Source organism: Phalacrocorax aristotelis, chromosome 5 (assembly GCF_949628215.1).
Source record: "Phalacrocorax aristotelis chromosome 5, bGulAri2.1, whole genome shotgun sequence".
NCBI lineage: Eukaryota > Metazoa > Chordata > Aves > Suliformes > Phalacrocoracidae > Phalacrocorax > Phalacrocorax aristotelis.
Window position 1 is genome coordinate 69484096 of NC_134280.1, and position 527872 is coordinate 70011967.

At 57.9% G+C, this 527872-nt stretch overlaps 46 protein-coding genes, 1 long non-coding RNA gene and 2 pseudogenes across 93 annotated transcripts in view; 26 read left to right on the top strand and 23 right to left on the bottom strand.

The window, feature by feature from the left end:
• Positions 1-3447, bottom strand: part of PRPF19 (pre-mRNA processing factor 19) — a 5875-nt gene extending 2428 nt beyond the window's left edge. The window contains exons 1-13 of the mRNA XM_075095130.1: positions 3293-3447; positions 2996-3145; positions 2478-2554; positions 2229-2370; positions 1995-2068; positions 1814-1876; positions 1671-1712; positions 1512-1586; positions 1144-1219; positions 802-911; positions 458-613; positions 308-377; positions 47-132 (exon numbers count right to left, since the gene is read on the bottom strand). Of these exons, the coding sequence (XP_074951231.1) occupies positions 47-132; positions 308-377; positions 458-613; positions 802-911; positions 1144-1219; positions 1512-1586; positions 1671-1712; positions 1814-1876; positions 1995-2068; positions 2229-2370; positions 2478-2554; positions 2996-3145; positions 3293-3311 (1140 nt within the window). The 5' untranslated portion in view covers positions 3312-3447. The remainder of the gene's footprint in view (positions 1-46; positions 133-307; positions 378-457; positions 614-801; positions 912-1143; positions 1220-1511; positions 1587-1670; positions 1713-1813; positions 1877-1994; positions 2069-2228; positions 2371-2477; positions 2555-2995; positions 3146-3292) is intronic.
• On the top strand, positions 3441-6144 carry TMEM109 (transmembrane protein 109). 2 transcript variants are annotated; one of them, XM_075095200.1, is made up of 4 exons: positions 3441-3627; positions 4576-4813; positions 4941-5043; positions 5138-6144. In XM_075095200.1, the coding sequence occupies exons 2-4, from the start codon at positions 4604-4606 to the stop codon at positions 5506-5508; spliced, it is 684 nt and encodes a 227-aa protein (XP_074951301.1). In that variant the 5' UTR covers positions 3441-3627; positions 4576-4603; the 3' UTR covers positions 5509-6144. The 2 variants fall into 2 exon arrangements, with proteins under 2 accessions (XP_074951301.1, XP_074951300.1); XM_075095199.1 differs by lacking the exon at positions 3441-3627 and adding an exon at positions 3763-3780.
• A 1358-nt stretch (positions 6145-7502) lies between these two features.
• Positions 7503-14150, top strand: TMEM132A (transmembrane protein 132A). The gene is made up of 11 exons (XM_075095073.1): positions 7503-7663; positions 8680-8894; positions 8975-9241; positions 9330-9712; positions 9798-9947; positions 10301-10493; positions 10564-10707; positions 10801-11003; positions 11279-11555; positions 12151-12342; positions 12449-14150. Exons 1-11 carry the CDS (start codon positions 7585-7587, stop codon positions 13574-13576), a joined length of 3231 nt encoding a protein of 1076 aa, XP_074951174.1. The 5' UTR covers positions 7503-7584; the 3' UTR covers positions 13577-14150.
• On the bottom strand, positions 14113-17893 carry SLC15A3 (solute carrier family 15 member 3). 3 transcript variants are annotated; one of them, XM_075095120.1, is made up of 8 exons: positions 17231-17893; positions 16549-16823; positions 16314-16473; positions 16118-16213; positions 15818-15986; positions 15581-15739; positions 15294-15452; positions 14113-15161 (listed from the first exon to the last, which is right to left on the bottom strand). In XM_075095120.1, the coding sequence occupies exons 1-8, from the start codon at positions 17741-17743 to the stop codon at positions 15013-15015; spliced, it is 1680 nt and encodes a 559-aa protein (XP_074951221.1). In that variant the 5' UTR covers positions 17744-17893; the 3' UTR covers positions 14113-15012. The 3 variants fall into 3 exon arrangements, with proteins under 3 accessions (XP_074951221.1, XP_074951218.1, XP_074951220.1); XM_075095119.1 differs by having other exon boundaries at positions 14727-15148; XM_075095117.1 differs by having other exon boundaries at positions 14113-15452.
• Positions 17894-19457: 1564 nt separating this feature from the next.
• On the top strand, positions 19458-25077 carry CD6 (CD6 molecule). The gene is made up of 13 exons (XM_075095121.1): positions 19458-19661; positions 21054-21122; positions 21896-21967; positions 22131-22439; positions 22555-22854; positions 22982-23050; positions 23180-23317; positions 23481-23609; positions 23701-23808; positions 23896-23976; positions 24098-24286; positions 24466-24630; positions 24754-25077. The coding sequence occupies exons 1-13, from the start codon at positions 19607-19609 to the stop codon at positions 24858-24860; spliced, it is 1791 nt and encodes a 596-aa protein (XP_074951222.1). The 5' UTR covers positions 19458-19606; the 3' UTR covers positions 24861-25077.
• Positions 25078-28936: 3859 nt separating this feature from the next.
• CD5 (CD5 molecule) lies at positions 28937-35665 on the top strand. The gene is made up of 10 exons (XM_075095133.1): positions 28937-29052; positions 30273-30311; positions 30704-30997; positions 31078-31140; positions 31461-31769; positions 32686-32970; positions 33253-33384; positions 33867-33920; positions 34259-34381; positions 34546-35665. Exons 1-10 carry the CDS (start codon positions 29001-29003, stop codon positions 34629-34631), a joined length of 1437 nt encoding a protein of 478 aa, XP_074951234.1. The 5' UTR covers positions 28937-29000; the 3' UTR covers positions 34632-35665.
• A 408-nt stretch (positions 35666-36073) lies between these two features.
• Positions 36074-41662, bottom strand: VPS37C (VPS37C subunit of ESCRT-I). 3 transcript variants are annotated; one of them, XM_075095170.1, is made up of 6 exons: positions 41611-41662; positions 40113-40221; positions 39120-39232; positions 38860-39031; positions 38406-38488; positions 36074-38144 (listed from the first exon to the last, which is right to left on the bottom strand). In XM_075095170.1, the coding sequence occupies exons 3-6, from the start codon at positions 39210-39212 to the stop codon at positions 37401-37403; spliced, it is 1092 nt and encodes a 363-aa protein (XP_074951271.1). In that variant the 5' UTR covers positions 39213-39232; positions 40113-40221; positions 41611-41662; the 3' UTR covers positions 36074-37400. The 3 variants fall into 3 exon arrangements, with proteins under 3 accessions (XP_074951271.1, XP_074951269.1, XP_074951270.1); XM_075095168.1 differs by having other exon boundaries at positions 39120-39235; XM_075095169.1 differs by lacking the exon at positions 41611-41662 and adding an exon at positions 41049-41592 and having other exon boundaries at positions 39120-39235.
• A 5454-nt stretch (positions 41663-47116) lies between these two features.
• Positions 47117-49864, top strand: LOC142058060 (pepsin A-like). The gene is made up of 9 exons (XM_075095161.1): positions 47117-47252; positions 47556-47703; positions 47837-47954; positions 48190-48308; positions 48406-48605; positions 48851-48967; positions 49082-49220; positions 49390-49482; positions 49568-49864. The coding sequence occupies exons 1-9, from the start codon at positions 47197-47199 to the stop codon at positions 49715-49717; spliced, it is 1140 nt and encodes a 379-aa protein (XP_074951262.1). The 5' UTR covers positions 47117-47196; the 3' UTR covers positions 49718-49864.
• Positions 49865-54832: 4968 nt separating this feature from the next.
• LOC142058061 (pepsin A-like) lies at positions 54833-57582 on the top strand. The gene is made up of 9 exons (XM_075095162.1): positions 54833-54970; positions 55274-55421; positions 55555-55672; positions 55908-56026; positions 56124-56323; positions 56569-56685; positions 56800-56938; positions 57108-57200; positions 57286-57582. The coding sequence occupies exons 1-9, from the start codon at positions 54915-54917 to the stop codon at positions 57433-57435; spliced, it is 1140 nt and encodes a 379-aa protein (XP_074951263.1). The 5' UTR covers positions 54833-54914; the 3' UTR covers positions 57436-57582.
• Positions 57583-58216: 634 nt separating this feature from the next.
• VWCE (von Willebrand factor C and EGF domains) lies at positions 58217-64925 on the bottom strand. Of its 2 annotated transcripts, none has more exons than XM_075095090.1 (20): positions 64444-64925; positions 63778-63872; positions 63609-63698; positions 63215-63343; positions 63009-63125; positions 62811-62927; positions 62463-62591; positions 62042-62367; positions 61878-61971; positions 61731-61813; positions 61488-61575; positions 61250-61335; positions 60963-61080; positions 60488-60553; positions 60187-60279; positions 59929-60011; positions 59659-59749; positions 59481-59563; positions 59288-59378; positions 58217-59116 (listed from the first exon to the last, which is right to left on the bottom strand). In XM_075095090.1, exons 1-20 carry the CDS (start codon positions 64551-64553, stop codon positions 58683-58685), a joined length of 2523 nt encoding a protein of 840 aa, XP_074951191.1. In that variant the 5' UTR covers positions 64554-64925; the 3' UTR covers positions 58217-58682. The 2 variants fall into 2 exon arrangements, with proteins under 2 accessions (XP_074951191.1, XP_074951190.1); XM_075095089.1 differs by having other exon boundaries at positions 60187-60283; positions 60468-60553; positions 64444-64924.
• A 2551-nt stretch (positions 64926-67476) lies between these two features.
• On the bottom strand, positions 67477-84734 carry DDB1 (damage specific DNA binding protein 1). The gene is made up of 27 exons (XM_075095065.1): positions 84551-84734; positions 83451-83599; positions 83240-83356; positions 81696-81917; positions 78318-78432; positions 78109-78206; positions 76577-76735; positions 76081-76164; positions 75781-75897; positions 75099-75201; positions 74858-74933; positions 74668-74776; positions 74331-74509; positions 74068-74231; positions 73868-73975; positions 73317-73524; positions 73033-73128; positions 72670-72781; positions 71956-72079; positions 71424-71588; positions 70908-71002; positions 70580-70750; positions 69777-69886; positions 69399-69568; positions 68971-69073; positions 68435-68558; positions 67477-68258 (listed from the first exon to the last, which is right to left on the bottom strand). Exons 1-27 carry the CDS (start codon positions 84609-84611, stop codon positions 68175-68177), a joined length of 3423 nt encoding a protein of 1140 aa, XP_074951166.1. The 5' UTR covers positions 84612-84734; the 3' UTR covers positions 67477-68174.
• Positions 84735-84747: 13 nt separating this feature from the next.
• TKFC (triokinase and FMN cyclase) lies at positions 84748-89592 on the top strand. Of its 5 annotated transcripts, none has more exons than XM_075095126.1 (18): positions 84748-84814; positions 85470-85678; positions 85766-85955; positions 86030-86140; positions 86214-86395; positions 86503-86581; positions 86729-86818; positions 86922-86956; positions 87036-87120; positions 87205-87294; positions 87409-87525; positions 87719-87838; positions 87937-88074; positions 88535-88641; positions 88745-88848; positions 88923-88956; positions 89024-89135; positions 89258-89592. In XM_075095126.1, exons 2-18 carry the CDS (start codon positions 85673-85675, stop codon positions 89347-89349), a joined length of 1692 nt encoding a protein of 563 aa, XP_074951227.1. In that variant the 5' UTR covers positions 84748-84814; positions 85470-85672; the 3' UTR covers positions 89350-89592. The 5 variants fall into 5 exon arrangements, with proteins under 5 accessions (XP_074951227.1, XP_074951223.1, XP_074951226.1 ...); XM_075095122.1 differs by having other exon boundaries at positions 89046-89135; XM_075095125.1 differs by having other exon boundaries at positions 84757-84814; positions 85612-85678; positions 89046-89135.
• A 488-nt stretch (positions 89593-90080) lies between these two features.
• On the bottom strand, positions 90081-93398 carry CYB561A3 (cytochrome b561 family member A3). Its single transcript, XM_075095158.1, has 6 exons — positions 93301-93398; positions 91743-91948; positions 91469-91677; positions 91244-91398; positions 90836-90992; positions 90081-90683 (listed from the first exon to the last, which is right to left on the bottom strand). Exons 1-6 carry the CDS (start codon positions 93372-93374, stop codon positions 90660-90662), a joined length of 825 nt encoding a protein of 274 aa, XP_074951259.1. The 5' UTR covers positions 93375-93398; the 3' UTR covers positions 90081-90659.
• A 15-nt stretch (positions 93399-93413) lies between these two features.
• Positions 93414-96445, top strand: TMEM138 (transmembrane protein 138). The gene is made up of 5 exons (XM_075095211.1): positions 93414-93552; positions 94575-94809; positions 94878-95049; positions 95861-95936; positions 96040-96445. Exons 2-5 carry the CDS (start codon positions 94682-94684, stop codon positions 96150-96152), a joined length of 489 nt encoding a protein of 162 aa, XP_074951312.1. The 5' UTR covers positions 93414-93552; positions 94575-94681; the 3' UTR covers positions 96153-96445.
• A 318-nt stretch (positions 96446-96763) lies between these two features.
• Positions 96764-98465, top strand: TMEM216 (transmembrane protein 216). The gene is made up of 6 exons (XM_075095214.1): positions 96764-96825; positions 96976-97077; positions 97195-97287; positions 97770-97971; positions 98073-98130; positions 98290-98465. The coding sequence occupies exons 1-5, from the start codon at positions 96813-96815 to the stop codon at positions 98086-98088; spliced, it is 426 nt and encodes a 141-aa protein (XP_074951315.1). The 5' UTR covers positions 96764-96812; the 3' UTR covers positions 98089-98130; positions 98290-98465.
• Positions 98466-98757: 292 nt separating this feature from the next.
• On the bottom strand, positions 98758-109915 carry CPSF7 (cleavage and polyadenylation specific factor 7). Of its 2 annotated transcripts, none has more exons than XM_075095139.1 (10): positions 109864-109915; positions 109057-109175; positions 104296-104514; positions 103600-103703; positions 103116-103261; positions 101129-101537; positions 100914-101032; positions 100643-100811; positions 100334-100507; positions 98758-100217 (listed from the first exon to the last, which is right to left on the bottom strand). In XM_075095139.1, exons 2-9 carry the CDS (start codon positions 109108-109110, stop codon positions 100339-100341), a joined length of 1389 nt encoding a protein of 462 aa, XP_074951240.1. In that variant the 5' UTR covers positions 109111-109175; positions 109864-109915; the 3' UTR covers positions 98758-100217; positions 100334-100338. The 2 variants fall into 2 exon arrangements, with proteins under 2 accessions (XP_074951240.1, XP_074951239.1); XM_075095138.1 differs by having other exon boundaries at positions 109825-109905.
• On the top strand, positions 109901-112081 carry SDHAF2 (succinate dehydrogenase complex assembly factor 2). Of its 2 annotated transcripts, XM_075095209.1 has the most exons (4): positions 109901-110023; positions 110560-110783; positions 111514-111623; positions 111782-112081. In XM_075095209.1, exons 1-4 carry the CDS (start codon positions 110009-110011, stop codon positions 111910-111912), a joined length of 480 nt encoding a protein of 159 aa, XP_074951310.1. In that variant the 5' UTR covers positions 109901-110008; the 3' UTR covers positions 111913-112081. The 2 variants fall into 2 exon arrangements, with proteins under 2 accessions (XP_074951310.1, XP_074951309.1); XM_075095208.1 differs by lacking the exon at positions 109901-110023 and having other exon boundaries at positions 110530-110783.
• SAXO4 (stabilizer of axonemal microtubules 4) lies at positions 112048-114507 on the top strand. Its single transcript, XM_075092533.1, is given in 8 exon segments — positions 112048-112069; positions 112265-112636; positions 112639-112825; positions 112908-113152; positions 113415-113715; positions 113803-114045; positions 114159-114190; positions 114239-114507. Coding segments are annotated over 8 exon segments (1671 nt in total).
• Positions 114508-115353: 846 nt separating this feature from the next.
• On the top strand, positions 115354-116373 carry LRRC10B (leucine rich repeat containing 10B). Its single transcript, XM_075095184.1, has one exon. The coding sequence runs from the start codon at positions 115354-115356 to the stop codon at positions 116221-116223; it is 870 nt and encodes a 289-aa protein (XP_074951285.1). The 3' UTR covers positions 116224-116373.
• A 3295-nt stretch (positions 116374-119668) lies between these two features.
• SYT7 (synaptotagmin 7) lies at positions 119669-153393 on the bottom strand. 3 transcript variants are annotated; one of them, XM_075095105.1, is made up of 13 exons: positions 153279-153393; positions 140573-140676; positions 137616-137695; positions 135701-135832; positions 134876-135091; positions 131421-131789; positions 129438-129563; positions 126436-126571; positions 125651-125921; positions 125063-125232; positions 124449-124563; positions 124167-124366; positions 119669-122847 (listed from the first exon to the last, which is right to left on the bottom strand). In XM_075095105.1, exons 1-13 carry the CDS (start codon positions 153307-153309, stop codon positions 122743-122745), a joined length of 2055 nt encoding a protein of 684 aa, XP_074951206.1. In that variant the 5' UTR covers positions 153310-153393; the 3' UTR covers positions 119669-122742. The 3 variants fall into 3 exon arrangements, with proteins under 3 accessions (XP_074951206.1, XP_074951207.1, XP_074951208.1); XM_075095106.1 differs by lacking the exons at positions 129438-129563; positions 131421-131789 and having other exon boundaries at positions 119670-122847; XM_075095107.1 differs by lacking the exons at positions 129438-129563; positions 131421-131789; positions 134876-135091; positions 135701-135832 and having other exon boundaries at positions 119670-122847.
• A 16967-nt stretch (positions 153394-170360) lies between these two features.
• LOC142058099 (uncharacterized) lies at positions 170361-182151 on the top strand. 4 transcript variants are annotated; one of them, XR_012660848.1, is made up of 6 exons: positions 170361-171831; positions 173828-173971; positions 174055-174244; positions 176899-177045; positions 177707-177912; positions 181442-182151. It is a non-coding gene; the product is annotated as an uncharacterized LOC142058099 (long non-coding RNA). The 4 variants fall into 4 exon arrangements; XR_012660847.1 differs by having other exon boundaries at positions 173828-174244; XR_012660849.1 differs by lacking the exon at positions 174055-174244.
• A 1898-nt stretch (positions 182152-184049) lies between these two features.
• Positions 184050-264138, top strand: DAGLA (diacylglycerol lipase alpha). 5 transcript variants are annotated; one of them, XM_075095075.1, is made up of 22 exons: positions 184050-184169; positions 208270-208409; positions 214880-215045; positions 218018-218156; positions 218686-218897; positions 221291-221392; positions 221994-222132; positions 225445-225532; positions 229894-230028; positions 230729-230806; positions 232068-232192; positions 233398-233554; positions 233878-233961; positions 234093-234170; positions 238307-238387; positions 240546-240688; positions 242272-242340; positions 243443-243515; positions 244624-244820; positions 245194-245323; positions 246107-246288; positions 248797-264138. In XM_075095075.1, exons 4-22 carry the CDS (start codon positions 218062-218064, stop codon positions 249722-249724), a joined length of 3096 nt encoding a protein of 1031 aa, XP_074951176.1. In that variant the 5' UTR covers positions 184050-184169; positions 208270-208409; positions 214880-215045; positions 218018-218061; the 3' UTR covers positions 249725-264138. The 5 variants fall into 5 exon arrangements, with proteins under 5 accessions (XP_074951176.1, XP_074951178.1, XP_074951175.1 ...); XM_075095077.1 differs by lacking the exon at positions 214880-215045; XM_075095074.1 differs by lacking the exon at positions 208270-208409.
• A 960-nt stretch (positions 264139-265098) lies between these two features.
• Positions 265099-339549, top strand: MYRF (myelin regulatory factor). Of its 6 annotated transcripts, none has more exons than XM_075095071.1 (27): positions 272291-272603; positions 300017-300104; positions 300927-301253; positions 304797-304858; positions 310812-311118; positions 311591-311763; positions 312088-312211; positions 321034-321229; positions 321687-321763; positions 322053-322163; positions 322487-322577; positions 324173-324373; positions 325053-325161; positions 325738-325847; positions 327339-327499; positions 328026-328098; positions 328410-328498; positions 328706-328774; positions 329452-329532; positions 331414-331499; positions 331720-331881; positions 332748-333041; positions 333864-333951; positions 334251-334325; positions 334457-334559; positions 335113-335187; positions 335447-339549. In XM_075095071.1, exons 1-27 carry the CDS (start codon positions 272558-272560, stop codon positions 335531-335533), a joined length of 3465 nt encoding a protein of 1154 aa, XP_074951172.1. In that variant the 5' UTR covers positions 272291-272557; the 3' UTR covers positions 335534-339549. The 6 variants fall into 6 exon arrangements, with proteins under 6 accessions (XP_074951168.1, XP_074951172.1, XP_074951167.1 ...); XM_075095069.1 differs by lacking the exon at positions 329452-329532 and having other exon boundaries at positions 272293-272603; positions 332748-332853; positions 332953-333041; XM_075095067.1 differs by lacking the exons at positions 272291-272603; positions 329452-329532 and adding an exon at positions 265099-265252.
• A 1171-nt stretch (positions 339550-340720) lies between these two features.
• Positions 340721-342368, bottom strand: TMEM258 (transmembrane protein 258). Its single transcript, XM_075095223.1, has 4 exons — positions 342285-342368; positions 342087-342196; positions 341800-341974; positions 340721-340867 (listed from the first exon to the last, which is right to left on the bottom strand). Exons 1-3 carry the CDS (start codon positions 342285-342287, stop codon positions 341848-341850), a joined length of 240 nt encoding a protein of 79 aa, XP_074951324.1. The 5' UTR covers positions 342288-342368; the 3' UTR covers positions 340721-340867; positions 341800-341847.
• Positions 342369-342397: 29 nt separating this feature from the next.
• On the top strand, positions 342398-346128 carry FEN1 (flap structure-specific endonuclease 1). Its single transcript, XM_075095160.1, has 2 exons — positions 342398-342477; positions 343993-346128. The coding sequence occupies exon 2, from the start codon at positions 343994-343996 to the stop codon at positions 345134-345136; it is 1143 nt and encodes a 380-aa protein (XP_074951261.1). The 5' UTR covers positions 342398-342477; position 343993; the 3' UTR covers positions 345137-346128.
• A 5166-nt stretch (positions 346129-351294) lies between these two features.
• Positions 351295-352332, top strand: LOC142057054 (olfactory receptor 5J3-like). The gene has a single exon (XM_075092534.1). It carries the CDS (start codon positions 351364-351366, stop codon positions 352330-352332), a length of 969 nt encoding a protein of 322 aa, XP_074948635.1. The 5' UTR covers positions 351295-351363.
• A 4165-nt stretch (positions 352333-356497) lies between these two features.
• On the bottom strand, positions 356498-357499 carry LOC142057055 (olfactory receptor 5T7-like). Its single transcript, XM_075092536.1, has one exon. It carries the CDS (start codon positions 357494-357496, stop codon positions 356498-356500), a length of 999 nt encoding a protein of 332 aa, XP_074948637.1. The 5' UTR covers positions 357497-357499.
• Positions 357500-362771: 5272 nt separating this feature from the next.
• Positions 362772-363725, bottom strand: LOC142058093 (olfactory receptor 5G9-like). The gene has a single exon (XM_075095221.1). It carries the CDS (start codon positions 363708-363710, stop codon positions 362772-362774), a length of 939 nt encoding a protein of 312 aa, XP_074951322.1. The 5' UTR covers positions 363711-363725.
• An 8417-nt stretch (positions 363726-372142) lies between these two features.
• On the top strand, positions 372143-373404 carry LOC142057056 (olfactory receptor 5AP2-like; annotated as a pseudogene).
• A 1002-nt stretch (positions 373405-374406) lies between these two features.
• LOC142058067 (olfactory receptor 8U9-like) lies at positions 374407-375347 on the bottom strand. The gene has a single exon (XM_075095181.1). The coding sequence runs from the start codon at positions 375345-375347 to the stop codon at positions 374418-374420; it is 930 nt and encodes a 309-aa protein (XP_074951282.1). The 3' UTR covers positions 374407-374417.
• Positions 375348-383519: 8172 nt separating this feature from the next.
• LOC142058092 (olfactory receptor 5F1-like) lies at positions 383520-384476 on the bottom strand. The gene has a single exon (XM_075095220.1). It carries the CDS (start codon positions 384462-384464, stop codon positions 383520-383522), a length of 945 nt encoding a protein of 314 aa, XP_074951321.1. The 5' UTR covers positions 384465-384476.
• Positions 384477-387521: 3045 nt separating this feature from the next.
• Positions 387522-389316, bottom strand: LOC142057057 (olfactory receptor 5J3-like). The gene is given in 3 exon segments (XM_075092537.1): positions 387522-387533; positions 388216-388334; positions 388337-389316. Coding segments are annotated over 3 exon segments (1041 nt in total). The 5' UTR covers positions 389247-389316.
• A 3680-nt stretch (positions 389317-392996) lies between these two features.
• LOC142058068 (olfactory receptor 5G9-like) lies at positions 392997-396339 on the bottom strand. Its single transcript, XM_075095182.1, has 2 exons — positions 395434-396339; positions 392997-393348 (listed from the first exon to the last, which is right to left on the bottom strand). Exons 1-2 carry the CDS (start codon positions 396337-396339, stop codon positions 393322-393324), a joined length of 933 nt encoding a protein of 310 aa, XP_074951283.1. The 3' UTR covers positions 392997-393321.
• A 2571-nt stretch (positions 396340-398910) lies between these two features.
• Positions 398911-402123, top strand: TBX10 (T-box transcription factor 10). Its single transcript, XM_075092538.1, has 8 exons — positions 398911-400393; positions 400670-400853; positions 400927-401022; positions 401106-401277; positions 401372-401527; positions 401597-401664; positions 401745-401833; positions 401888-402123. Exons 1-8 carry the CDS (start codon positions 400339-400341, stop codon positions 402121-402123), a joined length of 1056 nt encoding a protein of 351 aa, XP_074948639.1. The 5' UTR covers positions 398911-400338.
• Positions 402124-402196: 73 nt separating this feature from the next.
• TCIRG1 (T cell immune regulator 1, ATPase H+ transporting V0 subunit a3) lies at positions 402197-409279 on the bottom strand. 4 transcript variants are annotated; one of them, XM_075095091.1, is made up of 20 exons: positions 409222-409279; positions 408196-408395; positions 406859-406937; positions 406531-406760; positions 406344-406438; positions 405863-405989; positions 405698-405780; positions 405462-405555; positions 405170-405382; positions 404905-405055; positions 404687-404826; positions 404279-404436; positions 404114-404204; positions 403920-404038; positions 403523-403736; positions 403236-403352; positions 403040-403150; positions 402829-402949; positions 402566-402737; positions 402197-402481 (listed from the first exon to the last, which is right to left on the bottom strand). In XM_075095091.1, the coding sequence occupies exons 2-20, from the start codon at positions 408310-408312 to the stop codon at positions 402400-402402; spliced, it is 2514 nt and encodes an 837-aa protein (XP_074951192.1). In that variant the 5' UTR covers positions 408313-408395; positions 409222-409279; the 3' UTR covers positions 402197-402399. The 4 variants fall into 4 exon arrangements, with proteins under 4 accessions (XP_074951192.1, XP_074951193.1, XP_074951194.1 ...); XM_075095092.1 differs by having other exon boundaries at positions 408196-408369; positions 409222-409256; XM_075095093.1 differs by lacking the exon at positions 409222-409279 and adding an exon at positions 409178-409194 and having other exon boundaries at positions 408196-408369.
• Positions 409280-409776: 497 nt separating this feature from the next.
• Positions 409777-412209, bottom strand: NDUFS8 (NADH:ubiquinone oxidoreductase core subunit S8). 3 transcript variants are annotated; one of them, XM_075095190.1, is made up of 7 exons: positions 412038-412209; positions 411042-411092; positions 410896-410958; positions 410652-410741; positions 410357-410529; positions 410125-410253; positions 409777-410012 (listed from the first exon to the last, which is right to left on the bottom strand). In XM_075095190.1, the coding sequence occupies exons 1-7, from the start codon at positions 412192-412194 to the stop codon at positions 409881-409883; spliced, it is 795 nt and encodes a 264-aa protein (XP_074951291.1). In that variant the 5' UTR covers positions 412195-412209; the 3' UTR covers positions 409777-409880. The 3 variants fall into 3 exon arrangements, with proteins under 3 accessions (XP_074951291.1, XP_074951292.1, XP_074951289.1); XM_075095191.1 differs by having other exon boundaries at positions 411042-411089; positions 412038-412143; XM_075095188.1 differs by having other exon boundaries at positions 411042-411113; positions 412038-412104.
• Positions 412210-412303: 94 nt separating this feature from the next.
• On the bottom strand, positions 412304-416889 carry LOC142058050 (aldehyde dehydrogenase family 3 member B1-like). Of its 3 annotated transcripts, none has more exons than XM_075095134.1 (10): positions 416464-416889; positions 415803-415993; positions 414696-414806; positions 414501-414621; positions 414251-414336; positions 414018-414099; positions 413491-413877; positions 413243-413409; positions 412935-413034; positions 412304-412531 (listed from the first exon to the last, which is right to left on the bottom strand). In XM_075095134.1, the coding sequence occupies exons 2-10, from the start codon at positions 415962-415964 to the stop codon at positions 412338-412340; spliced, it is 1410 nt and encodes a 469-aa protein (XP_074951235.1). In that variant the 5' UTR covers positions 415965-415993; positions 416464-416889; the 3' UTR covers positions 412304-412337. The 3 variants fall into 3 exon arrangements, with proteins under 3 accessions (XP_074951235.1, XP_074951238.1, XP_074951236.1); XM_075095137.1 differs by having other exon boundaries at positions 412304-412803; positions 416464-416545; XM_075095135.1 differs by having other exon boundaries at positions 415803-416041; positions 416464-416532.
• Positions 416890-417341: 452 nt separating this feature from the next.
• Positions 417342-427831, bottom strand: LOC142058046 (aldehyde dehydrogenase family 3 member B1-like). 2 transcript variants are annotated; one of them, XM_075095129.1, is made up of 10 exons: positions 427438-427831; positions 427112-427271; positions 423134-423244; positions 422890-423010; positions 422664-422749; positions 422321-422402; positions 421488-421874; positions 421078-421244; positions 420789-420888; positions 417342-417798 (listed from the first exon to the last, which is right to left on the bottom strand). In XM_075095129.1, exons 1-10 carry the CDS (start codon positions 427548-427550, stop codon positions 417605-417607), a joined length of 1521 nt encoding a protein of 506 aa, XP_074951230.1. In that variant the 5' UTR covers positions 427551-427831; the 3' UTR covers positions 417342-417604. The 2 variants fall into 2 exon arrangements, with proteins under 2 accessions (XP_074951230.1, XP_074951229.1); XM_075095128.1 differs by having other exon boundaries at positions 427112-427274; positions 427438-427830.
• Positions 427832-428163: 332 nt separating this feature from the next.
• Positions 428164-437092, bottom strand: LOC142058040 (aldehyde dehydrogenase family 3 member B1-like; annotated as a pseudogene).
• A 1149-nt stretch (positions 437093-438241) lies between these two features.
• Positions 438242-442041, top strand: UNC93B1 (unc-93B1 regulator of TLR signaling). 4 transcript variants are annotated; one of them, XM_075095116.1, is made up of 12 exons: positions 438242-438316; positions 439027-439128; positions 439206-439347; positions 439434-439587; positions 439662-439823; positions 439897-440026; positions 440112-440205; positions 440308-440432; positions 440507-440689; positions 440770-441043; positions 441285-441403; positions 441527-442041. In XM_075095116.1, exons 2-12 carry the CDS (start codon positions 439048-439050, stop codon positions 441794-441796), a joined length of 1734 nt encoding a protein of 577 aa, XP_074951217.1. In that variant the 5' UTR covers positions 438242-438316; positions 439027-439047; the 3' UTR covers positions 441797-442041. The 4 variants fall into 4 exon arrangements, with proteins under 4 accessions (XP_074951217.1, XP_074951215.1, XP_074951216.1 ...); XM_075095114.1 differs by lacking the exon at positions 438242-438316 and adding an exon at positions 438756-438810; XM_075095115.1 differs by lacking the exon at positions 438242-438316 and adding an exon at positions 438766-438810 and having other exon boundaries at positions 438999-439128.
• A 234-nt stretch (positions 442042-442275) lies between these two features.
• MAX (MYC associated factor X) lies at positions 442276-446162 on the top strand. Of its 2 annotated transcripts, none has more exons than XM_075095212.1 (5): positions 442276-442412; positions 442607-442633; positions 444148-444254; positions 444945-445075; positions 445184-446162. In XM_075095212.1, exons 1-5 carry the CDS (start codon positions 442377-442379, stop codon positions 445369-445371), a joined length of 489 nt encoding a protein of 162 aa, XP_074951313.1. In that variant the 5' UTR covers positions 442276-442376; the 3' UTR covers positions 445372-446162. The 2 variants fall into 2 exon arrangements, with proteins under 2 accessions (XP_074951313.1, XP_074951314.1); XM_075095213.1 differs by having other exon boundaries at positions 442277-442412; positions 444148-444255; positions 444952-445075.
• Positions 446163-446361: 199 nt separating this feature from the next.
• Positions 446362-450808, bottom strand: FNTB (farnesyltransferase, CAAX box, subunit beta). Its single transcript, XM_075095192.1, has 12 exons — positions 450639-450808; positions 449695-449759; positions 449347-449419; positions 448937-449028; positions 448317-448463; positions 448125-448208; positions 447934-448020; positions 447730-447859; positions 447464-447596; positions 447042-447153; positions 446840-446954; positions 446362-446723 (listed from the first exon to the last, which is right to left on the bottom strand). Exons 1-12 carry the CDS (start codon positions 450717-450719, stop codon positions 446613-446615), a joined length of 1230 nt encoding a protein of 409 aa, XP_074951293.1. The 5' UTR covers positions 450720-450808; the 3' UTR covers positions 446362-446612.
• A 2001-nt stretch (positions 450809-452809) lies between these two features.
• RAB15 (RAB15, member RAS oncogene family) lies at positions 452810-456517 on the top strand. Its single transcript, XM_075095202.1, is given in 8 exon segments — positions 452810-453056; positions 454772-454832; positions 454975-455035; positions 455131-455208; positions 455295-455384; positions 455928-455993; positions 456072-456137; positions 456139-456517. Coding segments are annotated over 8 exon segments (636 nt in total). The 5' UTR covers positions 452810-452932; the 3' UTR covers positions 456229-456517.
• An 856-nt stretch (positions 456518-457373) lies between these two features.
• On the top strand, positions 457374-458391 carry GPX2 (glutathione peroxidase 2). The gene is made up of 2 exons (XM_075095196.1): positions 457374-457771; positions 457866-458391. The coding sequence occupies exons 1-2, from the start codon at positions 457409-457411 to the stop codon at positions 458214-458216; spliced, it is 714 nt and encodes a 237-aa protein (XP_074951297.1). The 5' UTR covers positions 457374-457408; the 3' UTR covers positions 458217-458391.
• Positions 458392-458978: 587 nt separating this feature from the next.
• On the bottom strand, positions 458979-460967 carry CHURC1 (churchill domain containing 1). Its single transcript, XM_075095222.1, has 5 exons — positions 460810-460967; positions 460589-460724; positions 460067-460137; positions 459362-459459; positions 458979-459227 (listed from the first exon to the last, which is right to left on the bottom strand). The coding sequence occupies exons 1-4, from the start codon at positions 460846-460848 to the stop codon at positions 459367-459369; spliced, it is 339 nt and encodes a 112-aa protein (XP_074951323.1). The 5' UTR covers positions 460849-460967; the 3' UTR covers positions 458979-459227; positions 459362-459366.
• Positions 460968-461913: 946 nt separating this feature from the next.
• SPTB (spectrin beta, erythrocytic) lies at positions 461914-480461 on the top strand. Of its 6 annotated transcripts, none has more exons than XM_075095053.1 (36): positions 461914-462111; positions 465502-465699; positions 465779-465930; positions 466114-466287; positions 466403-466494; positions 466577-466657; positions 466760-466875; positions 467089-467201; positions 467276-467463; positions 467546-467663; positions 468197-468355; positions 468431-468733; positions 468914-469064; positions 469155-470022; positions 470101-470238; positions 470340-471099; positions 471186-471388; positions 471476-471566; positions 471640-471786; positions 471903-472166; positions 472353-472568; positions 472655-472744; positions 472838-473116; positions 473616-473782; positions 474063-474267; positions 474354-474728; positions 474819-475063; positions 475152-475290; positions 475365-475449; positions 475540-475736; positions 475851-475960; positions 476296-476377; positions 478241-478410; positions 478481-478654; positions 478737-478779; positions 479292-480461. In XM_075095053.1, the coding sequence occupies exons 2-36, from the start codon at positions 465552-465554 to the stop codon at positions 479454-479456; spliced, it is 7008 nt and encodes a 2335-aa protein (XP_074951154.1). In that variant the 5' UTR covers positions 461914-462111; positions 465502-465551; the 3' UTR covers positions 479457-480461. The 6 variants fall into 6 exon arrangements, with proteins under 6 accessions (XP_074951154.1, XP_074951155.1, XP_074951156.1 ...); XM_075095054.1 differs by having other exon boundaries at positions 461917-462111; positions 473652-473782; XM_075095055.1 differs by lacking the exons at positions 476296-476377; positions 478241-478410; positions 478481-478654; positions 478737-478779; positions 479292-480461 and adding an exon at positions 476412-476620 and having other exon boundaries at positions 461921-462111.
• Positions 480455-486780, bottom strand: PLEKHG3 (pleckstrin homology and RhoGEF domain containing G3). Its single transcript, XM_075095225.1, is given in 19 exon segments — positions 480455-481324; positions 481326-482276; positions 482348-482419; positions 482690-482823; positions 482826-482981; positions 483099-483137; positions 483262-483336; positions 483479-483586; positions 483661-483694; positions 483810-483896; positions 483971-484063; positions 484195-484377; positions 484468-484602; positions 485115-485265; positions 485334-485380; positions 485462-485531; positions 485633-485733; positions 485832-486151; positions 486706-486780. Coding segments are annotated over 18 exon segments (3252 nt in total). The 5' UTR covers positions 486114-486151; positions 486706-486780; the 3' UTR covers positions 480455-480790.
• Positions 486781-491220: 4440 nt separating this feature from the next.
• NUP160 (nucleoporin 160) lies at positions 491221-520289 on the top strand. The gene is made up of 35 exons (XM_075095059.1): positions 491221-491452; positions 491551-491761; positions 494238-494460; positions 494706-494784; positions 495621-495735; positions 496482-496640; positions 497611-497688; positions 497913-498010; positions 498774-498858; positions 499330-499398; positions 500140-500223; positions 501181-501351; positions 501486-501585; positions 503196-503361; positions 503988-504103; positions 504208-504368; positions 506185-506318; positions 506634-506704; positions 508234-508393; positions 509076-509145; positions 511809-511907; positions 512233-512352; positions 513235-513330; positions 513442-513536; positions 514264-514360; positions 514449-514554; positions 514663-514823; positions 515442-515502; positions 516247-516357; positions 517441-517564; positions 518426-518527; positions 518822-518963; positions 519212-519337; positions 519598-519702; positions 519872-520289. The coding sequence occupies exons 1-35, from the start codon at positions 491250-491252 to the stop codon at positions 519956-519958; spliced, it is 4185 nt and encodes a 1394-aa protein (XP_074951160.1). The 5' UTR covers positions 491221-491249; the 3' UTR covers positions 519959-520289.
• A 688-nt stretch (positions 520290-520977) lies between these two features.
• FNBP4 (formin binding protein 4) overlaps positions 520978-527872 on the top strand; it is a 12450-nt gene continuing 5555 nt past the window's right edge. For 2 of the 4 annotated variants that reach the window (XM_075095079.1, XM_075095081.1), the window contains exons 1-9: positions 520979-521176; positions 521367-521447; positions 522509-522645; positions 522836-523016; positions 523237-523387; positions 523480-523603; positions 523856-524194; positions 524826-525036; positions 527092-527210. In XM_075095079.1, the coding sequence (XP_074951180.1) occupies positions 521053-521176; positions 521367-521447; positions 522509-522645; positions 522836-523016; positions 523237-523387; positions 523480-523603; positions 523856-524194; positions 524826-525036; positions 527092-527210 (1467 nt within the window). In that variant the 5' untranslated portion in view covers positions 520979-521052. Of the gene's footprint in view, positions 521177-521366; positions 521448-522508; positions 522646-522835; positions 523017-523236; positions 523388-523479; positions 523604-523855; positions 524195-524825; positions 525037-527091; positions 527211-527872 lie in introns of all 4 variants that reach the window. The other 2 variants (XM_075095080.1, XM_075095083.1) reach the window with 2 other exon arrangements.

Below are 527872 nucleotides of genomic sequence, written 5' to 3' on the forward strand. Positions count from 1 at the left end.
CACGGCCTCCCTGTCCCGCCCTGCACGCACCCAGCGCCAGCCCTACCTTCAGATCCCAGATCTTGATCTGAGAGTCCATCGTCCCTGTTCCAAAAATGAGCCCATCCGGGTGGAACTGGGCGCAGGTGAGAGCTGCGGAGACACAGGGGGAGACGCAGAGGTTTGGGGAGGCTTTCTGACTTTGTTAGCAGAACAACCCCTGAGGTCTTCTCAGCTCCAGGAGCCCAGGAACCCACAGGAACAAAAACCCTTCTCTCCAGGCTGGCAGCAGCCCCCCAGGGTGGGGATACTCATCCGTAAGTCTTACCGCAGCCAGAGCTCTCATCCGTCACCTTGGTGAGGACACGGCCTGTCTGGATATCCGAGAAAGCCCAGTACTGGAAGAGAAGAGGAGTGCGTTGAGTAGAGAGAGGCAAGGAGCAGGGTAGGCTGTCTGTGGCCCGGGGCTGGGTCCCACCTGGTCATCAGAAGAGCTGAGGAGGTAGTCGCCTGTTGCGTGGAGGCTCAGCCCCGTCACAGAGCCCTCGTGGGCGCGCACGACCTGCACGCACGAAGCGTTGGGCACAGACCAGATCCGGATAGTAGCATCGGGAGAAGCTGAGAACACCAAGTCCTAGACAGGGATGAGGCAGGAAAATTAACATCAAAAGAGCTGCACTTCTCCATCTGAGAGCGCTTTCTACAGGCAAGAACTGGCCCAGTCTGCATGAGGTGGAGACCCCACCAGAACAGAGCACCAGAAGAGGGCCCAGAAAACCCGATCTGGGGAAGCCTGGCTATGGGGGAAGAGGCTGAACGCACCTGAGAGGGGTGGAAGACAACACTGGTAACCTTCTTGGTGTGCCCCTTGAGTGTTGCCAGGATCTGCTCCGAGCTCTTGTCAAAGACGATGACGTTTTTATCAGCCCCACCTGGAAAACAAAGTAGGGAGCAGTGAGAGATGGGAGTCTGTGGCCAGCCAAGTCCAAGTCCAGCCACCTTTCCTGGGGACCACTGTCCTGTGAAACTTTGCCACGAGGTGAGAGAATCCCCTTGTCCCACCTCTATCCCCCAAAAGCACAGAGAAAGGGACCCGCTCCCAGGCAGCCACAGGCTCATAGCTGACACCACAGAGTCCCCAGCAAGCGGAGGAGGCTCCCTTACCCGTGAGGATCTTGTTGGTGTCAGAAGGACACAGGTCCAAGGCAAGGATCCCTGGGATGCTGGCGCTGTGCAGCCCCTGCGCGAGGTAGGAGGGTGCCAGATTAATGCCACAAGCAAGAAAATGCCCACAAAGGGAATTGAGAGGCCCTTGGAGGAGCCCAGGGTGGTTCATTCCAACGGCAGGAGCCTGTGCTGTGTCTGCTCCAGCATAGGTCCCTGCTGGCTGCAGCACAGAGTCATGACCCTCTCTGTGCTCTGCCTGGCAGCAGATCTGTCCCTTACTGACGCAGCGAAGCGGCGCAGGAGAGGCCAGGGTGCCCAGTTAAGTGGGGGGGTTTTTGAGCCCCAACCTGCAGCATGACACTCACCACATGCGAGGCGACCTGCCGGTATTTGCTGAGTTCCTCCGGCTTCACCAGCTCCTCTGGAACAGTCTTGCCTCTCTGCAAAAGGAAAACGGTGCAGAGATAAACATCGGCCTCCCTTGGGGCACAACATGACATTCAGGAGGAAACAGGGCCGCTTACCTTCTTACGCTCCGTGGTGAGCACCGTAGCCTTGTCTTGAAGCTGCAAACAAGAGAAGAGTGGTCACGGACTGACTGGGCTCCCTCAAGGGGAAGAACTGTTGCCGAAGGCTGCAGCAGCGCAAGGGGAAGACCCCTTTTTACCTTCTGGATGATCTCGGGGGTCATGCCCGCAAGCTCTCCCAGATCCATGGACTCCCCAGCTCCCTGCACAGGGCAGAAAAGGGGGCTGGTTACACCCAGAGAAGGAAAACGGGGGGAAGGAGAGGAGATCAGCAGTGGGGGACCAAGGGGAAAAGCGCTGAGATGGGCAGTGGGGACTCACCGCCACATTTGGCTGGGCGGACGGCACCGTCTGCGGCACGATGAGGCCAGCCTGGGGCTTCAGAGTCGCCAAAGCTGCGGAGGGAGAGAAAGGCTGTGAGTTTAACAGGCGTTTGAAAGCGGGAAAAGAGACGGCATCCAGTGCAGCAATTGCTGCCTGGGCCACGCACTGCTCGTTCCCCTCTCCAGCTCCCTGAGGCTCACAGCCCCCCAACCCCGTGTCACCCCACGTCACCTTCTCTGGCGGCGGTGACCTCCTTGGTGAGCCGAGCAATGACGCGGCAGGCGGCGTCGTGCTGGTAGAGAGCGTGGGACAGCTCCTGGCGCGTGGTCTGCAGCTGCTGGCGGAGGGTGAAGCTGTGCAGCATGACGGCGTCCTAGCGGGACAAGGCAGCGTCAGGCAGGCAGGGAAAAGGCGGTGTTAGCCCCGGTGCAGGCAGCTGCCGGTGCTCAGCCCCGTTCGCGGCCGTCACCTGGCACTTACCCACTCATCCTGGAGGGCTTTCAGAATGGCCGGGATGCTCGTGGCGGATGGAGGCTTGGGCCGGATTGGGTGGGCAACTGCCAATGAGACAGGGTGAAAACATCACCCGCGTCCTCAACGCTCCCATCCTTCCCTTCAGACAACCCCGTTGCTGTCTCCACGCCGCCCCCAGCAACCTGATCCCCCCCACTTCCGACCACCTCGGGTTTGCCTCCCCGTGGCTATCAGGGAGAGCATCGCTGACGAATCCTTCAGGAAATCCTTTTTTAGGGTGCCAGCGCCCCACTAGGGGATCACAGCTCCCCCCAAATTGGACACAGCAGCCATGCTCAACACCTCCCCCACATCGTTCCTTCTCCTCCGAGCCTTTTTTTGTTGTGGTTTCACCCATGTTAATGCACCCAAAACCACTCGTGCGCCTCCATCCTGCTCCTGAAGGGGCAAATTCCCCCCCTCGGTGCTTCCCCCGGGAGAACCGGGGGTACAATCGCCCCCTCCCCCAGGCACGCTCCCGTTACCTTTGATGTCGATAAGCTGCTCCTCGGAGAGGGGCTGGTTGTTCACGGGGTCGGTACCGTTCTCCGCGATGTATTTCTCGATCAGCCGCCGTTCATAGACGTGGTTGGAAACCGGGGAGACGCAGGGGTGCTCGGGCACCTCGTTGGAAACTGGGAGGGAGGGAGGGAACCGAGGTGGGGGTTACGGTACCACCGGGGGGCCCGTAACCCCCCACCTGCCCGCCGAACACCACAGGCGTCGGCGTCGTCGTCTCCCCTCCCCCGCCACCGGGCCTCCTCCGCGACCCCCGCACTCACTGGAGCAGATGAGGGCCATGGCGGACACCGGCAGGCCGCGGCGCTCCGGTTCCCACCCGCTCCGGTTCCGGTCGTAACTTCGGTTCCGGTTCCGGGCAGCTCGCGCGGCCGCCGCGACGTTCCCAACGACTCACGCGGGCACCGGAAACGGAAGCGCTCCCAGCCTGCACCGCGCCACGGCACCCCCTCTTCCCGGTGACCGGGGCCTCCCGGCATGCACCGCGGCGCCGTTGTCATAGCGACCGTGTCCCGGCGTGCAACGGGAGCGTGGCGCGTCCGGACTACAGTTCCCGTCGTGCCCCGCCACGCTCCGCAGCGCCCCCTGGCGGTCGGCGGTGAGCGCTGCCCCGAGGGGGGGGGGACAGCCGGGTGGGGGGTATCCCGGGGTCGGGAGGGGGGACGGCCCGGGATTGGGGAGGCTCGGCGGGGGGGATAGACGGGGTGCGAGGGACCCGGGGGTGGGGGGACCCGGGAGGAAGGTGCCGGGGGTGAGGGGTCCTGGGGGCGTAGAAAGGGGGGGACCCAGGGGTGGGGGTAAATGGGGTGGTGGGCCCGGGTTTGGGGGTGATCCGGGTGGGGGTCCCGGGGGTGGGGGTTCCCGGGTGCATCGGGATTATCCCGGGGGATGGGGTGGGAACAGTCGGGGGGGATGAGGAGGGAGGGGGGGTCCTGGGGTGCCTCACTGGGGGGAAAGAGGTGTCCTCCCGGGGGTCTGAGAGGTCGGGGGTCCCCAGTGAGATGGAGTACCAGGGGAGGGGGGGGAATGGGGTACCCCAGGATGGGCAGGGGCAGGGCACCTGGTGACCCAGGTGGGGGGCGGGATGGGGCACGCGGAGGGGGACAGGGAGGAGTGGGGTGCCCGTGGGGGGCGGGTGTGGGGTCTCCTGAGGTGGGGGGGAGTCAGCGATGGCTGCACCCCGCTCCCTCCTCTGGGATAAGGGGGTGCCGGACCCCTCCCCGCAGCCTGGGCCTGTGTCCTTGGACAGCCGCCACGTCCCGCTGACGCCCGTCCTAAAGAGAGCTGGGGCGGCCGGGGGGCACCGGGCCAGCTCAGCCCGGGGCGGGGGGGCTGTCCCTCCCGCTCGGGGGACCCCAAAGGCCACTGGGAGGGGGGGGACCCCACTGCCTCCGTCCCCCCGGCTGTCCCCCAGAGCCCGTTCTGGAAGCGTGCCACGACTTACGGGTGGCGGAGGTGCCCCCGCCATGGAGGAGGGACAGCGCCAGCGGCTCTGGGGGTGGTGAGATCCCGCACCGCTCCCACCCGCTTCTCCCTCTCCCCACAGAGACTCCGGACCGGAGGCAGGACCCAAGATGGGGGATGATGTGGGGCGCCGGGCCCTGCTGGCCGTGCTGCTGTGGGTCCCCATGCTGGGGGTGATGGCGGCGGAGGACAAGGTGGAGGACGGCCAGGACGGCTTTCTGGGCCGCGCCGCTGATGATGTGCTGTTGCGGTTCGGCCGAACCGCTTGGGAGACCCTGGAGAGCTGGGTGGGCCCCCAGCCCCTGCAGCTGGTGACGGAGGTGAGGTCCCGGTCCCGCGGCGCATGAAGGAGCCATCCCCGCTGCCCCCCGTCCCACCCACCCGCTCCATCCCCACGGCTCCGCCGTCCCCGGCACCGCTCCCCCCCAGCTCCGTTTCTCCCCGTAGAGCCTCGCCGCCACCCTCTGGGTCATATCCTCGGGGATCTCGGCAGCCCTGACCGCGCTCTGCGAGATCCTGGGCGATCTCCTGGCCGCCTCCGGCGTCAGCGGTGAGCGGGGTGGCGAGCAGGGATGGGTTTGGCACCCAGCCCCGGTGCCACTGCTGTGGTGATGCCACCGGTGACACCCTCGCCTCCCTCGCAGGGGACCGGCTGGTGCGCGTGGCGGCGCTGAGCCCCGGCGAGGTGCAACGGGTGCTGCTGTGGGGACTGGCTGCCCTGGTGGGCTCCTGGTTGCTGTCGCGGCTCTGGGGGCTGCTCCTGCCCATGCTCCGCTGGGTGAAGGTCTGCTGTTTTCTGGGTGCTTTTCTCCACGTCGCGGCCTCCCAGGAGAGCCCCACGGTGCAGGCGGGGATGCTGCTGGGGCTGTGGGTGCTCTACACCCTGCTGGGACGCCTGGTGGGGTCCTCCAGCCCCAGCACCCAGCTGGATGCCACCGTGCGCAGCCTGGAGTGGAAGGTGGAGGAGCTGCGGCGGCGACAAAAATGGGGGGGCCCCCGTAACCGGGAAGAGTGACCTCCCCCCCGCCCCCCTGCCGCAGGGGGTCAGCCCGCCCCGCTGCACCATCCCCAGCACACCCCACTTGGCTCCATCCCCACTGCTGAGCCCCCCCCCAGCCCCTTTCTCTGCCCCCCGCCGCTGCCCTGGTTCTCCCTGGGGGGGCCCTGCTCCCATGGACACCAGCCTGGGAGCCCCCCATCCTTCTGGGGGCACATAGGAAGGACCCCCACCTCAGTGCAGCGCCCCCAAAGCTGGGGCCCCGCTCCCTGTGCGCATGCCACAGTGCCTTCACATGAGTGCCTTCCCCGGGGAGCTGGTGGGGGTCCTCCAAAGGCCCTGGCAGCCCCCCTGCACCCCCCCAGCCCCAAGTCCAGGCCTGCCGTGGAGGGGAGGACGGCGTCCTAATCCCTGCTTGCCCGGCCTGGTGGCGGTTGTGCCTGTCCAGCCGGCTCTGGCAGCGGCTCGGCACGCAAAGGGGAACCCGCTCCCCATCCCCCGGCCGTCTCCTCAGCCCAAAATGGGGGCTCTGCTCGTGCAGGGGGGGCACACAATCCCCCTCGGGGCCGGCAGCTGCACCCCGCGCTGTCAGTTTTAAGCTGCTTTTTAAACTGTTTTGATATGTGGTTTTGAATAAACACGGTTTCATCCTTGGCCTGGCTCGGCTGCTCTCCCTGTGGGAGGTGGGGGTCCCAGCTCTGAGCGGGGAGGGTGGGTGCTCCCCTTGGGTGCTGCCCGCCCCGCCCCATGCCCCACTCGTGGGGTGGGCAGGCCTGGGGGACACAGGTGGCTTGTTTCGGGCACGGGGAGGGTTCCACATGCTCACCCTGCCCGTGTCCCTCTCCCTCTGTTTGCCGAGGCCGGTGCTGGGCACGGAGGAGAAGGAGGAGGAGGAGGGGAGCGTGGGGGGGGGTTATCCGTGCCAGGATATGACCCCTTCTCCATGTCCCTGTTGCCCTCCAGCCGTCCCCACTGCCCTGCGGCTGGCTGCGGTGCCTCCCTCCCGCTGGCTCTGTGTCCCCGGCCACATCTGCCCTCCAGGCCTTCCTGTGTCCCCAGTCCCTCCCAGTGTCCCCCCAGTCACTTTGGTTGGGGTGGGGACAGGGAAGGATGGATGGCAGCAGGAGTGGGAGCCCGCTCCCTGCTCGGGGGTCTCTCTGCATGGCCCGTGGTGACCTGGAGTGGGGATTGGGATGGGCATGAGGATGGTGGCTGGGAATGGGGAGCAGGGATGGTGACTGGAATGGGGAACGGGGATGGGGATGAGGATGGGGAGTGGGAATGGGGAGCAGGGATGGGGACAGGGAGAGGGGATGGGAAGCAGGAGTGGGGATGGGTGACAGGGATGGGGAGCAGGCATGGGGATGGGGATGGGGGAGCAGGGATGAGGGTGGGGAATGGGGATGAAGATGGGGATGGGCAGCAGGGATGGAGAACAGGGATTCGGAATGGGGATGGGGAGCAGGGATTGGGATGGGGAGCAGGGATGGGGATAGGGTTTGGAAATGGGGAGTGTGGATGAGGAATGGGGATGAGGATGGGGATGGGCAGCAGGGATGGGGAACAGGGATTGGGAATGGGAATGGGGAATGGGGAGCAGGGATGGGGATAGGGACTGGGAATGGGGAGCATAGATGGGGATGGGGAATGGTTTTGGGGAGCATGGATGGGGAACATAGATGGGGATCATGGATAGGAAATGGGAATGGGGAATGGGGACAGGGATGAGGAATGGGGATGGGGAGTGGGCAGCAGAGATAGGGAGTGGGAACGGGGATGGGGAATAGGTATTGGGACGGGGAGCAGGGATGGGGAATGGGGATGGGGATGGGGACGGGGAATGGGGACGGGGAGTGGGCAGCAGGGATGGGGAGCGGGAATGGGGATGGGGAGCAGGAATGGGGACGGGGACGCGGAGCGGGGCTGGAGCGGTGCTCGGCGCTGCGCAGGGCGGGCAGAGCCGGTGTTTAGGACCCGGCGGGACGAGGCGGCGCCGGTGCCGGTCCCGCCCCGGCCCCATTGTCTGGGCGCGGAGGCGGAGGGACGGGAGCGGCGGCGCCGCTCGCACGGACGCGCCGCGGAGCCCTCCCGGCCATGGCCCCCGCACCGGCACCGCCACCGGCACCGGGGCCCCGGCTGGCGCTGCTGGCCGCCGCCCTGCTCTGCGCCTCAGGTGAGCGCGGCCGCACCGGCACCGGCACCGGCACCGGCACCGGCACCGGCACCGGCACCGGCGCGGGCAGCGCCGGCAGCCCCGAGCCCCATCGCGGGGGGGTCCCCGCCATCCCGCGTGGACCCACCCGCTCCCGCCGGCCTCCCGCGATCCGGGACGACCTGCCTTCCCGCATTCGGGATCGCCGGGATCCACTCCCTGCCCCCCACCCCCGCCTCCCGTTCCCCCGCGACCCCGAGGGGATCCGCTCCCCCTCCACCGCACGGGATCCCCCGCGATCCCGAGGGGATCCGCTCCCCCTCCGCTGCACGGGATCCCCCAAGGAACGTGGGATCCTCTGGGATCTCGGGGAGGGGGAATTTCCTCCCCGTTCACGCGGGATCCCTGCAGCCCGAGGGGATCCGCTTCCCTCGACCCACGGGAGCCCGTGATCTGCCTCCGTCCTCACTCCCCGCTCACCGGATCCCCCGCGATCTACTCGGGGAGCTGCCCCCTCCCGTGCCCGTGGGGATCTATGGATCGGGTGGGATCTGTCCCCGGGCCCGTGGGTAAGCCCTGCGGGATCTGTTCTGTGCGCGCGGGGATCCCTGTGATCTGGATCCTGCCCTGCGGGACCCAGCACCATCCCTCTCCCCACCCGGGGGAGTGGGTCCCCACGCCGCTGGCAGAGCGGGGCAGCCTGACGAGCTCCGCTTCGTTAGCGGGGAGCAGCCAGGCCTGGGGGAACCGTGCTGGCCCCCCAAGGCACGAAGTGGGGTCCCACATGGCCCTCCAGCACCTGCTCCCGGGGTGGGCCCAGGGGGCTGCGATGGTGCAGCATCACCGCCAGGACAACCTCTGGGGGCGCGGGGGTGACCCCTGGGGTGGCCGAGGGGGCAGCGCGGTGCCACGGCAGTGCCAAGCTGCAGCCTCAGACACAGAGGTGGGCGCAGAAACTCCCCCCTCCTTGCCACCCCAGGGCAGCTCTTTCCCTCCATTGCCCCCCAAGGCTGGTGACACAACCCCTGTCCTTGCAGCGAGGGGTGACGGGGAACCCCCCGACCCCGTTTACCTGCCGGCAGACCTGGCGCTGCTCGGCGTGCCCGAGTACTACCGGCTGCAGCGGGCAGACCAGGACCTGCCCGCCAACGCCTCCCTGCACGCCCGCACCGAGACCTTCCTGCTGCTGCGGCACGGCTCCGCCGCACAGCCCCTTGTCCAGGCCACCTACCCGCCCTTCAGCACCCGGCAGGTAAAATGGCCCCACTGCCCCCTACCCCCCACCACCCCGGGGCTGTGCAGCCCCCCACCACCATCTCTGTCTCTTCACAGGAGGTGCGCACGGAGAGCCCCACAGGGAGGGACGGCTCGGCAGCCTGGGCCATCCGTGCCGTCTCCCTCGAGAGCGCCGTGTCCCCGGCTGAGCCCTTCGCCCGCGTCCTCTTCCACCTGCAGGGTCCCGACTGGCTGCCTGGGCAGTGGGACCACCCTGGGGAGCGGGACCACCCCAGGGAGAAGGACCACCCCGGGGAGCTGCCCTGCGTCACCCTCCACGCACACCACCGTGGCCGGGTGGCCCGTGGGACATGCCGCCTGCAGGTCAGTGCCACCCACCGGGGCTGGATCCCCCCCAGGGACCCACCCTGCTCAATCCCCCCCTGAGCTGGGGCCCTGCTCACCCCTTTAGGCACCCCTGGGTGTCTGCGTGGTGGAGCTGGAGATCCCCCCGCGCTGGTTCTCCCCGGCATCCCCCGCCCCACGCAGCCGCCGCCGGGCGGCTGAGCCCCCCGGGCGCCCCGAGCCCCCCGAGCCGGCTGAGTTGCACTACAGCGTGGTGGGGCCGGGGGAGTGCGGCCGTGCCGGGGGCCGGGAGCGGAGCCGCAGCGGGGAGGCATCGCGGTACCTGGGCTCACTGGAGCTGCGGGCGGCCGAGCCGGCGCGACGGCAGGAGGTACGGCTGGACGACAAGGTGCTGCTGCGGGTGCCCGACGCCACGCTGCGCCCGGGGCAGCGCTTCACCGCCACCCTCGCCCTGCGGCACAACTTCACCGCCGACCAGCTGACGCTCCGGTGAGACACCCCCCTCCCCGGGTGATCAGGGGACCCCCGCGGAGGGTGGTAGGTGCCGGGAGGTGTGACGGGATTCTGCTGGCAGGATCAAGGCGAAGAAGGGGCTGCAGGTGGTGGCCGCCCGCCCTGGGTCCCCCACCGCCTGGACCGCCCAGCTGGAGCGCACCCGGGGTCCCAAGCACTCGACGGCCGTGGTGACCTGCCGGCGGAGCGGGGACGCTCGCGGTGGCTGGAGGTAGGGAGCAGTGTGGCTGCTCTGGTCCTTGGGGACCCCTGATATGGGAGGGGGCTTCAGCATGGGGGTCCAGTGTAGCCCAGTAGTGCCCAGTCGGAGCAAAGGGGACCGGTGCGTGACACCACCCCCATCCCAGTGTGACCTGATTGGAGTAGGGGGACCTGTAGATTGCACCACCCCCATCCCAGTATGGCCCAGTTGGAGCAGGGGGACCTGTGTTTTGCACTGCTCCCATCCCAGTATGGCCATGTTGGAGCGGGGGGCCCTGTGCATTGCACCACTCCCGTCCCAGTATGACCCAGCGGGAGGGCTGGGGGCCACAGGGCAGCCCCGACCCCTGTGCGGTGGTGCAGGGTGGCCGACTCCGCCACGTTCCTGCACCTGGACCTGGCGGTGGAGAACGGGACGGGGGGGCTGGCGCCGGCGCGGCCCCTCACCTGGCAGGTGGAGTACCCCGGCCAGGACCCCGAGGCCCAGAAGGACAAACTGGTGTGGGAGATCCAGGTGTCAGAGCGGGACGTCCGTGCCCTCGTTCCCCTGGTGCAGGTGGGTGCCCCCCACCCCGGCTCCCCCTGTCCCCATGGGGCTACACACTCAGCCCTGCTCTGCCCCGCAGGAGCTGGAGATCTTGAACACGGCCCCGCTGACGGGGGTCCCCCGTGCCGTGCCGGTGAAGCTGGTGGCGGTGGAGGCGGGGGGTGGCGTGGCCGAGCTCACCGAGCTGCCGGGCTGCGAATCGGCCGACAAGCAGGTGCTGCAGGTGAGCGGGACTCCCGGCGTCCCCCCGGTGTCCCCCCGGTGTCCCCCCATCCTGCCTGGGGGCTGCCCACTCCTCTGCCTGTCCCCCACCTAGGTCTCAGACGCCTGCGATGCGGTGTTCGTGGGGGGCAAGGAGAGCCGGGGTGCTCGAGGGGCACGGGTGGACTTCTGGTCCCGGCGCCTGCACGCCTCACTGCGCTTCACCGTCTGGGCACCGCTGCTGCCCCTGCGCGTCCAGCTGGGTGACACCGCGCTGGAGCAAGTGCGGGGCTGGCGCCTGCCTGGTGGCCCCGAGAGGTGAGCCCAGTGCCCGGGGAGGGTTCCCCTGCCACCGTGGAGGCGGGTGAGAAGGGAGCTGGGAGCGGGTGCTGAGGCCCACCATGCTCGTGACACATGTCCCTGCCCCACTGAGCCCCATGAGATGCCCTGCTGAGCCCTGATGCACTCATGACACGTGTCCCGGCCCCGCTGAGCCCCCCTGCACTCGCGACACGTCCTCCCCATGGCGCACACCCCAGCAGCCCCACTGAGCCCTGCAGGGCTGGTGACACCGGTGTCCCCACCACCTCCAGCGCCCCGGCAGAGGCGGAGGAGCCCGGGGAGGAGGCTGAGCGGCGGGCGCGGGGCTGCCGGCCCCAGTACCAGCGGACGGCAGTGAGGGTCCTGGCACACTTCGTGGCCCACCCGCTCGATGGTGGCCGTCACCTCGCCTACCTGCCCAGCCCCGACTGGCTCCTGGATGTCACCCACCTGGTGGCCAGCCGGACCCGGGTGCAGGACCCTCGCGTGGCCTCGCTGGAGGGGGGCACCGTGGTGGTCGGCCGGGAGCCTGGGGTCACCTCCGTGGAGGTAGGCTTGGGGGATCATCTTTTGGGGGGGATGCAGGGGGTAGATGGGGGTGCTGAGGGGTCTGGGGGAGGCGGGGAGCCAGGGGGTGCAGGGGCTGGAGAGATGGAGATAGGGGGCTGGAGGGGGTTCTGGGGACAGAAGGAGGGAGGGGGGGCTAGAGGGTGTCTTGGAGGTAGAGGGGAGTTGGGAGGGTTGCAGGGGCTGGAGGGGGACCCTGGGGGGAAGATGGGGGGGTGCAGGGCTGAGAGAGATGGAGAAAGGGGGCTGGAGGGTGTCCTGGGAGCAGAAGAGGGGGGCTGGAGGGTGTCCTGGGGGCAGAGGAGGGGGGCTGGAGGGTGTCCTGGGGGCAGAGGGAGGGAGAGGAGGGACTGGAGGGGGTCCTGGGAGCAGAGAAGAGCTGGGGGGTGTAGGGGCTGGAGGGAGGGAGGTCGGGGGGGCTGGAAGGGGTCTCAGGGGGAGCTCAGGGATGCAGGGGTTGGAGAGAGGGAAAAGGGGTGCTGGGGGGCCAGGACTGGGGTGGGTAAGAGGGTGGAGGCATGGAGGCTGTGAAGTCTGGGGACTCACAAGGTCTCCCCGGTGGCCCCCGTGGCCCCAGGTCCGCTCCCCGCTCTCGGAGTCCATCCTGGGGGAGCAGATGCTGGTGGTGTCGGAGGAGAAGGTGACGGTGACGGAGCTGCGTGCCCAGGTGGTGTCGGGGCTGTCCCTGGCGCTGCGGGCAGAGCCGGGCCACCCTGGCGTGGTCACCGCCACCGCCCAGGGGACAGCCACCCTGCGTGCCCCCAAGCAGGTGAGAGGGGCTTTCTGGGGGTTGATCCTGGATCCTCGGGGTGGGCAGTGCCGGGGTGCCCGGCCCCCCCCCGCCCCGGTGCCATCCCACCCTGCATCCCTGGCAGGAGGCGACGCTGTCCGTCTGGCTGTCCTTCTCGGACCACACGCTGGCCCCGCTGGAGCTGTACGGCTGGCAGGATGTGGCGTTGTCCGTGACCTCGCTAGACCCCGCCGTGGCCACCGTGGGGGGCTCGTCCGGTGTCCCCACCGCCCGCCCATGGGTGCTGGCGGAGGGGCCGGGGCGGGGGGCTCTGCTGCAGCTCAGCCTGCACCCCCCAGACGCCTGCCGCCGGGGCCGGCACCGGGCAGCCGCGCTGGCCGCTGGCACCGCCTGGCTTGAGGTGGGGGGCGGCCGGCGTGCCCCCACCCCCGGCAGCCCCCGGCACCGTGGCGGCCGCCCCCGGCCCAGCTCACCCTTCCCGCGGGCCGAGGGTGCCATGTCAGGGGAGGCGGTGACGGCAGCCAGCGAGCCGCAGCGGAGGGACCCTGCCGGCGTGGGACCTGCCTCCACCAAGTTCCAGGGGCTGGGGTCTTCCTCGGAGGAAGAGGAGGATGATGAAGGCTATGGCCACAACCGTGCCGGCGGGGAGGAAGAGGAGGAGGATCAGATGGTGAAGGCTCCCGAGCGGGTGACTGACCTGGAGATTGGCATGTACGTCCTCTTGGGTGTCTTCTGCCTGGCCATCTTCATCTTCCTCATCAACTGCATCTTCTTCGTCCTGCGGTACCAGCAGAAGGAGCTGCCGGATGCCGGCGCGGCCCCCTCGGCCCCCCAGCCCCACAACTGGGTCTGGTTGGGCACCGACCAGGAGGAGCTGAGCCGGCAGCTGGACCGCCGGCAGCCCGAGCCCCCAGCCCTCGAGGCGGGCACCGAGGCTGGGCGCTGCTGCTGTGGGGTGCCCCCGGGCACCACGCCAGGCTCCGAAGCTGGGGGTCCCCCCGGCACCCCAACAGCGGGGGCACCCCTGCCTCGCAAGGAGAGGGGTACGCCAGGGGGTGGCCGGAGGAAGCGGGTGGAATTTGTCACCTTTGCACCCCCCCGGGTCCCTGAGGAGCCCCCCCAGCCCGCCCCCAACGTCCAGTCCATCTTGGTGGCCAGCGAGGATGACATTCGCTGGGTGTGCGAGGACATGGGGCTGCGGGACCCCGAGGAGCTCAGGAGCTACATGGAGAGGATCCGGGGCAGCTCCTGACCCCAGGGGGCAGCCCCTGGCCCCCCAGCCCCGGGCAAACCAGTAAGGGACCAACCTCTTCCCCGTGCGGCCCTGGGGGGACACGTCCCCCCACCCCCTGCCTGCAGCGGGCTGTGCTGCTCCTGGGGGACCGCTGGCCATCCCTCCTGGTGGCCCGAGCTCTGCCCCAGCAGGGCCACCAAGGGACCAGCCGCAGATGCCTGCAGAGATGGCGGGGTGTCTCCACCCCATCCTTGGGGTCTGCAGTGGACCCCCACCCCTCGGTGGCACTGGGGAAGGAAGCCGGGGTGCCCTTACTGTTTTGGGTCTCATTGTGACATTGTGTTCATAGTGATGATGATGATCTTGATGAGTCCTGTGGTCTGATCCCGGGGAGGGTCCCATGCCCCCCGCCCCACCCACGCCATGGCGGGGGGGGGGGGGGGGCCCCCCCCCTTCACCCCAGACACGCATCCGTTTTGTACGACTGGCATTTTCTACCTGTAACGCCCCGATCAGGGGCCTCCGCGAGGGGCTGTTATTTATGGAAGATTTTTAATTCTGGCATTGTTACAAAAATAAAATATTTAAAAAAGTCAGGCAGCCCCCGTGCCATGGCATCCGCTCCCGCCGCCGGCGGGTCACATCCTGCCACCGCTGGGGATGGGGAGGATGGAGGAGGCGTGGGGATGGGGGCACCACCGTGGTGCTGCCAGCGGGGACCGGCTCTGCCAGGCACGGCCGAGCCCGCTGGGCTCCTGGGGACGGGCACATGCCCTTGACGCTGGTTCCACGTGGGGACGAACGTGGGAGCTGGTCATGGGAAGGGCTTGGGGGCTGGTCCTGGCCCTGGCCCAGTGGGGTGACCTTGGAGGAAGGAAGTTCCTCGCCCCCTCTCCTGCCATGGGGAAGGGGCTGCCGCCTTCCTCCTCCTCAGCCCATCCAGCCCCAGCACCCAGGACCAGGGAGTAGCCCATCCCTGCCTGCTCCTGGGTGTCCCCCCCCTCGGTGGCCTGTCCCTGGTCCCCCCAAGCTCCAGCAAAGCGCCTCTCCTGCAATAGCAGCCACAGGCAATGGGCCAGCAGGTCCCTTTATTCAGGGATGCCATGGGGACTTCTACCCCTCCACTTGTCCCCCCCCAGCCCCCCCAATTTGTCCCAGTGACCCTGAGACATCCCAAAATTGCCGTGGGTGACAGCAGCAGATACCCCCGTGCTCTGTCACCCAGCTCCCAGCAGGTTCCCCATGCCGGGCTGGCACCAACCCAGCCTTCCCCCTCCCTCTACCCCATGCCAGGGCTTGAACCACCCCAACAGCCCCCCAAAAACCTGTGAGGCTACAGAGATGGGGGTGACCACTCTGGCTTCCCAGGGCCCTGTCCCCTCTGCCCAGCATCCCTGTCCCCAGGAAAGGGTGGGTGATGCCCCCTCACCCCCCGTGGCCCCATATCAGCCCTCCTATGGCCCCCTACAGAGGTGGGGGGCACTTGGCCGTGGCGGCTGGCTCTGGTAGCGCCTGGAGATCCAGGCGAAGAGCAGGCAGGTGACCGACTGGATTCCCGCCAGCAGGAAGAAGTAGTTATCCATGCGGCAGCTGTTGATCCTCCCTGCCAGAGGGAGGGTGGTCAGAGCCGCGGGGGTGGCCCTCAGGACGCCCCTGTGTCCTGCACCCCATCCCCACTGGCCACAATGGCACCCCAAGCAGGAGGTGACACCCGTGTCCACGTGCCAGCGCTCACCGTAGCGCTCCGGGCAGCGCATCCACCCGTGGGCCGGCAGCGAGAGGAGGGTCAGCAGCCCCGACCCCAGCAGCGAGCCCACCCCAGAGATGAAGAAGAAGAGACCCATGATAGCTCCTTTCATGGACTTGGGGGCCTCAGCATAGGCAAACTCCAGGCCTGTGGGAAAGCGGAGAGAGCACAGGGAAAGGCTTGAACGCTTTAGGGTTCCTCCAACAAACCCACCCACTGCGGTGGGGGGGCTGCAGTGGGTGCCCCAGGGCTAGGGAGTGGTGGGCACCGCTCACCGGGGATGCTGGCAAAGAGCTCGCTGATGCCGATGAGCAGGTACTGGGGGACCTGCCACCAGATGGGCAGCGTGGCAGCCAGGTAGCGGTCCTTGCCGATGAGCTGTGACACCGTCTGGTTGCGACGCACGTACTGCAGCCGCTCCCGCTCCAGGACGCCTGCGGGATGCGGGCAGGGGGCTGAGCACCCTCCGAGCCCCTGCCCGCGGCAGCATCCCATCCCAGCCCGGGTCCTACCCGCTGTGAGAACAGAAGCGAGGCCGAAGAACATGCCCAGGGCCATCCTCTGGAGCGCCGAGGGCAGCAGCCTCCGCTTGGCTAGGAAGGGGTCGATGACACGGTCCTTCAGGGGCACCAAGGCTAGCAAGACCACCACGTTGGCCAGGAGCAGCCAGGCATCCGGGAACTGCGGGGCAGAAGCAGGTCGAGCCCCAGCCCTCGCCCATGCCGGGGAGCTCAGCATCTCACGGGGTGCCTCAGCTCCCACCCCAGCCCCTCAGCCATCAGCTCCATGGAGCTGCCGGCCCCATCCCTCACCGTGTAGCCGTGCAGGGTGCGGGCATGGTCCTGGCTGTGCTGGAAGATGCTGGGGATGTGGAGGTGCAGACCTTGCAGGTAATACGTCGACTGCATCTGAAAGGCGGCGGGATGGTGGCTCCGTGGGCTCAGCTCCCGAAGGGACCTGCCACCACTGATGGTCCCTGCCCGGTGCAAAGCCCACCCCGCACATCACCTGGAAGTAGACCATCCAGTAAGGGATGAAGGTCAGCATCACGGGCAGGATCCGGGCCAGCACCTGGAAGTTGGTAAGGTCCTCCTTGAGAGTAGGGGCTCCAGGCTGGGGACTGCTGTTGGGGAGAGGGTCCCCGGGCTCCCACCGGTGATCACTCAGCCTGGGGAGAGGGATGGTGTGGGAAAGGCCAAGGCTGGGAGGGCTCAGCCCCCTGCAGACCCCCCACCCTTCTCACCTTGGCCAGGTACAGCCGCAGCTGTGCAGGGCCAGCTTGATCATGACAGAGACCTGGCTGCCTGTGGGGGGCTTGGTGATGAAGGTGGGGGTGGCCAGGAGGAAGATGAGGAGGGCCAAGGCCAGACAGATGACGGGGATGAGGTAACCAGCCAGAAAGCTGATGTTCTGCTGGACAAAAGCCACCACCAGCAGGGAGAAGACGGCCCCGATGTTGATGCTCCAGTAGAACCAGTTGAAGAAGCGCCGCGTGGCATCACCGCCCTGGTCTCTCACCTGCCAGTGCAGACGGACGGGTCCCAGGGCTGGATCTCAGCCCGGGCAGAGCCAAACCTCAGCCCTGTATGCAGTGCTTCTGCTTCATCCCCTGTCCCCCACCCTCCCGCATCCCCCCAGACCCCATCTCACCACCCTCCCCTGCCCCACCCCTCGCCTCTCCTGGCTTCCTTCCCTCCTTCCCCCAGCAAGGATGTCCCCAAGGGTCTTGAAAGGTTTGGAGGTGGTCTATGGGGTGCAACCACATCTCCTCCACCCTATGGGAGTCTGCCCCCCCACTTGGCTTGGCAGAAGGGGAAGGGAGACCCACAGGTCCGTGACAGCCCGGTGCGGGGCGAGCACCCAGCCGGGAAGAACCAGCTGGAAAGAGGCAGAGGGAGAAGGACGCGGCCGGCTGCCACGCTCACCTGGTCGGCGCCGAAGGAGGTGAGGTTGGCTCTGACGGAGCTGACGCCCAGCGCCAAGAGCAGGAGGCCGCTGTAGATGGTGGGGGCACAGTACTGCTCGGGGGGCTGCCAGGAGCAGTTTTGGATGGTGTTGGCGGGCAGCTGCCCGCACACCGAGAGGCGCCCGTCCAGCGACGTGGTGATGGGCAGCAGGCACGCCGCCAGCAGGTACAGCAAGAAGCTGAGGGCCACGGTGCCGTAGCGGCCCAGGTAGACGTCGGCTAGCCAGCCGCCGATGGGCGAGAGGAGGTAGGAAGCCCCCAGGAAGAGCAGGCAGGCACGGGATGCCTGGGTGCCCCCCCAGCCGAAGGTGCTGCTGGTGAGGTAAAGCACCAGGTTGGCCGTGATGCCGAAAAAAGCCGCCCGCTCCAGACCCTCCACCACCAGCACTGCCGCACACGCTGCCCTGCGCCCCTTGAGGGGTGTCCCCCGCAGCAAGGGGCTCCGCTCCCCGCCGTCCCCCGTCCTGGCCATGCCCTGCCCCGGAGCACCGCGGCTCTCGGCGTTGGCTCTGCTGCCCTTCACCACCCCGAGCAGGCAGCGCAGCCGGGGGTCCTGGTCCTGCCACGGCCCCTTCTCTGTCCCCGTTCGCCCCTCTTTGGGCCGCCCACCTCGCTGGGTGGGCGTCCTCCGCTCCTGTCCCTCCCCAACTCCCAGTTCCCCATTCCTGCTGAACAGACATATCATATGACGCCTCAAAAACGAAAATCCCCATCAGCCAGTGCGACTTCTCCTTTCTGGGGGCTTTCCCCGTACCCCCGCACCTCAGGCTGGGGCTTTGCTCGCCCCCAGCCAGCCCCCACCAGCACAGCTCTCCTGGCTCCTTGGCACCAAAGCCCCTCGCCGAGGCTGCGGTCTCCTCCCGCTACGGGGGTGCCCGAGCCCCCTGTGTGCTGGGGGATGCCGTGCACGCACCAGCACCCACCAGAGCCTCCCGGGCCAGTGCAAAGCCAAGCTCAGGGCTGCCACGCCGGCTCCCGCCCTGGTACTCACACCCAAAATCCCTGACCCACGAGTGCGCAGTTTATTTTGCAGCCTGATTTCGTAAGGAAATGGGGCCGGGGAGGCTGTGTGCGCCTGTTTACCTCTTGCACGGTGATATTTTCCACCGGACTTGACAGAGACAGACAGCGCAAAGCTTTTAGGTTTCTGTAAGTTAAAAAAAAAAAAAAGAAATTAGTAGCTGAGAAAGGCAGGAAGCTCAGGGGTGAGAGACAACGGGCATGCACCCTCCCAGCCCTCCACATCCCCAAACTCCCACTCAGACCGCACGAGTTCCCAGCCCCTTACAGCATCCTCTGTCTCTGCCATGCCCCTGCACCCCCTCCTGCCCAAACAAGCCCCTCCAGGCTCCCCAAGAGCCCAAAGCAGAGGTCTCCAGCCCACAGCCATGGCTCCCAGCATCCCCACAGCCCCTGGCCATCAGGCAGCCCCACCTGGCAGAGGGATGAGCCCTCTGGGTCAGGGGGTTTTGATGAGATCTGTGATGACCAGCAGCTGGGCAAGGGAAGAGCCTTGAATCCATGTTTTCAGCTGGTGGGGGGGAACCCAGCACAGCCCAGCTTGTTCGTAGCATCCACCTACCTGCTGCCGAGCTCCCTCCTGCCAGGGCTTGGCGGGCAGAGAGGCAAGGGAGCTGGGTGGCACATCTTTGGGGTCACCACGGGTTGTCCTCCGCAGGTCTCTCGTGCCATGGGGTGGAGCAGGGTGCGAAGGACCCTCCAGCAGGCAGCACCGAAGGCACCTGCCACGTCACACCTGCCCGTGGCCTCGCAAGCATCCTCCTGCCCACCACAGCCCCAGAAAATGGGGGAGAAGGAGGTGGCCCCATGCTCTGCTCCTTCACCCCATGGAGGATCCAGAGCTTGGGGGAGCCTGAGTCCCACTGTGTTACTGGTGATGCTGTCCCAAGCCCATGACGTCATGGCACACCAGGAGCTGCAAATTGTGGCTTCTGCAAGATCCGCATTCCCTGGGGGCTGAGTGTGACCTGGTTTGGGACCGCTGGCTCCCCGTGGCTCCCGTGACCCTGAGGGATGCCACAGACACACAGTGTGGTCCCCGAGCGGAGCTCACCTCCGCGCGACCCCCCTCTTCCTCCCCACAGGCATGCAGGGTAGAGCCACCCCATCATGCTCCTCCGCCCCACGGCGCTGAGCTGGCTTCCTGCAGCCCTCGACCACAAGCTGGGAGCGGAGAGCGCGTGAGCGGCAGGCAGAGCGCAGGGCCACATCCAAGCCATGTCCCCACGCCGCTGAGAGAGGCGGCAGGAGGACGGGATGACCCAACCCCCAGCTCCCTGACTGCCATGGGGCTGACCCACAGCCACTGAGCAGGATGGAGGGGCTCTACCTGCTCTTGGCGGCTCTTTCTGCCGCAGTGCCTGGACAAGGTATGTCAACATCCCCACCCTCTTCCTTCCCGTCCCTCTCTGTGTGCCGGGGCCCCGGGGTGATGTCTGGGCTGATTTTGGAGCTGGGTACCTGCCACCTGTCCAGGCTGGGTCCTGCTGGGCAGGGGCTGTCGGTGCATGCACATGGATGCTACCGGTAGTGGTTCGGCGCTGAGCAAGGATGCTCTGCAAGGCAGCTCTGCAAAGTCGAGCTCTTCTCCTTCCCGAGGTGCTCAGCATGGCTGGTCCAACATCTGCCCCTCCTTGATGCGCCCCTCACTTCCCAGTGGGAGCCAGGGAAGGGGGTCTCTGCTTGGGGGCTGGTGACTCTGGGGACCCTAAAAGGCCTCTCTGGGCCGTCCTGCCCCGCAGGGATGGGGTGATGCTCTCCTTTTGGCAGGTGCAGGCCAAAACCCATCCCGTCTGCTTGTGTCACCAGCATCACCCCAGGATGGGTTTTGAGAACAATACCACCTGCTCCCCCTGTCCCGGCAGGGTTTTAAGGTGGTTTCACACCTGAAATGGCTGCCAGAAGCAGCCTTGACGCCTCTGATCGGTTGGGGAACGGTCGCCATTGCACCCGTTTCCGCTAATGGCTCCTTCCCACACCTTCGCCGACATGGTGCCGGCTGCCTGCGCCCTGCCTGCGGGCTCGAGGCACCGTGCTGCCCGACACCGGCACCCCGCGGGGCAGCTCGGCCCCGCCACGACCCACTCTCCTGCCTTCATCCCTTACCTTTTCCTTTAATACTTTTAACCCTAAGCCAGAGCCCACGGGCTAAGGTTAGTGGTTTCCCATGGAGCCCACCGGCTCCCCAGGCCGCCCACCCCATGCACCCCACGCACCCCACCTCAAATAGACGTATAGATGCCTCTCGCAGCCATCGATGAGCAAAGGTGGGCATGGGCTCGATCAGCATGGTGGGCTGACGTAGCGGTTGCAAAAAAAACACCCTTTTTTGTTCGGAAATTATTATTACAATAATTGCGTTATCGCACCCCGTGCAGTCGGGGGACAGAGAAAGCTGCGATTTTGGTGACGGTGACAGCGAAGGCCCCTCGCTTTGCCCATGGGGGTGAATCCTTCGCCCCGGAGGAGCCAAATGGTGAATTTTTCCAGTGATAACCATGGAAGCCTGGCAAGTGGCTCAGCTGCAGCGGGCCGCTGATGTGTGTTGAGGCAAAAGGAAACGGGGGACAGGGAAGATGGGGCTGATCCCCGTGCCTGAAATGATGCTGTGCCCTTGGGGTGCCCAGGGAGAGGGGAAAAAACCTAAAATGGGACCACACCGGCAGTGGCACCCACTCACCTGCGGCACCGACTCGTGGGGGGGCCGTGCTGGGGTGCGGGCAGGCAGGTACAGGCAGCGGGCAGACCCTCTCTCTTGGCAGGGGCGGCAAGCCGGGAGGCAGCGGGAGCCCGGGCCCGTGACGGCACCCCGCGTTTCAGCTTTCCCACTGGTGAGTTTTGTCCCAATATCACCATATTTAGGGCCAGATTCTGCCTCTCCCATCCTGTGAACAGACCCCATGCCAGGATTTGGCACCGGGGCAAGTTCCCCCCCACCGGAGGGCTGATGTGAGGACATGGGGATTGACTTTTAGGGGTGCAAGAGAGCCATACCCGCACGGTCAGGGCTCAAGGGGCCCCCTCACGGTGCCACCCATTTTGTGGCAGCCTGGGGATGCCATTTTGACCATCCTTTCCCAGAGCAGCATCACTTTTCGGAGGCCCAGGGTACACATTCCTGCACGCTCCCCGTCTGCCCCCCACCCTCCCCACGGCTGCGTGCCGGGGTGGCAGCAGAGCCACGACCCTCCAGTTTGCCGTCTGTGAGCCACCGGGTGCCCAGCAGCCGGCACGGGCGCGGCGAGGTGCCTGCTTCGCCTCCGGCGCTGGCGGCAGCCGAACCGTCTGCTCCTTGCCATGTGCCCATGTCTTACCAGGAGAGCCAGAGCTGAGCCAAAAAAAAAAGGGGGGGGGGGGTGTTGGCCCCCCGATACCCACTGAGCTCATTTCTGCTTTCGCCTTGGCGGCTGCCAGCTCTCAGTGGGGCTCTGGGTGTGCATCTGTGTGGTGGCACATCCGTCTGTCCTGCAGCCGTCACCCCCGTCCTCCCACTGTGCTACACATCCTGTCCTGCTCAGGGGGGCTGTCCAGCCCTGGCCAGGAGGATGGGGGGGGATCCCGGTGGGCTAAGCCTCTCATACCCTCTGCCCCTTCCTCCTTTCAGCCCCCATGGAGCCCATGGGATCTCACAGCACCCCGGCGGGCAGCACGTCTGGAAACACCTCAGTGGCACCAGGTGGGCACAGGAGGGCCAAGGACCTCCTTGCACCCACATTTCGGTGGGGAGGGGGGAGCCTGGGGGTGGCCGCACCCCACCCCGCTGCGGCCGCGTGGAGCTAGCGGTGGCGTGGGGGACAGTGCCGTGCCGCCCCTACCCCCTGCCCCTCTGTCTCGCCCAGGTCACGGCACGCTGCGGCTGGCCGGTGGCCGGAGCCGGTGCGAGGGCCGGGTGGAGATGGAGCAGGCAGGTACCTGGGGCACGGTGTGCGATGATGCCTGGGACCTGGCCGACGCCAACGTCGTGTGCCGGCAGCTGCAGTGCGGCTGGGCCGTGCGTGCCTACAGAAATGCCACCTTCGGCCGGGGCAGCGGACCCATCCTGCGGGACGAGGTGGGCTGCGAGGGGCACGAGAAGCATCTCTGGGACTGCCCGGCCGTGCTGGAGCACGACTGCAGCCACAAGGAAGACGCTGGCGTGATGTGCTCAGGTGGGTCTGGCATGTGCCTGGTCCAGCAGGTACCAAGCAGGGTTTGGGCTCTGGTGGGCAGGGGTATCAGGCAGGGTGCAGGCAGCGCATCCTCAGCTCTGCTCTCTGCCCACAGAGCACCAGGAGTGGCGGCTTTCCGGGGGCCGGGACAATTGTGCCGGCCGGGTCGAGGTCTTCTTCCGCGGCACGTGGAGCACGGTGTGTGACAGCTCGTGGTACAAGCTGGAGGCGACCACGCTGTGCCACACGCTGGGCTGCGGGGACCCCCTCCAGCATCTCTCCTTTGGCCACACGCTGCCCAGCAGGATGCACTACCAGTGCGACAGCCAGGAGCCATCGCTGGCCCACTGCCGGTGGACCTACAATAAATCAGCTCCCTGCCACCAGTCCCAGGCGGCTGGGGTGGTCTGCAATGGTACGGAACACCCCCTGCCTGGCCCTGAGGGTGTGGGGGGGGCTGACGACCTGCTTGCGGTCATGGGGGTCCCATGCAGATGAGATGCAACCCAAGTTCTTCTGCCCCCCTGTCCCCCTCCTGCCAGGCTCCCAGGGCTTGCAGACACCAACCCCGACGGCCACGGTGACACCGACCAATGTCACGCTCCTGAGAGGTGAGTGTCTGCAGAGCTTCAGCCATGACCTGGGTCTGGGTGGGCTGCAGGGAGCACCCAGCTTGCCCCCCCCTTACCTGGAGAGAGGACGTCCCAGGTGTCACGAGCTGTGTCTGTTCTCTGTCTCAGCCGAGAACTCCCCAGCTGCGGCGGCACAGTCCCTTCTGCACATGCCCCTCTTCATCCTCTGCCTGGTCCTGGCAGCACTGCTCCTGCTCACCGTGCTGGCCTTCACCGCTACCCTGCTGAGGGTGAGGAAGATGAGCGGTAAGGAGCCCCTGTGGGGGCACGGCAGGCTCTGGCCACAGAGGGGGTGACACTGCCAGCCCAGCCAGGGCCACCCCGCTTTCTGGGCTCAGCTCAGCCATGGGAGTGGGGCTGGCTGAGCCATGGAGCAGCTGAGCGTGTGCTCCCCCCCTTGTCCCCACAGCCCACACCATGTCCTCCCTCGGGCTAGCTGGGCCGATCCTGGTGACGCACAGCTCTCAGAGCCCTGACGTGCCCTCTGGGACCTCCAACGACTATAGGGAGGTGCTCCCCAGCCTTCCCAAAGGACCAGGTAGGTCTGGCAGGTCACCAGCACACTGTGGGGGCTATGGGGCAGGAGGTGCCAGCTGGTGATGGCTGCCCATCCCCGTCTCAACCCCCAGACCCACCAGTCACAGCCCCTCCCACTGCCAAGGACTCTGACTCCGACTCCGACTACGAACACTACGATTTCAGCAGCAAGCCTCCCGTGGCCCTCTCCACCTTCTGCAGTGAGCATCCCACCCAGCCTCGGGACCCCTGCTGCCCTGCCCTGGGGTGCCATGGAGTGCCCCCACTGATGCCCCCTCTCCCTGCAGACTCGCTGCGCAGACAGCCCGGGGAGCAGCTGCTTCCTCTGGTGCCCCGACAGGATGGGATGGAGCCATTCCCCGCAGAGGGTACGACAGGAGGGGTGCCTTTCCCTCTGTCCTGCAGCACCGGCTGTCTGCCCGTCCTGCCCGTGGGTGGGCGAGGGGCCACGCTGTAGCCCAGGGCTGACGTGAGCCCTGTGCCCCGCAGTGCCGGCCAGGCTGGGCCCCCCATCCCACAGCAGGACGAGCAGCTCCTCCACCTCCTCCTCCACCGAGCCCTATTGCAACGACAGCGCGCCCACCCCGCACGCCTGGGTCTGCCCGCCGCCCTCCACCGACGGCACCCACTGGCATGCAGCACCCACCACCCCCGGCTACACCGGCTACCCTGGCACAGGTGGGCACCGTCGGCGGGCTGTGTGGTCCCAGGGACCGGAGCAGGGATGGGGACAGCCCTGAGGAGGGGAGCAGGGATGGAGAGACCCCAGGGATGGGAGCAGGGAGGGAATGGGAGTTGGGGACCACAGAGGATGGGAGCAGGGATGGAAGGTGCCAGTAAGAGACCCTGTTTTCCAGCTCCTCCAGCAATGCCCTGCGTGCCCACCCCAGTGCTCTCCCACCCATGGGTACCTGTGCCTCCAGCAGACCCTGATCCCGCCGACAGCTCCAGCACCTCCTCGGGGGAGTGGTACGAGAATGTGCAGGGCGTGGAGCCGCCCAGGGACCCGTCCCCACACCCCGGTGAGGACCCCACGTGGGCAGGGCAGGAATGGGGTGGCACGGGGGGATGCAGGGCTCCCCTGTCCCCTCAGCATCCTCCTCCCGCTCTCTGCCCGACTCCGCCTGACAGGCTCTCCCTTGCAGGCTGGCCAGCTCTGTCGTGCTCCTTGGAGGGACACAGGGGACCCCCGCAGGACCCCGACTCCTCTGAGGGCAGCGACTATGATGACATCCAGGACTCTGCCTATTGAGGCTGCCCGACCGCCACAGACCGAGGGGCGTGGCAGGGGGCACCTGGCACTGCGTGCAGCCGAGGACTCGCCATCCCGCTGCCGACATCGCCTCTGGACTCCTCCGGCCGTCTCCCCCATGCCAGGGCACGGGCACTGGTCCCAGCAGCACCTGGGGGATGCTCGGCGCAGGCGAGATGTGCTGGGCTGCGTGCTGCGATTAAAAGCTTTTCCCAGCAGGTTGCCGTGTCCCTTGGCCATAGGGGTGGCTGATCACCAGCTCCGCAGCGAGGCTGGGTCACCAAGCGCTCCCCAGGGCTCCCAGTTGCCCACGGGGCTCCCAGTTGCCCACAGGGCAGCAAGGGATAAGTGACCCAAAGACGTCCTTTCCCTGCCAGGCTGGTCCCTGCCATGGTGAGCAGCATCGAGCAAGTCCTGGCTGCTGGCAGGAATCTGCCTGAGCTGGGCAGGACAGGAGCAGCCAGACCTCCCGCCCCCAGCCTACCCCATAGCACTGGGGGTGGCGATCAGTCCCCAGGGCTGGCCCTGCAGGGAGGCAAGTGGTGGGGATGTGGGATGGCGGCGTCCCACAACCTTCCCCAGCGCTCTGTGACAACACAGCAACGGATACAGAGGTCTTCCTGAGCTTCCCCACTGCACCATGGTCCTCCCCGTCCCGGGGACACGCTGACCACCATGCCCATAAACCCGGGGTTGGGGAGGCTTGAGAGATGCTGGCAGGGAACACGGTGGGGTCCCATCCTGACCACACCACACCGGGTGGTGCTGCATGGCGGTGCTGAGGGGTCCTGGACCTTCCTCACCCCAGCTTGGGGCTACGAGGCAGATACCAAGCCTGGAGGGGGGACCCAGCCAGCTTCCAGCCCAGGGAGGATATATCCCCCTCGCGCAGAGCTTAGGGGGTGGGGTATGGCCCCCTGAGGGAGGGGTAACCCCCTCCAGCATCCCCCGTGCCGGGGTGGAAACTGAGGCATCCCACGGTCCGCCCAAGCAAAGCAGTGTCACCCCGTGCCAGGCACAGCTTGGGGACAGGGACACTGGTGGGCTGGGGGGCAGCACCCAGCCGAGCCAGGCACAGCACCCAGCCGTCACCCCTGGGGCTGGGACCCCTCCATTCCCCTGCCCCAGGGGGCTTCCCTGCACCCCACGTGGCTCTTCCCAAACCCCATGGTGCGTCTCCTGCCCCGGCACCTGCCGGTGGGTTTCCATCTCCCCGAGCGCGGTGAGGCGGAACCTCAGCAGAGGTTGGGGTGCAGACCTGCCCCCGTGGAAAATTTGCCCCCCACCACATCCTTCAGCTGTTTACCGAGGCGAGAGGCTCCGGCAGCCCCGAAACAAAGGGACCGTGCCGCAACAACGGAGGAAGCACCAAAATAGCAACAAAGCCCCAGACAAAGGGGAAGAGGAGGGAGGCAAGAGCAAGGGGATGGCTGCTGCGAGCAGAGCGGGGACGGGAGCGGGCACTGGGGGTGGGCACAAGAGGTGCCCCCAGCCGCACTCGTGGCTCCCTGTGCTGGGGGAGGAGATGGCGGCCCCTTTGCAAGGGCGGCTGTTGGGAGCGCTTGGACCTCAGCACAGCCAGGCAGCGACCTGGAGGATGCTGACTGATGCTCGTAGGTACCGATGCCCTGTGGGGTACCAGGGCCTCGAGGCTGGGGGAATAAACCCAGTTCCCGTTGAGCCATGGGGCAAAGGTCCCATGGGTCACCTCCAGCCACAAGACAGGTACATCAGTGCCAACCGTTTATTTGAGCTGCTGGTCCTGCACGCAGTGACAGGCGCTGAGAAATGCCACATCCACCACTATTAGGATAACAGCAGCGTGCTGACAGCTGACAAGCTCATTCCTGCTCGCACCAAAGGCAGCTCCTGCCTCTTAAAAGGCTTCTCACGGGCAGGCAGCACGTCAGCACAACCCAGTGCTCCCCCCCGACTCCTCCGGGAAAATATTATAATCATCCTTATCTGTCATAATGCACAGATGATGCTGAGCTGACTTGCATCGCCAGCAGCAAGCAGGGATGCTCTAACTGAGCCGTGGCTTGAACCCCGCCTGTGCCACCTCAGAGCCTCTAGACACAGCTGTGGCTTGGAGGGGAGGTCTGGAACCCAGGGACCCCACACCCATGGGGGTCAGGCATCCTCAGATAACCTGGGGGGGGGAGAGGTAGACCTTTCCTAGAGGCAAATCACCCTGGGATGCTCAGGGTAAATCACTGACCTCAGGTTGATTTGGGGTGAAAGGGGCTCGGCTCCCCACCACAGACCCCCAGGACTGGCCCCAGTGCAGCCCTAGCTGAGTCCCATGGGAAGGGTTGGCTTAGGAGAAGGTCTGGGTCTTGCACCCCTTTCCCAGTGCATTGACAAAGCCATGCCAGCCCAGAAACCGTGGATGGGTGGGGGGCAGCACCAGGACCTCCAGCACCCTGTAGGACACCCCAGCAGGGCTTGCTCTCATCACAGCGCCAGCCTGGTCTTGGTGGGGCCAGCAGGACCCCCAGGATAACTGGGAGGGGATGAGAACAAGCGGGGGCTGCAGGAGCAGCCCACAGCCCTGCACTGCGGGGGCTCAGCACTGCCCAGCACAGGCAGTGGTCCCTCTCTGCCTGGCCAAGGGGATGTGGAGGCTGCAAGAAGCCAAAGGAGCTGGGAGGGGGTTGCTGAGCTGGGTTACCTCCACGGATGCCACGGCCTGGCTGGAGACGGCGTGCTCACGCTGCAGGCATTGCCTGGCATCGCTGCCTGACCTCCCTGAGCATCTCTGCCCAGCTCTGCCGGCGCCTGGCAGCCCACAGCCGCCTGCCACACACTGCACCCCAGCGAGCTTCCTCTTGAGTCATGGAAAAATCTTCAAGCCAGAGAGAGTTTCGGGGCAGGAAACACCAGGGGAGCCAAGTCCCTGCTCCAGGGCTGGGGTCTCGAGCATCTCGTGGCGCCGGGCAGCAGCCCAGGGCAGTGGCAGCAGCCCAGGGCAGTGGCAGCAGGAAGGGATGGGAGCTCTTCCTAATCTCACCATGCAGCCCTGGGAAGCTCACTCCCCACAGCGCTACTCTCCAGACACCAGCTGGGCACTCTCCTTTCGGCAGAAACACCACCAGGTCAATGGAAAACAGCTGCCTTCGTTAGCATGCATGACCTGGATTTGGAGGAATTAATTAGGGCACAATCAATTCACGCCTCTCCCTTCCCCAGTCCATCACTGCCTATGCCCCACGTGCCCTTGCAGGGATATGCAGTGTCCTTGGGGTGCCAGCAAGTGGGAGAAGCAGGGACATGCCTGGATGACACCTCCCTGGTCCCCATCCCGTGGGACCATCACGGTGCTTTGGGTGCTACCACGGCCTGCGGGGCACGTGGCAGCTCGGTGTGGCGTGGCACGGCATGGTGCGGCGTGGCATCGCGTGCGGCAGCTCCTTTGCGGGAGCCGGCGGCACGGGCAGCGCCCGGCGTGGCATGTTTCCTACCCCGGCAGGCGCTCTCCTCGACTGTGGCAGCGAGGGTGGGATCCGGCCATCGTGGGAGCTTGGGCTGTTGGGTTTAGTGGTCGTCGCCAGTTTTCCCTGTTGCAATCCAGCGTCTCAGGTCCTAAAAGAGCTCACCAGCACCAAGGGGTTGCTGCCGGTGCTGGGATTTCCCCTGGTCAATGCCACTGGCTCCAACCACCCAGAAACCCTGGCTGGTGTCCCCCAGCTCTCCTTTGGGTGCCAGCTCCAGGCTCTCGCTTGGCCATGCTGCCTGTCAGCCACCAGCAGCTCTGTGGGCATGCAAAGGAAATCTGGGGTTCCCCTGACCCCCCACCCATTTTTTCACAATCCATCCAGGCTCACACCCTCTGCAGAGATGGGGGTCTGATGGGGGGACCCCGGGATGGGGATGAAGCGTGGGCCGAGACCCCCAGTATTTCTCTTCCCTTTGCTCTTGCTCTTAAGCTCAGCAGGACCTGGGGAAGCAGCTGCCAGGCTGAGACTTCAAACGAGCATAGACATGACGCAGAAAACCACAGAGGGAGGAAAAACAGCTTGTTCCTGCCCGTCCCCCCTCGCCTGCCTTCCCCGGGCCGGGTAGCAGAGGCGGCGGTGCCCCCGGCAGCCTCCCGCTCAGCCGCCAGCGCCGGGGCGGAGGAGGCGGCCGGCTGTGCCCATGGCAGCCCGGCTACGCTCCCTGCGCCTGCTGCTCTTGCTGGGGATGTGGGGTGAGTATGGTGGGAGGCTCAGCGCGGTGGAGGGGTTGGGGGGATGCTGGGGCCCTGGTTGCTTTACCCAAGTGCTGTGCCAGCAGCCCTGGTGCTGGGGGTGCCCAGGGGGATCCAACCTTGCCGTAGCCCGGGACCCCTGAAATCCCTCTGCGAAACAACCCAGCTTGCCTGCTGCCAGGCAGCCAGGCACATTTTGGGGGGCTCAGCTCCATGCCCTCAGCTGGGGGTCACCAGTGCTCCCGTCTTGGCACCATGCCGGGGGTCCCACGTGCCCGCCCTGGGCAAGCCCCAAGCACGGGGGCTCGGGCCAGGGGGAGAGGGGCTGGTGACCAGCAGCAGGGCTGCCGAGCCCACGCTGAAACACGGGCAGCAAGGAGAGTGTGGGCACGCCTCGCCCGGGGCTACGCATGTCCGGTGCCCCTAGCTTTGGGGGTCCCCAGGATGCTCATCACACCCCAGGAGTGAGCCTACGGTTGCTGGGGGGCAGCCAGCCATCTCCCCATCCTCGTCCCCTACCAGCTCCTGCCGTCCCCAGCCGCCCCTTGATCCGCGTGGCACAGCGGGCAGCCGCAGGCGCCGCGCCGGCTCACTGCCGTGATGGTGGCACCATCCACTGCTGCGTGGCCGTACCTTCCTACCAGTAGCAACACCAGCTAGTTAGCGGTAACTAGCAGGTGCCCTCGTCCATCTTTTTTCAGCCATAATTACCCACCAGCAGACAACGGGCAGCCTCAGCGCTATGGCCAGTTGCATGAAGCCGTCTGTATTTATTTATTTTAATTAAAGGTGTGAGGAGGAAGAGCAAATTCACCGAGAAAGCCAGACAATGCTCTTCTATTGCCAAGAAAAAATCCAGGATGACCCAACCTCCTCCTCTGGCCCCCAGTGCTGGAGAGGCACGTGGCCAGCCCGGGGCTCTGTCCCTATCGCTGAGTTTTGGGGATAGAGGTGTCCCCCCAACATTACAGCCGGGTCGGCGCAGGGTATGGCATGGCCAGGGAGTTCCTGCCCGCCATCACCGCCGCCACCAGCTCCTTTCCACTGGCAGCATCTTTGCCCTGGTGAAAGGCTGACCTGAGCCCCCAGAATTGCCTTTCTCCCCCAAAATAACGGGCAACAGGCCAAGAGCCGGGAGCCGCTGCCGCAGCCTTCGGGGGCTTCCTGCCTACCCCGGGGTGAGGAGCAGGACTGACACCCTTTCCCCCTCTCTCTTGCAGCCGTCACCAGCCACGGAGGAGCCGCTCTGAGCCCTGGAGGTGAGCATGTGTAGGGGCAGCGCCTACGGGACCGCGCCGCGACTTCGTTAGCGGCTGCTCAGCCGCAGCTTCGTTAGCGTGGCGGCTGCCGGCGCTGCCTTGGCCAGGAAGCCGGCTCTGCTGCATCGCGAGCTCCTTGTAACCGGGTCTCCCAGCTCAGCCCCGTGGTGCCTGAGCCCCCCCAAACCCCCGGCCTGCCTATGCACCCCTCAACACGCACCGTTTCCATCCTGCCCCGCTTTGCGAGAAGCCCCGGCTGCCATCGCGGGGCACGCCGGTGCCGAGCGGCGCGCTTGGCTGCAGCGATGAGCCGGCAAGGGCTTTTCCAGCTCTGGGTGGAAAACGCACTGTGAAGGGAAGAAAAGCCCCTAATGCCTGTGCTTACCCCGCAGACACCATCCTGCAGCTCACCGGCGGCGGCTGCCGCTGTGCCGGGATGCTGGAGGTGCAGTGGGAGGGCAGGTGGAACCGCGTGTGCCGGTACAACATGAGCAAGGTCGGCATGGACAACATCTGCCAGCGGCTGGGCTGCGGCCCCCCCATCGCCAAGCCCCTCCAGCTCATCTTCACAGGTGGGAAGGAGCCGTACAAGGGGACGCTGCGGTGCATGGCGTGGGAACCCACCCTGGCAAGGTGCAACTGGCAGCTGGCAAACTGCACGGAGCACGCTGTTCTTGCCTGCAGCGGTGAGCCTGGACCCGCACCCCGGCCACCCCTGACCCTGGGGACCAGCCACCGCAACCTGGCACCTCTCTTCTCATTTCAGAGCCGGCGAAAACCACCCCCAAGCCCACGCCAGTGCCCCTGACCACCAGCCCGGAGCCCACCGGTAAGAGCCCCATCCCTGCCTGGCCCCGGGCACAGCAGAGGGGAGCAGAGAGGCTATGGCCAAAGCAGGGGGGACGCACAGCAAAGAAAACTGCCCCCCACTGTGCGAGACCACCTGATCTCATTGGACTAGATGACCTCTAAATGACTAGATGACCCCTTCCAACCTAAACCATTCTATGATTCTACGAATAGTGTCTGCAGCATCGACGGGGCAATTAAGCTTCAGACATGGTGGGCTCGGGGATTTTCTGCTCGATAACAGAAAGAAATGTGTACCCCGGTCTGTAATGAGGTGCTTTTTCCCCTGTTCCTCGCCAGGACTCGCCAGGCTGCGGCTGGTGGATGGGGATTTTGGCTGCTCGGGCTTCATAGAGCTGCACAGGCAGGGGCTGTGGGGGGCCGTGGCGGCCAGCCCGGGCATCTGGCCAGACCTGGCCACCCGCATCTGCCAGAATCTCAACTGCGGCACCGTCATCGGCAGCCGTGGCCACGCCAAGCTGGAGCGGGAAAGCCACTTGCCGGTGCGGTGGGAGGTGGTGAAGTCCTGCAAGAACTCTGTGCTCTTTGAGTGCTTCAACAGGACCAGCGCCCGGCGGGGGGAAGCGCCCGCCTTCATCATCTGCTCCGGTGAGAGCTCACCCCGCTCCTTCCCCTGGACCCCCTGCTTGCCCCGGCCGACTGGCTGGGCTGCCCCCGGTGTGCTGCGGGGCCGCAGGCTGCTTTCCCCCACTGCGGAGTGAGGAGAGCCCTGGGGGAGGATTGCTGGGCTGGATGGCTGGCTGCAGGCTGGCCGGGCAGCTGAAGCCCTGAGCAGGGCAACAGCCCCATCCCCGCCTGCCCCACACACCCCGTCCACCCATTCCTGCTCTTCCTCTCCTGCGTGCGAAGACAAAACAGGAAATCTCGCTGGTGTGCTCAGTTCCTGGAAGCAGCACCCCCAGCCCCGAGCTTTGAATGCAGCAGCGCTGCAAGAAGGAAAAGCCGGGGAGCGAGCGCAGCATGCAGCAAGCATCATGTTAGCACCCCAAAACCCACCACGGGCGCGCGGGGTATCCCGGCAGAGCCCAGCACCACGCTCGTCCACACCTCCCAGCTTGCCGCGAGCATCTCCCTGCCACAAGCGTCTCCCTGCTGTGAGCATCCCCCTGCAAGGCAGCTTGGTGCTGGTGCCGCAGCACGGAGAGCCGAGCCACGGGGCGAGGAGCGGGCTTGCTCCGGGTCCTGCCATCTGCCTGAGCTTAGAAGCCCGCCTGCGGGACTTGGGGGTTTAACGGGCTGCGCTGAGGCAGCTGGCAGAGCAGGCTTCCCCGCTGTGTTTCCCACTGGGACAGCTCAAAGCTCTTCAACACGTGGGCCTGCTATGGCGTGCGTGCATCCCCCGGTCCCCGTGGCACAAGGGGAAGCTGGGATGCTGTGAGCATCCCTGTGCTGAGAGCCGGCCCCGGGGGAAGGAGGACCGTGCACCGGCAGGCTGCTGAGCCCCATCAGCCGGCCGTGATGTCTCCCCGTGGGTCTGACCCCTCTCTGCCTCTCTGTCCCGCAGGCTCCCAGCCCCAGGCCCTGCGGAGGCTGGCTGCTGGCCCCACGCCTTGCGAAGGGGACATTGAGGTCTTTCACGAGGGACGGTGGCGGGTGCTGTGTGACAACCAGGAGCAGCGAGCCGAGTGGGGCAGGCAGCTGTGCCAGGAGCTGCGGTGTGGGAACCTCTCGTCCAGCACCGAGATCCAGGACCCCAACTTGATGGGCGTCACCTGCAGGGTCCCCACCCTGCACCTCTGCTCTGTCAGCCTCGGGACCTCCCGGACCTGCTCCCGGACCAGAGTTGTGTGTAAGCTGCCGTGCCAGGCTTGATTCCCGAGGGACCGCAGGGTACGGGCAGGGCCGCCTGCAGCACTCAGTGCCAGGCATCCCCGGCTGATGCTGGGAGCTGGGATTTCCACGTGTGAACACCTGGGGAATGGGCAGAGCGTGAGAGCTCGGGGCAGGGGATAGGAAAAGCCTCGCCGGGGCTCCCTGCAGCCCTCCTGGCAGGGCGGTGGGTGCTCAAGCTCCCAGCATCAGCCTCCGCCTGGGCACAAAGGGCCTCCAGTGACACCCGTTCTCTCCCCAGGCCAGGACTCAAAGCCGCGTCCCGCTGGCACGGCAGCAGGCACCATCGTGAGCATCTGCCTGGCCCTGATCCTCTTTGGCATCCTCTTGCTCATCTGCGGCCCACCTGCCTACAGGAGGCTGATGAAAAGAAGTAGGTGACAAGCTCTGGATCCTCTTTTCTCCCTCCCCATCTTCCTCCTCCCACTCTGCCTCCCTCACCCCTGCCATCGCCACGAGGCAGCTCAGGGCTGGCAGCTCCGCACATCCATCCCTACCGCTTCCCCCTCATCTCCTTGGGGGGGGACAGTTTGGGGGATGCTCAGCCCCGCAGATCCCCCCTGCCCCATTGTCCCCCAAGGCTGCCCCACGCAGCGCAGGCACGGAGAAGGGGGTGGCTGGGGGAGTGGGGCACGATTTGCAGGCTGCGGTGGGGATTAGGCACCGAGCAGACACAAAAGAGTAGGCGGAGGGTCTCCCGGGGCGGCGGGGGGATTACCGGGAGGGGGAGATTATTCGGGATGGCATATGGGGCTGGTGGAGGGGGAGGCAGCTGGAGGAAGCAATGCTTGGGGCAGGGGTATCAGGCAGCTCCTTGGAGAAATCCCCCTCCCACTGCCTGCCTCTGCCTTCCAGTCGCCAAAAAGAAGCAGCGCCAGTGGATCGGCCCCACGGGACTCAACCAGACGGGTGAGGAGCAGCAAGGTGGTGCCCCCCACCGTGGGGCTGGGCTTGGGGCGGGTGGGACTGCTCGCCCCCAGACCGCAGCAGGCGCTGGCGGGCGGAGGTGCGAGCGGGCTTACGCCCAGCCCCGGCTCTCGCTTCCTGCCGCCGCGTTGACTCATCGGCGCGATATTAACTCAACCAGGAGACCCAAACCCCGGCTCGCGGTGCGGGAGCAGGTCCCGCTTTTACTCAGCCCCCTTCCCCTCCCGGGCGGTGGGGTGGGTGTGTTGCCCTGGCCCTGCTGCTGCAGCCCCAACCCCCCCCCACCTCAATCCTGACTCCTCTCCCACCATCTTTTCCAGTCTCCTTCCACCGTAACAGCACCGTCACCCTGAGGCCGCGGACAGAGGGGCAGCGGGTGCAGAGTGGGGACAACGACTACGCTCAGCCCCCCCAGAAGAGCTCCTACCTCTCGGCTTACCCAGGTAAGCGCAGGAGGACGCTGGGAAGGGTTCCTCCGTGCTCCCTTCCCGCATGCGCCGGCGGGGATGAACCACCCGGGCAAGAGCATCACGGCAAGACTTTTGCCGCCAGCGGGCGAGGGGCTGGGGTGCATCACCCATAACGAGCCGCATCCATTCCCCCGCAGCCCTGGAAGGTGCGTGCAGAGCTTCCAACCCTCCGGACAACTCCTCCGACAGCGACTACGACCTGCACTCTGCCCGCACAGTGTGACCCCCACCCTCCTCACCAGAGCTGGGTCCCCCTCGGGCCACCCTGGTCCCCGGCCGAGCCACCCCCCCACCCCACCCGCCACCCAGCGCTGACCCAGGGTGGTCACGCACGTGGCAGCAAAGCTGTGCAACTGCTGAATTAGCAGCTTTTCTTGCATTTTTTCGGTAAGCGACCTCGTTTCCTTCGTCAGCCACCTTCCCGCCCTGCAGGCAGAGGTGGGATGCAGCACAAGAAAGGTAAATTTTGAGCAAGCCTTTCTAGCAGAAGCCATCCCTGCCCGCGGCAGGGGATTGAACAAAAGGATCTTTGAAGGTCCTTTCCAATCCAAACCCTTCTGTGGTTCTATGCAACGATGAACCAAACGAAGCTGACTGAAGAGATGATAAATACCTGCACTGCTCACCTTGGAAGAAAGCCTGCCCTCATCCCCCCCGCCCCCCCGAGCGTGGTGGGAGACCTCCGGGGCCGCGGCCCCCCAGCCCCTGCCGGGGTGGGAGCCAAACCCACCCATGCTCCTCCCTACCTGCTCGTACCGGGCACCAGGCACGCATGGCTCAGCTCTAACCCAGCCTGGCTCGGCTTCAGCTGCGCACCGGTACCCGAGCACCCTTCTGAGCAAGCTTCCTCTTGCTTTTTGAGCCTCCCTTGTGGGAGAGTGCGAGGTGGGGGAGTTTTTTTAAGCTATTTGTATGAGTCTAAGAGGCAGCTGGGTTGCAGCAGGGTTCATACCCGCACTGAGAGCGGAGCAGCCACGCTCACGGCTGTTTGGAGGGGATTTGACGGCTTCTCCGTCTCTCAAAAGCAGGGTAACCACACTCCTCCTCCCACCCAGGCCAGGCTGAAAGCGAAATCGGCTGCTGTCTGCCAGGCACTCCGATACCGGGGCGCCGAGCTTCGCGAGAAAGACTGAGAGACCCGCGTCGGCCGGGTCTTGGCTGTGCTTGCGTGGGACGGCGCGAGATTTGGGCAGGTGCATAAAGCAAAGCACGGATGTGAGGAGCACGGGGAGGGAAGAACTACTGAGAATCAGTCTGAGATATTTAATAAGCAATAAGTGTTGTAATAAAATTGGGGTTTTTTTTTCTAGTAATTACACCTTGTTTTCTTCCTTCCGACGCTACCGGTGCCGTTCCTTAGACTGTCAGCCTCCCAGCCGGGGAGGGAAAATGCAGGGCAGCGCCAGCACAGGGGGCGAGAAATGGTGCCGGAGGAGGGGAGAGAGGGGCCGAGGGAGAAGAGCCCCACACGAACGGGCCCCTTAGGAGAGGTGAAAAGAAGAAAGATGTTTGAAGAAGATGGTCCAGCGAGAGGGTGAACGGTTTTCATTGACAAAATTCAAGAGGAAGCCGGTGTAAGGACGCCAGGACATAAAAAGATCAATAGAAAGCGTGAGCTGGATGCCCCATCATTTCCTAAAGCAACCATGGCCGTGACCCCGCATGTGCACTTCATCAAATTTTATTACTGTAATTAACCACAGATACGGAATTGTTTCCATCAAACCCCACAAGCATTTGCCTTGTTCTAGTCCATTAGTAATCTTTCCTTATAAATAACTTACAGGGATACAGGCAGGATTCGGGAGTATAAAGTGCTGAGCAAAGCAAATCCCGTTTCCATTAACGTGTCGCTCCCTCCGTTACTAGTGTTTCCTGAGAAGGGGGTATGTGAGGAGGGCTGGAGCCTGTGACACCCCAAATAACCGCCCCGTTCCCCCCGGGAGCTGTGGGGGGAGGCCGCCGAGCCGCAGTGTCTCAGAGCTGGGCAGGAGGCACCGGTTCCCGCTCCTGTGACCTGAGGCACGCGCCCCCCAAAGCAGCAGCAGCAGCAGAAGACGTCGTGCCAGCCCACTTTACTTCAAAAGCATGGATAAAATCCACGCGGTGAACTCTGGGGAGGTACCAAAACCTTCACGCCCTCGGTGAGACAGCGTGCAGCCAGCACGGGCTGGGAAAGGCTCCCGTGGAGGGAAACGGGCAGCAATAAAGGGGTTTTTGCTCCCCGGTGAGCTGGGAGCTCCTGAACCCGACAGAGTTGAGAACAGCCTCTGCTTTGGAGCACGCTGGGACTCACCACGCAGGCAGAGAGAGCGCTGGGGGAAGCCTGACCTCGCAGCCGGCCGGGAAGGGCTCGAGCAGAGCTGGTGTGGACGTTCTCCCTACCACAGACACATCTCAAAGCCTGGCCCGCCCCAGGGGCGAGCTGGCTGCTTCTCCCCGCTGCGATCAGTTACGAATCAGCCGCAAGCCGGGCTGGCTCTGCCTCTCACTTCCAGGAAGGTCCTTGGAAAGCAGTGAGTATTTTGTGTCAGAAAGACTGTGAGAAATTCCCACTGTGTTTTAACACCTGTGAAAAAGCTTAGAATTATGATACTACATCTGTTACCCACACGGCGAACGACAGGCACGCGCGGAGCAGCCTCTCTCGCTCACCCACACACACACAGACGAGGGGATCCGGCGCGCGGCGGCCGTGATCGGTGCACGTTCCCCGCGTACCCCAGCCGAGCACCTACACGACTTTCTCACCAGAGCCTGGATGAGCCGATTTGGAAGTGAACGCTTCAGCCCATCGCAATCATCACAAACCCAGAGTTGCAGCCCGCGGGGGCGGCGTCAGCCCGTCCAACCCCCGGAGCCACTCCTGTCTCTCATCCTGCGTAATGCTTTCGCACCGATGGGTCGAAGAGCGACGCTCTCAGATCGCTCTTCTTCCTCAGTCCACAAAAAGAAGAGGGAGCAGCTGAGGATGCTCCCCAGGAGTCCCGATTTAGTAGCCAGGCCAAGCAGGGTGCTGAGGGTTTGGAGGGGGGGGACACCCGAAGGGTGGGGGCGGTCCAGGAGGGTAGGGAGCTTGCGGGGTGATGGGGAAACTAGGGAGAGGGGGCTGGGTTGGGTAGGGGCACTGGGGTCTCCCTGCCCCAGGGGGGAAGTAGGGAGGGTACCCGGGTCTGGGTGGCGGTGGAGAGGGGTGAGAGCCAGGAAACAGTGGGGGCTGAGGCGGGCCCCTGGATGGAGACCAGGAATAGCCCGGAGCTGCGGATGAGCCTCCCGAGGGGGGTTTGGGATACCCCGGCACCGAGTCGGCAGCCTGCGCTGGCGGGTACACGGGACCTGGAGGAGGCTTATAGGGAAACGTGGGCTGGCTGCTGGGCTGAGAGGAAGCAACATGTCCTACGGTGACTGGGGAGCCAGAGAAAGGAGCAGGAAGGAGAGCTCCGTGGGCTGTGGGGCCGGCCGGCATGCTTGGGGCTGGGCTGTAGGGCAAAGGGAAGGAAGGAGCCCCTGAAGGGAAGGGCTGTGGCTTCGGCAGGTCTGTGGACACAGGTACGTGAGGAGGCGGCTGCTGCTGAGAGTCCCTGCCGGGCTCCTGCGATGCTTCTGACTTCCTCAGTATCTCTTGCAGCTTTTCAACTCTGACCCGGCGCAAGTGGGACAACTTCCTCATCACGGAAAACTGCTCGAGAAATGTCTCCAGGGGCACCTCGCCCTCCAGGAACTTCTCGGCCATTTTCTGAAAGAGAAGGCGGCCTCAGGTTCAGCACTGCATCGCTCTACTCCTCTTCCCCAAGCCCAGCTTAGGATTTACGTGTCTGTCAGAGACACGCAGGGGACTGCACATCACCACACACAAGGGCAATCCAATTTTTTGGAGCAACAACGCCAAACTACAAAGAGATGATCCCTGATTTAAGGGATCAGGCTTGGGAGTGTAACTGCGAGTCTTCCAGGACTAATCACTTGAATTGCTAATGGATTTAAGTCTTAAGCTCACCTCAGACTCCTCTTCGATTTTCTGGCTTTCCACCTGCAGGAGATCCAGCAAAGTCTGAGGATGCATTGCTGCTGAAAATTTCTCTGGGAAAACAAGGAGAGCAGCACAGCAAAACGTTAAACACTAAATGGGTTAAAAATCACTAGCACACAGCCCTGCTGCACTCTCACAGCAGTGCCTTCCTGCCTTGGAAACTGTTGATGCAAGGAGAAAATCTGAAGAGGAAAGAACCTAGAAGGGCTTTTTTTTGGGACAGCATCCTTGATCCGTCCGAGTCTGACCGAGAAACAGGAGCACCTGGATCTTACGTGCAGCAGAGTCCCTTCTGCCACCATCCTCAAGAGCTGCTCTGCTCAGTACGGCCAAGGTCGGGAGAAGCAAAAGGGAAGGATGTTGCAATAACTACAGCCCACGTGACTCCATCGGAAAGGGTGCAAGATTTGCAAACACTCACCCAGTTTTGCCTTTTGCTCTTTACAGCGCTCAGCCAGCTTCTGCAGCTCTTCGTATCTGTTGGAGAGGTCGGTGCGCCCCATCTCCAGCGGCGCCTGGAACTTCAGGTTCTGCTCGGCCAAGCTCCGGTTGGCAGCGAGGGCCATCTCTCTCTCCAGCTGCAGCTCCTGAACCTGCGGAAGGAGACGCGACGGTCACCGCGAGCGAGGTGCTGACGAAGCCCAGCGCGTTCCTTGCCGGCGTCGCGCCGTCCCCACGTACCTCCTGGGACTCCAGGGCCAGGCGCTCGATCTCCTCTGCATTTTCCTGAAGCTCCTGGAGCTCCTCCACCGTCCGGTTCCTCAGGGTGTCCATCCTCCCAGAGGAGCTGCAGACTGCTAGGATGGGGAAAGGAAGTCAAATGAAGGCGAGGTTTTTCTAAAGCCAAATGCAAATAGGTACTAATCCTATTAGGGATTTAAAACCAGCTTTGCTAAACCGAAACAGCTATGCCAGAGAGGTTCCCCTGCGCTATAAAGAATCAGCGAGACTGAGGGCAGAGTGAGAAGGAAAACAGAACATTTCTACTCCTTCCTGCTTTGGAAACTGTCTTTTTTTTTTCCTTTTCGCAGCGTATTTGGAAGGATCACTTGTGCGCGCCAGACGGTTTTGTCAAGGGAACGCCTACTCACAGCCACTCGATAGCAGGGTGATATCACCCCGCCTCTCAAACTCCAGCTGGCTCTCACTGCGCCGTCCCATTCCAGGTTCCCGTTCTGCCGAGACCAAACCTCCCGGATCTGCTCGCATCCGACCGTGCCCGTGGTCACTGGCGGGGCCGCAGGCGCCAACCGCGCCTTCCCCGTACCGAACCACCCCTCCGGTTCCTTGGCTCCCGTCTCGTTTGATGTGTTTTCTGTCTAGGTGTTTCCCTTTCTCGCTACGTGGTGCCATTGTTTGCCTCACTTATTGCCACTACCCTTAGAAGTAACTAAGTGATGGCATTATTCACATGTGGTGGAGCCCGAGATTGTAAAAATTGGTGAAAGCTTACTAAAATCAGGGAAATAATGGATTTTCTGCACGACATCCATTACTTATTCCAAATAATCTGGGCTCTCTGGTAATATTTAGCAACTATCGGATGTTCATGTCACAGGTTCTAAGATGCAAGATGGAATAATGCAGGAAAGCACTAAAAACAGGTGAGGAACATGAAAGCAGAGCGTGTTTTGCCTCATTTCTCCCTCCCCACCGAGAGGGAAAGGGACGTACCAAACAGCCAACGGGGATTTCAGTGTCGTCCTAATCGCTCGTGGCTCTTCTACCTTTCAGCCAGGTAAAACATCCCAACGATATCGCTCTGGGAACGTTGAGTCAGTCTCTGCACGTAACACAGGATGACAAGGTAAGGCTCAGGGTTACCAAATCTCCTCACCCAGGATCCAGTTAAACCCGTCTTGAGTAATAACCATGTAAAAGCTGGGAAATCAGCTCCCTGACTATACGTATGCGTAAGTAACTGCATCATTCTGAAAACAGAAATAAACTTATGGGGTGTTTTTTTTGTTATTAAGGAGGGTCACAGAGTGTAAGAGGTTAAAAACTAGGAATAGTGGCAAAGTGAAGGAATCATAGAATGTCCTGAGCTAGGAGGGACCCACAAGGACCATCAAGTCCAGCTCCTGTCCCTGCACAGGACACCCCAAATTCACACCGTGGCTCTGAGGGCCTTGTCCAAGTGCTTCTGGAACATCGCCAGGCTGGTGCCGTGATGCCTCCCTGGGGAGCCTGTGCCAGGGCTCCGCCACCCTCGGGGGGAAGGACCTTCTCCTAATGCCCAGCCTAGCCCTCCCCTGGCACATCTCCCTGCTGTTCCCTCGGGTCCTGGCGTTGGTCACCAGAGAGCAGAGACCAGCCCTGCCCCTCCTCCTCCCCTTGGGAGGGAGCTGCAGAGCGCCATGAGGCTGCCCTCGGCCTCCTCTGCTCCAGCTGAACAAACCCAGGGACTCCAGCCGCCCCTCGTACGGTTTCCCCTCTAAACCCTTCCCCAGCTCCGTGGCCCGAAAGCTCAATTCCTGCAGCCGTGTGGGCGCAGAGGTCACAGATGGTCCGTGGGAGGCGTCCGAATGGCTCCCAGGAGGGAGAACCGAAAGAACCGGGTGCTGCCCCGGCTCCAGCCGGGCACCAGCGCAGGGGAGGGGCTCTCACCTCACACATTTCACCTGTTTTTAGCAGCGTTCCGGTAAGACACGGTGAACAAGGTGACACTCTGCCTCTCTGAGGGGACAAGGCACGGGCCCCCGTGGCTCGGAAGGGGAGTGGGGTGGGCACCGGCGAGGGGCCGCCGCACCCCGGTCATCGCCTCGGTGCTTTGTCCCCGGTTAGGGAAAGCCCCCCGCCAGCTCCGGGGGTGCCGGCTCAAGGCCTCCGCCCCGGGGCAGCGCGGAGCGAGGCCCACCCGGCGCCGCTCTCCAACCGGGACACGGCGGAGGCGGCTCCGCCAATACCGGGCCCGTCCTGGGCGGCGGGGGGAGGGTTGGGGTGGGGCGGCAACCGGGAGGCTGCGGCCTACGGCGCGGGCGGGACGGTACGGGGCCCAGCCTAGCGGAGCCCCCGCCACCCGCACGTCCCGGAGGGTAACGGCTGCAATCAGTCGCCCACCGGAGGGGACAGCGGCGGGGCCGGGTCCGGGTCCGGGTCCGGGTCCGCCTCACCTCACGAAACACGCACGGGGCGCCCCCGTTACCGGCAACCCCGCCACGGGACTCACCGCCGCGCAACCGGGACCCTCCCTCTGCCGAACGCTTCCGACTTCCGGCGCCGGAGCGGAAGTGGGCGGTGCCACCGCGAGGTTGGGGCCGGGGGGAGAGGAGCAGCATCCCTTCCCGGAGCCGGGGCAACGGGAGGGGGAGGCCGGTGGTACATTCCGCCGCCGCCATCTTCTGGTGGCGAGGGCTTGGCCCTCGCTGTGGGGGCTGGCGTGCCCCTGCAGAGAAGCTGTGTTTTATAAATCATATGCTTTTACAAATAAATGCTATGTCTTTGCCTGCCGGTGTAGCTCTCCTCGAGCTATGGCTTGCTTGAGCCTTTACATCCTCGGATGGTCGCATCCAGAGGGTCAACGGCTCAATGTGCAGATGGAGACCAGTGACAAGTGGTGTCCGTACTGGGACTGTACTGGGACCAGTGCTGTTTAACATAGAATCACAGAATCATTAAGGTTGGAAAAGACCTCTAGGATCATCAAGTCCAACCACCAATCCAACACCCCCATGTCTCCTAAACCATGTCTCCAAGTGCCACGTCTGCGCAGTGTTTGAACCCCCCCAGGGCTGGTGACTCCCCCACCTCTCTGGGCAGCCTGTGCCAGGGCCTGACCGCTCTGGCAGGGAAGGCATTTTCCCTCATATCCAACCTAAACCTCCCCTGGTGCAGCTTGAGGCCGTTCCCTCTTGTCCTGTCACTGGTGACTTGGGAGCAGAGACCGACCCCCCCCTCACTCCAGCCCCTCTCAGGCAGCTGCAGAGAGCGAGAAGGGCTCCCCTCAGCCCCCTCTTCTCCAGGCTAAACCCCCCCAGCCCCCTCAGCCGCCCCCCAGCACACTTGTGCTCCAGACCCTGCCCCAGCTCCGTTGTCCAACAAAGGGGACTATAGGAAGGATGGGGACAGTCTCTTCAGCAAGGCCTGCTGTGACAGGACAAGGGGTGATGGTTTTAAATTAAAGGAGGGGAGATTTAGGCTGGATATAAGGAAAAATTTCATATAGTGAGGGTGGTGAAGCACTGGAACAGGTTGCCCAGAGAAGTGGTCAGTGCCCCATCCCTGGAAACACTCAAGGCCAGGCTGGACGGGGCTCTGAGCAACCTGGTGTAGTTGAGGATGCCCCTGCTCACTGCAGGGGGGTTGGACTAGATGGCCTCTAAAGGTCCCTTCCAACCCAAACCATTCTATGATTCTATGATCCTCCATGTTTGTGTCATGCCAGGCCTGCCCTGACACTCTGGTACCTTCCCCCTTATAATGCGTTTTTCTTTTATGCCTTCCTGGAAGAATTGTCAGTCTGCTAAATTGTTTTGTGTTATTATTGATGCGTCCTGACTCCGGTCTTCCAACACCACAGCAATTAACCTGTGTACGGCCAGCAGCATTGCCCTGTTCCAGCATTAGCTTGAGTACTGCAAGCAACAGATGTGTCAGCTTCACCCATCAGCCCATGGATGGTAAAGCAGGAGCTGCTCCTCCTGGCGGCTGCCAAGCACACGTTCCCCCCATCACCCTGCCTGCCATCAGGGCCGGCAAGGTTTGGAGTGGCGAGGGCAGCTCTGCAGATCTTCTCTACGTTGATGCAAAGTCTCCACGTGAGCCCTGAGCAGCAGCTGCTGCGTGGACACTTTTGTCTTCACCGGCTCGTTCAGAAAAGCGGAAAGCCATAGAGCCACAGACAAAGATTAGGCGAGATTAATCATTATGACAAGAGTTAAAAAGAGAGCATTACAACAAAGCCTAGCATTGCGTACAGAGCAGGCAGCTGGTTGAAATTCAGGCATAGCGGGTTTGGGTTGGATTTACAGTGAGATTTGAAGCAGTTGCTGCTTTGTTGCAACCTCATCAGCACCTTTGCAGCCAGGGCTTCCCACGCAGGCGGCCTCCTCCTGCAGCTCATGTTTTGCAGAGGTCTAAAAGCAAGGAGCGCCGCTGCAAAGCCACGTTGTTCTCCGCAGGTTGTCTCATGCTGAGTAGCAGCTGGTGTTACAAGCACTCGAACGCCTGTTGTTTTGGGCGACTTGGAATTCTGTTGGCCATAATCCTGATAGGCCCAGCCCTGTGAGAAACAAAAATTAAATTAAGATTTCCTTGACAGGTAAAGGGATGGCGGCAAAGTGAGCATGGAGAGGTAGGTCTGGTAAAGGTGTAGCAGAGCTGGAGATGGGGGAATGGAGTTGATGGAAGTGCAAGAGAAGAGAGGACAGAGAAGCAGAGGAGGTGAGATAATGGGTACAGAGTGCTTAGCTGTGGGCTGAGATACCACTGCGCCAGGGCAGTACGTACAGACCTCAGCAACGTGCCAAAAACCTCATATAATGGTGTGTTTTTCAGGAGTCATCGCTTGAACTGGGAGATAAAAGCAAATCTGTCTTGAATACCTCTGTTAGCGCTTCCTTTGTGACACAGGGAAGTTCCCAAGCAGCATGAGACAGAAGAAGCTCTGATCCCGTCACCCTCTACACAAAGCCAGCTTCTGCTTTTCCTCCCATAGTCCCACATTCCCAAAAAAGTGAGCTGGGCTGAGGATTGTGTTAGGATGGGGAAAAGCTCCGGGTTGCCGGATGAGACACGCTGGAGGCGCTGAGGGGAGAGGAACATGAAGGAGAGCGCGGACGCCTGGGCAAGGTCACCCAGCTGTTACAGAAGCGCTGCAATCCAGGCACATGTCTCAGGAAAGGCACCTCTTGTCCCTGCCGGAGACACACACCACGTGAGGCCTGTTGACTGTTGTATAATAAATATGAGTCATATGAATACTAATAGGTACCCTGTGGTTTAATCAAGGACAGTTTGTTCATAGTGTGGCTGATAACCAGGTCAAAACCCAATGTTATTGCAAGAAAGGGGACTTGACTTTCCAAAGGGAGATCGATGTTTCTAAGGCTTGTTTGAGAAGCAGTCTCCACAGACGTGGAAGGGCTGGAGCGCAGTTAGTTAACAATTCATATTAAACTGTAGGGACTGAGTAGAGGATAAACTAAGTTGCCCTCAGATTCGTCTTTGCAATGAAGGAAGTAACAGAAAAGTAGCCGGTTGAGGGATAAAGTGTTACCCAGCAATCAAAAATGCGATAAATGGGTATTTTTTGGTTAACACCAAAGGATGAGCCCATTATCTGTTTACTAGCATCCTTAATTTGTATAAGAGATGGTTTCAGCTCGTCATTATGATACATCACACAGTTACTTTATGAAGTGAAAGACTCAAAGGTCAATATCCAATACGCACAGTGAGCGAAAAATGACTGAAAGTGGGTAAGCATTCAAATTACACCAAGTACCAAAGCGCATGTGTGCGCACCAGCCGAGCTGTTCTGGATCAACAGGGCCCTCGTGGCCTAGGACAAATCTGGCAGAAAGGAGTAAAACATTTTCGGTAAGGAGGGTTCTGCTACAGAGCCAGCTTCTGAAGCAGCTTATGTCAGTTCAAAGTCTTACTACCCTGAGGAATTGAAGCTGTAATCCAGAAAGTGTTTTGAAGTGAAATGGAAACTTTCCGGAGTCTCCTATCGAAGCAGGACCTTGTTAGGGCAGCTGATGTTGTTTGCAGCTCCTTGGGCACTGAAGTGGAAGGTGGCAGTGTAAGACTGGAGAGCAAGGTTAAAAAAACAAAACAAAAGAACCCACCCTTCGTGTGCAAAGTTGATCTCCGCAATCCTGAGCCTTTGTCAGATTTCACCTTTTGTTTATTGCCGGGCCAAGTTCATTTGTAGGTTTGGTTGAATGTTCATTCCGAGCCCTGGAGTCAGATGAAATTTGGAGCGTTTCCCAGTGGAAGGAAAAAAAGAAACCCACCCAAGCTCATTGTGAGCCTAAGTAGAGCTTCTGCATGGAGGGCGTCAAATCCAGCCTAACTCAAACATTGAAATAAGAGACATGGATGTATTTTTCTGGACACAAGTATAAGTCTTTGGGAATTTTAATGACCTGGAATACTAACCCGGCCACAGCTCATCAGGAAGAGGCAAAACAGAACTAAATGCCTCCAGATCCATCCCTCCAGCGGCTCTTCATCTGCTTTTGGAGAACACGGCAGGGATCTCTCCATCATTTAGTGCCCTCTGCTGCCAAGCAGAGCTACAACAGAGCAGCCACCCTCTGCCAGCCAGCCCGAGCACCCAGAACACCCCAGCACCCAGCCTGAGACCCACCATGGGGAGGCAGCGCACCCCTACGCCACCCACCCGGGGCAGACCTGTTCTGCTCAGCGCACGTCCCACCTCCCACCTTTCCCACCAAGAGAGGAAAGCCCACCCTGGCATCCCCAGGACCTCCACCCCTGCCCGAGGAGAGGGGGCACTTACCGCCCTGCTCCCCCACCGCGGTGCCCCTGCCCGCACCCACTGGTTACCTCCCGCTCCCCGCGGTGGGGCTGCACCGAGGACCCTTCCCACCTTCCGGCAGGGCCTTCCTCTCCGTCACAGCCTCTCTGATGTGGGAGCTGCACCGACACGCACGCGTGGCTACTGGCTTTGCAGAGCTCCGGCCGCCACCGCCCGCAGCCCACGCCGGCTCCTGGGGACCTCCTGCAGCATCGCCGGCCCCGGCGTGGAGCGCATCCCGAGCCCAGCAGCTCCTGAGCAGCCTCCTTGGAGGAAACCCCAGCTCTCAGTGCTTGCAGGGCAAAGGGGCGGGAAGGTGTGAGCTTTGGCAGCCCTCCAAACTGCCCCCCAAAAGCCCTGCCCTGAGGGTCCAGGCTGTCCAGGGGCACGGCCCCTGCCTTCCACCAGCACCGCTGTGCGAGGAAGCTTGCAAAGAGCGAAGGAAGAGCCAGGGAAAGCAGCAGGGCCCTGCTCTGAACCTCCCTTATGTACCCCGGGGATCTGCATCAGCTGATCCTAATATCTGCAGCAGCCTGGGCAAGTCACCCTGAGCCCCTCAATTCCTTTATTATTCAGAGCTGCGTGGAAACTGGTAGGGAGGGAGATGAGCCAGCTTGAGCCCGTGTGGTGCCCGTGGGCAGGCGGCTCCCCAGCTTGTTGGTGCAGCGTCTGCCTTTGTTTTCCCCCAAGCACAGGACAAGGAGAGTCCGGAGCAGCCCCAGGACCCTTCGTACCGCAGCTCCCTCGGGGCTGGGGAAAATGTCATTCCCTGCGGAGGCTGCCCCGGCCAGCTCGAACCAAACGGAAAATGCGCGCTCTTATCCACCGGCGCGTGAGTTACGCTGCGGTTTCTCCGCCGCGGCAGGTTGTTGGCTCGCATAATGGCCGGGTAGTGAGACGGAGTGGGGGGAAACAGCCAGAAATAGCCGCAGCCAGCCCCGTGTCCCCCTCACCAGGCTCCCCCGTCCCCCAGTGCCTCCCCCTCGGGACGCAGAGTAAGTGGAGGGTGCTTGTCCCCCAGCCCCAGCCCGCCGCAAGCATCCCTGCGCCCCGGCCGTGGCATTCGGCCCCAGGGAAGATGGAAAGTCCTCACCTTGCCATTCTCCCCGTCCCCCCCAAGGTCATTGCGATAACTGCCCCTGGAGCCGTTTGCCTTTGTTATCGGGACGCTGGCCAAACAAGCGCGGCTGGGATATAAGGAGCCACGCCGGGGCCGGGGCCGCACTCGGTGCGTCTCTTCCCCTTGGTCGCCGCCTGCCAGCAGCCGCCATGAAGCTGCTCCTGCTCCTCGGCTTGGTGAGCCTGGCCCAATGCTTTGCCCTCAGGTGAGTGCCGGGGTTTTGGGGTGCCCACGCAGCACACGGCGGTGCTGAGGACCCCCGCGCTGGGGGAGGCAGGCGGGGTGACTGCCCGGCTCCCAGCACGCAGCCGGGATGGGGGAGCACCCTGCAGCCCCCCCACCCGTTGCCATTGCCACGGGTGGGGGTCCCCGCAGCGAGGACGGCCCCCAGGCCCCACGCGAGGGGCCTGGGGGAGGAGGCGCAGGGCGAGCGCTTGGCGGGGGTCCCCCGAGGCGCTCCCTGCCCAGCTCCCGCCGACGGGTGGTCTCCCCTCGCGCCTGCACCCAGGGTCCCTCTGAGGAGAGCGAAGTCCCTGCGGCAGTCCCTGAAGGAGCACGGCTTGCTGGAGCAGTACCTGAAACTGCACCCCTACAACCCGGCCGCCAAGTACTTCCCCTCCCTCTTCTCCTCCGAGCCCCTGCAGAACTACATGGATGTGAGCATGGCGGGGCAGAGGGGCTGGCGCCGGTGGGGCAGCCCCCGGGGCCACTGGCCTTTGACCCGTCCCCCTAACCCCTTAGCTGTCCCCTTACCCACCCCACTAATCCCTTGCCCATCCCCTGTGACAGATGGAGTACTTCGGCGCCATCTCCATCGGTAGCCCAGCCCAGAAGTTCACCGTTATCTTTGACACGGGCTCCTCCAACCTGTGGGTGCCCTCGGTGTACTGCTCCAGCCCGGCCTGCAGTAGGTGTCTGGGTGCCCCGTGGCCAGCGGGGCGAGGGGTGGAGGCAGCAGAAGGCCTGGGCTTGGCCACCCCCCTGCCCGGCCTGGCTGCGGGAGCCCCTGGCGGGGCTGGGGGCCGACGGTGGCTCTGCCCTGTCTGTCCCAAGGGACGTGGGGGGATGGGGAGGCACTGGGGGGTCATGCTTGGTCCCCGAGGACAGGACGGACCCTGGCAGTCTCCCTCCCCTACCCGCAGAAAACCACAAGCGCTTCAACCCAGAGCTGTCCTCCACCTTCGTCGGCACCAACGACAGCCTCTACATCGCCTACGGCACTGGCAGCATGACCGGCGTCCTGGGCTACGACACCGTCACCGTAAGGCGGGGTGCACCGTCCCCCCTGCCCCACGGGAGCAGGGATGCCAGGGCACCACCCGCCCACACCAAGCCCCTCTGCCCATCTCCCCGACCAGGTCACGAACATCGAGGTGGTCAACCAGGTCTTTGGGCTGGCTGAGACCGAGCCTGGCACTGTCTTCTACTACGCCCACTTCGATGGCATCCTGGGGCTGGCTTTCCCCAGCATCGCCTCCTCCGGAGCCACCCCTGTCTTTGACAACATGATGACAGAACACCTCGTGGCCAGGGACCTCTTCTCTGTCTACCTGAGCAAGTAAGCCCTGGCTGGAGCCGTCCGGCCCTTGCCGAGGGTTTCCTCCCATTTCCCTCCCACCGGGGCTGCCTCTGGTCCATTCCCCGATGGCATGATGTCCCGTGGCTCCTGGGGGACACGGCTCACCGGAGCTGGCATCGTCACCACCAGAGGAAGAGGGCTGCAAAGCCCCCCTCGGCGATGGCACTGCCAGCGGTGGGGTGGTGGTGGTGTGGGACCCCCACCTGATGGCTCCCCCCTTGCAGGGACGAGCAGAAAGGCAGCTTTGTCCTCTTTGGTGGCATCGACCCCTCCTACGTCACCAACGGCATCAGCTGGATCCCCCTCTCTGCTGAAACCTACTGGCAGATCACCATGGACAGGTAGCGCGGGTGCAGCTCACAGGCGCCGTGGATGCCTGGGCCCCCAGGCCGTGTTTTGAGGGGTGCAGCCCCTCGTCCCGCACCTGGGAGGCTCACCCCGTACCCCTCTCCTAGCGTCTCCGTCGCTGGGGAGCCCGTTGCCTGCTCCGGCGGCTGCCAGGCCATCGTGGACACAGGCACCTCGCTGCTGGCCGTGCCCAGCCACGCTCTCAACACCATCCTGGGCGCCATCGGCGTCGGCTCCAACGGCGAGGTGAGGCTCCGGGGGAGCGCGCAGGGCTTTGTGCACCTTTGGGGCTCGGTGGGGTGCCCAGCAGGACCCCGGGGTTGCTCCACGCTGCACCGGTCCCCATCGCTCCTTGGGGCACGTGGTCCCTCTTGGGGTGGCCGCTGACGCCCGCCTGGCACCGCATCCCCCCCAGATCAGCTGCAACGCCATCAGCAGCCTGCCCAACATCGTCTTCAACATCAACGGCCAAGCCTTCCCCCTGTCGCCCAGCGCCTACGTGATACAGGTGAGCATCCCAGCGGGGAGGGGGCTGGGGGGGTTGGGGGTGTCCGGCAGCTGGTAACCACCATCTACCGTGCCCTTGGGTGCAGAACAGCGGATACTGCATGCTCGGCCTCCAAGGCATGAACGCCCCCACGGAGTCGGGCGAGCTCTGGATCCTGGGGGACGTCTTCATCCGCGAGTACTACGTGATCTTCGACAGGGCCAACAACAAGGTGGGGCTGTCACAGCTGCAGTGAGCGCACCTCCGTGCTGGGGACGGGGACAGGCAGCGCGCCCCACTGCCCTGGCGTCCCCAGCTGGGTGGCTGGCAGGGCTGACCCTGGCCCAGCGCTCCCGTCCCCTCCTGCCATGGCCACTGAGTACAATAAACCCGTGAAGCAGCACCCCTGTGTCGTGTCTCTCTGGGAAGGGCTGTTTTGGCCGCCCCGGCGCTGCCACCGCGTCTGTGGGCGTGGAGAGCGGTGGGTGGGCAGATGGGGTACCGCCGCGGGTGGCGGCCTCACCCTGCAGGCAGAGGCACCCCCTGCCCGCACCCTGATGATGCCCTCGGCCCCGCGGCCGTGCCAACACCCCCAGCGCCTTTTCACCACCTCCTTGGGTAGAGCCGTATGCTGGGAGCCCGTTCGCAGGGGCAGCACAATCCTCAGCATCTTGCTATGGTTTCCCAGGCCTGCGCACTTTGCTCGGGTTAAGGTTCTGGAAAATTGCAACCTGGAGCACTCAAAATCTCCTGCCAGACCCCAGAAACCCCTCTCCCCCAGCTCAGCTCCGCTCCCTCAGGGTCAGCATGCAGAGTGCCCGGCTGGCTGGCCGCAATGAAGTCCACAGCCATGCTCGTGTCACTGGGGCAGGGCACATCCCTCCCATCCCCAAACCCCGCTCTGGGGGGGAGGAACCCCTCCGGCAGTGCCGTCTTCATCCCAGGGGAGCCGCTCACCCCAAAGCTCCCCCGAGTGAAAGCCCCATGGCTGGGTTCAGCCTGCCAGTGGGTGCAAGCAGGAGCAGGGGGACGGGGCATAAATACCAGGGTGACTTTATTGGTGGCAGGGAGGGCAGTTCGCCCCCTCCCCACGCCAGGAGCAGGGGCAGCGCCCACCCCAGGGGTGCGTGCTGTGGTTGGGGGCTGGCATGGGGCACCCCAGCGCAGCCAAGAGTATCTCCCAGCCCTGCATCCTGCACCCAGAGAGCTGGGGTGGCACAGAGGGGGGCTGGTGCTGCCCCTCAGTCCTGCTTCCGTGGGGTGGTGAGGGGCTGGGGGACGCGGGCACCCTGAGGCAGCTGGGGACCGCGCAGGCTCTGCCCGAGAGAGAGGCAGCGCCCACACACCCGTGGGAGCGGGGCTGCTGTTGCCCTCTGTGTCTGCTTGGCACCCCCTCCCCAGCCACCCACCACCCTGGGGGCCTGGTGGGCCAGGCTGCTGGTCCTGCAGACCCCCTCCCCTTCTTCATCCTCCTCTTCTTCCCCCTCCTGCTACTCACGCCGTGCCAGGCACACGTGGCACCTGAGCTCTAGGGAGCCACGTGCCCGCCGGGGTCTCCCCGCTGGCCGGTGGCACAGCAGAGGGGTCCGCATTCAGCAGGCGGATGAAGGTGGGGGAGAGCCAACCTCACCGTCCCCTCCCTCATCCCCTCTGACACTGCCACGGGCACCCCACGGGCACCCCGCTCACCTGGCAGGTACAGCGGGTGCAGGGCTGTCCCTCTGGGGTGAAGGTCTGGCCATTCGCCACCTTCCTACCCTGGTAGGTGCAGTCTGCGGGGAGCGAGGCGGTGCTCGGCGCGTGGCGGGGGGCTACCTGAGCAGGGGGACACGGCCCCTGCCTCCTACACCCTGGCTCCTCCCCTGGCTGCCTTCACCACACTGGGGATGCAGCAGAGATGTGTTTTAAGCACTTTGCCGCTTGGTTTTGAGCTTCCTCAGGATTCCCCGCTCCCTTTGTGAGTCAAAGTGCAGATTTTTCCACAATCCAGCGTATCTTGTCCCTTCCATTTCTCTACCAAGGCTGGAAACACCTAGGTCAGCGATCAGGCCGCTGGCCTGAGCCCGGCTCCTTTCTGTGCTACACCCACTTCGATGGCATCCCGAGGCGTGACAGCGAGTTCAGCCTCCAGCCCCCAAAGCCCAACGCGCTGACGTGCTCGGAGGGAAGAATTTAGCCTTTGAAGCGTGGCTGCCCTTCAGCTTCCCGTTTCCCAGATTTCTCTGCCTGTTACCAAAAGCAAGGCAGGACGAGCATCGGTGCAGAGGGATGCGTGGGAGGCAGCGCACCCCTACGCCACCCACCCGGGGCAGACCTGTTCTGCTCAGCGCACGTCCCACCTCCCACCTTTCCCACCAAGAGAGGAAAGCCCACCCTGGCATCCCCAGGACCTCCACCCCTGCCCGAGGAGAGGGGGCACTTACCGCCCTGCTCCCCCACCGCGGTGCCCCTGCCCGCACCCACTGGTTACCTCCCGCTCCCCGCGGTGGGGCTGCACCGAGGACCCTTCCCACCTTCCGGCAGGGCCTTCCTCTCCGTCACAGCCTCTCTGATGTGGGAGCTGCACCGACACGCACGCGTGGCTACTGGCTTTGCAGAGCTCCGGCCGCCACCGCCCGCAGCCCACGCCGGCTCCTGGGGACCTCCTGCAGCATCGCCGGCCCCGGCGTGGAGCGCATCCCGAGCCCAGCAGCTCCTGAGCAGCCTCCTTGGAGGAAACCCCAGCTCTCAGTGCTTGCAGGGCAAAGGGGCGGGAAGGTGTGAGCTTTGGCAGCCCTCCAAACTGCCCCCCAAAAGCCCTGCCCTGAGGGTCCAGGCTGTCCAGGGGCACGGCCCCTGCCTTCCACCAGCACCGCTGTGCGAGGAAGCTTGCAAAGAGCGAAGGAAGAGCCAGGGAAAGCAGCAGGGCCCTGCTCTGAACCTCCCTTATGTACCCCGGGGATCTGCATCAGCTGATCCTAATATCTGCAGCAGCCTGGGCAAGTCACCCCGAGCCCCTGTTGCAGCCATCCCCGCGGAGCAGTGAAAGCCCCTGTGTGCGGCGGAGGAAGAGGCTTTGCCCAGCAGGAGCACCCCCTTCCCTGCGTGCAGGCACTCGGTGCGTTGGGGCAAAGGAATGCAACGAAAGAGCCCGTCGGAGCGGTCCAAGGGCAGCTGGCTACGGCAGCTTCCCCACAAAGGGATGCGTCCTCGGGCGCTCTGCTCCATAACCTTCTGCAAATAAACGTTCTCCACGTGTAGCGCAGCAAGGACGCGTTTTGCTGGGAACCAGCCTCTTTGCTGGGGCTGCTCCTTGTCGGGGCTCGGATTCATCGAATCGCGCTGCTGCCTCGCGCAGGGCCGGGCGAGCGGAGCTTGAGGTAGATGCTGTTGTCTGAGATCTGATTTGCTCTATGGATTACAGCTACTTGCAGGCACAGGGTGGCTCATGAGGCCGGTGGGGAACACGATGGCCAGGCTCCATGCAGGGTTTTTCAGAGTGTGGGCTCCTGCCGGGTCCAGACTTTCCATTTTTTGGGGGTCAGCCAAGACCTTGTCCCTTCCAGACCCCCACCCCCAAACTGACTACATCACAGCTTCCCTCGTCACTCGGGGAGAATCAGAGCCTTCACCCCTTTTCTCCCAACGTCGTCCATCAGATCCTACCAGGTTCTTATTCATTTCATTCCTCCAGTGCAATTTGGCATCCGCAGTTCCGCGATTATTCAGAGCTGGGTGGAAACTGGTAGGGAGGGAGACGAGCCAGCTTGATCCGTAGGGCGCCTGTGGGCAGGCTGCTCCCCAGCCCGTCGGCGCAGGGTCTGGCTTTGTTCTCCCCCAAGCGCAGGAGAAGGTGGCCGTGCCAGCAGCCACGTGTCACGCACGCGGTGCTGTGCCGGAGGCTGGGAGGCCACGTCCAGCGCCGGGCACCTCTGACGCAGCCCAGCGGGGGCGACCTCGGGGCCATTCAACCGGCAGCAAACTGAGCTGGGGTTTCTCACAGCTGGTCCCAGTTTCACCTGCCGGCTGGTCCCAGTTCAGCAGGCAGCCCTGGGAGAGATGGAGGCAGACGAATCCCCAGCCTGAGAAGGACATGGGCCTGCTGGAGTGAGTCCAGAGCAGGCCACGAGGATGATGACGGGGCTGGAGCACCTCCCCACGAGGAGAGGCTGAGAGTGTTGGGGTTGTTTAGCCTGGAGAAAAGGCGGCTGCGGGGAGGCTTCCCGTTCTCAAAGGGGGGCTACGGGAAAGGTGGGGAGGGGGTCTTTGTGCGGGAGTGTAGTGATAGGATGAGGGGTGATGGTTTTAAACTGAAAGAGGTTAGATTTAGCTTAGCTACAACAAAGAAATTCTTGACTGTGAGAATGGCGAGGCGCTGGACCCCGTTGCCCAGAGGAGCTGTGGATGCCCCATCACTGGAATTGTTCAAGACCAGGTCGGATGGGGCTTGGAGCAGCCTGGTCTGATGGGAGGTGTCCGTGCCCATGGCAGAGGGTTGGACTAGGTGACGTTTAAGATCCCTTCCAACACAGACTATTCCCTGATCTATGATTCTAAGCTGGGCTGCAGCAGCACAGCTTCCCCCGCCACGCTCTGTGCAGGCTGATGAAGGTGGGACTTGGCTGCCGCCCATGGGTGGGCGCCCCAAGGCAGCCCAGGGTGCTCAGGACAGGGGTGAGGGGCCACCAGGTATCCCCAGCCCACCCAAGGGTCATGCATCCTTGGAGAGCAGCTGCAGAAGGAGCATGAGGCTGCAACCCCCAGGCTCAGACCCTCCAGCGAGGGGCTTGCGGGGACCAGGGAACCCCAAAGGACCGGAGGTCCCGTGCCAGCCCCGCGTCTCCATGCCAGCCCCACCCTGACAGACCCCTGCAGAGAGAAACTCTGCTCTTTGCAGCAGGACAAGGAGAGTCCGGAGCAGCCCCAGGACCCTTCGTACCGCAGCTCCCTCGGGGCTGGGGAAAATGTCATTCCCTGCGGAGGCTGCCCCGGCCAGCTCGAACCAAACGGAAAATGCGCGCTCTTATCCACCGGCGCGTGAGTTACGCTGCGGTTTCTCCGCCGCGGCAGGTTGTTGGCTCGCATAATGGCCGGGTAGTGAGACGGAGTGGGGGGAAACAGCCAGAAATAGCCGCAGCCAGCCCCGTGTCCCCCTCACCAGGCTCCCCCGTCCCCCAGTGCCTCCCCCTCGGGACGCAGAGTAAGTGGAGGGTGCTTGTCCCCCAGCCCCAGCCCGCCGCAAGCATCCCTGCGCCCCGGCCGTGGCATTCGGCCCCAGGGAAGATGGAAAGTCCTCACCTTGCCATTCTCCCCGTCCCCCCCAAGGTCATTGCGATAACTGCCCCTGGAGCCGTTTGCCTTTGTTATCGGGACGCTGGCCAAACAAGCGCGGCTGGGATATAAGGAGCCACGCCGGGGCCGGGGCCGCACTCGGTGCGTCTCTTCCCCTTGGTCGCCGCCTGCCAGCAGCCGCCATGAAGCTGCTCCTGCTCCTCGGCTTGGTGAGCCTGGCCCAATGCTTTGCCCTCAGGTGAGTGCCGGGGTTTTGGGGTGCCCACGCAGCACACGGCGGTGCTGAGGACCCCCGCGCTGGGGGAGGCAGGCGGGGTGACTGCCCGGCTCCCAGCACGCAGCCGGGATGGGGGAGCACCCTGCAGCCCCCCCACCCGTTGCCATTGCCACGGGTGGGGGTCCCCGCAGCGAGGACGGCCCCCAGGCCCCACGCGAGGGGCCTGGGGGAGGAGGCGCAGGGCGAGCGCTTGGCGGGGGTCCCCCGAGGCGCTCCCTGCCCAGCTCCCGCCGACGGGTGGTCTCCCCTCGCGCCTGCACCCAGGGTCCCTCTGAGGAGAGCGAAGTCCCTGCGGCAGTCCCTGAAGGAGCACGGCTTGCTGGAGCAGTACCTGAAACTGCACCCCTACAACCCGGCCGCCAAGTACTTCCCCTCCCTCTTCTCCTCCGAGCCCCTGCAGAACTACATGGATGTGAGCATGGCGGGGCAGAGGGGCTGGCGCCGGTGGGGCAGCCCCCGGGGCCACTGGCCTTTGACCCGTCCCCCTAACCCCTTAGCTGTCCCCTTACCCCCCCCACTAATCCCTTGCCCATCCCCTGTGACAGATGGAGTACTTCGGCGCCATCTCCATCGGTAGCCCAGCCCAGAAGTTCACTGTTATCTTTGACACGGGCTCCTCCAACCTGTGGGTGCCCTCGGTGTACTGCTCCAGCCCGGCCTGCAGTAGGTGTCTGGGTGCCCCGTGGCCAGCGGGGCGAGGGGTGGAGGCAGCAGAAGGCCTGGGCTTGGCCACCCCCCTGCCCGGCCTGGCTGCGGGAGCCCCTGGCGGGGCTGGGGGCCGACGGTGGCTCTGCCCTGTCTGTCCCAAGGGGCGTGGGGCGATGGGGAGGCACTGGGGGGTCATGCTTGGTCCCCGAGGACAGGACGGACCCTGGCAGTCTCCCTCCCCTACCCGCAGAAAACCACAAGCGCTTCAACCCAGAGCTGTCCTCCACCTTCGTCGGCACCAACGACAGCCTCTACATCGCCTACGGCACTGGCAGCATGACCGGCGTCCTGGGCTACGACACCGTCACCGTAAGGCGGGGTGCACCGTCCCCCCTGCCCCACGGGAGCAGGGATGCCAGGGCACCACCCGCCCACACCAAGCCCCTCTGCCCATCTCCCCGACCAGGTCACGAACATCGAGGTGGTCAACCAGGTCTTTGGGCTGGCTGAGACCGAGCCTGGCACTGTCTTCTACTACGCCCACTTCGATGGCATCCTGGGGCTGGCTTTCCCCAGCATCGCCTCCTCCGGAGCCACCCCTGTCTTTGACAACATGATGACAGAACACCTCGTGGCCAGGGACCTCTTCTCTGTCTACCTGAGCAAGTAAGCCCTGGCTGGAGCCGTCCGGCCCTTGCCGAGGGTTTCCTCCCATTTCCCTCCCACCGGGGCTGCCTCTGGTCCATTCCCCGATGGCATGATGTCCCGTGGCTCCTGGGGGACACGGCTCACCGGAGCTGGCATCGTCACCACCAGAGGAAGAGGGCTGCAAAGCCCCCCTCGGCGATGGCACTGCCAGCGGTGGGGTGGTGGTGGCGTGGGACCCCCACCTGATGGCTCCCCCCTTGCAGGGACGAGCAGAAAGGCAGCTTTGTCCTCTTTGGTGGCATCGACCCCTCCTACGTCACCAACGGCATCAGCTGGATCCCCCTCTCTGCTGAAACCTACTGGCAGATCACCATGGACAGGTAGCGCGGGTGCAGCTCGCAGGCGCCGTGGATGCCTGGGCCCCCAGGCCGTGTTTTGAGGGGTGCAGCCCCTCGTCCCGCACCTGGGAGGCTCACCCCGTACCCCTCTCCTAGCGTCTCCGTCGCTGGGGAGCCCGTTGCCTGCTCCGGCGGCTGCCAGGCCATCGTGGACACAGGCACCTCGCTGCTGGCCGTGCCCAGCCACGCTCTCAACACCATCCTGGGCGCCATCGGCGTCGGCTCCAACGGCGAGGTGAGGCTCCGGGGGAGCGCGCAGGGCTTTGTGCACCTTTGGGGCTCGGTGGGGTGCCCAGCAGGACCCCGGGGTTGCTCCACGCTGCACCGGTCCCCATCGCTCCTTGGGGCACGTGGTCCCTCTTGGGGTGGCCGCTGACGCCCGCCTGGCACCGCATCCCCCCCAGATCAGCTGCAACGCCATCAGCAGCCTGCCCAACATCGTCTTCAACATCAACGGCCAAGCCTTCCCCCTGTCGCCCAGCGCCTACGTGATACAGGTGAGCATCCCAGCGGGGAGGGGGCTGGGGGGGTTGGGGGTGTCCGGCAGCTGGTAACCACCATCTACCGTGCCCTTGGGTGCAGAACAGCGGATACTGCATGCTCGGCCTCCAAGGCATGAACGCCCCCACGGAGTCGGGCGAGCTCTGGATCCTGGGGGACGTCTTCATCCGCGAGTACTACGTGATCTTCGACAGGGCCAACAACAAGGTGGGGCTGTCACAGCTGCAGTGAGCGCACCTCCGTGCTGGGGACGGGGACAGGCAGCGCGCCCCACTGCCCTGGCGTCCCCAGCTGGGTGGCTGGCAGGGCTGACCCTGGCCCAGCGCTCCCGTCCCCTCCTGCCATGGCCACTGAGTACAATAAACCCGTGAAGCAGCACCCCTGTGTCGTGTCTCTCTGGGAAGGGCTGTTTTGGCCGCCCCGGCGCTGCCACCGCGTCTGTGGGCGTGGAGAGCGGTGGGTGGGCAGATGGGGTACCGCTGCGGGTGGCGGCCTCACCCTGCAGGCAGAGGCACCCCCTGCCCGCACCCTGATGATGCCCTCGGCCCCGCGGCCGTGCCAACACCCCCAGCGCCTTTTCACCACCTCCTTGGGTAGAGCCGTATGCTGGGAGCCCGTTCGCAGGGGCAGCACAATCCTCAGCATCTTGCTATGGTTTCCCAGGCCTGCGCACTTTGCTCGGGTTAAGGTTCTGGAAAATTGCAACCTGGAGCACTCAAAATCTCCTGCCAGACCCCAGAAACCCCTCTCCCCCAGCTCAGCTCCGCTCCCTCAGGGTCAGCATGCAGAGTGCCCGGCTGGCTGGCCGCAATGAAGTCCACAGCCATGCTCGTGTCACTGGGGCAGGGCACATCCCTCCCATCCCCAAACCCCGCTCTGGGGGGGAGGAACCCCTCCGGCAGTGCCGTCTTCATCCCAGGGGAGCCGCTCACCCCAAAGCTCCCCCGAGTGAAAGCCCCATGGCTGGGTTCAGCCTGCCAGTGGGTGCAAGCAGGAGCAGGGGGACGGGGCATAAATACCAGGGTGACTTTATTGGTGGCAGGGAGGGCAGTTCGCCCCCTCCCCACGCCAGGAGCAGGGGCAGCGCCCACCCCAGGGGTGCGTGCTGTGGTTGGGGGCTGGCATGGGGCACCCCAGCGCAGCCAAGAGTATCTCCCAGCCCTGCATCCTGCACCCAGAGAGCTGGGGTGGCACAGAGGGGGGCTGGTGCTGCCCCTCAGTCCTGCCTCCGTGGGGTGGTGAGGGGCTGGGGGACCCCGGCACCCTGAGGCAGCTGGGGACCGCGCAGGCTCTGCCCGAGAGAGAGGCAGCGCCCACACACCCGTGGGAGCGGGGCTGCTGTTGCCCTCTGTGTCTGCTTGGCACCCCCTCCCCAGCCACCCACCACCCTGGGGGCCTGGTGGGCCAGGCCTGCTGGTCCTGCAGACCCCTTCCTCTCCTTCATCATCCTACTCCTCCTCCTTTTCCCCTTCTGCTACTCACGCCGTGCCAGGCACATGTGGCACCTGGGCTCTAGGGAGCCACGTGCCCGCCGGGGTCTCCCCGCTGGCCGGTGGCACAGCAGAGGGATCCGCATCCCCGGGGTGTCCCTGAGCCTCGGGGCTTGAGCTGGGGCTGCCTGTGGGAGGTGGGGGGGCTGTGGCCTCGGAGGGGGTGTCGGGGAGCAGTGCAGCCGTTAATGGCTGCCCTGGAGGGCTCAACGTGGTCGGACGGGGCTCCTGAGCCCCTGCATTCCCCGGAGAGGGTCTAAGGGGGGCTGTGTTGGGGAGCAGGAGCTGAGCCAGGCGGTGACGGGGGGGGTGGGCTGATGTGGTGGGGCTGGGGTGCTGGGTGCCAGTGGGCGAGTCCTCGTGGGTTGGGGACAGGGACGGGGATGGGTCGCTGCTCTGCAGCGGGAGCCGGACATCTGTGGCTAACGGAGAGATGCTTTTGGTTAGCACCCACCTCTCCCCTGGGACCCCCCAACCTGCACGGGGGGCACCCAACTGCCCTGGGGTGCCACAGCACGGCCGTGTTCTGCAGGGCAGGGGGTCCTAAGCCAGACCCTGCCACCGGCACCCCGGAGCCCGGGCACCCCCGTTACCTTGGCAGGGAGGGCAGCAGGCAGCGGGCGGCGCGGCAGGCTCTGCGCACGAGTGGGGACACAGCCTCTTCTCGCAGCTCACCTCCCCGAGCTGGCAGCAAGGGCGGATGAAGGTGGGGGAGAGGCAACCTCACCATCCCCTCCCTCATCCCCTCTGACACTGCCACGGGCACCCCACGGGCACCCCGCTCACCTGGCAGGTACAGCGGGTGCAGGGCTGTCCCTCTGGGGTGAAGGTCTGGCCATTCGCCACCTTCCTACCCTGGTAGTTGCAGTCTGCGGGGAGCGAGGCGGTGCGAGGCGTGTGGTGGGGGGCTCGCCGGGCGGGGGGACACGGCCCCCTGCTCCAACCTCCCCCCTGCGGCTCCTACCTTTACAGACGGGGCAGCACTCGCCCTCGGGGTGGAAGGGGTAGGTGCAGAAGATGGCACAGTCCACGGGCGAACAGGCCACCGAACCCAGCTGCGAGAGACGGGAGAGATGCGCGAGGGCCGGGCGTTAGCACGCGCCAGGGTGGGCTGGGGAAAAGGGGGCAGCCCCGAAACACCCGGGAGCTTTTTCCTGCAATGGAGGAAAAAACTAGGACTCAGCCCATGGGGCAGGAGCCAAAACCATCTCGTGGTCCCCGGCGCAGCCCTCACCAGGCAGATGCAGCTGAGACAGGGGTCCAGGACGGAGGGGAAGGTATCATTGTTGTAGAAAATCCTTCCCATGTAGGTGCAGCCTGCGGGAGGAGAGCGGCACTTGTGGTCTCCAGGTGGCTCAGGGACCCCCGGGAGACATCTCTGCTTAAGCCCAGGCTTGCCGGGTCTGGTCCTGCCTGGGACTGCAGGCAAGGGATACAGAGGGGATGCAGTGGAGCCAGCACCCCTCCAAGAAGCATCCACTGCCCCCATCACCTGCCGAGCAGTCGGGGCAGCACTGCCCAGGGATGTGGATGGGGTAGGGACAGGTCTCCACGCAGTCCGTCCGCTTGCAGCTCACCGAGCCGTCTGCCTGCAGGGGAGAAGCACTTGACAGAGACCTTGGCCTGCCCAAAACCATGGGGTTTAAAGCCCGTGAAGCTGGGGAGCTGCTGGGGACCGTGGCCACGAGCAGCCCGAGGGAAGGAGGGGGAGAGGAGCCGTGCGCCGGGGCAGGGGCAGGTAGGAGGAGTGAAGCAGAGCAGGTTCTCATTCACCTGGCAGATGCATAACTCACAGGGATCGCCCGGAGACCAGATCTGTCCGATGGGAAACTCCACCCCGTTGTCATCCACGAAGCAACCTGGGGTGAGGTACAGGGGGACACGGGCACCCCCAGCCCATCACCCTCCTGATGCCCGCTCAGGCATGTGCATGCACTGCTGGACACGTGTGCAGTTCCCATCCTGTGCCCACTCCTCACCTCCAGATCCCTTGGCTGTGCAGCCCCCCCAAACACCCGGCCAGTCCTCGTGCACCCCCACATGCAGGTCCCCCACTTTTCCCTACCCTCCCTGTCCCCCAGGTGTCCCCTACATCCCATCCTCCTTGTCCCTCACTGTCCCATACATCCTACCCACCCAGCACCCAGGTATTCCTCACATCCCACCCTCCCCAACCCCAGGCGTCCCCCACATCCCACCCTGCTCACCCCCAGCCATCCCCCACACCCCGCCCTGCCCCTCCCCAGGTGTCCCCCAGCGTGGGCTCACCGGCGGGGGCCGGGGGGTCCCGGCAGGTGAAGCAGCACTGCCCAGGGCCCAGGTGCCGCTGGTGCTGCGGGCAGTCCAGGACGGGGCAGGGGGCGAAGGAGCACTCCACCTCGCCACCCTGGGGACACGGGGACATGTCACCCGCTGGGCCCCCAGCCCCGTGCCCACTCACCCTGCCTCAGCCCTGAGCAAAGGCTGGATTCCCCCAGCAGTGTGGTGGGGGGGGAGGGCCTGGAGCATCCCTGGGGACCCCAGCCCCAGGGACCCCCCAGCCGCTCGGGACCTACCCGGCAGACACAGATGGTGCAGTCGTCTCCATCCAGGCTGAACCGGGCGCCGTGCGCGTACGTGCGGCCCCGAAAACTGCACTTTGCTGGGGAGGAGAGCGGCAGCGGGGCCAGGGCTGGGGTCAGAGAGCGAAGCACTGCTCCTGCCGAACCCCCACCCCGAACCCCCACCCCCAGCAGAGCCCTGGGCTCTCCCTGCCCCACATGCCCCAGGGGCTGAGGGTCCCGGGGGACCCACCGGGCTGGCAGGGGCAGCAGTCAGCTGGCGAGGCGCTTGGGCAGGAGCCTGGGGGACACTCAGGGGAGATGCATGAGATGTTACCGGCCTATGGAGGAGAGCGTGGGGGCGTCATGGGGCAGCCGGAGCAACATCCACCTCAGTGCATCCCGCTGCATCACCCCAGATGTGCATCCCCGGGCTGAGTGGGGATGCAGGGGGATGCTCCCATCCCCATCCCACCCCGGGATGGCATGGGCTCACCAGGCAGACACAGACGGTGCAGTTCCAGTCGGATGGGGAGAAGACATCGCCCTCAGCGCGGGCCACCCCCTCGTGCAGGCAGCCTGCAAGGCAGGCGGGTCAGGGGGCTGCGCCCTGGGTGGCGGGGCCGAGGGGGCTGGGGCTCACCTGCGCAGCTGGGGCAGCAGCCCCCGGCCGGGGCGGGCAGAGGGTGGGAGCAGGCCACGGGGCAGCTCACAGCCTCGCAGAGCACTCGTCCCCCCTGCAAGGGCACATGCCGGCTCAGCCCAACGCTAGGCTGGTGAGAGGCATGGGGAGGATGGGGTGCTTACCTGGCAGGTGCAGCTCCGGCACCCCGGCTCTGTCCAGCGAGCGCCGGGCTCCCGAGGGGCCCCCCGGTACCAACAGCGAGGGGCCGATGGGGTGGAGGTACCGGGGGCTGCCATGGCATGCGGGGATGGCTCTGCGGCCAGGGACACCGAAGCGGGAGAGGAGGAAGGGAGTTGGGTACCAGGAGCTGCAGCAGGGAGGTGGGGTGATGGTGAGCCCCTGGGGACCAGGAGGGATCCCCCGGAGCCGGGAGGCAGGAAGACGAGGGTGGGCGGATGCTGCAGGGACTGCAGGATGGGCGATGGGGCCAGGATGGATTTGGGGTAGCCTAGAAAGGAAGGAACAGCTGTTGCTTGGGGCAGGCAGGGAGCTGGGGCATCCCGCTCTGCTCCCCTGCCCTGGCCCGGAGAAGGAGACGGATACCTTCACAGGAGACCCTGTCGCCGCTGAGCCGGTACCCGGGGCGGCAGGAGCAGAGGTAGCTGCCTGGCGTGTTGTGGCAGGCATGCTGGCAGGCTCGGCGCTCTCCCGGCCGCCGGCATTCGTTGACATCTAGGGGAAAAAGGGACTTGTCAGTGCCTGGGCGGGAGGTGCAACACCCCGGGAAACGGCTCAGGAGGGAGCCTGGTGCACCGAGCCGTCCCCTCCAGCACGGCCCATCCGAGGATGAGGAGAAGGGGGCAGCACCGTGCCAATAGGCTCAACGGCCACCTCTGTCCCCTGGGCTTCGTGGCATGGAGGGGGAAGAGGGAGCTGGCACACGGTGCTCACCCACGCAGGAATGCCGGTTCCCGTGGAGGTGGTAGCCGGGCCGGCAGGAGCAGCGGTAGCTGCCGATGCTGTTCTTGCAGCGGTGCTGGCATGGTGTGGCCAGGCACTCGTCTGTATCTGGGGGGGGCAAAGGCTGAGGGTCAGCAGCCCTGGCTGGCCCCCTCTTGCCCCCCGCCCAGCGCCCCGGCTCCCCCGCACCCTGGCAGCTGTGGCGGTCGGCGGAGAGCTGCATGCCGGGGCCGCACTCGCAGACGAAGCCGCCCTCGGTGTTGACGCAGAGACCCTCGCAGGCAGCGCTCAGGCACTCGTCGATGTCTGGGGGGCAAGAGGAGAGAGCTAGAGATGGAGGACTACCGCTGCCCGGGACCCCCCCGTCCCACTGGGACCTCCCCATCCTGGCTCACCGGTGCAGCGGACACCATTGGCCGTCTCCACCATGGAGAAGCCGAGGGGGCAGACGCGGGCCACCTCCTGGCACCCGCCGTGGTTACAGGAGAGGTCACAACCGTACTCTCCGCACGTCCCTGGTGGCTCTGAAACATGGAAGGGGGGTCCACAGGGCACGGATGCCACCCCAGCGCCCACCCACCCCAGCTCTGCACTGTGGCACCTCCTCCCTGGATCCCCCAGGGTCTGCACCCTGCCCTGGGAGCACCCCTTCCCCTGCCAGGGACTATGCTGGGGGACGCTGCAGGGAGAGGTGACAAGGAGAAACGTGCCCTGCCAGGAAAGCCCAAGGGTCCCAGTTTTTGGCACTGGAACGGGAGAACTGGAACCAGGAACGGGAGTGGTGGATACCTGGGCAGGTGATGCCCTGCTCTCCATCCGGGCACGAGCAGAGGTTGGGGGCGATGCACAAGCCGCTGCCGCAGCCGAAGGAACAGAGCGCTGCGGGGATCGGGGACAGGCAGCTGTCAGGAGGGCAGGGACCCCCACCCGCCCCTGCACCCCCAGGGCCTGTACTCACGCAGGGTGCACTGCCCGCTGCCCGGAGACAGCATCCACCCGGGGCAACATCCGCTGCCGAAGCCCGAGAAGCAGACGTGGGGCCCCACGCGGCGCCTGCGCGACGGACGAGAGGCTGAGGCCACCCGGCCCCGAGCCCCCCAGGGCAGAGAGCAAAGGTCCCGGGGGGAGCTCCTCCAGCCGGCGGGGAGCCCTCCGCCCCGGGAATGTGACGATAAGGGGACACACGGGAGCGGTCACGACATGCCCACGGCCACCCCATCCCGCACAGCAGAGCACGGCATGGATCCAGGGGAAGGCAGGCACGGGACGAGCTGGGGTGCAGTGTGACCCCAAAACAAGGTGGGACAGAGGGAGAGGACCATGCCCCAGCTAGCTCAAACACCCCAGCACATGGTAACAGGGGAGAAACTTCCCCCAGAAAGACACGGGGAGCAGGACACGGATGCAGGCAGCAGGACCCTTGCGAGGGTCACACTCCCTTGGTCCCGCCACCCCTGGATAGAGGGAGGGACGCACGGGGTGCCAACCCCTCCGGCTGGGATGGGAGGCATGGCCGGAGCCCCGAGGGCAGCCGAGGGGACGGATGGCCGGAGCTCGGCACGGCACGCCACCGTCCCCAGGTGTAGCTGGCAGAGGGAGAAGGAAAAGAGGGGGACCCGGCTACCTCTCCACGGCAAAGCTGGCCGGCTTCTTCCTCCCGGGGTACACCCTGCCTTGGCCGCCTGGGAAGAACAGGGACACACAGGCAGCCTGGAAGAACAGCTCGACCAACATGACAGGCGGCTCCAGCCGGCGGCACGCTCCCAGCGCCTGCCTTCCTGCCTGCCTTCCTGCCTGCCTCGGCGGCACGGGCGCCTACCGCATGCTGGCCCTTGGCCCTGCTCCTCCTCCCACCCGCCGGGCCGGGAACAATGCGGGGGGTGGAGGGAGGCGAGAGCGGGGAGCGCTGTGGGGGGAAACCATCGGCACCCGGCTCTCCACCCACCCCGGCACGGGGGGACGCGCTGGCCTGGGGATGCTCGCCCCAAAGGCTGGCTCGCTTGGCCGGGGTGAGCGGCTTCATCCCAACCACGAGCGTGGTGGTTCTAGGACAGGGAAGGGGGTCCTCAACGCGGCGGGAAGCAGCAGCAAAAGCGTCCCCCCTTCTCTCCTTTCCCACATCTGGCAAAGCTCCGGCATGGCCTCTCCCCACCCCTCCTCCTCCTCCTCCTCCTCCTCCTCCTCCTGGCGGCACTGGGCCGCCTTCCCAGCCCTGCACAGGGACCCACCAAAGAGGAGCACGCAGCAGATAAAGGGGCCAAAGTGGAGCCGGGATGGTGGGGTGCACCCGGCGGGGAGAGGGGAGCGGGATGCTCTGCAGGACACCCGCACAGCCCTGTCACTCCGCTCCGAGGCACGGGGTGACTCCCCTAGCCAACCTCCCCCCGGCCCCTCAACCCTTCCCGGGCTAGGGGCTGAAGTGAAGGTCGCAGGCAGGTAAATGATTTATACCAGGGAGCAAAGGGCTGGGGCTGCCGGCCCGCTTAGTGCGGAGATGGGGTCAATACCTGCAGCCTCGCTGCAGAGGGACCGACCCACAGCCCCCCATCCGGTGCAGATTTCCCCCCAAACGACCCCCCTGCCCAGGGGTTGGGGTCACCCAGCCCAGCCCCAGGCAGGACACAGCATAGCCCCCCCCCCCCAGCACACCTTGAAAGGAGAGTTACAGGGTGCTGGGTGGGGGGCAGACCCCCAGTGCAGCCACAGCTCAGGGGAAGGAAGGAAACCCCTGCCCTGGGGGGACATGACCCCAGCCCCTGGCCCGGGAAGCGGCTGCACGAACACGGCTGGAGCACGGCCAGTGGCACGGGATAAACACCCGGCCCTGCCCCGGCCAGCAGCGTTTCCAACCCGGCCGCAGGAGGCTGTTTGTACAAAAATAAAGGAGGAGGCTGCCAGCATCACGCCGGCACCAGCATCCCCGGTTTTGCTGGTGAAGGATAGTGCCCATGGGAGCCGTGCGGAGCCGGGCGTGCCGGTCTCCACAGGCTGGTGTGCTCCCTGGGACTCCCCAGTTTCGGTGAGGGGCCAAGGAAGGAAGCGGTTCCAGGCAGGAGAACACAGAGCCCAAACACCCAAGCTAATAAAAACCCCATCTGCTTGCAGCCAGCATGAACACACAGTCCAGGCTCCTTGCAAAAGGGTCACAGTCCGCTTCCCCCAGCCCTAAGCAGCCTCTCTGGGCAGAGACATGTCCAAATATAGCCTTCTCCCTGCGACCTCCTCGAAGAAACTGGGGCTTGCCCAACAGTTAAGAGATGTTAGCGGGAGCCCCAGGATGCTTTCAGCACGAGCTGCCTTTGAGAACGCCGTCCACCTCTCGCTGCTGCAAAGGGCGCAGCTGCAGGGAGGGGAGGATTTGGGGAAAACCTGTGCGGATGCAAACCCGCTCCGGCTGGGACTAGGGGGGCTCATGGGGTCTTCACACGGTGGGTTAGGGATGGGGGCCGCATGCCGGGTGAGATCGAGCCTGGCTCAGGTGGGGAGCAGACAGGGAGGCCCAGGAGGAAGAGGAGGGCACCCAGCGACTCCTCTGCCACCCTCCCGTGCGTTTTGGCAGTAACCCATAGGCGAGGGCAGCAGTGAGCCAGGGCAGCCCCTGGCTTGGAAAATTTACAGCATAAATAGATGAATGGAGACCGGGAGGATAATTATTAATCCGTATGCTACGCACAGAGAGCTGCTGGCCAGCGAGAAGTGAAGAGCTCCCCATGTACCCATGGGTCTTGGTACCCTCAGCACAATCCCCCCATTGCAGGGGGCAGCAGCCAGGCCCTCGAGCTGTGAGTTATCAACAGAATCCAGCATCGTCAGTGCTGATCGATGGTTGAGGAGGACGAGCCTGAGACCCTGCATCCCTCAGGCTCATCCAACCTCTGCTTTGTGCCAGTCCCAGCGCAGGCAGACCTGCACTAACCCCTCCCCGGGGCGTCCGGTCCCCCTCCTGCCCGCAGGGGAGGTGGTGGTGGAGCGAAGGATGAGTCTCCATCACACACACATCACTCACACAGCCAGGCTGTGAGCAGACCTGAGGCTCACAAGGAAAAGGCTGGGGCTGTTCGAGAAGTGGCTCCGGCTCCCATCCGCTCCGCTAACGCCAGCCGCTGCCAACGACAGGCAGCCCCGGGGTCCCAGGAGGGTGGCGAGGGCTGGTGCGTCGCTGCACCGTCTCCGCTCCCACCGCTGTGCGACTGTCACCACACGAGCTGGGCCAACAAGCTGCCGAGAAGCGCTTCTCGCTGCAGGGGAGAGGCAAGCTGCAGAGACGAGCTGCTTCTGCAGGGATGTGCGCAGTCAAGGTCTTCTCAAAAAGTCAGCAAAGGATGCGCTTCCGCATTAAAGGCACCAGGAAACGCCACTGCCACCCTGCGCTAGGCTGCATCAAGCGAAATTAAAATTTCTTGAAGTTAAAAGTCATAAAAGTGCGCCTGGAAAAACCAGACACACGTCCCAGCACCTGCCGATTGAGCCGCTGAGCCTGCTGCTGCCCACGCAGCTCTCGCCACACACGGGACCGCGGTTTGACATGGGGAACACCTCCAGAAACTGCCGTGGCTTGGGAAGAGCGGGGTCACCCCGGCCGGCCAGGGACATGGCTCCGCAGAGCGGGTCCCACGCCCCCAGTCCCGACGAGGAGCTCGGCGCCAGGCGACAGAACTTTCCTCTTGGACTACTTTATTTGGTAAAACTCAGAAACCAACAACTGATTGAGCTTCCCAGAACTTCCCTCTCCCTGAGCGAGCCACAGATCCTGTGGGGAGAGAGGAGCGCGCTGTCCCGCTCAGCTTCGTCACCCAGATGTAGAGAAATCCTCCCCTTCCACGCCCGTACGTCTCACCAGCCCCAGACGACTCCTCCAGCCCTCAACCCTCACCCTAGAGGCAGCTTCGCTTTCTCTTTCAAAAAAAAAAACCACAACAAATTGAAAAGAATCAAAACCAAAACTGAAAGAAAAAAAAAAAAGCCAAAAACAAAACAAAACAAATCCAAAAAAAGATACTAAAAGACAACAGCGAAGAGTGAATCCAGGCAAGGGCATCGCATCCGAGCGCTACCGGTCGGTCACCCACCGGAGAGCGACCAGCAAAGCCCAGTTCTGGGACAGCAGCCGAGTCCGCAGGATTCCGCGGTGAATCCGAGCAGGCGATGACATGGTGCCTGACCAACACCCCCCCACCCCCAAAATCCCTAGCAAGCTGGCTCCCCTTCAGAGACTCCTTCCCCCACGTCCCCTCGGGCAAGGGCCACCACCGCTGGTGTTCAGCGCAGCCGGCCGGGGGTCCCCAAGCTGCAGGTGGGGAAAAGATTCCCTTGCTCTACGTGGAGGAAGGTGCTTGGGAACGACCCCGAATCCTGCTAATGGATGCGGGTCAGCTCCTCCACGATCTTTATCAGGTCGTCTACGGTGGCCTCCCTCTTCATGCCGCTGCCATCGTCAATCTGCAAGGACAGGAAAGGCATCGGAGCATGGAGACATCAGCAGGTGCTAAAGAACATTCCCAAATCGTTGCGTTGTAGGAAGGCACGGATTTACTGATTTACTGCAGCCTGGATTCTCGAGCAGGGACCCTACCGCTAATTCTGAAGGGCTGAATTACTCACATCGCCCATCTCACCTGCAAGTTTGCCACCACCTCCTGCATCTTGGGCCTGCTGATGTCCAGGAAACTTTCAATCAGGTCACCGTCAATAAACCCCGTAGCCGGTTCTGTCTTGCGTTCGGTGTGAAATGATCTCCAGGTGCTACCGTCAAGGAGCCAAATCCGCACGGATTCACACCAGCCCCGGCCTACGGGCGCAGGCAGCAGCTGCCCCAGCCAGACCGACAACGCCACGTCAGGAGGATCACAGAATTTGTGATGTTTTTTGATCACAATTTATATATTTCAGAATGCGAACCACGTTTTCAGGGCTACCACAGAGCCAGCTTCATCCACAAACCCTACAAGATAAGATTCCTCTATGCCGCGGGCACCTCCTCTTCGAGCACAAAGCCCTGGGCACCTGGCAAACACACTACCACCCTCTCCAGCTGACGTACGCTCCCACCAGAGATAAACCTCCCCCACCCCACGCCTGGCTCAGGCCAGGTTCACAAGCCGGCCCCCCGCGCTGACTGCCGCGGGCTCCTGACTGAACTGCGAAAGGATATAAGGAGTGCTCGATCTTGCCCACGCTCTTGATGACTTTATTCAGCCTGTTCTGCATGTCCAGGAGGAGGTTGTACCAGCTCTCCGACAGCGAGGTCACCAGTCCTGCCAAGGGTAAAATGGAGGTGAAGGTTCAGGGCTCACCCCAGGGCGTCCCAGCAGCTCCCAGCAGGCAGGGACTGGAGCTGTGCTGGAAGCTGGTGCCTGGGAGGGCCGGGGTAAGGAAGGAGTTGCAAGGAACGGCAGCACACTTTCCTCTCCTGGAAGTAATCCAGAGAGAAAAGCAGGTTTCTGAGGGGAGTATGGCACAGAGCGTCACTCGCCTTCGGAAGAGGGGGGACGGAGACAAGAGGAAAACCCAGCCCAGGTTCAGCAGCAGGGGAGGGGACCCGTTACCCTCCCGCTCAGGCCGAGGAACCCTGACCCTTACCAATCATGCCATTGACTGTGCCGAAGAGAACGGAGCCCTGCGTTGGTGTGGACGTCTCACCCAGGTTCTGCATGACCAGAGACCCATGACAGAAGACATTGACGAACTCCCCCAAGTGGGACAGCCCCACCTCCTGCAAGTGCTGGCGCTCCTCGTCGGTCGTGGCCGCACTGAAATCCAAAGCACCCTGCTCAGTCTGTGCTGGGGTTGACAGGAAAGCTTCCCCTGCTCCCACCTCGCTGCTCCTCAGAGCTGGGCATGACAGCTTTGCTGCCTGACACACACGCCCCCGGTAGCTGTAACGCCGAGGAGCCAGAAGGTCCTATCACCCCATCCCTCCCATCACACATCGCCATGTCCCCCTCGCAGCCAGCTCACCTGTCCTTCTGGCACACAAACAGATTGAAAGCGTTCTCTGCTCCCAAGAAGTTGTCGTCATCCAGGATCTCCACAGCACTCATCCAGTTTGGATTGAAGTCCCGGGCAATCTGGAAGGGGACAAGAGGAGAGGCAGCATGCACAGATGGCCTGTCCTGCGATCCAGCATCTTCGTTCCACCCAACACCAACACTCAGGAGCAAGGTGGGATCCAGTCTGTCCCTCTCTGCTACGTGAAGCAGCTGAGTGTGAAAGGCACCAAGTGCCTTCTGGAGACAGCCCTGGCCCGAGCGGCACTCGGACGATGCCAGGGCGTTCCTGGGGCAAACGCAGACCAGCCTGTGCCAAAGCCATGCCCAGAGCCATTCTAACAATTCAAGTGCACAGATTGTCTCAGTGCCTGGCCCACCATCCCCCTGCTACGCTGCATTTGCCGACAGAGATGCAGCTACTGTCGCACTTAGCCATTCCAACTGTACAACAGGCAGTCCAGATGGCAGCTCCCTGCCCCTGGCAGGCAGCAATCACGCACCCAAAGCCTGCTCTTCTCAAGGCTGCTGATTCGTTGCCCAGATTTCCTGGAAACCCGGGGATCCATCCCTCCAGAAACCACAAGTTTGTGTCTAAAAGCATGCCCAGGTGACGCTGCCCCCATTGCACACCTGCACAGCCCTATGGGTGGGGCGAGCCAGGCTCCTCCTTTTATCACCTTAAATACTGTTCCCGCTGCCCAGAGCCTATTGGAAGAGGCAGCACAGGCTCCCAGCATGCCTTCGACCAAGACTGTTTAACAGCACGGATACCTCCTCGAAGTTTCCTTCCATGGGCTTGTACGCAAGGAGGAGGACAGACCGCATCAGATCTCCCACAAGGATGAAGTCTCCCTTGGTCTTCAGGTAGAGCGCCATGATGTTGTTGTAATGGTTGCACTCCGTGCGCAGCTCCTTCTCCGCTGTCCACTCATACAGGCGCACCTGAAGGAAGGGACGCAGCTCTGAGCCAGCGTGCACTCGCTCACACCCATGCCAGCCAAGACACACTCCCCAGCAGAGGTCAGGGGCGCACAGCTGGAGCAGCTTCCAGCTCCAAAACACACTCCCAAAGCAAGACAAGGTCTTGCAAGAGCCCTACCGTGCTGTTGATGCTGGCTAACAGCTTCCCGTTGAACTCCACCATGGAATACACAGCCCCCTTGACCTCCTTCTCAGCCAGGCTCTGCAGTTTCCCTGGAATAAAGTCATGAACCACCTGATTATTTGCCCTGCAAGGGTGGCAAGCCCATGGGAGCTCAGACGAGCTGCTCTAAACGTTGCTCTCCCTGGAAACCATCTCAGAGGATCTGTCGGCAAGTAACGCAGGAGTGACACGACAGCAGGGGCAGACACACAGAAAGCAAACCCCAGAATCCAGTTCTGGTGAGGGATTCTTGGGCTCGTCTGGGAGATGGGGGGAAAGGGAACATGCTGTGACGGCCTGCAGCAGAGTAACAGCACCTACAGATCCTGTCTGTGGGCAGCTGACAGCAGATCCCTCAGGAAAAACCTCTCTGCCTGCTACTGGGATGAGCTCCTCAGGCCTGAGAGAGCGCACGTCTCTGATCTCCCTCAAGCAGCTAGACTTGGCCACGTGAGAAGACCTTGCTCTTACCGTCAGAGTAGTGGAAGACAACGATCCGGCCCTGTTTGGGCTCTGCCTCCTCGGGATATACCATGGCGGTGCCCACGATGAAGTAGGTGTTTGGATCCTTGCCAAGCTTGCAGGAGACCAGGCTGAGGGCGTACTCGTTTTGCAGAAACTGGTGAGCGTGAAGCACTGTGCAAAGAGGGAAAAGCAGAAATAAATGGGTCCCCCCGCTTTGCATCCTGGCAGGCAGCACCTCCACGCGTGGGCAGAGCAGCTTGCCTAGGAGCAGCTGCAAACTTAAGATGTTCACGATGGCTGCCTGGAGATCGCCTCTCCTGTTCCTCACCACCACCTTGTGCCATCAAAAAACCACTATGCTTTAAACCTATGCCCTAGAGCTGACGCTCCTCCAGGAAAAATGCTTTGACTGAAGGAAACGTGCAAGATCACAGATCTTCGTGAGACTGTGAAGATCACAAGTCTCAGCCACGTGCTGATGGGCTCATTCTGGAGGAGAAAACTGGACTCGGGTATGGCCAGCATTTGAGATTGATACCTTCGAAGGTGTGCTGATCTATGATGAGCAGGTTGTGCACCTCCACCTCCTCTCCGAAGGACGTCTCATGCGGTGCTGTGCTGCTGGAGAACAGCTTGCTGGTGCTCACACTGCTGGACAGGGCCTAGGACACAGTAATATCGGTCACACCCTTGTGCTACTCGGCACGTCCTCACACTGCTCCACACGGGCTGAGGCAGCTGGGAACCAGGAGAATGAATGGGAGAGAAGACGAAGCAAGGAGCTCCCAGGACCTGAGTGAAGGGACACACTCCCTGCACCAGCAGAGGCGTGTGACATGCATGGCAGAGGTAGCACTGCTGAACAGCATTAATACAAGAGTTTATGCAGTATCGTGGCTTCCACCAGAGCTACTGCCTGAAGGGGACTTGCGCCTGCATCCCTGAGGGAAGGAAACCACCCGAGACCGAACAGAAGCCTGTACGGGAGCCTGAAGCAGCAGCACCCAAAACCAAAGGTGATCTGACAGAACAGTGAGTGTGCCAAGGCTGCCAGAGAGCAGCACAGAGCGCCCTTCTCACCACCACGGAGAGATCTTACCGCCCCATCTCCTCCCAGGCTGCCAAAGGGAGAGCTTGCACTCAGAGCTTTGGAAAAGAATATTTTCAAGGGAAATCTGCATCACGGTTTGGCCTGAGGGACTATGATACCCATAGCCCGGAGCTCAGGGACAATCTAGAAGCTACCCCTCACCTGGGTGCTGGCGCTGGGTCTGAGCGCAGTGGTGCCCCCGCTGGCATCCTGCACCTCAATACGACTTGAGAGCACACCAAAACACTGCGATACCTCTTGGTAGCAGATCTTCCTGCAGGACAAACAGAGCTGTGTGGGCAGGAGAGCCAGGATAGGCCACTCCAAGGAGAGCACAGAGGCTCTGGAGGCAAGAGGCAGAGCTCCTCACTTGCCCTGACTGCTCTCAGCACAAGCCACCAATTCAGTCTGCATGCTAACCGAGCCCACGACAGGAACGCTGACTGCAAAGTCTCCCCCCAAACCTTGTCCTGTGCAGCAAAGCACGGGACCTCAAGCCAGGCTCCCTCCCACTACTCAGCTCACCTGGGCGATTCATAGAGGGGCACCGTGCGGATGTGCAGCTTCTGGATCTCGTCAATGGTGCCGATCGTCAGGGTGCTGTTGTTGGCCAGCGCCAAGCTGCATGGGGAACAAAATAAAACATGAGCAATGGTTTTCATAAGGTGGGTGGTACAGCAAGAACCTCCCTGTCCTCCACACCCCTTCAAAACTGATCCCAGGATCCCCTTTGCTGGTCCCAGGATCCCCAGTGCGGAGTCCAAGCCTCCCCCCCGCCCCGTGTCACACCAGGCAAGGTGCAGGCTCACCTGTCGGGATACCCGTCCGAGTTGAGGGGACACATGTAGTTCACCTCCTTCAGGTTGACGTTGGAAAAGACCAGCTTGTGGTTACTGCTGTAGATGACGGTGGGGCGGTCGGAGCAGGCAAACACATTGGTGGTGGACAGAGAGCGGAAAGTCCTCAGGACGGTGGGCTGGGTCCCAAGGGTCACCTTTTTCCGGTCACTGAGCAAGCCTGGGGAAAAGGAGCGCCGGTGTTAGGAGCTGCCGCAACGGAGCTCGCAAGCACAGGCTGGAACACCCTGGGAAGAAATGAGTGCGGGTAAACGCATGCTGCTGTCAGCACAGGGCAGCAGAGGAAGGGATGTAAGCCTCCACCTCCCTCCTCCAGAGTCTGCTGGAGAAATTCACCAATCCCCAGCGCCCACAGCCAGTCCCACCCGAGCATTACCCCATCACAGTGAGGAAGCGAGAGAGATCTCTCCAGAAGGATGAAAGAAAGCATGTTTAGCGAGTAAGAGGGCACAAGTCCAGTCACCCTCTCCAGCAGCCTGCTCGGTGCTAGGCCCTGTAGTCACCTGTCTCGAGGCTGAGCCCAAAGTAGAAGAGAGCTCCATCCCCCAGGGCACACAGAAGGTAATGGCTGCTCTCGAAGGTCGTCATCAGGATGGAGCGAGGGATAATTTCTGCAGGGAGCAGAAGAGAAGGCTGATGTCACTCATGACTCAGCCAGGTCAGTGACCGCTGCCACCACCCAGCAGCCCCAGAAGAGCCCTACCTCCTCCCAGCATCTCCTTGTGCAGCAGTTCAAACGAAGGCAGCTTTAGGATGCGGGCAGAGATGTCAGTCCAGAGCCCGATTGCACACAGCGGTGACATGCCGTTAGTGTCCCCCAAAGGGGTGATGTCCAGGCAGGCAACTTCATGCTCCATTTCTGTGCAGCTGGCAGGAAGGAGGAAGCAGGCAGAGGTGTAAGTCTTGAGCCCAAAGACAGACAGCAGAGGCTGAGAGGCCTCAGGCCAGGGCACGACATGCACCCACCTGATCTGTCTGAGCTCCTGGGGTCGGATCTCCAGGTAGTACAGGGCTCGTCCCACAGCCACCACTACCTGGTTACTGTTACAGGAAGCCACACTGATGTTCTTTCCGTTGGGCTCTTTCCACTCGCTCACCAGGGCTTTGGGCTCCTGACTAACCAGCCTCACAGAAGCAGAAGTGATCTGGGGAGAGAGAGAACAGCTCTGCTTAGAGCCAGAACACCACTGCCCTCCAACCCTGCCCCTGATAAGCAGCGCAGATCTAGGTTAGCCCCACAATAAGTAAGGGCTGCAGGGTCACCATGAGACACACATCTGAGTTTCCCCAGAGCTGGCATTACCTGGATCAATTGCTGATGTGCCACATTGCCACAGAAGAAAGTCTGCTGATCATCCACAAACCCCGTGAGCTCTGTCTCTTCTACTTCCTCTCCATTTAACATAAGAACCCTGAACAAGAGAGGGAACTCCTGTTATATCATGTTCCAACATGTGGCTGAGAGCCTGGTTCAGCCTTAAGCCCCACCTTACCTGGTCTGTCCAACAAAGGACAGCACCAACGTGTTGTCCGTTTCACGATGAGAGTCCGACCTCAGGGGCCACAAGCCTGCAACAAAGAGAGGCCACGTCTGCTCACAGTCACTATTCCAAAAGCTGGCGGGTGGCAAGCCCCCTGCCCCACACCCCAGCCTCAGTCTGGGCACACGATGTGTCCCCGCCAGGCCCTCTCAGGCTGCGGGTTGTGTTTGATAGCACTGAACTGCTCACGCACCTTTAATCCCCGGCAAGTCAATGCTGGCATGCTCATGAATCCCAATGCCGTTCCGGATGATCCGCAGTGAACCCTCTTTAAATGCACCCGAGCATGTGACCAGCTGGAGGAAAAGCAGGTGATCTTAGATTGGATATTAGGAGAAATTTCTGTACTGCCAGAGCAGTCAGGCCCTGGCACGGGCTGCCCAGATTGGTGGGGGAGTCACCATCCCTGGGGGGGTTCAAACACCGTGTAGCCGTGGCACTTGGGGACGTGGTTTGGGGGACCTGGGGGTGTTGGGTTGGCAGTTGGACTTGATGACCTGAGAGGTCTTTTCCAAGCTTAACAATTCCATGATTCTACCTTTTCCAACCATTGGTGGAAGGCTTCCCCACTCCTCCTCATAGTGAGGGGTTCAGGGGAAGATGGGGTAGCCAGCTCCGCTTCTCAGAGGAAGCTTTTGGCAGCTGATCCTTCCCCACTGCACGAAGGGAACCCCCTCCTCATGAACAGGAGTTAGCCTCCCCACTCACACCACTCTTCAGTCTAAGACCTTGATACCATCCCTGCACCTGGATAAGACTTTGAGATCCTCCAATAAATGGTTTGTAGACTTTTCCTTCCACGGACAACCCAAGCAACCATCTGACCAGCCCAGCCTTCCCCAGCACTGAGAAAAGAAAAGCAGAATTAACGTTACCTGCCCTTGGCCTTGTCTCTCCAGGTCTACCACACACATGTCGACGATAGGACCGAGGTTAGTGAAGGTCTCCATAGCCACCACATAGGAGCCCTGCTCGTTGCTGTCCACGTTGAGCTAAGAAGGAATATGATCATCAGCTTTCAACAAGCAAGACCAAGCAAGTGGAAAGGGTGCAAGGCAGACAAGGAGAAGAAAGGGAAATTTATCCACATACACCTCTTGAGGCCAGGACGGAAATAAATATGTACAAAATCCTGTCTGAACATGTACCTAAGCCAGAAGACTGCTGCCACGTACCTTCACAAGCTGGGAATCCCCAAGCCGAGAACCGACAAACACAACTCCATTGTCCAGGTAGGTCAAGCACTCTGCAATGGATGTCTGGGAATTGAGAAGATGCAGATGAACCACCAGCAGCTTGAAAAAGACCCTGCCTCGCCCCACATGCGCCCCATCTGAGCTGCAGCCCAACAGGAAGACCCTGGGCACAGGAGGGGAATTCAACCCCTTTGAGAAACCCACAGAGAGCCCAAACTTCTCCCAGGAGCAGCACACAAGTACTAGGTAAAAAACTAGGAAGAGGGTGTAAACTTTCAAGTGGCCAGATAGGGAATTTCCCAGCAACTGACAGTTCAGAGCTGTGACAACTGTGAAACTTCAGCCCACCCCGGTCTCTAAAAGAGGCACCTTTCCAGCCACTCAGCCCTCAGTGGAGCATTTCCAGCCTGCAAAACCTCCCAGCCCTGCGGCGAGAAGCGACAGGGACGGCACGCACGACGTGGCCGAGTCCTACCTCGCCAAGCAGTTCCACGCGCAGGTCCTTCAAGGTGACAGTGCCGTCCATCTGTTCCTCCTTCTCCAGGAGCAGCATGAAGAGGCGTCCTTCCATGTCTCCCAGCAAGTAACGGGACCCGTTGGGATCCACACGGTTGTGGCACACAATCGTACTTTGCTGCACGCAAAGGAGGAGGGGTATTATTAAGAACCCATTGAAACAGCCCCAAACAGGGATCTAGCAAGGACGTACACACCAGAAGGGAACAACCACATCCGCAGCGCACCAGCTGCTGGCTGTAACCACAGGAGAGTCCCTCTCCTCCTGCGTAGGGGGAGAAGGCTGGATTCACCCTTCAATAAACTGTATCAGCGAACGCAACCAGAATCTGTGGCCAAACAGTCTCGATTTCAGTCACTAGGAAGCACCTCATGTTCCTAAATTAAACATGTTGCTAGCTTGTTCACAGCCCAGGAGAGATGCCATCAGAAAGCCTGTTTTCCTAATGCTGGGCCTTCCACAGATGCAGGGATGCTATCTGGGACCTGCAGAGCTCCAAGCCTGCTGCACCTCAGGACCCAAGCTTTGTAGGTGTTTTGCTCTGTTGGTAGATGCTGCCTGGCCTCCTGTCAAAGTATTTGGTTTCAAAAAAATCCTGATCTTGCAGATCTTTATTGTATGCAAACATCCCCCTGGCCTTGAGTACAACTGTGCCTGCACCCTGCTTGCAGGTCAAGGCCCAGATCTGTACGTCAGCAGAGCACGGGCGACTCGCTCCGCCTGCTCCAGTGTAACAGACTCTCCATCAGAGCCCCAGCAGTGGCCTGAGAGCCTGTAGGCATTCAGTCAACAATATTAGTATCTCTTTACCCAAGATTTATAGCTCTTTTCTAGCCTGTCATTATTTACAGCTTAAAAAGGACCTTTTGATCATCGCTCAAGCCCTCTTTCAGCCCCAAGTGGCACCTCAGCTGTGCCATTTGTGCTTCCTGCACCATTTAAATGTGGGAACTGGCCCTTCCCTCCAACAAAAACCACAAGCTCAACTTCTGTCACAAACTCTGTTAAGTCTTTTTTATCTTTGAACAAGTGCCCCAATCATACACCAGTGGACTCAAGTCTCCAAGGGGCTCGTTCATATCTTCTGCTGCCTGAAATGAAACCGGGCTCTGGCCTGGACCCACGCCCAACCCACGCACTACCTCCCAATTAATCCCTTTCTCTGAGGCCCAAACAGGATTTCAGCTTTACTGCACCATTTCCGAGCACTCCACAGAGAGCAGAGCCGCACACTGCAGCGCAAGCACACGCTGCCACCAGTACAAGGGTCACGCACGTCCCTCGGTCCCCAAAAACATGGACCAAGCATCGTGTGAAACACCGACACTCACCAAACCTCTGGGAGTAAGTGGCCCTATTAAACGACACCTGGAGACAAGAGCAGTTTAAATTCTTGACTACAAGTAGCCCAATACCTTACCAGCACTCAGAGACGCCTGGGAATGGAGGAATGACACGGAGTGCATTTCTAGATCCCAGCAGACACTCACCTTGATGATAGGTGGAGCTATAGCGAGGTATTTATCTCCGTTGTGATAGGTGATAGACTCCTGCCCAATGATGATGGCGCCTCCAAAAGGCTCTGGCACTGTGCAGGAGAGAAGACAAATGTCTTATTAGGGAACCTGTGCAGCACAACTGAGGCATTCAGCCTTGAGAAAGAAACGGGAAGGAAGATCTTTTACAAAGAAGGACCAACCTGCGATGACCATGGAGGCTTCAGCCTCTACGTTCTCCTGCTTCCAAGGACCTTTGTTAAACTCCTTCTCGCGCAGGGACACCTCGTACGTCTTGACATGGCGACCCTGAGGGTCCTGAAAGAGAAGCCGACGTAGACTGACAACAGAGGCTCCAGATGAGCGACCTGCCAAGTGAGGAGACTCCACCTCATCGCCTGCAAGAGCAGCGTCACCAGCGAGCTGCCGAGGCCTCCCACCCTGCCCGCCTCCTCTTCAGGCTCCCTCAAACCGCACACGTGTCTGAACAGACACACGCTCATGTTCTCCCTAACTTTATTATTGAACAACCTTCGAATAAAGCCCTGTGCCAAAAAAAGACTGAAAAGCTATTTTTTGCATTTTTATACAAGTGATTTTCTGGGACTCGTATTGCTTTGACGCACAGCTCTACAAATCTGGGCACGAGTGGCGCTATGCAATATCGCCACCTCCCCCAGCTCCAGCAAGGCTTTGAGGAACTCAGCTCTGCCGTAGCGGCGCAGGTGCCACGGCAGCTGAGCTCCCATCTCAGTGCTCCTCAGGCCTTTCAGCCTGGTTTCCGGAAGAAACATAATCTTCTTGCTGAATAATCCCCCCGACGGCTCTGCCACTCCAGTAATTCCTAGCCCCGTGGGCAATCACAACCAAACCCGACGTGCGCAGAAGTCTCTGAGGCAGCGAGTCCACGGAGGCTTCACTGAAATACGTGGTGGGTGGAGAAGAGGCCCCCAAATCAGCACCCGCTATGGGAAAGGTGGTCTCTGCTAGCAAGCGCTTGGGAACCCACGTGGGGAAAAGCCGTATGAGCACCCAAAGCACAGAGAGGGCTTTGAACACAACCCACTGACCAATTTGACATCTCAAAAGCTAAGACAAGGCTCTAAATCACGGGGAGCCAGGCTTTCTTAGTCACGTTGTTCACAGAACTACTTAAAAAGAGCTATTCATCTTTTTATTTATCATGTCTCGCCACTTTCCAGATCTGAGTAAAAGTGGTTTTTTCCCCTCCCTGGAGCCATCAGCTCTGTAAACACACACTTGCAGGAAAGCTGGGCACCTCCTGGCTCACCCCTCTCAGCCTCTGCCGCTTGGCAAACGTCCTCAATGACGGCGCTCGGAGCCCGAGGTCCTGGCGAGAGCCAGCAGTGCAGCACCGAGGGGAGCAAAGAGCAAGGCTGGCTGTCACAGAAGGGGAAGCCAGGAGAAGAAATAGCTTTGTGGGGAGGAGAAAGTTGAATTGGGGCTGTTAAAATGGCAGAGAAGCCATTAATGAAACTTTTGACATTTCTGGACCTTTTTACTCCAAACCACAGCAGCTGTCAAGCCTTTCTTTTATTTTTATGAACTTCCCCTTTTTGTGGTCTCTTCCTCTGGTTTCAGAACTACACAAAAATTATCTCAGACACAGCTCTTCTATTCAGGCCAAATCCTGTGATAATGATTAATAACTTGAGAAGGAATCAAAGCAGCAGCTTGGAAACGTTCCCCTCTCCACACACACGCAAGTCAGACATCCAGGGACCAAAACAAAGCCAGAGTTTTATGTAAGGCCTAATGAGTCAGGCAGAACTTACTTCTCGCTCCTGCTGCAAGGATAAAATTCATATTAAGAGCATTCGACATGGAGCAAGCTATTAATTTACTCTTTACTCGTACAATACCAGTTTATGACGAACCACTAACAGATTTGCTCTGATTTAATCTGTAAAGATGTCAGATATCCAGGCAAGCCCTTTTTTTACTTGCCGGCTCCACAGGGTGACCAAACTCCTCCCTTTACGATGCTCTTGAGCACCGAGTGGAAACGGGTGTGCTCCTGCCCAGACGTTGACGCCGCGTTTAAGAATTTCTCCAAACCACCACCCCTCCCTGCCTCGGTTTCCCCAGCACGCAGCGGGAATAGTGCTAATCGAACTCACAGCGCTTTTCAGAGCAGCACACTGCCACGGCTAGGCTCCCTAGCTTTGGGGAAGTCACCCAGGCAGCGAGGCAAAACCAGAAATACGCAATAAGCCAGCCGCCCTCAGAGAGTACTTCTAGAGCAAACACCGGGCTATGAGCTTCCTTTCTGACGCCAGGTTTCAAAGTCAGCACGGCTGCGTGGGATAAAAAATACGGTCCCCACATACACTCCCCAGTCGCACAGGAAAAAGAGGGCCACGCGTTGTGAAAACGTGCACGACGCAGCCACCAGGTCGGGCTCCACTCTGTCGTGACCCCCTTCTCCCCTAAATACAGGAACAGGAGTGTTTTTTGTAAGAAAACAGCGCTCGTTCCTACGCTCAGCTATTGCTAAAAAGTCCTCTGCTTTTTTAGGTAGGCCCTCTGAATCAAACCCGTTTTTTATCTTTTTCACGCACACCATTAAATTGTCACACAAGCGTCTGCCAGGTGAGCAGGACGGGTGACAGCTGGGGACACTTCCCAGTGAGGCTGAAGAGAGCACACTGTTCAGGTGACAAGGGAGAGCACGAGCTACCTGCAGGGCGAGGGAAGAGCGCTGACCTGACACGGAGGGCTCTGAGCTGCCCTCCGACCCCCAGTTACATGATGACAAAGTGATTTCTGCCCCATGCCTTTAATCAGTAGCTGTTAGGGGGGTTCCACAGCACCCAGATGGGGAATAATCAAGTCACTGCTGCCACATGGTTAGTAGCTCTTCTGGTATGAGTTTGCCACTAAGAACTACACTGAAGCGGAACTCACTCACTCACACACTAAACTCACAGCAGATCCTATATGCTGCCACCCCAGGAACTTTCAGCTAGGCCTAGGCTAGCCCGGAATTTGACAAAGCAAAGATAATCCCTCACCCAGTCAGCACAGCAAAGGCTCTTTGGTTGAAGATAAGCATTTAGAGAAGAGCCTACAAACACTGCCTCTGTGAGGACCCAGGCGATGGGAGAGGTTATTGCCCATCTTTACGCTCCTGGAGCGGCCTCCCAGATACCAAACAAGACATATTGCCTTTTGTTTTTTTTAAAGGCACTGCTCAAGTCTCACAGCAGTGCCTATAGGAAACAACTGACTCTGGCCCTAATCCACTGGCTCAGCACCTGCTGGAAAGACCCACGTGCTCCTCCCGAGTGTTTAACAAGGAACCGGTCTCACCTGAAGCATCGGCTGCCCAGCTCTCCTGTGGGAGAGCGTGGCTTCCTCTCTCCCAGAAATGGACAAAAAGCAGCACAGAGGAACATGGACTTTCCTCGGCTACTTTCCTCTGCCCAAAGCACAGCCTTCTGTTAGCTCCAGGATGCTGCTTCTGCTCCAAACCCTCTAGAAGCCCTTTAGAGACCTTGGCTGGCGCACCAGCAATCTCCAGCACCCTCCGCCTGAGTCACCGATTGAGAACAAGGTACCTGGTAGACGAAGCAGATGGTCGGAGCCTGACAGCCATAGAGAAACTTCACATCGATGACTTGGAGCTCTTCCAGGCGGATGTTAAAAGCTTTTAACTCCTTGTTCTCCCGGTCCAGGGGAATGACCTTGAAGAGTCCATCATAGAGGCGCAGGCCAATCATCCGGCACTCTGGGTCAATGATGCCAATTATGCCGGTCTCTGAGGGACGACCGATGCGGTCCTGAGTGAGAGATCCGTTGAGAGGGGAAAGAGGAAGGGCAATTAGTGTCAGAGAAAGATCCCCATGCAGGGCTTGAGAGTAGCAGGTACAAGAGAACCCACCCTTTGGCTGAGGAAGGACTCCCTGCACACCTTCCAGCAGGCTTTACAATACCAGCCAGCAAAGCAAAGGCGATTCAGGCATCTCCTGCCTAAAGCAGCAGGTCCTTTCTACCTAAGAGCCTGGCAGAACTCCCACAGCACACACTTCCTCTCTCCCAGGAACCAGGCGCTCCAGCAGCAGACCCTGCAACTGGTTTTCTAATCCCAACTCTCTACTGACTGACCTCAGAGAAGCCACATTGCCGCCCCGTGCCTCCGCTTTGATGGACAGCAACGCTCTCCACCGCTGCGAAGTGCTTTGATATCCGTGACCAAAAACTGCCCTCCAGAAATCCGGTCCTCACCATCCTCCACAGCCCCCTCAGCATTACTCGGTGGGGGCCATTATCAGCATCTCCATATGTCATGAGGCAGAATCCTGGCACGGGAAGATTAAGCACTTTCCCCCAAACACACTAACACGTTACTGACAGGACGTGCCCACCTATGGCTCCTGCACAGAACCCCCTGCTCAGTTCTACCAAGAGTAAATCATTAGAAGCTCAGCGCCTGGAAACAGATGGAAGATATTTTGGCTTGACAGCTGATGGCTGTTAACTAACATAAAGCCAAAGAGACCTTCTGACCTGCTCAGAAGGCGTGATTTTAACCCCTACAAAACAGAACAACGGAGAACATCTACAATTATTAACAACGCTGTATGGCTATGATGGTAAGAGTAACTTTTTCAGTCGTGCTTCTGGTATGCAGCGTGTAGAGACTGGCCACGAAATACCGGAGGAGTAATCTTCCAGGGAAAATTCTACCTTATATTGAGTTTTGACCACTAATTCTCCTTACAGCAGGAATAGAATCATAGAATCAGAATCATTAATGTTGGAAAAGACCTCTAGGATCATCAAGTCCAACCGTCAACCCAACACTACCATGCCTCCTAAAATTAAAAAGTATCTCAAATTAACCTTAATATTTTGCAAATTATGCCAGGAACACAGTTGTAGCCGTGTCCTCGGCCTCTGAGCCCGAGACTGACTCACTGCAGGCAAAAACCTCTGGAAATACCAGTGGCAGCAGGCAAACCGTACCAGACTCAGTGGTAGGCAAAGAATCGTATGTAACAAGGCAGAAACCCATCACCTAGGCACACTCTCGTCACTGGCAAAGTAAAACCATCTCTAGGAAAGGGAATTGGCCCCTTCCAGGTGCTGCAGCTTCACTCACCTGCACATTGCCATGAGCACGGGTTATAATATCAATGCTGTCCCCGTTCTGTTTGTACTCGAGGATGCAGGCATTATACTTGGCTGTCAGGATGAACAACAAATCCTTGCTCTCCCCCTACAAAAGCAGAGCAGGAGGATGTCAGAGCCAGTGGCCCTGGCGTGCCTGCCCTCGCCAGCTGGCGGCAGCCCCCTCCCCGCAGCGCACCCACCTTGGGGCGGAAGAGCTCCATGACAGCCGTCTTGCCATACATCCCCACCTCCTTGACGGGCCGCAGCCCCTCCGCTGTCACCACATAGATCTCCAGTCGCGTATTCTTGGCGATCAGCAGGTTCAAATCTTCTGCCGAGGTGAAGTGCCCTGGAAAACGGAGAGAAGAAATCACTGTTGACCTGCAAAGAAGCGACGAGGCAGCATCTTGAGGTGCTCTCGCTAAACAACCTGCAGGAGCCTGCTGCTCCTGGGGAATCTGGCCCCATGGCTCAGCCTCAGACGGAGCTCCAGCCTCCCTGCGGCACCCCACAAGGCCATGGCACCCCGAAACCCCAGCAGATTCCTCCCACAACACCCGTCTCCCTCAGCAAGTGCCTTCGCTGAGCTCTGATTTCTCATCTTTCCCCTGGGAACCTCACTCCTGGGGGCCCTTTTCCACCACACCCCATCTCCGGAGTACACCGCAACACCCCAGAACACCTCGCAATAAAGCAAGATGCAGAGACAGACACCACGGCCACCTCTCCCTGCAGCACCCCAATCCTCTGCTGCTCTCTAGCCCTCCCCCAGGAACCCCACTTCACCCCAGACACCCAAACCCCACTGAGCTCTCAGAAACCTCAAGCCCGGCCCAGATACCCCAGAGAAACCCCACTGCACCTGCATAAACCCAGCGTCCCACAGGAAACTCAAGACACCCCCAGCTCCCTCAGTGCCCCACAGCACCCCGACAAACTTTAAGGCCCCCCCAGCTACGCCACAACACACCTACGAACCTCAAGGCACCCCCAGGGCTCACACAGCCCCCCCAGATCCCCCCGCAACACCTCAGCGCACCCCGGGGCACCATACTGCACTCAGAGCCCCCCCCCCAAGACCTCCGGGAATGCCCTGGCTCCCTCCCCCGGTGCCCCACGACCCATCCCCCCTGTGCCCTCAGCACCCCACGATCCCCCGGTTCTCCGCTGAGCCCCGGGAACCTCAACGTGCCCCAAGTCCGCCCCGTTCCACCCCACACCCCGCGCCCCCCAGCCCCCCGTCGCTCCCACGGCCGAACAGGCCCCGTTAGGCCGGGGGTCCCGGCGCCACCACCGGTACCGGTAACGCAGCCGTTGACGGCCGTCGGCTTTTGCGCCGTCACAACGTAGTTGTAGGACATGGCGGCGGCGGCGGGCGGGGAGGATTCGCAGACCGGAGCGGGAGCGGGGCAGGACGTAACGCTGCACCGGGAGCGGGGCCTGGCGCGGCCTCTCCGCCGCCGCCGCCACCGCCCCTTCCGCCCGCCGCCGTGCGACGTCAGCGGAAGGGGCCGCGCGGGGCCGCCCTAGGCGGCTTGGAGGACCCAGAGGAGCAGGCGAGAGGGTAGGTGGGGAAGGGGGATGCTCTGGGGGTCCCTGCTGGTGGGTGGTTCTCCATTTAGGGATGCACCCCCTGCCTCCTTCGTACCCTGGGGGGCCCCTGCTGAGGAGGGGATGCTCCCACCCTGGTCTCATCCCATATCTCGGGGGGGAGGTCCCCACTTTGGGGGGGGGGGGGGAGTGCAGCCCCCCTACTCCTTCCAGTGCACCCCGGGAGGGAGTCTGTGGCGGGAGGGAGGTGCACCCTCCTGGTCCCACCACACGCCCCGAGAGGGGGACGCCGCGGGGGAGGGGGTGCATCTACCCAGGTCCTACACTGAGAGGAGGTCCCTGATGGGGGGGTGCATCCACCCTGGTGCCCCCACACCCCAAAAAAAGGGGTCCTTGCTGGGGGGGAGGTGTGTGCATCCACTCTGGCCTCCCTCTGCCCAAGGGACAGTGCCCCCCCTCCCCTCCACCCCAGAATAGGGTGTCTGCTTGGGGGGGGGTGCTCCCACCCTGGTCCCCCCCACACTCCAGGAGGGGGTCTCTGCTTAGGAAGGTGTTACCAGCCTGGTCCCCCACCCCTTGAGGGGGTCCCTGTTGTGGGGGTGCTCCTGCCCTGGTTCCCCACCCCCCATTTGGGGATGGCACTGACCCCAGCTCCCCCCTCTGACCAGGCACCCCATATTCTGCCCCGTACCCCTCCTGCTGTCCCCGTACTGGGCCGGGCTGTCCCCGCGGGACCCCTGGGCGGGACGGGGGCCTGTCCTTGCGGGCAGCAGACCTTGCCCTCCCTCAGCCCCCGCCGCCTCGCGACAGAGTTTGGACTCAGAGCTGAAAGCCGCGCAGGATCCTCCGCCGTCCCCACCACGCCGCCCGCATGGAGGTGAGCCCAGGGCGGTGGGAAGCCCCCTGCTCCCCACTACTCCTGTGAGATTGGGGTGCCATCCCCATCACCCCTCTGTGCCTCCAGGTCCCCAAGAAGCTGGTGAACTCGGTGGCGGGCTGTGCCGATGACACGCTGGCGGGGCTGGTGGCCTGCAACCCTGGCCTCCGGCTCCTGCAGGGACACCGGGTAGTCCTGCGCGCCGATTTGGCGGCCATCCGGGGCCGGGTGGCCCTGCTCTCCGGGGGGGGCTCCGGCCACGAGCCCGCCCACGCAGGTGAGCACCCCGCCACCGCTGCCACGGACCGGCTGCCCCCAGCACAGCCCCGACCACCCCATCCCGCTCCGCAGGGTACATCGGGAAGGGCATGCTGACCGGCGTGGTGGCCGGCGCTGTCTTCACCTCTCCGGCTGTGGGCAGCATCCTGGCGGCCATCAGGACGGTGACGCAGGCTGGCGCAGGTAGGGTGGCACCGTGGGGTGCGGGTCAGGGCTTCACCATGCCTTCACCCCTCGCCTCGATGTTCCCCCCAAGCCGGGACCCTCCTGATTGTGAAAAACTACACCGGTGACCGGCTCAACTTCGGGCTGGCGCTGGAGCGGGCACGGGCAGAGGGGGCCGACGTGCGGATGGTGGTGGTGGGGGATGACAGCGCCTTCACAACCCTGAAGAAAGCCGGACGCCGCGGGCTGTGCGGCACCGTCCTCATACACAAGGTGCGTAGGGTGCCGCTGGTGCCCAGGGCCCCACCGCATCCCTGTGGGGATGTGGGATTTTGGGGGACGGGGTCCGGCAGTCCTTCACCCACTGCTGCCCTTCGCAGGTGGCGGGGGCCCTGGCCGAAGCAGGGGCGAGCTTGAACGAGATAGTTGAGAAGGTGTCAGCGGCCGCCAAATCCATGGGTGTGCATGCAGGACCCCTTGCTGCTTTGTGGGGACCCCCTTGCTCCCCAGCCCCATCCCTCCCATCCTTGGCAGTTGCGGCCAATCAGAGCCCCTCCATCAACCCCAAATCCCCCAGGTTTAACCCTGTTTTCCCTCCCCATGCAGGTACCCTGGGTCTCAGCCTGTCCCCTTGCAGCGTCCCGGGTTCCAAGCCCACCTTCCAGCTGGCTGATGATGAGATGGAGCTGGGCCTGGGTGAGGAGCCGCCCCCACCGTGTCCCCCCATCCCCCATGGGGCAGGCATTGCCTGGTGCGGGAGGTGCCCGCAGCATGGGGTGATGCCGCCCCATCTCCGCAGGGATCCACGGCGAGGCAGGCGTGCGCAGGATGAAGGTGAGTGGGGCCCTGCTGTCCCCTCCTGTTCCCTGTGCCCCCCCAGCTCTACCCTAACGGCCCCCCACGTGTCCCCCAGATGCTGCCGGCAGACGAGGCGGTGGAGACGATGCTGGCACACATGACGGATCCCTCCAATGCTTCTCACCTGCCCCTGAGCCCCGGTGAGCCCCCCTAGCCCTCCGTGACCCCCCCCCCCCCCCCCAAACCCCCTGGTTGTGGGTCTCATTCTGCCCCCTACCCTGCAGGAGGCTCTGTGGTGCTGGTGGTGAACAACCTGGGCGGGTTGTCCTGTCTGGAGCTGGGCATCGTGGCTGGCGCAGCCGTGCACCGCCTGGGTGAGCACAGGGGGGTCTTGGGGCACTATTCCCTGGTCCTTCTGCCCCTGGGGACCCTTCCCACAACCCACCCACCCCCCCCACTCACGGATCCCCCCCACCCCGTGCCCGAAGAGAGCCGAGGCATCCAGGTTGCCCGGGCTTTGGTGGGCTCCTTCATGACGGCGCTGGAGATGGCTGGAGTCTCCCTCACCCTCATGCTGGTGGACGAGGAGCTCGTGGGGCTGATCGGTGAGTGCCTGCCGGCGGGGATGCAGCACGGGACAGGGTCCCCGGATGCAGGGTGATGGGACAGCCAGGATACGAGGTCAGCAAGGCGTCCCGGAGCTGGCTGCCTGGCTGCCTGCACAGGACATTTTTGCAAGGATCCAGCAGGGTTCTGCTGAGCTGGCGCTCGCTTCTCTCCCACCTCCTGCTCCTCCAGATGCCGAAACCACAGCCATGGCTTGGCCCAACCTGGCTGCGGCACCTGCAACGAGCCAGAGACAGGAGATTCCGTCACCAAAGGAGGGACCAGGGACCGTGCAGTGTGAAAGCAGCGCAGGTATGGGCAGCCCTGGGGAGCTTCAGTCCCCGAGGAGCCGTCACCTCCCCGTGCCTCGGTTTTCCTGTCTCCCCAGGGGTGACGTCTCCTCCCCACAGGGCCCGAGGCAGCGCGGGTGCAGCTGGTCCTGGAGCGGGTGTGCAGCACCCTGCTTGACATGCAGGACAAGCTCAACGAGCTGGACCGCGCGGCGGGCGACGGGGACTGCGGCCACACGCACGCCCGGGCTGCCCGAGGTGGGTGCTGGCACCCCGGGGAGCGCCGGTGGGGCCCATCGGCAGGGGACTTATGGGGACAGGGTACCCAGCCATCCCCTCCCAGGAGTGGGGTCTTCCCTGGAACGTTCCTTCTTGGGGCGGAGGGGAACCCTGAGCTGTTTTCTCCAGCTGGGGAGCAGGATCTGCCCCTGAGCTGCCCCTCCGTGGGGTACAAGGTCCCCCCAGGCTGTCCCTTCCTGGAGGATGGGGTCCCCACACCCTGGGACTCACGACCCTGAAATATCCCTGCTCCGGTGGCAGCTGCCTCAAGGCATGGGGGGGGCGGGAGTCCCTGCTTCTCCCCAAGGGACAGAGACCCCCAGCTGCCTCTGGGGCACTTAGGGGTCCCCAGCTGCCCCCAGGGGAGGTGGGGGTCCTCAGGGCCCCTTGGATCAGCCGAAGGAAGCATCCCAACCCGGTCTCGCTTCCGTCCCTGCAGCCATCCAGGAGTGGGTGTGTGCCCGGCCTCCGCCTGCAGCCCCCTCCCAGCTCCTCTCCTCCTTGGCCGACCTGCTGCTGGAAAAGATGGGTGGCTCCTCTGGCGTGGTGAGTGCAGGGCGAGAGGAGGGGGTGCAGCTCTGGCTTGTCGCCCCGTGGGACCCTGGCTGTGCCACCACCACAGGTGGTGACGGGGCTGGCGTCCCGGCAGCTCTACGGGCTGTTCCTGACGGCGGCATCCCGGCCCCTGCTCAACCGCCACGACCTCCCAGCGTGGGCTGACGCCATGGATGCTGGCATCGAAGCCATGCAGCGGTGAGTGCCACGGGCTGCGGGACCCCCCCAGTCCCTCTGCAGGATCCTAACCGACCCCCCTGCACCCCACGCAGGTACGGGGGAGCTGCGCCAGGGGACAGGACCATGGTGAGTGCTGATATCCCGGGGGATGTGGGGCAGAGCCACAGGAGCCGGCTGCGGGCCTGGCTCTCAGCCCCCTTCCCCACCTCTCCCAGCTGGACTCGCTGTGCGCTGCGGCACAGGCTCTGCACGCCCTGCGCAGCCCCAACGCCGACCTGCTGCCGGTGCTGGCCGCCGCCGTGCAGGTATGGGGCAGGGGGAGCCGGGCTGGCAGGGGATGGGATGGGAATCACCGCGCTGGGCTGGCCTGGGGGGATCGCCGGCTGTTTTGGCCACACCCTGAGCGCACCCCGGTTTTCCCCGGCAGAGCGCGGAGGCCGCGGCGGAGGCCACCAGGCACATGGAAGCCGGGGCGGGCAGAGCCAGCTACATCAGCTCATCCCAATTGCTGCAGCCTGACCCTGGGGCGGTGGCGGTGGCGGCCGTGCTGCGGGCCGTGCTGGAGGGGCTGCGGAGCTGAGGCACAGCCAGCGCTCAGCTGCCCCCCCCCACAAGCCCCCCCAGGGCTCCAGCGATGACAGGGGACGTAGCAGCATGCCCCATACACCCCCAATAAACCGTTGTGGTCCCCCAAACCCAGCCAAGAGCATCCATCCCCGTAAGAGGGATGGGACGGTGGGGACTGGGGCTGGCAGACATGCACCCAGTTTGTCCAGGATTTGTCCTCAGGCAAAGAGGGATGGGAGCAGAGATCCAGCCTGTCCTGTGCTCCAGTGTGAGCATGACTGCTGGGGAGGAAGTAAGCTTCTGGGCCGACCACGAGCTCTCCCCACCGAGTGCTGAGAGGGGAAACCACAGGGCTCACACGGCCCCAGGCACGGGGCCTGGAGGAGACTGGGAAAGCCAGAAAGAAGAACCAGGGGACGGAGCAGAGCCTGCCCTGCAGCACAGGATGGCCCCGAGCCAGGGCAAGGGCCTGGGGTGAGCAGGGGGGTGGGCCAGCATGAGCCCAGGCTGCCGGGGGAGCTCCAGCTACCGGCGGTGGGGGGGAGGGTAGGAGCCAGCAAGGACAAAGCCAGGCCCTCAGAGGGGACATGACCCCTAGGATCTGCTCCCCAGGGGCACCCACCTCTCCTCCCCCAGCTCCTGGGGGCCCCGCCTTGTCCCCAAGGATGTGGGTGCAGGAGCGCTGCAGAAGCCAGTGATTTATTACATGTCTACGAGGGCCCCAGGAGGCTGCTCGGCTGGTGCCGCTGCCCGCAGCTGAGGCACAGGCAGCCCGATGAAGGACAAGGCACAGTGCAAAGGTCCCCTCTGTCCCCGCCGCCCCGAACTGCGCCCCCCTGCAGAGGAGATGGTCCTGGGGTAGAGGCGGCAGCGCTACCAGGCGCAGGGGTGCTCCTCTGACGGCTTCTGACCCGCTGAGGCTCTGAGCTCCAGCCGCTGCGCTGAGGGATGTCACTGCAGGGTCCGGGGAGGGCTCGAGGGAGCCAGTTTGGCACGGACCAAGGTCCAGGGGCCAGCTGGACCTAGCAGGAACTGGCAAGCGGACGCCGAAGGATGCCGGCATGAGCATCATGCCAATGCCAAGCCACAAAAGAGGCAGAGAGGTGTCCTCACCGCAGCAACATCTCTGCCGTAAGGGAGCCGAGCCTGTCCCTCCCGCGGGCAGATGAGCGTCAGGCGCGGCAGCGGGGATCCCCGGTGAGGGCAAGGCGACAGGCTGAGAGCGGGGCAGGCTGGGCAGCGACGGGGCTGTTGCACAGGCGTCAGCGCTTGTCGGAGAGCAGGGGCTGGGGGAGAGCATCAGTGAGCCCGGTGCCTGAGCCCCCCTGCCCAGCTCCCCAGGTATGGGCCAGCCGGAGCTGTGGGGGGAGGCAGGACCCCTGCTCAGCTCCCCAAAGTCACCCCACAACCCGGCAGAGCCCCACAGTGGAGTTGGTACCTGGCAAGAGTCCGGGAAGTCAGCATCGGGGCGCTTCCAGCTTGGCCTGGCCAGGGCACCCAGCACCAGCACTCCGAAGAGGAGGATCAGGAGCCCCAGCATGTTGGCAAAGACAGCCTCGGCAGGCAGGAGCTTGTACTCTGTTGTCCCGTTCTTCCTTGGGAGAAGAGAGGCCAAGAGCTTTCCTGGATATGCCCAGCCTTACCCTAAGCCCCTGCAACCCGGTACCCACCCCGCAGCAGGGATCTGGGCAGGTTAACCACACACCTGAGGGGGGAATCACTCACCCCTTTGCCACCCCGTGCTCGGTTTCACTCGGTGGCACAGAGAGAAAACCACCAGCCCAACACACCCCCTCCAAGCCTCCCTCCCTGCAAGGGCTCTCCACGCGCCCGCTGCAATTCTCACAGGCTGAAGAAGAGCTTCTCGTTGATGCCCGAAATGCATGAGGCCACAGACAGCATGAGGATGGTGGAGCCGAAGAAGATGTGGACGGGCTTGTAGAGGGCACGGAGCCATCCAGGAGCCCAGGGCAGCAGGAAGGCGCTGAAGCCGGCCAGCCACTACAGGGAGGGGAGGTGAGGGCGAGGGATATGGGTGGGTAGGGGTGTGGGGAGACAGGGCAGCACCCACCTGGCAGGAGAAGAGCAGCACGGTGACCAGCCCCAGCCAGCTGTGCAGCGAGTACATGTTGGGTGTCCCGTGGTCATTGTGGAAGCGAAAGACAGCCACCAACCCCAGCACGGCCAGGCCGAAGGCTGCCAGGGCCAAGGCACCGTGTAACACCTTCCAGGGGAGCTTGGGGCCACTCCAGGTGGGGGGCAGGCGGTACACCAGTGCCGCTGTTGGGTGAGAGAGTTAGGCAGGAGCCGAGCCAGGGCCACGCCACCCTGCACACCCCGCTCACCTGCGCCATACAGCACCACCATGCCCGTCACCATCAGCACTGGGTGCCAGTTGAACATCTGGGCGCTGCCGTCCACGGCAAAGCCGCCGCGCCAGTGCTGGCACCAGGCGCTTACGAAGGCCACGCACATGAAACCCAGGCCGCCCAGGAGGACGCAGAAGGGTAGGAAGGGCAGATCCAGCATCTCTGCGATGGGATGGCGGCGCCTGGGGGAGAGCGAGGCACCCACTCAGCCTCTGCCGGGGCACTCTGCCTGTGCCGGCTCTCGCCTGCATGCAAACACCCCCAGGGAGGAGCCAGACTGAAAGGGGAACCAGGCACCCTGAGGAGGGACAGCCCTGAATCAGCTGCTGCCTGGCCAGGGAACGATGCCAGGGCTGGAGCTGGCTGGCTGTAGATGTACAGGGTGAAACCGGCCCCTGCAGAGCCAGGTCCCTGGGCAGCACCCCACTGCACCGCCTTGGCACGCTGTACCCCAGCGCCACACTCAGGAAACAGCAGCAAGGGACCTGCAGGGGGTCCAGGTGTCTCCTGTAACCCTACACACCACCCCCATCACCCACAGCCCCCCCTATATTTTCCTCAAGAACCTAGATCTGATCCCTTCTCTCCCTCACACATATTTACACTCTCTCCATCCCCTCAGCCTCCCTTCCGCCTCCCCACTGGCACCTACACTCCCTTTGAACCCCACCCTCGCAGCACCATGTACCCCTCCAGCTGCACCCACAGCACAGGGCTCACCCCAGTTGGGTGTGAGGAAGCACCCCCATACCCGACTGGGACCCTGGCAGCTCCAGCACCTCCAATCCCTCCTGCGCACCCTGTGCCAGCCCTCACCTTACCTGCTCCACCGGGGTTGGGGGAGACCTGCTGGCTACAGCCCCACTACCCTGCGTGGCACGGGCAGCGGGTCTGGCAGGGCCCTGCCCTCGGGGTGCTGCCCTCAGCCCACAGGGCTCGAGCAGGTGACCGGCAGAAGCGGGGTTGTGCTCATTTGCCTGGTGATTTGCATCTGCCTCCAGAAATAGATATTTATATCTCCTCCCGGGGCGGGGGCACGGCCCTGTTCCCTCCCCAGATCAGCTGCCCCACGGGACCATGAGGCAGGAGGTGGGTAGAACACAGCTCCGGCACAACACAGGGATCATGAGCTCAGCCAACCACTTGCTCTGAGACCTTGCAATGCCTGCCACAGCGCTGAGCGACCCCACAGCTCCCCCGGGCATGGCCCCACAGCTCCCCCAAAGCCTGGGGATGTGGGGCCTGTCCCCACAGCTCCCCCAAAGCCTGAGCCCCACAGCTCCCCTGAGCCTGGGGACACGGGCCGTGGCCTCACGGCTCCCTCACAGCTTCCCCAGACCCGGTGACACAAGGCCTGGCCTCACGGTTCTCACAACACCGGGAACGTGGGGCCCGGCCCTACGGCTGCCCCAAGCCTGGGGACACGGGGCCCGGCTCCGAGGTTCCTCCGGCACCTCCCGACCCCAGGAGCAGGGAGCCGGCCCCAGGCCTTTCCCCGAACCCGGGGACGCGGGGCCCGGTGCCGGGGCCGTACCTCAGCCCCGCAGGCCGCACGCCGGGCCCCACCGCCCCCTCGGCCTCAGCCTCGGCCTCGCCGGCCGCCTCCATCTTGGACGGCGCCGCTCTGGCCTTTCGCCTCACTGGTGGCTCCCGCCTAACCCTCCCGAGCCAGAAACCACAGAGAGCGGAGACCAGAGAGGCCCAGCGCCGTTCCTCCAGCCGAGCGCTTCCGCCCCTGCCTCTGTGGCTGCGCCGTTGCTGTGGAGACGGAAGATGGCGGCCGCAGGTCGGGGCTCGGCCGGGCCTAGGGTGGGGGGACGGGACGGGACGGCCGGGACCATCGGTACCGGCACCCCGGGGCATCGCCGACTGCCTGGGGCGGGGTGGGGGGGAGCCCTCCCGTGGGGTGGGGGGAATGGGTGGGGACGGGGGCCTACGGGACCCCCTGTGGCGCTGCAGCCTCCTTAGGGGCTGGGGTCGCATGGGGGGACCCGGGGGCACCACGCACGGAGGGGGCACCTGCGTGGTGGCAGTGTGAAGGGGGGTGGCGTGGGACCTGGGGGTGCAGGGAGCTGCCCCCTTTCCCCCCCAAATCCAGCCCTGTAGCTGCCTTTCAGAGAAGGCAGGCCTCAGCGCTCTCCTGCCAGGGCACGGGGGAGCCCCCACTCTCCTGGCCCCGGCCCCCCCCATCCCTCTGAGCACCACCTTACCTCCCTCTGTGTCACGTCCCTCCTTCCCCCAGTGCTGCTGTCAGCCAGGTCTGGACAAGCGGGCAGGATGGCTGTGCCTCTGTCCTTATCCCCAAACAGCCCCACTCCCTCACTGTGTTGTTGTCCCCTCTCTGACCAGCTGCCCCAGGCAGGGTGTGCAGTCCTGGGGTGGGGCGATGCTGGGACACTGCCCAAACCTGTCCCCATAGCGTGGCTTGCTCAGCGCTGCCCACAGAGCTGTCGGCAACTTTTGGGTTTGTCCAGAGTGAGAGGTGTGAATAACCTGTCTGGACGCTGCTCCCTGGGATTTGCACATCTCCCTCATCTCTGAATTTCTTCCCCGCGGTTTCCTGGGACGGGGGCTGCTGTGAGGCTGGAGGGTGGGAGAGAAAGACCAAACCAGAGCCTGCTGCGTGGTGACAAGAGAGGGAAGACAGCTTATTCGTGAGAACCCAGCACGGCTCTGCATTGGTGTGCTGGAAACTGGCAGGAGCTGCTGTTGGTTTGACCTTCCTTTGGGTTTCGTGGCAGAGGAAGTTTGTGAGGTGTGGGGGGATGCGTCCCACCTGCCAAACAAAACCTCCGCTCCCCCTACCAGGTCCCGCTGTAGGGAGAGGCGACGCTGAGCCCCTCAGCTCCGGACCATGAGCTGGCTCTGCCACTGGGGATGCCGGGGCTGAGAACACCAAACCCCGCAGAAGGAAGATGCTCCAAACCAGCAACTACAGCCTGGTGCTGTTCGTGCAGTTCCTCCTGCTTTTCTACGACCTGTTTGTCAACTCCTTCTCGGAGCTTCTCCGCACGGCCCCCGCCGTCCAGCTCATCCTCTTCATGTGAGCGCCAGGGGTGCGAAGTGGGTGGGGCGGAAGGGCTGGGGTCTCACTGCGTCTCTCTCTTGCAGCATCCAGGACATCGCTATTCTCTTCAACGTCATCATCATCTTCCTCATGTTCTTCAACACCTTCGTCTTCCAGGCCGGATTGGTCAACCTCCTCTTCCACAAGTTCAAGGGGACCATACTGCTGTCGGCGGCTTACCTGGCACTCAGCATCTCCTTCCACGTCTGGGTTATGGTAGGGTGGGGTGGGCTGGGGGCTGCCAGCTTCTCCCAAGGGTGGGCAGCATGGGGTCTGCTTGCTTTGCTAGCCACGGCCCACTGCTCCCTTCAGTCCCTCTCCCACGAGAGGAAGGCCACAGATCTACCATGACCTACTGGAAAATCCTCTTTCCCCATGGGGAGCCCAGCAGCTCCAGCTCCGTGCTGGCACAGAAGCCTGCGCTGGGGTAATCCCCGCTGAAGTCCGTGACAGCGGTTCCTGCTTTACCTGGGATTAATCCCCAGCAAACACCAGTGCTCCGAGCCTGGGGGCAGCCCCTTTTCTGCTGGCGTTGGGCGGCACTGAGTGCCATCAGGGGTCCTGGCTCTGTCCAGGCAGCGTGTTACCCTTCTCTCCCCTGACTAAACTCCCCCTGGCCCCTGCCCCAGCCACCGAAGGAGCGGCCCACACCCCCTCCCCAGCTCCTGGGCACCACATCGAGCTCCCATCCCCCCCTCCAGCCACTGAGTGAGGGTCTGTCCCCAGCCCACTGCCGCAGGGGCAGCGCTTAGAGCCATGCCGGGGGCCACCCACGCCGGGCCGCCGGAGCAGGGAGCCGCACCGGTGCTGCCCACGCCATCTGTGCAGGGGGGATTGACGGGGATTTTGCAAGGATCTGAAGTCTGAAGCTAGAATAGGTCCTGGCTCGCTGGATAAATCCCCTGAGCTGCTTAACCTTTGGGGTGGGGGGTGCTGCACGCCGGGCTGAGGGAGCCGGAGGTACGGTGTGCTGCCCCCAAACTGACACATGGGTTATTCCTGGCTCCTGTATGTCTGTCTGCCTCAGAACCTGCGGTGGCGGGACTCCAGCCGCTTCATGTGGACCGAAGGCCTCCAGACCCTTTTTGTTTTCCAGCGCCTGGGTAAGGGCTCGTGTTCGCAGGGTCCCTGGTGGGGTCCTGCTCCATCTGGGGAGCCTTTGGGGGTGAAGGTGGGGGGCCCACCCTCACCCCTTCCCTCCCGCAGCCGCTGTGCTCTACTGTTACTTCTACAAGAGGACGGCGGTGCACCTGGGTGACCCGCTTTTCTACCAGGACTCGCTTTGGCTCCGCAAGGAATTTGCACAGTTCCGGGGCTGATGGTGCCCCTTGGACTCTGGGTGACCCACCGTCTCCCTCCTCGGCTACCCGCCATCTCCCGCTGTCTCTCTGCACCTCACAGGCCTCATTGGGGATGGCTGCGGCTCAGCCACCTTCCTCTTCTTCCTCCCCGGGACCGGCGCTGGCACAGCTCGTGCGGATGCCGGGAATCGGTGGGACGCTTGCCGCGCATCCCGGCTGCACCATGGGAAGGTCCATCCCGGTGCTACAGCCCCTGTTGGGACTTGAGTGTTTTTGTAAACAGTAAAGAAATAAATTGGCTGTGTTTTCGAGTGGCTGCCTGGTATCTGTGCGCCCTGGGCCCCCACCCCAGCATCCCCTTCCTCGCAGTGACAGCGGCCGCCATGCCCGCAGCCATCGCCTGGCCCCGGCCAGCTCAGCACTGCGCTTGCAGCCGCAGAATGGGGCTGTTCCCAGCTTGCACCGTGGGATCCTTGGCCTAGTAGGAAGGGAGGCAGAACCGGGGGCTGGGGAGAGGTACAACCAGGGCCCCCCGCCCGCCCCTCCGGCCGCGTGCGGGACTCGAACCCGCGGCTTCCCGGCCCAGTCCTCCTGAGCCATAGAGACGGGGAGGAGAGAGCGGCCGGGCGCTTTCCCGCGCAGCGCTCCCGGGAGCGGCGGTTCCCATGGAGATGGAAGATGGCGCCCAGGAGTGAGTGCGCGGCGCGGCGGGTAACGGGGTAACGGGACTAGGCCGAGGCTCGGTGGGGGAGCTGGAGCGGGGTTCAGCGCGGTCGGGGCGCGGCGCTGAGGCCGGTCCGTGCCCCCCCCCCCCCCGCCCACCGCAGCCTTCCTCCCACAGGCCGCCAGCGCTCCTCAGCACCGCTACAGGTCTTGCTTTTCCTCAACGGCTGGTACAGCGCTACCTACTTCCTCCTGGAAGCCTTCATCTTCGTGTACAAGGGTGAGCCCCCCGTCCCGGGGTCCCTCCGGCCCTCCCGATGGCAGCAGCCCCCCGCCCTGAGGCCCAGTGTAGGCTGTGGGTGCAGGCTCTGAGGGGGGCCGGTGGCTGTGCCCGCAGTGCTGCTGCTGCCGTACCCCTTAACCAACCTGCTGCTGGATGTGGCGCTGCTCTTCCTCTACCTCGGCACTGAGGCCACCCGCATCTTCTTTGGTAAGTCCTCGGGACAGCGGGGCGGGGGCGGCATCCCCCGGGGAGACTAGGTTGGAGAGATTTAGATTGGATATTAGGAAACATTTCTGTAGAGCGGACAGGCACTGGAACAGGCTGCGCAGAGAGGTGGTGGAGTTGCCATCCCTGGGGGTGTTGAAACAACACGTAGACGTGGCACGTGGGGACATGGTTTAGGAGGCCTGGGGGTGCTGGGTTGGGAATTGGACTTGATCTTAAGAGGTCATAGAATCATTAAGGTTGGAAAAGACCTCTGGGATCAGCGAGTCCAACCGTCATTGTGGTGTCTGAAAAGACCAAAACTATTGTCCAAAGACCAAGGTCTTTTCTAACCTTAATGATTCTGTGACACCAAACCCCTCCAGGAACTGCTGGAGCAGAGCTGGGACCATGGTGGTGCTGTTTATTGTGTCCCCCCCACTGCAGAGCCCTGGGGGACACCCCCCTAACCGTGTGCCCCACAGGGTCCAAGGGCAACCTGTGCCAACGGAAGGTGCCGCTCTCCATCAGCCTGGCCCTGACCATCCCGGCGGCCGTGATGGCAGCTTATTACCTGCTGCTGCAGACCTATGCCCTGCGCCTGGAAGCCATCCTCAACGCCATCCTCCTGCTCTTCTACGCCATGGAGCTGCTGCTGGGTGTCCTCGCGCTGGTCTCCTTCTCCAGGTACCGCTGCCCCTCCACGCCGTGCAGGGAGCTGGGTAACGCCGGGGCATTGTAGGAGCTGACAGTTTGGCACCAACGTGTCCCCCTTTCTTTCTTCGCAGCGTGGATTCGTACTGAGACCCCGCGCCACACCGAAGGACCAGGCACGGAGCGGCACAGGTACGCGAGGCGGCCGGGAGCCAGCGGCCCCGGCTCCGCCTCCCAGCCCGCAGCGCGGGGTGCCAGGCCCACGCCGGTGGCCCAGCAGGCAGTCCCCGCCTGCTGGCAGCCCCAGGCAGGGGAGATCTCCACCCTGCCTGCTCTCCGCTTCACCCACAGCAATACGAGCGACCTGCCGGGCAGCACCCAACCCGCTGCCACCCAGGACGCGGCCCCCAGGGCTTGTGACACGCAGGTCAGTTCGAGGTACGGAGAATTATTATGTTGGTTTTTTTTTTTCTACTGCCTTCTCTGAATAATTCACTATTTTCCAATAAATAATTATTTTTACCTGGTGCCTGGGCATGTGGCTTCCCCTGGGGCAGCAGGCTGGGCTTGAAGCACTCGGGAGCTTCCAGCACTGCACCGCTGCCCTACCGCGCTGCCCTGGGGGGCCACAGGAGCCCCTCACAAGTGTCAGAGGATGATGAGGGTCAGGGACAGCGGACACAGAGTCCCCACTCTGGTGCCCACTGGTCCCCAAGTGCTGCCATTCCCTCCCCCGCAGTGGCCCTGAAACACTCCCACCCATTACCTAAAAGACCATCGTAAGGCGGAAACGCGACAGAAGAGCCCTCCAGCGCCATATAAAAGATTGACAATGTCATCAAGTTTATTACACAATTTCCAACCTATCAGAAAGACAAACAAATCTAGTCACTGGGAGCAGGAGGGGCAGCGCCTCGCTGGGTGGTTAATAGGGGTTTTGCTCTGCACTTTTCCCCACTATTTGGAAAGAAAACTAAAAATTTGTGTCGTTAAGTAAAAAACAGAACTCTCCCACCGAGCGCTCCCCCCGGCATTCACCCGCTAAGCTGGCACCTCATGGTACTTTACAAGATGGGTTGTTTTTTTTTTTTTTTGTTTCTGTGATTTCACCCTAAAAAGACCTCCAGAGCCAGGTTTCTCCTGACCAGCAACAGTTCAGAGGGCAACACTGCCCAGCTGGGCTGGCACCCGCCCTGGAAGTCACCCTGTGTGTCTCCTCAGATCACCCTGACCCTCCTGGGCTCTCCCTCTCCTGCTGGAGGGATCCGTGCGGGTCCCCACAGCCCAGAGGTGCTCCCTGTCACCCCTGTTCTGACCCGTGTGACACAGCCGAGCTGCTGCCACACGCGAACCACTGCGCCACCTGTTAGGGAAGGGCAGCCGGGGGACGCAGGGACAGGAAAGGGGAAGCCGCCGGCACCTGTGGGGCACAGGTGGTCCCCGAGGGCAGCCAGACGGGGGGGTCGCAGCCTGCCCTGCCACGCTCTGCCTCCTCCGCTTCCTCTAAAACAAGGAAGGCGCCGCGGGAAAAGCCGGCTCCGTGCAGGTCCCCGCTGGCGCTCGGCAGCCGGAGCTGCTGTCTGGGAGACGAACGCAGAGGTGGCGATGCCGCTGCGGCGAGGAAAGTCGGGGCAGAGGGAGGGGGTGATCCCTGGCCCAGCTCCAGCCCCCCAAGTCCCCAGGCAGAGCAGAGAGGGTGAGGGGGGGCAAGCAGGCCTGTGGAGGGGATCGGCCATGCTCTGTCAGAGTGGGGAACGGAGGAGCCCCACGCTGGGATGACGGGGACAGGAGTGTCCCCAGACGAGGTGAGGGCATGGTACATGGCAGCAGACCCCATACCACTTCCGGCGAACCCAGGCACAGGGTCAGGAGCCACACGCCTCCAAGCCCCAGCGCCTCACGACATGGGGAGCAATCCATCCCCTCCAGCCACCCCCGGAGAGGAAAGGGCTCACAAACCTCCCTCCATGGAAAAAAAAAAGCACCATTTCTCTTTGGGTCCGAGTGTCCACGGAGCGGAGCAGGGTGGCCCGGGTGCAGGCGTTCCCCGGCTCCCCGCCCCTCCCCGGGAAGCGGCGAGCGCGGGCAAGAGCTCAGGCCCCAAGGCCACGAGGTGTCGGTGGGAGTCCCGCCGGGGCACGGCACAGCTTTCCTTGGGTGCCCGGAGAGAGCTGGGGGTGGCAGGGAAGGGGCTGGGGGTGGCGGAGCGGCCTCGATCACGCAGTCCTGGTCGAGGTGAGGAGATACGAGTCCATTAAAAACCACTTACTGCCAAATTCCTGCGGGGGGAGAGATGAGAGGAGCAGTCAGAGCAGTGCCCAGCAGCCTTCCCACCACCTCAGCTCCTCGAGGAGGACCCCTGAGACCCCATGCTGACGGCACGGCACCAGCTCACCTATCTCAGTGGTGCCGGTCCCTCTCTCTGTCCCTGTCCCGATGTCGCTCGTGCTCCCGGTTCCGCTCCTGGAAATAGTCCTCGTGCCGATCCTCGCTGTGGAGCAGGTCCCGGTGTCGCCGGCTGCTTTCGCGGGACCGGCTGGGAGAACGCTCCCGAGATCGGTGTCTTTTCCTGGGGGAAAAGAAGAAAAAAGCTTTTCATCACCTCTGGGCAGGATCTCACCAGGCTGGGGACAGAGTCAGCGAGCAAAGCCCCAAGATGGGGCGCAAGGAAGCCACCCCCACGCAGCTCCGAGCCCGTCGGTACCTGGAGGAGCTGCTGCTGGCGCCCGTGCTGTAGGACTTGGCTTCGATGCCGTGCAGACAGTCTTTGAGGGACGAGAGGAGGACGCGGCATCGCTCGTCGTTTGCGACACGGGACTGCTTGATGACGGCGATGGCCGTGAGGAGGGTCTCGATGGCGTCGCTGTAATCGCCTGCGGGAGCAGAGCGGGGCTGAGGGATGCGGACCCGCCGCGGGATGGGGTCTGGGGGGGGGACACACAGGGAGGGGCATGCGGGGACACAGTTGCCATTACCTGCGCTGGCGCCAGACACTGCCTTGGAAATGGCGCTGCTGGAGATCGCCCGGTTCCTGTTCATGATCTCCTCAAACTCCACTTCGCTCACAGGGGGAGGTGGCGGCCCGAGCTCCCGGCTGCACAGGAGGCACAGGCAGGGGGTCAGCGTGGCCCCCCGCCTCCGATTCGGTCCCAAGCGGCACGCGGCGCGCTCCCCCACCGCCCCATCTCACCTGCTGTGGTTGTAGGGGGCCATGGCCTTGCCATAGGTGTCCGGTGGAGGACCCAGGGCCGCGTTGGGTGGGGGGAAGAAGGCGGGGTTGAGGTGCAGGGCAGGGGGCACAGCCCCCGGGGGTGGCACAGCCAGGTGCGGGGGCAGTCGAGGCGGCGGGGGCATGAGATGCTGGTAGTGGATGCCAGGCGGGGGCGGGGGGACGCCGAAGCCGGACGAAAGGGGTGGCGGGGGCGGCATTGGCGGCGGGGGCAGCCCCATGAGGGGCAGGGCAGCGGGGGGGCGGTTGAAGAAAGGCAGGACGGAGGGGGGTTTCTCCACGCGGGCAGGTGGCAAGGCATTCTCCGTCGGCGTGGCGCGGCCGTCTACCGAGTCCACGGAGTCCCGGGAGTGGGCTCTCGGCGGCACACCTGCAAGCGGTACGGGAAAGAGCCATGAGTTGCAGCCGGATGACCTCCAGCTCTCGGAGACCTCCTCCTCCTCCTCTTCCTCCCCACCCGCAGCAACCAGCGTGAGGACCATCCTCTCCCTCAGCCCCGTGAGGTCAGGCCTTGGGAGAGCTCAAGGTGCCCAGAGAAAGATCCAGCCAGCCAAATGTAGCCTCCATTTCCACGTGCCTCGAAGAGGGTACCAGCTCTCCAGCAAGACCCCGGCTGCCCACACAGTGCCCCGGGGACACTCGCTCTCGGCCAGCGTGGCTCTGCGGAAGCCGCCGAGCAAGCGGGTTACAGGGACAGAAGTGAAAAGCCACAAGAAATGGTGGAAAGTTCCCAGCAGAGAGGTCACTGGGTCCCGAGTCCCCGAAGACGTTAAACAACCCAGAGAGCCTGCGATCCGCACACGGGTTCAGAAAGGGCTGAGCGTGGAGGAACACGAGGGGACAGAACCCAAGTGCCGACAGCAACGGAGCTACTGGAGGAAGGAAAACTTGGTGCCCGACTGCCCTCAAAGAGATGGACAGGAACCCCTGCTGTGTCCAAAGAGGATTCGAGGATGAGACAGGGAGAGGTACGACAGAGGACGCTGACTCTGCCCGAGCCCCTCGGGGGAGCCATGGCTCCCCGCCGGGCACTGCCGCTCTGACGGCCATCAAGCAGAGCATCGTTTGGGCGCCGGCACTGCTGAGCCAGCGGCAAGGGCTCACGCGAGCTCAGCCGTGCCGGGGGCGAGGCCCCTCCGGGCAGGCTGAAACTCAGCCTCCCCGTGCCCAGTGAGGCGAGGGGTGGGAGAAGGGAACACGCCCTGCTCCACCGAAACGCGAGGGCAGGTCGGGACGCAGTCTAACAGCGCACAGTGCTGCCAAGCAGCAGATCACCGCCGGGCCCTGGAGCTGAAGGGAGGGTGCAAAGGTCACAGCTACCCCACTGCAACTCGGCCAGGGCTCTTAGAAAGAAGGGCTTTCCTTGCGTGAAACGAGCCATGGGATCTACAATGACCACAGCTGGCCAAGACCTCCTCATACACGCTCCTGCCAAGACAGTCCCTGCGGCTCCGCAGAGCCCCCCGGCACGGGGCTGGGGCGTCACATCGCTGCGGAGTGAGGCGAGGACCACCTATCGCCATTGTAGAAAGCCCACGGCCAGGCCCCAGCTGGAATACTGTGTCCAGTGTTGGGCACCTTACCTCCGCAGGGATGGACAAATTCTGGAGGAGATCCAGAGAAGAGCTACTAATAGATATGGAGGGTCTTAGCTATGTTGATAGGCTGAAGAGCTTAAGCCCATTCAGTTTGGAGAGGAGGAGGAGGAGGCTACGAGGGATCTTCGCAGTGTGTGAGCACCTAAAAGGGGATCATAAAGACTCGGGTCAGGATCTAATCAGACTCAGCAGCAATAGGAAACAACCCCCAGAGACTCCTGGCAGTGTCCCCCCACCCCGAGGTCTCAGTGGGTTTGGCCTGACAGCTCTGCTGGGACTCTGCGGGACCCACGGGAGCTGCCGCGCAGCACGGAGGCCCCCCACCCGCGGTGTGCCTTCGCCTCACTCACGTTTGCGAGCCTGCGCCTCGAACTGTGACAGGTTCTGCCGGGTTGCCAGCCTCACCTCCACCTTATCCCCATTGAGGATTTTGCCAGGCAGGAGCTCCAGCAGTTTGTGGACCGAGTTCTCAGAGGCGACCACCACCTCTGCGTACCTGCAGGAAAGCCCGGCGGTCAGCCAGCAAGAGCCAGTCCTGAGCAGTTTCCCCCCCAGCAGGGGATAGGGACCCCCTGTCAAGCCCCCCAGGGCTCCATCCATCCACCCAGCACCACCTCCTGCTGCCTTCCCTGGCAGCTCAACCCAGCCCGGTGTTCCATGTCCCCTCCTCCCTTTCCCATGTCATTTGGGAGCCTCTGCTTTACTATCCCAGCTCCAGGCGGGCTGTGCAACACCTGTGCCAGCCAGGAAAAGCACCAGCTGCCCCCTCACTCCCCCCAACACAGAGGATGTGGCCATGAGGGCCTGGCTCCCCCATTCCCTCTCGGCTCTCACCCTTTTGACTGGCCATTGGCTCGGTTCTCTGCGAATTTCAGCTCCACTACGTCGTAGACACCAACCGAGCGGATGGTCTGGATCAGCTGCTGGTCAGTTGTCCACTGAGGGGAAGAGGGGAAAGGCTGGCATCAGCTCACGCAGCCCTTCGCAAGCCCCGGTGCCCCTCTGCTAACCCAGGCTCAGGGGGCTGGGGCAGGGCACAGACACCCTCAGAGCCCCTACAGGGAGTTTAAAATCAACCTCGAGTCTGAAACAGGCCCCAGGCATGGCTACCAGAGGTGTCTCTGTTCTCTGGGCAAGGCAGAGCCTTCCCAGAGATGACCCCATATCCGCCAACGGGAGAGGGGGTCTCGCCCGCGCAGCCCCCAGGAAGGCAGAGCCAGGCGGGAGCAGTGACTGGTGCAAGGGAGGCCACTGGTCTCTCGCCCCAGACTGGATCTGAAGCCCCTCAAGGCAATAAATCCCTTTTCCCTAAGGATCACAAGGTCAAGCCCAGCTCATGACCCAGCTTGGGGCACTGGGTCAGCATGGACTGAGGAGGAACAGCACCCCCAAAGAGCCCTGCAGCCCCTTGGGGGTTTCTCTGGAGGACCCCCACCTGCGTATGCACCACAGGAGACCCAAACTGTCCACACAGGTGGTCTGGAGAACCCCCACGGCAGGCAAGCACAGCCAGGCAGCAATCCCACTCACCCAGGAGAAGCTGCCCACGTAGACGGCAGCCCTCTTGTTGCGCAGCCCGCTGTACGTGTACAGGATGGCGGGAGATTTGCTGTTGGGCTTGGGAGACGGTTCCTGGCGGATCTCTGGGGGTGCCTCTGAGCTGCTGGTACGGCTTTCAGGGGGCTGCGAGCTGGCTGCTAACACGTCGTCGTACAGGTCCATCTGATCAGCATTACTGAACTCAGAGTCCTGCGAGGGGAGACACCGTGAGCACCTCCACTGAGGGGAGACCCCAGGGGTGAAACCACAGCTCGGGAAGGGACCCATGGGCCGTTAAGAGCCTAAACGGGGGTCTGGAGGACTTCCCTGTTCCACTGGAGTCCTCCAACACCCCCCAGCACCGACTGTCCAGCAGAAACCAAACACCAACCACCACAGGAAACGCTTAAAAGTCACCTCATGGTGCCACACCGCCACAGGTGCCTGCACCGTACCGGGGACCGCGGATAAATGACCATGGAGGTTAGGAAGCCTCCTTTCCAGTTTGCAAACCGGTCATCCCAATTCACCGGGAGCCGGCACACACGAGCTCTTCTGAGGCAACACAAGCTGAGTCCAAAGGTTTAGCACCCAAACCACTCTGTCTTGCGCCTGTTCGCAGTTAGAAGGCGGTGAATCACTGCCATGAATGAAGCAAACAGATCTGGTGCCTGTTATCTCCCACGAGCCAGCTCCGCTTGCCCGGAGCCCTGTCCCCTCCCCTCAGTGGCATGCCGCAGTGGTGTGTCCTCTTTCAGAGCCTTATTTTCGCAACAACAACTCCCTGCGCTCCCTGCCCCGGCCCAGCAGACCCCTCTCAGCACCGCACTGCTCTTCCTCGCTACTCCACCGCCCTGCAAAAACACACCCTGCCCCAGGCTTACGACCACCCCTCGCTCATGCAATCCACCACGGCATCTGCTCTTCCTCCTGGGCAGCGTGGAAATCCCTCTTGCACGTCTCCAGTCCAGCTGCCCAGCTCTCCGACCGGCCAAGCATTAATGCAAGCTCCACAGCAACGGGATCAACATCTCCCTTCCCCAGCAATGAGGATTACCAGTGATCCAAAAACGGGGCGATGGGCTCTGCTTTGCAATGCTCGACATAACCCTGGAGCATTGTTTACACGGAAGGAGGTGGAGAAGGAAGGAACACTCCAGGAAGCCAAACCACGAGGCTTTAGCCCACTGGTGACTTGCACTGGCTTGATTTTCCTCCCCGCAACTTCAACTACGAGCCTTTTGCTTTTCCTCTGCTGGGCTCCAGCACACGCCCTGCGTGAGCAGAGGACTGGCTTGCTAGGACGTCAGCCGTCCTGAGCAGCGGGGCAAGACGCAGCTTGCCGCTCTGGGAGGCTACCAGGAAGAAGCTCATCTTTCGTAAGCATGCAAGGGCAGGAGTTCAGTGGTGGAAAACCAAACAGCCTCGACGGATGAGCCTCTGCGCCTTGGCGGGCACACGCTTCGCAACAAGTCCAGCCTGGGGGTTGCACACCCACCCTCAGAGCCCGCTCGCCTCGGATACGCCACCGCAAGCTCACTCGTTTTTGGGCCAGCAGAGCCCTCTTCAGGGCAGGAGCTACACACGCCGGCTGCACACACATCATCTCCTTTCCCCTTGGCAGCGCAGCCTTTCACAGCACGAACCAGCCGCCGAGGAAGCTTCTGAGCTGCGAACTCAAGTGTCCTAGATCTGCCTTCCAATTCCCACTCTGTTCCGGGCTATATTTAATTTGGAGTGTACAGCGAGCGCTGTGTTTACTACGGATCTTCAGACTAATTGCTCACCCGGATTCAGCGTGCGCCAAGCATCATTTCACGCTACAAATTACTACGTTAGTATCTGTCCCACGGGAGCAATGCACAGGTCCTGTGCAGCACAAAAACCACAGGCTCTGCTCCCAGATTTTTAATTCTAGGACTTCAAAGGCAGTTCGGACAACATCATCTGCTAGAGATAGCATGAGGCGGTTAAATCCCCTACACTGTGACGGTCAGGGAACGGCAGACATACAACACAGCCCTTTGTGAGCTCCGGGGAGATGGGGAAGGGTGATCGGCGCACGGCTCTCAAAGGGAACTATAAAAATCAAGCCATTTTCCCCCAGACTCTCTTTGACAGCAAAGTCCATTTCTAAGGCAAGTCGTCACTTTCGCATCCGGCTGTTTCAGCCGCAGAGCTGATAAAAAGGTTACAAGAATTTTGACAGGGAGCAGTATTTCTGCACTCATTCTCCAAACAGCTCAACTGTTTGTTTAATCCACCTCCCACGCTCCTACCTCCACCAAGTGCCTTTGGACATGGCCCAAGGCTGGAAGATTTCTGCCTGGAAGTTTCAGAAAGTCGAGAATAAAAATAGGGGGCAAGAGGAGGAATTTCTTGGAAGCCCTTGATTATCCTACTTAGGGGATGCTTCAGCTTAGGAGTGTTTAGAGATCCTCTGGATCCGTTCTGTTTTTGACGCTCTCCTTTAAAAACTAACAGCCCGATGGGAAGATGGTGTCGAAGTACTCGCAGCCCAAGCGCTCACAGCCCATTCTGCCACGCTGAATTTGCAGACCATTGCTCACAACGCGCGGTAGCGAGAGGCTTCTCACATCACCCGCGGCGAACACCGTCACTGCCATTCGAACCCCGACTCGGCTCCGAAGCCACACGCGACGCCTCGCGAGGTGCGCAGGGATGAAGCCGGGCACCGTCGGCGGTAATTACCACGTGTGCTGTGGGGTTTGGAACCACGTTGGCGTCCCTGGCGTGCCACAGGGACCGCGGAGCAGCCAAGGCACCTTCCCACCGCGCTTTCATCCCACACGCGGCGGCGCCCACAGATTAACTCTGGGTTTCTTCCTGGCCTGAGGCAAACAAGATGCTGGAGTTGGCGGGCTTGGTAATCACTTCCAGCTCTAAGAAGCCTCCATCTACTCGGCCGTGTCAAAGATGCTTTGTGTCCTGTCCCCCAAACCCTCCGGTTAAATCATTCCTCGCCATTTCCCGCTGTGCAGCCAGGCTTGCTCCATCCTCCTCTCAACGCTGCTTAACTTCTTTACTCCAAAGATCCCCGAGACTTGACCCAGACCAGACCGGACGCAAAGACCCTCTCAGCTCCCCAGCAGACTTTGCTGCGTCAACTCAAGTCACTGCTTTTGTCACCATTCCTGCTCCAGGCCTCCCGAGGGCCGAGCCTTTGTGGAAAAGCCCGTCAGCAGGCACATGCAGGCCAGGCAGTGCCGGGCTGTCCCTGCAGAGCACCTGGGAAGCAGCAGCAGAGCTCTCCCATTAAGTCCTCCCACCTGTTTGTTGCTCCTTGGTTGTCCTCCGAGACATTATAGACATTCCAACTCACACCCACCAACATCGCAGCTCTTCTCCAGCCAGCAGATACCACATCCGCTTTCACTGTTTCACTTTGGCTTTCACAGTAATTGCCTTAAACGAAGTTTCCTGCTTATTCTCTGCATTTCTAAACTCCATCCCAGCAACCTCCACGCGTTTTCTTCATCTGCACCTTCCATCCTTATTCCCGCAGCTATCCAGCTCTCCCTTCCGCTCCCAAGTCCAGGTACACCCATTTCCCCGGTACTATTAAAAGTGAATTGTACGAAAACACACGCATCGAGGCTGTTCCTCAGCCAGAGCAGTTCCATTTGGTCCCAGCACAGTTCTAGATCGTTTAATACATGAGGAATCAGGTTTATTCCGGGAGTTTTACAGGAAGGATGCAGGAAGTGGTATTTCAGACTCGGAGGGAGTCCCAGCAGGGCTGCCCAGCTGCTACAGGCAGTACAGCTGTTTGCTTTGCCACTCACCTTTCTAGCAAAGCTCCCGTTATTTTGGCAATGTCAGAGCTGGCTTCAACCCTTCTCCAAGGCAACCGCTCTCAGTGGAGAACTCCCACTTCTTCCAAGGAAGCTGGAAAGCACCTTGCAGTCCCCTCGGCTCCGAGGCAGTTAGCACCGCTTCCGCTCTTCCCTGAAGGTCTAACCCACGGCATATTCCCACCTGATAACCTCCCGCCTCCACAGAACAAAGGGTTTATCACCCTCAGCTCCTCTTCAGCCCTCTGGGAGCTCACGGTGATTCCTTCCTCCGCATGTTTCATTTCCAGTTCACGCAACTTGCCCTCCAGCGCAGGCCAACTTTCCTCCACGGGCTTTCTGTGACCGTTTTTAATCTTCTAACATCTGTGTTCACAGCTGCTCTCCTGAATCCCCAAACTCTCTAAAATCTGCTGCTCTAACAGCTACGCGCCCCCCTCCTTCGCCGTCGCTTCTTCCTGCGGGTCCCAGCAGCTCCAGGGTGGGAGAGCCAGCGCACAGGCACCTGTCCAACCGCAGCGAGTCCCTGCCACGGCTTTGGTGCTCTGGATCCCCTCACCGTGCACTTCCCCGGCAGCGCCTCTTCCACTCTGGATTTCTCATTTTTCCAACCAGGCTGCAACCATCCCCTTCGATCCCTGCTTGTCGCTGCCCCAGCAAATGTTCTGGTCCAAACCCTGCCTCCCCTTCTTTGTGACCATCCACACGTTGAACCTCTGGCAAAACCCGCAGGAAAAACCCTTTATTCATGGCTCGAGATGGCAGCCACCAGGATTTTGGAATGGTCCCAGCCCTCTGTTCCCCACGGGGACTCTCCAGCACTGGACCACCCCTTCCTGGTCACATCTTCAAGGAGTTGGCTGACGCCGGTTACGGCGCTCTCCCCCAGAACAGGGGGCTCTGCAGCCCCAGCCCCACGGCCGGACGCGTTGCTCACCTGGTTGAACTCCTCGTCGGCGTAGATATCAATCAGATCCACCCCCTCGGACATATTTCCAGAGACGGGAACAGGAACCCGGGCTGGGACCGGGGCGAAGCAGGAAGACGTAAGGTGCACTGCAGTGGGGCGAGGGGGAACAGGGGATGAGCAACGCACTGGGGACCCCCTGAGTCGCCCCACCTCTCTCTATAGCGCTGTGCCTCCACTCCCCAGAGGGACCCACGGCCCCAGCCAAGCCTTCCCCAGGGGCCACCGCAGCCCCTCACCCCCCGATCGAGACCCACCCCGGGGGTCAACCCCACCTCGCATTCCCCTCCCTGAGAGATACTGCCGTGGGGCAACGCGACCCCCTTTCCCCCCACACCTGACCGACCCCTGAAGGCAACAACCTCCCCCCCAGGGAACAACCACATCCCTCCCGCCCCTCCCCAGCGGGTGGCGCCGCCCCCCCCCCCACCGAACCCCCCGGACCCCCAACCCAAGGGCACTGACCCCCCCCCAACCCCGACCCTTCCCAGGTGAACCTCTCCCCACAGGCAACCCCTCCCCACGGGTGAGGTTTCGGAGGGACCCCTCCGCCCCAAACCCCCCCCACCCCTCCGCCACCGGGGGCGAGACCGCCATATCGGCCCGGCGCGGCCCGCCCCTACCGAGCGGCGGGGGCCAGGGAAGGGGCGGGCTGAGGGGTCCCGCGGGGCCGAGGGGTTCCGGTGTCCCCCTCCCCGGTCCGATGTTTCCCCCCCCACCCCCGGCCCCGCCCGTTACCGCCAGCAGGCCCCGAGCGCGCGCGCCAACCGCGCTCACCGCCACCGCCAGCGCCGCCGCGCCAAGCCACGCCCCTTCCGGTTCGGGGCCCGCCCCTTCCGGCCCGCCCTTCCCCTCCCATCGAGTCGGGCCGCCCGGTGTCACAGAGCGGCCCGGACCGGGGCTAGAGGGGCTGTGCGGGGCTATGGCGGCCTCCAGGGTGAGGGGAGGCGGGGGCGTTACTGGAGGCGGGGGGTGCATGTGGGGAGCCAAGGGGCTGGGAGAGGCAGGGAACCCTGGGAGCAGCAGGGTCGGGTCGGGGGGAGTATGGGATGGGAATGTAGTAGGGCCTGGGGGGGTGGGATTGGGGGGCCGGGGGCAACAGGGCATGGTGGGGGGCGGTTATGGAGGGCCGGGGGCAGCAGGGCATGGAGGGATTACGGGCAGTTTAGAGACAGCAGGGCATGAGGGGATTTTGGGTGGGTTAGGAATAGCAGGGCATGGCGGGTTATGGGGGAATTATGGGGTGATTAAGGGGGGTTGGGGGCAGCAGGGTCTGGGGGGTTACAGAGGGGTCGGGGTAGGAGGGCATTGAGGGGTTTATGGGGGTTTAGGGGCAGCAGGGTCTGGGGGGATGGGATGGGGGGGTTCATGGCTAGCAGAGTCAGGGGGGACTGTGTGTGTGCTGGGGGTCTCCCTGTCATGCCGGAGCAGCCAGGCCTGATGTCCCCCATGCTGCCCATGTCCCTTTCACAGCTCTGCTCCCTGCCCGGGCGCACTCTGTGCCGGCACATTCTGGGGCTCGTGGGCTCACAGCGTGGCTACCGCGGGGACTCCCCAAAGGACTCGGGGAAGGACGTGCTGGAGATCCCGTTGCCCCCCTGGCAGGAGCGTCCTGACGAGCCGCTGCAGACCAAGCGAGCCCGGCTGCTGTATGAGAGCCGGAAGAGGGGGATGCTGGAGAACTGCATCCTGCTCAGGTGAGGCACAGGGTGCCCGTCCTCCCTCCCAGCTTCTCAGCCACCCTCCACTGCTGGCCTGTCTCCCTGCTGTCAGGCCCTCTGTCCTTCCCCACAGCACCCTGACAGTTTGTCCCCTGCAGATAGGGGCTGGCAGGGTTGTCTTATACTTTACAGGAGAGATAACATCAGCCCTGCAGAGGTAAGGGAGGAAGGCCAGTCCGGGCAAGCGTAGCTGCTGTGTAGTTCAGCTCCCTAAAGATGTCACAGGTTTTTAATTAACGGGGAAGAGCCCCAAGCGTTGCAGGAAGGAGTTTGGTGGGGTAGTGCGCAGCCATAACACAAAACCTAAGGAGATGTGACGTGGCTTAGAAGATAGAAGGCAGATAGAAGGTTGACCTGTTGAATAAATCACCACAAGAGCTTTGCTTGCATAGGATGCCATGGTTAGTGCCGCTGCTGGGCAGGATGGAGCAGAGCCGGAGGTGAGAGCTCTGGAGGAAGTTCCTAGCTGATGGCTGAGCCAAAACGCTTTGGGAAGGACGTATATAATTTCTGGGATGTATGGAGGAGGCGAGGGCAGTCGGGTTTCGGCACTGAAGTAGTGGTTAACGCAGAGCAGGCTGGGGCTTAGGGCAGGAGGTGGGTCACCTTGCACCCAGCTCCTCCGCATCTTCTGGCACCGTGGACAGAGCTGGGCCAAGCTCTTCCTCCGCTCACCCGCACTCAGCCTCGAACGTCGTCTCTCCAGCCTCTTTGCAAAGGAGAACCTGAACCACATGAGCGAACGGCAGCTGAACCTCTACGACCGGCTCATCAACGAGCCCAGCAACGACTGGGACATTTACTACTGGGCCACAGGTACGGTGCGGCTGCCTGTCGCCCTGCCCGCTCCAACGCCAGGGAACCGTTACCGCGCCGGGCCGCGGGAGCTGGGCTTGGTGGGGCGACCGTGGTACTGGGTGCTTTGGGATGGGATGGAGCCGTTCTCATGCTGCCCCTTCCTGTTCTTATGGCAGAAGCAAAGCCCACGCCGCCCGAGTTCGAGAATGACGTGATGGTCATGCTGAGGGAGTTTGCCAAGAACAAGAAGAGGGAGCAGAGGCTGTGGCAGCCAGACCTGGAGTACCTCTTTGAGCCAACCCACTGACAGGGGGGCCTCCTTCTCCCTCCCCATCCCCTGGAGCAGAGGAGGGCCACGGGGCCCTGTGGAAAACACTGATGCTGCTGCCCTCCCTGTGGCACTCCTCCTCTGGCAGCAGCTCCTTTGGACTCTCAGGGCGCGATGAATAAAGCGGAGGCTGCTAGCCCTGCCGCGGTGTGAGTGCAGGGCTCTGCTCTTCGGCGGCAGCGGCAGGAGTGGGCGCTCGGGGTGAAACAGCGGCAATCCGATCTCGCTCCGGCACGTGCCAGCTCACCGTCGCCTCCAAATCCTACCTGTCCCTTTGAAATCCTTTTTCTGGGGACCCTGGGGAGGTGGCCCCACACCTGAGGGGCTGCAGCCCCCTCTGCAGGGGGTTGGACGGGGGCATCCGGCTCCCTGGTGCCCTCTGTGGGGTGTCCCACCGGTCCCCAGGCAGTGGTGACAGTCACCGCGCTTGGGAGTTACCGGGAGACGGCGTCCCCATCCCAACATCCCTTCCGCTGGGACATTCCGCAGCCACCCGGCCTCGGGCCAGGCAGGGAGCTGCTCTGGGAGAGCCTTACCATGGCGGCTGCCTGTCTGTTTGTCTGTCCCCGTGCTAAGCTGCGGTCCCTGCCACGGGGCTCACCCGCCGCCGGCCTTGGCACCGGCTCCCCCACAGCGAAGGCACGCACCGGGGGAAGTGCCGACCTCATGAACTTCTACGCCACGAGCTACGCGGTGGCCTATGGTAGGGGGTCCCGAAGGCCTCCCTGAAGACGCGGGGGGCTCATTCCCAGGGCTGAGCCCCCTCTCCCCACTGTCACCCAGGCCAGCCGCATTTCCGTCCCCGCCTCGGCCACCACGGTGGCACCGGCTACGTGTCCAACAACCACTCAGCCGTCTCCTGCCTGCTTTGCCCGCGTGGCGCAGCAGCAGGGTGGGTACCCCTGATGTGGGGGTGGGTGAGGGGGCAAGTTTTGGGGCCGCTGTGTCACAGCCACGGTGGCTTTGTGCCGCAGGCGCTGCCATGACACCACCACGTCCACCAGCGCTGAGCACTTCAAGCCCTTCTGGCTCCCCGATGGCCGGAGCCTCCTGCCCCGGCACGTCCACCAGCCGGAGAGCAGGTACCTCCATGGGTCCCCCCTCTCCTGCCTCCGCACCAGGGCAGTGAGTCCCCAGCACACACAGCTTTTCCAGGGTCCCCCCAAAGCATCTGGGGAGCACGGCGCCGAGAGCCGCCACGCTGGTCCTGCCCAGGCAGGTATGGTTTTGGGGGGGAGGGGGAGAGGGTCGGTGGTCCCGGGGCCAGCTCCATCCCCAGGAGCTTTTGGGGCTGTTGGTGGTCCCAGGGCCACCTCCAACCCCAGTGGGTTCTGGGGTATTGGGCATCCAGGAGCCAACTCTGACCCCGGGAGGTTTTTGGGGCCCCCAGCCCTGTGTCACCCATCCACATAGAGGGACAGGCAGGGTCCCCAGGCCATGACGCCAGGTAATGCTGTGGCTGGCTGCCGGGCCGAGCCCAGGCTGGGCTGGGGACAGGGTTGGGGACAGCAGGACTCCCTCCCTGCCCCATCTGCTCCCTGCAGACGTCCTGCAGAAGATGACCGTCGGCACCAAGGAGCAGTCAGGCTTCACCAGGGCCACCCTGAGGAGAGATGGCATCCTGCCAGCCCTGCCGGGCCAGCCTGTGAGGCCCAGCCCCACCAGGTCCCCTGTCCCTCGCCAGCCCCTCACCCCCTCTGCACCCCAAGGGACACTTTTTCTCTCCCGCAGCTCAGCGTTAGCCTCGCCACGGTGGATTACCCGCCCTCTGTGCACAGCCACGTAAGCGAGGCGAGGGGAGGGGGGGCAGCAACACGAGACCCCCAGCAGGCAGGACTGGGGTGTGGGCAGGGGACACGCGTGTCCCAGCCGCCCCATCTCCATCCTCTGGCAGGGCAGCGAGACGCTCCCGGTGCTGCAGGCAGGCTCTGAGAGAGGCAGGGGGTTCAGCCGGGAGGTGCCAGGCTGCCTGGGCATGGGGGTGAGCAAGACCCCATCCCACTGCCTGTCCCCGTGTGCCCTCCTCATCCTCACCTGCTGGTCCCTATGCAGGGCTTGCCCGTGGTGGACCACCCCCTCCCACTCGTTTCCCAAGGGCTGCACACACCCCAAGTGACCCAGGCCAGCCTGCTGGGACAGCGGGGTGCAGGCAGGAAGGTGGGTACAGGCATGCCCCTGTCCTCATCCCCATCGGACCGTGCACCCAACCCCGCTCCACCCCGCAGGAGCCGTCAGGGTCCATCACTAACCATGGCCCGTATGTGACCCCCCCCACTCGACCCTGTCCCCCGCAGCACCGGGTGAGTTTGGGGTCACCCTGAGGGGGCGGAGCTTGCAGCCCCCAGGGGACCTCCAGCCTCACCTCCCCATCCCGCCTGGGTTTTCCAGCCTGGTGTTCGGTGGGATCCGACCTGGATGGCGAGACCCACGGGGGACATCCAGCCCCAGCGTCCCGGCGGCTTCAGCACCAACAACCGCCCCACAGGGCTGGGGGAGACACTCAGCCACCCCACCGAGCTGGGGGAATCATTGGCCACCCCCCGGCATAGCCTCTCCCAGGGTGGCCTGAGATAGTGCTCTGGGACCCCGGGGGTCCCAGCGTCAGTGGTACCCTCAGCTTCTTTGGGGGACGCCCCCCCACCCAGGTCCCTGGGAGCACATGGAGAAATAAATACCCAGAACAGTCTTCCTGGGCACGATGCCGTTGTCACCCCTGGCCTCCCCAAGACCCCGCGTTTTTTGGGGGGCTGCGTGCACCCTGAAGGCTGGCAGGAGAATTGGGGGGGGGGCGGGCTGGGGGGTGCTGCCTAGCCGGCAGCCGCTGGAGGGCTGTACGAGCCCGGCTTTCCGACGCCGGCTTTGGGATGACACAGCTGATTGCGGCAGGGAAAAAAAAAACCAGGCAGGGCTGGTTTGGGTGGGCAGTGGGAGGAGGAGGAGGAAGGAGACCCCAACCTGCCCTGTGCGACCCAGCAGCATGGGCAGCCATGGCATGGGAGGGGGAGTGTGTCGGGGCGGGGGGGGGGTGTCCATCCAAGCCCTCCCTGACCACGGGGTGCACAACCAGGGTTTGTGGGGTGTTAAAGGGGGTCGGGGAGGAGTGGCTGGGTGGGGAGGAGGGGAGGGGCAGGCCTGCAGCTGCTCCTTGGGGGTTCCAGGGGATGGGGGTGTCCACAGAGGGACCCCCACCCACCCCCCCAGCGCCTGGGGTGGTGCTGACCCAGGTTGCCAGAGCGCTGGGCAGGGCAAGGGGCAGGGCAAGAAAAGCGTAAGGGCGTGGCATGGGTGTGGCAGGGTGTGGCAGGGCGTGGCACAGGCGGGGCCAGAGGGGTGTGGCAGCCCGGTGTGGGGTGGCAATGCCCCACCCCTGCGCTCCCATTGGCTGCAGCGGGTTGCCATGGCAGCATCACGGGCCCGGTGATGGGGAGCGGTGGCTCGGCGGGGCGCGGGGCGCGGCGGGCGGTGGCCGAGGGTCCGGAGGGCAGCGAGCAGCACCTGGAGGTGCGGGGAGGGCAGGTACCGGCATCCCTCTGGGCTCAGCGGGGGCTGAGGAAGCTCTACCTGAGCGGTGTCGGGCTGCGGGAGCTACCGGATGAGCTGGCGGCTCTGTGGCACCTCCGCACCTTGGCCCTGGACGGCAACGAGCTGCTGGAGGTGCCCGATGCCCTGTGCCACCTGCCCCGCCTGGCGCACCTCTACCTGGGCCGCAACGGGCTGCAGGGGCTGCCGCCCGCCTTCGCCCGCCTGCAGAGCCTGCGCTGCCTCTGGCTGGAGGGCAATTTCCTCGCCCGCTTCCCCCCAGCCCTCCTGCGCCTGCCCGACCTCCGCAGCCTCCAGCTGGGCGACAACCGCCTGGCCCGCCTGCCCGCCGGGCTGCCCCGCATGGCCGGGCTGCAGGGGCTCTGGCTCTATGGGAACCGCTTTGAGGAATTCCCCCCTGCCCTGCTGCGCATGGTCCACCTCCGCGTCCTCGACCTGGACCGCAACCGCATCACCCGCTTCCCCGACCTGACCTCCCTCTCCGCCCTGCGCCTCCTCTCCTACGACCACAACCCCGTCCGGCAGCTGCCCCGCGTCGGGGACGCCGTCTGGCTGGTGGGCGAAGGGGCGCAGGAGTTCATGGAGGCGCGGCGGGAGCGCCTGCAGACCCTCCAGCAGCAGCAGCAGGAGGAGGAGGAGGAAGAGGAAGGAATCAAGGGCCCACCGGTGGTCCCTGGGAATGGCTCTCCGCTGCTGGAGAATGGAAAGGGCAGCTTTGCAGCCCTGCCAGGCTCGCCGGAGGAAACATGAGCCACCGCGCTGTAGCCAGACACCCACAGGGATGCGCTGCGGGGGGATGGGGAGCCTCCACCGCGCTCCCAAGGACCACCATCTCCCAGCTAGGGCTGGGGAAGAAGGAAGTTCATGGCCTCCACATGAAGGAAAACACAGTCTGAGGACCAGCATCTCCCAGCTGGGTCAGCGAACAGCTTCTGCCTGGACCTGCAGCGCTCGTGGGTCACCGTCAGGATCCACAAGCCCACCTTAGAGCATCCCACGTAACCATAAGGTGCCTTGGATGGTGGAAATGGCCCTCTGCCGTGATGGGTGACCCCACAGACCCCCGCTTGCCTGCTGGGCAGGCCCCCGGTGGGCAGCACGACGCTGCTGAGAGCCAGACACCCCCACAAGCACAGGGACCTTCCAACCATGTGCTGCAGCTGCCCCACCACCTCCACGCGCATCCTTTGCTCCTGGCTCCGTGGGGGGCGGCAGGACAGGAAAAAGCAACGCTGTTTGCATCTATTCCGCACGGACCCCGTCACCCTGAAGAGCAGCAAGGTTTGAGAGCAAATGCACAGATCCCTTCTCACCCCTGAGATCCCCCATCCTGCTCTTGGAATTGGGCCGGGGGAGAGAAATTTATCCGTCAGGCTCCTCCCAGCTGTCAGGTTTGGAAAGGAGCTGATGGAAACCCCGCTTGGGCACAAGCGCTGCCCATCTCAAGCCTGGAAAGGGTTTTGCCTCTGTATGGCAAGAGGAGCTCCAGCTCTGCCTCTGTCTGCCCCAAAACGGGCACCAAAGCCAGGGCTGCCGCCTTGTCCTTCCTCTTCCCTTCTCTGAGCTCTATTTGCACCAAACTCAAGCAATAAAAAGCACAAGAAAACCTGGTGTGAGTAAAGTGATGGCATCTGTTCTCCGTGGGGGAGGCTGAGGCAGGGAAAGGGGCTGTTTGGGAGCTGCTGGGACCACGGTGACACATCCTGGTACAAGACCACCAGCTCCTCTTATTTTTAACATCGCAGGGAGTCCTGTTTTCGTCCGCCTGTCTCGGAGCCGTGCTCCCACTCTCCCCCCAGCCATCGTGGTGCGGCAGGGGAGCTCAGCCGCACTGGCACCGAACGCTCCCTCCGAGGCCTGGGGCTTGCTGGAGGTTTCAGACCGCACATCCGCTTTTAATTGCGAGGGGTTTGGGTTTGGTGGCTGGGTGGCAGCCAGCGCTCCCGCCACATCCTCTCCCGTGCTCACAGGGTGGATGCCACCCGGCTTTTCCTCACCCCTCCGCTGCTCTGCAGCAGGAACCGCGGCTATTTTAGAATTGGTGGAGCATCCTCATCTGCGGGATGCACGGGGCACGTCCGCGCCAGTCCCTCCAGCAGCGGGGATGATGAAGCCCCCACATTTCCAGCAGTAACGAGGCCCCATTTCCATTCTTACTTGTGGATGGTGGATTTGGGGCTTGGCAGGAGCTCAGCCCACTCTTCCCCCTCACGTTCAGGTCTGCCCGTGGGGGGACAGGTACGGGCTGTCGGTCCCTCTTGCCACCCAGGCAGCCTTCACCGTTGTGGCTTGTGGCGGGCAGAGCATCCTGGCGTGGGGCACCCCTGGCACCCAGCCCCACGTGTAGCACCCTGGGGTGCTGAGTGTGCCAGCGGGTGGCTCCCAGCCCCCAGGGGTGCACAGGGATCATGCCCTTGATCTGGCGGGGCCGCTGCTTTGCCTGGGGAGAGCACGCTGCTAATTAGCAGGTAATTATCCATCGCCCCGTGCGGTGCTGGCCCTGGCAGAGAGCTGCAGGACTCCCAGCCCCAGCTACAAGCAAGATGTCCTTTTCTGCCTGGCACAACCCATCTGCTGCCACCAGCTCCCTGCAGACCCCTGCCAGCCTGTCTGCGTTCGGCAGGGCGCGGGGTGACGGTGGCCCCAGGTGCCACCAGCCTGTCCCTGCAGCAGGAACTGGATCCAGCAGCTCTGACACCTGGGGAGGGGGCTCCCTGCCTCCCCGCAGCCTTTTCCCACTGCCCCAGCCTTTCGCAGCCCTGGCTGGGGAGGAGCTGGGTCGGGGGGACCAGGTACCGTGTTGACGCGGCACCGGTGGCACTCGGCGCAGCGACACGAGGGCCGGGAGCTGCCGCAGTCAGCGGAAACCTCACACATTTCTGCTACGCGCAAGTATTTCGGGGACGCTGGCATCGTCGAGCCCCAGCACCCGGCGAGGCGTGTGCGCAGTGCATCATCCATACGTCTGTCTCTATATATATCCCTGCCTACTCTCCCATCCCTGCGTACAACGGTTTGTGGCCCCGCCGCAGCTGGGATCACGCTGCTATTTCCATCTGCTCCCGCTGGCTGCGGACACAAAGGAGCTTGGGGATCGCTGCTGCTCGGGCTGGCTCCGTGCAACAGGAGCACCAGGATTGCTGCGCGGGGGCCAAGTGTATTTTCTTTTTGCTGTGTTCAAAGATGTAGGATGATAAAATAAACCTGGCTTTGGTGTAACGCAGCCCAGACAGCAGCCAGGCTCAGTGCCATTGGTGGCTTGTTGCTGCCAAAATCGCCAGGTTTGGCTCAGCTGGACATAAACCAGAGCCGGATGGGGTGCAAGCAGTAGCAACCTGACCTCCACCGGGGCACAGGAGCCGGCCAGGGGACAGCCTTGTCCCCTTGTGTCCCCCACTGCCACTGGCCACCTGCAACACCGTGTCCCAGCCCCTGGAAGGCAGATGTGGAGGGATGCTATCCCGGGCACAGAGGACACAGCTCTCCTGCCATCCCCGCGTTTGGAGTTTCTTTTATTTATTCAAGACCAGTGTTCACTGAATTATTTAACACAGCCATCGGAGCCTCCGCGGTGCCAGCCAGCACCCCAGGCAGCCATGTGCCTCCCGCTTCGCCAACAGGCATCTGCCCAGGACGTGGTCCCCCACCTCTGCCCCACAGCCATATTCTGGTCCCTACCTGGCACGTCACCCCCCCAGGGACCCAGCCCAAACCCACCAGCACCCCCTTACCAGCAGGGACGGGCACTCACCCTTCTGGTCCTGTTGCTGCCCACGGGGACCCACTGGCTGCATCACCCGGTTCAGCGCAGGCTGGGGCTGTCAGATTGTCCCCTGGGGCTGGGGGACCCCAAAGTCCCCACTGGGAGCCCAAGCCAGGCAGACTCCTGCACCGCTCCTCGAAACCACCTCCCAGCACAGCCACCACTTACTTCGAGCCACCCCACCTTGAGGAAGAGCTGCTGGCTGGGGCTGCTCTTAATGAACCCTCATTAAATGCCCTCGTTAGCAGGCCCAACCCTGCAGCACTTGCAGGTCGGCCAGGTGGCTCTCGTTGTCCCCTCCCTTCGCAGGGACCCTTCAGATTGTGTCCCCCCTTCCCGGCATGTACCCCCCTTCTCCAGGGGTTCCTTGAACATGGCCTGTCCCATCCCTTGTGCCTGCAGCAGGGGGGTGCTCGGTGCTGCGGGGGGGGGGGTGTGTGCGTGGTGCTGGGGGGGATGCTCAGCCAGGTGCGGGTGACACTGTGACCCCGGTCCCCACTCCGACCAGCGCTCGCTGCTGGGGGACCGCAGGATCCGTCCCCCCGAGCCCAGAGAGGAGGCACACTGGCAGTTACTGACTGTCCTTTATTACTGAGAGCAGGGGTGGCCTCCAGAAAACGAGGGGCCCCGCTCCCCAAAAATAGGATTCTGCAAAGAAGGCGCCCCAACCCACACGCCCCGGCTCTCGCCCCACAGCCTCCCCACGGTGCCAGCCCCGGCCTCTGCTGCCATTATTAGAAAAGGGGGGCAGCCGGCCACGGCCACCGCCACGCAGCAAAGCCACGGCAGCGGGGTGGCGTCGCCAGCCGGGCATCCCTTTGCTCCAGCCGCTCGTCAGCCGGTCTGGGCTTTTGTCTTTTTTTTTTTTTGTTAGTCTTTTTTTCTTTTTTTTTTTCTTTTTTTCTTTTTTTTTTTTTTTTCCTGTTTTTCTGTATTTTACACACCAGTTGGATGTTACCGTCACATGAAGAAGAGAGATACCTGAACAAGATAACGGCTAAGAGCTCTAGAGTTAAAAAATGAACACACAAGCCCCAGGGAGCCGACTGCAGACAAGAAATCCTTCCCGGAGGAATGGGGTGTCTGTGGGGCGATGGGTGGGCACCCACCTTGGCACAGCCCCACCGGCACCTGGGCTGCCCACGGGGAGCCCCCGAAGGGCTTGGGGGTGCCCGGCACAGCCCGCTGCGGTGCCTGGCCTTGGGGTGCCCCGGCCCTGCTGCCCCATGGCTCCGTCCCTTTCCCCAGGCATGTAAATCTCTTCTTTTATGTTAAAAAAAGAGAGAATATGATAAAAATACAAATGTCCCTAAAAGCATTATTATTACTGTAGTAGTAGTAGTATGACTTCTCTCCAGATTGTCCAAAATCGTCTAAGAGGGACTGCAGGGGCTGCCAAACCCTTCCTGGCCGCAGCCACGGTCCCCAGGTGGCTTGTCCCCGAGTGGTCCTGGGGCGGCGGCGATATCCCCCTTGGCAGGAGAAGGAGCAAGCAGCCCGGCACCCCAGGGACTTTTGGGGTTCTGGTTCAGGCTCCCCCCTACCCCCCGTGCAATGGAGAAACCCCATGGAGCACCTCGGGGGCTCAGCGGGTGCCCCCCTCCCCAGTAGGGGACAGCCCATGGCCTCGGTGGCACCTGGGGGGAGGCGTGGTGGCAGCCCACAGTGGGGTGTCAGTGTCCCTCCCGGGGGTGCAGGAGGGGCGAAGGGTGGTGGGTGCCACGGGGGCAGCGGAGGGAGCAGGAAGACTGAGGACGAGGGACCCCCAGCCAGGCAGGGTGGCTCCATGCTGGTGGGCACCCAGCTGCCTTCGGGCTTGCTCTGGGTGTCCCCGCGCCCGTGGGTGGCCGTGCCCTACCTGAGATGGCTGCGAAGGTGGCAGCACCCACCTCTCCCCTCCTCTGGGAGGGCTTGGCTCATGCTCCTCGGTTCAGAGGGAGCTGCGAGGCCGGGGGTTGATGATGCCCACCCATGCTGGCCAGCCTGGAGGGGCTCTGCTTACGCGGCACAGGGGCCAGCGGGGCACCCCGGGAGCCCCCACAAGGACACGCACACACCGGCCACCACATCCTCGCCTTGCGCCAGTCCTGGCAGAGCAGCAGGACGCCAAGAGGCACCGGTGTCACCTGCTGGGGACGGGGACGGGCAGGGATGTGTCACATCACACCCAGCGCTCCCGAGGTCCTGCAGGACCCGCTCTGCTGTCCAGCCGTCCCGGCAAGAGGAAGGACCCACGTCCACCGCGGTGAGCCACCGCTGATCCTGCTGGCGCAGGGCGGCGGGGAGGACCCAGAGGACGCAACCCCACTGGGTGACCCCATCTGTCACCCCCCCCAGGAGATGCCCCAGCACCCCGTGGGGCTCCCACGTGGGTCTGTCCCCACTTTGGGGAGCCCCTGTACTGGTAGCCTTGGCTCTGGGGAGCGGGCAGAGGCCCGGCACATCCCGGGGGGAGCTGATAGGGAGCTGCTGGCACCACAGGGATGCTGCTGGCACCACTCCTGCCAGGCTGGCTGGCCCAGGGAGTGCCACCAGCCCAGGATGGGGACAATGACACTCTATCCCCTATCCCCCAGGGGCCCCAGGGCTGGGCACAGGGCTCATGGGGGTCCCAGGCCAGCCCTGGTGCCTGGGTCAGCCCGGCTGGAAGAGGATGCTCTGGGGCTCAGCATCCCACAGGGGGCCAACGCCTGGCTCAAAACCAGTCCCCTCCCTGCCCAGCCTTGCAGGGACATGCCTGGGGTGGGGGTAATGGGGGAAAGAGCTGGGCTGGAGGCAGGATGGGGGGTCCCCATGCTGGAGGGCGAGCCCCAAGACAGGGTTATCGACCCTCAGCTCCCACTGAGCCTGAAAATGGAGGTAAAGCATCAAACCCGGCTGAAGGCAGTGCACAAACAAGCCCGCTTTGGCTAACGAACTGTGTCATGGCTTCCGATCCCAGGAGCCTGCGCCTGGCCCGGGGAAGGGGGCTCCCCTCCCCCCTGGATGCCCCCACCCCGTGCCAGCCCAGCGGGGCTGGGAGGCTTGGGGAGGGTGGTGGGGACGAGGCAGGGCATGGGGGGCTCCACGGCCCCACTTGGGCGACGCTGACGGCTCGGAGAGGTTTTATTGAGCTGAAAGGGGAGGGGAGGGAGGGACCCCTCTTGCACCCACAGCCTGGCCCCCTGAAATAAGGGGTGAGGCCGGGGAGGGGCAGGGGGGCTCCCAGGGACTGGGGCTGGAAGCACTCACAGAAGTCCTGCCCAGTGGTGGGGATGGGGACGGGGGGGGTCATCACTTCTGGCACCCTTCTCGGCTGGGGGTCCTGGGTGTCTGCGTGACCTCCCACCCCCCAGCGCCGGGGAGAGGCGAAAGCGGGGGGGCGGGGGTCTCCATCCCCCTCCTACCGCAGGGTCCCCGTGAGCCGGGCCGCCATCCCGCCGGTCCCTCGGCTCCTCACCGGGAGCCCCTCGGAGGGGTGACGGCGGCTGGGAAGGGGGACCCCCAGCCCTGCTGTCCTGGGGTTCTCAGGCCTTCAGCTGGTGCCACTGTGCCACCGCCTGCCGGGGACGGGCGATCATGTCCTTCCAGTGCTTCACCTCCCCGGGGCCGCTCTTCCAGGACAGGTAGATCTGCGGGCACAGGCAGCCTTTGGACCCGCAGCTCCGCTCCCAGCCCCTCCAGCCCCATCCCCAGCCGGGGTGCTGCCACCTTCACCCCCAACCTCCCTCCCCGCTCCCTGGGCACGTGCCACCGGTCGCGGGCACCGGCCCCGAGCTCTGCGCAGGGCCGGGCTATTCTTATCCATCAGTTTTCCATACGGTGATGTGGAAAACTATGCGTGCCAGCCCTGCTCGCCGCTGACAGCTCAGGGAGCCCGTGCCGCTTCTTCGGCTAAGCGGATTGCCGCGCCAAAGCGGGGCTCGCTGCTAATTATGCAATCAAAAGTGATTAGCAAGCTGCTGGCCACGGCGGGGCGGCCGGGGCGTGGAGGGCACGCTCCTCTCCTCCGGCTCCGCTGCCGGCAGCACGGCTTTGCTCTCACGCTGCAATGCTCCCGGCAGCTTTAATGCAAAGCGGAGACATCATGGGCACTGTCTGTGTGTCTGTCTGTCTAGCCCGCTGGCTGGTGTCGGGGTCCGGGTGCAGCCGTGCCCGTGCCGCTGGAGATGTCCCCTCTGGGCTGTGCCCACGCTGGGGATGCCGGCACCTCTGCCCCTCTCCGGCAGTGCCGAGCCGCTGTGGCTGCCCCCTCCCGGGTTTATCCTAATCTACGTGTTTGCTTGATTACAGCGCTGCATTTGGGGATCATCGACTCTCTGCGGTGAGCGGTAATAACAGAGATTACTGTGCTCGTTTGTCATCGTTACCCTAACGAGCGGAGAGCTGGATGGATTTAACGTAAATCAAATCGAGAGGGGATGAATTCCTCCCTTCCTGTCATCAGGGGGCGGCGCGTAATCCCAGCGTGGGGCTGGGGCCGGGTCGGTGGTGGACGCGAACCCTGGGGACCCCCGGCCGAGCCCCACGCCCCATCCCTGCTCTCCCGCAGCTGGCTCCAGCTCTACCTGGTGCCGCAGCACACGGGAGCCATCAGGGACTTCGATTTTTGCCTTGCTATAAATAGACTTTTGGCAGGTTGAAGCTCACCCCAGCACAGGCTGTGCCGCAGCACGCCGTGGCGGGAGGCACAGGGCATTGCCCCGCTGGACGGGGCCATCACATCACCTCCTGACCCGTGCCAGGTGAGCTCTTGCCACCACACACCGTGGCCGGGACCGAAGACGGCCGCAGAAGGCATGAGGGACCCCCACCATGCTCCACCTTCCTCTTCAGCTTGAGATGGCACCGGTTGCCATCAGCCACGGACCTGGGTGTCCCCCAGGTGCCAGCCCTCAGCAGGACACATTGCCAGGGTCCCTCCACCACGCGCCGATGCCGCGGGACCCACCTTGCCAATGACGTCGTTGCGGCTCAGCCTGTCCTTGTCCATGACGGTGATGACGATGGTCGTCTCTCGCAGCCGCTCTGTGGGGATGTCGAAGGCAAAGGACTCATTGAAGACAGGGTTCAGGCACCGCTTCATGACCACTGTCTTCTTCTTCTCCACCCGCTTGTCCTTGTACATCAGCCACACCTTCACGTAGGGGTCTGGGGAGGGACAGGAGCTGCTCTCAGCCCTGGCTGGGCACCGGGCAGCGATGCCCGGCATGGCAGGAGCCGGAGCTCGTACCTGATGTGCCCCCGATGTCCATGGCTTTGAGGTTACGCGCTTTGATGATGTTCACCACGATGGAGTTGGCGGAGGGGTTGTAGCACAGCGACAGCAGCAGCTCCCCACGGCTCCCCTGTGGGACCCACATTGGCCCTTAGGTGGGCGCCCCGAAAACACCCGTCCCTTGCCGTGGCACCCTGCCCAAGCCCTGACGGAGCACCCAAAGCCCCTGTGTCCCACCATGGGAGTGAGGTGCTGGGCTGAGACCCCCCGAGAGCTGTCCCAGGGGTGGGCTTTGGGGCTGTATGGAAAATCAGGGCAGGAGGAAACGGGGCCATCCCCAGCGGGACGTTTTCTGGTCTTGATGGAAGCAGGAGAAAAAGAAAACTTCCGTTTTAGATCTACCTGAAACAGCTCTTTTTGACGCTAGCCTTAGGCTACTTGGTGCCTTAATATAAAGATAAAGATTTGGGAAGAGAAACCTCTGCATTAGATGTTGAACCTTCTCACAAAGCAGAAAATGTCCCTGTTGGGGTAGCAAGAGGGTGGCCCTGTTGGGACAGCATAGGGACAGGGGGTAGCCTCCCCTCAAGGACTGTCCCCAGGGCGAGGGAGGGGGACCAGGGCCTTACGCTGCCATCACTGCATGGCTTCAGGTCCTTCCAGAAGGTCTGCATCTGGGTGAGGTCCACCTTGTTGAGAGGGATGGACACCTCCCCGATGGGGTCGTTGCGGCTGAAACGGTCGTAGTCCAGGACCTGGAGGTACAGCACCCGCTGCACCACCTTCTCGTAGGGGAACCCTGTGCCAGAGACAGAGGAGATGAGGGGCTGCCGCGGCCGTGCCGAGCAGCACCCGGTGTGCTGGTGCTGGTGCCACCCTGCCTTGCCCATGCTGATGGGGAGGTGTTGCCACCAGGCAGTGGATGGGGAGCAGAGGACGGCACGTGGCTTCAGGCCACCGCGATGGCTGGTAGCAGATTAATTCCCCTCTGTGCACCCACCCAAGGGTGCCTGCTGCGGGGAGAAGGAGCTTCCTCCATGCCCCCTTCATGGGATGCTAAGCAAACCCCTCCAGCCTGGTGTTGATGGCTTGGCCAGCCCCTCTCATCACCAATGGCCACCACGTTGGCAGCTTGAGCTGAGCCGGTCCAGCCCAGGAGGGAGGACAGAGGGTCCCACAGCCCCTCCGCTCCCACCTGAGTCCACCCTAGCCCCTACCTTCGAAGAGGAAGGTCTCATTCCAGTGCGGGTTGAGGTTCTTCCGCTTCACCTTGGTCTCCAGCTTGTGCTTCTTGTCAGGGAGCAGGTAGATCTTGACAAAGGGGTCGCTGGTGCCGCTGAAGTCCTTGGCTGGCAGCTCCTGCGCCTTCATGATCTTGACGGTCAGGGTGGACTCCTGGAAGTTGTAGCCGACGCTGAACTGGATACGGCCCAGGTTCTCCCGGCTGAGGCCGTCGTGGCCCTCGTCGTCCTCGGAGCCTGGCGAGAGCTGCGGCGGGGGGAGAAGGACGGTGAGCGCAGTGCTGGGGGGGCCATCGGGGGACCACCGGCGGGGTCTACACACCCCCGTCCCCGCCGTTTCGGCGCCCCGGCTCGGTTCACGCCAGCACCCGACCCCCAGCCCTGTGGGCTGTCAGGGGGCATCAGCCTCTTTCCGGCTCCCTGCCGCCGCCATCGCCTCAGATGGCTCCGGGGAAGGGGGAGCGCTAATGAGCCAAATTCCTCCTGACAGCCCATCCCTCACAGCTCCGGCACCGCTCCCTTGCGCCGGCCCGGGGGGGACACGGCTGCGTCAGCTCAGCTGAGCCAGGGCTGCACCGGCTGCGGCGCCCGGCTGTGATGGAGACTTGGCAGAGCGGGCTGGGACGTGCCAGGGTGCTTGCGGCACGGGGCGGGCGTGGGGAAGAGCTGGGTGAGGGAGGCTGCAAGGAGACATCTGGGAGATGCCCAGGGTGGGAGGTTGTTTCTGGGGAGCCCATCCCCAGCACAACCCATCCACCCACCATGAGCATCTCACTGGTCAGGGAGTTGACCAGGTCGGAGACGGAGGAGCGCGGCTCTGTCTTGCGGTCGGACTCATCGTGCGGTGGCTGCCCGGGCACCGGTGCCGTGTTCACCGCCTTGCCACCGGCTGGCAACCTGGGGAAAGAGAAGCAGCGCTTTAGAGGAGAGGGGCTGCGGTCGAGACAGCGATGGGCTCCCCCGGACCCCCTCTCCCAGCCGATGCTGCGCCTGGGCTGTGCCTGCCCTGAGTGGAGGCTTCCAGATGTGGGCAGAGCTGGGCTGCAGGGACGCCTGGGGCTGTGTGCCGCCCGCTGCAGCCCGCCAGCCTCCGCACACAGAGGGGTCCCGGCCGGTGCAGGCAGCTGGTTCTGCCTGTGTTGCCGCCGGGCAGGGCTGGGTGCCAGCCGGTGCCCTGGGACCTGCACCATGCCACCTGGGAGCACAGCAGCAGGTCCCACGCTGCTCACGTCCCCCAGTCACGTCCTACGCCCGGCGGTCACAGAGCCCACGGTGATGCCAGGGCTACCAGGTCCCCACCAGCACCCGCGGCTCTGGCTGTGCCTCACCCACACGCAGCCCTTCTGCACCCTGGCGCGGAGCTGGGTGTGTAGTCGACCCACGGGTGCTTCGTACTGCGGTGTGGACTTGGTGCTCAGCGCTAACCGCCCCCCTTTCCTTCTGCCATCGAGCCCTCCCCAGTGCCCTGCACCCAGGACCGCTGCCCCGGCTGTCCCTGCACATCCCAGCTCTGACAGCCGGGTCTCGGGGTGGGGGGCCGTGCTGGCAGCTCCCGGCTGGCTGCGGGACGGTGCGCGTGGTGCCGGGGAGCTGCGGCGGGCACAGGGGCAGAGCAGTGATGGGGGTGGGCGGGCACGCGCCGGGGCCACGCTGCCACGATGCACAGGGACAACGGGGGACACAGGCACATGGCAGCAGGGACGAGGCAGCCCTGGGTGGCTCCCACGGTGCAGACAGATCCAAGAGGGAGGGGATGTGCACACAGACAGGCACCCCACGATGCACCCCACGCTCCCACCCACCGCAGCTCCTGCCCGAGCCGAGACACGGTGATAAACCAACAGACGGACCAACAGGACACACACCCCCGGGCGGACAGCATGCCGCCGGCACAGCCCCAGCGCCACGGTGGGCTCAGCGGGCAAAAGCCACAACACATGCCACGAGACACCCACCGACACGCCAAGCACACGCAGACACACATTGATGGAGATGCAGGGAGGGGACCGTGGGGGCGATGGGGACAGAGGCACACGCAGCAGCACGGGGCGGGCAGCCCTCTTGCACACCCACACACACACGGCTCTCCCGCCCCGGCGGGACGGCACCCCGGGAGGACCGGAGACCCCGAGGTAGCTGGGGAGGCAAAGTCAGGTTAAAAACAGAGCGAAAATGAAGGCGGAAGAGCCGGCGGCGGGGCCTGCTGGGCGAGGAGGTGCCGGTGGAGCCATGGGTGCCGGGGCAGAGGCACGTGCCGGCGGAGGTCACGGACAGCGAGAGAGAAAGAGCGGGAAAGAGCAAGAGAGAGGAGGAGCAGCGTCGTCCACCACTGGCCTGCCAGGAGGGAAGGGGGAGAGAGGAGTGGGGCGGATGGACGGACGGAGGATGGTTAGTCGCTGGGACAGGAGACACGCCGAGGCGCCGGGCTGGAGCTGCCGGGGACGGGCTGGAAGGAAGAAGCTGAGAAACGGGGATGGAGGAGACGTTTCAAGGCAGAAGAGCGGGCGGTGGGCAGCATCGGGTGGGCAGGCGAGAGCAGAGGGTGCCGGAGCCCGTCCCCTCCGCCGGCCCGACCCCCCGCGTCCCGCGGGGCCCAAGGGGATGAGGAGCAAGGGGGAGATGGAGGCGGGGAGGCCATGCGTGCACCAGGATGGGTCTTTCGGACCAGCGAGCTGGGGGGAAGCAGGGAGCAGGGTCTTGCTGCGGCACAGCCACCCACCCCCTGCGCCCGGCACCCAGCGTCCCCCGTCCCCTCGCCCGGCACGGGGCAGCCGGCATGGTGTGGCGTGGCGGCCGGTGCTCCCCGCAGGGACCGGCTGCTCAGCGCGACACCGGGGATGGGGGGTGCTAAAAGATGGAGCGAAACCAAGCCGAGCGGGGTAAAAATAGCCGGTGGGCGAGAACGGTGCCAGTTCATTAACACGCCGAGCACGCGGGGAGGCAGCACCCGCAGGCTTCACACCTCCTCCCTGCTCTGGAGGGGATTAACACCCGCTCCCAGCGGCGCAGGGCCCCTCTGCTCCTGCCAGACCTTGCCAGCGGCCGTGGCTGGGCTCCGGTGCCAGTGACAGATGCGGTGCTGAGCCTTCGGCACCCTGGGAAGGCAGGGAGCAGCCGGAGGCGAGGGTCTGTGCCACGCTGCCGCGCAGCTTGCTTGGCGGAGAAAGGGGGGTAAATGCTTTGCCCCCCCGTCAACCTTGGGGCTGGAGCAAGGGCTGAGCACACGTCGCCGCAGGGGTGTCGCCGCGTCCTGGGGGAGCTGCCCGCCCCGCGCCGGGCTGCTAACGGCCCCGCTGGGCTGGAGGTCGTGGCAGCGCGGTGCAGGAGACATGCGTTGGGATGGGATGCGGCTCAGCTGCCGACGCGGCATTGTCGGGGGGTCCCTGCGAGCCTGACCCCCACTGCACCCTGTTCTCCCAGCACAGGGGCTCTCCCCCTGCCCTGTACCCCACTCCCCAGCGTGTGCCCGCCCAGCATGCAGCCAGGGTGGGGGGCCGGCGGTCGGGGATGGCAGGAGAGGAAGGGCAGGGAGGGAGGAGGAAGGGATGGGGGTCCTCTCGGTGCCGCCACTCCGGAGGCAGGACCGCGGGTGCCGGCGGGGGGAAAGCTGCAGACGTCACCGTGCCCGCTGCCTGCTGGGCCACCCTGTGCCGCTCCAACCTTCGCGCTCCACGAGGCCAGCCTCCTCCTCCTCCTCCTCCTCCACCCTGGGTGAGGCCCTCGTCTCCTCCTCCTGCGGGACTGCCCTTGTCCTCGCTCATACCTCTTGTCCCCCTGAGCGTTCGGCTGGTTCGGCTGCGTCCCAGCGGGTTGCAGGTCGGGGATATTGGCAAAGTCATCTTGCTCTGAGAGTCCCAAAACCAGGGATAACACCACCATCCGGCCTTCCCTGCCCAGGCGGCCCCGCAGGCGGCGGGAGAAAGAGAGAAAGAGAGAGGAGAACAGCATCAGGCAGGGAACCGACAGAAGCGGAGGCACCCCGCTGTCCCCCGATGGCAAGGGGACCCCGGCTCTGCCCGCCGGCCCCTGTGCAGGAGGTGATGTCCGGGATGGGTGCAGAGGGCTGCGGGGAGAAAGGTGCCAGCTCCAGCGAGCCTGGCACATGTGGGTACCGCCACCACCCCTCTCCTCCAGGTCCAGGCAGGGAGGATGCCGAGGTCCTGCTGAGGGGGGAGAAGGTGCCCCGAGGGGCTGGGGATGAGGGACAGCATGAAGGGAGCGAGGTGCCAGCATCCTTCCCCAGAGGAGGAGATGGCGGTGCCATGGCCAAGGCTCTTTGCCCTCCTCCAGCGCTGCCGGCGCAGCCTCCCTGGAGCCCATAACCGCATTTACGCCACGGTGCTGGGGAGGCAGGCAGAAGGGTAAACAGAATAAAGAGCAAAAGCAAAGTTAATGGTTTCAGAAAGCAGCGGTGGTAAATGGCAGCAGGTCCTCTATGGGGAAACGGCACGCTGGCTCGGCACGTCCCGGCTCTGCGGCTGCTCCCCCTCTGCCAATTAAGGCTGGAACCAGCACCGATGCTGGGTAAACAGGGAGGAACGTGACCCTCGGGATGGCTAATGAGCCTCATCTCGATATCAGGAAGCCAGCAAATGGAGCCGGCGAGGAACCTCTCGGTGGGAGAGGGCAGAGCCGGCACGGTGCTGGGCGGGTAGAGCCGAGGGGGTCACCCACCTGCTGGTGGTGAGGAGAGGGCTCATGGCTGGTGACGGAGCTGGGAGGAGACCCCCAGGCAGGACTGCAGGCGGCGACCCCGGGGTGCCTCTTTCTGCCCAGAGGAAGGTTCAACCCTCTCTTTCGAGCTGCCTGTGCAGGCAGGAGCAGGGTGGGCAGCTGAATTCCTGTCTCCCAGGGCCTTTCCCACCTAACCCTGATGCAGAAGGTGCTGTGCTGACCCGCGCAAGGGCAGGATCAGCCCTGTCCCCTCCCCCCTAAGCCCTACCAGCCTGTGGGAAGCACAGCTGGGACCCGAGCATCCGCTCTCCTGGGGTGCCAGGGGGCAAATGGAGGCCAGGGGGGAGAAGGAGGACCCTGGGGAGGAGGGAAGCGGGGGGGACCAGCTCTGCAGAGGAGTGACAATGTCATGTGCCAAGATACGGCAGCAGCTCGGGACTCAGATTAGTCCTCGATGTTTGAGGTTTGAAACCCAGTGCTGATACAGGAGATAGGGTTAAGCCAGATTAAAGATCACAGCTCCGGCAGCTCTGAGCGGGCTGCCTCTGCCCGCTCTCAGCCTGGGCGGAAGGCAGCCTGACAGGCAGCGATATCGGGGCCGAACAGACAGTCACCCCTGCACGGGAGCCGCTGCCGGCATGGCTGCCCCCCCTCCCCTCCTTGGAGCAATGTCACTCCATGCCGGTGGCTGTTCGGCAAGCTGGAGCATCCCTGTGCTCCCCGGGGACTGCAGGGGACCTCAGCACCTGCACCGCCGGCGACGCAGCGGGCGATCCGCAGCAAAGCCACGGGGCAAAGAGAGCTGGGGGAGCGCGTGAGACCCTTCCCCGAACCCCTGGGCTGCGGCAGCTGCCCCTATCCCCCAGGATGGGGCTGGAGGGGACCTGGCTCTTCCCGCTGGCAGCATGTCCCCGAGGTGGTGCCAGGAGAGTGGCTGTGCTGGGGTAAGCGATGGAGGCAGCGGAGAGTGCAAAGGAGAGAGCAGAGGACAGAGCAACGGAGAGAGCGGAGGAGAGCACAACGGAAAGAGCAGAGAGAGCAACGGAGAGAGCGGAGGAGAGCGCACACTTACAGAAAGGACTTCATGTCCAAGCCGCGGTTGCGGATTTGCCCCACCACGTGGTCCCAGCTGCCGGGATTGGAGCGGCTCCGGCCGCCAGCCGTCCGATGCTTGGAGCCGGCGGCGATGCCCTGGCGCGCCTGGCCGCCGCGGGAGCCCCGGGGGTTGCCGGCGCCGGCGGAGGAGCCGCTGTGGGCCTGGAGGTGGCCCAGGCTCTGGCTGGTGGTGGGCTGGCTGTGGTTGGCGCGCTGGTGCTGGCTGAGGGGCTGCTGCAGACTTTGCTGGCGCATGAGCGTGCGGGGCCTCTGGCATTTGGGGTCGCCTGCTGAGGTGGGGATATACTCAAGGGTAGTGGCTGTGGACAAGGTGGAGTCCTCGAAACTTAGGGAGAGGAAGGGCAGAGGAGAGGAGAGAAAGGAGAAGAAGGTGAAGGGGCAAAATTGGAGGAAGGAAAAGAAGAGAGTTAGAGAGAAGATGCCCCAGCGCAGGGAGCGCTCCGGCAGGGGCCAGCGGATGCAGCGACCGGTTCCTCTGCCTCTCGGCCCTGGCTTGGCCTCGCCGGCGGCACGGGGCTCTCGCGCCGCCACCATCTCGCCCGGGCGCCGTCCTGGGCTTGCCGGCGGGGGCTCGGCCGCGGCACCGCAGCACGCGGCCGGCTGGGTGCCCTCCCGCTCCCGCAGCTGCCGCGCAGCCGGCGCCTTCCCAGCACGCCGGCCGACCTCGTCTGCGAGCTAATTAGGCTGCTGCATGAAGGCGAATCCCGCGGCGCCCGCTCACGTGCTGCCAGCCAGCCCGCCCCGTCCCCGTCCCTCCCAGCCCAGCACCCAGCCGCCAGCACCCTCACCCCCGGGTCTCAGCATCCCGTCTTGAGGGACCACGCTGGCTGAGGGCGCTCCCGCAGCGATGGGGTGGCCGAGACCCCCGCGGCCATGGCATGCCAGCAAGCCGGGTGTCCCCGGGGCCAAGCCAGGCTGCCAGCGGAGGGGGACCCCACTGGGGTGGGAGTCCGGCCGCCGCTCCCAGCACCCTGATCACGGCGTGGGAAGCGATGCAGACGTGGCCCCAGTGGGATGGGGAGCACGGAGAAGCCCAGCATGGATGGGCTTCATCTGGCCGGTGGAGAGGGAAGAGCAGGCAAGAGGCCGGCAGGGGAAGCGGCGGTGCCCATCAGTGGCCATGCAGCCGGCCCCACGCCGGGGTGGCAGCACATGCATGGCACGGCCCATGCAGCTGGGCAGGAGCCCCAGGCTCGGCGCTGATGCCCGTGGCAGCCTCCAAAGCTGTGAGACCAGGGGGTCCAGCCAGCATGGAAAAAGCCCTTGGGGGTCCTCAATGCACATTGAGGCAGGGGGCCCACCGGGACCACCGCCCCGCCTGGCACCGGAGAGTCGCCTTCAGCAGCAGCCACCGACCTTACCCCGGTCCCTGCGCTGCCCAGGGCCGGTCAGGGTGCCGGCTGAGACCGCGTGGCGAAGCTGTGCCGTCGTGCATTGCCAGCAGCGGGGGACAGAGAGGGAGGGGGGAAGGATAAATAGCTTAAAAAAATAAAAAGAGAGAGAGGTGAAGAAAGAGCGGAAGGTGAGAGAAAGACAGAGAGGAGGGAGGGAAGTTGAGAGGAGCGGAGAGCTGGGACGGATCCAGCCCCACGGCCGAGGCACTGTCCGGGCGCTGCGCTGCACATCCCCGCCCCCGCCCCGCGCCTGCCGCCGACCTCCTTTCGCTTTCCTATCAAATCCTAAATTAGTTCAGTTTACAACCTCTCAGTCACAGGAAACTAAATCTGGCTCCTCTCGGCCCGGCGCCAGCTGGAGGCGCGAGCTCCTGCCAGCACCGTGCCAGGCGGCAGCACACCCTACCTGCACCCGGCCTGTGCCCACCCCGGTGCCCCCCGATACCAGGGGAGGGGTACAGAAGCCGGACCCCCAGCATGGCCCCCCATAAACACCCCCAAACCAGAAGTGTCCACGCAAAAGAGATGCTGAAAGGCAGGATGCTTCGCCAGCGGCTTCCTCATCCCCTTAACTCTGCCCTCACCGGCTGCGCCAGCCCAGCGCGCCATGACGGATGTCCGCCTGTCCGTCCGTCCATCTCCCAGCCCCTCTGGGCTCTGGAGCTACCAGCCAGGACACCAGAGCCCGTCCCCACGCCGGCACTGGCCCAGCCGGCGCGGCACGGCTGCCGGCGCAGCCCGGCTGTGAGTCAGCGGGAGCGGAGGTGCCGAGCGGCGCGCGGGCACGCGCCCGCGGCTCTTGGCACGGCAGCTGCGCGATGCCTTTTCTTAGCCGGCCTTCGCACATCCCGCCAGAGGAAGGCGGGCTCCCAGCGGGACTCGCGTCTCTGCTGAGACTGGGTACGGCTGAAGGCTGCGCAGCTCCCCCTCTTCCTCGCCTCTCCCTCTCGCCTCCCAGCAGCCAAGCTGGAGCGCACCAGCATCGTGCCAAACAGGCGGCTGTAGCCCCAAATGAGGGGGACACCAATCTTTGGAGCACCAGGAGGCACTTGGGATTTGTCCAAGGTAGCAGGACTGGCCTTTCCCTTTTGAAAGGGTTTTCTCCCTGCCAACAAGGCTGGAAGAAGCAGCGGGGACGAGGCACGCCAGCCCTGGGAAGCACCTTTGCCATTGCCACCGACCTCTCCGAGGATGCCAGGGCCACTGCCAGGACCCGCTGGCTACTCAGCCATGGCTGCCACGCAATCGGAGACTGCTGCACCCCAGCACAGGGAACCGGAACGGAGATCAGAAACACAGGACGGAGCCCACAGCCAGATAAATCACCGCCATCTCCCCCAGCAGAGCTACAGTCGCTGCCAGCAGCCAAGGGTCTCGCCGAGACCCCCACCCAGCCTGCCCGGGCCACGAGCCCCGCAGAACCTGCCAAAACGCTGGTTTTCCCCTAAATCTGATAAACCACTGACCTTCCCCAACTCTCTCCCAGCACTGGGTGATAGAGCCGCATGTGAGATGCCGGCGCCGGGTCTCGGGGCTGTGCCATGGGTCAGGGAAGCACCACGGAGGGAAGAGGCTGGCGATGCCACGCACGATCCCTGATGGCCGCATCCCAGGGACGGGGACACGGGAGAGCAGCTCCTGCCTTTGGACCATCACCAAGACAGTGCCCCCCTACCCCGGGGAGCCTCACTGGGGACGCCGAGCTGCTTCCCACCGGCATCGGGCAAAAACCACTCCTGGTGCTGGAAACGTGCCGGGGACAGCACCCAAACACGCTCCCTCCTGCCCGGCTGGGGATTGAGCCCCACAGCCCCCTCCTCTGCTCGCCCCGCGCCAAAACACTGCCGGGGGCCCGGGCAGCCCCTCGCCTCCCTCGGCGCGGTGGGCCGGGGGATCTCGTGGTGACCCCCGTCCAAGCGCAGCTGGCAGAGGGGAGCGGGCACCTGGGCACGCTGGCAGTGGTGGGGGGGGGGGGTCCGTGCCGGGGCGCCGTGCCGGACCGTGCGTGCTCACTCACTTGGACAGGCTGAGCTTCCCTGCGGCCAAGTGGCTCTGCACCGTGTGCCAGCGGCCTCGCGCCGCCTTCCCCGCGCCGGGCTCGCTGTGGGCAGAGACGCTGCTCCTCATGCCGTCCTCGCCGAGCCGCTGCTTCTCCCCGGGGCGGCCGTCGCGATCCCCCGCCAACCCCGCGGCGGCCGACGCCGTCAGCTTGGCCCCTGATAACAGAGAGCCACTGGGCCGGGCCGGCGGCCGGACCCCCCCAGACAGACACGAAGAGAGCCGGACGGACAGACGGACGGACGTGGAGGGGGAGCCGTTTGATAGGGGTGGGGGGTACAAGAGGAGGGGGAGAGAGCCAGAGGGGGACAGACAGACAAGAGACGGACAGACAGACAGAGAGAGAAAGAGAGACATCAGCACTGCAAAAGAAAAGGGGTCCTGGCCGGGGGTTGCGCGGGGGCCTCGGCAAAACCATCGAAAACAAAGGGGGGAGGAGGGCGAGGGTCAGGGCGGGGGTCCCGCTCGCCGGCAGCCCAGCCCCGGGGGGGACCCGTCCCCACGCCGAGGGGGTGCCCCCAACGCGCAACCCCGTCCTGTGCCGCCGCGAGGTGGGGGGGACCCGCCGCGGCCCCGGCCGCCCCCGGGGGAGCGGGAAGGAGGGGTTGCTCGTCTCCATGGGGCTGCCCATGGGGTGGCGTGCGGGGAGCCCGGGAGGAGGAGGAGGAGGAGGAGGAGGAGGAGGAGGAGGAGGAGGAGGAGGAGGAGGAGGAGGAGGAGGAAGGCGAGTGGGTGCTGCCCAAATACTCACTACACGGAGCAAACCCGGCAAGGAGAGACTCACTTGAGGGAAAGCCGCGGATCACCGTACGGGGCGTAAGGTGAAATGTTTAGTATAAACTCCTTGGGAGGGTAGGAGCTCCATTTCTGCTGCACTGTGTTGTCATTGTTATTCCAAAAGTCTCTGTCTAGATCGCTACAGCGGCCGGAGACCAGGGGAGAAAGAAAAGGGAAATACAAGAGAGAGAAGCTGAATTCCTGCGAGAAGGGAGGAAAAGCAGCCCTCCGCCCCCGGAGCACCGGGATCCTGCGAAGAGAGATGGGGCGCGCAGCTACCCACCCCTTGGACACCGACACACACACACACACAGACACACGGACAGACGGATGGATGGATGGATGGATGGATGGATGGATGGATGGATGGATGGAGCAGGGCAGAGCTGTGGAGAGAGAGGAGCAGGCAGCTCCGCTGGCTGGGAAGAAGAGAAGGATGGAGCGGGGTTAGAGAGGTGCCGGTGAGCGCGGTGCCGGCGCAGCATTCCTGGCACGCGTGTCCGCGTGTCCTTGGCACACGTGTCTGTGCGTCCTCGCTTCCTCAGCAGCTGGGTCCTGGAAGCGCACGCTGCTTGGTTAACCGTGATGCTGCTGCACATCGCAGACCCCTCTAGGTCCCCTCCTGCCAAACCAGCCCGCTGCGAGCACGGAGCCTGAACCTCCCCGCTCTGGCAAGCTACCCGCAGTGCCAGAGCTGCGTGCTGGCGGCTCTGGAGCCGAGCAGCTCCCCGCTAGCACTGGGCGACTTGAAAAGCTGCTGGTGTCCAGCCCTCACGCCCCTCGTCGATGCCCACCTGCAGCTCCGGGTTGAGCCTGGCTGTGTGACCCTGCCAGAGCCAGGGAGGGAGAGCCACGTGTGCCATGCCATCGGGAGGGGACATGCCTCCGGTCCCGGCTGGGTTTGGCCAGCACCGGTGCGGCCCGGAGCAGCTGGCCAGGCTGTGCCCAGGCAGAGGGGTGCCTGAGGTAGCCCCAGACACCTGCACCCCAATAACACCCTGGGCAGGAGGCCAGGCCAGCCGTAGGAGGGGGTTTGCAATAGCCTTACTCCAGGCAGGAGCTATTTCCCTCCTGCTGATGCAGCCCTCGCTCCTCTGAAGAGCCCTGGGGAGTGCCAGGAGTTGTGGGGGGGCAGAGCTGGAGCCAAGGTGCCCTGGAGAGCCCCCCCGGGCTGCCAACTCTCCACGTCACTCCCTATCCAGCACTACGAGATGCCCCAGCTCCGCCCTCCTTTCCCCACCGCGTCCCCGATGCCTGTGCTGTGCAGAGCCGTGCCAGCCACGCACGCAGCAGGGCCGGGGAGGGCTCCATCAGCGGGGCAGGGCTCGGGCTCTGCATGCCCAGACCCGGGGCATCCCGGGGGACACCCACGCTGAGGTCCCCACGGCTCCATCTCGATGCCCACAGCTTGGTGGGTGAGCCAGGAGGGTTACTCGAGGGTGCTGGAGAGACCTGCCAGCTCTCCCGGTCTCCTGAAGCCCCTCTCCCACTGGGGCTGGGGGAACTGGGGACACCCCTGCCCCGACTGGGGGGACCACCCCACCCTGCAGCTGCAGGAGAACAGGGATCGGCAACGCTTTGGCACGACGATAGGGACCACCCATGGCCTGGTCTCCCCGGCAGCCCTTGCTCCCCCCACAACAGAGTCAAACTCGCTCTGCCAGGGCTTGGCCGGGCACAGACCCTCCTCACAGGGAGCAGAGGGACAGTCACCTCTGCCCCCAAGAAGGGACGTCCCTGCTGCCGGCGGGGACGGCACCAACCCGGCCCGTGTCCCCATGTGGGCAGGGCACCCACGGCAGGGGGAGGGCGCGTGGCAGAGGGCTGGGTGCCGAGCGGGCTGCGGCTGTGCCAGACCCATGGGCAGAGAGGCTCCCGGCGCCGCAGCCCCCTGCCCCTCTCCCCCCTACCCTGGCACCTACTTGATGGTTTTCTTTTCACTGCGGCCTCGGCTGGAGTCCGGAGTTCCTACAGTCTCCAGGGAAGTCTTGTAACGCTTACCCTGCGGAGAGGAGAGGAGGGGGATTCAGGAGATGCAGGGAGACCCCCACCACAATGCAGAACATCGCAGCAGAGGATGGGGACAGGAGCTGCATCTCCATCAGCTGGAGGGTTTGACCTGGATTTTGCCCTTTTTCCTTACAGCCTCCCAGTTGCTGGGCTCCATCCCACCGAGCCGGGCAGCAAAACTCTCGACAGCTTCATCCCTTCGCCCTTACGAGGCAGCAAAGGCACACAGGGGAGACGCTGGCCTGGCTGCCCTGGCTCCTGGGCACCGTCCCCAAGGGGCTGGAGGGGCTAGTGCCCTGTGGCACCCCTAGGATGGAGCAGCAGCCACCGCCTGCGTACCCTTCCATGGCCTCACTGGGGGAGGAGCAGGTAATTTTAGGATTAATTGAACCTGAATTAATTGAGTTCACCTTTCCCACTGAAAAGGAAGAGCTGCCGTATGATAATGAAGCAGGCGCTCACTCCTAACTGGGGCTTGTAATCAGGGCACTTCACTGTGATTTCTGACGGCAGGTTCAGTGTGCTGCTCTGATCCAGGGCGGACAAGAGCTCAATTAATGCCAATTAGTGAACAATTAGGAGAGGAGGCTGCTCTGCGCAGCTGTGGGGAGGCCGAGGTGGGACAGGAGCAGCTGTTGGAGCAGGCTGGGGTTGTGGACCAGCCCTCCTACCACAGTGGCCCTGGACCTGCGAGCATCCCTCCTGCAGAAGCCAGCCCTGCATGCAGCCTGTCCATGAAACGGCGAGTATTTCTCCCTTCTCCTTCTCCCCAGCCTCATCACCTCTGCACTAAGACGTCTCCTTGGCTGGGCTGCGTCAAAGGACTCCCTGCACCCTCAGCGCAGGTGTCCTTGGACAGCCATGGGCTTGTCCTGCCAGAGGCTGCAGGGACACCTGATCTACTTGGGTGCCCACAGGCTAATCCTGCCAGGAGGCACTGGGATGCCCGTTGACCTCCCTGGGTGCCCACGGGCTAATCCTGCCAGGAGGCACCGGGATGCCCATGGACCTCCCTGGGTGCCCACGGGCTAATCCTGCCAGGAGGCACCGGGATGCCCATGGACCTCCCTGGGTGCCCACGGGCTAATCCTGCCAGGAGGCACCGGGATGCCCATGGACCTCCCTGGGTGCCCACGGGCTAATCCTGCCAGGAGGCACCGGGATGCCCATGGACCTCCCTGGGTGCCCACGGGCTAATCCTGCCAGGAGGCACCAGGATGCCCATGGACCTCCCTGGGTGCCCACGGGCTAATCCTGCCAGGAGGCACCGGGATGCCTGTGGAACTCCCTGGGTGCCCACGGGCTAATCCTGCCAGGAGGCACCGGGATGCCCATGGACCTCCCTGGGTGCCCATGGGCTAATCCTGCCAGGAGGCACCGGGATGCCTGTGGAACTCCCTGGGTGCCCACGGGCTAATCCTGCCAGGAGGCACCAGGATGCCCATGGACCTCCCTGGGTGCCCACGGGCTAATCCTGCCAGGAGGCACCAGGATGCCCATGGACCTCCCTGGGTGCCCATGGGCTAATCCTGCCAGGAGGCACCGGGATGCCTGTGGAACTCCCTGGGTGCCCACGGGCTAATCCTGCCAGGAGGCACCAGGATGCCCATGGGCTGTCCTGGAGGGACTCAGCCCCGAGCCCCGTGCTCGATGTTGTCCCCAGCCAGCCATGGCACAGGGGTTATGGGGACACGGCAGCAGCGGCTGCTGGCCCACGCTCCCCTGGCACCAGTCGACCCAGGGCTGCCGCGCGGGCGCAGAGCGGGGCCAGTCGGGCAGGCACGCAGCGGGTTTGGCCGTGGTTCCCACGCAGCCGTTCCAGCTCTGCGCTGTTGCCGGCCGGGACGCGCCTTTCCATTCCCAGCCTGAACGCCTTCCCGGCCGATTTGTACTTGTTTGTTCCTCTGCCAGCTTCATCCTTCAGCACAACCAGCCCTTCTCCTCCCCGGTGCTTAACCCTCCGCCACCTCCCTCTCAAGCCTGCCCTTCCTTGGGTGGCACCAGGCAGGCTTGGAAACCCCTTCCCACCCACCACCCCTCCCTGCACGCTGTGGTGGCTCCCACCACCTCCACGCTGCCTCGTCCCTGTCCGGATCGCCTGTTGCCTTCCTGGGGGAGTGATGCCTTCCCAAGACTCGGGGGGAGCCGCCGGCACCACCGGGGTGGGCATCTCCTGCACGGGAAGAGCTGCCGCCATCGCAGCACTTGACCCAGATTTGAATTTGATGGCAAAAGAAACGTGGCCGGATCCTGGTGCCAGACTGCTCCAGGAAGCAGGGAAGAGGGAGGAGGAAGGATGCGGGGCAGGAAGGAGTGCTGTCCCAAGCCAAAGGCCCTCCTGCCACAGTGGGGCTCAGGGAGGGAAGCCGGGTGCCCTGAGGGTGCTGGGGGGCTGTGGTGGGGGGCAGAGCGGGTGGCAGGGCTGGCTCACGGCACCCGGCGCTGCCAGGGACGGGTTGGCCACCTTCCCACAGGGCTCTTCCAGGCAGGAGCGTGCCCAGCAGGACAGGGGCCAGATTGTTACCGCTTGTCGCAAATATATATATATGTATTTGGAAACTTCCCTTTATGCCGCACAAACAGTTTCGCCCAAACATTTAATTATCACATCTCCTAAAGAGCAAAATAAAAGCTGCAGCCGGTGCCCGCCACAAACCGCTCTCGGCAAACGCCTCTGCCTGCCGGCAGCCTCGCTGCCCAGCCACGCGCCCCCGGCGGCAGGCATTGCCCCGCACCCCGCGGGACCCCCACCCCAGCCATCACCCAGGGGCAGAGGGTGGCCGGGACCCACGTCCCAGCACACCCCAGGAAAGGGAAGAGGGGTGCCCCGTGCCCGCTCCCCACCTCAGGCTGACGCAGGGCCACTTACCAGTTTGCGCTGGCACCACTGGCAGATCCCGCAGAGGACGATGGTGACGCTAAGGCTGACGGTGATGATGGCTGAGACGAGGAGGACGTCGCGGGAGGGAGCCCCTGCAGGGAAGCAGAGCAGAGCCGCCACTCAGCGAGGGGACGGGGAGGGGGGGTCAGCCCTGCGCCCAGGGGTGTCCCCGGCGTGGGCATGCCTACAGCACCCTGCACACAGCACCCGGGGAGGGCTGGGCAAGAACAGGGAGAGCAAACGTGGGGAACGGGGTCCAGCTAACAGGCTCCAACCCCATGAAACACCCCAGTCCCTTCTGCTGGCTCCGGGCTCCCGGCAGGACACCCCGGCCCCCAGCGCTCCCCGGGAGCTCAGGCTGGAGCAGAGCAGAGGCTTTAATCTCTGCCGGCACCCTGCGAGCGCTGGCGTGTCCAGCAAAGGTCACAGCATCACCACATGCCTCCTGGAGCTCCCACCATGTCATCTCAGCACAGTGGCTGTTGTTTTGTGTTGCTTCCCCTTCCCCTTCGCCTTCCTAATCCCCAGCCCTTCCCCTTCCCTTTTCCTCTTTCTGTCCCTTTTTGCCTTCCTAATGCCCCATCCCTTCCCCATCCCCATCCCTTCCCCATCTTTTTACCTTCTCCATCCTCTTCCCCTTTCCTCCCCTTTCCCCTTCCCCATCCCTTTCCCTTTTCCCATCCCCTCCAGACAATCCATCTCCTGTTTCTTTGTTGGATCTGTGCCCCGCAGCCACCCCGCAGTAGGGGATCCCTCTTTGGGTCAGCCAAAGCCACACAGATTCACCCCAACCAGCAGTGCAGGTGCTTGGCAGGGGATGCCGGGGAAGGGTCAGGCAGCAGGCTCCCCTGCTCCTCCCCAGCCTGGCCATGGGGACAACCTTGGGGACCCCAAAAGTGGGGGCGGACCCCTCTGCTGCTCCAGCATCAACCCCCTGTGGGTGCTGGGGATGATTACAGGGCCAGGCATCTTCCACCCACCCTGCTCCTGTCCTGCACCCAAGCAGCCCCATGAGCAGGAAACCCCCTTGCCGGACCCCAGGGGTCCCTGCCCTGCCTCCCCGCACGGCCCCCATGGGCACAGGGTGTCCCCGGCATCCGGCAGCACCGGCACAGCTGCCGAGCTCATGGCCACGCTGCCAGCAAGCGTGACGGCCCTGGCACTGTGGGAGGGTTAATATGCACCTGAGGTGGCTTGGGGGGGAGTCCAGTGGGGCCCCCCGCCCAGCTCAGTCCCGTCCCCTGGCAGGATCCCCCATTGTGGCATCCCTGCGGGGACCCCCGGGATGGGGACAGGCCATCGCTCCAGCCACGGCCAGCAGTGGGAAGCGGCGAGGCCAAAGCAGCCCTCCTGTAGCTCTACTGCAGTATAAATATTAAACAATAATTGTTAATAATTAATTTGCCCGCAGACCTTGTTATTGTAATGAAATTTGCCAGCGGCTCAGAGGCTGGGATGAGTCAGAGTGGCCCGGGCAGCCGGACGGGGGGCTCAGGCATCCCCCCGGCGCGCGGCAGGCTCCCCAGTGCTGCCGGCGCCCCGCTCCCGCCCCGGCGCGCAGACGGGTGCCGAAGCGGCCGCAGCACCGGCAGCCCCGCGGCCTCCGGCGGAATAAAAAGAGAAGCGAAAGGGATGGTGGCAATAAAGGGGAGTTTTATAAAAGCCCCTTAAGCAGCCTCACAGCCGGCGCTGAGCCCCTGCCAGGGTGAGATGGAGGGGGCAGGAGGGTGGTGAGGTCGCTCCGGAGGGTTTCGTGGGACAGGGCTGCGGGGTCCTGGCCAGCCCCCCGCCAGCGGCACAGCCAGCCGGCACACATGCTCCCTCCATCCAAACCCAGAGAGGGGGGCCCCTCCATCGCGCCTCGGTCACAAGGAGCCTGTGTATAAAACTCGCTTAGCAACTGTTGCCTAGGAGGGAATTTGGGACCTGCCCTTAATTTCAAACATTTATAAACCTGAGCTAGATAAGCTGCTGGGGGGGATGTAAAGCAGCCGTGCCGGCGGGGAGGGCTGGGGCAGCCCCCCCTTGGGTGGTATGGGACCCTGACCCGTTCAAGTTCGGCACATGGGCTAACCGGGCAGGCTGGCGTGGCTAGGAATCGGGGTGAGCCCCTCCCCACATGCCAGCCCACCCCTCCCCGGTGCTCCCCGCAGCTCTGATGCCCACTTAGGGACACCGTGACACGCTGAAATCAGGGTGCCCTGCCTGGCCAAGAAGCATGCTAATGACTGCGGGGAGAGTGACCCCTGCCATCACCCCTCTGGGCTCAGCCTGGAGCTTCAAGGGATGCTTCGGTCCTTGTGGGGTCAAGTTCATCCTCAATGTAATCTGGTGAGAGGGAAATCAAAGGGGAGAAGGCGAGAGGAAGGGATGTGCGCTGCCCGCAGAGGCGCTGGCATGGCACAGATGAGGGATTAACTCCGCTTAGGAAGGAGAAATCCCGCGCGGTGTCCGGACACTGCCACCAAAGGGGCTGGAGAGGGATGGTGTTGCACACCGGTGCCCATGAGCTCTACCCTGGCCAAATTCCCCGTGCCAAGCTGCCACCGCAGCCCCAAGCCTGGCATCACCTGGTCAGCCTGATGGTTACACCGGTGGGGACCTGCCTGCCCGGGGAGGCTCCACAGTGCGATGCTGGGGGCTTATAGATGGCACGGCTCTTAGCCCCCAGCGACCTCCAGGCTCAGCCACGCAGGTCCCTGCGCACAGGCAGGTGCCAGCCCTCCTTGGCAGGGACACGTGTCCCTCAGCCCGTGCTGCCCATGTCCCCAGGGCTGGGGGAGAGATGCTGGCCCCTGGGCTGCTACCACCCTCAGCATGATTTAAACGACTCATTTTCCAGGCAATTAGCACTGGTTAATTAGAGAAGCTGAGCAGAGCTCCTGGCTTGTCCCCAGCCCTGGGTCCCTGCCCTGGGGCACTGTGTGGTGTCCCCATGCCGGCAGCATCAGGTCCCCAGCTGGGATGCTTGGCATGGGGATGCCATGGGGTGGGTGGCCCTGGGCACGCGGGCACCGAGAGGCTGGAGGGGCCACGGGGAGCTGCGTGGTCGCGGTGTGCACAGGGATGCAGCCCTGAGAGTGGGTGACAAACGTGGCACTCGCCATAAACCTCTTTGCTCCGCTGGTGTGGATACAGCTGGGGGCGTGTAAGACAGCGGCCGTGGCACCTCAGCTCCATGCATTGAGGGGTCCACACCCCTGCCCTGGAGTCCCTGGAATTGCATGACAACCCCCCCCCCCCCCAAATCACACCTGCCTTTTGCTGGTCCTGCCTCATCCCAAGAGCACAGCGAGGGGCTGCTCCATGAGCTGGAGACCCCACGTCCACCCTTGGAGGACATAAAGGCCTTGAAGCACCATGGGGGCACCAGGGCTCAGGTCTCCCCACCCCTTGCACCCGCCGGCAGAGCAGAGGATGGCTGCGGAGGCTGGGGAAGGGGGCGGCACAGCGTCGCGGCCCTGCAGCTCTTTCATCAATATTCAATGCCGCTGGATGGGATATAATTCCACTTTTAGAGCTGGTTATTGATGAGGGGATTACCTGCCTCGTTAGCACCGCAGCTCTTCAGTGTGGGATTTGCTGGGGCTGCACAATTAGCAGCTGGCCACACCAGGGAAGAGGGTCCCCGTGCCAGGGGGAGAGGGTCCCTGCGTGTTGGCAGAGGGTCCCCAGCCAGGTGCCCCTCCTGCAAGCGTGCACCTTGGCATGGAGGACCCATGTGCTTGGCCAAGCAGGGCACCCCCTACTCTTCTCAGAGCCCCCCGTGCCCACAGCCCCCCGGGTGCTTGGGAGAGGGGGCCCATGGCGGTGATGGCAGCGTGCCACCGCATGCCCATCTCCCCGAAGCTGCTGCTCCTGCAGGCGTGGGATTAGCTGCCTCCGGAGCACGAGCGAGCTCCGGCCTTTGTGGCTGTGGAGGAAACACTTCAAAACCCGACCCGAGCACAAGCGAGAGGCGCAGAAATCCAAGAGGGATTATTCTCCTCTAAGCAGCGTGTAAGCTGGAGATCCTGTAAGATCAGCCTGGTGGAGGCGAGGCGCTTGCGGCGAGAACTGCTGATGCCAATGGATTCGACACGCAGCTGAGCACCGGCACCAGCGATGCGCAGGGAGGCACCCCTTGTGTGGGCAGCCCAGGCTGGGGACAGCCCGCGGTGCCCCAGCCCGCTCCCACCTCCTCCCCAGCTGGGGAGCTCTCCTCGTCTCAACGGCTTTGTGCACTTCGGCGGCCCTGCGCATCCTGGTGGCTTCGGGCATCCTGGTGGCTTCGGGCATCCTGGTGGCTTCGGGCATCTCGGTGGCCCTGTGCATCTCAGTGGCTTTGCAAATCTCAGTGGTTTTGCAACATCTCGGTTGCTTTGCGCGTCTCGGTGACCCTGCACACACTCAATTCTCCGGGACAGACATCGCTCGAGTCCGGCCCAGCGATACCCACATACTCAAGGGCAGCTACACCCCTTTCCCCCTGTTCCCTTCCCCGTGTGGCAGGGACACCCTGCCTCCCTGTGCCTGTCCTACCACTCAGACTCGACTGACAGCTCCCCCATCACCCCCAACTCCCTGCCATGGACCTGCACCAAAGGCCACAGCCCTGGAGCAGCACTTCCCGCCCTGGCACGCAGCAGCGCTGGGAGGACAAAGCAGCCGTGAGGGGCACCCAGGCAAGGGTTTCAGCTCCTGGACCCTCTCCTAAGTGAAAGGCTACTGCACCGGATAGAGAGGCTGGAAATCTCTTCCTCCATGGAGTGGCAAGTGGCCAAGGGCTTTGGATAAGCAGTGGGCACAAGCTGACAGCATCTGCTGGCACCAGGGCTGGGGCCGACCTCTCCACAGGTACCCCAGCAAGGACAGCCCTGGCCAGGCTCCCAGAGCCATATATTTGGACACAGAACTCAAAATGCCCCAGCTCGAGCATGGCATCTCCCCTGCAGCTGCTTGGTATTCCAGCCCCATCTCCCCAAGCATCCTCCCACCCGCCCAGGCCCAGCAGCGAGACCCATCGATGCAAAGTACCCCGGGGGAGAAATCAAAGCCGTGCAGAGCCCCCCCCCAGCCCCAGCCGCCCGCTGCACTCTCTGGAAGCGGCGATCAAAGCCTCTCCCCGCAGCCGGCACTCCACAGCTCCACGCAGAGCAACTTCTGCCCGTGCCAAGCCGCCTGCCACCACCGCCACCGAGCAGGCGCCCAGCGTGCCAGCCCGCGGCGCTCACCGCCTCGCCAAACCGGCAGCGGAAACGCGCGCGCGCCTGGGGAAGGGGGAGCGGGAGAAGGTGCCAAGCGAGCGGCGCTTCCCCACCACCACATTTCGCCACGAGCCGTCGCCGCAAGCCGCGGAGCCGGGGTGGGATGTGACGCCGAGCCCGGATGGGGATGATGATGCTGGGAAGGGGATGGGGTAATGCTGCGGAGCGGGGGGATGGGAGGGGGCCTGATCCTGACCCGCATGGCGTCAGAGCATCCCCTTGCGCCATGGGAGGGCCGTGCCGTGGCGGAGGGCCACGGGGCAGAGAGTGAGGCGGCCGCGTTGCCACACCGGGGCTTCCCAGATGCTGTTTGCCTGGTGCCAGGCCGTTAATTCCTCCTCTTCTCATCCTCCCACTCATTTGCTAGATATTTCCCAAACCTCTTATTTTTAGGTTGCAGCTGAAAAGCTGTGAATTTGCAGCTTTCGCTCCTGTGCAGGATCCCGGGCGCAGTGCGGGTGGGAGCAGGGCAGAACCGCGGCGGGGCTGCCCAGCAGGCAGAGCAGGCAGGCAAAACCCATGCCCCCAGCGCAGGCAGAGGGAGAGAGGCGGGCGCGGAGGGGCTGCCTGGATGTAAAACCTCCGAAGAGGGATGAGGCCTCACCGCCATCCCTAGAAACAACCCACTGGGCGTTTTGGGGCTGCTTTGAGCCAGGCTTGGTGTGCCACGAGGCAGAGCTGGGCGGCTGCAGAGCTGGAGGGCTGAGACGGCTGGGTCTGACGGTGCCACCCACCCGGGGGCTGTCAGGGGCTGCGTGGGCACAAGCTGCTCGGTGGGGGACACCAGGAGCCCCGCGGCCATCCCGCTGCCCCGGGGGGTTCCTGGCCAGTGTCCCACCATTGGAAAAGCCTTGGGGAAGTGGACTGGTGCAGCACCACAGCTCAGCACCCCAGGCATGCCCAGGGCGGGAGGGAGGGAAACGGGCGTCTGTTCTCCATCTGTGCATCTGTCTGTCTATCCATGCGTCCTCCTCTCCAACACATCCATCAATCTCTTCATCCATCCATCCCTCGTACACATCTGCTTCTCCATCCAGCCATCTGTCCATCCCCCGGAGCTGTCAATCTGTCTGTCTCTGCCTCCCCCACGCGGAGATGCCTGCCCTGGGGGCTTTGCCTCCGGACTACTGCAGACCCCTCCACCCTGGCACAGTGCTGCCTCCTCTGCTGGGGACCCCGCGGGATGGGTTGGCCGGTGCCAGGCACCCAGTGAGCAGCACCCTGCATGGGCACCCCCAGCACCTCTCTCCCATCATCCATGTGCCCGGTGCGATGCCAAGACACCCGGGCCTGGCAGAAGCACGGCGCCAAGGACAGCAGTGCCCATGGGCACCATCCCTGCCACGTGGGCTCTGGGGGAAGAGGACACCCTCCCAAAACACCACACGGCTCCTTCCCGGTGCCCGGGTGCAGCCAGATATCCCCTGTCTCAACCTGCTGCCATGCACGGACATGTCCCTCATGCCCTGGCACCACGATGAGGGGCAGAGAGAGAGAAACCTGTGTGATGGAGGATGGGATGGGTGTTTTGCCATTTAAGCCGTCGGGTCCCTAGTGCACCCCGGGGTTCACCTTCACAAAGCAAGCCCCCGCTCCCGGTTTGGGTGCACACCAGTCACACAGCCTTTCCTGAGGCTGGCGGGCACTGGCGTGGCACGGTTCACCCTCCTGCCACAGGCTGTAGCCCCCTAGACAGGCTTAGCCCGTCACTCCCCAGAGAAGTGAGCTAGAGCTCCCAGCACCCTGCGGCTGCTCTCGGCACCTGCCCCGAGTCAGCCCGGTCACGGGGAGAGGATGCTCAGGGCACCCAGCGCCTCACCTCGCCCCCAGCCGGGCAGCGCTGCCCGCCAGCATCCCCGCCGCCTGCGTTCTCCCAGCATGCCGGCAGCTGCCGGCGCGCCGCAGCCATGCCTCTGCCCTGCTCCAGTATGCGGCCGGCGCGCAGGATGCATGCACGACACGTTCACGTGCCGCTCAGCGAAGCCGCAAGGCCCTGGGCGACGAGCGCGTGCAGCCGCCTCTGGCCCCGCAGCAGAGCAGACCCCAAGGCACCCTCAGGCAAGCCCCCCACGCCGCGCCGGTCGCGGCTGCCACCCGTACCCTCTCCGGGGTGGCCGCAAGCAGGAACTCGTGGTGGAGGGAGAATTTGGCAAGCGAAGGCACTCCTTCCCCCGGTGCTGGGCTATTTTTGGCCGAGGATTTCCGGAGAGGCGTGTGGTTTCTCTGCCTAGTGGTCCCCACCACATCTCTCCTCCGGAGGAAGCGCCCGGACCCCCTGAGGACTTTCTGCCCCCCTGCCTGAGTCCCCCAGGGTTTCCATCCACCACCCTCCCCATTTCAAACCCAGCTCCCAACGGCCTCGCAATGCCCCTCGACCCCAGCAGGGCTGGCTTCTGCTCAGCCCCCGCTCCAGGTCATCTCTTCTCCAAAACACAAGCCCTGCCTGGCCGTGCCTGTCCCCCACAGCCCCCGGGTATCACCCCCATGCCGGCAGCAGCCCCAGCCCCACCTCACCCGGGTGCAGAATCCTCTCCTGGCAGCGGTGGCAGGCACGGAGGAGCAGGCTGGGCTCTCACACCGAGCGGCACTGCCAGCTCTCGCGCCGCCACGCCGCCGCCACCACTTAGCCTCTCGCCCCAGGGCCCTCCATCATTCCCGGGCACTTCGGGTGATGGCGGGAGAGAGGGAGGCAGAAAGCCAGAGGCTCCCAGGGGACAAGAGCGAGCAGGATCCATGTGCTGTGCCCAGCCCTGTGAGCCCCCGCCTGCTTCCCCAGCTCCCTGACCCACCCCGGGCTGTGCCCCCCAGCCACCGCTGCCTGGGAGCCATGCCAACGCTGAGCTTTGTGGCCAGGAGGGCCACCACGGGGACAGGAGCCCTGCAGAGAGCTCAGTGCCACGGGGATGCTCAGGAGCCCTGCAGAGAGCTCAGTGCCAGGGGGATGTCCAGCATCAGCCACAGCCCCCAAACCAGGGGGCTGGTGGTGCTGGGAGAGGAAGAGGAGGGCCGGCAGAAAGCACACGGGAAGATGGAGAAATGCAGCTGAGAGGGGAGGAGAGAGGAGGCAGAGGAGGGGAATAAAGGGCTGAGAAGGCCCCAGATGGAGGACTGGGGACACAGAGGTGTGGGCAGGTGCCTGGAGGATGTAGGACTGGTGGAAATCATCCTGCAGACCCCAGTCCCTGGGCTGCATCCTCCAGTGACACAGGCTGTGACCCTGGGGGAGTGGGGACGGCCACCCATGGGGGAGCAGGGATGGCCACCCATCGCCCCCCCGCAGTCACCAGTGTCCTGCAGACCCAGCCGGAGGGGAAGGGCTGCAGGGACCTCGTTTCACGGGTGCCTGGAGCCCCCCAAACTCTACTCTCAGGGCTGTCCCCACAATGTCCCCGACTTGGGAGGTCAGGGAGAAAGGCTGCCTCGCTGTGCCGTCCCTCCGCCGCCCCGGCTCCGTCCCCGTCAGCGCCATCGGCCGCTTCCCTTTCAAACCTCATTAACTCCCCCCCAAGGTGACCCTCTCCCTCCTGCAGCAGGGCTGCGAGCGGAGCTGCCCAGAGATGACAGGAGGGGATGGGGTGCTCACAAGGCACCCCGAGCTCGCAGGCGGGCGCAAAGCACCCCCATACCACGGCCAGGCTGGCACACATCGAGATGCAGGACCTGCCACTTGGCATGGCCCGACCCGCTGCCCCTCGAGCTCACCTCAGCCCCACACATGCACTCCAGCCCCCCAGTTGCAGCCTGGGGAGCCCGCTCCCCCCGTCTGGCCCCCCCTTGACGCTTTCGCCTCCGCTCTGCCTTTGCACACAGTCCCTGCGCGCCGGCCCCGCCGGCGGCTCTTCGAAAGCCCTTCCCCTGCTGAATCCATCTATAATAGATATTGTAGCTGAGCCCCCAGGGGCCGGGGGGTGGCAGCGATATTATCTGCATCTGTCTTCATTCCCCGCTCCCCCGCCCTTCCCCGGCAGGCTGAAAAGCCGCGAGATCAGGCGGTGGAAAGCCGCCTCCAGCTCCTCTCCTGCTCCTTGGCGTGGGGAGGGATCAGGCAGACCTCCCAGCCGGACCCCCCGCTTGGCTGCAGCCCCTGGCCCTGTCCTTGCCTGGCTGTGCACAAGGCCCTGGGACACGTGTCACACGTCTGTGCATGGGTGTTCCCCACCCCGGGGCACGGGGAGGCTGAACGGCTCGGAGGTGGTGGGGAGAGAGCAAGATCAGGCAGGACCCCTGGGAGGGAACGGGTGAGAGACACCCCGGCGGGGCTCAGCACCTGCACAGACACCCCACGGCCACGGGGGACGGGATGGAGCTGCCGTGGGGGGACGTGAGCACTGGGCGATGCTCCAAGGAGCAGGCAGGAGCATCGCCAGGACTTGAGTCCGCTCCGGGTGCAGCAGAGGGGCTGGAGGCTGGCAGGGAGGTGAACCCCAACCCCGAGCAGGATGGGGGTGCCGGGGACGGGGGGGTTGGAAGCCACCGGCACTGTGCCTGCGCCGTGCGGGACGTGTGGCTGCAGCAGGTGCCTGGCTCCCAGCGAGGCCGGCCAGCCGCCTGCCAGCCCTCCGCTCTTTGTCTGCCTTCCCTGGCTGTCACGCTTCCCCCCCATCCTCCCAGCCACTTCACACACGCCCCAGCCCCCTGCTCGGCCCCCCGCCTCGCTCCCCAGCGTGTTTCATCCCATTTTGATCCCAGCTCTCGGCTTTTCTCCCAGCCCCAGGGACCTGCTCCCACGGCCCCCAGCACTCGCCGCACCAGCGCGCAGACCTCTCTCCATCGCTCGCCCTGAGACAGCACTGGGGGAAAACAGGCAGCTGCCTGCTTATTGATTCACCGCCTCCATCGGGGCCACCGCGGCGCGGCTCCACTCGGCAAGCTCCCTCCAGAGCCCAGGAGGATGGGGACGTGGGGCAGGGGGGACCCGGGGCCCCCCAGCACCTGCTTGGTGCACTGAGAGGATGAAGCAGTTGAGGTGCAACTGCCTTCCCGGAGAGGGGAGAGCTGGCACCGGCAGCAGGGATGAGGATGGGCGGGGGGGTCCCACACGGCAGCAGGGAGGAAGGAGCTGCCCAGTGCCCCCAGAGCCAGCGTGGGTGGTGTGGGGGTCATCCGTCTCTGTGGCACATAGGCCACCTATGTCTTCAGACCCAATCTTTGCTTTGCGCTCAGCTGTGGCTCTCCCAACACATGATGGGACACAGAACAGGTGATGGCCCCGCCGGCAGCACAGCCCCCCATGGCCCCCCAGCAAAGCCACCCAGCTGGAGGGAGCTGCTTCGCGAAGCACATCGGCTCGGTCCCAATTCCAAACACCTCTTGCCAGCTGAGGCCAGGCTGCTTCGGGCATCTCCCACCCCAGAACCAGAGCCCTCACCCCCAGCATCACCCCTGAGCTCCACCTCGCCCACCAAAGCCCCCTTTCCCCGGGCTGCAAAGCACGGCGCAGATGGCAGCAAAGTTCCCTGAATTTCCCCATCAGCATCTTCTCCCCCCATGAAACTCAGTGCTGGGGGTCACAGCTGCTGTCCCCTGCACGGTGACACAGAGCAGGGGTTGAGGCCGGTGCTGCCCAAAGAGCTGGGCAGGGGTTCACGGGAGCACAGGCATCGCTTCACCCAGGGACACGGCGTGGCAAGCTCCTGGTTCTCACCAAACCCAGCGGGGGTGCGAGCCCCCAGCACCCTCGCAGCCTCCATCAGTGCGGGACAGACCCAGCACCCACATGGCACCACGGCTGAGCAGCGTCACGGGAGGAAGAGCAGGGGCTGGGGGGGAAATGGTGAATTAAGCAGACGGCGTCCCAGCACCAGCCCGGAGCTGCTGGCACGGCTGTACGCCCTCCCAGCTCCACCATGGCACCCCACGGCCGAGGGTACCACGGCACAGCCACGGCCAGTGACGTGGGAAAACTCACGTGATGGGAGACCCAGCAGCCAGGGACCACGGGGTTCGGGGAGAGGGTAAAGGGGGGCTGTCCCCCCACAACCCCAGCAGCTTAGGCTCTGTCTTTTAACCTTGAAGCCTGCTGAGAAGCGCTGGCAGCAGCACGGGCAGCCACCGGTCCCCCACTGAACACCAAGGGGGACATCTGGCAGGAGCAAGAGGGGAAAATTGGGGGCAGATGCAAGTTTGGAGGGGAAATAACTCCGTTGTCCTCGGGCACCCGGGGGGAAGGACAGCCCTGCCGCGCTGCTGCCAGCGGGGACAGGCTGGTGTCCCCGCTCTGGCACCGACCCGCCGGGTGACCTTGGGCCAAGCAGTCGGCGGTGCCGTGCCGCGCTCCCCTGCCCCGCAGGGCAACCCCGAGGGGGTCGTGGGGACGGGACCGAGCTGCTCCCGGGCTGCAGCAGGCGGGAGCGCTCAGCCTCCGGGCAGGCGGAAACTTCACCTCGAAGGCTGCTTGTCTGGAGCTGCCAACTCCCAGGCAGCACCGACGCTGTCACCTGCTGCGGGTGACAGCGTGTCGCGGTCCCCAGCGCTGCCCCAACCTGCCGGCTCCCGCAGGCCTGGCTCTGCCGAGCGCCTGCAGCTCAGCCCAGCGACACGCACCGGCGGCACCCACTCTCCCCGCGTCGGTGCTCCCCCACGTCCCCTCAGGCACGTCCCCACGCCACCGCAGGACACACCGTCCTTCTGCCCGCCGGCGGCTGCTCCCCAGGCCCTGGGACCCCACGGGTGAGGGCCGCCAGGCCCCGGTGAGCCGCGTCGCACCGGCAGCATCCCTTCTCCTCCGCACCGGCTGCTGGCGGCTCGGGCAGCCCTCACCGGGCGGCTGCACGCCCCAAACCTCCCCGGCAGCGTCCCAGATTCCTCGATACGGTGCTGACCGATGCCTTCGGAGCATGAGCTCAGCAAAACCGCAGCGGCAAAAGCCCCTTCCCCAATCGCCCACCCCAGCAGGCGCAGCGGGACGGTGCTGGGGACCAGGGCTGGGGTCCCCCAAAAGGATGGAGGGGGTGAGTGATGGGGTGCGGGGTGATGAGCTGCCCGGGTGCTTGCCCAGATGCTTGTCCGGGTAACGGCACCCAGTGGGGCCGGGGGTTCACCCCGGGGATCACCCGCAGGCTGGGGGCTTGCTCCGCTCCCGGTGTCCCCCCGGGATGGGGGTGCCGGCCCCGCGGGTTGGGGGCCCCACGGGAGAGGGGCCCCGCAGCTCTGCAGGGAGGTGACTCATTTGAAAGCAGCGGCGATGACTTTCTCCCCAAACTACCGTAACTCCCCACCGGTCACTCGGCAAAGCCGCAGCCGGGGAGGCGAGGGGGGGAACCGGGCAGCCGCCGCCGCGGTCCCGGGGGTGGGGGGGGGTGGGGGGCGGGGTGGCGTGGACCGGTCCCGCCGGTGGGGCCAGGCAGGGGGCGGTGGGGGGTGTGGGTGTGTGGGTGTGGGTGTCCCCCCCCCCCCCCCTTTCCCTGCTCCGGCTCCCCGGTGCTCGGCGCTGCGCACGGCGGGCTCACCTGCGCCGGCAGCCTCCGGGTGCAGGTACATGGTGGCGGGCGGCGGGGCGCGGCGGGGCGGCGGGGCGGCGGCTGCCCGGCTCGGCGGGGCCGCGGTTCATCAGACGGCGGCGGCGGCGGCGGCGGCGGGCGGCGGGGCGGGTGCGGGGGCCGCGGGCGGCGGCGGCGGGGCGGCGGGGACCCGCATGCGGTGGCGGGGGCCGGCAGCCCCGCGGAGCCCGTGCTGCCCGCCCGCTGCCTGCCTGCCTGCCTGCGGGGTGTGCGTGTGCGTGTGCCCCGATCGCGCATCCACTTGCTGCTCGCTGCTGGCGGGAGAGGAAACTGCAGCCGCCGGGGAGGGAGGGAGGGAGGAAGGGAGGGGGGCGTCGGTGCCGCACACGGAGGAGGGGGAGGCACGGCCACGGAGGGGACACACACACGCGCGCGGGGTGCCGCACCCGGGGTGCCGCACCCGCACCCGCTAACACGGGGACAACACGCCGGGGGGGGGGGGGGGGAGGGGGAGCGGGGACCCCCACATGCGCGCACCCACGCACCGCACCCGCGCGAAAGGGGGGGTGGGGGGACCGCGCACACGTATGGCAACAACGGCGGGGTACCGTGCGCGCACACGCGGGAGCACGGGGGCTTGCACACGCACATGGGTGGCACAGAGGAGTGCACAGGCGTGCACGCACACGCACACACGGTGGCATTCCCAGGAAAGCCCAAGCGCACCCCACGCACCCCACACACGCAGGGGGCAGCACCCCCGGGTCACGCACCCCACCCCACCCCCCTTCCGCTGCCACACGCGCCCCTATCCACTCCCGCACGTTCCGGTTGCCCTGATCCGGTGAATTCCAGGCCGGGTTTTCCCGGTGCCGGGGCGCGGCGGCCGCTGCCGAGGCACTGCGGGCGCGGCGGCCGCTGCGGGCGGCGGAAAACCCGGTGCGGAACCCGGGAGCGGGTGCGAGGCGTGCGCTCGTTCCCGTTATCCTCCCGCCCCGCAGCACGCAAAGGCGATTTCTATCCCGGCTTTTATTGCCTCTCTAATGTTTGCTAAGGAGATGCAGGCGAACAGCAAACAAACGGGAGGGCTGCTCTGTAGAGCAGCTCCTGGACGCCGGGGGTGTGCAAACAGCGGGGCCTGCCGGGTACCCCCACCTCCAGCCGTGTCGCCGGGGTGCTGGCCTGGGGGTCCCCGGCATGGGAGGGAGCAGCCCCGAGGAGGAGAACCCATGACCTGGTGCAGGAGGTCCCCCTGGGTGGAGGCAATGGGGCAGGGGAGGATGACGGGGGCTGGGGGCTTTGCTCCCAGGATTGGGGACGTTGCCCGCTTTCCCCCTTCTGCTGGGGTGACAGGGGTCAGAGACCCACCCCAGCACAGGGCCATGGGGCTGGGACGCTTGCCTGGATGGTCCAGGGCTTGTGGGAGCCAGCCTGGCCTTGTGGGATGGAGGGGATCAGGTGGAAGATCTCTGGTGTCATACTGGGCTGGGAAGAGCCAGAAAACCACCACCATGGTGGTTCAGAAGCTCTGGGGACTAAATCTCGACTTCCCTTGCCCCCAGGCTGGGTTTCAAGCAGGGAAGAAAGCAGGAAATATCTCCTTATAATAACGTTTAACACAAAAAAGCCTGCAGAGGAAACCCTGAACCATCAGGGACTGGATTTAGGGATGGGGCTGAGCTGGAAGCAAGTGTGACCATGGGCTTCCCCCGGCATTGGGGTGCCGGCACCCGGCGCTGCCTGTTCCAGCGAGGCTGCGGGGGTGATAAGGCACCCGGTCTCATGCTCCTGACTCACGCCATGGGCTCTTTGTTGTCCCTCCTGGCGTGCCTCCCGCCGCGGCGCTCTCGTGGGGGCCAGAGGCTTCTCCCAGCCCCTCGGAGCTGGCGACAGCCCATCTCGGGGTCGGTGCCAGGAAAGCCGGTGCCCGCGCGCGGGCGGCAGCTGGTGCGCCTCGCTGGGGAGCCGCGTGCCAGGCAAACTTCTGCATGTACACCCAGGCGAAGCTCTTCCAGCGAGGGGGCCGGGTGCCAGCCTGCTGCCGGCCCTTCGGGACCGCAGGCGGACTGGGGACGAGGGAGCAGCCCTCTGCCCCGCTCTGCTCAGGGGCTGGCAAAGCCTCCTCACGGGAATGTGTAGCTTTATTTTCATCTTTTTTTTCCGCCCTTCTTTGTGGGAACCTTCTCATTAAACCCTTGGCACAAACCCTTGCTTTCACTCTGCTTTTCTCCGCTCGCTTCCCACACACTCTTCAGCAAGCTCTAAAATCCCCGTCCCCGCACGCACAGACATCCCGGCAGCACCGTAACCTCCCGCACCCACACAGCCGCTCTCCGCCGCCGCCCGCCATCATTTCCACCGGGGCCAAGTGGGTGTAAAACGTTGCTGACTCACGGCAGAGTCGGGCCCAGTGCCTCGCCGAGTGCCACACGTGAGCCCCCCGCCACCGGCCGGGCTCCCTGCTGCGGGGCCAGCACCCATCTGGGTGCTCAGCAGCACCTGGGGATGCTTTTCCCTGCCCGTCAGGCCACCACGGAGGGAGAAAGTTGGCTGAAAACACAGCTCACCCAAGGTCAGGTGTGTGGTGAGATAAACCCCAATTCACGCTTGCCCTGCAGTCCCCCCCATAGCTCCCTGCCCCCCCCCCACATCGCTCCCTGCCTCCCCGTGGTGGAGATATGAGCTGCCCCCAGCCCTGACCTCTCTGACTGTTCTCCCAGCATATGACCCTGCAAACCCCTGCCCCACCAAAACCCTGTTCCCCCAAACCCCTGGGTACCCCAAATAATTGGCAACTGGACCTCTGCCATCCCAAAGTCCCAGGCACCCCAAGCCCAGCCCACCGTGGCCTCTCTGCCCTGGCTACAGGGGAGGGAGATGCTCCTGTGTCTCTGGCACAGTACAGGGGCAGCAGCATTGGGACCACGGGTGTCCCCCCCAAGGCTGGCACCCTCCTGCCCGCTCCCCAGGGCTCGGCTCAGGGAGCAGAGCATCCCGGGCGCCGTGGAGAGCAGCTCTGGCTTCCAACGCCAGCTGCAAACCTCACTGGCAGCCTGGGGAAACCACAGCTCCTCCGCCAGTCCCCAGCATCCTGCTCTGGTCCTTCCCTGCGGCGCCAGCCCCGGTGCGGGGAGCTCCCCCAGCCCTGACCCACGGCTCCAGCGCGGCCAGAGCTCCACCAACTCAACCCAAATTTCTCTGTGAGGTGCCGGCACAGGGCTCCCCAACAAAGGCGGGCTCTGCTGACAAATTGCAGTTTTCAGTTCCCAGCCGCTTTGGCTTTCACACTGTTCAGAAAAGAGTCATTATGTTCCTTTCTTCTCCCTTTCTCTTTTATTTTGTCGATGGGGAGAAAATGGATATTTCTTATTCTCCCTTCCCACTGAACGGGGAGAACCTTTTCTTTTTTTTTCCCCCCTCACTCAAGCCTTTTATACAAATTAATCTTTGGGCTGAGGCCAAGCCTGGGGAAAATTCATCTAAAATGATGAAATTTTCAGAGCCTAACGGGAGTAATTACAGGGGGTTAGAAAGCAAACTATTTCGCAACTTTAACAAGAGCAGGCTGTGACCCAGCACTTGTTACAGCTAATAAAAATGTTAATGAACCGGCAGCAACCACGGGGCTCTCCCATCGCTCCTTTTTCCTTCTCTGCCGGTCCTGGTCCTCCGGCCGGGGTGGAAGCGGCGCCTGGCAATGCGGCGCCGTGTTTGCCTTTCTGTGCAAACACCGTGCGGGAAAGAACCGGTCAGGCGGCTGGGCGGGATGGGTGACCGCCGGGCTCACACGGGCGGCTCCCCGCGAGGCTGCCGGTGCGCCGGCGTGGGTCCCCGGAGAGCGCCGTGGCTCCGGGGAGGCGCGGGAAGGTGAGCGGCAGAGATTTGCTCTGAGAGGATGCTCATCCCTTCGATGAGTTATTCTGGCAGATAAATGATGCTGATTGACAAGCTCGCCAGCCTGTGTATGAGCGAAGCACCTCAAACACAGGCCGGGGCCCCCAGGGGGGTCGGGTTAGCTGGAAACCCACCCCCAGGGGCCGGCGAAAAGCTGAGACCACAGCAGACCCAGTTTAATTCGGGTGACATGGGCCAGGGCCAGTCTCTCCCTCTTGACGAGCCATGCTTCCCGCTGGGAGACTGGCATGTGAATAATCGGCCCGGTGGCGACTGAACGCCCTGGCGTATGTTTTAATTACCGAGAGAACATCCATCATGTGCCGCTCCTGTGGCGCAGCTGCTCAGCACCACGTTTGCTCGGAGCTCGGAGGGAGATTTCCGTCACGGTCGGTGCTGTTTGCCGTGGGCACAGCCTGCCTGTTTGCTTTTTGTGGCTCGTGCTGCCAGTCCAGCCCTTCGGGGGCTACGCACTGCTGGACGTGAGGCTTCTACGCCGTGCCGTGCCACACCACGCCACGTCACGCCAGCCACACCAGTGCAAAGAGAGCACGTCCCTGGGTGCAGGCCAGCGCGGACAGCAGTGACACTTCGATGCCCAAGGTGTGGCGGCTCTCCGAGAAGGTGTGTTGCTGATTTCAGAGTCTTCAAGCTCTAGGTTGAAGCCGTCAGGGCTCTGGATGGTGAGCTGGGAAGCTCCGGCACAGAGTGTGCTGGCTGCTGGGATACTGCCCATCCAGCCCCGGAGCTGTGCTCTCCGTTGGAGGAATTCATTACTGCTCCTTTCCCAGGCAGCAAACATTATTAAAAGAACAAAAGAAATGCAAGCAGAAACATGAATTATAATTAATGTGCAATGCTGGAGACTGTGGCATGGCTGGAGAGGCGGAAGCCGGAGCCGCCACGGTGCCATTCCCTGCAGGCCCAGTTCAACCTCGCTGACCCTGAGCCGCTTTCCAACCCCCCCCGAGCCCCCCACCCCAGACTGTACCCCATATTCATGCCCCAACACCCCTTTGGCCCCGGGCAGGTAAACAGGGTTTGAGGGAGGACGAGCAAGAGAGAGAAGCAGTTGTGCTCCCAAAACCCCTCCGACCTCCCTGGCCTCATCCTGAGTGTCCCTCGGTGCCGGCCGCTGCCAGCCCCCTTTGTGGGGAGGGGGTTTCATGTGCTGCCTGGGGAATACCACATCTCCCCTCTCCTCCTGCCACCCCGGCCCCACTCTGTGCCACCACGCAGCCCCATTTGAGGTGTTTATATACCACGGCTTCCCGGCTACCCGATGCTTCTTGTCTCTTTGGGAGGAATTTTGGCTAAATATACTTCTGGCTAAGCTCTCCGCTCTCTGGGAGGTGGCTGCCTTCCCCAGCGTTAGCGGGGGGCTCCGGTGGGATTGAAATGTAAGGCTCCCCCCTGCACTGTGTCGGCACCTCCATGGGGGCACACGGGGAGCCCCGGCAGCTCCGGGACGGTGATATGAGGAGCCAGGACGGTGCCATGGGGGTGACCAGCCTGGCTGCTGCTGGTGCAGGGAGGAGGACTCCGGGCCTGCCGATATCACCGGGATGGCTGTAAAGCACCGAGGAAAGCAGGGAAAGGTGGCAGGTGGGGGCTGAAGGTCGCGATTCGGACTTTGCCCGCGGCATCGCCAGGAGCAGCTGCTCCGCAGGTGAGACAGGCGCTGAGGCTGCACCGCGGGGCTGGGTTTCTCCCCTCTGGCCCTGAGCCCACAGCAGCCGCGGGATGCAGGGAGACCCTATAGATGCAGCAGTGCCCTGGGAACCCCTGCGGTAGGTTTCGGCCAGGGCTGTATGTGTCCTGCTCTCCAAAACCCCGCAGACAAGGTGGGCAGCTCGGGGCAGCTGCCTCGAGTCCACACTTGTCCTTTCTGGCAATATGGAGCCAAAAGCCAGGCTGTGCCGGGGTCCTTCTGTGCAGCTGGACCTCTTCCCCGTCTTATCCTTGCACCCTGCTCACGTCAGGCAGTGTCTCTTCTCATTTGAGATGCCATTAAATAAAGGGATAGATGATTGCTGGAGCACTCAGCCTAAAATGAAGGATGTGTGGTCACCCATCGCCTCTCAGCCCTGCACCCGGGAGCAGGGGCTGCTGTAAAACCCCGGCTGATGCCGGCATCCAACCGGGGACAGGGGGAGCGATGCAGCGGCCGCCCAGCAGCCATCGCCCGAGGAGGGCTTTCATCTTCTCGGCCCTGGGTATGGAGTCAGGTTTCGATCAATGAAGAAGCGCTCGCTCCAGCCCCGCCGCCCTGACTCAGCAGGTCCCCGCTGCCCGGCCGGCCGGCAGGGCTGGGCACCGCGGTCGCGTCCGGGCGCCGGTGGCTCCCAAAGTCACCCGGGGATGGCCACTGCGTCGTTGGGTCCTGAGCGGGAGGGCTGGCACCAGCTGGGTCCCCAGAAAGGGGTTTGGGAGTGACATGTGCTCCCACTGCTTGGGATGCTGTCCCCAGGGGAGCTCGGAGCGGCAGCAGCGGAGCACAGGGAGCCCCGTGGGGGTGTCTGTGGTGGCCCCGCTCTGCCTGCCGGGCACTGCAGGGGCACAAGCCGTGCTGGGCTCAGGACAGAGCCTGGGAGCCATTTGCAGCAGCATTGGGCCCCGCTTTTCCCTTTGGCTCCCACCCAAAGCCTGTTGAATCCCCATATTCTCCCTCCTGCTGCTTTCAGAGCCCTTCAGGGCTGGCCTCGGGTCATCTTTTTTTCATGAGCACTGGAAGGCGTTGGCGGTCGATGGCTGGAAAAGGCAGCGCTGGAAGAAGATGCTGCCCTTGGGCAGGCTGGCAGGGGCAGAGCCACTCTGCTCCGCAACCACTGCCCTTCCTGCCCTCCCCAAAGTGCTCCTGCGATGCCGACGTGGGCCTGAGAGCTCACGCTGTGTCCGAAACAATAGCTCTCCGCGTCCTGATGTTCGTATAATATGCGGTACATGGCTCCGTAATGAACGGTGACCTCTATTAGGCATGCTATTAGTCTCATCAGGAGTTCCTAAAGTACATTGCTGGCGTTTTTTTGGTGGGTAGAAAGGCAGTCAGGTTCTGCCGAGTAACTGTACAATTAGGAATAAATCATTGCTGCTAGAGCAGTCGCTGATGGATCAGAGCCGGTGGGGATGGCTGGGGGTGATGCGCAATTTCTCTTCCTGTGGCTGCTCGCAGCCGTGACATGGCTGCAAGGGCAGGAGCGAGGTTGCGTGGGACTGGCCGCTCTGCTAGAAAAATCTGATAAAGATATAAAATGAAAGATCTGCCTGAAAATCAGAGAGATAAAAGGGCCAGGGAGAGGAATCGCTGTTACGCTCATCACCCCGCCTAGCAGCAGCTCCCCGGCTCTCTCCCGCACCTGGGCATCCCTGCACAGCCACCACAGACTCACTGCCCCCCCGGCCATGCTTTGGGGTGAGCCCTCCCTCCAAAACCTCCTGAGAGGTTCCAGCCGTGCCAATGAACCCTTGCTTTGCCCTGGCATCAAATAAACCTCTCAAGGCAGCAGCAGGGCGGGCAGAAGTAGCCCAGAGAAGAGAGAGCTCTGGAGGAGACCCCATCCAGCAAGCCCAGAATCCCATGGGGAGGGATGGGTTTGGCTTTGTAATCCCTGTGTGGGACCAGGGACTGCCGGGCACCCCCAGAGCTACGGGGTCTGGCTCAGCTCTGGCACCTAGCTGAGCCCCATCCTCCCAGGGGACACCCACCCGGGAGCGGGGACCAGCCAGTCCCCGAAGCTGAGGCTGAGCAGGGCCCAGCGGGTCGCCGCAGGTCCCCAGCAGGTCTGAGACGGAGAGGAGAGACAAGCCTGGCTGCCTGTGCACGGCCCCTGGCAGCACCGAGGTGGGGGCTCGACGCTGCCCTGCCTTTCCCTGCGACCTCGGAGGGGTAATTTGTGCCCGAGCTCCCTTTCCCCAAGATGCAGGGAAGCGCGGCGCTTTCGCTCTCTGTTTGCCGCCACGTGTGATGCCAATCTATAGCCCTCGCCATGCCCAAGTCTGCATCTGCAATCCATGCCCACCCGGTGGGCACTGCTCACAGGAGCTCGGGCCCCAAATCTCCCCACGGGTGTCCCCAAAACCTGCTGCCCCAGAGAATACCCCGGAGCAGCCCGTCAGCTCGGGGTACGTGTCGCCGGCAGATCCCGAAGAGCTGAGCCCGGGGTGGCAGCTCCGGTGCTCTGGCCGGCTGCGAAAAGAACTCTGGGAAAGGTGTGAAGCAGGGATGTGGAGGGGAGAGCGTGTGGGAAATTCACGCCGAGCCAGAGGAGCGCGGAAAGGTGATGGCGCAGGGCAGGGGTGATGATCCATGGCCGAGTGCTGCCACATCCGCTTGTAAACCAAACACCTCTGTTTTGCTGCAGGTGTGGGAGCAAAGTCCAGGCCAGCCGCTGTCCCTGCGAGGGCTGGAGCAGCTCTGGCAGGAAAATCCTCCAGCACCTGATGTATCCAGAAAGCCAGGGCCCCTGGGGCACGGAGGAGCAGGGAACAATCCCTGTCCCAGCTACGGGAAGAGCAAAGGTGGGAAATCAGCTTGACATCCTGTCCCGGTGAGAAATAGGCATCTGCGGAGGAGCGTGCTCCCTAATGCAAGTGCTTAGGAGAAAGGTTTCTAATAGCTGGCGAGCAACAGGGGTTTATTAAGAACAGGTTGTGCCAAACACCTCTAATAGCCTCCTTAAATGTAATCAGCGATGAAGGAGATACGGGAGCACAGGGCAAAGCAGCTCCGCACCTCCCAGCCAGGCGGTCGCTCCAGGGCCACGGCGCTCGCATTAAGAAACTGGCCCCTTCCCAAGCAGCTGAAGACGCCATCGCATGCGTCAGCCAGCAGCAACCGTCAGCGGGAGCCCTCCGCCCCGGAGGGATGCAGGTGGGCAAAGGTGCCCAGGGGCCGTGGGGACACCAGCAGCCCCGGGGGGATTTGGCAGCATCGAGATTTGTCGTCCAAATGAGATGCGGAGAGCGAAAGGAGTTGGAGAGGGGGGACCCCAAGGGCAGCTGGGGCTTGGAGGGGCCGGAGGGGATGGCTGTGCTCGAGGAGAGGAGCTGACGGCCTCGTTCCTCTGTAGAGTGGGTGAAGGGCTCAGGACTGTTCTCTGCCAGCAGCCCCTGGGGTGAGGAGGAGGAGGGGGCCGTGGCTCTGCATCGCAGCTGAGCAGCCAGTGAGCAGAGATAACTGGTAATGAGGGGATTAGCAGTTATTAAATGGTAATGACCATGCTCAGAGTGATCGTGGGGAGTCGGACACTTCAGGGCATGTTAATAACCTCTTATCCCTGGCTGCACCGCCGGCTGGGCAGTGGGGCTGAGGGGACGGCGTCCAGGTGGGCATTGCAAGGAGCTCCCCACACCCCGGGGTCCTGCGGGAGCCCTCGCACCCCCCGGCAGCCTCACCCACCCTGTGTGCGACCCCAAGCAGCCACCCATCAGTCCTGCAGACCTGGTCCGGGACGGACACACGCTGTTCTACCTGTGGCAGACCCCAGATGGGGTTGTGCCACGGTGCCCCACAATCTTCCAAGGTCTCTCGGTCCCTGCTACCCCCTGGACCAGTGCACTCCATCCTTGGCTGATCCCCCCACCTAGCAGGGGGACACAGGCTTCACCCAGTCCTCTCTGCACAGGGGACAGCATCAGAGAGCAAGACAGCAGCCCCTATCCCATCAGATTTCTCCCCAACACCATCGCTAGAGCATCTGGCACCTGATTTTGTGGAAAGGGAGGATTTGTGTCCTGCAGCCAGGGAGGAGGGTGCTGGAGCAGGCTCCCTGAGGCAGGCTGGTTCTGCTCTGCACCCACTCGCCGGCGCTCAGCCCTCACCCAAACACAGCAGCCGCCCCAGGAACACGACCTGTCGGGCAGGGAGAGCTCGCAGCAGCTCGCACACCACGGAGCTGCTGGCCGGCAGATGTTGGGGTTGTTAATGCCCTGCATGCTTTCAGCAGCCTGCAGGTTCCAGTATCACGCGCCACTGCCTGACACCGGTCCCCTCCTGCCCCCGCCGTCCCCGAGGCTGGCAGCAGATGTCCGGCACCGGGCCCCCGCGGCGTTCACCACGCTCTCCCTTGCCCCGCAGCTCAACCGACATGGAGAGACCAGATGGGCCGCCAGCAAGCGGCCCCGATGCTCCAGCGCAGCGCAGGAAAGCAATTCCCGGCGCGGCGGGGAGTGCCGTGCAGACGAACCCACTCACGGCACCTCCTGCCCCTGCACAGCTGACCGAGCCCGTTATCCCCGTGCGGATGGCGCGGGACCGGATCCACGGCGCAGCAGGCTGCCTGAATTCCCAAAGAGGCTTTAAAAAGCAGCATCCGCCTGCCAGTGCTGCCGAGCACCTGCTGCCTTCGCCTGGATGTGCGAGCCTTGAGCGTATTTTGAGAACGGGCCATTTAATTGCCTAAATGTGGATTTGCAGCGCTTGAGCGGTGCCTGCCGCTCTCCCTGAGTCCCCTCTGAGAGCTGGGATGGAGCAGGGGGGCCTGGCGTCCCCCAGGCTCCGGGGCCGTCCCCACGGGGGGAAGCAGCAGCGCACGGCCGGGGCACAGGCAAGGCAGCGTCCAGCAGCAGGAGGGTCTGCGACCGTCGCAATTAGGAGCTGTATCTCGAAGCAGAGGCAGGAGCTGGAGGAGGTCGTGGGATGGATTAGAGCAGCACGAGGGTTTGCCGTTTCCTGATTTCTGGGCTCTTGACTCCATGCACGGAAGGCACTTCAGGCTCGGATGTGCGTGAGCTGGGGCAGCGCCAGCATTTATTTGGGCTCGGTTGTGTCTCACCCTCATTAGTGGCAGCTCGACCTCAGCAGAGAGGGGGCTTCTCCATCCTTGGGCAGGGCTGGCCTTGGGGCTGGTTTCTCCACCCAGCTGGAAGATATCCCTCCTGGTACACAAGGGGATGGGGTTGGGTAAGGGATGGGATGGGGTATGGGATGGGATGGGAGAGAATGGAGTGGGGAGAATGGAATGGAATGGGATGGGAGAGAATGGGATGGGGTGAGAGAGAATGGGATGGGATGGGACAGAATAGGGTGGGATGAGATGGCTAAAGTGCCCCTCTGAGGAGCATCCAAGCAGCATGTCTTCACCCATTACTGATGTTTTGGGGTTCCAAGTGTGGGTGAGCCCCTGCTCCCTCCTGGCCAGCAGAAACACACCCCAGGGCAGGTTATTCCCGCAGAGTGATGCAGGGGGGAGCTCTGGGGCTGAGCACAGCTCTCCTGGGTCTGGGGGGTCTCACCAACCTGGGGGGGGGCTGCGGGCAGGGTCTGAACCCTGCTGTGGAGGCAGGAGGGGCTGGGGGCTCAGCCTGGCCGGCAGCAAACAGCCCCAGCCTGGCAGTTCCTGTGCCAGAGCCGGGTACAAAGGGCTGCGTGGGGGGAGCACTGCAAAAGGCTCCTCTCCCCCTTCCTTCCATCCTCATCCTCTCAGCACATACAGGGCTGGCATGGTGGGTCTCCCATCCCTCAGGGGCTGCCATGGTCCCCGTCCCGCCCCGGGGAACTTCTCCGCGTGTGACTCAACCGCTGCTGCTTCCCCTGACGGAGTCCCCCTCCGGGGCTGAGTGTCACCCGCTGACGCAAATCCTCCCACCTCCCAACGCCGGGTACCACATTTAGAAAGGTTTTATTGGCGGTGTCAGGGAGGAATCAGACGCCCCCGGCCACCGGTGCAGGGGCTGCCGTCGTGCTCCCTGCCACCGGCCCCAGAGGGGACGGGCGTGCGAGCCCCTGTGCGTGGGGTGCCATGGGGAGGAAGCCCCCAGCCGTGGGGCAGTGGGGGGCTGCAGGGGGCTGTGGCCACTCAGCCCTGTGATGAGGTGTCCCGTCCTCCACACTGGGCAGAGCACATGGTTTCGGCAGCCATGCAGAGCTGCAGTGAGGATGGTGGAGGGCTGCTGTGAATAACCCACTCCAACAGCAGAGCAAAAGTCCACCTAATTCCAAAACCTGCACGCAGCCTTTTCCCAGCCGCACGACACCAAACTTCAACTCCCGTGTGCACAGGGAGGACCATGATGGTGGGGCTGGACAGGAGTGCGGATGCAGGTGCCCATCCTGGGGCTGCTCCCACGTCCCCCATGCCTGCATTCTCAGCAGTGATGTCCCATGTCTTGTCACTCTCCTGCCACACAAGAGCCAGCCAAGGGGGAGCCCCATGGCAGCAGCACAAGGCAGGAGCCTGAGCAGCTCCCGGAGGGCTCTGGTAAAGCCCTAGCCTGAATCCAGCTCTTCCCGGGTGGCTTCCCGCAGGGTGGCAGGGGAGATGTGGTGCTCCGAGGGGTCAGAGCAGGGCTGGGGTCAGAGCTTGGCTCCTGCCAGCCCAGGGGTGCTGCAGCCTGGACGCCTTCCAGCATCCCTGGAGCACAGCCCCAGGGGCAGATGTGAAGGGCTGAGGTGAACCAGGAGCACTGGGAGCACCGGGATGTGATGCGAGCACGAGAAACGCCAGGATACACTGGAAGCAACAGGAGTACCGGGATGCACTGGGAGCACCGGGATCCCTGGGAGCACAGGGATGCTCCAGGAGCACCACAAACCCTGGGAGCACTGAGACAAGAAGCAGCACTAGGATGCACCAGGAGCACCGGGATGCACCGGGAGTACCGGCCGGCGGTGTGGTCTGAAAGCTCCTCCTCGTGGTTCCCATGGAGAACTACCGGGCACCGGCAGCGGCCACCGGGAGAGCCCCGGGCCGAGGTGCGAGGCGGTGGCGGGCCGAGGGGCCGTGGCACCGTGCACCCCTCCCACCCCGCAGGGTCGCGGATTTCCACCCTGGGAAACGGTGGGGTGATGGGGACCCCGAAGCCGGACGGGGCTGGGGCTGGCCCCGCAGCCACCCGGGATGGGACGACGGCCGTGTCCTGGCTCGCTACCCACGGGAACCCTGCCAGCGTGGGCCACCATCTGCACAGAGCCACCAGCCACCCCGAAAGAGCCCAGTGCAGCACCGGGGTAGGGTTTCTGCCAGCTTCCAGGAAGGCATTAAGTTAATGCATGAAATATGATTTCAGGCCACGGTCCCTGCCTGGGTACGAGTGTGGGGAGCGAGGCAGGAGCGCTGCAAGTGGAAAATCACTTCTGCTGCGAGCAGCAGTTTCTTTTTTTCTCCCTTGCTGGCAAAGGTATTTAAAATAAGAGGGGGAAAGGAGGAACAGGAACAACTGGGACCCTCAGGGCAGAGTGTAGTTGCATTTCCAGAGCGCTGCGCTCCTTTCCCCGCACCGTGGGGATGCTTGGATGGGCTGTGCCAGATGCATTGCGTCCCCGTCCCAGCAGGTTGTCGTTCCTCCACGGGAAGTGCCCCTGAAGCGCATGTTCCCAGCACCAGCCGCAGGAATCCCTCTCTGCCGGTCCCTCACAGAGGGAGCAGGGCCCGGCAGCGTCACAGGCACAGCTGGCAGCAAGGGGAGAGGAGCAGAGTGGGGTTGGGGTCGTTTCGGGTGCTGGGACCCCGTGGTGGGGTTACACCTCCGCTTATCACCCTTTCCAGCTGATACAAGCGGGATGCGCTGCTGATGGGATCGCACCCGGCCCTGCTGCCCAGCTCGCATGGGAAGGGGTGCAGAGCTGCCCCCCTCGCTGTACTGTCCAGTTATAGATACACAAGGAAAAATCAATACCTGGCTGCCAAAAAAAAAAAAAAAAAAGAGGCAGCAGTGAGTTGCTTTTTATAGCAAATCTGTCCCATTTGCATCCTTCCTCAGCCCTGACCCAGGGAGACCGACCTCTGGCTAAATTAGCTGCGTCGTCCCGAGGGAAACAGGCTTTAAAAAGCAGCAGCCAAAGACGAGGAGGTGAGGCTGGCTGTGCTGGAATATTCCACCCCAGCCACCCCTTCCCTTGCTCCTTGCTGCCCCAGGGCCATGTTCCTCACAGGCTGGTCCCTCACAGCCTTGTCCCCCTCCCAGGGCAGGGCTGGGCAGTGGGACAGGGTGGCTGCCAGCAGCCCTGGCCCTTCTTTCCCCTGGGATTATTTCCCAGAGGGGAGAAGGGATGTGGGCAGGAGCAGAGCCTGGCTAGCCCTTCCCTGGGGCTGCTGTGGGGTGGCAGCCCCCCATGCTGTGGGTTCAGGGAGGGCTACCAAGCCAGAAAGCACTGCAGGGAGCGGGAGCAGGAGCAGGAGGGAGGGCTCTGCAGGTACAGCCCTGGGATGGAGAGGGGGTGGCCCTTTCCCCCGCCAGAAATCCCACTCGTGCCCCATCGATTACAGAGGCACCGAGGCAGGGGAGCGGAGCACACCAGCATATCTAGGTCACCAATGTGAGCGGCTAAATGAGCTCCCTCATTAGCTGCCTCTGTCTCCGTATCGCACCTACGTGGGGCTGGGGCGTGCAAATCAGCCTCTGCCCTGACAGGGAGGGGATTTGGAAACCTCTGAGTGGGAGGGAAAGACAGATGGGCCCATTATCCCAATGAGACTGGAGCAACCTGAAAGGTGGGGAGCTAATTCCGGGGTGGCAGGGTGAGTGGGGGAAAGGCATGGCATTATCAGGGATGGATAGACGGATGGAGAGCCGTGGGAAGGCTCGCATGTGTGCAGGCTGAGCACGAGCTCCAGCACCCTCAAACTGCCCTTGGCTTGAAGCTTCCCTGCCCTTGGTAGAAAGCTTTTCCTGCTCGCAGCGGTGCACCGGAGGCAGGGCTGAGCCCCAGCTGCCTTCACCAGTTAGCACCGGTGCTGTGCATCAGCCTCCCACCTGGAGCAGATGAGTGCTGGGCTGGAGCTGCCCTGATAAAAGAGCAGTCAGGGCAGGCAGGACTTCTCTAGGAAAGGGGCAGCCTGGCCTCTGGCTCTTTGCTGTGTCCGCAGGGGTGGCTGTGACCTGGGGCTCTGCAGCACCTGGAGCTGGTGCATTGGAGGAAGGTGAGTTACCTCCTGAAGCCTGCCTACAGCATATGGACCAGGGTTTTCCCTCTGCCTTCCTCCCAAATAACTTTGTCCCCTTTAGCACTGCCTGGCTGTGACTTACTCTGCCTGGGGGCACCAGCCCCAGGTGTGAGTACAGCCCTGTGCCCTTTGCAGTTGAGCTGCTCATAACCTGGCTGTTGGGGGTTAGACCCAGCTGTGTGGCCATAAAACCTTTTCTTGCTCTCATCGGATGCTGCTTTTTGTGGCTGAACCTCCAATCATGGCTTTGGGCTGACTTGAGCTCTGCTGTAACATCGCTGGAAGGCACAAGTCGCGTCCCTCCCATCAGAAAGGTGCTTCCCTGACTCTCAGAGGACTCTTGGTGCTTGAGGCTGTGAGGACACAGCGCTGGTGCCCAGCCAGCCTCTGGTTAGGAGAAGCAGCTGGCTGGCAGAACCACCGATGCTCCCCATGGGCTGGGAGAGTGTGGCAGGGAGGAGGCAAGGAGGTGCGTCGGGATTGCTGGCTGATATCATCTGGAGTGCAACTGGCAGCCAGAGAGCTCCTGAGGATGAGTCAGTGTCACTGATAACCAGGCTGGTGACCAGGCAAAAAAATTAAAACATTTCAAGGAGAGCCTCTGTTAAAGATCTGCTTTGCATGCAAGGCTGTGGGGGTGGTGTGATCCCCAAGAGCTGCCCGCCCCAGCCCAGTCCCCCCACAGCTGCATGACTGCTCTGGGACACAGACCCTGGGGGGGCTCATGTCTGAATTGTGCCCACACCCCAGCATCATGCTGGGGCTGCCCCAGCAGCCCCAGGAGCAGGAGCCCTCCCGGCTTCTTGCGGTGTCACCTCGTGCCTACGCCAGGCCCCAAGGTGATGGTGTTAAAACTCTGCTGAAAGGACCTTGGGAAGCGCTAGTGTTGTACTGCTGTTTTCCTGCTCGTAGCACTGCGTTGGAGGTGGGGATGAGCCCCAGCCACCTTCACCAGTTAGCCCCAGTGCTGTGCTCCATGCCTTGTGAATGGCTGTAGTACCAGCGTGCCCGGGTGACCGGTCAGCACCAGCAGGCAGCAACTGCGTGGTGCTGGGTGTGTAATTGGTGTCACTGCGAGCAGCTGAGGCCGGTGCTTTTAGGATGAGTAATTACATCAGCCTAATTTTGAAAATCAGGCTCTTAATGTCTTGCCAAGCTCATTTGCAGGACAGCCCTGTCGCAGTTGGAGTTGCTGTGTCAATACCCAGGCAGCTGGCAGCCGTGATGCCCGCGCGTCCCTGGCCCCATGCCCGCCAGAGGTGGAGAGAGCACAACTGCCTGTCCCTCTGCCCCGACCGAGCGGGGGTTTGCTGCCTGCTGCAGTGCCCTGTGCAGGAGGGGACCGGGAAGGCGTGCCCCCATCAGCGCCCGGGCAGCTGGTAGGGTTGATCCTGAAGGCAGAAGGGATAGAGGACACTGAAATCCTTCGGGATGCTGGGGGGTGCATGGGCAGAAGGAAGCAAAAGGCTTGGGACAGCATTCTTTGGGGTTTTTTTTAAGTCTCTGCATTTAATTTTGCTCATGTCCTTGGTATCTTGGTGGTTGTAGGGTGAGAAGAGAGGATTTGGAGATAAAAACACTTGAGTTTTTCCATGCTTGAGTGAACTCCAGATGTGCCTCAATGTCCAGCTACCTACGCACAGGCTCTCCCAGGGTCTTCTGCAATACATGATTTTAAGGCAGTTTTCTGCCAGCAAGAGGTGCTGTGCCAGTGTCCCAGGGTGAGGGATGGTTTCGACTGCCCATGTGGAGGCCAAGCACAGCTGTGGCGTTCAGTGACAGTGTGTCCCGTGAGCAAGCAGGCTGTTTATGTCACTCAACTTTGTGTCCTGCTTGGAAATGGCCAGTGCCGGGGTGGCGTGAATCGGTCTGGCCTCGCTGCAATCAGCAGCCACACTGACTAGGTGGTGATGGGGCAAGGTGGTGCACCTGGGGCTTGTTCCCTCCAGGGCTGGAGGTGAGCTGCAATCCCCCTGGCCTGGTTACAGAAGCTCCTCTCCGAGCTCTACCACCCAACACCCGGCCATTCCCGCTCGCTGCTGCATGCCTGAACTTGAATTTGAGCTGCTGTCACACAGGCACAAAAGGGGCTGGCAAGGAAGGGGTGGGGGGACGACTGCGTGTGCTCCTGGCAACCCCCCCCTTGCCCTGACGTCCGGGAACGAGATGTGCTGATGACTTCTCCTCCCTGACAGGACCACCGGGAGAGGACAAGCTGGAGAAGGGCCAGCCTGGGGCCAGCCCATGGCATGTGAGCACTGCTGATATATTATATCTTCTTGGCTTGTCTAAGCATCTGTTTGTTTGTGTGGGTTTATCTCAACAGCAGCCGTAGCAGTTTGGCACGCAATATGGTAGCTGATGATATGTGCAGCTTCTTTGAACGTAGCTCCAAGATGTAGCTGCCTACACAGCCAGCTGAACGGCCTGGGCGAGCAGCTCCGAGCTGGCACTCACACCTCTCATCATCATCTCCCCTCCACGTACTGGACCTGATAATCCACGGTGGCCCAAAGCTATTTTGCAGCAAAGCCGGAGAGCGATGGTGGCATCTCCTGCCCTGCCAGTGGTGCATCTTCCTCCTCCTGAGCATCAGCTCCCTTGAAATATCCGAGGATGTTTTCCCTAGTGCCGGCTGCTGTCGCTCCTGGCGCGGGCATGCCTGCGTGCCTCCTGCTGCAGCCGCGGGTCGGGGCGGCGGGGATGCCGAGGTGCTCCGTGGCTGGAGCCGTGCGGCGCCGAGGCGGCCAGAGCAAATTCTTCCTCCTCCGCTGGGCAGCAGGAGCAGAACAATCCTGTGAAGTGGCTGATCTTGTTCCTGCTGCTCGGGACTCCCCCCCCGCCAGGGCTGCGCGCATGTATGCGCGTGGATGTGGGCTCGCTGGGCGTGAGTGCCTAGTGAGGGTCCCATGTGAGCAATTGCTCACTGTTCTGTTGATCTGCAGCTCCTCGTGGACTGCCTGGGGTGATTTCGAGTCCAAGAGGAGCCTGTGACAGTAGTTTGGATGGCAGAGTCACGATTGCTGCCTCCAGAACCCTCCCTTGCTTCACAAGTCCCTCCGTTTTACGCCCTGTGGCTGTGGTGGGTGTGAGCTGCTGGGGAGGTGGTGATGGGAGGCAGCCTGGTCCAGCCGGACGGGAGCAGAGGTTCCCCCCAACCCACAGCTCTGGCTGTTAGACCTCACACCCCTCAAATCCCAGCACAGAGCCACTCTGTTCAGCGTTGTACAGCGGTGCGTGTCTCGGTTTGTGAGCTCTGTCGCCTTTGCTGCCAAGGATTTCTTTTTTTTTTTTAATTCTCAGCTCTTTCCTTTAGAGACTTGTTTATGGCCGTCAGGATTTGACAGGCTCTTGGCATCCCTCCCACCCCCAGCAAATGACACGGTAGCAGAAACTCCCGCCCTGTTCCCGCTTCCCCTTGCCCTGCCGCTGCGGTTTGAGACCTGTTGGGAGGGCTGTCTGTGCAGGGAAATCAAGTTGGAGACTTTTAGAGCCAGAAAAGACCTGGCACAGGGATGACAGCAGCAGAAGCCAAAAGGCTCAGATGGTTTTAAATGTCAGGGAGAGGTGTAAATGTATCTCAGAGACAGCATGTCCAGGAGCTACGGTATTTTACAGACAGCCTGATCTCCGGAGCCAGCATCCCCATGGCTTTCCCCTCTCTCGGAGCTGTGACTTTGCCCGATCGCTGTCCCAGGGCCTGCTGTTGTGTGGCAGTGCTGTGACTTGCCCGTGGCGTACCCAGCCTGGGAGCACGGGGACGGCGCTGGTGTCTGTGGCCTCTGGTGAGGAGGAGCGGGATGAAGGGCTGGCAGGGTGGAGAGCTCTTGATGAGCTGAAGTGCAAGTGCATCTTGTCTCCTGCTGCTTGTGTGACCTTTTTCATTGTGAGATGATCTACCCTGACACTTGGAGGCGGAGGGAAATGGGGAAGTGGTCATCTTCTCGCTTTTGCTGCTGCGTGTTTGCCTGCTGTCCTCTGCCACCCCCCAGAAAAAGAGTTTTAAGTCTCCGAGAGTCAGCAAGTTCTCTGTGCCAGCCATCTGTCCCATTTCCCTTAGCAACCATTTGTCCTTTTCTCCTTCATTAAGTATCTGAAGCAGATCCTGACTGTCAGACCCTCCCTTGTTTCCCTTTTTGCCTGCGTTTGGCTCTCTGGATCATCCCTCTTGCTTGTCACTGTTGCACAGGCTCCTCACCTGGGAACACGATGCCCTCCCGTGCAGGGGACAAGTCTCTGTCTGTGTTTTGACAGGCTCTGTGTTCGCTCTCGTTCTGGGCGGGCTCTGTTTTCTGCGCCTGCCTGCTGGCTATTTCCTTCCAGCCTGATCTTTTTCCAGTTCCTTCTCCTTCACCCTCATCCGGATCCACGTGCTGCTTCCTCAGCCGGCCCCGTGTTTCTGGGGCTGTGCAGGGAGCTGGGGTTGGCACTAGTTATGTCTGCAGCACACCTGGGCTCCGACCTGCCGGGCTGCCTGTTGCAGGGTAAAGATTAAATAGTAATTCCTGGGGATGAGGCTTTGGAGGTTTGGATCCGGAGCTGTGGCGTGTGTTAATTTGATGGCTGATGTGGGTACTGAACTAATGATGGAGTTCTAGAACAAAATAGCTTAAATTATAGCAGCTGAGGTGCATGCGCACAGCTGGGGCCTCAGGGTGGTCCCAGCACCCCATCTCTAAGCACTTGCACACCCATCACCTCTCTTCTGGGCATGGCCAACACAACGGAGCAATTGCATTTCCAGCATTGCCTGTTCGGACTCACTCATTTGTGTGCCACCTCTGGTCCCTGGCGTGAGGCCCGAGCCTGCAGAAGAACCTAGCACCCCTGGAGATGCAGCATGTCTGCTTAACAGCCGTGCTGCTTCACCCCTGCTGCTTTCCGTTTCTCTCTTCCTGCTGTTTCCCTGTTTGACCCAAAGGTGCACAAGGGAAGATCAGCCTGGGGTTTGCTGCTCCTCTCCCAGCAGAAATGGGTTCTGTGTGGTGAAGGCAGCTCCTAGAGGCCACCTGGATGCAATCATAGAATAATTAAGGTTGGAAAAGACCTCTAGGGTCATCAAGTCTAACCGTCAACCCAACACTACCATGTCTCCTAAGCCATGCCCTGAGGTGCTACATCTACCTCAGCTGAGCTGGTTTGTGCTTCTGGGGCAAGGATAAGGGTGTTGGATAATTATTCTGGGATTTTGGTCTTCATAGCAACCTCTGCTTTGCTCCTAGGGCCCTCTCGCACCTGCCCGATGGGCTGTGATCCCGACACCTCTGTGCACCGCTCTCTGGAGGAGCTGCGCTCTAACTAATACTGTGAGGAGGATTAGGATGTCAATGGGAAGCACAGCCTCCGGGCGAGAGCAGAGACTCCCCCTCTGGCAGTTCAGAGCTGGGCTAAAGCCAAGCAGGTTAGAAAGGTCTTTGAGGTCCTAGAGAACTGTGGGATGGCTCTGCAACCCGGTGTGAGGAGTGGGAAAGGAGCCAGGAGCAGAGCCAGAGAGGAGTCCTTAACGTGAAGCCTTCTGTTTCAGTACAGCTGCCTCAGCTCTGCTAAGGATCACCTCCAGAAGCAAGCGCAGGTTCCCGAGCAAGCAGAGAAGGGAGTGCATTTGGCCTAACGAAATTATCCAAGTGCCCTGGCTCCAGCTGCTGCTTTTTAATTGCATCTGACTGATGACCAGAGACATGGCAAACAGGGAGGGGTGTCATCTTCTGTGGTGCAGCGCCTGCATCCTCTGTGCAGTGCCCACATCCAACAGGGGTATTCACAGCCCCTCTTGCTTCCTAGAGAGCCTGGGAGGCTGCAGGTGCTGCTTGGTGAGGAAGAGGCAGACTCGGTGCTCTCCTACGGCTGCTTCTCTAGCGCTGACAGGCACAACACAGCTGAACCGTAAACTTTCCTATCCTGCTGCAGTGATTCCCATCGCAGGAGGTGAGTGAGCTACTGGCGATTGGGAAGCAGCTCGTTCTTGGTCAGCCCATGGGGTAAACTCTCGTGGCTTGCTGTCTCTGCAGGGAAGCTGTGTTAATGCCACCTGACCGAGCCCTGCGGAGCCCTGGGAAAAGGCCAGCTCTCCCGCTTGTGGGGGTGAATACATCCCACATCCCTAAAGCTCCTGTTAAAAATCCTGATTCATTTCTGGGCTAGAGCAATCCTTCCAAAAGAGGTTTTAGCAAGGCGGATGGAGCCAAGGGCATTTGAAAGGTGGGCGGTGAGGAAAAATAAGAGAGCGTGTAGGAATTTGGGGGGTGGGGGGGTGGGTCAAGCAGATAAAGAAAATGACATGTTATTGCACCTGAATTAGGCAGTGTTGTGATGAAGCCGGGGCCTCTGCTGGGCTGCCAGCACTGCAAACACAGCCTCATGAGTCAGGTCCCCAGAATGGGGAGCTTGTGGGTTTGCATTTTTCTTCCCTCTGAGCCTTGAGGATTCATTTCTATGCTTCCTTTTTTCCTGCAAAACCATGAGGCTTTACAATCCAAGGCAAAAAAAAAAAAAAAGCCAACTTCAGCAGAGGGCAATGCACAGCTTGCTGAAAATGAGGGGTTTGTCCAAAAGGGAGCGTGCAACAGAGCTGGAGGATGATGGCAAATGTACCGACAGCCCAGAGCACTGCTTTAACCACTCACCCGCTTGTTTCTGATGGAGAGGCCACCTGCAGCTGCTGGGCAGGAAAAGGCCCTGAGCTTTGCTAAGCAGCCTCAGCAGTGGTGAGAGAACTCCAGTGAAATGTTATTTAATGTTCCTCTTCAGTGGAGATGGCTATTTACCAGTGAGAAATTTCTGGGCTGAAGAGTCACAGCTTGGGTAATGCCGGATAATGTCCTTGGGAGGGGGAAGCGCTGGCAGGATTTATAGCAAGTCTTTGAGGCTTGGCTTCCATAGTTAGATCTGACACAAATTTAGAAAAGCAGCTGGAGGATGAGTTTGTGCTTGGCATCATTAGCAGCGAGGGCTGTGCTGAATTACCAAATGCAACCTGAGGGAGAAATTGTTTCTAGGCTCTCTGTCAAGGCCAGTAAAATAAATGCGTGTGCACACGTATGTGTTTACTATAGGCCAGAAGTGAACCCACAGCATTATAAAGGCATGTAGTGCCCTGGCTCTGTGTGGGAGATGGCTTGCAGAAGGGAGGGATCCTGAGAAAGCAGCTCTGTGGCTGGAAACGTGGTCTCACCTGCCAAGGCAGAGCTTGGAAACCTCGTGGCTGGGCAGAAGAGGCGGCTCACCAGTGCACTGGGTGTGCTGGTGTGAAAGGAAGGAGCTGTGCCCAGGAGAAGGAGCTGCCAACCTGGCCAGGAACATGCCAGCAGCGCTCTGCCCTGCCTGCCTGCAATGGGAGCCGGGTGCTGCTCCCCACCTCGGTAATGGTCCGTCTCTTCACATGCACGGCAGAGGCTTGCCACTGCTGTGAGTAAAGAGTCCCTGCCTTCGGGTGGCATTTCAGCTCCCCGGGCAGCCTGTAAACCCCAGCGTGTCAGTTAGGAGCCTGACTTTGTGCTTTCAGCTTGTCTCCAGAGCGTCTGTCCCCAGGTTAGACTGGCTGAGGCTGGAGTGGTCTCATCTCTGAAATGAGCCTTAGCTTAGAGTAGGAATGAACTTGCTTTAAGGGTTCAGGGACACAGGGTGGGCCAGGAGCAAATCCAGCCACCTGGGCCGCTCTATGTTAGACCAGCCTCTCGCCTTTCGAAAGGCACGAATGGGGGGCAAGGCACCCAGCTTGCATCGGGCGGGAGTTCGTGTCTGCCCTCAACAGCATGCCAAGGTCTCTCCCAGGGTGCCCCGACAGCAGTACCTGTGGAGTGTTTGAATCAGCAGTATCCCTGCCTTGACTCGTGCAACGGCCTGGGCCTTTACATGGGTACCTTAGCTGTAAATATGCTTGTAAATTGTTAATGAGCTGTCACTTAAACAGGAGGGGAGGCTGGGTGCCTCTGCACCCTGTACGCAGTGTGGGGAGGTGGCGGTGGGGGAGTGACCGCGCTTGGCACAGCAGCGTGGTACCCCTCCACGGCATGTCCTGGGGTCTGGAGGAACTGCAGAAGGCTCTGACCCAGCTCGGGGGAGGTATCTGCAAACACGCTGAGCACAGGAGAAACACCTTCATTAGGATAGTGATTTTTTAGCTAAGACTTGAGCAATGCTGTTTATCTGCAGTGCTGCAGCAGCTGGTCCTGCTGTGGGAGCATTAGTACCTGCTAGTCCCTGCCTTGAAGGCTTTACGTTGCCAGTGCAGGGGACAGGAGAGCGAGGAAGGAGGAGACGGAGGGCCAGCCTGGGCGGTGGAGGCTGTGTGTGTTGGGCTTACAGCTGCTTCTGTGGGCATCAAGGCAGAGCAGGTTCCTGGGGAGATCTGATGGTGGATAACGAAGAGCCTGGGTAGCTGGTGTGTGGGGAGCTTCTCCTAAGCCAAGCAGGATCAGCCCGAGGGTGCTGGTTTAGAAATGCTTTGGCAGGAGGCGATGGAGGCTGCTGGCTCTGGCTAATTGCAGGCAGGAGCCACGCTGGGTAGTGAAGGAGAGCTGACAGGCAGGCTGAGGAGGCACAGCTACCACGGGCACCGGGAGCAAACACAGGCACTTTATGCTTGATGTGATGGAAATGGGGGGGACAGGGATCCCTCTGGCTTGGGTTTTTTAAAAGCACTTCCCAAATTCTGGTGGTATCTGGCACTGGCACCATCTGAAGGAAACTCAGTGTGGTGTTTCTCTGATTTGGTGGTACTTTTCTGTGGAAATATGGTTGGCTGACATTCCCGAGAGAGTAAGAGACAGCGGGTGAGGTACTGGGGCGTTTGCCTCTGAAGGGAATATTGGGGTAATGTTACTGTTCATCATTTCGTGATGGCCTGTCCCCAGTGACCCTCCCGTTGAGACTTACAGAAGCATCTTGCCAAGACACTTGTTGCAGTCACCCCTTTGAATTGAGCCATGTGAAACAGCGACCGTCACCCAGAGGGCCCTCGGCGAGCGCTGGAGGCTGGTTTCTCCCTGCACGCTGCTCAGGTATCCCATACCCTCTGCTGCAAAGAAGCTGTCACAAGCAGCAAAGAGAAGGCTTTATTTCCCAATGCATGCAGTGGAAGAAGCTGTAGGATGATCATTTGGTGGGGAGAGTTTGTGCTAAGTGATCTCAAGGCAGTTTTAGCCTGCAGGGAAATAGAGGTGAACCTGGCACAACGCCTGCAGCTGCTGCAGGGGTGATGGCGTTCACCCTGCTGGGTGTTTTACAGGGCTTGAACAGGAGATGGGAGGCAGCTGGGTAGCCTGGATGTTTGAACCGCTGTGCCAAGGAGAGTGCTGTGCTCTCAGAAGATCCCATGTAGGCTTGTTAATATATTTTTTTCTACGATTTTATTGTAATCCTCATGGAGCAGTTCAGGGAAACTGGCAGGGCTGGGGCTGAGGAGGAGAGGGGCTTGTTACCACTGGAGTAACGAGCCGCCTGGCTCTGACCGGGAGGCACGCAGGAGCAGGATTTAAGAGCAGCGTGACTGGATGTGCTGTGCTTGGGGGTGGTGGTAACTAAAACAAATGAATAATAATAAAAAGCTTCCCATGTACACAGCTATTTTTGGTAGCTGGTGGCTCGTGGGTTTGTACATCTCAGAGCCTTGTTACTTCTCCAAATTTCCTGAAGAGGGGTTTGTTTTGCTTTTACGTTTAGGAGAATGTGATCCTTAACCCCAGAATCCCACCCATGTTCTTCAGGACACTGAGGTCTCTGCCAAAACGGTGGGCACTTGCCTCGGAGCTATGGAGAAAGCCCCAGAGATGCCTGATGCATCCGCTCAGGTGGAACTGGGAAGGAAGGAGGCTTCAGTACAGGCAGTAGGTTGCAGCAAGTGCCCAGACCCTTCTCCTGGTGAAAAGGTAGGTGTCCGCAGAAGGTGTGCACAGGCTGATGATCTGTGTCAGGTGGCTGAGTTGTAGGAAACAGTGAAAAGGCTGCACAGTATTAGTGGAGCCGAGGCAGAGACAGGGGGTTTCAGAACCATGTTCCTGTAGTGGACACCACTGAGAATGAAGCACCTTGGACCCTGGTGACCCACAAAAGCAGGGCTCTGCTTCAGTCTCCACCCTCCAGCATCGCTTCCAACAACAGATATGAAGCTTCAACAGCTGTAGACACTCACGAGCAAGGTCTCTGAGGCGCAGCTGTACCAGCAGCACAGAGTGGGTACTGTAAAGAGACGCGTGCTCGTAGTGGGTGAGACTCTGTCAAAAGGCACTGAGGTGCCCATCTGCCAACCTGACAAGGAGTCACAAGTGGTTTGCTCCCTTCTAGGAGCTCAGAGCTGAGACATCACTGAAAGAGTGCCACAACTTGTCAAGAGCACAGATTACTATCCCCTGCTACTCTTCCATGTGGGCACAAATGATGGTATAAGCCAGAGGCTGGGCAGAACCAAGGAAGACTCTAAAGCCCTGGGGGAGTGAGTGAAAAATACTGGTGCCCAAGTTATCTTCTCCATTTTACCAGTTGGAGAAAAATGGGCAGCCAGTAATAGAAGAATAATGCAAATCAGCTCTTGGCTACGTGGCTGGTGCTGTCGCAAGGGTTTGGTTTTATGGCAATGGGACTTCCCCCAGGAACCACAGCCTGTTAGGGAGGGATGCGATCCACCTGTCTAGAAGGGGCAAGGGAATCTTTGGCAGCAGGCTGGCCAACTTGGTGAGGTGGGCTTTAAACTGAAGGGCTCGGGAAGCAGGGGCCAAAGTGACAACGCTAGTGCCATCACATCCAATGGGGGAACAAGCCAGGCCAGCCAGACCAGTGACAAAGGTGCCTTAGCTGCCTCACGACATGACAATCAGAAGACCAACCACCACAAGGGTCTGTGTGGCTACAGTGGGTCCTTGTGCACCCCTCCAGCAAACCTGCGTGCTCAGTTACCTCTGAAATGCCTGTACACCAACGCATGTAGCGTGGGGAATAAGCAGGAGGAACTAGCCTGCTAGCCTTCTGTGATGGCATGACTGGCTGGGTAGAAGAAGGGATGGCAGTGGGTGTTGTTCACCTCAACTTCAACAAGGCATTTGACACATAACACCCTCACGGACAAGCTTTGGAAGTGTGGGTTTGAGGAGCGGGCCATGAGGTGGACTGAGGACTGGCTGAACAGCAGAGCTCAGAGGATCGTGACCAACGGGGCAGAGTCTGTAACCAGGGGTGTTCCCCCGGGGTCTGTGCTGGGTCCAGCCCTGTTCAACATACTCATCAATGGCCTGGACAAAGGGACCAAGCGTCCCCTCAGCAAGTTTGCTGATGATACCAAGCTGGGAGGGGCGGCTGATGCACCAGAAGCTGCGCTGCCACGCAGCGAGAGCTGGGCAGGCTGGAGAGCTGGGCCCAGGGGAACCTCAGGGAATTCAACAAGAGCAAGTGTCGGGTCCTGCCCCTGGGGAGGAACAACCCCCCGCACCAGCACAGGCTGGGGGGGACCTGCTGGAGAGCGGCTCTGCTGAGAGGCCCTGGGGGGCAGCGAGGTGACCCTGAGCCAGCACCGGGCCCTTGGGGCCAAGGGGGCCAGCGGTGCCCTGGGGTGCATGAAAAGGAGCGTGGCCAGCAGGGCGAGGGAGGTTCTCCTCCCCCTCTGCTCTGCCCCAGTGAGGCCACACCTGCAGGGCTGTGTCCAGGTCTGGGCCCCCCAGTTCAAGGACAGGGAACTACTGCAGACAGTCCAGTGGAGAGCTGCCAAGGGGATCAGGGGCTGGAGCATCTCCCTTGTGAGGAAAGGCTGAGAGACCTGGGCTTGTTCAGCCTGGAGAAGAGAAGGCTGAGGGGGGATCCCATCAATGCTTATAAATATCTGAAGGGTGGGTGTCAGGAGGATGGGGCTGGGCTCTTTTCAGTGGTGCCCAACGCCAGGCCAAGGGGCCATGGGCACAAGCTGGAACGCGGGAAGTTCCACCTGAACATGAGGACAAACCCCTTCCCTGTGCGGGTGCCCGAGCAGGGGCACAGGCTGCCCAGGGAGGCTGTGGGGTCCCTTCCCTGGAGACATTCACCCCCCACCTGGACGCGGCCCTGTGCCCCTGCTCTGGGGGTGCCTGCTCATGCAGGGGGTGGGACGGGGTGAGCTCCAGAGGGCCCTGCCAACCCCCGCAATTCTGGGATCCTGTGATCAGCAGAACTGGACAGGTTCTTCATTGATTGCATCCTTCCTGTGCGCTGCTGGCATGTTAGAGACCTCCAGAGCTCTGCCAAGGCTGCCTACTGTGGTCTGGATTTTTCACTACTTCTGGAGAGCTGATATCATTGATTCTAAGGCCATGGTGACAGACCAGCTCTGTGCCATACCCATCTGTGTGGCTGAAGTGTGACATGCTCCAGCTTAAAGAGCAATAGAGAGAAAGCCCCCCCCCTTTCCTGGGTTATTCTTCAGCCAAGCTTCCACTGCTCAAGCAGTGCAGAATAGTCCAAGGGCGCGTAAGGATGGTGAGGGCCAGCAATTTATTAAGCCAATATTGCTGCTGAAGGTTTTATGGTGAAACCGATGGTGGTGTGTCAGTGGAGGTGATCGCCTGATGGAGGGGCAATAAAGCAGGCTGTGTAAGTGTACCCCAGTAGGCATCTGAGCTCTCTGCTGTGATAACCCAGCTGATAGATGTATCTTTGAAGCTGTAACTCTGCCCTCCTACATCCCTCCGAAGATGTAGGACTTGTCACTGATGCATGGACTTCTCCGAGCCATTGCCCTGGGCACTCAAAACCAAACGCTTTCCTTTTCCCCAGGTTGGGGAAACTTGTAAGGCAATGTTTATGCTACAGAGGGTGTAGGTGGGGACCGGGTTTAGCGGGGCTAAAATGGTTCCCCGGGGCTTAGCGAACATCCCCTCTCTTGCGATTCACTCTCATTAATGTCTTAAGCAGCATTTTTTTTTTTTTTTCCTGGGAAATAGTTATTACCACGAGGGCTCTGCCACCCGCCCTCGCATGCAGTGATAGAGGGCAATGTCCTTCGTGTGAGGGTGGAGACGGGGGATTTCTGAGTGTTGACGGAGCGTTAAGGAAAACAGACTTACACAAAACAAAGTCCAAATTTGTTTGTAAATCGTGTCGCTGCCATACAGAAGCCTGGCAAGGAAGAACTGCCGATAGCTGTGATACACTCTGCTGGAGCTGAGCTATAAATACACTCTGGCCCTTGCTATCCAGCAGTCCTTTTGTGGAGCCGAGTTCAATACAGGCAGCTGGGGCTGCTCGCAAGCAGAAAGCCTGAGCTGTATGAGACTAATTGCCTCTGATGACTTGTGTACATTAATTGGCAGGATCTGGGCTGGTATGTACTCTATACCACCACTTGAACTGAAAGTCTTGAACAGCTACTGATTGTATTTTCCTTAATCAAACAGTCACTTCTAGTTTTCCTGAGATTCTCGCTTCTGCCCGCTCTAGATTCCAGCGCTTCCAGGAGCGTCTGCCCACCGCATGGCCGCTGCTCTGCTGAGAATGGTCCGTGCTGAAGGAAACCCCTGGAAGTGCCACATGCAGGATGAAATGATTTGTCCAAATACTATATTTGGCACCAGCTTTTCATCTAAACCAGAGCCACTTTACACCTGGCTGGCAAGATAAAGGGACTTGAAATGAGTGTGAGCGTGATTTTTATGCCTGAGCGGTATACAAAGACCTCAGCATAAATGAATACCAGTGCTTCAAAGCTTTTGCTGAATGTTTTTTCTACCACCTATATAGTACTGTCAGGCTATTTTATTTTCAAGGCACAGTGATATCACTGAGCAGACCATCTGAAGGCTGTTCTACTTGCTTTAAGGAGGAATGGACACAGGGGTATATTCTGCTATCCCCTGCTGGATGAGCTTAGCTGTTTTCTGGGACATGTATTCCTACCCACAGGAGACCTTTTTCTTTTGCTACTTTTCTAGTCTTTTGCAATAAAAACATCTAAATTACGTCCTGGGCTGATACTTTAGTATTTGCTACGCTGGGGTCACCGCTGTGTCCAACCTGGGCCACTGCTCTCTCCTTCCCACCCAAATGCTGCCACCAGGGGAAGGATGTTATGCCATGTCCATCCGTACGAGGATTTTGACTGTAAGGGTGTGTGTGGGTAGGAGGCGATTGCGCTCAGATTGCCTGACAGCGCCGGCTGTCTGGGCTGTGCAGAGCTGTAACTGATTACAGACAGCAGAGCCTTATTTCCGTTTCAGTCATGTTACAGTGTAAAGCCTTTTGATTAAAAGGTGATTAAACTTCATGCCCAGTGATAGTAAACTGTTGCTATCCATGTTGGGCATCAAAAGAGGTGTGCCAAGCGTGTGTGCAGCCGGTAGCTGCCCTGGCAGGCTGTAGCAGAGTGGGGTCCTGGCCTGGGGAGGGTTGGTGAGGGAGGCCCCTCTGCTGTCCTGGGAGGGCTTTTCTTGGGGAAGGGATGCTGGGAGAGCCAAGCAGAATCATAGAATGGTCATAAGCCAGCACCGTGCCTTGTGGTCAAGGCCAACGGTGTCCTGGGGTGCATGAAAAGGAGCGTGGCCAGCAGGGTGAGGTAGGTTCTCCTTCCCCCTCTGCTCTGCCCCAGGGAGGCCACAGCTGCAGGGCTGCGGCCAGTTCTGGGCCCCCCAGTTCAAGAAGGGCAGGGAGCTGCTCAAGCAAGTCCAGTGGAGAGCTACGAAGATGATCAGGGGACCGGAGCATCTCCTGCATGAGGAAAGGCTGAGAGACCTGGGCTTGTTCAGCCTGGAGAAAAGAAGGCTGAGGGGGGATCTTGTCAATACCTATAAATACCTGAAGGGTGGGTGTCAGGAGGATGGGGCCGGGCTCTTTTCAGTGGTGCCCAACGCCAGGCCAAGGGCCACGGGCACAAGCTGGAACACGGGGACAAACCCCTTCCCTGTGTGGGTGCCCGAGCAGGGGCACAGGCTGCCCAGAGAGGCTGTGGGGTCCCTTCCCTGGAGACATTCACCCCCCGCCTGGACGCGGCCCTGGGCCCCTGCTCTGGGGGTGCCTGCTCACGCAGGGGGTGGGACGGGGTGAGCTCCAGAGGGCCCTTCCAACCCCCACCATTCCGGGATCCTGTGAATGGTTTGGGTTGGAAGGGACCTTTGGAGGCCATCTAGTCCAACATCTTCAACTGGACCGGGTTGCTCAGAGCCCCGTCCAACCTGACCTTGGATGTTTCCAGGGATGGGGCATCGACCACCTCTCTGGGCAACCTGTTCCAGTGCTTCACCACCCTCACTGTAAAAAATTTTTTCTTATCTCCAGTCTAAATCTCCCCTCCTTTAGTTTAAAACCATCACCCCTTGTCTGTGATAGCAGGCCTTGCTGAAGAGACTGTCCCCATCCTTCCTACAGCCCCCCTTTAAGCACAGGAAGGCCGCAATAAGGTCTCCCCGCAGCCTTCTCCTCCCCAGGCTGAACAACCCCAGCTCTCCCAGCCCGGCCTCGCAGCAGAGGGGCTCCAGCCCTCGGAGCGTTTCTGTGCCCCCTCTGGCCCCGCTCCAACAGCCCCGTGTCCTTGTGCTGAGGGCCCCAGAGCTGGACGCGGCGCTGCAGGGGGGTCTCACCAGGGCGGAGGGGCGGAATCACCCCCCTCGCCCCGCCGCCCGCGCTGCTGGGGATGCGGCCTGCGATCGCTACCCGCGGCTTCCCTCGGAAAGGCAGCGCCGGGGCTGTTCTGAGAGGGGTGGGGGGCGTTGCTGGGGGAATAGAGCCCCTTCCATGCTTGGAGCGGGGTAAGGGGGGGCTCCGGCTGCAGGGCTGGGCTGTGCCCCTTCCGGGGGGTCGCAGCGGGACGGAAGGGGCTCCCTCGGGGGGCGCTGCCCCTGGCGCCAAGCCGGGAAGGCGCGGGAGGGTCGGTGGCGGGGGTCCCTGGCCGCGCTCCCCTCAGCCGGGGAGGCCCGCCCGCGCCGCCGCCTCAGGCCCGCCAGGGGGCGCCGCCGCCCCCCGTACTCACGCCCTCTTCCCCCTCCCCAACTCCAGCCGTCGCCATGGTGACCGCTGGGTGCGTAGCGGCCCTTACGGAGCTGACGCAGTGGGCGGCCCGGCGCGGGCGGAGGCGGCGTTCGAGAATCGGGGGGCCGCGAGGCCCCCGGGATGGAGGAGGAGGCGGCGGCGGCGGCCCCGGGCCTGCCTCACTGGCGGCGGCGGCGGTGGCTGAGAGGTGAGGGGAGGCGGGAGGGCGGCGGCGACCCCCGGCCCGGCCCTAGCAGGGGAGGGGGGAGGGGGCTGGCTGCGCCCCCCGCACCGGCGGGAGGACAGGACCCCGCACCGGGCCGTGAGGGGAGGAGGCCGCCGCAGGCGCGGCGCGCTGAGGGGCGAGGCGGGAGTTGGTGCGGGCTGGGGGGGGGGGGGGGCTCCCGGTGTTGTCGCCCCCCGCCCAGGCGGCGCTTTGTTCTGTGCCGCCCCGCTCGGGAGGCGGCTGGCAGGGGCCGGGGGGTGGCGGAGCTGTGCCCCGGCGGGAGCGTTTTCCTCCGGTGCTGCGGGGAGACGCCGTGGGGAGGGGGGACATCTGCAGGAGCCGCGTCTTTCCCTCCCAGCCGCGGGGGGACCCGTTGCAATGTGGCCTGTGCCCCGTGGAAAGAGGCGGTCCTTTCCCCCAGGCAGGTGCCAGGCAGCACATCAGGGCGATGGCAGGGGCAGGAGTGGGACCCGAGACCCCAGCCCAAGCTGGCCTTGGCTGTCAACGCTAGCCGGGTGTGGGAGGTTGGATGGGTGTTGCTGTCTGACTGTACAAGGAGAAGCTGGTGGTGTGTAGAAGGTGGGTGTGACACATGGATTCTTTCTCTCAGCCTTTATTCTCTGCAGGGACCGGTGTCTGAGACAGTTAGCGGGCACTAAAAGTACTTCAGCGACATGGATCTGCCGCGGTGGGTGGGGAGCCCTGACCGTAGAAATCCCCAGTTAGGGTCACAGAGACCTGCATGCTTATAAAAAGTAAATGAGATCTTAACAGCTGGGATGATGCCAGACTGCTCAGCCAGAATTCCCGCTGTGCCCATTCTGGGAATTGGTACCTGCCGGTGTGTTTGGGACAGGTTTCAGTTGTCGCTTGGAGTATAGGAATGGTGGTTGCGGAGTCTGCAGGTCCTGAAACGTGGGGTGGTGCTTACAGCCAGCTCCAGGTGGGAAGCGGCATAGCGATTGCCAAAGATAGTATATACAGTTTCTGGGATGCTGGAGCGTTTCAAAGTGTCATGTACTGAAAGCAGCAGATCTCTGTTTGATGGATTAGCCAGTGCGGTAAAGGAAATGTTTCTGTGGGAAACTATAACCTCCACCAAGGTGGGGAAGATATTACTGGCCTGCCAGGGTAAAACCTTGTGTTACCTGGTGATGAGTTGCTACACCCTACTGACTGTCATCTTCTGGTTGAGCAGGGAGAAGTGTCTGAGCCTGTGTGGTCAGGCTGAGTGGTTTTAAAATAGTCATGGTTGGGGGACGATGAAATTGTAGGAAGTGTCTTTTGTAAAGACAGGAGCCGCTGAGGTAGCTGGTGGGGTTTAGCCTGGAGAAGAGGAGGCTGAGGGGGAGACCTCCTCACTCTCTGCAACTGCCTGAAAGGAGGTTGTAGTGAGGTGGGTGTCAGGCTCTTCTCCCAAGTAACAAGCAATAGGACATGAGGAAATTGCCTCAAGCTGTGTCAGGGGAGGTTTAGATTGGATATTGGGAAACATTTCCTCACTGCAAGAGTGGTCAGGCCCTGGCACAGGCTGCCCAGAGAGGTGGGGGAGTCACCATCCCTGGGGGGGGCTAAAAAACCGTGTAGACATGGCACTTGGGGACATGGTTTAGGAGTCCTGGGGGTGTTGGCCTTGATAATCTTAGAGGTCTTTTCTAACCTTAATGATCCACGAATCTCAGTTTTATGACATTGACTTTGTTGAAATGCTTATCTAGTGGGAAGGTGTCTACACTGTTAAAGAGGTTAGTTTGTGATTGGGGAGGAAGGAATATCTATTGAGCGGCGGTGGAAAGCTTTCGAAATAGAAAACATTATCTGGGTGAAGTTATTTGTGGTCCAAAGCGTTAGCTTTCTGTGCCATAAAAGTTACATTGGGTTCTCAAAGCTGCTGCTGAGGTTACAGCTCAGCCCAGAGAACGTGTGTCAGTTTGTAGTGGACAGGCAGGTCAGTAATGGCTAACGGGACAAGAAGCTTGAACAGCATCTGCTACGTGGTAAATCATGCAATGGCCTGGAACTTCTGTAACCAAAACTCTTCAAAAAGGAGTAGGACAACTCTGCCCCTTTAAATCTGTATTTAAATAAAAGAAGAGATTTGGGAGTTATTGACTGTGCTGTTTTACAAAAATTTTACTCCCTCTGTAGCATCAAAATTGCATACTTGAACTGGAAACGTTTGATGGCACTGATCTCGATACTACTGACCTGTAAAACCAGATTTGGTCACAATTCCTTTTTAACTTAAGGCACTGGGTGAGATTCTTCTGATCTCTGTAGACAAAATCAAATCAGAAGTCACAGAAACAGAGATTGCTGGAAGGCCCTGACAGCTTAATCATTGCTGGGAAATGGGAATGAGAAAGGCAAACTTCAGTGTGCTGTGTGTCCACCCGTTCCTCTTCTAGAGTCCTGGGAAGGAACAGTTGTGCAACACTATGATCTGAGCGGTTAGGACTGAGTAATGTGCTGCTCCAGGAAGAAGAATGGGAAGGATGAAAATACTCCCTCCAATGACACAGTTATGTTTAAAAAAAAATTAGAGAAGAGAAATAGGGTAAGCCAAAATACCTGTCAGTCTGTTTCATAAAACAAAAGATGAATGGAACCCCCATGCAGGTCAGTTTGTCTCTATTTGTGACGTGACCTCTAATCCTGCGCTGCTGAAGGTACAGATGTTTCATGGCATTTTATAGTGCCAAGCGTAAAAGCGGACAGAGGGGTGTTTCCTGTGCAGCCTCATCTTAGGAGTTAGTTCATTTTTGAGTTAGTTCATCAAAACTAGGTTGCTTTGGTTTCTGAGTTGCAATATAATTGTATGGATTTGCAAAAAAAGATTTATAAGCTTCTTCCAAGCCTTCGTGGCTTAGAATATTCTCCTTAAAGCAACATAAATACCAATGGTTTTGGTTTTGTGGGTCCCTTCTGGACAAGGATCAGCAAGGTGGAGACCTGTAGGGAACATGAGAGTGCTAACATCTGAGAGTGTAAACCCCAACGTGCTCGGTACCCTGCTCGGGCTGTGAGCCTTCGAGTCATTTACAGGCCAGCCTAAAATTTATTAAACTTTCTTGCATTAAACCAGCCGCGATTCTGTTCTGTCTTCAGATGGGGGAAGGATGTTTGAGACTTCTTCCTTGGGTAGCAACGTTTTATATCTACCCTAGAACAAGCAGCTTTTGCTTTGGGGAGACTGCCTGCACCCTGCTTTTCCTCTGAGAAAACCGCATACTCCCCTTTTCAGCTTGCCACCCAGGTAGCGGTAAATAATACTTAAAATATTTAAAAAAATAGAGCTAGCAGTCTCTCTGGTCCTGAGAATCATCCAGCAGATGAATAAGTACATCCTGAGCTGGATGCAGCATTGGAGTTTGAGGAAGTTACATTTAAAGAGGCAGCAATTGAGGTGCTTGGAAGAGTGAAAGTGTTTTCATCTGCTTTGAGAGCTGCGGGGCTGGAGTTTTTAGAGAGCTGGGGGAAAGGAGTTTATGAAAGTGCCCTTTGTGCTATCAGGAGCGTGACAAATGGACTCTGGGGTCTGTGGATAGCTTTGGGATGTTTATTCTTGCTGGAATAGATTCTTTGAGTAAATCAGACTTTTAACTTGAAGCTAGTTTACGCAGATATTTTCTTTATTCTGCACTGTACGTACATGGTACTGTTAATTTAAGCGTATGTCTGCCAGAACAAACGTACGCGGCGCGTGTTTCACGGTGGTGGGAATCATTGCGATGCTTCTGGTTAGAACGACAGTCCTCCGCTTTCAAGCTAATGCTTTGTTTTGTGTATTTCTAAAGAGAAATGGGAGGAAAAATCTTGACAATTTGGCAGGGGCAGTATCTGTCCAGCTTTGAACTTTTAAGACAGAAGAAACGGAAATTATTTTTCTGATTTCGATAAGAAATGGAAAAGTTTGCCTACTGAAAAACTAAAATCAACTTGCTATTTAAGAGCACAAGTGTAGCTGGGAGTTGATAGTCTATTCACAGGGCACAGAAACAGACTCTAGAGGCTGCTCCCTTTGTGCAACCATGCTGATCCTGCTCACTAGATCTCACGCTGCTTTCCAATAATACAATATATTTTTTGTCCTCTACAGCAGCAATTGCTCTACATAGAATTCTGTAGTGCAAGAGGCTAAGCGCCCTTATTCGGCTTGCTTGTTCGGGTCCACAAGCTTAAGTCATGGCGCCTGGCATCTTGATCCTAAGTTCATTATAAAACTCAGTGTATACAAGAACGTACCCATAACTGATCTGTTAAAAAACCAAAAAAGTCTAAAATACTGTGGACTATTTAATTAACTATTTGAAGCATCATGACAAGCTTTAAAGAATATTGACGATGCATGTGAAAATCGATGGGCTGATATTTTTTGAAGCAGCATATAATAAAGTGGAATATCCTAATATAAAATGCATACAGAATTAGGGTTTAAAGGCAAAGCATAATGCTGCTGTACTTTGCTGATGATTTTGAATGAAAGGCAGAATTCTTCCTGAGCTTTAGAAGAAATGTGCCCTCTATTTTCAGTCTGTCTTTTCTGTTTTATCCTTTTCTCTCCTCCTTCCAGCAAAAGGGGTGCGGGTCCCTTACCTCATACACTGGCTTTGTTTGAGAAAATGTCAAGCTAAAAGATGAAATAAAAAAAGTTGCTGATTGTTTTTCTCTTCCTTGCAGCAAGAGCAGAAAATCTGCATGGCAAGCAGAGTGTGCTCGATTAACGAGGAGTTTTGTCATGGGCTCTGAACCCCTGAGCTTCTAGTCTCTCTGCTTTTCCATGAATGCTTCTTTAACTGGACTCGTGCTCCTGCAGACTCTTGCAGAGCCCTGGAAGTCCTCCTCTCCCCCCTCCATTGGAATTTCTGTCCGTCTTTGAGGAGGCCTGGCCTTCTGGTCTCCTTCAGGTTGACTTCAAGTGTCTGTGGAATTGCATGAGAACTCATGGCTTTTAGTTCTGTTCAAGCTATTAAATAAGTAGCCAGCTTGCTTTTGGTTCGTGTGTGTTCCCTTTATGTGAAAGGAAAACTACAAGTGGGTTCCTCAGTGATGTCTTTGACCTTAATATGAATTTCTCCCCAAAACCAGGATACAAGAAGCAATCCTGAGTCTTAAAAATTGTAGTTTTCCTTGTGTTCTTCACTTACCATTTCATCAGCTGCTGTTGAGCAAGCAATGATAAAAAACCCAGTGCGACTAACTTCTAGTAAGCTAATAATAGGACAAATTGTCTCCCAGTTGTTTAAACTGATCTCATTTCCGTAACCTTATGCACAGATCTACATTGCTGCATCGGCAGCAATCCGGTAACAAAGCCCTCTCCTAGCACGGACCTGCTGGTAGGGCTGTTGTGGGGAGCCCAGCTGAGCCCCTCGGCGTGCAGCGATTGCCCAATGAGTGGTCTGTGTATTTCCTGAATGCCTGCTGCTTCATAAGAAATCTTGAGAGCTCTGTCCTATATAGGATTGTGCTGCTGCACGAACTTCCATTTCAGAAGAAATTCTGAGTCTTCCTCAGAGCGAGAATGTCCGTACGCCCTGAGGGGGTGCTGGCTGAGAAAGCCCTCAGGCGCAGTCCTCAAGGGTATCTGTGTCAGGCCCTCTTCTTCAGCGCGCTGGTTTCACTTGGGGCGTTGGCATCTTTAGGGGTGAGTAAGCACCGAAGATCCTTTTCAGGAGTTTGTTCTCCCACCCTTGCTGGCAGGGTAGCTTATTTGGTACAGTTTGGTGCTCCGTGACATGAGAGAGGGGAAGATTTGCTTGGAGCTTCTGAACAATGAGTGTCATATTATTGAAGAGCTCATACCCCTTGGTGAACGAGAGCAGAGACTTGCTGATACTGAAATTGGTTGTATGAGATTCTCCTCTTCTTGTGAAGACACGGTAAGATCGCTTTAAACAGTGTTTATGGTTACTAGGGGTAATTAGCTAATTGATAAATACGAGAAGGCTACCTTAAATGAACAGGTGCTCTGAGCATTTGCCATGTCTTTTTTCCTCTGTTACATATGCTTTTTCTTTGTGATTTGTTGGTGTAGTGGTATGACTGTTCGCACAGACCTCAGAGATCCTGAGTTTAGATCCAAGCAGGCTTCCAGACTTCAATCCTTTTTCTTTCCTGAAGAACAGCAGAAGTGCAAATAAAATGGTGAATCCTGTAGGCCACCTTAAATGAAATTGGATCGGAGAATAGGCAGAAACAGGGAAATTCAGGACCTTGCTATTATAGTTTCACTGCAGTAAGTACAATAGAAATGGTGAGGCTGGTGTGAAAAAAAAAAACAAGCTCCAGTGCATTTCTACCCTGAAATGTTTCCATTCGGGTCTGCTCCACATCTGTTAGAAGTTGGAATTTACACAGCTCTGCATCTTTTTGAAAGGAGAATGAAATTTAATATTATGTCATGGCTTGTCTTTTTGGCACAGATCGGTGTAATGTGCTTGCTGGTGTTTACAGCCATAGATACAGCCTTGATGTATTTTTGGAATATAGATTCCAGCTCAAAAGTCTGAGCTTCTGGAGGCTTGTCTTTTCCCCATGTGATCTGCCAAATGATCTTGCAAAACTGTGCTGTTTTCTCTCATGGGAAATTAACTATTTCATCTCCCATTAACTAAGAGCAAGTCAGATGCTTCTTGTGAGTTTGCAGCATCTCAGCCAGCCTATGACTGTCCTGGATAAAGTGAATCCTCCCTTCTTGTGTGGTCTTGCACACTATATTTCTTGGTCACGTCAGGACCCCTTAAAAGTGTTCTTCACCAAAATTCAACTTCCCGTTATGCTTGGCTTGCCTTTGTCAGTGACCAAAACGTATGTTCTTTCCTTTTTGAAACACAACTCAGATTTCAGTGTTTGAAAATTCAGGCGTGAGAAGTAGTAAATGAAGTGAACTCGGAGCAACCCTCCGTCGCTAAATGGGTCTGGAACAGTAAGCGGACCACTTTGTTGCTTGTCTGCTGTGGAACTCAAAACAAGACCTCTTTTAAAAGGGAACCAGCAAGAACTTCAGCCTCAGACCCTCTGGAAATGGCAGAGGTTTTCTAGCCCAGCAGACTGTCTCTTGTTCCAGGATATCCCTGCAAAGACATGTGTCCTTCCATTTCAGCAGCCCTCTGTGGCTGCTTTACCCCTCAGCTGGATTTAACCTTTTAAACCACAGTACCCTTTATGTGACACTGTTCTGTCTGATTCAGCTGTTTGTCACCATCTCCATGGTATCCAAGTATCCGCTAATGACAACCCCTTCACTAAATGAGAGTATTCAGATATGAACCTCTGTAGTTTTGCTTGGAGGGGAAATGTGGCGGTGAACCCCTGTCAGAGGAAGTGAAAAAAGTTCCTGTTTGCCCTGCTGAATGGCAAATAAATTACGTCCTTAAAAGAAAATGAAGAAGCAGTAATTTGTGACTCCTCTCTTAAGTTCCTGTTATAGTGGACACTCTCTTTCTTCCCTGAATAGAATGGAGAATGACAGATTTCTCTGAGAGAGTCTCTCTGTGTGCTGTGGGACTGCTCTTCCCCTCACCTTTGTCATTTTCACTTATTTTCTAGCAGAGAAAGAGGCTGCTCTTTCTTTTCAAGTCTTCCTTCCGAGGTTAATAAGGGGCTAAAACTATTTGGCACATGAATAATGAAGCGCATAGGAAGCGAGAGATGCCTTTCCTGAGATGTTACGTGCGTGTTCTAAAACCAGAAAGGGTAGAGCTTTCCTCAAACTTCCGTGCCACGAGAGGAGCGCAGGGCAAAATACCTTCATGTAATTGCGGTGCTAAAATTCCCCTCTAAATTTCATGCCTGTTACTGGTTCAATATCTTGCTTTTGGAAAATGGTCTTTTATTCTCTTTTTTTTTTTAAAAAAAAAAAAAAAAAAAAAAAAGGAACAGGCTTTCTTCCAGATCTGAAAGCAAACCCTTTTGAATATCTCTGGGGCCATAATTGAATTTAACCTAATAGGAAATGGGGATGTCCACAAATGCAGTGTTGTCCTCCGTGCTTCCAAATGTTAACAGCCTGGAAGGGTCTCAGATAAAGGTCTTTGCTGGTTGCACGTAGCTAGTTAGTTTACCTTGCTTTTTAGGACCCCAGCTCTCTGCTGGTGGGGAAAAGAATTTGAAGCTTTGTCTTTCTCTTGGATGAGGGTGGAAGAATTAGTACAGGCGGGTTTGGAGGTGGGAACCACGTAGGATGCTGCAGAAAATGCTCGTTGGTCTGTGAACGGGTGGCTGAGTAAGTGTGGTGCATGCATCTGAAATGCCTCGTGGGAGCCCGCTGGTAATATTTACAGAGTTTGTGAATCTGGAGTATGTGGCGTATGAGCTTGCACGCGAGGCCAGGAGCGTCAAGTATGTTTAATTTGCCCCGGTGAAGGGTGTGGGTAAGCTTGCTCAGGGAGGGGTGGGCAGAAACCCTGAAAAGCCGCTGTGAGGTGGGTAGCGGGTATTTGGGGAGGAAAGACGTGACCGTGCATACTTTGGCAGTTTCTCTATAACCCAGTGTGCAAGTTTGCAGGACGTGCCGTTTGTGTATGTGCAGGCCCACATGCTTCTGGGTGGTTAGACGCGTGTTGGGGAAACGAACGACTCTACCTGTGCCCTCCACAGCGTAAGGAACCGGCGTTCCGGTGTTCTACCGGCTTCTTGTGCGTTCGTTCCCTTGGAACAGCTTGAAAGCATCTGGTTCGGAACTCTAAGGTATATTGCATCTAACCTTTCTTCTTTGGGATGTGATATCACCACAGAAATAGTGATTTTCCTTCTCCCAAGAGAGGCAAAGAGCAGAGGGAATCAGCCCGCTGCTGTGTGCTGTTCTTTGACTGACGGATTCACACCCTTGTTCTCCTGTGCTGCTGTGTGAGTCTGGGTCTGCTGAGGGAAGAGCCGGGGGTGGTTGGGTGAGGTTCAATGGATGTTTCAGGACAGTAGCAGAGAACTAAATGGGTGAAGGAAGTGTCTAGCATCGAGGACAAGACAAGGAAATGAGCCTTTGCGGGACTTGAACTTTTGTCACGGCATGAATTGAAAGCCCGATAAGGACTTGCTGCTCTTTGCATTTGGAGGTTACGCTGTGGAAGCTGGGGAGGTGAAGTAGCAGATCTGCTCTGAGGCTGCTTTTAATGACTCTGAGCTCTAAAAAATCTTTGAGTCAGGAGAGTAGAAGGAAGTTCACTGCGATTATTCTCCAAAATGAGTATGCATGCTAATATGAAGTGTTAGATTACTTTTTTAAAGTTACGTGACAGCTACTACTGGATGTACAGAGGGATTTTTTTAGCTCCTCTGAGGTAAGTCGCCTGGGTGGGCTGAGGAAGAGGATGGAGTTGCCCAAGGGAACATGGAAGTCTCTCCGCCACTTGAGTATCCCCAACTGCCTTTCTCTGAGCTACCTGAGCTAATTATTCTCTAAAAGCATTGCAATGTTGTGCAATGGACGAGTCAATGTCCTTTATGTCCCCAGCTGCTGTTGTGTTTCTCTGGTGAAAAAAAAATGGGTTTCCAGCTGCTCTGCTCATCTTTCCCTTCTAGTTAACTCTTCATTTGTTATAAATGCAAAAAGACTTGAAACCAGTGTAACGGATAGGTTTTCAATTGAACAGAGAACAGCAGGAGACAGAAAGCTCTAGTCTTGCTTCCCGCTTGAGTGTGTTCACAAGGAATAGGGCCTTTCGTTCGTATGCCCGCAGCACGAGACAAGGAGCCATGCTTCTTGGAAGACGACCGAGTTAAAGGGAAGAAATCGCATTGGTTCCTGTTGCTGTAGCTGCACGTGTTTTGCATTTTGTGTCACTGATCTGTATATCGTGGCTGTGAAATAAAACCCTTTGGAGTGCAAAAGCGTGAAAGGGTGTGGTTAAAGCAACCGGGAACCTTTTCACTTTAAATTACCTGATTTATGACATGAAAATCTCAATGTTAACATAGATTTGTTTTGCAAACCGTTCAACTGTAAGTTACCTGGTGTTACGCCAAAACACTCCCTCTTGACTAGCATGTGAAAATAGAGCTCTCGAGCCTCTGGTCTAGACCACAAGGGCTAAAGGCTCCCGACGAAAGAGTAAGTTGAACTTTCAGTTCTTTCAGCAGGCACCATTTCAGCAATACGCTTCATCTCTGTTAATATTTGAGGAAGTTTTTTGGGTGGGGAGTGTGAGTGAACCTCCTTTTTTCTTCCTGTTGAGTTCTGGACTGCTTTCATAATCCCAGTATGTCTGGCCTTGCAGCTTTTGTGTTGACAGTATGAACTGCAGGTTGGGCTTCTGCCTTTGAATCTGGAGGCGCAAGCCTCGCACTGCCAAGAAGGTGCAGTGCCAGAGGGTGGGATATGGGAACTTCTGGCTGTCCAAGCCTGGAGAAGCAGGAGATCCTGTTTCCAGAAAACATGTCCATTTGTTTCATTGTACTTCAGAAGAATATGCTGGTGTTTGCTCAACTGCCTCGCACCTGGCTGCTCCCGCTCTGCAGGAGTTTTGCAGGAGTTTGCATTTCGTAATGGAGGTTTTTTTAAAACTCTAGATTTTTTGATGAGAAAAAGTGATGGATGCCAATTAGGAGAGAGGAAAAGGGAGGAAGATGTGATTATCGAAGACTCGGTGGCCCTCAGCACCGCCTCCTTTTTGTAGGGAGGAGTAGAAGAGATAAGAAAAGTGTTACCTTTATCTTTTCTACAAATATGCACGGTGTTCCTGCTGCAGAGGAGCAAGGCTACCAAGACTTCATTAGATATTTCTGCTGTTGGAAAAGGAGATGAGGTTGGAAGCAGTTGTGGCTCTTACGTTCCTATGGGAACAGATAGGAGATGCAAGGGTTTGAATTCTCAGCTGTAAGGGGGTTTGTCAAGAAAGGTGGGGAAAGGATTTAATTTCTGATTTGAGTGGGAAACTAATATTCATTCTCTCCCCGTATTGGCTCCTGACTGCAAGTTTTTCCTCTGCTGAAGAGGAGACAGAATTTTGTGCCGTGTCTTCAAGGCTGCTTCACTCCTCCGTGGCCGCAGAGTTAATTACAAGTTGGACAATGAGATGCATGAGTCCACCCTGCCGCTGTTTTACCAACTCAGCAGTTCAGTGCTCTTTGTGGAGAGGGGCAGCAAAGAGACCGCACATGTCTGCTGGACGAGAATGCAAACACAGCTCTGCTCCAAAAAGCAGTGGTGCTTGTGGAGCGGGGTTAGTAACCCGGTCTGAATGAACGCTCCAGACTAAACTATTTCTGAATCTACTCTTACCACCCCATTTAAAGTAGATAAGATGGTTCAGGGCAGCGACATGCAGTTCTGTTTCCAGTGCACTAAGCTGCAGCCTGTAGTTAAAGCAGTTCCTAGCAAATGCAGGGCTTTGCCCAGTCCTGCCTAGCATGCCTTGCTTCCTGGGGAGGTCGGCCGACATGCTCTAAGTAGGTTCTCCCTGTTCAGAAAGGTTGGGTGGCGTAAGATTCATGGTGTATCAAGGAAAACAGCTGCATGATGTGACCCAAGAGGAACTGCAGTCCCAGAGACAGGTTGCTCCGTCTGAAAATTGAAAAGGAAATGGCATAAAGAAAGGAGCTTGATTAATGAAGAGGTTCAGGTTTCTAACAATAAGTGTCTTGTTTCCAGCTAAATTCAGTAGAAAGCAGGCACCTGCCTAGGGGTGGTGCCTTGCTGGCTCTTGCATGGGTGCACTTCCTGGTCACCGGCAACAGCTTTCTTTTTATTTTTATTTTGAAGAAATCTGGTGGCTTTGCCACCTTGTCACGGTAGCTAAAGGCTCAGGGAAAGAAGGGAGTTTAGTCTTAAAATGGACCTTGTCAGGTCAGTAAATCCCATAATTTTGCACTTACCTCTTAGAAAAACTTCCCTTTAATGTCCTTACACGTTCACATGATTTTTCAGCTGCACATCCTGTTTCTTTGACTGTTACAAAGTCAACACAATATGGCCAGTGAGCAAAACTAGGACCGTGGCTCACGTCTGCCGATCGTACGAGCGGTAGGTGTGGCGTTTGAGACTGCGCAGGGATGCTTCAGTGCCGCCGCTGTCGGTGCTGTTCGCTGGCGCGGTGGTAAGACGGGGTGTTGGGGCCGCGACTGAAGTGGTCCTGCTCAGTGGAGCTTTTCCATTTGGGAGCTTCCAGGGCCACGCCTGCCGCTGTGGCTGGGTTACGGTCGGCACATCTGAGGACTCCTGCCTGTAGGTTACTGTCTTTTATTTTAATTATAAGGGGGAATAAGTCTTCCCTACCCCCAAAACTATGGGTTTTCAATTAGTTGGTAGCTGGCCATTAAATGTGATACTTGCTTGGTACTTAAAATCTTCACTCTGCTGTGCTTAGTGCAAATAATATCGTTTCTTCATAGTCCTTACATTCTCCGTGTTACCAATGTTGTAAAGTGCAATTTGAATTAAGATCACTTAGGTGTGCAGAGAGGTTTAAGTGCTTCAGTTAAAGAATAGCTCTGCCTTCTTTGCAGCCTTTATACTGAGCGTGCTTGGAAGACTTTGAACTATTTACAGAACATGATTTCAGCTTCCTCATGGAGGGGAGAAAACCCACCCTAGAAACGTGGGGGGGTTTGAGCTTCTGTTCTTGACTGCAAAAATCACAAAATTTGATCTCAGATTTCCCGAAAATCAGTATATGGAAAAGTTGTAGGCACTTGAAGAAAGCCTGAATATTAATTGTGTGCTTCTGGTGCACAGCTCTTGTGTTCTCCGGAGATGGATAGCGCAAAGGTCACTCTGCAGCCCTCGCTGGCAGCCTGGAGCAGGAACACCGTGCCTGGTTGCTGTCAGCTGACGGAGGGCTGTTAAAGTGGCAGGCTCTTGCTCCACTCGCTCCATGTCTTCAACTTTCCCCCCCCTCAGTCTCCTGTTTGATGTTTTACTTCTGGTTTCTTTGACTCCCATCCTGACAATGCTGTTGTTTCCTAAATCCTTTTTCAACTGACTGCGTCAGAAAAGAAGTTGTTACTGTACAGTTTGTTAGGGGCTGCCAGTTCTGGTCGCCAAAGGGAGGTGAGGGTGCTTTGGTGCTGTGGCCCAAATCCAGCTTAAAGTGAGGCCGAGCATCTAAGTCCCAGGAGGCCAGCGCATACATACATAGCACGTACGTGAACGTACATATCTACGCTCTCCTGTGACAGCCTGGAGAGGAGCCAGAGCAGTGGCTCTGCTTCTCTCTGGGTTAATGGGGTTCCCCTGCCTGCCATAGCGCCCCTGAGCTCCTCGGCGCTGGTGGAGATCAGCCTTTGGTGGGGGGATGGCTCCTGTGGTGGGCCCGGGAGGAGCTGGATGAGGGTGTTACTTGGGTTCCCCTACTTGCCATTGTGCCTCTGTGCTCCTGGGCGTGTAGACGAGCTTTTTATCCCGTAACCTAAGACATTTCAGACACCGAATCATCTCTCTGCCCCTCTGCTGCTTTCACGTACAGCCTATCACTGGTGGAAATGCATCATTTTTCCACTTCGCCGTGTTTGTCTCCTCCCTGGCTTATTAGGGTAAAGCATAGGGAGAGGAGGAGGGGGAGAGAGAAGGCGGCACGTGTAGGCTGCTGGTGTTGCAATTTAAAACCCACTTGTGGAAAGGGAGTGGGGTCATTCTTGTGTCCTTTGTATAATTTTTTTTTCCTTCTCCAGATTAACTTCAGTCTGGCAGCTGGAACACCTTTAAAGTTTCCGTGGTGCCAGGAGAGATCGTTGAACTGACGGTGAATTATTCATGGTGTCATTCTGCCAGTATTCTTATTTCCTTACTCCAGAGTGACTGTTTTGGCCTGTTGGTGTCATTTGTTGAATTGAAGTAGGATACTGTATGCTAGTGCCTGCTCTTCTGCTGGACACCCTGATCCTAGCTGTGTCTGAGGAGTGCAGTGGAGGAAGGAGGAAGCCTGTGGATGTTCATATTTTTTTTTCCCCCCAGTTTAAAGAATGCTTGAATTCATCATGCATTGGGCAAGCCATTGCTCCAAACTGGGTGCTGTAGCAGGCTATGCTTTCTGGGTCTTTCTGCTTTGCTGTTTTCCTCTTTGCAATGAAAAAAAAAATCATAAATTATCTGTGCAGCTTTCTGCCACATGATATACTGGATGCTGTGCATCCTAAGAGATACAAAAAGACTAGTTGTTCATGTGAATTATAGCCACACTAGTATGTATAAATAAGAGTTCTTCATTATCTTGCATCCAGCAGAAATGTAATCACTAACTGGTTCTGATAATGAATTCCCCACATGGTGAAAATACTGCAAGATTTTAATCAGGCACCCTTTTGTAACGGACCTCTTGACACGTACCCCCAGTGCTACAAATTTCAAGGAAGGAATGCAAGAAACCGAACCGTCTGATGGGAGGGGGAAGGCTGGAGGAGGCGAGTGCTTGACCACGCGTGGATTCTTGAGGTCACCAGAATTTGAATGTCATATGTTACAGGCATAGATTTCTTTTCCACTGGAGGAAGTGTGTTGCCTGTGGAGTGTGGGAAGGACTGTCAGAAAGAATACCGGGAAGGTATGTGAGAAGCTACCTGGCATCGAAATGCGATTGTCGTGTGATCTGGTTTTGAGCACTCAGGAGAACCCCTTCTCCAACAGCTTGTGGTTACAGTCTTATTTTGGAAAAGAATTGGAGCCATCTCACAAGAGTCCTCTGTAGCCTTTGTGCTTGCGTACTGTCGTCCACGCAGATGATCTCAGACTGTGGTTTGAAGGTCACGTAGTTTGCTAGTCCCGTGGGCTACGCTTGGTGGTCTGCGAGGCCTGTGCAGAGTTTAAGTTGAACAAAACAGTTCTGCAAGGATGCAGGCAGAATTGCTGTAATTCCTTTTCAAAAAGGGCTGGGAACGTTTTTCCCACATTGCCCAGACAAGAACTGTAGGAAATCTCAGCTTGAATGTTTGTGCCTGTGTTTGGAACTTAAGTGACCGAGTGAAGAAATTGAGGGAAAAAATGTAGCACAGGATTAAGATGCAGAAGAGCTCAGACCTGGGCTAGGCTCGTGCCTGATACTTAGGCACTTGGTTATGCCTTAATCAGCTGGGTTAATTGCAATATAATATTGCTCAGAGGTCTTTGAGCGCTAATCAAGGATGAGGATCTGAATCAAATACTATAACTAAAAAAGATTAAACACAGATACCTTTTTTGCACGCTTTGAAAGTTCACTGGCAACAACAGTAAATGAATTAGTTGCCGAACCCCAGATCCTGTGCTTGTGATCTCTTCCAAGATGATTATAACATTCTCACCAAGGACTGTTTCAGGCATTTACTTCTGAAGCCCAGTTAAAAAGCTTTAAATGAATGGATGCTTCATGGTTAATTGTAATATAATTAAAGGAAAGGGGAAAAAAGTCCACACCTAGATAAATCCTGCGGAAGGCATTGCCACAAAGGCACTAAATTTAATTACAGGGATAATGATGCATTGCCTACAGGGTAAGAGGGAAAAGTACTTTCTCCTCTAATAGCCTAAAACTGTGTCCGCTCAGGGCCAATCACTTGTCCTGGGGTAGAGCTGAATAAACAGCTTTTTATATTTTTTTCTTACAATCTGGTTTGGATTTGCGCTGGTTTTGCCTGGGATAGAGTTAATTTTCTTCATAGTAGCTATGGTTTTTAGTTTAGTTTTAAGTAAGCTACTTCAGGTAGCTGTGGTTTGGATTTGCGCAGAAAGCAGCATTGATAACCCCGGGACGTCTCTGTCCCTGCTGAGCAGGGCTTGCACAGAGCCAAGGGCTGCTCTGCCCCTCACCCCACCCCACCGGCGAGGGGCTGGGGGGCACGAGGAGCTAGGGGGGACACGGCCGGGACAGTGACCCCAACTGACCCCAGGGATGTCCCACACCACATGGGGTCATGCTCAGCACATAGAGCTGGGGGGAGGAGGAGGAAGGGGGGGACGTTGGGAGTGATGGCGTTTGTCTTCCCAAGTCACCGTTAGGCGTGATGGAGCCCTGCTCTCCTGGGGATGGCTGAGCCCCCGCCTGCCCGTGGGGAGGAGGGGATGGATTCCCTGGGTTGCTTTGCTTGTGCGCAGCTTCTGCTTTACCTGTTAAACTGTCTTTATTTGTACTTGACAGTTGCTGTACGGGGAACTGTCTGTTACCAGCTGAGCATGAGCCAGCAGTGCCCAGGCGGCCAAGGAGGCCACCAGCCCCCGGGCTTGTGTCAGCACTGGTGTAGCCAGCAGGAGCCAGGCAGGGATGGGGCCCCTGTGCTCGGCCCCGGTGAGGCCCCACCTCAAATGCTGGGCTCAGGTTTGGGCCCCTCGGGACAAGAAGGGCCTTGAGGGGCTGGAGCGTGTCCAGAGAAGGGCAGCGGGGCTGGGGCAGGGTCTGGAGCACAAGTGTGCTGGGGGGCGGCTGAGGGGGCTGGGGGTGTTGAGCCTGGAGAAGAGGAGGCTGAGGGGAGCCCTTCTCGCTCTCTGCAGCTGCCTGAGAGGGGCTGGAGTGAGGGGGGGGTCGGTCTCTGCTCCCAAGTCACCGGTGACAGGATGAGAGGGAACGGCCCCAAGCTGCGTCAGGGGAGGTTTAGGTTGGAGATGAGGGGAAATGTCTTCCCTGCAGGAGCGGTCAGGCCCTGGCACAGGCTGCCCAGAGAGGTGGGGGAGTCACCGTCCTTAGATGTGCTCACAATATGTGTAGATGTGGCACTTTGGGTTTAGGAGGCCTGGGGGTGTTGGGTTGGCAATTGGACTTGGTGATTTGAGAGGTCTTTGAACCTTAACGATTCTACGATTATCTCAACCCACGAGTTTTCTCACGCCTACCCCTCTGACTCTCTCCCCCATCCCATCGAGGGACAGTAAGCGAGCGTCTGGGTGGTGCTTAGTTGCTGGCTGGGGTTAAACCACAGCAGGATTTTAAGTTCAAGGGCAAAGACTCATTTAGCATTTGAAATTTCTTCTCTGCTAGATTAGAGGAAAGGTGGCTTCTCTTATGGAAACCAATTTAAAAATGCATCCTTTTCCAAACAGCTGTTGGTAGTGATCTTGTCCGTTTTCTCTGTATGAGCCTGCCTCGGTTAGTAAGTTCTCTGTACAAAGTGTGGGGTCACCTTCTGTTCTCTGTTTTTCTCATTGATGGGAAAAGTGAAGTTACTTTCCATTGTTTTTCGAAAACTGTTAAGTTACTCATGTCTTAATTTTCCAATAGAAGTTAGTTCAATGTCGAGAGAGATTTGAACTGGGACCACCTGGCTTTTGTCCAGGACGTCCAGCAGCCAGGTCCCAGAGCATTCATCCTCCCGTCTCCTGTATTTGTACCTGGGAGCAGGTAACAAGGCTTTGTTCAGCTCTGAGGACGACCCTGCTGATTTTCTTCAGGAAAGACGGCATTTTCCTTGTTCAACTCAGACAGGCGTGGACTTCAGGGATAGTTTTAGGAGGAGCACGTTACGCCAGTCCACCCTCTCTTGAAAAGAGAACAGTACAACTGAGTCAACTTTGAAAATAGGATGTTGGTATTTTTTTCCCTGGAGGGTAGCCGGGTGCCAGGCAAGATGGGCCAGCCACACAGCTCTTCATGTGCTACTTGCTCAAGGTAAGATGGCTGTTCTTGTTGCTTTCTCCTTTGCAGTTCACTGGCACCAAACTGATGTCATTTAGACGGAGCTTGTACCTAATTTTTGTGCACTTCTCTTTGGCAGGAGATACCTAGCTCCTTTCCCAATCCCTCTTTTGTGATCTCTGAGCCTTTAATCTTATTTCAATGATTCTCCACTCTATTTTAGTAACCATGGTTTTGATTTATGTTCTGAATAGTCTCCTGCTGCTTTTTAGTACCTCCTACCATAGCCCAAGCAGTCCGCAACAGCGGAGTTGGTGGACTCCTGTGTGTGGCTAGTTCAGGTTTCCTGCACTCCGTTAGCTTGGGGAAGAATCGATCCTGGTTTTCTTTCAGTATAACCAGTCGTTAGCCGCAGAAACAGTTTCAATCTGTGCTTTTCAGTTCTGTACAGCTGCTTGAAGTCAAGGAATGCTTTTTGCAGGGTATTTCTACTGCTGCAGCTCTCCTCTTGTCACGTGGGGTGTCTGCTTCTGCCTCACCTCCTTTCACCTCGCTTTTGTCCACCTTTGCTAAACTCATTCTTGGTACAGAGCTGGATGGCCAAGAGGGTAGTGATGCTGGCCCTGTAGAGACAGGGTTTTCTGGCTCCTACCAACATGTGCTTAGTGACTTCCCCAGCAGCTGCCAAGGAGAGAAAGCGAGGAGTATATGGGAAGAAGGGGGATGGTGGCAAGAGGGAGAAAAATATATGCATCTTCATGAAAATATCAAGGCAGCCCTTGTGGGTCAGGCGAGAAACACTCTGCTTATGTTGTGATCTTACACCATTAGCTACAAGCTCTGCCGTGCCTGCGTTGGTATGCAGGAATATACAGTAGTCCCCACAGTCTGCTTCATATAGCCCCTTCAGGTCACCTTCCTCTGGAGCCAGAGTAGTGAAGTGAGCAGTAAATAGCTTGCTGTGTGATGTTCCCGGTAGAGGCCCAAGGAAAGTCAGCCGGAAAGTATCCTGCAGCTGGGATTTCGGACGAGCTGTGAGGCAGAGTAGAAAGGTATAGATGGTCAGTATATGAAGGAGACACCTGAAGAAAATGGGGGAGTGCTAATTTAGGAAATAAGGGTGACGACTTGGGCACGCTCTGAGAAGGAGATGCGTGGTACCCAGGAATGTGTGGCTGTGCTACCTGTAACACTGAGCTTGTCAGGCATTCGGGGAGCAGAGGGCGAGATGGCAATGAGCTGTTTGAACTCCAGGACCTCTGGTGATGAACCCACAGAGAAAAAACAGGCAGAAGAATTCTGTGTAAGCTCTAGCAGAACAGGAAAAAAGTTTGAGGTAAATACGTACGAGACAGAGTAAGAGTATTTGCAGGACTCACAGCTGGAAAACTAGAGGACCCTAGAACGTAAGCAGGAGGTCATCTAAAATTGAGTTGTCTAATTAAATAATTATTGAGCTAAAACTGAATTCTCTACTCATCTCCTGGCTCTCCCTGGGGAGCAGGAGGAAGGGATACTGGCTAGTGAGGGGTGGGCTAAGGCACGCGTGCTGTGTGACTGCCAGGCACAGCACCGCCACCGAGGGCCTGGAGGGTTTGTAGATGAGCTCCGCGTGCAGTTGATACGCTGTATGTGTGTGAGAAGGTGCTGTGCGTGGGTGTTGTGGAGGAGGGATGTGTGTGCTGGTGTTTAGAAGTGTAGCTAATGGAGGCTCTGTCTGAAGAGAAGGGCTTTTTAGCTCTGGGTTATAGAAAGATATATATAAGGCTTAAATATGACACAAGATCAGAGAAACCTGGGCTTGATTCATCCTTGCTTACATAAGCAAAATGAAAATAGGATTCCTGCCTTCTATCACACACATCCAGATCTGAGATTCAGGAAGAGTCTAGCTATTTCAGCTTGGCAGGATTCAGCCCAGGATTTCAGTTTTATCTTGCTGTATCGTTAGGGAAGCACTGGCTGGGCAAGGATTTCTGAGAGGAGGTGGAGGAGGAGGAGGAGGAGGAGGAAGCATTTGTCTGCCTGTCCCAGTGATTGATGGTACACAGAGGTGTGGGACCTGTGCTGTTTGCTTTCTTGCCCCTCTTGCAGCAGCGCTGCACATGCGTGGGTGCAGCATCTTTACGTGAAGCACCAGCTGGAGGAAGGGGCCAGAGGGAAAGCAAAGTCCTAAGTCACAGGGGAACTGCCCGGATTTGATTTCCATGGGGTCTGAATTTGGGACTTAATTTCCTAAGCCAGGAGGGAGTTTGAGCTGCATGCACTGAAGAGTTGGTGATTTTTTACTTCTCTCAGTCACGCTGCGCTCTTCCGTAGTGATCTCCTCTGGGTTCCTAATGGGCAGGCCATTTGGGCTAGAGAACAGCTGTCAGCAGCTGGAAGGAGGAGCTCTGCTTGTCTCGAGATACTCCAGGGCATCTTAGCAACAAAAATGTGGAGAAATAGATGGAGGGCTGCAGAGTAATGTAATCAAGGGAAGCCACAGAAAATGTGGAGACTGAAAGAGAAAAGGGAGTAAGAGAATGACAGAATAATGGGGGAGTGGGTTGCCAGAGGAGAGAAAAGATGTATAAAATCGCAAGGATTGGGTGAAGAGACAAGGGAGGCTTTCAGAAGGCGGCGTGCATACATGCGTGTGTGAGAGCAGGACTGCTCTGAACACAGGAAGGTGCTGTTACCACCAGGTCTGGGACTCAGTATGAGAGGAGCTGCCTGTAGAAGCACATCGGTGTGTGCGTAACTGTGGAAGGAGGCTGCTCCTAAAGCTCGCGTGTGTATGGAGCAGGGCAGACTTCAGAGGGTCTCTGTGAGGTGACTGGGTTCCTGCAGCACTGAGCCCTGGAGGGTGGTATTTATAGCAGCAACCACTGAGGCAGGAAAAGTTTGCTCAAGCTGTCATTTGTGTGAGCCAGAGAGCTGGAGTCTAGCTCTCCCTCCCTCCTGCTCTTGCTTTCTTCAGATTTTCACTGTAATTAGCAAGCTTTACATGAGCCGGGTCAAAGCGGCAGCTTTCTTTAGAAGACTGTGTTCTCCAGGCAGGAATAAGGAAAGATTATTTTTTTCTTCTGGGAATACTTAGTCTGATCATTTGTTTTATTTCAAGGGTTGTTCTCGTGCACTGAGGTGGAAGCCACGAGATGGGAGGGGCAGAACCACATTTCTTCTGAAGTTGCAGCAGCAGAAGCCAGCATCTGAAAATTCAGAGTTAGGCTTTAAATGTTCACTTTGAGCTTAGGAGCAATAGAAGAATCTTTATAAGATTCTAATCTGGACAAATTTGGGCTGGCCTAGGATGAGAAAAGCATGTTAGCCAGTACAAGGCTGTTCTACTGGTGTTTACCTTGAAAGCCTGTTTCCTTTAAAATCTGAAAAGCTTCCTTTTGAGTACCCAAAGTGATAGGCTGAGAACGGCGGAGGGTCAGCGTACAGATACGGAGGGTTGGTACCTGTGTTTCTGTGACAGACGGTGGCAATGCTCTGTTGTCACATGCTGTAAGGCCTCTTACAGTGTTATCTATGGAAGGGATATTATCCAAGTCAAGGAAAATTCCAAGCTGAAATTCACAGTTCTCTGCTCTAGGGTTTCAGCAAATATGGCGTAAACACCACATCACGCGGGGTGTACGTTGAAGGTGGTCACTGCTGTGCTGACACTTGTGTTGGTAAAAATGCCTGCCTTTGCCTGTGTGTGTGCTTGAGCAACATGCATATGCCCTTCACCAGAGCTCATGACTTTGGTGTTTGATCTTTGCTTCATTAATGCCCCAGGGTAAACATTCAAGTGAAAGTGGATACGCTCCACCGCAGGGGCATGTGGCCTGGGTTCGTGCCACGAGAAGCCCTCCTCTGGAAAGCAGGAGTCCTCTGGATGGTAGGAGATTATTAGACTTCACAAGATCTTGTTGGAAAAAAATGGATTCAGGGTTGGTTGTTTTTGTTTTTGAGATTACTTCTGTGAAGTCAGAGTTATCCTGAGGTCGGGGAACGATGGCAATATAGAGTTAAGTTGCTAAAGAAGATGCCGTAAATATTGCTTTAGGTTCTGGTTTATTAAATGTGTTTGCAAGAATCACTGATACGTCTGCTTGCAGTATATCCTGAGGTTAGATTAATTTTCAGTGAAGACTCTAAGAAATCCAGAGTTGTGAGCAAGAAATAGAAGAGATTCTGCTTAATAAGGTGCAAAGTTGATGCTCCCAGGAGGAAAAGGTGTTCAAGAACGTGTAGACGTGGCACTTCAGGGCATGGTTTAGGAGGCCTGGGGGTGTTGGGTTGACGGTTGGACTTGATGATCCTAGAGGTCTTTTCCAACCTTAATGATTCTGTGATTCTATGAAAAACCTGTTGGAAAGCGGGAGCCTCAGAAGGTGTTGGGGAGTATCGGGAGAAGGCAGACATGTACATTTGCAATGAAATACAGGCGCAGTGTTTTTGGGGGTATCGCAGCACCTGAGAATGCTCCTCCTTTGGAATACCACTGCGGAATGAGGTGGGCCCCTTGCGCCCTGTGTTGGTGTCTGTCTAGCGGGATTTTAATTTGAACATTGGAAGAAAATGGATCAGGGGTTGTGGGGGACTGGTGGGAGAGGTGGGCTTCTGGGGCTTCCTGGTTTTGGAGTGACCTGTTAAAAGATAGTTGTGCAATAGGTTAACTGTGTTTGTGGGGCTGTTTGTGGGAGTAAAGATGTAAGGAGGGAACATTTAGCAAAGGGTAATTCGTTGTGAGTTATAAGAAGCAATCCTTAGTGGTGAATGACATGGAACAACAGTGAGAGCTTAATTGTTTGAGTCATTTACAATAAGCTAGAGAGAGCTCTTAAATTCAGATCTCATCCTGGGTGATTTAAGGACAAGACAGAATATGCATGGCCTTTGGGGTATATGACCTCAATGACCCAGTCTTTTCAGTCTGATTTCTAGGAATGTAAGATACAGGCATGTCCTTGCCCAAAGTAAAGAATATGAAGCACAAGCGGGAGTCTGAACCCAAGTGGAGGCAGAAGCTGTCCGACAAGATCAGCTGAGGCATTTTAGTGCAAATGTAGAAGTTGGAGACCAGAGAGACAACGCAGGGGCCAGATGTTTGCTAGCAACAGAGCTGTCAGCCCAGGGTCCTGTGATCAGGAACATGATTGAAGGAAATGGCTGGAATAAATGGGCAGCACCGATGAAATGAGAATAGGTTGATTCTGAGTAAGGTTCAGACCGTTGGAAGCCGATTTCCAACGTAGTTGAGCCTGGCAGGTTCACATAGTTCGCATCCGCATTTAACGATTGCAGATTGCATTCAGAAAAGGTGCGTTAGGGTTTAGTCTACCAAAGAGCTTGCCACATAGCAGCGATTCTCAGCATTTTTGATTTACAACTGGGCATATACCTGCCTAACCATTTAGTAATGGGCTGTGAGAAAAGGAAGAACCACAGGATAAGTTGTGAAGCAGAAAAAGAAGCACAACCTGTGAACCCCGGTGAGCAGGGGGTTGCAATGTGGAGTGAGAAGCTAGACGCCCTGAAATTTTGCATGTGCCCCTGTTACTCCTGGTGATACCACAGCCTTCCGTGCTAGGGGGAGGGAGAAGAGGCACTGTTTTTAATTCCTTAGCATCTTTCTCTTCCAGAGACACCTTCCCTTCCTGTATGAAGCAGTCACAGACTCACAGAATCAGAGAGTTACGAGGTTGGAAAGGCCCTCTGGAGCTCACCCCGTCCCACCCCCTGCTTGAGCAGGCACACCCAGAGCAGGGGCACAGGGCCGCGTCCAGGCGGGGGGTGAATGTCTCCAGGGAAGGGACCCCACAGCCTCCCTGGGCAGCCTGTGCCCCTGCTCTGGCACCCGCACAGGGAAGGGGTTTGTCCTCATATTCAGGTGGAACTTCCCATGTTCCAGCTTGTGCCCGTGGCCCCTTGGCCTGGCGTTGGGTACCACTGAAAAGAGCCCGGCCCCATCCTCCTGACACCCACCCTTCAGATATTTATAGTATTGATGGGATCCCCCCTCAGTCTCCTCTTCCTTGGGCGTGAGCAGAGCCAACTTTTCCGCCGTCTCTCCTGGCAGTTGCACGTGGAGGAAATCGCGCCGCAGCGATTCTCTTTGCTCGGGAGCCTGGCGCTGCCTCTGTGCTGCTTGAACGGGTGTGCTGCTGCTCGCCGGCATGCTTTTTGGGGAGGGGAGCAGGGAAGGACTGCCAAGGAGCGCTGTTGACCGCACAGTTTTCCCCGAGTTTGGCACTGATCTTGTGTTCTCCCACTTCTTTCACTCTTCTCGTATTGGCAGCGGTGGTCCGTTCAGCTCCTGTAGAATGACTGGTGGCTTTCCCTGTATGTGAGTCATCCTCTAGGGAATTCCTGAAGCAATGAGTCAAGTTATTGGGAAAACTGTTTGCCCACTAGCGTAAACTAGGAAGGCAGGGAGCCTGCCTACCAGGGAGGGTATCGTAGAGAGGCAGTTACTTCTCGGTGTGGCTGGGGTTGTCCTCTCTCTTCCTAAAGGCAGGTCACTTCAAGATTAGCTGTAGCAGGGCTACGTCGCTGAATATATATATATATATATATATTTCATCTTGAAATATGCCTCTCCTGATTCTTTTTCCTCCTGTTTTTTTAAGGTGGCTGATCTGATAACCGTTCCAGGGTGGGGTAAAAGTGGCAGATTTGAATCTGCCAGTATTGTAGTGAAAAATAGCTTGCCTAAAGAAATGAGGCTGTCAGATTGGCACCAGTCAGCTACATCTGGAATACTCCTTTTGTAAGTACTGTTTACCACTTCATTCTGCCCTGGTTGACTTAATCCAGCCCTTGTAATGTTTACTAGAGACAAATTAATGGCTGTGTGGTTTACAACCATGAATTAACAAATTTCGAATACAGCCGTGGAATATTACAACAAAAACAAAGAACTTTGATCCCCAATAATTGTGTCCAGGGAAAATGAACTGTTGTATCACATACGTGAGCGTGGGTTGACCGGGGTTGTTCGCATGGCCTGCTGCTGCCAGTCAGATTTGGGGTGCCCAGGTGCTCAGCATTTCTGAAAGCGAGGCGCTTGCTGTATCTACAGAATTAGGCCAACAGACTTAGGTCAACATCTGAATGTTATCTTTCCACATCCTTTCCCTGCCCCATTCAAACCAAGCTTTTCTTGTCACTGGTTGCTGTCTATTAAACATTAGCAGATTTTATTACCCTGTAGAACAGTAAGTTCTATTTAAAATACAAAATTAGTTTCACTTTTTAATACATTTTTTCCCCCTAGCAACTTGGACATTATTTTTGCTCAAGCTTGGAATCATCAGAAAGCTCAGATTGTGGGCTTCGCTAGCACAAAATGTAGGTGGTTGCAGATATGTCGGCATTGATACAACGATTGGGTGTTGTTTTTAACTAAATTAGTGTCAGCAGACTTGGATTGTGCTCCTTCTCCACTCCTAGGTTTTCAATAAAGTGGCTCATTTTAAGGTAAGCTTATCTGTCAACTTCTGTTGTTTCTTGACCAGTTATTCATGAAGACTTCTAATTTTCCATAGTCTGACAAGTGTGAAGCTTGGAGTTAAACTGTGCTCCTGCTGAGGTCAAGGAGAAAAGTACTAGTAACCTTGGAGGTGTAGGGTGAGGCTCTTCTCATCTCTCAGAACATTGTTCTCCCTTTAATTTGGGCAGTTGAAATGTCTCACCTTGATCACTGTCTTTATGTACTGAAATGAAAGTGCTTTTAAGAGGAGGCCAGTGCTTATCCCTACCAATATCTTCCTTTTTGCCCATGGGCAAATCCTGGCCTGTGGGGTATCCCAGCTGGGGGAAAAAAAAAAAGGGGGGAGACGAGACTTTAGATCCTGCTAGTTTGTTTTTTTCCTATTTGCTCACACATCCTACTAACGGCAACTACGGCAGGTGGCACCCTGGGCAAATCCACCCATTCAGTGCACTTGCTGGAAAGACATATGCTGCTCGTGAGAGGGGCGCTGAGGGCGCTGCCAGGGTAGCGGCGTTCAGTTTGGGTATTGTGAAACAGAGGGTGGTGCTGAGATGGCGGGGGCTGTCAGGTGGTGTCCTCTCCCGCAGGGAACCGCTGGGGTCTACGGTATTGTCGGTTTGTAGGCCTGCGATCCCAGGAATGGGCTCTGAACTCACACCGGTTCATTAGAGGAGGTGTATTCGAAAGGAGAGAATTTCTTTGTTTTCTCTTTGGTTTGGTGGATCCCTTATCCTGCTTTTAACAGGTGGTTGTAAAGTTATGAACACGTGCTGTAAACAGTGCTTTGGTATCACTTAACTCTGCTTCGGACCTTTCCATACTCTTGCACTAAACCCAGCGAGATTTGCAAGATAATACCTTTTCTTTTTCCCCCCTGAAAACACCACCGCTGTGGACAAGTACATGCCAAGCAGATACATTGATTGTTCTGGTGTCTCTAGAATAAAAACTAGTCATTCAGAAAATGTATTCAGCTTTGCAAAGACTAGCTTTATTCCTGAAGGCAGCAGCGGTGTGGCTAGCCAGCCCTCCAAAAGCAAATGAGCCACTGTCACGGGCGAAAGGGGAGAATTTTATCTGGTTTCCCCTTGCATATTGCATGTTTGTGGGTGACTCCATTGAATAGAGGCGAAGGGATGTTGCCAGCTTCTACTGTGTTTGTTTTTTTTTTCCCTTAAATGATCACTTTCTCTCATGTAGTTGGACGGGGAAAAATACTAATCCTTGCAGTTGCAGACAAATGCTTGAAAACTTGAATCCTTTGTGTTTAAGTTGGATTAAAGTTAACTTAAATATTTTGATAATAGCGTCGCTTTTTAAAAATACTGGCGAATTTGGCCATCACAGCTAATGGCTTAGACTGCCTGGGATTAGCAGTGTTATTGCTCAAGAGCAGATGAGAGGTCAGCGCTGGAGCCTTTGCGGTGTGTGGTGCACAGCAGTGTTCTACAGGAAAATAACCAGTTTGGAGTGAATAGCAAATGCGATGCTAAATGTTCTGCATTAGTAGGGAGATTTGGAGAGCTGGTTCGTTTTTTTTTTTTTGCTTGTTTGGTTTTTTTCCCTCATGAGAGAAGAGGGACCGCTTAAGAAAAACTGATAAGAGGCTTTTGAAATTCAAGGGTATAAATTATAAGACTGCGAGGTTCAGGAAGGCAACAGGTAGGAGCTGTTGCCTGCCTTTGAAGATAGTGTGGGACTCATGAAAGCTATTTCTACCCAAGGCAGGAGGTGTTTGGAGTAAGGGACAAAGGGGATGGATTTCAGCAAGGAGCACATGGACTTAGAAAACATCTTGATGTGTTTATGCTGCCAGAGACAAAAGGGCTTTGTGAAGAAATAGGAGGGAGGAGTGAGCTGGGGCCGAGGTGGGCCAGCATTGGGCCAACTGGCCAGTCTGTTCTTACCAATATAATTTTGTGACCATCACCGTTGCACTTCCAAGGGTGTATTTAATGCCAGCATTTATGATTTAAGCTGGTGGGACATACAGGTAAATTCTTGTCCCCTGGGTTTTGAAGGTCAGTTTATACTCCAAGATATATTTTGGGTATCTGTGTCAGTGGGCACTATTGTAATTCCAGATCTAACCTAATCGTATTAGTTCTGTAACGATGACATTGTAGTGAGATGATTGTGGTACAGCGGCCTTATCCGGGGGGAGCTGCGCCTGAAATGTGCCAAGCCACAAGAGGCTTTTTGAACCTTTCCTTTCTCAAACCCGATGGCTTCGTCTCACGGCTCTGGCACTGACTCATTTTATTTCCTTCTCCTTGGAGAATGGGAGACCGTAAAGGAGAATCTTAAAAGTAGGTGTGAAATTGGTATTCCAAAATTAAAGACCCCATTGATTTTTTGCCAGCGTTCCCTCCCCATGCTGAGCAGTCCGTGGCTTGGTTGTAAATACGGCTCTTAGATGTTATGTTAATACATACAATACTCTTTAAAGTACAGATCTGTTCCCTTAACCATGTTCAGTCATACTGGAACTATCCTCACAACCTTCCGGCAGCTGCTGTACCATCTGCCCCCAGGGAAGGAGCTTTCCCTGCAATTCCTGCAGGCATCACTCAGAATAGGTATCTTCTGCCACTTGTAAAAGGCAGCCCTCTCTTGGAAGGGCTCATCTTCCTTTGGTGCGGTGTGATTTGTTCCCACCTTACATTATGAACCTCTGTTCCATTTTGTGTGTGTTGAGTAGGTATTCCTCCCTCTTACAAGATGCTCTGAGATATTCCCACCCTGGAAGGGCACTTCTCGAAGGTTTGGATATTTTTTCATCTGCCCTACTGCGTACTTCTGCTGCTTCTTGTTGTTATGGGTAAATTGTAGAGGGGAGATAGCAACAGACCTCGCCGTCTAGTTTGGACTGCACGCGAGAGGTGCTGGAGGAGAGATGGGTTTGTATGTGTGCAAACATAGGCGAGCAAATGCCTCCTAGGCAGCTTCAGGACATTCTGTATGGATGTAACCGCATCCCCGCTTTGCCCTGCAAGGGAAGAACAATTTCCAGATTGTGAGGAACCAAGCTCAGAAAGAGCTCCATTTAAGACCCTTAAAAATAGCTGGACAAGGGCTGATGAAGTTTGATCCTAGTTCTAACTGGTGATTTCCATCAAGTACAGTAAGTGCTTATAGAAAGTCGTGTTTAATGGGAACAGGAGGTTTCTGTAAGCTGTGGGGGTGATGACCCAACCTGGGATAGAAAGCCCATGTCCCATGTGGGACGTGCTTGCGAGGAAAGGAAGGATGTGAGATTCAGGTGGGGGTGACTTGATGGGGCTGGAACACTGTCTGTTAATGAAGTGCTATTTCAGGGGAAGGGTTTATATTTTCTGAGCCAGCAGATGTTTAAGGGTCAGGAGCGGGACGGTTAAACCTGCTGACTGTCATTTTTGGTCAGCTGAATTTGACAAATGTGGTTATTTTACAATGCTGTTGCTTTTTTAGTTCACTTTGGTATAAAAACACTTCGGCACCTGCAAGAAGTACAGAGAGCTTCAATAGCTCTAATAAATAACTTCAGAAAGAGAGGAAATGCAAATATCCTGGCAAGGGAGAGAACACAGTGCGTGGATAGAAGGAGACGAGGAAGGTTGTGCGGTGCTGTGGAGGAGTACGTGCAGTTGCCATCCTGTGTGGTAGGAGGCAGAAGGCGGTTCCAGAGGACCTAACTGGATGGAGTCAACCTGGGGATGCTCGGCTGCTGTCCTGTGCCTGCCTGGGCTACTCAGGTGTCTCTCAGGGCTTAGAGGTGCCCCTGTTCTCCTCTCGTGGCTCCTGGGCCAGGCTGCAGCGCCCGTGCTGTGCCCCCAGGACAGGCGTCTCTGGATACCGGGGCAAGGCGACCTGGTTGTGCTCTCGGGGGGAAGGGAAAGCGCCTCTGCTCTGGGAGCACGGGCAGGCAGAGGAGCACAAGGTTACCCCCGAGGAAACGATGCTGTTTGAGCTGCCGTGACACAAAGCTGGTTTTGTTTCGGTTTTCTTGATGGATTTCCCTAAGCAGCTCTAGCAGGTGATGTGTGAGAGGCGGCAGGCCTGGGCTATGACTTCTCAGCGGTGCAGCAGGTTGGGGCTGGGACGGTCCCTGGGAACACGGTGCCGTTTCATCTGCGCTGCCGGAGGACCAGCGTGCCAGTACGGGCTGCTGGATTTCTGTAGAACAGCAAAGGGCTTTGTCCTGTACTGACTCCTGCAACCACCCACAGAGCAAAGACCTAGAAATCCCCTTTCTTTTGTAGCCCTGAGCAGCGGAGATGAAGGTCTGGTTGCTGGGCCTTGAACAGTAATTATTTTGAGGGAGTTTGACTGAATGATACTGCAGGACTCTAGAGTTGAGGCAGAATTTGGGGAGACCAGCTGAAAGAAGGTGCTGACAGATACGAAACGCAGATGAGATGGGATTGCTTTGTCATGCCTGGGTCGTGCCAAGTTGCAAGCAGGTCACCGCCTCAGGCTGAGTGGAAAGGTAGGTGATGAATTTATTGAGCTAGAAGGGCTTCCTCCTGCTAATGCCTCTGTGCCGACATCGCCAGTGGTCTCTCGGAGCGCAAAGAAACTATCGGTGCTGGCGGATCCACCTTCAGTGTGGTATTGGTCTCCCATCTTCTGCTGGACCCAAACAGCAAGTAACGGTCTCAACTGCAGGAGGTTGAGTGGGGACCTGGAGGAGGTTTTTGGGTGATCGAGGTGGGGATGCTGAGTGGATCCAGGGATAAGGAGCTCGTGGCGGGGGTTTGCAGGGGGTTAGCGTGTTGCGCTGCGTGGGTGCGAATGCGCCCCGGGTGTCTGCGTGATGCTGTGAGCTTAAATCAAATCCCGCCTGTGGATTTGGGTGGTGGGGAATCGCTGATTCTCTCCCGGGGTGTTGGCGTGGTGTGGGTGGTCTCCCGTGGTGCGAGATCTGCGCACAGCCCTTTTCCTTCGGCTCTGGCTGTGTTCAGCTTGTATTTACTTGTATACCTTCTTCTGAGGCTAATGTCAGATGTGATGGGATGTTGGATTAGACTAAATCTCCTAGGGTTAGCTGGAATGTTGTCTCGGTGTAGCATTTTTCTCCCTTGCTCTTTTCTCTAAGCCTTTCCCTACAGACAGCTAATTCTCCCCTTCCCCCACATCCTGTCATACCCCAAAGCGTGTCACAAGGAATTAACGGCTGAAAAGGCCCGGGAGAGGCTGCTCCTCTGGAACAGTCTCTCCTTTCTGTGACCGGGGTGGCCCCCTCTCTGTGCCCCTTTTGTGTCCTGTCCAATTCCCCTCCCCCTGGATATTCAGCACATGCCAGAGGAGAGACCAGCGGCCCTGAGCCTTTCCCAGCCCTGCTCCGGCAGCGCTGCCCCATGCCAGCCGCTGCAGCCGAGGGCCTCCCCGCTCACACCCACGGCTCCGGGACAAGCCCGAACCCCTGCTGCAGCGCTCCCGGTCCCGCCGGCTTCTCGGCGGCAAGAGGGCAGGAGGTTTGCGCTGCTGTGCTTGGCTGCTGGAGGGCTTTCCTTCTCTCCCATCTCCGTGTATCTCTGACAGCGTCGCCCGCTCTCGCTCCCAGTCCTCCTTCCCACAATTCACATACAATCTCCTCAGAACAGGGATGATGTCACTTCCTTCCAGAGGGTGCCGGGGGTGTGGAAGGGGGGAGTCACGACCCCTGGCTCGGTGGCTCTCAGCAGCCCCCCCAATGAATAAATGAGGTTGCTGTCTTGGAGGGCGGGAGTTGCTCTGAAGATGATGCCCGGCTCTGTCGGCAGGCAGTCACCACGCCGTCCTTCCCTCTGCCGAGTGGGATTTTCAATGGCTGCAAGAAGAGTTTGCCGTTCCCTCCTTCGCTTGTGATGTCTGTCTCCGTGGATATGCACTTTTCCTGAAATACCGTTGCGGGAGAGAAGAATGTGCAGCGGCTGGACCACATGCCATGTAAGATTTCTGCTTCCGTAGATCTTTCTCTGATCTGAGGGTCAAGGGCTCTGGACTCCTTGCACACAGAGCCTGTGCCTGCATGTGCTTCCCCCTAATTTTGGTGTTGGGAGCTTGGGGCTTCTTGTACTGGGGTTCAGGTTTCAAGGTCCTGGGAATTTTTCACTCTCTGCAGCAATTCTAGGGGCAATGCAAGGGGTTCTTGCCGTTGCAAAACTAGGGTCAGTGATCTCAGGGCTGTTTGCACTCTGACCTTCCATTTTCCTCCCTGTTCCTCTGCTAGATCATAGCTTCATCATCTTAAATTGTAACTCCTGAGTTCTGCTACCCTGGAATGAAGCCAAAGAGTCCTCACACTGAGTGCTTTACTGTTTCTTTTTTTTGGTGGGCATTACAGTCTCAGGCCTTCTGTCATCTCCCTTCTTTCCAAACTGGGGGCAAGGCCCCAGACCTCATGGTTTAGATTTTCAACAGAGAGTCTTTGAAAATTAATCGGGACTCTTTCTGCAGTGCACCGGGAGCCTGGTAAGCATACAGCTAGGAGTGACAGTCCCACAGTGAGTATTCTTGTGTGCGACAGTGAGTGACAGGCTCTGCTCCGTCCCCATCTGCTGCTGTGGGTAAGGAATTCGCATGAGATGTTTGCTGCTCTTGCCGATCCCCTGCCTTTTAAACTGGCAGAGGGTGGTGAAAGCAGGCAGAGCACAACTGCCTGCGTCTGGAGAGGTGGAAGAGTTGTGGAAAGTGCGTTGGTGGGATGCAGCCGTAAGCCGAGGGATGATGGGAACCGCGGCCTGAGCTTGGCTGGGAGGTGCCGCGGTGGCCAGAGGAGTGAACGAGCGTGCTGGAAAGCGTGTCTGCGTATACGGAGCAGGGTTAGCAATATTCAAGGTAGAAGCGCTTTCACGCGGGTGGTACGTGAGAGGCAGGCGGGTTATTCATGGCAAGGCTAGAAGGAGTTGCCAGATGGCCAGAGGAGTGAGCAGTTTGAAGGTAGAGCTGCAATGTACCGAGTGCTCTGATTATTATGTGCTAAGGAAGTGTGAATCCAAATGGTGTTGTAATTTCACATTCGCTTTGTTTGTGGAATAGAGCGTTTCCTTCACCCAAGTGAGTAACGTGCTGGAAGCGTGTCAGCCTGTTAACGATGGAATCTCCTGGAAAGTGTGAAAGGTTTGTGTAGGTTTTCAATACTTGGTGACTGAAACGGGTAGGAAGGGCTAGTGCAGCGGCCATAGGTGTCGGTACCAGAGCGGGGGGCTCCTGTTTTGGGATGGTCTGCACAGCAGGTAAGCGATGGGGTGACCACACCTGACCAGTGAATGAAGTGAATGAAGGTAGGACGAGGCAGCTCTGTAACTGCAGCGATGGATGCTGTGATACTATCCATGGCCTGTCACAGAACCAACAGTTGTGTTACTTTGAAGGTTCAAATTAGTTTAGATGTGATTATGTCACTCCCACTCTTTTTTTTTTTTTTTTTTCCCCCAGAGCACTGTTAGAGACATCATATACAAGTGAATTTTTCCCCACCCTGGTGCATGAGGTGTGGGAGATGATATTCCCTCCGAAATGCTATTGGGAATCCTGATTACATCAGAACTAACAAATGTGGACGCTTTTCATTTTTGCCCGTGAGCCTATCAGCAAATCGGCAGCTCGGTACAAAGAGCAGTTAGTACTTCGGAGATGCAGCTCTGGAGCAGCGTGGTGACTGCAGCTCACGGATGGAGCGCTCTGGCAGCAGCGCGTGAACGTGAGGACGTGAGGTTAGCGGGGTTAGGACAGGAGAAGGGCTGTGATTTGAGGCTGAGATGCATCTGTTGGGAGAACTCGGCGCTCTTGAGACGGTGGCTCGGAGCGGAGAGGCGCAGGCCAACGTGTGGTGTCCCCTGGTCTGCGGTAGCGCGGGAGAGCGCGGGTGAGAAGTGCAGCAGGGTTTAGGGTGCGGAAGAGAGGAGCAGGGATGGCTGCTGCAGTCAGGAAATCACTGGTGGCTGTGGGCAGGCGGCACAGACACGATCTCAGAAACCGAAGGTTGACAAAACCGAACAGAAGTCACGGTTGAAGTGTGTTGAACAAGAAATGCAGAAGGGAGATAGGGTGTGCTGCAGGAAAGGACTGAGCCGCTCTGATGCGGTGGACTCGGACTGGAGCAGGCTGGAGTATGTACAGCAGAACTGAAACGGTGTGGGAGAGCTGTGCTGGGAGGAGGTGTCTGGATAGCCCTGTGGAGTCTTGTGACTTATACCACTGCTGTTTCTTTTTTAAAGGGTTTGTGAAGCTTTAAAAATAGGAGTACAAACAAAACGTGGGGAGGAACAGCCAGCTCCTCAATCTTCGACCTTTTAATTGTTAGTGCCTGTCAGGCTCAGCGTGAACACAAGGGAGCTGTGGAGCTGGCAGGGTGCTTCTGTGCAACCGAGGGTCGAGTGCGAGATCTCCTAGGAGCTTGCTCCCTCAACTCTAAGTGCTTGCTGTTGGGAGCCAGTCAATAGCTTTTCCCGATGCTGCTGCTAACTGCTAATGGATATTTTGGCTTGCTGAGCCAAGTGAGGGAGGGAACTGTTGGACAACAAGAAAAGAGGCAGGCAGCAGGTGTGCCTGTGGAAGGACATGGAAATAGAGTTGAGGCCAGTGTAACCTGTCCGGAGCACCCCGCAGCGACTGCTTACCAACATGCAGCCCTAACAGGATTCCAAGTAATCTTGTGAAGTGGAGCTGGCTGAGTGGTGATTATGTTCAGTGAGTTACACACCTCCTTCACCTAATACTTCCCACTCTTTAAACTGTACATTCCTCTCCCGTGCTCTCCTCGAGCGTGCCATGCCCCCTGGTGCTGGAAGGAAGAAGCTCTGCCATCTTTGGTGTGAAGAAGGATAGCTCTCAGGTGCAGTCCTTCTGCTGGTGTGGGGCTCTCCTGAGGGCGTTGAAGAGGGTCAGCAGCATCTTTGACTGTGGTTCTTTTCCAGGAGGTGAGTGTCGTGCCTGCTGAACTTCCTCAGACCCGCTAGCCATGCCAGGGATTGTCGTGTTCCGCCGTCGCTGGTCTGTAGGCAGCGATGACCTGGTTTTGCCAGCCGTCTTCCTCTTCCTCCTGCATACCACCTGGTAAGTGAGAAAGGCAGAAGGTTTGAATTCTCCTATGAATTCTTTTTGCTATTCCTGTTTCTTGCAGCTGTAATTCTTCCTGCGCTTATACATGCGTCTGGAAGGCTTGTTTGGGGCATTTCTGACAGACACCAACATATTTCCAGCTTCTGGTTCTTTGGATAAGTTCTAGTTCCAGTTCCAAAGAGGGAGCCTGACCAGAGCTGCCTGCATCCTCCAGTGCTACCCAAGGTTGTCCGCTGGAGTCCGGGGCTGAGTTTCTGTACAGGGGCTCAGGAAAAACAATCGGAGTGGAAGATCCCGTGGGCTGATGTGACTTGACACGGATCATCAGATTGTTCTGTCTGGGGTAGCAGGGCCTCTGGATGGCTCGTGGGGAGGAGATTTCCAGAACAAATGAATATTAATTGTAAATAGCTGTGGGACACTGAGGATCCTCAGTAGTTTGGTGAGGAGAGCAGGTGTGGGGTATTACATGCAGCTTTCTTTGGCTTACACTGCTGGTAACAAGCTGGTTTGTGACTGGCAGGTTTGTGATCCTCTCTGTGGTGCTCTTTGGGCTGGTGTACAACCCCAACGAGACCTGCTCGCTTAACCTGGTGGACCACGGCAGAGGCTACCTGGGCATCCTGCTCAGTTGTATGATCGCAGAGGTGGCAATCATCTGGCTCAGCATGCGAGGCAGTATCCTGTACACAGAGCCCCGGGACTCGATGCAGTATGTGCTCTATGTCAGACTGGGTAAGAGGCAGCGGCCTGAGGCCTCCTAATGACTCAGCCTCCACACTGCCATCTGCTATCGCAGAAGACTTCTCTCCCCACACCCTGACAAACACACAGCTTCTGAAAGACATCCAGATGGCCACTTGTATGTGATATGCATCTGAATACATCACATATACCGCACCCTGTCGTTGCTGTAAGACTTCCATGCAATGCCCCAAATATCTTTCTAGCAAACCTTTAACTTGTCATCCTCATTGCGATGCAGGTACATCCTTTTCCTCTAACAAAATATGCTCCCCTTCTGTCTCGAAACACAGATCTGCCACACTGAGATGCATCTACACTTCTCCCCCACCTTTTTTCCACACGTTTTCCGATGATACAGGCATATGTCTATGTAAATCGTGGTGGTTCTGACCCCGAGGCATGTGCATGTCCTTGCCTGTCATACAGATGCTTAAGTTTACCTCCACCTACCTTGAGACATACACTTGACCTCTTGACTCACATGTGATGCATCTCTCCATCCAGCAACCTGCACTTTGATATTCCACCTCCAGGCACCAGGAGATAAATAGGTTTACCACCTGCTCACTGGTTGCATCCTCTCTCTCAGAGTGCCTATTTGCCTTCCTAAAAACATTTCCTGTCTCACTCACCCACCAAGAACTAGATCAGAAAAGAGGTTGCTCCTTGATCTCTCATTCAGGGCTTCCCTTTCAGCTTGCCTTCTCTCCTCTGTTCTGTCGTCTTCCAGGTACAGAAACTTGATCAGATCTTTCTGTGCTGAGTGAAGATTTTAAGAGAAATCTTTTGGAGATGCAGAGTCACCCCATTCCAAACGAAGCATCTCATGTTTTTGCATTTCTGGTTTTGCTGGATTGTTTTCATGCAGAATTTGCTAAAATAGGGGTAACCTTGCTTGAAAGCTCTGTCTGGGAGACATTTCTGCCTTTAAGTGCTAAGTGCAAATCATTAACATGACTAGCAAACAAGTCTTTCTCTCCAGTTTCCCAGACACACTGCAGTTTCCCTAGGGAAGCATATAGAGCCTGACAGTTTGAGTAACACTGTGTTAAAACCAGACTAAATGGGACAAGGGAGGTAGAGAGAATCCAAAGAGCCATTTTCCTTCCCAAGCATCATCCCCTTTTCTTCCTTGTCTGCCATAAACTAATACATGTGTTTGGGATCTGTGTTTATACTGTATCTTGGGTTTTGTAGATGCTTGTTTCACGGGGCTTTTTACTCTTCATGCCTTCATCAGTTCTGATGATAGAAATAGGAGTGTGACCATCATGTGGGCAAGGTCCACGTGACTGTCCCATTTAAGCACTTGCTGTTTAGTGCATATGAATCTAGGGAAAGAGTTCCAATATGAACCCAGGAAAGTCTCATCTGTGCTCCTGCTGCTCCTGTCCTGCAGCAGGTAATCTCAGAGGGAGGCAAACCAAGGTAGGCAAAGCCTAACTCAGTTTAAGAACATAGGTTGGGCTGATCAGGAGCTAGGTCTAGCCCTGGTTCCTTGCCCACTGCTGTTGAAAACTGCTGTGTGGCTCTTTGGACTGGTCTTTCCAGGATAGTGAGAATCTGTAGTAAGCCATGCAAGATTCTGTGCTGACACGCAGATACGGAGGGTGGAGGTTAGGGTCGACTAGGCTCGAATGTGGGTTTAGTCTCAGCTACACCAAAGGCTTGCTAGGCATTACTAAGCAAGCCATTTACCCTCTCCATACCTGATTGCCCACCTGTACTTTGGGGTTGTAATGCGTAGGGAAGGTGTGAGGATGAGCACTTCAGAGCAGTGTTTCCCAACCTTTTTTGTTCCTGGGAGCTGCTGTCAACCCCCAGTTTCTTCTTCATTACCACGGTAACAGGCAAAGCTGAGGAGCCAGTGAATGACTCCTTAAGGACTGTGTCCTGGGAACTATTCCTGGAAGGACTGCGAAGGGCAGAGGAGCTGGGAGCACCTGCTAAGTGTAGTAAGCAGGATTAATCCTGGGTACACGCTATTTATTTCATATCTTTGAATCAGGCCAGCTGTCTGAAGTGGTTAAGACCTAGGTACATGGTGATTCTTGTCACTTAAGGGAGTCTTTCTGCTGTCGTGGGCGGAAGGTATGTCTGATTCACACCTCTGATATGGCCAAGGGCACTGACAGCTCTGTGCGCTTGTGGTCCTCGTGTCATTTAGGAGCAGTTAGTGTTAAGGACACATTACACTTTTGGTTCAACCTCTTGAATATCACCTTCGAAAGCACTGGGGGCCCCGTCCTGCAGTCACTTATTCTGTGCAACTGTCCTGCTAAAGAACCTGTCTTTGGGTTTGCTCACTAGAGGATGGGGAGAGGCAGTTGCTAATCCATAGGGAGATGCTGCTATTATCCATTGTGTTCCTTTTGTTTCAGCTATCTTGGTGATTGAGTTTGTGTATGCTATTGTGGGCATCGTTTGGCTAACGCAGTACTACACTTCCTGCAATGATATCACAGCAAAGAGTGTCACTTTGGGTATGTATTTGGAATGTGGTTTGTGTGCATTCCTGTGTATGCGCAGCCATCCTCTTGCCTTGGAGTGCTAATTCACTCGTGCGTGCGGGGATTGACTGTTGGAAGTGGATTGTAGCTGTAAATGTGGTGCTTGTTTTCCTGAGACGTTATTGCTCAGAACAGTTGTTCTATTCATTTGTTTGTGCTGTCTGCGCTGAGGCAAGAATGCACGTTCCCATGGAGGGGTCTGGCTGGGGAGTCTGTAAGACCTGGTTCCCCGTCTTCAGTTCAAAATGGCTTTACTGTTTTCCTGGAACTCCTTTTCAATCTCAGCCAGCCTCCTGTGGGGGTGATGCTAATGTTTTAGTCTCCCTAGATACTTGGTGAATATTTAATGGCCTTCTGCATGGGCAATCTCCTCAAACAGCTGGAAAACCTAGCTGGGGTTTAGAAGCCTTTCCAGAGGATTTCCTTTTGCTGCAGCTGGCTGCAATAGTGTTTGGGGTAACTTTCTCTGCCCTGCAGCAATGGAGAGGCGGGTGCTACGTGTGTGGCGAAAAGCAGGAAGCGATGCTGCCAAGAGTTATGGGCAGAGCACCCAACTTCTCTTCTTTCTTTGCAGGAATGGTGGTGTGCAACTGGGTTGTCATCCTGAGCGTCTGCATCACCGTCCTGTGCGTCTTCGACCCGACAGGCCGGACCTTTGTCAAACTGCGTGCCACGAAGCGGAGACAGCGCAACCTGAGGACATACAACCTGCGGTAAAGCAGCATTTCTGCAAGGATGCCCTGCTTTTTTTTTTTTTTTTTTTTCATTTGTTTGGTTCTTGACATTCTCCTTGCCTTGCTTGAGGGAGCTTTCGGCTTCAGGCATTGCTTCCCTTTGCTGGTGAGGGTGATTTTGGAAGAAAGCGGCTCAGACTGTCAGGTGCTGTGTGTGGGCATCTGTATCCGAAGGAGGCGAGGCAAGGCGGTATCTGGCTGGGTTGCGCGTTTAGTCACTGGATTTGTGAATCCTTACGGGCACCTTGAGCCAGTGCTGACCACAACAGCTTGTTTGTCTGTCCTGTAACAGTGAGGCAGTGCTTAGATTTTGCTTAGGTTGAGGCAGTGTCTTCTTCCAAAGCCCCTTTCTTCCTTTATTTTTTTTTTGTCTTCAAAATACGACCTTTTGGCCTGAGGTTTCTTGTATTTGGTCTTGGCCAAGAAGCAATTTCTTTTGTGTTGGCAGTCAGCTCTCTTAATTAAGAATTGATTGCATCTTTGGGCTACCCAGATGGGGATATGAAAGCTTTTTTCACCAAGCAAGGCATTTTTCAGAAGTTTTTCTTCCAGTAGCAGGACAACACAAACAGGCTTTGTTTTCTTACGCAGTCTTGACATATGTAACTGTCAGTGAGGAATGTGGCTTTACAGGGCTCGAGGGCATTAGGTTTTGATTGAATGCGAAAAAATGAGGCTTTTAAAAAATACTCTGCAAATTTGGCATGTCTCATTGGGCCTGTGTATTCAAGGGATGTTTTGAATACACGCTCTTACAACGTCTTGAAACCGGATCTTTCAGGTTGTCTTTCTGAGGAAAAACCAGGCTTTTCTAAGGACGGTGCAGCGAGTTTTGTTTGAAGGAGCCTGGGGATTTTTATTGCAGAATGAGTAGGACATTCTTCCTAACCCTTCCAACGTGTCACTAACACTAGCCTGGACTGTTTGGAGTTAGCGCCCTGTTAGCCTAATGTGTGCGATCGCCGCGTTGCCACCAGGACGTTCTCAGGGAGACCGGGATGCGAAGCTATGACGCTGCTGTGGATCCAGTACCCCGCATCACAGCAAAGCCGTTTGGCTCGGAGCAGCATTTTTCCAAAGGGAAACAGTGTGTCACAGATTGCAAAGGTGTTTTGGTTTGGGTTTTTTTGTTTGTTTTTTTTTTTTTCCAGAGAAATTAAAAGTAAATCAAAACAAACCCCAGAATGATCTTCCCTGTGAGGAGTTTTGAGATCCCAGACAACCGAGTGAAGGTATTTGTCCCTTGGGCCGCGGCCAGGTTTTTCCCTCCAGGCCCGTAACATTTTTGGAGAGCTTGTGCCTGCTGTTTGCAGATTTCCACTCTTGAAAGGGAGTGTTAACAGATGTTAACAAGCAAAATGCTGTGGGCTATAATGTGAAAGGGAAACATAAAATGTTATATGTGTTCACTACTAAAGCAATTGTTTTCAGAGAATATATTTTTAAATTCTCCGCTCACTCAAAGCAATCCCTTCCAAAGAATACATTATGAAGTTCTCTCCCTGTTTCTGGATTGTGATCCTGCAAGATGCTGAGGGCCAGCCCTTCCTACTGAACTCCCTCTGTCTGCAGTGATACGTGCCTTCTGATGTACAGCAGTAACTTGATCTTTGCATTACACTTAATCTGCGCCGTATTTCCTCTGTCCTAACTCATGGGAAGACTTGATTTGCTCGTCACATTAAGAAGACATGTAACTTTGGCTTCCTTTTTGTGGTACTCTGCTGTAGCTATTGGACTCCGTTACACAGTGGTTTCCCTTTACCAGTTGCATCGTGATGTGCGTGGGCTTGTATGTTCTTGCAGAGCTAAGGAAATAAAACAACAAAAGGCTCAGCTAATTGTGCTGAGGCCTTTCTAAGAAACTGGTGTTACAGCTCATACTGAACATGTGGAAGTTCAGTGTTAGGAAGAAAGAATTTGGGAAAAGTTGGAGCACGCTTGCTCGTTCAACCCCCACAGTGAAGTTGTGGAGTTCTTTGCATTGCTGCCTGAGTTCTTTGGCATTTGATGGAGCAAACTGAGTCCTGCCAGCTCTTGTGTTAGGACACTCGTATTTCTGTTCCTCTTTTAGTGTCTTCCTTGGAGGTTATGGATAGTTGTTTTAAAATGCTCAGGCAGGAGTCGTTGCATTGCCCTGCAGGATCTGCTCCTTCTGTTGCAGGCAGATACTCCTTTACCAGCTGCTTTCTTCCAGGCGCTCCCCACTTTCTGTGCTCGGGCTTTTCCTGATGTGACCATTTGCCAGAAAACAGAAGTGGTCTTTTTTTTTTGATTGGTCTGACCTGTGTTGAGTTAGTCTGTGTTCCCATTAAACACGACCTGGCATTAGAGGAGCTGCGGACTTCATTACGTGGGTCGGTAGCGTGGTGCTCTGGCCGCCCGCTTCAAAGCCACTAAGCCTGACTTGATCTGAGCATTGTGTGCAGGTACGCCAGGCAGAAATACGTGACTGCCACCCTGCTGGATGTAGTAGCTAGGACAAGCTCACAGCAGTGGAGTAAACTCAGCTGTAGTTCATTTTAAAGAGGGTTGTCCAATTAACTAATTTTGAAGCTGAAATTGAAATGTCATATAAACCAAATGTGGGTTGAGCTAAACCTTCTGTATTCAGCCTTTTTAAAAACTTTTTCTAATTGAAAGAAAACCTCTAGCTTGCCTTTCTTTTATTTTTTGGTTCAAGTTATGCACCCTACTTCACTAAAGAGTGCAAATTGTTTCAGTTCTGAGACTGTAGTATGTTTAATGACTATATTTTTCCAAATAAGCTATTTATTGGAAAAAAAAATTGCGCAGCTCCTCTCATACTAAGTGCTCAGGGTCTTTTGTAGCATTCCCACCCCTCGCCCCGAAGCAGAGGTTTCCTGCTGAGCGGCAGTACAGCCTAGCACATGATGCAGCTGCCAAGTCACCAGCAGACCCTCCTTCCATCCAGAGCTCCAGATGCTCTTGGGCGTCCCGCTTCCAGCAGATACCGTAGAAAGAACAACAGTACCTTCATTACGGCCATCCCGTTCAGGCTGAACATTGTGTATAAAAATACAGAGGCTTGGTCCTGGCCAGAACAGGTAGATTACGAACGACCCTCCTGTCCTATAAAATGAGCCAAGTTGTTAATCTAAATGTGGCCTCCTTGTCTCTGCTAGAGCAGGATAAATATAAGAGTATGGTGTAGCACGTTTTTTACCAGTGATGGTATAAGCTGTGTGACTTTGTATTGAACCCTGCTGTTTGTTTGCAGTCGTGTTCTCCTGCCCGTCCTCATGTGCACACTCCACCCTTTATTTATAGACACCGCCTGGAAGAAGGGCAAGCCAGCAGCTGGACACGCAGACTCAAAGTTTTTCTTTGCTGCACACGGACAAAAGACTCTCAGTCGGTAGGTACCAAGCATCTCCTGTCAGAAAGCGAGCTGTGAGTACGGCCGACGAGACGGGGACTGAGCAGGGCGTAGCGGCGTGGGGTTGCTGCTGTCAGGCCTGGGCGGTATGCGTCTCGTTTCACCGTGAGTGTTCTTTGAGATCTGGAGGCAGGAGGAATCCAGCGAGCCTTGACAGTAGTGCCTGCAAGGGCTGGAAGTGCCTTCCAAGAAGCAGCAAGCTGAACTACCCTCGGAACGACCAGGCTTGAAGTTTTGCTGCGTGGTGGTTTCTTTTCCTTCCTTTCAGCCCAAGTAGCCCAAACGAGCACTTGCATTTCTGCAGGAGGGTACCTGGGTACGTCATGCAGAAATGTTTCCCCCTGGATGCAGATGTCATGTCGCTGAGTAGGGCAGTTGTCTTTTCAAAATGGCTCGTCTTAACCCTCTGGCTTTGAGTATTACAGGACCCTGTCTGAAGGTGAAGTTAGTAGCACTGAAAAGCAATGTTGTCAGTGGCAAACTCTTGTCCTGAAGTTGACGCTGCTGCCATGAACTGGGGTAATAATTTTAAGTGAAGTTATCAGTGAAAGAAATACATATTTCCCTTATGTTTAGGTTCAACGTTTGACAGCGCTTTGTGGTCAGCTTCAGTTTCCCCTTATCAGCCAGTTTGCTTCGGCAGTTTCTCCTGTTCTTTGCGTCAGTCTCATCCCCTTAACAAGGAGAGACGCCTCTTTGAAAGGGGGAAAAGGCAAACCTGTCGGAATCAGCGAAAGAATACTTCTGGATTACTGACAGTCAAAACCTACTACTAAATCCACAGATTCACATGAAAATCATTGGTTTGAAGTTTTCATGTGCTGCAGTTGGGCTTTTCCCTTGCTGTTACCTGTCCAGCAGGGAAGGATAAAGGGCTCGATACTGCTTCCCCCCAAAGTTAGCCGTCCATTCCTACTGGAAGCAGTGGGAGCAGGTTTGCACCTCAGGGTGATATTCAGCAGGGCTTCTGAGGACCTGCTGGAAAAGGTGAGCGCTAAGGTGGAAAATTTTGCTGATAACTCGTAATATTTAAGTTGTTCAGAATTACGAATATTTGAGAATTCTTGAAAGACCAGGCAGAACCAGGGAATTGTTATCAAAGACAGAAGAAAGTTATAGAGATGAGGTGATGCGTGCATATCTGAAGAAACAATTTAAATGACTTGCCATACGCTGGGCTCTGAATTAGCTACAGCCTCTCAGGAAAAGAGCTGGGAATTATCAAGGACACTTCAACAAAGACATCAGTGCACAGCGGTAGCCAAAAAATCAGAAAAACGTTTAGCTTCAGTAGAAGGGCATAGAAAATGACAGGGAAAACAGCAAGGGACCGACCACATCAGTGATGGCCTCACTAAATATAGCCTGGTGTTTGGTCTCCTAAAAGATGCAGCAGAAAAAGGAGCATATTGGAGGGGATACGAACTTGTATAGGAAGAGAGGTGAGACTGGGATTTTAACCTCAAAAGGGAAAGGTGGAACAAGATGAAGAGCTGTGTAAGAATAATTGAGAGTCAGGGGAAGGCTACCTGAACATTTGTTTGTCACAGATGGCAACCAGTATGAATTAGACTAGAAGGGTTTGTTGGTAAGTGCTGTGTAGTCGCCCGCAGGGTGCGGTTTCCAGACGGCTGCAGGAATTGTCGTAGCCCTTTTGCGGAAATCCAGCAGCCCGTACTGGCACGCTGGTCCTCCCGGCGGCGCGGATGAAACGGCACCGTGTTCCCAGGGACCGTCCCAGCCCCAACCTGCTGCCCCGCTGAGAAGTCATAGCCCAGGCCTGCCGCCTCTCACACATCACCTGCTAGAGCTGCTTAGGGAAATCCATCAAGAAAACCGAAACAAAACCAGCTTTGTGTCACGGCAGCATCGTTTCCTCGGGGGTAACCTTGTGCTCCTCCGCCTGCCCGTGCTCCCAGAGCAGAGGCGCTTTCCCTTCCCCCCGAGAGCACGACCAGGTCGCCTTGCCCCGGTATCCAGAGACGCCTGTCCTGAGGGCGCAGCACGGGCGCTGCGGCCTCGCTCAGGAGCCCTGACAGGCTCCTGAATAGCCTGGTTTCTGAATTTCTCCATTTTATTCAGGAATACAAAATATTTCGCTTCATGTCAAGCTTTTTTTAACAAATTTTTCATTCTGCAGCGACCCTGGTTTTACTTTTTTTTTTTATTCAGTTCAGGATAAAAGCAGAATCTCCAAATTCCGTGTGCTATTGAATTTCCATTTTACATTCAGCCTGAGCAACTCCCAGCCTCTTTTCTTTTCAGAAACAAGCTCTGGCTTTGTGTGTCCTGGCATGACAGCCTGTGGAATGAATGTGTATGTAATGGATCAGAAATGAATCCGGTGCTGTCTCTCCCAGTCTTCACGGAAAAAATGTTCTAGCAGAGGATCATCGTCCTCTGGGCTGGAAAATAGTTCTGCAGAGTGGACATGGCGCTGGGGCAGGAATCGGTTCTTATGGGTCTGAAGCGCCAAGTCTCCACCGGCTCTGCCAGCCCCAGAGCCTGCAGAACACTACGGTCGATCCTGCGATATAGGATCAGGTGCTTCAGCAGAAACTCATACCTCGGAACAGAACGTACATGTGGAACTTCCATTACGGCCTTTTACTGTGGTCAGATTATTGAGGGGTGTTGCTGTCACCATGGGTTAATGGGTGTTTGTCCTATTTTTACGTCGAGGCTGTTTGTATTTCTTCTGTGCTTATAGGAACTGTGCTAAGATTTATGGGGTCAGCACTTCAAGGATACTGCAGTTGTGATGTTGGAGAGGTTAATGCCGGTCCATTTGGCCTTCAAAGGCACAGCTGGCATGGAAACTTGCACAGTTGGCACCTGAAACCCCATTCTTAATGGTGATTTAACTTGCTTCTGTAGGCAAGTGAAAAATGATAGAAAGTAATCTTGCACTCCAGGAGTTTGTCAGAGATGAAAGAATGTAGGTCATTTCCTGCCAGACTGCTAGGGAGAGAAGGGATTTACTTTCTTGTCTGTCAAAGAAGAGAGATGGAGAGATCCTGTCCTGAAGACCAGCCCTTCTTCAAGTGCATGGCTGAGGCTTTCTACAGCCAAGACTGCAGTCGTGTGGCTTGAGGTGCTGAGTAACAGGTGCTGTGAAAATACAGGCTCAAAGTTCAGGATAAGGCTGGGACAGACCTTGGTAGGAGAGATTGAGCAGGTGGCAGGGAGTTGAAATAACTGACCATTTGTGTACTACAGCACCTGCTCAGTCCTGCTTTTTATTGATCCAACCTCTGGGTCACCCGTTGTCTTTAAGCTTGCTGGGCTGAGCGATGGCCAGATCAGCATTGGCTCACCATCCAGCCCGGCTCCAACAGCACAAACCGTTCTCACTTAGAGTCTTGGGTTTTTTGTAGTACAGAGCAAAAGGGAAAATAACACGTCTCCTCAAAATATCTTTGTCACTCTGCTTCAGAGCCTTTGCTTGACCCTCTCACGTCACTTCTGTCCCTCCTGTGATGTCTTCCTTTTTTGGGTTTGGTCACCTCCTCTTCTGGGAGCTCTGCATTTAATGACTTGGATCTTTTTCCAGGTTTTCCTTTTCTGGCCCTTTTGCTTGGGTGTAATCCAACATAACCCTGGAAAAGCCTCGTAACTTGGTCTGCTCCTTCAGTACCAAGAGCTGCCGTGGGTAGCACATGCTGCTTGTGATTAACTCTTTGAAATCACATAGCAAAGAGTGTGATGGTGAACCCTGAGCAGCTACAGAGACTGTTCAGCAGCAGGATTCAAAAGCTGTCACTGTCTGTGATGTGCCTGACATGGTGAGGTCTAGGTTAAGTATGGGCAAAATGATCCCAGGACAGAGATACGGAACTGAAAAGGCTGTTAAATAAGACAAAAACAGTGCTTTATTTTTTTTCCTGAATAGCCTTTGTTCAAATGAAATTGCTTTTGAGGAGAAAGGATGACTCTGAGATGACTCTGGATTGGGATTTGCTCGGTTCTCATCTCATCTTACTTCCTCTGTCTTGTTTACCACATAGAGATGAAAACGTTTCCTCTCTCTCCCTTCGTGCCTGCCTTGGCAGTTTGGATGTTGAGGTGGTCTGCCTGCCCACGCCGAAGCACCCAGCGTAGTACAAATTCAGTCTCAGCTGAGGCCTCCGAGTGGGACTATGTAAAATAAATAAGATATATTAATACAATTAGACCAGATATGGTGTTCCCTGAAGGCATCTTGTGGATGTTTTGGAGAGAGAGCTATAGAAATGAGGCCATTGCTGCCGCATTGGTTCTCATTCTGTGTCCTGTTTTGAGGCTCCCCACACCCAAACTCCTCCTCCTATCCTAAACTCTTCTCTCCCTGGATTTTGCAGGACGCCTACTCTGAAATCGCCTACCTTTTTGCCGAGTTTTTCCGAGACCTTGACATCGTCCCATCTGACATCATTGCAGGCCTGGTTCTTCTGCGCCAACGGCAGCGGGCAAAGCGCAGTGCTGTGCTGGATGAGGTGGGTGGAGGGGACCCGTCGCTGCGCACGGAGGCAGCGGGCATCTCGCTCGGCCTCTGACTTACCTGCCGCTCTCGTGACTCACAGCGTGAGAGCTGCATGACTCTGCCCACCTTTTTTTCTCTTGTGTGATGGGCTGTTGCCGGTCACTGAGCTGCAAAATAAAATCACTTAACTTCTTTAGCAGCTTTTTCCCCGAGACTCCCAAGGGGCCCAACTGACACTGAGTCAAGCTTGCGAAACCTGTCATCTTTTCCAGGCAGGTGATACATACAGATTTAGCTCTTGACCCCAAATGAGCAACTGCCTAGAAGGAGGTGGTAGATACTTGAAAGTGAATGGGAAGATTACGCCTCCCCTGCTGTGATGTGGAGAAGACTCCAGCATCTGGGTAAAGCTGCAGGAGGAACTGTGGGGAAAAACTCCTAAATTCCCAAGCCATTGCTGGCACTGAGATTTGCTGATTGTTAACCCTGTAGAAAATGGTTTTGTTTTGGTTTTTCCCCGCAGAGGTGGGGTTCAGACAGCAGTGCTCAGATCAGGCAGAAATAAGAACTGCAGAATTGGAACCAGTTGAAGAGACTGCTTGGGATAGTTGAAAGTGTCTTGTCCCAGGTTACATTGCGCGTTCTGTTTCTCGGGCGTAGATTTTGTCTTGATGTCACAGAGAAGAATTTTTATGTGTGTTTGTGACTTACAGGCAAACAATGACATTTTAGCTTTTCTGTCTGGGATGCCGGTGACCAGGAACACAAAGTATCTGGATCTGAAGAATGCGGTAAGTCGCTGGACCCTGGCCTTACAAACTCACCATGTTTCCCCATGTAGCCTGTTTTCTTTTTCTCAGTGGCTTCTCTTACTCCTTCCTGCCCCTCTCTGCAATAATCATAGAAATTAAAGATCAGTACAACAGAGTATAATAACGCCACTTGCTCTCCGGGGGCTTTTTGACTTCAGGTTACTTTTAAAGCACTCTCTGTCTCTGTCCTCCACTCTGCGGGAAGTGGTCCTATTTCCACTCAGACGGGGGAAGGCAACGTGAGCTTTCTCCAAAGCCAGAGGTGGGAGCTGAGCGCTGCACCCAGGAGTGTCGTGCCGAGCTCCGTATGGAAGTACCACCAGCAGAGCTCGTGGAGCCCAGCGGGCAGGGCTCCGTCTTGATAAGGGCAGGGAGCTGCTGGGAGTGAGATGGAGCCTTCCTTCCTGGGGCTGATTGTCAGCAGTTCTCAGGATGGAAATGGCTGCAGTCTGTTCTGTTCTGTGTGAATTAAGCTTGGCTTTTCTTCTGGCATGCTGCTATTGCAGCCCTTCGTTGGGCAGAGCGTATTCACTCCCCTTGATTAGATGATACTGCTGCAAGGGAGGCAAGACTGACCCAATCCCAGCATCTCTGATCAAGTGATTCTGTGATTAACCTGCTTGCGGCTGTGCTGTAGTGCATTGTGTTTCATGCTGACGCCCTGCTCGTGTTCAGCCTGGCTCTCCTCCTGAAGAGGCGTGTGGGGAGAGATGTCAGCAGAGCTTATAGAAGACAGCACTGAGGTGTGTGGCCCCAGACTGGCTTTATGGTCCTCTCTGGTCATCATCCTTATGGCCTGTGACTACGTGAAAGCAGCATATTTAGAGAGCTCATCTTCATGGGACTTAAACTAGTTTATCTCCTCAGCTAGGGTAGGGTGGGCAAAACCCACAGGGGATGACCTTCCTTTGCAGCAGGGTGTTGGATACACAGAGGAGAATTTCTCTAGAACTAACCTCTAATTTTGTTAAACAGCTAGGGGGCCCCTCCGCTCAGGAAAATAGGCATGGCTGTACTGAGCTGTGCTCAGGAGCGGGACGATCTTGCCTGGCAAAACCAGCTTGCTCTCCTGCAGTCACCTGGAAATGCTGACAGTGCTGTTCTGGTGGTGCTGAGAGAGAAGGCTGATGCTCAGAAAGAAGGGTGCACATGTCTGACTATGATGGGGAAAGGGAAACGCTAGGAAAACTCACTGTCTAAGAGAGAATAAGGCCTTTAGCGAGTCTGTTGTCTCTTTCAGCAAGAGATGCAGCGGTACAAAGAGGTGTGTTACTACATGCTGTTTGCCCTGGCTGCCTATGGCTGGCCCATATACCTGATGAGGAAGCCCACATGTGGACTCTGTCGCCTGGCCAGATCCTGCTCGTGAGTGGCCATCCTGCCTGTCACTCTGCCTTCTCTTCATCCCTTTTCCCTTCTGTTTCTCCCAGATTTAGAATCCTCCTTTCCTTCATCTGTTTGCTCTCTTCATCGCCCCTCTTTTTGTTCTTCCTTCTTTTCTCTTCTGCTTTTTTTCCTCTTTTCCCTTCTCATGCTTTTTCTTTCCATTTCTCAGTAACTCTGCCTTCATACTCCGATGCCTTTCTCCTCAGGCTTTTCCTTACAGTTGCTTTTATGCTTATCTTGTTAAATAAACCAGGCTGTCCTATGCTCTGTCCTCTCTGGTGCACTGAGGATCATGCCAGTCCTGTGCGGTTCGAGCAGCCAGCAGAACGACCTCATCTGGCGCAAGACCGCTTTCACACTGAGTCAAAATAGCTGTCGTGGAGCTCAGAAATGAGATTTATCGGCAAGCCCAGATACGCAGGGAGCTGGCATTTGGGTCTTTACTAAAGCATTGGCAAGACTTGGCCAGAGTTTGTGCTGTGTTCTCTCTGACTAATTGTTTTTCTGCCATGCTGTATAACGCTCACCTCATGGTAGCGAGGCTGTAGTTCAGTTCAGAATTGCATTGGTTTAAATGTCTGCTTTCAGCTGCTATAATGCTGTCATCAGATTCTCTTTGGGGTTGAGCTTTTTGCACTTACACAGGCAACTTCTGAACTCGTCAGGAGGAATATACTTCCTTTTGAGTACTTTTCCTTGTGAAGTGTCTCGTAACGGGAAGAAAAGGGAAAAAAAAAACCCTGTGCTTCTGTTTTTGTTCAGGAATGACTCTAGACCTGTTTTCTTTTTTTTTTTTTTTGTTATAAATAGATCTAGATCTCCTTAAATGCTAGCTGCTTTGTGTGTTGAAGCAATGTAGGACTGTGCTCTGAAGCATAGTATCCTTTTGAGGAGAGGTGCCAGCCCCGCCGTGCACTGATTCCTTGGGGACTGGTTGCACTGTAGCTCTCTCTGGTGCTCAGAAGGAAAACTACATCTGATCCCAGTGCCCCTTTTTGACGCTGAAACAGGAGTTGTGCGCTGTTTTGTGCAAGAGCTCCTACCCGTGAAGGGCATCGCTGCTGTTGAGTTGAGGCTGGTGTGGCGTGCAGGGTCTGTCTTCCCCTTATCTCTTAGGCATTCTACTCTAAAGCCAGTCTCTTCCACGTTCCGTTTTTCCTCAAAGCCGTGCTTTCCTTCCGCAGATGTTGCTGTCTCTGTCCCTCACGTCCCCGCTACGCACCCAGCGTCACCATTGAAGAGGATAATTGCTGCGGCTGCAATGCCATAGCCATCCGGCGCCACTTCTTGGATGAGAACATGACCTCAGTGGACATTGTTTACACATCTTGCCACGATGCAGTAAGGAGCATCTGCAACCCCCTTCCTGTTTGGGGCCTGCTGCTGAGGCCCTTCCTAATGGGATTTACGTGCTTCCAGGTGTCGTGGTACAAAGAGGGGGGAAACTTAAGCATTTTTCTGACCCTAGAGCTTCCCGTCCTATCTCTCCATCAAGAAATTCTGCCGCTTGGGCAGAAATATTTCCTACTGCCAAAAATCAGATCATTCAGAGGAGTGCTTACCCATAAGGCGTAACCTCTCAGGCTGCTCTGGCTCCTTGTCCCCGAGCAGGAGAATAAACAGGAATGTTTCACCTGATTGATACAGCAGTGGGTCTTTTCCAGGTTTATGAAACGCCTTTCTATGTGGCCGTGGACCACGATAAGAAGAAGGTGGTCATTAGTATCCGAGGAACTCTGTCTCCAAAAGTAAGTGCACCCTGCAGTGGCCTCACGTACCCAGGGCCACCCTGGCAGGCTTTGAGGGGAGTCTGAGACCCTCCTGAGTTGCCGCGTGGTGTTTGACTTAACCTGAAGCACGGTGACTGCTTTCCTTCCAGGACGCCCTGACTGACCTAACCGGGGATGCAGAGCGCCTTCCCGTTGAGGGTCACCACGGAACGTGGCTGGGACACAAGGTGCGTAAAAGACAAGAGAACAAACCCAAGCGAAACAAAAACCCCACTTGTTTCTCTAATGTTTTGACTTTTTAATTACAGGCCAAAAAAACAAGTGGTCTGAATTGCTTGAGGTGCTTTTAGGAAGGGTGTTACGTAATTGCAGTGAAATGGCTTTGAGGTGTTAAAATCCTTAGTTATAACAGTTGAAATGACTACGTCTCTCATTAAAATCCCATACAATTAGGAAGAACCAAACTGTAAAAGACATCTGCGGAGACCTAGAGCAAAATGCTTGGAGTCATTCAAATTACTTTTTCTCCCACTGACCTTTTCAGAATTTGCTATCCAACCCCGAGAACACGTTTAAAATTCTGGTGCGACGGGGATAGGCCTTGAACCTCCTAAAAGGACACTGGCAGGACTCGCGTCTCGGTAATTAGGCTGATCCTGCGTGTCTGTGTCAGTGATCAGGACTGGCCTGACTAAATCAATTTACTATAGTGCCGACCTTTGCCCCAGTCCAGCAAAGTAATGACACACATGCCGAGTTTTAAGATTATCAGGAATTTGGCAGCCTCTCAAGACGCGGCACCAGGCTGGGAAAGAAAAATACAACCTGGAGGTTGTGCGTGTTGAAGGGAACGTAGCGGCTGCTGGAAGTGGGGCTGCTCAGGGCGACAAGATGTTGCTGATCATCTGGACAGGGTCCCTTCAGGGCGGGACATCATGCTCGTAACTCCTTGGGAGCCACGAGGTGGGAGCTTACTGCTTCGTTCGTGACGTCCTGCCTGGGCGCCAAACCTCTTCTCTGTGCTTTGATGCCCTGCTTTAGGAAGCAGAGTGTTGGTAGCTGATAGAAAATGCGTACTCAGATACTCGGCTGGATGTGGGTCTGTTAGAGAAGCGGTTACCTAAGAAAGTGGTGCTTGGACACGCTCTGGTCGCCGGGTGTCCCAGGGTGGGTCTCTTTGACAGCAACGCTGTGTACCTGCTATTTGGCTAAGGGGTATTTCCTTTCTTTCCACCAAAATGAGAAAACGAATCAACCTGGCAATTACACAGGACACATGGGTATGGAAACATAGATAAATGAGGCAGTATTTTGTCACATAAGTGATATTTGGCTCTGCGAATCTTTACAGTTTGTTTAACGCTTCTGAAGCACTACATCTGCTGTCAGTGATGATGTCACTTGCTTTTGTACTAATTCATTTAGCTCAGAATGACTTTGCACAATCAGGGTGATCAACGGCTCACGCAAAGGAAGGTAAAAGCAAACTGAAGGAAAGCAAGGGGAATTTGTTCTACTTTTACCGTGCAGAAAAGCTCGTAATAGATCCTTGCAGAAGTTGGCTTTTTCTTTTGATCTTTATGTGAAAATATTCATATGCTAGTGACTTGTATGAAACGTTATCAGATCGTTCCCTTTGTTCTCTATTGAGTTCTTATTTGGCCTTTGCGTTACTTCGTTTTTGATTGTTACTAGTACAGAAATATAGCTTTATCTTAAATTATTATCAATATTAATCTTCAGAAAATAACGTACTGTTGATTCCTGAGGGAAACTGATCGAGATAATAGAATTCTAAAATGTTGGTCTTAATGCATTTTTAATGTCCAGAGGTCAACTTTAGCACCAAAATAAATGCAGTGCCTCGCTAAACACTTACATTTAATTTGGAGAAAAGTACTTGGCCATTCGAGAGCTTCCTGTAAGTTGTTTGATTTCTGTTATTTCTCTTGCTGCGTCTGTCCCGCACACCCAGCAGGCTGGCACGGCCCGTTATCTCCACCTGCGGAGCCCGCCTGTCACTCTGCTTCACGCGGTGTCGAACAGGCATCCTACAAATTAAAACTCTTGATGTTTACATGAGCCTTCTTATCACTCCACCGGTACCACAGCTGAAAGTGTTTGATTGCTTGGGTTGCTGCGAATGCTGCAGTTAAAATATATATTAGGTCTCTGAGCTATTTTTGCATCAAAGAACCATAGCTGTAGCTAAGGTTTAGGGGTTAGCATGCACAAAGAGAGGGAAAAAAAGGGGGATCGTCACAATTCGGAGGGGAAATTAATCACAAAGAAGAAATCTAGCTTCACTATTTGTGAAATAGTAGCCACTGATTTTATAACAAAGGTAATTTAAAAATAATCATAAATCAAGGGCATGAATCCATACTAATTCTGTTGACCCTGTGCAGAACAGAACTGCTAACGTGGTGATGGTTTTGGAGGCTTATTTCATTTCACGGTGTTGAGCCAGCCGGGGTGACAAGGAGTAGCCACTGGAAGGAGGCCCCTAAAGCTCAGCCGTGCTAACAGCTCTCACCAGTCTGATACGACAGTCAGTAACAGCAATGACTTTCAAGCTCTTGCCTCTACCAACTAGACCCCCGTGGCGGGTTTTCACACACATGGCTCAGATATCACAGGGCAGTTTTGTGCCTTCAAACTGCAAAGCAATACAGACTCTTTCCCTTTCACTTCCCCGCATCTCCAGCCTGTTTGGTTATTTACATGGGAGATCTGAAAATTAAGCCCAGATAGTTTTATTCCTTTGAAACTTAGGAAACAGTGTCCACTTTAATGGAAAGTCTAAATGTGTCTTTGCAGTGATAAAAGTCTCATTCCATAATATTAAAATCACTGTCTGTAGTAGAATATTCTGTAATTATCAAAAATATAGTTATAAGGCTGACTAACAGCCCATTAGTACTATCACTGCGGATTTAGGTCATGCTTTTCAAAAAGAGAATCCTAAATTCATCTTAGAAATTTATATAAGTAGTCTGCCGTTCGCTTCTCATTAGAGCTGGGAGCGGAGATGCCGCTGGATGCAGCGGAAGCTGGCTAGCTGCTGCGAGATCTGAAGACAGGCATGAAATATCATGGCATCTGCTTTTTGATAATGATGCATTACAGATGTCCCATTTACCGGCTCAGCAGCATCACCTGTGTTCTGCTCGCTCTCTTCAGTGCTCACATCGGTTTCGATGGCGGGTTTGATATTGGGGACTTTGAAAATGCTGCATTTCTGTGCTTTTTTTTGAGAAAGCCATGAATCCTTTCACGTCTCTGAGATTAAACAGCGCTCAGTAATGTTCACTTTGTACTTGAACTGTTTTCAGGCAGGGGTGTAATGGAAAATAGCAGAGATGATGATCTTCCCTGGTTTTTGGCCAGCCCAGCCAGTGTGAATTATTTGAGGTCTGTAATCACCAAATTACAAGTAGCTTCTTTCTGTTTACCCACGTTCACTCTGGATTACAGCACTGTCTGTCAGCCTTTGTAGTTCAGGCTTGCTTATCGCTGAATTAAACTGTGGTCAAGGCATAACCAAGCATTTGTGCGACAGACCAAATTCTAGCGGCTTGTTTATAATGGATCAACTGCACTTGTAATTAATAGACAGAGGGAGAAACCCTCTTCAGATGCAGCCATCAGCAGAGAGGATAAATGTTTAGAACCAGACTTGTTTCCCATCTTTCAGCAGTTCTTAGCTTCTAGTGCGTAAAAACCTTTAATAATTTGTGATGAATGTCCTTTGGCAGCTGAATCCCCTTAATAGTTGCAGCCTTCTCTAGTCGTCAATAAGTCTTCCTACGCAGATAGCGCTGCCGCTTTTTCCCTCCAGTGGTGTCTTGACGTTTGTATTATTTTCCCTGTGAACTTGTTAGGCCAGTTTCATGCTTTTATTCACAGATTTAAACGGAAGAGCGCAGCGCTGCAGTTAAGGCAGTGACGTGCAGAAAAATCAAAGTCTCTTTCTCCGTTCGACTGCAGGACCCAGTGTCTGCTGAGCTACCGGATACACAACCTTGCGTTTAAGAAGCGGATTGTTTTGCGTTGGCTGGGTTTTTTTTCCCTACACTCTGCACCGTGAGCTCAGGAATAGGGCCTCTGAGTATGATCTTAATTTCAGAACTGTCATTACTTCTAAACAGTTTGTGGCTCCTGGTAATCCGAGAGCCAAGTCGTGTGCCTAATGAAGCCTATTCCGAAATGGGGAGTCACTGTTCTTCCTGAAGCCCGCCACACGCTGCGTGGCCCTCTAGAGCTTACCCAGCGTTTGGGGCAGAATGGTGTCTGCTGGATGTTTAGATCGGGGCTGATGCGCAACCGTTCACGTCCTGTTCTGCCTTCGTGTTTCCCTCAGGGAATGGTGCTGTCTGCTGAGTACATCAAGAAGAAATTGGAGCAAGAAATGGTGCTTTCTCAAGCTTTCGGACGAGACTTAGTGAGTACTAGTTTTCTTTTACCCTTGCAGGCTATATAGAAGACAAGATTTCCCCAAAACACTGGTTTTAGGGAAACCTCTAAGTCCCTGAATCTGTTGTACTAATTTTTCAACTCTTCCTTCAATTCCTGCCCCTCTGGATTGCCAGACAGGCAACTAGTTACTCACTCCCCCAAGTTTTTTTTTTTATTTTGAAACCACCAATACTGCAGAGCTCTTGATTTGCTCAGGCAAAGCTGAGGCAGGCAGTCCCCAGTCCCATTTGGTGGCAAGGCAGGATAGAGAACATTAAAAACAAATCAACAGGAACTAAAATCCCATCTCGACGGAGATTCGCTTTGGAGACAGCGATGGGATGCTGTGCTGACGGCCTGTGTGTGCACATTTCTTGTGACAGAGAGCCATCAGAGAACCCAAGAGAGACGTTACCAAGCAGCTTACCTTAGTTTGTATGTCAGTAATAGCACAGTAGGTCCCCGCCGGGGAAGGAACTTTTGAGCTGCCTGATTCCCTGCTGTCAGACAGCTGTCCTTTTCTCATGCCTAAAGAGTGCCTTGGCCTGAGCAGTGCCCGTGGGAAATTAGCAATAGCTCAAGGGAGAAAGAAAAGAGGGATAAAAGCCTCGATGATCCCCTGAAGCTTGAGTCAACGTACCAGTCAACACTGTAGTGTCTGCCTTGTGATGCTTGGTAGGTGTAGGGAGATACACAGAGGCATCTGACTTCTTTATACGGTGCTTCATAGAATCATTAAGGTTGGAAAAGACCTCTAGGATCGTCAAGCCCAGCTGCCAGCCCAGCACTACCATGTCTCCAAAATCATGCCCTGAAGCGCCATGTCTACATGTCTTTTAAATACCCCCAGGGATGGCGACTCCACCACCTCTCTGGGCAGCCTGTTCTTTATATGGTGCCTCATTCCTCTTTGCCCAGAATGTGAAAATTGGCCTTGTTAAGTGAGCTGTTACTCACGAGGAACTTTTCCTGATGTCCTAGAGAGCTCGATTGCTACCTGACTGGTAGGGATACAGTGGTGTATGAAGCTCTATGCTTTGGTTGTCTCCTGTGCGTGAAAATAAGTATCATATTCTGTTCTGTTTGAAGCTGGCTTTCTGTATGGCGGGTCCAACTTCTTAATTGATGAAAAATAGTGTAATTAGCTGGACCTGACCCACAAGGGGCTTGATTAATCTGAGGTGGAGCAACTAGCTTGTGTGTAGAAAATTAAGTACTCTCTGAAACTGAACTCTGCAGAATATCTGACGAAGCGCTATGGCCAGAACATCAATGCCACGCCAGGCCCTACCAGAGGTTCAGCAGGCCCAGTACACTGTTTCTGACAGTTGCCAGCAACAGATATTCAGAGAAAAAGTATAAAAGTGAGGTGTATAAAGTTTTAAATCTCCCCCCGCATCCACCTCACTGACTGTAGCAGGCACAATGGTGCCTTGGAGGTGGTCTTGAGAAGGAAAATGACACAAACATAGATCTTTCATTCTTGTGGCCTGGTCTCGTTAGAGAATAGTTTTGTCTGAATTACTTGAGCAGTCGCCAGCTTTGGAGAAGACCTAGACTCAGAAGACTACTATTCAAACTGCTAGTTAGGATCTCTGTTTTTCAGCCTGCACAATTGTGAAATTAATGAAAGCAAGTAATTTCCAGAACTGAGGAGACCTGAGATGTGTGAGCCTGGACTCGGATATTATCAGAAGGCTGTCAGATTTGAGGAGGAGCAAAAGGCTCATATCAAATCAGAAATAACTCAAACAGCTTGTGCACATTTCCTTTTCCTTCCTACCTTTTTTCTTTTAGGGAAGAGCCAGTAGGTCAAACACTGACTGGGGACGTAGGAGAGAATACCAGAAGAGAAATGCATTCTAGCATCCCTTCAGAACAAGCAGCATTGCAGGGCAGGAGTGTGCTGGGTCTGCCACTGTGACTTAAACAGCGTAAATCAGAGCTCTGCTTCCATTTCAAAGTCTGACATACCCTCACTAGTTCCCATTGCTCAAGGAGCTGGTTAACTGGAGTCCAGAGTGCTCATGCGTGGGAAGCACTCACAGCTGTGGAATGAGACAGATTCTGGGGGCTGTGGACTTACCTTGCGGCCTGACCTCAATTTCTTGTTTTGTTTTGGAATTTTTTTGTTTTGTTTGCAGGGGAGAGGAACAAAACACTATGGCCTGATCGTGGTTGGTCATTCCCTAGGGGCTGGCACGGCTGCCATCCTGTCCTTCCTCTTGCGTCCGCAGTACCCATCAGTGAAGTGCTTTGCCTATTCTCCCCCAGGTGGGCTGCTGAGGTAGGTGTTGGGGTAGGAGGACTGGTGAGAGGAAGGGAGGGTGTCTGGTAGCTGGATCAGGTCCTGTTTGCGATGCTCTGAGGAGCAGTGAAAGACAAGTCCCTGCCCCGGAGAAGCATGCAATAAAATGGAGAGGCAGTCTATAGGAGCTGAGGGTTGTTGGCAGCCTTTGCTCTGTGCTATAGTTTGGAGTTCAGGTTGCGATGGCAGGTGGCCACTCTCCCAAATATCCTGGTGTATGGCTTAGTTGTCCGTAGCTATAGCTCTGATTTCACCTTGGCTAGTGGAAAAGGCAAGCTGAGTGGACAGGGTGCCGTTTCCTTGTTCTCTGCACAGTGCCAGCGTGTCGTCTCCCCATCTGCTGTGAATAGATGTGCAGTGAGGGAGGTATTTGGCCGAATGTGGATGTCTGCATCAGTTGATCTAGTTGTTTGGACTCCTTTTGCAGCTGAAAAGAAATTGGCCCTTCTGGGGTGTGATTTCTGTCATTCTAAAGTGGGTCCCTAAAATAGGTCAGAGGGATTGTGCTTCTTGGGTGCCTGTTTCTCTCCCTTGGCTATAGGGGGAATCTAGGGTAGCTGCCTCAGATGTTTGAAGAGAGGTACCATGAATTCTTCCCACTGTAAATTGGAACAGACCTGGTGGTCATGTTATTTACATGGCAGCCAAACAGAAACATCCTACTCGATCGCTGTGACATGAGATAAGGTCTTTCCAGTTGTGACAGATGTCATGGGGGCGCCTGAAAGCAGCTATGGATTATCAGAAGCTTCTTGTGATAGTTACTGCATCATGCTCCAGGAGCAGCCGAGGGTTTTAAACCATCCTGCTAATGAATCTGGGTACCAGCATGTCTTGTTATGATAGTAATCCCTGGTCTTCTGCAGCTCTAGGGGAGTTGCTCTGTGGAATGTTTCATGAGAGTTTTATAGCTTTCTGCTCAGAGCTTCCACTCCTGGGATCCCTTGATAGCTCAGGCCAAGCTGTGCTGTGTTAGCTCAACTGTTTCAGAGTTCAAGGAGGTGCCTGTGATGGCCACGCTTTTGTTGCACTGTGGGTCATGCCCAAGATCATCTCTGGGTCAATGATGCAGCCTCTGCCTGGGGTAACTGGTGTGGAAGAAGGTCTTTAGGAAAGTCGTGGATTGAAGAACCAGCTCATAGAGTTGGAGCCTTAATTCCCTCTTACCTTGGTACTCGGGTTGCTGCAGAAAGTGGCCATCTTAGTTCTACAGTGTCTTTGTAAAGTGGTCTCAGGAGCACAGAATATCTTCTTCCTTTCTGCTGTCCTGGCCATTCCAAAGCTATTGGAAAGCGACCATGAGGCATTGAGTTAGAGTGCTTCCTTTCCCAAGTATATTCAGAGCGGTATGCAGAGTAATGGTGCTTGGGGCGTGCGGTGTGAATATCAGGCTTTTCTTTATCAGGGTGCAAGTCTCAAAAGCCTCGAGTAGCTTGGGTGGTGGTTTTTATGACCCTGGTACACTGGTAACGTCTCTGACACCAGTGGCAAACTGGGAGTGAAGTGCAGTTTTCTGCTAGTTAAACACTGTTTGCTGCTTCTTGGTCCTGTTTCTCTTCCAGTGAGGATGCCATGGAGTATTCAAAAGAGTTTGTGACTGCTGTCGTGCTTGGCAAAGATCTAGTGCCCAGGCAAGTTGAGAAGTGTCTGAATTTCTTGATGAGTATGTGCTGTTCTATACCAAAGTCACCTGTTTCCTATCAGACACACCTAAATCATGTCTGTCTCCAGTTTCCTCATTTACCTGTCCTTGTATGCTTCTTACTTGCCTTCCTAGTCACCTGTATTGCTGCACCTTTCATCTGGATGCCTATATTAGTGTTTCACGCGCCTTTTTACAGGCATATCCCTCCCTGTCTCTCGGCTGCCTGTATGAAAGAAAAGGGTGACTATCCTGTCTCTCTAATTATCCTCGTTGTGGTATCCGACATGTCGATGCTATCTTCCTGGTTGCCTGGGTTATCTCGGACCTCTTTACACTCTGCCCTGAACTAGACGTGCTGTCATCTCATTTTGTACTGTTTGCCCCTGAATTCCTATTCCATATCATCTCACATCGCCGAACCAGCTCCCTCATTTCTTGTGTCTTGGCATTTCTCACCTCATCCTCTCCCGGGACATGTTCTGCTCAACAGGGCACTGGACTAGGAGCCAGGCAACCTGGGTTTTCCTTTTGCTTCTGCCCTGTTGCGTGACCTCAGATAAACGGTAACGTTTCTATCTGTGCAATATAAGGCACGTAGAATTCAGTGGGGGGCAAGTACTAAATGGTACCGAGTGTGCCTTAATGGTAACCTGTGTGACAAAATGTTGTCCATCCTGCAGTCCGCTCGGTGGCGTCATGCAGCTGCGTGCCCACCTTCCTAATTTATCTGCTCTGTGTCATACTTGTTTCTTGCTCACCTGTCTCTGTGTTTGCATCATCTCCCTCCTTCACTGACCGTTTCATTGGTTCACTGACCTCTCTCATGTATGCGTGCACTGCTCTGATTCTGTTCCGTTTCATACTTGTTTATCGTCACGATGGTTTCCTGTGGCCTCTTAACCCAGGTTACTGGTCCTGGGTGATGCCACAACCCACCTCTGAAACGATGTGGAGTATGGCATTGTTGCATTCTTGTAGTATCTCTTGTAGCGTGGTTTCTTGTTCCTCTGTGCTCTGTGTCTCTACGTCCTGTCACCCGCCGGCCGTTCCCTGCCCAGCTGTTGTAAACACGTCTTCCTCTTTCCCAGAATCGGTCTCTCGCAGCTGGAGGGGTTTCGCCGGCAGCTTCTGGATGTTCTTCAAAGAAGTAACAAACCGAAGGTAAGAGTAAAGACTAACAGACACCTGAAGGTGAGTCTCTGAGCAGTGACGGTGAACTTCTAACATCACACAACAATCCTGCAGACTTCTCCTGCCCTCCAGCTCTCCTCAGGGCCACTGTGACTATTATTTAGGTAACAGAGGAGATCTAGGCAACCAGCGGAGTGATGGCGAGAGCAGGACAGCAGCTAGAGAGGTCAGGGTGAAGGGCCACGCTCCGTTTGCAGGCTGTGTGATGACTCTGGCTCACGTGCTGTAAGTTCACCGTCACAGGCCTAAAATAACTGAGCAGGAAATTTTCCTCATCTGAGCCCGTTTTGAAGTCTGTGTTCCAACTGTAGCTTGTCTTGGCCGGTAACAGGCTAGGAAGTACAGCAGTTGTCTGCTTGCAGACACTGCTGCGTGCTGTCTGGGTGGTGCTGTTCGAGGATAAGCGGTCTGTTAATGTTTTGGAGATAGGAAACGTGGAACATTTTTTCTCCCTGGGCTTCTTTACCGTTACACTGAGATGGAAAAAACATAAGATGTTAAGATTTTTAGGGGTAAAATGTTATAGAATTGGTCTGCGGAGGGAGAAAACTGAGTTCACGTTTATCTTTCTTGTTAACGTTCTATGTTTTTTGCGGTTTGTCTTATGGGTTTTTTTGGTGAATTTGGGGGGTTTTTATGATTTCTTTCAGTGGGTAAAGAAAGGTGTAAACAGGATTTTTGTCGGTTTATGTTGAATAGTCTTTTGTTTATTTTTGTACATTAAAAATTCAGATTCCAACTACCTTGTTTATCCTGAAAGATGCTGAGTTACCAGCTGGTGGACAAGCGGTGCTTGCTCTAGGCCCTTAACTCTACAGAAACCTCCCGCAAAAAAAGGATCAGGTGTTGCCGCTTCTGCGGTTAAAACTGGGAAAAGAAGAAACAGCTTCTCTCGGCAGGGTTATCTCTAGCTCTAGGGCTCTTATTTAAGCAATCAGGGCACAAGACCCATTTTTTCTCTTTTCTGGTATTAGGTGTTGAGTTTCAACCTACCAATAGTGCCTTGTGAGATGACTCTGCTTTTCTCTGAGGTTTTTCTCTTCTCCGTAATCTCCCTCCTTTCTCTCGCGTTGGACAGTGGCGAATCATTGTGGGCGCTACGAAGTGCATCCCCAAGTCAGAGCTCCCTGAAGAGACGGAAGAAAATTCCGTAACGAGTAACCGCCTCTGGACCCATCCCAGCGATCTGACCATCGCCCTGTCCGCAAGCACGCCGCTTTACCCACCTGGCCGCATCATCCACGTGGTGCACAACCACCCTGCAGAGCAGTGCTGGTGAGTATGTGCAGACCTGCAGAGCCAGCCCGTGGGTGGGGGTGAAAATCTTCTTTTGGAGAAGACTTCCCAGGACAGGAACCCAGCTATGAAAGAGGTGATTTTTGTTCCCCCGCCGTCTTATGGCGACAGTGATTGTGCCTGTGCTGTCAGAATGAGAAGATGGTCATGTCACTGTTGGCTAGTGCAGAGTGTTGGAGAGATGGCAGTAGCATGTGTACTTTAATATCTTCTCCCTCTGTTTTTCCTCCTGTTGCTCTTTCTGTCTCCGCAACCTGCTGTTTCTTCCTTTTTGCATGCCAAAATATTGGCCTGCTCTTTCATCCCCTGCTCCCTCTTCTCCCCTCTGTTTGGATCCCAACTCCTCTCCCAGTTGCTGCGAGCAAGAGGATCCCACTTACTTCGCTATCTGGGGTGACAATAAGGCGTTCAATGAGGTCATCATCTCACCGGCGATGTTGCACGAACACCTCCCGTATGTGGTCATGGAAGGGCTCAACAAGGTAATGCAGAGAATTCGGATCAAGGGGCAGTTAGGTGCCCTGGTAAAGCAAGTGCCTTGTCACGGGCCTTTACGTACGCAGGGCAGGAAGTCCTTGCCCAGGAGTGCCGGCTGTTTGAATACACAAGACCGTTTCCTTTGGAGGGGAGGAGGAAAGAAGGTTGTGCTCTGCGCCAGTCATGTGCAGGCTGTTAGAGTTGGATGTAATGAGGTCTGGAAATAGAATGCTGATCTCCTTCCCAACACCCAGCGTCCCAGACAAGGTCCTCTTTCAAAATTTAATGTCGTAATAACGTGGGGGTGGGTGCTGTTTGGTTCCTTCTCTCCGAAGCTGCTCATCACAGACTGCAGTTCAGGTGAAACCCAAGCTGCAGCCAAAGTCCTCCACGCTGCGGCTGCAGCCCCTCTGTTAGCCTTGAGGGGTGATTGAGCTTATGTGTAATAGTTGTAGAACAGGTCTCTGCCTCTAAGCCGCAGTTCCTACCCCTGCGGTTCTACCGTAGAGATTTAGCCAAGGCTCCTCTGCCCTGCTGCTCTGATGGCCGCTCCTGCCAGCGTCCTGCCAGTCACCCCCCCGGCGCTGGCTGCCCAGCAGGGCATTCTGACAGCATAGAGTGTATCAGAATTCATTGATATAATCGTTTATCTCAAGACCTTGCCCTGTGCTTGCGGAAGACATTGGTAAGAAACAGAGGCAAATCCAGCAGTTTGTTGTCTTGAGCTGAGAACAGCAAAGCTGCCATCCCCGGTAAAACAATGCTGTTGTTCTGCTTGCCTTGAATAGGTCTTAGAGAATTACAACAAGGGGAAAACAGCTTTACTTTCTGCAGCCAAAGTGATGGTGAGTCCTACAGAAGTGGATCTCACCCCAGAGTTGATCTTCCAGAGTCAGCCCTTACCTAGTGGACCCTCAGCGCAGATGGGAACAGGAGCCGTAACGGTGGACAGAAGGAACAGCAGTACTAAGTAAGGATATATCTTGGATTTCTTTTGAAGGATTGTTGGCATTAGGGGTGGGACCTCTTTCTCTCGGGGAAATGATAGATCCAAGGGCTGCCTTTGTAGTACATTTACGGAGCCTCAGTGTATCTTGTCAGGTTGGGGGAAAAAAGTCCGTTGTGTTGCTCAAGGATCTGTGAATGCAGCGAGGTCAGGAGAACGTAGAAGTTGAGGGTATGGAAGAAACTTCCTTTTCTCCTTATCCAGACAAGTGGGGCTTTCCCTGAAACCCTGAAGGCAAAGCTTGCAGTCTTGCAGCCAGATTTATGGTTTCCTGCATGATTCATGTGCCCAATGATAGCCTATATGGGGATTCTCAAAAGCTGAGGAGCAGTGAAAGCTTACCAGAAGATAGGCATTTAAAGCTACTTTATGATGTGGCTTGTGGAATATTATAAACGGGACGATCTGGGAACCTGGATAGAGGTGAGAGGAGAGCAGTTGGTGTCCTGTTTCTGAAGGGCAAGAGCAGGAAGTTCAGTCCAGTGGAAAGCAGGAGAGGGGAAAAGGCTCATTCTGAGTGCTGAAGGGCTTGTTTTTTCGAAGGTGGACCATCAGTAGTGTGACAAAGGCCAGAAGGTGGAGGAACATTGAGAAGGCACATAAAGGAGTGGTTTGGAAAGGAGCTCTTACTTTGGGGTGTATGTAAACAGCTTTCCTCCAGGAGCAAACGGCAGAGAGACTTTGCAGATTTACAGATAATGTTTGGGGCATAGCGGGATCACAGGCTTGCAAAGAAAGTAAATTTTAAAAATGCGGGCAAAGACTTACTTCAGAGTTGGAACATGTGGCTTCCATCACAGAATTGCATTATGTAGGAGAAATCTGCAGCCAAAAGAGGGAAGCTGGGAGAAGGAGGATGCTTGTAGCCAGAGGCAGCAACTTGGAGTCGTGAGTGGAAACAGAAGACAGCGTTGTAGGGGGAGAGGATTGTTTCTTTGCAAGAGAAGCACTTCTATGGGGAATTCGGGTAGGGAGACCCAACGAGAAGCTGGGGGGTGGTGGGGAAAGAGGCAAGGTGAGATGGTCTGCGCTGAGTGATGGACAGTTGAGTATCCCTGAGATAACATGAGCGAGATTTACATTTAGAAGAAAGATAGGACAGCAAATAATATGAAGATGATAAGGTTCTTGTCACAGAGAGAGTGAATGGTCAGAGGCAGTGAAGGAGAGCTTAGAAACAACCGCAGCTGTGATGAAACAGCAGGAACAGGGATCGGCCCCTGTTCATGAAGGCTACAGTAAGACTGAGAAGATGAACTAGGTCAAGCAGCAAGGCGAGAGCGGTTGTCTCTGTGCCATAGCCAGAGCAGACCCAAGGAGCTGCTTCCCTTTGAGGTGAGTAGAAGCAGAGGGGGAATTCTGAGACATGAAAGGGAAAGGAACAGGGGAGAGGGCAGAGAGGCTTAAGGGAGGTGTTAGAGCGGAAACAGATGTAGGTTGGTTGTGTTTAAGTCGAGCTTAGAGCCAGCTTACTGTGTCAAACTCCCTCTTTTGGGGTTCTTGAACCCTGTTCTCAGATCACTATTACTCTATTGAAGTTAGAAAGGGATTAAATATTGGCCTAACTTATAAGCCTTTCCCTATACATCATGTCCTTTTGGCAGGTGCGGCAGTCCTCTCCCAAGCTGAGGCTCTTTTCCCAGATGTTTCCTTAAGTTCTTGTCTTCAGGGCTGTTTCTTTGGCTGCAGCTAATCGCAGGCTTTGTGTGTGCCTGGTGTGGGGAGCTCCTTCCCCGTGTCTCTGACATGGTGTCTTTTCTGGAGGAGCCTGCATGATCCTTTAAAGTCTTAGTGTCATTGGAGTCTTCCTAAAGCTCTTTACTTGTCTTAAGTCGTGTAAGTTGATTTTTTTACCTATTTTAAAGTCTGCTACCTGAGATGGTAGCTGCATTGGTCATGGGCAATGCTCTAATAGCCTCCTGGCATTTGTGGTAGTAAGGTGGGGCTTGCCAGCATGGAAAAGGAGGAGAAGGCATGACCCTGGAGTGGTTCAGAGTGCGAGAAGAAAGAAAAAGTAGTAGGTTAACCATAGGCTAGTCCGTCAACCTCTCTTGCCTGAATCGTCTCTAATACAGAGGTGTTGGGTGAGAGAGGGGCTTGTCTGTGTGTGCAGAGACTGCGCCATGGTTTTGGGCGCTTCGGTTAGAAGTGCTGCAAGTTTCACTGGGAGCAGAACCATGGGCCTGAGTGAAAATGGGGCTTGAGAGGGAAAGACATTTAGCCAGGAGAAAGGGGAGAAGGGCAAGAACCTGAGTTTGCAGAGGGAAGAAACAGTTCCTAGTATTTCCAGCTGGGAGGATGGAGAGATAAGAGTTTTCTTGCACTTGTGGATGGCTCTGGTTAGAGCAACGACACGTGAGCTCAGTGTGTATGAGGAACTCTGTGCCCAACTCTTGGTTCCTCTGGCTGTTCCGTCAGCTTGCGGTTCTGTGGAGCGATGCAGCCTCACACATTGTCTGTTTCTCATTGCAGGAGCAAGTCTCATTCTGAAATTAGCTTGGAGGGGTTTTATGAGACAAAGCCACTTTCTCCTGTGCAGAAAGACCCTGTGGAGCTGCTCCTCCTGGATACAAAGGAACGTCTGTCTGTGGAGCTGCAGGACCGTCGTGCCCCTCTTGCGACCATGGAGAGCCTCTCGGACAATGAATCCATCTACAGCTTTGATTCAAGGCGCTCCTCTGGTTTTCGGAGCATCCGGGGCTCCCCCAGCCTCCATGCTGTCATGGAGAAGGATGAGACGCACTGCTTTTACATAGACCCCGTTATCCCTGAGGAGAACCCCTCCCTCAGCTCGCGGACAGAGCTGCTGGCTGCTGATAGCCTCTCCAAGCACTCCCAGGAGACTCAGCCCCCTGACAATGTACTCAACAGCGGTGGCACTACCCCCCAGCGACGCTGCAGCGAGGAGGGGGCCAGCAGTGAGGGCGACCACGTTTCCTTAGCCCCTCGTGAGGAGCTGTCCCTCCAGAACGGACGGCTCACTGATGTTCCCAGTCCCCAGGTGCTGGAGTTTGCTGAGTTCATAGACAGCCTCTTTAATTTGGATAGCAAAAGCAGCTCCTTCCAGGACATCTACTGCATGATGGTGTCAGACAGCTCCAGTGACTTTGCAGAGATGCCCAAGTCCGTCAGTGATCAGGAGATCCTGTTGAGGGCACAATATGAACCCAACTTAGTCCCAAAGCCCCCGAGGTTGTTTGCAGGCTCAACAGATCCTTCGTCGGGCATCTCTGTCTCACCCTCTTTCCCCCTTAGTTCATCCGGAGAACTCATGGACATCACTCCCACAGGCGTGAGCAGCCAGGAGTGCCTGGCTACTGATAAAATCCGGACTTCCACCCCCTCTGGGCATGTAACCAGCCCTGCCAAGCAGGATGACCTCATGATTTCGGCCCTCTAGTGCCAGGGTAAAGGGGTGCGGCTCTGAGAGCTGATCCCATGGGCTGAGTGCTGGGATGATACTTGGAGGAGGTGGTCGTCGGGCAGTTCGGATCGGAGGAGACAGCTGGAATTCTGGGGTGACACGGTGGTGGCACACTGATGTCCGGAGGACGGATTGTGCGCGAGTGCCATGCTTGTGGCTGGGAGAAGCAGCATTGCCTCACGAGGCCTGCTACACTAAGAGGGTCTGAGTCACTAAAGGTAGATGCAAGTTCCCTACCTCAGCCTGTCTCATTTCATTTAAGAGGCAGATTCCTTGCCCCAGGGCACCTGCTGAGTTTGGGAGTGAGATACCCTGCTTCAGGGAATCCTCTGGGGTGAAGGGGTGGATTCTCTGAAGCTCGAGGATTGGATAGACAGAAGGAAGGGGGCCAGGCCAGATCACCCCCTTGGTACGGTGTCAGTGGTTTTGGAAATGAGCGGATTGAGACTTTGGGCCCTATTGCACTACCAGGTCGGATCTGGCCCAAGATCCAATTCGTCGCACTTCCACAGGGATTGCTTTTGTAGGACACTCTCCTGTTTTAAAGCCATTGGGGCTGTATTCTCCCCAAATGCAGTCTCCCCTCCCCTGGCCAGGCACAGCAAGAATGGGGCTGGCACTGTGTTTTCTCTCCCCTGAGTACTTCTGTGTTCAGTGACCACCAGGCTGCTTCTGAGAGGGAAGGACACCGTTCTGAAGAGCCAAAGCCCTCTGCCATGTCCCTCCTTTGCCAGAAAGAGCTCTCCTGGTTGTCACCATCATCGCTTCTCCGTTCCCTGGACCACTCTGAGCTGGCGACATTCCCGCAGGACTGACAGGATTCTCATCTCAGAGCTGCACGGATGGATCAACTTGAAAATTTAACAGGCTTCTCAACACCCAGCATTACTTGCCAGGCCCCTGCGGAGCCTGGGAGCCTCTCCTGGACTCCGCCGGGTCCTCACACCACCTGTATGCAGTAATCACAGATCAGTGCCAGCCTCTGTCACTGGGAGTTCAGGGAAAAGATGAACTTTTACCAAGTATTGAAATTTCTTGTATGTTTACAGAGCTGCTAAGCTTTTTGGAAGGTATTTATTAAGCAAACAGGGAGGCTTTACCTAAGCAAAAAGCATGTTCATTCCCTCCTTCCTGTGCTGTTCCCTCCGGGGACTGAGGGGAGAGAGGATGGGCAGGTACGATTGCAAGTCCCCTGCTTTTAAAGTGGATCGGAGTCTGGGGGAAGCTGCATGCGTCCCTTGCCCACCCTCCCTCGTCCTCTTCCCCGTTGCACAGCACCGCATTGCTAAGCTTGACCAAGTCGCTGGTAAAACTACCTGAGCACTGCTGTGCAGAGCCTCAGTGCCCGGAGGAGCCTGCTATAGACCTGTCGAGGCAGGGACTTTCCAATGATGGAAGCAGGAGAGAAACTACCTGTCTAGAAAGTTCAACATCCTGTGACCTGCAGAAAGCCTGAAAGCCTTTCACTGACACAACACCTTCATATCAAAGCTCAGCGGAGTTCCCGATCAGTCTCGCTGGAGCTCTGTCCTCCCTCACTGGAAAAGAAATTCCTATTTCAACTTCCTTATAATCACAGAGCTGTTATTGCCCTCCTTTCCCCTCCTTAACTGCGGTATTTCCATTGTGGGAGGATGCTGTGCTTCCCAGGAGCTTAACTCATGACAAATCCCTCAGCTCCTGTTATCCCTAGCCTCCAGCCGTGTTCGTGGAGTAGTTTCTGGAAGCCCCAGGCATGGCTCAGGGCTGTGCTCTCCCGGGTGCCACGCAGACGGGGCACGCGTGGCATCACCTGCCATCGAGTCAGAGTGGGAGTGCTTCATCGCCAGTGTGCATCGATGTAAACGATTCCAGGCGCACAGAAAGGAACCGGGCTTTGTGTCCGGGTGCTGATCTCCCACTCAACAATTTAGCGTGGGATACAGTGTCCCCCGCTCCTTACAAATTACAGGCCCTTCAGAAGCAGAGGGGCTTTGTTAAACGGGCAGTAAAATATTGTCCCTGTGGTTTAGGTTCCAAAGGTGACTTTTTCTATACTGCCTTGATTCGGAGGGAAGGAGCCCCTCTGAATTCCCAGTAATTTGTAGAAGAAAGCTTTCATTCTGAGCAACAACAAGTTACTTTTTCCTTTGTAGGTCCTTCAGAAAAGGGCAATGTTTTTCCCCTTGCTGAGAGCTCGTATAGGTCAGGAGCTCACGTAGAAAGGTGTGCAAATGCCATCAGATCACCCGCTATTGCAGACCACAGGGTAAGGCTGGATTGCTGCGCGCACCCAAGAAACACTAAAAAGGTGGTGTCCAGGAATACGCACAATAAACTGGGTAGTTTTGGGAGGGAAAGGGGAGCTGAAGTGCAGGGGGGCTGAGGCTAGCGGGCTAGCTCACCTCCTGACGCAGGCTGCTGACGCGTGTTGGCAGAGCAGGGAAAAGGAGTTCACTTCTGCCTTTAATCGTCGGCAGAAGGTGGGTAGTAATAACACTTAGCACTTAGGCAGAGCTTTATATCTGCAAAGCACTTTACAAACATTAATGAAAGAATCGTCTCTGTCCCTGGCAGTGAGGTGTTGGGAGAAGGCTGTCTCAGACTAGGTGGAACTACTGGTGCCCTACCCGAGGATGGTGGGGAGATGAGGAGAGGAGGGTGGATTCCCTCCCTCTTAAGAGGAGAAATTGTTTCAGGAGTGACCTGATGATGTTTAACGAGTCGCAATATTGCACTAGAAAGTCACTCCTGACCTGGGCGTACCTCCGCTACGTCCCGGAATATGCGGTCGCTGCGCGGGACTGTTTCCTTCTCTGTGCCATTGGAACTGGGTCCCGGGGGACCGGGGCTGCCCTGCCCCGAGCGGCTGTAGCAGCGAGCAGCCTGGCAGGCTGCATTTTTTTTCTGCTTTGTTTGTGCTCTGTGGTTATTAGGCTTCTTCTGAAAAGCCTGGAAATACCCCAAATGCTTGTGACCTGGGCTTGCCGTAGATCAAGGCAGTAAAGGCGCAAAAGAGCCCTTTTAGTTAAGGTTCTTCCTTCCAACCCCTACCGTTCTGTGACTCATTGCATCACACTGTGGATAACTCCTGTTTTCTGTTGCTCTCTCTTGACAAACAGATCTCTTCCCAGTCCTCACAAAGCAAATCCACACTCTTTGCATTATTTCTGCTTTACATGTTTCTCTGTGTCTTGATTCTCATCACTCCTTTGCTATAAGAGCATTTGGACAGGCTGATCTCCTATTTCTTCCTGCAAGAGCGTATCTGGAAAGTTAAAATAAATGCTAAGCCCGTAGCTACCTCCTTCAGTTGAACTGCACGCTGTTGGCTGCTTTCTCTGCCCTCGCTCCGCTCCGACGTGCAGCTGTCGTTGGAAACATGAAGCATCTTCAGATTTCTTAATCTCTTGGCTTCTGGTTCCTACTCTTGAGCTTTGTGCCTTCTAATCTTTCCATGTTCCCTTGGCATTTCAGTGGGCCGTTCCACCCCACGCTGAGGCAGCGCTGGAAGTGCAGTTCATGGTGCCTGACCTCCTGGACCCTGGCTAAGCTGCCAACACTTCGCCCAGTTCAACGGCGCATCCTTAAAATCCCCTCTAAGAGCTTTTTGGTAGGGGGATGGAGCTGAGGCCCCTGGAGAAGAGGGAGAGGGCTTTATGCACCTTCAAATTAAAGCGCAGGAAGTGAAACCCTCTGCACCAATGCAGCTTTGCCAGAGTCTAGCCGGGTTCTCTGCCCCTTCCACCACCCCCTGGTGCGGCAGATTCCAGCTGACTGTCTAAGTGGCGCTTTCTGTTGCATCCTTCTTCGTGATATTCTAAGCAGACTGTAGTGGAGTGTAATCCTGGAGCCCCGAAGCATTTGGGGGCAGCATGGGAGGTGCGTGCTGAACTCCATCCAGCAGCTGGGGAACGGCCTCTGACCCCGCCGCGAATGCGCTCACGGCTGTGACGGGTTCGGTACTGCTGTCCGTGTTTTTTGCGCCTGTAGGCTGCGCTCCCACCCTTTTGGGTGTGTCTGAGGCAGAATAAGATTATCCTGTTGATAATACCCCAGCGAGTTGTGATTGTCGAGCCCTTCGCTTGTAACGTTGGCTGGCTGTGGTTTTGGAGGCTCTTCTGCGTCGATAATAATTGCTTTTATTGTTGTTTTAATTGCAGCAGTGCCAAGAACGTAGAGAGGATCCTGCTGTGCTGAGAATGTACAAGTGCTGAACAGTGAGCAAGCCCTTCCCCAGTACTTGCTGTTATCCCCTCTCCTTCTTTAGGGGGCTGCCCTTTCCGTTTGGAACATGTTTTCTCCTAAAACTGCCGCCCTCTAACCTTTCGTCTTTTCCTTGCTCCCTATTCCTGTCACCTGACCAGGAGCTGACTTATATCTCTCTTGGTTGCTCTGTCTCAGGACAATGGTGTCCCAGTCCACATCCTCGATAGCACCCCTGAAGCGTGGGAAAGCTATTCCCCGTGGTCTCGTGATGCCCCAGAGGGCTGAGTGGGATTCCTGTCTTGATTCCCGTGAGAGAGCTGCTGTCTTCTGTGGCGGCCGAGGCTATCTAGGAAGGTCAAAGCGCTGTCAACACTGAGAAGTCCCTTAGCTATCTCTAGCCTTTGCTTACCTGGCCCGAGGGCAGTGTTTTCAGTGTTCCTTCATCATTTCTGCAATTCCTTAAGAACTTTTTTTCAAAGGAAACCGGAGTCGGGTAAGACATCTTGCTTTCCGCGGCGGGCTGGGATGGCAAAGCTGGTTGTGAGTGTAGATACACAAATCCAGTGCCCCCGTTTCAGTACCTTTAGGACACAGCTGCTTAGATTGCAGTGACAGCCGAAGATCCCAGCCAGGATCAGGATTTAGGTGGGAAGTAGGTGTTCCCGTCGATGAACAAGGGCACGTAAGAAAGAGGAAAAGCACCGAGCGTGGGGATGCGGGATCGGTGGGTGCTCCTTGGAGCTGCTTCTGCTGTGGGAGTCTGGCTTGTTGCCGTGTCCTGTCTCTATCAAAACAAACAGAACTGGGCTGATCTGTATCGAGTGCAGCAAACCGGATGAATATGGCATTACTTTTACAAATATCATCTCCTAATAAGGTTCCCCTCTGCTCAGTTGCACTGTTTGTAATCTGGGCCTAATTAAGAGGGGGTTTTTTAACCTTCCCTTAATATCTTAAGTGATTTTGTTTCTTTATCAGGTGTCTCTGGTTTTTTCTGCTCTACATGAATGTGGTCCCCAGTCTTATTGCTTTTCCATGTCGCTGGTTACTACTGCTTCCCACTCTTAAATTCATTTTAATCTTTCCTGTATCCTTCTTTTAGACGGGGCGATGAGGTCTCTACCTGTTTGAGAGCACCCTGTTGATTTTTAAAATGGCCTCTTCTAATGTATTCTTTATGCACTTAAATGTTTTCTCAGCCTTTTTATCCGCCCGCAGGCAAAACCCAATATTTTCATTGAACCACCCACACAGATAACCGGCTTAATTTACAACATGGGGCATACGAATAATCAGAATTATGCCTTGCAGTGGTCATTAGTTGGGGTTAATCGTTGCTGAAATGCATGCGTTGGTGTGTTTCGAGTTTGTCTTTTGTGGCTATATCCCTACAGGGGAGACTGGGAGAAGGAGCATCAGTTCTAACTAGCCCAAAATACACGTGCTTTGCCGTTGTATTGGCACCCTGGTACTTGCCCCTTTCCTAGGACAGCTGTTAGATCTTGCTTGGAGCAAAACAGGACACACATTACCTGGGCTAACTGTGCTTGGGTTCTTTTGCACATTTTCCAATCTGAACGAATGGGATGTAGTGAAACTTGGAGTGTCTTGAAGGTTAGCCGCTGAGCTACGAGCTCCTCGTTTCTGCTGGTGAGTGGATGCCGTGAGCACAGATAAGTACTGCAGATCCTCACCACCGCAGCCCGCATCTAAACCCAGCCGAGCAATGATGCCGGAGGGCGTCCCATCTTACCCTGTTGCATTGCCATGATCAACAGAAGCCCGTCTGTGTTTGCCTTGGGAATCGGCTGGGCTGGAGCTCTGCTCGATGCTGGGTTCGCTTTGTGCGTACGCGTACCCACCGCTGGGATATTCTCTTCCCTTGGCGCTAGGAGGGCGTTCTGGCTTTGCTACTGCTACAGCAGCATTTGATTTGCTTTTTTTTTAAGGCATGGTGGTTGCAACCGCCGCCTGCAGAGCATGTTAAGCCTTGCAGGGCAGTAATTTGCTGATAAAGAGGTTTATAAGGCTTTAAATGTAATGCAGAAATACTGGCAGACGTTTCAAATAACCTCTAGCCCTCGACGAACCTAGCAGCTTTGCTTTTTGCTTAAAAGCTCCTTCAGCTTTCCTCTGGTCCGTAGCATCACATTTGTTCCTTTCTGCTCAAACAACTGAAGTCTGAGACGGCTTTTGCTGACAATCCTTCCGTGCTCACTCATTTTTCATGCCTTCTCTTTGAATTCGCCCCGCTAAAGCTGGGTTTTTGCTGAGAGCTGTTATTTAATTATGCTGCTGCCAAGAGGCTCTCACAGAGCTTCTCTGCACTTTAGGAAGTTTATAGACAATCTCTGCGATCCTCTTTCTAGTTGGAAAAACAGAGGGTGAGTAGATATTTGTTGGCCAAGTGCTCCCTCGTTAGAGTCCTGTAGCAGCAAAAGTAATGAGTTACAGAAGTACGGGGAAGCAAAAGGGAAACGGGTCAAATATTTAAGGCGCTGATCCTGAAAGCTCAGTGTAAAATCCAAGACAGATTTAATGCGGATGGTGGTGGTTTCTTAGCTGTGAAATGTCAGCTTCTTCCCTGCTTAAGGTGTACCTGGGGCCTCCGTAGCCTGCCTAGGGAAAGGGAGGGTTGGAAGAGCAGCAGCGGTCTCGCGCAGGCGGCTCTGCTGCTCTGAACGAAGGAATGCATTGCTCTGAAGCAGAGGAAAGCACCGCTTGAAAGCAGGCTTGTCGCACGTTCTCCTCGGAGCCTGTGCAGTCCTGAACTGCAGCGCTGGATTTGGGGAAGAGCTGCATCCCTTGTGCCAAAGCTCCCTCTCATGGCGCTCCTGCGTGGAGGAGGCGATGCTCCGGGGGGGCGGGCAGGGTGCATCCTGCTGGAAGCGAGCCTTGCCTGTTCTTGGCAGCTGTGGGAGGAATGAGGGAAAAAGATTGCAGCTGGGAGGTGGGACTTGGTCTGGGAGTACCTCGCTCTCCAGTCAGGTGGTCATACTGGTGTTACGGGTTGTCTGAGAGGTGTGTGAAACAGGCTGTATCAGCATTTGTTGTTCTTCCCTGCCTTGCCAGCTCCTGAGCAGGCTGTGTCGGCTCTGTTCCCTGCAAGGGAGGAGCCGCTGCCCCAGGGTAGTGAGATCTGGCTGGTTAGGTGGCCGGAACAAGCCCGGGGGCCTGGGGTTTGTTTGCTTCAGAGTTTTATATTCCAGCTGCGAGAGTCGTGGCCTTCGCTGGCGAGATGGGTGGGTGTTAGATCTGTGGCGGCCAGAGCCTGAAACCTAAACCCGATTAATCTGTAAACTTTGTGTCATTAGAGCGGAGAAATCACAGAATCCCAGGTGGGAAGGGACCTCAGGAACCATCTAGTCCAACCTTTCTGGGAAGAGCGCAGTCTAGACAAGATGGCCCAGCACCCTGTCCAGCCAAACCTTGAAGGTGCCCAACGTGGCCGAGTCAACCCCTTCCCTGGGGAGATTATTCCAATGGTGACTGTCCTCAGTGTGAAAAATTTCCCTCTCGTGTCCAGTCGGAATCTCCCCAAAGAGCAACTTGTGTCCATCCCCCCTTGTCCTCTCCATGGGACTCCGTGTAAAAAGGGAGTCTCCATCTTCTTTGTAGCCACCCCTTAAGTACTGGTACGTGGGGATGAGATCCCCTCTGAGCCTCCTTTTCTCAAGGCTGAACAAACCCAGCTCTCCCAGCCCATCCTCGTATGGCAGCTTCCCAGGCCTCTGATCATCCTGGTGGCCCTCCTACTTTAGGAAGGAGATCCCTCGCTGTATAAGAACAGCCGGCTGTGCGGAGGGCAGTGTGCTCTGCAGAGCAGCAAGGCTGTTGGTATCCTTGAGGGGCAGGAGTACTGCAAAGCGCCAAACTGCCGCTGCCCCGCTTTCTTCCCCGTCTCCCGACTGTACCTGCGCCCCGCGCTTCCCTGAGAGCTGTTACGCTCCGCGCGGGACAATGAGCTGGCCTAAACTTGGGCTTTTTAAGGGCTGCGCCCTGGAAATGGGAAACAATTGAAGAGAGAGCAGTTCCTTGCTTTGTCGTAGGGTCTTGCCGTCCTAGAAAGCAGCCGCTGTCTCTGAGCACTTTGCTGTCTGTGCTACTGTTGTTGTTTTCTTTTTTGCTCATTTTCTTGAGCTCATACCTCTTGTGCCTTTGTTTTCCTTCGGCTTGAGGTCCAAGCCTCCTGCTTGGGACCGGACATCTGCCACCTTCCTCTCCCACTTCTGCGCGTTATTTCTTCTCCGGGTGTACGAAAGGGAACGCGGTGTGGCCAAGGACTGGCTCAGAGTTGCCCTTTCTGCCTCAGCTGGGACTTGCCAGATTTCCCCACCGTCCCCCGCTGCCTCAGGTCCTATCTAAGTGCCAATAGCAAAGCCTGACCTGAGGCAGGCTCTTGAACCCACCCGCAGTTACCCTGCCAGCCCCCTCCGATCTAGAACCTCATCTTGGGCAAAGCGAGGGTTTTCTGTGTGGTAGGAAGGGAAGACTTCCCACCGCTTCTTGCCTTTGGTGTATGTGACCTCAGTCAGTGCGTAACAGGCCTGTTCATGAGTAAAACCTCCTCTCAGGTCTATTCACGAGTAAGACTCTTTATACTCTTCAAGATCCGACTCTCTTTTTGCAAGAACTTAGGCTGAAAGGGACTTAACGTATTCTGAACTCTCCGCTGCAGTTTTGATTTACCGACACTTCTCTCGCTGGCTCTGGAACAGCCGGCTTCCAAAGGTAAGCTCTCTTTTCAGAGAGTTGGGCATTTTTGCTGCTGTCATTGCTGTGTTTGAGACCTCTGACCTCACCATGTCCATCCCCTGCTCGGTTTTTCATTTACTGAAGTTTTCGACCTGCCCAGCGTATCTGTACCATGAGGGGACCTCTCTCTGGCTGCGTATTTATTTCTGCAAAATCATTAAACACAGAGCAGCGCAGGAACAAGCCTTCATTTTGGTTTTTATTGGGGGTTCCGCTGCCCTGCTTTCCATCACGGGCTTCGTGCGGTTCTGATGGCTCAGAGTCGGAGGTACCCGGTGCACGTGGCAGGAGGACGGTCTGTCCTGTCTTTGCTGCCCTGCTTTGGGGACGTTGTCTGTGCAAAGCGGTCGCGATGCGTTTGCTAGACCACTGCCGCACACCTTTTTGGGTCTTAATTCCTTTCTTGGTATGTCCGCAGCGCTTGCTGGTGGCAAAGTGGCATCAGCTGCAGCTGCAGAGGCTACAGCTTCCCGGCTTTCCCTCCACAAATGCTGCAGCTGGCTGGAGCGGGGATGTCCAGGGAATAGTCTCGAGCTCCTGTCCTAGTGATAAACTTAATTACTAATGTCAACACAGGGATTATTGGCGACAGGTTGTGTCTCCCCGCCTGCGTGCATGGGGCAGCAGGAGGGGAGTGCTCTGCCCTGTAAGACCCTTTCCTTTGGCTCAGCTCTCTGCTGCAGTGTCCTGCCGTGACAGCCACCGGTCTGGCTTGTCCCCCCTTCGGGCTGCGAAGGAGCAGAGACAGCAAGACCAGAGGAACTGGCAGAAACTATTTCCTTTCTCATCTTTTCGTGCTTTTTAGTGCCAGCTGTGTTGGGTGGAGCCCAGCTGGGTGGCCTCCCTGTGACAGGAGCCGTCTGCTGGTGGGGGGCTCCGCGCAGCGATGGCGTACCACAACTCCCTTGCCTCCCACTTCTCTCTCTGCCAGCGGACACCAACACCTCTACGGAATAGCCCTTCTGCCTCTTTCTGTCACCTATCTCGCATCACGTGCTGGGGCAGCTCCGAGTAGGGTAGCTATGAATTAACTCTTTGACCCCAACCGCCTCTTTATAGCTAAAGCCTTTTGCGTTTATGGGAGAAACAGTCCTTCTAGGGAGCTCTGAGCTGCTCCGACTGCCTCTTGCGGGGCTTAGAGCACTTGCATATGCAATCGGGTGGGGGTGGGGAGCACAGGATCCTGTGTCCCCACGCTCAACCAAGAGGTCACTGCCCATCCCGGGAATGCTGCCCTCGAATCCCCGCTCCAAGCTGCCCCAGCATGAAGACTACAAGGAAACTAAAGCACTCCTCATGTGCCATTCTCATGTGACTTTTTGTACCTATGTATGAAAGATCCAAACTAATATTGCTGTAAAGAAAGATACAGATTAATATAGCATATTATATAAAGATATATGTATATAAAAGTTTCTGTATATTGTATGGCGCTGTGTATAAAATGGATGTAGAAGCATGACTGGTGTATGTGACTGTTCCCAAGTCTGACCTGGAGAATGATAGTTGTGATTTGCCTGAGGTTACGTCCTAAAGGATTGTGCGTGAGTTTGAGAGTTGGAAGAAGCCGCGCTGTGCTCTCTCATGGCGGAGGGCTGAGGGCTGTGGTGGCGGTGCATCGCGGCAGCTCTCGGGAAGGCTCTGGGGAACAATTTGGCCGCCGCTGGGGCTGATCGTCACCTCACTAGCTCCGTCTGCTCTGGATCTCGGCCTTTGGGGTGGGGAAAAACGCTTTGGGGAACATCTCTGTCCCTTGAGAGCAGCTCGACCCTCCTTCGCGCTGCCTTTCCGTGCAGCACCCACCAGCTCCAGCTCGGCCCCGTGCAGCCAAGGGTGGAAACGGCAGGATGCTCAACTCAGGCAGCCTCTCCTCGTCGGTGGAGAAGAGAGTTAAGGAAGCAGCTTGAGGCTTTGAGGTACCAAGTACTTGAATTCAACGTGCCGTGCAAAAAGAATGACATTGGCGCAGACAAAGGCAGTCGATTACAAGGGACTCTCTGGAAGGGCACGAGAAAAGGGCGGGGAGAGAAGAGGAGGAGAGCGCAGAAGTTCACCCCGTGGAAGAAGAGCGAGGTGCTGAGATCCTTCTGCGAAGGAGGCGAGTTCAAGTTGGTGAGCAAGAGTTTCACAGCAGTAGGTGCCCCGCAGAGCGCGGGCCGCGTTCTCCTGTCGGTTTGCAAGGCAGGACCTCGGTGCCCGGTGCTGCGCGGGCTACAGGGGAGCAACGGCTCTGGCGGTTCGTGTTCTGGAAAGGGGAAGGCAGTAACGGCGCCTTGCGGGGTCAGAGAGGGGGAGAATAAGGGGAGCCACTGGAACAGCTTCGGGAGCGGATCGGGAGCTTTCTGACCAGCCGTGAGAAACACGGGCAGGAAAAGGAATGCCTGGAAGAAAATAATCCTATTAATGGCTGCATGGAATAGTTTTTATGGTTGCTCCTGAAGAGACTAAGTACTATCAGGGAATTAAGAGCTCAAAGGTGGCTGAACTACTGAGTTCCTATAAAAAGTGCTGGTATGTATAAGTGCCTGCCTGATGCTTTGGTGTTGTTTTGTGGTTTGGTTTTTTTTTTTTCCCCCCTACCCGTAACTATATCAGTCTCATAAAAGGATATTGCCTCTTCTGAAACGCTTCCTCTCATGGGGAAAAGAAAACCATAAAACTCTGGATGCTACCCTTGTATAAACATAAAATAATCCGTGCTTAAGAATGGCTGCTTTAATACGGTTACTAAGGAGAAAAATATACTATTAAAACCCGTAGCTGTTGAATGTAGCTAGGGCTTTAGTCGCCGTTTCCAAGAAGACTCTGGCTCTTCGGTGTGTTGGTGGCCATAGGAGAAATTTCCGGCTTACTGAGAAAAGTGTTTTTCAGCCCATTGGGCATAAAACATCCAGAACTACACCAGGAAACAAGTTTTCAAACGATTTGTAAGCCAGCCTGAGGCATTCCCAAAGCAGCAAAGAAAATGAGTGAAAACTAATGGGAATCCGTAAGTACTTAAAGCTGCGATTTAATTGTAATTACTTGTCACTGGAAACCGGCGCTGCACAAACTCTGGTTCGTCAGTTTTTTTTTCCAAGGGCGCTAGGTTGTACTTCGCTGAGAAAAAAGAAAAGGTTAAGGAACAGTGATCGGAAGGGGGGGGGGGGGGGTTTGTACAGAAAAAATCACGCCGTGACAGGTTTATTTAATTATAAATCTGTGCCTTTCAGAAGAGAGACCGGTCTGATGGGCTGTGTTAGGCAGAACCTTCCTCGGCCAACTGCTTTTTCATGGGAACGGTGTTAAGGGAAATAAAACCAGTTCACGTATGGAAGGATTTCTGGCTGGGCGGTGGCTCCAGCTCTCAGTGCTTTGGTGCAGGTTAGCTTCATGCTTTCGATTAACAGCGCAATAGAGAAAATAGGGGCGCTACTTGCAGTTCCAGGGTGATGCTCGCTTGTCTTGTGAGGCCGGATTAGTATGACGAGACCAGGAGCCGGGTCGCTCTGCCTCAGTGTAAGGGAAAGCTTGGAAAGCTGGCCGAGTGGAAGGGCGGCGTGTCGCGGTATCGGAGAGGAAGAGCGCGGGTTGGAGCTCGGGACGGGCTACAGCAGCAGAGCTGGCGTGTGTAGAAGGATGCAACTCGTGCCGCGGAGGCCCGTGTATCCTGCGTGCGCTGCTCTGAAGCCACGCGCGTGAGAATGCACGGGCCCTTCTGACAGCATTTGAGTTGTCCTGCCTTTTCGGCCGTTCTTCCAGGAGCAGAGCTCCCTTGACAGGCAAGCCCAGCTTTTGTGGGCTTGTTTCTACCCATCGAACTCAGCGGAGAGGCTCGATGAAGCCTCCGTTTCCTTGTCCGGAGATGCAGCGGCGGATGGTGGTGCCCCGTGTCGGTCGGCAGCGCTGCAGCAGAGGGTGCTGTGCCCGTGCTGGCGGTGCTGCCTGCCTGGGGCGCTCCCCCTCTGCGGGGGGTTCCCAGTCCTCAGCTGAGCACCCCTGGGATTGAAGTGCCGCTCCCTGCCTGCTCCCAGCACTTGCTGCGTGGCGGGCAAGCGCGGGCCTGGGGACGAACGATAACAGATGTGAGGGGCTGGGCTCCGGGGGGGGTTCTCGCTGCTGGGCAGCATGAGATGGACAGTGAACCAGCACAAGCTCTGTGGGGTGCAGCCGGAGCTCCTTTCCAACCTTTCTGGACTGATCTTCTTTATTTTTATTGTGCAAATGCTCCCCCTCTGCCCTAGTTGTTCTGACTCGTGGCGGTGCTGGTTTGAGCCCTTGTGCTTCTGTCTGCGCTGGTCTCCCATGACGGGGAGGTCTCCTGGAACGGGTGTCCCTCGCTGATGGCTGTCCTTTATTCTATTTTTTTCTTTCTAAAATCAATGGTGGTGTTCTCTTCATCTTGGGAACGAACCTCTTGCAGTTAATGAATAACCAGCGAGAGATTTATCAGTGTGGTTCTCTTGCCAAGAGGAGATAACCGAATGAGCCCGCAGTGGTCTGCTTCCGCCTCCAGCAGCGTGGGAGCTCCCTTGGGTGTAGGCAGGGTGGTGGGGAAGGGCAAGACTGCATCCCCCGCCGCCTTCCCCTGCCGGGGGGCCGAGCGCAGAGGCTTGCGGTCCCACCGTGAGGACGCTGGCAGTCACAGCAAGGCGCCACGGAGCGGGACTCTGTGAGGACAGGTGTCCTTGGGCTGACCAAGCTCTGCCTCATCCATCTATGGTGGCTCTTGTGGTGGCGTGCGTCGGTTCACCTGCGAGGCCAAGGTGTTCGCGGGTGGGATGTGCTGTCGTACGAGTGTCTGCTCTTGCCTCGGTGCTGCTGATGAGAGAGAACTGATCTGTGGGGGCTTCACTGAGGACACCTGCCTCAACCTTGACAGGCCATCACGTCCACAAAGGCCTCTGTGCCCATCGCTTTGACATTTTCCTTCCCTGCTGTGCGACAGCTGTGTGCCACCAGGGCCAAACTGGTCTCCTGCTGCAGCTGTGCGTTGATTTGAGACTTCTTGCCCCAAAACTACCTCTGCTTGGCTTTTCACTGGGTTTTGGATACAAACACAGCTCCTGGGGTTAGAGACTCTTCACTGAGCTTTTTTTTTTTTTTTTTTTTTGCACCTTCCAGGCCAAGGAGGAGGCTCCCAGCAAGGCCCCCTGGAGTCCCAGTTGGCCTGGAAACTGGCAGGAGTTGCGTGAATCATGAGTGAGAGGCAGCCCGAGCAAGCAGCGTTTTGTTCAGGGGGCTGCACAACTTCCATTCTGAACCGCCTGCGTCCCGCACAGCTGGCAGGGGGCTCCCGGAGCAACCGCGCTTGCTGAGGAGGGGAAGAATTGCAGCAGTGTTCGAGGCAAGGAGATGCTGTAGCACAAAGATGAAAGCTTTTGGGCAGCCTGGAGGCAGAGAACCCACAGAGAGGGGGGGAGATGTGTGTGTGGGCTGGGGGAAGAATTAAATGTCCCGTGATTTCACAGGGTTGAGTGGTGATTGCTGTGCTGGCGGCCTCAGAGCGAGCCGTGGAGAAGGATGCTCGCTATGCAAGGCCAAAAGAGGGTGGAGGGAAAGGAGGAAGGGTCTTCAAGGTGCAAATATTTGTGTAAGTGCAAAACCAAGGAAAGAAATCAATTGGCTGGACTTGTGGTACGAGCCCCGGTTCTTCAGTTGGCTTGTATTTAGGCTTGCTCAATCCAGCACCATTCAAAGGGAGAATGAGTTGGGGATGTCAGGGAGTACGGAGAGTCGACTGCATCCACCAGCCCTTCATCCAGTGTCGCCTTGGGGTGTGAGCAGGGAGGAGTCGCCTAAGCTGGGGAGCGCTGGCAGTGTGGAGAGGGGCATCTTTAGGCTGGCAGGGAGATGTGCCAGGGGAGGGTGAGGCTGGGCATTAGGAGAAGGTCCTTCCCCCCGAGGGTGGTGGAGCCCTGGCACAGGCTCCCCAGGGAGGCATCACGGCACCAGCCTGGCGATGTTCCAGAAGCACTTGGCCATGTCCCTCAGAGACACAGTGTGAGTTTGGGGTGTCCTGTGTGGGGACGGGAGCTGGGCTCGATGGTCCGTGTGGGTCCCTCCCAGCTCAGGACATCCTATGGTTCTACGATCTTGCAACAGAGAGAAGACAAAGCCCCTGTTCCCGGCGGCGAGTGCCCTCCGGAGGCTGTGCGGGGACGGGGTTTGCTTCTGCCTTCAGGCTGCCTCGGCGAGGCAGGCGGTTCCCAGGCCGCAGGCAGCGCAATCTAGGATGTACCTTAACACATCCCTGATAACAGTATCAGTGATGTTGAGCTAACAAGGTCAATGACCCCAGAGCAAATGACACTCTCGTCTGTACTGCAGTAATGTTACCTCCTGGCAGTCTCTTTGCGTTTCCCTCTGCCTTTCGGTGCCCCAGACAAAGCCCAGTTACAAGAAGGCACTGGGTTCAACAAAAGGGAAGTGTGGTAGAGCGTAGTAACAAGAAACAGAGCAACGTTAAGGCTCTAATCCCTCACGTCCCCAGCCCAGCAGGGGTGTTTCAAGCATCCCTCCGTTTGTCCGTTTGAGCCATGCAGACTGCAGCGCTCCTCCTGCCTGAGACCACCGGGTCAGGTAAGAACAGGATGGAATAACCGGCATCCGAGACCCTTCCCAGAGCCTCTTGCCAGCTGGCTGGTTCCTTGGGCCGTCCGCTGCCTGATCACGGCTCTGTTGTACGCCAGCTGCGGCATCTCGCTGGCAGGTACCACAGTCAAAACGTGACCCTCATCTCACCTGCCTTCTGCCGTTGAGACCGCAAAATAATCCACTTCCCAGCGGTACCGATCCAAGAGATGATGCGCCAGCCCCTGGCTGCGAGCCCCAAGGTGCTGCGTCCAACCTCAGTGAAATTTCCAACTAGATTTTCTCCACCCGAGCATTCGCCCTCGCCGCGTGCCGCTGCGCTCCACATTGCCTGAAGGGATTTCAGCCTCAGATGTTGGCCGAAGGTGTTAGAGATCCTTATATTCCCCAGGGAAAATAAGGTCGCTCGGTTGCTGCTTAAAGCTGATGGTCGATTCCAAACTCTCACTGGTGCCTTTGGAAACTTCATCCTTGTGTATGTGTGAAGAGAGAGAGCCCTTTCGGAGTGATAACGTTGAAGAGCACTGTATAGAATAGCACCTGTGTTTTGCAGAACGAGAAAGTAGGTGCTTTCTCTGGTGTTCTAGGAAGGAGGGACTGCTGGACTCTTAATTCTTCCTGCTCAGGTGAATCGAGGCATATTGCACTTGGATGGCCGCAACGTTCTACCTTTAAAACCTAGAATTGTCTTTGCGGGTTTCTTTTGTTGGAACACAAGTTGAACCTGTTGATAGCTGTTACGTGGGAGCATCTGTTAGAGCCCTACGAAGGGGGTTGAGGGCTGGAGTGCAGTTTAGGTGGCTGATGGCATCTCGGAGGAGCAGCGTGCTGCGTTGGAGCGCATCCTGCATGCTTTACACAAGTGGGAAAGGTTTGTCTGCAGGGCCTTTCCTAAATGCTGCCCCTTGCCTTGCAGCCCTAGAAATTCAGCTTTATATATTCTTTAACAATCTGATGAGCTTTTCCCATGCTTGTGTGAAGATTTTTTTCTAAAGTGCATTGAACCAGTCAGGGAGGTTGTAAGACCTGCGAGCTCCCCAGCTCTGCCTGGCAGCACGGTCCAGTGAATTAAGCATCATAAAGTAAACCTAGAGAATCACAGAATCAGAATCCCAGACAGGCGGGGGTTGGAAGGGCCCTCTGGAGCTCACCCCGTCCCACCCCCTGCGTGAGCAGGCACCCCCAGAGCAGGGGCACAGGGCCACGTCCAGGCGGGGGGTGAATGTCTCCAGGGAAGGGACCCCACAGCCTCTCTGGGCAGCCTGTGCCCCTGCTCTGGCACCCACACAGAGAAGGGGTTTGTCCTCATGTTCAGGGGGAACTTCCCGTGTTCCAGCTTGTGCCCGTGGCCCCTTGGCCTGGCGTTGGGCACCGCTGAAAAGAGCCCGGCCCCATCGTCCTGACACCCACCCTTCAGATATTTATAGGCATTGATGAGATCCCCCCTCAGCCTTCTCTTCTCCAGGCTGAACAAGCCCAGGTCTCTCAGCCTTTCCTCACAAGGGAGATGCTCCAGGCCCCTGATCCCCTTGGCAGCTCTCAGCGGGACTTGCTCAAGCACTTGAATCCCAGACCTGAGTGTGGTTCTGATGCTCGCTTGCTGTGAGACCCTCCAGAAATCAGTCACAAAACGCTTCATTCCCAAATGCAGTCTCTGGTTTGGGCTCTCTGGCTTTAGATCCAGGCAGGCCTTACGCTCCGTAAATGTCGGCGCTCTGTTTCATTTGGTGGAAGTCAGCCAGAACTGCTCCACAGGAGCTGCTGTGAATACTCAAGGTGTTTTGGAAGAGGTCTGGACCTGAATTGGAGGCCACCTTTGGAAAGCAGAGCCCTGAGCTCAGCCAGCTCTTGCTGCACAAGCTCACCTACGTCCTTGCAGGGGACAGGAGCGTCACTGCTAGAAGTGCCTCCCTCCTCCTGAGGAAGAGATTCCTCTCCATGCCTCAGCCCAGCTGCATCATGGCCGTAGCTGTCCATGAGCAGTGATGGCTTCTTGCTGCTCCTCCTTGGCAGGAAAGGGGACCTGCCTTTCTGGTGGCCTTGGTCAGCAGAGGAGAGGGCGTCCTCTTTGGCAGCCGGGTTCTGGGAGGTGGAAGCCCGTGGAGAGATGACCATGGGAGAGCACAGAGTTGCACAAGCTCAGCGTTGCGTGAGAGGCAGCTTGGCTGCCAGCTTGCTGGCTCCCGTCATTGACTGCATTCCCATGGAGTTACTCATTGAAGCCGTAGTCTTCACTTGAAGGTTTTTGATCTCTCTGGAATCACGCTGAATTTGTTGCCTGGCTCAAAGAAGCATTGTCGCACCAGATAAGACCAACAGCTCTTCCCGAGGGAAGTCAGGTGGGGTCAAGGAGAGAGGTTTCTCCATCCTCCTGTGCAGCAAAATAACTATGGGTCATACGAGTTCTGCAGGTCCCTGAGGCTGAGCTGAGGTGAGCCCTGACTAGGTAAACCCTGCAGAGCACAGATGAGGCTGCGTGGACCATCCCCAAGTCAAGTCTTTACACAGCAGGCTCTTCCTCACCCAAACACCCGGTGGCCCTGGTGCTAGTACACGGAACACGTACAGAAGCCTTGGCTATAGTAGGGTGGGTTTTTTTTCCCCGGTGACCCACACGATCTCGTGCGCTGCCCCGGGCCAGGTTGCACTCGCATAACCCTGCGGGCAAGTCCAAAGACCCTTCCTGCAGGGTGCCAGAGGGGCCGTCGCCCCTGGGCGACTCCAGAGGCGCCCGCCAGCTCCTGGAAGGGGGCGGTGGGAGCCGAGCAAGGGAACTGCGGGGACAGGCTCCGCTATTGCAACTCCTGTTCAGCGGCGCTTTTAACCCTCCCAGCATCCGTGAAGAGCAAAGTTCTGTCTGCTGTAGGCAGTAATTACGAGTATTTCCTACAACGGTGCCTGCTTTTGATGGCCCCTCTCCGCAGCCTTCGAGGGTGACAGTAGATTGGTCGTGTTCCCTGCTTTTTAAACCCAGTGCCTACAGCAGCTTGTGAAAAATTCTGGGGGCCATGTGTGTCTTATCTTCACTTTTAACCATTTTTAACAAAATGTGACTAAGTTCAGAGCGCTTATTTTGTGTGTAAGGTTCTTATTTGCTTCTGCTTGCCTGTAGGCGTGTTTTAAGGGAGGGGGAAAACCCCCCAGCCGAACATTTTCATGGATTTCATACCATTGTGGTGGATCCCTGCGGAGAAGTCCCGCTCTGGCTTGCTTGCGAGTCCTTGCAGTTGTTCTACTTCTCACCTGGAATGCATGGAGGCTCTGTCAGAGGATAAAGATCAGTCGGAGGGTTTGTCCTGCCTAAGATAATGGGTGTTTTCGGGGTGTAGCCACTACCATGTCCTGGCTGACACATTAGAAACCCCCCTCTGGAGAGTTAAGGCCGCCGTTTAAATCCAGCTCACGTGGGCCATGTGAATGTTTCGGTCCGTCCCGTCTAACGGAGTACAGGATGGATAGAAATTGCCTCTCTGGAGTTCGGGGAGCCACAGCTGCACAGTGTGATTTTTTTTTTTTTTTGATAAGCCTGCATCCCGAAGGGTAGCAGCAAATCCAGGGGCTGCGGAAGGAAGGCTGACAGTGCCCAGCTGCCTTTGGCAGGGACGCAGCCCCGTTGCCCCTTGATTTTTTTTTTACCGTTGTGAAATTCAGCAACATTTCTAGTAACTTGGATGGTCTTTAGATCAGAACCAAAACCGACACAGCCTTAATATACGAAACAAATGGCTACGAACCCACTCTGAGTATATAACGCTTAAACCAGGAGTATGAGATACCAAATACTCCAGCGCCTCCGGCAGCCGAGCGGCAGCTTGTTGGCATCAGGGGCAAATGGTGCATCTCTCCCGCCAAGCGCCCTGCTCAGCTGAACCCCACGTTAGCCGGGTGGATGGTGCTGCCGGCCACTGTGGCCCCCCGCAGACGGGCTGAGGCGTCTGTCCGTGCTCAGGGCTGAGGAGGAAGATAAAAAGAGACTAAAACAGCCTTCTGGCTGTACCTGAGACGCCCGGCTGGGGGCTGGGGTGTGGGGAGGGATGGGGTGGGGGAACCGCTGAGTTATTATTTTTGTTGTTTTAAACTGGACTTTGAAATTTAGCGCTGGAGGAAGCAACGGCCACACCTTCTGTGAGTAATATCCTTCCACCCCCTTCTTGGCTCAGGCTCCCAACCCGCCGCATGGGATAGGGAGAGCAGTGTTTACAGAGAGCGTGACCCGGAGGAGACGGGGAAGGGAGCGTGCGTGCGTATCTGAGGGGGAGAGCCGTGGGGAGGGCACGGGCTGGCGGGGAGGGAGAGCGGCAGAGGGGAGGCAGCAGGAAGGAAAGCGAACGGCACGCTCCGACGAGGACTGCGTTTCTGTCCCCTGGCGCTGTTTTCTGTGCAGCGGTAGCAGATCAAAGCGATACCTTTTAACTTGCCCGGGTTCAGATCTCTTGGGGATTACACATGTAGAGCCCTGGAGTGCTGGATTCCCAGCTCATTGCAGTAAGGGACCTGCTGCCCTTTCCCCTTTTGGGAAGGAATGAGGCTGGGGACGTAGCTCCGAGCCCCAGGAGTGCCTGCCCAACCTGTCTTTTCCCTTTAATTAGGTCCAGGAAGGGAGGCAGCAGCACTCCTGGGCACAGAGAGCTGAGCAGTACTGGGAGGTTTGCATGTGCAAGGAGAAAATGAAGGTGAGAAGGACACAGACCGGCAATGCCTTGCTTCAGACACCAGGGAAGGAGCAAAGATGGGTGAAGCCGCCCTAGGGAGGGAGTTAGGTCCAAATTAGGGACCTAACGGGGATCAGGAGACACAGCTTGTGTTTTGCAGGCTGCCTTGGACTGGGACCAGCGCAGGCGAGCCAACCTCTGCCTTCCCAGTGCAAAGTGGGAGTGAGATGTCTTAACCACGGACGGATCTCACTCTGACACTGATGTAGCACGTGGTACTGTGCTAACGGCACCGCACGGGTGAAACCGCGTTGAGGCTGGCTGCTGGGGTGCCGTGGCCGTGCGCTGCGTACAGACACCCGGCTAGCTTAATGCTGTTGCCCAAAGGCACCGAGTTCTTTCAGAAATTATTTCTGGGCCACTGGCCTGCCTCTTCTTACCACACCTTCATAGCACGGACGTTAGAAACGAGTGTTTTGTTCATCCCGCTCCCCCACGGTTCGTACCTGAAGTATTTACCAGGGTGGTTTGCTGGGGGCGGCCGCTCTGCTACGGTTTGCGTCGTTAGTGGGTTTGCATCGTTAGTGGGTTGCTCTAAAGGGCTTTTCACGTCTCATTAGGGCAGTGTGTGGCACTCTGGGGCTGGGAGGGCTGGTCCGCGCCGTGTTACGGGGAGGATGTGCTGCGGCACCGGGCACGTTGCTGCTAAGGACAGGAGAGAGGTGTCGACAGTTTTATTTTCAATGAGTTGCTGCACAGGAGTTTGCACCTTGGGGGTGGGGAAAAACCGATGCAGTTGGTCCGGAGGGTTACAAATCCAAAGCAGATCGGCCTCGGGGTCATTTGCCTTGCAAATGTTTGATCATCTTTGGACCCAGCTTTAGGGTCTAATGCCATAGCAGGCAGGAACTTGTTCTTCTGCCAGCTTGGCCTGTTTACAGGTTCTCTTGCTGGCTTTGATAGTCACCGGTGAAGTGACCCAGAAGAGTCTTGGCCTTCCCTTGTTTTATTGTGCGTGAGCAGCTGAAGCTCCAGCTCCCTCGTGCCACTCCTGTAATTTATTAGCCATCTCTGAGAGACGTGTTAGGCGATGCGCCGTAGGCCGGCTGGCACGAGAGCGGGACTTTACGGGTGGGCGACGTTGCGGTGAACCACCGGGGAGCACAGGGGAGGTTCTGCGAGCGAGACCTGGCCGGGAGCGAGCGGAGACTCGAAGGGAGAGGCTTTCCCGTGCGCCGGCAGCGCCGGGCGGGATGCTCGGCTCCTGCGTGTGCCTGTGAACGTCTCCTGCCGCGTTCTCAGGTGAAGCGTGGCTGCAGAGGGCCGTGAGCTCGCCGGGAGGTCTGCTCCTCACAGCTTCATGCAGGAGGCTCTCGCGGAGCAGAGATAACGCGCTGCCGGGAGGATGAGGGACCGCGGGTCGGGGCTTGAATCCTTAGCAGGAGAGTTTAATTCTGGGGTCTAATCTAGTGCTGCCTAACATCTAACCTGGCACCGACCGGATTTAGGCCTGGGCTAGCGCTCAGGCTCCATGGCAAAAATAAATTTCTGCATCCTTCCCACGCAGCTTGTGCCTGAAGCTGGGGGAGGTGAGTGTGCGCACAGGAACAAGGGGCGTGGGGTAACAGAGAATAACAATTGTCTTAATGGAAAGAGAGAGGGAGAGGGAGAAGAAAAAAGGGCTGTTGAGCTCTTTCTCTCCATCCCCGAAATAATAGACCTATTACTATCCCCAAACCTCAGCCCCCCTCCCCTCCCCGCTCCCCTCCCCAGAGAAGAATTGGTCACTGCACAGCTGTGGGAGCGAGAAAAATATATTTATATATATAAGAGAATCTGCCCTTCTGAATTGGTTTGTGGGGACGGACAAAACCTCATTGTGCGCTTTATCTGCCCCGAAGAGAATGGTCCCACAGTCTCTGGCTGGCAGGGGCTCTGCGTTTGGTTAACTGTGGTCAGATAACTGTAACTTCATTTACTGTACTGGTTTTGGGGTTTTTTTCCCTTTCTTTTCTTTTCTTTTTGAGGCATTATTATTGATTGTGGGCACATCTGGGGAAGAAAACACAACTGTCCCTTCCCCCAGCCCCCGAGCTGGATGAGGAGGGAGGACTTATTTTTTGGAGGGGGGGGGATGGTGTGTGCGATTTGTGGCTGTTTGGAGAGCAGGGGTTGCGCTGGGGCTTCGCGCTGTGGGAAAAAGCCATCTGGGAACCGGGGGTGGGGGGGAACCGGGGGGAGCCCCAGGGTACCGGGGTGGGCTCTCCCTGCCGGCGGGGGCGGGAGGAGGAGGACGAGGGAGGAGGGAGGAGGAGGAGGAGGAGCAGGAGCGGGGCCGGGGCACCGGGGGGCGGGGAGGGAGGGAGGGAGGAGCGCGTCGCGACAGCCCAAGTTTGGGGGTAGCGCTGGGCTGTGAGCGGCGGAGGCCGATGGGCTGCGGGCGGACGCGCTCGGTGCCGGTACCGGTACCGGCTCCGGGCCCCCGGCGGGGCGGCGGTGCGGGGCGCTGAGGGCGGCGGTGCGGGGCTCAGCTGCGGAGCGGAGCGCGGAGCGGCCGCCCCCCCCCGGCACGGCCCGGCCCGGGGGGATGCCCCCCTGCAGGCACCGAGACTAGCCCGGCCGCCCGGTGCATGGCCCAGCTATGGAGGTGGTGGACGAGACGGAGGCTTTGCAGCGGTTTTTTGAAGGTAAGGGGTGCCCCGCTAACTCCCAGCCCTCTCCCGCCGCCGTCCGGACCAGCTCAGGGTGGCCCGAGACCCCCGCCCAAAGCAGGACCCAGCGACCGCCTTGCCCAGCGCTGGGGTCCCAGCGGATTCCCGCACCCGGGCACAATCCCACCGCTCATCCTCCACATCCACGTCGAGGGTCCCGAGCTGGAGGTCGTGGCACGGCGAGGGCCGGGGAGCGCCTCGCGTCGTACGTTAGACGCCTGCCGCCGCCCCGGCGAGGACCTTGGCATGGCCCTGGGAGCGGGCGCCGGCTCCCGGCCGTAGCGTACGGATCGCGGATGTCGCCGCGGGGCCGAACGCCTGGCCAACCCTCTCCGCTCGCCTCAAGACCCGCAGCCTCTCCGCCGGTCCCCTGAGCCACGGCCGCTGGGCGCAGTGTGTTGGAAGCGGGCTGTCCGCTTCGCTGGGGGTATCGCTCCTCTCTGGTCTAGAAGATGGGTGGTCCTGCAGCAGCGGTGTCCAGCAGCGCGCCCCACGCCGCCTCGTAATCAGCACCCGCGGGCCAGCGCTGCCCAGCCGGAGCCCGGACCCCTTTGGGCACCGCGCGTCTGCGGGTCAGAGTCTCCTTAAACCAAAGGCAGTTTTTACTGAAAGCCACGGTGGAAGAGTGGTTGTAAAGAGAAGTCGGCCTCTGTCAAGCAGGGGAGAAACACGGTTGCTCGTGGCAGCTGAGGCTTTGCTAGGGCTGAACCGGTGCGGGTGGGGAGGCGTTGGGACCCTGATGCCCTTCGTTGTTCCACCCCCCGGCTCAGTGTTTCCTCTGGCTTTGTTGACTTCTAGTCTTCCTTGACCGTATACCTATTTCTCTCTCGCTTGTTGTCTTTCTTTCTCTCTTTCTGGTGTGGCGCCCCGTGCCCCTTGTTCTCCGGCGGGCCCTTTGCCAGGCAGAGGTTTCGGCTGCGCCTTGGCGCGAGCCCCCGGCACGCAGCTGCGCCGCTCGCGGCGGGAACAACGCGCCCATCCTAGCGAGGCTCCGCTGGGTCGATGCGTCCTGTTGCCGGTGGCAGAGCTGGGGTCTGCTGGGGCGGACCCCGGCCCACAGAGGACTGGCCTGGCGCATAAATCGGCGCCGGAGCTCGGATCCCTTTCGGAGTCCTCGTGCTGTGCTTCGCCTGCGGTGGGATCGGGCGGCGTGCTGCCTGCTCCGCTGAGCTGCTCGCTCTGCGGCGGTTGGGGTGGGAGGACTGTGTCCCGCCTGTTTCTTTGGCTGGTGGAAGGACTTAAGTTGGGGAGGAAAACAAAGATGCGCCACAAACAAGATGCTCTCGGGAGTGAGCAGGGGCTCAAGCTGCTTACTTCTCTCTTTCCTCTCTTCTGGCATCCGTGTGATGCCTCAGTAACGCATCTCTTCTTCTTCAAAGGAAGAAGCATCCCCTGTTCGTTCCAGCCGTGATTCTGGATTCCCGGGAGCGACAGGATTAGCGAGGATGGGAAGCCTTGCCACGTGGGCTCTTATCGTGTGCTCCCAGCCTGTGTTCTCTCCAGCCTTCGGGGGGCTTGTTTTGTTTTTAGGGTTTCACTTGGACCAATCTCCTGAATCCTGCCCACCCGCCTCCTGTCCTCTGGGCACCCAGCACCCCCCCAGCGCCCTGCACGGCCCGTGCTTGGCACCCCGACGTTATTTACAGGCTTCAGCTGTCCGTCTCTTCACTTGTAGGAGCGGAATTTCTCCCTCTCCCCCAGAGCACCTTTCTATAGGGTGGAAGGTTTCTTTCTGTCTGTCTTGTTCTTTCTTTCTGGGTGCCGTGGGTGATGCTGCCTGAGCAGGGGGTTGGACAAGACGACCTCAGGAGGTCCCTGCCAACCTCAACCATTCTGGGATTCTTCCTTTTTCCCCGTCTTTCTCCTTCCTTTATTATCCTTTTATCTTTTTGTCTCTTTCTCCTTTCTTTCCATCTTTCTTTCCTTCTTTTGAATTAAAACCATCTTGTCTCTGTAAAAACTGAGAGTGAGGGAAGCCGGGGCTGAAGGGTGTTTCTCAGCCTTCGCTATTTGCTTATTTCTATAACTTACTTTTTAGAACTTCTCTGAGCTTTATCTCTCTGTGGAGCCCAACACGGCTCTTCATTTCGTTCGGGCAGCGGCGTTATTAAAAAGCATTTGTTACAACGCGGGGTTTGAGGGTGAGAGGGGAAGAGGAGGAGGTTTTACCACGAAGGATCGCAGCTCAGTTCAGTCTGTGCAGTGAGAAACAAGGTTCTTTCCTTTTGTGCGCGCCTTAATCGTGGTGCCCCGAAGGAGCACGCGGCCAAACTGATCCTCTGTTGTTTGGAAGTGAAGGTCAGCGCCTTAAACTGCTGGCTTTGCAGCACGGAGTCGGGTTTGCCCCGGAATGTCGCTCTCCTGAAGAATTAATGGTTTCTGGATGTGTAATATAGCGGGGAACGATGAACCTGTGAGAGTTTATTCATTTACAGGAATAAACTCATTAGTAGAACCGATTCCTCGCTACCCCGTCACTTCTCTGAAAGGTGTCTGCTGAGATCAGGGAGGGAGTCGTGTCCGAACCATACTTTTCTCTTACAGTGAAACATTTTTTCTTCTCACAGACCATCTTCTCGCCAAGTGGAGATTTCACGCTAAAGGGATTTCTCCCTGTACACTGAAACCCCTGAAATAATTTGGGAATTCCCTTTCCTTTGCCTGACTCTGATTTGCACAGGATCTGAGCCTGCTCTAAGCAATCCCACCATATTTAAGAGTAATCCTTTAGTGCTTGCGTAGCACTTAGTATTTCAAAGTGTCAGACAAGGATTAACCGGGCTCTCCGTGCAGACTTTTGGGGAGCGGGGGCAGTGCTGGCCGAGGTGCGGAAGGGAGCCGCTCTCTGTGCTGATTCCCAGTCCCGGCTGGCTCCGGCAGCAGCGTGCCGGGTCCCATCGCAGAGCAAGGCTTGCTTTGGGGAGCGAGCGCTCCCAAGGTCTCGGGTCCAACTGCCCGCCTCCGCTTTTCTCAGCGGCAAGAGATGGGCTTTTATTTTCCTAAAGAGGGCTCTCAGGCTTTGCTTGGGCAGGATGTCCTGATTTCCCTGGAACGTAGTTGTCCGCTCTTCGAGAGCGAGGTCTGAGGCACGCGAGGTCGGAGAAGCAGAATAACGATGCCGAGAGTGTAGGGCTTTGCTCTGCTCTTCGGGAAGGGGCTGGGGAGGAGCGTCCGCAGCCCCTGAGAGGAGAGATGGATTGGGGGATAACTTCACGCCCCTCCTGGGATGAAGATGCGGCGAGTGCGAGTCTGGCTGGCAGCGCGGCCTCTGAGTGTCCTCGAGGTGGGCCTGTCTGCGTTAGGAAGTTCGTGGCTGTCCGGGTTTGTGCTAGCACAGCTGGTAAACGTGTTTGGTGGCGCCCAGGACCATGCTGCTGAGGAGGGCTCGGGCAGAGAGCTGGGAAAGCTCGGAGGCAGGGAGCGTGGGATGCTGGGGGTTCTGGCAGCGGAGGTAAAGGAGCTCGGTTTGGTCTTTCCATAGTATTGGGAGTGTTTACCCAGAGCATTTGTATTTTGTATCAAAGGAAAAGTAGGGAGTTGAAAGCGTCTGACCCTTGGCTGGCATCCTGCTAGAAACCTTACCTTCCTCCCTGCCTACCACTCGCGTAAGGGAAACAGTTACGACAGAGCTCAGCTATTCGGGATCCCTCTCTCTCCCGGCTAATTTATGAGATAAGAGGTTGTTAAAGAATGTATATCAGGAAAGATGTGCAGAGCAGGGCTTGGGGGGCAGGGGAGCGGGCGGTTTGGCAGATGGCTGGGTGGGGATGGGGCGAGAAATGGAGAAAAAGAACAGCAAACGCTAAAAGTTTGGAGGATTTGGGGTCCAGGCGTAGCTGGGAAAGGCAGCAGTTGGTTAAACAGAAAGGGCCAGATTTCAGTGAAGGCACGCGAGTCCTGTGAAATGAAGCAGCCCTTTACGATTTTCCACGGAGCACAAGCGGCTGGAGCGCTCGGAAGCGGGTGTCTGTCGCGCGGCCGTGTGTCCGTGCGTGCGGGGCCGCGGGAGCCTCCGAGCTGGGAGCGAGCAAGTGAGCACGGGGTGTTTTACCCGCAAGGCAGCAAGCGTGTTTGTATTAGCGAATGTTTTTGCCCGTCGGAGTGCGTGTGTCTGTGTGTTAGCGGTATTGGGTACTTTCTTGGTGATTTTTACTGTGTATTGTGGAGCACTTTCTGTATTTGAGTAGGAAATGCTGCCTTGCAGCCCTGCAGGAAGAGGTCTGGGCCCCATTTTCCTCGGATGAAGAAATATGACGTGGCACTTGGGGACATGGTTTAGGAGCCCTGGTGGCGTTGGGTTGGCGGTTGGACTTGATGATCCCAGAGGTCTTTTCCGACCTTAATGATTCTGTGATTCCATGAAATGATGGGGCTGAGGCACAGCGCCGGACCCAGGGCTCCCGGGTTTGCGCCTTGTCCACCGCGCGGTGTCGTAAGGGTCGGGTCTCTGCGTGCCGCGGGTCTGCGGGAGGATTTGGTGGTGGGTGGGAACGAGCGGAGGAGGGCTCCAGTGGTAAAACTTCCACAGGCATAAAACATGAGCTTAAAGGAAGAGGAAGAATGGTTTCTCTTCGGAGCTGGCCACCACCTCACGGTGGGGTGAAGCATCCCTGAGCTGGCAGGGCTCTGGTTGCTGGTAGTGCTGGTGAGCCGACCTGTGACTTACAGCTCGCTGGGGGTTTGCCGAACTACGGGGGCAGTTTCAGTTTCTGCCAGGCAGGAGGTTGGAGGACAGGGAAAGGGAGTCACAGAGAAACAAGGGATGGCTTTGGAGTCTTTCCTGGCTGCTTTAGGGGCGCAGAGGGGAGACCGGTGGCTTCTTGAGGCTGAAAACACGGGGAGCAGATAGGGCAGGAGGACACGAGACCCAGGCCCTCTAGAGCGGAGGCTGCGGCATGTGTCACGGTGCCGGCTGTCAGGCAGAAACCACACACGCAAACCAGGACAACTGGCCCCACGTACGTTTTTAGGCACCTGGGCTTGACATAGCAGCACAACTACAGCGGATCAGAGCATCTTATTCCTTTCAATTAAACGAAAGAACGGCTTTTTTGGGGAGCTGGGCTTCACGCTCGCTGTTCACCCTCTGCCCATCCAGTGGCTGTCTGGCCCTTAGCCTCCGCATCCCCCAAATGCACCTCTGAGCTGTGATGCTGTGCTGGCGAGAGGATTTCCTGCACCGCTTGCACGGAGCTGTTTGACGTGGCGAGAGTAAGGGCAGAGGGAAAGCGCTGGGAGAATCACAGGCTCCCTGCGAAAAGCACAACGTGATCTTTGCCGCACGTCGCTGCGGGTGCTTTGTGCCTCGACCCGAGCCTCGGGAGGAGCGGGGCTGGGGAAGCGGTGGCTTTGCGGTGTGACAGTCTCTCCGGGGCCTGGCTGGTGCAGTGGGGAAAGTAAGAGGCTTTGTGTGCAGTGCTTGGCTGGACGGGGTTAGCCCGTGACAGAATGGTCCTGGGGAACCTGGTACAGCACAAACACATGACCATCCCTCCTGGTAATCCCCTCGCAGACCCAAATCCCAGCGCGTAGCAGCAGCCTCCCAGCCTCCTCCCTGGCCCTCCCACTCTTCCCTGGGGGAATAGAAAAACCAGCAGGCAGCAGCCCTGGGACCTAGACAAGCTGAGCTAGGCAGCATAATGACAGGGGGGGAGAGCAGGGACGCAGCGGGAGCTTGACATCCGCTCTCACCATGCTCAGGATGCGCTGGATCCGAGCAGGTAACAGCACAGATCCCCCAACCCTTCCACGGCTCGGCTTGCTTTCCCCTCTGCCTCTCCATCTCTCTTTCCAATGCGATCGTTTTCTGGTCCTCCTCTCTCTGCCCTCTATTTCAGGCTTCCCCTGCCCACCCGACTTGGTGTCTGCCTCGGGTCAGTGTGTGCCCTCCACAAGAGCAGGGGACGTGGGGCTGCTGGTGAACCCAACTCCACCCCAGGGCCTAAGCAGAGGAGGGAAGAGCGAAAAACCTTCCCTCGAGCACCAGCAGTCGGCAGAGGCGCAGGGGACATTCCTGGGCATAGGGGGAAGCTGCCACCTCCATCCCAGCAGGACCAGCAGCAGGAGGTTCCCAGAGTCTTCAGCCAAAGCACTTGTCCTCATCCGCTCCTCAGGGCAAGGCCGGTGGAGAACAGCCTGCTGCTTCCAGCGTGGTCTTGTGACCGTGCTGGTACTTCTCTGGGGTCTGCCTTCTCTCCCAAAACGCCTTTTTCCTGGGTGGGAAGAGGACAGGACGCATCCAGATGGAGCAAGGCCAGAGAGCTGTTCCTAGGAGGGTGGATCCCTCAAGACGTCTGATAAGGGGTGGGTTGTGGTTCAGAAAAAGCAACGTGAGCGCACGCCTCCATCAGGAACGGCGAGAGGTACTTTGCCCATGTTCTGGTTCGTGTATCTTCCACAGGTTGGTGTCCTGGGAGCGATGCCTGGACACGGACCAGGAGGGGGTTTGGGAGGAGGCAGCAGGAGGAGGTGGCCATCGGGGCAGATTAGAAGGGAGTCGTGCCAGAGGTGTGACCAAGCTGATGGAAATGGGCGTCTTGGTGACTCAGAGGTCCGGCTGGCCCGTGCTGCTCCATGTGCCTGGGCTGGGGTTGCGCAAGGGCTGCTGCCTGCAAGGATATGGGAAAGAGATGCTGGTCAAGAAGGAGCCTTTCTGGGGTGCTGGGTAGGCAGGGTTTCCCTCCGCTCCCAGGCCCTTTCCTGCTAGAGCAAAGCGTTTGCTAGGGCTGGCCTTCTGGGGCCAGAGTCGTGCCAGCTGCCCTGTCACTGGCTGCAGTAAAGGTGGAATAAGGCAGCTCCTGGGCATGGCTGGCCTGGAGAGCGCTGGGCATCGCCTGGAGGAGTGCAGCCCCACTGAGTGGTGCGTAGAGAAGTTGCTCCTCCATGGACTTTCTGCCTCCTGTCCAAATTCAGCGGTCTTTTTGCTTTCTGCTTTTGCCCTCTTTTCTGCCCCGCTCATTCTCTGCCCATGGTCACTCAGCGAGAAATAAAACCAGAAGAGGCCTTTCGAAGAAGGGAGAGAGATGGGGCCCTGCTGTGCTTGCCCTCTTCTGGTTAGGGACCTTGTGGATTCCTCCTGCTCGGCCAAGACCTGAGTGATGCGGAGCTGGGAGCCGTGCTAGGAGGGTGCCAGGCTGTGACCAGCGAACCCCTGGCCCGCTGCGGTGCTGCAGGTGTCTGCTCTTCCTCTGTGCTGCCCAGATGGGGTCCTAGACCATGGCTTGGCATCCCTCCAGCGTATCTCTGCCTCGGGATTTCCCTTCCTGGGGATGGTGTTGCTGCGGCAAGAGCTTTGCAGAGCTTGCTGGGTAACCCCCTTGCCTCTTCCCAGTAGTGTTGCTGATTGGACTTGGACTTTGTACCCTCTGATAAGAACCCCAGTAAGCTAAATGTGTCTGAGGAATGATTAACTAGCGTGTGCGTTGCCAGAGGACGGGGAGCAGCTGTGACTGGAGACACAAACAGGAACAGGCTTGTGGCTTTTGGGCCCGAGCTGGTGCGTGCAGGATGCCCCTCCCAGGCGGCAGCTCGCGGAGCAGCATCCTTCAGGAGAGGGAACCCGCGCCATGGCCTCCTTGGCGCTCTCCAGGCAGATACCAGGGCTAGGGGTGGACAGAGAGGGATGAGACTGGGTCACATCGGTAGGAGAGGTGCAGGGTCCAAGGGAGGATACTGCTACTGTGTAGGGAAAAGGGGCGCTCGTGGAAGCAGGGGGCGGATTGCATTGGGCTCCACGCTTGGCTATCCGCTGCCTCCCACTCACGGGTTCGTGGATACACCCTCTTACTCCTATTGACCGGCGTGCTTTGGCACACCCTTGCTTATCCTCCGGACCTTCCTTCTCCCGTTGGCACCTGTACAGCAGGGCCAGAGGATATCTTCTGTCTGAGGTGGTGGAGGTGGACGGTCTGGTCCGCCCGGGGCCCTGCGCTCCCTGCCATCTTCCAGCACACCCTGGAGAGAGTTCATGGCATGTTTGAATGAAAGGCTTCCTTCCCAAGGGAAAGTGTAATGTGATACTCAGGGTCCACCACTTATCTCGCTGAACTTTGTCTGTTTGGATGCAGTGAACTCAAAATGGCGAAAGGGAGACGTGGGAGTGGGGCTGGGGAGGGCGGCCAGCCCCGGCTGCGAAGCGGAGATGCCAGATTTGGTGTAGAATGAGAGCGAACGCCCGCAGATTTTGCTGGTTTTTGGGGGTGGTGGGGGGGGAGGGCTGCTCGGAAAGGCCAAGGCTGGAGTTTTAAATAGCCCTGGTGTGCTCAGATCCGGGATTTGAGGGCAGAGGCTAGGGTGAACCAGGGGGAGCAGTCCTGGGAGCGCCACGTGGCTGCGATCGTAATCCCGTGGCATGTCCAGGGCTAGGGCCAGCGTGCAGGGCTGCGGGCAGAGGTAGGGGTCATTTCCTCTGGTGCAGCACAGCATCGATGCTTCTCTTTCGCATCCCAGTTGCTGTGAGAGACTGGCTTGGTCATAGGAAAGCTGGCATCAGTCTCTGCAATGGTTAAAGTTTTCTTAGCTTCTCTGGCTTATCCTCCATTTTTTTTTCCCCCCACTCTTCCCCATCCCTCATCCCTTTTGCTCTACCCAGTCTTCCTTTCTTCAGCCGCTCTCATCATTTGTTTAGAGTGCGTTGAAGGAGGTGTACCGAATTGTGCCCTAAGTGACTGCAAACCCCATGAGTAGGAAGAGCAAAACCAGCGGGGCTGCGCTTGCAGACCGGTGTGTGGTGTGAACAGAGACTGAAGCAGCGTGGGGTGGGACCAGCAGAGAATGAGGAGCTGACAGGCCTGCGCAGCGCCAAGAGCCACGGTCTAGCTTTGGCGAGACCTCCGCTTTTTAAAAAAAAAAAAAAAAACCACAGTAATTAAAGCAATTTTTGCTGGGACTGATTTTTTTTTCCCCCCTCCCTGTAGTCTTTTGTCGTCACCCCAACATCGCAGCAGTGTGTTGCCTCGGGAGGCTCGGAGTCCCGAATCGATCTGGCTTTCTTACCCAAGGCGAAGCTAGTGATTGGTGGGGAGGAGGCAACGCAGAGGGCGTGGTGGTGGTCATGGGCCAGGCTTTGTGGAAGACACGGGTAGTTTCCAAAAGAGCTGGAGGCCTAATTCCTGCAAGCTCTGTCTGCTTTGATGGTGAGGACCCTGCAGAGCCGCTCTTGCTTGCAGCCTTGGGAAGTGGTTGTAGTATCAAGTGTACGTTCGGCTTGATTTGGAATATGAAGATTCACGTAGTTTATGTCTGACAATACTTATTAATGAACAGCTCTCGTTTATGACTTTTGGTCCCGTGTGCTGATTGCAGCTGATGGCTAGAAATCTAGATAAACAGGAAACCAAGCAACTTATCAGCCTGCTTGATCTTGGCTTATCTCTTCTGTTATGACAAGCAGTGGTTATGGACATTGATTCAATAAAGCACTAAAAAGTGCGCTTTGACTTTATTGGAAATGAAACACCTGCTTAAGGAAAGCAAAAGCTTAAAAACGGTGCATTATAAGGGCCATCAAACCATTTCACAGTTGGCTGCTTGCTGATAATATAATCAATGCTCCGCTCAGTATAACAACAGAAATGGTCTTTTCCCTGATGAGGCCCGACCCAAACCAGAATCGGAGGTCAATGAGAGGTTCTGGGTAGGGAGGAGCAGGAGGACTCCTGTCCGTCTCCTCTCCCTCCTGTCTATTTTAATTCAGTCTTTGGAAAGGGCTGTTGGAATGGAGACGCGGGTGGTGGTGAGTTTTCACATGCAGCGCGGTGGATCGTGTAGTGAAGAGGGAGAGGTGATAAATGACGTTTCAAAACACGTCGCACTGGTGTTGAGGGGCTGAAGGGACACAAGGAACAGCAATGCGGGGATCTGCAGACTGGGGGTGGGCTTCACAGCCCAGAATGAGCAGTTTGGGTGCTGGAGGTTGTGTTGGTGTGCAGGAGCTTGGGAAGAGGAATTGGCCAAAAGTCAACCCAGTCCCACAGGATGATCTTGTGGAACATCAGGGTAGGGACCTTTCCTACTCCTCTGCTTTTAGACACAGGAACTGTGGCTCTGTTACACCCAGGAGGCACCTGTGGATGCAAAAGATCATGGAGGATCACCAACAGAGATTTTTACAGAATTTTTACCATGAATTTTCAGCACGGCTTTCTTAATTTGTGGCACAAATTTGTGGGTGGTCATGACATTGGGCCAAGTTTGGCTTTGAAAGAGATGAGAATGGTGCCGGTGACAGCGAGCTGTGATGTGTGGCAAAGTTGGTACAAGCATTTGCCACCGCTGGCGCAGAGCAATGCCTTGTCGGGAGGCCACAATGCGAAGGCTGGAGTGCTTTCAGCTGGCTCTCTGAAGGAGAGAAGCAGTGGGGTTTACTGGGCTTTTCTGTTTAAACCCTCTTCTCTGCGGTTTTGGAAACCGAACCGCGCTGAGAGTGAGCTTTGGGAACTAGATAGGAGGAATGGGATGGAGAAAGCCGGTCCGATGGGTCCTTGTTTCACGCTCTAAGGTGCGGGTTGATCAGCCAGTGAACAGTCAGTGGTAGCAAGTGAAAAGGGGACGTGAGTTTTAGGAGCACAGGTCGCTCCCTGGGGATAGTCGCTGCCTGAAGGAGACCCGTGGAGGCCTCTGGTTTTTGCAGAACTAAACCCTGAGTTTTGTAGAAGTTGGTTTTGCTTTGATCGGCCTGTTGTTTAAATGCGTCAGGGTGGTGTGCGTTGGTCTAAGGCTTTTGCCAGGGCAGGAGAGCCACGTTAAATCTTTTTTTTTTTTTTTTTTACTGTTTTACAAACTCAACAGCACTCGATAAATCCAGAGTCAACGAGCGGTTGGGAAGTCAGCTATTGTTAAGGTGTTTGTCCTCGTTGCCAGTTGCGTTGCAGCAGGGGTGAGCTCCGAACCTCTTCAGGCTGGCCTCGCCCTGAAGTCCTTATGGTCCAGGTGAAGTGTGGAAGAGTGGAGGGATGAGCTTCACCGCTTACAGAGGCAGCTAAGAACCACCTGGGATAACGTGACCTATCCTCCCTCTGTCCCTGTCTGCTCCTCTTTTCTTGCTTGCTCACTTCATACAACCCAGGCAGTGGCACTAAGCCTTTCGATAAAATTACCTTCTGTTTTTCCCTACTTTGACAGTATCATTTCTTAAAATAAAGATATTTAACTGAGTTTCACGTTAGAAGGAACTATCAGACCTTCTAGCCTGACCCGTGCAACAGCTTTGAGCAGTGCAACCTCCAGCTGAAACTGTGGTGGGGTAATAGGTTTGGTGGTTTTTTTTGCTGCCACAGAGAATTTATCAATGAGGCTGAGGTTACCATCCTTGCTTTGCCCAGGAGAACTGTGGGGCTTCTCATCATGTGTAGTTGTGGGTTTGTGTTTCATCTGTTAAAAAAAACTAAAACAACACAAACAACCAACCAAAAACCCCATGGTTTTGGTTTGGGGCTTTCACAGGAAGGAATATGTCCTGTTGAACTGTGAGAAACTGGCCGGTCTTTGCCCTTGGCTCAGCCCTGAGAGTCTGCATGGGCCGAGGGCTTCTCTGAGGGACTGGAGAAGTCAAAGAGACATAGTGCAGATGGCCAGAAATTGTCAGTAATTAATCTGCTTCTGCAGTAAGCTTTTTTTTTTTTTGAAAAAAAAGATACAAAAAACCAAAGAAACAAATGAAACAACAACAGGAGTTCCCACCGAGAGCGCAGCGTACAGGTCCATTAGCGCATGGGTCTGACTTGCTGCCCGGTCTCCGTTCAGGTCTCTAAAAGGAAGCTTTGTGTCTGTCCTGTCAGGGGCAGAGGCTAGGTCTGCCAGCTTCTTCTAGCGGATCTTCAGGTCTCTGTGCTCTTTTCTGAAGGGATAAGCAGGGGTCTCTTCCAGACAAAACAGTGGGCACATCTGCAGATCTGTTTTGAGCTCCACCACCGGTTTCCAGCACAAAGCCAGGCAGCTCCCTGTTGCTTTGCCTGTGTCGGCCCTTTGTGTAACAGATTTGTACAATTTTGGGGCAAGATCCATCTCTTCCTTTCTTGCGTACGCGCAGCACGAGTGCCTACCCTGAAATAAAAGGCCAGCGATCTCGGGAATTTCTTCCGCCCCGCGTGGGCAGAGCTGTCCCAGGGATCAGCGCTTGAGGCGTGGGTACTGTATAAATAGCTGACGGGGACCTCCGCGGTTGTTCAACGAGTACGGCTCGCCCTCGTGGGGCGTGCGGGGCCGTGCGGGCGGCGGCGCGGCCGGCGGGACGAGGCGCGGGCGCGGCGTGGCGGCGGTACCTTGGACAGCAGTGTGGTCCCGGCAGGGCCCTTCTCCGGCCAGGAGGTCAGCTCTGGAGAGGCCGGGAGATGGCAGGACGGGGGCAGCCCGCTCCCCGTTTGAGGACGCAGTTGGGTGGAAGAGCTCCAGAAAGGTGGCCGAGCACCTAAGAGGGAGGGGCATTAAGCTGAATGTCTCATTTAATTCCGCTCTAGACCTAAGGCGTAAGCGCTCACATGCTTTGCTAGTGACGTGGCGTTGCTCTTCCCTAGCCTCGTGTGTGTGAGCGGACGTCTCGGAGAGACCCAGGAATCTGCAGAAGGGGAAAGTGGCTTTTCTCTCATAACAGACCCCAATCCACACAATGAACCTCCAAAAGAAGTGGAGTGGGGGTCTGGTAGAGGATGGGTCCTGGCTGCAGGGTACGCCCGTGCTGTTCCAAAGACATACTGGAGTCACAACAGAAAGGAAAGTGGGGAAATTAAGCTTAGAAAACTACGGCAAAGCGGGTGCGCTGTCTCGGGGGGCTGAAATTCTGGTCATCCATCTTCTAGGCTTAGCTTTCCCCCCCCCAAAGTTGGTCACAGTCACCACCACAGCCATCCCAGCCGTTTAGATCACCTTTCCGTCGTAGCTCCCAGCGTTGTTCATAGGTAGTGAGGAATTGTCCTACAGCCTTTGGAGGGAGATTAGCTCCAGAATAAATGTTAGCGCTTCTGAGGTTAAGGAATGGTTTGGCACTTGTGCGTGAAGCTCCCTTTGCAGCTGAGGACTGCCTGAAAGACTCGGGGCAAGGGGTGAACCCAGCGTGCTGTGCTAAAGAGTGGTGTCCGATGGGAGCGGGATGGAGTCGGTGCTCTCCCTGCTCCCCTTCCATGGACAACTCCTCATTTATGGAGCTGCGGTAACATGCTGTGAATGAATTTTGCTAGTCAAGCTCTCTCGGAGGGTCGGTGAACCACGCTGGGGATAAGGAAATACGAAAATATTGTCAGAAGTGTTCCTGAACTGCTGAAAATCCTAAATTGGCTTCTAATCACTGAGTTACCTCTGCAGCCTTTGTCCTTAACTCAGTGATGAGGAGAACCCAAAGGACACTCGAACGGTGAGCGGGCCATGATTGTGGTTTTCTGTGCTGAGGAGGTTTGGTTTGTCTCCCGGAGCTTCTGGTACCTGTTGAGGCGCTGTCTGCTGCCTCGGGGTTGGGTTCGGTTCAGAGCCCTGTGGGCTCTGCAGCGAGGAGGGGCCTCCAAGATATCTGAGAGGTAAAACTGCTCATAGAGCATCTCTTCGAGGGTAGTTTTTTTATAGTTTCCAAAAGATGGTGACCAGTAATGTTAATATTCACATTTATTGCAGTCAGATGTGAGAGCCGCGGGACCTGCTGTGGCTGTGCTTTGCAAGCACAGAGGAGCAGATGGTCCCTGACCTGCATGTTTTACCTCTCTGGGAAAGAAAGCTGTTGCTCCCTGCTAGGAGCAACGTCTTATTTCATGGCTGACGCTGTCAAGTCTTGCACTCTGACTGCCATATCCTCCTCGCAAGACTGAAACTCCCTCCCAGCAGGCTGCTTTCTCCAATGTGAGTTCATATACGGGAGGATTCAACCACTGCTCAGCCTCCTGGTAATAAACAGACCAGACAGGGACTGCTGTAAACCTTCGTGTACATCCCGAGCGGTGTTATTTCGACCTTTTCCAAAGCCTCTCCAGTATTTCCGTGCCCTCTTCCAGACAAACGGAGGCGGGCAGCGATTCCAGCGGCGGTATCCAGAAAAACCAGGACCATTTCTCCATCTTCTGCTCGATAGTCCCCTTGCGCGTGGAGAACGCGGCAGTCAGAGCTGCGACGCTGTGTCGGGGGCTTGCGCGGCTGTGGTTAGACCGGAAAACCGGAGCTTTTCATTTAGTCTTTTTTTTTTTTACTTTCCCCCGGCAGTTTCCCAGCCTGTGCACGCTACTTTCCGGCGACATTCCTGCCTTTTGCTTTGTTTTTATGCAGCAGACAGATTGCTGTCACTTACCAGGTGATTCAAGGCGCTCTGTAAAGATGAGCATTGGTTTTTTTTCCTTTCTCTGCTACCCCACCAACATGTGCCACCTTCGAACTTCGCCAGTGGAGAACAAAAAATGCTGAGAGGCTTTGGCCCAGGTACCAGTCCTTGGGGGGTCTCTGCTAGTAACCCCTCTGCTCTTTGATGTCTCCATATTAACAGCTGTATTTTAGCTCTGTCAGTGTTCGGCGTCTCTCGTGTTGTCCCTGTCAGCTCCATGCGGGGCAAGTTTCGAATCAGGATGTCGTTCGGCATTAAGTGAAATGCACTGGAGAAATTCAGGGCTGCGGACGCTGCAGGGCAGGGGCTGCCTGGCTCGTATGTGCATGGACAACACCTAGCCCAGCAGACCTCAGGGCGTGTTGTTACAGAGGCACCTCAATAACGAGCGTATTTAGCAATTTAAAGGTGCTGCTGGTACCACGAGCGTCGAGTGAGAAGACGAAAAGCGGATTTTGCAGGAAGGCCAGGCTTTCTGCTCCTCTTCCGCTGAAGTCAGCCGAACTGCTGCGGCTCAGCCCAGCTGGAGCTGTGGCCCTCATTCTTTTGGGGGGAAAACAAAAGAAGATGCATCTGGGGGAAAATAATTCCAAACATAGACAATCAGAGGGAGAGAGACAGCCTCCCTGCTCCCGGCTGCGGCAGATGCTGGGGTGGCAATGGGAAGCAATAGCACGAGGATTGTTGCGCGCAGGCTGGGGACAGTCGCAGGAGACAGATAACGTCAGGCTGATGGTAGGCAGGACCGGAGGAGCTGGCCAGTGAGCGGTTGTGGTTAGAAGATAGTGAATGGCCCAGCTGTGAAATCCGTGTGCTATTTAGCACAAGGGGCACGGGCGGTGTGTGGAGATAAGAAAGGGAGCATTCAGGTCGGGCGCTGAGGAGGGCAGCCAGACGTGGAGGAGTTGGGGGGCTGCAGCATCGTCGCCCGAATGGAAGTGATGAAAGTCCAGACACACGGGGCAGAGCCCCAGGGAGCGAGCCGGGAATGAATGACCTTATGCTGGCCTGGACAGAAGGCTCTAAGAGGTTTTTTAATCTATTGATCTAATGACTCATACAATTTGTGTAATTTCCTTGCCTTTCCACTCTTCCCTCATAACTCGGCTCTTTGTCACAGTTCTGGCTGGCAGCAAGACAGACTTGTTCGCTCAGGACCTACACGCTGCTTTGCCCAGCAGGTGCTTTAAAACAGCAGCAGCGAGTGATCTCTGCTCTGGTGGAAGGAGCTGGGCGAGCGGTGCCGGGACGCAGCAGCAGTTTCTGCCTGCTCTCCTCCGCGCTGGAGGGCGATGGAGGGAGCAGAGGAGGGGTGGCTCCCAGAGGTCTGCCTGGGCCAGGTACCAGGAGAAGGCTCTCGATTTACTTTGCAGGTCCCTGACCTTCTTCATGCCTCTCTTCTGCGCTCAGTCCTTCGTGAGAAGGTCTTACCCACTGTCATCCTTCGCTCGTGCTTCTGCGCCCGCGGCTCAGGCGGTGCCGCCGTGAGGGTTACCTCGCTTTGGGCGCATCCCACCCTTATTTCAGTCCCAGTATTTGCCTCCGCTTGTCTAATGCGTGGAGACCACTCATTCTGCGCATCACAGAATCATTAAGGTTGGAAAAGATCTCTCGCATCATCAAGTCCAACCATTTAAGTGCTGCGTCTACACGTCTTTTAAATACCCCCAGGGACGGTGACTCCCCCGCCTCTCTGGGCAGCCTGTGCCGATCCCTGACCACTCTTGCACTGAAGAAATGTTTCCTAATATCCAATCTAAACCTCCTCTGGTGCAGCTTGAAGCTGTTTCCTCTCGTCCCATCACTGGTGACTTGGGAGAAGAGACCAACCCCCCCTCACTACAACCTCCTTTCAGGTAGGTGTAGAGGGCATCGAGAGCCTGAGGAGCTGCTCTGCCTGTGGGAATGCGTGCGGGCAGTGCCTCCCACCTCCCCGGGCCCGGGGTGACCTCCTCATCCTCGCCTCCGTGTGCTGCCCTCCCCACACAGCGTCCTTGAGCAGCGTGCCAGGCACCTTCCCTCTTGGTTTGTACCACTCCAGACAGCACGTTTCTTTGAAGTGAGACCCAGAACACACAGAGAGCTTGCAGGGTGGGTGGAATCCAAGCAGCACGTTTGGTATCTGATTTGTATTGTCTGGTAACTGTTTGCTAAATCCCTGGTGCAGGAGCTATGTTCCGGTGCAGGAGACAGCTCAGAGTTAGTCAGAAAATGCAAACAACGCATTTTTTTAAAAGCAAAAGAAACCTCAGTTTCGGTCTGAAAGGCTGTGTGGAGATCGTCGGCGTGGCAGTAATCCCTAGGGATCTTTTTCTTTTTTTTTTTAATAGTTATTTTAATTGCATCGTTACTTGATATTTATTGTGGGAGGCTAGAGAAGCTTAGCATAGCTCAGGAAGAGGCAAATCATGAAGGTGCCCGAGATAGTCCACAAATACCTTGTTGAAAAGTAGCTTTCTTGGAGCAGAGGACTCTTTAGTCTGGTAGTTAGGGTGTGGAGATACAGCGTGCAAACTAGGATGAGGAGCTAAAGGGTAGAAATGGATTAGTGTGGCCCCTTCCTCAGGCGCTTAATTCATCAGCTGAAGCCTGATTCAGAATTGCGTCTGTCCGAAGGATGCGTCCTCTGCAGTGAGGAACTCTGGCCGCCGAGTAAGACTTAGACCGCTGCAGCGGGGATGCGTTGCATCTCCTTGTTTCCTCCTTGGGGAAAGAAGTGAGTGCCCTGTGCCTGTGACCCTGACTGCTCCTGGATCCTGCGAGGTGGCCTCGCATCTTGGGAGGTTTGTGCCACGGGTGCAGCAGAGGTAGACGAGGGCTTATGGCAGCGACGGCAAAGGAAATCCAACGACGTAAGAAGCTTTTGGTGCCCTTTGTGGTTTTCGCAGGAGTCAATTCTGGAGCAAATGCTATTGCAGTGTAGCACTGGGAGCAAGTTCTGTACGGTTTCACATCCCAGCTGTGTGAGAAGAAGGGAAAGCCTGATGACCTGACATTCCTGCTTGTGAAAGATCCGTGTTGGTTGCACAAAGGTAGTGACGGCCCTCCCCAAAGCCCTGGCAAAAGCCCCATCTAGATAAAACGCTCTGCTTTCTTACACTCAGTCTCCTCTGGAGGCTGTCCAGACTGGACAGGAGAGACCTTGTTGCCTCCCAGTTAGAAGGGAGGAACGAGACGCCCGATCTGGACGTGGTGTTCCAGGCAATGCTTGGCTGCCTGTAGGTTTGTATTCTGTTGCTGTTTGATTATTAATCTTTCTGCCTAAGGATTGTTTTGTGCTGGGGGATTTCCAGGAGAGGCAGCTCAGCTCCAAGTCCCGAGTCCCCCACGCGTGTGGTGTGCAAGTCTTCAGAATTGGGCTGAAAGTGGTCTCCGGGGTGGCTGCCGGATCTCCAGGTTTCCTAAGAGCCTTTCCAAGAGCCACAAGCTCAGCAGTGTTGGCATCTCTGCAGCAAGGTCAGTGTCGGGGAACTGTGTCCCTGGGCTCTCTCCATGGCAGGAGCAGAGCAGCAGTGACATTGCTCAGCCATCTGCCGTCAGCCTTGTCAAGTCCCGATGCTTCTCTGAGTCTTTATTCAGGACTCAAGACCTGAGGGAATGGCAGGGAGATGTGCCGGGGAGGGTTAGGATGAGCGTTAGGAGAAGGTCCTTCCCCCAGAGGGTGGCGGAGCCCTGGCACAGGCTCCCCAGGGAGGCATCACGGCACCAGCCCGGCGATATTCCAGGAGCACTTGGACAAGGCCCTCAGAGCCACGGTGTGAATTTGGGGTGTCCTGTGAGGGGACAGGAGCTGGGCTCGATGGTCCGTGTGGGTCCCTCCCAGCTCAGGACATCCTATGGTTCTGTGATTCTATGATTTATTGCCTCTCCCAGTAAGCGCCGAGCACGGCGAGGCCCTGGGCAGCTGGGTCAGAGTCTCTGCTTGATACCGGTACATAGCAGATAATAAATATCGTTATTTTTTTCTCATATTGCTGATACGCTGTGGTGACAGGGAGCTCACACACATAGATGTTACCCTATAGAAAAAGGTCACTCCTGTCCCCCCAAACCTGCAATCTAGGTAAAGTTAGTGGGCTGCTGCAGAAAGAAGCACCCAAGAGCAGAAGCTTTGGCTTATGTCTTCTTTTCTACTGCCCGGTCCTTCACCCGCAGCCCACTAAAGCGTGGTGAAGCGGGGTGGCCACGTGGCCGGTGTGCCGAAATCTCGCTCAGGGCACGGCTGGAGGAGCTGGGCGCGTGGTGCTGCTCTGCCTCGGGTCAGGGAAGCCCACCCCCATGAAGGGGGCTCAGCAGAAGGGAGCCGGAGGCCTCTCCCCATGCCCGTCTTCCTCCTGGGCTGGGGAATGGAGGCGTGAGGGTGGCAGAGCCTCGTGCAGCAGTACCTCCCCGCCGGTCCCGAGCTCAGGAAACACCAGATGAAGTGGTCTCCTCTGGGCCTGTTGTCCCCCCTGCCAGCCCTCCAACGCCCTCAGTCCAGAGAGAGAGATAAAGGCGTTGTCTTCTGCCTCTGCAGGACTCCAAACAAACAGGGCAATGTGCCCCCCTGGACAGGCACCTTGGACCCCGCCAAATGGCGATGCTTGTGTGGGTGCTGCTGTTCCTGCCATCTTAGTGCATGAATGGACAAGCGGGGCATTGACGGCTGCGGGGACACACACAAACGCTCCACTGTGTCCCCTCTCACACCTTCCCCTCCTCCTTCTCGGCCCCGATGCCCGGAGGACAATGGCTCTATCCATGCCAAGGTTCACAGCTGGCAAGGGCGGAGGAGAGGCCAGGACAAGGGTGGAGAGCTGGAAGGAGAAGGGACTCAGGAGGGTCCGGAGGGATAACAGCTCTGGGAAGGAAGGAACGAGGGGAGATGGGGGAATCTGAGAGGGGCTAGAAGAGGTGAAGGTGCCGAGGAGTGGCCGGCGGAGAGGCCAGAGCGAGCAGTAGGAAGGCGGGAGAAGAAAGAGGAGGGCTCAGGGAGGTTTGGGAGGGAGGACGGGGCTCGGACATCTCTTCTGCGTGGAGCTGCCCGCCTTGTCCCGCAGGGCTCCCCGAGGGCCATGCCCATGCCCTGCGGTGGTGTAGCAGGATGGTTTGCTCTGGCTCTCCACGCCTGGTCTGTCTTGAGATATATCTCACCACATACCTTGTCCTCCCCGAGGGCTGGGAGATGGAGAGAGGGCATTCTCTCTCTATACGTACACCTATACAGGGTATATATCCTGGCTCATATCCCTTCCTGCTAGTATATCAGGAATAGCAAGGATGTGTTAAATGGTTAGGGACACTCCCCAGCTTACCCAAAGGTGCTTTTATCAGATATATTCACCTGTGCGTGTAAGCTAAGGGGTTTTGGGCCTGTGTGAGAGCAGAAGGGAGCTTTCCAGGGGACATGGAGGTGCTGCTGTGGATGGTGCTACTGACTGCGGACACTGGGCTGCAGGCTGGCGATCGTTTGGTTGTACCTCTTACCAGTGCGGTTCAGTACTCTGAGTGTTTTGCCGCTGGTGCCGGTCCATGGTTCAGCCAAGTTGTTGCTCCAGGACCTTCCTGGCCACTGGAGACCCTGTAACATATTTACCCACTATGATAAATCTGGGGTCTTGGCTAAATCCTGCCTGTTCCATATCTCCGTTCCCTCTGATGCACTACATTCCCTGCATCCCACCCTGGCTAGCATGGGAACGCGGTGGTTTCTCCTCTCAGCAGTGAGAGGGTTGCAGTGGGGTTAGACGTGGGAGCGGGGATGCTGTCTGGGAGCTCACCGAGAGCAAAAGAGAGCTGCTGGGGAGGAAGAGGTCAAGCACGGTCGGGCTGGGTACGTTCTTGGTCTCTCCATGGAGAAGGTGTGAGGGGAAGGTGTGTGAGTGCGTATGTTCAAAGCCCTTCTCAGTTGCTCCATTCATTAGTTCATTTCAAATATGTGACACACAAATTAGGCTCCCTGGAGCCCACACGGTCTGTGTAACACCCAAATTCTCACAAACCCCCTTCTGCTTAGCCCTGAGTTTGGTGTTTTCCCCAGGATCTTGTCCCACGGCCTCCCAGTGCTCTGCCTTGGCTGTGTTCCTGGTGTGACTTTGGATATTGGGTTTTCTGCTCTGGCATGAACAGGGGATGCACGAGCTGCCCCATGCACGAGCCCCCGGGCTTGTGTCAGCACTGGTGTGTCAGCACTGGTGTGTCAGCACTGGTGTGGCCAGCAGGAGCCGGGCAGGGATGGGGCCCCTGTGCTCGGCACTGGGGAGGCCCCACCTCGAATGCTGGGCTCAGGTTTGGGCCCCTCGGGGCAAGAAGGGCCTGGAGGGGCTGGAGCGTGTCCAGAGAAGGGCAGCGGGGCTGGGGCAGGGTCTGGAGCACAAGTGTGCTGGGGGGCGGCTGAGGGGGCTGGGGGGGTTTAGCCTGGAGAAGAGGGGGCTGAGGGGAGCCCTTCTCGCTCTCTGCAGCTGCCTGAGAGGGGCTGGAGCGAGGGGGGGGTCGGTCTCTGCTCCCAAGTCACCGGTGACAGGATGAGAGGGAACGGCCCCAAGCTGCGTCGGGGAGGTTTAGGTTGGAGATGAGGGGAAATGTCTTCCCTGCCAGAGCGGTCAGGCCCTGGCACAGGCTGCCCAGAGAGGTGGGGGAGTCACCGTCCCTGGGGGGGTTCAAAAAACACTTAGATGCAGCACTTGGGGACATGGTTTAGGAGTCCTGGGGGTGTTGGGTTGGTGGTTGGACTTGATGATCCCAGAGGTCTTTTCCAACCGTAATAATTCTGTGATTGCTTTGGAGGGGCAGGGCTGTCCTTGGTGATGGGCTGGCAAGGGAATGTCCCCAGGATGGGACACCGGGTGCGGGCTGCACCTCTGCATCGACTGGGTCAGCCCTACCCTTTGTGATGGGAAGGGGCGCATGCTGCGTTTGCGTGTGTGTGGGAGAAGGGCCTCCTAATGCGACTGAAACTGCTTAAGGATGGGATTTAGGAGCGAGTAGCCAGCCGGCGTGGCTCAGCGTAGCTCCATCAGTGCCAGACCAGGTGAAGGCCCCTGAAGTCAAGCAGTTGCATGCATAGAAGTTTTCCCGCTGGCAGCCCGTGCAGACCCCAGCAGGCTGTCCCGGAGGGGCCGAAGGAAGACGATAGAGGGGCTCACCCCGTGGAGGAACCATGCTGCCGGGGGGCCCCTTTCAGTGCCTCAGGCAGCTGGGGCTTCGCTCTGGGGTGGTCCCGAGAGCGCTTTGGGGGAGATGGGGGAGTGGTCTGGCTTGGCGTCCCACTCGGGTTACAGGAGCCACTTCTGCTGGGAGTGACTGGTTATCGTTACAGTCAGGTAATAAAGAGCATTAATTAAGGAGGAATGCTGGGCCGGTATCTGGGGGGAGGAAGGGGCTGCGGGGTCGCAGTCCCTCCCGACGGAGGGGATGTTTCTACCCCTCTGTACCCTCTGGGCAGCCCAGGGTTGGGCACGATGATGAGATCGTCCCGCTGTCCCTTATGCAAGGAGCTCCGTCCCTGCAGCTGGCTCTGCCCGGCTGGCGGATGCGTAGCCCAGGTCTCTGGGCAGGGACAGGATTTTGTTGTGGCCCCTCGCCGTGTCCCACTGCAGACAGGGCAGGCGTGGGAGGGATGCCATTCCCAGCCGGAGCGGAGCAGGGCTGTCGCGGTGCTCTTCGGGCTTCCCCCGTATGGCAGAACCAGCCAGGCTCCTGCTGATTAAGAAGTGGGTCTGAAGACGAGCACCAGCCCCACAGCTCCCCGAGCTTAGGCGGTGTTTGGTTAGCCAGCCGTGGCACGGATTCCTCGCGCTCGCGCCCAGGCCGGCAGCCAATCCACCAGGGCCGAAGGATAAACAGGGGACGAAGCAGAAGCGGGTGCTGAGCAGCGTGAGGCCCCCGGGGAATGTGCCGATGCGGCGGCCCAGCCTGCCGATTGCACAACCCCTCAAGCACAGCCGCAGGAACGTGCCCGCGCCGGGGCTCTGCACCTCGCTGCGGCACCGGCCGCCCCGGCGCGGCGCGCTGCTGCTGAGCTTCGCGGGTAACGCCGTGCCGTACCAGGTAATGGCTGGTGGGCCTTCGCGCCCGGCAGCACTTGCTGAGGCTGGCTGGATTTGTCCTGCTCAGCTCCGTATCCCACCGATGCTCGGCACCCGCGCCAGTGCGTGCTGGAGAGCTGCTGGGAGAAGGAACGCTGCGCCTTGCCCTGTGGGACCATCAGCCAGGAGCTCCTGGGGCATCCTGGTCCTGTTCCACCGTGCTGGATATTTTATTATTGCTTCCCTGTTCAGCAGTGACTTTGTCACCGGGGTGCTCTGTGCCTCAGTTTCCCCATAAGCCCTAATTTGCTTCGCGTAGAGAGGGCACCAAGCGGAGGCCCTCGGGCAAGTAGAGGTGCTTTGCTGGTTGCCATGACCAGCTGAAGGACCATCCCAAAAGCTATGGGCTCTCCAGCACGCTCCAGCCACCTGCGCTGTACCGCCGGCACCGTGTCCACGCGCCTCCTCTCTCTGCTGTGCCGGACCTGGCGGCTCCCCGGCCCGCTGTGGACACGAGCGAGCCGCGTGCCCTTCGCACCAGGTTTCAGGTGAAGCTTTGCACGTAATGGCTTTGGCCCACCTGTAGGTCAAGGACTTCAAAGCAAAGGGTCGGTGCCGGTCTCCTGCAGGCTGCTCCCTCTCCTGGCTGCGCTGCCCAGCGTGTCTCTCGATTCGAAGGCAGCGCAGCAAGGCTCCTCCAAAGCTCTGGGACCTCCTGTCCCGGCCATGCTGGCAGCAGGGCGGAAGGTTTGGCTGCCGCTGGAGCGCTCCTTGTCCCGTCTGGAGTGAACACGGAGCAGCACTACAGCCGGTGACACGTGCCGCACTTCAGGCAAGTGTTTTGGAGAAACAGCCGGACTTTCAGAGCAGCCCGTGGTGGCGGCCATCGCTTGTACCTGTCTGTTTTGGGAGGCAGGCAGGGCTGAGATGGCAGGGAATGGAAAGGTGCGGCAGGCAGGCTTGGTGGGGTCTGTGGCTGTCCGTTCGCCCTAATTGCGGTCCTCACGGCACTCAGATCAGAGCACGGTGCTTCATTTGTAAGGCAACCCTGCAAACCCCCGGTGGGTCCCTGAAACCCAGAACAAAAATTCACCCTCTGGTATGTGGCTTCGGTGCCACAGGGAGGCTCTGGGCTTGGCACAGCCTCTTCTCTTCCTCCTCATCCCTGGTGCCCCCCCGCCCCTCCCTTGGCTGATGTTGCCCAGCCTCTGAAAATGGTTGACCTCATTGTCATCTCCAGGTTCCCACATCTGGTTCTCGTTAGTGGATCCCAGGACGAGGTTCTTCGGCTCTCTCCCTTCCTCCCACCCCCAGGTGACCCAGGCAGGATTATGGGTGATTAGAAGACAAGCAACAGAGCAAGAATAGGTGGGGGAGGGACTGTTATAAATAGAAATACCATAAACTTATCAGCCTATCACTCGAGGTAAATTCTGGTTTTAATCTCTCAGACCTGTAAATATGACGACTCACGGGGGCCAGGCGCTGTTAACTCTTTCAGAGCCCCGCGTGCCCATCGCCGATGGGAAGCGGGATGCAGCGGAGCACCTGAAAGCGGGACAGGGAGCAAGTCCTTGAGGCGAGAGGATGTCACCGGGAGGGACAGGCTGGCAGAGCCCCGCTGTCAGAGCAGGGGCAGGGAGGAGACGGCAGCGCGGGAAGCACCTCCGTTTGGATGGCAGTTGTGTTTGGAGGTTTGGGGAAGGCAGAGAAAACCAGTCCAAACATTGGGATTCCTGACATTCTCACACGTACGGGGGCCTCTGCTCGCCCGGCTCCGCTCACGAGGAGGGTGCTGCGGGTTTAACATCTTGTTCTTCAGGCAAAGTTTACTTTTTGGGGATCTCCTCAACCCTTTTGCAAGGGAAGGGTTAGAAACTGGAGCAGACGGAGGGGTGACACGGTGTGAGTGCAGGGTGGCGATGCGGGGGCCCAGGGGAGGGCAGGACGTAGGGACCGGGCAGGTTTGGGAGTTTCTTTGCAGCAGCGTCGATTGAACAATTTGTGAAATAGGAGGTTATCCAGGAAGAGTTTGGCCTGAGGAGTCTCCGTGTCTGTACAAGGAGGTCAGCATGTTAGATGTGGCTGAGTTTTTTGGCCCTGGTGCCCTTCGGCCCTGGGATGTTCATTGTGTGCAGAGAGCATCAATAAGCCGGTTGGCAAGAGGGGTTGGGCAGCTCTGCGGGTGCCCGTGGCACCTCTCCCAGCTTGCTGCTCTGGGATGGAAGGCAGAGGTCACCCTGCTGAGCTTCGGGGACATCAGAGGGGTTACAGGTGACAAGAGCCCTCACGTACTCTTTGGAGCAGGCGCTGGTGCAGGGCTGTAGACTGGAGATGCTGTGTGGGGATTGCTGCTGTTCTCCCCACAGCGAGAGGGTGAACGCCAGCAGCGCAGGGGAACTCAGAGCGTCCCTGGGCTCCTGCCTCTCTCTTGCTGGGAGGAGGAGACGTGGGAGTCTGTCTCATGCCGAGCTGGGTGGATGTCGAGCTTCCCAGGGTCCCTTCTCAGTGGCTTCTTGCTTCCTCCTAATCCCCACTTTGGAGGGGGAGGGAGTGTTGTTGGTGTCATTAGGAGCTCGTGACTCTATGGAGAGAAGTATTAGCTTTTAATTAATCACCTAAGCTGGCTTTTGGTAAGGGCACAGCCTGCGTGGAAGCTATGGGTGGCGGGACGTTCCTTGTGCAGGTTTGCCGGTGAGACGCGCCGCCCTGACATCCCCCATTTCATCATAGCTGGTGCAAACGCCTCTGTCCCCAAACAGGGGAAAACCCTTTATTTTTGGTGGGCAGCCCCTTCCCATCGCACATGCGCAGCCGGGCCCTGCCACGGCTGTTATCGCGTCTCGAACAGCTCCGCAGTGGCGCGGCTGACACACCTCTCACATCACGGTGCTTATCTCACCCTTTGCATGGGTCTCAGCTGAGGGCTCCTGAAGGTGACTTTTAAGACAAGGTAGCAATGAAATAGGGAAGCCAAGCAGCACTGCTGTCTCTTGAGAGCCTCCTGTCCTTTCTGGATAGGTCCTGGGCTCCTCTTCCACTGTGGAGAAGCTCCTGGAGTTTGGAGGTGTGAGGGAAACCCACTGGGGTCAGGCATCTTGAGAATTTATCTTGGACAGGCTCAGTAGCTTGTGGAAAGGCAGCAAAATTGGTAAAATGCCTTTTTTTACTTCTTTGACCCTGCGTCCCAGCCCTGGAAGTCGGGATGAAAAGTTTTCTGATAGCTTTTGTGGTGGATGTTTGCCGAATACATCGTGTGATTTATAGGGCGGCCTCTTTGGCCAGGAGCGAGGCAGCGGAGAGGGGGCAGCGCTCAGCCCCTGGCAGAAGGGTTTCAGCTGATGTTAAGGGGTCACAGCGGCCGAGGAGCGGCCGCTTGTAGAAGAGGTGCCTCGGTAGAGCCACGCACGGTGAAGTGTCGGGAGCGGGCTATAGCAGCGGTCCTCGGGGATGAGCCAGGGACACAAGCACCCACGGTGCTGGCCGTCGGTGAGCTCTTCCAGTCAACCGTAACTTGGAGAAGGACAACGGCATGATTGCTACCACGTCACTGGAACTTCAGGAGAGGACTTGGTTGTCCAGAGGAGTAACCCCTGTGCTGACCTGGGGTCTGCAACTATATAAGCGAGGTGCTGGCACAGCTCGGGACCTCATAGGCTCTGCCTGCCCTGCCCTCTTCTCGTCATGACGCTAGCCTGGCAGCAGCATCGCGCGTCCCTGCTCCAGCTGCATCCTTTTCTAGCAAGAGTTCGTGCGGGAGAGCATCAGCGCCTTCTCCCCCAGGTCCCCGGGCTCTGCCGCGGAGGCGTGTGGTGCACAAAGGGTTAGGTGTCTCACAAGTAAACGGCTACCCAGGTTTTTTCCCTCTAGCCAGGGTTACTAAGGGAGAGATCCCTCCATCCGCGCACACACCCTGTCCGTTTGGCAGAATTCCTAGCTGGATTTATTTCTGCCGATTTGCTTGTCTTGGTATGAAAGGGATTTGCAGAGGGGAGAGCTGCAATTGGCCGGGGGTGGGCTGAAACCCCCCGCTCTGGGTTTTGCGGTTCAGTGGCTGACCCTTCCCCAGCGCATGGTCGACGGGGGGAGGCAAGGGTCAGGGTCTTCTCCTGGGCAAGGGACGCCATGCTTTAACGTGGAGCCGCGGGGTCTTTCAGGAAGGGCCGTCTTTGTTATCTGAGCTTGGGGAGGCTGGGGGAGCTGGGCCTTCTCTTCCACTTTCTTGGCAGTGTCTTTGGCACCGAGGGCTGGCACCGACCCCAGAGGGCTGCAGACTCCCACTTCAGAGAGACAGATAAAGAAAGCACTTTCTGTCAACAAAACCCAGCCCAGCTTCCCCAGAACAGGAGAGGGGAGGAGGAGCCCTCTGGGAGAAAGGAGAGGGAAGTCCACCGCTTGCCTGTGCAGGAGAGGAGAGGGAGGAAGGCTCCTGCAGGGTCGGGGGCTGATCCATGGCAGCGGCGGAGAAATTCCAGTGCGTTCGGCAAAGCGGAGGCAAGGGTCCAAAGGGAAGGAAACCAGCTTTCCAGAGCACCCGCTGAGCCCACGCTTACAGCCCTGCCTCTGCGGGGATTGCTCTTTCCCGTGGCCCGTAAAAGGGAGCCCCTCCATCAGCCCCGGCGAGGCCAGCGGCTCTTGCAGCTTTGCTGACAAAGCTGTTGCAGGCCACGTCAGCGCCAGGTTGGTGGTGGTGGTTGGGCAAGACCTGGCTCTCGTGCTCTGTGGAGCCACGTGTCTTGCATCGCTCAGGCCTGACCCCACGATCTCCCTTCTCCCACGTGTCCTGAGCCCAGCCCCGGGAAGCCCGCGTGTCCCACAGCCAGAGCGTAGCTTGCAAATCGCCGCAGACAAACCCCACCTGTATGTCCGACTTCCCAGGCAGTGGCACCACCCTGGCTTGTCCCACACACCCCATCGTCTGGGATGCAGATGGGTGTGAAGAGATGGCAATCCTCAAACTGAAGGATCTGCTGATCTTCTCAGATCAGTTTCTTGACTCTGCAAAGGTCTGGCGATGTTTCTGACCTATGAAACAAGGGCCTTTCATGTCCTTCTCATGGCTCATGCTTCCACCTCCTCTCCCCTCGCAGGCCACGACATTAATGGAGCTCTGGAACCATCTAACATCGACACTAGCATCCTGGAAGAGTACATCAGCAAGGAAGACTCACCAGATATGTAAGTGCTTCTCTTGCTCCGCAGCAGGGACAGTGTTCACTGTCGTTTTCTACGGAGAGATGTTGAGCAATTTCCAGCCCTGCAATTCGAGGAATCATCTAGAAGTCACTGTGCACCCTGGCTGCGCCTCTGTCCCTCCTAGAGTCCCCCCTTATTGCTCTTTGCTTACTCATTTCCAGTTCTTCCTCCTGTCTTTTCCTGGCTTCTTGCGTTTGATTTTCCCCAGTCTCTTCTGTCCCCTCTTTCCCCTCCTGAGGGCACCGTGAAAGACACCTTAATTTGAGCAATGAGAAAGCAAACACTGGGAGCTCAGCGAGAAAGGTTAAATCCCCAGCACAACACGAACATGGAGAAGGGAAGGGTGTCCCTGTGTGTGCTGACATTGGCTAAGGCAGGGGGAGCGGACCTGGACAGCCCCCAGGGTGATCTGGGCCGCAGGGTGGGAGCAAGGTCTTTGGGGCTGATGTGACAAAGAGGCTTCCCTGTGCTAGCCCGTAAGCGGAAGCATGGTGAGCAGCTCCTGCTGGCTCCTGCTGTCTTCACAAGCTTTGAGGTTGGTGTCCTGGGCACTTTTGACCTTTACAGCTCCACAGGTGGATTTTGCACCCTTGGGGTTGCATCAGTGCCACCAACCCAGGTGACCTGCCTCCCTGTACGCTCCTGCTGGTGCCACCACAATGCTGCCTGTTTTGCTGTTTTCTGGTTGTCCCCGAGCACCTGAGTGGCTCCGTCCCCATTGCTGCGTGGCTGGGGAAGGGAGGGGTGGGCAGAAAGTACCGTCTACCTGTCCTTCTGCTGAGGTTGTCCCCTTCTCTCTCTCAGCTGTTTCCCTGACATCCCCGCTTCAGCCAGCTATGCACACCCCCAGCCCTCCAGCTCAACCACCATCAATGCGCCTCTTGCCGGCTCCATCGCCAATGTGACCAACCCTGCTTCCAGCGGTTCCCTCCACCTTCCTGCCCCAGGCAGCCAGATCCCAATCCGGCATGGTCCTCTTCTGGCCAACCCTTGTGGACCCGGCTATGGTGCTCACCTCAACTGCAATAACAACAATGGCATGGTGGTGCCCAAGGGCTACCTTGGCGGCCACTGCCTAAACAACGTGGTCCCTCCAATCAAATCAGAGCCCAAGGCCTCCTACGCACCTGGGTAAGTGGGGTTGGGGTGGCAGGACAAGGGCAAATGGTGGGACAAGTGCTCCTCCAGGCTGGTGGGACCTGGAGGGTTGGTGTAGTTTGGCCCACAGTGCCTTAACTGCTGGCAGCGCCGGCCTGTATTAAGCCCTTGCTTCACAGAGAGATTTTTTTTTTTACAGGGGTAGGTCCTGAAGTTTGCTGAAAGGTTGTTTGGTAGATCTTGTCTGTGTGCATTGAGTTAGAGAAGCTCAGTAACATCCCCCACGTCTGCAGGTGATGGTCGAGCCGTCGGCTCTGGGTGACCAGCATATCTATGCTGCACATCTACAAGCGTGTGATGGGGGAATATTGTAGCTCTGTATTTTTTTGAGAAGGAAGAGACACAGAATAAATTTGGACAAGACAACGTTCAGTCTCCAGGATGTTCCCGTGACTGTCCCAGGGGAAGATGTTAATTAAACTGGGCAGAGAGATGTACTACTTGGCCTGATGTTGTAGATACTCCACTCGAGGAGAAAAAGACGGCATCTGAGCTGGATTTGTACTCCTTTGCAATGAGCTCTGGACGCAGGCTGGGTGAAGGGGCAGAGGATGACCAGGTTTTGGTATTGCTGATGGACTGAACTGGGCAATTAGTCCTGGGAGGAGAAAAGATGGGGTTCCTGCTCTCTGGGGTGGCCTTGCCTGGAATAGGTAGGAAGGAAACGACCCTGGCAGGCTGGGAGAGCGCAGCAACGTGGCACCTGCCATCTGCAGTGGCCAAAGGGGCCAGACAGAGACCTCAGTAGAGAGGACTTTGGCAGGCGTAGCACGCTGAGAGGGTATGGCCCTACAGCGGTGTCAGGGCCAGCACCTGGCCTGCACAAAGCCTGACTGCCTGGAGTCCCAAAGGGAAGATCATGTCTGGTGTCTTCCCCCTCGTGCACCGGTCTGGTCTGTGCTGCTCTCCCCCGGTCACAGGGGAGTGGAACAAGATGATCTGAAGGCGGACAGGTGAAAATCAAGGTGTGCAGCAGCGTATTGATCAGCAGGAGGCCTTGGCGGTTGGCGATAGTCATGCCACGAGGAGCTGTGCCGTGGTCCAGCCTGGCTCCGTCGCACAGGCGGTGGGTGGCCCTGATGCGCTTTCTGCACAGCCGGTCTCTGTGCTTTCTCCAGTGGCTGTAAGAGACGAGGCCAGGATGGCACCGGGACTGCTCGTCTCTGCAAGTCCCTGTCTGGCTTTTCTCCCTCTGCCTTGTGCCCTCTAGTGTTGCCAGCAAGTACGGCGATTCCCAGATTTGGAAGCCTCCAGCATGCTGAACCGATGGTTCAGCCATAACGTAGCTCCGTTGGGGTGACTTTGGCCCTTTGGATGACCTTGGAAATATCTAGAAAGAGAAAAGCTAAACAAAATCTGCCCTTATTTTATTCCCAGACCGGGGAGTTCTCCCTTGCTGGGTACCCTGAGGGCTACGCGCAGCTCAGGGGGAGCCCTGCCCAAAAGCATGACGTGATGCCTTGTCATGTCCTTTTCTTCTGCATGCATCTGGCATTCTCCGGGACGTGCGAGGTCGTGAGTAAGGATCATGGCTTGCTATTAGAGGTGGAGACCTTGCTTTGGATGTAGATGAACTGGGTCAGCTCTGATGGCAGCAGTTCTTCAGCCTCCTGGAATGACTCTTCCCCGATGTACTAGGCTTTTCCCGGAGGAGCAGCGTCTCACGCGTTGGATACCAACCGGCCCTTCCCTTGGACTGGGAACATCCACGCTACCTCCCTGTGTGAATTCTGCAGTTTCTACCTTTCTGCTGCAAGGCCTTTCCCACCCTCCAGGATTCCCTGAATTGTCCCGGGCTCTTTTGTTATCGGCCAGACCTTGGCTTGCTGAGGCACAAACCCTGATAAATTCATAGGAAATATAGCATAAAGTCATGGCCAGCGTGGCAAGGAGCCTGGAAATAAGGCTGGTGATAGAAGCTCCAGACCAAGCGTGGGAGGGGAGTGGTGGAAAGGTGCTACAAGTGAAGGTGGAGGATGAGGGGAAGTATGGTGAGGGCTCTTTGTTGGGGTTACCCTACCTCATCTCTCCCCAGCTACAGCTGTGTACCACTTACCACGGAGAACCAACCCCTTTACTGGGTCGTGGGCTCCTCTGGAAGGTCCTGGTGGGTGTCCTGGCTCGCAGCTGTAGTTGTGGGTGCCATCAGGAGCAGAGTTTGAGAGAGGTGTGTGTGTGTCGTGTACTGCACCTTTCCTCCCCGCAGCCCTAAGACCCTCGTTTGCTTTTTGGCCAGCTTTCGTCCAAGAAGCACTGGTTTGACTGGGATAATTTTGCAGCCACAAAGCTGGCGGTGTAAGATGGGGGAATGGAAAAGGCTCCCTGCTGAAAATAGATGGAGTGGACTTTGCTGAGGTCCTGGGCTGCCAAAACCTGCTGGCGCTTGCTGAAGCTGTGTGTCACTGGCGATGGAGCGGATACAGATGGGCAGACGAGGTATCTCCCTGCCAAAGATCTCCACAGGACAGAGCATACTGCAAACGGAGAGGTGAAGAGAGCCTTTCTCTGGAGCACAGGCAATGGGTGCTCCAGCCACCAGAGCCACCGTCTCCCTGCCCATCTCTGCTGCAGCTTCAGCTTGCAGTGACCGTGGCTCAGCCTAGCTGGGAGCGGGGCCTCATCTTTTTCTGTGGACTTGATCTCCAGAAAGTTGCTAGAGAAGCACCAGAGTCTCAGACAAGCAAGCCCTTTCCTTGTGCACCAGGGTGGTGGAAATTTTACCCTGGCCTGAAGATGTGTGAGGCCCAAGTGTCTGCTGCGGTGGGATGCGTGTTGAGGAGGGGCCTGCGAAAAGAAAAAAATAAAAATTGGTTGAAATGAATTTCCAAGGAGGTGCTTTGGAAATGGCTGAAGAGCCTAGCTGCCTGGAGCCCGCGCTGGCTCGAGGTAAAATAAGGAAGGACGCATCTGTGCTACCACCGCGCGTGGCAGGGCTGGTCCTCAGTCCTACCGTGCCCGAGCCATGGGTGTGCTGGAGAAGGCAGCTGAGAGCTCCCCCTTTTATTTGGTTGCAGTCGGGGCCAAATCTGGCTCCCGGTGACGCTGGAGTTGAGCCAGGGTGATACAGCCAGCAGCTGTGGTGGTGCTCAGGTTCATACAGGTCACAAGGCAGAATCCATCCCGTGGCCTTCCCAGCCTTCGCTCTTGTGCATCAGATCCCAGGTCCCAGCCCAGCGCTCCCCGAGCTTCCCATTTACCCACGGTGAAGCACATGGTCTTTCTCTGGGGAATGGATGAATTTCTGTTTGGCTTCTCTTTACTGGAGGTCTCGTTGGCAGGTCAACAAAATGCCTGTCCCTGCTCCCGAGGTGCAGGGAAGCAGTGTGAGGAGCGGGGTAGCAGTAACAGCTATGGCAGCACCGAGCTCGTCAGCTCGGGGTGACGAGGATCGGCTGTGGGCGCAGCTGGGAATGTCTGAGTGGAGCCTGGAGGGTGCTTTAATCAAACTGGACCTATGGGTTGTGCTGGAAGCTGGTTTAAAATGACCTCCCCTTCTCTTTCCCCATTGCTCTGCAGCACTTTACCTGACTCTCCCCCGGACTCTGGATCAGAAGCCTACTCCCCTCAGCAGGTGAATGGTAAGTGCTTAAAAGAGAGAGCGGGGGTGGGGGGGGGGAAGAAAAAAATAATAATCCCAACCCCAACCCCAACATCCTCCCCCTCTTTGTTCTGTGAAAGTGGTTGGCTCTGAAATCTTTATCAGACGGGAGAAAACAGGCGGCTGCAATACGTGGGGAGATTATCAGTTAGTAAATATCCCTAGACTTTCGCCTATTGTTCTGCTGCTAGTCTTTGCAAGGGGGGAGAGCGAGCGAGAGAGGGAACAGGAGAGAAGGCAAGGTGGGAATCCACTTACACGGGAAGAGATCGGCGCTGTGGCTTGTCCCCGGGCAGGGTGGGATGTGGAGCCTGCGAGCCTCCTTGTCCTGCCCTCTGCCCCGGGTGAGCGAAAGGCAAGGAGTGCGAGCGCGTCCCTGAAATGGAGCCCAGCCTGGGGAGACAGAAATGAACCCGCCGTTCAGCAGTAAGTTCCTTCCCAGCCCTTCCCTCCCCTCCAGTGGGGCCAGCTGATCCTGGGGGTCTTCTGCTCCCCCTGCAAAGGGCAGGGAGAGCTGGGTCCCCCCAGGTGCAGGCAAGGTCACTGCCAGGCCCTCCTGGCTCCCCCTGGGGAAGCCACCGAGTGTTATTTGGTGCCTCTGGTGACCTTCACTGCTCTTTGGTGGAAGAAACTCCTTGGTGAGGAAGGAAGGTTGCTTCTGGTCTCCCTTCCCCCTCGGCAGCAGCACCCTCTTCCCCAGGCTCCAGCCCAGTCCCCACCAGGAACAGCGCCTGCTCTCTTTTTTTTTTTGATGGAAGAGGTCAAGAGTTCTGTTTATCTTGCTAAAAAAAATCCCTGGAATTCCTCCTGGCCCTTCCTTAAATATAACAAAGAGGCCGGGTTGCTCACCACGAGGAGAGCTGCTTTGACGTGCTGGCAGGGCAGCAGCACCTCTGCTTGGGGAGGAGAGGAGGCTCCGGCGAGCACCCGCAAAGCAGCTCCTTCCTCGTGAGGGAAGGATCAGATTCCCAGGCTTGTTTTTTCCCCTGGAGCTGGGAGCACAGGTCCTGTGTTTGGCAAATGCGTCAGCCCCTGTCCCCACCCTGGTTAGAAGCCTGTGGAAATTGGGATGTGCTGTGGGCACGGTGAAGGCGCGGCATCTGCCGCAAGGGCACGTTCTCAGATGCTCGTGCGTGGGTTGTCCCCTGAAAACCGCACAAGGCCTCCCAGCTTGGACCCAACCCGCCACAGCTGAGCACGCTGCAGGGTCAGGACGTTCACTTAAGATGTTGTGAAGACACATTTCTTGCCGTGTTTCCCAGGGGAGGACACGAGGCTCCTCTCCCAGCCCTGAAGCGGCTGTCCTCTGCGGGCTTGGTCTCCGGAGGTTGTTCTGAGGCTGTTGGAAGCTGTATCCATCAGCTGGGCTGAGCGGTGCCAAAGCTGCCTGGCCGGCAGCGTTGCTGAGCCGTGCTGGTCCTTGCTCCAAGTTATGTGGGTGGAAGTCGAGTGCTTGTCAGGATGGCAGGAGCAGAGCTGGGTAAGGCGGATGTCGTGCCCGGTACCGTCACTATCCGGCTGAAAAGCCGAGAGATTCTCTACCCCAGGGATGTCGCCTGTCAGCCATTGCATGGAAGCAAGGGTGCTCTTTGGTCCTGAGCTCCAGAATCCTGAGAATGGAGACCTCCCCTCCTCCCTGGAGCCCTAGTGCTTGGCTAGTCTGTCCCTGAGACAACTCCAGAAGGGAGGGTGGCCCGGGAACAGGACCCTGCCTGTGAGCGCAGGCAGAGGAATCCCGTTCAGTGTGTGCTGGAAAAGGGCGCTGAGAGATCTTGGCGGGCAGCAGAAAGCCTCTGAAGGGAGCAGAATGGGTGGAAGCAGCCCTGCCCTGGCACCCTTCAGTAGGAGGGCTCAGCGTAAATACATTTTGCTTTTCCAGACCTCGCAACGGGAGGAGTTTTCTGATTCCTGGTCAAGTGCTTTGGCCTCATTAGTCAACCCCTGACTGGTTGTTCTGAGACCAAAGTCCATCCAGCCCAGTGTCTGGCTCGAGGCTGGCTGGTGGCACCTGCGTAGGGGAGCAGCCTGGCAAAGATACCTCCGCTGTTACCCCCCTCCGTGTCCCCACAGCAAGCTTGGGCAGTCCCTGGATGTGTTTTCTCCCTCCTGCAATTTGCTGGTGCTTAGCTTAACCTGATGTCCACAGCGGGGTGCAAAGAAGCTTTGGCTTGCACTTAAAACACCTGCAAAGTCACTTGTCCCTTCCCACCCTTCGGTTTCCTTATACCCCAGGGCCAAATGCCCCAGGAGTCCGTCCGTCCTTTCTGCAGGACCTCAGTACCCTGTGGGGACACCTGAGCGCGCAGGCTAATGCAGACAGCTCCAGCCGTTAGGCAGAGGCTGTGAAAACAGATGAGCTTTGTCCTGTTGGAGAGAAGGTCGGTGGAGACTTGTTTTGGGAGGCTGGGGATCAGCCCGTGCGCTTCCCATGGGCAGGGAAACACGGCGAAGAGCTGCTGTTCTGAGGCAGTGGCTCATCTGCACGTTTGGTGACTGCCTGGGCTTTCCAGTCCCAGTTTCTCTTCGGTGATGTGCTTCAGCGCCTGCCTTGCTACCAGGTTTTGACCAGACCTGTCCGAGCGTGCTTTGCCGGCACAGATTTGGTGCGCTGGATTCTGGGGAGGTCTCAGGAGGGTAACGTGGGTTTAGCTGGTCTTTTTGCTGTTATTTGAAGGGCCGTGCTGTCAATCTCCTTAGCAAGTTCAGGCTTTGGGAATGGTATTGAGATCTTCTGTTTTAATGCTGGGGTGGGAGGGAAGGACTTCCGTGTAGGAGAGATGTTGAACTTCCACACGAGGCTTCAGTACCCGCTTCTCCCGGAGCTGCCTGTTAATGCCTCAGATTCCCGCTCATCTACATCCAGGATGTTCGCTCACATTTTCCTGGGACATTTAAATGAGAAAATTTGCAAATTCTTTCAGTCATATTTTTCTCAGCATGACATCTTCAGCGTGCGCTGTTCTGAAAAGTTTCTCTCACGGGTGAAATCTTGAGTACTGAGATTTTTCTGTGGACGGATTTTCTTGCATAGATCTGCTCACAGCCTTTGTCAGCTCATTTCTCCTGTGTCTTGCGCTAAAATTGGTGATCATTCTTTTAGTTTTCCTGTATTTTTTTACCGTGATTCTTCACTTGCAGAATCTAGCGGTGGAAGAGTTTGATTTCGCTATAGAAGCATGTTCCAGGTGAAGAGTTTCTTCTCTTTGCAGTTTCCTTCTCTTCTTTACAGCTTCTGCAGTAAAGAGAAGCTGGAATAAGACATCATCGCAATTCATCAGACTCCGATCTTTGCCTTCCACTTGCTCATGGCATAAGCTCACTCTTTTTTAGGGTGCATTAAAACATAAAAATAACCTGCTGAACATGATGCCAACGCTAACTCTTCCCAGGAAGTTTGGAGCAGGCACTTAATCCTGTCGTTATGGCTGAGGCCTGATGAGACGGAGGGTAAAACTTTACCCGTGTGGTGCTGAAGCGACCGGTCCTTCGGCGCTGTAGGCAGTGTCGTACAAACACCTGAGTTCAGAGAACACAAAAATCATGTTCTGCTCCATCCGAGATGAGCGCTGAGCCTGTTCAGGTCTTGCCAGCCCACCAACTTTTGCCTCAACGTGTGTATTTTTCTTTAGTAAAATGATTTCTATTATTTCCTTTGGAGAAACCACTAATTTCCGGTCATTCTCTGGGTGCGTTGGGTGAGATTCAGCCATGTTACTTTACTTTGCACACTTTACTTTTTGCTCTTAGCCTCCAAAAAATGTTTTGGTTCTAGTTAAAGCCCTCAGCTGAGCCCCGGCATTGCTGTGCAGAGAGTGTACGGCTAGCTGGAGGCCTAAGAAGCTGCAGAAAGGGAGCTGGATTTGCATGCCCCTCCACACGCCAAGCATCTCTTTTGGTGGGGATATAGTCAAATCAACCCTAATTATGGCACGGCTTTAGTGTCCAATCCCAAAGAGAGGAGGAGAAACATAGGATCACATTTGAATATCCTTTTTTGTTTATTTAAATTTAGAGATCAAAGGTTCCTTCTGGTTTAAATTTTTAAAAAACCAAACCAGTGTCCCACAGAAGTCCTCAGTGGCGATGCCGATGAGCTGGAGGTGCTTTTCCTTTCTCTCGGTGTTCCCATGCCTGGCTCTGCTCTCGCTGGAGAAGAGCACAGCAAGTGCCCTTGCACGGTAGTCGTCTAACACAGCCCCAAGCCTTCCTTGGTGCCCCCGGCCCGAGCTGGGTGTGGGCATCCTTGGGACATCTCTTGGCTGGGGCTACAGAGGAGACCAGGCAACGCACCGAGCTGGGAGCCCGAGCTCTCGGCTGACCAGTGCTCTGTGGGATGAATCCCACCCTTGGCTTCTCAAGGCTCCCTCAGTGGGTGAGAGTCTGGTTTCTTGGCAGGCTGTTGGGCACCACAGCTATGAGGAGCTCTGGCATCATTAAGTGGGTCTCCTTTGCCACAAGAGCATATTGCTGGGGACTTCCCTTGTACCACGCCCAGAATCAGTAAAATTGGGCAAAGTTCCAGTGCTTTCTCTCCAGCTCTGCACTTCCAGGCACAGGCTTCAGACCCTGTTGCTGGCTGTTGGACTTTTGCCCCCAGCTGTGTTTTCTTGGTCCGGGCAGTTCCTTGGCGCTGCAGGAGTATTGTGGTTGATGGATTTTCTATTTGAAGGGAAATAAAAAGCTAACACAAAAGCTGCCTAGGAATTCCTGCAGTCTTCACTGCAGAGGATCCACACGAGGTAGCTAGGAATGTTTGTGGAAATCTTCCTTGTTGTCCCTCAGCCTGAGGACCTGGTTGCCCTTTGAGTTTTGGTTCTTTGAGCTTCAAGATGCTGGGCCTTGCCCGCTTCCTTTGTGCTTACCACTTCTTGTCTCACCTCTTCTTAGAAGACGTACGGTACAAGACACCTGCTTTCGTAGGATTGCGTGTCCCTGTATCAGCTGGTCAGCCAGGTCCTTGCTCTGCAGATACCACTCGGACAGGCTGGGTCTGAAGTTGGCAGCCAGGGCTGCTGACATGAGGAAGGAAGCACTGCTCTGCTTCTCATGCTGGGGAACCCTGGAGGTGTCTGTGGGATGCTGGGGCTGTCAAGGAACGTGGGAGGAGAAGTCAGTGCAGGGCAAGGTGGCCATTGCAATCACAGAATCATTAAGGTTGGAAAAGACCTCTGGGATCATCAAGTCCAACCACCAACCCAACACCCCCAGGCCTCCTAAACCATGTCCCCAAGTGCTGCATCTAAGTGTTTTTTGAACCCCCCTGGGGATGGTGACTCCCCCACCTCTCTGGGCAGCCTGTGCCAGGGCCTGACCGCTCCTGCAGGGAAGACACATTCCCTCATACCCAACCTAAACCTCCCCTGACACAGCTTGAGGCTGTTCCCTCTCGTCCCATCACTGGTGACTTGGGAGCAGAGACCGACCCCCCCCTCACTCCAGCCCCTCTCAGGCAGCTGCAGAGAGCGAGAAGGGCTCCCCTCAGCCCCCTCTTCTCCAGGCTAAACCCGCCCAGCCCCCTCAGCCGCCCCCCAGCACACTTGTGCTCCAGACCCTGCCCCAGCCCCGCTGCCCTTCTCTGGACACGCTCCAGCCCCTCAAGGCCCTTCTTGTCCCGAGGGGCCCAAACCTGAGCCCAGCATTTGAGGTGGGGCCTCACCGGGGCCGAGCACAGGGGTCCCATCCCTGCCCGGCTCCTGCTGGCCACACAGGCGGTCGAGTGCTTCTGTGCCCACCCAAGATGGGGTGGTTTAGGGGACACGGCCGTGCTGAGGCGAGGCAGAAGGGGCAGGGAGGTGTGGGTTCAGGAAGATAACCAGGACTGGGATGGTTCATGGGGAGAGGGGAGCTGTGTCTGTGCTGGACCCGGGCTTAGGACACACAGTGCATGGCCCTACCTGCTGGTCTAACAGCTATTACTCTTTCTCTCTTTCAAGATCCTCACCTCCTCCGGACCATGACCCCCGAAAACATGTGCCACATGACTCCCCCTTCTCGCTTGGAGCACCCTCCGCCGCCGCCTCCACCTCCCCCCCCCCACCTTCAGGGCCCCCCGCCGCCGCCCCCTCACCCGCACCAGCAGCAGCACAACCCTCACTACCCCAGCCTGCAGCGGGACATGTACATGAAGGCTGAGCCCCTGATGCCACCGTACGGCATCGGGCAGGGCATGGCGCCGGCCGACCTCCACCATGCCCAGCAGTCGCAGATGCTGCACCAGCTACTCCAGCAACACGGAGCAGAGTAAGGCCTCAGGGCGCTGGGGCTTTGCAGGTTATTGGTGTGATTTTTTGGGGGAAGGCGGGATGAGGGGATGGGAGCTGGAGGCTTGCAGAATGCGTGAGGAAAACTACAGGGTTTAACTGCAAGTTAAGGAGCGTGCCCTGGTTCTGTGGGAGCCAGTCGTCAAGGTGGAGATGAGCCAAAGTGCGGGGCAGGGGTTTGCAGCGCGTGGCTCAGAGTTGGGCGGTGGGGACAGACAAGAGGAAACCAAAGATGTGCCTCGGTGCACGGACGGCACAGGGCTTGGCAGTCGCGGGCTGGGTGGGCAGAGACGCGTGGGAGAAGGTGGCGGCAGTGCTGAAAGAGCCTGCGGCTCCCTGCGTGAAGGTGTTCGTTTTTAGATGCCATCCCAGCTTTTTCCTAGCTAGGGGCTGTGGGGCTGTCACCTCCCCACCTCTTGCTTTCCTGCTCAGCCTTTGCTTTCCCTCTGCAGCCTCCCGGTGCACCCTGCCAAGAAGCGGAAACACTCCGAGTCGCCTCCCAACACCCTCAATGCACAAATGCTCAACGGGCTGATAAAGCAGGAGCCAGGTATGGGGTCCGTGCCACTCAACCCTGACAGAGTCCAAACGCCTCCCTGGCACCAGCCGGGAGCGCTCTCACCAGGTACGTGGTTTTTTTTCCTCCCCCCATCCCCCTCCCCTTAATACCCCCAGCATGCAAACCCCTGCTGCAAGCCTGGGCGCTCCGCTGGGCCAGGGTGCTTGGGAGGAGGGCACACGAGCACCGCAGGGTGGCAGCCGGGGAGGCTCACCCTGGCACCTCAGGTCAGGAGCGCTGAGCTCCTCCTGGCCCAGATCTCGCGCCCGCGGCGGTGCCCTGGCAAGCTCCAGGCTGGCCGCACAGACAGTGCCAGTCGCTTCCTTGTGCTCTTACCCCGCTGGATGGTCTGTCAGAGTGATTGAAATGGATATTTTCCCCTCCCCACAGGCCTGATTCAAGATAATGACAGCTTGAATGGCTCCTACCTGGATCCCAACTACCAGTCCATAAAGTGGCAGCCACATCAACAGAACAAGTGGGCAACTCTGTATGATGCCAACTACAAAGAACTGTGAGTAATCCACCCACCTTTGAAGAAAGTCAGATTCACCTTTCCTGTATCGGTGGCAAGGGACTGGGGTTGCGGGGATCATACCCACAAAATGGGACAAGGATCTTCCTGGGCTCCCGCTTGTCCTCTCCTGTCACCTGCTGATCTCTGCTTGCCTGCACTGTGGTGGAGATACTCTCCCCTCTGTACCTTTGCCATTGGGAAAGTTACTTCTCCGCACTTCTGCAGGGCTGATGGAGACTTAAGCAACGGGGCTGGCGCTGTAGGAGCCAGCAGAAGGCAGTTCAGCAGCTTTGGTGGCAGTTCAGCAGCCACTCAGACCTTGGTCTGCCATTGAGGGTTGTATTGGCAAATACAGCCTTGCCCTGAGCATGGGTTGCACCAGCAGCGCCCTTTCCTCCCACCCAGGCTTACCAAGGTCCTGGGGTTTAAAATATCTGTTAGGATTTACTAGACAATGCATAGCGTGGATGACTGGAGGTAATCGAGAGCCGCTTCAGCGCAGCTTGAGAGCAGCATAAGAAGGAGCCTGAGGAGGAGGAGTGGGAGCGGTTGAGGGGGAAAGGAGGAGAGGAAGAAAGGAAGAGGGAAAGGGTTGAGGAAAGCTGGGAAGCCAGGAGGGGCAGCGAGATGGCGGGGAGGTGGGGGGAGAGGAAAGCTGGGGTGGCCAAGGTGGGTGAGGGGGCAGGGAGTGACTGGGTGGGAAGGTGGGCTCTGGGGGCTGCGCGGGGCTGGGGGCTGGAAGGAGAGGCTGGGACAGAGGAGGGTGGAGGCAGCGCATGGACCAGCTGCATAGGGGAAGAGGAGTGCTCAGGAGGAAACCGCTCTGAATCCTCCCTGCATTCCTCGGAGGTGACAGAGATCTGGCAAGCAACAGGCTGGGTTCCAGGAACCGCTCGCTGAGCAAATGAACCCCCGTTTCCCCTCCTCCTCCTTCTGCACAGCCAGCGGCTGGTAGGGGTCCTCCTGGGGGACACGGAGGAGGGGGTGCTCTGTTGTCTGCCATACCAAATAACCCAAGACCTTGCCTGGATGGTGCTCAGGATGGTGCTCAGGCCAGTCGTGGAGGCTGTGTAGGACCTGTGGTGTGCAGCGAAGCAGCTGCTGCAAGCCCCAGATCTCCTGCTTTAGCCCAGCCCCACTCCTTGTGTCATCTGTAACGCAGGCCTGGCGATGACGGGGACATGCTATGGGTTGTTCCCCGGCGGACAAGTGGCTGTTGGTGTTGGTTACTTCTTTGGTGACATCCTGTCATTTGCAAAGCCTGTGTTTGTGGCTGTCTCCCCAACCACAGCAAGAGAGGGGTGATCTGGGGAGGTGGTAACTTCTGTTTTACTGAACTGTTTCCATAAAAGAAGCATCTCCCACCTTCAGGTGGAATAACAACACCCCGATTGACCTGTTCCTGTTCGGCGAAGGAAAATAGGTGACAGGATTAACACGACAATGTGGGATTTCTACCCTGAAAGGATGGACTGCATCCTTCGCCGACAGCAGCATGCTCTGTGCTACCCACTGGGCTTCGCTCCTCTTCCCTCCCTGGTCATTTTCTCCACTGCTTTATACATTGGGACTGGGTAGTTTAGGCATTTGCCTGCAGTGTTTTTCTGTCTGGTAGTTTTAAAGCCATGGTGTAGCCTTGGATCCCCCTTTCCAGTGCATTTGGCAGTCTGCTGAAGCGTACACCTCCTCTGCTTCACCTTTCAGTGTTTCCCCTGTGGCACGAAAGCTTTTCTTTAGGGTGCTGTGGCTTGGCACCCTTCCCACGGGGCTCCCTTTGCCAAACCTTTTTCCCATCATGTGTTGTGTTGACGTGAGGGTGACTTCTGGGAACTTGTGAGTAGCTCCGAAGTCCAGCCCTGCCCCTGCTCTCCACCATCAGTTTGCTTTTCTGTAGAGCGCAGGACAGGGGTAGCCGGCCATCCTTTGCTGAGATACACACGCCGTAGCCCCCAGTCCCGGGTCCCTGCTTTCCTGCGCAGGGCAGTGTTTGCAGTCAGCTCCCGCCTCCTCCCGGCGCTGTCTGGACACGTCATCTCCATCACCTGGTTTTCAACCAGGGCCCGGGCGTCACTGGGCAGTTGTGACGCTGCCGTTTTCCCACCTGACAAAGCCACCTTCAGCTTTTCTTTCTTCTCCCAGACTCTGCTTTCGGGCCAGCACTGCCTCCAGCTGTGAGCCTCGGCATCTTTGCCCCATGTCAAACAAGTTCTGAGAAGTTGGAGGCACCAGGAGAAGCGAACCCCCCGTCTCTATCTCGGGCAGCGCTTGGTCACAGCCTGCCAGTCCCTGGAGTGGCCTCCCATCAATCCCCACAGGGCTTTCACTATGTGGGAGAAGCACAAATGCACCTCGTGTAGTCGGCAGGGTCCAAAGAGCTCTGCGCATCGTAGGAGCAGACCTTTCGCACAGCCTCGCTTCTCTCTTTGACAGAACGAGCCTCCCTTTTCCTTCCGTCTCACTGTTTACCTGCGCTGGGTAAACGGTCCCTCATCTGAAACGCATCACAACTCTTTCAGCTCGTCCTGGACCGTTTGCAGGTGTTGCAGTCCCTGTTCCAGAGAGCTGCCGTGAGCCCGGCTGCCGTACAGGCCGACCGGCAGAGGCAAACTACGCAATATTTTCTGCTGGGCACGGGCACGTCGATGGAGTGCTGCAAACCGCAGCTCGTAACTTCGGCAAACCCAGCCCTGCTCTGCTATGTTCTTTGGATCTGTGCTTGAGATCACTTGCCCAATACCTGCTTTTAGGATTTAGGGGGAAAGCCAGAGCAAACCTCCTTCTGTGGCATTTAGGTCATCATCCCGTTGTGTAATGAATAAATTCCTTTTAACTGACTTCATGTAGATTTTATGAACCCACGTGCAGTTTGTTGTGGTGCTGGATTTGACCAGAATTAAGGGTTAAGGTCAAGGGTTGATTGATTAATTTTTAGTTACACACGACCTCAGTGGACTCTTCCTTCTTTGTGGTGGATTCGAGGCCAGGCAGCTCTAGGAGAGCCTGTGCAAGCGGAACCTGTTCCTAAATGGAAGATCGCTTGGTTCTCCTGGTACAGCACCGCATCGGAAGAGAAACACCAAAAAAGGTTGATCTTCCCCTCCTTCTCCTCGAAAGGCATTTTTTTAGGTTGGAGTCTCCTTCCTTTCTGCCTTTTGGGTATACCCAGCGAATGAGCAGGCACTTGTGCCTCTGAGAGGTCTGTGAGTATTTCCATATATACTTTAGTATACTTTAGTTTCCTCTGAGAGCATAAAGCAAGGACCAGCCATTCCTGGTCTGTTTTCTGCTGGAAGCTGTCCTCTAGTTTGTATGTGCTGTTAGAGCTTCCTGCCCCTAGAGGCAACGTCGCTTTTTCTTCCCGGTGATCCAGGTGCCCACAGCCTATTCACAGCCCCAGGAATTTGAATCATCTGAATAATCTGATTTTTCCTACTCTTGTTCTTAAGAAAAGAGACCAGAAAGGTGGGTTAAGGAGGGAGACTCAGCCTTTAGGATGCCACGAACCCCTAGGAAGCTGTTGAGGTTCTTACCCCAACGTGGTGTTCCTCACTAGTCGAGAGCTCGTAGGTGTCTTAACAGCACCTGCTGCACGCAGAGAGCAGCTCTGTGCCCTGGCGCCTGCAGAAGATTGACTTCTCCAAAGCCCTCCCTGTTCGCAGCCTTCACGGAGGGGAATTTTTCAGCTTTGTAGTGCTTTGTCCTCTTCTGCCTCAGAGGAAGCCAGTCCAGTGGCTACTGCTGCGTAGGAGAGATCCAGCTCTGCTCCTGCATCTGAGCATGACACTTTCTGTTGGGCTAGTGGAATAATTGCTTTGTCAGTACTTATTTAATATATTTTTGGACCTATACAGAATAGTTTATGCTGGTGCCTGTGGATTGGTGTGTAACATTCCACGCTAAATATAACCTTACAGGGCAAAAAATACAATTAAATCCTATGTTCTCCTCTCTGCACACTCAAAATTAGGTCCCTTAGTGTAGAATCACAGAATCATTTAGGTTGGAAAAGACCCTGAAGATCATCGAGTGCCCTAGTAAGCATCGCTCGAAGTTTTTTGTTCCTCAGAAGAGTTCCCTGCGGTGGTTTGTGGTGATCGATAGCCCTGTGAGAGTTTGTTCCAACCTCCATCAGCACCATTCAAGCCCATTTAATGGCTCTCTTTTCTTATGCAGTGACTGTAGCTGTCACATCAGATCATACCCGTGCCTTGTGCCTGTGAATAAGTGGAAAATATCACCTCTGTTCAGTCATTTTCCTGGCAGAAAGCTACAGAGTAGGAGTCCTTCAACCATGCCTTTTCTTCTGCTGTTCTGGGCTGTACCTCGGAGCCGAGCTCCTTCTCGGCCATTGCCGTGGCTTGATGAGACGGGGACAGCGTAGGGGGATGTGAACTCATTCTGCAGTTCCTGAGTAGCTTTTCTGCCTTCTAAGAGACCTGTACAGTGAATTTTGTTGTGTGAACGGCAAGAGATGCCCCATCCGCAGGCAGGCGTGGGGAAGTGGAGCAGCCCTGCAGCGGCCCTCTCTGCCAGGAGAAGAGCAAAGGGGAGCTGGGCTCCCACGAACTACTCGGGTTTAGTTTTGACACAGACTTCCTAGAAGTAGGCTGGATTAAGGAAAGGGAAGAAAGGAAGGAAGGGAGGGTTGCTGCGTGGATTCAAGTGGAGGTGCCTGGAAATCTGTGTCTTGGCTTGCTGGGCTTGTGTCTCAGGCTTTGCTTATGTGGGCTGAGGAATCTCTGTTCGTTGAAGGAGACCAAAGGCTCTGGATTAGTTTTATTGATAGTATGTTTCTCCTTGGCCTTTTGCACTGGTTTTGTGGTTTCAGACTCACTGAACCTTCAAAAGGGTTAGCTGGTTTCCAGCAGCGGTGCCAAAGAGGCCTGGAACCAGGCAGTTCACTAATTTACTCTTGGGAGCAGGAGTAATTCATCTCCCTGACAGCGTGCTCTGATAAATGCCAGCAGGCTCCCTCCTCCCTCTCCCCATTTGTTTACGGTTTGAGGTAAGGCAGCTGGCGAAGGGTGTTGTGCTCAACAGAAACATTTCCATGCTGAGGGCAGAGCCTCTCCGCTCTGACCCTGGGAGCTGGGCTGGTGCCGTTCTCTCCCCATCAAGCAAACTGGTGCTCTCCTCTGAAGCTCCGGGCTGCAGGCTGAACCTGAGCTTTCAGGCTTGCGCTCCTTGGTTGGAAGAAATCTCCTTATAAACAGCACCAAACCTGGCCTTGCTGCAGATCCTGGATCTCACCAAGGGGACGGAGACCAGTGCGACGTGGTCCGGTCCTGCTGGCCGTGTTTTGGGTTAGGTGACAAGGGATGCCTTGGGCACAGCCCTGTTGGCCTGCTCGACTGATCCCGCGGTGATGGATCACTGAGGTCTGGCTCCCTCACGCCGTGAGTGTGTCTCACGTGAAGGGCCGGCGTACGGCGCTGAGCTGTGGACGCACCGGTGGGGTTGTGTCAGCCTGACGAGGGCTGGGTGAGACGGCAGCGGCACGCTGCTCGGCTGAAGGTTCCTATCCTCCATCCTGGTGGTTGTATCCTGGAAGAGAAACAAAGCAGGGACTGCATGGAAATAGTGAGTGGTCCTTGAATTAGGGGTCTCCAGGTGTTATGTCTTAGGAGTGGTTGAGATATTGGGGAACCTGGAAGGAAGAAGGAGAGAAATGGGGGAGACTTTTCTTCCAGGGAGGAAAAAATTGAGGCATGTGAGCATCCCTCTGACAATCCTGCTCTCGGCCACGGATCCCTGTACAGCTCCCTTTTTATCAGAGAAACGTTTCTCCTTGCAGCGCCTTTCCCTTTGCGTTGCACTTTAACGCGGAGGGCGAGGGTGCTCCCTGCTCCTCTACGTGCGGATGCCAGACGTGGCTGTGGGGAGTTTGTAACCTCTCACCCTCACTCCGTTTGGGAGAAACCTCCTCTCCTCTGATCCTGGACTTCTAAGTCCTGCCTTAATCTGCTTTTGTCAGTGAGGGCATTTTGGCTAAAATAATCCATTTGACCCCAGACCTTTTATTCCTGACGCTTTGACCCCTGCACTCTCCCCAGGAAAAGCCAGCATGGCTTTGGCTGCCCCCGGGCTGTTGACTTGTCAGCGGCTGGTGTCACCCCTAATCCCAGGAACCGCTTCTGCCTCGGGGTCGCCCTTCTCCTACCGTCCCGCTCACGGCAGCCGCCCAGCCAGAGAGCACGTCGCTGCCAGCCTGCTGCCCGAGGGCTGGGTCCGGGGCAGGGTGCTGGTGACTCTAAGGTCTCTGTGGGTTAAAATGAAGGAGAGGATGGTTTTTCAGAAGCGTCACCGGCATCCTTACGGTGCCTCGGGTGGTGATGTCCCCGCACCCCATGGCGGTGGCGGAGTGGGTTTGCTGCTTCCAGGTGGGATTTACAATGTGAGAGTGAAAAAAGGACTGGAATAGGAGGTCCAGGGGTTACCCGGCCCTGCGCACTGTCTGCAGTGGGGGGCAATCTGGGAGCAGGTCCTTGGCTCAGCCGGAGGTGATGGGCTAAAGGCAGAGGGCTGGGGACACCCGTGGCCTCTCCGATGCCTGGAAAGCAGCTCCGTGCCTCTGATCTAGCCCAGCGCAGGGGTCCTGCTCTGGGGGATGCACCAGCCGCAGCCATCGGGGAAAACTCAGAGAGAAGGAGCCTCTGAGAAGGGGACTCTGGAGGGACCAGGCGTCTCTAGAAGATAGAGGAAGGAGACCACGACTGTCTCCTGACTCTCGACGCATGTTTAGCAGCCATCAGTTTGAGTGATCTTAACCAGAGCATGTTTTAGAAGCATCTGTGGTTTGGAAGTTTGGTCAGTCCCTTCCTTCCGCCTGCTTTCTCTGTTAAAAACCAGTGGGGCAAGTGGGGAATGCTCAGAGGTCCTGGGCAGATGGAGGCAGAGGGAGGGGGTCTTGGTGAAAGCAATCGGGAAGAGCTCCAGCACCCCTGGGGTGAGGGCAGAGGGTGCTGGGGCCAGCCCAAGCCCCAGCTCCCCATCCAGAAGAGCCAGATGGAGAATTCAGGGCTGAGGCCGGGAGGAGGGTGAGAGCAGAGGGGAATTCCTCTCGTGCTTCTGGGCTAAGGTAGTGCTCTGCTCCCACCGTCTGGTTTGTGTTCGGGGCATGGCATAGCAGCCCCAGGTCCCTTGGGTGTAAGAGATGAGTAGTTGCTCACGGCCATCCCAGAATTATTCATGGCTGCCTGGAAATACCCGCAGGTTTTATCCATATTAACCCCTCCAGCGTGGGGGGGCAGAATGCCTTTCTTCCCAGCAGAAAGGCAAGAGTGGCCTTTCTGTATCTCCTGCTTCCCAGAGCCTGCTGATGTCTGCCTTGTCCACCACTGTCAGTCTGTCCACCTCCCCCCCCCCGTTGCTCTGGGCAGCACCTGTCTGTCTGTCTGCATTAAGAACTGGAGGTGGAAGTCAGAAGTGGTTTGATTTTGTGGAAGAGCGCTCCATAATTTTTAAGCCTGATGTCAAAGGCTAGGCTGAGCTCCTCTTTAATATAGTTCTTTAATTAAAAACAATAGGATTTTGGTGTCCTGCTAGAGCTGCTTGATGGGGGGGCGGGACGAGAGGCATCTCCTTCCCCGCTGCATAGGGCAGGCAGCACCCCAGGGGCCCACCAGCCCAGGTCTGGGTTTTTGGATGGTGAGAGAAAGGGGACTTGCTGCAAAGGCCACATATTTCCCTCATTCCCATGGTAACCAGCCCATTAAGGAGATGTAGATTAAACCTCCCCAGCTGGTGTGTGTTCATCGGGCTGCCAGGGCCCCCTCCTCTTCCTCTGGACCTGCCCGCTGGGAGCTGGAAGCTCTTTGCAGCAGCCGGAGCAGGTGGTTGTGATTTCAGCAGGAATCCGGCACGCAGGTGGTACCGCCTGGTAGCAGGGCCAGCGCAGGCGACCTCGGGAATGCGATGGGTGAAGCAAGCGGAGGTGTGGGACCCACTCACCCCCCGCCCAGGTCAGCCGGAGCTGCTTCTCCCCAGCGAGCAGCATTCAGGGGTCTGCTCTGGGCCTTGGGCGGGCTGTGGAGCTTGGCATCTCCGGTGTGTGTTGAGCCAGGGCTAAGCAGCTGCACTTTTTAGGAGCAGCACTAAGAAAGCAGATGCTAGCCTGTTGTGGCTTGTACTGTACTATGTTTATGGTATTAGTACTATAGCGTAGCATATATAGGCGTGGTTGCCCCAGCATCTTCATCAACTCCTAGTCACAGGAACCATATGCCTTTCCAGTTGAAGACCCACCTAAAGCAAAGCTTTGCAAGCTTCAAGGAGGTGCCGACCTTCCCTGAGCTCTCATCCCTGCGCAGCAGGCTGGGCTGCTGCGTGGGCTTAGGCAAGGTGTTGGGTTCATGTCAGGCAGTGCCTGCCTGCGCCGGTCAGCCCTGCAAGCACCCGAGAGCAGCGTCAGTGCAAGGCAGGAGGGACAGCATCAGAGGCTGTCTCTTTTGCCCCAGCGCAGCCCTCCTTCCCCTCCCACGTGCCTGCTGAGCCTCAGGATTATTTTGTGGCTGTATGTGTGAGTGGAGGTGGCCTTCGCAGTCTGCGGTGAGGTGGGACTGTTCACAACATGGTCACTGGTGGGACGTGGAGGTGGGACATGGGGACATGGAGGTCAGCTGTCCCTCCCCAGCCCTTTCCACCCCCCGGTGGGGTGGTTCATGTGCATCCGCACCCCGAGATGTGGCCGTGTACCATGCCACGCGGACCCCTCCTTGCCTCTGCTTCTGGGTGTGTGGCTCATCCTTCCCCCGCCGCAAGCGCGAGCCTCTCGTGGTGGGCACAGGGCTCTGGTCTAACGCCTGCTGCCTTTTCCACAGCCCGATGCTCACATACCGCGTAGATGCGGACAAGGGGTTCAACTTCTCAGTGGGTGACGACGCCTTTGTGTGCCAGAAGAAGAATCACTTCCAGGTTACGGTCTACATCGGCATGCTTGGAGATCCCAAGTATGTGAAGACCCCCGAGGGCCTGAAACCTTTAGAGTGCTTCTACCTGAAGCTGCACGGAGTGAAGGCAAGCGCGAGCTAAGGGGCAGCAGTGAATCCAGCAGGGAGAAGGGGTGCTTGGCAGGTGGCTGGGATCAGGCAACACCACGTCTTCATGTGCTGAGTTGTAGGGGAGTGTGTGGGAGAGTGCTGAAGGCCAGAACAAGGCAGACCTTGAACTATGAGTCCTAAGATAGACTCAGTCACTGCCTGGGTGTCTTCAGGGCTGCCCTTACTCACCTCTGATTCCAGAGGTATACAGGCACTTTGGGAAGATCCTTTCACCCTCAACTGCTCCCCTGCCAAGGGAGGAACCCGTGCTTGGACAATGACCACACTCAAGTTGGGTGTTGCAAGTCAGTTGTACTGACTCATAGGAGGGCTGGGCAGGCAGCTGGCCTGTGCAGAGGCTGAGGAGAAGGAGCTGGGAAGGGGAAGGTCTCAGCTTTCTGCTCTTTGTCACATGCCCAAATCCTTCTCTCCAGCTAGAGGCCTTGAACCAGTCGATCAATATAGAACAGTCGCAGTCTGACCGCAGCAAACGGCCCTTCAACCCTGTCACGTGAGTATTGCCCGGTGTATGTTCGTGTGGGGGAGATGCTACCAGGGAATAAGGAACAGCAGGAGAGGGTGGGGAAGGGCGCTGAGTCGGAGGCCTCAGGCTAGCACTGTGGGTATCCCACTTTCCACTTTCCTCCTCTGTTTCCCACGGCAAAGTTTTCCTCTCTTTACATTCCCCGCTCCCCAGTTCACAGGCCTGCCTCGGTGGAGCAGACCAGGCGGTGGCCATTCCCCAAAGAACCTCCTCTCTAGCGATGTCCTCACTCGCTCCTCTGTTATCCTTTCCTCAGGGTCAACCTGCCTCCAGAGCAGGTCACCAAGGTCACCGTGGGGCGGCTGCACTTCAGCGAGACCACGGCCAACAACATGCGGAAGAAAGGCAAACCCAACCCAGACCAGAGGTGAGGAGCAGAGGCGCCTTCTCCAAGCCGCCCTGAGCACCGTGGGTGTGCCAGTCGCCGGGTTGGGGAGGGGGGAGATGGGGGACAGGTCCTGAATTAGCCATCCTTGTCTGCGTGGAGGAAGAGAGGTGTTTGCTGTGGCCACAAGATTGGGTCTCCCCCAGTCTGTGAGGGGTTGGGGACAGTGCCTGTGCCCTGCAGCACAAGGAGAGGGGATGTGCCAAGCCCACCGTGACAGCTTGGTGCCTCGGCCTCCAGAGGAGAAGCAGACTGGGCAGCTCCCAGTGCAGGATGGCACCCTGACCTCTCTCCCCTCTTGGCAGGTATTTCATGCTCGTGGTAGCCTTGCAGGCACACGCGCAGAACCAGAACTACACGCTGGCAGCCCACATCTCTGAGCGCATCATCGTCAGAGTAAGTCCCTCTCTCCCCTCTCAGCCTCGATGGGTGCCCCACAGCCCTTTGCTGGGTGTCCTGGGCAACCCTCCTACCTTCCCCTGGCTTTTCAGTGCTTTCTCCACCCAGCCCTTGCTTACTTTCTCCAGACTGTCACTGCCTTGCTTGTAGCTATACCTATGCGTAACTGGGTTCTGGCTCCAGACTTTCCACACCTGCTTAGTCAGAGACACCTCAGGACATGCGAGAACCTGTTGCAGGATAAGGAAGGCATCCCATTCTCCCAAGGCTGGACCAGTGCCCAGGATAAAGCTGTTGGGAGTAAGGGAACAGTGTTGTTGGGACTCTGCGGCAGGGAGAAGGCCTCCAGATGCAGGAAGACCGGGTACCTTCCCAGGGCAGCACCTTTTGCATGTGCTAAGGCAGCAGTGCTCAAATGCAAGGGAGCAGAAGGAGATAGGCACCATCCCCACGCTCTCCCCGGGGCTCTGCTAGAGCACTCAGCTCCCAGGCATGAAGGCAGGGGGTAAAACAGAAACAGAAGGACCTCACAGTCTGCAGACAAGTAAGTCCACAATGAATTATGCAGCCTCCAGGGTGCCCAGTGCAGAGCTGCAGGGAATCGCAGGAGGCCTGGACTGCCCCGCCTCAACCAGCGAGCGGGACACGGAACCACGGCAGGATCCCGGGATTTGGGACCCGGGAGCAACAGCCATGTCACTTGGTCTCCTGCTGTCTTGTGTGGTTCTGCTTGGGGTTGTTGGAACAGCCCTGCTAGCTGAGGTAACAGACAGCTCAAGAAAGCAAGGATATTCCTTTAGGGAGAGGAGCAGAGCAGGCATAGCCTTGGTTCCCGCAGAGAGCGGCTTAGACAGGGCCAGCAGATGAGTGCCAAGGCTGCCTCGGCTGTAAGGGCGGTCTGGGATCTGTTCCCAGGGCTGGCAGTGGATCCCTGCCCCCGCCACTTTGCCTTGTGCTGCAGCAAAGCTCTGTCTCGCACCTCCACGGCCTTGCTGGTCCTCTGCTGGCTCTGCCCTGCCTGTCTGTCCAACTCCCTGGTGTACCTCCTGCGAGGCTGGGGCTGCCACAGGTCAGCCTCGAGGTCTTCCTAGGGCTGTAATTCAGTGTGCCGTGGGCTGGAGAGGGCACCTGTGCCAGGATCTGATGACCTGGACTGTTCATCCCAAAAGCCCCTTCCAGCTTCTCAGAGTACCTGGATGAACGTGCTCCAGTTCCAGCTGAGATCTTCCCTGTCCCCGTTTTCCTTCTGCGGAGCAAGGACGCTGCTGTGCCGTCGGGGTGCTTCTGCTTATGCCAAGCCTTGTTTCACAGCTGTTTCCCACCCACACCGATGGGGACGGCACAGTAGGGTGCCTGGCACCACCCAGGCCACCGCAGCAGCTTGGGGCTCTCTGACACCCATCTGTTGCCCGTGGCCTCCCCTGCTATAGGGTCCCTCTGCATCATGCCTAGAGGGATGGGTCTGCGGGGCTCTCCGGACATCCTCGCTCTGTCCACATCTCAGGGTGCCTCTGCCCAGCAGCACCGCAGCGTTTCTCTCCCTGGTTTTGCTGCTGCTGCGTTTCAGCCCCCGTTTTTCTGTCTCTCCACAGGCCTCCAACCCCGGCCAGTTTGAGAGCGACAGCGACGTGCTCTGGCAGCGGGCACAGCTCCCTGATACTGTTTTTCACCACGGCCGGGTTGGCATCAACACAGACCGCCCCGATGAAGCCCTCGTGGTCCATGGCAATGTGAAGGTCATGGGTTCCTTGATGCACCCTTCAGACGTCCGAGTGAAGGAGGACATCCAGGAGGTAAGAGCCGGGCAAACCGGGCTGGGGTTGCAGTGATCAGGGGTCTGAAGAGGCACCACAGAAAGTGTGAGCGCCCTTGCGAGCCTGTTTCAGCTTTTTTTTTTTTTGACATAGTCCTTATGGGCAGCCTGAGCTCCTGACCAGATGGAAGGTGCCTTAGAAGGCTGTCTGTGTCTGTCTGTCCCAGGCACAGCCTGTCCACCGTTTCTTAGGGAATATTGACTCTTCCGCTGCTAGCCAGCACTAGCGAATACAGAAGTTACAAACCTGGAAACAGGTGAATGCATCAGGTGGTACATTGGGGCTGCCAGAGCCAGGGTGAGAGACTCAGCTCTGCTCCGAGGTTGTCTCAGCTGGATGTGCCTATACAGAAAAGCTGAGTACAATCACGTCTCATTATTTATGAGAACTGCCTTTGCCCTCTGCCTGTTTGTGCAGTGGGACTCGGTCCCCTCCTTCGCCACCCAAGGAACTTGTCCAGTGACAAGAACTGGAGATTAACCCCCATGCAGATGCTGTTTGTCCCAACGGCTGGTCTGAGCAGGGTTCAGGGCTGTCTCGTGAAGTGCTGCCTCACAAAGGTATTACCATGAGCCGTAGTGGGTTTTGCTGCTTGGAGTCAGAGTCATGGGAACCCAAGAAGCAACCTAAGGAGTCTCACGTGTCTGTTCTGTCCCAGGTGGACACCACAGAGCAGCTGAAGAGGATCTCCCGTATGCGGCTAGTACACTACAACTACAAGCCCGAGTTTGCGGCCACGGTGGGCATTGACAACACCTCCGAGACAGGTACGGGCCCCGCGTCCCACCACGGTGACCTGCTTTGCATCTGCAGCGCTGGACCCCGCGTTCTGCAACCCACAGCGGCGCTGCCCTGCCTTTCCCGGCGGCTGTACCCAGCTCTGCCCTGGGGCAGCCCCCCAGGCATGGGCTTAGGAGACAGGGCGGGGGGGGGAAGCTTCTCACCACCTGAAGTTTAGGCATCTAATTAAATTCCCTCGTCAGTGAACAGGAGAGAAGATGGCACTTCCCACAGGTGGCTTATAGAGCTTCTGTGATAAGGCTTCTCCAAACACCCACCTTTCTCCAGGGGTACAGCTACACACTGCAGCGGGGTGATGCAAATACCCCTGCCCATGTAATCTGGGAACCAGCTGTGTCTGAACAGCCTCTGCTCTTCCTTTGCTGAGCCTGTGTGGTCTCTCCAGGCCACGGGGCCTCCAAGGAGCTCTGCCTGGCCCTGCGCAGGGAGGACAGCCCTTGTGTCGCCCCAGCGAACAGGGTTCCTTCCAACGACCGCGCGGGCCACAGAAGGACCTGTGGCAGGAAGAGACCACCTTGACCCACTGTGTTGTTTCCACACAGGCGTCATTGCTCAGGAGGTAAAGGAAATCCTCCCTGAAGCTGTGAAGGACACCGGGGACATAGTCTTTTCCAATGGGAAGACCCTTGAGAACTTCCTGGTGGTGAACAAGGTTGGTGGCAGCCAAGAGGGGCAAGGGAGGCTGTTGAACCTGGCTCAAGGGAGTTGTGGAGCTGGAAACGGAAGAAGGAAACTGTGGTGCCTCGGAAAGGTTTCTAGGCCAACAGCACCCATATGAGTTTCAGACCTGGCTGGTCTTTCAGATGTGAGGAGCAGCCCTGGGTGGATGGCAGATATCAGCAGGGAGGAACTAGCCTGATGTTCATGAAAGCTGGCAGCATCTGCCTCAGGAAGGGCTCCTTGTTGGCAGCCTCCTGTAGGGAGGCTCCTAGTCATAATCTCTCCTTTCTAGATAAGATAAGGTGGTTATGTCAAGATAACCCAGAGCACCTGGCTGCCTGACCTCTCTGTAACCTGTGGCTGCTTGCTTGCTGCTCTGGGCATGGAGGGGACAGCCTCCCATAGCAGACATCGAGGGGACAGCCTCCCAGAGCTGCCAGCTCCCTCCTGCACTACTCTGTCGAGAGTAGGAGTGGCCAGGACTGACCTTAGTGCCTTATTTCTCCTTTGTGAAGCCTAGATCCCTGCAGTTACACCACCAGCAGGCAGTAGCTGTGAGTGTGACCTTTTCTGACCCACCTGCACATGGCCAGGCCATTGCTGTCCTTTTTTTTATTGCATACAGCCCCCCTCCACGGGCCACAGCTCAGCATCAGCCCCCCGACAGGAGCTGGTGCACGCTGCAGAACAGCCCGTCACAGCAAGCGGTCTGCTCTAGCTGAGCTCTCCAAAGAGGCATCTACCCGCCGCTACAATTATCCCTGGCATCCAGGATCCTCAGAGGGTAGTGCTGGACCAGCACACCAGTGAGATGTTTTGCCTCGGGGAGCTCTGTACGGGGAAGTGGAGTGGCAGAGCCCGAGGGTGGATAAGGGGCAGGGGCGATACCGCACCGCCGGCAGCAGTACGTGGGATGTGGCTGCAGTTGTGCCGGAGGGAGATGCTTGTGCTGGAACACCCTGCCTTTACCAGAGGGGCTGCAGGAGGAAGGTTGCTCTCCAGAGGCTTCTGGATTTGGGCTCTCCATTGGTCTGGATCAACTCTCTGTTGGATAGTGCTGCAGAATAACTCCAGCAGCTGTAGAGCAAGAGACAGAGGGCTGGGGAAGGGCAGAGAAGGGGTAGATGGTGAGCACTGCTCACGTGCTTTGACCAAGGGCTCCTGATGAAGATGGGGACTTTGTTTCTGTCCTTTGTGATTGAGGAGGACTCTTTGGATTAGCGCCAGCAGGAGACCTCAGGGACCCTGCACCAGCATTTATTGTTTCGGTTGGGTTTGACGAGGATATCTCATGTTCTTGCAGCCCGGGGCTGTGGAGGTCTAGATGTGCCATGTTGGATGATTCCCTACGCCCAGAGCTGGGTGTTGAGGAGCATTTCCCCTGGGGCAGGGCATGGGAGAGCAGTCAGGGCAGCCAGATCCATGGGAGCAGGAGTGCCTCCACGTGCCGGGCCACTCAGACTGCCGACCTGTTCCCTGGCAGGAGCGCATCTTCATGGAGAACGTGGGAGCTGTGAAGGAGCTGTGCAAACTGACGGACAACCTGGAGACCCGTATCGATGAACTGGAGAGGTGGAGTCACAAGCTGGCCAAGCTCAAGCGGCTGGACAGCATGAAGTCAACCGTGAGCTCTGGGGCATTCAGGTACGGGTGTACTGAGAGCACGGGAGCCAGAAGGGGTGTCTCCTTTTGAGCCCTGGCAGCCCTGAGTGACAGCTCGTTTTGGGAAGGAGGAGATGGGGAGGAGTGGTGGGGTGTTGGTAGTTATCATTTGGCCTGGGGTAGATTCAAGGAGCTGAGATTGGTGAGACAGGTCTGGCGTACACATACCAACAGCCTGCCCTTAGACCAGCGCAGAAAACCCCAGTATGAAATTGTCTCCACGTTCCCTAGTGTCAGTGAGTTGCTTTCTCAGGACAAAGAGTTTCTCGCGCTTCCAAAATCATCATGCTGACCCTGGTCAGCTTATCCGTGTTTTGGGGCAGAATTCAGGCTCTCTGGGCAGTGAACCAGCACTGCACCTACCCCCGAGCAGACGAAGTGACAAGGGTTTGTGCCTGTCATGCCACACAGAGATTTCTCCCCTACCAGAGAATCACATTTTTGCCTGGGAATCGCTTCGAGTGCTGCTCCTGCACAGCTCAGCTCCATTCCTCCTTTCTCCCTGCAGCCAAACAGGAAGCCAGTTCAGCCGTGCGGGAAGCGTGCCCCACAAAAAAAGACCCCACAAAGTAGCCAGCAAGGTAAGGGATGGCTCCCCAAGGGGCAGCGCTGTGTGGGGGAAGGTGGTCTGCCTGGGAACGGTCGTCTGCAAGGTCCTCGTGTGGTTTCTTACACGCTGCTGCCAAGGGAGAGACCCTGTCTGCTCCCATTTCCATGATCTCTCCTTCCTTTTTGTCCGTCCCTAATGAAGACTTTGTCTGGCTTCTGCACTTCAGGGGTTCAGGGCTTGCAGGGGAGCAGGAAGAGAGCTTGGGATGGGCTGGGTGGGATGTGTGTGAGGACCAGAGCAGTAAGGAGTCCTGAGGCGACCCTGGGGTTTGTTCTCTTGCAGTCACCGTCGGTTGTCCCGGAACAAGCCTGCATCAGCCAGCGCTTCCTGCAGGGCACCATCATAGCCCTGGTCATCATCATGGCATTCAGGTGAGACCGCACACCCGGGCTGCCGCTTCTCCACTGCCTCTCTCCAGCTCGTCGGTTTGGCCCATGCCGTCTGCAGGGGGGTGCAGCGAGGGGCTGTGGACCTTCGGCTCCTTTCATGGACTGAAATCCCTTGGAAACAGATCAGTAGCGTGACTTGTCCCTTGCCCCGTGTCCGTGCTCAGCCTGTACCTCTCTCTTTCTTTCCAGTGTGGTGTCCATGTCCACGCTCTACGTGCTGAGCTTGCGCAGTGAAGAGGACCTCGTGGATATCGATGGGTAGGTACTTCTGGGCTCTGTGGGAGGGATGCGGTGCCCGGGGGAGCCTGAAGCCCAAAAAGCAGCCTCTGCAGGGTTACTGAGCGCAGTTCCAGTGAGTCAAGCTGTAAAGGCAACCAAACGCATCCACACATCCAAGTCTGGTGTCAGTTAAATTAGCAAGAAGTGAGGAACAGAGGAGATAAAGAAAATACCCTGTTGTTCGGCTGCTCGCGTATCCCCGTGTTGCCAGCCTTGAACGTCCCTTGGATGCCTCTTCAGCTGGACCAAAACAGCATCGTCCCGCTGATTGCAGTGGGGCTGGACCAGTCCGTGCTAGGCAAGAAAGAGTTTTCCTCCACAAACAGTGCCCTTAGAGTGGGAACGGCCCCGACGCAGCGAGCGTGCACGCGGGCGGCCTGCGCTGGGCACGCAGCTGCGGCACACTTCACTCCTTTGGGAGCTCGCGTTGCCAGATAATGAGTCTCTTTTTCTCTCTCTCCTCTCCCTGTCTTATTTCTCTCCCTCCTTTTCTGTTACATCTCTCATCCAACCCATTTTCCTTCTGCCTTGTTTTTAATTTTCCCGTTCTTGTCTTTTTGTTTCCATTATCATCCATATCCTCTTTCATTCCCCCCTGTCCTCCTCATCTTCTACCAACCCGCCTTTTCTTCCCGTCTCCCTTCGCTGTCATGTAGCTCTTTTGCTGTGCCCACTGCCTGTCTCCTGGCCCTCTTTCGGCACAGGGGTCCTGGGGTCCCGGTCGCTCTGTGTCCACGGTATGTTACTGTTTCATTATACCGTTATTTAATTGCTGTATCCTTTCTCTCAATTCCTCGTATTTCTTTCACCTCCACCACAGAAGACCAAGAAACTTAAGCACAATTGAAAGCAAAGGAAGGGATAGGAATATATGTCAGCAAGTGGGACTCCAGGAGGAAGGATTATGGACCCCGTCAGGAAGGGAAAATTAGGATTAGGAGGTTGAAGAACCACTTAAGCAAAGGCTAAATAAAGGCATTGCATGCTACAGGTAGCGCGGGAGCAGACAGTTGGAAAGGAGTGGAGGGAATATGTAAAAAGGGTGAAGATTTTGAAGAATTAGCCAAAAAGCTGTTCCTACCCTCTCTTCATATGAATAGCTTAACTGTGGAGGATGATTCTCAAGTGCAGCACAACTTACTGTGCAAAAGAAGGACAGAAAAAACCCTGAATTATTTCTTTTTACAAGCCATCACTGCTGGGAATGTTTGGAAAGGTACTGACGCAGGGAAAGCTGGCTGAGTTACTCCTTAGGTACAGACCTGTAAAGCACCTCCGTGAATGGGATCTGCAGGGCTGCAGCAAAATACTGCCCTTAAAAGGAAAACAGGTCCTACCTGCCTACGAGCACCCTTAGAACAAAACACCGCATAAAGAGCAGTGGAAAGCACAATTAATTTGTTCTTTTAAGAGCTCCACATCAGAGTGTTACACAGGAACCTGTTAAAACAGTAATTGCTTGTGGGATGCAAGGTAAAGCCGAGCATGGAGAGTGTTGATGAGGCAGCGGAGGAACATGAGGGATAGGGGCAGGTTTTTGGCTGGGATGAAGGTTAGCTCCAGAGGCTGGTGCCCACACTGCCTCCAGCAGACGGGTGTTGCATCTCCTTTCACCAGAAAAAGAAATCCGTGTAATGAGTCTCGCGGGTGGCAAAGTGGTGCTTTGATTTCTCTAAATGAGTGAAAGCTCCGTTTAGCTTTGAGAAACCTTGAGCGATGCTAACGGGACAGGCAAGTCGTGGGTACAGGACAAGCAAAGTGTGGGACAGATAAAACTGAACTGCTCCTACGGCTGGGCAGCGTCTGGACAGGTAAAATCGTGAATATCTTTGTTAGGAGCTCAGTAAAAATTTCTGCTCAGTGGGCAGCTACAGTGCATGAAGGCACGAGCCTTGGTTTATCCCGTATCTCTTGATTCCTGTAGCTTGTGCCCAGAAGCGGTGTTGTTCTGGGCTCCCTCTGCAGACATGGGAGAAAAACAGCACGAGGCAGAGGTTCTTCCCGTCTCACATCTGCCTTACCCTCGGGAGATGCCTGTGGCGTCCTCAGCTCAGGTCTTGGTAGCTTCAGTGAAACACCTGAAATTAAGTGGGATGAACCTGGGTGGGATTGTGTGTGTTTCTAAAAAACAAGATGAGGAACAGTCTGTCTCCGAGAGATGAGGGGCACCTCCCTTAGGGAATGGGAAATGCTTGGAGCCCGTTACGGCCTAATGTGTTGCAACCTGAGCCCATAAATCCACCCCGGAGATCACTGTTGGAAACCAAGTCCACTGAGTGCACCCTGTTCCACGGTGAGCATCAGGGAAGCTCTGCTGGCGTCCTCTGAGCCAGCTGGGACTTGTCCCTGCCGGACGCGGGACTGCCGCACCATCTGCCGTGGCATTTCCTAGCTCTCCTTGCTGTCTTCACAGCTTGCGTGCCTCCCTCCTGCCTTTCCTCTCCCAGATCACTCCAGCCTGTGCTCCTCCTCACCCTTGCGCTCTCCACGTCTGCTCTTGCTCCGTGTACCTGGTCCCATCGCCCCCCTCGCTGCTACAGCCGCTTCTCTCTTCACGTACAAGTGACGCCGTTGTTCCCCCGTCGTGGTGGTTTTCACCATATTTTCCTGCGTTTCAGGTCAAGCCAGAACTTTGATAAAACGCAGATGGTGCGATCCACAGCTGCGTCGGACAGAGCCGGCGGCAGGACCCCCGCGCACCGGGGTAGGTCACGGCGGGGCAGGGGGCCCGGCAGACGCACGCGGTGATGGGTGGTGGTGCAGGGTGAAGTACGTGGCTACTCCTCCGTGCCAGTGGCTTGCTGGCACCGTGCTGTCTTCATGCTGGGGAGTCCAGCATGATGCCAGGAGCACGTAGGGCTGCTCCGGTTAGATGCCTCTCCCCTTGACTTACTCTACGTGTGTCCCTGCTGTTTGCCCCGCAGTCACAGAAGACACGCATGACTTAGACTTCGGCTTACCTGGTCACAGTGTGCTAGCCTGCTTCAGCCCACCATGTTTCTCCATGTGCTGCTCTGCTGCTCCCACCAACGTCTCCTCTGTTGCCCTCTCTGAGACCAGCCCCACTCATGCCACTAACCGGACAGGTAGGTACCAGCCCAGGCACCCAGGAGGTGCTGGAACAACTCCGAGGTGTGTCTGTGTGTCTGTCCCACCATTGCATCACCTCGTATCCCCAGCCCCCTCGCCCCCTGTCCTACCTCTGCACGTTATGAAAAGGAGGTGCAGCCTGCCCTTCAAAACGTGCCTGGTTTCCTCCAAACCCGTTGTCCTGGTCAACACCTGCTCCAGCAGGCAGCTGCGGGGCAGAGCGGGACTTCCAGGCTGAGCAGCCTTCGCTGCCCCTGAGGCACGGTTCAGACATCTGTGATCACGCTGCCAGGGGTAAGCAGGGGCTGAAAGGTCTTTGGGGCTGCCTGCTTTGCCAGCGCAAGGTCATGAGAGGATATGCCGGGCAGGTCAGCGTGCCCGAGCAGCCCTACCTTGCAGTCTAATCTCATTCTTCTGTTTGCTTCGAGCAGGGTTTTGACAGGCCAGGAGGTGTCCTGCCTCTTGGCTGCCCAAGCAGGGCTTCTGCAAGCTCGCTTGCTCTGTCTCCAGTCACGGTTGCAGGAGGAACAGCACCTCAGGCAGTCGCTGCAGAGCCGTAACACCCCCGGAGTCATGCCTTAACCCTGCCTTAAACGCCGTGCCCTACCCGAGCACAGGGTGTGCCCGGGCTTTGTCCCACAGGCTGCTCTAGCTTCCCTTTGCTATGAGGATCCCGCTGGCCCCTTCAGGCACAGGGGTTGGGAAACCTCAGCTGCTCACAGCGGGGTAATACAGGAGGTGACATGGGGGACAGGAGAAACCCAGAGCTGGTCGCTGCTCTCTCTGCGCCGGTCCCGGAGGTCGGGAGTGCCGCCAGCCTCTCTGCCTCTCAGCACAACCTTCCTCTCCCTTCTCTTCGCAGACCAAAGTCAGACCTCACTCCTGCCAGTGACAAATATCAAAGCCAAATCCAGGGGCATCACCGGGAAAGCGACATCCTACACCAAGTGGCCAAAGACACCTGACAGGTCTCAGAGCTTCGGCAGCCCCAATGCCAGCCCCTCCTCCCCCTTCACCCACATCCAGGGCAAATCCAAGTACATCTCCAACCTCTCGCTCTCCCGCAGCAACTCCCCGCTGGGGCAGGCCCGGCCGCAGCGCAGCATCAGGCAGCCGGCGAGCGAGTGGCCCCGCACGGAGGATCCCGGCACGGATGGTAGGTGGACCCTATCTTCTTCCCTCCCTGCAGCGGCACGGCGCTGCTGCGTGTTCTCTCCTGGGGTATCCTCAACCAAGTGGGTCTCATCTGTCTTGCACAGCTCTCGCTGTGTCCCCATCCTGTGGCTTGTTTGCCCTCCAGCAATCCCTGTGCCGCCAGATTCAACCTCCAGCCCTGCCCTTCCTCCCCCATGCTCCCCTACGCTTTCTGGCCATATTACCCAGTTGCTAGTTCCCTTCTGAGGCTGCTGTACCAGCCTCTCTGTTCTTACCCCCATCTTGGCTTGCTCAGCCATTCCTAAATCGGACCTAGAGGAAGAAATGCGCAGATTCAGTCATGCTGGCTGCAGAGAGAAAGGGGTGACGATACTGGATACAATTTTATATTTAATTTCAAGGGTTTCTTTGGTGCAGAAGCCTAGAGAGGTGCAGATGTTTTCTTTACTCTAGTGTAGTGGATCCAGGACTTGGTTCCCTGGAGCTTCACAGCAGTATTTGTAGTCAGCAGCACCTGATAAGGTCCTTTCTACTTCTCTGCGAGTGGTTTGTCTTCCCATGTCCGTAGATATACTGAATGTTCGGGCATCAAGGGCTGCACTGGTGAATCTAAACTGGCATAGCCTGAGGCACACCTTCTCCTGGCTCTCCGCGGCTGGACGTGGTGCTAGCCCAGTCTTGCAGCAACCTCACCCCCTCCCTGATGACGGGGTGATGAGGAGAGGTGGTCTCAGTGCCAGGCATCCCTTCCAACCCTTCTTGCTCAGGGTACCCAGCTGCCATCCCTTTGCTGTTCCTCAGCAGCCTGTTTTCCCACCTGCAGGGCCAAGCCCAGTGCTGCACTCCGTCCGGATCGTGGAGATCAACATGGCCATCCAGTCCCAGTACTGCGCAGCCGCCGACGCCTGCAGGTGAGCGAGGCAAGGCCCAGGGGAAGCAGCAGACGGGCAGCTCCGGGAGCCCTGGGCTGTTTTCTGCCATCACCCCAAGGCAGCCCATGCTGCTCCTTGGGCCGAGGAGCCGGGGCTCTGAGTCCTTCGCTCAGGGTGCGGGCAGATTGTGTTTGGTGATGAGCTCAGCCTTGGGAACTAGCCTGGGAAGCTCTTCCCTCTGAAGTCTCAGCCCGACAGAGACGTCGGGTCCTGTCTTGGCCATCTCACAGCCTCCTGAAATGCTGCGGTGAGGTCTAACGCTCTCTCTGTGTCCCTAGGACTGGAAACTTCACCTACCGCATCCCCATCAACCAGCTCACAGCGGTGAACACCAACCTGACCCTGGAGATGAAGTGAGTGGACAGGGCTCATCTCTTAGGTGTTTCGGTACCCCTGAAGTCAGCTGGATACTGTGGGCACCACGGTGTCTCCTGCCTGAGCTGGGGAAGAGCCAGCGGAGCCTTACTGTGTCTTGTCTCCACAGCTCCTCCTCCGCTGTGTCCATCTCCCTTTGCGGCCTCGTCTCCAGCGACCCCTGCCAGGATGCCACGAGCACGAACAGCTCCACCGATGCCACAGACGCACAGGTAGGGAGGGAGGGACACGGCTCACGCAATCCACATGTGTCGTGTCACCCCAGCGCAGCAGCGATGCCTGCAGAAGGGGTTACAGCAGCCTGGCTAGGGCAGCGCAGGAGTGCTGGGGGGAATTCATGCTCAAACACAGCCACACTCTGCACTAGCTAATGTCAGTGACCCTCAGACATCCCTGCAGCCCCGACAGGGAGGTGTCTGTAAACCTGATACATGTGGTCACTCACACGAAATCATCCCACCCGACCCCTCTGCGGTCGCCCCGGGACTGTGGGGAAGAGACCAGGCTGTAAGCTGCCCTAACACGTCCTAATGAAATCCCTACAGGGGGGGTTTGCAGGTCTGCATTCGTGGAGCCTGCATCAGACCCTTCTTACCCTCGAGTGCCTCCTTGCCCCGCTCAGTCCAGCTCTCTTGCCGACCTTGGAGAGGTTGCTCCTCCACGTGAGAGCGCAGGGTCGTGTGTTCCCTTGCCGGTCTGGCCTGGGAGAACATCCCCTGGTGCTCAGCCCCGATCTCATCCTAGCTATTCTGTTTTCTTCCTCAGGATACAACGCACCGTTGGCCTCTGGTGATGATGTCTTTCCGGGAGTTCACCTACCACTTCAGAGTAGCACAGCCTGTGAGTACCAGCAGCTGCTTTGTCTTTCCTCTTGTCCGGGGCTGGGCAGAAGGAGAGCAATGGGACCATGGCAGGTTTAGCAGCCACATTGCGCTGAGAGCCTTCCACAGCCCTCTGCATCGTGGCTGTTGCCTTCCACAGTTACACGGGTAGTGGGGGTACGATTTTTCTCTGCCCAGCACATAATTCATGCACAATTTCCCCCTCGGAGCATGCATCCTACCCCTGCCTGTAAGCTCTTTTTCTCGCTCTCCCACAGGGCCAAGCCAACTGCAGCACTGCTCCCGAGCAGATGGGACACCTTTTCACTGACTATTATTTTCAGTTTTACTGGCTCTGTGAGTGAGTCCTGGCAGCACCAGTGCCCTCTGGTTGGAGAGAGGAGGGGGACTGGTGACACTGGGGAGACTCCTGTACACCCTCCTCCCCTAGCCCCCAGCCCCACCTTACCCCAGGCTCCCACGTGGGGCGTGGAGCTGGTTTGGTCGTGGCTGGTGACGCAGGCACTGAAGCACAGCACACGCAGAACATAGGACCGAAGCCACAGAAACACAACCAGCCCTGTGGCATCTCCTGGGCTCACCTCGCACCGACTCCCACCATCCCACGCCGCCCCGAACGTCTCTCCCCTTCCCTTATGGGGACGCTTTGTGTCCTCCGTCGCTTCTCCCTCCCCTTGCAACACTGGATTTGGAAGCATTACACTGGACTGAATGTGGACGGGTCTGCCACATCCCAGAGCGCGGATGGGAGCTCCATCCTGTACTGGCCCAGTGGTCCCAGATGTGCCACATCAGTTCTTCACAACACTGGAATTGCTCAACACTGGAGCCCTTTCCGTGAGCAAAACGCTGGAGTTTTGGCCTGGAAAGGAAGGCTGTGCCTGGACGTACTGGAAGTCGTACACTGGAGTTGCTGTTCCTTCTAGTTGGCCCAGCACCATCCCCTGCTCCACAGACCCTCGGAGACCCCAGGACCCGCAAACGGACTGTCCCCTGTGGACAATGAGAAGGTGCGGCTTCGACGTTAGCCCTGTCTGTCCCTCTCCTCACTGTACTCTAACTTTCACCGTATCCAGGTCTGGATAGATAAACTCAAGAACCCCACTAAAGATGCTGCTGAGGCTGTGCCCAGGCCAAACCACATGTGGGGACGCTTGCCATCAACCCACGGGAGAACAATTACCGTGAGTCACCTGCATTAAGCGTCATGGGACCCGTTTTGGGTGGTTTTTTTTTTTGGTTTTCTTTTCATTTGGCAGCAGCGTGCGGCCTCTCGCACCCGTGTGTGGAGCGGCCTGGCCCGCTCTCCAGTCAACGCAGCCACCTCTGCCCAGATGTGCAGAAGAGAGACCACTGGCAAAGCCCGGTGCGCCCTGCAGAGCAAGGCCGGGTCGCTGGGGACGTGTGATGTGGCTTCACTGCGCTCCCCGGCCAACGGATCCCTGCCGGGCACTGAAGAGGCCGATCCTCTCCCACAAAGCGGGGGATGGCAGCAACTGTGGGCCCTTGCTGTCACTGTTCTCAGAAAGCAGTTATGTTGCGTGTATTTTGGGTATTTTACTGTTACAAGTTCTTAACTTGCTAAACTACTGATTTATTTTTTTTTTTAAGCCGTATAAAAATGGGTCTCTTAATTCTGTCCCTGTTGAGCTACGTGTGTCTCGCATAGGAAACCAAAGGGGGCCACTGCTAAGCTCCACGTTAAAAGCTTGATGGCTACAGCAGTGCTGGGACACATCAGAGTGACTGACCAGCGCGCGCGTCCTCCTCCCCGTCCTGCTCCAGCACCTCTTGCTCAAAAAAAGGAGATATCTGCATTCCTGGAGGCTGAGCCCCCACCAGGTTCTTATGTCGGAGATGCATTTTTATAAGGAAACATCAGCCGTAGCTGGGGAAGGGTGGTGAGGGGGAAAAGCCGCTCGCCAGTCCTGAAGTACACGCTAAAGGGGGCTTCAGAGAAGAGCACACCTTGCCCCTTGCAGCCCCCGGCACTGGATATAGGCAACTCAAACCAAACCGGTTTGGGAAATCGCATCAGGCTCTGGCTGCTGCATTTTATTGCTTTCAGTGGAGAGGTGCAGCACTCCCAGCTGCAGGCCGCGTTGTTACCGGCACGGAGGAGTGTGTGGCTGGCTTTGCTGCTCCGGACAAACAAGCTGCAAAGATGGGTTTGGTTGTTTTTTTTTTAAATCCAAATGGAGATGGTTCCTGCATACATCTCGTGGGACCCTACGTGGCCTTTCTTCCCCGTTCTGGGGAGCAGTTTTATCTCCCATCACCCATCTTGGCACGTCTTTCGGAGCTCGTCCCGGCAAAGCAGCCACAGCCCTGCGATTCCTTGCGACAGCACTAGGAATTGGCATCTTTGCTGCCAAAGGACCTGGCTCTTTATTTGCAGGGTGGTTTCAAGGTCAGGCCTGCATTCTCACTGTATGCCTACAGGCAGCAAACGCTTAACTCTGCGCTGGTGATGCCCTCCAGTTACTGAAACGCACTGAAGCCTGGGCAGGCAGGACCCAGCGGCTGAGCAGGGAACCCCGGGCGGCCGAGCAGGAGCGAAGCTAGGGGACACCCTGACTCTGGGGAGCTCAGGGGGAAAGCGAGAGGTCCCAAGGCTCGGGAGGCCCTACGCGCATGCAGACCAGCTCCGTGCTCAGCAGGAGTCTCTGTTTCTCCCTGCAACTGGGAAGGAAACCCTCCGATGTAGCTGTGTGGAGAGGCTGCTCAGCGCTCTTCCTTCTGCCTGCCCTGAGCTTTTTTTGCTTGGCCTTAACTGGGGAAGTTACTTTCTTGGCAGCTTTTTTCCTCCTCTTGGCAATCAGTGGCCGAGTCTGGCATGTCCTTATTCAGGTGAGTGTTGTCACACGCTCGCGGGGTGTCTGCTCGGCTGAGAGGTGGCCTTCTCAGACCTGCTGATTTTCCCCATGTATTGTCGAGCTGGGCTAAATGCCTGTGGGCTCGTTTAGCCCCTGAAGAGGGAACGGGCGGTGTTGCGAGAGCCGGAGCTGAAAGCACTGCCTGCAATCACCACCACCAATCCACCCCCTCGCCCGTGGTCCTGGCTGAAGTCAGCCAAGACCCGTGAGTACATCTCACCCCGCTGCGGGGGAAGCCACCCCGGGAGGGGAGGAATCAATCAATCACTAGAAATGCGCTAGCGGCGGTGGCCCAAGAGGAGATGGAGTCTCGGGTGTCCCTGTAATGCTTCGCCATGGGGTTTATGAGGGCCCCTGGCAAACCAAGTGCCTAAGGGCAACGGGAACATCTCCAGTGCCTTTTTCTGCTAACAGGACTGCACGAGGGAACAGTGGTTTCCCCACATGTGTGTTAAATGCTGCGTGCCTCAGGAACGGTGGCCAGGTAGGTTAAGAACTGAGAGGAGGCAACATCTAAAGCGCAAAGGCCGGCTCTACCCGCGTACAGCTGTTCCGCAGCAGCGCAGCGCCGGGCTGACGGCGATCGCTGGTAGCAAGAGCAGAGGGATTCAGAACACAGGTTTTAGCGTCTTCTATCACAATAGTATCTTTTGTCTTAAAGTAAATGAGAAAAACGTCCGCCAGTTCCACCAGCCGCTGCACAACAAGGCAGAAATGAGCCCAAAAGGGTTTTGTAATTATGAAAGGGTCACGGGATTGCTTCTTAGCCTGTGGAAACAGCTGGGTTTTTTGCATAGACTCCCCCCCCCACCCCGAGGTGTCTCTGCCCTAACCGAAGGCGTGTTCCCCATCCCCAATCAGTAACAAGAGAGTTAACAATCAGGCCGTTCCCTGCATGAGACGGAGGGAGCTCTGAGCCGACGTCTCCAGCCGTACAGCTTGGGGAAAAACCTGCCCTTTCTGCTGGAAACTAGACGCTTCATCTCTCTAGACATTCTTGGAAGGAAGGAAGGAAGACAAGCGTGGAAACGAGGCCACTTGCCAAAGGTTGGCTGTTTCGGAGTTTGTTTCAAAAGCAAATTCACAAATGTTCTGTCCTACTGGTAGAGCTTAAAGCCTGTAAATAGAGACTATGCCACCACTGCAAGAATTAAGAAAAAAAACAAAACAAAAAAAAAAAAGCACTAATTTGTTTGGTTTAAATGTTGCTGTCACAGCTTTAATCACTGTATATTGCCAGCAAGTTTGTAGAGTTGCATTCTTAGCAGGTATTATTGATTATCGGTTTTTATTTGTGGGGAACAAGCGTGGTTTCCCTCCTTTCTTTCTGATTTATATTTATATTTTGCTGAATTTGAGTTCTGAGTGTCCAGATTCCCCACTCTTTTTTTTTTGTTTGTTTGTTTGGCTTATTTAGACTTTGTTTTATGCTGGAGGTAAATATGCCCGTATAAATAAATATATAAATACTGCTTTGTATCCAAGGACGGCTCCTGGCGCATTCCTCCCTTGCTCTGAAATAACAGGCTTTCAGTTCAGTAGCTATAAAACTGCCTCCCACAAGACAGAGGAAGCTCCGTGTCATTAATCAGCGGGAGTTTCCAGCCATGCCCACGCAGGGTCCAGTCAGGGTCAGAACAGCCCCAGCCTGCGGCTGCTCGGTGCTGCACAGCGTGCGCTCAGACAGGTATGAAAAAGAGCTCTCGTTGCTCCCGCCTCAAGAGGTCAGGGCCAGACCCTGAGGCATCTGAGAGCACCCCAGAGGGAAAGCTTCCGTCCCAAACAGGAAAGTAGGGCTTTAAATCTGTAAGTAACCCATTGAATTTCTGATTCTGAATTCCGATCGCTTCAAAAGCTGGGCTACAAACTCAAAGCTACCTATAAAAATATAGTTATGCCTGCCATAAGTGAGCTCTCTTATAGGCAAGGCAGTAAATTCACTACTTAACCGAAGGGCACATCCAGTTACAAGATTATTCTGTCCTGTACTTCTCAAGCATTCCTCCCAAAACCTCACTCCCCACACACCCAGCTTGCGTCACCCGCTGTGGCACCCACCAGACCAGCGGTTGCCTTGCTTTGCGTGGGGGGAGCCACACCACCACATCACCTGGGAACCCCGGCCAGAGGCTGCCCTGCAAGCACCGTTTCACCCAGGCCAGACGGGACAGCCGCCCAGCCACCGCCCACGCGCCTCAGGAGCATGGAGCCCGGCCGAGGAGCAGGACCGTGTGCTTCCATCGGCTCCATGTCTAACACAGGAGGTCCCCAGCACGCGCTGCCGATGGTAAGTGAACCGCCTTGGAGCGGTGCCTGCCCCTCTCCGCTTTGCCAGGGGCCGTGAGTGCTGCGGAGGCACAAAGCTGCTGGCTCGGGATGAGAACGGGCACAGCCTTCCAGGGGGTGAGGGAACACGAAGGTCGAGGGACATAAAAGGCTTAGGAAGAAGCAGGAAGCACTTGTCTCCTAGGGTCTAGCTGCACTAGGGTATACAGTGACCCCAAAACGCTTCTGAGCATACACAGCTGTGGAAATCTATGATAAACACAGGGCCCATCCCAAGGCACGTGGATCTTGTGCCAATATGAAAGTGGTTTGGAAAAGCCAGGTGAAAAACAAAAAAAGGTATCTAAAAGAGAAACCATGAGTCCAAAGACAGGTACATCACAGAGCCAGTTTTATTCAGGTTTGGTTTGTGGGGCTGGCAGAAGTCACTCGCCAGGAGCACAGTCCATGCCTGACATGGGCTTTGTTGTTGAAATATAAAAGAAATATAAAAAGAGCTTCTGCAGGGCTTCCCACCTAGAACCAAATGAGAGATGAGGGAGATCGGTCAGAAATCATTCCCCAGGGCAGCACCAGGGCCTGACTCTGCTGCTACTAAAGACACAGAGCAAAGGACAATACCCAGCACAGGCAATTCCCTACTGCCTCAAATGGGGAGGCGCGCCAGTTCTGCCCACTGGTAACAGGTGGGCACAGAAGCACTCGACCGCCTGTGTGGCCAGCAGGAGCCGGGCAGGGATGGGGCCCCTGTGCTCGGCCCCGGTGAGGCCCCACCTCGAATGCTGGGCTCAGGTTTGGGCCCCTCGGGACAAGAAGGGCCTTGAGGGGCTGGGGCAGGGTCTGGAGCACAAGTGTGCTGGGGGGCGGCTGGGGGGGTTTAGCCTGGAGAAGAGGGGGCTGAGGGGAGCCCTTCTCGCTCTCTGCAGCTGCCTGAGAGGGGCTGGAGTGAGGGGGGGGTCGGTCTCTGCTCCCAAGTCACCAGTGACAGGACGAGAGGAAACGGCCTCAGGCTGCGTCAGGGGAGGTTTAGGTTGGATGTGAGGGAAAATGCCTTCCCTGCCAGAGCGGTCAGGCCCTGGCACAGGCTGCCCAGAGAGGTGGGGGAGTCACCGTCCCCGGGGGGGTTCAAACACCGTGCAGACATGGCACTTGGGGACATGGTTTAGGAGTCCTGGGGGTGTTGGGTTGGTGGTTGGATTTGATGATCCCAGAGATCTTTTCCAACCATAATGATTCTGTGATTCTATTCTACAATTCTACAACTCACTCTCCCGCTGTTACTCATCGGCTGCTTTGCAGCTCTGCATAGCTGCAACACTGGAGCCTAAAGGCTGCTGCTGGATGAGAGCACAGCCTTTTGTGCATCCTAACCTTGCCCCTGAAGAAAGGTGGCTTTCAGGACCCCCCCACCCAGCCACGCTGTCGCGATATGACCCCGCAGAGCTTACAGCCACGGGGGATTCACACGGCGGTACCGGTGCTCCTCCGTCCTGGCCTCAGACATAGATACCGACCCACAGCAGCAGGAAGAGGACGCCGAAACCCATGAAAAGCGAGGCCACCAGCGAGATCAACAGCTCCTTGTAGATATCCCGCGTGTACTTGGTAGAAGTCACCTCGTAGCTGCGGCCCGGGGGTCAAGGCGGTAACGGAGGCAGAGGAAGGTGAAGGCCCTGCACTCCCCTGCTTCCCCCCCTCCCGCTCCCGTATCCCCCCGCTCCATCCCGGGGGATACACGAAGAACCAGGCGGTGAAGAACATGCCGATGGCCAGCAGCACCACCGTGAGGTGCGGGAAGACGGCCGGATTCACCGGGCTAGTGTATCTGCTCATCGCCTCCAGCTCCTGTGGGGACACGGCGAAGGTGAGCGGCACCACCGCGGCGCGGGGGTGGGCCAGGACCGGCCCCCGCTCCCAGCCCCCAGCTCCTCACCATGTCTCCCGGTTCTCGCTCCGACACGTCGCCCTCGGCTCCCGCCGCTTCCCGGAAGCGGAATGGAGACCTGGAGCGGGGTATGCCGGGATGGGTGGGCGGGGCTAGTGGGAGCCGCTCGCTATTGGCTCCGCCGGCTCCCGGCGGGCACTGCGGCTGGAGCGCGGGAGCGGTGGCGGGACGGAGCCGCGGGGTAATGGCGGCTGGGGGGGCTCGAGGGGCGGCCTCAGGGGGGTAATGGCGGCTGGGGAGGCTGAGGAGAGCCTGGGTGGGGGGGAACAATGGCGGCTGAGGAGGGCCTGGGGGGCATAATGGCGGTTGGGGAGGCTGAGGAGGGCCTGGAGGGGTGTTAATGGCGGCTGAGGAGGGTCTGGGGGGTGGATGATGGCGGCTGGGGAGGCTGAGGAGGGCCTGGAGGGGTGTTAATGGCGGCTGAGGAGGGTCTGGGGGGCGGATAGTGGTGGCTGGGGAGGCTGAGGAGGGCCTGGAGGGGTGTTAATGGCGGCTGAGGAGGGTCTGGGGGGTGGATGATGGCGGCTGGGGGAGGCTGAGGAGGGCTTGGGGGCGATGATGGCGGCTGGGGGAGGCTGAGGAGGGCTTGGGGGCGGGGGGATAGTAGCAGCTGGGGAGGCTGAGGAGGGCCTGGAGGGCGGATAATGGTGGCTCGGGAGGCTGAGGAGGGCCTGGAGGGCGGATAATGGTGGCTGGGGAGGCTGAGGAGGGCCTGGGGGGGGATAATGGTGGCTGGGGAGGCTGAGGAGGGCCTGGAGGGGTGTTAATGGCGGCTGAGGAGGGTCTGGGGGGTGGATGATGGCGGCTGGGGGAGGCTGAGGAGGGCTTTGGGGCGGGGGGATGATGGCGGCTGAAGGAGGCTGAGGAGGGCCTGGGGGGGGATAATGGCAGCTGGGGAGGCTGAGGAGGGCTTTGGGGCGGGGGGATGATGGCGGCTGAAGGAGGCTGAGGAGGGCCTGGGGGGGGATAATGGCAGCTGGGGAGGCTGAGGAGGGCCTGGGGGGGGATAATGGCAGCTGGGGAGGCTGAGGAGGGCCTGGGGGGGGATAATGGCAGCTGGGGAGGCTGAGGAGGGCCTGGGGGGGGATAATGGCAGCTGGGGAGGCTGAGGAGGGCCTGGGGGGGGATAATGGCAGCTGGGGAGGCTGAGGAGGGCCTGGGGGGGGATAATGGCAGCTGGGGAGGCTGAGGAGGGCCTGGGGGGGGATAATGGCAGCTGGGGAGGCTGAGGCGGGCCGGCATGGGTACCTTCAGGCCGGGACAAGCCACAGCAGAAAGGGGAGAGGTAATGGTGAGGTTGGGGGAGGCTGTGATTAGAAGAACAGGATAACGGTGGGCTGGGAGAGGCCGAGGTGGGAAGAGCAAGATAATGGATTGGGCACAGGGAATGGCGCACTGAGGGAAGGAGAAAGCGGGCAGAGGGGTTAATGGCTGGCCAGGGGAGGCTGAAGCCAGGAGGATAGTAGGGAGGGAGACAGTGGTGGACTGATGGAGGCTGATGCTAGAAGCAGGGTACTATCAGCCAGCAGAGGCTGCAGCCTGTGGGGTGACAGCTTGCAGGGGAGGCAGCCACCTCCCTTTGGTCCCCCTGCTGAGGTGAAACACCAGTCCCACAGCACAGCTGTTAACCCTCAGCTCCCACCAGCACTGTGTGTGCACAGAGGCTGATCCCAACATCCCCTTTTCTGTTCCCCAGGATGGGAATCCATGGCCTGGCCAAGCTTATTGCTGACGTGGCTCCTGGCGCCATCCGGGAGAATGACATCAAGTCTTACTTTGGCCGGAAGGTCGCTATAGATGCCTCCATGAGTATCTACCAGTTCCTGATTGCCGTGCGGCAGGGAGCTGAAGTGCTTCAGAATGAGGAGGGCGAGACCACGAGCCACCTGATGGGCATGTTCTACCGGACCATTCGCATGGTGGAGAACGGCATCAAGCCGGTTTACGTCTTTGATGGCAAGCCCCCGCAGCTGAAATCGGGGGAGCTGGCAAAGCGGACTGAGCGCCGGGCTGAGGCTGAGAAACACCTGCAGGAGGCTCAGGAGGCTGGAGAGGAGAGTAACATTGAGAAGTACAGCAAGAGGCTGGTCAAGGTGACCCAGCAGCACACCGACGAGTGCAAGAAGTTACTAAGGCTGATGGGTATCCCCTATGTGGAGGCACCAGGGGAGGCCGAAGCCAGCTGCGCTATCTTGGTGAAGGCTGGGAAGGTCTATGCCGCTGCCACAGAAGATATGGATTGCCTGACCTTTGGCAGTCCTGTACTGATGCGACATCTTACTGCCAGTGAGACGAAGAAGCTACCCATCCAGGAGTTTCACCTGAACCGTATTCTACAGGATCTAGGCCTGACCTGGGAACAGTTTGTGGATCTGTGTATCCTCCTGGGCTGTGACTACTGCGAGAGCATCCGTGGCATTGGGCCCAAGCGTGCCGTTGAGCTCATCAAGGAGCACAAAACCATCGAGAAGATTGTTCAGCAGATAGACACCAAGAAGTTCCCTCTGCCGGAAAACTGGTTGCACAAAGAGGCCCAGAAGCTCTTCCTAGAGCCTGATGTGGTCAACCCTGATGCTGTTGAGCTGAAGTGGACGGAGCCGAATGAAGAAGAGCTCGTCGAGTTCATGTGCGGGGAGAAGCAGTTCAACGAAGAGCGGATACGCAACGGTGTCAAGAAGCTGAGCAAAAGCCGGCAGGGCAGCACGCAGGGCCGGCTGGACGACTTCTTCAAGGTGACGGGCTCCATCACGTCAGCCAAGCGCAAGGAGCCAGAGACCAAGGGGTCGGCGAAGAAGAAAGCCAAGACCAACAGCGCCGCAAAGACCAAAAAGGGAAAATAGCCAGACTGGCCGCCTGCAAACCCCTGTGATTTGGTTTTTATGCTCAACCAGGAATTTTAGGCTAATAACAAACAGTCGTCTTTGTTCTGCATGTTAGTGCTGGGAAGGATGCTGCTAAAGTGCTTCCCCACCAGGCTAGGTTAGTGAATCGGATAAGCATCTTCCTGCGCAGCAGTAGTAACAAATGAGGCTAGGAGAGAAGAGAGCTGAAACAACCGCAGCATGGGGGCCTTGGAGGGGTGAGGAACCAGGGTGTTGCATTCAGCAGTTCAGCAGCAGCGTTCATCGGCGTGAGACTTTTGATGAGGAGGCCACAGCAGGGAGATACCCAGGCTGTGGAGTTGAAGGGAGGTGCTGATCACAGACACCCTCTCTGATTTCAGAAATAAAAAGTTAATTGGCTAGAGAGCAAACTGGGTATGAATGATAGATTTCTGCCTGACAAAATCCACCCAAAAAAGAGGTAGGTGCAAACAGCAGAGGCTGAAGGAGAAACTGGGGAGATGTGGATGGAAGGTAAGCTGGAATTGGAAAGGAGACTTGAAGTAATGAAGCAAACTCCCACTTCCCCATCTAATGAGGGTTGGGAATAGGTTATTCATTCCCTACTGTGGTAATTTTTTATTTGTTTTAAAAAAAAAAAAGTTATAATCCCGATTCCAGCGCAGTTCTGGCCTGCTCTTAGTGCGTAAACCGAGGACAAGCTGGGCGGAGGCTGCAGCTCTCCAAGGCTGAATTTTGCTGCTAGGTTCTGGTTTATGTTTAAAAAGAAAAAATGTTAAACCTAGAACGGAAGCCTGTTCACTCCCTAATTTCATAAGGCATTCTTCCATGTTGTACACCCAGAGACTGGTCCCAGACTAAGAAGAAAAAGAGTTAGTGCCTCTTTTTTTACTTTATTTTATTCTGCATTTTGCGTAGTCTTTTCCTCTCGCATGTCAATGTGATGCGCTGGGCTCTGTTTTCAAAATAAAACTTATACACAAATACAATGTTTCTCGTTCTCTGGAAAGGTCCCTTAAACCTTGTTGCTGAAGGCTGCACAGGTGAAGCAAAATCCCAGTTTTGGAGGGAAGCCTAGTAGTGCCAACAGCCAACAAAGCAAGCAGAGGCCTGAATACAGAAAACTTGAGTGTTAATCCTGGTGTTAACAGTGGCTTTTGGGTGCTTGGTAGACATCAAAGATCTGTGGGTCAACTCTCTGCCAAGTTATAAGAAGATGGGCTTGTTTCATGGGGGAATTCCATTAACGTTGCTAAAATAATCCTGCTTTTTTTTTTTTGAGCCACCTCAGAAATTGTCTTAACTATAGTGTGAAGAATAGCAGCATGTGCTGCACCTGGAGACGGGGAGCTTCTGGAGCTGGCCGTGTGCGCGGGAAGGGGTGCCTGGAGCAGAGTGCCCAAGACGTACAAGCCGCCTCCTCTGATCTGGTGGTTTTCACAGGGTCTTGGCTTAACCTTAATGCCAAGCCCTAAACTCAAGGTACTTTGGCAAGAGGAAGCCTCAGTGCTTCAAAGGAGGGCAAGTGTAGCCACTGTGCTTTGAGGTGGACGTCTGTCCTCCCCGCTTATCCCATCACATTACTTGCAGAATCCGCACCCAGAAAGCCAGGACTGCTGCAGGAAAAAAGATTTTTTTAAAAAAATCAACGTGAGAAGTGACGTTTTATCACTTGTTCTGTACATTTATGTATTTAACAAGGCTTCTCTGAGTATTTGTGCTTTCAGCCCTGAATCCTTGTGACCTCCTGTCACTCTGAGCCACAATCTTTTTTCCTTCAGCTGGAAAAACCTGCTCAGACAGTTTAAGCAGCTTCTAAAGGACCTGTCGCTGGTTTGTCTTCTCTAATGCAGAAGTGGAGCCCAGACTAAGTTCTCAGTGCCGTGTTCCCGGGAGGCTTTAAGGGACAGCCTGGCTGGGCAGGTTCAAAAAAAAACCTGGTAGGTTTAAAGGTGTTTTTAAACAGCTTTGATTTTTTTTTTTTTTTTTTTTAGCAGTTTTTAAGCATGGCAGGTTTAAAGCCTGGCTCTTCTGGAATGTTCTAGTGTCCACCACCTCATGCTCCCTCCCTCCTTCCTCTCCTGCTTCCCCCTTCCCGTGTACCCTCCACCCCGTTACCTTCCATCAGGTTTATTTGGTCACCAGGGTAAGTTACTCCTACACTATTAAAATACACACTGGGCTATTCTATACAGTACATAGGATATATAGTAGGATATATAGTAGGCTATATACTATTAGGAGACTCAGTAGACTATGTGTTTTCAATGACAAATACTCATCTCTTGAAATGTGTTTACTGTGTGTAGAAAGCTCTCAACGAAAACGGATCGAGACCGGTTTCCCCGTGATGTCGCTAAGATCTGACACCCGGAAACCGTAGTGGCTCAGGCATTTCATCTACTCGGATTCCACTATTTCGTTTCAAAATGCAGTAAAGACAAACTCTTTTCTCACTGTGCGTTCTCTTAAACATTTCAATCCATAATTTGTCTTAGCAGGAACTTCTTTACTAAATATTCCTGTTTTATCTGTGAATACCTTCATTGTGACCGTGTGGAAAGGTAGAGTGGAGTGGTTTTGTGGTTAGGGAATGAAGGATGATAAAAAAAACGCAGAAGTAAGAGTCAGGAAAATGCTTATAGCAAGGAAGTAAATTGAGGCAGCAGCAGGGAAAAGAAACTGCAAACTTAGCCTCCAGCCTGACCCCGGGCTCCGTAACTGGTTGCAGAGCCCTTCCCCCTGCCCACCTCTTGCTGACCTGGACAGCACTTAGGTCGTCACATTATTATATATCACGTTATTACGATGCCAAGAGTTCAAGGAATGAGCCAGGAACGATGAAACACTTCTAAGACAGCCTAACTGCCTTTGCTTGTACCTTTAACTGAAGGAACAGCATGAAGGTTTGCTGCCTGCTCTTTTGTCAAGGGATGCAAAACAAAGCAACCTTTAAATGACTGTAATTTCTCTTAACGACCCTCAAGTAAAACCCTAAGCGTGGTTATGGAAACATGCTCCGGCGTTCGCACCCTGGGCTTGTGCTGTGGCGCTGAAGTACGCGTTACGCGCTGTGCCTTTGGGTTGGAAGCGCTTCTCCTCCGTGGCTTGTATTTTGCGCAGGATGCAGCCGCAGCGGCCACCTCCAGGCGCAGGAGTGATTGGCTTGAGAAGGCAGGACTTTCCACATCCGAGCCATAAAAACCCTTACGCCCGCAGGGCGAGGAAGCGGTTTGTGCGCACGTTTGGCTTCGGTTACGGCGCTCGCATTCAGCTACCTTAAACTTCACGGTTTAAGCGAAGCCCTTGACTGGCACAGTCCAAAGAGGAGAATAAATTCCAAGCCCTGGCATCCCATTAAACATTATTTAGCACATTTGCATGGTTTATTTCCCACCTGTGGCTCAGCACAGATGGAAATTACCCCCCTCCACATCAGCACTGAGCAAAGCGAGGTTAATGAGCCGTTTCTGCACCATTGTCGGGGCGGGGGGGGGGATAGGACCCAAGGCCAAACCTCTTCCAGACTCTTCTCTGAGAGTTTCTAATGATCCCCTCCGTGGCTGGCCTGAAGCTCTTCGCTCAGCTACGGTTTTCTTCGGGGATTTTATTGATGAGGGCCAAAGAAGTAAATAAGCCAGAAGCTCTCCCCTTGCACAAGCCCTTCGGGACAGCATCATCATCCTTCCTGGTCAAAAGGCTGGGGCCACGCGCCGTCACTCCTTACTGAGGGAGCTGCTGCGTTACTCGGTCCCACAGCTGCAGACCGCCCCTTCCCTCCCCCTGTAGCATCAGAGACATTTGAAGAATGGAGGAAAACGGGTCACATTTCTTCTTTCTGCCTTAGGATGAGGCACACATCACGTGCCAAACACAGAAAGGTGCATCCAGGTGCTGGGTAAGGATGTGGTGGTACGCAGGAAAGCGGGGCTGCAGGCACAGGCTTCAAATCTAGGCTAAGATTAAACCCCACAGCATTCAAGCTTGCAAGTTCACTCATCCAGGGCAAAAGCTTCACAGAATACACCTGGACTGTATATTTTCCATATGGCTGAATTTCTAGGTATTATCTTCAGGCTTTCTAAGTACGTGTCATCATCTTATTGGGATAAAACCTCTGAGAAAACATTCACAAAGCCGCCCTGAACATATTTAAACCAAACAGGGAAGGCAGCTGGGAGACAAGAGCAGGACTGCACCCCGCAGCAGCGGAGATAGACCTGGCGCCTGGGCGTGGTAAACGGGGCTCAGCCTGTGAGGAAACCTTCAAGATTTTTCTCTAGAAAGAATAAAAACCCTGCAGATCCAGGAGCAACCTTCGGCTTCTGCCCACGCTGCAGTATTAGTCCTCATTGGCAGAAGGCGCCAGCTTGGTCCCAGCAGTAGGGTTGGGTGGATCTGTTACGGGTTCGTGAATATAAGGATGTTTGCGCGTTCTAAACGATCATTTTTTTTTTTGAGTGGAAGGGAAAAGCAGCTGCAGCCGAAACCCAGAAATATCCTACCAGCTATTTCTGTTATGTTGGAACCCCCTAAATATTTGTAAAGTGAAAACTCCATCTCTTACAGAGCTATAAGGAGGAATCTGGTTTCATACCAGGAAAGGGGAGGGCAGCAACATCTCCAGCGTGAGATAGCCGCCCTGATGGGAACCGCTAAAACCAGAATGGCGATGAAGTAACACTCCCACCGACGCCTGGTGTGCGAGCAAAGCTGCCAGGCATCGCCCACGGCATCCTCCCCTGCCCCAGGACAGCGTGCAGTGAGGGAAAGCGGCAGCCTGTGCTATTTCAGTAGGTCCTAATCACGCCTTTGAAAAAGAAAAGGTATTACAGGTGTCTCTGAGAATCAGGAGGCAGCTGAGCATTTGGTCTCAATAATGCCAAGAAATAGTTTATCCTCTCTCCCTGCTGAAGGAGGGGAATTGCAGGGGTGATCCAGGTGAAAGAGGTTTTACTGATGCGGTGGCAGCTTTGCGGAGCTGGAATTAAAGTCCTCTTTCCCTCCTCTTCATCTCAGGTACCCCACCATCACCCCCCCCCCCTGTAGGTCACGTTATTTTCACTACTAATTTTTTCCCCATACATTTTCTGTTCTAAACAAATACTTCCACTGCTCTTTATCACACTGATGTTCTTGTTCGTTAATACCAGTACCACTCTTTATACCAGAAGCAAGTCTTCCAGGCATCGGAAGGATTCTTAACACCTGCTATGCTCCGCTAGAAAAAGTGAGTAACAGGGAAAAAATACTGTGTGCAAGGTGTTGCGTGGTTTGAAAACGAAGACACCAGTTTTCTTTCTGCCCTGTGGAGCCTCCTGATAAGTGATTATTTTTCCTCCTCACCTCCTGAATTCCTGCGAGTACAGCTAACAGCTTTCTATTACATATATAACACATTAGCATGACTCGTTTATTAGTCTCACAGTTGTGAGGAGCAGCCTGAAAGCGCCCTCCTTCCCCTCCTCGAGTGGAGAAAAACAGGCGAATAATAATTGACCTGGAGCAGATAAGAATTAAGTGTAATAAAACCCTGTTTTGTTATGATTCGTAACCCTGGGGGGAATATTTCCCTCTGTGCTGGAACCTGACCAAGGCTGTGGACAGGAATGAGGCAGCCCAGCAAGAACAGGCTGTCCAGCAGAGGAATTTCTGTCCCTGGCTGCCGAGTGACCCCCCCCCCGAGTCCCTGGCAGCTCGCCCGGGGAGCTGGTGTGGGTGGCTGGGCATCCAGCAAAGCTGATCCGAGAGGGCACCCAGGGATTCAGGGCTCCCAGGGTCATCGTGACTCGTGTGTGTTTAGTCTGGGCATGGGGAAAATGAAGCACATTCCCCTTCCCTGCCTCCTATTCCAATTCCTGCCTCATTTTCTAATGAGACACAACAACCAGTTTGCAAATTCTTCAACCCTCCGGTTTTCAAATCATTCAATACAGGGGTTTGTTTGGGTTTTTTTAAGACCTAATATTTTTAATTCAGCCTCATGATTACAGCGAGTGAGGACAAAATGCAATTTCTCAAAGGTTTTGGGTTAGTTGCTCTGCCTGTGAGGATTCACTGAGAACCCAAGCACAGTCAGGTGTTATCTCGAGTATCAAAGCTTCACACTTTTAATACAGTACTTGCAGATAGCACCGTATGCAAGCCGTGCCATTGCTCTTTCTTATTTCACCCCGGTTGTTTTTCCTCCTTCCAGCAGGCACGCTGTCGCGAAGTACAGTAACATGGCTAAAGGCAATCACACCACGGTGACCCAGTTCCTCCTCCTGGGACTGACGAGCGAGCCTAAGCTGCAGGCTCCTCTCTTCATAATCTTCTTAATGATTTATCTCATCACCCTGATAGGCAATCTCGGGCTGATCACGCTGATCAGGACAAACCGCCGCCTGCACGCTCCCATGTATTTCTTCCTCTGCAACCTCTCTGTTGTTGATCTTTGCTACTCCTCCGTCTTTTCTCCAAAGCTGCTTATTGGCTTCTTGGCAGAAAAGAAAACGATTTCTTACCCCGCCTGCTTTGCCCAGCATTTCTTTTTCCTTGCGTTTGTGACCACGGAGGTGCTCTTGCTGGCTGCCATGGCGTACGACCGCTACGTAGCCATTTGCAACCCGCTGCACTACGCTGTTTCTATGCCCGGGAGGGTCTGCGTTCAGCTGGTGGCCGGGTCATACGTAGGGGGGATTTTGAACTCGCTAATCCAAACGTGTTTCTTGTTGCCGTTGCCTTTTTGTGGGCCCAATGTCATCAACCATTACTTCTGTGACACCAACCCTCTGCTCAAACTCACCTGCTCTGATGACCACCTGAATGAGCTGTTGCTTGTAACCTTCAACGGGACCATTTCCATGTCTGTGCTCTTCATCATCATCGTCTCCTATGCCTACATCCTCTTCTCCATCCTGAGGATTAGATCTGCCAAAGGAAGGCACAAAGCCTTCTCCACCTGTGCCTCCCACCTCCTGACCGTTACCTTGTTCTACGTGCCCGCGGGGCTGAGCCACATGCAACCGGCCTCCAAGTACTCACTGGAGATGGAGAAAGTCACCGCCGTGTTTTACACCCTGATCGTCCCTATGCTCAACCCTCTGATCTACAGCTTGAGGAACAAGGAGGTCAAGGATGCACTTAGGAAAGCGACAGCAAATAACACTTTTGGGAGTTGCCTGCTGGCCAAGCTGACCCCAGTCAGTTGATAAAGCTCCTGCTGCTCCTCTTTTCAAGTAGACTCATGTCAGCTCTCTGGAGGAGTGAGGAGCCACATATATTTACAGAAGCAGGTACAGCAAATCTTAAACATGCTTTAAAGTCTGCAGAGACTCAATGTTACCAAACATCCTGTCATTACAGGCTTCTGACAGACATTTCCTTGTCATCTCCCGGGTTCCCCCCCCCACCCCGTGAAATTATGCAAAATCATAGGAGGTGGTAGAAATAAGCTCATAAGAAATTTCCCTCTTAAGCTGAGCTTCTTAAGAAGTTGCTCTGATTCAAGCAGCGATTCCTCCAGAGGCAAGTTCAAGGAGGACTGGAGGCCTTTTGGGGATGTATATGCAAAAGCCCCCACCTCTCTTTGGGCTAACTCCAAGGGGCAAAAACAAATAAATCTCATTTCCTTCCAGGGGGCTGTGCTGTGGGAAGCAAGGAAAGGGAGGAGAAGCAGAGACCACTGAGCTGCCAGGGGATGAGAGCTGTAAGTGCTGTGATCTAGCATCAGGGAGATGCTAAACAGTTGAGTGACCACAACATCACAGCCTGGAGGCAGCATAGCCGTGTCTGTGCTGAAAAACCTCCTCTGCTTTACCTCCACACCTGGAGGAGACTTCCACCCGAGCAGCTGGGATGTTTTCCTGCTGAACCGCCAGGCATTTTCATCCCTGGGGAATGAAAGCTATGGCTTGTCTCTGCCTGTACCCAACAGCATAGCAGCACTCTCAGCCACCCACATGGATCCCATCCTACCCCTTGCTCCCTGCAGCTGCAAGACATCTAACTCAGCCAGACAGGCTTGTTCTGTGGGAGGGAAGTGGGCTTCGTCTGACCTGCATCTTACATCTGCCTTAGGAGAAGCAGCAGCCAGGAGTGGCATTTCTCCCTCTTGGCAAGGGGTTTAGCATGATTGAATGTAACTAGCTAGAGAGAAGTATATTTTTTCCCCTATTTTCTTGTCACGGGGTGGCTGTAAGTGATATTCCCTGCCAGCCAACTCTCCCCCCAGACAGCTGTAGAGGCAAGAAGGTACCACCAAGGCATCCTCCAGAACCTCACGCTCTCCAAAGCCGAGACAACTGACTGCAATGTGTTAGAGACCTCGAGCAACGAGAGCTGGGATGCCAGGTACCCCCAGAGAGAAGAGGGAGGTCATCTGTCACTTAACGTTAATTTGCACATGGCTGCATCCGACTTAGTTCAGATGTTGTTTTTTTTATAGCTGAAATAAAAGAGAAATACTCCTAGCTTGATTTCTTTTAGATGGCCATAGAAATCATGACCTAAACACACCCACTGAATTGTTACACCAATAACCCACACCTTTTTTTGCTCAGATTTAAGAGTCTGCATTGTGGATTCCTACTAGAGACTAAACCAAAACCCACCCAGAGCATGCAGCTGAGCAGGGGCCATTTTTCCTAAGAGGCAGCCACAGAAAAAGTTGGTGGGAGGAGATCTTTGTAACACTTACCTTTCATAACAGCTTGCTTTATCCTCAGCTTGGACACTAGAGGGTCTTGTCTTGCATTAAGAGCTGTTCACACTACTCACGTAACGTGACACGGCTCAGGGAGAAGCAAGGACCAGCTACTCCCCAAGGGAAAGGCAGACTGGGAGCTGAAGGTGGCCACGACGCGGGGTGGGCAATAGCCTCACCTGTGTGGCACGGTCCCGCAGCACCCATCCATGGAACCAAGGGCTAAATTCAAGCCAGGAAAGCTGAAGAATGGACCAGGACCAGGACCAGGCACAGCTCTAAAAGTTGTCAAAGACCCAGGGCTGAGCTTAAATAGTACCCTGAGCCTTGGGCAGAGGGTGTGGGTGGAGACCCCAGGTGATGCTGGCCATGGCAATTTCGGTGGTTGCACTCCCTGATATCTCATGGAGAGGGGAACTGGTTTTTCCCCCACCTGGTGCCCTAAACGCAGCTACAGCACCGGGTGCAGCCTTCCCTGATGTACCCCTACGCACAGAGGAGGGAAGGGCAGAGCAGAAAGGAGCGATGAGCTCCTTTGCTGCATGTTAACGATTCTCCTCCCTCCTTCTGAGTCACGCAGAATAAGGCGCTGCAGACGTCAAGTTCTGTGTTTCTCGGGGAAATTGTCCAAACGCCTCTACTTTTTCTGAACACTCCGCCAGAAACTTTGATTAAAAGCTTTATAGCATTTCGCTTCATGCCAGCTTAAAGCTGGGTTTAACTGGTTGCCGTTGTATTCCTTCATAATTCACTACAGTTCTTTTAGGAAGACCACAGTTTAACAAAGATGTTTATTTTAAAACATAAAATTTATTCACTTTGTCGATATACAAGCTATGGGTTCTTCCCAAAATTGTATAGCTCATTACGTGTGAAAGGTGTGCCTTGATTAAATGTTAAAAAAGACCTTAGTCTGCTGTTTTCATTAGAGCATCTTCCACCTCAGCCATGCGATGGCGTACAGAGCCGTGACTCAGTGAAATGGTTCAGTGATTGCCACAGAAAGCAGGGACCTCTTACTGATCATCCAACACGGGAAACAGATCTAAAGAAAACCCGTCCCGTGAAGATTTTTGGCTGGGCCACGTGTCTGGCAACGTGCTAACGTATGTGTGCCCACACCAAGTCGTTAGCGCGGCTCCAGGTCCCCAGAGCCAAGGCTACAGCTTTGTGCTTTCTGCTGGTTCTCCTGGTCAGAAATTGCCCCTGAGCTCACAGCCGGACCCTGGCCTGGCCGGTCCCGGTCCGCCCTGCTATTGCCAGGTCACTCGCAGTGGATAAACCCACCCATCGTGTCAGCATCGCCTCTGGCAGCGTCCTGCAAACCTGCTCAGCCCCTTCTTGCGCAGGCAGCTGCTATCGCCCACGTGCAGCCTTTGGAAGGGACCTCGCGGGTGCCTGTCTCAGCAAAGCCCTCGTAAGAGCATCACTAGCGTGCTCCTAGAAAAATTCAGAGAGCCCGAGCCGCAGTGCAGCGCTCCATGTGTCTCTGGCAGAAACAGATCCTCAGTTCTTCAAGCTCATTTGGGACAAATACTAAGTAATAGCTTTGCCCCAGCCCTCTAGAAAACACAAAGGACGGGGCAGGTGGAAGAGAGTACTGAGCTGTGGAAGTGTGGGGAAGCAAGATGGGGAAGCACAGAGGTGGCTTGAGCTGTCTTTAATGTAGATTTGGTTTTCTGCTGGAAGGCATCAGACTATTAGTTGCGGACATGCACTGGAGGAGGGGTGGAAAAGGATTTCCCCCTGTTTTTTAATTTATTTCTTCTCCATTCATTACTGGGCTAAAAACAAGGCTTGTGAAGTGGGAAAAGCAACATAATAGAGGGGGAAAAATAACCCTCACTCAACTTTGGGATTAAACAAAAAAAAGATATTTCAAAGATTTTTTTAAAATAATACATAGAAGGCAAAAGACTCTACTAAGGATACCGGCTTGGGTAGGGTGTGCGTCTGCAGGGTGGATAACAGGGCTTGAAATCCCAAGTCCAGACCGCGCGGTGCTGCACTTGCTCCATCTCCATCGTAAGGCGACCCCAGACCACCAGCACCGTGGCTGTTCGGGGCAAAGGGCGACCTGAAACCCTCCCTCCCACCAGCGCCCTGGCCCTTTACATGCCTATTAAATTCACGGCTGAGCAGAGGCTCAAATATGACTCATCCCCATTCACCATGAGTGCTTTAATGACCAACACTGTCTCAGCGTTATTTCATGTGACCTCACGTGGTGCTCTAGACCTAAAACTCCTGCAAAATTCAATTATCATCCTCCTAATGCCAGGAACATCACCAGAAGACTTGTGTTAATAGAAACCATGAGAGATCAGACACTGGCTGTTTTGAGGTTGGCAGGGCAAAGCCACCACCTGCGTTCTCCCTTCAGCGCTCTGAAGCCTGAAATTCAGTTGATTATTACTTTTTTATACTATCTAAATAATAAATAATATTTATTTTAGGTCATATTTAAATAACATCTACTTTGGAGTAAAACTTTCTGCCCAGTACTCGGTCCCTGTCAGGTTTCAGGCTACAGCCGGGCAAAGCCCCGTCTCTCCGAGGGCGAAGTCCCATCCCTCCTAGCACAGCGCGGAGCCCTGAGTCAAGGAGAAATGTTATTTTCCAGGTGTCCGCTTCCAGGTGCGTTTAGTCCCTGCTCCTTGAAGGTGCAATATCTAACCCTCCTCACCACGGAAGGGTGGTCCTCTCCTTCCAGCTGACCAGGAACCGTGGGTGGACAAGGAGGAGAGGACTCTACCTTTTGCTCTCCTCATGGCGTTCTTCATGTCCGTGTTTCTTAGGCTGTAGATGAGCGGGTTCAGCATGGGGACTGCAACGGAGTAGAGCACGGAGACCACCTCGCCATGCTCCAAGGAGTGTCTGGAGCCGGGGCGCAGGTACATGAAGAGGGAGCTGCCGTAGTACAAAGCCATGGAGACCAAGTGCGAGGCACAAGTGGAGAAGGCTTTGTGCCAACCGGCTGCAGAGCGCATCTGCAAGGCGGTGGTGAGGACCGACGAGTAGGAGACTAAAATGAAGACTGCGGTGCTTAGCACGTTGAACCCCACCACGGCAGAAACCATCACCTCGTTGACATGGGTGTCAGAGCAGGAGAGGGCTAGCAGCGGTGGTCCGTCGCAGAAGAAATGATTGATCCTCTTGGACCGACAGAACGGGAGAAGAAATATAGAAACTGTGTGTATGGTGGAGCTGATCACACCAGCTAAGTAGGCACCAGCCAACATCCCAACGCAAAACCTCCGGGACATGACCACAGAGTAGAGCAGCGGGTTACAAACGGCCACGTAGCGATCATAAGCCATGGCAGCCAGCACGTAGCACTCGGCGGTGGCACAAGTCGCAAAGGAGAAGAGCTGAGTGGCACACCTAACGAAGGAAATAACCTTCTTCTCCACTAAAAAATTCAACAAGGTTTGAGGGATGATGGTGGAGGAGTAGCAGATATCCAGGAGCGACAAGTGGCTTAGGAAGAAGTACATGGGGGTGTGTAGGCATGAATTGATTCTGATTAATATAATTACTCCCAGATTTCCTATTAGAGTGACGACATAGATGGCAAGGAATAAGACAAAGAATGTCACCTGCAGATCTTCTCGGGTTGTGAAGCCCAGGAGAATAAACTCTGATGCAAACGTATAATTATCTTCAACCATATTGAATATATAAGAAGTTCAGTCGCTTTATGTCTTTCAAATGGAAATGCTTAATAGCATCAGTCAATGGTGTTAAGGATGTCAATTTTTGTCTGTCAAGCAGTTGAACCACTTTAAGTCAATATAAGTTACATTTTCTTTGAGAGAGGAAAAACTCAAGTTCCCGAGGCCGATCTCCCCGTTCAGCCTTAGAAAAGCACATCTAGCCACCAGCAGCACGCTTGGAAGCGGGTGGGTATTTTAAGGCAAGGAAGGAGGGAAATACCACTCCAGAACAAAGCACAAATAAATTGCAGAGCTTTCTCATAGTTCCTCGCAAGGCATTTACACATGGCAGTCCATGATTTTCACAGTAACTGCTGGGAAAATGAAATTATTTCTCATCTTTTGAGTGCTCCTGCTCCCGTGTGAGTACATGAGGAATAAATACCTGTTCCCTGTGTCCCAGGAAGATCTCCTCCAGGTGAGAGCACTGGAAAAGGTGACTTTCCTTAGTGTAATTTTTCCTCATGTAGGATGGTGCAGTCGTAAGAGCCAGGATTTGTCTCACCTCGCTCTGCTTCAGACCTGATGTCTCCCTTGGAGATAAAAGATAAATTCAGGCGTGCTCTGTCTGCTCACCCAAGAGAAATCATTAGCTCCTAAAAATCACACTCTACGACAGATAGAATAAATAAACATTGATTTCTCCTGGATAACATTAATCATCGGTTGACAGAGTTACACCAGAGAGCAAAGCGAGAGTGTGCGCTGCCTGGCCTCTGACAAACAGGTCCGCGCTCGAAAGTCGTCATTATCTGATGTCCCTTTTGCTGAAGGGGCGAGGTTCATCTCCACATCCAGACATCTCATTTCAGACGTCCTGTGAGCGACAATGTCTGGTCTCCTGGTGTTACTAATGGGGATTTAGAGCTGCTTTTCACTGCCCACGTAGAGATGCTGGAGGCAAAGCAGTGTCTGAGGCATCCACACGGCACTGGAAGATGTGTTACAAATAATGAAAATCGAGCTGTTTGGGTCTGGAGCCGAATCCTCCCCCAGAGGCAGCATCCACCTGCCTAAATGCAGACGTCTACTGCCACTGGAGAATTGACCTGAATTTCACAACCGGCTGAGGCTCACCCTCACTATTTTTCTCATTTGGCAAGCCAACTGCGTGGCGTGAAGCGGTCCAAGATGTAGATATGAAACCTGGGAAGTTTATAGGGCTGCAGCTTGTGCCGTGCAGGATAGCTGCCCGCCAGGAATCACACCTCCCTGCGGCTTGAAGACACTGACTGGCATGGAGATAAATAAAATCAAAAATCCGTACCTTGCTGCCTTGGATTAGCCCTTATTCATGCCGACAACCAGCTGGTTGGTCCATGCTCTGCTAAATAACCGTCAGCAAACCTCTGAATATTTATCCTTGTCCTCCTGGGGAAAGGGCCTTCATTTGGGACACCTGCTTTCCTAGCCAGCTTTGGTAAGACCTTGCATCTCTTGGGCGAGCCAGCACAAGACCTCGCGACTCACCAAGCAGCCTGTCGTTAGTGTTTGCCAAGATTTAACTCCTGGCTTTATGGGTAGGAGAAAGACCGGCTGCTGCTGAGACTCTACAGCCGAGCAAGGCTTGCAGTGCATCCTCCTGGTTAGCCAGCCGTTAGCCCGCTCCTGTGCTGGACGTTATCCTCTAAAATCTCACTATGGGAACAACAGGAAGGTGCCAGATCTGCAGAGATAAAATACAGTTTGGCTAGCTGGTGTTTTGAGAGTCTTACAGCCCAAACCTTCTAGTGAATGCCAAAAAGCCTCATTAATAGGATGGTTTAAAATGTGAAGCAAAAGCACCCTGTGCTCCCACCTCCAGCACCCCCCTGGGTTCTCAGGGTGACCGTCTCTGCCGCCCTGAAGCAGAGCAGGGGGGGACAGTCTGCCACGAGTCCTGGGGATCCTGCGGACGCCACGGGATGAAGCGGGATTTTCACAGTGGGGATTTCTTCTGCTTTGCTCTCGGGTCCAGTTGCAGCCGTTGTTACACCCGCAGCTGCTCCCCGCTCCCGCTGGAACCGTATGCCGCGTCTTCGCCCATGCAACGTCCACCCGTGCTTCCAGAGCTCTGCCCTTCGCAGGAGTCACGGAGCCGGGGGTAAAACAAATCAGGGAATAACACCTTAACCTCCGTCAGACCCTGCCAAGCCCAGAGAGGTCCCGAAACCCTCCACTGCCAGGTCAAGATAGAGCCAGTGGGTTTTTAAAGTTCCTGACACCGCAAGGGGTTATTTGAACAACAGCAACTCAAAAATATTGCCTTTAATAGTTTCGTACATCCTAAAAAAAAACTGCCCAAAGATGGGGTATTGCCATTCCCCTACTGCACGTGCAATATCTGCATTCAGAAACCTCTAGGTTTTTTTCCATAGAGCGGCTCTTCTTGGAGGCGTTTGACCCTCAGTTCAGACTGCATGCGATGAGGAACCCAGCACTTCCTTTTCTCAGTTTACGCTGATGTTCAGAAGAATAATAATAATAAAAAAGCCTTACTTTTCATTTTGTTGTACCTGCCTTTATTTTTCAGTCACAAACTCCGGCTATACTTTGCTCCCAAAATGAGAGGTGGCTGCACCGACTGCGGTTCCTCCCAGGAAAGGACAAAAGTCACCTCTTCATCTGCTCCAAAGAAAACCTCGTAGGGAATGACCCCGGTTTTATCCCCCGCCCCCGCCCCAGCATTCAGCATTTCATAGCGAAGGGTGGGCTTCTTCCCCGTGAGGGTCACCAGGACGGCTCCACCGTGCTAACCCAGCAACCGGGGAGCTCCGCAGGCAGCCTCACCCTTTTAACTCAGCCTCCGAGAGCACCGAGGGCAGCTGCCCACCTGGGAGCATTCAGGTGGCGAGGGATGCGATTTACACAAGTCAGCAACAAGAAATTAAATCCTTCACCTACAGGGGATAAAAGTTCAGGTCTCTCCGTGCCTTTTCATTCACCTTTATTGCAAAACTGGGGAGACCCACGGCAGGAGTAAAGATGTGCTGTAAGGACCCTTCCTGAGAGTGACCTGTAGATCTATGGGAAACAACTAATGTGGGAGGTAATAATATAAAATACCAGGAATTATCATTTCAAGTTGCGTATGGTTAGCCCTGACTTATTTAAGAGAAAAATAATTCATAAGGCAGAGCAAATTTGATAATCTAGATTTCATACGATGTGAAGCCTCACCCAAGACTTGCATTAGACGAAAAAATAATGCAGTTTTTGTCTGCATTTTCTGTGTTTTCCCCATCATTTCTAAACGCAAGGGGAACTCGGTCAGAAGCTTGTTCAAACATCTGACATTCCCCATTCATTTTTAACAGGCTCGGGAGCTGCTGAGAAAAGAACCGAACTAAATGGTTGGGTTCGGCCAACTGTAGAGGCGAGGTGATGGTCTTGTTTTATTTATATGCGATTTCCTGGGTTCCTGAACAAGGACAAGCCACTTCGCTACCCAAGGCTTACTAGCCCATTAAAAAAAAGCCGTTTTCACCTCAAATAGAAAAGAAGATATTTCCAAGAATGTCCAATAGATGGTGGCGACGTATAAGAAATCCCAATCGGTATTTTTCTAGCCACTTTAACATTGCCCCCCCCGCCCCCCCCAGCACTCCCTTTGATACCTGAAAGTCTGTTATGGTCATTTCACATCTCTCGGGACTGACCACAGAGCACCATGGTACACAGAAGGAATAGAAATCAGTCGTTCACATATAAACAGGCATGGATTTTATTCAGAAGTAGGTGAAATGCAACTTTTGAGAAGGAAAGGGGCATCTAAAGGACGGGTATATTTGTACGCTGTCATGCCTTGCCAGCAACAGTAAGAGTCAGCTTCAGGCTGTCAACTTTAGGGATAAAAAGTAAGACTAATAATAAAATTATTATTTAAAAGAAGTTCTAGGTGCCACCCAGGGTCACGTCACTGTTTGGGATATTTTTTCACTGTATTAGAGAATAGTTTTCCCACTGTTGACAACACAGCTCACGTCAAGCGACCGCAGGTGGGAAATCCTCATCCAGGACCCGACCGAGCCTCCTCCGTCCCAGACGATCACCTCCATGCCCCCTCCCAGCCGACACTGTGAAGATGATATTATCAGGGACATCTCTTATGTTTGAGTGATGAAATATTAAAGGAATATAAAAGTTTTGGGGGCAGAGGGGGAGGAAAGTGTGGTTACTGTTCCCCCCCATGGCACTGCCTTGCCACAGCAACCACACCTTCCTCTTCAGAACATGGTGAAAGGGGGCAGGAGCTGCAGTAGCTTCTTGTATAAGGAACAAAGACTGTTGGGTTGGGTTTTTTTTTAAATTAACCTCAATTTTTTTTCCCCCTGTTTGCCTTGTTTGTTTTTCATGCCTTTTCCCCACTGCCTTACACCAAAGTGCAAATCTCTGGCTGCAAACTCTACTGATAGTTTTCTAATTTATGCCCACAGTGGTTTATTAAAAACAAAGATGATAATACTATTTAGAGCTTTGTTTCGAGGCTTTGAAAGGCAGAAATTGTGAAGGAGAATTGAAGGGAGAAGGGTGTATGGTTGCCTAAAAAGTTACAAAGATCAATTTAACGCTGCAATGTAACTCAGCAGCCTGGTTTCAAAACAGACCTAGTTAAGAATTTATATTTCATTCACCTGGCTTTTTCACCGTACCCCATCACCCCCTTAACTGCATTAAAACGTGAACATTTATCCATTTAGACCTGGTGTTTCCATCCTTCCTACCAAGAGCTTTTCACAGGAGCTGCCTCCCAGACCTAACCCATAAATCATTGAGACTCCAAGTGCCCAATGCCACCCATGAAACTATTCATAATTTCTCTGGTATAAACACTTTTCTACTAAGCCAACACCAGCGCAGCCTCTATCCCTTCATTTACTGAGCAGGTCTTACAACTAAATTAAGGCTAGGGAGTGACAAGAAAAATTAGTATCATAGGTGTTGGCGTACACATTTAACACGAGAATATATTTCATTATAAATAAATATATAGTATAATGTACATTTAATATTGTATTTTATATATGTACACATACATATATATATGTGTATGACTTGCCATTCATAGGATCAGAGGCCTCTTACGTGTCCTTTCTGATCAAAAATTATTCTACAGCCCACTCAAAGCAGGGCTGACTTCACAGCCACATCACGTTGCTCATGGCCTCATCCAGGCAGCTTTTGAATATCTCCGTGGGCAGAGGCTCCACAGCCTCAGAGAAATCCTGTATCGGGTTTTATTGGGGCAGGTTCAGAGCCTGACTGCGATTCTTTCTGCTGTTCTCCTCAGAGCATTCTTCACCTCCTGGTTCCTCAGGCTGTAGATGAGGGGGTTCAGCATCGGGATGACCACCGTGTAGAAGACGGAGACCACTTTGTCAGTGTTCAGGGCGTAACTAGAGCTGGGGCGTAAATACATGAAGATTGTCGTCCCGTACAACATAGCCACTGCTGTCAGGTGGGATGCGCAGGTGAAGAAGGCTTTCTGTCTACCTTCAGCTGAACGGATCCTCAGGATGGCAAAGAAGATGAAGATGTAGGAGACCAGGATGGTGGAGATGGTGCTAACCTCAATGATGCCGGCCAAGGAGAAGAGGATCATCTCGTTGATGTAGGTGCTGGCACAGGACAGAGCCAGGAGGGGAGGAACGTCACAGAAGAAGTGGTTGATGACATTGGAGCTGCAGAAGGGCAGCCTAACGATGAAGGTCATCTGTATGACGGAGTTCAGGACACCCCCAAGGTAGGACCCCACCACCAGCCACATGCACAACCTCCGAGTCATAACAGAGGAATAGAGCAGGGGGTTACAGATGGCCACGTACCGGTCGTACGCCATGACGACCAGCAGGAAACACTCAGTCGTCACAAAGACGATGTAGAAGGCAGCTTGGCCCATGCAGCCAACAAAGGAAATGGTCTTCCTCTCCGATAGGAAGTTCGCCAAGGCCCTGGGGGCAATCACAGAGGAGAAGCAGATGTCGACAACGGAGAGGCTGCCAAGGAAGAAGTACATGGATGTGTGGAGTCGTGGGTCACCCCGGATCACTACGATTATCCCCACGTTGCCCAGGAGGGTGATGGTGTAGATGAGCAGGAACACCACGAAGAGGGCTGCCTTCATCTCCGCTTGGTCACTCAGGCCCTCGAGAACGAACTCTGCCACCGAGGTGAGATTCTGCTCTGCCATTCAGAGGCTTCGTGTCTACCGAGGAAGGAGAGAGCCTGGAAATACAGGATGGTGGAAACCACGCCCTTATGGCCTGAACAGGGATAACTTGATCATTTACACCCTGTGCAGCCAGGGTGCCCAGACCGTTCGTTTCTAGGGAGCTAGAGCGGGATGGACCACACTGTGACCATCTGCTCTGAGCTTGTCCTCCTTTACAGCCCAAGGAAAGAGAAGGGCCCTTCTGGAAGAAGAGCATCCCAGCTTTCCCAGACACTTTCCCTGCCTGCAGCGAGTCACTGCGGGGGGGCTCTCGCTTTCTCACTGTGGGCAGACCTCCAGGCAGGTTGGTTTGTATCGCAGAATCCCATTTTGATACCTACAGTTGGATGAGATTGATGGATATGGCAGCAGGTGGGGGTTCAGGCAACACAGACCAAGTCATCAGCTCTGCCCTTGACCTCCAGTGATGAAGTTTTTCTCCACATTTTTTTTCCCTTCCTCCTCATTTCAAACCGATCATAAGGCACCAGAACAGGATGGCTCCGATTTGGGCAGCAGCTTCTGGCTATAATTTTAATAGCTTGGAATAAGAGTAAAAATAGTGTAGCTTTCCTGTGTTGGTTTTGGAAAAGGCACTGGGGTAAAGAAAAAGAACCAGTCTTTAATTTGCTGGGAAGTAAGGAGGGAGACAGGAAAGGGGTGCTGCACAATCCTAAAACTCACTGGGGACATGAGGAGTTTAATATTACGGTCTCAGAAAGCTTGGGGAGAAGCAGCCAGGGAGACCATGAACAAAATTTGGGTCTGAAGCTGTTATTTTGAACTGAGGTAAGCATCGAACACTTCCTTGGTACAATTCGGAGAATATACAGTTAAGAGACTAAACACCTTAAAATCTGCCTTGATTCCCCCATGACATTCAGAGCAAAAGCACTAGCCATGGCGTTAGGGTCCCCTGTACAAAGAGCTGACGTGGGTTTAACAAATGATGGATCAGCCTTTCGATAAGCGAGCCCATCGCGTCCCTGTCCGCAGCTCCCCTCGCCGTGCCGCAGTAGCCCGGCAGGGACCACGAACCGCCACGATACGCCGGTGACTTTAATCATTGCCTCGTATTTCCAGAAGTGGACTGGGAGATGAAACCTGATTTACAGAAGTGATTTAAGCGGCAGGAGATAGCTGTGAGCGTTTATGAGCGTGAACCAGCTGTAACGCACTGAACTAAGCCCAGACAAAAGCGGGATCCACGACGCAGTCCGGGAACACAAAGTCACACCTGGTGCTCTCCCCAGTGTGCACAGACAGCAGCTTCTGACTGCAAATTGCACCTTGTTTCCAGGTGAGACGGAGGTATGGCTGAGAGCACTGGCAGGAGGCATGGGGGGTGGGGGGGCGGAATGGTCAAGGGGAAAAAAGAGCCAGCCTGAGAATTCACTGGTTTAAGATGCCATCTGAGGCAAAGCCTTCTCAGAGGGAGCATCCTGGTGGTACAGGGTCCCATCCTGGTGGTTAGGGCACTCACAAGGACTTCTCTCACCCCATTTTCAGCAGGCAAAACCCCAGCAGCTCCTGCCTCTCCCTTCAGCTGAGAGAGGAGTCAACACCACGTGTGAGACCACGGGACTGTACTGAGCCAAACTCACTCAACTCCGGTTGCTTAAGTTGAGGCACAGAGTTAAGCTGCTCACCCTAAGGAAAATGTGAAATACGGGTTTCTGTCCCTGATAGCACAAAGGTTCAGAATATAGTAATAAAATCTTTACAGGATTAAAGATAAGAATTGAAGGCTTACCCCACCAGATGAGTGTCAGGATCAGAAGTCTCACTGAAGAACCATTCTCCATCAGCAGCGTATTTCTTTATAGAGATATTCTTTGAAGTGAGTATCACTTTATTTCAGGGTCAGTGGCTGGGTTAGTCTTTCCTTGGGAGTGTTCTCTCCTTCTCCCAGGCTCCTTAAACATACCATAAGCACCATGATTTCTGATCTTTTGAATTTAAAGTACTGGAGTGCATCCCAGCAGAAAAATTTCATCTTAGCCATCGCAGAGGAGCAAACCTTTACCCGGTGTAAATCAGAGCAGCCTCCCCAAAGGTAACATTGCTGCAGTGATTTATACCAGAGCAGGGTAGTCCCAGCAGAGCTCGGCTGGACATTTCGGGGAACAGCCACACCTACCCTTGGGTGGGGGTCACCTCCTCTTTCCAGCTGCAAGGTCTCTTCCACTTTGGATGACACCACAGGTTCAGGATGTCCGCACAGTAAATCTGGGGGACTAACCCGTGAAGCCATCCTCCCAGCTGCCAGGTAAACAAGAATGTCTCTCCTGAGCCCTTGAGAGCCTCCTGCATGTTTTCATCAGATGAAGTTGTTCACTTGCAGCAACGTGTTGCTTTTATAGGTGTCTCTGCAGGTCTTCGTGGGCAACAGGCACCCCTCCTCAGGGAGCAAGTGTTTGTTGTGGCTTTGGCTACAGTTCAGGTCTTCAAGAAGTGAATCTTGATAGTATAGTGCTGGCTCCTTGATGAGAATCCATGAGATTCACAGCAGTCCAAACTGCAAATAAAGGCTCAGCCACGTACGCGGGAGGATGCAAAATCCTGCGCTAATTATTGTCACAGATATCAATAACCTGTTACAACACTTGGGAGCCTCAAGGGACAGAAAAAGAGATCCAAATGAGCACAAGCTCTTCTTCACAAGCCCCTCTGAAAATCAAGGGGGAGGTGAGAAGGTGCATCCAAAGGGCAATTTACTCCAAGTATCTAAAACACCTATCGCAAGCAGCTTAGGCTGTTGTAATTAGCTCTGGATGGGTGCTTGGAGCAGGTGGCTGGGATTACAGGAGATGAAAGCTGACCCAAGCCTCCAGGCCACGAACAAGCCTGAAAGGCTTCCAGGCTACTGATGGTTAAGGACAGGGAGGTCTCTACAGGACCCACCTGTCAGAACACAATTGACAGACAGTCCATTAAACCTTTTCGCTATGCTCCAGGTATTTCCAGGAATCTCAGCTGCCCATTTTTATCTCCCCTTTGCAGAGAACCAGGTCATTCTGCTGCTCCACCTCTACTGCGAGATCAAAGCCAACTCATCACAGCCTAGTTTGGAAAGAGATGGTGCTAGTCCAGGTCTTTCTACAAACTTTTTTGCGCTAGCAGAAAACTGATAGCGTATTCACGGTAATTTCAGTGTAATTCACCTCTGCTCCATGCACTCAATAGACACCAACTTCTTTCAGTGTCTGGAATATCTTCAGGAGTTTACAATTCACACTATTTCTTTCAGTATAGCTGATTTTCCCCTTTAAATAATAGAAGCCCATGCTCTTAGATTAAACTGCAGTGTGGATAGAGTCACCAGATAAACAGCAGTTTGTATGTGATTCACAGACAGGATTTATTCATCTATCAGTTAACAGCATTAAGTATAGACATAGGAGCCAACTGCCTAGGCTCTCTTTGCAGTCAGTAGAAGTGAAGGTGGTGGTTCAGCTGTTCAGACACAGGTGTCCAGGACTACCCGAGACCCACCATACATCTCTCCTGCTCCCCTAAAGGGCACAAGTCTCCCTACATCTTATGCCATATCTGCCAGACCTGTGTCCATACGTCCTAGGATACCTCAGGTGGAAGCAGACGGATCAATAGGCTCAGTGTAGCCCAGAAGAGGATTTGCCACGTCCAAAGGAGAGCCCATGCACGGTCACGTGAACCGCCAAGTTCTCCATCGATGTTACTGAGAGCCTAGAGGTCTGGCTGTGGGATGGACACATGGGATGGGTTTGGGCTCGCCTTGCTCCGGCTCAGCACGACGTATGGTCCTAAACGTGAGCTGCAAGCGCCCCAGCTTCTCCTCCAGCCTGTGATTCGGCTGGCCGAAGGGATGGCTCTGACAGAAACACCACAGGGCTTACGGGAACCCGTGACCTTCTGGAGGAGCAGCTGGAGCCCAGCAGGAAACCTTCAATGGCACCAGAGCCAGCACAACCACCAGCAGACCAGCACCTGCACCAGCAACCCAAATACTGACAAAGACATGCCGACGGCTGTGCGACCCCAGGTGGGTGTTTTGCTTGGGTGCAGCTCTACAAGTGGCAATATTTTGACAGCAGAGTTTATATTTCGGGAGTTTCTGGGCCAACACTTTCACTGCTGACTCACATTTGTTCCCACTTTATTACCAATCCTTCAGGTACAACTCAAAACACCGCTCCTTTCTTGGAAAGGTAAATAAACACACATTTTCCAGTTATTTCCAAAAGAAACTTCTTTTGTTTCTTACAAGAGAACGGCAAAGGAGGAAAAACAATTTGTAGAAAGCAGTTACACCAATAGTTATTGAATAATTAGGTATAAAACTTTGCAAAGTTTATCGCTAAATTCTTCCTCTCCCTTATGTCAGCTACACAGCTGTGTTAGTATCGCTACATCTAAGGGTATTTTGGGCCTGTTCATTTTCCTCTTCTAATATAGGTAGAAGTGGAAAGGAGGAGTTGCAAATAAAAACCCCATGAAAATAGCGCATAAGCTGAACTCTGACATATGGAAGCGTCACGACCCATAGGCTGGCTGGGTTTCAGCCACCATAAATTCAGATGTCTTTAAGTTAAATACATCAGAGAGTCGTGCTACATTTCCTATATGCAGCATTATGTCTTTATGCAACGTAGCTCACCCAAGCCATTTCCCGGGTTTGTTTTAACAAGAATCAGGGTCTTTTTGTTCCTGACAGGGAGGGAGACTAAGATCAGAGTTAATGTTTACCCATTAAACTTCAAATTTGGCCAGTTAAATCCCACAGCTAATGGTCTTTCAGATAGAGAGCGCTACATGCTTTGAGAAAATTCAAGAAAAGATTAGAAATCTTAGGTTTATTGCAACTAAGACCCCGTGGCTTTACTGTACACCCCTGTTTCAATACACATCTTGAAAAATTCCACTAAGCAGTTCATTTAGGAACTGTCACTGTCTAATATTCACTGTTGTATATTAATGAAATCAAAGTATTTATTCACTAAAAACACATTTTGAAGGACTAAAGTGCAGCAGAAAAAAATATAAGATACCTTTGAACATACTTTGATGGGTCATTGCAGAAGCAGAGGGGTCAGGTAAGTTCCTCACAGCTTTCCCCGTGTCCCGCAGCTCTGCGTCCCTCGTGCCACCAATTCCCCTGCTGCCCCCACACAGCACCCGGGATGCCAGCCCTTCTGGTTTCCTGTAGGAGATCCAGCCTTCTCCCGCCTGAACTGCTTTTGTGCCTGCCTCTGTTATTAGTTTCTCCAAGGAGATCATTCCAAAGACAGAGAGACTCTGCACCTTTTTATTTCCAAGACTAGGGAAGTAACAACACAGAAAATGAGACGATATCCTATTAAATTCACTTGAAAGTGTGTGTGCTCATCTCAAATAGGATAAAATAATTAATAGGTCTCCAAAAAGGATTCTGCTGGGGGAGGGGGTAAACACATAAGACATACTGAGGATTTCTTCTGGATGTGTGTATATTTGTCCCGGTATAACTCTTAGCAGTAGGCAAGGATATGTTTTCAAAGAGAAACATCATTTTTTCTCTTGTGCCAATCACTGCTACATTTCTTTGGCGTCGCCTCTGGTCAGAGCTGTCTTACCTCTCTGTACGACTCTATTGCACAGAATCATCACCAACTTAAGAAAAAACTTATTTTTCCACCTTCTAGCTTGCTTTATAAATTGGAGCTTCAGGGGAGCAAATTTATTCTGAGTCTCCTTTTCTTCTTGTTTTTTTTTTTTTTTAATTCTGCATGGTGTGGCTGTCCAGGTATGGCTGTGGCTGCCAGAGACTCTTGTCTTCACTGTTTCTTGCTGTCCAACTTTGATGGTTGGGATAACCCCATGCCAGTCACTCTTGCTTTTTCTCCTCTCCAGATATAATTGAAGAGTTCCCTTAGCGATTTCAAGAGGTCTGGAACTCTCACCTCCTTAACTGTTCAGATGGGTTGTCTTCTAGGAAGAAGAAAATGCCAAGATCAGAAACTGCTGTGAGATTATTGAGAAAAAACATCTCATAGAGGCAACATCTCAGTACCTTGTAGCTATGGAAACACTCGAGCTGGAAAGATTTACCAACCTTCACTAAGTCTTGAAAATCATAAAGAATACTCTACACTTTTCCAGACAAAAATGTTGCCAACCTACTGAAGACCATAATTCTAATAACAAATTAGGAAATGGAGGAGGTATTAAGGGCCAGAGAACAATCCTTGAATATAATGTTACATTTATTACTCTATTCCCCTCGCTAAGAATACTACCTGCCATGGCACCCATGTAGGGACATGGCCTGGATGGAGAGAGAGTGCCAGAGGAGTGAGCACTGGCTGGGCTGTTGGGTGCAGAGGGTGATGGGTGGTGGGTTGTACTCTGCCTGGAGGCTGGGGAGCACCACGGGGGTTTGTCCTCTTTAAACTGACCCACAGGGGACACCATGGTGTGCAGGCAACCATCCCACAGTACCTGAGCAAGGCAAGCAGGGTAGATGCAGAGACCTGGGCCAAATTCAGCCGACTCCAGACCATTGGGCAAGTTGGTGATGATGAAGCAGGTCCAAGGTCAAGCCAAGTCACTCCCCTGGTCAGGGTCGGGTCCAGCAATTGCTAGGCAGGCTCATGATCAAGCAAAGGTGCAGATCAAAGGGGTCAATAGATGGAAACCAACACTCCTCTAGCATAAGCCCAGAGAGGAACAAGCTCCCTGGGCTGAGCTTAAATAGAGCTCATGGGCTAATGCACGGAGGGTGGGGATAGAAGTCCCAGGTGAGGCTGGTCAGGGTCATTAAGGCCTATTAGTTCACTCTGGGAGAGATTAATCACTGTCTGAAAATGCCCATTTCTCACATTGAATATGGTGGAAGCCCAGAGTCACCAGCGCAAGTGTGAGCGCGTGGGCTGTAGGTACCTAAATATGGATAATCCCACCCTTCCTGGAAAACCAGGCTGTTTAGTGTCTACAGAGGGTCATCAGGAGCTCCAGAGACAGTCAACTGAGCTTTATGAACTATTTGGGGATCCTCTGAAAGATCTGAAATGTCTCTAAACCCATTTTAATCTGCCAGCATGGCCAGACCAAAACCTTTGCATGGTCCACAAGTATCTCAGAAGCATCGTATGAGCTGGTCATCACTGCCCCTGCATGTCTGTGCTCAGTGATGGCTCATCCACATGGTATTTTTCAGAAGCCCAAAGCAGCACAACAGCTTTCAGAATTGTATTTCAATCTTTTCTTTTTCCTTTTATTTTCTCTGGTAAACCCTGCCATGAGGACCCCCGGGGGCTTCCTCCCAGGAGAGCACGAGAGACTGTATTTACAGCCCCGTCACCCACGAGCTCAGCAACTGGGGTCTGGGAAGGAGCACACCTCTCTTCACATCAAGCAGTTAAGAGAGGTTATGCAGACATGTAAATGTTCTCTGCTGCGTTTGCGATAAATCCTTGGCTCCCATCACTCGATAGCAGTGAAGGCACAGGAGGAGCCGAAACGCCAAGACAAAGCCTCACCTCACCTGCGTTTAGACAGTGGGTTTTCTTCTTCATGTCCTCCTGTCCTCTTTTTTGGGGGCTCTCTCAGCAAACAGCCTTAACAAAGTAAGTTTTCTTTACAATAATTGGGAGCAATGGCTTATGCAAATCGGTTTTCTTTTACTTAGGCAGCTAAAGCAAGGTGAACAGATTTATGCAGATGTTAAATAAGGATGGGTCTTATTTTATTATAAAGAAATGGAACATTTCAAATTGTCAACAGAATATAGTCATTAACAAATCAGCCTTTGGAATCAGCACGTTTTAAAATGACCTCAGTTTTCAAGTAAGCATCTTAATGCCCACGTTTTTAGGGTGCTTCAGCGCGCTGGAGCTCATAAATCATGAATTTACCAATGTGATTTTTATCCATTGTAAATGGTACATCATAATTTGATAAACGTGATTTGAAGGCTGGAATAATAATTAGAAGCCAAGAGAAAATGTCTAGAGGTTGTTAATGTTGTGTACTCTGTGATTTCGCTAGGACTGAGACTATCTCTTGCTCCAGGTTTATGTGCCCTCCTATGACGTTCCTCTGAGGCATCTTCTGAAAAATATTTCTCTCGAACTCGAGGCAAATAACAATCTGTTTCCTTTCTCAAATCTGAAAACACACATGCTAGAAGAAATCAATAGTTTTAAGTATCCAAGCATAGAAAACAAAGGTTGCCATTCATATTGCTTCAATTCACTCCCTGTTCTTCTCTAAGTACCTCAACCTAAAACCAAAAACCACACACCATTTGGGCTTAGAAAATATAGCAGAATATACCAAAATGTGGCAGTTAAACTGGTGATTGATTGGAGTGAAATATGGTCCAAAAGTGAAACTATTTTTTATCGTGTTGATATTTTTCTTCCTTTTGCCTCAGCAGGTAACATCTGGCCATGGGAGGAAATGACACGCAGACTAAATTCATCCTCTTGGGAAGTACAGGCAGTCCATGTGTGCAGGCCCCTCTTTTTGTGTTGTTTCTATTGATTTACATTGTCACTTTGGTGGGCAACATTGGGATTATGGTCTTGGTTTGGGCGGTTCCCAGCCTCCACACCCCATGTATTTCTTCCTCACCCATTTTTCATTCGCTGACATCTCCTATTCCACCGCCATCTCCCCCAGAATGCTAGCAGACCTGTTAACAGAGAATAAAACCATTTCTTTTGCTGGCTGCATGATGCAGTTCCACGGCTTTGTTTTCTTTGCAGCTGCTGAGAGTCACCACCCTGGCTATGATGGCCTGTGGCCGGCACGTCGCTATCTGCAGGCCCCTGCTTTACGTGATGGTCACCTCCAGCCCCGTCTGCCGGCAGCTGGTAGCATTTTCCTACCTCATTGCCTTTCTCAGTTCCATCATCTACACAGGCTGCACGTTTGGGGGTTCCTTCTGTGGACCCAACCATACCGGCCACTTCTTCTGCAACGTCCGACACCCGCAGCAGCCAGACGGTCATCTTTGCCTTCGTCGCCATAAATGTGGTGGGCACAAGCGTGATCGTTTTGCTCTCCTACATCTGTATCTTCTGCAGGGTCCTGAGGATGAACTCAGCGCGGACCAGGTCCAGAGCTTTCAGCACCTGCCCTCCCGTTGATGGCTGTTTCCTTATTCTACGGGACAAGATTCTTCGTGTACCTGCAACCTACGTCAGGCCACAGCAGCCTGGATAAAGTGACCTCCATCTCCTACACCATGGGCGCCCCCATGCTCAACCCATTCATCTACAGCCTGAGGAACAAGGAGGTGAGGGCTGCGCTGGTGAAGTGCAAGAGAAGGATCTTAAATCGCTGTCAACAAAAAAACCAGCTGTGTCAGCTAGGAAGCGAGCAGATTATCTCATGTGAGAAAGCCTGTGATGCATTAAAACAATTGGATTTTTCCCCTAACCCTCACAATTTTATGTAGGTTCTTCCACAGTTTCTCTACAAAGGTCAGTTACAGTATTTAGACCCCACAGTCACATCTTCCCTGGAAGGAAACCGGGAGGCGTGGGATCCTCAAACTTCATTTTTGCACTCACCATCCTGTAGGAAGAAATTACCCTAAATTATTCCAGGCTGCTTTCTTTTTCTCTCAGAAAGCACAAATCATAGTTTTGTTGATTTATAACTTTTTTTCGGTGATAAATGTGTATTTTTCTTGCAAGGTTATTGACTCCTAACTCCCTAAACTCCAATAAATTCCTCACTTACCTGCTAATTATTTATTAGAGTTAAGCTGCTGGGGTGGGAGGGAACATGTGGGAAGAGTAAGAATGTGTTAAAATTTGCTTGCTCACGAAGGCTCGGACAGACTGCGTGGATTCAACTCATCATCTTAGAGAGCCATAAAATACATACATGCACACAGCTCTCCACTGCTGGGAGAGAAACAGGCATTTCTGGGGTGTGATCCATGTGATTTGCTTGAGAGACTCATCTTGGGACAAAGTGAATTATATATAGGAGTGCCTATTTCTTAGGGGGGGTGAGAAAATATCAACCGTGTGGAAAATTCACTTGGGCAAGAACATAATTTATCCCAATTTTAAAGCTGTTTCCTTGTATTTTTTTACCTGAACTTATTTCTTTCTTAATATTGCGCTTGATATTATGCTTGAAAAAGCTTTATTAGCGTGCCAAGCCACAGGTAATAGCTGGCGAAACTACGGTGAAGAATTGTGTGATCAAGTTATTAACTGATTATATGATGTCCTGTAGTCCTTCAGGTCTACCCCATCCCCGCTCAGCCTTGCAGGCACTGGGTTTCGGAGAGGCGCTCCATAGAAAAAGGGTTTCTGACTCTTCTTCTTGCTTCTCCTCTGAACCTTAACAGTCTGGAAAACCATGTCCAGTGCAATCCAGGCTTTATTTCTAGTCATTGAACAGAGAAATGAGATGAACAGGATGAATCAAGGTGTGTGGAGGGGCTGCTCACTGCTCATTGACCGTTGGTGGTGCATGAGGTTGAGCTTCCTCTCAACTTGTGATTCTGTGATCTCACCCAACTTCAGCTATGCAGAAGTTACATGTCTAATCTGTGTCCGTCACCTGAATTCTTATAATTAAGGGAGATAAATTATAAAGAAATTACCCTCAATACACTTTCATACAGATTCCAGTGCAATTTTGAGTCCCACTCAATAACAGCGATAAGGAAACACTCTCCTCATCACCAGCTTCCTTCACTCACTGCCTTCTCCCAACCGCTCTTCGCAGGGCACCCTTCACCTCACTGTTCCTCAGGCTGTAGACCAAGGGGTTCAGTGTGGGGGTCATGATGGTGTAAAACAGCGTGGCCGTCTTGTTCTTATCCAAAGCATAGGTGGAGCTAGGGCGCAGGTACATGAACAAGATTGCCCCATAAAACATGGTGACGACCACCAGGTGGGAGGCGCAGGTGGAGAAGGCTTTTCTCCTGCCCTCCGGAGGGCGGATCCTTAGGATAGCAGGAAGAATATAAGTATAGGAGACAAAGATGATGGTCATGGTGCTGAGACAGTTTATGCTGACCAGAGCAAGGACAACCGCCTCGTAGGTGCGGGTGTCAGAGCAGGAGAGGGCTAAGAGCGGGGCAATGTCGCAGAAGTAGTGGTTGATAACATTGGAGCTGCAGAAGGAGAAAGAAAAGATGAAAGTGGTGTGCGTCACAGCGTGCAAGAGGCCGATGGCGTAGGAACTGGCGACAAGCCACTGGCACGTCCATCCGTCCATGATGGTGGGGTACAGGAGGGGCTTGCAGATGGCCACATACCTGTTGTAGGCCATCACGGCCAGCAAGAGGCACTCGGTGACCCCAAAAACAATGAAGCAGCAGAGCTGGGCTGCACACCCCGAGAAGCTGATGGTTTTGTCCTCTGTCATGATCTGCACCAGCATTTTGGGGAGGATGACGGAAGAGTAGCAGACATCGACAAAAGCCAAGTGGCCGAGGAAATAGTACATTGGGGTGCGAAGGTGAAGATTGGTCCTGATTAATATAATTATCCCAAAGTTCCCCAAGAGTGTTACCACATAGATGGCCAGCAAAGCCAAGCAAAGGGGGACCTGGAGATCTGGGTGGGTGGCCAGCCCCAAGAGAACGAACTCGTGCACATCGGTGTGATTGAACGGTGTCATTCTCTGTAACGCGTTCAACCTGTGGGAGATAGGTAAAGTGATAGACAGTGATTTGGGCAGCTCAGCAGGACCCTCAGCTTCCTCCGTGTCACTGAAGGGAGGCAGAGCACTTCCTACCGGAGGGTCATGAGATGGACTCCGGATCGCTCTCGCAAGAGCCGAGCCTCCGCCCGGAGGCTGAACAGGGCGAATGCCCACCTGGGTTCAGCTCAGCATTTCATCACCTACACAGCTTCCCATCTGTGCCTTCCTGGGAAACCTAACTCAGGGGGAAGGTCAATACACTGGGCATTAGGTTATTTAATGCATTTTGTTTTTTCCTTAGTAAACGACAGGTACATTTTGAAAATAGGTGGGTTTTTTTAAAAATGAACCAACATGGAACTATTCGACTTGCAGAAATTGCAGAATTACTTTTCTTGTTGATCTTGCAAAATGAAAGAGAGCAAAAAATGTGCATTTTTCTTTCAAAACTGATACAAACACACAGTTTTCAGTACACACAGTCTTGACAACCTCACAGGAAAGGGAATTTGCCGTGGCACAGTGGCGATGGGGAAACTAACTTGGATGTAGAGCCGAGGCCATACAAGCAAACACAGGAGGAGCTGAGCAGGGCAGGGAGAGGAGATAACGCAGCCTGTGCTGTAGGTACTGAGCACCCTCTTGCCTTGGCCAGCAGGGCCAAGGGACACCTGCACATCTCCTTGTTTTATGTCATCTGAGCTTTAAAGCAGAAGAATCCTCCTCCCACGTAGGATTCCTTCTTCAGTTCTCAGTCTCGCTGCTACAAACAAGATATCTTACGCCTCTGATCCTTTCTTTCCTCCATCTCACCACCTTCCAGCCCATCAGACAAAAAGAACGGGATGCTTACTTTAGCCCCATGATGTTCCTTCATGTCCCATGGCTTCAAAGCAGGTTCAGGGCTGAGGACTGGCCGGAACAGAAGATGTCCTCACCTTGGACATGGCTTCTCCAGCAGAATTCAAATCTTCAGTGCAGGTCCATGAAGCTCCTTCAAGGACCAGGATGAGTTTGCTGCTCCTGCAGACAGTATGACCAAGGCCATAATTCATCTTCAAACCATTGCTGAGTGTTTTTTAGAACTCTTTCCTTAAAAGCTGCACTGAGGATGACTTGTTGCTGCACCTTCCAGAAGGCAGACGAGTCCCCTCTGTGCCTTTTAGCATTCAAGTGGTATTTATGCCCATTTCTGTGGCCTTGGAGGCATTTCAGTCCACAGAGAATAAAAGCTTGACAACAAGCAAAATCCACCCGGAATATACATTTCTTCATCTCCAGGCTCCCTAATGAAGCCCAGGAACAATTTCCTTTGAATATCTGGATTTAAGAAGATGTCTTCCCCCCTCTCCCATGCCAAGGCGAGAGAGTGGATAAAAAGTGAACATCAACATGATTCAACAAAAGCAAATACCAACTTTTTCCCACGGTCACCCTGGATATTATCTAACTTTCTTAAGCGTCTTTCCTAGTGCCACTTTAAGACGGGTTTCGGCAACACAGAGATATTTCTTGCAACCATTTGCTGTCATGTTCTCCCCTTATTAGCACCCTCTTCCTCCAAAACCCACTCCAGATGTTGATCCTTGCCTTTGCTGGCTTTGATAAGACAGTAATTGTCCCCCCGCTAAGGTTTTTCATGATATCTTCTTGGTTTTTTTTACTTCTGCTGTAAGCATTGATGAGAAGAGCAAGGCAATAGCAACCACCTAAACTCAAATCAATAGCACAACTGCAACCTTACCTGAACAAAATTCTTTTCGCTGAGGTCTGTCCACTGGGTCCGAGTGCCGTGACATGTAGTATCTACAATACTGTGGTCTTGGTGTACAGATTCATGAAACACTTTCCTATCTGCTTTCTCCACGACCTTTAGCTTACGGAACTGCTGGTCTCTCTGTATCAGTTTGTTTGAGCGGGTGCTGCTTTCAGAACCTCCAACAGCCGCCTTTCAGAGACCACTTATTCCTGGCGTTATCAGCGGGAACGATATCGCCTGCTCATATGTGTATTCGTCCTGACCGTGAGAATTCAGAGGTGTTTTAAACCCCCTCAGACAAACGCTGCACATACTCAGACTGCCTGGTGATAACCTCTCCCCACCACCGTCACTTCACAACCGCTGCCGATGGCCCCGTGGCTCAGGGGGATGCCTTCATCTAGTAACGTATATGAATATATAAAGACACTGATTATTTTCAAAATGCTGTGATAACTTTTCTCATAAATAGGTCTTCTATTAACTCCCGTGGTGGACTTTTTTCCTCAATATTATTTTTTCCCTAATGAGATTTGGGGCCAAAAACCCGGGCAGGCTGCGTACAGCCACTCCAGCCATTGCTTCCCTCTGGGATATGGGAAGCACTTGGGACCAGTTGAACACGACCAGCTGGTAATTTCCCCTTCTGAAGGCACTCAGCCGTTCTCCTGCAGCAAACTCACCAAAGACCTACCTGATCCCATAGTCACAGCTTACCGAAACGCCTCCGTGTGCCCAGATTTTCAGCAGAATTTGTGCCTAGGACAAGAGGAGCGTTTTCTGGCAGATATCTAAGGTAGTTTCGAAAGTAGGAAAAGTACCATCAGCTTGAAATATTATGAAGTCTGCCAGATTGTGTCTGTGTTATTGTTTTTACTCACTATCCTCATTCTGTTCATTTAATCTCAGTCACTCAGGAAATACCAAAAAACACAATCTGTGCACAAGCGTGTAACAATGCCAAAAATCCTCTAATGAATTTTAATTTAAAGCAATGGAGAAAGCAAAACCTACCGAAAAAAAAAAAAAAAGCTGTTGAGAGTCTGTGTGGCTTCTTTCCCTAAGACACCTGGCAGTTTTTGGTCTCTAGCTCCCAAAAATTTGTCCTGAGAATGAGAGAAGACACCCAAATTCATAAGTGGAATTCATACGCTTGGCTGGGGCAGATCTGTCACCTCTGGAAGGTTAACAGCAGCGCTCAGCTCCCTCCAAATACGCTCATAAGCTGTGCTTGAAGTTTAATTTCATTCCACCAAAATCTATACAGTTTCAACACTGACTTGATGAGCACTGAACTCCTCAAAGGGGAGGAAAAAAAAATAGTGAGGTGTGAAATGAATCGTTCAGTGGCGTCAGCACGTGGTGCACAGTCTGGTGCTCGTCCCCACAGCCGGTGCCCTGGGTTGGCGTGGAATTTCTCACTGTGCATCCCAGCCTGCAGGGCTCCAGAAAGAAATACCAAAATGAAATTGGAAACAACATTTCTTGAGAAATTAAAAGCTAATTATAGGGTTGTAGTGGTTTTTTTTTTTTCTTTTCCAGATCATTCATAGCTACCTCGGTGCTTTTATTTAACGCACCAGCTGTTGAGTCTGAGCATGATTTAGCTGAATGTTGTCACCTACAGGTGTAGGCTTCTTCATCTGACCATTCTCCACCTTGTTGCCCGGTACTCGAGGAAGGAATTTGTCTTGCTCCAAAATAAACATCCTAAATAGTTAATCTGAATATTGCATAAAAGTTCCCACGTCTCCCCATTAACCAGAGTTCAAATTACTCCCTGGACCAGGAAAAAGTGATGTGTATTGTCTACACCCTGGTGATCCCCATGCCGAGCCCCCGGATCCAGAGCCTGAGGAACACAGAGGTGAGGGATGCTCTGGGGAGACTCCTCGGAAGAGTTCTTGTTTCCTCCCAGCTTCAGACTGGTAAAAAGATATAATCAACTAAACGCAAATAACTCGGATGTTCTTGAGATTGCACTTTTGTTCTGCAGCTGTAGTGATGAAAATAATGAGCACGTAACATGAAGAGCCATGAAAGCTCTGAAAATCCTCTTTCTGGGGTGCAGGGAGTAACTCAGCGGATCTCTGGGGGATGCACCACCGTGCAGCAACCTTTTGGTTGGTGCAAAGGCCAAACTACACCCTTCAGGGACCTGGTCCTTAAGGAAACGCAGAATGAGGCAGTGGATAAATATCCCCAGCCACACACCACGGGCGGCGCTGGGAGAGGCGAGGACATGGGCGCTTGCTCTGCCCCATCAGATGAGCTGGTGGGGGGATGCCACGCAGAGAGCATCATCACCCTCTTGTTCTCAGGATCTCTAAGCCTGTGATCCCGTCAGCACTTGCTGGACAGGACCGTATGTAATTATGGGCTAAAAAGGCCCAACAAGGGATATGGTGTCACAGATAGCCTAGGAGATAAATCTTCAAGGGGATTCGTTTTTCTTTTCTTTGCCTGCTCCTTTCTCTGCCCATCCCTTTTGTTACCTGATGACAAACCTTAGACTTAACATATAAGGCCAGCTGAGAAAATCATCAAGCCCACTGCAGCACCTCTGAGAACCAGGGGCACCTGGAGAGGGTCTTCACAAACCTGGTCGGAGCACGGGGAAAGTTGCAAGGAAGCAGCAGGACACAGCTCATGTGCTGGTCTCACTATGGAAGAGCCTAACACTTTAATTGGCTATGAAAGAGCCTAAATAATTGGTTTTTAGGCCAGCAGTGTGAGGTGAGATGAATTCCAACTTCCGTAGACGCAAGCGTGCCTGTACTCAGGTGTGCAAACACAGGCACGCAGTGAATGACCGCTGCTTTCAGTAAAGTGCCTAAAACTAGAGGTCTTCCCAGATACACACATTTGTAATTATGACTTTTAGGGCGTACATCCCACCATTCAGTGTTTGCTCAGGCGAAACAGAAAGCTTAATGAGGCAGTGCTCTTACTGGTACGACGCAGGAAAAGGAATCTAATGAAACTCTGTTGGTTTGTACCAGATGGCGAATCTACGTGCATTTGTCTTCAACGTGTGTCTCCAGTTTCTCTGTATGTACCTCAAATTAAGGAGTCTCAATGTACGGGTAGTTTAATGCAACACTGAGATTCAGGTTTCACATTCACACAAGTCAGGGAATGCAGCCAGCAAATACCTACAGAGACACACGTATATACCCACCCATATTTTCATATCCTATTTCCTGTATGTATTTCATTAATTTGATGTGTTACATGCAATACCATAACAGTGCAGCCCTTCTCAATATGAAATTTACTCTGCTTTTTTCTTTTCTGTGTGTGTAGCTGCATTTTTGTACAGAGAGCAATGCCAGCAACATGGAAGCCCTTCTCCTAGCTGGTGTCCCCAGACCCTGCACTGCAAATATCAAATAGCCACCACGATGCATGTCTCCAGGCCAGTCCCTTTCCCCTGATTGAGGAGGAACCACAGTTCAGTCACCAGCTTCATCCTCCTGGGGTTCACCACTGGCCCAAAGCTACAGCTTCTCTTGTTCATGGTGTTCACCTTAGCCTATGTCACCACCTTCATGAGCAACATCACCCTCATTGCGGTGATACGCTGTAGCTCACAGCTCCATACACCAATGTACGGCTTCCCTGGGAACTTGTCCTTCCTGGATCTGTGCTGTCAGATGGCCCAGCTGCTCTGAAGGTGGCAAATGGCACCAGATTTCTACATGAGGGCAACCAAACCCGCACCTGGCCTGGGGAATTTCACTGCATCTTGCTCCTTTCCTGCAGCTTAAGCAGAAGTTTCCAGAACCACGTGTAGGAAAACATGCAAAAAAAGGGTGAAGCGGTTTCTTAATGATTAAAGTATCTTTTTTCCTTTATAAAGTTTTAGCTGAAAGAAAAAAAAGCTATTATTATTATTATTATTATTATTAATAATAATAATAATAATAATAATAATAATAATAATACTGTTGAGAGGAGGGATTAGGTAGACCAAAGTAGATTCATCTCCCTCAAATTTAGATAAATAAAAGTTGAGCGATTAATCAGAGTTCCTTGTCTCCATTTGTGATCAATAAAGGTGTTTCTATTTTTCCATTTTTTGTTCAGACAAATAGTGCAGTTTAAAGAGTTTAAGTTTGAAGATCTCCCAGCTTTCTCCACCTCGCTGGGTTTTTGTTCCCATCGCAGGCTGGGGCCAGGCTGCATGAGCTGGGTTCCTTTTGGGTGAAAACTAAGTGAAAATGGGCTTGAGGGGGACACCTAATGCACCTTTGGTAGGAGTTCAGACCCCCAGACCAGAATACATTTAATCCAGAAGAAACTATTCCAAAATGTGTATACCATAGACAGCAGGCCAGTCCTTTTGATGTTCAGAGCAGCTCCCGTTGCATCACGTCTATCTAAAACATCTGTCCTAGGATGTGATAAAACATCCTCTTATTCCCACACATTTTAGAGGGGACCTAGCTGATTATCTCATAGTTAGACATCGAATTTTTAGATGTTGAGAGGCAAGTGGGCCTATTCCTGCGCTTATTTTCCAGTCCCAAATTCCTGATGGTAGGAAAATCACATGAAAATCAGTCAGACATGGATGTATGTGGTATGTGTATGTGGTATACTTCAACCTGCCTTGCAGTCTAAGAATTAAAAAAGACAAAAGCAGATCTACCCCAAGGCAATTAATGACAAGAAGGTCAAGGTGTGAGGTGTCCTTGAGGAGGTCCAAAGGTGAGGAGAAATCCAATGAGCTTCCCCAGCTCCTTCTGCTAGGGGGTCAAAAGCAGGCAGGGGTATATCACCCCGTTAGTGAGAACCAAGGGAACCACATTATCTGTCCACATCATGAAGACAAGGAGGTCTCTTTCTTTAATGAGAGTGTATGACCAAGCTCGTACCAGCACAGAAAGGTCTCCCGCAGGCCTGAGCTCCAGGCTCTCGCCATACAGCTGGTTTCGGCTATTTCCATCACAAGTGATGCTGCTCCCCTTCCCAGGGCAAGAAGTGCTCCTTGGGGACCAACCACCCTTCCAGGAGTCATCTGTTTAACAAGACCTTCTGGGGTTTACCAAGAAAGTTTCCTAATCACCATGACAAGCTTCTCAGCGGGCTTGTAGTCAACTTACCCCATTCTTCTTAACAAGCCATGAGAGACTAATTAGTAGAGGCTAAGAAGAAAGAAACTGTTTTTCCTTTTAATGACAAAGTACACTTCTACAGCTACCTTGCTTATCAGAGCTCGTCCAGGCCCCGAAGCCGATGAGTCGGAGGGTCAGTGTGTTGGCACATGACTGTACGAAGGACAATTGTGTGGATCTCAATGGTTGGAGAGCAATGCTCCTCACCGTTTCTCTGATCAAAGCACCCGCCCCTCATCTCTGAGGTTAAATTCCCACCTGCAGGCGGAGGTTCTCCTTCCTCGGTGGGGTGATGCAGTGACCCAACAGCACCCTGAGCTCCTGGCTGAGGAGGTATGGTGTTGCACTTAGTGGGAGCACTGGTTGTGGTGGGAGCTTCTTCCATGCCAGGCTTGGGTCTGCTTGGGATCACTTCTAAACATTTCTACACCATATTTGTTCCTGGCCAGCAGTTTTTCTCTCCTTTTGGTCTGCGGGGTTAGCTACACTAGAGCTGCTAAAGTTTGTTAATCGTTCCCCTGTATTTCATTATTTATTTTAGAGGGAAAAATCACAAAATTGATCAAAACTAAGCAAAAGCAGTTAATAATAATATAACCAAAATAAGGTTAAAATGCCAGAATAGAGAGGAGGTACCTGACTAGTGGGTAATTCTACCATTACTTAGAGAAGATGCCAGGTGGTAGCTCTCTGGTCCTTGAGCAAGTCGCAGGCACTGTACAAGTATCTCAAATAAAATTGAAAACAGCTGCAGTCGAGCTAAAATAAGTTGCAGAAAAGTCCTGACAAGCCTTGTTGCAGTGAACTGTTGTTATGAAGCCCAGTGTCTATTGCTAGTACTAGGAGCGCTAAATTACCCGAGTCTTGTGTTCACCAGAAATGTGCCCGTTATTTGATGTGAAGAATGCTCTGGTCATCGTTGTCGTGCTGAGAGCAATAGGTGTTTGTTGTCGTTGCTCAAGAGAGCAGTGGTAACGCATTCTCAAACGACAAAGGGTCAGAAGGGTTTAAATTCTTGAAATTAAAATAATATCAGGCTGTAAAGACAAATAAAAGTAGCTAGCTCATCCCTGAGACAGGTCGGTGAATGGCCTGATCCGAGAGGAGTTAAGGACCCAGTATTTAGGAACAAGGCAGAGGTTTCCCAATACATTTGTCCCTAGTAGCTCACAGGAGATTACTGCTTCTTTTATACCATGGCGGTACAGAAATGGAAAGTATAAACATTTCTGAGAAGACCTCTCAACTCCTTTGGCGCACCAGGGAAAACTACTTTTCTGACGAACGCTTCCTCTCCATCACCCTGCCCAGCGCATTCTTCACCTCCTTGTTCCTCAGGCTGTAGATGACGGGGTTCAGCATGGGGGTGATCACAGTGTAAAACACAGAGGCCACTTTGTCAAGGTCCTGGGAGTGCCTGGAGCTGGGTCGGGAGTACATGGACGCAGCAGATCCATAGAAGAGGGTCACGGCGGTGAGGTGGGACGCGCACGTGGAGAAGGCTTTGTGTTTGCCCGCGGCCGAGCGCGTCCTCAGGATGGTGGCCAGGATGTAGGTATAGGAGATGAGGATGGTCAGGTTGGTGACAAACAGGTTGAAGCCAACCACAACGAACATCATAGTCTCATTGAGGGTGGGGTCCGTGCACGAGATGGCGTAAAGCGGGGGCCCCTCACAGTAAAAGTGGTTGATGATGGCGGGACCACAGAAGGACAGCCGAAGCGCAAAGCCCGTGTGGATAGTGGCATTCACGATCCCAGCGAGGTACGAGCCAGCTACCAGCAGTGCACAAACTCTGCTGGACATGGAGATGGCATAGAGCAGTGGGCTGCAGATAGCCACGTAGCGGTCATACGCCATCACAGCCAAGAGGTAGCACTCGGTGGTGGCAAAGACCGCATAGAAATAAAATTGTGCGAGGCACGCGGGGTAAGAAATGACCTTCCTTTCTGCTAGCAGATCCGAGAGCAGTCTGGGGGTGATTGAGGAGGAATAGCAGATGTCTAGGAAGGCCAGGTTGCTCAGGAAGAAGTACATGGGGGTGTGAAGCTGGGCATCCAGCCGGATTAACACCAACATCCCCAGATTCCCCAGCAGAGTGATCACATAGATCACCAGGAAGACCATGAAGAGGACAGCCTGGACATCCCCCTGCTCTGAGAACCCCGAGAGGAGAAATTTGGCACTGGGGGTGCAATTTCCTTTGGCCATCATCGTAACACAGTTGCTGTAGAAAAGCAGAGATGCAGAGAAACACAGAGTCAGCACATTCCTGTTTTCCTCACAAATGTTAAAGATGCATTTATTTTTCTCAGGGAATGCACATTTCAGAGGCAGGAACCATTGAACAACATAGTCAGTGTTTGTCTCAAAAGACATTAAAATTAACAAATTGCATGACTGTATTTCTTTGTAATGGTTTTACTCTGTTCTAGTCACTACTAATTTGGTTTGATAAAGTCACTCTGCAAATCAGAAGGCTTATTCTACCTCCTGAAGAAGCTTGTTATTCAGCAGATCCAAAGAGGTAACCACAGCAATTTATTCTGACATTAGAAGGAAGTCTGCACGAAGAAAACAAAACAAAACAAAAACCAAGAAACCCTTGGTTCAGAAGATCAAAAGAGAAGAAAGCATTGGTGAGAGATCAAGACATTTTTTAAACCATTTCCTTGAGGATCATCAGAGCAAGTTAAAATAAAACTCTGATTTCTTCCCTTCCTTCCTGTGAAACTCTGAAATTAAGTTTGAAACAGGATCTTTAGTGTAAGTATTAACCCCCCTTTCAACACGGTGGTATCCATGTCATCCTTGTGATGCCACTGAACTGAGAAAGACAGTGAAACAACATTACAAAGTTGGTACCGGTGGAAACGCCAGCAATGCTATGGTCCCGTTATGAACTGGGGGGGAAAAGATGCTGATAATGTAGGATTATTTTTATTTTTTTTTTAAAGAGATTAAAATTATGCTCATGCCTTCTTAAAACAGAAGCTAGGAGTAGTCACCGAAACTGCTCACTGAGGGTTTTTGAACTGTTAAACAAGACAGCAAATTATACCATTGGAAAGGACCCTCCTGCACGAGGGAAGTTCAACACACGTGTCCTACCTTGACTTACACGTGAGGCGCCCTTAAATCTGGATTTAGTCAACCGCATTTTTATAGCTCGTTCCAACACTAAGTCAGTTGCAGAAGCTGTCACGGCCGAACCGTTTGAAGTTTGCCAACTAACCCAGGTAGTGGTTCTATGCCGTGACCTTCATAGTACAGCAGAGAGCAGACCGTGCACCGTCGGTCCTCCCACCTGCTTCGTGTAAGAGGTCTGAGACCAAGCAGAACCCCGGCAAGGGTTTTTTGCCAGCATAACATGCCTCGTGCCACCGATGCTTTGCAGAGCCGCTTCCTCAGCTTGTCCCAGCTGCTGCCGTCTCCAGCCACTGGACAATAATTACCAATCCCAGTAACCTTGATTAAAATAATGAGCTGAGCTGGGGGGGGCTGCTGACCTCTGGCAGTGCCTCTGTGTCCCCGTTGGCTTCACTCATAGCCTGAGCTAGGGGCTGCCTTAAATTTGGAAAAGCAACTTATTAACAACTGGGTTTTGCATGAGGTGTCCTGACCTCCGGTGACTCTTCTGTGCTAAAACAGGGTCCTGCCTAAAGTCCTCCCCTTGCAACAGATCAACTCTTTGTAGCGTTATTTAGGCTAAAACTCACCTGCCTGCTCGCATCTCAGGGCCCTTTTTGGTTTATCAGACTTGTTATCTCCTAGACCGAAATTCTATGGGAGAAATAAGCCCCAGTTTCTCCCAGTACTGCTGTTAAAAGCAAGAATGGTTTGCCAGTCACGAAGGGCATCAATACATGACCAAGAAAAGCTGCTGTTAATAGGACTGTTCCCTTAAAAGACCAAGGGTTTTGCTGCTGCCCTCCCAGGTGTGTCACACAGGAAGTTTCTCTTGGGAATTGATGACTTTGGAAACAACTCCTTAAGGAGGAGACATGCACTGATAAATAAAAACAATTAGTTTCAGCAAGTTAAATGTAAGCTTGAATGTTTTTTTCCCACTTCATTACATATATATAAAGAATTATCAATATATATACAAATTTATCTCTTGAAATATACAATTTACCTCTTGGAATCACAGAGAATTAAAAAGAACTGGTGTAATAAATAGAGATTCAAGGATTAGGAGATTGCTCAGGATTTGGAGAAATGTTGCAAATGCCATTGGGCAGAAAGGGAAAACTCTTCAGGAACTCTTCTGAAGCAGGTTTTTTTTAACATTATCTGGGATATTCTGTTGTTTAATAACCCAGAGGTTGGATCTAGGCATCTGTGAGAGTCACAGCCAGGTTTATGGAGGAAAGGTTCTCTTTTATTGCTCTTAAATGGACAAAATGGTACTAGTCTCTGTAATCAGATCTAGGGAATTATTTCCTGTCCATCCATGGAAAATATAAACCTTTCTTGAGGAAGTTAATATCTAGTATTGGTGACCTTTATATCAAAGGGAAAGCATAGCTCTGATGCTATCGTCACCCATGTTGCTTTTCTGTTCTTTCCAGGAAGGGTTTTGTGGATGCCGAGCATCCATGCTCAGCTTTTATTGATTACAAGCTAGTTTCACCTTTGCACTTTTGAGGTGGGGGGGGTTTGAAGGACTCCAAAACAGCAGCACGGTCAGCTGAAGCTTCTCCCTTATAGAATAGAATATGCTTAATTTAATTCATTTATTAATTAGTTCATTTATCGAAATTTAGTTAATTTATGCTTAAGTTAACTCTTCGGGCTATGCCCTGAGTGTGGCTGCTCTGTACAAAACCCACATCTGCCCCGTAGCCGTGTCAGCCCATCACCCGTCGCTGCCGAGCAGCAAGTGGAGAAAACCGTGCCTTTTTTTCCAGAAAAATTCATCTCACCCTGATGTGGGTGTTTAAAATAGATTAGATGAATCAAAGCCCCCAATGGCATAGCTGTCTCTATAAGGGGAACTGATGGTGACTAATTCAGATGTGAAAGCTTCCAATTAGACAGGATGACTCCTGGACCGAGATGACTCAACCCCTGACCCCTGGAAGCAGAAATTATTAATAAACTGCAGCTGGGATGGAAAATAAACTTTGCCTGGATGGAGACACATAAGTAGGAGCGAAGGTGGTGGGGGAGTTTTGGCCAACGTTGAGTCTTGGAGCCATCGAACAAGCCAGGCACGTCTGAATACAACGTACGCCAGACGCACGGAGGCTTTCTGTGTTCTCAGCGTCAGATGCCCTCCTGGGAAAAGCCAAGACTGCTCATACAATGTCTTGCAAGACTGTTCTTAGCCAAGCTGAGTGGCTCCTTGTCACAGAGCGTAAAACTCCACCCTGCTCCTAGGCAAAGGGGCATGCCGGGGTGGTGGCTCCAGGCTGGTAGCTTTCCGTGGGGGAGACCCATCCAGGAAAGCAAAATGCCCAGCACAGGTGGTCTGCGTGCAATATATAGGAAGCATGGGGATGTGCTAGTCCCCGTAAAGAGTATCCTTGGACAAACCAGAGAAAATAATAATAAATCAGGTTTATCGTACTAAAGCAAAAGCTTAGGCAATACTTAGAATATTTGAAAACATCTTTACGAAAGACGTTGTCCCTCTCCAACACGTAGTCTTCATTTAGCTTGTCCCCCTCTGCTCTGAGCCACTTCTTTCAGGCCACAGAATTTAACATTGTTGTAACATTGGGTAAATCCTCTTTGGTAAAAAGTATCAACTGTGCATGTTCTAGCACCACTTTTGTTTACTCCAAAATTTTCACTGACAATGTATGTGTTTTTAGGATTGTCTGTCTTTCCTTCATTCTTTCCTTCTTTCAGACATTGTAATTACGGTTAATTTATTCTTCAAGGGACCCCAACGTGGAATTAATTTGTAATTCAAACTCTGCAGAGTCCAGCACGAGGTGGAGCACGTACATCTCACCAGATGTGCAGAAATGTACAGTGCTCTTGTGTCAGCCTTATTTCTTCTGCTGACTCCACTGCGGCCGGCGATATCTGCTTCAGTTTGGGTAGAGCAGGACCCGTGGGAATACATGCAGGGGGGAGTTCGTTCGTAGCTCTTCTGAGGGTGCTCCTCACCTCCGTGCTCCTCAGGCTGTAGATGAAAGGGTTGAGCATGGGCATCACCACGGCGTAGAAGAAAGAGGCTGTTTTCCCTTGATCTTCTGCACGTCTGGAAAAGGGATGGAAATACAAGCAAGCTGCAAAGCTGTAGGAGAGGGCAGCAGCCACGAAGTGGGAGATGCCAGTGGAGAAGGCTTTGTGCCTGCCTTCTGCAGAACGAATGTTCCGGTTGGTGAGCAGGATGCAGGCGCAGGAGACAACGATGGCCAAGACTGAGGGTGTTATGATGAAGCCACCACATGCGGCCGTCGCTATCTCGTTGAACCAGGTGTCCGAGCACGAGAGTAGCAGGAGCAGTGGGATTTCACAGTAGAAATGATTGACAAGCTTTGGGCCCCAGAAGGAGAGTTGGAGGAGAGCACTGGTGTGCACGAGGGCGTTCAGGCTCCTGGCAGCGCAGGAGCCCACCACCAGCGGGACACAGACCCCATGGGACGTGGCAGCCAAGAGGTGCAGAGGCTCACGGATGGCCACGTAGCGATCGTACACCGTGATGGCCAGAAGTACGGCTTCCGTGGTGCCGAATACTGCAAAGAAGTATGTGATGCAGCCATTGAAAGAAATGACATTTCTCTCTGCAAGGAGACCCAACAGGAGCTTTGGCGTGATGAATGAAGAACAGCAGGTGTCCAGGAAAGAGAGGTGGCTGAGGAAAAATTGCATGGGCATGTGAAGCTGAGAGTTGGTCCTGATGAGGATGATCATCGTCAGGTTCCCCACGAGCATGGCAATGTAGATGAGTATAGAAATCACGAAGGGCAGCTCCTGCAGGTCGGTGAAGCCCAAGAGGACAAACTCAGTCACGCTCAAGTGGTTTCCCCCAGCCATTCTCCTGACACCAGCACAGAGGAGACAAAGAAACCCAGGGAAGAGGTGAAATTGTTTCTCCCACCTTGCAGGAATATGTAGTGACCAAGGCTAACGCAGGATTTGGTGTTTCCTGGATGAATACACCCACTTATTTGGAGGAAAAATACGATAGCTATCCTCAGTGGGCAGGTTGAAGATCCAAAAAAATATATTGAAAAATAATACATTGACAAAATAATAGCCAATAGATCATAATATGGAAAAAAAATCTTAAAGCTTAAATCTTAAAGCTCTGGCTGGCACATTATGGAAAGAATAGGTCCTGCAAAAGATCTTGTAAATTATGTTTTCTCATGAACATCCAAATTCTTTCCAATATGTGGGCATCTTTGGGGGGATTCCTCTCCTTTAGGGGGCAGGGGGTGTTCTTATTTAGGGAGAAGTAAATGCAATAATATTGCGTGTTAATTTGCCTCATTAATTAATGTTGCATTAAATTGGAGTGGTTTTGGAGTGATTGGAGTGGTTTTCTGACTCTGTAGTGATATGTTTTAGTCAATTAAAATGAGACTAGCATACCTGATGGCAATTGCATGCATGTGTACCTTCAAGAGGAAAACACCCCGTTCTAATCTGGATTACACTGCTCGCCGTCTTCCTTGCGCCTCTTGAGTCTGCTAATATCAGGAATTTTTAACCAAAATTTGAGTTAGGAATTAGGATTCAAAGGTACTGGATTATGCATTTTTCCTTCAGAGAAAACTTCCTTAATAACTTCAATATTGCTTCATGGCAGGGTTCCTGCTTCCGCAGGGGGTGGGCACAGCGGTTAAGGAAGCCCTTCCCCATCCAGCAAAAAATTGTCTCAAAACCTCTCAAAATTTCACCCTCCCTCTAGCTAATGGTACCTCGCTGGTCCTTGAGCTTAACTTCCTTGAGAAGTTAAAACATAAGCTCCATCGGTCTTCCCGAAACCAGGAAAGTTTCCCTACGGCAGTCTCCAAGGTGGCTGGAGGATTTAAGTTTTACCCCACGCCCACAGGACAAATTGCCAAGTGGTCTCTGGGCACCTGGAAACAGAGCGAACCTTCCCCGAAGAGCCTGGGATAGACACGGAGATCTCCCTCCGAGGTTTTAGGGATGGGGTCCCCAAGGCACGTCAGAAATGATGCCTGCGGAGCCCGGGCAATGCGACTTGCGCACGCAGCTTTGCGATGAGGAATGGGACACAAGGCGATGCATTTCTGTTGAGGAATCGAATCTGAAAGATATTTTTTCTTCTCCAGGAACACAGGAGGAAAAAAAAACGATAGCTCTAAGTAATGGATTAATTAAAGGAAATTATTGCTGTGTATTTGCAGTGAGCAGTTAGATTAATTTTTTTGTACTACATATTTCAATTTCAATCTGTAGGTTTTTTCCATCTTTTTTTTTTAATTTTTTTTTTCCCCTGCTGCCCTTCTGCTGGTCACACACCTTGGTGTTCAGCATCACTGCAATTTTAGCTGGTATATTTTTCTTCCTCTGTCCTTTTTCATGGTTTAAAAAAAAGATATAATCAGAAGACACATTCTCGTGTTATCCACTAGAGATGACCTTAAAATATGTGTATTGCCTGTTTGAGAAATGAGTATTACTATATATTCCCTTCTCGCTTCCCTCTTTCCATCAGCCTTGCTGTCTGTTTTCTAGCAGAAGCGAGATGACCGTTTCTTCAGGACGATTCATCTTCTCCCATCGCCCTTCTCGAAGCAGCTTTTACTTCCCCTTTCCTCCAGCTGCATGTCAGAGGTTCATTGCAGAAAGTCCCTTGACCAGCTGCCGCTGCTCTTTTCGGGTGCTGGTGGGCGTCTTTGCCTCAACGGCATCTTGACGGCTCATCGTCAACGTGGTGGCCACCACAACCTCCACATCCTTCTCGGCCAAGCTGCTCTCCAGCCTGTCCTGGTGCCCGGGGCAATTCCTCCCCAGAGGCAGGACACTCTTCTCCCCTTTTTGAATTTTTTTGCAATTCCTATCTGCTCATTTTGGACAAAAAAGCTGCCTTTGAAAAGTCATTTTGCGTCATGTGCTTCAAAATTAAAATATCCCCAGATGGATGTTTGGTGCTTGTGGAAACCGATGGTGTGACTTGTTCCCTGTAGAAAAGAGCAGTTGGTTGCAGACAGGGTTATGCTAAATTGCTTTAACGCTTTTAAACGGACGCAGGAGATCCAACTGCAGTTGTCTACACCCGCCTTGGGCAGGGGGAGGGAGTGCTGTTTCCCACTGCTAACATCTCACGCGTTGCATGGCCATCTCCTCGTCCTCATTAATTTCCTTCTTTGTGTTGGGTGATATTTATGTAACTGAGTGAAGATATCTCGGACACACGCATCACACCTAACAGCACCCAAACCAGCATTCTCAATACCACTGCTAGTCTGTATAGTGTAAAACATCGCCCGTCCCATCTCAAATATCCACATTTTATCGCCCACAGAAGCATCCCTTTCCCTGGGGTGTCTGCCTTAGATGCACACGCAGGTGTCTAAAGCCAGCTGAGATTCGTCCTGCCCCGTGTGTCTCTCTGTCCTTGCTCAACCCAACCTTCCCCTTTCACTTTTCTCTCTTTCTCAGGAAATGTGGAAAATGCAAATTTCTCTTTCTTGGGTTCAAAATGTCTTTCGAAGCCAGGAACGGTGGTAAAGGCAGACACAGAGAGGAACTCACCAGTGTTTGGGTAGGGTCTCCTTGCTTCTTCCACTAGGACCTTAGAAGGGGTTTTTGCTCCAGAGCAGTAACTGTGTCTAAAATGAGCCATTCTGATATCCCCCAATTCTCTTTTGAAACTGAGAGATACCTTGGCCATCGATTTTAAAGGGAGTAAGGCCAAACCCAGACGCTCCCCTTTCGGTGCTGCACTAAGGGGAACTGAAGGTAGCTTGGTTTCCAGCCAGCCTGGAGAGAAAAGGGTCGTGATCCAGGTTCCTGGTCCTTCCCATATATCTGGATGGCACGTGATGGAGAGGAGTCGCCACCCCAGCGCAGGATTTACTCCTTTGTAAGCCAAAGCCTTCAACTCCTTTTTAATCAAAGGAAAAAAATTATGTTTCTCTGTTTCTGTGCCTTTTTTACCCACCAGCTGGAGGAGGCTTCCAGAATGGGATTCATTTCACCCTCTTTTAGATTCAGCTCACATTAAGACCCAAATGTGAGTGTCTTTACCTATTTGTGAGCTGAGGTCTTGTTATAGCTAGCGCGACTCTGGCTGGTACAATCAGCGGGATTTATCGATCTCTTCAGCTGACAAAATGTAGGCGTCTGCCTTGCGGTGACCCACTCCGGACCCCACTGATGGGCTCGACCAAACCTTCCTTGGTCATAAAGGGAGCCCAAGTACCCTGTCAACGCGTAGAGGTGACATGGTGTTATATAAAGTTAAGGAGGTCAGTCCTTCCCCTAAAGGCGTTTGAGGTGATTCCCAACTCTAATCACTAAGTATCTAAACAAGGGGAGGTGGCTCCTACCCCTGCGATAGCGGTGTTTGCTCAGCTCTCTGTTTAAAACGGATTTAACTAGAATTAAGGCAGCTCCGCCTAAAAGCGTGAGCCTAGCTGGCTCCAGCTAAACTCTGAGATGCAGCGTGTGCTTTCTGCAGGGGAGCCAGAGGACAGTTTCAGACACGAGCCCCCAAACACATAATAATTACGATGTTAAACCACTGTTCTCACTGCCCTATTTCTGCTTTCTTACGTAAAATAAATTCCAGTTGGAAACTCATTTGCATCCAGAGTCCTGGAGCATTTAATGTGACACGAGGACAAGCTAAAGCACCTTTCCAAGGACGTAGCTGTAGCTGCAGCAGCTCCTGCCCTTTCAGAGGAGAGGAGCTCCAAAGCAATTGGCAGCAAATCAGCGTGAACGCAAAATGAGATGCAAGGCGCCGGCCACTTCGCTGCCTGTTCATCATGACCCACCAGGAACAGGGGGCTGCGATGCTGGACGCTCCTTCTCCGCTCTGTAACTCTCCTGGAGCCACATGAGGTGTTTCCCTCCACCCTCACAGTCTGGTGTTAATCCCACAGAAGTCAGCGAGGGCCGTTAGACGCCGCTAACCGCCGGTTTCCCGCAGCACAGCAAGCGATGCTTGCACAATGAGCAAAATGCTTTCGGTTTTGAGAGTGGCAGCTCCGGCAGGAAGCTACAAGGAGCAGAGCCATAGTGCTGTAGCCACAGACTTGTGTTTTTAAGACCCTAGGAGTTTGTGTTCCCGTTTAAACACGGGGTGATGGTAAAGGCAAGACCAGCTGGACACAAAATCATTGGATATTGTTGCATTTTACATATTGCCAAATAACGGCTGCGGGTCGCTGCAGCAAGAAGAGGCGCCCTGGGACTGTAACTAAAACATAAAAAATAATCTTGAGTCCTTTAGTTAAAGAAGAAGGTGGCAATCTTCCCCGCATGTAAATTAAACAGCATGCTGAGGGTGACAGTCACAGAGGAGCAGAAGCATGGGAGGGCAGCAGGAATTGTACGCAGAGGTCCCAGTTCAGGGGTAGGACCTGACGAACGCATCTGGAGAGATGCAAGATGCAGAAGAGAGGTGAACCTTGCTCGCCAGGACCATGCACCAGCAAGTGCTCCATATTGCAGCTAAAGACAAATCTGAGACGTTCTGTTGTGAAATTGCAGCATGGGAAATTCCAGTTAGAAACCAAGGGAGGGAAAAAAAACCCTATAAGGGAAACAGGGGCCGGGGAGGGTGTGAAACCTCTGCCCTGGGGTGGTCCCCAAGGCTCAGCAGGACAACGGGGTCTAAGCTGGCCCCGGCTGGTGTGGGCGGCTGTACTGGAGAGCTCCCAGGGTCCCTGCCATGGGGGGCCGGCACAGCCCCTCACGGCAGCACAGCTGATAAGAGAGGAACGGGAGCACAAACAGCCTGGGAGGGTGTTTGCCCCAGGCTGACAGTGCCAGCCAGCCAGGAGACGCTTGGCTGGATTAAATAATAACCAGGGAATTATCAGGAAGCTTTGGGAACAAAGCAGGACTCAGCCGACTGACCCTGGGTGACTGTTAGTTGCGTTAATGTATCAACAAATTGCTTTGAACCTGACTTGATTTAATCCAGCTGAGCAGCTTTTCCCTCCAAGCCAAGTTATTACATGTCTTTAGGACGGTGCCAGGGCTAAGCCATTGCTCCGGGTTTCACCACGGTCCTGTTAGAGGCTGCAGCCTGTGCGGGCTGAGGTAATACACAAATTGGAGTATTTTTGCTTTTTTTTCACGTATGCAAGCTCTGTGCACCATGCAGCGGCTCTCTCTGCAGGAGGCGGCAGGAGAGGCATCGGGGCAGGCAACGGCACCGGCCCGGGCTGCCATGGGCTGCAGAATATGGGGTCTGAGGGAGAAGGGTGCCGAGCAACACCGTAGCTCCTGTGCTCTGCTCTGGTCGTGGCACTGTGGGGATCATGGCTTTTATTGCTCTCAGGAGGGAGGTGGAAAGCAAAGGTGTGGAGCAGTGGATAGGGGCTGCTTGAGAGTATCTGCCTTTGGGGAGATTCATCTCTACTGCATCTTAAAATGCTTTCAAATTGCCTTCATTGGCAATAGCGGTCACCCAAATACCGTATTTAACTTAAATTTTCAGCTCTCTAAAATTAAATGAGAGGTACTCAGTTGCTTGCTGTCATCTATACTTCTCTTGCTGAAGGGCTTGGCATCCTGACACTAGTTATTATGGCCCTCAATGGCTTTACAGCGTTGTCTTGAAATGGAATTTAGTGGAATAGTGGAAATCACCCCCTCTTTATTCTCATTTGCAATGCGAAAGGGAGAGCAACACATGAGACAGCTCGTCGTTTGAGTCCAACCAACTGGAGAAATTTTTGCTATTCTCTTCTGGTTTAATTTGGCCTGATACCTAGGATTGAATAAATGGTAGAGGGCAAAATATTAAATGAGGAGTAGCGCATGCTTGTAGTTCTGTACCTGTGTCTTCATTAGGTTAAATTAACTACAAAGTATAATTATCAATGTCTGGAGAAATGAGTGAAATTATTAGTACCCTGAACCACCTGAGAATATTGAATCAGCCAGTGAAGCCTCTAAGTGCAGAAGACCCAAAAATGAGATACTTAATAAAAAACTGAGGCGATCACCCACATCTCCATTCTATGCGGCCATAAATTTACAACATCCAAGATCATTTTATTTTTGTGAGTCTCCTCAAAGCCTCCTTCACCTCCTTATTCCTCAGGCTGTAGATCAAAGGGTTCAGCATGGGAGTCACCACAGTGTAGAGCACCGCAGCCCATTTATCTTCTCTTGAGCTGTCTGAGCTGGGCTTTAAGTACATAAAAAGCGATGTCCCATAGAAGATGCTCACAGCGGTGAGGTGGGAGGCGCAGGTGGAGAAGGCTTTGTGCTTGCCCTTGGTTGAACTGATGCTCAGGATGGCAGAGATGATGGCCACGTAGGAAACCAGCACAACCAGGCTGCTGGACACACCGAATAAAGATGCTGAAGTTCTTAGGATGATGCGGCTGAGGGTGGTGTCGGAGGTTGAGAGTGATATCAGAGGGGAAATGTCACAGAAGAACAGGTTGATGATGCTCGAGCCGCAGAAGGATAAATTAGCCATGCAGAACGTCTGTCCCACGCCGTTTGTCAGCCCCACAAGATATGACCCAGTCACCAGCTGGGAACAACATTTTGGGGACATGACAAGGTGATACACCAGGGGATGGCAAACGGCCACGTAACGGTCGTACGCCATCATAGCCAGCAGGAAGCATTCGGTCATCCCAAAAAGATCAAAAGTGAACACCTGAGCCACGCACCCAGCATAAGCGATGCCCTTCTTCTCTGATATAAAGTCAACCAACATCTTGGGGGCGATGACGGTGGAAGAACAGAGGTCTACAAAAGCCAGGTTACCCAAGAAATAATACATGGGGGAGTGGAGCTGAGGGCTGGCCCTGATTAACACAATCATCCCAAGGTTCCCCAGGATGGTGACAAGGTAGGTGATGAGAAATATCAGAAAGAGGGTGACCTGAATCACTGGGTCCTCTGAGAACCCTGTTAATCTGAACTCAGTCACTCGCGTGCAGTTGCTTTCTGCCATTAGTTGGACACACCCTTTCTGTGTGAACGCCTTGCCGGAGGTTTCTTCTACAACAGGCAGGTATCTCCCAGGTGGAAAACCCTCTTTCCAGTGTGACTGCTCAGAGACAGTCATACAAGATCTAAAGGAAGGGTTTAGGCACAGATCAGTTAGAAACTGCTTGTCAAAAGTCATGTCACAGTGTGGGTAAAACAAATGGGCTGCTGCAAAAGCAAAGCCTTGCTCGAGCTGTAAAACCGCACAGCACAGCGCGGTCCTCTGGCTCGCTTCTGGATGTTCAGCAACGAAAAGCCGTGGGGAATTACACGCAAGGTAGCTTTACCTCGGTGCTGTACTTCACCCCCTTTGTTAGCGTTCAGCCTGGGACTCTGAGGTCATCCAGCTCAACCTGCAACGCAGAGAAACACGGTGCTTTTACAGCGCAGAGCTGATTCTTCATCCTCTCGTCTGCATTTGCCACCTGCTTCCTCCCTCTTTGCTGGGACTTCTTCCTAACTATGCAACCTTACACAGCTGTTTACATTGGTTTCCCCTCCCTCCTGATACAGTTTTAGCTATAAAAACTTCAGCTATAAAACTTTAGCTATAAAAACCTAGCTCTTTAGTCTGTTCCTAGAGTTTTCAAATGGAAATGGGCAGCCCCAAAGCTGAGCAATCTCTCCTTGAAAATACTTTTTGGGGAAAAAAGATAACCTTTGCCCCTGCCTCATCTCAGCAACAGTAAGCTCCCTAAATGTTCTTTACAGGAGAGCTTCGGGTCCTCATGCAGGAGCCGTCTGTGGTCAGTGGGGAGGGGAGGCCTCCTGAGCGTGATCTCCAGACCTCCCTTCTCGGCAGCGGTGTGGTGAGCACACAGGACAGCCAGCTCCCTGGTGGTGGGAAGTCCAGAGTATCATGAAGACCTGAAGCCCAGGGCCATGCAGGTAGGGCATGAGATGAAGATAGGAGCTGTTTCTTTTTTGCAAGAGAAAACTACGGGAGATGGGAGGCTCCGCACGCACTGGCCTTGCTCATGAGTCTGGTACTGGAGCTCCAGCTTGGGCTGAAAGGCGACGATCCTCACTTAGATCTCAGCACTATCTCTGCTTCCCGCCTGATGCTCTTGGAGATGGATGCGAAGACGCGTGTGCCTGAAGCTCTGCAGGAGAGCTTGAAGGTGAACCACTGTCAGCAAACACCCTTACTGTTTCACATAATTTGGGGATTTGGGGACTGAGGACCTCTTTGAGCCCCAGGAGAGTGACAAAGCCCAAAGCACATCATTATCTTCTCTTTGCACTTCTTAGTTTGGAGACGTGCGCCCAGAGGAGATGATCTCAGCTTGAGCAAACAACAGGGCTTTGGTCTGTCTTCAGAGCAAACCACAGAGCAAAGCCCCATTTTCACGTTCACTTTTTGAACATTTCTGAGACAGTAGCAGCTCCACAAGTGCCATGTTTGACATTATCATGCCAGGGAGCTGAGGGGGACCTTGTTGAAGGGCGCAGTCCTGCAGGGGCTGAGCCAGGGCTGGTAAGAGGGTCCATCAGCAGCCCCAGGCACCATGGACGATGAACCACCTTTCTACCCATCTTAAATCCATCTTAAATTCCTTGTTTGCAAACCATAGCTCACAAGTCTGGCTGCGAGGAGCTCATAGAAGATTGTGGCGACCTTGCTAAAGTTGAGGTAAATGCCATCCACTGCCCTCCTTTTCACCCACACAGCTCATCACCCAAGGCACTCAGGTTGGTCAAGCATGACTTACCTTGGTGCATCCATGTTGGGTACTCACGGTCACCCTCCTGTCCTTCCTCTGCTTGGAGAGGGCTTTTGGCGGGATTTGCTTCTCAGTCCTGCAGGGGACCGAGGCGACCCGCAGTCCTTGTGCCCTCCGTCTTGGTGATGACATTTACCTTCTTCCACCCATCAGGCTGGAAATGCACCATCCAAAAGGGCAAGTGAGAGGCTGAGGGAGAGGTGCCCAAAACTGGAAGGAAGGGGATGGGAAGGGTCAGATAAGGAGCATAAAAGACTGAAGGGGGCAGCAAGCGGAGAAAAGGGCCCTTCTGAAGGGATGAAGGAAATTGCTCGGGTTGGCTCTGTCTCCAGTGGCTCTGGTGGAGGTTCCTAAGCCCAACAGGAGATGTGGTGAGCCTCTTTCTACACCCTTTTCACACCCAGCAAAGGTGAGTGCCAAGGGCAGCAGAAACCACGGTGGGATAAGGTTGGATGATATATTTTGCACAGCAGGAATGCAGAAAGCCCTGACCCACACCCTTTGCCGAGCAGCGAGTGGGGTGGCAGGCTGAAACCTCCCAGAGCCAAACACAAACAGAAAGTAAATGTCACCCAGCTTTGCACCAGCGTTCAGCCGGATCCAGGCTGTGTCACGGCAAGGAGAAACGGTACAAAGTGGGGTTGGGTTTGGCATCACCTCAGATGCCACAAATTGGTGTTTTACAAACTTGGAGCCAGAGGCTGCCCTTCCCTGATGGTGCGTCTCTGGGAGCAAACCCACATGCTCTGGGCAGCATTTGGGGTTTAAAACCCTTCCAGGGTCACATCCTTGCCTTTCCTTTTCTCTCCAGCAGAAAAATCAGCTGCAGAACATGGTGCGATGCTGTGATGAGCCCTGACAGGTCTGGTCCAGCCTGGGGCTGAGTCCCTCCATCCTCCTTCCCGCTGTCAGTGCTGCCTCTCGCACCTCCTCATCTCCCTGCTCAATACCAGCCCTGCGGCCACAGCCTGGCTGACAGCAGGAGATGGATGGGGCCAAGCCAGCGCCGCGGGGCATGGGACACGTGCAGGGATGCGACGGATGCAGGGGGCTTGGGGAGATGGTCCCTCCCCGGATTGCATCAGTCCTGGTCCCAAAACCCAGCACTGCCCACACAGCCTCCCTTGGCCACTCTGCAGCGTACAGGGGCCAGAGGGTTTCCTCTCTGTTATGGTGGCCATGGGAAGGCTTTAAGCACCAACCCTAACGCAGAAGTGAAGCCTGAGTTCCAATCTGGAGAAAACAGCTGGCTCCGTGCACGGCAGGGAGGGATTTCAGCCCTTGCCCAATGCCACCATCACTGGAGTACCACCGGGGACAGAAAGCCATCAGCATCCCTGGGAGGACGGCCCCTGTTCCCTCCAGACCCATGCCCAGAACCCCAGCATCCCTCATCCTGCCCAAATACACTCCCATGGTGTGCAGTGAGGTGGTGGCCGTGGCCTGTTGTGGTTCGGAGGGGGGTGGGGGGCTCCAGAGTAGCCCCTCTGCCTTTCCCCCCCCGCCCCTGTGTCAGTCACCTCCCCGCACACACCCCTTGCCCCTGCAGCGCCGGCTTGCCCTCATCCATCTCCCGCTGTCAGGCCGGTATCGAGCATCGCGATGGGAGCCACAGGGTGGAGGGGTCTCAGCCCTGGGGCAGGACTGGGGGTCCCGGGTACCAGTGCAGAGACAGTACCAGCATTTGGGATGGGTACAGGGGAAGGGGGAGCACTGTTCCCCTGCTCCTGGAGCTGCAGAGGCTTCGCACAAGCAGCCGTCACATTGCGGATGCCTCAACGCCTCGCTGCGCTTTTTAATATTGGGTGTTGACGTCGGGCTGTCGGCCGAGCTGCCGGTGCACGGGCGGCTGCCGCACGCCGAGAGGGGCTTTGCCCAGGGGAGAGGGTTGGAGCAGCCCCCATCTGCCCCCAGACAGACATGCGACATGAAGGGGACAAGGAGACCCCAACAGAGCTGTCCCTCCCAGCCCAGTGTACCCCAAGATCCAGCTGGGCACTGGTGGTGGTCCCAGTGGTCCCAGGGTCACCGCTCGCCTCCCGTCCATCATCATTGCGTCAAGGCGTGAAGGCAGGTCGGGGAAGGGGGCCGTGCTCCAGCCCCCAAAGACCACTCTAGCTGCTCCAGCCCCTGCGTCTCCACCCCCAAGCTGGGGCATAAAACCCCTGGCAGGCTGCGGGAGAGAGTCCAGAGCTGGCGCTGCGCTAGGAGGGGGCTTCGTTGGGGTCCCCGCTGCCTCCATGCCGGGGAACGGAGCCACAGACACCTCCTGCCCACCCGCTGTACCCATGGCAGGTAACACCCCTCTCCCCAGCAACGCTCCCCCATACCCAGCGGTCGGGTCCCGTGGTGTTTTTGGGGTGCAATGCATCACCTGGCCCCACAAGAGAGTGGGGCTGTGACGGGGGCGGGGAGAAAAACCCTACTTTGGTGGGGGCCAGGACCACCCTGATCCTCCCGACACCTCCGCAGAGGGAGGATGCGATGGGGTGGCTGGTGGCGCACTGGGTCTGCTCCCACATCTGGGGTGCAGGGTCAGCCCCCCCCCAACACCCTCTCACCCCTCCACAGCCTTCCTGGGGGAGCCGGGCGAGGGGCCCCCCTGCGGCGCTGGCCCTGGCTGGGTAGGCGAGGGGCCGGGGGCCGGCGGCAAGAACCGGCGCGTGTGCCACGCCACGGCGCGGCTGGAGATGGGCAGCCTCTGGGAGGAGTTCAACCGCCTGGGCACCGAGATGATCGTCACCAAGGCGGGCAGGTAGATACCGCAGTGGGGCGGGGGGGGGCTGCCAGAGTGGGGGACACCCCCTTCCCACACCCCCTCCCCGCAGGAGGATGTTCCCCACCTTCCAGGTGAAGCTGTCGGGGCTGGACCCGCTGGCGGACTATGTCCTGCTCATGGACTTCATCCCACTGGATGACAAGCGGTACAGGTAGGGACGGGGTGGTGGGGATGTTGTGGTTGGGGGGCCCAGATCCTGGCGGTGCTGACCCCCTCCCTGCCCCACAGATACGCCTTCCACAGCTCCTCCTGGCTGGCGGCAGGACGGGCCGACCCGGCAGCCCCCGGCCGTGTCCACTTCCACCCCGACTCCCCGGCCAAGGGGGCCCAGTGGATGCGGCAGATCGTCTCCTTCGACAAGCTCAAGCTGACCAACAACCTCCTGGATGACAACGGCCACGTGAGCACCCAGCCCCAGTGTGGGCGATGAGGGGGGATGACACAAGGCACCCCTGCCCTGGGGGGATCCCGCCCACCTCCCCTCTTCCCCCCAGATCATCCTTAACTCCATGCACCGCTACCAGCCCCGCTTCCACGTGGTCTTCGTGGACCCACGACGGGACAGCGAGCGCTTCGCCCACCAGAACTTCAAGTCCTTCAGCTTCCCCGAGACCCAGTTCATGGCGGTGACAGCTTACCAGAACCACCGGGTGAGCCCCAGGGTGGGGGGACAGTGGCGTGCCCCCCCAGGGATCCCCTGACCCCGCTCCCCTCCGCAGATCACCCAGCTGAAGATCGCCAGCAACCCCTTCGCCAAGGGCTTTCGGGATGGAGACCCCGAGCCGTGGTAAGGCCCCCTGACACCACCCCGACACCACGATGAGGGGCTACGTGCTGCCCCCCCTGAGCCTCCCATCTCCCTTGCAGGTGTGGGGTGCCGGCAGGGTCCCTGCTGGGTGCGATGCCCCATGCTCGGGCCACCACACTGCCCTCCCGCCCTGAGAAGCAGGAGAAAGGTAGGGGGGCTGGGGGGGGTGCTGACCCCCTGCTGCTGTGTCTCCCCCCGCCAGGGGCTCCCCACAGCCATGGGACACTGGCCGCCAACGTGCCCCCACAACCAGCCCCACCAGCCGCTCCCCCCAGCTTCCCCGAGCTGCCCGCACCCCCTTTCCAGCCCCTCGCCTGCCCCACCAGTGTCTATGTGGGGGCCAAGCCCCGCACCCTGCCCTACCCCCTGCCCGCCTTCCCCCCACTCAGCACCTACCGCACGGCCGCGGCCCCCGCCTTCAGCTACGGGCAGCAGTGATGAGGCAGGGGGCACCCTCCACCCCCCAGGACCCCCTACCCAGCCCACGGCAGAGGGGACAGAGACACAGAGCTGGGGACAAGCCACAGGGATGGCTTTATTTGCTGCTGAGCAGGGGATGGGGAGGATGCTGCAGCCACAACCCCGCTGCTCCCCAGCCCCGGGGGCTCGGGGGGGAACCCTGCCCCCCGGCACCCCGAGCCGAGCTCCCCGCAGCAGGGTGGGGGATTGGGTCCAGCCGACACTCCAAGCCCCCCCGGCATCCACGTGGCGCAGCTACTCCCAGGTATCAGGCGCGAAGGCGAAGGGGCACAGCTTGTACCCGGCGCCCACGTAAAACTTATTCTGAAACTCCACCCTGCCGAGGAGAGAGGCCGGTGAGAGGCGGCACTGGGGGGGGCCAGTCACCCCCTCCCACCAGCACCCCCTGTGCCGGGCTCACCAGTGCAGGCGCAGGGCGTGGAGGAAGGCAGAGAGCCCCTCCATCACCAGCAGGATGGCCACGGTCAGCACAGCGAAGGCAGCGAAGACGGGCACCAGCACCACGCCGCCCACGTAGCTCAGCCGCACGAAGCCGTTGCGCATCACCATGGTCCACAGGACCTCCGACAGCTCTGGGTTGGGGTGGGGGGGGACAGGGACAGGCGGAGGGGGTGAGGCTCTGCCTGGCCTTGGGGGGGATGCGGGGGGACGGGGGGGACTCACGGGCATGGGCCAGGCTGAGCGCCCAGAGCCGCAGGTAAGATGCGGTGTTGGAGATGCAGCCCAGGCAGTACTCGATGGTGTGGATCGCCTGGTGCATGAAGATCTCAGCAAAGTCCAAGTGCTGCAGGGACGGAGGGGACACGGGATGTCAGCGGGGGGGCACGGCCACCCTCACCCCACTGCCTGAGCCTGCCGGGCCAGTGCCCCTCACCTCGGCGTCGGGCCTGTGCCCCCCACTCTCCACGTCCTCCTTGGTGGCGTTGACGGAGTTGCCGGCCTCCTGTCCCTCCAGCAGCGGCTCCTGCTCCCCCGCGGCCACCGGCTGCACGGGGACGGCACCGGCGGTGAGACCCACCTGCACCCCCCAGCTGAGCCCCCCCCACCCGCCGCCGTGACCCCTGCCTTACTGCAGGGCAGCCCCTCCTCAGCGTGCGCCGCCGGCAGCACAGGTAGAGCGGCGTCCCCAGGAGCAGGACGGGCACCGACGCCAGCGCCAGCACCACCAGCACCATCTGGACCGGCACCTGCAGCACAGGGGCACCGTTTCAGGGTCCCCTCCGGCACCGGGTACCCAAGCTGAGAACGGCCCCACTCGTGATGCGGGAGGAACCCCATCCCCACTGCACCGGCCCCCGCAGGGCTCCCCACTGCTCCCCAGGTGGGTGCCTCCCCCCCGATCTCAGCGGGGTGCTACCTGCCCCTGGTAGAGCGGGAGGTTGGTGGTGCTGGAAGTGAAGAGGAACATGTCGATGAAGTGGATGAGGATGCTGGGGGCCACCATGGAGTCGGCAGCGCTGAACTTGACCCACTTGTAGAATATAAGGAAGACGAGGTAGCCGAAGAGCGCCAGGAGGAAAACCATCTCGGGCAGGAACTCCAGCACCAGCCGGTGCCGCTGCTGGAAATGCCTGGGCAGGGGGACATCAGCCACGCTCAGCCTAGCACGGCACACCCTCCCGTGTCCAGGGCTCCCACCCAGAGGTAGGGGTACAGGACCCCACTCACCCACCCCGCCGGGGTGAGTCCAGCTCCGGTCCCCTTAGCATGACCGCGGGTGGCCAGAGCCCATGGGCGCAGCCACGGGGACTCACACGTGGTTGAAGATCCCCAGCAAGACGCCAAAGCCCATGTGCACAATGCCCAGCACCACAGACATCTTCATCTTGAAGGAGTTGAGGAAGTTGAGATGGTTGGTGGCCAAGCTCCAGATCTGTAATGGACAAGGTGGGTGAGACTGGGCCACCCCGAGGGTCCCACCCCATCCTCTTCCCCATGGGACACTCACTGGGTCGATCCCAAAAGGATAGGGCCCTTGGAAGACGCCTGTGACATTGGGGTCCAGGGTGAGGGACGGGTGGGTGGCGAGGTAGTCAGAGCTGTGGGCAGAGCGAGGGGGTGTCAGCACAGGCAGGGTCCTGGGCGGGGGTCCCAGGGGGGTTGGGAGTCCCACCTCCAGGAGGAGTGGTTGGCCATGGTGGCCACGCTCCAGGCGGAGGGAAAGATGACAGTGGCTTTGCTGAAGCACTCGTTGTAGATGAAGCCGGTGTAGATGGAGAAGGCCCCCATGAGCAGGATGAGGTAGCGCCCCTCAAAGAACGTCTGCCAGATCTGGTGGAGGCAAAGATGGCTCCCACATCCCACACCACCTCCCTTGCCCCACACCACCAACCCTGACCTGCACTGTCCCTGTCCCACACCCCCAGCCCCATCCTGTACCACCAAACCCATCCCATGGCTCCAACCCCATCCCACACCTCCAAGCCCATCCCATGGCCCCAACCCCATCCCACACCTCCAAGCCCATCCCATGGCCATGTCCCACGCCTCCAAGCCTGGTCCCCAGCCACGTCCCCCTCACCTCATTGCTGGCCTGCTGCAGGCTGGGGCTGTTCTCATAAAGCACCATCCAGAGAGCAAAGAGGAACATGAGCAGCCCGTGCCCCACGTCCCCAAACATGATGGCAAAGATGAAGGGGAAGGTGATGATGGCGTAGGGCGCTGTGGGAGCACAGGAACCATGTCACACAGGACCCCCACTCCAGGGCCAGCCGTGGCAGGGGGCTGGGGGACCCTTACCGGGGTTCACCTCCTGGTAGCTGGCCACCCCGTAGGCGTCCACAATGCTCTGGAAACCGGCGGTGAACTTGTTGGTGCGGATAAGGGTAGGGGGGCTTTCCGAGGTGGGGATGCGCTGCACGAAGCACTCCACGCTCGAGCCACTCTTGTACTGCGGGGAAAGCACCCATGGCACCCCAGTGCCCGGCACCCACCTCGCCGTGGCAGGACACAGGGACACCGAGTGACCTCTGGTACGAGGACGTGGGGGCACCAAGCAACGCACCGATCCCTGGCGCAGGGCGTCCTGCACTTGGGTGAGGTCCCGCACGGGGCACCAGACCTCGGCGATGAGGCACTTCTCGGTGACATCAAAGCTGCACTGGTTGAGGATGAGGTAGATGGCCTTCATCTTCTGCACCTGCACCCGCCAGGTGGGCAGCGCCAGCACCACCTTGTCCAGCACCTGCGCCAGGTACTGCTCCGTCTCCTCCAGCACCTGTGGGTGACCGGCACGGGTCAGGGACGGGGGGGTCCCAGCGTGGCCCCCCCGGTCCCCGCTATGGTGCCCAGCTCACCACGCTGAGGTCCTGGATCTGGCTGTGCAGCCCGCTCATGGTGTCCGCCCGGCTGGCCTCGCTCTCCGGGTAGGGGTACACGTGGCAGTGGAAGCTGGGACAGACAGACCTGCTGCATCGAGGGGTGCCAGGGCTCCCCAGGGTGGCCCAGCCCGTCCCCATGGAGGGGTCCGGAGCGGGTCTTGCTAAATAAACCTCTGTGTGGCCGGACACATGGCGCAGGGCCACTGGCTCACCAGTCCGATATCTTGCGGATCTTCTGCCCGATCTGCTCGCCCCAGTAGGAGATGAGGAAGATGACCCAAGTGATGCTTTCGCCCTGGGGACAACAGAGCCCCCCGTCATTCCCAGCTGTCCCAGCCTCTCTTCCCTGCCAGCCCCCACCCCGCTGCCCCCCTCACCGTGGCCGGGTCCTCCATGGGCTCGGGCATCTCCACGAAGCTGGCCACCAGGTAGCCGCGGCAGGCGCGCCACAGCAGCCGCTCGAAGGCGCTCACCCGCCACGGGTGAATGACACCAGCCACGAAGCTGCGGGAGGGGGGACACGGCGAGGGCGCTGGGACCAGCGTGGCTCTGCTGCTGCCCCTGCCCCACGGCTCCTCCCCAGACCTCATCCCACGGCTATGTCCATGGCCACGCCACCGCCCCACGGCTCATCTCCAACCCTTACCCCCCTATTCCTGCCCCACGGCCATGCCATATGAGCCACATGAGCCCTATGGCTCATCTCCAACCCTTACCCTATACCTTATACCCTTGCCCACTATTCCTGCCCCATGGCCCATCTCTAACCCTTATCCTACATTTGTGCCTGTGCCCCATGACCATGCCACTGCCCACGGGCCCTCTCCAAGCCCTGCCCCACATGCCCGTCGCTCTTACTTGATCTTGCGGTCAAGGTGCTGGTGCAGGGAGGGGTCGAGGATGGGCTCACGCTCAGAGAGCGCTCGGGGCCGTGGCGGGGAGCCCAGGGGGGCCTGGGGCAATGGGGAGCAAAGAGGTGAGGTTGCGGGGGGAAGCGGGGTGCAAGGCGGCGCTCCCGGCATGGCCGGCCCCTCCGCGGACCCACCGGCAGGCTGGTGAAGCGCTGACCCTCGCGCAGGACGTGGAGGTACTCGCGCAGCTCCCGCAGGCGCCCGCGCAGGGAAGCGCGGTTGCAGCTGACCTCCCGCAGCTCCTGCGCCAGCTGCTCCGACTGCTCCTGCACCCGCAGCGCCTCCCGCGCCAGCGGCGCCCGTGGGTTTTCGGGGCACGGCCCCAGCACCCGCCCGGCACCCCGCAGCTCCTGCTGCAGGAAGGCTGAGAGAGCCACGGTCAGATGTGGGGGGCCGGGGGGGGGTGGTACCCCCCGAGCAGCGCAGCCCCCCGAGTCAGCCCCGCGTCCCCCCAGCACTCACTGAAGGTCTTCTCCATCTCCTCGCAGCGCCGCACCTCGCCCACGAAGCGCCGCTGGAAGGCGCTCACCTTGGGGTTCAGCTGCCAGGGTGGGGGGCACAGTCACGGCACAGCCCCAGTTGGGGGGGGTCAAGCATTGTGCCACAACCCCCATACACAGGGGACCCCAAGGCACCTGCACCCATCTCCTGCACCCAGAGCACCCCAAACCACCCAAACCCAGTCCCTTGCACCCATGGCACCCCAAATCACCCGACACAATCCCTTGCACCCCAAGCCACCCACCCCAACCCTGCTGCACCCATTCCCTGCACCCACCACATCCAAAACCCACCTGCACCCCGTCCCATGCACCCAAGCAACCCACATCCACCCCCTGCACCCCAAACCCACCACCCCAAACCCACAGCACCCACAGCATCCCAAATCACCCACACCAAACCTGTGGCACCCCACACCACTTGCATGCACCCCCTGCACCCATGTCACCCCAAACCCCTGCACCCAGAGCACCCAAACCCACCCAGACCAACCCCCCTGCACCCACTGCACCCCAAACCCACCTGCACCTAGTCCCCTGCACCCACAGCACCCCAAGCCATCTGCATCTACCCCTTGCACCCACTGTACACCAAACCACCCACCCTAAACCCACCTGCACCCATTCCCTGTGCCCACAGCACCCCAAGCCACCCACTCCCAGTTCCCCACACCCATGACACCCCAAACCACCCACCCCAACCCTCCTGCACCCACAGCACCCAAACCTGCCCAGACCAACCTCCCTGCACCCAGGACACCCAAACCACACACCTCAACCCCCCTGCACCCCAACCCCACTGCATCCAACCCCTGTACCCACAGCACCCACACCCACCCAGACCAACTCCCCTGCACCCATAGCATCCTAAACGACCCACCCCAAACCCCCTACACCCGGGACACCCCATCCCACCCAGGCCAACCTCCCTGCACACAGGGCACCCCTAACCACCCACCCCAAACTCCCTGCACCAAGGGCACCCAAACCCACCCAGACCAAACCCCCTGCACCCAGGGTACCCCAAACCTATCCAGATCAAACCCCTCTGCAGCCACGGCACCCCAAACCACCTGCACCCACCCCCTACACCCAGGGCACCCAAACCCACCCTCCCCAAACAACCTGCTCCCACCCCCTGCATCCAGGATACCCCAAACCCACCCAGACCAAACTCCCTGCACCCATGGCACCCCAAACCACCCACCACAAACCCCCCTATACCCAGAGCACCCAAACCCACCCAGACCAACGCCCTGCCCCCCGGGCACCCCATGCCACCCCCCAGCCGCCACGTACGTCCCTGAACTCGAGCAGCCCCCGCTCCCCCAGCTCGCTGACGCAGCTGTAGGCCGAGGCGGACTGGAGGAAGAGCTGGGCCAGGCAGACCTCCTCGCTGCGGAACAGGGACCCCATGGTGCCCCCCCGGCACCCCGCTTCGACCCTGGGGCGCAGAGGCACGAGGGCACCCGCCTACGGGGCAGAGGGATGGGGTGAGGCTGGGGGGGAAGGAAGGGGGTCAGGAATGTGGGGCAACCCGGGGGTCCTGGGGGGCTGCGGTGGCAGAGCCGGGGTGTCCCCGCAGCCGTGGCCGGTGGGAAGTGACCCGCCCCGGTCACACGCGGCTTCTCCCAGCACCCGGCTTGCAAAATACTTTCCATTCCCCCATCACCCCACCCCCAAAAAACACCCCGCTCAGCTGCGTCTGAGTCAGGGCCACCGCATTCCCCATCACCCCACCGGGCACCGGGCTCCCCCCCCACCCCGGGCACGGCGGGGATGCGGGGCAGGCTGCACCAGGACCCCCCCCCACCCCACCCGGGACACCCCACCCGTGGGTACTACCCGGCCGGAGGTGCAGGAGTCTGCGCCAGACCCCCCACACACACACCACCCGGGATCCCCCCCATGGGTGCTGCAGGACAGGCTGCCCCGTGACACCCCCCCACCCCACCCGCGACACCTTATCCGTGGGTGCTGTCCTGCCAGAGGTGCAGTATAGGTTGTCCCGGACACCCCACCCGGAACATCCCCCGCCGTGGGTGCTGCAGCGCAAGCTGCCCGGGACACCCCCGCCGGGGGTGCCCGGCTGAGGGTGCAGGACAGGCTGCCCCGGACCCCCCACACCCCACCCGGGACACCCCGCCCGTGGGTGCTGCCCGGCTGGGGGTGCAGGACAGGCTGCCCGGGACACCCCCCCACCCCACTCGGGACACCCCACCCCTGGGTGCAGGACAGGCTGCCCCGGACACCCCCCCCCACCCCAGCCGGGGCACCCCGCCCGTGGGTGCTGCCGCCCGGCGGCGCGGAGCCGCCCGCCCCTACCCGGGAGCGCGGACGGCCGGGCCCGGCACTTCCTCTTCCCCAGGAAGGGCCCGGCCGCGGGGAGGGACCGGCCCGCCCGGCCCCGCCGACCGGGGCATCCCCCGTTCCCCGGCCGCACCGAGCCGGGGGCGCACCCGCGGGCAGGCCGGGACCCCGAGGAGCATCCCCGGGGAGCAGGGAATTGGAACAACCACCCCCCCACATCCCCCTTGGAGCCGGGAAACCCCCAGCCAGGACCGCCAGGAACCCGCTCCGCAGCTGCCCCGGGAAGCGGGGGGCTGGGAATGACCCCACTGAGAGCAGGTGGGGGCACCCCCTCTCCCTGCCCGCCCCACCCCTCCTCATCCCCCACCTTTCCCTGTGAGCAATGTTACCCACGTTCCTGTGCCCCCATCCCAACCCCAGAACCCCTGTCCCCCCGCCCCAAAATGCAACCACGCACCCCGAAACCCCCCCACCCCGGGCTATGTCTGTACCCCTGTACCATGGGGGCTCAACCCCTCCCCAGCCCCAGCCCTGGAAAAAAAATAAAAGACACGGAGAGCGAGCTGGAGCTCCGGGTTAGGAAGGGGCCGGTGCCCCCAGTGCAGAGGGGGAGGCAGAACCCCCCCAGAGCCTTTATTAGGGGAGTGGGGAGGAGACGTGGCGGCGCCCGGCCGTCACCGATACAGGTAATCGGCTTGGATGTTGGCCGCAATCTCGGCCTCCCACTTGTCGCCGTTGTTGAGCAGCTTCTCCTTGTTGTAGAGCAGCTCTTCGTGCGTCTCTGTCGAGAACTCAAAGTTGGGGCCCTGCCAGGATGGGAGACGTTCACCCTCGAGGCTCGCCGGACCCCTGCAGTCCCCCAGGGTGAGGGGGGGGGGGTCTCGCTGCCCCCCGGCTTTGCCCCCCCCCGTGGCTCACCTCCACGATGGCATCCACGGGACAGGCCTCCTGGCAGAACCCGCAGTAGATGCACTTGGTCATGTCGATGTCGTAGCGGGTGGTACGGCGGCTGCCGTCGGCGCGGGGCTCGGCCTCGATGGTGATCGCCTGCCGCCGGGCACGGGGAGGGGGACACCGTCAGCTCCCGCTCTGGGGAACGCGCCATCCCCCAGAGCCAGCGGGAGGAGGATGAAGGTGGATGAAGGCTGACCTGTGCAGGGCAGACGGCCTCGCAGAGCTTGCAGGCGATGCACCTCTCCTCCCCGGAGGGGTAGCGGCGCAGGGCGTGCTCCCCACGGAAGCGCGGGCTCAGCGGGCCCTTCTCGAAGGGGTAGTTGATGGTGGCCGGCTCCCGGAAAAGGTAACTCAGCGTCATGGCCAGGCCTGGGAGACGGGGGGGGGGGGTTACGGCACACTCGGGGGGGCTGGCACGCCACAGATGGGCTGGGGGAGGCTGAGAGGGGTTTGTTCCACCCGTGGAGGCATCCAGTGGCTCTAGGAATTACCTCGGAAGAGCTCTGTCCACAGCAGGGTCTGGGCAGCCCGGTCGGTGATGGATCGCATGTCCGTGGCCGGCTCCTGGACGTTGACGTACTCTGTGGGGAGATGGAGGCTGTGCCCACCCCATGGGGCGAGGGAGGCTGTGCCCACCCCATGGGGCGAGGGAGGCTGTGCCCGCCCTGAGAGGGAGCTCGGCAGCAGCCCCAGGGCGGGAGGGGAAGGGCTGGGGAGCACCATGCCCCTACTCACTGTAGCAGTCCCTGGGGACGGTGGTGCTGAGGGGGCGCAGGTAGCCCAGGGCAGGCAGTGAGCCTGGGGGAAGGGGAAAAAGAGAGATTGAGGGGGGTCCAGGTGGGGACAGATGGGGGTGAGGGGGAGCCCGGCGCGGCCCTCACCTGCATGGGCAGCCCGGTACAGCAAACGCAGCGCCGCCATGTCCGGTCCTGCTGCCAGTGGAGGGGCCCGGCCTGATGCTCGCTGTCAGGCTTCAGGCGCCGGGCCGGCAGGCAGCTGGGGGGCGCCTGGGCCCCCCCCACTTCCACAGGGGACCTGGGCATCCTGACCCCCAACCCTCCACCAGGAAAGACCCAGACCCCTTGGCACCCCTCCTCCCGCAAGGGACCCAGGTGTCCTGTCCCCCCAGGGGACTCAGGTAACCCACCCCCAATTCCCACAGGGGATCCGGCTGTCCCCCCAAGGGACCCAGGTGTCCTGCGTGTCCCCCCCCAATTCCCACGGGGACCCAGTTGTCCCCCCCAGAGGGACCCAGGCACCCTGTGTCCCCCCACCCACTTCTCAGAAGGAATCCGGCTGTTCCCCCCAAGGGACCCAGACACCCTGTGACCCCTCCCAGTTCCCACAGGGACCCCCCTGTCACCCCCAAGGGACCCAGGCGCCCTGTGTCCCCCCACCCACTTCTCAGAAGGAATCCGGCTGTTCCCCCCAAGGGACCCAGACACCCTGTGACCCCTCCCAATTCCCACAGGGACCCCCCTGCCACCCCCAAGGGACCCAGGCACCCTGTGTGTGTGTCCCCCCTCCCCACCTCCTATAAGGGATCCAAACGTCCTCCCTCCACCCCCCGAGGGACCCAGGCGCCCTGTCCCCCCGCACCCCCCTCAAGGACCCCGGCAGGCTCCCCCGTCCCACACGACCCAAAGGCCCTGCCCCACGCCCCCTCCCCAGCACCCAACTCACAGACCCCCAGGGAGGGGCCGCGCCCCCCGACACCCGCACCCACAAAGGCCCCAGAGAGCCGTGTGTGTGTGTCCCCGGAGGGGGACCCAGGCGTCCGGGCAGCCCCCTCTCCCCCACGCGGGACCCAGGGGCCACCACACGCCACCGTAGGCCACCACAGCCCGCCCCGGGGCCACCAGCCCCCCCCCACTCACCTCCCCCAAGGACCCAGGCGTCCTGACCCCTGGCCCGCCCCCAAAGCGCACTGCGCAGACGCGAAGGGCAGCGGCGCAGGCGCGGAGCAGCGCCGGGATCAGGGGGCGGGCACGCCTTGCTGGGGGCGGGGCAACCGGCGCTCGATTGGTTTTCCATTGGCTGAGGGAAGGCGGCGTGAGAGGGGAGTGGGGTTGGGCGGGGCGGTGGCGGGGCGGCGCGGCGATTGGCCGGGATGAGCCGGAGGGGCGGGTCCAAAGCGTACGCGGAAGCGGAAGTGTGTGTTTATTGCCGTGCGGGCCTCAGAGGAGGGTGCAAGTGTTGTGGCGGCGGGTCTCGGTGGCGGCGCGGAGCAGCGGGAGGCGGTGCGGGGCGTACGGCGGGTACCGCGGGGTGTTGAGGGCCTCCCGGCCAGCCCCGCGGATCAGCGCTGACCGCGGGTGCGAGAAGGTCTCGAAGCTGGAACGGCCGTGGTACTGGCCTAGGCCGCTCTGCCCTGCGGGACGCTGTGCTTCAGAGTCCGGTGTGGAGCTGGGGAACCGGCGCTGGGCACAGCCCCGGGGGAATTGATGGCAGAAACCGGGCCTCCGAAGTCAGGAACAGCGGGTACCAGGGCAGGGGCTCAATGTTGGACGGAATTCGGACCCCCAGCCCAGCCCGTGGAGGCGGGACGGTCCCCACCGGGGCTCTGGTGCCAGGCACAGCCCCGGGGATCCTGGGACAGGGCTGCCCCCGCTGGGGACTCACCCCCGTGACGGCAGGGACCCGCTGCAGGTGGGGTGGGGGGTGGTGTCGGGGCTGGAAGGGCTCTGAGCAGAGTTCCCCCGGGGAGGAATCCCCCTGCTGGGTGTTGGGTGAAGGGGTCCCCGCAGCCCCCCCGTTCCTGGGGATGGACTTACCAATGCCGCCAAAAGGCAGCGAGGTGAGCGTCATATGCATGATGGTGTCATTAGCACAGAAGCCACCACTGCTTGTCTGCTCCAGCACCTGGTTCACCTCCTGGGGGTGAGGGCAGGGGGATGCTGAATGCTGCACACCCCTTGTCTGCCTCCTCCCCACTGCCTGGGGTGTGCCAGGACACACATGGCTGGGGACATGGGGGGTCCCTCCTCCCATGAACAGGGACAAGGTCAAAGGAGCAGCCCTGACTGGGGAGGGTGCCTGTGGTTCTCCAGACCGCAGGATGTGACCTAGGCCAGCTCCCCACCTTCTTGCAGGAAGAGAAGACGTAAAGGGCGAGCGGCCGATCTCGGGCGTTGATGAAGGCGATGGCATCGTCCACGCTGGCCACTGTGAGGATGGGCAGGATGGGCCCAAAGATCTCCTCCTGCATGACTGGGTCGTCCTGCTTCACGTCCACCAGTACCGTGGGGGCTGCAGGGGGAGAGATGAGCCTGGGGGTCACAGACAGCATGCAGAGGGACCCCCACCCTGCGGTACGCCCCGTGTCCTCACCTATGTAGCGTGCCTCTGCGTCTGTCTCTCCTCCGATGGCTGCATGTCCGCTGCATAGCAGCGCCTGCACTCGCTGGAACTGCTTGTCCCCCACAATGCGGGCAAAGTCGGGGGACTCCTGAGGGTTGGGGCCATAAAAATCAGTGATGGCCTTATGCAGAGCAGGCAGGAGCTTCTCCTGCATCTCTGCGCTGCACAGCACGTAGTCGGGTGCCACACAGGTCTGCCCCGCGTTGAAGAAGCGGCCCCAGGCCACCCGCCGGGCCACGTTCTGCACATCGCAGGTGTCGGACACGTAGCAGGGGTTCTTGCCCCCCAGCTCCAGCGTCACGGGCGTCAGGTGCTTGGCAGCAGCTGCCATTACCATCCTCCCCACGGAGGGGCTGCCTGTGGGCAGGGAGAGCAGTGGGAGCCCAGCATGATCAAGACCTCCCAATGGGTTCACACCAGGTTTGCTGGGGTAGCCCCACGCCTGTCTCCCTGCCTCAAAGAGAGGGATGGGACTGGAGTGTCCCTGTGGGATGTACCAGTGAAGAAGATGTAGTCGAACTTGTTCTCTAGGAGTCTGGTGGTCTCCTCCACGCCAGCGGTCACCACAGCAAAGCAGTCCTGCAACAGGGAGGGGAGGTGGGAAGTGTGGCACCAGAGCTGGGCAAGAGGGGAGAGAGTGCGTGGGGGGACATGGCTGGGCTCAGCAGGCGTGGGACACGGGTAGGTGTCCCAGGAGAGGGGAGGTGGCTGCAGCAGAGGGTTCTCCTACCTTGTCCAGGTACCTGGGCAGCGTCTCAGCCACTAACTTCTCCACGTTCCTGCTGATTTCGGAGGGTTTCATGACAACACAGTTACCTGCAGGGCAGGAGCTCCCTCCTGGTGAGGACGTTGCTCTTGGGAAGCAGGAGACCTGCCCCCAGTGCAGCCCCAACACTGTCACCCCAGGGAGGACATGGGACTCCCACTCCTATTTTGGTTCTAGTGCCCCCCAGAATGGCAGGGACACAGCCCAGCCTCACCGGCGGCGATAGCCCCGATGAGGGGCACCAGGAGGAGGTGGATGGGGTAGTTCCAGGGTGCGATGATGAGCACCACCCCGTACGGGTCCTTGCGGATGAAGGCCGAGTCCAGCTGCGTCGCCTGTGAGGGGAAGGATGGTGTGAGGGACGCCTGCCTCCCATCCCACACCTTCCCAGCCAGCCACCGCCCCATACCCAGTTCTTTTCCACGTGCTCATCCTTCATCCAGGTGCCCAAGTTGTTGAGCGTGTGGTTGAGTTCGGTCCTGCAAATGGAGATCTCGGAGAGCTCCACTTCGAAGGGTGGCTGGGGAAACACAGGAGGTCATCATGGCCACCGCTGCGGGCACAGCGCCGTGGCTGCCCCACAACAGTTGGCCTCACAGAGGTCGGCACAGAGCCATCTCGCAGCCGTAGCAAGATGTATCCAGGGACACCCTGTGGCCTTGCAGTGGTGGCCCCCCTGCATCACGGCGCTCTGCCTGCCCCTGTGCCAGCATGTTCCTGGGACACAGTAGGAAGTCACAGTTGAAGGCATGGATTTGGTATCTCAGGAGCTTCAACTGTAGCAGACGTGGTGTGATGCAGACACGGCACCAGAGGTGGGAGGAAGGGCCCCAGTTGCTCACAGGGAGGGATTCCCCAGCACTAATTCATCCCATTTCTGTGCAGCCAGAGGGCGTTGCTGTGTGGTTTCCCCTACCAGGGGCATCCCCAAGGGCTAAGGTGACGAGAACAGCAGAAAAACCAAAGGCCACCGCTCCCCTGGTGCCAAGGGCTGACCCTGGCCAGCACCTGAGCATGCACCCAGCCATTTGCCACCACGCTGCAGTGGGAAGGGGAGAGGCTCAGAAGAGCAAAAGCAAGAAAACTTGGGTCACAGAATCACAGAATGCCCTGAGCTGGAAGGGACCCACAAGGACCATCGAGCCCAGCTCCTGTCCCTGCACAGGACACCCCAAATTCACACCGTGGCTCTGAGGGACATGGCCAAGTGCTTCTGGAACATCGCCAGGCTGGTGCCGTGATGCCTCCCTGGGGGGCCTGTGCCAGGGCTCCACCACCCTCTGGGGGAAGAACCTTCTCCTAATGCCCAGCTGAACCCTGCCCGGCACATCTCCCTGCCGTTCCCTCGGGTCCCGGCGTTGGGCACCAGAGACAAGAGACCAGCCCTGCCCCTCCTCCTCCCCTTGGGAGGAGCTGAGATAGAGAGTTTTATAAATGAAGTAAAGGGGGTGGGGGGGAGGTAAGCCATGGAAAGGGAAGCACTCCCCACCAGCCGCCCTGGCTGTGGTGGTCTCACCTTGCCCATGTCCAAGGCGGTGGCCTCAAGGATGTCCTGCTTCTTCTCGTCCAAGAAGCATCCCAGGGCCTGCAGCTGGGCCACGCGGTACTCCATGGGCCGCGTCTTCCCCGAGAGCCAGGCTGCCCGCAGGCGGCTCACCAGCCCCGCGTGGGGACTCATCCTGCGAGGGGGCTCCGAGCACCGCACGGCTGATGAAGAAACACCGCTTGCCTTGGGTGAGGCGAGGGTGTGCGGGCCTGGCCACAGCACAAAACCCTGGAGCGTGGGCTGGGTGTCGCAGGCTACTGGACAAAGCCACCCCATTCCCTTCCGCACAGCCCCTTCCCCAGCACAGCCAGCCCCCCCCAAGCTGGGGGATAGAGCAGACCGGCCCATCCCTCTGCTCCCCGGGGACCGTGCAAGGTGCTAGGTGGGACAACGGGATTTTGTTCTTGACAAGCAGTGGGCTGGGTTTAACTTGGTTTCAGTTTTCAAAGCACAGGGTGGGGGTAGCGGGGCCAGAAGAAACGGGGAGCAGCTGGGATGGAGGGAACGGCAGAGGCCAGAAACCCACCAGGATGGAGCCAAAGAAACCAGGGCAGAGCAGAGAGGGGATCTGGAGGACAGCGCACCCCAAAATGCTGCAGGAGAAGGGCCCCTGTCCCTGCTGGCACTTTACCTGTCTCTCCTCTCTGGGCTTGGCTGCCTGCGCTCGTTCCAAGGTCTCTGTTGGATTGCTGAGATTGCCAGCCTGTGCGAGATAAGGGAGGGCAAATCGCAGGGCGTGGGGCGGAGGTAAACTTAGATCATCCCAGTTCAAGGGTTTGGGAGGAAAGCGTTGCTGTGGGCCTTCTCGGGGGGGGAGATCTCCGAGGGGGAGCACGGGGGGCAGGAGGTGACGGCGGGCACGAGCCGGAGCACCCCACCAGCCCCTCGGCTGCGGTGGGGCCACCGGCAGCGATGGAGCAGGAAGCCGCTGGAGCCCATAGAGCCGGCACGGGGGGAAGCGGGGTGGATGCGGGACCTGTGTGCGGGGAGATGTGGGGCGCGGGAGATGCGCGGGGCAGAGGGGCTCCCCGCGGGGCCCTGCCCCTACCTGCTGCCCACGCTGCAGGCAGGACCCGCCCTCCCCAATTCTCTCCCTCCTATTGGCCAGCGGCTCCATCCCGTGCCCTGATTGGCGGGCTGCGCGGAGGCCGCGGGCAGGCAGGAGGGCGGAAGGCAGGCGCGCGAGAGGCCGCCAGTTGGCGGGGGGCGACTTTCGTTGCACCTGCGGGGCTGCGGCCAGGTCTGGGCCCCCCAGTTCCGGGCAGGGAGCTGCTGGAGCAAGGCCAGCAGAGAGCTAGAAGGGGATCAGGGGCTGGAGCATCTCCTGCATGAGGGAAGGCTGAGAGACCTGGGCTTGTTCAGCCTGGAGAAGAGGAGACTGAGGGAGGATCCCATCAATACCTATAAATATCTGAAGGGTGGGTGTCAGGGGGATGGGGCTGGGCTCTTTTCAGTGGTGCCCAACGCCAGGCCAAGGGGCAACGGGCACAAGTTGGGACACAGGCAGTTCCAGCTAAACGTGAGAAAAAACATCTTTACTGTGCGGGTGCCAGAGCAGGGGCACGGGCTGCCCAGGGAGGCTGTGGGGTCCCTTCCCTGGAGACATTCACCCCCCGCCTGGACGCGGCCCTGTGCCCCTGCTCTGGGGGTGCCTGCTCCAGCAGGGGGTGGGACGGGGTGAGCCCCAGAGGTCCCTTCCAAACCCCTGCCATTCCGGGATCCTGTGATTGCACGTGGCCACCAGGACCGCCGCGACCGGCGGCTGGAGACCCTCAGAGCAGGGTGCAGGAGCCCTTGCGCTTCACCTCGGAGGCAGCCCGGACGATCCCCAGCTTCTGCTGGCTGTAGGGCGGGTAGCGCAGGGCATTGAGGGCCTCCCGGCCCATGCCGCGGTGCAGGCAGCCGCGGTGGTGGGTGAAGGCATCGAAGGTGAACTTGCCGTGGTACATCCCCAAGCCGCTGCTCCCTGCAACACACAGCACAGGTGCCCGGTTGGTGGCTGGATCTGGCCATCGTTCACCCACCGTTTGGGCCACCTAGCCCAAAAATTAAGCCCCCAGCTCCCCTCTCAAGGGCAGCACAGAGGAGGCGCTGGCGGTGGAAACCGCTTGCGTCTGTGAATGACACCACCTCTTCATCCGGCTGCTTTCCTACACCAGGGTTGGCAGGGAGAGCTGGCCGTGGCCAAGCTTCCCCGGAAAGCAATCTAAAGAAGGCTGTGGAGGCGTCCTAGCTGGACACCCACATGGTGCTTCAGGGATGTTGGGAGGAGGAAAGGTTCCCAACAACCCTCTCACCAGTCTGGATTGCACCATTTCAGGTAACATGTTCAGCCCTGGTGCAAAGCTCACCACGTTAAGCCAGGCTCAGAAAAGTGTGGATAGAATAGGAGTTTTGCACAATATCGTCTTCCCGACAGGAGGGACTGCGCCTTGGAGGATTTCTGACCGAGGAAACTGGGCGAAGGGTAGAGCCTCTCAAGTCATCCTGCTGTTTTGGGGAGAGGATCCAAAGTGCCCCCACTTTGCTGGCAGATAGGAGAAGTAGAGTGGGGAGGGACCAGGGAAGTCGGCACGTTCTCCGCCACGCCACGCTGAACAGGCAGCAAGGTCAGTGCCCTCCCATCCTCACCTTCCAGGGAGGAAGCAGTGGTTTATACCAGCCTGAAACTGGTACACCTTGTTTAACGGTTGCCCTTGAGGATGCTGGAGATGTGGCCCCAACTCCATGGATGCTTAAGCACATAAAACACCCAGAAAAGAAGACTAGTCTTGTTTCTAGATCTTCAACTCTTCTTCTGCAGGTGCTTCCTACATCCCCTCTCAAGTTTCCATTCTCCTTTTACTCTCTTATTGATTAAAAAAACTACACCAAACAAAAAAACCAAACACTCCTTTAGATCGTGAAACCTTGCCTGGTGCCAGAGCAACTGGGAAGGGCGTCACTGGTGATGTGGTGTTGGAGCGGGCGGCAGCAGCAGCAAGATGCTCCCCCCCAGATGAGCTTCTCTACCGCAAAATACCCTCCAAAACACGTCCCCTCTGTGCTGGCTCCAGCCCCGCTGCCGGCAAGGGTCCGGGAGGGGAGAGGGGCGATTGTCAAGGTGGCTTTGATGAGGATATGACCCATCTCCAAGGATGAGTGAAATGGCTGTTGGGAGGTGAAAGCTGGCTGGGCAGGAGCAAGCACGGGAAAGCCAGGCAGGCTGGCAGAAGATAAGGAAATCACCTGTGTACTGATAACTGATGTGATAAAATTCTGTGCATTAGATGGAGCCGGTCAGCCTTCCTGATAAAATGCAAATCCTGGTCAAGCTGATGAGTTGTGTTTGGTATCTGGCAGACCAGCAGCCCCAGCGCAAAGGAAGGTCACCGGGTGGCTCTGAGTCTCGGGTGGAGAATAGGAGCTGCTTCTTCATGGCAGTGAATATCATCTGATCAAAAGTGGGTGTCTCCACCACCTAGACTCCTTCCTCTCAGGGGGAAGAGAGAAGCACTTCTGGACATGGGGGGTTTTTTCAGCCTAAGTAGAGATCCAGAACCGGCCAGAAGACACACAGCCCTGAAGTGCTGTTTCTGTCCGTGAGCCGTGAAATGCCATGTCACGGGGGTACCATAGTGACTAAAAGACTCCCTGGATTCAAGGCAGCCTGGGTAAGTGTGTGGAGTCCAGCACCCTTTACCGAACACATGGGACCCTTCTGGCTTGGCAAATGATTTGACTTGGAAACAGAGGGAGGCTGGAAGACTTTCAGGAAGAAATATTGCGCATGCTTGCCCCGTCCTTTCTCGTGCATCTGGATAGGGTCGTGGTGGAGGAATGCAGGACTAGACACAGCTTTGTTCTGAAGCCTTTGAAAGAATGAAAGGATTGTTTTCCAGCTGATGCTCTGAATAGAAAACATCCCGTGGCAGCTCAAAATCACGTACATCAACTGAAACATGAGAGCTGGGCAACTTCTAGCTGATATTCGTTTCCTTGCTTCACATTGCAGTGAATCCTTGCATGATTGAATTCTTCGAGTGTAAACCTGAAACCAGTGCCTGGTGGCCAGTGTAGATACAGAGAAGACTGTGATACTGTGGCAAGCGGAGCGACAGCCTCCTCGGCTGCCTTTCTCCAGCAGCAAGCTTCAGCAAAAGGTTCAGAATCAAATTTAGACCTTTTCAGAGCCTGCCAATTTCCAAAAGCTTTGTGTGAAGCAACAGGGAGGACCGTTAGAAATTGCACATATAAATAAATTTGCCTTAAAAATATCACCCTCAGGTGATCTGTCAGTTCTGGGGTGGGGTGATGGCAAATGCCTGTAAAGCTTTTAACCCTCGTAGTAGCTCTGCTAGGCTGTGATCTGGATCCCCTGCTGGTTAGTCCTCAGAGGTTTTATGCAATATAGGTCTTCAGGAGTTTATATAAAAGAAAGCATGTATATTTGGGAATTCAGTGGGAATTGTGCTGTCTTCAGACCCGGAGGAGTCCAAAATTGAGATCCATGAAAAAAACCTGAACTTCTGAGTTCCTGAAAAGTCTGGGTAAGTGACAATTCCCAGGTTTCGCCCTGCAGCGAAAAGGGGTAGCACAGCAGCGGGGTGGGTGCGACGGGCTGGCTGCCGGCACCCTACAGCGGCGCTGCGTGTGGAAAGGAAGCTCTAGAGATGTTTCTGTGGTGGCCACAGTCCAAATCCCCTACGTTTAAAACAAGACATTTCCACAAACACAGGGAACGCTGTGCTTGGGACAGCGAACACGGAGAGGAGGAACCTCTCAGTGCTCCAGGCGCGTTCAGCAGAAACAGGGCTGCGAAGCCCAAGAGCTCAGCCCTGGCGCAGTGAAGCCAAGGGCTTGTGGTGGGGTCCTATCTGGTGCAGAAGGATTTCCCCACAGAGCACTGAGCCCTCAGGACCCTTCCTCAGCACGGCTCAGGCACCGGGATAGGCACGTTGGGGGATTTGGACCTACCGATCCCCCCGAAGGGCAGCGAGGTCAATGTCACGTGCATCAGGGTGTCGTTGCCGCAGAAGCCACCACTGCTTGTCCGCTCCAGGACCTGGTTGACCACCTGGGAGGGAAGCGGAGAAGGTGGGCGTGGGTCTTGCACCCTGTTCCCGCACCTCCAGCTGCAATCCTTCCCCCACAACCAGGGCTGTCTGCTCTAAAGAAAATTTTTGGCGTGTGGACACAGCTGAATACACCTGCCAAGGAGCATGGGGCAAGCGGAGGCTGGCGTCGCACAGCCGGTACGCTATACCTTGTCATCGGAGGAGAAGGCGTACACAACCAGCGGCCGCTCGCGGCTATTGATAAAGTCAATGGCTTCGTCCACGTTGGCCACAATGACAATGGGCAAGATGGGGCCAAAGATCTCCTCCTGCATGATGGGATCAGAGGGCTGCAAGTCCACCAGCACCGTGGGAGCTGCAGAGAAAGAAACCCGAAGGCATCAGCCATGCACAGAGTTTGGAGATGACACCTTGGTCCTCTCCCCAAGACCCATCGCTCCTCTAAGACAGGGTGCCTCGCCAAGCTCCCCGATTCCTGTGCAAACCTTCCCTAAATATCACTTCTATCTAGAACCTCCCCTCCAGCTGGGGCACCCTCTCCAAAATCCAAGTCCACTCCATGCAAGGACGAAGATTTGTGTGAAATTCAAGCCCTCACCGATGTAGCGTGCCTCTGCGTCCGTCTCTCCTCCAATGGCCACGCGCCCGCTGCGCAGCAGCGCCTGCACCCGCTGGAAGTGCCTGTCCCCCACAATGCGGGCAAAGTCGGGGGACTCCTGAGGGTTGGGGCCAAAAAACTCAGTGATGGTCTTATGCAGAGCAGGCAGGAGCTTCTCCTGCATCTCTGCGCTGCACAGCACGTAGTCGGGCGCGATGCAGGTCTGCCCCGCGTTGAAGAAGCGGCCCCAGGCCACCCGCCGGGCCACGTTCTGCACATCGCAGGTGTCGGACACGTAGCAGGGGTTCTTGCCCCCCAGCTCCAGCGTCACAGGCGTCAGGTGCTTGGCAGCAGCTGCCATTACCATCCTCCCCACGGAGGGGCTGCCTGTGGGCAAGGAAGAGATGCATTACAGTGAGGATCCCACAGTGCTACAGCCCAGCCCATGGCTGTAGCCTTATGAGAAGCCAGGGCCAAGGAAGACATGTCAAGTCCCACTCCTGTCCCGCACCCACCTTGGTGTGCAGCACATGGCCGAGCCCTCCTCTCCAGCACCCTCTGCAGCTCAACCATGGCATCCCCCAGCTCAGCCATTACAAAACCCAGTTATGGCTATTAGATTCTCAGACATGTTGGTGGCAGATCCTCCACCAGATCCCCAACACAAGCCCTGCCTTCTCAGAGGGCAGGGCAGGGGCCTCGTGCTTGCAGGCAGGCTGCCCACCGCCTCGCACTGACGGGCAGGGTAAGCCACGGCGGGGTGTCCAGAGGGAGCCCCTCTTCCTCGTCGCACAGAGACCCGGCAGGGCTCTGTTCTGCCCCGCAGGACGTACCGGTGTAGAAGATGTAGTCGAACTTGTTCTCCAGCAGCCTGGTGGTCTCCTGCACGCCGGCGGTCACCACGGCAAAGCAGTCCTGCAACGTACGAGGAAGGGTCCACCTCTGCCACCATCTGCCCAGGCCACCCTCTCCCCGTCCCCACCAGCAGCATCCCAGGCTGCTGGGCATGTGGACGTGAGCTGAGTGTGGAGGAAGGAGGTATGGCAGAACCCGAAACCAGGGGTGGGGTGGTGCTGGTGTGTGCAAGGCAGGCACAACACTGGGAGGGCACGGCTCGGTGTGTGCAGGGGGTGGCAACACCCCAGCTACAAGACCAGGACAGGGGGAGCTTCTTACCTTGTCCAGGTAGTTGGGCAGCACTTCAGCCACGAGTCTCTCGGTGTTTGTGGTTTTCTCCGAGGGTTTGGTGACGACACAGTTACCTGTGGGGAGATAAGCAAGACGTCAGAGCAGCGACATGGTGACAGCCAGCCCTCCTGGCACCCCAGCCTGGGGACGAGGTGCCCTCGCTGCTGCCCGGCACTGCCTGGATCCTCCGGGCCAGGGGACAGGCTTGGCTCACCAGCAGCGATGGCCCCGATGAGGGGCACCAGGACGAGGTGGATGGGGTAGTTCCAGGGCGCGATGATGAGCACCACCCCGTACGGGTCCTTGCGGATGAAGGCCGAGTCCAGCCGGGTCACCTGCAGGACACGCACCACGTCAGGAGTGCTTCGTTGCACGACCCTCTCCACGCCCACATCCCACCCGTCCCTACCTGGCGTGTGGGTCCTTCCCACCATCCTCTCCCTCATCCTTCCCCTTACCAGATTCCTGTCCACCTGCTCGTCCTTCATCCACTGGGACAGGTTGTTCAGCGTCTCATGGAGCTCGTTCTTGCAGAGGAGGATCTCGGAGAATTCGGCTTCGAACTGCGGCTGGGGACACAGAGCACCCGACGTGTCAGCTGTGCGTGTGCTGCGGCGCAGCGGCAGCTCGCATCCCTGCTGCCGTGGGTCAGCCCCGGGCGGCAGCTAGACACCCCGCGGCCCCTCGCTCGCTCCCCCCCCACCCTGTGGGACGGGGGAGAGAGGCGGAAAAGCAAAAGCAAAAAAACTTGTGGGTTGAGATAAGAACAGTGTAATAATTGGAATAAAATAATAATGATAATAATATTGATTATGATAATAATAACAATAATGATAATATAATAAAAAGGAAAAGGGAAAAAACAGAAACACGAACGATACAGCTGCTCACCACATGACCGACGCTGCCCATCCCCGAGCGCGATGGCTGCCTCCCTCCCCCAGCCAGCTCCTCCCAGGTAACATACTGGGTGTAACATCACATGGTATGGAATATCCCTTTGGCCAGTTTGGATCCGCTCTCTCAGCTGTGCCCCCTCCCCTCCCGGCTTCTTGTGCCCCCGGCAGAGCCTGGGGAGCTGGAAAAGTCCTTGACTAGTACGAGCCCTGCCCAGCAACAGCCAAAACATCGGGGTGTTATCGGCGTTGTTTTCATACTAAGCCCAAAGCACAGTGCTGCGCCAGCTGCAGGGAAGAGCATTAACTCCATCCCAGCTCACACCATGACCCCTACCCTCCGTATTTTTTTCACCCAGGATTTGGGGACCCAAGCCCTGCACGTCTCGTGGCGGATGCGCGCTTTGCTGTCCCCCGCGAAGCTGCACAGCCCGCCACGGGGACGGGGTGAGCCCCACCACGTCTGCGCCGTTAAGGTTTGGGGAGCTCCGAAACCCCGTTGCGATATCACCAGGTCGGTCCTGTCGGCAGGAACCTGCCTGCGGCCGGGCCTTCCCTGCTGGGAGCTCAGCTGAGGTTCCCAAAAATGAAGTATCTGGGGAGGAGAGGGGTCTGTGAAGGCAGTGGTGGTGTTCTGGGGGAAGAAAGGGCTGATGTGGCTATTCAGGCCTGTTTGGCCGGGAGACAAGAGCTTCCCGAGTCACAACCCCTTTTTCTATCACATTTTCACACCAGCACAAATGAAATGAGTGAGTTGACAGGCTCCAGCAGGATGGGCTACTGTTTCAGGACCTGCCAGAGGGTAACTGAGGTAAGAGGCTGCAGGGATTTAGCCCAATAAATAAAAGCTCAGAAGAGATCTGGGTGCAAACCCCACCACCACCCCGCTACACCTGGCTTTGACTTTCCCACCGAGGACATGTCACCGGCATGAAAATAGCTCTGGTGCTGAGTCCGGCCCCGCCAGCAGCTCCTCACCTTCCATCGATGGGCGACCCCTCAATGTTTGGCCTACAGGTGGGTTTCTTCTCACCCAGGAGGATGGTGGAACGTGAGGTGGGGGGGACTGGGGGGGACGTGGCAGGTTCAAAGGATAAAACCAGCCAGTTCTGGGGAATATCCTCCACCTGGGTGTCAAGATTTGGGATGAAATGTAGGAGAAAAGGGAATACCCAGATTTTGGAGCCTGTTTGTGCAGTTTTTTGGCAGAGTGAGATGAGAAAGAAGGGAGGAGATCCACCACTGAGCCTAGGAAGGAGGGAGAGGGGGCAGCAAAGGCTTCCAGAGGTTGTCCTCAGCAGGGCGGGAGGAGGGACGGCCATGCGGAGGGGGAGCCCGCAGGGCGGAGGGGTTTGGGAGCAGTGCAGGCGTGTGGCTCCGCTCGACATCGGGAGGAGAAGCAAGGTCAAGGAAGAAGCTGGGCTGCCCCTCCAGGGCAAAGGCAAGCAGATAGCAGGAGCAGACCAAGCCGTTGCATGTCTCCTCCAAAGAAAATGGAACCTCAGGGAAATGAGGAAGCACGACTACACTAACAGCCATCAGCCTGCTGCGGTGGGCATTTGGGCGAGCAGGGTGTCTTGGGTGGGCTGGAGCGGCTGGGCTTGTGCCAGGGGACGCAGCCCAAGCAGGAGCAGAGCCCCCCACGGGGCTTTCCGAGGTGAGGCCAGGAAAGACCGAGCCTGGTCCCTCACTTTAGGGTAGAAGAAAGAAGAAGCAGAGACCCAGCGACCAGGGAGGGTATTGCAGGAGGTGTCCATGTCCCTGAGAAGAGACTGCAGGAGCCGCAAGCGGCCCTGACAGCACAAATCGCTCTCTTGGTAAGGGAGCAGCAGATGTTTGGGTCTCTCACAGCTCACGGGAGTTGTGGCCCCAGGGGTATCTCACATCACCGGGTGGCCGGTGCTGCCCGCAGTGTCGTGGCAGCAAGCGTGGAGCGCACACACGGCTCTCGCTCTGGACGGGAGGCAGCACCGCCGGCTTCCAAAAATATTTGGAAGTATCATGTGTATTTGCCCTGTTTCTGAGCATCCTTCAGCGAGCCTGGGCTGGACAGACCTTTGGTCTCCCTCGATGCACCATCCTTGTGTCCATGTATAAGCCGTGGATGTTTACTAAGCTGTAGCTGTCGCCGGTGGCTTGGGGACAACCTGCAGCAAGGTGCTGCTCACTTGGGCTTGGGGTGGGCAGATGCAGAGAAAACCATGTGATTAAAAAAGAAAAATTCATGACTCGACTACTGTGAAACACCTAATAATTGGGCTAACCAAGGTGTTAAACCCCGAATTTTAACCCCCAATGGCATTGAGCTGCCTTGGGCTCATCGCTAGAGTTTTCCCGTCTCAGATTTACCCCTTGGGTGAGAGCGGTGGTTGTTCCACCACCATTTCTCTTCACTCACGCGGAAGGTTGAGCGGGCAAGCCCTTCCCACGAGCACCGACCGCCAGCCGCCCTGGCCACCAGCTGCTGGGCACCACATGAGCCACAAGCAGACCTGACCGGAGACGCTCACCACCGGGCAGGGCGGGGAAGACGGTCCCGTTTCCCTCCTCCGCCAAGGGAGCGTCTGCCTGGGACTGAGCCAGCGCCGGCAGCACCGCGCGTGGGCAGCACCTCCCAAGCCCCACATCGGAGGGTTCCTAAGGCAGGTGGGTGTCCGGCCCCCGCCCAGGACAGGAAAGGAGAAGCACAAAGGGTACAGAAGCAAGTGGGAAGCGGGGTGAGATGCAGCACACCTTTCCTTAATGGGATCAAGGGTTACACTGGCTCTCCTTTCAGCAGAAGAGCTGGCTGCTTAAAAATAGAAAAAAATGATGCTGATCTCATTGATCCGGGCTGCGGTAAGGATGGGGAAGGTGTCCAAAGGGAAGTTGTGAACTCGAATGGAGAACAAGAGATGATGAGCCCTGCGTGGTGCGTGAGGCTCTGGCTGTGGGTGAATGAGCTGTACCAAAGGGGGAACTCTGGGGCTCGGGTGGGGCTGGAGCTTTTTCAGGACTTACGGAGACTCGGGGGATGGGTCTGCTCGGCCTCTGCCCTTGGGCACCCTGCCATGGGTGTGGGGGAGGGGGCAAAGAGGCAGGGGACGATGCAAAGGCAGGGGGGTCCAGGCTCTGGGCACTGCAGCCTGGGTGAGCACTGAGACAGGGAGGGAATAACGTTTGGTGGAAAGCCTGCAGAGGGGGCGACAGGAATCGAGGGCTGGACCTGCCCAGAGAAGCAGTAAACTGAGGTTGACGGGTTTGGGAATGGCTAATTATGTCCAGACGCTCCCCACAGCCCCTCTTTTTCCACCCCAGGGTCAGGGATGAGCTCTCAGGAGGTGGCTGGGACGTGCTCCAGCTCAGTCTCCCCTTTGCTGCCTCCACCCACATCCACTGGCGCCAAGCCCAGCACATCCCAGCACAGAGTGGGAGCACCGAACAGGTGGGGAAGCTCCGCTGGGGCAGCACATCAACCCTCTGTGCGATGGCAGGGGCTGGCAGGGCCATGGGCAGCCCCTAGGCTCCCCCTGGATCCCCCAATTCCCAGTCCCCTCTCACCTTGCCCATGTCCAAGGCAGTGGCCTCCAGGATGTCCTGCTTCTTCTCATCCAAGAAGCGTCCCAGGGCCTCCAGCTGGGCCACGCGGTACTCCATGGGCCGCGTCTTCCCCGAGAGCCAGGCTGCCCGCAGGTGGCTCACCAGCCCCGCGTAGGGGTTCCTGCTGCGGAGATGGGGATGTCAGAGGGACCCCAGCCCTGTCCCAGCCCCTCACACTCCAGATGATGGGGGAGAGGAGCTCCACGTCACCTCAGCATCAATCTGGGGAGAAGGCAGAGCATCCAGACCCCTCCTGTCTCCTCTTTGTCCCAGCCACACGCTCTCACCTCATGGCATTGCTGTCCGCGCTCCCCTTCCCGCCACCACCATCATCCTCGGCAGCTTTCCCAGCCCCGCTGCCTGGGGGCTGCTGCCCGGGGGGCTCGAGGGGCTGCTGCATGCCGGGCTGTGGGAAGACGCTGCCGGTCTCCACAGTCACGAGGGAGTGGCACGGGGCGGGTTTTGCCAGGGCTGCCTGCGGGCTGGGCAGGCTGCTGGCAGCCTGGCGCCGGTTGGGCTGCAAACCGCAGCTTCCCCGTCCCAGCTAACGGGGCCCTTACCCGGAGGAGGTGGCTTCAGGGAACCCAGCCAGCACCCCGGCACCTCAACTGGGACCCTGCTGAGCTCTGGGGCTGGCAGGGTGCAGGCAGGCACTCTGGTGTCTGCTACAGCCCACTCTCTGGAGGAGGGAGGCTGCCAGCTTCCTGCTCTGCCCCTTGGCTGCCTGCCCCACCGTGTGTCACCGCTGGCTCGGCTCCAGCCCAAACCACTTGGGATGCAAAACATGCCCCGTGTCCAGCCCAGGGCACCCCGTGGCCACCAGGCACGGGGTGATGGAGGTGGACACAACCCCAGCGGGGTGCGATGGCGTGGCTGAGGGTGTCAGTGTGATGGACGGGGATGTTGGGGGTCTGGGCACCCACCCCCCGGGAGCTCAGCGGCTGGATTCCTGCCCTGCACCCCCCAAGCCAGGTGACGGAGGCATGAAGCAAGGCCAGGCAGGAGAGCTCAATGCAAAATCTTTACTACAGGCAGGGTTACACGGAGGAAAAAGCAACAGCCGGCACTGAGAGGAAGGAGAGCGAGGTTCATCCAGAAGAAAGGTCCGTCTAACGGGAGACGGGGCTAACTGCTGCTCCTCAGCCTCGCAGGGGCCGTTCCTCTGCTGGGGAGAGAAGCACGGGGTGAGAAGAAAGAACTTTCTGCCATTTCACATGTGTCCTGGCAAACGGTCCGGAGCAGAGGCAGCTGGGGAGGAGCGAGGGTGCAGGAGATGTTCACCTCTGCCGTCCGGCAGGCATTGGGCAAAGGACGTGGCGAGGGAACAGGGGACTGGTGCTGTGCGGGTGGAGGAGGGCGGTTCTGCTCCCCGGGGGGAGCCAGCCAGAAGTGTCCCCCCCCTCCCAGTCCATGAGCGGTGTGGGGCAGCTCTCAGAGCAGGGTGCACATGCCCTTGCGCTTGATCTCGAAGGTGGTTGTCAACAGCCCCAGCTTCTGCTGGCTGTAGGGCGGGTAGCGCAGGGTGTTGAGGGCCTCCAGGCCCATGTTGCGATGCAGGCAGCCGCGGTGGTGGGTGAAGGTGTCAAAAGAGAACTTGCCATGGTATTTCCCCAAGCCGCTGTTTCCTGTAACACACAGCACAGGTGCAGACTTGCTCCGGGACTCTGCCTCTGCCCACTCCGAGCATGGTCAACACAAGGAAAATTTTACAGGCTTTTCTCATGCAAATGCTCCCGCTGCTGAGCAATGCAGTCCCGGTGGAGGAGATCTCACCCTTCCTTGCACCTTTTCCAGCTACTCAGCCCAGCAAATCCTCCTGTGGCTCCCCACTGTTTGGAGGTCCAAGTCCATCATTTTTACTGGCCTACCCTTATCTGCAGAAGCTTTGCTGCGTGCTTCAATTTCCCTCTACAATCTCTACGACGTTTTCCCACACCTACCCATGGTTAGGAGCTACCAGCGTGGCCCCTACAGAGGTCAGCTTCTCCCTGAAGCTCTTAAAAATAGAAGCCACACCTAGCAGCACCGGTTCCCCTGATTCCTGTGGCTGGTTTAAGCTTGAGGTTGCACGTCGCGGTTAATAGCCCAATGACTTCACATCCGAGCTACCGTGGAAGCTTTGGCGAATGCCATCTTACCCCGATGACTTCACCTGACCAGGCTGCTATAAAATGGCTTCACCTCGTAATTTGAGGCAGTTTGTCTGAATCATTTCCATAAAGATAAGTTACGGTGTGGGAACCACCAAAAATTGTTCCCTGAGCCACAGTCAGCCGAGGAATTAATTGTGCTTTGCTGTCACAGTGTCCCATCATGTCTGAATCAGCTGCTGGCCCCGACAGAGATGCTGAGCATGGGCAGCAGATATTTTCCCCAGAGAATATTCTGGGGAAGAGACCAGGAGACTGGCAAGGTATTCTGGGGAAACATCATCAGAGGCTTCCTGTATGCCTGTGCTCCTCCCTGGACGATGCTACAACCAGGGCCCACGGCTGAGCAGACCTCACTTTTCACCCGAGAAAACAATTGTTGTTGCCCCTGGAGAGCAGGAACTCTTCCTCTTTGCTGAGGAGGATCTCCGAGTTACCATAAGCAGGTTTCCCAGACATGTATAAGGATTTTGCTCCTACTGTTTAGTCCTAAAAGGCAGAACGAATGTACCAGCCTGCTCCTGAGTGACGCTAAGGGCTCCTATCCCACACCGCTCTGTCCGCAGGAGGAAGCGCAACTACCCCGGAAGCACAATGCCTCAGATGTGCTCCCGGATGGGAGCAGCGTGACGGACAGACCAAAGGAAGCAGCACTTGAGGAGGTCCCAGGTAAGCCTGCGCAGGGCAGGAACTCAACCCTGGCATAAAATCCACTCACGGTGCCCATGCTGCTCAGAAATACCAAGGGAACACCCAATTGGTACAAACTTCTCCGTTTTATATGAAATATTTCCACAAACACAGGGAACGCTGTGCTTGGGACAGCGAACACGGAGAGGAGGAACCTCTCAGTGCTCCAGGCGCGTTCAGCAGAAACAGGGCTGCGAAGCCCAAGAGCTCAGCCCTGGCGCAGTGAAGCCAAGGGCTTGGGGTCGGTCCTATCTGGTGCAGAAGGATTTCCCCACAGAGCACTGAGCCCTCAGGACCCTTCCTCAGCACGGCTCAGGCACCGGGATAGGCACATTGGGGGATTTGGACCTACCGATCCCCCCGAAGGGCAGCGAGGTCAACGTCACGTGCATCAGGGTGTCGTTGCCGCAGAAGCCACCACTGCTTGTCCGCTCCAGGACCTGGTTGACCACCTGGGAGGGAAGCAGAGAAGGTGGGCATGGGTCTTGCACCCTGGCTCCACAGGCAGAGCTTGTCAAACATCACCCAACTCATCCATCAGCCCCGTGTGCCCAGAGCAGCTAGGCTCAAAAGACTTTTCAGGGCACGTCCCGGGGCGCTGGCAAGGTGGGCACTCACCTCTCTGCCCCGTTTCCCTCACCCCCCTTTCTGGTCCGTGGACCACACGCACCTTGCTGTCACAGGAGAAGGCGTAGATGGCCAACGGTCGCGGCCGCGTGTTGATAAAGTCAATGGCTTCATCCATGTTGGCCACAACAACGATGGGCAGGATGGGCCCGAAGATCTCCTCCTGCATGGCAGGATCGGAGGGCAGCACGTCCGCCAGCACCGTGGGAGCTGCAGAGGAGGGTTACGGCAATGCATCACTCAGTGCACAGGCATGGGTGGCCCCACAAGCCCCAGGCCCCAAGCCCTCACCAATGTAACGCTCCTTCTCGTCCGTCTGTCCTCCGATGGCCACGCGCCCGCTGCACAGCAGCGCCCGGATGCGGCGGAACTGCTTGTCCCCCACAATGCGGCCAAAGTCGGGGGATTCCCTTGGGTTGGGGCCAAAAAACTCAGTGATGGCCTCACGCAGGGCGGGCATCAGCTTCTCCTGCATCTCCAAGCTGCACAGCACGTAGTCGGGCGCGATGCAGGTCTGCCCCGCGTTGAAGAAGCGGCCCCAGGCCACCCGCCGGGCCACGTTCTGCACATCGCAGGTGTCGGACACGTAGCAGGGGTTCTTGCCCCCCAGCTCCAGCGTCACAGGCGTCAGGTGCTTGGCAGCAGCTGCCATTACCATCCTCCCCACGGAGGGGCTGCCTGTGGGCAAGGAAGAGATGCGTCATGGCAGGAATCCCACCACGCTACAGCACAGCTCTGGGATGTGGCACTCTGGGGAGCCAGGTCCAGGGGAAGAGCACCAAGTCCCACCAGACCCTCAGATACACACATCGCAGATCCTCCACCAGATCCCCAACACAAGCCCTGCCTTCTCAGAGGGCAGGGCAGGGGCCTCGTGCTTGCAGGCAGGCTGCCCACCGCCTCGCACTGACGGGCAGGGTAAGCCACGGCGGGGTGTCCAGAGGGAGCCCCTCTTCCTCGTCGCACAGAGACCCGGCAGGGCTCTGTTCTGCCCCGCAGGACGTACCGGTGTAGAAGATGTAGTCGAACTTGTTCTCCAGCAGCCTGGTGGTCTCCTGCATGCCGGCGGTCACCACGGCAAAGCAGTCCTGCAACGTACGAGGAAGGGTCCACCTCTGCCACCATCTGCCCAGGCCACCCTCTCCCCGTCCCCGCCAGCAGCATCCCAGGCTGCTGGGCATGTGGACGTGAGCTGAGTGTGGAGGAAGGAGGTATGGCAGCACCCGAAACCAGGGGTGGGGTGGTGCTGGTGTGTGCAAGGCAGGGTCGGGAATACCAAGGCTCTGGGGCAGGGACAAGGACAGGGAGAGCTTCTTACATTGTCCAGGTAGCAGCTCAGCATTTCAGCGACAAGCCTCTCGGTGTTCTTGGCTGTCTCCGAGGGTTTGATGACGACACAGTTACCTGTGGGGGGATTGACAGGACATCAGAGCGGTGACACAGTGACAGCCAGGGGACAAGTCCACTAGACAGGCCCCCTCACCAGTGCCCGGCACTGCCTGGATCCTCCGGGCCAGGGGACAGGCTTGGCTCACCGGCAGCGATGGCCCCGATGAGGGGCACCAGGAAGAGGTGGATGGGGTAGTTCCAGGGCGCGATGATGAGCACCACCCCGTACGGGTCCTTGCGGATGAAGGCCGAGTCCAGCTGTGTCACCTGTGGGAAAGGCCACGATCTCAGCACCGTTCCCACCGCCCCCCACCCTGCCTCAGCCCAGCACGCTGCACTCCCCTCCCCATCCCACTCTGCCCCTTGCCACCCGCAATTCATCTCCCCCTCCTCCCTTCCTAGGTCAGCCCAAAGCTTCTGCCTTACCAGATTCTTGTCCACGTACTCATCCTTCATCCAGTGGCACAGGTTGTTCAGTGTATTGTTGAGCTCATTCTTGCAGAGGAGGATCTCAGTGAAGTAAGCCTCGAAGGACGGCTGGCGACAGACATCACACAAGCATCACCCAACACTGACCCCATCTCCTCCCCACCTGTAGGAGACATCTCCCCACTCTCCTGCCCATGAAGAGCAGAAGCTATTAAGCAGAAGGTACTAAGCAGAAGGTATTAAAAAGGAGGTATTAAGCAGAAGGTGTTATCACCTCCCACAACCTCCAGGGAATATCACAATCCCTCCAATTTTATTAAAATTGGCCAGAGGAAAAATCCAATATTTAACATCTTCACAATATTTAACAGCCTCACGAGCTCAGCACCTGTTGCTCTCCTGGCAACAGTCCTAAACCAAGGGGTGACCAAGGAATGTCACCAGAGCTCCAGGAGCTACAGAAAAGCTGGTACCGGTGTCAGAGGCAGCTCCGTGCCGCTGACCTGGAATGGGACAGTGCTTTTGCGCTGGCGCGTTTGTGTCCCAACCACTGGGGCAGATGAGCTGGAAGCAAAGCCCCAGGCTCCCTCCCACAGCCCGTGCGCAAAAGCTGAACTTAAAACCTTGCTTTGTTCAAAAAGAAATAATAAGAAGAGCAACCACTTAATTAAACGCCTCATGATGGAGCTCGGCTGGACGCCACCAGACTCCCGTCCTGCAGAAACCCCCTGTAGCTCCTGGGGCTCCTGCACTGAGCCGGCATGCAGCTGGGAACGGCAGGTCAGGTGAGATGTCCCAGTCAGGGAATTAATCAAACCCAGCAGGTTTCTCCAAGATAGACCATCTCAACAGGCAATGACTAAAAGGACAGTGACTCGGGAGCGGTGGTGGGACGTCAGAGCTGGGATCACAGGGGCTGATGAGGTCTTTCCTGCACATGGTGGGTCCTCTCCGCTGCTGTAACCACAGCCGTGAGGCACAGCTCAGGACCACGCTTTGTAGGAGATGTGTGAAGGCACGAGAAGATAACTCAGCAGGCTCAGTAAAGCCCCTCCGTCACTCTGGGGAGCAGGAGGAGCCAAGCTCCTGCGCTGTGAAGCCATGTTTGCAAAGCGCGGTGGGCAGAGCTGCCTGACACCCTCCACCACACGTCCTTTGGACTCTTCCAACTCAAAAGCATCCCTGGGTGGGAGCCTTCTTCCATAGCTGCGGCAAAACATCACTTTGGGGTTGGAAAGTTTGGTTGCTGACTCCCATGGAGCAGCCTCTCATGCTCCACCGCCGAGACCCACTCAAGAAACCTTCAGGTCCTCAAAGACGGTCAAGCGCCTGCACACGTGCTGCTGCCAGGAGGCCGAGCTGCTCCGAGACGTGAGGGCTCAGCAGGCACATCAGGTGTCCAGTGAAGCAATGGGGCCACTCTCAGCCCGCGCTCACAGTTGCATCACTAGGAGGATGAGGAAATTGCTGGTGAAGATAGGCCATTGAGGGTTTCGATGGAACATGGAGGTCGTAAGATGGGACATTAAGGCTGAGGTCATCCAAGTTCCTTCAATCATCAGTGGAGAGAAACCGGCATCCCTGGAGGCCAGGTACCCACCTCAGATACGTAAGACCAGATGAATTGTCCATCTAACTATGAAGGCCCGACTGCATAACAAGCATATTACTAGACAACCGGCTCTAATTACATACAATTAGGAGACATGAAGGACGCACTTCTAGCACTGATGCCTATCAACCCCTGGCTGAAGGAGAGGGCCCTCACCTCAAACAAACAAGGTAATTACAAGCCCGTTGATGTTGAAACCCTTGTCTGAGGGCACGGCCACCGCGCTGAAACGCCCACAGACACAAGTCCTTTGGGTCCGAGTGCTACCACTACCAGATAAGACCAGTTATGCTGCGCCAGGGCAAGCCATCCCTCCGAAAACGTTTCCTAATGCCACACGACTACAGTGTGAGGTGCTCTGCTGGGCTGCAGCACACGTCAGGAAGGGAAAAAGGGGGAGAATAGGGTCCTGAAGGAACCAACAGAGAAGAGATGAGCTGAGACTGCTAGACACAGCCACAGCAGGGATGGTCCTGCTTCCTTGACAGACTGTCCAGGAGCTCCCAGCGTGCCGCAATACCCAGAGCCACATCCACGTCCCCACCTTGGCCACCACATGGCTCAGCGCTGTGCCAGCAAAGCCAGTCACTGCGAGGCCAGCGAGCTGCCCCGGCCCTGAGCAGCCCTAGGAGGAATGTGCAAGGCCAGCGTGTTGCATAACGCCGGTAATCCTGGGTGCGACCAGGCTGGCGAGGAGCACCACAGGACATCATCCTCTGTGGAGGGTGCATGAAGCCACCAGGGACTCGATGAGTGGGGCAGATGCGGTAGGTGAAGCTCGGTAACGCAGAGGTTCTCACCTCGCATCGGCCAACAGGGGTTTTGCCTGGTTTAGGTGCACTGGGGACGGGGTCAGCAGCATTGAGCCTGCCCGGCGGCGTAGTCCCTACGTGTGCTGTGGCTAACCCCAGCTGTGGAGAGCTCTGCAGGGACCCAGCAACTACGGGTGTGCCACACCAACCCTGGAGCACATCAAGGGGGGTGCAGGACCCTGATGAGAGGACCGCCATGCCCAGAGCCCCACACCTGCACCCAGGAGGATGCACAACCCAAAGCGGCATGCAGAGACCCTGAAACGTGACTCTGGTGGCCAGGACCCATCATCCTCTCACCTTGCCCATGTCCAAGGCAGTGGCCTCCAGGATGTCCTGCTTCTTCTCATCCAAGAAGCGTCCCAGGGCCTCCAGCTGGGCCACGCGGTACTCCATGGGCCGCGTCTTCCCCGAGAGCCAGGCTGCCCGCAGGTGGCTCACCAGCCCTGCGTAGGGGTTCCCGCTGCAGAGATGGGGATGTCAGAGGGACCCCAGCCCTGTCCCAGTCCCTCACGCTCCGGGTGATGGGGGAGAGGAGCTCCACGTCACCCCAGCTCTGCTTCACCCCAGCCCAGCATCAAACTGGAGCCCCAGAGTCCCCAGGGAGAGCTCAGGGAGCCTGGACACCTGGATCTTCACCTTGCTGCTGGGAGCAAGGGCTTCTTGTGCCCCCTAAACAGCACCATTCCCAGCACTCCCTTGTCCCCTCCCTTGGGCCACACTGGTGTATGGTAGCCTGTGGACCCCCAAACTTGTCCCCCAGCATCCTTCATCAGCACTAGCCCAGGGACCCCAGCACTGCCACAGCACCCTCTGCCCACTTCACCCCAACCATCCCCTCTCCCCTCTGCCCCCAGCCACATGCCCCCAGCCCCTTGCTCTTACCATACGGTGCTGCAGATCACTGGCCCCTTCCCAATGCCTCCGCTGCACCCACTGCCTGCACTGCACCCAGCGGCTTTCCCGGCATCGCTGCCCACAGCGCCACATGTGCTGTGGCCCGGGAGCTGCTGCCCAGGGGGCTCGAGGGGCTGGTGCATGCCGAGCTGTTGGACAGAGCTGCCGGTCTCCCTGGAGAGCGTGGTGGCCCTGGAGAGAGACACAGGATGGGTTATGTCAGAGCTGGAATTGCCAGAGATGCCGGCTCAGTCCCAAGAGGAGTCACCCCGCAGCAAGACACCCGTGCCCAAGCTCGAGGCTCTCCCGGCTGCAGGGTGACTCAGCCCGGCGCGGCTGCCAGAGGCCCTGGTGCGCCTGGCGGGGGATGCCTGGGATTCCCAGGCCCTCCCCGTGCTCCAGGACAGACGGCCGCCAGCCTCTGGCAACGGACCTGTCTGGGCTGCCCTGCTGATGTGGGGTCCTCAGGGACCCCAGTGTGGATCCCCAGAGGCCCCAATGCAGGGCAGCTTCACAGGCTGCCCCACTGAGATCCCTGAGGACCCCAGTGTGGGGCAGCATCCCAGGCTGACCCCTGGGGATCCTCAAGAACCCTGGTGTGGGGCCACAGCCCAGCCCACCTTTGGGCACAACGTCACTCCACCAGCACCCAAAGACATGCCCACAGCTGCGGGGCAGAGCCACAGCCCCACATCTGCCCCTCCTGCCTCTCTCCATGCCCAATGCACCCACCCTCGAAGTAACCCACCCAGCAGGGTGCCCAGCACCCCACAGCCTCCACCTGCGTGGGGCTGGAGAAGCCCAGCCGTGGGGCCAATCGAGTGCCACGCAGTGGGGTCCAGGCCCTGAGGTACCTACCTGAGGGGCTGAGTGGTGATGAGAAGAGCGCGAAGCCGGACTGACAGTGCCAAGGGTCAGGGTGCCCCTCCTAAATGCTGCGGGGCTGGTGGCCGGGCCCCATGGCCAGGGGCGGGCAGGATTGTGCCCCGCCTCCATGGGGCTGGCAATGGAGACAAGGAATGGGATGGGATGGGATGGGATGGGGTGGGATGGGATGGGGTGGGGCCTTCCCCATGGGGCGGGGGCACTGGGGAACTCCCATGGCCACCAAACCACCACCATGAACCTTGACCCATTAGGATCCCACAGATACTCCTCACGCTGCTCCCCAGGACCACCCTGACCCACAGGGACCCCATAGACACCCATCACCCTGCTCCCTGGGACCACCGTGACCCATGGGGACCACACAGACACCCCTGATGGACCCCAAGGGTCCCTTGTCTATCCACAGGGCTGCTCACTCCCACTCCAGTGCCTGCTGGCTGAGCCCTCAGCTTACACTGCACCCGGTCCTGCCTGCCAGCACCGGTTCTTCCCACCCAGCACCGCAGCCCTCACCTCCCCTCCACCGCACGCCCGCTCCCCTGCCCGGCCCTAATTACCCCCCACTTCGTAAACAGGAAGGGCAGCAGCCCTGCCCCACGAGCCCCGCCACCAGCTCCTGCGGCCATACTCCCCCGGGGACCTGCAGCAGCCCCCCAGTGAAGGGGGAATGGTCTCCCCCCACAGCAGCACCCCAAATAGGCACCGTGAGCTTAGCCATGATGCCTGGGGCAACCCCAGGAGTCAGCCCTAGCTTCGAGGAGAGCACAACCATCCCCGAGCAGCCCCTGCCTCCATGGAGGATGCTACATGTCCGCTAGGGAGACCCCCAAGGGACAGCAGTGGATCAGTACCCAGGACAGGCTGGTGGGGAGTACCAGGGTCCCCCATCCCAATCTGGGATGTGTCCGGGGAGCAGATGCTCTGCACAGTCCCCAGGGACGGGGAAAACCAGGGGACTGGCTCTCTGTCGGAACCACTAGAGCCCAAGTGGAGGTGGCTGCAGACCTGGGGGGGTTGCACCTACATCCTTCCTCTCTGCTCACCATCACTCAGGTTCGGGACCACCGATCCACACCCCTGGGAAAGGCCCTTTCCCCCTGGCACTCCAGGGTGGCTCCTCTTGCCTGTATGTGGGGTGAAGGGGGCCTTAGGGTGGGTGTTGCTCCCTTGCAGCCCCCAGGGCCACATCCTGCACCACCTTCCCAGGGCTGGCCCTCGCCATGTCCGTCCCCCCCCCAATCCCATCCCGCAGAAGCCACGGCCTCAGCACCCTCCCCACATGGCGCTGGCTGCTCCTCCACCGCATCTCAAGAATCCTCCGCTACCGGCTGGGCCAGGTCCTGCCCCGGCTGCCCATGACGGAGATTTCACCCTCCCCACCTTGCCCTGAGGCACCGGCACCGCACAGCTGCGGGCACGCCGGCATCGCGGGCACCCCGGCTTCACCACACGCCTGGGTGCCCTCCTGGCCCCGGGGTTTGGGTGACGTGGGGAAAGGCGTATGCCCCCCCCAACCAGCCCCACACCCCCAAACCAAGGTGTACCCCCTACCCAGGCACCCTGCCACATCACCCGCGCCGGGAAGGGGAAGCGAGAGTGGCAGGGCCCAGGGCACAGCAGGCACCCGGCGCCACAGGCCACCCCGAGAAGGCAGCACCCACTCCAGGGCCTGGTGGGAGCCATGGGGGTGCTGGGGGGAAGACACAGGGGTGCTGGGGAGTGGGGTGCTGCGCAGGGGGAGGGATAGGGGCTGTGCGGGTTGGGGTGGGTGCTGTGCAAGGCAGGGGATGCAATGGGTGCTGTGCAAGGCAGGGGATGCAATGGGTGCTGTGCGGGGGGTCAGGGTGCTGCACACGTTGCAGGGGGATGGGTGCTGTTTGGGGTGGGTCAGGGTACTTTGCAGGTTGGGGTGTGAGGGGTGCTGTTCGGGGAGGGGTCAGGGTGCTGAGGATGGGCGCACGTGGGGGGCACAGGGGGTACAGGCTGGAGGCGGCGGCAGCGCAGGTGGGCCGGGGCCGGGGGTGTGGGACATGGGGGGTGCCGGGCCGGGGGGTGCGGGGTCCTGGGGGGGGTGTGCGGGAGCGGCCCCTTTAAAGGCCCTGTCCCGCCCGCCCCGACCAAAGGAGGAAGCAGTGCCTGCCCCGCCCCACGCGGCTTCGGCCCCCGGTACCGGTGTTGGGGGGCACTGGGCTGGGGTGCAGGGTCTGGGGGTGCAGGGCACAAGGGTGCATGGTGTAGGGGTGCAGGACACAGGGGTGCAAAGCACATGGGTGCAGGGTCTGGGGCTGCTGGGCCCATGGGTGCAGCTCTGGGGGTACGAGACACATGGTTGCAGGGTCTGGGGGTGCCAACAGGGTCCCCCCCACCCCTGACACCATCCAGGCCGCCCGACAAGAGGCAGTGATGGAGAAGGACCCCAGCTGCTACCAGGATGCGGCCAAGACAGTGGGTGACGGGCTGGACACCGAGGGGATGGAGGTGCAGGTGAGACTGGGGGGGACCCGCAGGGGGCCGTCCCCACAGTGGCCGTCCCCAGGGCTGACAGCCAGGTTCACCCGCAGCTGGACGATTTTGTGGGTGCTCACCCCGACTACAATGAGGAGGAGGAGGAGCAGAAGTATTTCCGCCGCAAACGCCTCGGCGTGGTCAAGAATGTGCTGGCCGCCAGCCTGGCCGGCATGCTCACCTACGGCGTCTACCTGGGTACGGCCCTGCCCCTCCTCAGAGACCCCCTGCCACCATGTGGGGGACACAGGGCGGGAGGTGACAGCCACTGGACACCCCCCCAGGCCTCCTGCAGATGCAGCTGATCCTGCACTATGACGAGACCTACCGGGAGGTGAAGTACAGCAACATACAGCTGGAGGACATCGACCGCAAGGTGCTGATGGGCATCAACATCACCCCCGTCGCGGCGCTGCTCTACACGCCCGTCCTCATCAGGTACGGCATCGCCCGCGCTCCCCGCCGGCACGCCGGCACGGGCACCCACACTTCCCCCTCCTTGCCCCTGGCAGGTTTTTCGGCACCAAGTGGGCCATGTTCCTGGCAGTGGGGATCTACGCCCTCTTCGTCTCCAGCAACTACTGGGAGCGCTACTACACACTGGTACCCTCTGCTGTGGCCATCGGGGTGGCCATCGTGCCCCTCTGGGCCTCCATGGGCAACTACATCACGCGGTAGGCTGCAGGGGACACGGGACGGGACACAGGGGGGTCCGAAGGGCACCAGCTGACCCGCTGTGCCATGCAGGATGGCCCAGAAGTACTACGAGTATGTCAACTACAAGGAGGAACATGTGCAGGAGCAGCAGCGGGTGCCGCGGGGCGCCTGCAACGCCTACATCATTGTCTTCCAGACCATCTTCTACGTCTGTTTCCACGTGAGAGCTGGCGGGGTGTGCGGCATGGGCAGGGGGTCACACCAGGCAGCCCAGCGCTGAACTCCCCTTGCTCTACGTCTTGTAGCTGAGCTTCGTCTGTGCTCAGATGCCCATGCTCTTCTTCCTCAACAACTACCTCTACCAGCTCAACCACACGCTCTTCGGGGTCAAGCACTGCGGTGAGCACGCGGGCGTGGGACAGCACAGGGGTGTGGGATGGTGCGGCAGCACAGGGGCCTCCCCAGCTGGGGCTGAGCTGTGGCGTGTGCCCCTCCCGGCAGGGACCCTGAGCCACGGCATGCTGCCCGGTTTCAACAAGACAGTGCTGCAGAGCCTGCCCCGCAGCATCAACCTCATTGTTGTGGAGAGCGCCCTGATGGCAGCCGCCTTCCTCGCCATGCTGGTGGTGAGTGCCGAGGCGGGCAGGGGACAGGATACCATGGGCACGGCGGCAGTGCCTCACCCACGGCTGCGTGGCAGGTCCTGGTGCTCTGTGGCTCGGCGTATCGGCCCACGGAGGAGATCGACCTGCGCAGCATTGGCTGGGGGAACATATTCCAGCTGCCCTTCAAGCACATGCGGGACTACCGCTTGCGCCACCTCTTCCCCTCGTTCATCTACAGTGGCTTCGAGGTGCTCTTCGTCTGCACTGGTTTCTCCCTGGTAGGGCTTGGGGACAGGGCAGGGATTGACAGAGCGGGCACAGCCCTGGCTGGGTGACACTGAGCCTGTCCTTGCTGCAGAACTACGGCGTGTGTGCCCTAGGGCTGGAGAAGCTGGCATACCTCCTCATGGCCTACGGCTTCTCCGCCTCGGCCTGCTCCAGCCTGGCCCTCTGCATGCTGCGCCTGCAGCGGCAGATCCCGCTGCTGGCCGGAGCCCTCATCCATGCTGCCCTCCTGGTGACTCTTTTCTGCTGGGCACCCGAGCCCCGGCACCTGGTCCAGGCACCTCTGCTCTACACCATAGCCGTGCTCTGGGGCACAGGGAGCGCCCTCAACAAGACCAGCGTTAGCAGTGAGTACCAGAAAGGTCCCCAACGCAGCCTCTTGTGTGCTGGCACGGCCACGTTCTTCTCAGCTCCCCAGCGTCTCCTCTCCTTGTGTCCCCTGGCACCATAACCTGGTGGTCCCAAACTCCTTGGGCCCACAGACAAGGAGCAGGACCGACCCATTGCAGCTGGGTCCTGCTAACAGTGTCCCAAGAGGGGACACCAGCAGGGGATGGGGGTGCTGACAGCCAGTCTCCCCTGGCGCAGTCCTCCTGGGCATGATGTACGAGGACAAGGAACGCCAAGACTTCATCTTCACCATCTACCACTGGTGGCAGGCCCTGGCAATCTTCACCGTCTACCTGTGGTCGGGGCTGCCCATGAAGGTGAGCGTGGCTGGGTGTGTAGCCATCCCTGTGGTGCTCCCCAGCTGGCTTCATCACCTCCAGGGCTCGCTGGGCTCAGGGGGAGCGCAGTCCACACTGACCCCCTGCTTTCCCCTCCTGCAGGCTAAGCTCTCCATCATGCTGCTGACGCTGGCGGTGGCAGTGGGGTCTTACCTCTGGATGGAGCACAAGCTAGCACAGCACATGGCATACCGCCTGCCCCGCATCCCCCGCCCACGCCACAAGATGCGTGGTTACCGCTACTTGGAGGAGGACAACTCTGATGAGACTGGCTCAGAGGGCGAAGGCAGCAAGGAAAACGATGACGAGCACCCAGCGGAGGCCACCAGCGGGGACGAGCTGCCAAAAGATGATGGGGAACAGTTGGGTTAGACACCCCAACCATGTTGCCCCCCCCGCCCCACGGCTCTCTCAACCTGAGCGGGGGTCCACAGCCCTCCTTGGAGCTGTCCTCACCCCTTCAAGTGGGCCTAAATCTTCACAGGACGCCCTCAAGCCAGGCCTACAGCCCCCACCCAAGCCCACAGCCCCTCAGGCCGGGCCTAGCAACCCCCTGAGGTACAGGCCCAGCCCCCCTTTGCTCCTCTATGGCTCAATAAAAGCTCTCCCACCTACCACCTCCGCGCCCGATGCTGCTGTCCTCCGCCTTCGCGTCGTGGCGGCCGCGCCGCCCTCCATGAGGGGAAGGAGGTGCTGGCACCGCCTCAGCGGCGGGGACTACAGCCCCCAGTGTGCACCACGCGGGGCGCAGTGCACGCCGGGAGTTGTAGTCCCCGCCCAAGGAAATGGCGGTCGCGCCTCCCCTCGCGGACTCGCTCACCCACAATCCCCCGCGCCGAAGAGGGTTAAAGGAGACGGTAGGTGAGCGGTCACGTGCGGCGCCGGCGCGGCGCATGCGCGCTGCCGGCTGTTGTTGTGGCGGCGCGGCCCGCGGCTCACCCGCCCGGTAGCGATGAGCGACAACGATGACATCGAGGTGGAGAGCGACGTGAGTCGGACCCCGCCGCCGGGACACCCCCCCCCTCGCCTCCCCCCCCGGTGCCCGCAGCGCCAGGGAAGGGGCAGCGAGGGGGTAACGTTTGGTTTCTCTCTCTCCTTCCTTCCCCCTCACGGCCCCATTTCCCGGTGCCTCCCTCTCCACCCTCCTCTCCCTCCTCCTCCCCGCCGGCCCCGTTCCCTCAGGAGGAGCAGCCGAGGTTTCAGTCCGCGGTACGTCGCTACCGTCCCCGGTACCGGGAGCACGTGGGGGCGAGAGGGGCGGTCGGGGCAGTGCGCCTGCGCGGGGGGGAGGGGGGTGACGGTGGGGAGGGGGACACTTGCGACGTGGGAGGGGGGCTGTGACGTGGTGAGGGGGACACCTGTGACGTGGGGGGGACGCACCTATGACATGGGATGGGGACGGCTGTGACGTGGGGGGGACACACCTATGACATGGGATGGGGACGGCTGTGACATGGGGGGGACACCATGTCCCCCCTACATGGTGAGGCCGTGTCTCTTGGGGGTCCTGTGACTTTAGGGTGGCTCTGTGGGGTGGAGACTTTTGGGGGAGACCCCTGTGGGGCTGGGTTTTGGGGGACACAGTGACCTGTGGGGCCATGGGTCTTGGGGGTGGTGGTGCATGTTTAGGGGGGCACCTGTGGATCTGGGACTCTTGGGGGGGGTTGACACCTCTGGGGTTTGTGTCTTTTGGGGGGGACACCTGTGGGGCTGGGGCTCTTGGGGGGAGACATGGGTTTGGGGGGGTGACCTGTGGGGCTTTGGACACTTAGGGGGGTGTTGGGGGGAAGCTGCAGGGTGGGGTCTTAGGGGGACACAGGGGCCGTGGCTTTTAAAGGGGACATGTGATGGGGGCGACCTGTGGGGCTGGGGCTCTTTAGGGGAGGTGGAGTGTGGGGATGGGGCTTTTGGGGGGAGAATGGGGATGTTTCTTGGGCAGGGGTCTGCATCTCATTTGGCAGGGGAGACATGGGGTTTGGGGGTTTTGGGGGCGGCCTTGTGGGCTTTTTTGGGGGCATTTGCAGACCCATCTCCCCTGGGGGGGCTGCCTCTAGGAGGGGGGATGTGTGGAGCCACATTTTAGGGGTGTATATGGTGGGGGGGAGCCTGTGGGGTTGTGTCTCTTGACAGAGGGCAGATAGGGGGATCTGTGTCAGGTTGTTTGGGGGGGCCATGTCCCAGAGGGTGCAGAACAGAGGGCTGTGAGGTGCTCCCCTACTTTGGCACCGTGCTGCCCCCCCGTTCCCCGGCTCTGCCCCGGCGGGGCTCGGCGCTGCCCTGGCAGCAGGAAGCTGCCCGCGGGCTCTGACGAGGCCGGGGAAACTGAAAGCAACAGGAGCCGTCTCCTCCCCACGCCCTCGAGCTGCTGCCACAGTAGAGCGAGAGGCATCGCAGCCTCCGCACCGCCCAGCCAAGGAGGGCTCGTTGCTTCAGCTGAGCTCCCACACTGCCTCTGGGCTTTGGTTAAGCTCTCACACCGACTCCAAGCACCTCGCCCAGAGCTGCCAGCACAGGGGTTTTTGGATGAAGGTCCACGCCTGGCTCCTCCTGCCCTGGCCTTTCCACTGGGCGAAGCGAGGCAGCTGCCAAAACACTAACAGAGCTTTTCACATTCGCTTCTGGGACCCAATGGGCTATCCCGGAGCACCCATGGGAGAGGGGAGCGGGTTGTGGTTTCCCCCGTGGTACCATCCCCTCAAGCTCCCCTCTCCCTTTCCTCTTAGGCCGACAAACGGGCTCATCACAACGCACTGGAGCGTAAGCGCAGGGACCACATCAAGGACAGCTTCCACAGCCTGCGGGACTCCGTCCCCTCCCTCCAAGGAGAGAAGGTGAGTTTATGGAGCGTGGTGGGAGCCGGGCCACGTGCCCACCCAGGATCGCAGCCCGTGGCGCCGAGACTGGGCAGGGATTTCCACGGCAGCGACAGGAAGCCACGTCAGTGGGGCTGAGCTGCGGTTCCTTGCCCATGGGGCCTGCCGAGTGGCATTCCCGGGGGCAGGTTGTGCACCCCAGCCCTGCCCGCTCGCTGCCTGCCCAAGCTGCCCGGCCTCCGGCACCGCCTGCTTTTTTTGGGGGGAAGGTGGAAGGGTCAAATCCACTTCATGCAGCCGGATCTTCCAGGCTCAGCCACGGGGCATCTCTGCCCGCCAGGGATAGCATCGCTTTGCTTGGCGGTGGGGCTGTTGGCATCCTTGTGCGCGATGGCGGCTTCTCATTTCAGGATGCTGCTGTGGCGGGTGTTTTGGCTGCAGTCAGCACGCTCAGCCCGAGCCAAGCACCATCAGCGGGGTCCAGAAACCACCCTTCCCAGTGCCAGCAAGGCTCTGCCCCACCACAGGGGTCCCAGTTTGACCCTCGGTGGGGACAAGAGCTGGGCTTTGGTTCACCTGGTGATATCGGCACAGCAGAGCAACAGCAAAGTCCTTTCAGCTGTGCTGCGGGTGTGATGAGGCAGATTAAACTCTCTTGGTAACCCCCGGGCTAGGTCTTTATCTTGCCTCTGTCTTTTCCCACTATTGCAACAGGCATCCCGGGCCCAAATCCTGGACAAAGCCACAGAGTACATCCAGTACATGCGCCGGAAAAACCACACGCACCAGCAGGATATCGACGACCTCAAGAGGCAGAACGCTCTCCTGGAGCAGCAAGGTGAGCCTGGGGGTCCCCACAGGAGCCAGGGCTGGGGGTGACACGTGCCAGAGGACAGGGACACAGGTGCCAGAGTCCCGGGGGTGACGCGGTGGCCCTGCCTTGCAGTGCGTGCGCTGGAGAAGGCCCGGTCGAGCGCCCAGCTGCAGGCCAACTACCCTTCGACGGACAACAGCCTCTACACCAACCCCAAGGGCAGCACCATCTCCGCCTTCGACGGCGGCTCCGACTCCAGCTCCGACTCGGAGACCGACGAGCCGCAGAGCAGGAAGAAGCTGCGCATGGAGGCCAGTTAGGCCCCCCCACAGCCCCCCGCTGTCGGCCACCCGCCTGCCGGCTGCGTAAGGACTCTCTCCCTTCTCTCGTAGAGGCTCTCGGACTGCAGCTTCCCAGCCCTCCCCGGCCCTTTCCCCACTCTAACCGCAACGGCCCCAGGGGGAGCCGGCCAGGCAGGGCCTCGCAGCACCCGACAGACTTGGGGGGATCCGTGGGGCCGCGAGGAGATGTCCCCGTCGCGCTCCCAAAACTAGCGAGCCCCCCGCTCCCCTCTCCCTTCTGATTTTATATGAGCATTTCTATTTATACCCGGGGACCACAGCAGTCCTGAGCTGAAGGGTGAGGCTGTGCAGGAGCCAGGCACCCCCCGCACCCCCCCCAAAAGGCCAGGCCCCACGGGGAGCTGTGCCTGCCCCGCAACCACAAGCGCTAGGGGGTCTCGCTATTTATTTACTGCGTGTGCAATTCCACCTGCCCCCAGTGCCCGTGAAGAGCTGGGGGGGCAGCACCCACACCCCTCCCTCCACGGCCAGAGCCGGTGGGGGAAGGGGGGCCTGGCTGGGTGGTCTGGGTGTGCATCCTGCCCCCTCCTCCTTCCCTCCCTCGCCCCACGCCTTCCCCCAGCCCTTCCCCACCTCCGTGGCATTTTCTGAACTCTAGTGTCCCGTCCCTGCCCCGTAGGTGACCCCCATCCCTGTTTTGATGCCATTCATTCCATGAATCTAAGGTATGTTGTACATACTGCCCAGAGTTGTCTTGCAAGTTAAGGCTTCCCTTTACTATAAGACTATAAATAATAAAAAAAAAACCCCAAACTTATTTTATCCTTCCCCGTGTTAGCCACATGTTCTTGGGGCAGGAGGGAAGGTGGCACTAGGGCAGCTCCCAGCAGGGGATAGAAGCAGCCCAAGCTCGGTGTCACCTCCTGCCCTCCGCGTCCCCAGGGCCCCCATCGGTGGCAACCAGACGGTGGCAGCTACATGCCCTCCCCGCGCACAGGAGACGGCAGGTGTCAGTTCTGGTTTATTGATGCCAAAAGCTCCGCCACGTCCCGTGTCCCCCTTGGCCAGCTGGGCTCTTGCTGGAAGGTCAGCAGGGTGCCCGGTGCGGCAGCGGGAGCTGGCGGCCATGGGGCAGGCCGGTTTTTGGTATTGCTAGCACCCTGAGGACCTCGCTCTGCCCGTCCGTGCCAAGATGCCACGGCGGCTCCCCACTAGCCCCGGGCAGGGCCGCTCCGCACAGTCCGGGGGTAGCGGGACCCTTAGTTGGCAGCGGCTGCCGGCTCCAGGCTGGGCACAGGCTGCTGCAAGAAGTGCATCACTGCTCTCGCCACCTTTTCTGGAGTGATGTTGTAGACAGGGTGTGTGGCCTGCTGCGAGAGAGAAAGAGAAGAGGTTAATGCCTTTTCTGGCATTGTTGAGGACAGGCAGAGGCTGGGCAGCTCAGACGTGCCTGCCCCGGTGGCTCACAGCGATGCCCAGCACCTACCAGGCGGTTCTCAGGGATGCCCAGGATCACCTCTTGGTGGAGGTCGCCGCTGCCGAAGTGCTGGGCAATGGCCAGCCCGCTCAGGCAGTAGCAGGTATGGTAGAAATCTCGGGACCTGGCAGGGGGGTGGATACTGGGGTGCTGAGTGGCCTGGGGAGCACCAGGCAGGCCCCGACCCCCCTTGTCCCGAGCTGGTACTCACTTGCCCGGCTTGTCGAGCAGCCCCCCGGCTGGGCACTGGCAGCACAGGAGGATGTATTCCTGCAGCGCCAACTGGTCAAACATCCAGTGTGACATGCTGAGCGCTGTGTCACCTTGGGGGGAAGCCAGTGAAATGCCTGGGGGGAGGCCCTGAGAAGGTGGCAACCCCCCGCCCCCAAGGCCTTCCCGCACACCCCAGGGAACCACCAAAGTGTTTGCCCAGTGGATGGTCAAGCCTTGCTGCCAAAAAGCCTATGGGGAAGCACAAATTCCCCCCTGCAATTCAGCAGCCCCCTGAGAACAGGGACATGAGGACGCCTGAGTTACTTTGTGCTCCATTCCCTCGCTCAAACACCTTCGTCCATCCCCGAAGATGCCATTCTGGAGGCAGAGGAAGATAGGAGCCACCCGTGGCTGACTCACCGCTGGCGTGGAGGGCTCGGTGGAGCAGGGGCAGGAGGCCGGCTTGCCAGAAGGAGTAGCAACCGTCCACCAGCTTGTTGCAGCGGCCCTGGAAGCCGCCCTCAAAGCGCATCTGCCGGCTGGTCACCCAGCGCTGCGTGGGACGGAGACGAATGGGTGCCAGTGCAGGGACAGGGACCCCCTCCCAGCACCACCGACCGGCTGAGACCCCGCCATCCTGGCAAGTACCAGGAGAGCCGAGGGGCCACAGGCACGGTGCCACTCACCAGCAAGCTCCGGAGGTTCAGCAGATGTTCCTTCTTGAGGATGACCAAGGCCGCCATGCCACAGAAGGTGTACCCGCCGTGCGCCTCCATGCCCGGCACCCCACCGATGCCGCCCTCCCAATTCTGGCACCTGCACAGGCAGCGGGGTCAGGATGGCACCGACACGAGGGGCTGTGCCCTGTCCCCTCCCACGCTGGCTCTCACCTCGCTATCCACTCGGCCGTCCCGGCGAAGAGCATGGGCGTGAGGATGTTGGTCAGCGAGGCCACGGAGGCGGCGCAGTAGGCGCTCCTGCGGGAGATGGGCGCTCAGAGCTGCGGCACCGCCTCCTTGCCGCGGCACCCAGACGCCGGAAGCACGGCAGAGCCGCTCCCCCCCCGACACCGGGAGCCCACCTGACGTCCACCTCGCCACCGATGTGCATGAGGAAGGAGCCATCAGGCTGCTTCAGCGAGTGCAGGAACTCCAGCAGCTTCTTCCTGCAAGAGCCAGCAGGCTGCGAGGTTGGGAGCACGCATCCTGCCCCCCCACCACGCCTACACCGGCAGGCCAGACACCCCCCTGCACCGCCGGCGTGCTGGCCGTACCTGTCGATGACACCAAATGCCTCCTCTGTGCCGATGATGCAGAGAGCATTGACGGCGGCGTAGGTGGGGGCGAGGTGGGGGTGCTGGCCGGGGCCCCCACCAAAGCCACCCTGGGGGCTCTGGCAGCGGCTCAAGAACTGGCAGACGCTGGGAAGGGGGACAGGGAGAGGGTGGGGAAGAGGCTCTGTGCTCCTCAGCACCTGGTGGGATGATATTTCCCACCCAGGCAAGGAAGACCCCTCCTCGCCCTGCTCTGCGGCCAGGGCTCCATGACTCACAGCTAGACGGGGGCCAGCCCAGCCCCGTTAAACCCCCAGTTCCCCCCCACCCGAGGTCAGAGTCGGGGGTTATCTCTCTCTCTCCCCCATCTCCATTTGTCACAAGACACCGGGGCACGAGGCACTGGCCGGAAGAATAGGCGGCATTGACAGCTGCGGGGAGACAAAGCGCTCCTTTGCTCCTGCCAGCACTCGGGGACAGCGGGAGGTGCCACCTCTGGCATCACGCGGGTGGCCCGTGGGGCCTCTGGCCACAGCCGGATCCACGGTGGGGGACCCCAGGCTGCTGTTGTGGTGTCTGTGTCCCCCCGCCCCAGCTCTCGCCACGCCGGTGCCACTTACTCAGAGGCGACTGACTGGGGAATGGGCTCGTCCAGCAGCTCCAAGCTGTGCAGGATCCAGTAGCAGAGCCAGGGGCGGCTGGCGTCCAGACACTGTGGGGACCGGAGGGGACAGTCAGGATGGCCAGGGAGCAGTGCGGGGCCTTGGGGTGCAGACAGAGCTCCCGCAGGAGAGGGTACAGGCAGGAGAGATGCTCTGGAGCATCACTGTGGGTACAAGCATGACCGAGGGCGTACTAAGAACCGCTGCCTCTGCCCCGGGGGCCGGCAGTGATGGATCAGGGACGGCAAATGCCCGGTGACAACTCTGGCAGCAGCCACGGGGTGAAGGGCTCGCCCTAGCTGGAGGGCAGAGCAGAGCCGGCAGCTCTGGGGCAGGATAGCCGGCAGCACCGCCGGCATCACGCATACCTCGTAGGCTTCGGTCAGCTGCCGGAGGCCTCTCTTCAGGTAATGGAAGTGCTTCTCCCGCTGCAGGACGTATCTGGAAGACAGGCGGGGCACAGCTCAGCAGGCAAAGCGCCGGCAGCCGGGATGGCCCGGCCGAGAGGGGACGCGAGCCCTGAGCCGATGCCACCGCGTTCAGGGCTTGTGTCTGCAAGAAGGGGCAGGATCCCACCCCAGCGCCCACAGGAGTGGACGGTCCCTTGCTGTGGGTCTCAGCAGCCACCAGAGTTACCGGTTTGGAGCAGGTTGGGGTTATTTATTGTTACCGAGAGTTTCTGCAGCTGGCAGGAACCAGCTGCCCCAGGAACTTACTGCGAGGCGTGATGGTTCGTCTTGTAGGTGTCGAAGACCTCCTGCACAATATCTTCCACCTTGGTCTGCCACCGGCCACAGCGCAGAGGCGCAAGGGGGGAAACAAAGACCATGGAGAGCTCTGAAAAGCTCTGTCCTTCGCAAACGTGGTTCCACCCCAAGCCCCACAGCTCTGAGCCCAACCGGGGAGGCTCTTGCTCCATCCCAAGGGTTTATCCAGCTCATGGCCGCTCCCGTTACCGGCAGCATCATCTCACAGATGCCTTCGGGAAAACCAAAGCGCCTGAAAGCCGCCCGGTCCCGCCTGCCCACGGAGCAGCTTAGCGGGAGCTGCGGAGCTTTGTGCCTGGGCTTAGGCGAGGACTCCAGCACTGCACGGCGTTGCTTTCCAAATGCTTTAAAGCTGGAGTTTAGTTTGTCCCGGGACCCCCCCTTCCCCCCACGTAAAACACGGTCGGTTCCCTCCTCCCGTGACCACCGGGGATGGGTCCGCTGGGAAACCCGGGACTCGTGGCACCCTCCCCTTCGGTTTAGACTCGAGCTGAACTCGCAGCACCCCGTCACCGCGGCTGCCACCCTCCTAAACCGGGGTGATCTCCCCCCAGGGCTCTCCAAAAAAAACCCACCTCCGGGGCTTCGGCGGGAGGAGCGGGGGGTCCCACCACCTCACGGGTGGGAAAGGGTGGCCCGCGAGCGCCGTGTCCCCCCGGGAACCCCACGGATTGGGAAACCAAGCGTCACCTCTCACCCGGTCAGGGCCCGTCCCGGCACCCCGGGGAGCGCCGGCACGGCCGGGGCGGGGTGGAGGGAAGGGGGTGGGGGGTCTGCTTGTCCCCCAACCCCCCACCCGCGGCGGTCCCGCTAACATGTGTGTCAGTCCCCGGTGGGGGTCCCCCAGGAGCCCCCCGCCCCCCCCGCGGCGCCCCGCGGCCGGGGTCCCCCACCTGCTCGGCGGAGGTGGCGGTCCGCAGCCCGTCGTCCCGCAGCCGCTGCCGCCCGCCGGGAGAGGGGGAAGCTCCCGCCATGCTGCGGGCGGTTCGCGCCAGCGGGGTGAGCGGGACGACGGCGGCCGGGCGGGGACACGTGGCCACGCCCCGCCGCTGAGCCCCGCCCGCCACCGCCCGCCACACGCGCGCATGCGCGGAGAGGGGACCCGGCTGGGAGGGAGGGCGCTGCTGCGTCACCACGCTGTGGCGTCACGGCGGGGTGGCGCTGCCCCGCCCCGCTTTATTGCATCATCGCAGCGCTGCGTTGCGTCACCGAGCTCCGGCGCTGCAGCAGCGCACTGTGGCGTCATACCATGGCATCGTATGGTTGCGCTGGCGAGCCACATTGCATCAGAATGCTACCGCGCCGCGTTGTTGCACCAGAGCTCCGCATCGCATCACCGCACTCCCGGGCTGCATCGTTGCACCGGAGCGCCACATCGCATCACCGCGCTCCTGGGCCGCATTGTTGCACCAGAGCGCTGCATCGCATCACCACGCTCCCGGGCCGCATCGTTGCACCGGAGCGCTGCATCGCATCGTTGTGCTCCCGGGCCGCATCGTTGCACCGGAGCGCTGCATTGCATCAGCACGCTCCCGGGCCGCATCGTTGCACCGGAGCGCTGCATTGCATCAGCACGCTCCCGGGCTGCATTGTTGCACCAGAGCGCTGCATCGCGTCAGCACGCTCCCGGGCTGCATCGTTGCACCGGAGCGCTGCATTGCATCAGCACGCTCCCGGGCCGCATCGTTGCACCGGAGCGCTGCATTGCATCAGCACGCTCCCGGGCCGCATCGTTGCACCGGAGCGCTGCATTGCATCAGCACGCTCCCGGGCTGCATCGTTGCACCGGAGCGCTGCATTGCATCAGCACGCTCCCGGGCCGCATCGTTGCACCGGAGCGCTGCATTGCATCAGCACGCTCCCGGGCTGCATCGTTGCACCAGAGCGCTGCATCGCGTCAGCACGCTCCCGGGCTGCATCGTTGCACCGGAGCGCTGCATCGCACCAGCAATTGTCCCCCTGCGCCACATCACGCCGTGCCCACATGCCGCGGCGCTGCCTCGCAGCAGGGTGTCGCTGCACGGTTGCGTGCAGGCACTGCAGTGCCGCACTGGGTCACCACTGTGGTAGTGCCTCACTGCGCCGCGGTGCCGCATCACTTCACAGCATCTTCATGGCGACGCTGCTCTGCCATGTTGTGCTCCCGCACTGTGCTGCCCTAGAAGGGCCACGCTGCACCGTCACGGCCTGCACTGCCCTCATCTGCCGCATGCTGCACCCCAGCACCACCCCTACACCCCAAAACCCACCATTGCACCCACCAATGCACCCCAGCACCCACCACTGCACCCCAAAATCCACCATGCATCCCAGTACTGCACCCCACCACTGCATCCCGGCACCCACTGCAGCTCCCCACTGCACCCCGGCCCCCAGGGCTGCCCTGCTCTGCCCAGGGACCCTCCAGCCTGCTCCGGGTCCCTCAGCCCTGGGGACATCCTGGTGTCCCCTGGTGCATCCCTGGGTGCTCCCCCCAGCCCTCTATGGGGGTCCCCTAGTCCGTGTGTCACCCCAGTGCCCCCCTGCTGTGCCCCCAGCCGCTCCCCCTTGTGTCCCCCACTTTCCCTGGGGGGGGGGGGTGTCCCTGGTGTGTCCCCGGATGTCCCATCCCCCTATTCCCCAGTGCATCCCCTATGCCTCCCCCTTTGTGCCCCAGAGCATCTCCTGCTGTCCCCACCCGTGACCCCTTGTCCTCCCCGCCGTGTCGTGTCCGCCCCCCATGCCCTCGACCATCTCCCGGTGTGCCCGACAGTGTCCCCTGGTGCACCCCCGGCTGCCCCCCCCCTCTGCATTCCCTGGGTCCCCCCAGAGCATCCCCCAGTGCATCCCCCGTGTCCCCCACCCGGTGCACCCCCGGTGCTCCCCCGCATCCCCCACGTCACCCTCCCGGTCCCCTAGAGCATTCCCAGGTGCACCCCCGATGCTCCCCCCCCCCCCCCGCATCCCCCTCCCGGTGCATCCCCCGGTGCATCCCCGGTACTCCCTCCCCGGGGTGCATCCCCCGTGTTCCCCCTCCCGGTGCCCCTAGACCATCTCCCGGTGTCCTCCCCCCCCCCCACGCCGGTGCATCCCCGCTGCCCCCGCCCCGCGCCCCGCCCCGGTGCCAGCCCGGCGCGGTGGCGGCGGCGGAGGCGCAGCGCTCCCGCCCCCGGTAGCGGCGGCAGCGGCGGCCCCGGCCCGGCCCGCCATGGCCAAGCAGTACGACGTGCTCTTCCGGCTGCTGCTGCTGGGGGACTCGGGCGTGGGCAAGACCTGCCTGCTCTGCCGCTTCACCGACAACCAGTTCCACCCCGCCCACATCTCCACCATCGGTACCGGAGCGGGGGCACGGGGAGCACCCGGCAGCAGCGGCACCGGGGAGCGGGGGAACCGGGAGCACCGGGGAGCCACAGCACCGGGAATCCGTGGGCACCGGGGAACCGGGAGCACCGGGGAGCCACAGCACCGGGAACCGGGAAACCGTGGGCACCGGGGAGCCGGGAGCACCGGGGAGCCACAGCACCGGGAACCGGGAAACCGTGGGCACCGGGGAGCCGGGAGCCCCAGGGAACTGGGGAGCCGTAGGAACCGGGAGCACCGGGGAGCCACAGGACCGGGAGCACCGAACAGCTGCAGCACCAGGGAACTGGGAAACCGTGGGCACTGGGGAACCGGGAGCACCGGGAAACCATGGGCACCGGGGAACTGGGGAGCCCTGGCACAGGGAGCACCAGGCAGCCGTGGCACTGGGGAACCGGGAAACTGGGGGAAGCAGGGAGCCGTGGGCACCGGGAACCGGGAGCAACGGGCAGCCACAGCATCTGCAACTGGGAAACTGGGAGCACTGGGGAATGGGGGAGCCAGGGGAACCAGGAACACTGGGGAATGGGGGAGCCAGGGGAACCAGGAACCGGGAGCACCGGGCAGCCACAGCACCAGGAGCACAGGGGAACCGGGCGCTGTGGCGCTGGGCAGCTGTGGCATGGGGAACCGGGAGCACCGGGCAGCTGCAGCTCCAGGGAACTGGGAAACCATGGGCACCAGGGAACTGGGAGCACTGGGCAGCCGCAGCACTGGGAACCGGGAAACCGTGGGCACTGGGGAACTGGGGAGCTCTGGCACCAGGAGCACCGGGCAGCTGTGGCACCAGGGAGCTGGGAAACTGTTGGCACCAGGGAACTGGGAGCACTGGGCAGCTGCAGCACTGGGTAACTGGGAAAGTGGGGACACCAGGGAACCAGGCAACTGGGGAGCTGTGCACCGGGAAACGGGGAGCACCAAACAGCTGCAGCACCAGGGAACTGGAAAACCAGGGGCACTGGGGATCCTGAGCATTGGGCAGCCAAGGCATGGGGGAACTGGGAGCACTGGGGAGCTGTGGTACCAGGGAGCCACGGTGCCAGGGAATTGGGAAATGGGGAGAACCAAGCAGCCACAGCACAGGGGAACTGGGAGCACTGGAGAGCTGTGGCACCGGGGAACTGGGAAACCAGGGGTACCAGGGAGCTGCAGCACTGGGGAACTGGGGGCACTGGGGAGCCAGGAACAGGGAGCACCGGGAAACCATGGGCACCAGGGAGCCAGGGAACCAGGAAACTGGGGGCACCAGGCAGCCGCTGCACCGGGGAACTGGGCACACTGGGCAGCTGTGGCACCGGGGAACTGGGGAACAGGGGGCACCAGGGAGCTGCAGCACTGGGGAACTGGGGGCACTGGGGAGCCACAGCACAGCAAAACCGGGAGCACCGGGAGCACCCGGCTAGCAGTGGGTGCAGTGACCCAGCACCGGGGCCGCCTGCCGGGCCTGGGACCAGGTGTAGGCACCGGCACTGCACTGCTACCGGGGCACGGGGCCATGGTGGGGCTGCGGCTCCAGTCATGGGGTGGGCACAGGCAAGCCCTGGCTTGGCCAAACCAGGTTTAGCAGCATGGTGTAACTTGGGGTGGGCCAGGAGAGGGTGAGGGGACCGGAGAGACCCTGGTGACAGCAGTTGCCATGATTAGGGGGACACTGGGGCACCCTATAACCTCTGCCTTCCCCATCCAGGCGTTGACTTCAAGATGAAGACCATTGAAGTGGATGGGATTAAGGTGCGGATACAGATCTGGTGAGTGTCAGCGCTGGGCCCCGGGGTGGGGGGCGGATTTGAGGGGGGTCTGTACCCTTCTCTGCCCCACCAGGGTGGGGACTGGAGCCCTGATCAACTTGTGCCATGGGTGGTGGCGCTGACCCGCTCTCCCCGGCTGCAGGGACACGGCAGGCCAGGAGCGGTACCAGACCATCACCAAGCAGTACTACCGGCGGGCGCAGGTACGGGGAGGGGTCCCGTCCTGGCGCACTGGAGTGGGGAAACTGAGGCTTGGGGGGGGTAATGTGTAAATGGCTGCTCCCCACCCCCCGCACAGGGCATCTTCCTGGTGTACGACATCAGCAGCGAGCGCTCCTACCAGCACATCGTGAAGTGGGCCAGCGACGTGGATGAGGTGCGGGTGCGGGGGTGGAGGTCTGGGGGGGGGCCCCCCCGTGGTGGTGCTGGGTGGGGGTCCTCACACCACTCCCTCCTCCCCAGTACGCACCTGACGGCGTCCAGAAAATCCTCATCGGGAACAAGGCGGACGAGGAGCACAAGAGGCAAGTGGCCAAAGAGCAAGGGCTGCAGGTGAGCGGGGGCTGGCGTGCGCCCCCCGGGGGGGCAGGGCCCCCCCCTGCACTCCCAGGGTCGCCAGGGCCCCCCCTGCACCCTCAGCATGGCCAGGGCCTCTCCCGAACCCCCCTTGCACTTTTCAGGGACGCCAACAACCCTCCTGCAGCCCTCCCTGTGTCCTGGGACCCCCCCACCCTCCTGCAGCCTTCTGTGTAGCCACAGCCCCCAGTGCATCCAGGGACATGCCCCCCCCCCACCTGTGCACCCCCAGATCTGCTCTTATGCCTCCCTGTCCCCACCCCCAGCACGTCCAGGGACCCCCAACCCCACCCCTACACCCCCAGCAATGGTCCCCTGCACCCCCAAATCACCCAGTGCGCCCCCCCCAGGGACCCCAGGGGATGCCCCTTCGCCAGCCCCTCCAGTGCCACCACGGGCAGCACAGCTCGTCCGTCTGTCCACGCCTGGCTGTGCACATCGTGGCAGGGAGGGCCGGGGGGTGGTGACACCACCCCCTCCCCAAAATCACGGTGCCACCCCCGGCCCCTCACCCTGTAGCTGGCCAGGGAGTACGGGATGGACTTCTACGAGACCAGCGCCTGCAGCAACCTCAACATCAAGGAGGTGCGGGAACTGGTTGGGGGGGGCAGCTGGGGGGGGCTGCAGGGGTCCCCCAGGCTCACCTCCCCTCCTCTCCTGCAGTCCTTCACGCGGCTGACGGAGCTAGTGCTGCAGGCACACCGCAAGGAGCTGGAGGGGCTGCGGGCCCCCCCCCCGCACCCCAACCCTGGCCCGCCTGGAGGAGGATGAGCAGCAGCCCCTGGGGAGTGAGGACAGCCCCAAAGCCTGCTGGTGTTGAAGCCTGGGCCCCCCCCGGCCCCCTCCCCAGGCTGTGTTTGGGTGGGGGGCGTGGAGGGTGTGGGATTGGAGCAGTCCAGATGGAGGGGGGTACAGTGGGTGCCTGGTGGCAGGGGGCAACCTGGGTATGGCAGGGGCCGGGCAGGCATCGCAGGGGTGCCCCCCCATTCCGGCACTCCTGTTCCCCCTCGGTGTGCAGGGTGGGGTGGGGGGTGTCGTGGGCCCCCACCCTGGTTTTACACATACATATACACACACACACACACGGTTTGCAAAATAAAGGTGATGCTGGAGGCGGCCAGTGGCTCGTGTGCTGCTGCAGGGGGGCTGCGGGCACGGTGACGTGCTGGTGGCACAGTGCCACAATGGCTGTGCCCCACTGGAGTTGGGGCAGCTGCCGGCCCTGGGGGAGCGGGGCGGCCGCCGTGGACAGAGCCAGGCCACGGCAACCCGAGCAGTTATCAATAATTGAGGCGGCTCTGGGGCTGCCAGGACGGTGTTCCCTTCCCAGGCTGCGGGATGGGTGCGTGGGGTGCTGTGCCCCCCAACTGCTGCCCGTTGGGGCAGGCAGCTTGGTGCTGGCTGTGGGAATGGCCCCACGGGGACACAGGAGCTGGCATCAGTAGGGCCAACGCAGTCAGAGAGGATGGTGGGTGGCACTGGGATGGCGGGCACTGGGATGGCGGGCACTGGGATGGTGGTGAGTACCAGGATGCTGCTGAGCACTGGGATGGGGGGGCACTAGGACGGTGGTGGGCAGTGCAGCAGGTGGTGGATGCCAGCACCAGAACTGGTGGGAAGGCAGCAGGCACCAGGATGGCAAGCCCAGGAGGCCCTGGGAGCGATGCCAAGGCAGCCCTAAGGAAGGAGATGTGCTGGGGCACCCATCCCTCCCATCACCCACCCAGGTTGGAGCTGCCTACCTCCTCCACCCCATGCAGCCCCAGTTCCCGGAGTCCCATTACTTCCCTGACACCCATGGGTGTTCCCAGCCCTCAGCATCAGCTCGTGCCAGGCCAGAGGCATTGAGCCCCACGGCATCCCACGGTTTGTGGCGAGAAGAGCTGCGCCATGCCGTGCCATGAATTATTGAGACAGGTAGGAGCATCGCCTTGGCCCTGTGCCACCCACGCCCTCCCCTGCCTCTTCCTCCCTGCCTTGGGAGGGTGCCAGCAGGTGGGATGGATGGGATGGCTCCGGTTTCTGCCAAGTCATGGTGGGGCAAGGAGACCTTTGGAGCCGGCACATCACGTGGGCGCCGGGCAGCCCTTAAGGTGCGCTGCTGGGCACACGGGGAAGGCAGGTGCGTGCCCGCAGCCATGACCGTCCCCATCGCCAAGTCCTTCTACGACCTCAGCGCCACCTCCTTGCAGGGGGAAAAGGTGGACTTCAATGTTTTCCGGGGCCGCGTGGTCCTCATTGAGAACGTGGCGTCCCTCTGAGGCACCACGGTGAGGGATTATACCCAGCTCAACCAGCTGCAAGCCCGCTACCCCCGGCGGCTGGTCGTGCTGGGCTTCCCCTGCAACCAATTTGGCTACCAGGTAAGTCCCCGGGGACCACCGCGGTGTCCAGCACTGGATGTGAGGGCGGGGGCAAAACACGGCACGGCTTCGGCTTTCTCCTTCCTTGCCACAGGAAAATGGCACCAACGAGGAGATCCTCAACAGCCTGAAGCATGTGCGGCCGGGGGGTGGCTTCGAGCCCAACTTCACCCTCTTCCAGAAGTGCCAGGTGAACGGGCAGGACACCCACCCTGTCTTTGCCTACCTGAAGGCTCACCTGCCTGAGCCGGCTGACGAGGCGGCACACCTGATGGCCGAGCCCCGCTTCCTCACCTGGAGCCCCGTGCGGCGCTCCGACATCTCCTGGAACTTCGAGAAGTTCCTGGTGGGTCCCGAAGGGGAACCTTTCCGGCGCTACAGCCCCCGCATGCCCACCGCCCAGCTGGAGCCTGACATCCAGCGCCTCCTCAAGCTGGCAAAGTAGAGTCGGCTCCAGTGTCCCCCACTCGCTGGCTGCCACCCCCCCAGAACAGCCCCAGCTCTCCGCCAGGTGACGGCCCCCTCCGAAACTGCCACGGGGAGGGGGCTCGATGGCGGCAGAGGGCTGGGGCGACTGGGGTAGTGTTGGCTGGCAGCAATAAATGAGCCGGAGGGAGCGCACCCGTGTCCTTGTGGTTTGTGGGGGGCTGCCGAGGGACGAGCCCCGGGGCTGCCAGGAGGAAGCAGCCCAGGGTGTCGGATCCGGGAAACGGTGGTGTAGGGATGGAGCGCTGCCAGGTCGGCAGCACCGAGCTCCCCGCAGGCATCGCTGAGGCTGGGTGCCAACAGCAGCACCCCACCCCAGGGGAAGTGATTTTGGCAGCCGTGGCTCACCCAGCTCCTTCCCTTCCCTTCCCAGGAGCGTGCACCCACAGCGGGGCAGGGCTGGGTTACACATCCCGGGGGAATGGGCACTGGGGAAGGGGGGTGCAGTGACCCCACACGAGCTCCACGCAGCCCCTGGGGCAGCAAAAATAATTAAGTTGCTTCTCAGCAGGGTTTGGGAGAGTTCTGGTGAGCAGAGCAGGCTCTGGGATGCGGGGAAGGGCCAGATCCGATACAGGCAGAGGAATCCCACAGGCTCCCAAGAAAGGAAAAGCCCCCCCTCAATCCTTGCATTGGGCCCCATCACCCTTCACCAGCTATGGGGAGTCCAGGGGGGTGAAAGCCCACCCCCAAGGCGCTCCTGCCTGCACCACCGAGCTGTTAACACATTGCGTTTATTGCGCTCACAGACGTGGGCTCCGAAGGCAGGATGGGGTGGGCATCCTTTTGCACCCCTTCTGTGGGTGACAACATGCCGGACCCCCTTCATGTCCTCAGCATAAAGGGAGCTCAGGCCGTGGTGCTTCACCCCATCCCTACAGCCATGGTCGGAGCCGCAGGGCAGTGGGTAGGGCTGAGCCGCTGCCGGACGCATGGGAGCATCCAGTGTCGGGCATCCGCCACATCCAGGCTGGAGGTTTGGAAAATAGAGCGATGTAAGGGTCTGCGCTGCCCCCAGGGATCTCCCGGTGCCGTGGCTCTGCACGGTGGGGAGTGGGAAGGGAGGTCCTGGGGCACACAGGGGTTCGTGCCGGGGTACAAAACCGGCTTCAGAAGAGTGGGGTCATCTGGCGGGGGTCATCGGGAAGGATGCTGATGGAGTCCTCAGCCCGGCCGCAGAGCAGGCACAGCATGGTGTACTCCTGCGGTACAGACAGGACGGCGGGTGCTGCCTGCAGCCGTGTCCGCCACAGCTCCGCTCTCCCGCAGGGAAACCTGAGCCGGAGCCGGCACCTGATCCTCGATTGCAATCAGACCTGCGGGGATCTCATTTCGTCCCCCCAGGACAAGCCCCACCAGCTCCCCTGAGCCCATTTTCCAGCATTTAGCTGCTGAACAGGAAACGTGCCAGGGAGGAGGGCTGGCAGAGCCGCAGGGCCTTCCATCACGCAGCCACGTTTTGCTGCTCTGGGCCATGCACATCGCCGACGTTCCCAATCAGGGACTGCGTGGGAGGCAAGAGGTGAGCTGGGCTGCCCCCCACGAAGCAAGGACTAGGGCCAGGGGGCTCTGAGTAACCCCAGGCACAGTGATACAGCTCTGAAACCTTTGAGGCTGGTGCCACAGCTCGCCTCCGAAGCCACCCAACTCCCTCCTGCGGCTGCCAGGGCAGGCAGGAATCAGCAGGGCTGTCCGTGGCAGGGAGGGTCTGGACACCCGGCAGCCTGGAATCATCCCAGGGCGCGGCTTAGGACGTCTCTGGAGTCAGAGGGGGGGGTGCAGGGGGACAAGCTGCTCCCCTGGGCATACCTGGTAGTCATCCACCACACTGAAGGTGTACTCATGGTGCGCGATCAGGTGGTGGCAGTTCTTGCACAGGTCTGCGGAGGAGAGGGGGACAGTGGGTTGTGGGGCTGAGGGGACACAGCTGCTCCCAGCCCTGGGTGCCTGGGTATCCTCCCCCAATCCCCTCAGACCCTTGGGGACAAGACCCCACCTTCCCTGGGGCAGTGACCCCCCCTCAGTCCCCAGGGTGGGTCCCAAAGCATCAAACTCCCCGACTTCCCCCTGCCCAGCACCAAACCCCCCCTTAACACCCCCCCACCTCCACACCTTGAGATCCCCCCAGAGCATCAGCTTCCCAGTCCCTGCCCCACCAACAGCATCCATCAATCCTCACCCCCCCCGAGTATCAGTCCCCTGAATCTTTCCCCCTCAATCTCCCCCCCCCAGCCCTCAAGCCCCCCCCAAAGCCCCAGACCCCAAAGGTCCCTCCCAGCCCTCAAGCCCCCCCACCCCGAACCCAAGGGTGTCCCCCCCGTCCCGGCGCACGGTCGTAGGTGACGATCTCGTCCCCGCCCTGCAGGTCGGCGGCCCGGTTATCCAGCAGCACGAAGTCCCGGCGGCCGCACTCGGCGCATCCCACGAAGTTGAGGAGGAAGGAGCCGCCCTCCAAGCAGGTGGTGCCCTGCGGGGGCAGCACACGGCTGGGACCGGGACCGGGACCGGGACCGGGACCGGGACCGGGACCGGGACCGCCCCGCCCGACCTACCCGCTCCGGGTACTCGGTGCTCACGCAGCCCCCGCACATCCCGCCGCCGCTCCGTAGATCTCGCGAGACTTCCGCCGCGGGGCGTGGCTTAGCGCCCGGAGGGGCGTGGTATGGGCTGTCAGTCCCACCACGTAGGCGTGGCTTACTATGTACGGTCCGTGGGTGTGGGCGGAGTTAGGGTGGGGTGGGTGGGGTTTATGGGGAGGGCGGGGCCCGCTGCAGCCCCCGCCCCGGGCAGAGTTAAGGTGAGGCGGGTGCGGGGCTGGGCTCTGCCCCGCCATCCCCGTCTCACCGGAGCGCCCCCGGCCTCTGTCCCACCGCCGGAGCGGCTCGGAGCGCCCCCAGCCCACCGCTGGGCTAGGCTAGGCTAGGCTGGGGAGGTCCCAGGGCTGGTTGGGGGCAAGTAGGGCTAATTGTGGGGATGCCTGGGCTAGCTGGGGGCATCTAGGGCTAGCCAGGGGTGCTTGGGGCTAGCTGGGGTGTACCTGAGCTAGTGGGGGACACCTGGAAGTATCTGTGGAGTGCCCGGGGCTAGTTAGGGGGTGCCCAGGGCTGGTGTGATGTGCCCGGGGCTAGCTGGGGGACACCCGGGGCTAGCTAGGAGGTGCTCCCCAACTAGCTGGGAGGTGCCTGGGACTAGCTGGGGCACCCCCTGGGCTAGTGGGGGGCACCCAGGGCTAGCTGAGGGATGCCTGAGACTAGCTGAGGGACCCCCAGTGCTAGTGGGGGACCCCCAGTACTAGCTGCAGGGTGCCTGGGACTAGCTGGGAGACTCCCAGGACTAGCCAGGAGTGTCTGGGTATTCGGGAAGAGCTGGAGGATACCTGAGTTAGTGGGGGATAGACAGGGCTAGTTGGGGGACCCCCAGGGCCGAGCTGAGGCGCATCCCGGGCTAGCCGGAGGATGCCATGGGCTAGCTGGGGGCGGGGGTCCGCCGCGGGAGGGGGGGGGGGCAGCGGGACCGGCCGGGGGCACCCCCCCACCCCCACCCGTGGCAGCGGGGCGCTGCGCCGCTCCGCGCCCGGCAGGTGCCGGTGCCGGTGGCGGCGGCGGCCGGGGGGGGCCGCTGTGCTGCATTGCGGGGCGGGCGGCCCGTCCCCGCCCGCCTCCGCCCGGCCCTCCCGGGGGGAGCGGGGCTATCTGGGCCGGGCAGCGCCGCTGGCCCCGGGCAGGAATGTCCCTGCGCGTCCAGATAATGTTATTTATATCGCGGCGTAGGGCGGCTCCGCTCCCCGAGCCCCGCTCCGGTCCCGGCTCCGGCCCCGGGCCCGCCGCCGCTCGTCCGCCCGCCGCCCCGTGCAGGTGAGAGCCGCGGCCGCCCCGGCCACCGCCGACGGGCACCGGGATGCGCCGCCTCCGGGGGGCACCGGGAGGCGCCGCTCCCCGGGGAGGAGTGGGGGGGCCCCGGGATGCCCAGGGCCACCGGGTTTGGGGTACCGGGGTGGGGGGGGGGGTGTGCTGGCCCCGTGCAGCACTGGGAAGGGTCCCGGGGGACTGCGGGCACGGAGCAAAGTTTGGCGGGGGTGCGGGGAACCCTGCCGGGGGGCTCAGCACCCCGTTTTTCCCTGCGGCGGGGAGGTCCCGATGTCACCCTGTGTGCCCCGGGGCTGCTCTCCCCACGGGGGACACGCGGCTGCTGGGAAGGACGGGGCGGGCGAGCGGTAGTGACTTTCTGGGGACACCCTGGGGACACTTTCCTCGGGGGTGCCAACCCCGAGCGGGGTCCCCACACCAGTCCCCAGCACTCCTGGCACTGCCAGGCATGTGCCGGTGGGACGTGGTGGGCACGCTGGCTCCGGAGGCAACGTGGGGTAGGTCTTGGTGGGGCACATTGCCCAGCCCGCTTCAACCACCAGTTTTTAGCAACTGGAGAAGCTGGAGTTACTGGGAAGAGTTTTCTGGCCACTGTGCCCTTGGCACCCCTCGTCCTGGCGCGGCGGCAAGAGGATGCTTGCAGACAGGTGTTGGGACGGGGGAGCTCCTGCCTGCACCCTGATAAGCAGGGGGCCACCCAAGGCTGATTTCCCAGCTCCCCTTTCAGGGCAGCTTTTGCCTTTGCAAATCTCCAGCTCTGGGAGTCAGGGGATCGCAGTGCCCTTTGCTTTCCTGGGTTAAGTCGATGAGGAGCATTTGAGGGGGTGCTGCAACCCTGGTGGGTGCCAGCACGGCTCCCCGAGCAGTATTTTGCAGCTGTTGGGTGTTTTTTGGGCCCTCGCTTGTGATTTTGGGGTAGGTGAGGAGGTGCAGGGGTGTAGCTCCTAAGAAGGGAGCGGGGTTTGGCCCGCGCCATGCGCAGGGGAGGCCTATTTATAGCCAAAAATGTCTGTGGAGTGTCAGCACGTGTGCATGTCGCCGCTCGATGCGCTGGCGGGTTAGGTGACACGGGACAGTCCTGGCACGGCTGGCATCCGCACCAACTCCGGCCCTGGGGAAACCCAAACCCTCACCCGCCGGGTGAGCGCGTGGCCGGGGAGCCACGGGCGGAGCAGGGCATCACTGGCCAGAGGAGCTGTGCCATGCCATGCCCAACAACCCCATGCTGTGCTGCGTGGCCGTGCCGAGCAGGGCCATCTGCTCCCGGTCCTGGCCGTGCGCCTGGGAGGCAGGCAACTGTTGGGGGGCTGTGGTGTTGCCCCCCAGCTCCTGCCCCTTCCCAGTGGGGGCGGCCACACAGGGAGTGTGGCTGGCTGCCGGCTTGGTGGAGGTGCAAAACAAAAGCATAAATTGGTGAAGCAAAGCAGCTGGGGTGATGCTGGGCAGCGGGTGCCCCAGGGACCTGCCAGGCTGTGGGCGGAGGTGATGGGACAGCTATTTCGGGGCGTTTCAGGGGACCCTGCTGAGCTCTCATGTGCTGGCAGCTGATGTTTCAGCCGCATGTTGTGGTGGCGAGCGCCGAGCCGGGGAAGGGGCTTGAGGGTGCCACGGGTGGCAGGCGCCAAACTGCTGCCCCAGCTGCCCTTGGGGTGCAGGAGGGACGTCACCCGGGCTCGGTGGGGGGCACCTCAGCGGCAGCACGGTGCCAGCCCCTTGCTGGGAAGTGCTGATTCACGGCGCTGAGCTGCCGGCCGGGGAAGGCGATGCTGCCTTGGCCCCAGCCGCAGGATGCTCGTGGCGGGGCCGGCACCCCGGCACTCCCGGCTTTCCTCCTGCTGAGCAGGCAGAATGACAGTCCCCAGGGCAGCGGGTGCTGGCGGCAGCGTGGCTCTGCCAGACGGGGCTGTTTGGAAGGCGCGGGTGCAGCAGAGGGAGATTTAAAGTGTTGGCAAGCGCCCGCGCTCGAAATGCACACTGGCAGCTCACTTGGGCTCCACTGTGGTTCCCTTCAGCGCAGTGTCCTCCTCCTCCTCAGACGGTCGCAGCATGGCCCTGCTGTTGTGGTGGTGTGGGGGAGGCCCAGCCGGGACAGATGTCTGTGCCGGGATGGCAGCACTGGACTGCGGTGTGCTGCAGAGACCCGACGCAACTCAGCACACCCAGCCCATTTGCAGCGCCCAGGCAGACTGGCTGCAGCTCCTCCAGCACTGGGGTGGAAATCCCCAAATTTGGACTTCCCCAGGGGGTTTTCTGCTGCAGGACTGGAGGGCAAGCCCAGTGCCAGCTCTGCTGGCTGGCAGTGACACAGGCCCACGGCACGGAGGGCTGTGAGCCCCGCTCTTGCGCGCTTCCGCCTGCTCCTGCATGCGCTTGCATGGCCCTGCACACTCTCATGTGCCTTCTTGCATGCATTCACATGTCCTCCCTTGCACGTGCACGCTCCTGCATGTCCTTGCTTGCATGTGTATGCTTTTACATGCTCTGGCACGCTTCTACATGTCCTTACTCACATGCGTATGCTTTTGCACACTCCTTTACGTCCTTGCACGCTCTGGCATGCTCTTGCACGCAAGCCGGCACCCCAGCCAAGGCCCTGCCTGCGCTGCTGCGATTAGGGTGCAGAGATGGGGCTCAGCCCAGTCCTGTGGGCCCTGATAAAGCTCTCCTGCCTGCTCACTGCCTGGGGGGTGCAGCGGCCGTGGGCTGTCACGGCTGTCAAGGGGTTTGGGGGTGCCCGGGCTTTCCTCCACCTGCACCATGCGCCCGCAGCCGGGGGCTCCTGGTGGCTCTGGGGTGCTGGTGGGGCTTCTGGCTGGGGGGCTCACCGTGAGCAGCCCCAGCCCTGCTTCCCACACCCCTCAGGGGCCCCAGCAGCCTCCTCCCGCCCAGCCCAGCCCCCGACAGCTGCTCACAGGCATTTTTAGATACTGGTCATGTCCTATCTGTGTCTCAAATATCCCCGGGGGTGGGTGGCCCCCCTGCCAGCAGCTGTCACCCACTTTCTGCCACAGGTGCTGGCGGAGCCCCTCCAGGCATGGTGTGAGCAGCACCCACTGCCCCTGGGGGCACCCATGTTTGGAGGGACACCCCTGGGGACCCGGCCCAGCCAGCCAGGGATGCTGGGTGGGCTGGCAGGCCCTGGGTGGGGAAGCACCAGTGGCACGTGTGCCCTTGGCACGGCTCGGCATGGGGGTCCACACCGGCAGGGTGAGCCCCCGAGTGTGCAGCACCCAGGTGCCCCTCAACACCTGGGTGAGGGAGAGGCTAAATCCCTCTGAGCAGCTTAATCAGCAGCTCTGAGCCGCAAATCCCCACGCGCGGCAGGGACGGCAAGCTGCCGCGGTAATGCCGATGCCGGTGGCCCCCGCTCTCCCCCAGGGGCCTGTTGCCGGTAGCCGACGGCCACCCGGCCGGGGGACGCCGGGACTATGACCTCGGCGAATGACTACGAGCAGCTGGAGCTGCAGCAGCATTACAGCCGCATCAACGTCCGCTGGGACGCGTCCGACGATGAGCTGGACAACGACAACAGCTCGGCACGGCTCTTCGAGCGCTCCCGCATCAAAGCCCTGGCAGGTCAGGAACAAGTCTGGGTCCCCTCAGTCCTCGCGGGTTGTTCCCACCGTCGGTGCTACTGTGCCCGCTCTCATTGCAGATGAGCGGGAGGCCGTGCAGAAGAAAACCTTCACCAAGTGGGTGAATTCACACTTGGCTCGCGTCACCTGCCGCATCTCGGACCTCTACATGGACCTTCGGGACGGGCGGGTGCTCATCAAGCTTCTGGAGGTGCTGTCAGGAGAGCTTCTGGTAGGACTCCCATCCAGCTGGGGACCCATGCCATGCCCCAAGACCTCTGGTGCTCCACCAAGGCTGTTGATCTTGGTGTTAACCGAGGCTCCACCAGGGTTGGGGTGGCAGCAGCAGTGACCCCGGGCAGGGGTGGGGGTGCCTGGCATGGAGGGGAGGGTGTTGAGCACTGTCATGCCCCAGCCAAAGCCCACCAAGGGCCGGATGCGGATCCACTGCCTGGAGAACGTGGACAAGGCGCTGCAGTTCCTGAAGGAGCAGCGGGTGCACCTGGAAAACATGGGGTCCCACGACATCGTGGACGGCAACCACCGCCTCGTCCTTGGCCTCATCTGGACCATCATCCTCCGCTTCCAGGTGGGACTGGGTGGATGGGGGACACCCCTAAGCTCAGCACCCAATGGCTCGTTCCCGAGTGGGAGCCCTCCTCCGCGGACATCCTCCTCAACCTGGGTTGTCCTTCTGCCCCCAGATCCAGGACATCATCATGCAGACGCAGGAGGGTGAGGAGACGCGCTCCGCCAGGGATGCGCTGCTGCTCTGGTGCCAGATGAAAACGGCGGGGTAGGTGTTGGGACACACACGCTGCAGCGCCAGGGTCTGGGGGTGCCCAGAGGCTGACGGTGACTCTCTGTCCCCATCGCAGGTATTCCCATGTGAACGTCACCAACTTCACCTCAAGCTGGAAGGACGGGCTGGCTTTCAACGCCCTCATCCACAGGCACAGGTAGGCAGAACTGCAGCAGGCGCCGGGACGTGCCGGGGTGGTGGTGCCACCGGGGGATGTCCCATGGCTGTGCCACCACCATCCCATGCCGTCTGTCCCCAGGCCTGAGCTATTTGACTTCCAAAACCTGACCAAATCCAACGCCCGGCACAACCTGGAGCACGCGTTCAGTGTGGCGGAGCGGCACCTGGGCATCACCCCGCTCCTCGACCCCGAAGGTGAGGCTGCCGCTGCTGACCTTCCTGCCTCAGTTTCCATGTTACACCCTGGGACACGCCCAGGCCCCGGGGAGGGACGGAGAGGTTTCCACCCTGTGGAAGTGGGTCTGGGTGGGAGCAAGGGAGGGACCTCACGAGGTGGTCCATGGAACCGTGGTGATGCCGGGGTAATGCAGAGGCTGGGTCAGGACTGACACCTCTCCCGCCGGGCAGATGTGTTCACAGAGAACCCTGATGAGAAGTCCATCATCACCTACGTGGTGGCCTTCTACCACTACTTCTCCAAGATGAGGCTGCTGGAGGTGGAGGGCAGGCGTCTGGGCAAGGTAGGGGCTGGCGTTGGGGCAGGGGGTGCTGCCGGGGTGCTGGTACCCAGTGCCCACCACCGGCCCCGCTGCAGGTCATTGAGCACGCCAAGGAGACAGAGCGGATGATCGAGGGCTATGGGGGGCTGGCCTCCACCCTGCTCACCTGGATCGAGCAGACTATCGCCTCCCTCAACAGCCGCAGCTTCGCCAACTCCTTGGCTGGGGTGCAACACCAGCTGCAAGCCTTCAGCACCTACCGCACTGTGGAGAAGCCCCCCAAGTAAGCACCCCCGAGCCCCCCGTGCCCGCGCAGTGGTGGTGAGCACCCATGGGTGCCCCGGGCTGAGCTCTCTCTGGGGCAGGTTTCAGGAGAAGGGCAACCTGGAGGTGCTGCTCTTCACCATCCAGTCGCGGATGCGAGCCAACAACCAGCGTGTCTACACCCCACACGAGGGGCGTCTGGTCTCCGACATCAACCGGGTACGGGGCCCATCTCAGCAGCCTGGCCATGTGCCCTGCCATGCCACGGCGACACGCGGCTGCTCCTGCAGCACCCTGCGGCCTGGGGGCAGATCTTCGCCCGGTGTCCTGGGGACTTTGCTCCCCACGCTGTCCCAGGGCAGGTTGGGTCCATCTCCTGGGGGAAGTTGGGTCCAGCCCAAGGTAGTTCAGGTCCTAGGACAGGTTGGGTCCATCTCCCAGGGCAATTCAGGTCTATATCAGGGAAAATTGGGTCTGTTCTAGAGCAAGTCAGGCCTATCTCCTGGGGGCAGTACAAATCAATCCCAGAATGGGTCCTAGGGCAGGTTGGGTCCATCTCCTGAGGCAGTTCAAATCCATCTCAGGGCACATTGAGTCCATCCTGGGGCAGGTCAGATCCATCCCAGGGCAGGTTGGGTTCCTTCAGCCACCCTCCTCAACCCATAGGGCACGTTGAGGTTCACCAGCAGAACAAGACATGGGTGGGTAGGGGATCATGGGTGCCACCTCCATCTGGTGTCGCCTTCCCCCAGGCTTGGGAGCAGCTGGAGAAAGCGGAGCATGAGCGGGAGCTGGCGCTGCGCACCGAGCTCATCCGGCAGGAGAAGCTGGAGCAGCTGGCACGGCGCTTCGACCGCAAAGCGGCCATGCGGGAGGCCTGGCTGAGTGAGAACCAGCGCCTGGTGGCTCAGGTGAGACTGGGGACACCCACCCTGGGGACCGGGGCACCCTGCCGGAGCCTCACCACGGGCTTTGTGCCGGGGCAGGACAACTTTGGCCAGGACCTGCCGGCAGTGGAAGCGGCCAAGAAGAAGCATGAGGCCATTGAGACGGACACGGCCGCCTACAAGGAGCGGGTGCAGGCCATCGAGGCGGTGGCGAAGGAGCTGGAGGTGGAAGGCTACCACGATATCCAGCGTATCAATGGGCGCAAGGACAATATCCTGCGGCTCTGGGAGCAGCTCCTGGAGCTGCTGGCTGCCCGGCGCCAGCGCCTGGAGATGAACCTTGTCCTGCAGTATCTCTTTCAAGAGATGCTCCACAGCATTGACTGGATGGATGAAGTCAAAGTAAGCTGCAGGAATTGGGTGACGCCGTGGGTGGGGGGCCTTGGTCCCACTGGGCAGGGTGTTGGTGGGACCCCCATGAGGAGGCAGATGAGAAGCTGCGGTGCTGGTGGTAGCTTTTGGGTGGCAGTGGGTGCTCTCTGCTGCAACCAGTGGTGGCTGACAGCTGGGACTCTCCCGCAGGTGCGGCTGGGATCACCTGAATCGGGGAAGCACCTTCTGGAGGCAGAGGAGCTGCTGCAGACTCACCAGCTGCTGGAGCGTGACATGGCTCTGCAGGCGGAGAAGACACGGGCCATCAGTGCTGCTGCCCTCCGCTTTGCTGACGCCGAGGGTAGGTGCACTGGGATGCCCTGGGGCTGCGGTGCAGCTTGGGGAAGCTGGGACGCCCTGCTGACGGGCACCCACCCCACTCCCTGGGCAGGCTACCGTCCCTGCGACCCCAAGGTCATCCGGGACCGCGTGAGCCACCTGGAGCTGCGCCAGCAGGAGCTGCAAGTGCTGGCGTCCCAGAGGAGAGCCTTGCTGGAGCAGTCCCGGTCCCTCTGGACCTGCCTCTGGGAGCTGGATGAGGCAGAGAGCTGGATCAAGGAGCAGGAGCAGCTCTACTCCTCCCTGGACTTCGGGAAGGACCTGCCGGGTGTGCTGCTGCTCCAGCGCCGGCACGCCGCCTTTGAGGCCGAGCTGCGGAGCCGGGGTGGCCGGCTGGAGCGGGCGCTGGCGGCGGGAGAGGGGCTGGTGGCGGCGGGCTGGGCGGCCGGCCGGCTGCGGGAACGGGGGGCAGCGGTGCGGGCGCTGTGGGCGCAGCTGGAGGAGCTGGCGGCTTTCCGCCAGCGTGGCTTGAGCGCATCTGAGGGCTTCTTCCAGTTCCAGGCAGAGGTGGAGGAGCTGGCGGAGGGGCTTCGGGATGCCCGCCGGCGGGCAGCCGCCGAGGAGCTGGGCCAGGACGAATACCGCACCCGCGCCTTGCTGCGGCAGCACCAGGAGCTGCTGGAGGAGATAGCGGCCGCCCAGGAGCAGCTGGATGGGCTTGCCCAGCAAGCCGAGGGCTTCTCCCCGGAGCTGCGGGCTGGCCCCGAGGCGCAGAGCCGGCTGGTGGCCCTGCGGGAGCTGCACGCCGATGTGGCCGCCCTGGCTGAGAGGCGGGGCCGCCAGCTGCAGGATGCTCTTGACCTCTACACTGTTTTTGGGGAGAGCGATGCCTGCCACCTCTGGATGGGGTCCAAGGAGACCTGGCTGGGGCAGCTGGAGGTCCCTCAGGTGCTGGAGGATCTGGATGTAGCACAGCACAGGTAAGGGTTCTGGCAGTGGTGGTGCTGCTGTGACATGTCCCGAGGTGTGGCACGTTCTCAGCCCGGCCATCCCCGCAGGCTGGATGGGCTGGAGCAGGAGACAGCTGCCGTGGCTTCCCAGATCGCCGCAGTCAACCAGGCAGCCGACGGGCTGCTCGCAAGCGGGCACCCCCGCAGCCCCCAGGTCCGGCAGTGCCAGGAGAAGCTCAACGAGAGGTATGGTGGTGGGCAATGCTGGGGCGAGTGGGTGCCACCGGGGCAGCTGGGCCAGTCCCCACCGGCCGCATCCCCCATTATCACCCGCCTCCGCCCCGCAGGTGGGACCGATTCAGGGAGCTGGTGTCCAAGCGTCACCGAGCCGTGGGCTCGGCACTGCGCCTCCTCAACTACCGTCTGGAGTGCGAGGAGACTCGGCAATGGCTGCTGAGCAAAGCCCGGGCGGTCGAGGCCACTGCCGAGCTGGGCCGGGACCTGGCTGGCGTCTTGGCTACTCAACGCAAGCTCTACGGCATCGAGCGGGAGCTGGCGGTCGCCGAGGGCCGCTTGGCCACCCTGCGCTCCCAGGCTGACCGCCTGGCCGAGGAACGGCCCGAGGTGGCCCAGGAGGTGGCCGAGCGGCTGTCGGCTGTGACAGCTGCCTGGGAGGAGCTGCAGAAGGCTTTGCAGGAGCAGGCAGCCTCTCTGGGGGAAGCCGGGCAGCTCCGGCGCTTCCTGCAGGACCTGGATGACTTCCAGGCGTGGCTTTTTGGTGCTCAGAAAGCCGTGGCGGCTGCTGATGAGGTGCCGGCTTCTCTGGCTGAGGCGGAGGACCTGCTGCAGCGGCACGAGGTCGCCCGGCGGGATGCGGAAGGGCATGCGGCCGCCTTCACCGCGTTGGTGGAGTCGGGAGAGCGGGTGGTGGGGGAACAGGCGGACCCCCAGTACGAGGGGCTGCGGCAGCGCCTGCGTGGCGTGGAGGCTGGATGGGCCGCCCTGGGTAGGATGGCAGAGGCCCGGCACGGCTTCCTTGTCCAGTGCCGTGGCTTCCAGGAGTTCCTCCGTGATGCCAAGCAAGCGGAGATCCTCCTCACCAATCAGGTGGGTGCCCAAGATGGGTCCTGGGGGTGTTCCCGTCTCATGAGTGCAGTGGAAAAGGTGCTGACACCCTGCTGTGCCCCCCCCAGGAGTACACACTAGCCCACCTGGAGCTGCCCACCACGCTGGAGGGCTCGGCCACCAACCTGCGCCGCTTCCAGGAGTTCTGCGCTGGCATGGAAAGCAGTGCGGAGAAGGTCCCCGAGGCGGTGGCCAGCGGCACCAAGCTGGTGGCCGAGGGAAACATCTTCTCTGAGAAGGTTGCCGAGAAGTGCCAGGCCCTCCAGGAGCGGTGAGTCCGGTGAGGGGCTGGCAGCAGGCAGGTGGGCAGCGTGTGGGCAGCAGGGCTGACGCTGCCCATCTCTGGTTGCCCTGCCAGGCACGAGGCCGTCACTGCGAAGGCGGAGGAGGCAGCGACTTTGCTGCAGGACAACCATGAGCTGCAGACCTTCCTGCAGAACTGCCGGGAGGTAGGGACGTGGCATGGGGCTGGTGGCAGTGGGGGGTCTGTGCCAGCTGAGTCCTGATGACCCTCGCCTACAGCTCGACGCCTGGGTGGAGGAGAAGATGCTGACAGTACAGGATGCCTCCTATGGTGAAGCCCGTGGTCTCCACGGCAAGTGGCAGAAGCACCAGGCATTCATGGCTGAGCTGGCAGCCAACCAGGGCTGGCTGGAGAAGATCGAGATGGTAGGTGCCGGCACCAGTGCCTGGAAGCCCCGCAGCCCCCTGGCCAGGTGGGAAGTCCCCGTGCTGGTGTGGAGCTGCACTGTGGCAGCCACCAACCTCTTTGGTGTTGCTGGCAGGAGGGGAAGGAGCTGGTGAGCCGCAAGCTGCAGTACGGCAAGGTGGTGGCGTGGCAGCTGGACGAGCTGCGGAGGCGGTGGGACGGGCTGCGTGCCGCCGCTGAGGAGAAGGGCCGGCAGCTTTTTGAGGCAAATCGCTCAACGCTGTACGCCCAGAGCTATGGGGAGCTGGAGAGCTGGCTGGGGCAGGCGAAGGAGGAGCTGCGTGCCACCGAGCAGGCCAAGGACCTCACTGCCACCAACCTGCTGCTGAAGAGGCTGATGGTGGGTGGTGGTGCCACCAGCTGAGCGTCTGGTGGGGCAGAAGGATGTTAGCACCTCACCCTATCCTTTGGGTAGTCCTCCATTTGGGGTGGGGGGGGCTGAGGTGCTGGGTCATGTCCCCAAACAGGGCTGGCCGGTCCCTGGCCCAGCTCTGTCCCCCCAGCTCACACGGCTCTTTCCCACCAGAGGCTGGAAGAGCAAGTGCGAGCACGGATGAAGGAGCTGGAGGAGCTAGGGCAGCAGGGTCCCCCCCCTGCTGGGGATGTGCCGGATGCCGATGGGCATGAGCAGAGGCTCCAGCGGCGATTCCTTGACCTGCTGGAGCCACTGGAGAAGAGGAGGAAGGAGCTGGAGACTGCTAAGGCCATGTACCAGCTTGGACGGGATCTGGAGGATGAGAAGGTGAGCATCCTTGCCATGGCGGGGTCTGGTGTGCCAGGGGCCCCCGTGGGTGCTGCGTGGCGCTCAGCAGGTTCTCTCGCCTGCAGCTTTGGGTGCAGGAGCGGCTGCCCCTGGCAAGGTCGACGGAGCATGGCACCGACCTCCCGAGCGTGCAGCGCCTCGCCAAGAGGAATGAGGTGAGCCTGGGCACAGCGGCAGCACCCAGCCGGTCCCTTGGGGCCACCCATCCCATGGGTGAGCCCTGCCATGACTGCTCGCCCCACCGGCAGACGCTGCAGAAGGAGCTGGCGGGCCATGCCCCCCGCCTGGCCGAGGTGCTGAGCCGGGGCGAGGCGGCGGCGGCGAGCGGCGATGAGCTGAGCCCGGAGCTGGAGGCACGGGTGCGGGAGCTGCGGGGGCTGTGGGAGATGCTGCAGGCGGAGGCGGCCGCCCGGCACCGGCGCCTGCGGGAGGCCAGCGAGGCTCAGCAGTACTACCTGGATGCCAGCGAAGCCGAGGCCTGGATCAGCGAGCAGGAGCTCTTCATGGGAGCTGAGGAGAAGCCAAAGGTAAGAGTGGCTATGTGTGGTGTCCCCGTGTCCTGGGCGGGGGGTCTGTGCCGTGCTCTGCTGCCATGCTGGGACATCCTATGTCAACCCAGGCCATGCCATGCTGTGCCGTTAAACTTCATTCTGTACCATGCTGCATCACACCACTACACGCCACCCTGTGCCATGCTGGGCCATTACATGGCACCCATCCCATGCCATGTCATGTCATTACATGTCATGCCATTACACAACACCCTATGCCATGCCTTTAGAGGTCATCCCACGGCATGTTGTGCCATAACAGGTCATCCTGTGCCACACCATCCTTGGCCATTGCGATCCATCCCATGCCATGCCATTACCTGCCATTACACACTACCCCACGCCATGCTATCTGTGCCATGCCATGCCATGCCTAACCCCACTGGGCTTGCCCTTGCTCCCCACTGCACCGGAGAGAGGCAGGACATGCCCGCAGGGTGGGTGCTGGGGCTGCACCCCGGTCCCCGTCCCATAGCCGTGCCAGGTGCTGATGGGCACTGCCGTGCCACAGGACGAGGAGAGCGGCTTGGTGATGCTGAAGAGACACGTCCGGCAGCAGCGATCCATCGAGGACTACGGCCAAACCATCAAGGAGTTGGCAGGGAGGGCTCAGCAGCTGCTCTCTGCCGGCCACCCTGAGGGGTAGGTGCCACCACCGCGTGTCCCCTGTCCCTCGGGGCAGCCCTAAGCACTGGGGTTGGGTGGGTGGTTCGGCTGGAGCTCTGGTGGCATTGGCTGCCCCAGCACCTCACTCCAGCTGGGCAGCATTGCCTCGGCTCCATCAGGGAGGAGGTGGCAGAGGGATGAAGGGAGCGTAGAATGGGTCCCTCCCCCCAGAAAAACCCCATTTGGCAACACGGATGGGTTGGGGGTATCTTTTCCCGGGTGAGAACTGGGGTGTCTGTGTGCCGGGGCCGCGCAGGGAGCAGATCATCCGGCTGCAGGGCCAGGTGGACAAGCACTACGCGGGGCTGAAGGAGGTGGCTGAGGAGCGCCGCCGGCGCCTGGAGAACATGTCCCACCTCTTCCAGCTGAAGCGGGAGGTGGAGGACCTGGAGCAGTGGATCGCCGAGCGCGACGTGGTTGCCTCCTCCCAGGAGATGGGGCAGGACCTGGACCACGCCACGGTGAGGGTGCTGGTGCTGGGGTGGGTACAGTGGTGCTGGTGTGCAGTTTTGGGGGGACAAACTCAACTCTTCTCTCCCCTGTGCAGCTCCTGCGAGAGAAGTTTCGGGAGTTTGCGCGGGAGACGGGCAGCGTGGGGCAGGAACGTGTAGACCGGGTGAACCTGGCCATTGAAGACCTTATTGATGCGGGGCATGCAGAGGCAGCCACCATGGCCGAGTGGAAGGACGGGCTGAATGAGAGCTGGGCTGACCTCCTGGAGCTGATTGACACCCGCATGCAGCTCCTCGCCGCCTCCCATGATCTTCACAAATACTTCTATGATGGCACTGAGCTGCTGGCCCTCATTGCCGCCCGGCGCCAGGAGCTACCCCAGGACCTGGGTGAGGATGCTGGCACGGTGGAGGCTTTCCACCGCATGCACAGCGCCTTCGAGCGTGACCTCCAGCTGCTGGAGACACAGGTGAGGCTGCAACCTGGAGCCGGCAGGGATGCTTGGCGCTGCCACCGCTCACACTGAGCATTCTCCATGGTCTCTGGCTCCGCTGAGTAGGTGCAGCAGTTTCGGGAGACGGCGACGCGCCTGCAGACCGCCTACGCCGGGGAGAAGGCGGCCGGCATCCAGGAGCAGGAGCAGGAGGTGGCGCGAGCCCTGCGGGCGCTGCTGGAGGCGTGCAGCGGCCGCCGGGCCCGGCTGGTGGACACAGCCGATAAGCATCGCTTCTTTGGCATGGCACGGGACCTGCTCTCATGGATGGAGAGCACCGTCCGGCAGATTGAGACGCAGGAGAAACCCAGGTATGGCTGCACCTGGCCGGCACCTGGCACTGTTTGCCGGGACCCAGGACCAATGCCACCACCGACACCGGTACCTCTCTGTCTCCAGGGACGTCTCCTCAGTGGAGCTGCTCATGAAGTACCACCAAGGCATTAGGGCTGAGGTAGACGCCCGGAGCAAGAGCTTCACCACCTGCATTGAGCTGGGCAAGAAGCTGCTGCAGCGCAAGCACCAGGACTCGCCGGAGGTGAGAGCGGTCGGGGCCGGGGTGCAGTGGGGATGGTGCCCCCGGGGTCACCTTGTGACAGTGTCCCCTCGCAGATCAAGGCAAAGCTGGTGGAGCTGGTAGAGAACAGGAGGGCCATGATGGAGATGTGGGAGCAGCGCTGGGACAGGCTGCGGCTGCGTGAGTGCACCGGTGGCGCCGGAGGGGACCGCGGCTCGGCCGGGGGGTGGTAGTGGCTGGGAGCTGAGCGCTGCCCATCCCTGCCCGCAGTGCTGGAGGTGTGCCAGTTCTCCCGGGACGCCTCGGTGGCCGAGTCGTGGCTCATGGCACAGGAACCCTACCTGGCCAGCAGTGATTATGGGCAGACAGTGGACGCAGTGGAGAAGTTGCTCAAGCGGCACGAGGCTTTTGAGAAGTCCTCGGCCACCTGGGAGGAGCGCATTGCCGCCCTGAGGAAGCTGACGACGGTGAGGAAGGCTCGGGATGGGGCATGGCTGGTTCTGGCTCGCCTCTGCCCTGCCTTAGTTTCCCCACCTCACATCCCCACCAGCCCCTAACGACTTCATCCCCTTTCCCGGCAGCTGGAGCTCCTGGGCGGGCGGACACTGAGCGAGGGGCTGGCGCGGGACGGGGCAACGCGCACCGAGGCTCCTGACTACCAACTGGATCTGGACGGGGAGCTGGAGGCCGGGTAAGAGGTCCCGGTGCCGTCTCCAGGTGGCTGCAGGAGCAGCCTGTGTCACCTGGCTTGGCTCCTGGGCATCATTTCCAGCATCCCTCTTCTCAAACCATTAAGGGTTTTTTTAGCAATTTGCCCTTTTGGAGCAGTAAATCGATGCAGGTGAAGAGCAGAGATGAAGGTTGAGCCCCGCTGTGCTGGGGCTTTCATCCCCTGGGGGGTACGGGGGAGCAGCAGCCAATCCCAGGTCCCTGCAGCTGCATTTCCCCAGCAAGCTGCCTGGGATGGGGATTTTGGGGCTGCTGTGCTCAGCTGGGGACACTGAGTGGGCTGCCTCCCTGCTGCAGGTCTGAGGAAGAGGAGGAGGAGAAGAGGAAGGGCGTGAGCATGCAGGATTCCTTTCCACCCACCACCGACGGACCAGAGCCGGTCAGTTCTCGACTTTAGCTTTCTCTTTCCCCAGCAGCACAAAAAGTCTCCTCGCATGTCCCACAAGCTCCTCGTAGACCCTGTGACCATGACTGTGACCATGGCGCGCCGACGGCTCCCCCCACCCCCCGCCCTTGCCTTGTTCATTGCATTGAGTTGAATAAATGCTAAGTGACCCCAAAAAGGCTGGGTGGGCAGGCGGGTGCTGCACCTTTCCCTTCGCCCCAGGTCCTGGGGTGGCTGGAGGCATCCGTGCTCGCGGTGATGAGGCTCGGGCCAGCTGGTGGAGGCTGGCACCCACGGGTGCATGGCTGTCTCTGGGCTCAGGGCAGCAGCCAGAGCTGCAGCGTCTGCCCTGGGGTGGGCAGATCGTGGTCCCTATCCTTACACCATGCTGTTGGCGAGGCAGCGTGTGTCCCTGGAGAAACCCATGGGAATACCGCATGGTCCCGGCCATGTGGCACCTGGCTTTCCAAGCACCCAGCCCTGGGAGCAGGGCCGGCTCTGCCCCGGCACAGAGGGGACATTTGGCAGAGCCTACCCACGGACACACAGCAGCGGCGCTCCTGGCTGGCCGTGCTCACGTCAGCCCCACAGCACGTGGCCCTTGCGGCATTGTCATCCCTTGGGCATCATCACCCCATGGGGCTGTCACCTGGTGAGGCATCGTCACCCTAAGAAACATCACTGTATGGAGCATCAGCACCCTGCCAAAGACATTGTCACCCTGTGGGGCATTGTCACCCTACAAGGCATCAGCACCCTGTGCAGCATCGTCACCCCTCGGGGCATTGTCACCCTGTGTGCCAGCACCTTGTGCTCCCTGCTGACCTCTCTTCTCCTGCCTGCTCTGCCTGCTTGGGGACAGGATTGCTTTCTGGTTGCTCTGCCTGCTTGGGGCAAGGAACCCCTTCTGCCTCTTCTGCCTGCCTGGGGACATGGGCATCTTCTGGCTCCTTGGGGACAAGATCACTTTCGCCTGCCTGGGGACAGGATCCCTGAGTACCTACCCAGGGCCAAGATCATTTCTGCCTGCTTGAGGACACAGCCATCTTGTGGCTTTTTGGGGACAGGGTCCCCCCTCTGCCTGCTTGGGGACACGGCCACTTTCACCTGCTTGGGGACAAGACTACTGCCTGCCTGCCTGGGGACACAATCTTTCTCTGCCTGGCCTGCTCAGGGACATGGTCACTTCCCGGCTGCCAGGGACAATGTCCATCCTCCCACCCATCTCAGCAGGACACACCGCAGGACCTCCACGTACTCCCTGGGGAGCTGGCAGCCATGAGCGTGTGGGGCTGGGGTCCCCCCCTAGGCACAGGAGGATGGGATGGGCACCCTGGGATCACCATGCCCTGGCTCTGCATCCACCCTGGCCACGCGCTTCCTGCAACACCAACCTGCTGCCCCTAGACAGGCATCCCAGCACCGACCGCAGCCCCCGACTGGATTCTGTCTGCCCGCCGGCATCCCCCACGGTCCCCAATCCTCTGGGCAGGGGACAATGCCAGGGTGGCTCCTTGCCCAGCTTGGCTCAACCCTATCACCCCAATTTTGGGGGGCCCCAGCACCATACAGAGCCCAGGGTGCAGGTCCCAGGGCTGGACCCTGTCCCAGTTGCTCACTGGGGTCCTCCCAGCAGCCCACCCGCTCCCGCGTACTGGAGCTGGTGTAGGGTCACTGGCACTACGAGCTGGGTGTGACGCTCCCGCTGCTGAGCCACAGGCTTGGGGTCCGTGAGCCCCCGTTGGGGACAGGGACACATTACGGGGTGCCACTGTGGGAGGGGAAGGGACCTCAGGATGTGGCTTTTGGTGGTGGGCGGTGACACCGCAGTGTAACAGGGCCGTTGCTTTGCGGCAGCTGGCGCGGACGACAGGCGATGAGGAACCGGCATCGCCGAGCCCACGGCCGCTGCGGGAGGAGCCGGAGGAGCCGGCCACGCTGCCAGCCCGCACCTGCAGCGTCCAGCTGGAGGGCTACCTCGGCCGCAAGCACGACCTGGAGGCAGCCACCAAACGGGCATCCAACCGGTAGGCGCGGCGGCGGCGGCGGCCGGGCGGCGCGGGTGCACGCTGGGCTGACGGGACGGTGTGGTGGCAGGTCGTGGAGCACGCGGTACTGCGTGCTGCGGGGTGGCCAGCTCGCCTTCTTCAAGGATGCCAAGAGCCGGGCGCTGGGGCTGCCCTGCCACGGCGAGGAGCCCCTGGGGCTGCAGGATGCCCTTTGCGAGGTGGCCGCTGGCTACAAGAAGAAGAAGCATGTCTTCAAGCTCAGGTAAGACAGCGGTGTGGCACGGCACGGTGCGGCATGGCACGGGGTGACACGTGCCTCACTGGCACTTGTGCTCTGTCCCCAGGCTCAGCAACGGCAGCGAGTGGCTCTTCCATGGCAAGGATGAGGTGAGGGGCATCGTGGTGGGATGTGGCGGGGCTGGAGATGTCATGGGGACAGAGGGGACCACCAGTGCCCAAGGGACATGGCCCTGGGGGACGCAGGATGGCCAGTGGTACCCAGGGGGACAGAGGGTGGCTGATAGTTCCCAGGGGACACTGGGGGGATTAACAGTGCCCAGGGCAACACAGGGTGGCTAGAGACGCCCGGGGGATACAGGGGGACCAGCAGTGCACAGGGGAACACAGGGGTGGCTGGTAATGCCCAGGGGAAATGGGGGTGGCCAGAGGTACCATGGGGACATAGGGTGACCTGTAGTGCCCAGCAGCACACAGGGTGGCTGGCACTGCCTGCGGGGCCATGGGGGGACTGGGGTGCCAGGAGGATGGGGGGGGTCGGGCAATGCCTGGGGCATATGGGTGGCTGGGGAAGATGTGGGGCAGCTGGCATCACCCAGAGGGACATGGGATGGACGGAAAGGTAATGGGGGGCCCCCCTGAGCCCATGCCCGCGCCCGCAGGAGGAGCTGCAGGCCTGGCTGCAGGGGCTGAGCACAGCAATAACCGAGTGTCAGAGCGGCCGGGGGAAGGTGCAGAGTCTGCCCCTGCCCCTGGCCCCCGCTGAGCCCCTCCTGCCCCGCAAGGACAAGGAGAAACGATTCAGCTTCTTCCCAAAAAAGAAATAACCCCCTCCGGGGGAGGGGGAGACACCCTGAGCCCCAGGGACCCATCACGCCAGCAGTGCTCGCGGCCATGTGTGCGTAGGGACCTGCGTGTGCACGTACCTATAGGTATAGCCAGGTGTATAGGGGCAGCTGCCAGGCTTCATGCGTGTGCAGGAGCCTCGCAGCCCCCGTATGGGCATGCAGAGGCGCAACCCTCACCCCCGCGAGTGCACGCGTGGGCTCACATCTATGTATACATATAGAGGCACATATACAAGCGTGCACACCCCGTGTGCATTGAACACGTGCCTGTGTGCACGTGTATATATATATATTTGTATTTATATATATACATACATTTCCATGCTTAAGGGTATGCACACACCTATGTGGAGGTGAACACAGATGTATACGTACATCCCCCGTGTGCACGCCTGTGTGTGTAGGTGTGTACGTGCCCCTCCAGACATGTGCACCTAGGGGTGCCCCCCGCCACGCACAGGGGTCTGCAGCAGCCCCGTGCACACACGTGTCCCTGCATGCACACGTGTGCACACGTGTGTCCCTGCATGCAGGTGCACCCACCCCTCCGCGCGCACGGCCACGGGTGTGCGTGCCCCACACACGTGCATGTCCGTCCCCACCCCCCCCCCCCCCCCAGCACCCACACAGGAGGCTGTCGTGGGTGCCCCCCCACCCCCCCCAAAGCCATAACAACCCCCCTGTAGTGCGTGGGTGCAGAGGGGGCAGCCTCAGCCCCTGTGGGCATCAACCAAAGAGCGTCGGCCCGTGGGTGCGTGGGCATGGGAGGGGGACACCGCTCACCACCGCCCCTCTCCTACACCCACCACCCCGTTCCCCTGCCTTCGCTGCTGGGGCAGGGGGACGCCCCCATGCACCCCACGGCCGGGCTGAGCTGCCCCAGGGCAGAGCACGGGCAACCAGAGAGGAACTTTTGGTTCAGTTTGGTGTTTTTTTTGGTTTTGGTTTTTTTTTTTTTTTTTTCTAATAAAGATGTGAAAGCGAGCCAGGCTCAGTGCTGGGCGCTGGGGGGGCCATAGGGTGCCTCTGCTTCCGGGCAGGTTGGAGGTTCATGGGGCTGCCCCTTCTTCCATAGGGTGCCCCTTCTCCTGGGCAGATTGTGGCGGAGGGTCCCCAAAATGCCCCTTCTGCCAGGCGAGCTGGGAGTCCACAGGGTACCCTTTCTTCTAGGTAGATTGGAGGTCCGTAGGGGGCTCCTTCTCCTGGGTCAGTTAGAGGTCCATAGGGTGCCCCTTCTTCCAGACAGGTTGGGGGTCCATGGGGTGCTCCTTCCCCCAGCGGGCTGCGGGCTGCCCCTTCTCCCCATCGCCCACCTAGCTGGCAGCGTCGAGGGTCTGAAATTTCTGCCGCAGGTCCCTGACGAGGCCGGGGCGGGGGGGCTCAGGGGTATCGGGGGGCTCGGGGCAGCGTCGCCGGTACTCCTCGGAGGCCTGGTAGGCTTTGCAACGTTCCACTACCGCCTTCAAGCAGATCTTCTCCCGGGTGGTGGGCGAACGGATCTGCACGTAGGTGTGGGGCTCGGCAGGGGCCGGCAGCCGCTCCAGCACCAGCACCTGCTGCCCAGGGCCCAGGGACGCCTCTGCAGCCACCCACAGAGCCCCATCGCTGCCATGCCGCGCCGGTGCCGGCCGAGGGGTGCTGGACCCCCCGCCTGCCTCAGCACTCCGGCTCCGGCCACCGCCCCGCTCCTTCTCAACCGGCCGGCCACCCCGGCACGGCCCCTCGGGCGCCGAGCGGCTGCGGCTCACTGGCGGGGGGCGCGGGGCGCCGAAACGGGCACGAAGCTCCCGCACGTCGGGCCAGGCGAAGGGTTCAGCACTGCCAGGGCTTGGGGGGCTGCGGGGGGTGCCCGGGGAGGGCAACACCGCTGGTCCCCTGCCCTGTGGCACAGCCACTGGGGGGGGTGCCGGTGCATGGGTCCCCCTCCTCTCGCTGCGCCGGGGCACATCGGGCTCTGGCACGGTGGCTTTTGATGCGGAGGCTGTACTGCCGTGCCAGCTGGTACACCTTGGTGCCGGGGTGCTGGGGGGGGGTCAGCAGCAGCCGCGGTGGTGGCCCGGCCGGCGGCCCCTCGCCCACGGCACCCAGGTCGTCCTCCTCCAAGATGAGCAGTGGCTCGGGGGGCTGCAGCCCGTTCTCCCGGCACGGCTCCTCTGGTGGCGCCTCGGGCTCCCCTGGTGCTGGCTGGGCGGGGGGCTCGGGGCTCGCCGGGGGCCGGGGAAGGCCGTTGAGACGGGAGACGGAGCTTCGCACCAGCCCCTTAGGGATGAAGGAGAGGCTCTCACGGCGGCAGACGCTGAAGCTGGCATCCCGGTTCTCAGCGTGGCCGTAATAGCTCTTGATCTTGTCGAGAAGCAGGCGGTCCCGGCTGGAGAGCAGCGACTCCCGGCGGGTTCCGGTGAGGGGCTCGGGCGAGGGGATGGTGCTGCGGGACCCCCCGGGCTCCACGGCCTCGAGCGGGGGGCCACCGTCCAGGCTGAGGACGCTGTCGCTGCGGCTGGCCAGCCGCCCCGCCGGCCCCTCCAGCGCCAGGCTGCTGCGGCGGGAGAAGCTGCTGCCGCCACCAAAGCGCTCGGCGATGACGCTGGCCTGGTCCAGCACTGATGGTGGCAGGATACTACTGGCAGCTCCTTCTTCTTCTTCTTCTTCCTCCTCCTCCTCACTGCTCAGCCCCTGCAAATCCTCCGCAGCGCGGTCTGGTTCCCCCTCCCCGCCAGGCAGCACTGGTGCTGGGGTCCCCACCAAGGATGGGGTTTCGGGTGCCCCTGGCCCCTTGGGGTGCTCCACAGCGCTGCCAGCCTGCGGAGGGTGGGTGGGTGGGTGCTGGGTCCCCTGGAACCCCCAGGCAAGGGCTGCAGAGCCGCACTGACCTTCTCACAGCTCCCCGGCCCCCAGCTGCTTGGCCGCTTGGGTCCCTCTGGCACCGGTGGGTGCCCCTCAGTCTGGATGAGAGCAAACGTTGGGTGTCATGGGGTTCATGGGCTGGGGGGGGATCTCCCAGCTGCTCTGAGCAGGACTGCTGCTGAAGGCAAGTCCTGGCCAAGCCATGGCTGAGGATCCCACAGCAGCCCCGGGAGCAACGTCGGTGGCCCTGGCGGGGATACAGGGGGCCCTGGGAGCAGCATGGGGTGCTCCAGGAGTGATACGGGGTGCCCTGGGTAGCAGGGCACAGTGGGGGCCTTCCCTGGGGTTTAGGGGGCAGAAGCGGGTACCTGCTCCTCCTGGGGTTCCACTGGCATGTCCCCAGCCCCAGGCAGCTCCTCCTGGAAGTCCTTGCCCAAAGCCTCCTCCTCCTCTTCTTCCTCCACCACGTCCTCAGCTGCCACCCAGGCGCTGGGGTGCTCGGGGGCTCCCCCACCTCCAGGAGAGCCCCATCACTGCCAACGTGCTACTCAGGGGCAAGCACTGGGCTCAGCACCCCGTGCCCCCCTGGCAAGTAGCGTGCCAGGGCTGGGGGACACTGGGCACCGCAACCCACCCTGCTCCCCGGCCTTACCTGGAGCCCTGCCAGCCAGGAGAGAAAAACGTGGAGGTTAGGGGGGGCAGCACCCAATAGGTGTCCCCCCAGCCCCTGGTCCCCCTCTGCCCACCCCGCTGGTGCCAGCAGCCCCGCCAGCTCACCTTGTTCACCCAGCTGCCGCAGGATCTGCTTGGCAGGCTCTGCGGGGAGAAGCCGGGCATCCAAATCGGGTGACGGTCATATCGTCCCGTGACCCCCAGCCTGACACCCAAACCCCAGCACCCCACTCCAGCTGGGGTCCCTGGTCCGCGCCGGTGTCCGCACCTGACTGCCTGCGCCCCATGTGCCTGTGCTGCTGTTCTGGCAGCGTCTCCACGTGGTCCTGGTGCTGGAAGGGCTCTGCGGGGACAGGAAGACCCATCAGTGCCAGCACCCAGCACCCACCGTCCCCGTAGGCATCAGCGCGATCCGGTGGCGGCTTCACCCCAGGGAAGGGACGGCGGCGGCTGTGGTGGGGATGCCAGGGATGTGCGGCTCTCACCAGACTGCCGGCGGCCCTGGAGCAGCTCGGCAGCCATGTCATCCAGGGGCTGGCAGGACCAGCTCTTCTTCAGGCGCTCGGGGCTGCAGCGGGGCAGGCGCGGGGGATCTGCAGGCACAGGGGGTGTCACTGAGGGGCAAGCAAGGGCAGGGAGGGGGCCACAGGGCGCTGGCGGCACTCACGGAACAAGTCCATCTCCAGGATGGCTTCCTTAGCCTGGGGCAGAGAGAAGAGAGAGAGACAGCGGGTGAAGCTGGGGTGCAGCTGCCCCCCCTTACCATGTGGGGGGGACCCCAGTGCCACCATGGTGCCCATCCTGCTCTGTCCTCACCTTCTGGGGTATGATGGCATGGTGGTTCTCCAGGATCAGCCGCTTAATATGGTGGGTCCACACACGCTTCTCCTCCACGCTTTTGGCCTGGGGGGGACAGGGAGGGCGGTGGGGCCAGGCAGGGGGCTCCCTAGGGTGCCCTGAACTCCGAGCCCTCCTACCTGCAGGCTGTGCTGCTGTTTGCTGTGCTTGTAGTGAGCCAGGCTGAAGCAGAGGGAGTCCCGCGTGCTCTCAATCAGCATCAGCGAGGAGCACTGCGGGGAGAGGCCGTCAGCCCGCCAGGCACCCCTCCTGAGCCCCCCCAATCTCCAGCACACTCCTGGTCCCCCCCATCCCCAGCACCTCCCTGTTCCCCCAGCACCCCACCGGGCCCCCCAGCACCCACCGGGATGTGGCTCTTGTAGATGTAGTGGTCGCCACGACGCTTGGTGATGAGGAGGGTCTTGTCAAAGAGGAAGACGGCGCGCTCGTGGCGCACCCGCTGCACCCGGAAGGTGCCCTCCAGCACCAGCTCCCCATAGCTGGTCAGGTCCGGCCCCTTCCAGCCCAGCAGCAGAGACTGGATCTCCTGCGTGGGTCCCCGGGGACGGGCACATCAGGCCACCCACCGCCATGGTGGTGCCCGCCCGGTGCCACCCACCGTGCTGCCGGCACCCACCTGCTGGCGGATGGCGTGCTCGTGCTTGCGCTTCATGTCGTTGATGTACCAGGCGACGCAGGTCATGGTGTCGATGGCCTCCAGGACCACCTCATAGTCGTCCCCTGACTTGTGCTCAAAGTGTTTGGCGATCTCCTGCCGGCAAAGGACACGGTGCTGGGGCAGCGCCAATGGGGCCGCAGTGGCCGGTGCTGGGTGACCGGGCTCTGCCAAGCGCCTGCGCTACGCTGGGTGTGCGCACTGTGCCAGGGAAATGTGCCGTGCCGGGTACCCATGCCATGCCAGGGAACCAGGCTGTGCCAGGGAGATGTGCCGCGCTGGGTGCCTGCACCACGCCATGCCCCAAAGCGTGCCAAGAGCCTGTGCCGTGCCATGAGCTCACACCAAGCCGGGTGCCGAGGCTGTGCCACGCTGGGCGGCCACACTGTGCTGGGTACCCAGAGCGTGCCAGAAAACACGCCATGCCGGGTGCCCAGGCAGCACCAGGTGCCTGTGCCGCATCAGCTGCCTGAACTGTGCCAAGAACTCATGCTCTGCCACATCCCCATGCCATGCCAGGCACCCAGACTGTGCCGGGCGCCAGTACCCCGCCGGGTGTCCACGCCATGCCACGCCACATGCCCACACCGCGCCGGGCGCCGGCTCACCTGGAGCAGCAAGTGGTACTTGAGGATCCTCTGGACGGGCTTGAGCAGGTAGGCACCGAGGGGCAGAGCGTGCCGCAGCTGCTCCTGGCACTCGCGGAGGAACCGAGCCTGCGGCTTGCTCCTCATGCACTCGGCCAGCGCCGCCACTGAGCTGCGGGCAGGGAGCGGGCTCAGCCCCCTGCCCACCTCGCTGCCCGCCCGCGCCCCCCTGCCACTCACCTGGGGTAGTTGTTGCAGTACTGGGTGTAGATGGCAAACTCCTGGCTCTGCGGGCAGAGGGGAGCGTGATAAGAGCCCAGTACAGCCCCGCATCCCCCCTCAGTGTCCCCCCTGGTGCCCCCTCTTACCCGGGTGACGAAGCAGACGGCCACGGCCACAGGGTCACTGCCGCAGCTCTCCAGGTTTTGCAGCAGGGTGCTGGGGGGGGGACAGAGGGGACGGGGTCACAGCAGCCCACCCCCAGCCGCGGGATGGGGTGGCACTGGCTGTACCCCACCGGTGGCACAGGGAGCACCCACCTGCTGAGCTCATAGATATCCTCGATGTTGCCGAAAAGCGCGCTGACCTGCTCCGGCCGCAGCACCGGCTCCTCCGAGTCGATGATCTTGCCCAGGTAACCCTGCCAGACACCCGCAGTCGTCATCGTCGGTGGCACTGGTGCAACCAAAGCCCCGTCCCAGGGGTCGTCCCAGGGGTCTCCCCCACCCTGGTGCTCACCTCCACGATGCTGCGCAGGTCACGGACGTAGGTGCGCTCCGACTCCACGATCTCCAGCACCACTCGCCCCAGGTAGCTGGGCTCAGCCCCGGCACTGCCGAAAGGTGCCAGGGGATGCCCGCTGCGGGCGCCCAGCCACCCCCCTGGGGAAGCGTTGTTGTTGCTGTTGTGCAGCCCCTCGGCCCATGGCTCGGCCCCGCTGCCGGCCGGCTCCTCCATGGCGCGGCCGGGCTCCAGCACCGGGCTCAGGGTAGGGTGCTGCAGGCAGGCGGGCACCGGCATGCCGGCATCCCCCAGCACTGGTGGGGCACAAGGTTGGTCTGGGGAGGGGAAAGCAGCGTGGTTAGGAGCTGTGGACACCCCCAAGGTCTAGGCAGAGTTTGGAGCCAAGGGGGGCTCAAACCCCCTCACAGTGAAGAGCCCCTGGGGTTGACCTGGTGGCCAACCCCTCCAGGCAGGGGGTGCCAGCACCCCCAAACCCCAAAAATCCCTGGCTACGGATCAGACAAGGCAGGATATGGCCTGGTTGAATCCTGGCACAGCCCACTGAGTCTTCCCACCCATGGAGGTCCTAACATTTGAGGGTTCCCTGCCCCCTTAGCCCAGGCTGGGCGATGCGCCCCAGCAGCCGGGGGCTGCGCTCCCAGAGCAGGAAGCACCCCAACAGGACCAGTGCCAGCGCCGCGCTGAGCCCCCACCCTCCGGCACCCTGCGCCAGGGCCGTGCGTCACCGCCGCGCCCGCGGGACACCTTCCCGGTGAGCTCAGCAACGGCTCGCCCTTCCGGACCGCCAGTGCCACCAGCCGCTCCCCCCGGGATCCTCCCGTGCCACCAAAACAGCTCAGTGCCACCGAAACTGCTTGGTGTCACCAACCTGGTGGGGCACCTGAAAACAGACCGCCGGCGGCAAAGCGTGCCACAGCGGTGAGGACTCACCGCCGTACTTTCTGCAAAGAGACGGTTTGCGGCAGAGCACCGAGCCCACTCACCCTGGCGGGCGGATGGCCCTGGGGACGGTGACCTTCAGCTGGGTCACTTGCCGGTGGTGGGGCCGCTCCAGCCCCCCAGCACTGGGGGTGCCGGCACCGAACCAGTCAGGCCGGTTCCTGCCAGCTCCTCCCTACACCCGCCATGCCGCATGGCTGTGATCCCGCTGCTGACTTCCCCATGGGTTTCCCGTGCAAGCCAGGAGCCCCCCAAAAACCCACCACAGTGCCCCCCCAAGCAGGGCCCAGCCCCACATCCCCAGGCTGTGCCCGTAGGGCACCCCCTCAGCACCCCAGCACTGGGTGATCTGGGGAGTAGCCCCCCCAAACCCCAAATCCTTCAGCCTTGCCCCGGCCCCACGGCCACCTCAGCCAGAGGGGACCCAGCCCCATGGGCACCCTGTACCACCGGGACAGAAGACCCCGAGCACCCACCCCTGGCAGGGTCTGGCCCCCACCCATGACCAGGTCCCTGCCAGGAGACTGAGGGGATGCCTGGGTGGCACTGCGGGGCAGAGAGGGGCATGACTTGCCCCCTCCCCGGCACAGGGGGACAGCGCCCCAGTGCCCGTGGGGGGTCCCCCACGTGATGCCCGGCTGGGGATTTGTGGCCACCACGGCTCGTCTCCGAAGGCCGCCCCCGGCTGCCCTAATCCGCTCAGCGCACTGGGATTACGGCGCCGGCCCCACGTCACAGGGACCGCGGCCACTCGCCTTGGCCCCCCAGCCACCACCGCTCTGCCCCACCAGGCGGGGGGGGCGTTTATCCTCTTACCCCCCAGCACCACCGCAGTGGGCACGCGGCTGGCCAGAGCCCCCAGTCTCCCGCCTGCCGCCTCCTCTGGGTGGGGATTAGCCCTGACCTTCACCCCCGGTGGGACGGGCTGTTCCCCCTGACCCCCCCCCCCCAAGCTGGGGGCTGCCGGAGGCCCTGAGCACCCCCAGCACTGCCGTGGGGCCTGGGACAACCCCTTGGGGTGCCGAGCTGGATGTGGCCCCTGGGTGCTGCTGGCAAGGACGCCAGGGCATCTGGCTCTGGCACGGTGGGTCCCCAAAACGCCCTGACATGGGGAAACTGAGGCAGGGGCCAGGGTTGTACTGAGCTGCCGTTGCTGGTGGGAGGGAGGTGGGATTTTTTCCCCACCGTGGGATCGTGGGCCCTGTTGCACATTCCTGCGCTGGAGACGGGGAACAAGGCACGGCCCACGGTGCTTTCCCAGGGCCCCGGCACGGCACTGCACGCCGGGAGAGGAGAGGGCGGGCAGGCTGGAGGTGCCTGGTCGGGCAGCCGGCCGAGCGGGGCCGGAGGAGGGCCAGCCTGGTGGAGCCATATAAGGAAAGGCGGTTCACCATTTCCAGGCGTTTTCCAGGATCCCAGCAGCCCTGGGAGCGGCGAAGGTCGCCGCCGGCTCCAGCCCAGCTGCCACAGCTCGGCGCGGCCGTCGCTCCCAGCCCCGGCTGGCACCACCGATTCCCAGTGGGAACAAGCTGGGTGCTGGCACCCCTGCCCGCAGCATCGTGGTGCCACAGGTGGTCTGGCACGATGGGGGGCCCTGCGCCACAGCAGGGTGACCCCACACCGCAGCAGCCGCGATGCCATGCCTGGGTGGGACCAGAGCCCGCGCTGGCAGTGCCGTGCTCCCAGAACACGGTGGCATCGACCCCATGGTGCTGCCAAAGCCTCTTAGTGCCCGGCGCCCGTGGGGTCCTGGGTGGCTGGCAGCCACCTAATCCCACTAGAGGGGCGCAGGGCACCCACACCCCACATGCGGCTGGGGGTCCCAGTGCGGTACCCCTGTCCCAGCCCCCCGGCACACACTTAGGGGTCACCCCATGTGCCACAGCCTCTGTCCTGCACCCCCAACTGGGTCTGGGGTCCTCCCCAGCCCTATGGCTGCCTGTTCCGGGTGTCTCCCAGCACACCCAGGACTCACAGTCCCCTGCCCTCCCCTGGGACCCACAGCCCTGCCCCACAGCTCACCAGGACGCTCTACCCCCACTCTCTCTCCAACAGCCACGGATCCTGCCCCACTGGGGCCCACGGCCCTGGGCACTCCAGGACCCACTGCTCCCACCCCACAGGGACCCACAGCTCCAGCCCCACTGAGATACATGGCACTGGCCCCATCGGCACCCACAGCGCTGGGCACCCCAGGACCCACAGCCCCCATCTCACTGGCACACAGAGCACCGGGCACTCTGGGCCCCACAGCTCCTTGTCCCACTGAGACCCATGGATCCTGCTCCACTGGGATGCAACGGCTCCCACCCCACCGGCAACCACGGACCCTGCTCCACTGCGATGCAATGGCTCCCACCCCACCAGCACCCACAGTGCTGGGCACCCCCACGAACCCCGCCGCCTGCTCCACGGGGACCTATGGCGCCCACAGCACCACCACCCACGGAGCTGGGCACCCCCGGGACCCCCAGCTACCGCCCCACCGGGACCCCCGGCTCCTACTCCATCGGGAGCGACAACTCCCCCCGTCGAGGGAACCCCGGCCCCCTCCCCACGGGGACCCCCGACGCCACGCACGCCGTGTCCTGCTCCCGCCGGCGCGCCCCGTCCCCGCGCGTCCCGCACCGGACTCACCGCCTGCCGCCGCCGCCGCCGCCGCCGCCGCCCCGGCCCGATCGTGCCCGCAGGAAGCGGCGGGAGAGCCCCGGGGGCGGGGACTGCGGCCGCCCCGCCCGGGCCGCCGGCCGGCTCCGGCATCGCCCCGGCCCCCGCCCGCCCCCGGGCGCCGTCCCGGTGCGGCCCCGGTACGGTCCCGGGGTGCACCAAGGCACGGCGTGGGGGGACCCCGCACCCACGGGGGTCCCAACCCGAGGGGACACGGGCACCCCGTGGGGTCCCTGCCCCGTGGGAACACGGGCACCCCGTGGGGTCGCTGCCCCGTGGGGCCCCACCAAGCGAGGAGAGCCCCCGGGTGGCACTGGCCATGGGACCACCACCGCCACAGGGCCACCACCACTGCGAGCGAGACCTCCGAGAGCGAGACCCTGCTGGGGGCCGGGGCAGCCCTTTGTCCCCTCCATCCCCACGTCTGCCCCTTCCCTCGCCTGTGCCGAGCTCCAGCTCAGCCAAGCTCAGCCCAGGCATGGCACTCCCGTCCCGCCGCGTCTGCCATGACACACAAGCCCCGAAAGCTGGCTGGTGCCAGCACCCACACCGGCCTGGGGTGCTTTGAGCCCCCCAAATAAAACAGGGGGGCAGCTCTGCCCGCATCCAGCGCCCCACGGCACCTGCCACCGCCAGAATAGGGCCATTCTGCAGGCGGGAGGCTGGGCGCCTTGTGCTGCCAGCGCCGGGCTCCCGCTCAAAGGCAGGATTGTTCGGGGCCGGCTGCCCCCGGTGTGGCGTGCCCGGCCAGGCCTCCGGCACTGATGCCACACGGCATCATGGCGGGGAGCGTGTGGCATTGCCGGGCCAGTGGGGCTGAGGGGTCCCCACCGCCTATGCCGGCACGTGGTCTTGCCGGCAGCTCGGCCTCGGTGTGCCTGGCACATGCTTCAGGGCACGGCCAGGCAGGCGGGTGCTGGCTCCTTCTCCGGGGCCGAGGCGTGGGGAACAGGCACGGTGGGTGCCGGCAGCGCGGTGCGCAGCCGGCCCGGCGTGGGAAGGTGGCATGTCTGGGTGCCGCTGCCGGCGGCGTGGGCGGCAGCACCTGGCAGGTCCCGGCATGGTGGGTGCTGTCTGGGGTGGGGGGCTCATGGGGCCACTCCAGCCCCGCTAACCCAGACCCTGACCTGTGCCTCCTGCCCTGCCCCCCTCCCCAAACCCCTCTCCTCATATCCGCTCCCCAAACCCCCCTCCCTAGATCCCTCTCCCCTGTCCCTCTCCTCAGCCCCCATGTCCCCAGACCCTCTCTCCCCATACCCCCCCAAACCCTCCCCCCAATCCCCCTCCCCTTCCCCTCTCCCCAGACCCTCTGTGCCCAAACCCTTCTTCCACAAACACCCTCTCCCAGGAACCTCTCCCCAAATCCCCCTCCCTGGACCCCTCTTCCAAGACCATCTCCCCAGACCCCCCTCCCCAGATGCTGCCCCAAGACCCCCCTTCTAAGACCTTCTCCCCAGACCCTCCCTCTCCCCACAACCCTTCCCCTCTCCCCAAACCCCCCTCCCCACACCCCTCTTCCAAGACCATCTCCCCAGATTCCCCTCCCATAACCCTCTCCCAGGACCCTCTCCCCAGATCCCCCCACACCTCCTCTTCAACCTCCCTCCCCAAACCCCCCTCCCAGACCCTCTGCCAACACCCCTCTCCCAAAACCCGCTCCCTCCCTCCCCCCGTCTCGTCCCCCCGCCCGCCCACCAGGGGGCGCCGCAACCCTCCGCCCCCTCCGCCCCTCCCCTCCCCGTCATCCCCCGCGCGTTCCCTTCCCGTGATGCCCCGCGCGGGTGAGGCGGGAAGGCGGGCGCCAAGATGGCGGCGGGGCTGGCGGAGCGGAGCTGCCTGGAGCTGAGCGCGGCGGCTCGGGGCCCGCCGCGACGCCCTCGGGAGGTGGTTTTTAGCCCACCGGGGACGGCTCCACTCCCCGCCGGCCGCTACGGGGACAGCGCGGGTGGTTTTTGTTACCAGGAGAGCGCGCAGCTCGCCGCCGCCGCCAGGAACCGCTTCGTGCGGTGGTGAGTGTGGGCCCGGGGCCTAGGGCCTGTCCCCGGGCCCGGTTGGTTCCTCCCGGTTCTCCCTCCGTCCTTACACCTTCCCCGGTCTCTCCCCTCAGGACCACATCGGGAGACACTGTGGAGCTGGTGGAGGAATCTCTGGACGTCAACCTGCTGAACAACACCGTTCGCCTCCGCATCCAGGGCTGCCCGTTTCTACCGGGCGGTGTGCACCTCTGTGAAGTGCAGAGCCACCTGGTCATCCTGCTGATAACCGGGCAGACGGTGCATCGCCTGCTCCTGCCTCATCCCGCCCGCATGTACCGCAGCGTGAGTATCCGGGTGGCCTGCTCCCTGCCTCTGCCAGCCGCCCGCCGCAGTCCTGCCTGTCAGGAGCCCTCAGCAAAGCCACCAAGTGCATTGTAAAATAGCAAAGGCCTTGGCGTGCTTTTCTGCGTGGGCACAAAGTGCTGCTTCCCAACTGTACTGCTTCTGTCCAGGACAGGGTTAATTTTACCTGGGACAGACTTAATTTTCATCATAGTAGCTTGTGTTGTGCTGTTTTGGATTTGTGACCAAAACAGTGTTGATAACGTGCTAATAATTTAGCTTCTGCTGAGCAGTGTTTGTGCAGCCTCAAGGCTTTCTCTGTTTCTCACTCTGCTTGCCCTTCCCCGGCCCCACCAGGTGAATAGGTTTGGGGGTGTGCGGTGGTTTGGGAGGGGGCACAACCAGGCAGATGTCCTGAACTGACCAGAGGGGTGTTCCTTGCCATGTAACATCATGCTTGGCAATAAGGGAAAAGAGGGGGTTTGGGGGCTTTAGCTATCTCTTGCTCAGGAGCTGGCTGGATGTCAGTCTATCTGGCCTTTGTGTCCCTTGTTTCGTTTTCTTCTCTCTTCTTGTCCTTCACTTATTAAGCAATTATTTTCTTCTGTCTTTCCCCCAAGTTTTCTCGCTTCTATTCTTCCTTTCCTCTTCCCCTGCCTCACCTTGGGGGAGAACGTGTGCGTGGGTGTGTGCTGCTTCGCTGCCCAGTGGGATTAAGCCCCAACACTGCTCTGGCGCGGGCTTCACGCAAACCCTGTCGCCCCCATTGTTCCTGTGTCGCATGAGCTGCTGATGGGTACGAAGCTCCGCTTTTCCTGAGCCCTTTGCAGTTGGGCTGGATTTTTTTTTTGTTCCCCAGCAAGCAGATGGCATACTGGTTTTGGTTGGGAAGGAGTTGGTTTTCTTTGCAGCAGCTCGTGTGGTGCTGTGTGTGGATTTGTGACCAAAGCAGAGTTGGGAACGCGCCGCTGCTCGAGCTGTCGCTGAGCAGTGCCTGTGGAGCGTCAGGGGCTTCCCGGTTTCTCCCCAAACGAGTTGGTTGTTCTGGGCAGGAGGCTGGGAAGGGACACAGGAGCTGGGACAGGTTGGGGACATTCCCTGTGTGGTGACACGGTGTTCAGCAACACGGAGGGCAGGGGATTGGGGCAGGTGATGGTTGCTTGGGGGCTGGTGGGACATCAGGCTGCTTGGAGGAGGTGGTGAGGGATTGCCATGGCATCGTTTGGTTTTATTTTGTTCTTCCTCTTTCCTTCACTTATTAAACCATCTTTATCTTGACCCATGAATTTTTGCTGCTCTTATTCTCCCCAGCCCGGCTGGGGCACACAGCTGGGGGCAACTACAGTCCACCACGACCGATCTTTTTTATAGCGCTGTGGTGGGGATTTGTTCCCTGCACTGGAACCCTCTGGCATTTCCAGAGGTGCAAAGCTGGAGCCTGTCAGGCCCTCCCGAGTTTTGTGGAAACCAGCCTCTGTGCTTTAGCTTCTTACTGTCCAAACTTTTCCAGTTAGATTTCTTCGTAGATGTTATAAGCTGTTAAGCTCCAAGTCCTCAGATTCTTGGCCAGATACAGCAGGTGTGTTCATCAGTGCAGGGTAGTTCTCTGTGTAGAAGTGGAAACCGCTGTGAAGAGTTGGATAGGAAAAGCAAGCTGGGAATCTCTCACTTTTGTTTGGAACCAAATGTACTCAGACCGTGCTTGGGGCGGCAGAGGCCGTAGGCATCAGACTTGCAGTGTTTTCGCCAAAGCTGAGGGGGTTTCAGGTTTGTGAATAAGGCATCAATTTCGATGAAAGTCGGTGACATAACCTGAACTGAGGCTTGGAGGTGGCTTTGCCAGCAGCCCTGGAGCCTGGCCGTGTGACAGTGTACCCTTTGGAAGTAGGGACTGAGCGCCTCAGAGGGAAGCCTGGCTGTGTTTGTAACTTGCCCACTGTACGCAGCAAGGTGTAAAATCATTTTATTTCATGTGGAAGGTAGATCTTATGCAAAATTTAAATTGCATTTATCCCTTTGCTGTGACTTTTTCCTCTCATGTCTGCTTCTGGTGTGTCTTGTCACGTCCCTTTCACCTCCTGCTTTTAGAGTTCCAGACAGCTTTCCCAAGGGATGATGCTGTGCTGTTGCAGAGCTGCTCTTCATGGGACTCCTTATCAGCATTTTGCTATGAGCTGTCTTAAAGCAGCTGATGGACTGCAGGACTCCTTTGGGGGTGTTACAGTATTTGAGGGAGAGAGCGAGCGAGTGTTCTCCTAGAAAGTTGCAGGTTTTTAAATCCCTTTCATATCTGCTCATAAAGAGCAGCGGTCTTGGGTTAACAGTAAGGGAAACGGGAGTGGTAGCGATGAGAATTCTTAACAGAAAAATCCTTTTTATCGAGTAGCAGCGTCGCATTCCACAGGTGTCTGGTTGTTTTCTCTGTGCTGTGTGTATATGTGCTCAGGATTCGTACTCTGCTGTTTCCCTCCCCCAGGAGCTGATAACAGAGAGCCAAATGCAGTCCGTGTTTACAGATATTGGCAAAATCAACTTCAGAGATCCTTCAAATTACTACGTGATTCCCAGCGTGCCGGGCCTGGCGTCTAATTCTGTCGCCTCAGCGGCGTGGCTTAGCAGCGAGGGGGAGGCTCTCTTCGCTCTGCCCTCTGCTTCAGGAGGGATCTTCGTCCTTAAGCTGCCTCCTCACGATGTGCCCGGTAAGGAGCGGGAACAGGCTGCCTCCTCACACCTGCCTCTGCAAAACACTGCGCAGTGTGGCATCTCCTCTCCTAGCTTTGGGCTTCGCTTGAGTTTGATTGTTGGCATGTGTTGTACAAATTCACTCTGTACACGCACACAAAAGCTTTTTTACATCATGCCTGCGAAGCCCCTGGCTGGTGGCAGCAAATATCTTGTTGACGAATACTCAATATATTTCTTAACATCACTTTTATTTTGAAAGGAACAGTTTCGGTTGTGGAATTGAAACAGAGCTCAGTGATGCAGCGTTTCCTTACCGGTTGGATGCCAACTGCCATCAGGTGAGTGTCTGGTCACGAATAACTGGAACTAATTTAGTGTTTCTGATTCCCTCATCTAGAGTTTCTAGTCTGAAGTCAAAGGCAGGCAAGCCAGCATCTATAAATACTCTGCCAAAAAAGTGAACTGGGTCACAGGACCTATCGCAGTACGGAAGTTGGGACTTGAACACTGGATTAGTTCATCTTAATGGGCTCCTGCTGATTCTGTGTGTCTGTGTCTACGAATATGTTACATCTAGTAATTGGCCTCCGAGGATTTGCCCAGGATATGGCTCGCAGCCAACGCAGATTAAGGATTACAACAGTTGTATGTTCTTGCCCTTGTTCTGAAATGTCAAGCTTGTTCCTGACCGGCAGAGGTCACGTGTGGAGGACATGGACCCTCTGTGCAGGCCGGGCTCCGTGTTTGGTTGTAATCATTGCAGTATCTCAGAGCGCGCGACCAAATTCTAGGCCCTGTTACCTGGAAATGGGAGCGAGTTCCCTGATGCCCTGAATGACTTTGACCGTTAGCGGTGCATTGCCTGGGGCTGATCGGATCCTTGCTTCCCTCTGGATCCTTCGCCCGTGTTCTGCAAGCACTAGGCTGGGGCTGGGGAAGCCAGGGGTGCGCTTTGTCTCTGCCAAAGTGGGTGAAGAGCTGGGCGTTACTGGTGTGGTGGGCTCCTCTGCGCCTTGGGCGCTGACCCACACAGTCCTGAAGCGCTTCTCTCTCCTGGTCTCCCGCCACTGATTTATTTGTTTTTAAACACAGCGTGATAGAAACCTTGTGCTTTGGCTCTATGTGCTAGCCTTGATTTTCTTTTAAGGTGTTGAAATAAACTCTGTATTTTCAGAGGTGACTGTGGCCCATCGGACCTGCCTGTCAGCCTCTCGGTTCACTGCCTAGATCACGATGCCTTTCTCTTTGCTCTCTGCCAGGACCATAAGCTTCGGATGTGGTCCTATAAGGTGAGCAAGGGCTGTGCTCGGGGGAGTAGCATCGCTGCTCGGGTGATAGTCTGAGGATTAAGAAACGAAGGCTGAGTGGTTGGCGTAGGCTTGATCTGCCGTTAAATTGTCACTGAGTCAACTTCTACGCTCTGGGATTCGGGGCAATTTGTGAAAGTTGTTGTGGCGTGTGTTTATAGTTACGTTTGGAAAGTGGGTGGTGGGTCTTCTCCGCGGCAAAGCCTCGTGCGTAGGGTAAGAGGCTGTATTAGGTTATTTACCAACATGCTGGAGCGATTAGGAAGGCGGGCAGGAGCGCTTCAAGGGCCGAGAGGCACACCAAATGGATTTTCTACTGCTTTAGCAGTAATAAGAGCGTCTTTGTAACATCACTCCTTGTCAAAAAAGAAGTTAATAAAGGCCTCTGCTCGCTGTGTGCCACTTGCTCCAAATATCAGTGCCAAAGCTAACCAAGCAGCACCGCTTTCACGGCTCATCTGCACTGGAATGCGTGCGTGCATTACAGGAGGGAGGGGAAGCTTTATCGTGCGTGCCTGGGCTCTGAAAGCCTGTGTGCTCAGCGGGAGAGGGCACAGGTGGGATGGGGAAAGCTAAACTGTGGTTCAGGCGTGCGTACGGATGCTTTACTTGTATCCTTTAGAGGAATATCTGGGCAGACTTTGGCCAGAAGGGGAAGGATGAGGGAGAAGGGCAGTTTCTCAGTCCTGAGTCTTTCCTATATTCCCTGGTGCCTTTGTTTTGTGTAGGATCAAATGTGCCTGATGGTTGCTGATCTGCTGGAGTTCATGCCGGTCAGCAGGGACCTGCGGCTTGCAGCTGGGACTGGGCACCGACTGCGACTGGCCTTCTCCCAGTCCCTGGGGCTTTACCTCGGCGTGTACATGCACGCACCCAAGCGAGGGCAGGTATGGAGCGACGGGGCTTCCTCGCTGTGAATGCGCCTTTCTTGGGCTGCGTGAAAAATCTGGCGTTCCTCCTTAGATTTGGGCCTGTAAACCAAGAAGTAGGGAAAAGTTCCACATCTGATCCTCTGGAAAGAGCAGTACTTTCTGAATAAATAAACATTTTTATTCTCAAAGTGCTGCAAGATACACGTGCTCTTGCCTTGGGAGTGGAACTCCCTGTGTGACTCAGCCGAGCTGTGAGTGCTAGTTCACTTGTTCGCCTCCTGTTCCGGTAGGATCCTGAAAGCATGTATGTGCCGTGGGAAAAGGAAAGGTCCGAAAGGAGCTAAAAGCATGGAAATACTGATGATATCTTTATGTTGGGCTCCTGGGAGCGTGCGGACGCATCACTGTGCGTTGCCAAACGTTGGCTTCTGTAGAACTTCTGCATCTTGCGGTGAATAATAAATTCAGCAGGACAGGAATGACGGCACAGAGTAGTCTCATCTGTTGGAGAGCTTACCCTTTCCGCTCCCCGGGGGATTCACATGCAGAGTAGAAGCGCATATCGTGACTTCTGCTGTCCCGCTAGTGCTCTGCTTTGTTAAGAACATGCAGAGCTTAGTTGGGAGCAAGTGTCCTGAGGATTCAAGCCTTTTCCACCTTAGTCTCCTTACTTGCCCGCATCGTGTTGACGCTACCAGTGCCCAGCAGTGTCATTTTTATCATTTTCCTGGTTTAGTCTTCCAAAGGGCAACTAGAAATCCTTCAGGTTCAGGCAGAGACGAGTGTCCTCGCTGGGAAAGCTGAAGTCAGCAATGTCAGTACATGGCACAGAGGGCCGGCTTGGCAGGGTCCTTGGCTGGTGACACGTGGCGTGCTCAGCTCAGCCCCCCTGCCGTCCACCCTTGGAGAGATGAGCTTCCCCGCGCCGTGCTGGTTATCAGCTTATCCATCCGTTAGCCAAATGACTTACGGGATGTGTTTGTAGTTCTGTGTCTTCCAGCTGGTGAGCACTGAGAGCAACCGCTACAGCCTTGACCACATATCCTCCCTGTTCTCCTCGCAGGTGAGTGCTGGCGCCTGGCTGCCCCAGAAGGTGCTGGGACAAGAGGGAGTGTTGCTTCCTGAGGGATCAGAGGCCTAGACTTGGGGATTTAGCTGTCAACAAAGAATTCTTTCCGAAACATGGTTAAATGATACAAGGGAATGTTTTGCTGTTGTTAACTACGCAAGTCTCTCTGCTGTACTTGAATTTGTGATAAGAAGGTAAATATGTGCTTGCTCTCCTAGGAGACTCTCGTTGACTTTGCCTTAACCTCGGCTGAGATCTGGGCACTGTGGCACAACGAAGAGAATCAAACCGTTGTGAAATACATCAACTTTGAGCAGTGAGTTTCTGCGTGCAATCGCTAGTGTTGGTAGCCTTGCGGGGGTGACTGTGGGAGCAGCTCCCAGATGCTGCTCGTTAAAAGCACCAGTCGAGCTCCTCGACATTTTTCCTGTCCTGCTGTGACTGCAGCGTGTGGAGATGCAGCCGTACCCAGTCCTTCCTATTGCAGTGTTTGTGTCACGTGTACAACGTGTCTTCCTGCAGTGGCAATTACATGGGGTTGTTTTTTTTTTGTTGTGCTTTATAATAAAGCTACAGCTCAGCTGCAGGAATGTGAAAAATGTAAAAAGCCGGGTGGCAGGCTTGCTGGGAGTGGAGTCTGCTGTGAGCGTGTCGGAGGGAGGAGACCAGTGATGTGGAAGCATCAGCTCTACACTTACAAAGCTGAGAGGGCAGGCTTGGTGCAGACCAGGGAGTTAAATTCTGGGTGAAAAAATGTGGTGAGTGTGCAGGTTTAGGCAGAAGAATCTGGTGGTCAGTCTGAGAGTTGCTTGGTGAGCGCATGTGATAGGGAGAATGTGGATGTAAATGAAGGAATCCAACCTGTTCTGTTAGCTCAGGGCTGGGGATGCTGCCTTGGAGCTCTCCTGTCGCTTGTCGCTAGTTAAAGCTCCTCTGTTACCAGATCCAGGGGGCCATCGTTGCTGTAAAGTCTGTGATCGCTGGTGAAAGTGGCAGGTTTGCTTCAGGTAGCTGCTCCCAGGAGTGCTCTGTTGGACCATTGCAATGCAAAACTGATTCTGGTTTTATTTTTCTTCCAGAAATGTGGCGGGCCAGTGGAACCAGGTCTTTGTGCAGCCACTGCCTGAAGAGGAAGTGATGGTTCGACACAATCAGGACCCCAGGGTGAGCCGACTATAAAACAGCAACAAGAAGTAATGAAGCTTCTCTGCCCCGGAGGAGAACATTTAGACAGTTCAAGTGTACAAATTGTATTGATACAGTCTTAAAATTACTCCAAATTAAAGGGGACAACCCTCAGCCTCTATTACCACAGCATTAAAGTGCTAATCATGGTTATGAAACCAGAAGTTGAGGGATGAGGAGAATTTCAAGTCAGTCGAGACAGAGCCTTGAGACAAGATATGTGAATAAACAAGGTCTGGATCGTGCAGGAAGCAGCGTTGATCACAGAACTGCAAAGGGGTTGGAAGGGGAGAGAGGTTGGAGCGGGGTGTGGGTGCGAACTGAAGCTGGAAAGTAATAGAGATCCAGGGGGTGAGCTTGAGAATGGGAGGAAGGTCTGGAAGCAGAATCTGAAATGCTCTCCTCCTGACACACATATTTCCGTAAGTTGCTGTCTTATTCTCTCTGCAGGAAACCTACCTGGAGTATCTCTTCATGCCTGGCCAGTTCACAAATGCAGCTATCCAGAAGGCTTTACGGGTTAGTGAGAGGGCATTTGGTGCTCTCCCTGTTCAGCTTCTCTTTCCTGGCCATTTAGATGTGAGGCAACAGGGCTCCTTGGAGCTCTTGGTGGGCATCAGTTTGCATTTGATCGTTTGTAGACCTGTCTGTCGTCACTGAAGCGAGTTAGCGGCTGTTGTGCCATACTTCAGCCAGTGTGCACTGACGGCGGGAGGCAGAATGTGGTTTCCAGAAGATGTCTTGCCTTAGGACATCAGGTTGCTGAGCTTGCTTTTCATTGCCTGTTGCTTTAGTCAGGTGAACAGACTCTCAGCGCACTGTAGTGCTGTTTCTCAGAATATGTCTGCTCAGTCCTGGCTCCTCTAGGACTGTTAAGAGTAAGGCAACGCACGGTGCCTTCTCAGGAAAAATGGAAAAGCCAAACTTCTACTCAAAACTGACCGTTTTGATTCTTTGTGACCTTATGGAGGCCTATAGCAAGGTACAGGAGAGCGCTGCTGTGATGGTGTGCAGCACTGCTTTCCTTACATCCCAGTGCACTCCCTGCCAGGAGGCTTCCTCTATTTCCCCAGGAAGAGTGAAGCTGCCTGTACGTCCACGTACCCCACATTTAGCAACCAGCCATATTTTTTTAATACTTCCATCCCCCAAAGGTCTGGCTGATGCTCTCATGTTTCCTTTTTGTCACTCAGTGCTGCTTAAACCTCAGCGAGACGGCTCTCTTGCTTTACAGTAAAAGTTTAACTTGCTGCTTTTCAGATCTTTTCTCAAGGAACTGAGACACACATGGATCTGACGTGGGATGAGTTAAAAAAAGAGGTTACCTTAGCTGTGGAAAGCGAGGTGAGATCATTCCCCTCCCCCCCATGATATTTTCTTATTACACCTGTTGCGTGCAGTGTTGTGATGGTTGGGCGAAGATAAGTGAGGTGCAAAGTGACCCCAGGCTTTTTGTCCTTTGTCTCTCCAAAGGTGTTATGTGACTTTTTTAAAAAAAAGTACAAATCTTCATCCTTCCTGCCTGGCTTTTCCTTTCCCTCTTCTGTTTTGGAGTCCTTTCTTCTTTCTCAGTTTTCTGCTGTCTTTGCTCCCTGGGTGCCCTTTGCATGGAGTGTGCTTTGCTGGTCGCGCTCCGCCTGCTGCCCGTTCTCAGCTCCCCGCTTGTGGGTGCTGGCCGCCACCACGCAGAGCTGTTGCTTGTAATTTTGGACGCCAGATAATCTGCTTAGGGGGACCTGTCCTTTTTGGGTCTGAATTTCCCCCATTTTATCACCTTTCCTCTGGATTTTCCTCTGATATACCTGATTCTCTAAGCCAGCAGTCCTTCCACCTGCAGCTCATCCTTGAGGCTGCTTAGGCTGTTGCCAGAATGTTCACAAGAAAAGGCGGGTTTGCATCCTCCATAGCAATCTTCATGCGTGATGGTTTTAGAGATCTGCAGTGCTGCCCTTTTTCTTGATATCATTGGTGCTTCTTTAAGGTTATATAGAAATGGTTCCCATGGGCTTTGTCCCCTTTGCTGTTTCCTGTGTGATTCACAGAATCACAGAATGGTAGGGTTTGGAAGGGACCTCTAGAGATCATCTTATCCAACCCCTCTGCTTGATTCACCGTTGTAGGAAAAAAAACCTTATATTTTAGTGGTAAGATGGTGGGGAAGAGATCCATAACTGGTGTTTTATTAACCGTAACCATGTCAAGGTGCTGGTCATGGCAGACGAGACAGCAGTCTGAACGCTACAGTTTCTCCCTCTGGTTCGCTGCCTGTATTAATCTAAAATCTTGTTTTGGTCCTGCTAGTTCCAGGGCAGCGTGACAGAATACGAATGCTCGCCGGAGGAGTTTTGGCAGCTGCAGGTGGAGTTCTGGTCCAAGTTCTATGCCTGCTGCCTTCAGTACCAGGAAGCGCTCTCACGGCCCCTGGCCCTGCACTTGAATCCCTACACCAGCATGGTGTGCCTCCTGAAGAAGGTGAGGCTGAGCGGCGGTGGCTCTTTGACCACTGCGGCCAAACTGAAGCAGTGATCTCCAGGGAGGAGAGGAGGAGTTCTGACTGAGGTGTGCATTTGGGGAGCTCAAAGAGGGCTTTCTCCTCACCTTTCTAGGGCTCCCTGTCTTTCCTCGTGCCCTGCCCCTTGGTGGACCATCTCTATCTCCTCTCTAACGAGCACCTCCTGACTGAGGACGACGCGGCCATCTTTGACGGTAAGTGAGGAGACATGGAGCTTTTTCATTGTTGCAGGCTGAAACGCTGCATGTCAGGGAAGCCTGAGGCAGAGGGATGTGGGGGTTTCTACAGAGGTCTCCTGAAGTGCCCCTGACTCCATAGTTGTCTATGTGGAGATAGTTTTCTTATTTTGCCGTTTGTAGGGAGTTTTATTTTGTGAAACATGCCGTCGTGCTCACAGCAGGAGTGAGAAAATTGTGTCAAGGCTGCAAATCTGCCGTGACTCATTTCAGATAACTTCAAAAGGAAGAATCTTAGATTTCAGGCTGTGTGTTGCTCAGTGGCAAGGACCCACAGTGGTGGATTCTTTGACCTTGGAGCTTTACAACCTGCGTAGGCTGCGGTTAACTGGTGCCCTCTTCATGCCTGCTCTCTGTGGGGCAGGTCAGCCAGGCTGGAGCTCCACAGCGTGCTGGCAGGTCCCCAGCCCTGGTGGGGAGAGCGGGATGCAGCAGCTTGTGTTTCTCATCATGAGGGTGAACCCCACTGCGTGAAACCTGCTTAATGTTATCTCAGCTGGGTGCTTGCTCGGCTTTGCCATCCCCAGCCAGAGCCATAAGACCTACTCTGCCTCTCTCTTTCTTAAAATTCCCCAATCTCTGTCTTGCTGATGGAGTAAACTCCTTTCAAAGGTTACAGACAACAAGGAGACTTGTGATCCTCTGAGCACCCTGGCGTGCTGGGCTCAACTGCCCAGTTTGGCAAACTTAGTTTTTACTGCAATGTTTTTGGGTAAATATTTTCACGTAAGCTGTGGAGCGGGACTGTGCCGTTTCTTGTCTCCAGGAAGTAAATGCCGGAGTGTGCAAAACCTGTCATTAATATTGTCACCACAGTGCCCTCTATGCTTTGTTGGCTGTGGAATGACGTTTCACAAGAAAAAGGCAACGGAAAATGTTACCTAAGCTCCACTTTCATACTCGAGTGATTTTTATATTTTTATAAAGAAGAATCATCATCCATTTGGTTGAGCTATTTCTGGATCCGAGGGAAGGAAAGCAGCAGGCCTGGGCTGGGTTTGGGAGGCTAGCAGTTCCTGCCCTGTTTCAAACTTCTCGCAGAAGGTGACTTAATTTTAAAACCGCATATGTAAAGGATTGCATTGCAAAGGAGTGATTTAAACCCTCAGTACTGAATTTTCAGATCACTTTTAAGAACGTGAAAATCCTTTCTCAGCTGGGAGAGTTGGTGCTGCAAATGGACAGCCGCTGTAAGGAGAGTGTGTTAGCTTAGCTCTGCCAACCCATCTGAGCCATTTGCTCTGGGGTTTTTTTGCTCTTATGCTGCACTAATTATTTCCTTTCAACCTATGACTGGAGAAAATCCCTTGGAGGGAGTTGAATCGTTTTATTGTTGCATCAGTATTTTTTACTCTGCAAATAATGAAGCCCAAATCTTTCCCTTGTCAACTCCTAAGTTTTAATTCAGCCGCATAATTAACAGGGAAGGGTCAGTTTGACGTGCGGGACTGAGACCAATCTGCTGCTAGTAGTTTGCTGATATGCGCTGAACTAACTGGTTTTGAATGGTCCTCCCACCTTCGCTTTGAAATCTCTTTTAAATATACAGTTAGATTCTTTCATTACAGATTTGGAGATGTCTCGTGATGTTGTCTGTCTTGTCCAGTGCCTTCGACTGATCGGAGAATCAATTTCCATGGAAATGGCATTCATAATGGAAATGGCTTGCTCCCGCCTCCAGCCTCCAGAAAAGGCTGCAGAGCAGATCCTGGAGGACTTGATAGCTAATGACACGTAAGGAGATGTTTGTGCAGAAGCTCCCCTGCAGAGAGGCCCGGATGGCTGAGCAGGGATTGCCTGGAGCCATCCTCAATTGGCATCAAAACGCATTTGAGATGCACGGGCTATCCCTGTGCTGCAGGAGACTTCTCCAGGTCCCCTCAGAGATGGGGAGCGTGGGTATTGGTGATGTTAGCAGGGTCTTCCATGCAGAACCTGCCCTTGCTGTTGCTTGGGGCCCTTCTGAAAAGACACTTTGGAGATTCTCAGGTGAGATGGAGTGGAAGAGGACCAGGTTCCTGTTTAGGTGATCATTGCAGTGTGGAAAGCGAGTGCCTGCAGTTGTTAGGTAGAGGTGAGAGCCTTGGTCAAGCCATGTGGTTACTGTGCTCCCCGCCTGAAATCATTCCCTGTGGAATGCCAGCTATCCAACTGTTATTTCCTGGTAGCCTGGGGGAGTGGAATAAATAGACTGGTTCCTGCAGGCGCTGTAATAAAATTCCTAGCCAGAAGAGGATTCCCTTCAAGAATGTCCAGGCTGATCAGATACATTCCTTCCAGGGAGGATCAGTAAGGGAGGAGAGGGAGCCCTCTTGAGTTTAAACCTCATGTTGCTGATTACTATCTTTTTCACTTTGCAGGGAAAATGTCATGGAAGATATACACAGCAAACTGCAGGAGATCAGAAACCCCATCCACGCCATTGGAGCGCTCATCCGAGAAATGGACTATGAGACAGACGCTGACATGGAAAGAGGTGAAAACTCTACAGCAGCGCGTTCGGGCTGGGAAAGCGGCGGCTCAGCCAGTGTTCTGGTTGGTCTAGTTCCTCCCCTGATGGAGGTGATTTTTATCTTTCAGCTCATCATCTAAACATGCGCATGAACCTCACCCAGCTGTACGGCAGTGGTACCGCTGTCAACGTGGTTTGCTGGGGGGTATGTAAGATTGCCACGATCCGTTTCCTGATCTGTCGGGACCTGTTGATCCTCCAACAGCTGTTGCTGCGGCTCGGAGATCCTGTGAGTACAGCCCTCAAAGCTACTGCTATGGTCTTTGAACTTTTGGGTCTAGGGTTCTGCTGGTGCCAGGCTGTGAGCTCTGTCTCTTCCCACAAAACACTGGAGGCTGTTTGAACTAGCCCAAGGCTTGGGCAAGCCCTGTTTTCTCTCCTCCAGCTGCTTTTGTTGTCCTAAGCAAATCAGCGCCGTGCTGCGCTCACGCCCTAACTCCCTCTTTCCATGCTGAGCATACAGGAAGCAGGAAGTAAAACCCTCTTTGCGGGAGGAGGGCATCATTTCCAGCCTCCCGTCTGAAAATAAGCGCTGCCTGAGCACGTACCATTCTCCCATCTATTCCCCATCCCTCCCACACCACCGCTCAGCCCAGCACGCACACGGTTGCAGCCTCGTTCTCTGGCAACGCAGCACCTTTGCATCACGGCAGTAGTGTTTATCCAGGGGCTGCGGTTTCAGCCTCTGCGAGGCTGCTCCAGCCAGCTCAAACAGCTGCTGTGACGGCAGCTGTGTTTGTGGTCATGGGGTGGGCTGGCTGGGTCCGTCCCGTTGGCTGTGTGGCCGCGTGAGGGATGGTGCTGGTGGTTTGGGTGGACGCAGGGATGCGGAAGAAGTCCTCAGACAAGGGGAGCGTTGTTTATACTGTTATTATTTACTAGGAAGTGTTACTGCAGTAGTTCCTTGGTTGAAAAGAAATCCCCTTCTTCCTGGATAAGGTTGCCCTGGGAGCATTTAAAGCACGTTGCAAGGTGCCCTTCTGGAGCCAGGCTCTCACAAGGCATGTGACCTGCTGCTTGTTTGATGAGGAACTGCTGCTCTGCCACCTTAACGTGCTTGTGTCCTTCACAAACGTGAATTGCTTTTCCCCCTGTGTCACCTGGCCGTGCCGCTCTTGCCTGCAGTGCGCAGGGGCGGAGTGCCTGGGCAGCAGGGCTGGGCCCTGAGATGGTCTCTGCAGCAAAGCTGCGATTTCACTCCCAGTGAGAGCACAAAGCAACTCTTTGCTGGTGTTCCTGGTGTCAGCAGGTGCTGGTGTTTGTAGGCTAGAGAAGCAGTCGGTGTGCACTTCGTTTTGCTTGTTAAACTGGGCCACCAGAGTAGTTAACTCACCCCTCGGCCTAAGATGACACTGTAATTTATAACAACGTAATTATAAAGTTACTAGAGAGTGTCCAGAGGAGACCACGTTGTTGGGGAAGGGTTTAGAGGGGAAACGTACAAGGAGCAGCTGAAGTCCCTGGGTTTGTTCAGCTGGAGCAGAGGAGGCCGAGGGCAGCCTCATGGCGCTCTGCAGCTCCCTCCCGAGGGGAGGAGGGGGGAAAGGGCTGATCTCTTCTCTCTGGTGACCAACGCCGGGACCCGAGGGAACGGCAGGGAGATGTGCCAGGGGAGGGTTAGGCTGGGCATTAGGAGAAGGTTCTTCCCCCAGAGGGTGGCGGAGCCCTGGTACAGGCTCCCCAGGGAGGCATCACGGCACCAGCCTGGCGATGTTCCAGAAGCACTTGGACAAGGCCCTCAGAGCCACGGTGTGAATTTGGGGTGTCCTGTGCGGGGACGGGAGCTGGGCTCGATGGTCCTTGTGCGTCCCTCCCAGCTCAGGACATCCTATGGTTCTGTGATTTGTGACCCAAGTTATTCTGGGACATGCAAGAGTCCTGCTGGTCTCCTGGTGGGGTCGAGTTAACTGCTGGGCTATTGGCTGCCTCGGTGTTTGCAGGAGGGACGAGCTGGGCCTGATAAAAACCTCACTGATTGCCCGTGTCCTGCCGTTGCTCTCTGGGCTTGGCCTCTTGGTGTGCCAACCTCTGTGGTTTGCTTGCAGATGGTTTTGGGAGGGGGACAGCTGTTCCAGTCTCAGCAGGACCTGCTGCACCGCACCTCACCCCTGCTGCTGTCCTACTACCTGATTAGGTGGGCAAGCCAGTGCCTGGCGTCGGACGTCCCAGTTGACACACTGTAAGTCTCTACCCATTCTGTCTTTGAATGATTGTAGATTCCTGCTAAATGCGCCTGAAATGACCTTCCTGATGTGAAAAGTTAGCAGTTGCTGTGAGAGTATCACTCCAGGAGTAAGATTGTGCTGGGGAGGGTTTTTTTCCTTCCATGTTTTGAGCTGACTCTTTGCCCTGTGCTAATTCTGCCGTGTGAGGTCTCGCTGTTCTGGGCTCTGTTGCCTTTTTCAGCAGTAGGAGTCATCTGAGTTGAACAACGAGCATAATTAAAGCAGGAGGCGTTTTGTAGTCTCTTCACTGATGGCTTTTTCTTCTCTAGGGAATCTAATCTGCAGCATCTCTCTGTGTTGGAGTTAGGAGACACTACTGCTCTAACGCCCCATAGGCTAGGTAAGGTGTCCGCAGTTCATCAGCTCTCAGTTTCTGTTATTTATACCTCTTGCTCTCTGCGTCTGCCACCCAGGGGAAATGCTTCATGCAGTGACCTAATGGAGTACATGGTTGAATGACCCTGCTTTATGTGGAGATGTTTATCATGCTGTCCGCAAAAAGACAACAACAAAAACGAAGTATCTTGTAGCGTTGGACTCGGACCAGAGACGTGGATCCTGTTCTCAGCCTGAGGAGGGTGGGAAGGCCTCGCTCAGTTGCTAGTTCTGGCCCCAGCAGCATCAGCCAAGCTCACCTCTTTCTCCTGTACGTTACAGTGGCTGTAGTGGGTCAGACCAGGTCTGTCCTGCTCTTCAGCCTTTATGCCATGGTGACCAGGAGCAGCAGCTCGGGGAAGCAAAAGAAATGTAGAAATTCTTCCCCAAAACGTGCTTGTCCTTTCAACATGTTGCAATTCAGACGTGAGTGTTGCTCACAGCCAATACTTCAAGGGAGAAATTGCAGCTGATAATTAGTTCACATTTTAAGTCTTCGTACAAAGACGTATGCTTTGGGTTACTGTCTTGGGGGAGAAATCCTAATAGGGGAGAATATAAGGCAGCTTAATTAGGAGGATGCGTACCTTGAAGTGGTTACAGAGGGAGGTGGTGAGCAGAGTAGGGGAGAAAACGCACAGGTAAGAGCCTGCTGTAACTAGTCTGCGTGGCACTTGGAGGCTGAGACGCTTCAGAGGGAGCTGAGAAAATCAGTGGCAAACAGGCAGCAGTGCCACGTATGAAGGGCTGTGAGCTGGGGGAGAATTTCCTCTGCTCACTGATGAGCCTGGGGTGTCTGTGCTCTTTTGTAAGCAGGCTGCGATCTTCAGAGTCCAAACTCTCCCTGAATGAGAGTCTCGGTTCAGGAGGCAGTTGCCTTGGTGTAAATGTCAGTGCATGAAAGCGAAATTGAAAACATCCTTTGTGTAGTGCCAGTGTCGTGGGTTATTTCTTGGCCTGCTCATGAGGAAAGTCCTGTTTGGCCACTGAGCTTCAGGAAAAATATGTGAAACGTAGGGAAGATAGGAGGTGGCAGCTTGGGGAGAGGCGTTGAGAACAGTTAGCTGATGGGAGATTGGGCTGCTTAGGGTGCTGGAATGAGGAGGGAGGCATTTAAACAGAGCCAGATAGCCAAATCAGCACTCCCTCAGCCCTGTCCGGCAAAGCGGTCGTGCTGGAAAGCTGCAGCTGGGTTGCGAATAGCGCAACTGGAGAGAGAGCGAGCACAGGCCGCCTTTTATTTTTTTCATGTTATAATTGAGTTGTGGTTAATAAACATTGCAGTATGTGGCTCTTTGATCTCCTGCTACTCCCTCTGACTTAACCAGACAGCAAGAGAAATCCAAAACCAACAAGTTTGAGTATTGAACGTGCTTATTGTTTTGCTCTGACTTAATCTGTGATGTTCGGGCTGATGAGCACAGCACAGTGCAGAAAGCCTGGGATGTCTGCTGCCGGCCCTCTCCTCAGTGATTCCTTAACTTGTATTTTTAGTATCCGGCCCTCAAACAATTGTGGAGCTGTTCTTTCAGGAAGTGGCCAGAAAGCACATCATATCTCGACTCTTCTTGCAACCAAACACCTCTTTGGCAGAAACAAGTTTGAACTGGCCCCATCTCATTACCGCAATAGTGGCTGAATTTCTGCCCCTCCTGTATCCTTGGCTGTAAACCCGCTGCGAGGTGCTCGCTCTCGGCAGGCTGTAACCAGGGGGAGCGTCCGTACGGCGTGGCAGTACCCGAGCTGTTGCATGAGACTGCGTGGAGGCTGCGTATCGCGTCCCAGTCCTGAGGCTGGGAGCGGCGGTGGGTCTGTGGTTGGAGCGTGGGCGCTAGCAGATGGGTTAGGGTGGTGGGCTGCGGAGTGCTCAGGGGCCTTAAGTTGGCTGTCTCTGCCGCCGAGCCTCGTGCGGTTCCAAAATCAATGTTTTCCACACCCAAATTTTGAGGCAAGTCTTCCTGAGCAAGTGATTGCTGTTAGCGTTAATGGGATTTTTGGGTATTCTAAGATTTTACAGAATCCATCCCATTTAGGTGCACAATAAAGGCTTTGAATTTTTGACTTTAAGCCCCTGAGCTCTAGCAACTTGACTTGGCGAGGTGCAATGCTGGGAGATTTGGAAGGGTAACAAGATTTGGGCAGTTGTAGATTAGATGTACTAATGGTTTTGTTCTAATATGGATAAATCTTATTACAGAATAATGACTTGTATAAAGAGCAGCTTAATCTTCTCTCCTTTCCCTCCACAAACTGAGTGTGAGAGGCATGCTGACTTTCAGACTAGTTCTCCGAGCTCTCCGGACTGGATTGTCCTCTGTTCCTTAACCTCTCCTCAGATGGCCCAGCAATCCCGGCTTCCTCTTCCCCGAGTGCCTGGTGGGGAGCTGTCAGTACACCCAGCTGCAGGTGAGTGCTTTGTGCCAGCTCTCTCGCAGGAGCTGAAAGGGGAAGAGCAGGAGTTGAGCGCAATAGTCTGTTTCCACGCGTGGGTTTCTTTCAGTAGCAGCTCTGCGCTTTGGCCGGTGCAGAGGTGTAACGCAATGTGAGCTCTGTGCATGGCCGTCTTACCTCTGCTTAGCAAAAGCTACCCAAAACATCGTCCTTCTGGAGTTTGTTCTGCTTTCCCCTAGTTGCTGCTCTCTGAGCTCAGACCTGAGCTGATCTTCCCAAGCGCTCTGCTCCCATGTCTCCCTTTTGGAGACAATGGGCTGGAAGTTTGTCCTGCAGATGAAATGGAGTGAAGGGCACAATTCTTTTGGAGAATTGTTAGAAATCTCTCGTGTAACTGTGGTAGTGCCAGCACAGGGAACGTACTGTAAGGTAGCAAATATCTTCCACCTTCCTCATGCGTCCCTCATTCCCTGTAGCCTCAGCGAACAGAAGGGCTTTTTGCTAAATATCTCATACCTAGAAAATGCCGCAGAGAATCTGTTGGGGAATGATTCAAGATGGTAGCCTTTGCATTTCCTTTTATCTGTTTTCAAGAAAATCCAGGCATAAGTGCTCAGGATGATTATATACCCTTTTCGTGGAGGAGTTCAGTCTCCCAGGGCCTGTCTGACAGCATGAAACTGTGCGCAGAGCTTGTTTAAATATCACAGCAAGCCCATAACCTAATAGTTCATTAGCTGCTGATGCACCCGTAGCTTCCTCTGCGGTACCATTGCAAACAGACTGCCCAGGGTTTCAGAAGGCTGTCTTCAATCCAGCAGCACAAGTACTGTTTCAGGAGGGCTCAACTATTTCTTAAACGTTCTTCCTAGTGAAAACTGATATAAGAAACATCCATCACCTTCCCTCCCCCCAGCTGCATTCCCAACATCTTGGTAGCAGGGCAGGTGAACTACTTTTTTTGTGTGTCTCCAGAGAGCACTGGATTTCAGACCACTGTTTCTTCACCGTCTCTTCCCGTGCTCTTCAGGAGCTTGGTAGTTGTAGCTGCGTGTGCTCTACTTCTGAACGGCACGATTTCTGCTCTGCAGAGCCATGTGACACGTTTCATTCCCTGACTGATGGCAGTCCTTGAGGCACGAAAGGCTAGGCAGGCTGTAATTAATGAGATGTTTTTCCTGTGCTTAGCAGAACCTTTTATTCTCACAGTCCCTTACACCTGGGGGCTGAATCGCTTTCTTTTTTGTTCATGTCGCTGCTGAGAAGAATGTCAGATCTGCAGAGCTTTTGAGCCAGGAAATGCCAGGGCTGTTTGGGCAGCATCGTTCTGCCTCCTGGCATATGTGCGCTCTCGTGGTGCGAGCACGCTTTGAATTTCCTTGCATTGCTTTCGCCTCACTTGTGTCCCGCCTCGAGGAGACACAAGAGACTTTTATCTCCGCAGGAGCGGGCTCTTCCTCCTCCCCGCTACCTTCTGTTACGCTTACTGATCCCAGTCGGTCACGTAAACTTGGATAAAGTGCATTGACCTCAGGGAGCTAACACCAGATTTGTTGTGAGCGTGAGCACGGTGACCCAAATAGAGATGGAGATACAGGAAGCACTCTGCAAGTAACAGGCGGGCACAGAAAAGGTCTAATGACCCAAGCAGTGGCCTGGGACGAGGGCCAAACCTCTCCTTGTTGCTTATTCTGTATGAAAAGCTGTTGAGCAAGCCTGGGCTGGGGTTTATCTGTAGTAGCTGGCTAATCTAAGCCGTGTATCCAGGCTCAGAGGATGCGTTGCCCCATGGCTTTTAGTGGACCCGTGGCTGGGTTAGGTGAGGCATATGTGCTGGTGGTTTATGTACATGCAAAGATGCTGGTGAAACCTTGGCTTTACCTCCAGATCCTGGCTTCTCCTCCTTTCCTGCTGAGTCCCAGAGCCCTGCTAGTGGGACATCTCTGCTTCTCCAAGTGCAATGACCATACGCCACCCTCCCAGGCAGGAGGGATGCCAGCTTTTGAGTTTGCATCATGCCTCATAGCTGCTTCTTGATAGGTGATGACACTTTGCAGCCCTTATATTATCCTGGCAGAGCAGGCGCAGGGCCAGGTTGAGTTGTATCGCCCTGGCCGGCATCTGTGTTGTGGCTTTATTTGCTGTGTGTCTGTGGCACTGTCAGTGCTCCACCCCGTGCCTGTCAGTTTGTTGCTGCAATCCATGGTCTTCCTTGGCTGCTCTCCGTGTCGTGCCCTGCTGCACAGATACTGCTCTTCTAATGCCTGCTCTGCCCCTTCTCCTGCTGCCCTCACACACGCCTGCTCCTGTTCAGGCTCTCTGCACTCCAGGGTGATGTTTCCTCTTCAGTTCCCAACAGCAGCTTTGCAGCGGTTGTAGAGAGCCTCGTGTCTGATTTTGGGGATGTTGGGTGCTGTTTCTGAGGCGCTTTGTACAGACACCGGAGTTATTCAAAGCAAGTTGTTTCCCGGGAGCTTGTGGGGAGTGTCTCCCCATCTGTGCACCAAAGGGGGCTTTGGGGCTGGAAGAGTGGGATTTGTGTGACCACTGCAGCTAAAGGAGCCACCAAAAATAGCGCTTGGGTGTTAAAGACCGAACCCTTCCTCTGGTACTGGCTGCCTGCAGGTCACAAGCGAGTGCTGACCTGAATCAAAACTCCCGTTCCTCCTCTCCTGCAGGAATACATTCGCCTGCTGCAGCCGTGGTGCCACGTGAACATGGGCTCCTGCTGCTTCATGATGGGCAGGTGCTACCTTGTCATGGGCGAGGGGCACAAGGTAAGGCCCTTGTCTTCTTCTGGCACTGCCTCCCTTTGGGGTCTGGGACCTTTTTCCTTGGGAGGGAGGAGGTGCGCGGGTAGGACCAGCCTTGTTTCTGCTGAGCAAGTCAGGAAACGTCCATCTCGAGCTCTGCCTCCTTTGGGCAAAGAACTGGGTTGGAGGAGGGCGGTGGGATCTGCTCTTGGGGAAGTTCCCGTTAGCTTGGGGCCAGCAGGTCTCGTACACTGGAGCTGGAACAGGTGGCACCGTCCTCCCACCAGAACAGTGGGCTCAGTCAGTCCCCCGAGGGGTGCACGCAAGGTGCTTTCTGGTCTCCTTCTAGGCTTTGGATTGTTTCTGCCAAGCTGCGTCAGAGGTGGGAAGAGAAGAGTTCTTGGACAGGCTGATCCAACCTGAGGAGGGTGAGATGGTCTCCACTCCACGCCTGCAGTATTACAACAAGGTACGGCTGAGCCGGCCAAGCGTATGCAGTCCTGACCAAGGAAATTGGCACCAAGTTGTTCCACACAGGCGCTGCTTGGAGAGAATTCCTGCTCAGTCCCTGGCTTTTGGGGAAGTGACTTGACATTCAGAAAACATACATTTTTGGGGAGGTGAAACCTCAGTGCAGTCTGTCTGTTTTCTTTGAGGAGTGGTGACGAGGTGACTGCAGTGTGAAAGCTAGGTACTTTCCACCTATTAGTTCCTAAATAGTAGAGGACTTTGTTATCCAGCAGAAAAAGGGAAGCTGCTGGAAGCAGAAGCCAGGCATGTTCAGGCTAGATGCAAGATGCTGCTTAAGGGGAAGGTTTATTAAGCTTTGAGGCAGATTAAAGTTAATGCCTTTTAAATTGAGATAGCATCTTTCTTCTTGCATAATACCATAGTTCAGACAGGCTGCAGGTTTGGACCTAGACTCATTGTAAGGGATTCCCTGTTTTTAAAATCCAGAAAACCCAAGGATTGTCAGGTGTCCGTGGAGAGGGAGCTTCTCTCTCTAGTACAGCTGCATGCACGCTTGGGGACAGAATCGTTGACCTCTCTGTCGCAGGCGTTCAGTGTAAATGTCAACGCTAAAATGTTTCAGAGCACTCACATGTGTGGAGATGAATCCTCCAGAGAAGCCATAGCCTGACCTGTTGTGCTGGGATTTGGTTCGGACCCCTGACTTACCAAAAATCTTTTCTTTTTTGGTCTAATCTCTTAGCAACATTAGCAAAACCTTTTGACCATTCTTATGGTTAATAGGGGCAGGAGTAGGTCTTAAAAACAAAAAAACCCCCTTGCCAACCCAACCCGTTCTTTAGTACCGCTGCAGCCAGTGCTAGAGTATCGTCTTCTCCAGGTTCTGCGCTTGTTGGACATGGTGGGTTTACCGGAGTTGGTCATCCAGCTGGCTACCCTGGCTATCATGGAATCGGCAGATGACTGGAGAAGCCAGGTACAGGTCGCTTCTTTTGCATCAAGGTGTTTCTTCAGGGAACTTACACAAGACTTTCTTTTTAGTTGTATGACTCGAAACATGCCTGTTTGTGCTCTTTGGTGTTTTCAGGCTACTTTGAGAACTTGCATCTTCAAACATCACTTGGATTTGGGACACAACAGCGAAGCATATGTAGCCTTAACGCAAAACCCAGATCCAAGCAGGTAGGTGACTGTTTTATGCCTTATGCTCACTTGTCTCGGAGGGCTGGGTACCGATTTCTCCGACAAACTGAGAGGAAGATACGACGCTTTAGGGTAGGACGTGGCTGCTGTGTTAAGAGGTTCCGTTTAGCCTGCGTAAAGGTGCGTTTAAAAAGGCACACTTCATTTTTTGTAAGAACAGCTGGGATCAGCGCTACCTCAAGGAGGAAACTGGCGTGGAAAAAAAAAGCGCTGATTCAGGGAAGAGCCAAAGGAATGGGTAAAGGGGATCGCATGCGGTGTTGTATGTTGAAAAACTTTAGGAGTCTAGTCAATTCAGTTTAATAAAGAAAAGACTTGGAGTTGAATTTGCAGCTTGAGTACCGTCTGGGAAGTGAACTGGGTAGAGGAAGCTTCACCCTAGCAGGGAAGGATGTGATGGGCAGGAATGGCTGGAACAGACATTCAGAGGAGAAGTAGGAATGCATTTTAATTGAGCCTGAAGAAAATCGTACCAGCTAGAGCTGATGGAGGGAGAACTGCCCTCCTGAGAGGCCTGTACAGAGGATCTCTGCTGTCCAGGGTCTCTATTTCGAGCACAGGAGAAGTCTGAAGGGACTTCTTGGTTCCAAGCCAGAAAAAAAACCTACAGAGCTCGTCACAAAACCATGTTTGTGGCTTAACGCCTGTGTCCTGGAAATGGGTTTGTTCCTGCTCCTCCAGAACGGTCGTGCTTCTCTCTCTGCAGGCAGCTGGACTGTCTGCGCCAGCTAGTGGTGGTTCTCTGTGAGCGCTCCCAGCTCCAGGACCTGGTGGAGTTCCCCTACGTGAACCTCCATAACGAGGTAATCGGCCTGCGCTGGGATGAAGGGGGGGGCACAACCGCTCTTTTTAACGGGATTGTTGACCCATTTGAGCCTCTGCATGCTACAGGTCGTGGGGATCATCGAATCTCACGCTCGAGCAGTGGACCTGATGACGCACAATTACTACGAGCTGCTGTATGCTTTCCACGTTTACCGTCACAACTACCGCAAGGGTAAGGCTCAGGGTGGGCATGTAACAGCCCGCCTGCCTGGGACACCACTTCCCCTACCGCTGCAGGGTGGCCTGTCCTGGGTCTGATGTATTCCCCTTCTCTCCTCAGCTGGAACAGTGATGTTTGAATACGGCATGCGCCTGGGCAGGGAGGTGCGGACGCTCCGGGGCCTCCAGAAACAGGGGAACTGTTTCCTCGCTGCTATTAACTGCTTACGGTTGATCCGCCCAGAGTACGCCTGGATAGTGCAGCCGGCTTCTGGAGCTGTGGTAGGAAATGCTAAGCTTACTGTGAAGCCTCCGACCTGAGCTGTTGAGTGTGGGGATGCTTAAGAGCTGTACCTTGGGAAGGATTTTGGAAGCTCCTTCCCAAATGTGGTGAACAGAGGCGTTGGCCTTCTTAATTGGCTGCTTTCATCTTCCTGGCCAGCCGGTGCAGCGCTGCCTTGCCCCGCTTGACGGAGACATCAGTCCTATCCGTCACGCTTGTCGTTCCCCTTTTTGGAGCATGGTGGAAGCTGGACAACTTTTGGGGTGGGGGTGGTGTATATATGTGGGAATACATCACCTTTTGTTAAAGACAGAGCAAATCTTGTGGGGGAGTCTGAAGAGCCGGAATAGCAGTGAAAAAGAGTTACTGTGGTAACGTGGTTTGTGTTTCAAATCTGTTTGTGGGGAGGTGGTGACCGTAGCCTGATCAGCTAATGCTGTGCCGTGTTTCTGATAGCCAGAGATAAATGTAACCTGAACTGCCAAGTGGTTGTGTGGCTTTTCAAATCAAGGCTCGATTGAAACGGAGAGCTGGTGTTGGGGCTGTATCATATCAAGGTAATTTGCCCTGTGGAAACCAGTGGGGGAATAAAACCTTTTTCTGCTTTTTCTTGCAAGTACGAGCGCCCTGGAGCATCCCCAAAGAGAAGCCACGATGGGGAGTGCACGGCTGTTCCAAGTAAGTGCCCAGTCCTGGTGCTTCCTCTGGCTCTTGTCCAAGAGCTGCCTTTCCTCAGAGCTCTGCTGCTCCCGTGTGAGCTGGGAGATGGCTCGGGGCGGCTCTCGCCTCTGTCGGATCAACGATTTTGGGGGATTGTAAGCTAGGTAACTCTCCCAGTGGTAGCGTCTCCCAGTTGCAATATGCTGCCATGCAACAGCTATTCCCCAAGGAGCTTCTCTGCACACTCCTCTGCGGTTTGACATCTTGTCAGTGGAAATAACTTGTAATTTAGGAAAAAATAAAAAGCCTTTGAGACAATTTCTAGTAGTTCAAAACTTTTGCTGGTGCTCTTGGAAACCCTGCTGACATAGCGAGCCTCTGCTGGTAAGGTTTCCACTGCACCTGTGTCTACCAAAGCATGGCGTGGTAGGGTTAGGTTAGACTCTTAATCCTCAGCATTATGGTAGAAAGATTGAAGGTCAGGTATTTTTTAAAACAATTCTATCTGAATATGAGCTCTTTTTTAGTTTATGCCTAGCATTCAGAGCAGCAGCTGTTCCCCAACATTAGATAACATCTCTAATCGAGGAGGAGTGGGAGGTTTGTATCAAGGAGATTAGGCACGGTTCAAGGTAGCAAGGAAGGGGCAGCAAAACCTGACTCTCCTTTGGTGCTGTCTGTGGTACAACCTCTTGTCAGAGGCCGCAAGGCCCCAGGAGCCCTTTTAAAATGCTGAGAGCCCTTCGTGTCCATCTGTTACAGCAACTCGCCAAATCGAGATCCTGGAGCTGGAGGATTTGGAGCGGGAGTGCGTGTTGGCCCAGATCCGGCTGACTCTGGTGCAGCATGACCTGTCAACAGCGGCTGTGGCAGGTAAGGGGGATGCGGCACAGCCACCTCTCACTTCCCCCGGCGTTTTTGCTCATTACAGCGCTTTCAGTCATAGCTTGGGTGAGGAAGCAGCAATTTTGTTCTGACCCAGGGACAAACCCAGGAGGTGGCAGAGACCGTTTCACCTCCCCAGCATGAAATCTTGCCACCAAGTTTCAGCAGCTTTGGAGAGGCGGATCAGGAGAACCCAATTTTAAGTTTTCCACCATTTTTTGGCTTTACCAGGCTCCAGTAGTGGTCTGCAGCGTTGGGGCTGGGGTTGAGCTTATGAGTTGGGACTAAAAGGCATCTTTTTGTCTTGCTGGAAACTTCCCCCAGATCAAGCAGAATTAGAAAGCCCTAGAAAAAACCCTTGCTGTGAGACTTAAATTATTGTCCTGGACAGTCCTGCTTTGCCACACAGTGTTAGCTTATCAAAGTTGTTCCCTGCTGGGGAGCAGAAAGCTGCAGCTCTCCCACTCTGACCCTTTAAGTATGTTTTGTCACTCTCTGATGCGAGTTATGCAACATGTACAGTTTTTTCCCCTTTAAGTACCAGGAGGAGATGACTTCCCAGTAAGGGACTGCGGGGAAAGGGTTGAACAGCTGGTCTGAGGGCAAACTGGAGGCGCAGGGAGCCGAGTGCCGCAGTTTTATCTCGCCTCCTGCCTCTGCCCCTCCTGCCCGTGCTGGCAGAGCTGAGCTGATGCCTTGTTCACTTGGATGCAGGCCTGCTGTGCCGGTGACAAGGCTGGCCCCTCCCGGCTCACCTGAACAGCGTTCAGCGTTTGACTACGGGCTGTATGTTGCCGCCTGTGTCCCCCTCTGGCTGATGCCTGATCAGGGCTGGCTCCATGGGTTAGCGCTGCTTTGTGCAGTGCCTCCAGGGACGGCTCCTGGGCTCATGAGATGCTTCTGAGGCCAAGAAAGCCTCAAACCATATGATGAGAAGTACAGCTGGAGTGTGTTTTATGTTGGGCCATTAGCACAGCGGGCTCTGCTGCTGAACTGGGGTGGGGGGTTAGGCCCCAGTAAGCACTGGGGTGTGACTGGGGGAAGCACTTACCTGGTCCTCCTTCCCTGCAGGCAACTCTACACCTGAGGAAACGGTTGCTCTCCTGGTCCGGGCCGGCCTCTTTGACACCGCCATCACCCTGTGCCAAACGTTCAAGCTGCCCTTGACACCCATCTTTGAGGGACTCACTTTCAAGTACGTAGCGAGCTCCTCCCTGCCTCGGGTGACGCGCGGCTGGAGGGACGTGCGCTGCATGATGCTTGGCAGGGCGCAGCTTGCAGCTCCCCAGGGTCAGAAGCCTGCACTGCCCTGACCTGTCTGCTCGCCGTGGCTGCTAACGCTGTGCACAGCCTCAGCAGCTGCCGGCTCAGTGGTTTTGAGGTGGAACTTGCTCTTCACTTCTGAAAAGGAAAAATAAGGGAGCCTTGCTGAGCCGGTAGTGGAGGGGAGAGATTTCTCCCTGGTGTCATGGGAGAGAGCTGGCATCTGACAGTCGCAGGTGATCCCAAGCCAGGCACAACCCTCATCTGGACACCGTCCTGGTGAGCTGGCTGACAGCATGTTCCTGCTGTTGCCCAGTGAGATCCTTACAGGAGACTTGCTCAGGCTGTTGAGAGGCTCTCAGTCAGCGGTTGGCAGAGTGCTTGCTCTTCTGTCTGATCCCTGTGCTGGCCATTTGCTCTCATGCCCGGTCGCTGGCGCCAGGATTCCTCTCCTTCACCTCTCCGTGCTTACGGAAGATGTATTGTGACTGCAGAGTTGTCCAGGAGCTCTGCTGTGACCTGTTCCTGTGGCTGGATGCACTGAGGGCATCTCTTACCCAGGCTCAGGCCCTAAAGTTTGCTAACATCACAGTCGTCGTTAATTCCTCTCTGGCACTTAGAGCAGCTTAGAAATTGCGCTAATAGCCGCCTTTTCCTGCCAAGCCAGCTAATTCATAGCTGTTGCTTGGGAATAGTCTTGTGAGGGTGCTTTTGGTGCTCGCAGCTGTGGCAAGACAGGGTGAAAGAGCTGGGCTCTGAAGGCACCCACCTTTTGCACTGCTTTGTCTTGCAGGTGCATCAAGCTGCAGCTGGGAGGGGAGGCAGCGCAGGCAGAGGCCTGGGACTGGCTAGCAGCAAACCAGCTCTCCTCCCTGGTTACCACCAAGGAGTCCAGGTAGGTCCTTGGCTGTGGAGGGAGAATGAGAGTAATTTCTGGAGGTAAAAGCCTTGTGGGAATCCAGAGGGTCACAGGTTCATAAAACACCCTTGAAGCAGACCTGTGGGACTGGGACAGGGGAAGAGCTGTGCTTCCACGCTGTCACCGTGCTCTCCCCAGCCTGCTTTGCTGCACCTTGAGTGCACATGTTGAACCCGAGCAGCGGGACAGGTCCCCTGGAGCACGCAGTGGCCTCACAGACAGTCGCAGGGGCTGCTGGCACAGGTTCCGAGGGGAAATGTTGCCTTGCAGCGCCACAGATGAAGCTTGGCGGCTGCTGTCATCCTATTTGGAGCGTTACCCGTCCCAGAACAGCCTGTACCATCGCTGTGTCATCAACAAGCTCTTGGCGCATGGGATACCTCTGCCCAACTGGCTCATTAACAGCTACAAGGTGAGAACAGGGAGAGCGTCACCGCTCAGCGTGTAGCGCCTGCTGGCCAAAAAACCGCAGCTGTCCCTGAGCTGCCAAATCACCTTTGTTTCTATAAGGTGTTTTTGCTGCAAGCTTCACCCCACCTTCCCATTCCTGGCTCTGGGAACCCACACAGGATGCTTTGTGCCTGGTACTGAGGCTCAGAGCAGGTTCCTCTCCAGCTCCTGGGTGTGTTCCCTGGCTGATGTTTCCCTCTTTGCTTGCAGAAAGTGGATGCTGCTGAGCTTCTGCGTCTCTATCTGAATTACGATCTGCTGGAGGAGGCCGTGGATCTGGTCCTGGAGTACGTAGACGCTGTGCTGGGCAAAGGGCACCAGTATTTTGGAATCGAGGTGAGCTCACCTGCGGCGTGGGATGTGCCACGGATGGTTCATCGGGCCAGATCCCGCTTAGGGTTTGGGTATTGTGCCCACGACTTGCGTGACGGTGCTTCCAGGAGAAATGAGTGTGGATACCCCACCCCAGAGGTGAGGGGGGACCCCTTAGTGGGACCAGTAGGACAAGCAGGTGTTGGGAAATGGCGGCTGGGGGCCTTTTCCTCGCTGTGGCTGCCACAAGCACAACATGACATGAGTGTTCCTCTCCCTTCCAGTTCCCACTGTCTGCCACGGCCCCCATGGTGTGGCTGCCTTACACCGCCATTGACCAGCTGCTCCAGGCGCTGCGGGAGAGCACCACCAACCATTACAATGTCGTGGTAGGTACAGCTGCCCCGGGGAGAGGACGGGTGTTCACAGAACACCCTGCAGAGGGGCTGAGGGGTGGTAGGGACCACCACAGGCTCCTGCCTGAGCAGAAGGAAAAGTGGGAGAGTGGGATGGGGTGGGGAATGCTCATGTCTGACGCCTGCTCTGCCCCTCGCCCAGCTCTATCAGAAGCTGCACGACAAGATGGAGGACTACCAGCAGAAGGTCAGCGTGGCCACCCGCGATCGCCTGTACCGCCGCAACTAGCGGCACCCGCCCGCAGGCCCCCGGCTCTGCCCCGGCACAGCGCCCGCTCCAGGTGATGTCCCCAGAGCGGCCACTGTCCCACCCTGCGCTGGCTCAGCTGGTGGTGCCTTTTTTTACTCATTTTTTTTCCTGTAAATGTCTGGTTTGGGGAGGTGGGGTGGACCTTCAGTGTCTCACATCGCTGTCCCCGCTGGGGGGTGGTTAGAAGGGCGACTGTCACTGCGGCGCTCCTCTCACTCTCATCATGTATCATACGCAGCAGATTTTGGCGTTTCTTTTATTTATTGTTGTGTTTTTGGATGAACTTTAATAAAATCAAAGTGTTATTACAGGCCTGTGTTGGGGATGGGTGCTGTTCCCCAGGCACCCCTGGGAGCACAGCAGAGATTTCAGGGGGGTTGAAGGGCCCCTTCTCACTCTTCTTATCCACAGACCCAGCCCTTTTGTGTAGGGAACTCCCTATAGGACCATGCTGTAGGGCAGTATGGAGCTATGGCTATAGGGTCAAGGGCCAGGACTGCCCCATAGGCCGTGCTATAGGCACCGTGCTATAGGCACCGTGCTATAGGCACCGTGCTATAGGCACCGTGCTATATAGGGTGTGATGGAGCTATAAGCTGTAAGCAAAGAGGAGGCTATAGCTTCTGGGAGCAGCACTATGTTAGGGGATAGGATAGAGCTATGGCCCTGAAGGGCCACACCGTGGTCTATAGGGTAGCGTGGACCTATATGCTAAAGGAGCAGGAGGGGGAGGGAGCCCCCTCTGGGTGCTATAGGCTCCTCGGGCTATAGGTTGCTTATGCTATAGGTATTGGGACCTATAGGCCCTGGGGGCTATAGACACCGTGGGCTGTAGGCTCCTTGGGCTATAGGTGCCATAAGGTATAGGTATCGAGGCTATAGGCTCCATGGGTTGTAGGTTCGCGGGTCAGGCGGGAGCTCTCAGCCCGAGGGGCGGGGCGCGGCAGGAGCCCCGCCCCCATGCGTTCTGACGCATTACGCACGGGCACCGCCCCTCTCCACAACGCCCATCGCGCAGGCGCAGGCGCGGCCGCAGCCCCGAGGCGCCGCCGTTCCCTCCAGCCGCCGCCGCCATGGGGAAGAAATCCCGCGCCGCGCCGGGCCGCCGGCCCATCCTGCAGCTCTCCCCGCCCGGCCCCCGCCGCGACGAGGCGGCCGTGCCGCCGGCCGAGGGGGCCGACTCGGGCTCCGAGCCGGGTAACGGCGGAAGGGGGTGGACAGCGGGAAGGGGGGGGGGGGGGGGTGCCGGGGCCTCACGCTTTGTTGGCGGGGCGCGGCCTTGTGCAGGCCTCGGCGCGGCCTCCTCGTAGCGCCGCGGCCTAGCGGCGGCACCACCGCGGCCGGGGGGCGCCTCCCCGCCCCGAGGCTAACGCTTCTTCCCTCACAGAGGAGCCCGAAGCGGTGGCGGAGCCCCCCCGCAGCGCGCCCAACCCGCCGCCGCCCGCGCCCGCCGCCGTCAAGCCCACAGGTACGAGCCTCTCGGCGGGGGGGGGAGGCGGGAGCGATGTACACACCCCCTTGAAAGTGAATTAGGGGGTGTTCCCCTCTTCTGTTAGGGACGAGTGTCCCCCACCGCCTAATTTTCCTAAAAAACCGGTTTTTTTCTCATAAATTTTTTTTTTTTGGAGGGGGCTGTGGTTGTCTCCCTTTTAATATTTTTTTATAAAGGGGGACAATTAATCTTTCCCTAAGTAATTTCTCTTTAGGACGTGCTTGCCCCCTTTTTAAATTGTTTTCTTAAGCACGTTTTTTTATTTATTACTGAGGTAGGATGCTTACCCCATTTAAGTGCTTTTATCTGGGGTAGCAGGGTGATCACCCCCATTTTTTGGGCAGGGGCAGGATTATTGCTCCAATTTCACTATTTTTGGGCCAGTGGTATGATGTGGGAATCCCCCCAAGTGATTTTTGGTGGGAAGATGGGTTTTCTTTTTAAAAATTTAGGTTAGGAGATGTTTTTTCAGCCAGTTTTGGTTTTTTGGGGGGGTCAGGAAGAGATGATTTTTCATTTCTATCTATTACCATTATTGCCAATTATTACTTTGTAAATAAACTTAATAACTAATATTAAAATCCTGGCATTTGGGGCAGCAGTGACCCCCCCCCCTTTGGTTCTCAGGCAGGATATGATATTCCCCCCCCATTATCTTTTGTTTTTTTAGGGGTGAGGAATTGTTTTTTCTTTCTACTGTTGTTTGGGGACTTTTTTTCTCCGGGGAGGGTATTTCTCACTCCCAGTGTGGTTGGGGGGCTGGTGTGTGTGTACCTCCCCCCATTTTGGGGGTCAGGCGATGTCCCCATGGATGCTTGAAGAGGGAGGGGCGGTGTTTATCCCCTGAATGCCCATGGGCGGGGTGTGCCCGTCCCCCTACACCGGCCTGCTGCTCCCCGTGGGGCTCCTCCCCCCCTCACAGGGTGACAGCGGGACCACCCGGGGTGGGGGTGGGTTGGATCCGCTTCCCTGCAGCAGCAGGAGGAGCCCCGCTGTGCCCCCCACCTCGCTGAGCGTCCCCTGCTCCCCCCGGCCAGGAGGCTTGTGCCTGCTCGGTGCCTATGCCGACAGCGATGACGAGGAGGGTGAGACCCCGGAGAAGTCGGCCCGTTCGGCAGACGCGAACGGCAATAATTCGGCAGACATTGACAGCACGCTGGCAAACTTCCTGGCGGTTAGTGCGGCTCTGGGGAACACGAGGGAAGAGAGGGTGGAGGGGAGTTTTTCCTTTTAAGGGAGGGGGCTAGCGGAAAGAGGGTAGTTTTACAGTCCGAGACATCTCCCGCTGCATGATAAGCGCTTTGCCTCCGCTTTTTGCCTCCCCGTGGGATTTTAATTTCACGTTGGGAACGTTGTTTTTGCAGGAGATCGATGCCATCACGGCTCCTCCGCAGCCCACCGAGCCCGCTTCCGCACCGCCTCCCACGCCTCCCCGCCCCGAGCCGAAGGAGTCAGGCTCAGGCCAGTCCTCAAGCACCGCCAACGGCGCGAGCTCCACGCCGGCCCCGGAGTGGCAGTACGACACGCAGTGCTCGCTGGCGGGAGGTGAGCACCTCGCCGATCCCAGGTGGCAGGGCTTGTCCCCACTGCACCCATCTCGGGGGGCCCCTGTCCCACACTTTGCTCACTGAAGGGAGTTGAAAGCAGTGACAAACGGTTGCCAATGGGGGAAAAATGGGGGTGGTGGCTGCTGGGTGAACCAGTCGAGTTGGTGGTGGGATGCAGTCCCGTGGGTGACGGCCTGTCCTTGTTCCCCCCCCGGCAGTGGGCGAGCTGGAGATGGGTGACTGGCAGGAGGTGTGGGATGAGAACACCGGCTGCTACTATTACTGGAACACCCAGAGCAACGAGGTGACCTGGGAGCTGCCACAGTACCTGGCGACACAGGTCCAGGGCCTTCAGCACTACCAGCACAGGTGGGCGAGACACACACCCCCCCAGCCCCACAAGGGGAGGCGTCAGGACGTTGGCCCCAAGTCCGCCCTTCACCCCCTTTCCTCTTCCTCAGCAGCACCGCGGCAGGCGCCAACGGTGGCTTCGTAGCAGCTGCCGAGCTGTACCCCCAGGAGAAGGGAGCCACCCCAGGCAGCGTCAGCCGGGGGGCCAGCCTTGCCAAGCGGGAGGTGAAGAAGGTCAGTCAGACGGGTCGAGCGCTGGATTCTGGTTGCCACGGGGCTTGTAGGCACTCCTTTGGGCTTTATTTGCAGTGGGTGGGTCACTCTGCTCCGTTTGCAACCCAAAGAGGGGCCCTGTCAGCACTGGGCTGCCTGGGCTCCTTCCTCTGCGGGCTGCGGTCTCCTTCGCTGCTTGGGGAAGGTGGCTGGGGCGAGGGGGCAGGGAGCTGCGGCTGCTGCCGGAAAGCTTACGTGGGGCTCGACCTGCAGGAAGTAAATGAAGGCGTGCAGGCCCTCTCCAACAGCGAGGAGGAGAAGAAAGGCGTGGCTGCCGCCCTCCTGGCACCACTCCTGCCTGATGTGGTGAAGGAGGAAGAGGAGCGCTGGAGGAGAAAGGTGATCTGCAAAGAGGAGGTTGAGCCGCCCCCAGAAGAGGAGGCAAAAGCAGAAGAGGCAGCAGCTGCTCCCGAAGAGCCGGAGCCCAGCAGGGATCCCCTGGAAGACACGCTGCAGGAGGATCTGTGCAGCGTGGTGCAGTCGGGGGAGAGTGCTGAGGAGGAGGAGGAGCAAGACACCCTCGAGCTGGAGATGGTGCTGGAGAGAAAGAAGGTAGGGAGGAACATTTTTGTCATGGAAATGAGGCTGTACGTGCAGCTGAGGAGTAGCTGGAAATAAACTGGGAGCAGCAGGCGTTTGCCTCTCTGTCCTGCTTCCTTGGGGGGAGCGACCCTGCGTTTCCCAAGCTGCTGCTATGCAGGTCTGTATAGAATCATAGAATGTCCTGTGAAGGGACCCACGAGGACCATCGAGCCCCGCTTCTGTCCCCGCACAGGACACCCCAAATTCACACCGTGGCTCTGAGGGCCTTGTGCAAGTGCTTCTGGAACATCGCCAGGCTGGTGCCGTGGTGCCTCCCTGGGGGGCCTGTGCCAGGGCTCCACCACCCTCGGGGGGAAGGACCTTCTCCTAACGCTCATCCTAACCCTCCCCTGGCACATCTCCCTGCCATTCCCTTGGGTCCTAGATATAGATCTGGGCCCTAACCAGCTGCAGCTTCCCATGAACGCTCCATGCCGATCAGCAGCCATTGGCAATCTTGCTCCATCTTCACTGCCGTTAACGCGGTGCCCTGATGAGAGCAGCCCTTTGCTCTTCTTTCGTGGGTGACTCGTAACTGCCACTGCTCTTCGGGGGAGGCTCAGGTCCCTGAAGTGCCGCTCACTGTCACATCTCTTGGCAGGCAGAGCTGCGCGCTTTGGAGGAAGGCGATGGCAGCGTTTCGGGCTCCAGCCCACTCTCCGATGGGAGCCAGTCAGCCTCGCAGGATGCAACCCGCAGGCTGGCCTCCAAGCGAGGGAAATGGAAACTGTTTGTTGGAGCTGCCAGCCCTGAATCTGCAAGTCGAGGCTCCAGCAAAGTGGGCCGGGAAAGCCCGGAAGCAGGAGAAGCAGGTAATTGGAAAGGCTCCCTTTGGAGGGAGGAGCGGGTATTTGGAAAGGCCGCGGCCCTCTCCCACCGGGGTCTCCTTTCCCCGAAGATGCGCGGGGTGCCTGGAGCCCACGGAGCCCCGCGCGGCACGTAGAGGAGCCGGGATGGGCGGTGAGGTACGTGTGCTGGGCAGGGGACAGGCCCAGAGGGGCGGCTGTCACCGCTGTCACGTAGCCGAGCTCGCAGGCCAGCAGCGCAAGTCTCACGGGCTCAGGGCAGTGTGGGGATAAGCTGACGCTCTGCCAGATCCTCTCCTTTATCATATAATTAAAGAAAATAAACAGGAGAGTGTCTACATCCAGCACTGCATCAGGAAGATAAATAGGAGAGTGCCCCTACTCCATGCTTTATCAGGAGAAGGAGCACAGGAGCATGATAATGGCAGTGTCACGTCCCGCCACCTTCTGCTTTCCTCCCAGCATTACAAATCCAAACCGTGGTACATGGGGAACTCTCACCTTCCTCTTTTCAAGTTGTGTTTCTAAACTGCCTGGTAACAGCTGCCAAATTAAGGCAGACGAGCTGTTCCCCGAGAGCTGCTCCGGCTCTGCGCTTGTTGGTGCGTAGGAGACATAAGGCAGGATCTTGCTGCGAGGAAGACCTGGTTCACATAAAGGTTGTTTGAGACTGGGTTGTATCACTTGAGCAACAACAACCCCTCGGCAGAGCTCGTGTTCCTGTCAGCGCTCTGCTTTCCCACGGTGTGGCCATGGTCTTTCAGAGACCATTGTCAAATACACATTAAGAGCAGTTCCGTGGATGTTGCAGAGTGCTGTATAAGTTTATTACCTTGGGGATATCACATGGTCGTGGCTGTTAATGCTCTGCTACAGCCTGTGCTTTGCTGCGTGGAGCGAGCCTCCATCCTCCCCAGCCCCTCCAGAGCTGCATTGGCCGCGGCGTTTGAGAGAGCAGCCTGTGCCTGGCAGCCCTGACTCCCAGATGTGCCAGTCCCTCCCCGGCACGAGGCTTCAGGCCGGCTGCAAAGAGGGAGGCAGCCCCTCTGGCATACGAAGCTGGCCGAATGAGAGGCAGCTGCTTCTCCCAGGAAAAAACGGTCCAAATGCACCCTGAGCCCAGAGCAGGCTGCATCCTGCTGAAGTGGGAGACAGTGCCCGCCCCAAAGCAGGGTTGACATGGCCCTAATGCACATCTGCTTTGGGCAGAGCGTGATCTGGACAGCAGGCCTGGCGTTAAATCGGTGGCATTGTTTGTCCAGGTGGCTCCGAGGGCTGGTTTTGCTGGAGGGCTTTTCCTCGTGCCTCTCGGGCTCATGAGCGGCACGTCCCTTGACTTGAGCCAGCTCTTCCCAGCAGTGCTGGTTTCCCACTTACCTGGGGAACAGGAAGCTGTTACTCTAAAATAACTGGTTTAAAGTTGAGAACCCTGCTGCTGGAGGGTGACTGCAGGAACTGGCCTGCCCTTGGGCACCTGGGCGTGCCAGGAATGTGGGGTTTTGTTTTCCTGAGGGCTTTCGGTAGGAGTCCCTCCAAAACTTGCCTCCCTGGAATTTGTCACACAGACAGTGCGTTAATCTCCGCTGTCCTGGGTCACGGCTGAGGTGAAACCTTACAGTCTTGACAACTTTTTTGGGCGCTCTTTGGTCTTTGACAATTGTCTCGACTTATCTAATCCTCCATACTTTTTATTGACAAATTATTAAACCGCCAGGGTTTAATGATTGCCTGCCAGGCAGTGAGCTGTCTTCATGCTTCCTTAAACCCCTGTGCTCTAGGCTGTTCCTCCTTCCTGCCCTTGCACTGTAGCAGCTGTAATTCTCCACTTCCCACGCTGTCCTTCTGGAAGGACCCCCCCCAATCAAAACACGGAGGCAGTGACCCTCTATCCTTTTTAATTTCAGGCTCTTGTCGCTGGCTGCTGTAGGAAAGAGGCCCCGGCTCTTTCCTTGCCCTCTCCTGCATCGGCTTTGGCTCCCTGGCACGGTGTCTCCAGCCAGCTGTCGGCAGCACAGCGGCAGTGGTGGGAGAAGGGCTCACCTGTCATTTCTTCTCCTGCAGCGGCGAGCACAGAAGCAGCTGATGCGAATTCAGACAAAGAGGCAGAGTCTGAGGAGCCCCAGGAGAAAGCAAAAGCCCAAGGGGCACCAAAAATAGAAGAGGAGGAGCAGGACCTAAAGGTACAGAGATGCAGAGGCACGTGTCGGGGAGATCTGTCCCAGCTCGCGCGAGGGATGTGGCCGGGCACTCGGCAGCTCCCCCAGGCCCTGGCCAGGTCCCTGCTCTCCCAGGGGCTCGCTGTGCCACCGGCAGCACGGAGGGGCGTGCTGGCTCCCTCGGCTGCCTCTGCCACAGGGACGCCTGAGCTCTGAGCTGTGGGTTTGGCCCAGCTGGAGCGACCCTGTGCGCCTCCCGCGCTGCCGGTGGGATGGCACCATAGCCCTGTGGAAGCTCTGAACCTCTGGTCACAGCATGGCTGCGAGAACAGCTTGTCCTGGCCCTATGAAAGAAAGGCCGTGCAGGATTGGGAGCCTCTCTGCAGCCTGGCATCCTGTCTCCAGCAGGAGCCAGCAGCAAAGGCTTAAAAGTGCTTAAAAAAAATTGCAAATAAGATGAAAAAAAGAAAAGGGGGTGCGGTGGGGATAAAAACTGAGCCCTGGGTCTGGTCATGAGAGAGAGCAAACACTTTTGTCTTGACTTTCTTTTCACCAATAACGATATTACAGTCCTCTGGCACCTGCCTGGTCAGTCATCCCGTTTCCAGGCTGAAGATTCCTCGTCCGTAGTCTCTCCTTGTGTGGAGGCTGCCGGTACCTGTCGCTTCACCCGGCATGACTTTTTA

Excerpts from the sequence above, each read along its gene's own strand:
- TBX10 (XM_075092538.1), top strand. The coding sequence starts at position 400,339 with ATGCCGGGGAACGGAGCCACAGACACCTCCTGCCCACCCGCTGTACCC. Across the intron at positions 400,394-400,669 it reads ACCCGCTGTACCCATGGCAG|CCTTCCTGGGGGAGCCGGGC; the intron begins GTAACACCCCTC and ends ACCCCTCCACAG. Across the intron at positions 401,665-401,744 it reads GATGGAGACCCCGAGCCGTG|GTGTGGGGTGCCGGCAGGGT; the intron begins GTAAGGCCCCCT and ends TCTCCCTTGCAG.
- TCIRG1 (XM_075095091.1), bottom strand. The coding sequence starts at position 408,312 with ATGGGGTCCCTGTTCCGCAGCGAGGAGGTCTGCCTGGCCCAGCTCTTC. Across the intron at positions 405,990-406,343 it reads CACCTTGACCGCAAGATCAA|CTTCGTGGCTGGTGTCATTC; the intron begins GTAAGAGCGACG and ends CCCCTCCCGCAG. Across the intron at positions 404,827-404,904 it reads CTACCAGGAGGTGAACCCCG|CGCCCTACGCCATCATCACC; the intron begins GTAAGGGTCCCC and ends GTGCTCCCACAG.
- MAX (XM_075095212.1), top strand. The coding sequence starts at position 442,377 with ATGAGCGACAACGATGACATCGAGGTGGAGAGCGAC. Across the intron at positions 442,634-444,147 it reads AGCCGAGGTTTCAGTCCGCG|GCCGACAAACGGGCTCATCA; the intron begins GTACGTCGCTAC and ends CTTTCCTCTTAG. Across the intron at positions 445,076-445,183 it reads CGCTCTCCTGGAGCAGCAAG|TGCGTGCGCTGGAGAAGGCC; the intron begins GTGAGCCTGGGG and ends CCTGCCTTGCAG.
- VWCE (XM_075095089.1), bottom strand. The coding sequence starts at position 64,553 with ATGTTGGTCGAGCTGTTCTTCCAGGCTGCCTGTGTGTCCCTGTTCTTC. Across the intron at positions 61,814-61,877 it reads CTGCTGCCCCAGCTGCGCAG|GCTGCCTGCACGAGGGGGTG; the intron begins GTGAGCCCCAGC and ends CCTGCCTTGCAG. Across the intron at positions 59,379-59,480 it reads GCACCCGCTGTACCTGCCAG|CTCGGGGAGGTGAGCTGCGA; the intron begins GTGAGCGGGGTG and ends CCTTGCTGCCAG.
- MYRF (XM_075095071.1), top strand. The coding sequence starts at position 272,558 with ATGGAGGTGGTGGACGAGACGGAGGCTTTGCAGCGGTTTTTTGAAG. Across the intron at positions 311,764-312,087 it reads GCCGGGAGCGCTCTCACCAG|GCCTGATTCAAGATAATGAC; the intron begins GTACGTGGTTTT and ends CCCTCCCCACAG. Across the intron at positions 321,230-321,686 it reads TGAAGCTGCACGGAGTGAAG|CTAGAGGCCTTGAACCAGTC; the intron begins GCAAGCGCGAGC and ends CCTTCTCTCCAG.
- FEN1 (XM_075095160.1), top strand. The coding sequence starts at position 343,994 with ATGGGAATCCATGGCCTGGCCAAGCTTATTGCTGACGTGGCTCCTGGC.
- SDHAF2 (XM_075095208.1), top strand. The coding sequence starts at position 110,536 with ATGCTGCCCATGTCCCTTTCACAGCTCTGCTCCCTGCCCGGGCGCACT. Across the intron at positions 110,784-111,513 it reads GAGAACTGCATCCTGCTCAG|CCTCTTTGCAAAGGAGAACC; the intron begins GTGAGGCACAGG and ends TCGTCTCTCCAG. Across the intron at positions 111,624-111,781 it reads CATTTACTACTGGGCCACAG|AAGCAAAGCCCACGCCGCCC; the intron begins GTACGGTGCGGC and ends TTCTTATGGCAG.
- LOC142058060 (XM_075095161.1), top strand. The coding sequence starts at position 47,197 with ATGAAGCTGCTCCTGCTCCTCGGCTTGGTGAGCCTGGCCCAATGCTTT. Across the intron at positions 47,704-47,836 it reads CCCTGCAGAACTACATGGAT|ATGGAGTACTTCGGCGCCAT; the intron begins GTGAGCATGGCG and ends CCCCTGTGACAG. Across the intron at positions 48,968-49,081 it reads TGGCAGATCACCATGGACAG|CGTCTCCGTCGCTGGGGAGC; the intron begins GTAGCGCGGGTG and ends CCCCTCTCCTAG.
- CYB561A3 (XM_075095158.1), bottom strand. The coding sequence starts at position 93,374 with ATGGAGGCGGCCGGCGAGGCCGAGGCTGAGGCCGAGGGGGCGGTGGGG. Across the intron at positions 91,678-91,742 it reads GGTGGTGCTGTATGGCGCAG|CGGCACTGGTGTACCGCCTG; the intron begins GTGAGCGGGGTG and ends CTCACCCAACAG. Across the intron at positions 91,399-91,468 it reads TGCTGCTCTTCTCCTGCCAG|TGGCTGGCCGGCTTCAGCGC; the intron begins GTGGGTGCTGCC and ends CCCTCCCTGTAG.
- TMEM216 (XM_075095214.1), top strand. Across the intron at positions 97,078-97,194 it reads CTTCATCTTCGTGTACAAGG|TGCTGCTGCTGCCGTACCCC; the intron begins GTGAGCCCCCCG and ends CTGTGCCCGCAG. Across the intron at positions 97,288-97,769 it reads GGCCACCCGCATCTTCTTTG|GGTCCAAGGGCAACCTGTGC; the intron begins GTAAGTCCTCGG and ends TGTGCCCCACAG.
- LOC142058046 (XM_075095128.1), bottom strand. The coding sequence starts at position 427,550 with ATGCAGCAGCCCCTCGAGCCCCCCGGGCAGCAGCCCCCAGGCAGCGGG. Across the intron at positions 423,245-427,111 it reads CTGCCTTGGACATGGGCAAG|CCGCAGTTCGAAGCCGAATT; the intron begins GTGAGAGGGGAC and ends CTGTGTCCCCAG. Across the intron at positions 423,011-423,133 it reads AGCAGGTGGACAGGAATCTG|GTGACCCGGCTGGACTCGGC; the intron begins GTAAGGGGAAGG and ends CGTGTCCTGCAG.
- LOC142058061 (XM_075095162.1), top strand. The coding sequence starts at position 54,915 with ATGAAGCTGCTCCTGCTCCTCGGCTTGGTGAGCCTGGCCCAATGCTTT. Across the intron at positions 56,324-56,568 it reads TTCTCTGTCTACCTGAGCAA|GGACGAGCAGAAAGGCAGCT; the intron begins GTAAGCCCTGGC and ends CCCCCCTTGCAG. Across the intron at positions 56,939-57,107 it reads GCGTCGGCTCCAACGGCGAG|ATCAGCTGCAACGCCATCAG; the intron begins GTGAGGCTCCGG and ends CATCCCCCCCAG.
- TMEM258 (XM_075095223.1), bottom strand. Across the intron at positions 341,975-342,086 it reads TTCACCGCCTGGTTCTTCGT|CTACGAGGTGACTTCTACCA; the intron begins GTATCCCCCGGG and ends CCCGGGCCGCAG.
- TMEM132A (XM_075095073.1), top strand. The coding sequence starts at position 7,585 with ATGGCCCCCGCACCGGCACCGCCACCGGCACCGGGGCCCCGGCTGGCG. Across the intron at positions 7,664-8,679 it reads CGCCCTGCTCTGCGCCTCAG|CGAGGGGTGACGGGGAACCC; the intron begins GTGAGCGCGGCC and ends CTGTCCTTGCAG. Across the intron at positions 9,242-9,329 it reads GTGGGACATGCCGCCTGCAG|GCACCCCTGGGTGTCTGCGT; the intron begins GTCAGTGCCACC and ends TCACCCCTTTAG.
- FNTB (XM_075095192.1), bottom strand. The coding sequence starts at position 450,719 with ATGGCGGGAGCTTCCCCCTCTCCCGGCGGGCGGCAGCGGCTGCGGGAC. Across the intron at positions 447,597-447,729 it reads TGAACCTCCGGAGCTTGCTG|CGCTGGGTGACCAGCCGGCA; the intron begins GTGAGTGGCACC and ends CGTCCCACGCAG. Across the intron at positions 447,154-447,463 it reads CCGAGCCCTCCACGCCAGCG|GTGACACAGCGCTCAGCATG; the intron begins GTGAGTCAGCCA and ends CTTCCCCCCAAG.
- NUP160 (XM_075095059.1), top strand. The coding sequence starts at position 491,250 with ATGGCGGCGGGGCTGGCGGAGCGGAGCTGCCTGGAGCTGAGCGCGGCG. Across the intron at positions 504,104-504,207 it reads AGACGCTGACATGGAAAGAG|CTCATCATCTAAACATGCGC; the intron begins GTGAAAACTCTA and ends TTTATCTTTCAG. Across the intron at positions 508,394-509,075 it reads GCTGAATTTCTGCCCCTCCT|ATGGCCCAGCAATCCCGGCT; the intron begins GTATCCTTGGCT and ends ACCTCTCCTCAG.
- TMEM109 (XM_075095200.1), top strand. The coding sequence starts at position 4,604 with ATGGGGGATGATGTGGGGCGCCGGGCCCTGCTGGCCGTGCTGCTGTGG. Across the intron at positions 4,814-4,940 it reads CCCTGCAGCTGGTGACGGAG|AGCCTCGCCGCCACCCTCTG; the intron begins GTGAGGTCCCGG and ends TTCTCCCCGTAG. Across the intron at positions 5,044-5,137 it reads GGCCGCCTCCGGCGTCAGCG|GGGACCGGCTGGTGCGCGTG; the intron begins GTGAGCGGGGTG and ends CCTCCCTCGCAG.
- LOC142058068 (XM_075095182.1), bottom strand. The coding sequence starts at position 396,339 with ATGGCAGAAAGCAACTGCACGCGAGTGACTGAGTTCAGATTAACAGGG. Across the intron at positions 393,349-395,433 it reads TGAAGGAGGCTTTGAGGAGA|GCTGTGCTGCGGGAAACCGG; the intron begins CTCACAAAAATA and ends CAAGCATCGCTT.
- CHURC1 (XM_075095222.1), bottom strand. The coding sequence starts at position 460,848 with ATGTGCGGGGGCTGCGTGAGCACCGAGTACCCGGAGCGG. Across the intron at positions 460,138-460,588 it reads CGAGATCGTCACCTACGACC|ACCTGTGCAAGAACTGCCAC; the intron begins GTGCGCCGGGAC and ends TCTCCTCCGCAG. Across the intron at positions 459,460-460,066 it reads GTGTGGTGGATGACTACCAG|GAGTACACCATGCTGTGCCT; the intron begins GTATGCCCAGGG and ends TCTGTACCGCAG.
- SLC15A3 (XM_075095117.1), bottom strand. The coding sequence starts at position 17,743 with ATGGCCAGGACGGGGGACGGCGGGGAGCGGAGCCCCTTGCTGCGGGGG. Across the intron at positions 16,474-16,548 it reads TGCGGCTGTACCTGGCCAAG|GCTGAGTGATCACCGGTGGG; the intron begins GTGAGAAGGGTG and ends CCCTCTCCCCAG. Across the intron at positions 15,740-15,817 it reads CGCTTCTGTTCTCACAGCGG|GCGTCCTGGAGCGGGAGCGG; the intron begins GTAGGACCCGGG and ends CGCATCCCGCAG.
- DDB1 (XM_075095065.1), bottom strand. The coding sequence starts at position 84,611 with ATGTCCTACAACTACGTTGTGACGGCGCAAAAGCCGACGGCCGTCAAC. Across the intron at positions 73,129-73,316 it reads TCGGACGGGTATCCCGACAG|CTTGGCGCTGGCCAACAACA; the intron begins GTGAGCCTGCAC and ends TTCCCCATGCAG. Across the intron at positions 71,003-71,423 it reads TGTCTTCCACTACTCTGACG|GGAAACTGCAGAGCCTGGCT; the intron begins GTAAGAGCAAGG and ends ACTTTATTCCAG.
- LOC142057054 (XM_075092534.1), top strand. The coding sequence starts at position 351,364 with ATGGCTAAAGGCAATCACACCACGGTGACCCAGTTCCTCCTCCTGGGA.
- LRRC10B (XM_075095184.1), top strand. The coding sequence starts at position 115,354 with ATGGGGAGCGGTGGCTCGGCGGGGCGCGGGGCGCGGCGGGCGGTGGCC.
- LOC142058067 (XM_075095181.1), bottom strand. The coding sequence starts at position 375,347 with ATGACACCGTTCAATCACACCGATGTGCACGAGTTCGTTCTCTTGGGG.
- LOC142057055 (XM_075092536.1), bottom strand. The coding sequence starts at position 357,496 with ATGGTTGAAGATAATTATACGTTTGCATCAGAGTTTATTCTCCTGGGC.
- CD5 (XM_075095133.1), top strand. The coding sequence starts at position 29,001 with ATGGCAGCCCGGCTACGCTCCCTGCGCCTGCTGCTCTTGCTGGGGATG. Across the intron at positions 30,312-30,703 it reads AGCCGCTCTGAGCCCTGGAG|ACACCATCCTGCAGCTCACC; the intron begins GTGAGCATGTGT and ends CTTACCCCGCAG. Across the intron at positions 33,921-34,258 it reads CACGGGACTCAACCAGACGG|TCTCCTTCCACCGTAACAGC; the intron begins GTGAGGAGCAGC and ends CATCTTTTCCAG.
- NDUFS8 (XM_075095190.1), bottom strand. The coding sequence starts at position 412,194 with ATGGAAAACCAATCGAGCGCCGGTTGCCCCGCCCCCAGCAAGGCGTGC. Across the intron at positions 411,093-412,037 it reads CGCCTGGGTCCTTGGGGGAG|CAGGACCGGACATGGCGGCG; the intron begins GTGAGTGGGGGG and ends CTCCACTGGCAG. Across the intron at positions 410,742-410,895 it reads CGTCCCCAGGGACTGCTACA|AGTACGTCAACGTCCAGGAG; the intron begins GTGAGTAGGGGC and ends ATCTCCCCACAG.
- LOC142058093 (XM_075095221.1), bottom strand. The coding sequence starts at position 363,710 with ATGGCAGAGCAGAATCTCACCTCGGTGGCAGAGTTCGTTCTCGAGGGC.
- CD6 (XM_075095121.1), top strand. The coding sequence starts at position 19,607 with ATGGAGGGGCTCTACCTGCTCTTGGCGGCTCTTTCTGCCGCAGTGCCT. Across the intron at positions 21,968-22,130 it reads AAACACCTCAGTGGCACCAG|GTCACGGCACGCTGCGGCTG; the intron begins GTGGGCACAGGA and ends TGTCTCGCCCAG. Across the intron at positions 23,318-23,480 it reads GAGGGTGAGGAAGATGAGCG|CCCACACCATGTCCTCCCTC; the intron begins GTAAGGAGCCCC and ends TTGTCCCCACAG.
- CPSF7 (XM_075095139.1), bottom strand. The coding sequence starts at position 109,110 with ATGTCCGAGGGGGTGGATCTGATTGATATCTACGCCGACGAGGAGTTC. Across the intron at positions 101,538-103,115 it reads CGAGGCGCAGGCTCGCAAAC|GTGTGCCGCCGAGAGCCCAC; the intron begins GTGAGTGAGGCG and ends TACCGCTTGCAG. Across the intron at positions 100,508-100,642 it reads GCCAGCAGCAGCTCCTCCAG|GAAAAGACACCGATCTCGGG; the intron begins GTACCGACGGGC and ends CTTTTCCCCCAG.
- LOC142058050 (XM_075095134.1), bottom strand. The coding sequence starts at position 415,964 with ATGAGTCCCCACGCGGGGCTGGTGAGCCGCCTGCGGGCAGCCTGGCTC. Across the intron at positions 414,807-415,802 it reads CCGCCTTGGACATGGGCAAG|CCACCCTTCGAAGTGGAGCT; the intron begins GTGAGACCACCA and ends GTGTTTCCCCAG. Across the intron at positions 412,532-412,934 it reads GCTGCCTTTTGGCGGCATTG|GGCAGAGCGGCCTAGGCCAG; the intron begins GTAAGTCCATCC and ends AGCGTCCCGCAG.
- SPTB (XM_075095053.1), top strand. The coding sequence starts at position 465,552 with ATGACCTCGGCGAATGACTACGAGCAGCTGGAGCTGCAGCAGCATTAC. Across the intron at positions 465,700-465,778 it reads CCGCATCAAAGCCCTGGCAG|ATGAGCGGGAGGCCGTGCAG; the intron begins GTCAGGAACAAG and ends CTCTCATTGCAG. Across the intron at positions 478,780-479,291 it reads TCTTCCATGGCAAGGATGAG|GAGGAGCTGCAGGCCTGGCT; the intron begins GTGAGGGGCATC and ends CCGCGCCCGCAG.
- VPS37C (XM_075095170.1), bottom strand. The coding sequence starts at position 39,212 with ATGGACACCCTGAGGAACCGGACGGTGGAGGAGCTCCAGGAGCTTCAG. Across the intron at positions 38,489-38,859 it reads AGAGCAAAAGGCAAAACTGG|AGAAATTTTCAGCAGCAATG; the intron begins GTGAGTGTTTGC and ends TTGTTTTCCCAG. Across the intron at positions 38,145-38,405 it reads AAATCGAAGAGGAGTCTGAG|AAAATGGCCGAGAAGTTCCT; the intron begins GTGAGCTTAAGA and ends CTTCTCTTTCAG.
- LOC142058092 (XM_075095220.1), bottom strand. The coding sequence starts at position 384,464 with ATGATGGCCAAAGGAAATTGCACCCCCAGTGCCAAATTTCTCCTCTCG.
- TMEM138 (XM_075095211.1), top strand. The coding sequence starts at position 94,682 with ATGCTCCAAACCAGCAACTACAGCCTGGTGCTGTTCGTGCAGTTCCTC. Across the intron at positions 94,810-94,877 it reads GTCCAGCTCATCCTCTTCAT|CATCCAGGACATCGCTATTC; the intron begins GTGAGCGCCAGG and ends TCTCTCTTGCAG. Across the intron at positions 95,937-96,039 it reads TTTTGTTTTCCAGCGCCTGG|CCGCTGTGCTCTACTGTTAC; the intron begins GTAAGGGCTCGT and ends TCCCTCCCGCAG.
- DAGLA (XM_075095075.1), top strand. The coding sequence starts at position 218,062 with ATGCCAGGGATTGTCGTGTTCCGCCGTCGCTGGTCTGTAGGCAGCGAT. Across the intron at positions 242,341-243,442 it reads GGCAAAGATCTAGTGCCCAG|AATCGGTCTCTCGCAGCTGG; the intron begins GCAAGTTGAGAA and ends CCTCTTTCCCAG. Across the intron at positions 246,289-248,796 it reads AGAAGGAACAGCAGTACTAA|GAGCAAGTCTCATTCTGAAA; the intron begins GTAAGGATATAT and ends TTCTCATTGCAG.
- SYT7 (XM_075095105.1), bottom strand. The coding sequence starts at position 153,309 with ATGTACCTGCACCCGGAGGCTGCCGGCGCAG. Across the intron at positions 137,696-140,572 it reads AGTGGTGCCAGCGCAAACTG|GGTAAGCGTTACAAGACTTC; the intron begins GTAAGTGGCCCT and ends TCCTCTCCGCAG. Across the intron at positions 124,564-125,062 it reads AGCCATGCAGTGATGGCAGC|GGGAGCCGTGGGGAGCTGCT; the intron begins GTAAGGCCCTGG and ends TGGGTCCCACAG.
- TKFC (XM_075095122.1), top strand. Across the intron at positions 86,582-86,728 it reads AGCGGCCGCCAAATCCATGG|GTACCCTGGGTCTCAGCCTG; the intron begins GTGTGCATGCAG and ends CTCCCCATGCAG. Across the intron at positions 87,295-87,408 it reads CGCAGCCGTGCACCGCCTGG|AGAGCCGAGGCATCCAGGTT; the intron begins GTGAGCACAGGG and ends CCGTGCCCGAAG.
- UNC93B1 (XM_075095113.1), top strand. The coding sequence starts at position 438,970 with ATGGTTGCAGGGTCTGGGGGTGCCAACAGGGTCCCCCCCACCCCTGAC. Across the intron at positions 439,129-439,205 it reads CCGAGGGGATGGAGGTGCAG|CTGGACGATTTTGTGGGTGC; the intron begins GTGAGACTGGGG and ends GTTCACCCGCAG. Across the intron at positions 440,433-440,506 it reads CCTTCCTCGCCATGCTGGTG|GTCCTGGTGCTCTGTGGCTC; the intron begins GTGAGTGCCGAG and ends GCTGCGTGGCAG.